General features: G+C 42.6%; 41 protein-coding genes and 2 long non-coding RNA genes across 90 annotated transcripts; 29 read left to right on the top strand and 14 right to left on the bottom strand.

Moving 5' to 3' along the window:
- Positions 1-16512: 16512 nt before the first annotated feature.
- capn15 (calpain 15) lies at positions 16513-56591 on the top strand. Of its 2 annotated transcripts, none has more exons than XM_076759887.1 (12): positions 16513-16767; positions 32595-34263; positions 40688-40896; positions 42797-42980; positions 44369-44592; positions 45254-45379; positions 46731-46883; positions 49007-49168; positions 49270-49505; positions 49645-49814; positions 51660-51838; positions 53168-56591. In XM_076759887.1, the coding sequence occupies exons 2-12, from the start codon at positions 32617-32619 to the stop codon at positions 53343-53345; spliced, it is 3468 nt and encodes a 1155-aa protein (XP_076616002.1). In that variant the 5' UTR covers positions 16513-16767; positions 32595-32616; the 3' UTR covers positions 53346-56591. The 2 variants fall into 2 exon arrangements, with proteins under 2 accessions (XP_076616002.1, XP_076616000.1); XM_076759885.1 differs by lacking the exon at positions 16513-16767 and adding an exon at positions 18735-21030.
- Positions 56592-59058: 2467 nt separating this feature from the next.
- LOC143339431 (putative protein MSS51 homolog, mitochondrial) lies at positions 59059-66240 on the top strand. Its single transcript, XM_076760648.1, has 6 exons — positions 59059-59216; positions 59474-59623; positions 61360-61484; positions 61790-62353; positions 65297-65390; positions 66033-66240. The coding sequence occupies exons 1-6, from the start codon at positions 59059-59061 to the stop codon at positions 66238-66240; spliced, it is 1299 nt and encodes a 432-aa protein (XP_076616763.1).
- A 2948-nt stretch (positions 66241-69188) lies between these two features.
- LOC143339300 (putative protein MSS51 homolog, mitochondrial) lies at positions 69189-71798 on the top strand. The gene is made up of 6 exons (XM_076760470.1): positions 69189-69205; positions 69873-70022; positions 70116-70240; positions 70378-70941; positions 71113-71206; positions 71594-71798. Exons 1-6 carry the CDS (start codon positions 69189-69191, stop codon positions 71796-71798), a joined length of 1155 nt encoding a protein of 384 aa, XP_076616585.1.
- Positions 71799-76822: 5024 nt separating this feature from the next.
- On the top strand, positions 76823-84184 carry cog7 (component of oligomeric golgi complex 7). Its single transcript, XM_076759373.1, has 17 exons — positions 76823-77320; positions 78138-78286; positions 78513-78629; positions 78916-79084; positions 79178-79260; positions 79373-79495; positions 79684-79882; positions 79970-80097; positions 80235-80389; positions 80502-80618; positions 80697-80762; positions 81409-81595; positions 81724-81864; positions 82025-82108; positions 82319-82433; positions 83014-83157; positions 83243-84184. Exons 1-17 carry the CDS (start codon positions 77155-77157, stop codon positions 83407-83409), a joined length of 2310 nt encoding a protein of 769 aa, XP_076615488.1. The 5' UTR covers positions 76823-77154; the 3' UTR covers positions 83410-84184.
- An 823-nt stretch (positions 84185-85007) lies between these two features.
- Positions 85008-99021, top strand: LOC143338748 (ubiquitin carboxyl-terminal hydrolase 31-like). Its single transcript, XM_076759372.1, has 16 exons — positions 85008-86441; positions 89211-89348; positions 89608-89696; positions 90307-90399; positions 90676-90811; positions 91174-91324; positions 91542-91722; positions 91813-91924; positions 92013-92107; positions 92772-92849; positions 93023-93152; positions 93390-93509; positions 93679-93904; positions 94421-94579; positions 94676-94828; positions 94946-99021. Exons 1-16 carry the CDS (start codon positions 85884-85886, stop codon positions 96487-96489), a joined length of 3963 nt encoding a protein of 1320 aa, XP_076615487.1. The 5' UTR covers positions 85008-85883; the 3' UTR covers positions 96490-99021.
- A 10421-nt stretch (positions 99022-109442) lies between these two features.
- LOC143338616 (heparan sulfate glucosamine 3-O-sulfotransferase 2-like) lies at positions 109443-115235 on the bottom strand. Its single transcript, XM_076759148.1, has 2 exons — positions 114388-115235; positions 109443-110814 (listed from the first exon to the last, which is right to left on the bottom strand). Exons 1-2 carry the CDS (start codon positions 114888-114890, stop codon positions 110196-110198), a joined length of 1122 nt encoding a protein of 373 aa, XP_076615263.1. The 5' UTR covers positions 114891-115235; the 3' UTR covers positions 109443-110195.
- A 3481-nt stretch (positions 115236-118716) lies between these two features.
- LOC143339298 (uncharacterized) lies at positions 118717-121129 on the top strand. The gene is made up of 4 exons (XR_013079318.1): positions 118717-118855; positions 119990-120181; positions 120273-120454; positions 120747-121129. It is a non-coding gene; the product is annotated as an uncharacterized LOC143339298 (long non-coding RNA).
- A 5346-nt stretch (positions 121130-126475) lies between these two features.
- Positions 126476-134951, top strand: lrrc4bb (leucine rich repeat containing 4Bb). Its single transcript, XM_076759358.1, has 3 exons — positions 126476-126914; positions 130786-131397; positions 131513-134951. Exons 2-3 carry the CDS (start codon positions 131155-131157, stop codon positions 133502-133504), a joined length of 2235 nt encoding a protein of 744 aa, XP_076615473.1. The 5' UTR covers positions 126476-126914; positions 130786-131154; the 3' UTR covers positions 133505-134951.
- A 12217-nt stretch (positions 134952-147168) lies between these two features.
- Positions 147169-155273, top strand: LOC143339001 (testicular acid phosphatase homolog). The gene is made up of 12 exons (XM_076759963.1): positions 147169-147549; positions 147857-147987; positions 149223-149318; positions 149853-149939; positions 151008-151163; positions 151428-151526; positions 152995-153090; positions 153556-153688; positions 153985-154067; positions 154172-154278; positions 154539-154720; positions 154945-155273. The coding sequence occupies exons 2-12, from the start codon at positions 147898-147900 to the stop codon at positions 155052-155054; spliced, it is 1239 nt and encodes a 412-aa protein (XP_076616078.1). The 5' UTR covers positions 147169-147549; positions 147857-147897; the 3' UTR covers positions 155055-155273.
- On the bottom strand, positions 155274-179131 carry LOC143339000 (myosin-binding protein C, fast-type-like). 8 transcript variants are annotated; one of them, XM_076759955.1, is made up of 31 exons: positions 178991-179112; positions 174082-174099; positions 172039-172062; positions 171881-171901; positions 171082-171105; positions 165844-165912; positions 165575-165723; positions 165361-165478; positions 165201-165249; positions 164925-164984; positions 164638-164804; positions 164299-164431; positions 163626-163750; positions 163409-163514; positions 162085-162254; positions 161503-161668; positions 161295-161401; positions 161168-161197; positions 160897-161039; positions 159873-160032; positions 159625-159729; positions 159341-159529; positions 159091-159225; positions 158736-158903; positions 158447-158535; positions 156977-157172; positions 156700-156839; positions 156352-156511; positions 156069-156205; positions 155638-155824; positions 155274-155421 (listed from the first exon to the last, which is right to left on the bottom strand). In XM_076759955.1, exons 1-31 carry the CDS (start codon positions 179010-179012, stop codon positions 155396-155398), a joined length of 3393 nt encoding a protein of 1130 aa, XP_076616070.1. In that variant the 5' UTR covers positions 179013-179112; the 3' UTR covers positions 155274-155395. The 8 variants fall into 8 exon arrangements, with proteins under 8 accessions (XP_076616070.1, XP_076616071.1, XP_076616072.1 ...); XM_076759956.1 differs by having other exon boundaries at positions 171082-171102; XM_076759957.1 differs by lacking the exon at positions 172039-172062 and having other exon boundaries at positions 178991-179121.
- An 842-nt stretch (positions 179132-179973) lies between these two features.
- LOC143338612 (uncharacterized) lies at positions 179974-188551 on the top strand. Its single transcript, XR_013079262.1, has 3 exons — positions 179974-180039; positions 183987-184090; positions 188412-188551. It is a non-coding gene; the product is annotated as an uncharacterized LOC143338612 (long non-coding RNA).
- Positions 185008-186151, bottom strand: LOC143339260 (tripartite motif-containing protein 16-like protein). Its single transcript, XM_076760429.1, has 4 exons — positions 186100-186151; positions 185742-185804; positions 185514-185656; positions 185008-185436 (listed from the first exon to the last, which is right to left on the bottom strand). Exons 1-4 carry the CDS (start codon positions 186149-186151, stop codon positions 185008-185010), a joined length of 687 nt encoding a protein of 228 aa, XP_076616544.1.
- Positions 188552-190786: 2235 nt separating the features above from the next.
- LOC143338644 (stonustoxin subunit beta-like) lies at positions 190787-192075 on the top strand. Its single transcript, XM_076759198.1, has 3 exons — positions 190787-190806; positions 190912-191054; positions 191295-192075. Exons 1-3 carry the CDS (start codon positions 190800-190802, stop codon positions 191712-191714), a joined length of 570 nt encoding a protein of 189 aa, XP_076615313.1. The 5' UTR covers positions 190787-190799; the 3' UTR covers positions 191715-192075.
- Positions 192076-192512: 437 nt separating this feature from the next.
- On the top strand, positions 192513-194192 carry LOC143339299 (tripartite motif-containing protein 16-like protein). The gene is made up of 4 exons (XM_076760469.1): positions 192513-192564; positions 193394-193456; positions 193552-193691; positions 193782-194192. Exons 1-4 carry the CDS (start codon positions 192513-192515, stop codon positions 194190-194192), a joined length of 666 nt encoding a protein of 221 aa, XP_076616584.1.
- Positions 194193-200100: 5908 nt separating this feature from the next.
- plekha4 (pleckstrin homology domain containing A4) lies at positions 200101-213617 on the top strand. 5 transcript variants are annotated; one of them, XM_076760845.1, is made up of 24 exons: positions 200128-200432; positions 203072-203141; positions 203243-203341; positions 203456-203528; positions 203626-203726; positions 203898-204016; positions 204111-204323; positions 204448-204739; positions 205100-205159; positions 205370-205522; positions 206309-206368; positions 206467-206547; positions 206826-206978; positions 207110-207208; positions 207329-207437; positions 207886-207959; positions 208456-208560; positions 208655-208745; positions 208997-209052; positions 209578-209712; positions 209803-210213; positions 211174-211295; positions 211417-211526; positions 211879-213617. In XM_076760845.1, the coding sequence occupies exons 1-24, from the start codon at positions 200392-200394 to the stop codon at positions 213090-213092; spliced, it is 4041 nt and encodes a 1346-aa protein (XP_076616960.1). In that variant the 5' UTR covers positions 200128-200391; the 3' UTR covers positions 213093-213617. The 5 variants fall into 5 exon arrangements, with proteins under 5 accessions (XP_076616962.1, XP_076616960.1, XP_076616964.1 ...); XM_076760849.1 differs by having other exon boundaries at positions 211422-211526; positions 211879-213610; XM_076760846.1 differs by lacking the exon at positions 200128-200432 and adding an exon at positions 202522-202648.
- Positions 213618-214698: 1081 nt separating this feature from the next.
- On the top strand, positions 214699-239181 carry LOC143339106 (liprin-alpha-3-like). Of its 2 annotated transcripts, XM_076760128.1 has the most exons (32): positions 214699-214993; positions 219704-220516; positions 222909-223010; positions 223462-223626; positions 224916-224990; positions 225096-225155; positions 225382-225510; positions 227135-227227; positions 227640-227692; positions 228478-228571; positions 228684-228818; positions 229028-229111; positions 229217-229348; positions 229443-229505; positions 229703-229782; positions 230051-230237; positions 230340-230527; positions 230695-230938; positions 231040-231179; positions 231270-231418; positions 231548-231644; positions 231936-232017; positions 232202-232402; positions 232526-232588; positions 233140-233166; positions 234433-234608; positions 234698-234795; positions 234881-235056; positions 235263-235331; positions 235821-235983; positions 237850-237918; positions 238039-239181. In XM_076760128.1, the coding sequence occupies exons 2-31, from the start codon at positions 220181-220183 to the stop codon at positions 237900-237902; spliced, it is 3714 nt and encodes a 1237-aa protein (XP_076616243.1). In that variant the 5' UTR covers positions 214699-214993; positions 219704-220180; the 3' UTR covers positions 237903-237918; positions 238039-239181. The 2 variants fall into 2 exon arrangements, with proteins under 2 accessions (XP_076616243.1, XP_076616244.1); XM_076760129.1 differs by lacking the exon at positions 225096-225155.
- A 3009-nt stretch (positions 239182-242190) lies between these two features.
- Positions 242191-243477, top strand: fgf21 (fibroblast growth factor 21). Its single transcript, XM_076760130.1, has 4 exons — positions 242191-242481; positions 242615-242692; positions 242850-242953; positions 243039-243477. The coding sequence occupies exons 1-4, from the start codon at positions 242334-242336 to the stop codon at positions 243327-243329; spliced, it is 621 nt and encodes a 206-aa protein (XP_076616245.1). The 5' UTR covers positions 242191-242333; the 3' UTR covers positions 243330-243477.
- Positions 243478-245265: 1788 nt separating this feature from the next.
- On the bottom strand, positions 245266-251615 carry LOC143338566 (potassium voltage-gated channel subfamily A member 7-like). 2 transcript variants are annotated; one of them, XM_076759025.1, is made up of 2 exons: positions 248310-251615; positions 245266-246292 (listed from the first exon to the last, which is right to left on the bottom strand). In XM_076759025.1, the coding sequence occupies exons 1-2, from the start codon at positions 248994-248996 to the stop codon at positions 245387-245389; spliced, it is 1593 nt and encodes a 530-aa protein (XP_076615140.1). In that variant the 5' UTR covers positions 248997-251615; the 3' UTR covers positions 245266-245386. The 2 variants fall into 2 exon arrangements, with proteins under 2 accessions (XP_076615140.1, XP_076615141.1); XM_076759026.1 differs by having other exon boundaries at positions 245266-246317; positions 248320-251615.
- Positions 251616-253164: 1549 nt separating this feature from the next.
- LOC143338564 (voltage-gated potassium channel KCNC1-like) lies at positions 253165-305203 on the bottom strand. 7 transcript variants are annotated; one of them, XM_076759018.1, is made up of 6 exons: positions 305140-305203; positions 292411-293098; positions 274694-275675; positions 273306-273500; positions 271359-271379; positions 253165-264201 (listed from the first exon to the last, which is right to left on the bottom strand). In XM_076759018.1, exons 1-6 carry the CDS (start codon positions 305148-305150, stop codon positions 264047-264049), a joined length of 2052 nt encoding a protein of 683 aa, XP_076615133.1. In that variant the 5' UTR covers positions 305151-305203; the 3' UTR covers positions 253165-264046. The 7 variants fall into 7 exon arrangements, with proteins under 7 accessions (XP_076615133.1, XP_076615137.1, XP_076615138.1 ...); XM_076759022.1 differs by lacking the exon at positions 305140-305203 and adding exons at positions 272203-272331; positions 300884-301724 and having other exon boundaries at positions 253165-271379; XM_076759023.1 differs by lacking the exons at positions 271359-271379; positions 305140-305203 and adding exons at positions 272203-272331; positions 300884-301724 and having other exon boundaries at positions 253165-258331.
- A 3588-nt stretch (positions 305204-308791) lies between these two features.
- On the bottom strand, positions 308792-311864 carry rexo4 (REX4 homolog, 3'-5' exonuclease). Its single transcript, XM_076759017.1, has 8 exons — positions 311335-311864; positions 310891-311225; positions 310666-310812; positions 310159-310352; positions 309967-310055; positions 309811-309885; positions 309654-309728; positions 308792-309541 (listed from the first exon to the last, which is right to left on the bottom strand). The coding sequence occupies exons 1-8, from the start codon at positions 311566-311568 to the stop codon at positions 309404-309406; spliced, it is 1287 nt and encodes a 428-aa protein (XP_076615132.1). The 5' UTR covers positions 311569-311864; the 3' UTR covers positions 308792-309403.
- A 229-nt stretch (positions 311865-312093) lies between these two features.
- On the top strand, positions 312094-313534 carry pigp (phosphatidylinositol glycan anchor biosynthesis, class P). The gene is made up of 5 exons (XM_076760341.1): positions 312094-312289; positions 312390-312474; positions 312666-312738; positions 312844-312962; positions 313153-313534. The coding sequence occupies exons 2-5, from the start codon at positions 312393-312395 to the stop codon at positions 313266-313268; spliced, it is 390 nt and encodes a 129-aa protein (XP_076616456.1). The 5' UTR covers positions 312094-312289; positions 312390-312392; the 3' UTR covers positions 313269-313534.
- Positions 313535-314280: 746 nt separating this feature from the next.
- Positions 314281-316215, top strand: LOC143339212 (putative nuclease HARBI1). The gene is made up of 2 exons (XM_076760317.1): positions 314281-315065; positions 315347-316215. Exons 1-2 carry the CDS (start codon positions 314381-314383, stop codon positions 315784-315786), a joined length of 1125 nt encoding a protein of 374 aa, XP_076616432.1. The 5' UTR covers positions 314281-314380; the 3' UTR covers positions 315787-316215.
- Positions 315998-327642, bottom strand: LOC143339211 (receptor-type tyrosine-protein phosphatase H-like). Of its 3 annotated transcripts, XM_076760314.1 has the most exons (24): positions 327277-327642; positions 326384-326510; positions 325281-325538; positions 324775-325044; positions 324310-324567; positions 323799-324068; positions 323333-323590; positions 322817-323086; positions 322353-322610; positions 321834-322091; positions 321328-321597; positions 320833-321093; positions 320483-320713; positions 319847-320104; positions 319497-319590; positions 319354-319404; positions 319022-319103; positions 318769-318859; positions 318587-318660; positions 318134-318268; positions 317788-317910; positions 317396-317556; positions 317076-317211; positions 315998-316470 (listed from the first exon to the last, which is right to left on the bottom strand). In XM_076760314.1, the coding sequence occupies exons 1-24, from the start codon at positions 327337-327339 to the stop codon at positions 316333-316335; spliced, it is 4395 nt and encodes a 1464-aa protein (XP_076616429.1). In that variant the 5' UTR covers positions 327340-327642; the 3' UTR covers positions 315998-316332. The 3 variants fall into 3 exon arrangements, with proteins under 3 accessions (XP_076616429.1, XP_076616431.1, XP_076616430.1); XM_076760316.1 differs by lacking the exon at positions 322817-323086; XM_076760315.1 differs by lacking the exon at positions 323799-324068.
- Positions 327643-328785: 1143 nt separating this feature from the next.
- Positions 328786-331141, top strand: LOC143338592 (ferritin, lower subunit). 4 transcript variants are annotated; one of them, XM_076759065.1, is made up of 5 exons: positions 328786-329087; positions 329775-329878; positions 330080-330226; positions 330315-330440; positions 330560-331141. In XM_076759065.1, exons 2-5 carry the CDS (start codon positions 329777-329779, stop codon positions 330707-330709), a joined length of 525 nt encoding a protein of 174 aa, XP_076615180.1. In that variant the 5' UTR covers positions 328786-329087; positions 329775-329776; the 3' UTR covers positions 330710-331141. The 4 variants fall into 4 exon arrangements, with proteins under 4 accessions (XP_076615180.1, XP_076615181.1, XP_076615182.1 ...); XM_076759066.1 differs by having other exon boundaries at positions 328849-329091; XM_076759067.1 differs by having other exon boundaries at positions 329025-329107.
- Positions 331142-332548: 1407 nt separating this feature from the next.
- Positions 332549-337589, top strand: LOC143339210 (synaptotagmin-1-like). Its single transcript, XM_076760313.1, has 9 exons — positions 332549-332664; positions 333626-333829; positions 335086-335261; positions 335347-335445; positions 335587-335754; positions 336118-336285; positions 336439-336556; positions 336658-336791; positions 336884-337589. Exons 2-9 carry the CDS (start codon positions 333631-333633, stop codon positions 337091-337093), a joined length of 1272 nt encoding a protein of 423 aa, XP_076616428.1. The 5' UTR covers positions 332549-332664; positions 333626-333630; the 3' UTR covers positions 337094-337589.
- Positions 337590-337822: 233 nt separating this feature from the next.
- Positions 337823-342040, top strand: dnaaf3l (dynein axonemal assembly factor 3 like). The gene is made up of 12 exons (XM_076759654.1): positions 337823-337928; positions 338252-338334; positions 339285-339391; positions 339481-339574; positions 339669-339823; positions 339970-340149; positions 340280-340402; positions 340497-340619; positions 340714-340858; positions 341187-341301; positions 341503-341577; positions 341779-342040. The coding sequence occupies exons 2-12, from the start codon at positions 338253-338255 to the stop codon at positions 341915-341917; spliced, it is 1338 nt and encodes a 445-aa protein (XP_076615769.1). The 5' UTR covers positions 337823-337928; position 338252; the 3' UTR covers positions 341918-342040.
- Positions 342041-342149: 109 nt separating this feature from the next.
- Positions 342150-347390, bottom strand: LOC143338849 (troponin T, slow skeletal muscle-like). 5 transcript variants are annotated; one of them, XM_076759656.1, is made up of 12 exons: positions 347154-347291; positions 345071-345120; positions 344852-344872; positions 344388-344406; positions 344241-344301; positions 344022-344138; positions 343487-343564; positions 343237-343350; positions 343040-343149; positions 342761-342851; positions 342630-342670; positions 342162-342324 (listed from the first exon to the last, which is right to left on the bottom strand). In XM_076759656.1, the coding sequence occupies exons 6-12, from the start codon at positions 344118-344120 to the stop codon at positions 342279-342281; spliced, it is 579 nt and encodes a 192-aa protein (XP_076615771.1). In that variant the 5' UTR covers positions 344121-344138; positions 344241-344301; positions 344388-344406; positions 344852-344872; positions 345071-345120; positions 347154-347291; the 3' UTR covers positions 342162-342278. The 5 variants fall into 5 exon arrangements, with proteins under 5 accessions (XP_076615775.1, XP_076615771.1, XP_076615774.1 ...); XM_076759659.1 differs by having other exon boundaries at positions 344388-344403; XM_076759655.1 differs by having other exon boundaries at positions 344388-344403; positions 344852-344986; positions 345091-345120; positions 347154-347285.
- Positions 347154-367596, bottom strand: LOC143338846 (carnitine O-palmitoyltransferase 1, liver isoform). Of its 4 annotated transcripts, XR_013079276.1 has the most exons (20): positions 367362-367596; positions 362844-362989; positions 361903-362042; positions 361161-361332; positions 360785-360886; positions 360226-360363; positions 359926-360003; positions 358837-358944; positions 357562-357646; positions 356248-356443; positions 355976-356164; positions 355758-355863; positions 355557-355673; positions 354920-355084; positions 354609-354737; positions 354240-354395; positions 354000-354113; positions 353567-353659; positions 352463-353248; positions 347154-347390 (listed from the first exon to the last, which is right to left on the bottom strand). XR_013079276.1 is itself a non-coding variant. In XM_076759651.1 (19 exons), exons 2-19 carry the CDS (start codon positions 362982-362984, stop codon positions 353123-353125), a joined length of 2355 nt encoding a protein of 784 aa, XP_076615766.1. In that variant the 5' UTR covers positions 362985-362989; positions 367362-367596; the 3' UTR covers positions 348944-353122. The 4 variants fall into 4 exon arrangements, 3 of the variants coding, with proteins under 3 accessions (XP_076615766.1, XP_076615768.1, XP_076615767.1); XM_076759651.1 differs by lacking the exon at positions 347154-347390 and having other exon boundaries at positions 348944-353248; XM_076759653.1 differs by lacking the exons at positions 347154-347390; positions 357562-357646 and adding an exon at positions 358264-358351 and having other exon boundaries at positions 350762-353248.
- Positions 367597-367900: 304 nt separating this feature from the next.
- brsk1a (BR serine/threonine kinase 1a) lies at positions 367901-381825 on the bottom strand. 9 transcript variants are annotated; one of them, XM_076759643.1, is made up of 19 exons: positions 380401-381825; positions 380210-380304; positions 379876-379961; positions 379251-379391; positions 378712-378828; positions 378392-378425; positions 377846-377914; positions 377561-377707; positions 376891-376922; positions 376593-376757; positions 375418-375515; positions 374473-374626; positions 374293-374353; positions 372450-373080; positions 372117-372165; positions 371894-372017; positions 371369-371579; positions 370809-370898; positions 367901-370581 (listed from the first exon to the last, which is right to left on the bottom strand). In XM_076759643.1, exons 1-19 carry the CDS (start codon positions 380483-380485, stop codon positions 370382-370384), a joined length of 2589 nt encoding a protein of 862 aa, XP_076615758.1. In that variant the 5' UTR covers positions 380486-381825; the 3' UTR covers positions 367901-370381. The 9 variants fall into 9 exon arrangements, with proteins under 9 accessions (XP_076615758.1, XP_076615756.1, XP_076615764.1 ...); XM_076759641.1 differs by having other exon boundaries at positions 367901-370595; positions 370811-370898; XM_076759649.1 differs by having other exon boundaries at positions 372450-372726.
- A 6962-nt stretch (positions 381826-388787) lies between these two features.
- On the top strand, positions 388788-405694 carry prr12a (proline rich 12a). Its single transcript, XM_076759296.1, has 15 exons — positions 388788-389012; positions 390834-390991; positions 391445-391606; positions 391888-396614; positions 396844-397071; positions 397237-397939; positions 400159-400640; positions 400972-401088; positions 401277-401410; positions 401731-402188; positions 402330-402449; positions 402915-403012; positions 403453-403584; positions 404033-404128; positions 404318-405694. Exons 1-15 carry the CDS (start codon positions 388930-388932, stop codon positions 404450-404452), a joined length of 7833 nt encoding a protein of 2610 aa, XP_076615411.1. The 5' UTR covers positions 388788-388929; the 3' UTR covers positions 404453-405694.
- Positions 405695-406499: 805 nt separating this feature from the next.
- irf3 (interferon regulatory factor 3) lies at positions 406500-412218 on the top strand. The gene is made up of 11 exons (XM_076759408.1): positions 406500-406693; positions 407785-407951; positions 408066-408237; positions 408931-409004; positions 409102-409162; positions 409261-409326; positions 409447-409692; positions 409902-409992; positions 410380-410666; positions 410770-410888; positions 411375-412218. The coding sequence occupies exons 2-11, from the start codon at positions 407787-407789 to the stop codon at positions 411486-411488; spliced, it is 1395 nt and encodes a 464-aa protein (XP_076615523.1). The 5' UTR covers positions 406500-406693; positions 407785-407786; the 3' UTR covers positions 411489-412218.
- A 137-nt stretch (positions 412219-412355) lies between these two features.
- Positions 412356-418397, bottom strand: LOC143338766 (chaperone Ric-8A). Its single transcript, XM_076759407.1, has 14 exons — positions 418282-418397; positions 417899-417993; positions 417768-417815; positions 416944-416961; positions 416767-416856; positions 416076-416686; positions 415649-415784; positions 415293-415481; positions 415060-415154; positions 414280-414430; positions 414076-414171; positions 413830-413974; positions 413149-413428; positions 412356-412976 (listed from the first exon to the last, which is right to left on the bottom strand). The coding sequence occupies exons 2-14, from the start codon at positions 417986-417988 to the stop codon at positions 412835-412837; spliced, it is 2091 nt and encodes a 696-aa protein (XP_076615522.1). The 5' UTR covers positions 417989-417993; positions 418282-418397; the 3' UTR covers positions 412356-412834.
- A 3940-nt stretch (positions 418398-422337) lies between these two features.
- LOC143338765 (uncharacterized) lies at positions 422338-423562 on the top strand. The gene is made up of 4 exons (XM_076759406.1): positions 422338-422468; positions 422630-422711; positions 422874-423026; positions 423251-423562. Exons 1-4 carry the CDS (start codon positions 422423-422425, stop codon positions 423408-423410), a joined length of 441 nt encoding a protein of 146 aa, XP_076615521.1. The 5' UTR covers positions 422338-422422; the 3' UTR covers positions 423411-423562.
- A 793-nt stretch (positions 423563-424355) lies between these two features.
- Positions 424356-436524, top strand: LOC143338764 (transient receptor potential cation channel subfamily M member 4-like). Of its 2 annotated transcripts, none has more exons than XM_076759404.1 (28): positions 424356-424607; positions 426052-426113; positions 426232-426409; positions 426732-426912; positions 427908-428077; positions 428205-428382; positions 428899-428963; positions 429053-429286; positions 430603-430705; positions 430804-430925; positions 431068-431358; positions 431458-431559; positions 431668-431796; positions 431917-432046; positions 432262-432407; positions 432795-432907; positions 432985-433101; positions 433185-433234; positions 433318-433556; positions 433671-433786; positions 433975-434107; positions 434212-434386; positions 434557-434722; positions 434814-434995; positions 435200-435332; positions 435426-435498; positions 435747-435840; positions 435939-436524. In XM_076759404.1, the coding sequence occupies exons 1-28, from the start codon at positions 424539-424541 to the stop codon at positions 435968-435970; spliced, it is 3783 nt and encodes a 1260-aa protein (XP_076615519.1). In that variant the 5' UTR covers positions 424356-424538; the 3' UTR covers positions 435971-436524. The 2 variants fall into 2 exon arrangements, with proteins under 2 accessions (XP_076615519.1, XP_076615520.1); XM_076759405.1 differs by lacking the exon at positions 424356-424607 and adding an exon at positions 425891-425965.
- A 1779-nt stretch (positions 436525-438303) lies between these two features.
- Positions 438304-441856, top strand: LOC143339366 (uncharacterized). Of its 2 annotated transcripts, XM_076760548.1 has the most exons (6): positions 438304-439262; positions 440416-440531; positions 440644-440715; positions 440814-440868; positions 440967-441003; positions 441203-441856. In XM_076760548.1, the coding sequence occupies exons 1-6, from the start codon at positions 438506-438508 to the stop codon at positions 441222-441224; spliced, it is 1059 nt and encodes a 352-aa protein (XP_076616663.1). In that variant the 5' UTR covers positions 438304-438505; the 3' UTR covers positions 441225-441856. The 2 variants fall into 2 exon arrangements, with proteins under 2 accessions (XP_076616663.1, XP_076616664.1); XM_076760549.1 differs by lacking the exon at positions 441203-441856 and having other exon boundaries at positions 440967-441007.
- A 2336-nt stretch (positions 441857-444192) lies between these two features.
- On the top strand, positions 444193-455230 carry LOC143338596 (uncharacterized). Of its 2 annotated transcripts, none has more exons than XM_076759089.1 (17): positions 444193-444320; positions 444768-444822; positions 447266-447298; positions 447395-447571; positions 447697-447848; positions 447957-448046; positions 448250-448316; positions 448845-449008; positions 450233-450338; positions 450424-450453; positions 450562-450738; positions 451252-451400; positions 451515-451604; positions 452951-452998; positions 453086-453155; positions 453242-453405; positions 454306-455230. In XM_076759089.1, the coding sequence occupies exons 1-17, from the start codon at positions 444282-444284 to the stop codon at positions 454462-454464; spliced, it is 1770 nt and encodes a 589-aa protein (XP_076615204.1). In that variant the 5' UTR covers positions 444193-444281; the 3' UTR covers positions 454465-455230. The 2 variants fall into 2 exon arrangements, with proteins under 2 accessions (XP_076615204.1, XP_076615203.1); XM_076759088.1 differs by having other exon boundaries at positions 453083-453155.
- Positions 455231-458883: 3653 nt separating this feature from the next.
- Positions 458884-461473, top strand: LOC143339100 (carbonic anhydrase 4-like). Of its 2 annotated transcripts, none has more exons than XM_076760122.1 (9): positions 458884-458958; positions 459290-459362; positions 459470-459496; positions 459583-459753; positions 459942-460090; positions 460177-460272; positions 460380-460458; positions 460557-460720; positions 460832-461473. In XM_076760122.1, the coding sequence occupies exons 2-9, from the start codon at positions 459290-459292 to the stop codon at positions 461000-461002; spliced, it is 930 nt and encodes a 309-aa protein (XP_076616237.1). In that variant the 5' UTR covers positions 458884-458958; the 3' UTR covers positions 461003-461473. The 2 variants fall into 2 exon arrangements, with proteins under 2 accessions (XP_076616237.1, XP_076616236.1); XM_076760121.1 differs by having other exon boundaries at positions 458934-459010.
- A 1602-nt stretch (positions 461474-463075) lies between these two features.
- mmp25b (matrix metallopeptidase 25b) lies at positions 463076-480691 on the bottom strand. Of its 2 annotated transcripts, XM_076759401.1 has the most exons (17): positions 480538-480691; positions 479377-479600; positions 478997-479191; positions 477226-477308; positions 476964-477120; positions 476538-476611; positions 475245-475377; positions 470468-470559; positions 468961-469093; positions 468669-468813; positions 467490-467794; positions 467106-467285; positions 466264-466348; positions 465915-465997; positions 465548-465700; positions 465097-465390; positions 463076-464364 (listed from the first exon to the last, which is right to left on the bottom strand). In XM_076759401.1, the coding sequence occupies exons 2-17, from the start codon at positions 479480-479482 to the stop codon at positions 464108-464110; spliced, it is 2475 nt and encodes an 824-aa protein (XP_076615516.1). In that variant the 5' UTR covers positions 479483-479600; positions 480538-480691; the 3' UTR covers positions 463076-464107. The 2 variants fall into 2 exon arrangements, with proteins under 2 accessions (XP_076615516.1, XP_076615515.1); XM_076759400.1 differs by lacking the exons at positions 463076-464364; positions 465097-465390; positions 465548-465700; ... (5 more) ...; positions 468961-469093; positions 470468-470559 and adding an exon at positions 474331-475146.
- A 4651-nt stretch (positions 480692-485342) lies between these two features.
- On the top strand, positions 485343-488570 carry LOC143338761 (serine protease 27). Its single transcript, XM_076759399.1, has 6 exons — positions 485343-485682; positions 485885-485997; positions 486130-486206; positions 486716-486987; positions 487491-487651; positions 487869-488570. The coding sequence occupies exons 1-6, from the start codon at positions 485637-485639 to the stop codon at positions 488121-488123; spliced, it is 924 nt and encodes a 307-aa protein (XP_076615514.1). The 5' UTR covers positions 485343-485636; the 3' UTR covers positions 488124-488570.
- Positions 488571-488658: 88 nt separating this feature from the next.
- On the bottom strand, positions 488659-495552 carry mapk7 (mitogen-activated protein kinase 7). Of its 2 annotated transcripts, none has more exons than XM_076759398.1 (7): positions 495448-495552; positions 494152-494432; positions 493848-494013; positions 491739-493267; positions 490524-491650; positions 490137-490267; positions 488659-489001 (listed from the first exon to the last, which is right to left on the bottom strand). In XM_076759398.1, the coding sequence occupies exons 2-7, from the start codon at positions 494426-494428 to the stop codon at positions 488854-488856; spliced, it is 3378 nt and encodes a 1125-aa protein (XP_076615513.1). In that variant the 5' UTR covers positions 494429-494432; positions 495448-495552; the 3' UTR covers positions 488659-488853. The 2 variants fall into 2 exon arrangements, with proteins under 2 accessions (XP_076615513.1, XP_076615512.1); XM_076759397.1 differs by lacking the exon at positions 495448-495552 and adding an exon at positions 495304-495429.
- Positions 495553-497127: 1575 nt separating this feature from the next.
- Positions 497128-498455, top strand: vkorc1 (vitamin K epoxide reductase complex, subunit 1). The gene is made up of 3 exons (XM_076759403.1): positions 497128-497434; positions 497737-497846; positions 498030-498455. The coding sequence occupies exons 1-3, from the start codon at positions 497265-497267 to the stop codon at positions 498239-498241; spliced, it is 492 nt and encodes a 163-aa protein (XP_076615518.1). The 5' UTR covers positions 497128-497264; the 3' UTR covers positions 498242-498455.
- A 3847-nt stretch (positions 498456-502302) lies between these two features.
- LOC143338650 (uncharacterized) lies at positions 502303-515227 on the top strand. The gene is made up of 30 exons (XM_076759206.1): positions 502303-502347; positions 503282-503302; positions 503485-503647; positions 503759-504027; positions 504125-504270; positions 504360-504675; positions 505365-505527; positions 505639-505907; positions 506005-506150; positions 506240-506555; positions 507245-507407; positions 507519-507787; positions 507885-508030; positions 508120-508435; positions 509049-509211; positions 509323-509591; positions 509689-509834; positions 509924-510239; positions 510929-511091; positions 511203-511471; positions 511569-511714; positions 511804-512119; positions 512733-512895; positions 513007-513275; positions 513373-513518; positions 513608-513899; positions 514006-514177; positions 514258-514511; positions 514657-514745; positions 514858-515227. The coding sequence occupies exons 3-30, from the start codon at positions 503622-503624 to the stop codon at positions 515113-515115; spliced, it is 5976 nt and encodes a 1991-aa protein (XP_076615321.1). The 5' UTR covers positions 502303-502347; positions 503282-503302; positions 503485-503621; the 3' UTR covers positions 515116-515227.
- An 11-nt stretch (positions 515228-515238) lies between these two features.
- Positions 515239-529398, bottom strand: LOC143338653 (integrin alpha-M-like). 2 transcript variants are annotated; one of them, XM_076759216.1, is made up of 30 exons: positions 529226-529398; positions 527105-527207; positions 526817-526914; positions 526136-526206; positions 525846-525960; positions 525493-525620; positions 524852-524994; positions 524162-524312; positions 523566-523716; positions 522673-522746; positions 522446-522566; positions 522069-522205; positions 521807-521953; positions 521505-521717; positions 520988-521121; positions 520598-520740; positions 520357-520511; positions 520042-520167; positions 519688-519761; positions 519102-519243; positions 518896-518994; positions 518724-518803; positions 518536-518622; positions 518360-518429; positions 518137-518235; positions 517909-517989; positions 517155-517265; positions 516865-516978; positions 516675-516785; positions 515239-516548 (listed from the first exon to the last, which is right to left on the bottom strand). In XM_076759216.1, exons 1-30 carry the CDS (start codon positions 529260-529262, stop codon positions 516450-516452), a joined length of 3414 nt encoding a protein of 1137 aa, XP_076615331.1. In that variant the 5' UTR covers positions 529263-529398; the 3' UTR covers positions 515239-516449. The 2 variants fall into 2 exon arrangements, with proteins under 2 accessions (XP_076615331.1, XP_076615332.1); XM_076759217.1 differs by having other exon boundaries at positions 521807-521947.
- Between the last annotated feature and the right edge of the window lie 1441 nt (positions 529399-530839).

The following is a 530839-nucleotide window of genomic DNA, read 5'->3' as shown; positions in this document are numbered from 1 at the left end:
AATTACTGTTTCTGTAAATGGGGTTTGGTGGTTCTGGTGAGAGCAAAAAAAGCAGGCGTTTCTGATTAAATAAAAAGGATCTTATTCTGTAACAGAGAGGTCTGTCCCTGTATGGATCCTTTCCATAATGTAATGATAATGTAATTAGACACTTGGAATAACAATCTGAGCCTGTCAGTGGCAGGAACAAACACTTTTAGAGGACTTACTTTGACAGTGCACAAACACCCAGAGGGATTACATTACAGTCAGCCAGCGGCAGCACGCTCACTCAATACTGGACTCATTTCAAACACTGTTGCCCCCATAAGTGACAAAAACATGGGAAAATAGGGTCCATAAACACTGATTTTAAGATTTTAGCTTTTTTGGAGGGCTGTGTAAATACACTCTTTTTCTTCACATGTCAAAGGTGTTTTAACGTGTTTAATCCCATTTTCTATTTCCACTTAAATGCACTACTTAGTAGATTAAAAACAATGCATGCTTTCGGCTGCTTTTTTTTTTTTGGAAGCTGAAAGAATGAGTTTCAAGGGAAACTGTGCTCCACTTGCACATCAGTTACGGAAAGTGTGCCAACTTTCTCAATCACAGTTTGGTTCGGTAGCCTGCTGAAAACAATGCATTACAGAAAACAGTTGAGACAGCATCTAAAATAACCGGCATCCCCTCCATCTCTCTCTTCCATTTAGAAATTTCAGCTTCACCAAAAGGCTCTGACTATTGTTTGGGATGATTCTCATCCAGTATCTCTTTGAGGAAATGCCCTCAGGGATGAGATACAGAAAGCTTTGTTTTAAATGTGGGAGCTTCAACAATAGAACATTTCCTGAGGCTATTCCAATCTTCAGCAGTAAACCTTTGGCACTTTACGGTACATGTGCTTATCTTGTTGTCTTCTCTGTATTTGTATACGGTCCTTTCAAACTATTTATATTGTGGTTTTATCAGTATGCTCTGTTGTATGTTGTCCCGTCCATCCACCGCACTGTGAGCTGTTCAAAGTAAGTTCCTAAAACTTTTGCTGTAATGGCAACAAGGTTTTATGTTAAATTGATTCCTGCCCTTTCAAGAGGACTAATGAACACTGTTCTACAACCCTGATTCCAAAAAAAAGTTGGTAGTGTGTGGGTTGACCACTTTGTGAAAAACTGCATGTGCAAATAGCCAAACAGTTTGAGAACAATGTTTGCACAACTGCAAGGGATTTAAGGATTTCACATCAATCCATAAAAGTTACTAAAAGATTCAGAGAATCTTTGCATGTAAGACCTTCAATCCCTCAGGTAGCACTGCATTAAGAACATGATTATATAAAGGACATTACGACATGAGCTCTGGAGCACTTCAGAAAGCCCTTGTCAGTAAACAGCTTGTTGCTGTTTGAACACTCAGTATCTTGTCTTTGTACTGTACTCTGTTGAATATAGGTTGAAAACGATTTGCAAATCATTGCTTTCTGTTTTTATTCTTCACAGCGTCACAACTTTTTCTGGAACCTGTGTTGTATAAATATATCCACAGACACAAAACACATGGGTAGGCATGCACACATACATACACACTACAGTGGAACAGCCATATTTCTCTACATTTATCATCTTCAAGGAGAAAAATGTGAGTGCTCAGCCTGGAGGACTTGGAGCCAGATGCTTATTTTTCTCTTTCTCTCTTCCTCTCTCTCCCTCCATTACCCCCTCTTTATCTACCTGTGTATCCATCTCTTCCTCCTTCAATCTATAACATCATCCTGCCACCCGCAGTCTACATAATGCCAGTCAGACATACTGCAATTTAGAGGGCATCTGGTCCTGAGGCCTGGGCTGAATAAAAGATGAGGTAATGTAAGTACTGACTGCTGACTTTGAACTTTTCTTCAACTCAGTTCACCTCCCAAACCCACTGACCTCGAAAAATTGCTGATGAATTGATATCAAAAACTGTTTCCTTGATGTTAAAACCATACTGATGCCCATTTAAAAGGCAATCACAAACATGAAAAGGTGAGAGGGACAGTGGGGTGAAGTTGTGAGTTTGGCCTCCAAGTTACTGCCTCGTGTTTGCATGACTCATCCATGTCAGTCCAGACTCACATAACACATCCAGTGAAGACTTTGCACGGATTTAATAAAAGATATTAAATGTTTTTTCCTCACTACACTGACATGATTCCAGTGAATAATTTCCAGTGTGAAACATGCTGTCTGCACTTAGAGGCTATTTTTACAGAGGAGTACAGAGGACTGATGGAGGGCTTCATCACATGGTGCAGCAACAATCACCTGAGGCTCAATATCAGCAAAACCAATGAGCTTGTGGTGAACTACAGTGCTTCAAATATGGATGCTGCTACAAAGATTCTACAGATTAGAAAATGTGGATGCTTCACACATATCTTCAATTCAGAAGCACAGAAGATCTATACAATCAGTTTCAAGGTGGACATCAGGATTAGTGTCACCAATACAGTACCTGACCAAATATACTCACAATCTCCTCTTCTGTTCCTGAGTTATGGTGTTGAATAATGGCCAGAAAGTGTCACAGTCACAGTGAAATTGACCTTTGACCTTTTGGATATAAAATGTCATCACTTCATCATTTCATCCTGAGACACTTGTGTGAAATTTTGTCATAATGAGCAAATGAATTAGTGCGTTATGGCCAAAAACCTGTTATGTCAGTTCACAGTGACCTTTGATCACCAAAATCTAATTAGTTAATCCTTGAGTCCAAATGAGTGTTCGCCAAATTTGAAGAAATCCCCTCAAGGTGTTCCTGAGATAAGTCCAATGGTTTGTTAATTACAGCTCTACGTAAACACTAGCATGTGCAGTATAAATATGCAGTTCACACATGTACATGATAAACCTGATGAGTGTTTGTTGAGTGTAAATATTCCCCAGGATTGATTTTCCCACTCCTCTTGAAAGTCCCTATTCTCAGTAGTGGTCTTCCTGTGTAATCCCCTGTGATTAAAGAGCTAATCAATGTCTTTGGGGAGGGGGGGGGGGGGGGGGGGGGGGGGGGGGGGCATCCGCTGTGTAGAAGTGTCCATAAGCAACACACTAAATCTCCAGCAGCTCTCACGGCTCTTTGAACATCCACAGGGTTACAATTCAGAGTCAGTGTTTTGACATTTTAACAACTATAAATTTCACACTTACAGTTACATTACTGCTAACCTTTCATACAAAGCGTGCTTGAGTGTCTTTTAAATTCTTTTTTCCAGGCAGCCACAGAATTTCATTCATTTCACTATGCAGTGAAATTCATGTCGATGACCAAGCATGTGGGCTTAAGCTGTTGTATGAGCAGCTTCAACACTAAGCAGGGCTGGATAGGTCGAAACGTCCTGTCCTTATTAATGCAGCGTACCCCGCATGTGATTTTTATGAATCACCATGGAAAATTTAAGACATTTCTGAGACAGAAACCACTAGAGGGCAACCACTCCTTCCCCAAAAACATACCGTCTCCTTGTCTCTGCGTCTCCCTTTCAATCAGCTCACACAACAGCTCAATATGTTCACTGCAGCCTTTGTTTTTCACAATCACCTCAGATGATCATTTCACCTCATTCCAGTCTTTTCTGCACATACATGCATACACCCTGTTTTGATGGAAGCCCACCGCTGTTTCTGTTTTTGCTCATGTCTTATATCCAGCTGACCGTCCTCCCTGATTCATAATGCAGCAGTTCAGTTTGATTTGAACCACACTGAGTGTGCCTTCATTGTCTGGAGAGTGATTAGGCTGCCGCTGCTGAATGTATCTGTGTGTGCGTGTGCATATATATGGAGGTGGTGTGTTCGGTGTGAGGTGAGCGCTCCTCCAGTAGTGGCTGCAACACCGAAATGCAACCAGAATCTCTTATTGGATGAATGAATTGTGTTTTGGAACAAAGCACCACACACACATACGCACCAAAAGATATAACAAGAAAGAGATTACAAAAAAAAGGATCAAGCATGTGTTTGTCTGCAGGCGCACGCATGTGTGAGTGTTTGTAGAGGGTTTTGACAGTGTGCCGAGATCATGTCTATCTGCAGACACAGACATGAGACCTTCCAGCCATGCTGTTCGCACAGCCTTGGAGAATCAGACACAGTCACACGCTAGCGCAAGCACACAAACACACAGCCATTCCCTGTGAGGCAGCAATAATCTGTCTTCTCAACCCAAATGCATGCAGGAGCTTTCTACTCAGCATGCATGCATAGTGATGAGTGCAACATAAACAGGCACCTCAAGGACTGATCCATGGCATATAGATCAAACAAATAAACAGGCCAGCGAGGGAAAAAACAAGCCAACTGGTCACTGACGTCACTGTCACTGGCCAAAACAAATCCTGAACCTGCTGCTTTGATGAGAAAGCTTCAAGTGCTAAGCAGCAGCTACTTTGTGAATGATGTATTGGTGTCACACTGAGCCTGTGTATTTCACAGGAGTCGAGGAGGTGTGTGCAAAAGCGCAAAGTGTTACACTTGTGGTTTGATTATAGTGTACAGAGTACATAGTGTGAAAACATTGTTAGAAATGTACATGCACTGTGTTATTGTTACTAAAATCATGATTGTGGGTAGAAAAAGATGCAGGGTGTAAGTCACAAAAGTGGCACTGAGAGCTGGAGTACCCATGAATCATCTTTTAAAAAAACCAATTTGCTCCTGTGTAAAAGCTAAAAGTATTAACATCAAACTGTTTGTGCACCCCGGCTTCTCTCAGTGTGACAGCTCGGCCCCAAATGACGTCTGTTTACCTGCTCACTGCGACAGATAGTATTTACTCAGCTCATCAGAGGGATGATTAAGAAATAAACATGTTAACTCTGCTCCTCGAGTCATACAGTTGTTATCTGTTTACTTGCACAAAATGAGTAAAACTCACACAAATACACAAGGCTGCATGTTTTGACTAATGATATCTGTCACAAGCATCTTATTCATATCTACCACAAACCAGCAGCCAAAGTGAGCTTTCCAATCCACTTCACAGTCTTTTTCTTTATTTACATCACAGTTATGCCCATGAAAACATTCAGTGCCCTATATGGAAGCATCTGCTCGAGGTTATAATTTGTACCATATATCACACTTGGGGTTTTTGAAGGGTCTGACTTCCAGGTGACAGGTCTCTAATGTCAACCCTGCCTCTGGTTCCCTTGATATGCTGATATGCTGTGTAAAGTCTCCTAATAGACTATGGCCATTACCTCTTCAAACAGCTTAGACCTCAATTTCCCTACACTGATTTCTTTATGTGCTGTGTGGATAAATCTAATGGTGGAGCCCCTGATCAAATTGCTGCCAACTTAACCTCGGTGAAAGTAATTCAATCCCTTGGAAAAGGGACTGGTAAATTTGCTCTGGCCAGCTGTTCAAGACAAATGATACTGATGTGAGCAGAGACAAAGAGGGAAATTAATGAGCTATTAAAAGCTTCCCAACACCGCTGCAGTTTTAGACGGCATATAAGACTCGACTGCTGCCGCAGTAGTCGCTGAAGAATGACCCTAACCATGATCACACAACAGCTCCATCAGTCACATGAAATTCATCACTGCTTAAGTCCCTGACAGCATGACGATGACAACTTTTATTACCCTCTCAGGAACATGAATCATCTCTGGGCTATCAGTTTACACACAAAAACAATACCGCTAGAGCTTAAAAACATACAATAAAACTGAACAATATGTCAAACTCCTCAATAGTTTTTTTCAAATTTCACTAAAACTGCGGAGCATTTCTACACAAAACGCTGTTGTATTTTGCTTCAAAATCTATTAAAAATCAGAACTCCCAAACTCAAACAATGCAACTGTGAACGTTTATCTTCATGTCTGAAGCTATGTTTGTCTAGGAATTGTTTAATGAGAGGGCACACGGTAAACTAAATGCTGTAACAATGTGCTGATTAATCAATCGTGTGAGTCATTTATCAGACAAAAAAGTCAAACATTCACTGGTTCCACCACCTCAAATGTGAGGATTTGCTTTCTTTTTCCGTGTTTTGTCATTGTTCATTGAATTGTCGGGTTCCCAGCTTGTGGTGAGATAAAACATTTCATTGTTTTCATTCTGGCATCATGTTGGGCTCTCAGAACTTGTAAGGGGCATTTTTCACTTTTTTTTTTTTAATTAAACTTAAAAGACTGAATTGTTTTTTTCCTTCATTCATGACTCCAGTAATGAGAGTTAGAAATCCCCTTGATTACATGTAATTCATTATCCCATTTTTGGTTGACAGGGACATTTTCTATGCTCAGGGTGTTTTTTTTGTGGTTTTGCACTCAAGTACAATGGGTTTGTTACAGAGAGATGCATTCATGGAAAACATGCAAGGAAAGAGAAACCCCCGAGGAATCTACATGCTATGTTTAGCTGTGATTTAATGTCAGTCTCTAAAGCAGTTGTTTGGTATCCCACTGGAATAACTGATTGAGTGCCATTTCCTTTAACTGTAACATGACAATTTGTGTGTGTGAATTTCTGATGACCAGTCCCCTTTACACAATTGCCAGTGTGATATTTGTAACACAAGTGAAATTGTGATGCAGAGGTAGAAATATATGAGGATTCTAGAGGCCCACTGCTACAAAGCTGTCACTACACCTGCGTTTCACTGTCAAGCACGACAGGTTGCGTCATGGGATATTAAGCAGCACAATCTAACACAGAGCCACACTTCTTTCAGGTACATCTGACTGATTTCACACATGCAAGTTCCATTTTTTGGAGTTTTGACTATTAGAAAAAATATCCGCATCAGCAAATGAGCCGCTCAGGTGTTCAAAACAGAGTGTGAAAGATGTTATGAGGCCTTAAAATGAAGCGGCATTATCGCCCACTCTCCCGAACATGATGATATCAACTTAAAGCAAGAGTGAAATATGACGCTGTTATGACAGTCAACATCCAATTCACACAAAGATACTAATACCGTTCAATGTGAGCTCAACCTTTCGTGTTAGAAACTAATGGTTGTGTCTCCCTCTAGTGGTTGAATACCCACTGCTGTGAACCCAATTCATCACAACTATCAGGACCATCCTCATCATTATGCTCGGGCCTTATCTTGTTGAGGCTGCATCAGCCGAACTGTAATTGGAATGTTCCAAGTGTCAAACAATTACTGGTTCTGCTTTCCACTCTTTATCTGAAAAAGACAAAACTCTATTACAATTACGCTGACCATTATAAATAATGGTGCGTGTACGTGTTATGTGTGTGTGTACTTGGACACAAAAGGAGAGAAGAAGGACAGACAAATGATGCCTGTGGGTGTACACGGACATACAACACACACACACACACACCACAGTGAACATCGACACCCTGTGGCTCCAACAGAGTTTGTCTAACAACAAAGAAGGTGTGCGCGTGTGTGCACATGTGTACAACTACGAGCAGAAGGGTATGTGTGCATGTGTGTATGGAGTTGCATTTATAGCCCCTTTCCCCGTTGCAATGACTCACCAGTGAGTCACAGGCCAGTGAGCGTGAAGTTGCGTAAGTCAGGAACCCTTTCTGCCACTCCGCTATTTGGCATGGTGCAGCGGCAGGTCAGTGGCATAACCTCATTATTAAGAAAAGGCTAGTCGCATTGGTAAAGGAGGCAGGGGGTGTCAAACAATGAGGAGGGTGGTTCAGCAATCGCTGATCCGTCACGGTCAATATGAGACATGAGGGGGGACTGATGTACTGTAAATGAATGGTTTCACTTGACAGGTTGAGGTGTAGCGAGTAGGAGGGAAAGCATGTAGGCACGCATCCCTTCCTCGGCACAGTCACAGCTATGAATTATACATGTTGCATCTACTCACGCCGGTGAGAGATAGGTATAATGAAGTGACAAGTGACGAGCCTGTGATTCACACACACATACTTGAGTGCACAGTCACACGCACACGCTGAAAAACAGCACTTACTGTATGTGCGCACACCCCGGAAACACAATGTCAGTCCTGCTCTGTTCCTGCTATCTGCAGAACATGCTGAGAAAAAGAGTAGAGGACATGCAATACAGCCGAGAAGATATAACTCTGGCTCTTATCACACTCTGGCCAGCACAGCAGCACCGACAAAGAGGGGAAGGGATGTATTTGCAAGGAAGCTACTGTGTGGGGAAAGAAAAGCAGGTTTTGAAGGAGAATAGCAGCACCTCATGAAAGCCAAGTATGATAGATAGACAGATAGATAGATATTTTACTTATCTCCATGTGTTTATATATATATACACATATAACATGTTTCCCATGCCAATAAAGCCCAGTTGAATTGATAAACACTGAAAATGGAATAGACAGGCAGATAGATGTCAGAGTATAGCAGCAGTCTAGCAGAGTCTGTCAGAAAAGTTCCGTCACGAAGGAGGACAGGAGGTATGTGGGGTCAGATAAATCAGCTCCCCATCCCCCAACAGAGTGAAGCTGCCTTCATACAGACAGTTTGGTTATCGCCTGTCTATGGCATCGTTCCCACAGCTTTTTTCGTCTTTCTGCTGACTCACTGCTTAAAAGGGAGACGTAAGTGTAGGAATGCTTGTGTTTGTGTTCTACAAAGTTTACATATAATTGTGTGCCCCCGAGGATTTGTGTGCGCAACTGCTACCAAAGTGTATTCCTGATTATATGTGGGTGTCTTTGTGTTCTCTGCCCTCCCGGCTTTACTGAGAGCGTAAGACTGTGTATGTATCCCTCACTTCCCAGAAACTCCATTCATCAAATCAAACTGCAACCTTTTACATGCTGGATGATGATAAGTCCTGCTTTGCTACAAACAGAAAATAACAGACTTTCAAAATGCCCAGACATGTTGGGCTGTAAACCTTCAAGCACCTCATCAACCTGTCCTACGAAGAGCGAGAGGCAGGTCGGAGACACACGGTACGTCTGTGTTGATGCCACCAGCTGCCAAAAGAGTTGTCCATAAAGAACAGGGCGACTGGGCTTGTTTTCAATTTCTGTCAAGATGTTGTGTGTCAAACAGACAGAGAGTCAAAATGATCTGCATGCTCCCTTTTGAATGTCCTCACCTCAGCTCTCGTAAAAACACTTAAATACAAGCCTTCAAGTCACTCCTAAAAGGTTCTGCCTTCCAAATGGCTTTTAGAAAACAAATGGTTTTGGGTGGAGATATATATACAGTTAAAACTACTGGGTAGAAAGACCTGCAGTGTTTCTGCAAGTCATATTTTACAGTATCTAAGAGACCCAGAGGGCTGAAGTAATCTCCAATCTGTTAGTATATATAGCTGAAATGTTTCTCCAGTGCACAACAACAGTTCCAGGAAGTCCCGAAATAGAGACAGGAAGTTCATTTAGTAAACACAATAAAACATGTTAACAAACCATGTAAAACCAACTGTCAGATAGCACAAATAAAGACATAATCTCTCTTACTCTATGAGTTGCTCCATTCCAGGACCCCGGGGCTCCGGTGGCTCCCCAGGTTGGGTTTTTAGTCCTCCTCTTACAGTATGACTCCTGGCTTTTACCTTGAAACACACACACACACACACACACACACACACACACACACACACACACACACAGTTAGACTAGCACCTCTTAGCATTCACCCAGAACTATGTGAAACACAGAGAAATGATGAATAAGCAGATGGCGTGTGCTATCTTTCGCTCATTCATCAAAATCATCACTCAGTTTAAAACCGGAGGTTTGTGGAAACATTCAGGACGTACAATCACTCAAACCATAGCCTTGTCTTTTTGTCTGTCACCCTCTCTCTATCTTTTTAAGGGCCTCGGTAGGCCCCTCAGATCTTGAGGTGTTGAGTTTCAAAGTTGTCTCCATAATGTGTGATTTATGATGGAAGCAGAGCTAGCCTTGGTTTCCCTGCTGTCTCAGACTCTGTATGTGTTCAAAAGTACTATCCAGGTCTCTCTACTGTGACATCTAAAGAATTTGAAGAAGCGCTGAAGCAAATAAACACAGTCAGGATCATCAAGTTCTCTCCATCTTCGCCCATTCATCTCGACAAAGGATCCTATTCATTCCTTTAGTTTATGTATACTTGAATGGCTGTGACACTGACTTTTTAAATGTGTTTCATGAGTAGATACATTCTGCTATCATCTTCTTCTTCACACACACACACACACACACACAAAACTAATCTCAATTCATTCACTGCATGAAAGCCACTCAAGAACACATTTAACAGATCAGAAAGACTTTCTTAATCATCGCCCACAAACCTTTCTGTACACCAATAATACTGACCTACTTCTCTGTCAAGGAAACACACCACGAATCTAATTAATAATATTCATGTTAATGTGAGGTAATTATGCAGAGCTGCAGCACCTGGATAAACTGTGTACGGGTGGTGACACCTCTCTCGCCCCCAAGCCTGCATGTTAATTAAGCAGAACATCTGGCGAGAACGGAAACGTACTGTCGAGTTGAACCGACGGGACGCTCCATTGAACCAAAGGAATGTTTTGGAAGGTGAAATTCAGTTAAATTTTGGGATGCGCATATCTCCTTGTGCCAAGATCTGCTACAGTCAAAACTGATAAGCAGCCAATCCCAGCTTTAACTGATTTGATAGAAAAAATCCTGGCAAAGCCGACACAGCGGACGTTGACAGCGTATGGTACGCTGTGCCGCAAGGTCAATACAAACTAACTTAACGTTGCATGCTATTACATTTTCCTTGATGTGCTGTGCTGTACAAGAACACTGACAGCTATCACAGAGCATTTAGATTTAGTAGATTTAGTATCAGAATTAGAAGACAAGCATGACTTCTAAAGAAACTATTAGCTTATTAATGGATTGAAGGAAATTAATTTAGATTTTTTTAATACAAGACATTAAATACTAAACATTTCTTTAAATCTTGTATAAATGATTAATGCATTAATCCATCATTTTTGCGAATCTGACTGAGTTAGAGGTCAGTGTGTCTGATGTGCTTAGCATTGAATTTACCAGCTAATCTACACTCAGACTGATATGCCCTGAAAAGGATCTTTATGCCCACAAAATATAGACCAAAATAAATGGAGACATTCATTGAGCAATTTTCTAAATGTCCTTGGATTGGCCTTAATCCTTGTCTGGGAAACTGGCTGATACTGTTTTTGAAACTGTATCCCAGAAAGGCAAAGTTTGGGCAACAGACTCACGACCAGACAAAAGGACCAGCTGCTCACAGCTAAAAAGGCCAACAATACATCAAACAGCAGGAACAAAAGACAACTGCCCAACAGAGGAAAGAGATATTAACTCTCTCATGTCTCGGCATTATGATATGATGCTCACTCAGCCTTAGCAGTGGCTACATTTTGGACATTATATGATTAGAAGCAAAGCTTTTCTTCTATGAACACCTGATTGTGAGTTTCTCTCAAGCCAAAAGATCTTTTAATTGGTATATTTAAGTTCTGTTTACTATATTTGTACTGCACCTTTCCCTCACCTAAGCCCTTCACATTCATGGTTTTGCTTCCACCTAGTCATGCATACTAATCTGCGCTGTAACTTGGAGCGGTGGCCAGCCGCTGCCTGCCTGTCCCATCAAACATGCATAAGAAACAGATGTATCTTTGATGTAGGCTTGTTCATGTTGCCCCATGTGCATGAGTGTGTGAATGAGTGTGTGCATATGTGTGTATGTTAATGTGTCTTTGTCAGTGTGCTGCCAGGCCCTGCGGGTGCAAGCCAGGCTGGGGAGATGTGGCTGCATGCCCCAACACACAAGAAGAGAGGGAAGGCTGACATAGACGTTTGGCAGGACAAATAATCAATGCAGCAATATGTTGCCATACATTATCTTTAAATGTATAATTCATACTTGGATTGGAAGCAACTGTGACTAATTTATAGCCTCTGTTATTGAACATAGTGTATGTATTATGGATCTCATTCAGGTAAGAGTTTCTGTATTAAGTCACTATTTTAAGTTTTCTTTTGCTCTGCCTGAAAAGATTATTATCAAAAACAAACTCATACTTACACTGAAGTGGAACCGTCCTGCTCTCTAGCATTTCAGCCCTGTGCTACATACTGTTTATATATTCCTATTGTTGTGTATATTTTTTAAAGGCAAATATTCCATCTGGACAGTTTATAACAATAGACAGGACGTAATTAATAAGTACAAATTTAATTTCCCACAGTGTCCAGGTGGGATCTTAAGTTACACTGATGCTGGACTTGTATATAGTATTGTGTACCGTGTAATTTTCTGTATTATGACACTATCATTATCATTGACAACACATGGCGATAATATTAAGTGTGTCATGCAATGGCTCCCACCTCGAAAAGCTACACCATGTATCACAAACAATGACCTTTTAAGGCTGAAACAATCAGTCAATTCATCGGATAGACAATTAAAAGAAAATGATCTGACAACTGTAGGCCATTTTTCAAAAACAATTGCTAAACGTTACCTCATCTCAGCTTCTCCATTGTGAGTATTCACTGTTTTTCCTCATTTTATGTGATACTAAATTGAACTTCTTTGGGTTTTGGACAAGCAATCTGTAAAGGTCACCTTGGGCTTTAGGAAAATGTGATGAGTAGGTCTATTTTTTTTTATTCATCGATTAATCACGCCCTATTTCAAGGTCAAAAAGGATTCATTGTTCACCTGGCAAGGTGTTACTGTATGCAGTGACTATTCTTTTAAGTTCCTCTGGTGATTCGACATATTAAGTCATTTGAAAAAGATTAGATTTTAAAATATGTAGATTATAATAATTAAATCTAGGATAACTTCCTGGCTTTGGTGTGTTTAAATCTCCTTTGGCCACTCGCTGTTTTATGTATAAGCAGTAGGAGCGGATGCTGATGTTCGGATATTTTACTAGCGTTGTACTTAATGACAAGTATGGCTCTGGTCCATGATACTGTCATCTTTTAGTATCTGGAGTTGTGAAAACTTCCCTTGCATAAGACTGCAAACAGGTATAATCATGAATCATCAGAGGGGAGAGCTTATCCTGCTTGACATTAGCCACACTCACGCCCGAGGCTGCCTGATTTGCCCTGTCTGGGTGTGTGTACTGTATGTGTGTGGTAACATCTGTAGTAGTGACATAAATAGAGCGCCCCCCCACTCCACTACCCTTGTGCCCCCTCATGTCCTCACATGGGTCCATGACCATGCAAAGTGACCCTGACCCCACCTTCCTACCATCTACTCACACAAGCCCGATGAAGCACACAATGACACACATTTCTTTTTCTGTCCCTCGTGCAAGCGTTGCCCCCCACTCGCCCACACACACATCTTTTTCCTTTTCCCCTAAGACAATTGTGTTATTCACTCTCTATTGTGGAAGCCAGTCATTTCCACGTGTGTGTCGGCCATAAAACAGCAAAGAGCCGACTAAAAGCATCCCTTTCCTGACTAGCAGGGTCACAACTTGTCTCATATAAACACAGGACACACCTTAGCCCAACAGTTTTCACATATCCTTCTGACCCGCTTACCTCCCAGTGTGCTCTTCTTTCCATTAACACAGGATACCAATGACTGAGTGTCAGTAAAGCTGCCTTTCTTTGAAATGTTGAAGCAGAAGCGTAAAAGAGAATACCATAACGCTCCTTGTGGTGCTGTTTAAGACTCTCGCTGAACTTTCAGTGGAGTTTTGTTAGGACGGAAAGTCTTAAAGCAAGCTGAACACTGAAACTGGTGTCTTTTGTCTCCCAACGTGCCTCGCGCTGGGTTTCCCTAGCATTGTCATGACAACAGTGTGTACGCACCGACACTAGCCACAGAAAACAATACAATGTACCAGGCGTTGAGTGAAGGGTGCTAGCTAGCAACTTTCAGCCGTTTCTCAAAAGTTAGCTGGTCCAAAAAACACGCTGAAGAAGAGTGACTGAAATTGTCTTCATTCGCTCTAGCGAAGGACAAGTGCACAAGTGTCTAATGGAGACAAAAAAGAAGTGTACAGAAATGCATTCATTCGCATACCTTCTTCACGAAGAAGTCTTGCCTTCCTTTGCTTCCCGCACCGAGTCGCGCTCAGCTACCACCAGCTACTTAACTTCTGTCGCTCTGCTTAAAAGATTAAGTTTGTTACGGCGGTACAAACATTTTCTATGTATGTGTCCTGTACACACTGTGGACACTACGCGACATGTGAGACCCAACGTCCAGCGGTTAACTTTCTCCGCCCAGACTCACTCCCAACTCTTCTGTCTGCCTCTACCGAAAGGATGCTTCGCTCCGCCTCACTCCAGCCTCAAGATAAATCACTATAATCCAAGAGGGTTATAGTTTGTGTCTCTTGAACGATAGCAGCCTGTGTTTTTCCACAATGATTTTCACTGAGACTCATACTTACTAATTTGTGAACTTCCATTCAAGTTATTAGGGCAATTCGCATGGAACCACTCACCCAGCACTAACCCTGGGTCTTATTCTCTCTAATGGTTTCAAACACAGTCCAAGGATATTCTGGCGATTGATTGCACACAGGAGAATTATCTTAATAAGACATTAATGGCTTTTTAGAATTAGCCCTGCTGTCTTAGTAAACCGACCCTGTTGTTATTGGCCTAATTCTTTGAACTTTCCCGGTTCAAACAGCCTGGGTGACACCGGCATTAACGGTAATCCAGACTAACTAAATTTTCACATGTTGTTCTTTATCCCAATGACATTTACATTTCACTCATGGTTTGAAAGGAATAGCAGACAATTTAATTTGCCAAACAAAACGATGTGGTAAAAATGCAATTCTCAATAAACTGTATCCTCTATTAACAGATATGAACTCAAAATATAGGCTAGTTAAAGTAGCCTAAGGAAAGCTAGCAACTAAGATGGTTTATGGGGGAATTTGAATTATGCCTGGTCCTGGTTTATGGTTTGCTGAAAAGTCCGGGCTTAATAGCCAAATTATTAGGTTGTCTGAACATACGAAATGCCCCAGTTGGAAAAAATAATGACTTTTGAGCAATGACACATAAAATATAAATCATACAGCAGTATTTAAATAGGCATACTGTAGCTATAACATTGTATTAGGTACAATAGGTTGTCATAAACTTCTTGATTGCCATTATGATGATGCCAAGGCAATAATGATTCATTCAAGAAGCCTTTATTATGACTTACATCCATAAATGTTTCGTGTAAAAAGTAATGCATGGCCTGCAACTATGGTCACAGGAGTATAGGCTATTACAATCAATTAACTTTCCCTTGATCTCCTTCTGCAAAAGCTTCAAAGCAGACAGACAGACAGACAGACAGACAGGTAGACAATGATTAAATCATCAGAGGATTGTAATGGCTACTGAGAGCAGTGGTAAGCCAGCAGAAGTAGGCTAATTAGTCGTAATACTTATAGTGGCAGTGGTAGTATCCCATGATTAGCAGTTTAGTGGCCATAGTGGTAACATACAATATGCCAGACATCATTTCCTTAGGACCAATACATTTTAGGCCACAGTTCAAGTGCTGCAAAGCAATCACACACCATTAAAAAAAAAGTACCCAAGTAGTACTTACAGCACTTAAACTTGGTGGTAATGTTCGCTGCAGCAGCAACAATCTTTGGAGCAATTTCACTGTGATTAGTAATATCATATGTGTCACATTTGCATTGTTTTCTCAAATGAACAGAATATTAATAAATTCATATTGTACATTATTACAATATGCACATAGCAATCGTAATATTATACTAGCAGCAACGAAGGAAGTAGCAATAATATGGCAAGTATTTTATAGGTAGTCAGAGGGACTTATGTGTGTGCCACAGTGTCACTTTTTGTGGGGTGTCAGTGCTATTTACGTAATTTCTCCTTGCATATGATCCCTGTGACCAAAGTGATAAGGCCCTTGCCTCCTACAGTGAAGGAATGAGGACTCTGCCTTCACCCGCTGATATCCCCAATGCTGGATGCTTTAGATAAAAATAAAAATATAATGATTTCAGAAACACACTAAGTCAAACCTTGATAATGGATGGATGGGTGTGTGGGTGTAGAGGACACGAACATTTTCGAGGATGTGGAACAATCTGTTTTATTTCACATACATTCAGCCCCTTAAATTGCTGTTACTAATGGTTCAAACTAAACAGTTCAAATTTTGAGCCACTAGATGGCACTAGAGTGCCGCTATCTAACACTGGCCTGTGGGTAGAATGGGAATCCACTTTGGATTTTAAACTTAAGATTTAAATGTACCCATAACAAGGATATTTGGACAAAATAGGCAAAAATGTGAAAGGGAAAGATGAAATCACACATTTTAATATACCTTTATTTTAGTTAAGTATAATATATATTTATTTTTGCTTATTTGTGTTGGTCAAAGGTGGCGACATTTGCACCCGGATATCCTAGTTGAAAATGTCCGTGTTGAACATGGGAAATGGAGTCTTCTACCGTCGCATTCTTGAATGGCTTTTACGTAGGTTTACGTGCGTTCGCGAGCAGCAGATAAACCCGGAAGCGCGCTTGGCGTACGTTCGCTCTGTATTTGCTCCTTGGAGATTCCCTTTCCTTCCTGGGCTGTTTGAGGTAAACCTACGCGGTCGCATCAGTCTCATTAATACCTGACGGAGAGAAAATAAACGGTACATGTACGTGTTCGCCACAGATGTCGGAAACATGCAGCGGAGCGCACGAAGCTAAAGCCTGGAAAGGTTACGAAGGCTAAAGTACAACCCGGGAAGAACTTATCGTCTCGATGGCTGTGAAAAGTTAACGCACAGGCGGCTGAAAAACAGGAATAATTCCCCCTCAACCGACTCGAGGTAAGAATAACCGGTTCGTGAGTGGACTTTGCGAAGTACACAGCTGTCGGCCAGCGTCGACAGCGTCGACCAAATGAGTGAAGAAGAGTGTCTTTGTTTACAAGGTCCCCGGCGTCCTCGGCTCGCGCTGTCTCAATGGGATTGTTGAGAGTTTTCATCTGGCTGCGCTGTATAGCTAACGTTAGTGTTGGTGACAGGGCTCACAGGCTTACAGTTTGTCCACAAATAGATTGATTATGTGACAGTGCCTCGTAATTAACCGTGGTTTCACACAACGACTGTGGAGTTCCGTTTTATTCCCGTCGCCTCACTGCACAGAACAGGATGATACATTAACAACATGGACATTTTTCCTCCACTTGTCTGTTTCGGGGAGTTGTGCAAATCAGAGGGCAAGGTCAGATAGATAAACATGCATGTAGAGATGCGGTGGATGATACGTGACCTGAGGCCTGAGCTGAGCTTATCCAGCTGAAGGTTTGGCTGTAGACACAGCATCAAAATAAAACCTAGACTGAAGTGTTTACATTATTCGGCTGTGGGTGAACTGCGCAGAGTGTGCTGTAATCATTTGCGTTCTGCCTCGAGCATGTCCAGTGGGGAGGAAAAAAAAAGGTTTGTAACTGTCAGGACATTTTGGCTGGTGTGGAGATGACAACTTACAATGTACCGTGAAATCAGCTCACATCCTCCCTTTCCCTTCTTTCCTCTCTGTGTCCCTGGAGAATGGAAATGAAATCCAATCTCTCTCTCTCTCCCTCTCTGGCACTGAGTGTGTCAGCTGCTGTATCTCTGTGTGCTGAGTTGGAGAGGGACAGGTGGCCCTTGGACAGGTGCACCTTTAACAAAGGGTTGCAGTCCTCTGACATCTGGTCTGGTTTATCGCGCTCTTTTTTTGTAATTCCCTTATTTCCACATGTATATCTTGCCTTGTAATTGTGAGTGTGCTGCATGCAAACACCCAAATGCGATTACACAACTTGCACTTGCTTTTTTCATTGAATGGTGTTTTATAACTAATACGAGTAAGCTGTTTGTGCCTGGCTCTCTGTATGACTCAGGCATTCTTGACTGCTCCAGCAATTAAGTGCTAGAGTTGAACTTGTGTCCACATCTGCAACTCTGTTATATATGTGTGACTGCATTGTTCCCTGGAATTTAAGTGGAAGTTTACCAGACAAACCAGTTTCAGTTTCAACATATTAACCCACAGTAGTAGCGGGAGTCACACCCTATGCAACCACCATGAACCTGGTTCAGCAGACATTCAGACAACTGACAGGCCACACAGGCAATCTGCTGGAGCTTCCTTGGTCGTTTGTGGCTAATGATGAACACACTGTTTTTAATGCAACAGAGAATGCATGAAAACATATGTGGTGTGTGTGTCTATACGTGGTATGGTCAGACCTGTGCTTTATGCTCTGGTCTGCTGGTGAACACTGAATTCAGGGAGAGAGAGGGAGACGGAGAATGAGAGATCAGAAAAGAGGTCAGCAAAGTGATCTGAAGTGGAAGAGAGAGGAGAGGGGAAGTTTGAAGGCTTATCTCGGTAATGTGCAGGGACAGTTGAGCAGTGATGAGCGTTGCAGTCACCATCGTCTTCCACTTAACCCTTCACTAGCTCCTCTGGCATTGAGCAAGCTGAGGTTAGCCCCATCCCTTAAGGAACCAATAGAAAAAACACATTTAAGCTATTAGACAGTTGTGTAAGTGTGTGTGACATGTGATGTGATGTTACTGCCAAGTGTTTTTCCCAGAATGAACATGCCTCACCCTGCCCAGGCTGGATCTGACATCCATTACTCTTGGATCCTATTCACATTAATGAGTGAAATCTCCATGGCCCCGACTCTGTTGAGGTTTATTTAAATCTCTTGAACGCAGCCCTTCGGTGTGTCTCCGCTCGCCTGGCCAGTGCGCCTGCGCTCTGCTGACACTCCAGTAATCCGCTGTTAGGAGGAGATTGCATCCTCGTCCACTGCGCTCGTGCTGTCAGTGAGGGAGAATTGAAGCCCCGTGGACAAATTTATGACGGCAGAATAAGAACATACAATGGCACCGTATAACACACCCACATGGAGCCACTGAATTGTGGGATGGAGCGGTTTTGCACCGTGAGCAGGCGGCAGCGGGACTGGAGCGAGGATGTCTCCGTACAGAAGACAACAAGGCTCAGCATCTACAGCACGAACGCTGGGGGTATGAGATGAACGCAGGCTGGAACGGACCAGCGGAAGATGGTGAAAATTTGCTCCTTCCTGGATGAGACCTCCTCGGCTATTTTAACATTTCTTAAACCCGCGTGACGCCTCCAGCACGATACTCTCACTGGCCTCTGTACCGCTATGTGGAGACGGACCACCTTTTTCTCCAAGTATTGCTGTGCAGTAGGCTGAACCGAAGGCACATATGCGCTGGCGTGATCAGTGATTGATTATCATGCAACGTTCGCTGAATCTGGAGACCTAAACTATACATGTAAGCCCACGTGATCTCTGTTTTTGTTGCCTCAGGGTTTTATAAGCTACCGCTACTCGTCAAAATGCATGCGAATGTGGATTCTCCTTCCTGACAGCTTTCCTGGAATGACATTTGTTTCCTTCGCGTGCTTCGCCTGCAGAGACTTGCTATGACAGGCCGGCAAGTCCGCACAAAGCTCAGCGCAAGTTGATGAACTAGACTGACTGGCCTCGGCGGTGGGATCAGACAGAAATTAAGCCGACTCTCTCAGACAGCGGAAACTGGGATCATCTCCCGTCCCTGCTTTGGCAGAGCACCGCAGCCTGAAACGGAACGCTCCTCTCGGGTGTTTGGTCGGATATTACACACAACTTGAAGCTGAGCTGTAAACATTTTCACCCTGTGGCAGCTGTTGAAGTTTAAAGGGCAGCTCCTTTAAAACTCCAGAGGAAAAACCTCCTTTCTTCAGGTTCAGTTGTGAAGTTTTTCTTCTCTTCATGAGGAAATCCAAATTTCTGCAAATACCAGAAGTGGCCGGATCTGTGAGAAGCCCCCGCTGCCCCACCCCAGGGGCTCCAAACATGACGTTTTATCCAGTGGGAGAAATGCAGCTGGGGTGTTTTACTGGGTAACTTCCACAGCAGCTGTTAGTCAGGCTGAACGACTGAAAGATGAGACTTGGAAATTAGCATACTTGTAGTTTTGCCAACACCCTTCCTTGGAAATGCAATGCATTGATTTCCTGCAGTGCCCGCATTGTAAATAACTCTGTGGATCTGTTTTGCGTGACTTCTATTCCTGCGAGTCCCATGCCGCTATTGATCAGTATCAGCTGTCGCTATGGACAGTGACGTTATTGTGGTGTCCTGGATGTTTTGTGTTTGTCTTCCACACTTCTTGAACCTCACATTTTGTTGTACTGTCTGACTGCTGAGATGCCGAAAGACAGCGAACGCATTTGCTTCTGTGCGCACCTTTTTTCTGATTTGATTTACTGAGCATGTGCAAAGTGAAGAGGAACCAGGCATGAGACTGCACAGACTGGGGAGATGTGTCACACGGAATGCAGGAGGAGTTGAGTGGCACTATGGAAGGCATGGTGCAGAGTGTTACGAGCTTAAAGTCTGCAAGAGAGAGAATTACGAGCCATCGCTGTGAGACATTTGTGTTTTCTACTGTCTGAGACCTGAATTGGAATCCGTGCTCCACGCATCAAATTACTATTGGAATTGAGAACTTGTTCCCCTGTGCGCTGTGGGATATCCACCCTGATCTGCATACTTGGCCACCTACCCGCAAGTTCCGCTCATTTGTTGAGTACCCTTATCTTCAGTTCCCTGTTCCTGTGGTTGTTTTTACTCGAACACCCTCAGAGTTCTTTTGTGGGACGAAATTCTTCCTATTTGAAGCAGAAAGTTGTTCAAATTCAAAGGCATGGTAAGGGTTGCTGTTGTGGTCCGAACAACACCTTTAGTGTCCTCCCAGTCAGCGCGTCTCAGTACGTCTCACTGAATACAACAGTGGATCCCTTGTCAACTTTTGTGCTCCCAGGAAAAACAGAACTAACAGATCCCCCCCCAAACAGAGTGCATTCAGAGACTAATATCCTGTGGCTGTGGTGATGGGGAGCTCAGCCTCGTCTCTCACTGCAGAGACAGAGTCAGACCATGGCTTCCGCAGCACCCCGTACCCATCGTCACCCCCTGTGGGCTGGCTCAGAAACAGCCACAGCAGCCCTGTGTGGGGCACCACCTTCATCACCCGTCAGCAGCAGCACCCGCTGCCTCATCGAGAGCGCAGGTAAGAGCCAGCACGGTCTGCCCGGGCGGGTGCCAACGCATTTCTCAGTCGAGTGCACTTGGGGCACAGAGCGGCGGAGGTTGGCCTGACTTGGCTGGTTGCTGGGGGAAGTCGCAGGAGACGTGGGGTCGTATTACACGGGAATGGTGTCATTTAAAGCTGCGAGTGCAAGCGTCCCCGGTGACATTATTTTGAGGCTCTTATGCTGATGTTGTATTTGGCTTCAGTTTTTGGGTGACATGCACCTCATTGTGTAAACTGGCACTATTTTTCAGTGTTGTTCATTTGAGAAACTTACTATTTCCTCTTTCACAGGCTTTTAGAAATGCTTACTGAGGATTCAATAACCTCACAGCAATGGATCAAATCCCCTGTTTCATCAAAGCTTATCTAATCAAAGCCTGCATTTTGATGTTTTTCTATGATTCACCCAAAATCTGGCTAAGCCGGATTTGTCAACCAAAATCCCACCTCACTGGTTTCTCGTAGCACAGCTGTACACTGTGTGCTACATTTCATGCAGTGCTGAGTGGATTGCCTGGGCAGATAGATTGACCTGACCTCTGTGAGCCCAATGAAAACCAGCCCAAGGGTAATTAGAAGATGAATTTTAGTGTCAGACTTTTTATCAGGCTTCAGGACAAGCTTTGATTCAGCTTTGTTAGTTTTGAAAATGATTAAGTAACAGTGGATACAGTAAGCGCATCGAGGTAAGTGTGGCTACAGTGTGGTATTGTTTCGCTCATCGATTGTCCACCCACAGAAAAACGTAACCGTAGTTTGATTGCCTGAAATTGTTGAAACACCTATTAAGAGTTTCTCAAAGAACAAACTTCTTATTGAGCCAGCAGCAGCTGTGTAATTGAGCGAGGGTTGCGTCTAGCAGAGCAAACTCTTTGCCGAATAGACAGGCTATTCATATTGACTGTTTTGTCTGTATTGGCTGCATGAAAAAGATATATTCAGTTTCTGTATCTACAAGAAAGACTGCTGCAATAATCCACTGTTCCACTCATTGCCTGCTGTCAACCTTGTGAAGGGCCTACCAGCAGCGTTTAAGAAGCTCAGTCTGAATGTGCAGCTCATCCAGCAGGTATGACTGACTTTCCGTCCAAAAGATGATCTTCTCAACCACCCTCGCAGGAACGTGTTTAGAAGCGTTTCCAGCCCTCCTTCAGCTTTTAGGGTCATGTCTCCCGGAACGAGAACAGGCAGTTGATATCGACCGCCTGTAGTGTATTGAAGTTGTTGCTGAGTCACTCAGGGCATCACGGTTCGGTTGTTAGTTATTGATTTTCAGAGGGCCCGATCACATTTCCCCACAATGGATGTCATTATTTATTCAGCATCAGTCTCTAGCTGGGCTTTCATCTTTCTTGATTCCTGCCCGCCGCTGTCAATGCTTTCCTTGCAGTTGCTCTACATTTAACAGTTAAGGCTGTCGTGGCTTCCGTTGCTTACTAAGAGTTTTAAAATATAGACGGAGCTGGTTTCAGCCCCTGCTTATACATGGATCCACCAACCATAGCTCCATGCATGAATGAAGCTCCAGTATAGTTAATACTGTCAGTGTAGGCTTGCATCATACAGTCAACTTGTTTTTTTTTTTCTTATTCAACAGATTCTTTCATTGCCCCTCTGTAGCAACAAGCGTCTGCTTCAATCACCAATCAGACTACATCCTCAGTCAGCTGAGCAGATAAACACATGCAGACATGAACAGATACACAATACACACCACTTCAGTGTACGGCTGGGAGGCAGAGAGGAACACACACACAAACACACACACATCCTGACAATAGATGTTTTTGAAACACTGTGCAGTAGCACTTGGAACATGCCCTCTTATCTACCCCCTCTCCCTCTCTCTCTCACTCACAGTCTTATGCACACATACACACTGCTGTGTGAGCCTAACAACGTTAGGCAAGCTTTGCTGAGCTGTGACAGAGCATGAAATATAGAAACAACAGAACACTATGAGCCCTGCTTAACTTCAGCTGTTCTCATGCAGTTTATTCTCTTAATATATTGTCGTATAAGACGTTCTCTTTCCCTTGTTTTTCTTCACCTGGAGGCTGCGTGAACCGTCTTGTCCTTGGGTAATTTCAATTTGTTTTCTTCCAGCAGCGTCCCATTGACTTTGGGAAGTGTTTGTGTGCTCTGAATCAGTACCTCAGCTGTGATGGTTCACTCGAGACAGCAACCCACTCAGCAGACAAAGATGTGCAGCAGAGGTGTAGCTGTGTGAACTGCATTTTTTCTTAACTTTGGAATCTCAATCTTTTCTCCCCCTCCATAGCAGCACAGTGTAGTTTTATCCCAGTGCTATTATTGTTTAAGTTAACAATGTGACTGCACTTCATTTTGTCTCAGCACCAGACTGCTAGTGTGTTGCATTGCACATGGCTTTTAGAGCCCTGAGCCCTTAATGTGAGTGCCTGCTCTCTCCTGAGTCGATCCCAGTGTCTCCACAGCCCCAGCATGATGGATGATGGTGTTTATTGCAGCTCCATTCCACTGGCTCTCCTCCCTTTAATTGGATTAAAACGGGTCCACTTGGATTCAACCAGCATGGTCAATGGCCGTGTTTATATCTGAATTATTTCAGTGCGTCCTTCCTTGTTATTGCCTGTCTGATGAAGACAGGGCTGCGCCGGGACAGTCCCCAAGCCACCAGAATAGATTTGGCACGCGGGCTTTGTCTCACAGTGTGGCTTTCTTTGGAAAACAGAGCATTGATGCGGCAAGAAAAAACTCGCCTATTGGCACCGCAACTGACATGATTCCAGATTCCCCCACTCTTGTTGCCATGGAAATCTGTAGCATATGTTCAGTAACCTAATTCACTGGGCCCTAGATAAGACCACACATGGTAACCTGGCAGTCTTACACACACACACAGAGAAACCAGTGCTGGCAAATTGCACCTCTGGAGGAATAGCATATAACCTGCTGATTACACATGTTGTCTTAGTGATGTCAGATAAAAGCCAGTGACCCAGAGAATCCTCACGGCAAGTGGTTCTTTACTGGCCTGCCTCGGTAACAGGAAGTGAAATTGTACTTCGTGCTGCCTGTCTGAGAAGTTCCCCTCTGGCTGAAGGCAGCGCTGTGTCAGCAGTGCCCCTGCCCTGCAGGTTCGGGTGCCCGCAGGAGCTCCAGTTAAGCACAGCAGCAGCAGCACCGTGCCCCTGCCATTTCTTCCCCTTTTCTCTTCCCGGTTCTGGAGCTTCCTGCCGGCTTCCTGCTTGCTCTTGTTTTGCTGTGTGCCACTGATGTCTGCTGAAACCCAGTCAGACAGTTTCCTCTGTTTAAAGATTCAAACGTCCAAAGCTGTCTCCACCGTTGACAGATTCACTCGTCAAAAATGAGCACTGGTCGTGAAATATTCACCGAGGTCACAGCTAGAGGTCAGAAGCTGCTGTTATTCTTCTCTTTTTGTTTTCCCTTTTCCTGACCAGTATTTGCATTCTGGGTATCTCCGTTCGCTTAGGCTTCGACCACACGTACACAGGTACTTTTGAAAAGGTGGTTTCCTTCAAAAAACATGCTGTCCACGCAAACACTGCTTTAAAAAAGAAATCTCCATCCACCCAAACGCAAAAGCACAACTGAAATGGTGTCGAGCATGCCAAACCAGCAACTAGAGGTCTAACCAGGTCTCGTCCGGTGATGTGCGGCGGGGTCTGTGTTGCAGGAGTGTTGGATTATGTAGCAGTGCATTCTGATGCTCCTCAATATAGTGGAAAAGTAACTGCACATTTATGTTTAAACATGTAAAAAGTTCTGCTGTCAAGGTTAGCACCAGCACTGTTTTAAAGGCTATGTCCGCCATTGCTCAAAATCTCCTCATGCAGGCAACAGCAGGGCCGAAGTTTTCCAAAAGGTCCCTTTGCAGTGGCCTTAAGCTGCGCCTGTGTGTGGACAAAAGGCTGAAACACCTGTGTATGTGTGGACTAGGCCTTAGTCAGGAGACGTGATTGTTGGTCCACATCTTACTTTGATAATTCTGGGTCATGAGGCCTTGATCATAAGGTGTGTGATCAGCTGTGTCAAGCTTACATAAAAACAACGGCAACAGTATTGAACCGTCGTGAAATCTACATCATAAAAAGCACAACCAGACTCATATTTTCAAGCATAGCCTTACCCTGACACATAACATTTACACAACGTCACCCTTGTTTCTGCAGCATCGCACCAATCTTGTAATGTTCCATTTTCATAAGAGGTGCGTATTTATTCGTTTTTTCAAAGTGCTGGTAGTGTATTGGAGGAATGTCCCCGCTGAAGGGCACTTCCTCAAAAGACCTTTTGTCTAATTTGCTCTATAAGGAGTCTTTGTGCCATTAACATTTTATAAACCTAATCTGTCTTTATATTCCGTTTCAGAAAGTCTCTCCTCTCATTAAAAAGTGTCCTGCTCACTTCATCAAGGCTTCCTCAGTTATCTTGTGTTGTCCCCCATGAGTAAGGCTTCACTGTCACCAATCCCTTGTATCACGTCACTGAGTCTCAGCGTGTCACGGTAGAAACTCTTGAACTGCGGCTAAAGTCTAAAGTCTCTAGATACTCGCCTCAGATAAGTAGCAGTCAGCGGCTCAGCTCCATAATGTTTGTCGGAACGAATGAATCCTGGAGACTCAGGGTTGAGTAATGAGTCATATTCATGCCACAACATATTGCCTGGCAGGTAGAAAGGAGCTCTTGTAGTTAATCCTAAAGTCTTTGACCCTGACTCATCAGCTCCTCCGAAAGACCGGGAGGAACGCTTGCTAGAGGAAAATTACTTTTAAGTGAAAAAGATTGCTCTGATCTTGCGAGCAAAAGAAAAAAAAAAAAAAAAATCCACAATGAAATGATAAACAAACCTTTTTGCTGGTAAAACTGCTGCAGACAGCCAGGCTGCATTCATTACGGAAGGGGTAAAATAAATTCCCAGTTGGGTTTCTCAAGTGCGGTAAAGAATGTGTGAAAGTGCTGATCTAATCCCTGTCACTGAAGTTTTCTGGGTGTGTTCAAATGCAGCAGAATGTTTAAACATCCGTTATGCTTTTTTACAGCTCGTCTGATCTAAGGGCACGCAGGCCTCCAATAAGTCCCATTTCTTTATAACAAGCTCTGCTCTGTTAACCAAGTCCGCCGCTCAGCTGGCGTCATCATCCTGTCAGCCAGAGGTGTTTGCGTGGATGGAGTGAAAAACATAAAAAAAGGCACAAGCGGTCTGAAACCCCTGGGTAATGCCCTTGCTGGTGGAAATGAAAATCACTCCATGCATCCTTGTCAGTTCTCGTGGTGCACCTATTAAAAACGGGATCATGATCAAGCGCACAAAGACGTTTTCTAACATAAACGTTTTATAAGCTGCAGCATCTCCAGTCCTCTCCCCGTGTTCACAGAAAACTGCGCCAGTAAATATTTATCACAGGAGTGACTCACTTCATTTGAGTGTGTCTGTGTCGGCGCTACATCTGGGGCCTGTCTCGCTCAGTGAGCTCCACGCCGTCAGGCTTGTTGGAGCTACCCATCCTCATGCAGCTTGTTAGTAATTGCTATTAACTGATGTTGCAAAGCTGGTTATCAATACGTTCACATAACCCAAGAGAACGGTTCTATTAAAGGAGGTGAGGATCGCAGCAAATAAGAAATCAAATGCATCACCAATAGATGAAGTAAAGCATGTTTAATATCAGATGAGGTGAAAGTGTTCATTTCTTTGGGGAAATAAGTTTTGTAGTTGTAAAAAGTAATGATAGTAATAGCTGAGCAGTAGATACAGAATAGCACACAACCGAAATGTTAAAGTGAAGTATAGGAGTAGGAAAAAAAATCTTCAGTGCAAATAATAAGTCAGCCATAATACCTTATGTAAACATCAATCTGCTAATAAACGTAGGTGCATTACAAAGCACTGTAATGGCTACACTGCGGCTAGCAGCGATTACTGGATGAAAATTACTGCTGCAGCTTTAGCATGAGGGCAAGACAGTATCTGATTATTTGCAGCATTGTTTACCCTAATGATTTAATTAAGCCGATTTTATTAGGCCCAATTAACCCCATGTGAGTGTTGTAAAATTGCTTTAACCTGCAGCCAAAATATTCAGTTGCTAATGAGGTAAAACTACTGATACCCCCCCACCCACCCACTGAGAAGTTCATTTTGTCTGTTGCTGTCAGGTACATGTAGCATGTGCATACACAACATAAGAAGCGCAGAAGTGCAGTTTGTTTATTAGTCATCAGTTTAATGTGCGACAGGAGCATAAAGTGAACAATATGTTGGGATCAAGGCGTTCTGTGTGGTTGCTGGTGTTTTACAGTCAAGCCTTTGAGAAACCCTGTGTTTTGCAAAATCTTTAAAGCACAGCTAGTCACAAGATGAGCTGTCATGGAAACCCCGTGTGACACTCGCTGTACACTGACTGACAGGCCATGTGTTATGCAATATCTGTGAAGTGCTGACTGACTCCTTTTGTGTTGGCTGTCAGGATTAATTCATTAGAGAGTCAGTCAGTGTTGGAATTGTTGATTAAGAATTAATAGTATGACATTTCTTTTTGTCCTAAGTATATTCAGTCTTCTTTATTAATCATGTTTTTTTTGCTTTTAGATCAGAAAGGAACCAAAGACATGTTTGTACCATACTGTACAGTACATCAGATTGATAAAATAACAAATACCATAATGATAATATCACAAAAATGGTTGAATGTGAATGCTGGAGCAGTTTCGACTTATTGTCATGTTGAATCATCATGGAAAAAGTTCATCATCATCAACAGCTGGCGACTGCTATCCTGCTAACAGCCAGTTTTTGTGTTGGATGTGTAAAGCAGAGACACTGCCTCCGGTGGCCAAGTACGGTACCACGCTTTCCCCTCAGGCCCTGGGCCCAGGGCCAACCTTGGAAAGGCAGTGCTAATGACTGTCGCACAAAGGCCAAATGTCTCACAGCGAGGCAGGGAGAAGCTGGCGAGACTCGGCTCACTTGATCTTGCGACGGAGTTCAGTATGTGGAATGAATCCAAGTAGCCAGCAATAGGTGGCTTGCACACGATCAGCAGTGCCTTTGTAGACTTACTCTAGCTTTAGCGCTTCTTTCCACTTTACTGGCCTGAAGACTTCCTTGCTGACACCTCAGTTGTGGAAGTTAATGTTTGATTTGCTCACTGAGAGTTGTAGAGCTCTCACTCCTTGTAATTGTCTGCTGAAGTGCTCTATGATTGTCTTACACCCAGTGAGAAATTGTCCAGGGATCACTGATGCTCTTCCTTGAGTGAATTTAGACTAGGAGCTGGGGTTGCAGCAGTGTAGCATATCACTGTATATTGTGGCATGAAAGTTGACAGTTATATATTTGTGCTTCTCTACTGTATTGAATGAACCATTTTAGGGTTATTAAAAAAAAATCTGTTCTGTCACTCGGCCATTAGAGTGTGGTCCACCCCTCTATTGACACAAATCCTGTGTTTAAGTTTGTATTCATGCCATACATCGTTGGAAAGCTTAGATAGTTGCAATTTGATTGACACCTCACCTCAGCATGAGGATCTTCCACCTCATATCCACAGGCCAACAATAGCCAACTAGAATCGGCTTTGAAGGGAAGTGCATTGTTCTTTCGTAGTATTAAATAGCCTCAATATAAAGATATATAGCCAAAATATGATTATAGATAGCCAAAATATTAATATAGATATGAAAAATAAGAATAAAATAAATATAGATATTTATTTGATAACGCCTAGACATACCGCTAGAAAAACATATGAAAAGCATTGAACTTGTGAGGCTTCATGCTGTGGCCCCGGTGTGCTTTCCAGCTAATAAGGCCCAGATATAGTCATCTGCAGGCATCTTATTTGCAGAAGAGGTAGAAAAAAATATAAAAACCATCTACTTCAGTGTGCTCTGACTTAGTACTCAATGCCAGTAGCACTTACAGTGATTCAGACTGCTGGGGATAAAACTTTGAGTTTTACATTTCAAAAGAAACCAAAACCATGCATGTACTCCACATGGTTCAAGAGCAGCTTTCAATTTATTTTGGGTATGCCTCGGCTAGTCGTTTTAGAGGAATGGGAAGGGGTTTAAGGGTCATTGTAACTGATAATAATAATTATGTAATAGCATATACTCTGATACCGTGATATTTTCTGAGACGTTTATCTTTCCATGAAAATCTTGTATAATTGGCAACCCTGTTAGGAACAGCTACTTGATGGGCAGCAGGCTGCATTGAGAACCTCATTGCAAAAGAAGATGGGTTTTCTAGAGGTGAGGTTCTCTGTTGCTCTCTCTCTCCACTGTGAGCTATTGGCGACTGTCCCGGGTCTGCGACACTGAGGAGCTGAGGAGCTGAAGTGGGCACTTTTAGAGAAGCTCCGCTGAACACAGGGCCAAGGACAAAAGGTGTGTGTGTGTGTGTGTGTCTATGAGTGTATATGAGTGTGTTTGTACTCACTCCTGTGAGTGGGTGGAGCCTGGACACAGAAAGCATCCTTTTAAGTAGGGTACAAGGATCACAGGCTAGAGTGGCTTGTTGTCTGCTGCAGGCATGCACTGTACATACAAAGGCGTGTGTGTGCGCGCGCACTGAATATGCATTCACAAGGCGCCCCTTTACATAATGGCTAGCATTGTGGATGTAGTTGTTGATCATGTGTTTCTGACATTTGATAATGCTTACAACAGATAATAATGAGATAACTATAATAGATATTGAAAATTCTTTGAGAGCTTGGTCACTTTGATGAAAAGTGCCACCGAAACATAATGAATTTGCAGTCCCTGCGCTCTGTCGTCAACCAAATCAATTGTGTTGACAAAGTCTCCATATGGCTGACACCATGACTTTGCTCTCTTGCTGGAGATGAAAGGGGCCTGACAGTTATGGAAATGGCCACAGGGAAGAACCTGTCACCAAACATGAGGTGTTGACACTTGTTGTTGTTGTCGTTGTCATCACTGCTGTTTGCAGCCCTCAGATAGACAGGACTTTGGAGGGCTAAGCACGGTGCAAACATGTGCCATCCATGCTAGCATGGGGTTACCACTTAATTTCAGCTGCAAAGGGGTTGTGGGATGCGTTCTCGTGAGAGGGCGCAGCACAGGTGGTTTGAAAATAGATGGAATATTTTCAAATCATACTAAGGAATCATTTTTAGGCAAACATTTGTTGATGTTTTGTTTTTTTTTTTTAATTCTTACCCAGTGACTGATTTACACTCCTCTTTAAATGTCAAGAAGACTTAATATTGCATAGCTACCAGGGGGACATGGCAGAACGTACTGTGGGATGAAAGACTACGCAAAACAAAGAGCTCAGTACTGATTTCCCAGTGTTTGTCTTCACAAAGATTGTGTTTTCCTAGCTTTGCTTATTGCTATCATTGGAAGGCTGAGTTTCCTCCTCACTCAGTGGGTCCTATTTATGTTGGTGTGCTGACTTCAGCCCGGGACAATAAATGCAGTGCTAATGGCTCCTGACACAAAGCACTGGGACTTCTGCTTCCATACTTTTGCTGCCCGGAGGCTGAGGACACACACAAACTGAGGCACAAATGTAGTTGGACAATAAAACAAGCAACTCTGCTATTTCTACAGATAAATTTAGCTACATGCATGCGTACATCAAGCGCACACACCCGGCAGCAAGGACCCTCACACACAAAGACACCCTACAAGACACATTAGTATCCCTCCCTGCTGTCATCCTCCTTCCTTACCTTAGGGAGAAGAGTTGACGACAGGAGAGGACAGTGTGCTGGGAGCAAGAGGTTGTCTGTAAGAGGTTCCCCTGGGTTCTGAGGATTCGCCTGGTTTGAAAGGGTTTAATGGAGTTGAACTAAGGGCAATTAGCCGGCCAGGACACATGGTGCTCCGGTGTGAAGAGCAGGACCCAGGCCAGCCAACTAGCAGTCATCCAAACAAGATTCCTCTGTACTTTATCAGTTGCATAAAAATGTCATATGGGCTGCGAGGTTGTTTTTTTTTCCATCCCCTACTGCGAGAACAACAAAGGATTATCTGAATATGTTTTTCATAGAAAAATAGGCTGTTTCCACAGGGAGTAAAGCCATTTTACAAAACAACCAATGCGTCCCCATAAAAGCGCTTAACAAAGCAGCCTTAGATTTCGGCCATAAATGTGACCAGAACCACAAGCACCGCGGTCATTTTGTGGACAGCGTCTTTGCCACTGGGATTAATACGTAGACTCGACACTGGAGAGCGTTGTGGTGTTCTAGCTTTTAGCACCTTGCCCTTCACTATCCTTCTATCCCCCATTACTTTTCTCTGTGTTGGTGTTCACACATGAGCAGCTTGAGTGACAGTGACATTTATGGGCTTGTCCAGACACCAACCACGTCCGTCCCTCGGGGCTGTCCCTGTCCAAACTTCCCTTGCTCTCTCGAGGTATCCAGCTGTGCTGCCCCCCGCCCCCAAAGGCCCTAATATACCCACTATCAATAAGTCAGATTGACTGAACCGCAGGCCCACAGAATGAATTGTACATACAAGTCAATCCACAACAACAAACTGCTTTCGGGTATCATGTGTAGGAGGTGGAAATCAACTGAGTAGCCTGACTAGATAGATGAATTGCTCCCCATGCTTCTGAATCAAAATTGATTTGTTCTCTTCTCCTCACATTTCCCTCTGCACTGTTTACACTGTTGAAGTCCTGTTAAAGATATTGATAGTAGCTGTTTGTAGCTTCAAATCCAGGAGTATGAATGATTTGTCTCTGAAATATGCCAAAGTCACGAGTGGTGCCAGGATTAATAGACTCACGCATTCTAAATTAATCTGGAAATTCATTTGGGCATGGAGTTGACACGACCTTAAATCGCCCCCCATCTGCCCCGCATTAGCATTCAGTGAGTAAAAAGGGAGAGAAGTGCTAATATGAAGTGGAAGGGATCCCATGTGTTTTTTTCCATTCTAATAATTAACAGACAGGAAGACTCCAGGAAGGCTTTCCTTAGTATTCTGAGGCAACAGCAGCCTCCTCTCCTGTGCTCCTCCTCTCATCTTCCTCTGCTCTCCTCCGGCTCCTCCTCTGTATGTGCTGTCTTCCTGGCTCTAATCATGTGGCCATTGTGTATGGATTTACTGCCCTCAGAGCCCCCAAGAGGGAGATTTGATTTTTCCCCTGCACTGGCTAATCTTTTCCTCTCACTCTCTATTTTTCTTTTCTAATTCTGTCTGCCTGTCCTCCTCTTGCAGTCTCAGATGTTTTCGCTGTCCTCTCCTCCTTTTAGATAATCACCCTTACAGTTGACTGGAAGCATATATTCATTCTCTGGCCTTTTCATAATTTCTCTTCTCTCACTCTTTCTGCCTCTGTCTTGCTCATGTCTTTTGCTTTCCTCCTACTTTGCTGTGCTGACACTTTACTCATTGCTCAGAATATTAGTGACTGAAACATCAATTCCCTGAACAGTGGCTTATTTGATATGCATGTATTATTGCTGATCATTTCAGTTCTATGGGTTACTGACTCATTTGGTTGGTGAATTTGTTTTGACTCATTGTTTACTGTTTTCCAGCCACTCTCACTCTCCTGGCTCCATGGCAGCAGCAGTGCGAGGCAGTGAGTGGTCATGTGGACGCTGCACCTTCTTAAATGCCGGTGCAGCACCTCGTTGTTCCATCTGTGAGGCACCGCGCCAGAAACCTGACCTTAACCAGATCCTGCGGCTGAGCAGCACAGAGGAGCATCGCTGGGCCTGTCCTCGCTGTACACTCAACAACCCCCAGGGATCTGGAGCCTGCTCCGTCTGTGGCTTTGGACCATCCCCTGCCACTCACACACCCCCTACAACTACCATAGCTGCCACTGCCAACGGCCTCCCCCCCGCTCCGTCTGAGCCCCCAACACCTACTGTCACCCCCACAGTTCTGCTTGAGCCCCATGGACAGCATCCGGCTAAGGAGGAAGTACTGCGGCGGTCTGAGAGCAATGGAGAGGTGGTCGGCCTTGAGGGGCATCACTCGGGCTGGGCTTGCCCTCGCTGCACACTTCATAATACACCTGTAGCGCTGTCATGCTCAGCCTGCGGTGGGCCTAGGAAACTGTCTCTGCCTAAAATCCCCCCTGAGGCTTTGGTGGTGCCTGAGGTGCGCACACCTGTCTTGGGGTTTCCTGTTCACCCAGCAGGGGCTGCCCCTCTACTCATAGACCTAACAGATGATTCTCCACCAGCCCCTCCCTGTGATCCCCAAGAACCTCCCCATGTCTCCTCACAGTCCCTTTCCTCCCCTTTTACTTCTTTCTCCTCCTCCCTCCAAAACAACCCCGTACCCCGCAGCAGGAGAGAGGTGCCCCCTCCAGGTCGCCCACCAAACCCAGGCACCAACACGCCCAGCCCCACATCTCCTTCAGCGACCAGCGTGCCACCCCAACCAGGCCCACAACGGCCGGCCAAGCCCAAACATGCCCAACCCCAAGAACCTTCATACCCCAGCAAGCGCCTCAGTATCTTGGAGGAAGAAGACCCTCAGCACCATCCACTGACCACACACGTCCCTGTTGCTTCCTCAACCACCCCCACCTGGAAGTGCCCTAGCTGCTCGTTGCCCAACCCAGGTGGCTCATCTAAGTGTGAAGCCTGCCGATCATCTCGAGTTGGTGCTGACCTCATTGACCTAGTAGGCTGTGAGACGGTACGATTTACCCCGGCCAGCCCCTCCAGTCCGGACTTTAGCACCTGGGCCTGCTCCAAGTGCACGCTGCGCAACCCTACAGGTGCACCCAAGTGCTCTGCCTGTGGTTCTTCCAAGCTGCATGGCTTTCAGGAGCAGCAGGTGCCACTACCCCGCTGCTGTACACACTGTGGTCTCCCGTTGGGTCCTGGCACTGCATCATGCTCCTGCACTCCTTCCTCCTCTTCATCCTCCTCGGGTCATAAAACACGGAAACAGGCCCGGGGCTTCCCTTCCTCTTCCTCTGCTGTTGCTTCTAGTTCTGCTTCCTCCTCCACCTCTTCTAGCCTTCAGGAGAAGGTAGGACAGTGGAGTTGTCCAGCATGTACGCTGCTTAATGACACCAAGGCCAAGAACTGTGCAGCATGCCACACACCCCAGCAGTACCTCACCCTTCGCAAGGTGGTAAAGCCTCTGAAGAGGAGGGAGAGCATGCATGTAGAGGCCCGTCGACGAAATGACGAGGGCGAGGCCAAAGAGCTTTGGGAGAACATAGTCAGCTTCTGCAGAGAGGTAAGCGCAAATTGAGTTGTAGCTAGGAAATTAAAGAAAACATTTTGAGGCAAAGTTACTTTGTGATTCATAAGTAAATTATAAGGGCTTGGGATTGTTAGTGGTGGAATCCATTATGCTTGTTGGATTTTTATCACTTCATAAGTGATTTTTCTCTTCTATTCTTCTATTGAATTTGGATCATCTTTAAAGTAGCAAGTTTTCATCCACAGGCAACTGACATTGTTTAGCATGAATAAGTTAATCATATGTGGCCGATTTTTTTTTTTCTTTTCCTTTCTACATTTACATTTTATTGAATTTTCTTTGGTGTCTCGGAGAAGTCAAAATCTGCTTATTTCAGTGTGTAATGCGTCACAGGGTGCACATTGCCTTTCAGTGCACAGTTCCCTCATTGTAATTCCTCTTTTTGTTATGGCTCTGGCATTGTTCCCACTCCCTCAATCTCTTTAATTTCCGAGAAATGCTAATAGGCTTTGTCATTGCCTCTGTTTGCACTTGCTTCGTTAGCAGAGTTTTAAACGACCAGCGGGTGAATGTTGGCCACCTAAACGAGCTGCAAATAGAGTGTCTTCATTTTTATATTCAGACTACAACCCGCCCTCAGTTGGGAAAAATTCTGTTTCAGAATTTCAACTCTGTGTCGGGACTGTAACTCTCATATTTGGAGGCTCTAATGAGCCCGGTTTTATTGTTTGTTCTGATTAGACTGCTGGGATGTTTTTTTTTTAATACAGACAGCCTAGTTTGAGTCAGACTCTCTATTTCCTGTCCTTAGTTGGCACCAAACACAACTTAGAGTTCTTATTTATGGAGATATCAGACTGCTTCATGAAGTACGTCTGACTGTATAACAGCAGACGTGTCTGTGAGAGATAAAAGCAATTTTAATTCTGAATGCATTTACCCTTTAATGTTACCCTCCCTGCAAATTATTAAAGGATCAGATCAGTGTCTCTTGTTAAACAGACAGCAAACACTCCTTTTTGTGTCAGTAAACACCATGAAACAAAACATTCTCATTAAGCTGCATAAATGTTAATCATTAAGTGTTTTTTTTTTCCTGAAGTGACAAAAACCTAATTATGCTTTTGCAATCACAGCCTTGTTCGTTGTCATAACAACCTAAAATAATGATGCATTTTACCTGCTCCAGTGCCTCTGCATTTAATGTGCAAAGATCAAGAAGACTTTGAGGTGAATTGAGTCATTCATGAGTCCCGATTGGTCTGATCCACGGTGTCACAGCTGTTCTAGCAACTCTAGCTGAGATGTGACAACCTTCTCTCTGTCATGTTCACTTACTCTGCAGCGCTGCTGAACCTTTGATAAGCCTGCATTAAGTTGTCATGGACATGCTACTCAGGGCTGTCAGAAAGGTTCATTTGAGAGCATTTAAGATTGTTAACGCCGATGCTAATGAGACAGACCTGATAGGACTAATTACACCTCAGATAAATGTGGGCATTGCAGAATCCAGAACTGATCAGATTCGGGTCATTTTTGGAGCAGGTTTATATTCTCTGTAGGCTTGTCACGATAACTACTTCTGTCAGGTGTATTGCCCCAGAAATAATTGTGAATAACAATGTTACTGGCATTTTAAGACCGTTTTATGCCACAGATATAATGATAATATAATAGGATAATAGTAAGTCCCTTATTTCAAAGAACAATGAACTTTTAATCTTTGAGAACATTCAGACTTTGGAATTGGAACGTGAAACAAATACCACAGTATGCATCATGGTTATGCTTTAGATGAGCTTTTTTAAAGTCTGCGTACCGCCTCGTTCACCTTAATGGGCTCTCCTCACTCATTCAGCATGAACCCAAAACGTACCCACACAGGAGCTGTGGAGTGCAGCTTTGAACCCAGGTCCATGTGGACTCGAGCCTCGAGTAACACTTTATCGTCTCTTCATCTGGTTCATTCTTTAACAACAAGAACTGACAGCGAAACATGTCTCAGGATAGCGTTTTTTTTGTTCATTTGGCTCAGGCGTTATGAATAAACACTTATACACTGTGCCCAAGTCTTATAATGGTAACGAGAGCCTTGCTAGTTGGTCTGACATTATGTCAGACACGTGATAAAGGTCAGGTCCTTGTACAATAAGTCAATAATGTAATTATGGTGACAGGGCAAATTCCCTGAATTCTCTGGATGTCTGATGCATGATCACTTACTACACCAGCCTGGCACCTATCATGCCGTGTTTACAATAGCATGAAGTGAGCTTTGGGATGCATTATTAATGGCTTCTTTCAAAGTCACAGGGCTCACTGCTGCGAGCGTGGGAGGGAAGTTGGCTCAGTGGGAAGGAAGGATATTGGAGGTCCCTCTTACCCACCTTCCCTTCCCCCTTTCCCCAATTTACGATCAACATTTAAGCTCGTCTTTCTTTTATCGTCTTTCCTTTTCTCCTCCAGATACTTTAGGCCTCCCTCTCTCTAGCTCTGCCCCAGTGCGCCCTTCAAAGTGCTTTCCTCTCTTCATCTCCTTTTTATCCCATCTCCCTCCATCACATCTGTCCCCACACGCTCATCCTGTTTTTCTCCTGCTAATATCTCAAAATATGCTTTCCCCTTGCCACCCACCGCACCCCCTTCACCCCCATCCCACCCTCTCCACACGACTGCACTCAATTCTCCAGTGTAGTCAATGTGTTGCTGGCTGCGTGTGTGTTTGTGTGTGTACGTGCTAAGGTGAACACAGGGCTGGCCTATTTTTAGTAGCAGAGCTGGAGAGAAGAGGAGCAGAAATGATCCGCCTCCCTATAGTGAATGTAATCACTAACAGCATCAACCGGCGCTGCGGCTCAGTTTTAGGAGTCAGAGGGATGGAGCGGCGTAGAATTGGTAAACAAGCTAGTCTTTCTAATCCGTCTGTGTCGAGGCATTAACACTTGGCATGCACCGAAACACCAGTGGTGAAAATATAATAATGATAAAAAGTGAAACGGCGTGTAATCGTGCCGTCTGACCACGCGAGTACAGTTTCAGACTGCGTTCTTTTATTTGTTTAGCTCAGATTTTGTGACTCATTGGATTATAGCAGAAAGTGCTGCTGATGAAATGTACTGTAAGTTAGTGGAGAGTTGGTCCAAAAGGATGATGTGAGAATATTCTCTTCTCACCTGAGTGGAGTTTGTGTCTCCTGCCTTCTTGCTGCTCTACTCTCCTTGATTGGTTTGGAGAGCGAGAGGGGTGTGTGTGTGTGTGTGTGTGTGTGTGTGTGTGTGTGTGTGTGTGTGTTTTTGATGCAAGTGCCCCAGAGCGTGTCCGCTTACTCACTGTGCCAAACGAGTAAATGCTACTAACAGCCATCAGCGCCGCTTGTGAACTGTAAAACCCAGCATGGTTAGAACTGGATCCTCTGTTCCCTCTCCATATCACCCTCTGGGGGAGCAACAAAAAAAAAAAAAAATGTTCCATGGCAACGGACTGACTTTGATATGTTTTGTTTTCGTTCTTTACACCGCTCTTTATAGTACCTCTTGCCTGGATTTTTGCCACACTCGGGATTTTTTTGTGTGGGGTTTTGGTTCGCGTGTGACTGCCTGCAGTGACAGGTTTTCACTGCCTGTGACTTACATGTACGTGGCTCTTCTGGGATGCCTTTGTTTTGGATTTAATAAGTGTGGCACCATGAAATCCAGCTCCACAGTTCCTTGTAACCACATTTTCAGAGATCAATAGGTAATATGTAGATATCTAGCGACAAGCTTACTATCCTATAAAAAGGCCTTGTATGCCTGCCAGTCCTGTGTAGTCTGGGAGATGGTGGGAAGGCAGCGGGTTTTCTGAGCGCAGCACTGAATTAGCTGATCGCAGTCTAGTTTGCATGCTGGCGTGTGCCCAGTGATAGAATCAGAGACAGCAGCCCCAGGTTCACTCGATGAGGACAGTCAGCTAGACTTACGCTGGCAGACGTCACAACTCTGCAACCTGAACAACAGGAAAATGTTTTTGTGCATGTGCATGTTATTCACACTCCTTGTACATGCACAAAAATGTGAAAGTTTCCACTTTTGTACTAATATTATATCTTATTCCAAATGGAAATGTTTGTTGCTTAAAGGTTTGTCCTAGTTTTCATACTCTGCTCAGAAAATGAATGTATTTAGGTTGAGCTCGCAAATTCTGATCGCCTTATTGTAAGACCAGAAACACCAAAAGGAGTCACATGCGCCTGAGTTTCATAGAACTGTTTGGTGTCAAAAGCTCTTGAAACAGCAAACAAATGTGTGCTCCAGATGTGAATAGGAGAATTCAAGCATGTGCAGCACAGTCTTTTCTTAATGGGCAGACTGCAGCAAATCATGTCTTTACAAGTGAGTCAGAACAATCTGCTCAAATGTGCTCATGATATGAGAGGTGAGTGCAACAGGATACTCTCAACAGAAGCACCTTCTGGAAGTGAAAGGCTGGATTGAAATATGTTGAAGCACATGGCAGATTTTCCAAGCACATACTGGGGTGTACCATACTCTAACATCATCAGGCCCTCTCGGTTTATTCATAAACTGACGTTCTCTTTAACCTGCTGATGAGGGAGTGTGAAAATGAGCTTCTACCTGCCACACAGTCAAGTATGTCTCAAGATAATGAATTCATTCTGAAAACACAGCCTATGAAGGACTTCATCTGCGCATAGCATTGCATGAATCGTACGTGTGATCTGAAATGCTATTCTCAGGCTAAGTTTGGTGCAATAAATGGAATAAACAGTGAAATTCATGGCTGGTTTAAATCATGGCCACCGCTGACGGACCAGATGAAGCCAATAAAATAATGTCCTTGGATGTCAAGGGCTTGGTGGAAAGCGATTTATCTGATGTGCCGTGTTGGTGTTTTTCCTACCACATCATAATTAATGTTGCTCCAGGACAGCATAGAGAGCAGGTCATGGTGGATGAATGGACCAAGCACAGGACATTGACCTATTGTCACTGTGGAACTTATGGGTTATATTGTATGGTGGTAAGCATCTTGACATACATCCATTAGAATGAACAGGCTTACAATTTACCCGCTTAGCTTCCAAAAAACGATGGTTGTGTCATATGTTAGATTACATTCCAGATTACATTGTGCTTGTGAAGACACTTGCTGTTACTTACATATGCATATATATTTTTTTTTAATGGGCATCTTCTGTATAAATACCTGCCTCATTAGAGAGTTATAGTAAGTGCCTTACAGCCAGGAGCCAGAGCTGAGCTCTACCAGGTGCAATTTGGACCTTGAAGGTAACCCTTGGTCACTGCTCAGAGTTGTGTGTCTGCCTAAACTTGTCTATGTACAGATGGTGAGTTACAATAGTTTGAAGTCCACAGTCTGTATGCATCCAGGGCCAAAGCTTTCCCCTCCACCTTTGTGATAAATCGACATCAGCCCCTAAGCCCACACAATAGAGGCCAGCACAAGGGTCATACGTAAGCCATTGAAGTACAAAATCTGTAAGCTACATGGAGACCTAAGAGGGTCGGGCCGGTGAGGCAGCGCTGAAGTGATTCTGTCTGGTAGCTAATGCTGCATCGAGGCTACAGAATTGGATTGTGGGGGATGGCAGCTAATCAATTCGCTTCACTGTTAGCCTCCAGTAGGGCGCCCACATTACATCCCTGCCTGTCTCACGACACAAGTGGCCAAGCCCACTTCTGACACCACAAATAGGAAACTGGAGAGGGTTGCTTGTGTGTCTGTTGGCCCTCTCGGGTGTGTACAGGAGAGTTTTAGATGGGCAGATAGCGTGACAGATTGGGTGTCTTGATCTGTTCATGTATCCTTGTTGTGCACGTCCTGCGTACAGTAGAACGGCGGCTACATTTCAGGGTGTTTAAGCCCAGTGCTTCATTTTAAATGCTCTGGTGCTCTGCGGGGAATCGGAAAGTGAAGCATTAGAAATGTTTGAATGTGATTTGCATATGTGTCGTGGATCTGGCTGGTACATTTCATCCCCTGCTGTGCACATGTGTGATGCCACACTCACTGTGGAAGTAATTCCTCCTGACACATGACTAAGTGCAGAAGGCAACAGTTTGTCCTTGTTCCTCGCAGAATCCGGGGCTCGTGTGGTGGCCTGTAGTGTCCTTAATCACCATCCACCTGGAAAATATGTGATATTAGAAATGCAGGGTAGAGATTATCAGTTAGTCCTCAAAGCTCCAAGTGTCCTTCAGGCTCGCATTAGCTGTTTGAAAAGCTTTATTTTTAAGTGGTCTCACCAACTCCTTTGGGCATGATTTAAAAATGGATTTTCAGTCTTTTTGATTAGATTTTTTTTCTCCTAACAATCAAAAGCACTGGTTTTGAATCTATTTTAAATGGAAGTCATTCAAACAATATTTGAGTAGGTTCTCTCGTCTTATCACTTTTCCTCCCCACCCTCCACTGTCTCCCTCTCGTCCCTGTTCAGAACGCTGTGAACTTTGTGGATGACAGCTTCCCCCCCGGACCTCGCTCCGTGGGCTTCCCCGAGGGGGACAGCGTCCAGCAGCGAATAAAAAAGTGGCTCCGTCCCCACGAGATCAACTGCAGCAACTTCAAAGACCGAGGCGTCAAGTGGTCTGTCTTCCGCACACCGCGGCCCTCTGACATCCTGCAAGGCCTGCTCGGGAACTGCTGGTGAGCTGTCGGAACCGAACCCAAGGACACGCAGGACACTCGTCAATCTAGATAGCTTGGAACAATGCAGAGGCAGGCCATTCATTTACAAAACGGCTGGAAAAACAAGCAAGAGGTCGTCCTGATTAATGCTTTGACCTAGGACAAACAAGAATAGCCAAAGATCCCCAAAGTAAAAGCACACTTTTCATTCTGTTCAGTCTCTGTGAAAGTTCAGAGTAATATAAAACAGACAACAGATAACATTTCATGTCTGTGTGGGTTTTGTCTGAGTCTGCTTTAGACGAACACTGCAGCCCGAAGCTAGCAGAGAGAGAGAGAGATGGAGACAGTGACAGAGAGGAGGTGCAACAGTAAGTAAAGAGCGAGAAACTGAAAAATTGGGAGGCAAAAAAAGGAAGAAATAAGGCAAGCATTAAATGAAAGAGGGAGCAGGGTGTAGTTGGACAGATGCACAGATACACCTGACAGGGAGATTATTCACAGGAATGTGAGTCTGGACTCATGCTTTATCTCTCTGCCCTTGTTCTGTGTGTCCTTTGGGGTGTGTATGTGTGTATGTGTTGCCATCCACCATCTTCCACCACACACACACACACACACACACACACACACACGCAAAACAAAGACCAGTCACTCGCAAAGTTGTCCCAATACAACTTTTCGCTTCATCACCAGCACACACAGCTTATCAAAAATAACCCTCCCCAGGGCTGAATCCTCTCACTCTCGACAGGATGTAACCTTAATTCATCTCTCGCTCTCTCACACACACACACACACACGCATACACGCTTGTCCTAATAAACCAGCAAACAACCCAGCTCCCTACAGCCAGCCAATGACAGCAGAAGAAAGCAGTGCCAGTCACCCTTGTCCTTGAGTATGGCTGCAGTGCAAGCTGACATTAGAGTCACATTATGACACGGCTAATTGGATTTTCATTTGATTTTTTTTTTGTAGCCGATTGGTTTTTTATCAGCGGCTGAATGGGCCGATCGGCCTCGCTCAGCTGCCACTTGAACAGATGGAATATAGCTTTGATAATACACATTTCCAACCTCACACTTAAAAGAGTTTCAGTCTTTAAACAGCTGCTGCACTAACACACATTGACGGCTGGACTGAAAGGGATAATGCTTTCATCTGTAGAGTAGTAATACCAGTGGAAAAAGTGGCTTGTCACTTTGGTAAATTTTAGTTGCGTTGTTAACGAAGGGGGTCAGTGTACTGTAAAATCAGTGAGTCAGCAGCACACAAAGTTCCAGAACTTCAATTCAGTTTGTAGCCATTTCATCAGCATTGTATGATCTCTTTCTACATTTCCAGATGAACTAATGTTCACTTTAAAATATATTCCTTTTAAGTTGGATCTGCGTGTCCCCAGCTGCGCTTCTCTTGCGCGAGCAATTAGCATTTTGTGATGTATTCGGATTTTTGATTAACTAACTTCTCTTGCAAACTAATTAGTGCAGGCATGCTAGTTTGTCTTTGCTGCAGGGTGAATTAACAGTAATGGGGAGGTAACCAGAAGGCATACATGACTCATCAAATGCCATTGATTTTCAATGAGGGCAAATTATGTGAACACCAGGTACCTCGCCAAAAAGGATGTTCTTATTTGCATGTTTACAGTCTCATGGCTGCTTGTCAGTCTGTTCAGTTTCTCTGATTGCGTCTATCAGCCAATATTCCTGATCCCTGCGTGCATTTTTGACTAACATGACAGCGGCGATCCACCTGTCCGTCACAATTAGCTGATCATTTATGTCTTTGCATCTCCATTCGTTTCACTGCTTAATTCAGATTGTCTTTGCGCCTTGTCTCCTTCACATCCTCTCACTCACCCATCTGTCCATCCTGATCATATTCTGATTCACTGAGTTTTATCCGTCCCCAGGTTCCTGAGTGCGCTGGCGGTGCTGGCGGAGCGTCCGGAGCTGGTGGAGAGGGTGATGATCACCAGGACCATCTGCCCGGAGGGGGCCTACCAGGTTCGGTTATGTAAAGACGGGACGTGGACGACGGTGCTGGTAGACGATATGCTGCCCTGCGACGACTACGGCTACCTCCTCTTCTCCCAGGTCAGGAAAGGAGGGAGGGAAGTAATGACTGAGAAAGTGGTTCAGTATGGAAAGCTGAGGTGGATTCATAGATATTCAGTGAACAGGATCCGCAGAAAAAATTTAATGGAAATTCACAGTATTCTGCTCATATAATGTTTGTTGTCTTCATAGAATTAAGAGAAGATAGAGAATGCAAGCAAAGGACAAAACAACATACTGATACATGCAGACCCTGCAGAATATTCACCCTCTGACATGGTGTGTGCTCATACCCCATTGTGACCCTTAAAGGGGATTTACAGCTGGAAAAACTTTGCATAAAGTTTTTTTGTGGCTGCAGAGGGACATGCACAAAGTCTGAAATTGCCTTAAGTGATGTCACTTGAGGAAGCACAGATAGCGGCAGAAGTTTGAAAATGAAAAAAAAAATCTGTTGGTGTGGAGTTAAAAAAAAATCTGTAGCCCACACGTCAACTTGAAGTTAGAGGCTCGAGGCTACATTTGCTGCTACAAGCATAACACACACAAAACTGCATCAATTCTGCTGGTGGTCTACTAGCATTGAGGATAATGTCAGGGTCAAATTTTGACAAAGACGAAGAGTGCATGGAATACGATGATACCTCTGGCTCAGCTCAAACAATTTGGATCCCTTTTTTTTACCTGTCCATCATGAGTTCGACAGGGTTAAAGAAGTGCAAGGCTGTGTTGGTGGAGTTCCCTTTTAAAAGCAGCAGCAAGGACATTTGACATACAGTATATTAGACATGTGCACTTTGTGATTTAGCAGGAAGCAGGTTGCTTCGTGCTTGCTCAGAGTAGTCATATTCGCCTCGTTGATGGAGTTTGAGCCTTACTTCAGTGTGATATTAACTTCTTAATAGGAGTTCAAGTTCATTCATTATCTAGATTTTTATCACAAGCATGCCGCAAAGGGACCCCGCAGAGGAGGAGTGTACCTCAAGGTCTAATTAATCAACAGGACAAATCAAGTATTGCATTATGCAACAAATAAACACAGGGAACAAATTCAGGCACTCAAGACGCTGCAGAGACATGCTGTAAAACCTGTCTCACCTTATCTGCACAATCTTGTTGAGACTCGCTGGCACCATCAACCTGAGAGTGTTAAAGAAGCAGAAGAAGAAACAGGTCAAAGTTATATCCGTTGCGAATGCCTTTACAAAATGATGAACAAACAGTAATGTGTACAGTGACGATAAGATAAGACAGAATAAATAGAACATTCCACCTTTTTATCAGGTTATCATGTTCAGAAACCTTTAAACATTTGAGTCACAGCCAACACCGTACAAATCAACATCCTGTCACAGATGTACCTCCGTCAGTGAGCTGTAGTCACGACATGACGAAATATTTCCTCCTTCTGTTTCCCATCATTCCAGGCCCAAAGGAAACAGCTATGGGTGGCGTTGATTGAGAAGGCCCTGGCCAAACTCCATGGCTCCTACTTCGCCCTGCAGGCAGGGCGCGCCATCGAGGGCCTGGCCACGCTGACGGGGGCTCCCTGTGACTCCCTAATGCTGCAGGTCAGCTCCACCAATCCTCGGGAGGAACCCATCGATACAGACCTCATCTGGGCCAAGATGCTCAGCTCCAAGGAGGCTGGGTAAGAGGGCGAGTGCAGGGGAACTACAAGAAACTTTACATAGAATAGATACTTGTACAGTACAGGGAACAGACATAATAATAAACAGTAAATATCTGAATATAAATCTGAATCAACATTCTGTAATCAAAACTACAAACATTAAGGTGTTACAAATCTGCCAAAGTGCTGCAGGCCAGTTTGCAGCATGCTGTATGACAGTACTGAAAGAGGTCTGGTAATCAGCACTTTGATATGTGAGCTCTCAAAGCAACATGACACAGCTAGCCGAACTCCAAAGGGGCCAAATCATCTGTGGCCAAACTGCAGGTCCATCTGTCATTAAACCTGTAGTATTATTCAATATATCAAAGGAGAACGGCCTGGAACATCATGACAACACTCTGCTTACAGACAAGCTGCATCAGCAAAGGAGCAGCAGTCATATTAGGACATGTGAGACGTTTAAACTACTGATATTTGCTTTTTGCCGTTTTCTGCCAAAACTTAGAGAAAAAGGATCTCTTTATTTCAAGGTTTTTCTGGTTAAATAAGGATTAAATCAGTAAAGAAACATTAGCTGTACCGACTTGTACTGACCTTTGCTTGTCTTTCTTCCAGAAAAACTGAAGGCCTTTATGTTTCCTGATGATGTTGTTGGTGTGCTGTCTCTGCCTGTTAGGTTTCTGATGGGTGCATCTTGTGGAGGAGGCAACATGAAGGTGGACGACGTCGTGTATGAGTCTCTGGGTCTGCGGCCTCGACATGCCTACTCTGTCCTGGATGTACGCGATGTCCAGGGTTACAGGTGTGAACCACAGTCATTACCTGCCTGTCTTTGCTCTTTGTTTCTTCCCATCCTGATCACTTCATGTTTCTCATTGTACATTCATCTATTTGCTTTAAAGCTCACCTTACATCTATTTTATCTTTGTAACAGTAACAGACTGTGTACATAACACCATGAGGTGAGAAGTTAACTAGGACTCCCACGGCGGATTCTGGCAAGAAACATCAAGTGACATAGCTTAAAATTCTATTATATGCACCGCTAACTGCGGACGGAACCCTAATGTTGTGAGAACTAACAATGCCGCTCAGATCAATTCACTTTTTAATGCTGGGGCAGTTTTGCATGGATTCAATAACTACGGCATCATATCGTGTTCGCAGCTGCATCGATGAAGGATTCAGAATTCACTCCAAGCTATGATTCGTGCTTCTGACAGGCTGCTTCTCTATAGCAACAGCGGCCAAGCCTAATGGGTATTGTAATATTTAGAGGCTCGCCATGCCAAAAGGATGGAGAAAACATGATTTCGTAGAAAAGTTTCAATTATTAAAACTGGCGGCCACATACACATATGAATCCTGTGTTTTTTTTCTCAAGTAACATTGAGGATACCCTTAAAAGACTGTTGTAGATTTCATAGTAGAAACCAATGACTCATCCGGCATGTCTCACTGGCACAGGCTTGAAAACTTTTGTTTACTCATCAGAAAAGCATCTTTGTAAAAGCAACTCTTTCCTTAGATTTAACGCCAGGTTTTATACACCATCGATATTAATGAAAATGCATCCCGCGTCCAGGTATTTCTTGCATGATTTATAGGCAAATGGGGTAGAGCCTCGATGCCCTGCACGTCAGTTCAGTTTGATCACTTTGATCATGATTGCATTGTGAGTCAACACAATGGAGGCTTCTTCCCTCCTACCTGTGAGAGGAAGCTGAGAGTAGCCGTAAATCCCAGATGTAATTTGTTCAAGAGCCTCACACAGCCACTTTAATTTACTGCCATAAAGCAATCGGAGTGGAAGATTGGGCCACGGCGCTTCATTTAAAATGGGTTGAAGTCTTCCTGCGAGGAGCTGGAGGAGATGAAAAGCAGCTTGGAAACAGTGATTCACCTGCCCTTTTCCTGGGGGGAGGGGGACTCTCCAATTTGGTTTTCCATCATACCCCTCAGTTTTTCACTGTAGGGAGGACACAGTAAAATGAAATGGGTTGTTAAAAAGTAGGCAGTCATCCATAAGAGGAGCAATATGAGTGTGCAGAGATGGGGATACTGCATTGACACTTTAACTGGATCCTGTTTTTGGCTCTCCCTTCCTGTTATCCATCTTCTTCCCCGCCTGTCGCTCTATGCCCATGCTTCAGGCTGTTGCGGCTGCGTAACCCGTGGGGTCGCTTCTCCTGGAACGGCAGCTGGTCGGACGAGTGGACGGACTGGCCGCAGCACCTGCGCCACGAGCTCATGGCTCATGGCAGCAGCGAGGGCGTCTTCTGGATGGAGTACACCGACTTCATAAAGTAAGAGCCAAGTTTACAGCGAAATCGTATTTCCTTTTTTTTTTAGTGGCAACTGTGTGTATCTGATCTACCTGAAACTATTGTTTGGTTTGTTCAACTTATTTTCACAAAGACAGATTTAACCACAATGTCATCACAAAACCTTTAGGTGATAACCCACAACTTCCTCTTTTGCAGATGTCGTGCCATAAAGTAACTCACTCTTTGAGACTGTCCGTTCCCAGTTGCCCTTTCTGCCAGGGCTGAGTGATCAATCAAATTTTATTTTCAATTATGATAATGGCTTCCAACAATTATGAAAGATAATAGATAGGTAGATAATAAAATGTAAGATAATCTAGATGAATCATTCTTGTGCTGCATTCAGTTTGGCAACAATTCTTTTTTAGAGCTGGGCAACGTTTCCATCTGCAACATCTTCCTCAGCATCTCAATTTTGAACAACATAATCAGGATTAGGATTTTTGCCATAATCAAGCAGCCCTACTCTCTCCCCCCTGCACTGTAATATTTAATCATCTTTGGTGAGAAGTCATTGCCATCACTTTTCAGCGTTGACTTCACAGTCAACACAATCACTGTGCCCATATGTTGGATGCACAGATTTTTGTCTGCTAATTAATGTGAGCCTAGCTGTGGCTGCTGACTCTACACTCACTCACTTCTCTTTTTTTAACACTTAGATTTATGACATTGCTGCCAGGCAACGATAAACATTTATGTGTGTGTGTTTTTTTCTATTTTTAGTGCTTTGTGTTTGTTGACAAATGCATCATACGCCAGTTCCCGCACCACAGTGTTATTATGGAATTGCCTTTTTATTGTGTTTGCTTTGGTTGGCATGCATTCTGCAGGCAGAGGCTTAGACTTGCCATGGCTCTTAGTGTGTTTTGTCATATTACATTAATCCTGTCATTCAATCACACACAGAATCAAGTCCTGTACCGACTGCCTGTAACAGTTTCATTGAAAACAAAACTGAAAGTAATGTGAAACATAATAGGGAGCGGTTGCCCCAATTACAGACTGAACCACAATGTTAGAAATGGCAAAATGAAACTGAACTGAATTATAGCCCTAAAATCTATCAAGAGTGAAAAATCGAATAAAGTTTCAAGAGAATTCACGTGGCTTTCAACAGAAATATTTCTCTCAGTGTTTGTATTTTGTGCCAATAACCTGATGTTGCACTCAGAGAAGTGAGGTCACGGACAAGACTGCGCTCGCCTCGAAAAGCTTTTTTCTCCTGATCAATGGACGACGTCACAAAGTCCACAAGGACAGGAGGTTCATCTGAAGATGAATTGCACGTTTGTGTGTGTGCGTTTGTGTTTGTGTGTGGGTCTGTTATTCATGCACCTCGTGTCGAACAAAATAAGAGTTGCAATATGTCCAGAAGGATCAATGTGGCCATCATCTGAATGACTCAAACCTGAAAAATGTATTCAGCCCAGACAAGAATCCCATTTGTCTTCTGACTGTTCATTGTTTTCTCTGACAGACAAATAATCTCAGCGTTGTGCTATAGGACAAAGCTACAGCCGGTCTCTGCTTAGACTTGTCTTCCTGGAAAAAAATGACAGAAGTGTCAGCTTGTTGAACAAATGTCACGACACTTACATTGGCTCATATGCATCAAGTGAACTAATAGGACTGATTACTAATAACATTTCAGAGCTTCTTTGTTGAAGTGCAGAGATATTTATCCCCAGTGATCAAAACCTACTGTAAAAACTTTTTTCCCTCCTCTCTTCATCGCGTTTGTCAAGAAGACAAAAGTAAGATGTAAGACAGCAAGGTTAGGAAGTGATGAAACAATGAAAAACAGACTGAAAGTGAGGAAGAGAATGTCTCTCGGGGCCTCTGTCTTTGAAGGAGGAGGTCTGATATGTTAGCAAGGTAAATGGTGTTTGTACGGCAGCACCCCTCAGAGGCTATGCTAATGTTAAAGAGCTGCTTGTGATGCATACAAATAGACTTTGCTCACGATGACGAGGGAGCGCAGCTGGTCAAATTGTTGTGCATCAGAAGAACGGGTCCTTCTGCACATCTGGAAACATACGGACCTGATGTCAAATGTATACTAAAGAAGGCTCTGTCCTCTCATCCATCTCATCCAACAGGTACTTTGACTCAGTGGACATCTGCAAGATCCACTCCGACTGGCAGGAGGTGAGACTACAAGGTTGCTTCCCCAGCAAGGCGAGCGGGCCGGTCACTGTCACAGCCCTCACCGTGCTGGAGAGGACGGCGCTGGAGTTCGCTCTCTTCCAAGAGGGAAGCAGGTAAACAGTCTTCAGCCCCTCCTCTCCTCTCCTTAAGTTATTTTTCTTTCGTCCCGACCTTTCGTTTGGCGCTGACCCATTCATCACCTCTGCCTCTGCAGGCGTTCAGATACAGCCGACAGCCACCTGCTGGACCTGTGCATCATGGTGTTTCGTGCCTCCTTCGGCAGCGGCAACAAGCTGATTCTGGGCCGCTTGCTGGCCCACAGCAAGCGGGCGGTGAAGAAGTTCGTCGGCTGCGACGTGATGCTGGAGCCGGGGGAGTACGCTGTCGTCTGCTGCGCCTTCAACCACTGGCAGATGAATGTCAGCGGGACGGGAGGTCCACCCACGCCCAGTAGGTGTACGGACATAATGCGCACGACAGCACTTTAGGCTCTCTGCTTATGAATATTTACTCAACATCAACACAGCCAGTCAGTTGGCTTTAAACCTACAGTAACTTATTCTGAAATGCATCACTGTGCCCCTCCCAGTCTCGAGCCCCACCAGCGGAGCGGCACGACGGCCCAGCCAGGACTTCCCTGGCTACATCCTCGCTATCTACAGCTCCAGACAGGTGATGGTGGAGCAGGTGGAGGCAACCGCCACCACGCTGGCCGATGCCATCATCCTCCTCACGGAAAACAAAGGCGAAAGGCACGAGGTGAGGGACGCACATGAGAAAACACGCGTATCTGTCATTGTTTCCTTTTTGGTCGGGTTGAATGTAGCCTAATAATTTAAAGCAACAGCTCACCACATGCTTGACAAAGAAAACTTTACATTTGAGCAAGACAATATGCAAGAAATGTTACCGAGCAGTGCTAATGAAAGATGCTGACTCAAGAAATTCAGCAAAGCGCCTGAAGGACCAAACCATAACCACTACCTGCCTAACCGTTATCCTAACATTAAGCCAAGTCAAAAACGACTTAAGTTATAGGGACCTGAGTTTTCTCCCCATAAGGAGGGCGAGTCCACACAATATGACTGTGTAAAAAGATTTATGTCCCCACAACCTGCGTAATACACATCCACACACACACACTTTGTTCATCTTTGAGTATAATATATTTGCTTGTGAAGCCGGAAAACGCTTGCACCTCTGTAAGCCACTTTGAGATAACACTTCAGATTTCCTCTGCACAGTCCCCAATCCCATTCTGCCTTAACACATGCAAGTACGCGCACATTATCTCTCCTGCACACACACACACACACACACACAGGCACACAGGCACTCACACCCATGGAAACAAATTATTCTGGCGTTCCTGGACTGCACTTTCCTGAAAGTGCTGTCACATCGGCTCGTATTTGAGAGGATGACAGAGCTTTTTAAACACTTGAGATCATCTTAAGTCATTCAGCTCCCCAGGAATTCACCGCTCAAGGTAGATGGGCCAAGCACTGCGGAGTGCATGGCAGCCGCTGCACGAGCGGTAGTGTCTTTAACAATATGGTTAAAAAAAAAAAAAACTTTTTTTTGAGTGGGCTGGTAATAAATAATTTGAGCAGTCCAGAGTTTTGTATTATGAACACATACATGTGTTGCTGACAGATATTTCTTAGGCAGAGTAGCTTTAGTGGATGCTGTTACTGGGCCACTGGCCATGAAATGACGGCAGCTAAAGCAGTTTAGCAACACTTGTATCTGTCATCTCACCTCCAGACAGAGTTGTTACTGCGAATAAAGAATTCAGTTTCAAAAGCATTTTAACACTGTGTCGAAAAATATAAATGTAAAAAATATTGAGAAATACATCAGTGCTGATGTGTCCAACCCCAATTCCAAAAAATTTGGCACGCTGTGAAAAATGTAAGTAAGAATAGAATGCAATCATTTGCAAACAACCTGTGTTCCTGTGTTTCGGAATCAGGGTTGTAATCAGACAGCAGAGTATCTTTCAGCCGTATGAAACGCCAAAGTCCATTTTTGGTGTCAGTCCATCAAAAGACCAAGACTTCTCTTTTCATACTAGCAGAAAATGACCGGCCTGTCTGCAGAGAGTATCCTCGATAGACCAGAATGTGGTGTTGTATTAGGGGAAAACCTTCCTAGCCTTTGTCACTGCACCAGAAGGAGTAACACTCTCTACACCTAGATCAGCTTCGGGCATATAAGTGCATATATGAGGTTTGTTTAAGAATAGACATTGGAGAGAGAGCAGCAAAACCATACACCGTCTTATCTCTAACAATATGTGATCCATATACAGATTAGCAGTGATTCTACCTGCAGTCACTGAGGACTGCATCCTTGCTCCCACACCACAGCCTGTTTCCAGTAACTCCTTTCCCGTTCTTCAGCCTGCACCTGTTTCTGCAGCTCTGCTGTGGGGGTCTGTGAGCTCAGGGGAAAATGTGTGTCAAACTTGGTCCGATTTTGTTCCGGAGTATCACACCAGCAGTCACAAGACCAGACAAAAATGCATATTATTGTTGCAACAACAGTGTTCAAACAAGCGTTCGAAGGTGTCTTTTCTGCTTTGTTCGTGTGTGCTCTCAGGGCCGCGAGGGCATGACATGCTACTACCTGACCCACGGCTGGGCGGGGCTCATCGTGGTGGTGGAGAACCGCCACCCCAAATACTACCTCCACGTCTCATGTGACTGCACTGACAGCTTCAATGTGGTGTCCACGCGCGGCAGCCTCAAGACCATCGACAGCGTACCGCCTTTGCACAGGTACGCACGTGTGCCTCACTCCCTCTCTCTTCCTCACATCCTCACAACTCTGAACGTTTTTTCATTCTATCAAGCTATATTTTACCTCGGAAGAAATAACCTGAATAGATAACAAGTGAAGAGACTAAATGCTCCGGGAACATTTTGTACAGGCCCAGCAAACATTTCTAGGATTACATCTGTACCCACTGATATATATGCAGTGGTTCTCTAGCATTCTATATTCCTTAATAATCTACATTAGGCTGGCCTCAGCACAATTGTAGCTGCCTTTATTTTGTGTAGGTCCCCATTTTCTCTCTTCACATCAAAGCCGAAGCTTTAAATACCTGAAAATTATTGTAGGTCCAGACACAGCTGTGAAATCCAGCACAGTGGAGCTGTTCACACACCACTGTGTTTCTCTCAATTTAGGTTCTTAGGACATCGACTCTGTGAATGTTTCAGTCGTACAGACACTTTACAGCACACATTAATGTAAAATTACAGCCTCATCCTCTTTAAGTTATCTCCCACATAATGGTGAGCTGTAAAATGTGACCATGCATGAGGACCAGGTCATTTTGTTTCATCTAACAAGAACATTATGTCAGTTCACTCAGGATCACACTCTTATTTTCTGATGTTCTCCCTCACTTGCTGTTCTGCGGTCAAAGCATTTAGCAGCTGGGTAATCATATTCAGGGCAAGATCTAATTCTCACTATTGTGCACTGCGATATCCTCAAGATGATGGAAGCAAACGTCGTCAAGTTTTTGTTTCTTTTTTCTAATTTCCTGTCAGATTTCCTCATCTTGTTCTCAGAATAAACCGAATCTGAAAAACAAGTTGCTCCACAGTGCTGATTAGTCAACTTGTGTTCCTCCAATCCTAACTTTGCTGACCAGCGAATAAACGCTTCCAAGATCAGCGGCATACCTGGGGACTGTCTGGAAAAATACATGTATTGTAAAAACAAAGAAATAAAACAGTTACACCAAAAAGATTAAAAAAAGACTAATTCACATTTATTTTGAATAATTGGATGGCAGAGTGGGGCAAAACTATTGCAGTGTCCAAATATTAATTACACTGGGAAGGACCATGCTTTTTATACAATGAAAAATAAGATTCGTCCCCCCTCCTCACTCCAGTAATTATCATACAATCCCTTCCTTCAAGACGCCATACACAGTGCACGAAAGAAAAATACCATATTTGTATTCAGACTGCTCAGCGAGTGTTTGATCTGCCTGAACTGAAGCTGGAGAAGCCGAAAACTGGAGTCGTCTCTCAGCTTCTCCATTTTTTATTTATTTTTTTTTCAATGTGCTTTGTCTCCCCCTGCAGGCAGGTGCTGGTGGTGCTTTCACAGCTGGAAGGAAACGCCGGCTTCTCCATCACCCACCGCCTGGCTCACCGCAAGGCAGCCCAGGCGTCCCTGGGAGACTGGACCCCCACCAAGGCCACCCACAGCCCCCAGCTCACTCCGGACATTGACGGCCTGCACCGGCCCAGGCCGCTATGACCACCGCCCACGATCTCACACTCACACAGACTATAGTCCAACAAACTGTCAGACCACTGGAAAACCAGGCGAGGGAGGGCGAGTGGTGTGTGCAGCCCTGAAACACAGAGATGCACATTCATGCGTCTTTTGTTGGATGAACACACACCTGAATGTAAAGCAGAAGCGGGCAGCGTTTACGTGCTGCCCTCTTAATGCTCCATATAAGTCTCCATCTGGCTCGCGCTCTTCCCCTTGCCAAGTGGATGTGCCATGTCAGGATGAAATGAGGGAAGTGGGTCACATGGAGTGACCGGGACTTACTCACAAAACAATTTTTTTTTTTACCCAGGCACCTGACAGGATCCAGTTCAGACTTTCTTTTTTTTTTTTTTTTTTTTGTACAAGCGCTGTATGTGGAACAGATGTCACCCATGAGTATTCGTGGAGACAACCCTGCTTTCAGAGAGCTTCGTAGGAGTCAGGGTGGAGTGCCGTAACTACTGAGCCATTTTCTGGCCCACAACCTATGAGCCAATCACCCGCAGCGATCGGACACTTAACCCTATGTCGTCCACGAGGACAGCAAACAAAGCAGGACACTTCGGGGGGAGTTGATCTCACTCATCCCTCAGTACGGTACTTAATGAGCCAAACCCAACTTCTAGTTCTACTCATAGTCATGTTTTGTTTTTTTTTTGAGAATATACTCATCGGTGTTGCTCGTTTTATACACGACCCTTGTTACCGTCTTGTCCATATTTGTGTTTTTGAGGTTGTAGGAAAAGCCATCATTCACACAGTACTGTTTGTCCCCGCTCTCCATCATCACCGCAGTGCTGTCTAGCGCTCTCTCTAGCTCAGGACCAAACCCATGATTTGTACAGGAAGCTGGAGTCAAGCGAAACCTCAAGCGGACGTGTGTGGCAGATGTGTGGCGCAGCTGGAACAGCCTCGTTCTGTATCTCTGTTGTTCGTCCCTCAACGCGCTTAACCAGCCAGGCTGCGCTGCGGAGAGTAATCGGGGAGTTTTACCTTGTGAAATACTGACACATAATAGAATTCCCACGCTCGTGCTTCAGTAGACTAACGTGCATTTTTCGCTTTTTCCCTACAGAGAAACAAACACTGTACCTCCCCCCCCCCCCTTTCTTTTATTTACTTTAATTCATTTTCACTCCGCCTCAGTTTGGGGTCTAAACGCTGGAGGCGAGTCATTACATGACCGGCTTTGTAGTTTTCCCCTCAGGCACGCTGGCTTTTGTCATCCAGTGCGGCAGTCAGTTTACATCTTTGCACATAAATTCACACTTTGGGAGCAACTCTGCTCTCTAGACGTTTATAGAGAGTGAATTAATGCTGCATCTTGCACTTTTGGATAGTGGCACCCCAAAATTTGTTTCTGATATGGTTTATCTTTGGTACTGAAGGTCAGTGAGTGTTTGTCTCTTTTTCACACATCAACAGATTGCCAGTGTTTTGATTTACGCTTTGGTGTGCTTGGGGAGTGCTCGAGGAGCTAGTGGCTGTTTGAACAGCGGGTTTGCCATAGGGGAGCTCTTAAGAGGAGCTGCCGAGTTTACTTTGGGAGGTCAGGGACCATTTTTGTTTGCTTGGGTGCAGTGTGAGCATCTGGGCCATTCTCCCGCAAGAATACACTGACAGCACATTAGCGACAGCACTGTGTCCTCGTGTAATAACAAATTAGCATTTTGTCAGAGTGCGTGCACACATAACAAGAGAGAGAAGGGGACCCCTGAGACACTTCGTGACACAGAAAATAGTTAAATTCCCGCAGTTATGGCTGCGTTGTTTCAAAGGCTGAGTTGCCTACAGCTGTTTTTTTTTACGTAGGTGCTCTTTCAGGGCGTCACCCGCTTCCAATCTCACCAGTGTCAAAGCCATTACTCCTGCTTCCCTGAGGATCTTTCAGTCCTCACCATGGCAACGTAGATGTTTCATGCGAGACAGGGGAGAGACTAATGCGGTACTATAGTAACAGAATAGAGTGGGAGACTTTTTTTTTGTCAAGTAAAGTTGATGTCTTACTCTTATGTGGTGAAATGGGGAAAAACTTGAAAGCTGTTGAGCAAAATCCTGAAAAAAACAAAGCTAATTTTTCACGTCAAGGCCAGAGTCTAATCATTGATGTTCCCACATGAGACGATTCAGTTCAGGACCTTGAGCTCAGACTTTGAGGTAAACAAGTCCTGAGAGGTGCATCATCTCGTGAGCGATGTCCTGTTCGTCGGCAGTGTCAGCATTGACGGTAAATGGCAGCACCGTGTGTCGATGCTTTGCAGTCTTACTCTGCACAAACCATGTCCGCCGGCGCCGGTGAGACTGCACTTCACGACACCGTCAGGACAGTTTGTAAGAAAGCCACTACAGCGGTGTCACGTTTCTCTGATGAAACGTGGAGCTGAGGTAACTGTACATATGTTTTCCAAAGAAACATAACGACCACTTTCAGAAGTCTGTCTGCCCTGCGTGAGTGTGTGCGTGCTCACAGCTAGCTGTGAACTTAGTGTCTAATTTATTTGTATAAGTGATTTGCAGGCCTGTTGTCTGATGAATATTGTTGAATACTGGACTGATGAATGACAGATAAAGGAATGTGATAATTTTATGGCTTTAGTTTGAGCCCAGAGGGATTAGCTTGACCAGAAATGAACCTGCACTGAAACACCTGCAATGACAAGGCACCTCAAAATTCAATGTCGTCTCTGGATCACTTTACATTTACATGAGGTTGATTTTTTTTTTTATATATATATATACTTTGTTTTGTTTATTTTTGTGTCATAATTGTCATTTTGGCTCGTGCTGGTGTCCTATGAACCTACTCCTCTTCTGTGAAGTCGTGGTGGTGACTCTTCTGTGTGTCATGAGCGCCCCCTGCTGTTGAAGAGGCTGCAGCCAGAGAACAGCTGGTCGTTCACAGACCAGCCAACTCAACGCCTTTTCTCTCCTTTGTCTGGTTTCCTCCTTGTAAATTGTACAGACTGCAATCTTAAGCCACACAAAATATTTAAAAAAAAAAATAAAAAATGAACTGACCCTTTTAAACTTGTAAAAAAAAAAATAAAGTATGATAGTAGAAATAAAAAAAATGAAACTTAATGCTGAAAAAAATGGAACTCTGAATGTGATATATATTTTATTGATCTTTTCTGGGGGGAATATGAGTATATGTGTACAAACATATGTATGTTTAATTTTCAATCTCAGGTTCCGATGGACCAAATAAATTTTTTTAAATTAAAAGCAGCATCTGTCGTCATTATGAGCGTCATGTTTTCCACGTGCAAACAGGCTTTGTTACCGCGCAGCCTGACACGCACACATAATTCCACACTGTCAGAGCAGAAATCAGTTTATGTATTTGTTTATTTATTTATTCTGTTCAGCCTGTTGTACTTTATGAATAACAAGAGGGAGTCAAACCTTTCAAGCTGAAAGTATTACATAACAGAGTGATGAATGGATAATGTATTTACATGTCAAAGATGTTTTTCACTTACACATGCTCTTGTTTACTGCTCTCTGATTGATTCCAGAAATCCACTTTCTGCCGCATTATCACTAATTGCTCTTTTCTCTTCATATCCGGGTCTATGAAGTGCCTCTCCTCACCTCTCAGCGCCCTCTCTCCAGCAGACGCGGCATGTTTTTTGCAGAATATATCTCTTGGTTATCTTGTGTTTGTGTGCATGTGTCCACTCCCTGTTTGAGTCTCCACCTCTTCTCCCCCCTACCTTCTCCCTTCACTCCACCCTTCTTTTTCTAAAAATGTACTTCTCTCCTTCCTTCTTTGGCCCCCATCTTCCTCTGAGGCGAACCTCCTCCCCAACCCATCCAACTCTCTCTCCCACTCATTAGTCCCCATCTAACCTCTGTGGCTCCCTGGTGGTAAATTTTACTGACCCTCGCAGAGACGCCGTGGAGCCTCCACAACGTGGTGACAGCATAAGGAGCTGTCAATCACTGTCTTCTTTCCTCTGCTGAGAACTCAAAAAAAGCCACTCTGCTTGTCTGGAACCAAAGGTATGACTGCTGAATTATCTGCTGTGTATCGGTGTTGTGAAATACCATCTTCTTCTTAGTTCCAGAGTGCGTGGCAGGGCAAGGTTAAAGTGTGATAATGCTATGGTCAGATAGTCAGTGCAAGGATTTTGCATGCTAAAAAACTTAACAGTGTCCCGGTCAGATGTGTGAGGAGAGACAAGGAGAAGACCTGCCCTCTCCTGGGAAATCTGTTCACTCCCAACCCCTCGCCTCCCTGGTGCTCTGTAGATACCAGGAACTAATTAGATATAGGCCTTTCAATTTTGTCTGAAGACGTGATAAGGCTAAATCACTCCCCAGCAACACTTTGCATGAAATTGAAAAGATACAGAGTTCCTCAAAGTAGAGGAAAAGTTGTTTTCATGTCAGACTGGAACTCACTGCGTTAGTACAAAACAGTGTCTGGGTGTGATAAAGGAAAGCATTGATTGTGCGCTCAAGTTGCGAATTGACTTTCATTGCCGCAAGCTGCACAGAGATGTCAAGGCCAGGTGAAGTACTGCTGTACTGCGGTGAGAGGTCGATATGTTGAATCACACTTAAATTACACATACCCAACAGAAATTAGATTAAATTTAGCATACTTTCAGACGTAAAATCTAAAGAAAGACTGAAGGAGGCATATGAGCTGCCGGTGTGCACCATCCCCAGATGATCACATTTCTCCTCCCTTCTTACTTTCCCCCCGTCAGGCCAACTGAATAAATCATGTGACTTGCAAGTATGGGGACGAGGCATGACGACATAACTCAAAGAGCGTGCCCAAGCGAGGCCTCGGCCCGTCTGAGATTTGGGTAATCCTCGTTGTCATGAGAGGTTTCTGTCATCAGGGCCAGAGTGTGTGTGTGTGTGTGTGTGTGTGTGACAGAGGGTGTATTTTAAAGCACAAAGGCAGTCCTGTCTGCTCCACACTGACGTATCTATGTTGAGAAAAGATACCTGTGTCTGCTTTGAATGGAACACAATTCAGAATGACTGCTCTGTCTGGGCTCATGTGTGACCCGTTTCTCTCTCGCTTGGTGAAAATCTCCCTTGGAAAAGTCCCAAGATGCTTGTAAATAACTTTGTATATTTTTTAAATGTTATCGTGGGTTCCGAAATAGCTTCTGAGGGTCCTGGCAGCAGTGATGCATTATCAGTGGCAGCATTTCATTCCCTGTCTGGAGTTTTGTAATCGCAGTGAAAATCTTTGTTGTGGCAGCGCAGTGTGTCACTTGGTTGTCGGGGTGCTTAGCACAAATACCTCCATGTGGCTGTATGTTCTTCCACCAGAGTCCACATTTCCAGCCCTGCTTCTTCTCATTTGTCAGTCTGAGCTGATGGCGGGGGGCGGGGGGGGGTCCACAGCACACACAGATAAACTGATGGATCTGATGTTTAGGAATGCGGGCTATGTTGACGGGGGTGCACTGTTTCAGGTGCCGGTGAGGCAATGAAACATGATCCAGGTGCAGTTAAACTGACAGATCCATGAGTTTAAAGGCTAATCAGTCTCTGAAACACTGCATAGCATTTTATAATACTCTATGACAGGAATTTACAACTTTGGAAAGTTATTACAACAGAAATTATTCAATCTTTCATTGTGACAAAACTATAAAAAACATGGCGTTGGTGTTTATTTAATGTTTCGTTCCTCTCCTGGTGGACTCTGAAGTTCCACAACATGGCGTCCCAGATCCCAGCGCTCCCACAGTCTTACGCTCCAGGGACTGACAGTGTCTTTTCTGACCAGTCTGGCTTTTACTCTTTGGACTCCAATGTTCCTGGCCTCTCTAAGGTGATTCTCAACAAGCTCAAATTGAACGACTATGGAGAATACAGGTACAAACCACAGATATTAACATGGAAAAATCAGTGTTCAAACCAATACGATCAGCCCAGCTGTCTTGTTTCTCTTTTCCATCCAGACTGTGATTAGTTTATATGGCATGTATGTTATAAATTATAGTATAATTGCACTGAATAACTTCATATGTCAATGCTTTCACAGCTTCCTCTGTATGTTAGTTCAGCGTCTCAGATTCTGCCAAATTCTTGAACATGTATCCTGTTTGCCAAATGTGTCTGATTCTAATAAGGGCTGCTGTTGAGGGAAAGGCTAAAGGCATCTTGTTCCGCAACTACAAAGAGCTGTTCCAGAAGATGGAGGAGACCTTCAAGTTCTGCACCAGCTGCAACAAACTCCCAGAGCACCTCACCGAGGGTCAGACCCTGAAGCGCTGTGTGAAGTGAGTGCAGAGCCACAACTGAAGGATCGTGCTCAGCAGCGACTGCAGAGATGTGTTGATGTGCGGTCCGTGACGTGTGATTTGGCAATGTTCTGGCATTAACTGCGATTAACATTAATTGTTACTGACAATATGATATTTTAGGCAACTGAAAGCTACACCATTGTCTGGTCAGCTCTGTTATCGCCCGCTCAGGACATTGTTTTGACACCATTGTCCAATAACTGTCATGTGTAAAGCATTACCAGTTGTATCAGTAGCTGAATGATAGGCCACCAAGGTGTGGACAGCTCTCCAGAGGTGGACAATGGCCAGTGGCAAATATAGCCAAGTCCCCTGACTGTGATTCATCTCTCTGCAATTTGGCAGCTTATTAAGAGCAGCTTAATGCAGTTCATAATGTCCCAGCTTCACAGAATGTGTTTCAAGGAGTGTATTGAGAATAAGGATATGCCGCATATTAACGAGTGCCTCATTGTTTTTGTGCCTCATTTTTCTTCTGGCTCTCTGCTTCCCTTGTCGCTCCTTTTCTATCTCTCTCCCTCTGATTCACACACACACACTCTCTCTCTCTCTCTCTCACACACACACACACACACACACACACACACACACACTGTCTTGCATGTGCGGTCCCTTGAAATTCTCAGCTGCCACTGTCTCTCTCAGAAAACTTACCATCAGCAGACATTGAGGCAGAAAAAAACAACAGAACTGCTGACAAGTGAACTTTGAGAATTACCACAAATAGTCCAACAGTACCTGCTTGTGACTTCCCATCACCTTTTTCTCGCTCTTTTTGATTCACACTGATCTATTTATTACTCTTACGGCTGAGGCATCTCTGCAATTGTGTTTTCTATATTACCTTTCAAGGGCACCTGTGTTTTCTCACCTTGTTTGGTCTCACGTTGTCCACTTGTCTGCGTCTTTTGAAAGATTAGGACACCCGAAGTGTGACAGAACACGTTTGCTGATAAATGATTTTATGGAAATGTGCGTGCCTCTAAGGCTGCAAATGATTGCAAAGTAAAGTAATATAGTCTCCCACGGCACCAACTGGCACTGGCTGTCAGACTTCTAATCCAACACATTACCTCACCACCTTAACAGGGTGACAACGCAAAAGCCCACATCCATGCAAAGAGGTTGCAATGTCAGTAATAAATTCTAGCTTCAGCATACCGTGGCTGTTTTTGTCAGCTGTTGTCTAAAAGGACAGAATTCATCTTCAGTGTCAAGAGTTTTCCACCGATTGAGAAGGTCAAATATAAAGATGGGTCCTATATGGATGTAAGACGCTATTTATGTCCTGGCAGGAGACATTCAAGCTGATTGTCTATTAATAAACAGGTATCCTGAAGCAACCATAAATGAACGTCTTATAGCCCACAGTGGATTTGGTAATTGATACTTTGGTTTGCATAAAACACCTGAAGAGCACAATCCATCACTGATGACTTATGCATAGCAGTGCTTTGAGCTAATGTTGATGGTAGCGTGCTAACATGCTCAACAGAGATGTGATGTATACACATGTAAAGTATATATAGTATGATACTTGCAGTGCTAGCATGCTGATTTTTAGTAGGTATTATGTTTACTGTGTTTCTGCAGCTTAACATGTTAGTTAACAATTAGTTTTCCAGTCATTTCGCGATATAACTTCCATGCCTTGCATAATTTCTCTCCATGTCATCTCTCTGCATTGTTTTCACGCCATCTTTCTCTCACAGGTGCTTGAATGTGTACTACTGCACTAAGGACTGTCAGAAAAAGGACTGGCCTCAGCATAAAAAGGTCTGCAAGATCCTGCGTCTCGTGGCCATTGACAGACTGGTGGAGTGGCTGATGTTCACGGGTGAGAAATGAAAAGGCGGTGCAGCCGAAATTAAAATGCCTAAATAGCTGTTTGAGTTCACAAAACAGAGAAATCACATTAATGAGATGGCATATTTTAACGCTGAGCTGCAGAAATTAAATGCCTGAGAGACAGAAACTGACAGAAAGTCGCAGTGTGGTGCAAATTCTGATTAAAGTTCTTCAGCCTTTGAATCTCTCTGATTTTCAAACACCATGTAAACTTGCCAGGCAGAATCAACACTAATCCGTGTCCTCGGTTTTGTGTCACATAAATCCATCATAAACATTCTACCACCTGTGCAGGGGACCTCCCGTTCCCCACCGTGAAGTGGTCCAAGTCCGCTGCTGAGGTGAAGAACTGGGAAGACTGGCTTCCTATGCAGGGGGACCTCACATCATGTCTGGATGCCATCTTGTCTGGTGCCAGCATGGCAAAGCTTTGGAAGAACGCCAGCAGGCCAAGGCCAGAAGACTCTGATCTGCAACAGTCCTTATGGCGGATTCAGAGCGAGTTCCTCTCTCGAGTTCTCACTGTCGGGATGGCCATACAACACTTTGGCCTCAACCCGTACGCTAAGCCTCTCACTATTCACTTAGCAGGTGCATCCCACAATGAGACTATGGGAGCCAGACTGACTGACTATGACGAGCTGAACAACATGTTCCCCGGACACCACGGTATCGAGGTAGTCATGGTTGGACCAGAGGTGGTGGACGGCCCCATCGTGAGGCCTCCTCTCAGGGCGTTTGGCCCAAAGAAGAGGGTCTACATCAGCGCCTACAAGGGTCTCTACCACCAGTTCTGGGAAGATGTGGTGGAGAAGGAGGAGGCAGCCAAGCCAGATTTGGTGGTTGGATTTCATCCTGGTATGTACACACAGCATCCTGCCAAACAACCTCTAAAATCTTGGGATAGGTCTGGCTGAAAGGAGATTCTCACCTTAAAATGCCTTTAAATCAACCAGTAAAGAACATAATGCAGCTATAAATAGAAACTGCTCAGCTTAAGTGGTCAGCTGTCTTGGAGATCCAGCAACTCGTCTCCCTTTATGTTCATTTGACAATTACCTCTTTCAGAGAACAGAGCGAGTAGGAGACGTGTAACTCGCTAGATCTGGCCCATTCATTAACACGCCAGGCTTTTATTGGGGATTTGGGTGATTAACGGGAGCAGCTGGGAAAGAGTTTGGCTTCTCATTGCTGGACTCAGCATAATGTCAGTAAGCTGCCCTTTTGAAAGACGAGTCTCAGTTCCTCCCAGTTTCACTCTGACGAACATTGCAAGCTGCAGTCGTGTGCAAAAACAATCTCACCATGCCTGTCCCCATTTTCAGTCCGAGGACATACACTGGTCTCATCGAATAAAACTTTTTTCTTGAATTATAGATCAAACTTTTGGAATACAATACAAAACTGAAACTTTTTCTCCACCTCATGACAAATAGCACATTAGACTGAAAGTCTGCCCCATTGTCCACTCTCATAGACTACCACCTCATTAAAGTGTCACTATAACCCCACACCTCCTAAGCTCTTGCACTGAATCAGATCTCTGACCCTTTAACCTGCAAAGCAGCAGTAAAGCCCCAACCCAACCGCATCCATAACCCTTGGCTCAGTCATCACTGCAGGCTTCACCGGAGCTAAATATACAGGAATCAGTCATCCTGCGAGTAAACTGCCTGAGTGCCTGGCTGCGTTTCATACTGCAAAGCTGGCAGAGCGCTGCATTATGACACAGTTTAAGTGATAGAGGAGCAGGCAGCGTGACGAAAAGAATAAAAAGGAAGGTGTGTATATATGCAAGAGTCACAAAGAGGAAGAGAATGAGAGAGGGGAACGCTGCTGGAAAGCGGTGAAAAACAGGCACTGGCCTTGGAGGATAAGGGAGGGAGGGTGATGTCAACTGTCAGTTCTCACACAGGATATAGCTGTGTTACCCATACAGAGATAGACAACTGGAACCAGGAGCTGCATAAACACAAACACAACATCCAGAAAGCTTTTTGTTATCCTTGATGAAATAAACCGGATTTTCATCATTCTAAAACACATTTTTTTTTTCAGGCCAGGACACAAAGGAAGTCGATTACCATTAACCGCAACTTTATCCACCATATGGCCCAAATTCACCCTGGAGCCAGGCAATTATTGCAGTCATTAACAGTCAGACTATAATGTCTCTGTGTCACCTTATCTCCTGAGGGTCTAAACGCCTAAACACTTACTCCCTGTTAAATGTTTTATCATGATGAGAAGTGTAACCTCGGGGATGCTGGTATCATGCCATGCATTATTCAGATTAAAATCCTCTCTCTCTCTCTGCAGTCCTCCTGGAAAGATGTGGCAGGCGGTGGATAACATGATACCATCTGTGTGCCAGCACCACAAGCCTCACAATGCTCTGCCTCTGTTGCATGCTCTGAGCCCCCCTGACACACTTACAACCAGTATACACACCAGTGTGCGCTAAACAGCCGAAGCTTTAATAAATTCATGGCTTACTTTCCGATTTCTCACATGCATACTTTTTCCGAGATGCTGATTAAAATTTAATCTGTGATTACATGTTTCCCTTGGACAAACTAATAATGTGAGACTTTCTCCATCAGCGCAGGGAAATTCTCTGTTTGCTGCTCTCCCAGTTTTGTCTCACTCAAGGACACTTAAGCCAGATGGATTTGCAGTATTTGCTGCCACAGTGGCTCCAACTTCAGTCATCTGATTGAAGGTCGAGCTATTTGCCACACTACCCATGCTGCTCAGAGGGGAAAAAAAAGACATACTAATGATATAAACCAGAGTCAGGGGAAAGCGACATCTGTCAGTTAATATGCTGCAGGATTACAAACCCAACCCCAGCACAGATATAGCTGGATTTCTGCACTGGAATGACGTGAATTTTCAGCTGCTGTGGTGCAGGTTAAGTTAGGATAAGCTTTCTCCAGTCCAGCTGAAGTTTTTAAGTGCGCTCAGCTTGTTTGGGTCAAGATTAGCATCATCATTTTGACTGAGTGCAAAGCAATGCCAGTGACACGTTCAGGAGGAAGGATATTCTAACAGGAGAAAGACACGAGCAGCTGGAGACTAATCAAACCTAATCTGTTCACTGGAGTCTCTGTCACTTCGTAAAGATTTGTATGGTGGGAAACAGACAGCTCAATATGGGCTCTCTAGTGTCAGTGTCATTCAGCTGATTTATGCTGCATTCAGGTGCTCCTCAGATGTTCCCCTTTCCCGAACTGGATAGTTGGTCTTCCGATTTTGCGGTTTTCATGAGCTTTTAAGTCAATGTGGAAACAACATGGATTCTACAAATAAGACTAATGACTGACTAATCAAGTTACTCTATGTGGACAGCAACTAATAGTTACAATCTAATATCATATTACAAATTACTTGAGGGCAAAAACGATAGCTTCTTGCTGGCGGGATGCTGCATGAACTCACATTTTGCCGTCAAAACGAGGACAGTTTTACTACTATTGAAGTAGGCTGAGCTCAGATGGAAAAAAGTGCTGTAGCATGCTAAACTTAAACATGGTAAACATTATGTCTCATGAGCAGGTTAGCACGCTGACATTAGCATGTGTACAGCCTTGTAGAGCTGCGAGAACGGTTTGGGTCCTTTTAAACTTTGATTTTTGCCTGCTTAGTCGGGAAAACATATTATAATGTTACAGAGAAATACTAAAAATTTGATGCCACATTTTCAGGGGATTTAACAGTGGAATTGATTCTGGTTATTTTGTAATTATATTAACACACTTTGTACAACCTTGAGAGCGTGTTTTCATGTCTTTAACACAGGATTTCACGCTAACCAGGGTCTGGTTGAAGGTTGGCTGCCCACCCTCCTGCTGCTCAGAGATTATAAGATCCCTACTCTCTTCTCCATGTACAGGTTAGTCACAGCCTTGTAACTTTGAATCATACACCTGTTTCACATTTTAGAGCTGGGATAACAACATTTCTTGCCCTCTCAACAAAAGTAAATATTTTAAGTTCTTTGCACCACTGGGACTCATTAACTCACAAATCTGCTAACCAAAACTCTGAAATAAAAATGTTATTCCCGGTGAATAGGAATCTGTCCAACCTCCTCCTTCTGTATTGTTGAATATTGTACCCTTTCCTCCTCTATGGCTGCTCCTCACCTGACCTCATCACCACAGTCCTCAGTCTGAACACAGTTATCTCTGCCCACAACCCAGACCACACCACTCCTTCCACACTCCTTCCCTCTGGTGGCAAATACCAGTTTCTTGTTTGTACACAGGCCAAGCTGAAGAAAAGATTTATTTCTTCTGCTGCAGGCGCTCTCAGCAAACTCCCCCTGTAGACTCTAACTTGATGATATAGCAAAGTTATTGATGTTGTTCTCTTTCTCTTCTGTTGATGCTGTTCCTCTATAATTTCGCCCAAACTGTTTTCTTGTGGGTGGATGTTAAAATAAGTCTTTGAGGTGTTTAATCTCTCCACTGTCTCTCCTGAGGATGATAAAAGTTGCTTGATTAATTGATTCCTCTGCTGTCTGCCTCCTCAGCGAGATGGAGCTCAAGTGCTCACTCCAGATCCTGTTGGAGTTGGAGATGTACATCAAGGACAGCGGGCCAAATCCATTTACCTCACAGAAACCAGAGCAGGTCCAGTCCTGCCCCAACAAAACCCCGGTCTACTGCAACTCTCACTATGTCTGTTTCCATGGACTGCTGCCACAAGAAGACTTAGAGGAGCTCAATCCTGACAATTAAGGATCCATAATGAGAAAAAGCCTGTTTTTGTTGTGCCTCCACTTTAAAGATTTCAAAATAGGATTCTGGGACTTCCTGAGGTCTTTGAGGTGCTTCCTGTAGCCTTGTAGAGCTGGACATCACTTTGCTGTGCTGCCGCTTGGCACGTATGGACGCTGAAGCTCACACTCTCAGCTGGCGCAGGGGGAGTTTTTCATAGAGAAGAATGCGCTATCACAGCTGCACGTGTCCTGAACACTGTGCTTTGAGTTGTGAAATTATCAATTAATGAAACAGACACAGAAATCCCTCAAAGCTCATTATTTAGAATGATGGCACCTGAGGGTGTCAGCGGGCGACAAAGGTTTTTACTGTTGGTGCCCCGAGGTGGCACGGCTGCTGGATATAAAGAGTCATGAATGTACATACATAATGAGACCAAACGGTTCCTAGTAAATTGTTCTGCAGCTAGACTTTCCAAATCTCACAATAACTGCATGTAATCAGATCATATGCATGCTAATGTAGCACGTGATCTAAATTACACTTGAATAAATTACATAGTGCCTGAGTTTAACTGGATGGTTTATTTTTTCTTTATAATTTTTGTTTCTCATTTCTAGCTGTTCCAGGACTTTAAATGGTGAATCTACTACAAAAGCAGTAATAAAACAGCAAAGAATTGTCAATAAGAAAGAACATCTGTGCACACATACATATAAATGCACACAAACATACACACAACCAACATACATATTGTGCAAAGAACACAGAAGCAAAACACCAAAAATGTGTAGGTGCACAGACATCCATGCACACCTACACATAAATATACACATGCAATTGCACATACTGCATAAACATGGTGTGATGCGAGATCTTAAGTTTGGCTTTAAAAGAACAGTGTTGGAGCAGGTCTGAGATCAGCAGGCTGACTGTTCCATTCATTAACCAGTGGATGTTCTGTTGGTGAACATCACCCTAACCTGCCTTCATTTGTGGCTCTGTTCCGCATGTGTTCATGCTTCAGACATGTGATCAGCATGGATTTGCCGAGGAAATTATGCCTTTTCCCTAACTCTTAACAAACCCTTCACAATATAAAGGCCAAAAAAAAAAAAAACATGCAGCTTTTGTTTGACGGCTGCTTTTAGTCATATTTATTGTCGATGACTCACCAGACAATACAATGTAATCTTAAAAAAACAGTGTGAGACGCAGGCTTTAGTAGAAGAGTACATTCAGCAGTGTGCAGATCTCTGCTGGGTGTGTCAGGGGGCATGTGGCTGGGGAGCAGGCAGTGCAGGGCAGGCTGTGTGTCCATCGTGTAGGCGAAAGTCCAGTGATGTAAAATATTAATTTCAAAGTGAAAACGCCGACAAAGAATCCACCAACACTAACGAGACCGTCACATGCTTAGTCCCAAGCAGAAACAAGATTCCAAACTGAGGCAGTTGTTGATCACTTGCTGCCTGTTCAGAGGAGTGAGGAGTCAGCACTCAATAAAACTGTTTTTTCATAGAGCGTGAATCACCATGACCAAGGGAGGTCCTTGAGCATGCAATCATAAATGTGCATAAAAAATATTAGCCTGATGGTTCCAGTACTATAGGAGATTTGCTGCAGACAGACACACACATGGACACACACACACACGCACACAAAAGATCAAACGCATGATCCCCTGCAGGCTTACACGTGGCGGAGATAAAAATTGCCATGAGGTAAGTCATTGCCTGTCTGACACAGTCTCAACAGTACTGAACAATATATGACTCACGTGTTGCACGCCTATTGTGAGGGATTGCATTATATTACAAGGCATGGACAAATCACAGGATTTTGCTTCTGTAGCAGCTTTAAAAATACGTCTTCATGTCTGCAAAACTGGGCCCACTGCAAACATTTCAGATAATGCTTTGTGTGCCCTCTTTCAGTCTATTTATGAAGCACGCAAGAACAATCAGGGAACATGCTAAAGTAACTTATTCATATTATTCACTCTTATCATTTTATGATCTCTCCATGTGCTGTAAATCAGTTTCAAATAAATAACAAAAAGTTGCATTAACCCAAATGAAGCATGTGGAGAAGGGGGGCCTATGTTTGACAAGCAAGCAAGAGTTAGAACTGTTTCCCTAAACAACGACAAAAGTGAGTCGCTCTGCTGCCTGCTGCTGGATTAATGTGTGAAAATAAATAACACTGATACCAATGTATGAAACATTTCATTAATTCTCTGTGTGCATGCATTTCTTGTCTTGCTTCATAAGGAGGGAAAATGTGGTGACTGGTGCAGCAGCCTTTACAGAGCGACACTGCCCCCTAGTAGATCAAAATGGTGAAAGCATACAGAAAGTATAGCTAAATTTGGGTTTCTTTTAGTGGATAATTGGACAGTTGGCATCTATTCAATGAATTGCCAATTATTTTGATAATAGATGACTCAGTTTGAGTATTTTTTAAGGAGAAAAATGTCTAAATTTTCTGATTCCAGCTTCTTAAATGTGAGTATTTTCTTATTCTTCACTCCTTTATGACAGAAAACTGAGTATCTTTTTTGAGCACATCATCTTGGGCTTTGATTTTTCACCATTTTCCTACATTTCATAGACTACCACTACCACTACCACTACTACTACTACCAAAAAATGATTTGAGAAAATGATGGACAGATTCAGCGACAATGAAATAATCATTAGCTGCAGCCCTATGTGAGCCACGCAGCAATATTAACCTCATCCAGCATGCTGGTGCCCTTTTTTTTTTTACTCCCCTGCCCTTCACACATCCTGAGTCTGCCACGGGTTGGAGCTCTTGTGAAGTCGGGAATGGTCTGGAGCTTTCTAGAGGGGAAAGAGCAGGTGTTATATCTGACACCAGTAGCCCCCAGCAGGCCGCTTACAGAGCAAATAACAGGAGCAGCCGAGGAGGAAGCAGTGAACAGCACGAGAGAGACCCATTTACAAATGACGGAAGCTGAGAGGTAAGTAGGTTTTGGCCCAATTATCAACACCTCTTTTGCCCCTTAGCTTTAACACTGGAGATCTAATCTTACATAAAAAATCAGAGACTGATTTCTCCTCAGTGATGACAGCTTCACACTTGAATGGTATTTTCAGACGTTAGCATGCCACCGCAGCCTGGTTCATACTTTTGTTCCCTGCTGCTCCATGCGCTTTCTGTCCTAGTTGCCACCATTAGGCTTCAGGCCACTTTTCCACAACTTTTTCATATGTAAACTCATTATAAATCCGCCCATGCTGTCCTTCCACTGGCCTCCTCATACTGTGACAAATATTCAGTCCAAGAATAGAAAAGGGGAGGCCTCAGTGGTGTGTTGGTGAGCAGCAGACAAGCTCTGTTTTAGTGCTGAGCATTCTACAATGTGTGTAGGTGTATTAGTTTGTGGTCCAAATTACTAATGAGTAAAACTCAATCACTCTACTGTATTATGTCTTTTCTAAGAAGGTTAAGCTCTTTGAGGAATTTGATCTTAAACCTCCTCCTTTACTTGCAATTGTTTTACATTTATTTTACATTTGGTAATTGCCTTTTCTTTGTTAGTAAATCACTTTGCTGCTGTTTTCCTTTTTCCCTTCTGTGATCTCTCGAGTAAAAATAATGATTTAATGGAGTATTTGTCTCTCCAGAGCTGGTTTGGAGGCCAAGACTAAACCCATGGCCTTCCGGTCTCAAAAAGAGATGTTTGAGAAGATGGAGGAGTCTTTTAAAATCTGTGCGTATTGCAAGAAGGGACGAGATCAACTTTCAAATCCACAGAGACTGAAGCGTTGTGCCAGGTAAAGAACCAGCAGGTCTCTGCAGCCATCATGTTCCTTCATCGACGTTAGCAATTTTACACTCAGAGATCTCTCGCTCCTGTCTTTGTACAGATGTCTAAATGTTTACTACTGCTGTAAAGATTGTCAGAAGGACGACTGGCCCAAACACAAGAAGTTCTGCTCACAGCTGCGTCTAGCTGCCATTGATAGAGTTGTGGAATGGCTTTTGTTCAAAGGTAATATGAAATATGGTCTATACAAACAGTAAAAGACAGCAATTAATCTTCTTCTTCTATCAAAGTAATGAAGGAATGTGCAGAAAGCCTAGTTACCAAACCTCATCTCCTGTCTCTGCCTGTGTTTCTGCCATCAGATGATCTTCCGTTCCCAACAGAAAAATGGTCAAAGCCGCAGTCAGAGGTCAAAGGCTGGGATGACTGGCTTGCGATGCAGGGAGATCTCACAGCTCGCCTCGATCCCATTATAAATGGAGCCAACATGAAAGACTTGTGGACCGACGCTGGCAGGCCTCAGCCTGACGATGAGGACCTGAAGAAGTCACTGTGGAGGGTTTGCAGTGAGTTCTTCTCCAGGCCGCTGACCATAGCCTGGGGGATGAGGCTGTTCGGCCTGAAGCCCTGTTCCAAACCGCTCACCATTCACCTGGTGGGAGCAGGCAACATGGAGACTCTGGGAGCCAGACTGACTGACTATGACGAGCTGAACAACATGTTCCCAGGACACCTGGGTATCGAGATAGTCATGGTGGGACCAGAGGTGGTGGACGGCCCCATCGTGAGGCCTCCTCTCAGGGCGTTTGGCCCCAAGCAGAGGGTCTACATCAGCGCCTACAAGGGTCTCTACCACCAGTTCTGGGAGGAGCTGGTGGAGAAGGAGGAAGCAGCCAAGCCAGATTTGGTGGTTGGATTTCATCCTGGTGAGAACATGTTTCCCATTGCACAGAAATGTAATGCCAAACTCACTTGTGGACTCAAAAATCTGAATTGTTGTGTAGCATGCGAATAAACAGCTAGCTAAACAAGCGAGTGCGGAGGAGGTTCTTGTTGACATTTTTGATTTGTTTTCCTTTCCATGTGTTTGTCTGAAGGATTTGATGCCAGCCAGGGCCTGGACCAGGGCTGGCTCCCGACACTTCTGCTCCTCAGGGATTATGAGATTCCTTCTCTTTTCACTGCTCTCAAGTGAGTGTTACAGAGAAACAGCCACGCACACACACACACACACACACACACACACACACACACACACACACACACACACACACACACACGCGGTTGAACAGTGGCAGAAAGTAACTGCATTTACTCAGGCACTTCAGAAATCCACACTGTAACATGAATATTTCCATTTTATGCTAATGTTTACTTCTACCTAGATTTCAGAGGGAAATATTCTACTTTTTACCCCACTACATTTATTTCACACTTTTTGCATCTCATAACTTTTCAGATTAATATTTTACATAAAGAAAATGCAAAAAGTTTCTAAAACATCAAGTAGATTGAGTCCTCTGAGTTGATCCATGTCACGTGTCCTGGCTGCTGATGCTCCCTGTCCTCCATCCACAGTGAGGCAGAGATGACCTACTCCCTGCAGATCCTGCAGGAGCTGGAGATGGACATGAAGGGAAGCGGAGCCAACCCCTTCGCCTCGCTGAAACCAGAAGTGGTGGGCTCGTGTCCCAACAAGCCCCCCGTCTACTGCAACTCCCACTACTTCTGTTTTCAGGGTCTGTTGGAGAGTGTGGAGTTTGAGGAGCCAGACGAGACCTAAAAGGAGCTGATGTGTTTTTTTTTATTTTGTGGACTATGAAGCATCACTTTTGAACATTTGTATTTTCTTACAATGAAATCCTGTAATTATGTGTTAGAAAACTGTGTAAATGCATATGCAGAATTGGAAAAAGGCAACAGCTATGAATGTTTGCTGTAACATTTGCATTCACTATCTCAGATTCATGCCATGTAACTGCCAGAGCTGTGAGATTTGAATATACTCTCCCTGACACAATGTTTTGTTCAAAGAGAGACAATAAAACTTTATAGAAATAGTCAAATGCCTCCAATTAACACTTTTAGATGATTAAATGCTGGGAAGACTGCATTGTCCTCTCCGGTTTAAGCATAGCTTTGCTTCTCTTCATTTTATAGGCAGAATTTCAAATCATATAAGAGTTATTTTAATATGAGGAGAAATACCCAAAGACAAGAAAGTGTTTTCATAATGAGGTTACATGTATATGTTAGTAACTTTTGACAATGAAGTATCAAAAATGAGACAGCAAAAACAATCTTTTTCATACCAGCAACGTGTTGATTTAATGTTGTTTATTTTAATAAGATAAAAAAGACTGATTTTCACATGATTTTGAGCAACAAACAGGACATATAAACACATACAGCTCCTTAGATGTTTTCCTCATTAAAAGTTGATGAGGAAATGAAACCATGCTACAATCAGTGTTTTCATCTTAATCTCCAAGTGCATGTCACGTCTGCATTTCTAGCGGTATTTTATGGATAAAATCAGGTCTATGAAGTAGAAAAAAAGATTGACACTGGCGCCTACTGTAACAGTATGCATATCTGCAAAGGAACACTTGTCACAGATGTAAGGACTGTAGTTATAGCGTCTGTAACCAAAGACCGACCAAAGAATGAGAGCAGTCAGGTACAACAACACTGCCATAATGTTGAACACTAGCTCCATTATGCTCAGCTTGAATGGGACCAGACACTTCAGCAGTTTGAGCAGATGGAGAACAATGATGACCACAGTGACCAGGAGGCAAACGGCAAACACAATGATGCTGCACGTCATCCCAATAGGCCTAAACGCCCATTCACCTGTTACAAAGTGGTCTGTAGCTGCGGTGAGGATAATACAGCCGATGAAGGCCTCTAATGAGCGGAGCCCCCCTCTCGGGCTGGATAGGTAGCCGCTTGGAAGCCTCCTCTTTTGCATCGCACCGTCAATCAGGAAGAGAATGGTGGCAACCAGCGAGGTGGTGAAACACAGAATGCTAGTGATGCAGGAGCGGCAGAGGAAAACAGACGAGAAGATGATCGTGGCTGAGGTGATCGTGGTGGTGCACAGGGCGGTCAGCCCGCAGGTCAGGTCGGCCCAGTCTGGGAGGAAGGCGACCAGGAGGACGTTCCACTTTTTGGCCTCCATCACGGTCAGGGCCAGAGGCACAATGATGCAGAAAACCCAGACGAACTCACACCACACACCCCATGGACTCACCATCCTGCCTCTGAACATGACGATGATGAAACTTAGAGTGCTGAAGATTATTTCCAGGAGGCGCAAAATGCCTTGGCACCCCTTGAATGGGCCGCACATGGTGCTTAAATTAGAGATCTTGAAGTCAAAAGACAGGAGGCAGTCTTATGTCTTATGGCAGCACTCTGCAGGATGAACCACTGCTACTTAATCAGGAAATGTGAACACCTGATTCCTTCTTCTACTCCTGATGTGTTCTTACGTGACACACAGGCACCATCATACACACCTCCTTTTATTCAAATTTCCTGATTCATGAGTTCAGACTGTCAGTGGGTTTCCATCAATGTCACAAGCGGAAGGAGACTCTGTCTAGTATACAGTATGTTGTGTCACTGCCCCTAAAACCTGCTGGATATTACAAAAACTCTGCATAATTACAGAGTGTTTCTCTCTCTTTGTTTACTCAATAATTTATTCAGCAGGAAAAACATATCCAGACTCCAACATCAGTGAAAAACATTTACCCTACATTTCTAAGGATTTTTCCTTGATATTCAATTGCAAACTGACAGTTGAATATGAAGTAATTCTTTGTGACTTCCTCCAACATAAAAAGACACATACGCGCTGTCTCTCTGTCTCTGTCACACGCATGTTTTTCTCTGTAATCTTAAGCTTTTTCATCTAAAACGTGAGGCTTCAAATCTGCCTTTATCAGAGCGTCACTTTATTCCCATTGCACATCAATCACTTCTGGTATTCTGGCCCTCATCTGTCTGCTGCTGACAGATCACAGGTGTGTTCATTCATGTGTAGTCTCATTCTCAAACAGGCATCATGCAACACATCTTATATATATTCACCAACAGTGGAAAAAAAAATACAACACGCACAGAGCTGAAATGTAATTTGGGGTTTAATTATACATCACACGTTAAATTTTACAATCGTTCAAAAACAAGCAATACTCAACAGATTAATGTTGATTTTCTCAGTTCTAGAAACATTGTACTTTGCTAATATGATTTTCTTTTTTGAGCCTGTTTGACAACATAAAGAAGCTGAGATCATGTGTTAATTCTGCTCTTGGTCAGTTTTTTCCACATTACATGTGAGACATAACAAAAGGCAGATTACCTTCTAGGTTGGGCATTTCGAGTGTGAAGAGACATGAATGTTTAAAACCCCAATCCATGATTGATGTACAGCCACAGTGCTGTTTTTGCTCCAGGAAAAGCTGCATACTCTCTACCACATGGGCCTAAATGTGGAAAATGTGATCATGTGACTTCGGGGCAGAAATAGTACTGTTCCACAACTTTAAATCAGCCTTTAAACACATCATTTAAACTACAGACCCTCAAATTTGCTTGACGCTTTTTTTTTTTTTTTTTTTTTTTTTAATTCCACGGGAAGAGATGCTGACCATTTACTTTATAGTTTTTGCTTTTCATCTTCATTGGTCAAATGGACCTGAAGCACAAGTTTAAAGGTGCAGATGAAGTTAGAAGGTTTTAAAAAGATGACTGCTATGTTTATGTGCGTTTAAAGCCACAGATACCAAGCAGGGTGAAAATGAGATCCAGTGTGAAAAGAATGAGATTCACATACGTCATAAAGGCAACAATAAACTCAATGGCCCAGATACAGTAACTGGGTGGACAGTCACTGGGACGAGGGTTGTTTCTGAACATGAAAATGGGCCACACAATAGCAGCAAATATATACAAAATAACAGAGATGACCAGAAAAATAAAAACGAACCTGTCCAGGTTAAAAGGCAAACATGTCTTGAGTTTTTTGAGGATGTTGGTGGCTATGATTAGAGGGAGGATGGGGAAAGGAATGATATATGCTATAACACACAAGATCAGAGCCAGCTTGTCTCTGTAACCAGTCAGTGATATGAAAATGATGCAGCTCACAAAGGCCTCCATGACCTTCCAGAATCCAGCCAGAGCAGCCAGATAGACCCCTTCCTTCTTGTCCAGGATTTTGTCCTTCACCACTTCAAGTGCGTAGACCAGGCCACACAAGAAAGCAAATATACTCACTATCCAGCCATACAGGCATTTCAGGCAGGCGTAGAAGTTGGCATAGGTAATGGCGACAGAGACGGTCATGAGCGTAGAGGACATGGCCATCCCCGTGGTGAAGTCATTCCAATGCATGCAAAACATGTCGAGTATGATATCGAGCTTAAACATCTCAATAATGGTGATGATGAGGGTCATTATGGGGCAGAAGGCCCAGGTGAACATGGCGTAGATCCAGTAGGTATGGCTGCTCCCTCCTCTGAAGCCGGCCAGGACGAAGGTGGCCAGAGACAGAATGATCTGAGCCATGTGGAGCGCGCCTCGGCCAGATAACAGAGAAGAAGGGGTGAACACCGCTTTGGACAAGTTGTTCTTCACTTCATCAATTATTCCCATCTTTAAATGAGCTGAAGAGCAATTGAAGCACCTTTGTTTTGTACGTCCTCCCCAATAGCTGCTGCAAACAGGCTGAGGTGTTTGATGAGTGGTTTCCCGTTGCTTTACTGTCTCCCAGCTCCACTTCCAGTCCTTTACTGCCTCTCTGGTTTGCATAATATACATGAAATAGAGTGTGTGTAGTGATAAACGTCTACTGCAGCAGATAACGAGAGAGCACGGCTGTGTAAAGCCAGTATTCTAACAGGAGCACTATTACAGAAAGGCAAACATAACTAATCCATGATCAAACGCGAATAGAAATTTATCATCTATGGGCTTAAAAACCAACACAGGATGCACCACACACAGTACAGGATGGACAGTGGTTTTCCGGATGGGCAGCAGACTTATACTCATATGTTGACTGCTTTTCCTGGGGAGTCCTGACACTCTCTGTAAGGACCATATGCCAGCTGTTTCCCCTCCTATGGTAGATCCTAAGAAACACTAGGCTAAGAAGTAGGTCTACATTTTTACAATAGGCCACTACATTTTTTTTAGTCTTTCTTGTTCCTCGGACTTTAAAGTGAGGAACAAACTATGTTGAGATATATTCAGAGTTATGCACCCATGCTGTTTTTATTTTTGCTTCAATGGTAAACAGTTGACATAAACAGATTACTGTCATAATACATAAAATCAGAGTGCAGTTTCATGCTTAGCTTTACTGGCTGTGAGACTCGTTTATATGGTCGCCTCAAGAGGGAGGCAGAGTGCATATACTCGTGCTGCGGACGTGTACATATATTTTAATGATATAAACATTTCCAACATTTGTACTCAAACGTCATCTTACTAAGCTAAAATATCTCACGGGCAGGACGTGTTTGAGGGATTGCAAAGCCCGAAAGACAAGTTAAGGACAAAAAAATCTAAATATAATATAGCTACAGGAAAAAAAAAAAAAAAAAAAAAGGTTTCTTCACGGATATACTTATTTGTGACACTGCTTCAAACTAACCGATTTACGTGTTCCCTTTTCTTTGCCAGAAGTGATATATCTTCTTTTTAAAAGACATAAATTGCTCCAATTTGTTGACGAAATGCTCTTCATTGTTGTTGACAAAATGTATTCAGCAGGTCAATTTGTTGCGCGCTTGTTTCTGGGGAAGGCAAATCGATAGCACAAACAGGAAGTTGTTGTCAAGTGTCAATAGCAGCACTGCTAGCATCAAACATTTAGAAATATGTCTCTACTTTTCATCCTTTAGAGCCGTAGACGTTTAAAAATAACTCTGGAGGAAGCCGTCGCCTTGTTGGAACTATATTTAGTTGTAATGATAATTTCATTTTCCTGGGCTATTTATTTTATATTCGTGTCGAAGCCATTGTTTGGGAAGAATTAGCTAGCGTTAGCAATGTGTCGATGACACAGACTGCACTGCAGCAGAAGAGTTTCTCGCACGCACGTAAGTGAAGGAGGCCAGATGGATTTCTCCAAGTTTCTGGACGATGACTTTGACGTGAAAGACTGGGTGAATGGCGCCTTCAAGGTTGTGCAGAAGGACGCGCCGGGGAAGGCGGACACACACGCAGCCACACTGGTCATGAAACTGCAGCTTTTCATCCAGGAAGTCAACAATTCCATTGAGGGTGAGTGGCTAAAGTAAACTAATGACAGCTGGAACACTCTGTGGCATGTCGGCTGAACAGTGCCCGTGTTTTCTCCTGCTGTCACCCAGCTGCCAGTTCATGAGGTACAGGTAGCTAAATCATCTGCCACAGTTGTGCAATTATTCCAACTGACTGCGTTGTATTCGCTGAAGTGAGAGGTGTCCATGATGTTCTGTCCACTCTATCTTTGTCAGTGAGGGTAGTCTGAAATAACACCTCTCAGTGTAATGCAATCCAATTCACTAGCAACACAAATAGCTTCCAAAATGGCCATAAAAAAACAAACAAACAAAAAATGGCTTTATTGAATGTTGTTGGTGTTATATTAGCTGATAAACTGGTAACTAAATGTATGCCATTGTTATAATTCATCAATTAATCGTTGCAGCTCCGCAGCATATAGACCTAGTTGCCAGTTTATTATGTGCACATCAAGCTAAAACTAATGCAGTCTGAACAGTCCTGCAACAAATCCTCCCGTCATGAAGGTCATGATGTCCAGTGTTTGTTAAACTGTTTTAGAGAGGTGATGTTCCAGCTGCTAAAGTGTACTGCATTATGCAGAGAGGGGTTTTAGCCTGACTTCTCTGATTTAAATGACATGGTATATAACTGATAATTGAGAAATCTCACCAATCTGTAGAAGGTGTAGAAGTGAGTTGGTTAGGTTTTGCATGTAACAACTGCTTGCAGTATCTTCTTAGATTGGCACCATCTATGATGTAATATTGTGATAGTTACACTTTTCCCATCACATGCTTCATTAACTGAAAGACTGCTGTATTTCTGTGTGTAGAGAGCAGTAACCAGGCCCTTCAAAATATGCCCAGAGTGCTGCGAGATGTGGAGGCTTTGAAACAGGAGGCGTCTTTCCTCAAGGAGCAAATGGTTCTGGTCAAAGAGGACATCAAGAAGTTTGAGCAAGACACTGTGCAGTCAATGCAGGTGTGCAAAAGTTCAATCACTGTATCATTCATAGCATACCTGAAGTATATTCACAGCTCACAAGTCACACATTGCATGTAAAACAAATCTATATGATTAACCCTGATATTATGATAATGTAATCATTTCTTTCATGATAAGCTCTGTAATAGTTAAAGCACAATAGTGGCATAAAGGATATTTGTTAGGTTTGAGTCTTTTGTATTGTGTGGTACCTGTTCCCCAGGTCCTGGTGGAGATAGATCAGGTGAAAAGCCGCATGCAGCTGGCAGCCGAAGCTCTGCAGGAGGCAGACAAGTGGAGCACGCTGAGTGCAGACATTGAGGAGACCTTCAAAACACAGGTATGAATGAAAGACACTGCCGCAGGATTTCACTCGCTGCTTAATTTCACTCTAATGGCAATGTAGGGAAACATATCTAAAGAGAGAAGAGATGTGTTTATTGCCTCTAAATAGAGATGAAAACGAGATATAGGACTTCTTTCCTCTACATTGTCCCATCACAGACTGTATTTAGGTCAGAAAAGGGCACTGGAATGTTGAATGCCTGAGAAGCGGCAGTGTAGTGTGAAATTAATGGTATTGTTTTGGTGACATAAATCACAAATATGTTGTCTTCCTTTTGCAGGACCTTGCAATAATTTCCTCCAAGCTGACCAGCATGCAGAACAGCCTGACCATGTTAGTGGACACACCGGACTACTCTGAAAAGTGTGTCCACCTGGAGGCTCTGAAAAACAGACTGGAGGCCCTGGCCAGCCCACAAATAGTAGCAACCTTTAATTCCATGTCTATAGGTACGAACCTATGGGAAGTGCTTTCGTTGCTCAAATGTATTCACTCTCAGTGTACGTTAAGCAGATGAATGTTTACATGTTTTTTCTCTGCAGACCAAGCCAAGCTGTTCGTTAAAGTCTTCACAGAGATAGATCGAATGCCACAGCTCCTTGCCTACTACTACAAGTGTCACAAGGTAGGTACCAGGCATTAATAATTAATTAAAAAAGAAGCCATCACAATCTGTTATCTGCATGGTGTAGGCATGCTCTAATGTGTATTTGTGGATGGATGTTTGGCACCTCCAGGGCCAGTTGGTGAGCATATGGCAGGATCTCTCTCAGAGCGAGCTCAGTCTGAATCAGCAGCTGTCTGAATTCTATGACACTTTGCTCTCCTCGTGGCACTCTCAGCTTCAGTGGAGCAGCCAGGTGAGACACACTGCAGCTCCATGACAGACCACTTCCAGCAGTGCTCACGCTCTGTTTGAAATTGCTGAATTGTGATCAGTTAGAAAAAATTTCATGCCAAATTTGGCCTTGTAAGTTTATTCTAAATGTACTTGTTTAGCCATAATGGAAATCTGTCAGTGCTGTTGCTTGTTTAATTATTTGCACAGGTGTTCAAGAACCCGTATGAGGTGGTGACAGTGTTGTTGATCCAAACTCTGGGGGCCATGGTCCCATCCATCCCTGTGTGCTTGAGCACGGCCGTGGAGCGGGCAGCCCAGGAGCAGCGTCTGGACACCCTGCTGGAACTCCATCACACCACTTCCACCTTTGGACACAGCCTGGAGGCCGCCATGCTGCCACACCTGGGTCTGTGCATGGATGAGACATGACAGCAGAAACTGTGCATGTGGGTGGAGTTAGGTCCTCACGTTCTGTGTTCCTTTGTCTGCCCAGGTGAGAATAATCTGCTGAAGGTGAACGAGCTGGTCTGTGCGCTGTATGACCCCTACAAACCTTATCAACTGCAGTATGGAGATCTGGAGGAAGCTCATCTCCTGATCCAGATCAGTGCTGTACCTTTGGTTAGACACCACACACACACACAATAGATTTATCGAACCCTTTACTGCTTATTGAAGCCATCACTGCTTTCTGATTCTCTTCCTATTTGCAGTTCCACCTCTTGTTTAACACGCTCCATATCCTCTCCTCTCTTTAGGAGCATGGGGAGGTAATTGATTGTGTGGAAGAGCTGAGCCACTCTGTTGGCAAGTTGTTTGGCCTGACCAACGCTGCTGTGGACCGCTGTGTCAAACTGACTGACGGACTGGCCGTGTGTGGTCTCCTCAAAGCCCTCAAAGCCCTCTTCACCAAGTAAAGATCCTTTATTGTCACAGTCATATATGCGTTAATCCCTTTGTTTATTTCAAGTGTGTTCACTGTTAATGGATTTGTTTTGACAGCTTTAACATTTTGCTTCTTGCAGGTATGTGTCGGACTTCTCCACAACACTGCAGTCAATCAGAAAGAAGTGCAAACTGGAGGATGCTCCGACTTCATCTGTTTTCCAGGAAGACTGGACAGCTTTCCAGAACTCTGTCAGGTTAATGAGTTTTTACACTTTACATAGCAAAGTGTCGTTAGTTCAGTGCTGATTGTTGTGTTTCTTTGTCTTTTGCAGGATTATTGCCACTTGTGGAGAATTACTGAGACAGTGTGGAGCCTTTGAGCAGCAGCTGTCAAACAAGTAAGAGAAATGTTTATACTTTATGTTTCACAGTGTTCTAGTTGTTTCCCTTTGCCCTAAACCATTCACCTCTTTGGGGCACGCTGTCAACAAGGCACAATGTTGGATTTTAAAGTTTCTCCCCAGGCATTGATTAAAGCCCTAAAAGCTGAACGTCAAACTATCAAACTAGACGTCTGTCTCTGCCTTCTAGCAAAACAGTGCTGTGGAAAAAGGCTACTGCAGGCTACAGTTTGGCTCTTGGATTTTCAGACCCTTTGGCAGTACATGAACGCTCACTATTTCTCCTTTTGCATCTTTGCAGCCGAAAACTGAACATGTCTCTGTCACTGTTTGAAAAAATAGTCAAACTTATCTTGAGGCTGATACCCCTCGTTTCACCGTAGCCCTACCCTGCAGGTTGACAGGATTGGTTCCTTACGTATACGAATGAATCCGGGGCTCTCTGAATCCGTGTTTGTCTTTGGTCCATCACTGTTCCAAGGGGGAAATACTCAGCCATGGCATTGCCTGCTTATTGCATGGTATGCCTTGTGGCATATAAAAACACCATATGGACATGTTAACAAGGTTAAAAACATGCCTTTCGTTGGAGTGGGTCTTGAAGGAATTGCGTGCATGCTCTGAGCATCAATCTTTCCCATAGGATCCTGGGCACGGCGGGTAAATACTTGTCAGAGTCGTATAGCCCACGCAGCCTGGCAGGCATCCAGGAGGCCAGCTCCACAGAGAGGAAGAGCGCCACCAAGAACCCCTGGCAGGAGTACAACTACCTTCAGAGGGGAGACATGGCTGAATACAACAGCCTGATGGAGGTCCTCTACTCCCTAAAGGTATGGAGCAGGGATAGATTCAGTTTAATGGGAGAACTGGCTCTTGTTATGCTGTGGCGCATCATCAGGTGGTTTATCAGCAACCTTCTGCAGCTGTTTTAATGCAACTCTTTGCTTTTACCTCGCAGGAGAAGGGCACAGGTAACTCCAGTCTGTTAGCAGAGCCCAGATCTGCTCTGACCAGACTCAACCAGCAGGCCAACCAGCTGGCCTTCGACTCCGTCTTCCTGCAGATCAAACACCAGCTCTGCCTCGTCTCCAAGATGGAGGTGATTAGGTGTCAAGTTTCTACATGATTTGATTTGAAGTACTGATTGACACCAGTGCATTGCTAAGAGCTTTTGGATCGTGTGCGTGCATGTGAATTGGGAGTGTTGGACACGCTGCTTCTATTTTAATCTCACCTCATACTGTTTGATTCGTGTTCAGAGACAAGAGGCAGCTGGTTTTGGAGAGAGCTACACAGAGGACCTGCCTACTTTCAGCCTGTCGCCGCAGGAATACATTACAAATGTTAGTCAGGTTTGCCTAAAATATAAGTCCTGACGTTCATTGTGTGCAGTGGAAATTATTTAAAACAAACCAACATGACTCGCCTTATTAGATGAAGTCAAACTTGTGCTCTTTTTGTACAAATTCACAGCTAACACGAGCACAGAACATATAATACTGCAGCTGCACACTCGAGATATATCAAACTAGATGTCTGTTTGTGCCCTCTAGATCGGACAGTACCTGATGTCTCTGCCTCTCCACTTGGAGCCATTTGTGACTCAGGAGGACCCGGCGCTAGAGATGGCCCTGCATGCTGGGAAGCTGCCTTTCCCTCCAGAGCAAGGTTTCTGGCCATCAACCCTGATTGTCCTCTCAATCTGAAGCTCAACATGACATTTTCTCTTCTCTGTTCTCTTGTTTCTTCATTGCTCGCTGCTGTTTCTGCTTCTTCTGCAACCAACAAGATGCAATTTGACACCCAGATAACACACACACACTGCCCTGTGTCCCTGTTAGCTTAGCAGACATGCAGTTTTATTTGGAAAATGATCACAGGGTCTGAAATCTGTGATCACATTTATCATTATTATTAAAAATCTCTATGCACTCCCAATTGCAAGATGCAGCATTGAGACGGAAAGGAAATATAGCTCATTTTGATTTAGAAATAAATCAGTTTTTGGTGTATGTAGGGCAAGTAATGACTAAGCAGAAGAATACACCCAGTGATACAGAGCACATTACTCTGTAAGACAACTCATCTATCGTGAAGGCAAAGAGCTGAGAGGTCCAATTTCTGTCAGCTAAATGTGCCACAGGACTGTTCTTTCTTTTTCTTCTTCTATTCTCCACACAATCGCTAACTCGCCTTCCCTTCACACCTTGGGTATGACGCACTTTTTTAAACGTCTCTTCTGTTTCAGGCGACGACCTTCCAGAGCTAGATAACACAGCCGACTACTGGCTCGGCTCCATCGCTCGGGCGACCATGCAGACCTACTGCGATGTCATCCTGCTCATTCCCCAGCTGGGCGCCCATTCCACGAAACAGCTGGCCACAGATATTGGTACAGTAAGAAATTCCTTATGGTGGCGAAGCAAAGCAAAGGGGAATTCTCCCAGTTAAGCTGTATGTCATCTCCTGCTCCACAGACTACCTGAGCAACGTGATGGACGCTCTGGGCCTGCAGCCCTCCCGCAGCCTGCAGCACATCGTCACCCTGCTGAGGGCCAAACCAGAAGACTACAGACAGACCGCCAAACTGCTGCCCCGTCGCCTGGCCTCCACCATCGCTGCCCTCCGATGCATCGACTACTAACAGCGAGGGAAGGGAAGATGGACCCTGTAGGTATAGTGGCTGCCAGAGCAGCACCCGGACTCGCAGGCATTTTTGACCCATTCCCAGGTTGTTGACAGGATGAAGAAGATTATATCAATAATAGTTGGTTTCCATGTTACAGCCAATTAAGTCTCAAATTTTGGGCTGCGGCATTTTAGGATTATAGTCCAAATGGGATTCATGGGGATGATAACAGATTGAAATCAGGGTGGTTCAGACTTTTTTATACTGATTTTTGTTGAGCGTGACTTTGAATGATGTCTCACCGGTGATGATGCCTTCAAGTCAAGCCAGAGGGTGAAAGCCTCTTGACTAGACATCCTTTTATTTCTGCAGTTTTAAGTTGCTGAAGCATCAAAGGAAGTAACAAAATGTACATCAGGGGATGCGTGAGAGTGTTTGATATCTATATGGCTGGTATGTATTTGTTGTTAATTATTTGTCATACTAATATAATTCATTCTATTAAGGTAATACTTCTGGTATGAGCTGTATTGTTTTCTGTTCAGTGAGCTTCAGGTGATGTAAAGGTGAAGGTGACGTAGTAGCGGCTGGGCACATGATATGGATAGTCTGCGTTTTCCCATATTTTTCCATGCAGTATTGTGAAAATCTCTGCATAAAACACAGACATCAACACTAAAGCAGAGCCTGTTGTGTTGCTTTTCTTTAACTATTTTTTATTCTTTAGACGAGTTTGTAATGTAATCAGTCTAGTTTAATAAACACATGGCCTTCTAAATCCTTCTCTCGTAACCCCGCACTGGTCCAACTGTCTGTGTGTCTCAGACGTGCTGCATTTTCACTTTTTTTTTCCATTCCTAACTGAAGTTGGACGTATTTGCACCCTCCAGTCATGAAAATTGGCATGTCTGTCACAGTCAGCTGTCGGGGGAATACATGCAGGAACAGACGACTTTACTGGAACATGCAGGTAAGACTGCTGACAGAAGAGTGGCACCACGAGTTTGGTCAAAGCTTGAAATCTTATATTTGAAGTAGCGCTGAAATTATTAGATTAATTAGGAAACTGTGGCGCTTTTCTTTGTCTCTGTGATAATAGATTGAGGAGATATCAATCTAAGATGTCATCTTGGGCTTTAGCTAATAGTCATAAGCATTTTTCACCCTTTTCTGATATAGACCCAGATAGAATCAATTAATAGAATAATCATATTAATTGATAGTGAAAATAATCTTACTGCAGCTCTAAATTGATAAAATGTATAAACAGATAGATAATGATAATGAATATAACATCTAGTCCAACCTTTATTTTAATTTCTGTCACAATAATTGACAAATAAGCTCACGGTGAGACCCCTAAAGGGTCTTGTAGGTATTAATGTTTGAACTATAGGTAACCTTTGTTCCTGCAGGGTTTTATAGACCCTTAAATTAGAATTACTATTTAGATTTTCAGTAATGATGCGATAATGCGCTGCCCAACTGGCGCTTGGCAGTGTCCATGCTGTCCAGAGATGTGGATGGAGCATCATCCAGCATCACATGCCGCTGTACCTGCTCTCCTCCAACATGGACCAGTGTTTGGCCCTGACGTCAGCCGTTACCGCCCTGCCTGCAGTGTCGGTGCCTACAGATGATGATGGAGACGGGAGAAGCGGCCTCGCCGTGATTCCCATCCGACGGAGGAATTAAGGCGCACAAAGAGTGAGACAAGTGTTAAAGAAAAAAAGGAACAACTTTTCGGACACGGACACCGAGACGTGCACCTTTTCACATCTGGCTCACGGAGAGATGCTGCGCGGCGGCCAAACGCGAGGGAGCGGCGGGCTGTGCCGCTCCGGTCGGGGTGTTCCTCAGTTTGGCGGAGCTCCCGCGAGCGCGCCCACTGTGGGGGCGATTTAGGGAAGACATCCACCGGGTAAATATCACCACCCCGTCAGTCCTCCGCATCACCGTGGATGCGATGTCCGGAGGTGAAGAAATACCTTTAACAGGGTGGAGCTGCGGCTGCTTTAATAAATGATGAGGAATTCCGCTCGTCACTCTCAGCCTAATTGTGAAAGGTGGATTTGATGTTTATGTCTGGCACGCGTCGTGTCCGCTGACACTCAACCACAGCGCCTTGTTTTCGAGTCTAAACGATGACACAGGTGATGTTATGTCACCGGACCGACCGCTAGAGATGATGGCCGCTGGCCGGTGCGGGACAACCCCGAGCGTTCGTGCAAAGCGCCCTGACAGAGGCTCTCCACGGAGGCTGTTTATGCAATCCGACGCAGTGTTGCAAGTGGGCTGATTTGATGCCGTCTCCATATGAGCCCCAGAACTGGCAGGCCTTTATGTTTCTGTGAAATATGCCCGGGCCTTGTGTAGAGCAACATAAAGTGGAGGAGCTGTCAGTGCATGGGAATGAGGCGACGCTCTGAAACAAGAGGGGCCCTCTGTGGAATTAAAGCGTAAAAAGCGGGGAAACCATCAGCCTGACCATGTCGAAAGTTGTCAGTAACAAAGAGAAGAAATCCTTCAGTAAGAAACTCTTCCGGAGGAGCTCGGTCCGCTCCGTGGGGAGCTTTATGAACAGAGTTCTCCGGACTCTGTCCACTCTCTCTCATTTCGGCACCGACGAGCAGGCCGCCGAGGACGAGAAGGACGACGCAACTTTGCTCCCGACCACCACCGGGGGGTCACTGCCGTCCGACGACAGCGACTGCGGGGGTTTCCCTTTCGGAGACAAGGTGCCGGGGGTCGCCGGGCTCAAAAACCACGGCAACACCTGCTTCATGAACGCTATCTTGCAGTGCCTGAGCAACACGGAGCTGTTTGCGGAGTACCTGGCTTTGGAGCAGTTCAAAGTGGGGGAGACGACCAGCAGCAACGACAAGGCCAAGGCCAACGGGGTGCTGGTGCAGAAGAAGGGGAGCCAGCAGCAGCAGCAGCAGCAGCAGCAGCAGCAGGAGGCGGGAGAGGTGACCGAGCAGCTGTCCGGTCTGGTTCGGGCTCTGTGGACCTTCGAGTACACGCCTCAGCACAGCAGAGACTTCAAGGTAGGCTTTGCATCCTGCAGGGGTCCTAAAGCTGGTGCACTACTATATGTAATACAACTACCAAATAAGACACACAGTATGCATGTGTAAAAACAGAGGGACTGGTTTTTGAGTGCATATTAGTTAGATCCATTTACCTGAGTAGAATAAAGTTTCCAGATGCCTTTTGTGCCTACTTTAATACTCAGAGGAACTTATAACAAACTGAAATGTCAGGTTAGGGTGTATTGATTTTTGTCATCAGGAGCCCCAGCTTAAACTATCTTAAATATCTTAAGTCTTACTCTCAAAAGAAGAGGGAAGTCAGGAGGGTTGTTGCAGATGGCCTTATTGATAACCAGCAGCCCCTCAGCCCCAGTTTGTGGCACCAATTGGGGCCATCAGCACCTCAGTGAACTGTGTTGGACAATCCTGCTTTTTCTCTCCTCTGTCAGTATCTATATCAGCATCTATAACACCAAATGCAGCAGTGAGTCTAAAAATAAGAATTTGAGTCTATTATTATGAAATTGCTTCATTTGTCAGACAAGGTCGGATGCAGAGACGATGCACTGGCGTTGAGTGTCTGGTTTGCTTGTCAGCCTTTTTATAGGAGAATAAATGAAACACAAAGTATTCCTGCACTGACATTTTGTTTTTTAAAGTCGGTTTTAGCTGGTTAGCTGAGTTCTATGTCTGAGCTGTAATAAAACTCTGAAAGGTTTTTTGAACTGCTTTATCGTCCGTCCCACACCTGTCTGCTTTTTCATCGTTTCGCCTCATAAACCTGCAGCACTGGAAAGTTTGCCTGTCACACTCACAAAGATTTCTTCTTTCACAGCAGGAATGCTTTACTTCGTGTGCCCTTTTTTCTGTCTGATCATCTACTTTCTTCTTTCAAAAGCTCAAAATACATAATAGAGAGGGACTAAATTGAACGGGGCCGTGCAACACATTGCTTATTCTTGGCAGTGTTACTATTTCTGTCCATTTTTTTTTCCCTACCTTGGTTGCCAGCCAGAGTACAAACTGTCTGATTGGATATAGATTATTCTCTTCAAAGTGAGAGGCCTTGAATGTGTTGAACTCGATATGGAAATGAAGTGCAAACTCACACTATCAGGCACTTTATGGAGGAAAATTGTCAAATTTGGTGCCTAATTTATGCTTTACTGAGTCCTGGTAGCGTATTAAAAAGCTAATGGTGACTCCTTTTTTATGATGATTTTCTGGTGCTGATAAAAAAAAAAAACATTTTTGGCTCGTACCATCCCAAACCGTTCCTTTTTAATACCATCATTCAGCATATGTTTTGATTTGAAAGTACTCAAAGCGTCTCTTTAAATTTGAACCTTAACTGCAGCTAATTGAACTTTAGCCAAAAATGCTATTTTTATGGTTAGTGTACATTACAGCTCAGCATGCACATGTGACAGTTTTGTGCCTCTAGCCTCTGACCACAATGTGAGTCTAAACTGAGAGCACTTAAAGATCATTAGCAAGACATCCGTAATAATACCACCAGGGAATTATCCACAGGGTCTCAGAGTCCATTTTACGCTCAGAAGCAAGTGGCTTGAGGATTATTTTGTCACACATCATCCAAACAGCTCAATCCACACAGAGACATTCACCATTTATGAAAAATTTGACTTATTGTGGCAATGTGATTGATGGCAAAACATATCCAGCCAATGGTGGCAGCCTGTAAACAATTTAATATAAATGAAATCAAATAGAAAAGTTAGCAATTTTGCCATCATCTAATATCGCAAAAGATCCAAAAACCATTTTATTTCTGCCAGGATGTTTCATTGTGCTAATCATATATTTACTTCAGGCAAACATCTGACATTTTATCTGTGAATTCAAGTACCCCTACCCCAGTCGTTGAGCCTAAACATATTAAAAAAAAAAAAACAAAAACCTTAATGGATACTGAGCTTCCATGATGTGAAAATAGCCTAAACAAAAATCAGTTCCCAGAAAAAATAGTCCCATAAAACAATATTACTATTTTAATTACTTCATCCAAGTAATGCAACTTATTACATTTATTTAGCATTTTGATTACATAACGATATTACATGTAACTAGCTATTCCCCAAACTGGCTGTTTTATAAGAGACACAGATATGTAAAGCAATGCATCATTAATATTCAGCCTGCATTTCACTTACTGTCTAACTCTTGTTTCCACCTTAAATTGGTCTCATCTTCAGAGGAGTCTACTAAGGCTTGGTTGACTTCTACTTTCATCCTCAGACCTTTACTTAGAGACGACCTCTGTGGCCACAGAAGGGAGGCTAGCTCTTTGTACAGAATGCTGACGCTGCCTCGGTAATGGCTTCAAAATGGGGAGGAATGGCCCATGGGACAGGCTGGGAAGGCACACAGTGCACAGTCCCCTCATATCTTTGACCTTGAGTGACATTTGATAGCCGGCAGAGGTGACTTTCCAGCTGCCAGCCCGGGTGCCTCTGTAGAGCACACACTGTTGACATCTCCAATAGCTAATTGTCAGTGAGGTTAAGCTGTCGATTTCCAGCCTGTGTCCTGGTTTTAAAAAGCTTCTCCACGCCTGAGTCTCACCATCGCCGGCACCTCTGTTGACCTTTAGGATTGTGCTGATCGTCATCCTGGTCAAACACACTGAATATTTTATGAAGAGGCAATCATGTAAAAAAAAGAAAAAATAGAAAGAAAGACACCAGCATTACAAAATCTGTTCTGTTTTAGGAGCAGTCTGCTTGCATTGTCACTTGTTTGTCCCGCTGTCATGTGCTGCAGAATGTGGTTTCAAAGAGCGCCCTGCAGTTCAAGGGTAACTCCCAGCACGACGCCCAGGAGTTCCTCCTCTGGTTGCTGGATAGAGTTCACGAAGACCTTAACAATATCGTCCATCCTTCCATCAGACCTCCGAGGAAGGTAAACAGCTGCTCAGAACACAGTTAGACATTAGATTTATAACATAATGGTACTCTAGATTCAGCTATAGACCAGCATAATGTGAATATCTGACCTTTTTTTACGTTATGACTGAATTTTGCTGCTTTTGTGTTTCCTAACTGATCAATATTGTAATAAACTGAATGTTGCAATACTATAAACTGCACTACTGATGACTCCTGATATTATGTTATTCTTGTTTGCCAATTAGTTGCTCAGTGTCGATCTTGTTTTCCAGCCTCCAGTAGAAGAAGAAACCGCCCCTGAAGGATCTCCACTACCAGCACCTGGCTCTTTTGTACAGGAGTTGTTTCAGGCACAATACAGGTAAAATATTCAGTTGCTGGTAATATAAACTGCTGATACTAAATCCTGACTTACTGCCAGCTCACTCATTCATGTGTTAGTGTTAGTTTGATATTTTTGGAAATACATTTTTTCGCCGGCTTACCCAGACTTGGATGAGAAGACTGATGCCACCCCCATGGCTGCACGGTAAATATGAAGCTGCAGCCAGTTAGCTTAGCACAAAGACTGGAAACAGGGGGAAACAGCTAGCGTGGCTCCAAAATTAACAAAGCCCATAAAGTCATTAGCATGTTTTATATTGTTTGTTTAAATTGTACAAAAACCAAGCTGTGTTTCACTGGAGTTGTGTCCTGTCATTATGTCCTGATTAAACAAATTGGATACAGAATGTTAATTCGGAAGCTTTAAAGATGGCTCTGGACGATGCCGGCCAGCTGTTTCCAGCCTTTATGCTAAGATAAGATATCCTGCTGCTCATATTTACTGTAGTCTACAGACATGAGAGTGGTATCAATCTTCTCGTTTAACTCTTGGCAAGTAAGTGCGTATCCCAAAGCCTTGAACTTTTCCTTTAAGATGTCACACTTGTCCAGCTGCATTTTATTATTCCCATCATGCCTCTCTGTAGGTCCTCCCTGACTTGCCCTCACTGCCAGAAACAGAGCAACACCTTTGATCCTTTCCTCTGCATCTCACTGCCAATCCCGGTACCTCACACACGGTAAGGTGACTCTGCATCTAGTTTATGAGTAAGACAATATCTGTCAGACTAAAAAAAAAAAAAAAAAAAAAAAAAAAGTCCCTGTTTCCAAAAATGCAATGAGACAAGATCCAGTCTGAACTGAGCATAAAAAAGAGTGTCAAACCCAGCCCAGACAAACACCATGAAAGATCTGACAGGAGCAAGCTAAAATTAGAAGATGCCGTCTATCTTTGAAACATCAGTCCAGCCGTTGTTATGAAACAGCCAATTAATTTCAGTTTTTCTGTGTTGCAGGCCCCTGTATGTGACAGTGGTCTACCAGGGAAAGTGCTCCCACTGCATGAGAGTCGGCGTGGCGGTGCCTCTCTCTGGCACAGTGTCCAGGCTGAGACAAGCTGTGGCCCAAGAGACCAAAATCCCTGCTCAACAGGTGCTGTCTTATTAGAAACTTCCCTCCTTACGGCTGTGAATGTATCAAAATGAAGAGGATTAAAGATAGTGTGTGCTACTTCCAGGAAACTGGAGAGTGAAGGAGTGTTTTCAGAGGGAGAATTTGATGGTTAAGTTTGTATTTGATTTACGTCGCAGTGGAAGACGAGGATCATCTCTGTTGATTTGAGCAGCGTTTTATCATCCGTGCTTTATAAACCTCTGCAGACTGCGTTTCAGAATAAAAAGCCTCTTTTGATATTTTTGTTGCTACCTGGTAGATTTTATGTTGCGCTCATTTTCACCAATTGAATTCATCTGAATACAAGCCGCACCCTGCTTTTCCTCTCCGTCTCTGCTCAGATCGTCCTCACTGAAATGTACTATGACGGCTTTCATCGTTCCTTCTGCGACGACGACGACGACCTTGAGATCATTCAGGAGAGCGACTCCATCTTTGCCTTCGAGACACCTGAGCTATTCAGACCTGAGCAGATCCGCTCCAAACGAGGCGGTACAGCATCCTGTTTATTCCCCAGAAATTAGTTTAGCCCTTTTTCTTATTATGCCAGTAGGAGTCGAGATTAGATTAGACATGGACTCATATACAAGTGCTTTATTCAGGGAGCCGCTACACACGCTGACCGGCCCTTTGGATTGATTTATGAAGCATGTTTCAAGTTTTCATTAACATTTCATTTACAACTTTACATTTTGTGTGTTTGTTACAGGGAGCCCACATGCAAATCTCAACCAGAACAACCTGAAGTATGGCACAGATAATAATAGGATATCCACACAAATACAAGAGCCGACGACTCCACCTCAGAGCCCCAACAAAAACAGTGGGCAGGCTGAGAAGATCGTGCTGTTGGTGTGTAACAGAGCCTGCGCTGGACAGCAAGGACGCAGGTACTGACGAACACTTGAAAAGTTTATTATCCCAAAGACTTCTTTAAAACTGATGCAGGTCAAACGGTTTTGTTTCTGTAATCCCTGCAGGTTTGGTAATCCCTTTATTTTGTATTTGGAGCGGACCGTGACATGGGATGTGCTTCAGAAAGAGATCTTGGAGAAGATGCGGCATCTTTTGCGCCCTGGAGTCTTTGTGCAGGTACACGGTCAGACCCTTTGATTTCAATCATCTTTTGACTGTGTTAACCTGTTGTGTTTTTTAACGTCTTATCCTTGGTGGTCTGTAGGTAGGGCCCTTCACTTTGCGTGTGGTAGGAGTGGTTGGAATCACATATCTCTTGCCCCAGGAGGAGCAGCCGCTCTGCCATCCCTCAGTGGAGAGGTAATGCTACTTCTCACCACCAGGGGGGAGTGTTACCACACTTGATTTGTCATTATATACTGTAAACCCTGCAGTGTGTCCAGTCCACTTCAAGTTGATTGAGGAGCTACAGTATGTAGGCTGACTCTTCAGGGATATTGATGTTAAACTATCTCCTGAGATGTATAATGGCTTGTCTGGTTTTATAGATTTTCTTGTGAGAAGGTGCTGACCTCTGTGGTTGTTGCATGGATTTTTTAAAATGAGGGGAATGAAGAAAAATGACATTTGCTTCTCTACTGCCATATGGAAAAAAAACTAAACAGAAAAAAAATCCTGGAGTATATAAGTTAAAGTTTGTTTGCTTGTTTGGTGTGCCAGAACTTATAAGTAGAATTTCCATTGATTGTATTGCAGTAGTCTTCATGACACCAACAAAAATCTAGAATCCAATGTGCAATTTAAAAAAACATGGTTATCATTACAGTCATCAAACATGATGCTACATTTCTGCTTTTTTGCATGTAAATCCTCTTACATTCATAGCAGTGACTTGCGGTGACTGAAACTTACTCCATTGTAGCCTCTAATCATTCTGTACTGCTATGATTCTGCATGTGAATATCAGCTAAATGAATAAAATGAAAAATATAACGTTGGCTTCTCCTAATCTAATTTTGAACAGGGCATTCAAGTCTTGCGGTCCTGGAGGGCCACCTCATGTCAAAATTGTCGTCGAATGGGACAAAGAGACGAAAGACTAGTGAGTGAGAGCTGGTACCAGCTGGAGCACCAGTCGCACACACTTTACAAAACTCATTGCAGATGTGTGATGTCTTCTTTCAGAGCTGTGCGTTTGAACATGAATACACACGGTAAAGGCCTTTTGAAGTTCTATGTGATCCCTCTGTGACTTGTGCCATGTTTTGCCTGCAGTCTGTTCAAAAGAACTGAGGATGAATACATCCCAGATGCTGAAAGTGTGCGGCAAGTAAAGGAGCAGCACCTGCAGCCGCAGACTTGTTCACTTGCCCAGTGCTTTCAACTGTACACCAAAGAGGAACAGGTAGGCTGCAGTAGCTCTGAGGTTATCACTGATACTGGATACATATGTGGATTCATTATGTCATTGTTTGCTGCATGCAAACATTCATTCACAGTGTTGAGTGAATTTTACAGTGGTAAGAAAAGTTTAGGCATCAATTCATATCTATATGATACAAAAAAACATGTGTAGGTAAACAGGTAAAAAGCAAATGCGATCATGAGTTTAGTTTCTAATTTTTTTTCACATTAATTACAGCTTGCTCCTGACGATGCATGGCGGTGTCCGCACTGTAAGCAGCTTCAGCAGGGCAGCATCAAGCTCAGTCTGTGGACCCTGCCGGACATCCTCATACTCCACCTGAAACGCTTCAGACAGGTGCCCATGTAGACAGTCTTGTAAATGGAGGTGCCAAAATGCTCAGATTTCTAAAAGTAAAAGAAATAAATGAGAATGAGAGATGAAGTATTTTCATATTCCTGTGGAGGAAATGCTCGTAGAGGAACTCGCTGTCAAATTAAACGCCCTGAATGTGTTCCAACTTCAGGATGGGGATCGACGGATGAAGATGCAGAACATGGTGAAGTTCCCGCTCACAGGCATGGACATGGCACCCCATATGGTGAAGAGGAGCCAGAGCAGCTGGAGTCTCCCCTCCCACTGGTCGCCATGGAGACGGCCTTATGGGATGGGCCGTGACCCGGAGGACTACCTTTATGACCTGTATGCAGTGTGTAACCATCATGGGACCATGCAGGGAGGACATTACACAGGTAACAGAGCAGCGTCAGCAACCAATAACCAATGGCGTATGATTCTTGTATTAAAGGGTCATTTTTAAACCTGGGCATGTTTTATGATCTAATGAATAATGGGTACAAAAAGTTTTGGAATTGGTCTTGTAGATTGTTTCAGCCAGCAGCCACGAAATGAGCTGCAGTGGCTGCAATGTAACCCTTGGGGGTAAATGCACTCATCAGACTACGTCGGCTTTTTTAATCACTGATATTTTCAGATTGTTATTCTAAGTGTCTCACAACATTATGGAAATGATCCTTAACAGAGATGGACCTTTTTGTTAAAGAGCAAGATCTTTTTTCTTTAACCAGACACAGCTGTTACGATATTGCTTGCTTCAAAGCCACCAGACTCCATTGACAAAAACAGTCATTTTAAACCAGCAGAGCTTAGGAGCTGCTTGTGTACCACTGTTTGTTTGTGTTATTGTGAGACAGTGATGTTTAAACACGCACGTTATTCATTATATTTTATTGCGTTGTGTCTTGTAGCTCACTGTAAGAACTCCATTGATGGACAGTGGTATTGCTTTGATGATAGCGACGTTCATCCTATGTCTGAAGATGAGGTCTGCAAGCAGACTGGTTACATCTTGTTTTATCAAAGACGTGCCACGATTCCCTCTTGGTCTGCCAACAGTTCTGTGGGAGGTAATTTTGATTGATATTCACTTGTACAATCTCTAATGTACGTGTTTAAATGTTCTGTGTGGAATATATTACACATGTTCACCTTCGGGACTTTAGGATCCACCAGCTCTTCTTTGTGTGAGCACTGGATTAGTCGGCTGATGGGTAGCCGTCCACCTAGCCAAGCCTCATCAGGTTCATCCAGACGCACCTCATTGGCTTCCCTCTCTGAGTCAGCTGAGTTTGCTGGTGAACGGAGCGAGGATGATGGTGAGAGACTTATCCAAATACACACAATTCCTGACTTGCTTTAAATGCCTCAAAATTGGCAAATATGAATATTTTCCTAAAGAATCTTTTATTGATGTGTATCTTTCTACCGTGCAGGCTTATCCGGCCGCCCAGCAGTGAGGGGTATGCAAAGACAAACATTCTCCTCAAGATCTTCCATTGCCAGCCCTCTGGCGCTCAGTGAAAATGGCACTAAACCATCCTGGTCCCACTCCGCTAAGCTCCAACTCCGTTCCAACTCTCCGTCACGCTTCTCCCTGGAATCCCACTCATCCTCCCCGACACTGGAGAGGATAGGAGAGGTGGTTGATAGCACGCTGTCTACGTCCTGTTTCAGTGGGTCCCCTAAGCCAGAAAAATTGTCAGGGGGCAAGTCAGCCCTTGCAGCTTCGGATAGTAATCCAGGCAGTAAGAGGCTGATTGAGCAGGTTCACTCCAAGGCTGTGGCACAGGCAGAACAAAGGAGCTCCATCCAGGCTGGGGATAACAACAACTTAGTCACTGCTGCTGAACAGGTCAGTCCTCGACACGGGGCAGCTGCAAAGGAGACGAAACAAAGAAATGGTGCTGCAGATAGCACTGGTGTTAAAAGGACCTCAGCAAAGACTGGGCTAGAGAGCGAAAGGAGTCCTAAGAAACGTCCTGCCACATCCTCAACGTCATCCAGCTCTCTGTCTCCTGCATCCCCAGCCATTGACAAGTTACCATCTCGCACACAGGCTAAGAGCGCAGCATCGCCATCAAATCCCAAGGACAAAAGCGATGGACCGCCTAAAACTAGTAAGGCTGGTTCCTCGAGAACAGCAACCCCCTCTAAGAAAGGGTCATCCCAAACCCCAGAGGTATTACATCCTGACTCTGGTCAGCAGAAAAAGAGTGGTTCTCCAGGATTACAAAGCTCACACCCTCAGAGGAGGACATCACCCAGAGGGGGAGGCGAGAAAAGCTCAGCCTCAGGAAGGACTAGAGCAGCAGACAGGAGCACAAGCCGTGAATCCTCACGGACCAATGCGGTCCCAGAGAGGAAGGTTAACTCTGGAGGTCCTCCCTCCAGGTCGAGTGCTGCTAGTAGAGCGGAGGGCAGGCCAGGCCGTGCTGTGGAGAACAAGGCTGCAGGCCGAAGCTCGAGCAGTAGCTCCTCAATGACTAGCCTCCGATCCTCGAGTGTGGGTGTTTCCTCTGCGAGCGCAGCCCCACCATCAAAAGGACCTCAAAGGAACAGTAAGACAGAGGATAAAGGTTTGTCCTTCTTCAAAACTGCTCTAAGGCCCAAAGAGACCCGAAAGTCAACAGATGGTGGGAAAGCAGGGGCAGGAGAAGCAAAAGCAGCTCCAGAAGATGGTGGTGGGGACGCAGCTAAAGAAGGAACTCCACAGGGAGCTGGCAAGAAAGCCCAGAATGTGGGCTCAGAGGCCCAGACTAATGTGACCACAGCCAAAGACAAGGAGTCCTCTAAGACGTCCGCTGCAGCTAAGCATTCACTGCTGCCCTCCACAAAGTCCAAGCTCTCTGGAGCAGAAACCACCACGCAGTCCTCTGCCAATGCAAAAGAGCCTTCAAAGAAAGAGCCTGTTAAAAAGACAATGCAGTCGAGGAAGATCCCCATCAACTCTACACAAACTAGCCAGAGGGCCAAGTGACGTTATTCTAATGGCCTGATAACAATCTCTCTAGTGCAGCTCTGAGGTGTTTTACCCATCAAACTAGACCAAGTGTCTGACAAACATCTTTAAAGCACCTGTAGCTTTTCAGTGGTCACTGAATACCAGCTGCCATACTGGACACTTACTGTCCACGTTGTTACATAGTTATGTAGGAATGGATTTTAACAAAGCACTTTGTATGGATTGCATTGATTTTGAGGAATATTATAATGTAAATAAGCATGGACTGCACATGTATTGAAATTATTGCCTTGTTCTGTCTGTAGCATAGTTGAGAGAAGTACATCTCAGTCGGAGGTGAAAATAAAAGTGACTTTGCACAAGAGGGAAAGCAGATATAAATGTCGAAAGGAACTTTTGAGATACATCAAACGTGGATTACTCAGTCACCAAAGGAAGTTTACTGGCAATTTTTAACGTGCTGATGCAGTGAAACACTGAATTATTTCCAAAAATCTTTATGTACAGCTCCCCTTCAGTATCGGGAGCCATATGTCAACAACAAACATCAGTGCCTCGAATAATCAAAGTATTTAATCAAAATTCTATAACTGCAGGTGTTGTTAAATTTTTAATTCAATTTTAATATTTACTAAGCACTGAAAATGTCATTTCAAGTAAATACAATTTAAGCCTATTTAACCTGAACTGCTGTTTACATATGCTCATTGATGTAGTAATCGTGCAACAGCCTTTAAGGAGTATTTTTGTGCAGGCAAAAATCAAGACTGTCACCGAGAGGCCGAGGAGCAGTGCAGGAATGAAGCATGTGTTGTTGGTGTTAAATGTCTGGAGACCTTGGTTTGTAATGGTTCTTAAATGTTTGTGTTCTATTTACCTGTAATAACCTGTTAGCCCTCAGACAGCCTCCCCCTCCCGTCACCACCTCTGCCCTCCAGCTGCTGATGCCAACACTTAACTGCGGTGCCCATGTTCCTCATGGGGCTCAGCCTCTTCAGACTGCCAGACATCTCCAAACATTCCTCTCAGATGAACACAGGGTTAATGTAAAAAGCCACTACGCACACAGACAACACAGTCAAAGACAGCTGGGATGCCTTCATGAAAAACCATACGTGTACATAGCGCATTATGGTGTGTTTGAGTCAGCCCATCTTCTGCCTTCACGCGTGACATCACAGCTTGTGCACACCTTTAGCTTGCATAAAGGAGTAGATCACTGAATGCACCGACATGGATTGGGAAAAGCTCATCACAGCTCATGAAGTATAAAGACAGTTGTTGCATGAAAAATTGCTTATGCATGCACTTAACTATGCAAGCAGACTCTTGCTAATGCCCACACTGAGTATGTAGACGTGCTACTCTTGGATGTGTATATATTTCTAACTGTATATTTTTCCAAATGCCAGCATCAGAGAGCATGTGAAGGCATCCTTTATTAAAGCTTTGTTTGCACATTTCTTCAAAGTAATATACATTTTGTATGAATGATAAGTATTGCTCATTCACCCCCTCAAAGTAAATCAACTCACTTGCAAATTAATGTTTTCTGTATTGTATTCATTTGTCTCACGTTTTGCTCACAATTTCCAACCTTTAACACCTTTTTAACAGGAGACTTTTTCTATGGCTTTGGCAACATAACATTGCTGCAGTTTACAAGTTGTGGTATAACTTTTATTTATCACCTGTAATAGCTTGAGATTCACAGTGTTTTACCAGATCTGTAAGAGCTGAGGAATTAAAATGACACTGGCCGTATTTTATACAAGAGGACAGGCTTGTTGTCTGTTCTAAATATACTCTATACAGTTTCAGGCCGGGACCATTCAAGACGAAATGCTGAGCTTATCCTTTATAACCATGCTGTCTTCTGCTTTTGTCTGAAAATCCAAGAAAGTATTGATGTGCAATTTGATATGATTTGTAATTCAGTTGCTGTATGATCAAACCTGTCTTAAAAAAACCTATAACAATACTGATATCTTGACAGATTTCACTGTGAAAGATTGTACTGGAAGGCATCATTAACTCATTTTGTAACAAGAGGCCCACCGAATACAAATTTAATAATTACAGTTGTAATGACAAGCATCAGTATTCTGCACTGATTGAATGTCAGGGCCACAGTCCGGGAGCAGCCGGACCACAAGATACTTCATATAGCTTTCTGACACATGGTGCAGAATAAAAGAAATCATTATCTTTAGTGCCTGGTGGCTACAGTGTGTTGATACTGTGCTGTTACATCCGACACATGCAGTATATGAACTGATAAACTGACATGCAGCGTGTGTGTCACATCACCATGAAACTTTGCCGTGTTGACGTAACAAAAGGGATGTATAAATACAACAAAGTGCTGCGTGGAGTGATTTATTTTCACAAATGCATGAGGATGATTATTATTTTTCCATTTATATTCTGTGATATAATGGAATTTTTTGACGTGTTCATCTTTCTGGGGGGGGGGGGTTGCAGTGTGTGTTGGCATTGATTTAGCAATGCAAGGCAAACAAAATAAAACCATGTCATTAAGTAACATTTTGTTGATGCGTGCCTTTTCTGGATGTTTTGGAACAGCTGCCTTTTAGCACATTTCTTTTTCCATTTCTCGTTGTCTCCACTTGGTGGAGCTCAGTGTTTGCCTAAAAATCTCAGTAGACACAAAACTAATGAGTTAGGGAAATAAAGCAACACTCACAACCTGAATTTGTCCCTGAGAAATGCCCTTCAGTTTGAACTTGTGGGATTATTAAGATATATAGTACCGTCAAATCCAATGCTGCCAGTGAGGGAGATGATATGTTATTAAACTACAGCGCCATCATTTATTTAGGGCTGATTCAATTGTGGTTTTATTAGTTTGGCCCAAGGCTGGGCATATTAAGAGTTAATGCTGCCTCTTTGTCTTTCTATTCTTGTAATTTTGTATAACAGTCATCAGTTTGGGGAATTACATTTTCACCCTCTCACCTCTTGTGCAGTCTGAGAAGTGATGAAATTTTAAAAATTGCCTGTGGTGTGATGGGGCTGCAACATGCTTCTCTTCGCATGCAGCAGGAAGACTCTGAGTTGTACACCTTTTCAGAAATGAGCATTTCATCTCATGCTCTGAAGAAAGATGTGACGTTGTTCAATTAACATGCACGTATGAATGTAATTAGAAAACTCACAGACTGCAACCTGGCGTAAGATCTTTCTGTAAAGGAGCCAGCCTCCTCTAGCGCTGCAATCGATAATCATTTGCCAATTGTATCAGTTCCAAGAGAACATCATTAGCAAGACCTCGGCGGAGATTTCAGCAACTTTTATCTGGATTTAACACACAAAACTATGACATTACCCTTCTGGACTCTGAACGTGACGCATCGAGCATGCTGAATTAGTTTACGTTTTTGCTTTTGCTCCATCAATGTGCTTGATGCATTGCAGACAGGCAATCTAATCTTATTGATCAACCCAATCTTGGTATCTCCTGTGGCCAAATTCAGTCCTTGGTGCAGCAGCTATAAGTCTCCATTTTGAGGCACTCTGTCCCTGGATAGAAGGGGATGATGAGCAGGATCGTCATGATTAGCTCTCACCTCTTCTTGGCTTGCTTGGGTTCGTGCATTTACTGCTAAACCCCACTATAATTTAACACTTATACAATATAATCCAATTCAATACCACTGCAGCATTGGGAACCTTTTAATTATGCCACAAACTGTTCATATACCCTGCAGTATTATTACATTAAAAATACACAACATACTGTGATGCTATATATGTAGTATATCTTGTATACTTTGATGCGATCTACAGCCAACGAGTACCATTTAGCTGAATTACTACTTTTATGATACAACTTCAACAAAGTGGTGGTAGTATATGCTACAGTGCTAATTAACTGCATCTCACTGAATGAACAGTTGTTCATGATATTGTGTCCACCCTCTGATATTTTTACACAGTGATGCTTTACTGTTGTTTCCTGCAGTGGTGGAGGAAGTAGAAGGAGCAAAAAAAGTCCAGCATTTAATATCTGGTAAAGTTAGGCTAATTTTAATGACTATATGTACTGCTTGGTTTATTAATTGAATTAGATTTTATATTCATAATCTGAATCTGCAAATTAACTTGCAACTAAAGTCATCAAATAAATGTAGTGGAATAAAAAGTATATTTATAATAAACTTTAGTATTTGCCTTTAAAAGGTAATGTAGTAGGATTAGTATAAAATTGGAATACTCAAGTAAAGTACAAGTATCTCAAAGATGTACATAAGTGCTGTACTTGAGTAAATGTACTCACATTCCACCACTGGTATCCTGTCAACAGGCCGTCATGCCATCTGTGAACACTGCAGACAGAAAACCCAAAGGAGTCTGGGACATTTAAAAGCCTGACAGAAAACACACAGAAAGGTGTGAGACTAGCAGATAAGTGGTAAACTTTAAAAAGCAGGAGGTAGCAGCTGAGCTGAATACCACTCAAGTCAGATATACTGGTATTTATAGACCAGAGGGCGTTCTAAAGTGCTTTTAACGGGGAAAAACAAAAAGCCTTTTAAGTAATTGAATACTTTTTAGCTTTTCTTAGAACAAGTGCACAAGACTCTACCAATATCTTGAGGTGATGTTACTCACCCCATTCCATTCAAGAATTTTCTTTAAATTCTAAACCTAAAATGACTATCTTAAATCATGACATGGTAACTTTTCTTGTTCATTTAAATCATGAAAACTTTGTAAGCATCAAAATGCACCTTTGCTCAATTCAGCACAATCAGGAGTTTTTTGCTGCTACAGCCTTACGTGGTCTGGTATGACCACTAGCTTGCTGTGTGATGCTAATGTTAGCACACTTTAGACATATCACTGTATAACATATTACCTTGTGTGCTTGTAGACTTTGTAACCCTTCCCGTCTTGTGCTACTGTTTTGCTACATTTTAGCATTTTAGCAACATATTCCATAGTTGCTTGTCCTACTTAATTCTTTCAGCACTGAAAAAAACCCAAACCAAAAACATTTATTTGGATTGGAAGCAGGGACATCCCAAGATAATATTTACACTTTTATTGATGACAGGATTGAAATTGCTGACAACCTAGAAGTACTCATTTAAAGCAGAGATGCACAGATCTGCTTTTTCAGTTCTGATCCAATTCAGACACCTGAATTTGGATAGCTGCCGATACTGATACCAGTAACAGAGCTCTTTTTTCTTGACTATTGTTATTGTTGTTGCTATTATGTGTAAGGTTACATGAGGTAATAAAACACCCAACAGTTCTTATTAAAAGACCAAAATATACACGAAAATGCGGTGAATTCAAATGTGGGCTTCACATAGAAACTGGTGTAGGAGTGCTAATTTCAACGGCACCTCCTTTAATGTTTTGAAATACTTGTGCACACTAATACCCTATCAACTAGGAATCATATTTATACACATGAGTTCAAAAGTAATAAGAGAATTTCAAAGGGTGCGATGGCAAACGGGATCCTTCATCAGGTTTTCAAAGTGAATATTTGAAATAAAAGAACTCTGTAGAGAAATAAATATCTACACTATAAAAAAAACCCCCAGTCTAACAAGCCTACTTAAAGTACAGCTGTAAGTATACTGAGGGGTCTGGATCAGTACGTGGATTGGTCAGTCCATATCTGATAAGTGAAGTATTGGCACCTGAATCAGGATCAGATTGGTCCCAGTTCAAATTTACAGGGAACTAAAGTTGATGTTTCAGACAGCAGCAGCTCACTGGAGCATCCTAAACTTAGTTGGTTTTTGTTTGTTTGTTTGTCTTCTACTTCTAGCTCAGTTGAATGCTGTCCAGCTGCTATTTCTGGTTACCTTAGAGTGTACAGTACGAGCCTCCCTGTCCACTTAAACGCCTCAGAATAGCATCCGACACCTTGCATTGGAGAAACAGGAAAACAGGAAAAACAAGCCACCTATTACAAACGGCTTCCTTCAGGATTTCTTTCATTATTTCTCATTTTCTGCATGTTGGTCACTCCCAGCGTTGGAAAGAAGTAGCCTGAACTCTGAACTCTTAATATTTCCAACTCATCACTATTCAATTCACCATCTACTGAGAATTTTAACACCACGCCAAGCAACAACCTACACACAACCTAATGTATTCTCAATGAAGAGCCTTTTTTTTCCCCTCCACCGAATGAAAAACAAATTCAATTATTCACTTGTTTCAGGAACGAGCATGTCAATTATTTCTCTTCTCTTGAGTCCGGTGATGCAGTACTTTAGTTCCCTTTTAATTGGAGATGAAAAATCTAGCAAGCCTGGAGTGCAGTCGGAGAGAGAGCTGCTTTTTAGGCAATGCAATATACATGATGTTTCATGTGGGACATCCACGGTTGAATTACATAACCCCCGAGCTGTGAGTGGTGCTTTGAAAACAACTTGAACGCCCAAGGAGACTGCACTGTTGTTTCCGGACGAGAGGCAAGACCCGTGAACTCTCGGGGTGAGTCCTCACAGTAGCTTTCACGAGGTGTTTGTGATCACAGAAGTCTTTTTTTATGCAATATCATACAGGATCTAATCTCCATCGTCCCTCACAGCTTTTATTGTAAAATGCTTTTAACTTTAGTGTCCTCAAACTGCCTTGATAAATGCATCCGCTGATGTTTTAAGCAACTAAGTGCTACTTCTGCTTAAGATGGCAGAGGATATGCTTTAAAAACCAACATTCATTTCTCCTCCGTGCTGCACAGAGCTGTGTAGCTGGAATCCCAAGGCCCTGCCAACACAGAGGACTCATCAGGATGCTCGAGAGCAAGGTGTGAAGTGTCAAAGTTGGACATACAGCCAGCGCATGTCTGCCTCGCTTCCTCTGACACTCATCCTACACCATTGGCTGTGCGAGGAGTGATTGACTGAGAGGTTGATTATGCTTCTTCCAGCCAGGTGGTTGGCAGGCAGAGAGACGCATATCACCAGATTGCTGCATCAGCCAAAGTGTGAGGCCACAGTTTCTGGCATCAGTGAGTCTGGACGAACATCACAGGAATAATAAAAAGATGCAGGCATGTCAATCATCACCCAAAATGTTTGTTTTTTTTTCTCCCCATTTTGTTGGCAGCAGTCTCTTCATCTAGTATCTTGTATCATTAGAGGCTTTTGCCTTTTGAGCGATGCTGAGACGGAAGACAGGCAAGGCTGCACGGGTAGAAAAAAACTTGAGGATTCTTGGGTTCTTGTGGGAGGGGGGGGGGGGAAGTCTTTGATGTTGTGGTGTTTCATGGAGGCAAATAACACACTTTGATATTTCATAAGCCATCTCTGCTCCAAAAAAATAAAAAATAAAAAGGGGAGAGAAAAAGAAGACGCGGGCACAAACATCTGCACGCGCACTCTGTCAAAGATTAGGTTTGAATTACCACCCAGCTGAGACATTCGCAGTTATTTTGGCCACAGATATTTGTCTTACACACAGCACGATTTCTGAAAGTTCTAATTTTCCAGAGGACTGGTGAGTGAATGTCTGTCCTCTTTGATTTTCTGAGGAAGATAAATCAGTGTTTGGATGAACATAAAAGGTAATGTATTCATAAAAGCTGTGATGAGTGCAGCTGTCTCCAGCATCTGACATCCAATCTGAGACAAGCCGCAGGGGGAGGTTGGACCATCCTCCACCGTGTGTGTGTGTGTGTGTGTGTGTGTGTGTGTGTGTGTGTGTGTGTGTGGTGTGTATGCACTGATGTTTATTGGCACAACAAAGAATTTATTGTCTGATACAGTACAATTTAATTCAAGTGAAGGAAAGCACTGCAGGATTGTGCTAGATATTATCTTACATGCCTTGATAACAGGTTAAACCATGATTGTCAAATAGGCATCTCAATAGTCTGGGGTTTATTATGATGAAAGATCAGCCTATCAAAACAAATGTCCTATTAATAACACCTATTAATATCAAATTTTACCTTTATATGTTACTTGTTTAATGCACTAATGTGCAGGAAAATTAAAGTCTTCAAGCCCCCAACAATATTAAATCTTCTTAAATCTTAACAAATTTTAGGAACCGTTTCAAACACAACTTCCCTTTCAAATTAAATTCATCCTCCTTCCCCTGTGCTTTCCCAAACGACAATTGGTCTTACCCTTATTTCTTATTTCTAAGCTGTATCAAGGATTTTGCACAACAAACCAACACTGATGTGTAATTTAGAATGGCTTCACACATTGAGGTAGGCTTACGCTGGATCCTTTTGCTTCTTGAATCCCCATAATCACAGCCCTCAGAGTGTCATCCAGGTTTACTTTGTCCCTCCTTTCAGACTGCTCCATATGTTGAAATAACCCCCCACACCCCTCGTAGTGGTAAAGATGCAGCACAGGAATGGCAGCCCTACTCTTCTATTCTGCTGATGATTGGGGATTGAAAATGTGTTATTTGGGCATTAAAAACAGGAAGCAGAGCAACTCTATGTGGCTTCAATGATTGCTGCTGTAGCTTTGCAAGGCTTCCTGCTTAGAGAGCGCTGCCACATGATGTAAACCCCCATCAAAATCCTAATGCACCGCATGTCGACTCAGGTGTGGTCTGGCGTCCAGGGGTGGCTGATACATCAGACGTGTTTTGGTTTTCCACGGATGTGAGGTTCATCTGGAGGCAGCCTTGGGATGAGGCTTGTTATTCTCCTCAGTGAGACATGAGGCACGCACTCTAATTAGAACACATCTCCTGTTGGGAGAGATGCTGAGGTCTGACTACTCCTCCAATCTAATCAGCTTTCTACCTCACTTTAGCTTCTGCACAGAAAACAGGCTCTCGCTCGTCTGACAAACGGATGCAACAACAAGGAGATGGCACTGAACAACTGTTTCTAATTTGGGGCACTCTGCAGAATTTCACAGATTGAAATCTTGAAAGGGCAGGTGCCCAACAAAATCTCCCATCTTTGCCACCCTCCTCTCACTCTCAGCTGGAGGCGAGTTAAAAAGGGGCAGGTGGGTGGCTGTTGATTTCTAACATAGATGCAAAGCTCTGAATGCAAATGAAAACAAAATGCTTTGCTGCTGTTAGATGTTAAATGACATTGTTTTGCCAAAATATGACATGGTCGCACGGCTGACATTTAGAATTCACTTCCTTACTTCCCTGCTCCCCTCCATAACCTTAATAGAGCATATCACATGCACATGCTTATTAAATGTCATCCCTGCAGACTGCAGCTCCAACACTGTTCTGCAAATAGTTGTAGAACATGTATCATTACGTAGTTGAGACTGTGCCACAGTTGTCAGCACTTCATTTTAATTTGGCTCCTAAGTCACTGGTGATTTCGACCACTGGGACATCCTGTCGGCTGCAGAACTTAAACTATTCTGAAGCATTAGGACTGAAAGAGGTACACTGCTGAATCTCAGCCTCTGCAGTGTCAGCTGCTGTCTCACTTGGACACCAGGGAACCTCATTCTATCTCATGTGAACACCCTGAGCACGGGACGAAGAAAGCCATGTGAATACTATTAAAATTCAGGGCAGCCTACTGTAAACAGAACATACATGTAAAATGAAATTTCCTCTGGGCATGCATTAGAACATCTTCTTTAGCACTGATAACGATTGTATGTAAAAATGTGCAATATTATCTTTCCAGGGAAGGATTCCTTTTGAATAATCCTTTGCCGTTGCGTCTATCTTACTTCTGAGCTCATTAAAAATCCAGAAGAGTGAATGTTTGAAGCTACATTAACCAGCAGGGATTCTACATTATGTGCATGAGGAAAATTCACTGTGACATTTAAACACTTTCAATCTGTCTTCAGTCACACTGTTTGGTTTTAGGCCTTTTCGGTTTGGATTTTCGCCCCATCAGTAAAAACCAAAAACAACCCCCCCAAAAAACCAGGGTTGCTGCTTTAGGCATTAATCAATATCAGATCACAATGTGCAAAAAATAATATTAAAAGCTCTCTAAGCCTCTTTCTAAAAGTATGGATGATAAAAAAAACAATAATATGTGTCTGCGCTTGTCCTTGATGTCTTATTATCAGTCTCAGCAACAACTGGTGTTCATGAACTTTTGAGCATTAAATAATTCCCAGGCTGCTTAACAGGGATGAAATGATGTGAACTGGAGGAAGAATCTTTTGATTAAAACTGTAATTCCAAACGTTGAGCGCATTAAACGTAACACTGCAGAGGGATATGTTTGAAACGGTTCATTTAGTCATAATGTTTCATAACAACAAGAATTTCTGGATGAGTTTGTACAAATACTCATTAAGCTTAACAAGCACCTCATTAGCTTGAGTGCAAATAGGTCACATCGTAGTGCTCCAAAATGCAAAGGATTTCATGATTTGCATGGGCAGGTTCCAGAGGGAATTCATATTTGAAAAGAAAGCCAAGTGTGTGTGTGTGTGTATTTGTGTGTGTGTGTGTGTGTGAGAGAGAGAGATGGAAAAAGAGAGAGAGTTTTGACCTGCAAGCAATCTCTGGAGAGCTGTTCACTCGCAGAGTCTAATCAGACTCTGGCTGATGCTTGTTCTAGGGGATTGCTCCTCTCCAGCCCTCAGGCCTAATTAGGACCCATGTGTACCATACAGAGAGTTGCCGCTCACAGTGACGACCGGATAGACGCTCACCTGTGTGTGCTCTCAGCGAGCCCCAGAAATGAGCTGCCGGCGAACATGATGACAAGAAGGGCATCAGAGGTGGTGCTGCAACACTGCCCGCACCCCCCACCTGGAGGTCGTTTGAGTTTAATGAATGTTAGGACAGGGAGAGAGAGAGACGTCGAGTGAGAGAGAAGGTGCGAGGAGAAAGAGGGGGAAAGAGGCAGACGTCTGGGCTGAGAGAGGGTCGCAGAGAGCAGAGCGTCTTTTATGATTTCTCTCCTAACAATGCACTTTGAGCGTTTGCAAAAGAGGCAAAGGATGAGGAAGAGGAGTAGCCTGAACATACAGCGGTGAAAAAATAGGAACAAGTTTTAGGCTCCTTGAGCTCAGCTTTCTGTATTTCTGTGTCAAACACCAAGAAATCTTCAAAGGATACTCTGTTACATGCAAATTTCAACAGGGCTTCAGATAAAGTAGTGCTCAAACAGATAAAAGTACGAGACTTCTGAGGTATGTAGATAACAGAGAGGACCAATATGTCCCACATTTCACTGGGAGAGAAATCATTATTAATGAGTATTATTGGTTAAGGAAACATATTCTCAGACTTCAGTGTTCAAACGTCTGTGACTTGTGATATTGAAAGATACGCATTAAAATGCTGAACAAGTCTCTGCTGCTGTGTTTTTCTGTACTTCAGTGAACCCTCGCAGTCTATATGCACTGCTCATGTGACTGCTTCGTCTTGTGTAGGATCTACAATGTATATATGCTCACAGTGGTGCGCAGTGATTTTAATTCGGAACTGTAAATAATATCTGTGACACTTCAGTTACGGCGTACATATATTGTACTGGGCTTGAATTATATTTGCATTGGTAGGTATGAGGTGAAGAGCACAGTGAGTAAGGAGGTAATGCATTTGTATTTAGAGGGCACCTCGAGCTAAATCACACTGCAAGTACTTTTAATAACCCAGTACATACTGAATAAGTATACAGCCCATATATTCTGCAACTCCACTGTAATTACACTGAAAAAGTGGTGAAACTGGATGGCTTTATTTTACAGCCGGTAAACTCTGTCACTACACTGTAATTCCAGTGAAAAATACCCCCAACTAAGACTCTATAAGAGTAGCTTTCTCACAAATATTCAATTCTTTGTCCTCATTATAGCATACTGTCACCGAAAAGTATCGTCCATTACGTCGGCTCACATTCCTCATTCAAGAAGAGCACAAAACATAGAGAAAGTGCCTTTGTTTGATTTATCAAGAGCTCACTGCAATGGGCTTTTTACTGTGCGTTGTCTAATAAACCTCAATCAGGTTTGTTTGTGAGTGGAAATGTGCATTCAGCTCCTTCCAAAGCTACATTTCTGCTCTTCAGTGTCATCATTTCAAAATATATATAACTAACGTGCGTATTTAAAAACCTTTTACACTGTAATTTCCAAAGTGATGCTTTTTGCAAATATGTCCTGATTCAAAATAAATGACAGTATAATCGAATTTCAATATTAACACTGTTACCCCATTTTGCCACTTTTCCTGCCTTGTGATCCAGTAATAATATTACAATCAGCTGTAATCATTAGATAACAAAAAATACACAGTTATTCCCAATTATTTCCCGCCGTCGTCTCCCCTTGTACCTACATGTGTGTTGGCTCCCTCTACTAATGAATAATTTTATTTAAAGCCTAAATTCAGTGTTACGAATACTATAATGTCGTATAATACATGATTTCAGTGTCTATCATTTTACCGCACACAGCATCAAATCACAGGATACACTCTGATGAAGCACAAAGTATCTTTTCCTTTGTTTTTACAGGATTGTGTCTGAATCGAGCCCAGACAGTCTGTCTTTAGTATTCATACCATGTCGCCAAATCTAAACTTTTCACTGCAGTCATGTGACGCACAGTCCCAGAATCTGTTTGATAACCTGCCACGACTAGGTGTTCCCTGCTTTGTCTTTGAAAAGTGATTGAAATTCCTTACACCTACACCCACTCATCCACCCACCACCACCGAGGCACACAACAAACCTTACAGAATGCAGTAAACCTCAAAGGGTGTGCTTTCACTAGACAGGACGAATGTAAAAACTGTATGTGGGTTTTTTTCTGTTGGAACCACAATTTTACTAATTAGATGTGAAAAGGGAGACATAACACTGAGCCAATCGCTTTCTAGGAGGTTCCAATTTCAATCATGTCACAAATTTTCAGCTTAAATGACCATCTTTTGATTTGGTTTTCTCAAAATCCAGCAAAGGCAGGGAGTAGGACGGGATTAAAAAAAGTGCATTTTTGTGAAATTTCTCACTGCGAAGGTTTCAGATGAGACAGAATTATTCATTTCATGAGCGTGTTTGTGCTTCTGTTTCATTTAATGAAGATCATGGACAAGCATCGTGGGTAAGGCAGTGATTAAATACTTTTTCTGGACAAAAATATAAGCATGGACTTTCAAATGAAGCACAATGTGACGTGCTGCATGTTACAGCAAACACAGACTTATCCGATTCATGCTGGGAAGAATGGGAGAGAAAATCTTTCACCCTGTATAGAAACTGATGAGACCAACAGTAAGTGATATTAGGTGGTTCATACTTGCGTTATGGCTTTACATTTCAGATTTACCACCACAGTGCTGCAGCTTAAATCTGCGCTCCCTGAAGACTTCACTGACATTTTCCAAGGTCTTGCTTTCAAGCCCTGCCTTGATTAGTGAAGCAGGTTTAAGAGGAACTAATCCCTTTCCATGGAATTTCATGTTTTTAATAAACCAGTCAGCAAATGGGGGATCTAGTCAGCAATAATACACAGTAACAGGCACAGAAATCCTGTGATCGTGGAGCTGAAATGATGGCTATATCGAGGAACAAACAGGATGCTGATGCTGGCTGGTAACAGATCATTACAAGTGCAAAAGCAATGCCATCCAAGATTTTTGCTCTGTTCATTAGTGTCACTTCAAAGAATAATACTGCTTTTGCCGTTTCACTTGAAAACTGTCTAGAGACTGTTGATAGTTAGCTATCCGCTGTAGACGTGGCATATTTCTGTGGAATACATAAATCTTTGTTGTACCATTTAAAAATATGTCTCAAACCTCTACTCCCACTTGAAATCATGACCCACCATTTCATAAAACTTGACATTGTAAGGTCTATAGAAGTCTCGCAGTTGCTCAATAGCGTCTCTGTCAATCTGCACATGAGTTCTGCCCTTGGACTTGCCAAGGCAGCGGGGCGAGCCGCTGCTCTCCGGCTTCTTGAGGCAAGGGAAGCCCTTGGTGCGGTTGAAATAAAAGTGTTTGTCTGTCACAATGCGCTTTAACCCAAGGAAATCTTGCACCCGGGCCAACTCCCCTGCTGGGTCTGTGATAAGACGCTCTCCGCTCACAAAGTGGATCTGAGCCAGGGGGAAGTAGCGGAGCCAGTTTTCGAGGTGCAGAACGTACAGACCGATCCGAATGGCGTTCCACGACGTGTCCACGATGCCCAGGCTCTGGTTTCTGAAGGCCAGCTCCTGGAAGCTGGGCAGGTCAGGGGTTTTGGATAAAGTCTGAGTGTAATCTGATATCGCACGAGTGACGGGGTCGCGCACCACCACAATGAGCTTGGTGTCTCTGGACATGGCCGAGATCCGGTGCGGAGTCTCTTTTGTCACAAAGTAGCTTGGTGTCTTCTCCATTGTGATTTGGCTTTCAAGCGTCCTTGGCATTAACCCTCTGAATGAAAGATGAAAACACAAGAGTTCCAGTAAGATAAAGGTTTCTCATTTACATTCACATGACTGTAAGTGCTTTTTTATTTCCTCGCTGTTGGATTGCTTAAATTACCAGAAGGGCTAACACATTCAGACACGGAGGACATTATGTCCTTGCATTCACTCTGTCATAAGGAAGAAGTGTGTGTTAGATGTCTATTTGGGGCAGGATTACACAAGTGAGTTTCAAAGGCACAAAAACACCATAAGTAAGAAGCTCCAGTCTGGCCATGAACCCAGTTTCTCCATGTAAATGATAACAGGAGCACTGATGCAAAGTCATAGTAGTCTGTTGTCACAGGAGACTCATCTCGGCAGCTCTCCTGTGCATCAGCCCAGCACGGTTCAAGAGTAATAAATCACCATGAATGCAAACAGAACACATATAGCAGAGTGACTCTCTTAGGTTACTTCTGGGTCCTCAAACTAGGCCACTGTAGTCTTTGAAGAAATGACTCGAACAGGTACGCCTTCACAGAGGAACAGTTTGAAGTTTAAAAGGAGCCTGTGGATAGGGCTACAAGTAACTGTTGTCTTCATAACTGATCTGAAATTTCCCCTCGCGGGACAAATAAAGGAATATTGATCTTGATCTTAATCCATCAATTAGTCGATTTGCTATTTGGTCAATATAATGTCAGAAAACTGTTCTTAAAGGTCGTAAGTTGGTGTCATGAAATGTCTTGTTTTGTCTGAAAAGCAATCCAAAACCTAAAAATATTCAGTTTACTGTAATGTTAAGACAAGGACAAAGAGCAAATGTTCCAATTTGAGAATCTCAAACAAGAGAATGTTTGAATTTTGTGCTGTAATAAATGACTCGATTGTGATCAGAATAGTTGCAAATCAATTTTCTGTTGACTGACTAATCGATGGACTGACAAAGCGTAAATGTAAATTACAGTCCCTCTCTCAAATGATTCTGATGCTTTACATTTTCATCAAAAAAACCTGATGAAGGAGTGTTTTCAACCCGTTTATCCCCAGGTTGTATCCCTACCACCACTAGGGGACATTTAATAAATATTACAACCCTTCACACAGTGGCTTTAACTTGTGAATTTGGATGATGTATTGAATGCTGCTCGGCTAGCACGATGCATCATGTTTAGACTGGCTGTTACACTCACTAAAGCAGGAAAAGGAACAGCGGAGCATCAATGGACACGGCCCTTTGAAGAGGGTACAGATGATTTTCCTGTGCTTACGTTCCTGTTTGCTGTACGCTAAACAACCTGTGAAGTAACTTGTATTCATTTGTTTTCCACCTGTGTCTGCACTGTAGCCTTTAGCACTGCAGTCTCGAAGCCTATTGGCCAGCGTCTGATGACGAGTAGATCGCTAGAGGGATCGGCCAGTGTTTCAGGCTTCTGGTGCAGCCAGCGGGGATAGCAGGGCCAAAACTTCCTTCTCCATAATTCTCCATAACCTCCACAATTTGACTTTGAAACTTGATAATAACTTGACATTTTGGCTGATCTCTGTAAACAGATATCTGTGTTTGAATAAGATAAATAAAAGCTAGCTAAAAGCTAAATTGCTGTGGGACAAGAACAGATGGGTTCTGAGATTGCATTTTGACGGTTTACCTGCCTGCAACCAAATCCTGCTCAGTCGGTCAATGCAACTTGGACTACAGACCAATCTTGTCCCTTTCTTACGCTGCATTCATTTGCAGAGTTTTGTTCATAGAGATTAGCACAGATCAGACTTGTGTCATTGTTGCACTTCTCCTCATTTGTCCTCATCAAGTCACCATCTGATGCTTCCATACTTGCCAAGTTAACTTCAGGGATCTTTATTGCTCCTTTTTCTTTATTCTTTTGTTTCATGTTAATATAATGAAACATGGACACAGCACACTCCAAAGAATGAGACTATGACTAATGAAAAGCATAGTTTGGCCTTTATTGGTGAGTGTTTACATGAAGGTTTCTGAGAACCGACTGTTTGTTTTGAAAGCAATCCTCAAAAGTCAGTAAGCTGGCATCTGACCTTTCCTCGACAGCTCTGACAGCTGACAGTCAAACCACCGTAATAGGCGAAGGTTCACGTCTGGATCACACCTCTAAGACACAACTCTGAGATAAAAGGGCTTCAGCCGCTAACCCTCCTGAAGACTGCCAATTAGTGGAGATACTTTCAGTCCATAATGATTTTATAATGCCACTGATACGCATCCCTCCTGCAGGCTAAATGACAGCCGATCATTAAGGCGAAATGTATTTATAAGTTGATCTGTGTGCAATTGGTTGTCTGTTTGTGTGCATATATGCACAATATTTCATGACTAAACCAGAACACATTTATGTCTAAAGCTGTAATTAAGGGGTTTAAATAATAAAGTAGATGCTTCGTATATGGAATATATATATATACTGTATATATGAACTCTCTCAGTTAGTTGCACTTAGTTAAAGGTCATTCATGTAACACTTTAACAATCAATCAATCATTTACCGTGACATTCATTTTGAGGTGTTAGTTAAATTGCCACATACAAACAAAGCAGTCGCTCCACGGCCTCCCAACTGCGGCAGGTCTGCACACTGCAGTTTACTCTGTTTGCCTGGAGAGCTTGGATTTTATGAAAAATCTGATGAATTGCTCTACAGTACATCAAAAAAACAGGGCCGCTGTTGTGATGATGTAAACAGAGCTCAGGCCTCCGAAGTTTCTTGCAATAAGAATGTGAAATGAGTCGAGAGACTGCAGAAAACACACCCGGCATGTTTACCCACCTCAAAACATAATGTACACAGAAAGGCACCGAGGGGAGGGAGGGGGACCAGCACAGCATCGCATTCTGACTGCAAGCAGCTGATTTAGTGTGAGAAGTGGTTTTAATTTTCATTAACATGACTGGCAGGAGACAGAGGCTACCATTTGTCTCAGTTTCTGCCTTTCTCTGAATTATTTATTTTATTTTTTATTGGTATTCTTTTGGAGATGCAATTCCATCACCACAGAATTTAAATAGGTGTTTTGTCAGGGACCACCACCAAGAAAAAAAAAACATACTAACATGTGAAGATGAATTCCCTTTAAATTACTGGCAAATTATACGTCTGTATGGGCCAAATAAGACTGTGCAAGCAAAATGCTGCATGGCACATTTTAGATGATTTTTTTTTTATTTTTTTATCATCATTCAGTTCAGTTAGGCTGGAGAGAGCAGGCCTACAGTAAGCAGATACAGACAGTTGAGGGTGATTTTAGCACAGCTGACCAGCCTTAAATGTCCACAGACTCCCAGAAGTCTTTGAGGGCTGCACGCAGCCAGTTGGCTACACTTTTACTAATTAAGGCTGCTCATTACTCATCCATCTTACAGAACTGCAAAACAGTCTCTGGTGTGATTCAGTTTCAACTGCTAACAATGTAGAAACATTTACAGTTCATCACATCAGCAATCTCAATCTCTGGTTTCTTGGGAAAGACCTGGTGTCATTTGCACGTTATCTGTTTTGAGATTAGATTACATGACCGCAGGAACAGACACACACGCACGTATGCAGGTGAGACATGCTCTTACCTGTACCACTCCAGTCCTCGGTCATAGTTCCTGTCGAAGAAGTGGGTCTCGGTGCCAGCCGCTCGCACGTCGGGATGAATTCTTATGAACTCCAGAACAGCTCTGGTCCCTCCTTTTTTCACACCGACTATAATAGCATTCGGTAACTTTTTATTCCCAAACTTTAAATTGCCCATGGGAGGACTGGGCGTGTCGTTCCTGACTATGTGGAGAGTCGAGGGTGGTCTTTGGTCGCTTTTCAGCCGAGATGCCTCAACGCTGCTCGGTCGCGCGTCCAGCGGGTAAACGCAAGGCAGGGATTTCTGAATGCGCTTTTTGGCTCCATCAGCCAGGACGCGCTGACAGCTGGGCGTCGGATCACCTGACTTTTGCATGATGGTATCGACAGGGAATAGCGCAGAGTAGCACAGGTAAGAAAAGAAAAGGGTCAGTAAGCATATGGATGTCCTGGTGAGCCGGTGTGAGAAGGGAAGAAGTCGAGCGAAGAGGAGCACGCATGCCATCTCTCCATGGATATGAACAGTGCATGATTTTCTTGATTTATTTCTTCTTACCTCTCCGTCCTTTCTGATTGTTTTAGTCCCTCAAGTGTACGAAGTGTCCACTGTCTCCAAAGCAAAAAAAAAAAACAAAGTTGTGCGCCCTGTCAGTTGGTGGCCAACACTTCCATCACTTCATCACTGCGGAGCACAGTCACGCAACCCATCTGCGCTCCATCTCATCAGCACCTTCACTGGAAAGGCGTCCTTCGCTGCGCACTGAGTTTGGAAACGACATCCTGCAAAACTCCTGGACGTCTCCATGGTCATCGCGCGCGAGTGAGAAGCGGAGGGAGTGCGCGCTCTGACAGCTCCAAACCGGATGAGCGACAGAAAAATATTTCAACACGGTGACGTCAGAGCATCTTTGCATTAGAAAAAAAGTACTCATCCCTCTCCTCTCCTCGTCTGACTTTACTCACTTTTCATCATGCGGGCTTTTTTTTTTTTTTTTTCTGCACAGTAAACCGCTGGGTTAAACGAATGCAGTGCAGCCCCGTATGTGAACACTTTCCCAGCAAAGGTGAGATTCAGTATAGAATCTGAATGAGTTTGCATGTGGCTGGTGCAGGTAAGGATGAGGCAACACCCATGGTCCAAATAGACATGACATAGTTGTGAAATTCCATCTGAAGATTGCTTCAGAGCCCCAAACTTTGACCCCAACTCACAGCAAACTACAGGTGGAGAGTTTTTTCTTCTTTAATAGTGCAAGAAAAATGATTAACAGGAGAACACAGTGATGGCAGGATGAGGCAAGAGATAGAAACAACAACAGCAACAGCCAAAAAGGGGAGCATAGAAACACATGAGTTTAAGTAATTGAGTATTTTGCCTTCTCTTTCCTGCTATGGTGACCTCATGTTAAACATCTGGATGTTGAAGTCAAAATTTGGTTTTATTTCACGGTTTGTTAACTTTGTGTCAGCTAGCTGTCAGCTGTATTACTCAGTGCTTGAAATTATCAGTCCTGAAAATACATTTATACATTATAAATTCAAGAACAAAATATGATTTATTTAGTTCTTAAAGTTGAACATCTATAATTTAATGCCAGCTGGGTGAACTCCTCATCTGCTGATGAGGATCATGTGACGTGATCAAAAGCTCCTCAATAGCTGTGTTAAGCGCAGAAATAAACTTTGAACCAGTAATGCTGATACTCCACTATCAGCTAAAATGTACTCATTGTTCATTTTCAGTAAAGCTGAAACAATTTGTCTGGTAATCAAGTTGAGAGAAATAAAAATAATCAGCAACTGTTGTGTTTATCGGTTAAAAAATATATATATTTTTAACAAAAATTACAAAAATTGACTGATTACATCATCTCAAATGCTAATATTTGCTGATTTGCTGAAACTTTTATCATCCAAATCAAGATTTTTTTAAGATCCTCAGAGTAACTGATAATGGAAATACTTGTAAGTTGCAGCCTTAATGCTTAGCATCAGCAGGTCAGTGTGTGACTTTCTGCACTAATACAGACCTTTAAACTGCAGCGATACGTCTGTCTGTAGCTGCTGCATAACAAATTACTATTGTCACTCGATTCCATCTCATGACTTGATATACGAACTGCTCTCGAGCCTCAGATAGAACAAGATCCGCTGGTGACAGTAACAAACAACTGAGACAAGTGCGGCCAAATGCGTCCATGTCAGTGACCCAAAAATAGATGAACTCCCTTTGATGAAGGTTTTATTTCAGGATCACCCATCTTCCCTGTATGTAATACTATCTGTTGTCTGTCTCAAGTTTGGAAACAAGAAGAAAAAACTTGACCACAGTTGTCAGCGCTCTTCCTTTATTGGTGATGTGGGTGAAGTTTCCCATTTTAGAAACCAGATTATGATCAGATTAATGCAATGTTAATCCAGGGATACAAAACATAAATACAGTGTCAGTGTCAGTGTGAAATAATGAGACTCTTGTCATTATAATTATAGATTTGGACACATGGACCCTCTCTCCTCAAGGCAGGGTCTCAAGATCAGGTGATAAAGCAGGACTCTCCTTATCACGTCAACTGATATTGATGTTCAGTTGATAAACACTTATCACTTAAATGACCTCAAACCAGGCGAAACCACTGTAAGGGTGCAACTGTTATTGGTCCAGGTGTTCCGGGGACCAGCTGCCCGATTAATAATCCAGCCCTTCAGCCTGCGTTCTCTTGCAGCCTCAGACCAGTAATCTTGTCACTAGTCTTGTTTGGCATCACTCCTTTCCAAGCAGAGGAAGTGTTGGCGTGAGCAGAGTGCGCAGGGCGGGTCATCCCTCTTAGTTCCCTGATGACTGATACAAATGCAGACAAGCCTGAGGAGGAAACAGAAGAGGATCAAAACTCCCAGGACTGCAGAGACGCACGGGGAGGAGTTGAGGTGTCACAGTGGTGCTCCCGCGGGTGTCTGCGCCCAATCTCAGCGGCCTCTGATTAAAGAATGATTTATAGGGGCTGGTCGGAGAGGCCCGCTCAGCAATCCGTCTAGTGAATGAGATTTTTCCTCAGGAAGAGGGCGGGTAAATCAAACCTCGGGTGCGAGAAGCCTGCAAAGCTTGGTGACAAGGCTCAGTGATTAAATGTTATAATCACCTCTGCTGAGTGTGTGGCTTGTTTCTGCAACTTGTTTTTTTTTTTTTTTTTATCAAGGATGCTGATGCTGAAAGTTTAGTTTGCCCTTAATTTACAGAACATATGACTTATTTTAGGTCACTACAGGGCGGAGTGTCATCCTTTATACGGTGATATAGAAGAACAACGTGGAACAATTTATGTCAGTGTCATACAGGAGAAAATATCATATAGGAAATGATAAAAATAAATAAGTGCAACAAGAGCAAAGCTTGTAGTCTGTACGTTGAGTATGAGAAGCAGTATCCAATTTTGAGAGACGGTTGGTTTTAGCAGAAATTGGGCTCCAGATATGACAGGACATGATCTGAGTTTTATGGAAAACAAATGTCAATTGTTGGTCCTCTTGTGGAGATCACTGAATAATAGGCCATAGTGTGCTTAGTGACCACTCCATCAGCAGCACTGCTCATTTGTCAGAGAAGCGATGGGGGGGGGGGGGTCTCATCAGACTGCAGGTACAGATGATCCCGACAGCTTAACATCACAGATGGATGAAGTGTCGCTCTGACACACACAGTTTACATTCTCTTCTAAAAGAGTGCACAAACTGAAGTGTTTCAAACATGCAATCCCAGTAATATATAATATGAATGTAGCTACAAAGAGGCTGCTCAGATTAATGATTTATTCCTGACCTCTAGCAGTCAAGTGCTGGGAATCCAGATGCTAACAGTATGAACAGATATGCTGACACTGGAAACTCTAACTCAGTACATTTAGCATCTATGGGCGAACTAGTGACATTGACATGAAGACTGACTTTGTGGATCCTCAGCGGTAAAAAGCTGCTATAGAACACGGCTGTGATGATTTAGTCAGTGTCAAAACCTCCAACATACTCCATGATCCAGAGTAGATTTCAGTCAGACACTTTATCTGTTATCCATATTCCCTTCTTTTATGTACAGGCTTATAAAATGAGGCAGAGACATGTGTTTGAATTAAGGAGATGCCTCAGTGATGTGGTCTACTATAAATCTTTCCCTTCTGAATAGCATATGGTTTTGAGAAGCTACTTTTAGTTTCAGCTGATTCTATACTTCATATATTAAATATTTAAGGCTGCTGTGTAGGCCTAATAAATGCAACCACGTCCCTTAAGTCATATGCATACCCAATAATGCTACAACACTGACACCTGCTGGTCAGATTATGGTAATGCACCCACGGAGGGTCGTGTCAAATTTGGATTTAAAGTGAAAGTGAAAGCTTTTTAGTGGTAAACATCGGATTTCCTGTAAATTTCAGAAGCACGGAGGAACAACAGTTCGACTATCAAGCAGCCCAAACTGTAAGTTAACTCGAAATATTAAATATTTTACTCTTGTGAGTCATTAATGATATGCTATATCAGGGGTGGAAGAAATGTTCAGCTCCTTTACTGAAGTAACAGGACTGCATTCCTGCAAAAACGTGTTTATAGCAAGAATTATCAGCAAAAATGTGCTTTAAGTATCAGGAAATGGCCCCTGTGGCTGAAATGTTATTATACGACATTATTAGATTGTGAATGTGTAAGCAGCGTTTTACTGTTGTAGCTGGTTGAGGCGGAGATAGTTTGATGCCACCATTTTAATCTTTAGCAATCCATTGAATCTTTAAAGTAACGATCAACTCCAGCTGTCAGTAGTGAAGCAAAAAGTACAATGTTTCCCTTTATAAATGTAGTGAAGTAGCTGCAGTAATTTTGATAAAACACTCTACTCATTTCTGTAAAAAGACCATTTATGCTCAGATCAGAATAAGTAAAGGCCTCAAATAAAGTTCCTCAAGATTGTACTTAAGTAAAACACTTTTTTTTTTTTTTTTGCATATCATTATTCCATTAATGCCCCTTTTAATCCACTATGGAAGTGGAAATGATTGGAAATGGTGACGATGAAGTGGACAGTAAAGTGTAGTGCGTGTGTGAACACTGGCTTTACCTCTACAGTGTTTGGGATCCACTGTTGTATGTGTGTACATAACAATAATAATTGTAAAAATCAATCATGTTTTCTTTGACATATTGAACGTATTGAAGTGTTAAGCCTTCCTTTGCCACAAGCTGTGCTTGCACATTAAATGAAGGTGAATACAAAATACAGAATTGACTATGCAGCCTTGTTATTACACCAAATGAGGAAATATATAATGTTTTATGTTATATGAGCAAACCAATGTGTTTTCCATTATTTCACCAAAAAGTCATTCACAGTGAAAGAAATGCACAGCATCCTGCATGCAGTATAATTGGGGCAATTACACAGCGGGTGGTGAGCGGGGGTGAGAGCCCATTCTGTACAGCTGAGGTCTTTTCTGCAGCAGACGCTGGTTCAAAGTATTCTGATGAAATTAGGAAAAGTCATCAAAAGCATCAAAATGGTAAAATTCTGTTTATGGTTGATGGGGGTTAAATTAAACTTGATTATTTTTTCTTTTTCAGTAAAAATGACAAATATTTACATACATGTGGCCGGAAACACTTTGGACTCACATGAGAAGTTTCTTCGTAAGCTTTGCAAAAGAGGTGCGAAGGTAGTCGAACCACCGAAGGAGGCTAAAGTGGCCATTGTCTTCTGTCCCATCGTCAGCCGTTTTCAGTGTGACGTCGATTCGGCGTTATCCAGCACCAGTGGTAAACAATGCAGAAGCCCAGAAGCGCATAAAAATGTTGTCTCTTAGATGCAAACAATGACCCGTGTCCCCTGTCTTTATCAAATAATCAGAATATCAGGATGTGATTCTGGTGGCGATGCATCACACCTTTGACGAGGACTACAGGTTACCCTCTCACAGAGAGCTGAACAACCCTACCGTCAGACTGGTTGTGGACTGCCTGTTTCATGAGACAAAGGGATTCTTTCGTTGCACTTGCAATAAGAAGGCGGTCGAAATGGTCTGTAAAGAGGTAATCAAGCAACAGGTTAAGCACTCTTTTTATATGGTGTAGTATTATATTGGTATATGGTACTGTGATGTCAAACAACATTTACATTGAATGTTGACAATGTAATTCTGCTGATGTTTTCATATCTATGGCAGGTGTACAAGACTAGATGAAAAAAAAAATGATGCATTTATTGATTTTACGGCAACACATTTTCATTTGAAATAATTCTGAACGTATTTCTCATCCCCACCTTTGTATGTACAATAAATTCATTACAGAGCTTAACTATTTTTTTTCCCCCTTTCTGCAGCTGAATCTTGGAAGTAAAGGATTTTCATTTAGAAAATGAAAGAGGCACTGAAGTGCAAGAATGTGGGAGAAAAACATAAAGTGGAATGGAAGAAAGCAACAAAATCAAGTGAATGAGGAAGTAAGGAAGACAAGCCAACTCCCATTTTCACCTGAGTCTGACAAAACTGCTCTTTACGCTGTTTAATCTATGGTGTTGATGCATGTCCATGTGTGATTCCTCACTCTCTCTCACACTCTTTTTTCACTTTCGTGATGGTCCAACAACCATGTGCTGCTCTGCTGTTACAGTTTGTGCTTGCATTTATGAGACACTCTTTCTGCTTCTTTAGATGTAATTTTTGTGTAGACTAGTGAATGCCAGAATAAAATAATCTCATGCATACATACGCAGTCTGGTCTTTGTTGATCTGGGCTCATTTCTTGGTTGGAGGTCTGCTTTACAGCATCACCTTCTCACTGAAGTTGTCAGCGAGACATTCTGTAGCCCCCTGCTTTTGCACAATGGCCCCTGAGACACCAGGACAAGAGAAGTGGAGCTGCAGAGTCCAAGCTCCTGCCGTTACATTGATCCTGTTATCGTTCATCTGCTGGCCACTGTGAAACATATGCTTGGAGCTGTGCATAGGTTATGACTACAAATGTCCTGCTCATGTTGTGATAGATGGAAAAAGCTGCTGTCGATGCACATTTCAAGAGAAAAGTGATGCTTTGAGCTAAATGCTAGTGTCAGCATGCTAGCACGTCCACAGTGACAATGTTGACATTGTATGTCACGGTGGCCTGCCTTTGGGTTTTGCAGCAGCGACTGCCTTAACTCCCCCCCCTGCTCTTCCATTTGATTGAGGGTGCTTTAATGATGAAGTTGTGTGCGTTTGCTGAAGTGTGCGAATTCTGCCGAAGCGTCAGCCTGGCACAACGCTGGACACTGATTCCCCTGGGATGTCTTGTAAATTGTATGCTGATCTGTATGATGGTCTGACTCTTGCTGACTTTGTTGATTCATGTGAGCCTGGAATAGTAATCTTCTCGTACAAGGTGAATGCTCTGTATTCTGTCATGTATTGACCCGGATTTTTGGCTTGTGCTGTTCTTTCTTGGCCATTTAACTCTGTGTCATATTTGCAATTTTATAATCATGATACTAGATTGTCCTGACATATATTGTGAGGTTATGCTGCCTTGTATATGCTGAGATCACTGTAGTATACGTTCAGCTTCATCATGCCTCTGGCTGTATGGAGTCACCAGTTATCCTTGTGTTCTCTGCTGTAGATTCACTGTTGTCCCTGTAGAGCAGCTCTTCCTGTGGAACATATTGTTGCTCTTAAAGCTGCTCTTTCATAATGAGGCCTTTTAGTTTTCTTTACGGTGTAGGGCTGAGGTTAAAGAGCCCTTTCTGTTTTTTGCAGTTGGTGAACACAAGATTGGCCACACTTTAAAGTGTCATCAATCATTAAGTGGTTTTAGTAGATCCTGCGTATTGCATCTGCAATACAAAACCATTGCCTTCAAATGCATTTGGAGCCGGCTTTGTTTTTGTAGTGAATCCTTTAGAGGCAAATGCTTTGGGCCAGTCTTCTTGTAGCACTCTTGATCAAAGGACACTCAACTTAACATGCTTCTGATGTTGTTTCAGGATAAGGTTTGCTAAAGCACTTTCAACATCACCAAGTCTCCCATTTCTTTAAAGAATAGACATTTGAGGAAATATGCTTATTGACGTTGTTGCCAGGAGTCAGATGAGAAGATCGATACCGTTCTCATATCTGTTTGCTAAATTGGAACCCCCAGCAGCTGGTTAGCGTAGCTTAGTACAAAGGCTTGAAACTGGGGGAAACAGCTTGCCTGGCTCTGTTCAAAGATAACAAAATCTGCCTCACAGCAAGTAAAGCTCACTAATTAACATGTTAGATCTTACGGTTTAAGTCATAAAAAAAATCTGAAGTGTAAAAACAACACATTGTGGCTGTTTGGTTATGTTTTAAACTTTTTGGTTGTGGAATCTCCACAGGTTGACTGGCTAATCACAGTGACAAAAGCCTAGCTGTTAACAGCCTTTGTGCTGAGATAAGATTCTGATTGTTACTTCTAATTTAATGTACAAAACACGAGAGTGGCATGGGTCTTCTGATCTAACTCCCCAAAATGTCAACCTATTTCTTGCAAAAATCCTCACATGAGCTACAGTTCCTGGTGCCCTGCAGGGCTGGCTGACTTTATGGAAAAGAAGCAGCTTCTGTCTTGAGAGAATTTAAAGTGACTTGAAGAATATTTTTCTTTCATAAAAGTGAAATCTCCAGTGCATTTATCTCATTCTCACTGGAAAGTTCAGTTCTTGATTCCTCGTCCCCTTTTATCACGTGAAAGAAAAGATGGCCTTTGTCTTATTGTTTATAGAATACAATACAACGAAATATGTGATGGTTAATTAAGCTACGTGTTGTATGTAACGGGCAATAACAGTGACTTAAACAGCTGACTGCACTACACATATTTGTCCACAAGATGGCAGTTGAAGCTGACATTTTCTCTGGTTTGAGGCACAGAGGCTGCTTGGTAGGCCGACAGCCGCAGACTCTCCAGATACTCCATTACTGACAAAGTTGATGTTGCAAATTCAGGATCTTGGCAGTGAAAATTAAAATGGATGGCGAATGAGGAGACGGCTTTCAAAAATAACCATTTGGAACTGAAAATTCTGTCAGTATCGGTCTTGATACGATAATTTCACAGCTTCATTTAAATTTCTATTTTCTAAAATGAAACCAAAAAGAAAGAAAAAAAAGTCTTTTAAAGTAGAAATCCATGCTAGTCTCATTAAATTCATATTATCATGTTGTTGTTGTTTTTTTCTTGACATTCTTGAACGCACCTCAACTGAAACACTAGAACGCATCCTGTTTGCATCGGTGCACACACTGCAGGCCCACATCTGCATATGAACGTGGAGACATGCCAACATGCAAACAAACAGACACACACACACACACATGCCCTCGCACTAATACACACAAACGCACTGTGTACAAACCAAAAGTGAGTTCTCACAGACAGGAAATGATGTCAGTTCTTGTCTCCAAGGAGATGGAGGCAGTTGCTAAGATACTGTGACACTAGGATTTTTCTCTCTGTTTTCTCCCCCCCCCCTGTCTCTCTAACACACACACACACACACACACACACACACACACACACACACACACAGGGATGTCACCATGAATAACTCGAAACTCTCCCTTGTATCTCTCTTATTACACAGATGGCAATGAGCACCAATCCAACTTTTTTCAGTTGCATTTCTAAAAATAACCACCAAAAATATCACTTTGTTCACAACCCCAATTGGACGCTTGGGGCCATTAAACAGATCACTAATGCTCCTCACCCAAATCTAACATCAACGCTTCTGCTACAAAAATTATCCACATTCCTAATCTTGGCTTTGAACTGCTTGCAATTACTCAACCACCCACTTCCAGAGTGGCGAGGCCTGTAGCTAGTATCCCGAAACGATGGAAGTGATGGATGTGTATCAGCACCCCTCCAAAGCTTCTTCACAGTGTGAGCTGCACCTCTCTCGTGCTATCAGCATGCCACATATGTCTTGGCACTAGCATGTTGCTGCCAAATCCTCATCGCCCTCCCCTTCTCCTCCCCTGTGGCTCCTAACACAGCATTAAGAGTTTATGGGGTTTTGGTTGTATTGGAAATGCCATGCACTCGTCTTCTGGATAGCAGGATTAGCTCTCAGCGCTGTATTTCTACTCCAAGAGCCTTCCTGTACTGATGACACAAGCAATACAGGGATGAGTGTTTGTTCATTTACTGTGCACAAATGCATGTCCCTCTCCCTCCCTCCACTCCATGGCTCCCACACACACACACACACACACACACACACACACACACGCGATCAAGGGTGCCTGCGCACACACAAGCGTACCATACATGCATAAGGGGGATATCAGATTCAATGTGCAATGACACAGTGAGGACATAGAGTGGGAAGAGGGGGAAGGAGGGAGAAGCACAGGATGGGTTTGGCATGGGCGGCGTGGAATCATTTTAAATGGCGCGGGGGTTGGAAGGCAAAAAGATGTACAGGGAGAGGAGAAGACGAGAGTGGCAGCAAAAGCCCTGAAAGGCAGCCAGGGTCGGGGGAGAGGCTGGATGTAGGCTAAGATTTCAGCATGAGTGATAGGGAATGAGGGAAGAGGGAGAAAAGAGGGAAAGGAGGAATATCCTCTGCACCACTGTGTGACTGGAAATTTAATAGAGGGAGCGAGATAGAGGGAGAAAGAGAGGGAAGGAGAGAGAGGTAGATGGGTGGGAGAGAGAGAGAGAGAGAGAGAGAGAGAGAGAGGCAGAGGAGGGGGAGGGGAGAGGAAGAGAGAGGCAAAAGGCACAGAGACCTCATTGCTGTGCAGCTTTCAGCAAAAGCTAGTGGTCGTGAACAATGCTCACTACGGCATTCACCGAGAGGGAGGGGAGGAGCGAGGGAGAGGGTGAGGGAGAGAGAGAGTATATATCTTGGGAGTCTTTCTGAAGCATAACTGGCCTTCTCCGTCCTTTGACCTTTAGTGTGAGCTGAGGCAGAGCAAAGATGCGCTGAGATTTGTTTTTCCCTATGAACTAGCCTTTGGTTGTGGATACAAAGCTCCAAAGCATGCTTCTTCTTCATCTGCACACATTTTCTACTGAAACAAATGCTACAGTCTCCTCCATGTGAGGGGGTGTTGTGGGGGGGTGGGGAGGTGATTATAGGAGCTAAAGAACTTGACCAATGTGGACACACGCATGACAAAGATCAATAATGGGAGGCCACTTAGAGAGAAAGAATGGTATCTCTTTACTAGCTAAAGCTTTCTTTATTGGCTAATAACTTGCTGACATCTTTCTCAATTTACTAATTGAACCATGCAGCATTCCACTAGTAGCCCACTAAACTCTGGACCCTGCTCACAAAATCCTTCATTTGCACATTTTCAAACACATCTGAAGGTTTGAGTTTTATATTCGAAGCTCAAAAATCTGCAGAGTGTTTACTCACCAAGTCTGGGCGCTGATAGCAAATAATAGAAGTGGTGGCGTCCTTGTGTAGGGCTTTAAATCAACCGTTGTGAACCACTTTTTTGGGGTGTGGGGAGAAAGAATACTCATGTGCAAAGACTGCAGAAAACAGGTCTCATTAGTTTGCTAGATTTAATCTGAGCTGGCCGTTACTTAAATGCATGTGCTAGCACTGCACATTCATTACGAATATGGACGTTAGTAGGCCTACAGAACTCTTTAAGACTCAGTGGAGCAGAAATGTTTCTTACTGCAGACGTTTATGGTTCAGCAGTGAACAGGTGTCTATTCCATGGTGGTAAACACTGAAAAGTGACCAGAAATGCTTGAAATTTCGCAGAGATGGAAGAAACACAGTGACTCAATTTATTCTGATTCAATGCTGCTGAGTCATATTAATAAATATGAATACATACTCATTACATGCATAGAGCTTATGTTGCATCGGGGATAAGAGACAAAACCTGCAGACTGCAAAATAAACCAAATGGAGTGTAAGGAATCTTGCAACGTTTAGCCATGGATGTGGAGATTAGACGTTTGACAATCTAAAGAGCGCAGGTTCATCCATAAGTAGTTAGTCCTTCATCTATTCTTCTGATGCTGTCTTAGTGGGATTCAGACTGAAACATACGGAATGTGCGTAAAGAGCCGCTTATGCTGGACGCAAAATGCTCTGCCCACCGGGCGCCGTCGCGTTTGCTGCCTGCGTTCCTCTCCAAGGATGATAAGGCGCATGGATGCACTCGTCCCAGACCTCGTCCCTAAATGCGATAATACTAACACCATTTTCTCCAACGACCCTTAATCTGATCTCTTGTGTTTTTTTTCCCCCCAGTGCGTGTGTGCTTGTGTGTGTGTGTATGTGTGTGTATGGATTGTGTTCATCTTTAACCTGCCATAGCCCCCCGCGTTGCGTTGGCGCTGCGGAATAGCCTACAAGAACAAGAGCCAGCTCACAGCCGTGGAAACAAGCGAATCAATTTAGGGACGAGAAAAGGAGAGACAGATAGCGGGGTTGGAAAACTGACGATCGGGAGAAGGGACGAGGGGAGAGAAAACATCGACCTTACGCCGCAGCTGCCGAAACATTAAGGTACGTGTATGTTGGATGTACAGGTAGAAGGGACTGAAATGGCCGGCGTAATTATTGCATTTGTTACCTAATCTGCATGGATGCTGAAATCACTGACCGGACGACAAAGACTGAATAATGAAACGTACAAAGGTTGCGCAGATGAACAGTAATTCAAGTAAATAATTAATATGAGCAAACGATACAGTCAGGGTCGATGTCAGCTGAAGAAAGTCGCGGTAGTCCTTGCAAATGTACTAAAATAACACGGTTCCTTATGTAAGCCCGTGTGTTTCACATGTCCTCGCATATTATTTCCCCCCCTCCCCAAAAAAATGCTGAGCCCGTGGATTATTTTTGGGTGCAGTCGTGTTGTCATTACCCTGAAGAGAGAATGGATGCAAGCCATTTTGTAATGCAGCATGTGCAGAATTAGGCCTATTCAGAATTTCAATTGCGTTCCCGAGAAGGTGCGCCGTAGTGAGCGCAGCTGCATAGATGAATAAGACCATTCTGTTGAATTGTAGGAGATATTAAGCTAGAGGCTATATGATGAGCAGAGATTGCAGATTAGAGGTTGCGACTGCAGGAGGAGTTCTCAGGTTATGGCTTTTTTTTTTTTTTTTGGTGCTTTTTTTTTTTTTTTTTTTTCCTGAGTTGATATGAGAGAAACAGGGGAAATATAAATGTCATCAGCTGAAAGTTGAGGAAATATTTGACATGAACCCGCAATATTCCCTCTCTAAAAACGCTGGTTGTATCTATACTGGTGAAATGCGTCCCATCCTACCCCGATTCCCACGTCCTGAATCAATCTAGTGTTGTCATAGTTACAGCAGATGATGTTGGCCCTGCTGCACCTGTGTCGCTTTGTGTTCATCTCGACCATCTGTAAATACATGAGGTCTAATTGGGCCTTGTGTAGGCATACAGGAATCATCCCACAGCCCAGAGCCTCGCTGTTTATTGAAAACAACACCACGATTTTTGCCTCTTCATAAACCTTAATGACTCTGTTGTGGAGAGCAGGGCATTGATACAATCAGGCGCTTACGATGATGTGATTGGTTTGTAGCAATTGGTCAGCAGCTTGCAGCTAATTTGTCTTTTCACGACTGAGCGCTTTCTCAGGCCTGATCGAATAATCAATATCTACATGGTTGCAATCTGCTCTTGACAGGGAAAAGAAACGGCTAAGATCAAGACAGAGAAATACCTGTGAGTGAAATTGTTTAGAAAAAACACAATACAGCCCATGTTTTAAACATGCCATGAACCCTGAACACATTCTGCACAAGGACGAGGATTTAAGGAACTGGCCCTCAGATGAGTCAAGGTGTTATATCGTAGAGAAAAATGACCGTCATGGGTGTACGCTGCTGTTCTTGTGGAGAACTTGAAGATGGGAGGTCAAGGCAACAGGAGTCCTGCTCGTAGACTCAAGGTCTCTCCCTTAATACAATTTTACCCTGTATGGTGTTTCATATAGATTGTTCTTACTGTCTCTGCCCAGCGGTTTTTGCCACCTAATGCAAAGATAAAATGTAGTGTTACTTTGAGGAGAAGATACACCAAATTGTTGATGGGAAATGCACCTTTCCTGTAATGATGAAATGAAGGAAACAGGAGCTTTAAAAACAGCTATTTTGCATTTTTTTTCTTTTTTTTGGGGGGGATTTTTGTTTACCACAACCACTCATCTCTCGCATTTACATTTGAGGAAAACAAACTTCTCTATTAGGTCGGCGTTTGCACATTGCACAAGACTGGTGGCAGAAGCAGGAGAAATTAAGGAAACACATTCACCTGCTAAAGAGAGCCAATCCATCCAAAAGAAAAAAGGACAAAGCTCTTGGCCAGTGTCTCTACTGAAGCTCCAGTGTATGAAACACTGCATGGACGAACAACTTCTGTTTTTGAGAGCAGTGGTATGATCAATTATTTGACCAGCTGAATATTAATTTAGTGTTTTGATGCTTCCATGAATCATTTTCTGTTGAGCCTGACCATTGTAACTATCAAACCACCATTCTGACATCCGGGACACACCTTGAGAAATCTTTTCTCCAGCTCAGACTAATTATTGAAATACATAATTTCCTGTCGGATGGGGATGAGAAAGAGACTCTTCAAGGAAGGACGGCAGTGTAAAGAACACCATAATGATGAGTGCTGCAGAAGGCCTGCATTCAGTAACATCGAGGTTCAGAGATGACTAATGTGTTGTTATTTCTCTGTGGCAGTTACAGTTGGGACGGTTGTGGATATGGATGTGTGAATATCTGTGTGTGTGATAGAGAGAGAGAGAGTCTGTGGGATGTGCACAGCATCTGAAAAAAGTCTATTTTTAGCATGCACTCCCTTATGAGCCTTCTTAATAGCTGCTTTAAGAGTTCTCAGAGCTATGTTTTTAATAAAGACTGATGTTGACCTAATCCTCAGACCTTGTAGATATTAAGATTCATGGCAAATTTGTTCCCCCTGTTGCAATATTTAAGGCCAAGGTTCAGCTGAGTGCTTTCTCAGGACTCCCTGCGCATATGCAAACTTATATTTTCATATACAAAAATAGATCTTCTGCATTCAGTGTTTGTTCCTCTAGATAAACACATCTACTGATTGAAAGACTCTTGATTTTGTATCTGGATGCTGCGAAGGGAGTAACATTAAGCTTTAAGTGAAATAGAAGTTGATTTAGACCATGAAAGTGCGGCTGATCGGTTTTGTTCAGCTGAACACAGTAATGTGGAATAGGGCACTGGACAGTAAAAACACAAGATGGTGAGTGAGCAGGTTGCCACAGCAACCGTGTTTCTAGGAGCGCATGCATCGTCGCTGCATAGGAGAGGAGATGCTAAGGACTGCCATGGAAGCTTTTCAGAAATGATCAATTTATTAGAGAGTAACCATGTTTGGAAAATGCAATCCTAGACTGATCTTATATGAAATATGAATGTTGCTAACACAGTGGCTGTATACATCAGTGACAAGCAACAAAGATCTTATTTGTTTTCGACAGACAACACAGGCTTGTGACTGCCGGAGTCATAGTGTCGAGCACGACGCGTTGGAGAACACAATGAGCACTTTCTATTTGGTCTAATCATTGTAAAGGAAACAACTCAACCTTTTCTAAATTTAGTGAGTCTGCTGATGCTTGCAGCCATTTTTGTTTCAAGAAGTGTGACACACAAACTGTATCTGTTTCAAAAGCCATAAAAACATTTTGCACCAATCTTCTTCTTGTTTTCATGTTTGGTTCATCAACTTTAGTGGCTGAAGATTAGATGTGTGTTGCTTATTGTACACAGCATGTGCATTGCAGTAAAATTTCAGGAGTCAATAATCATTCCTTCATATCTTAATTGCTAAATTACTGCTGCTGCCTCACGAGGGATTGCATGAATCTCTGCATTAACCTTAGGTCTAGATGAGTCTTGCTGGCCGTTGTAATTGCATTCACTAACCTTGCATTCTTTTAAACGTGATATTCTACTTCTGCCGGTGTGTTTCTGACTAGAAGCATACCAGTATCATAAAGTGGATGATGAGACTGTCATCCTAATGGGTCTGCTGCAGCACTTGTGACCCAGCTGGAGGTTTTCGAATTTTGTGGCCATTTCAGACCATGACCCAGATGTTAAGTTCAACCTATGAAGAAAATGGCAGCTGACTCACCAGTTAGACTACAGGCCACAATTTGAGAGCCACCTCTTTAGAAAAGAAGGACTGACCCAGCTTGTCATACGCTCTGGCGACAGGACATTGTAATATTTTGAGATTTAAATTCAGCGCTGGGAAGACATGCATACATGTGCTAGGCTAGAATCTTAAAGCTACTGCACTTACTTGACCTCCTTCCTCTCTCTTCTTTTCTGTCTTCCCCCTACAGTGCGAAGCGACAGCCACTACAGAGACGACGCTTTCAAGAGCAAATCCTCCCCCAAACTTGATATCTGTTCTAATAAATGTCATGGGAACCAAAAATACAGGGTTTCCTAACATGACATGTTGAAAGGAACAAGGTTTTTGATCGTCGAATCAGCATGAGCGAAGTAAAATAAAAACCTATTAATGATAAATCGAGCCTTTAACATAACATTACACTTTATCTTCTCATTTTTTAAAGTCACTGATTGAAGGAGAAGAAAATCTGAATAAGAGCATACAACATGAACATCAAGATAAGCACTTAAATTCCCTTGTTTGGAGGTGACTGATCAACATCATAGCAATAGGGGTGGGTCATGACTCAGTTGCCATGCGTGTTGTCATGGTGACCAGCCCCTGTACCCCTTCCCCCCTCCTCTGGTTGGTCCAGCTTTTGTTGTGGTTTCACAACCATGGACCTCAGCTGACAGAGGCAGCACCCCCCTGCCCCACCCTCTGTACCTGCTCCAATCAGGCGAGCCGTGTCATCTGTACAAGGAAGAGTTTAGATCAAGTCCCAGACAGTATTTCAGAGAACACAAGATACCTCAATCTACAAGAGAACACAATTCAGGTAAATATGGCCTCATCTGCAAACAGACCATACATTCTGACTGAATTAATTTATTTTGACAGCAGTAATTTTGAGGTTGCTACAACATGCCTCCATGTTTTTGTTTCCACACCAGGTGATCAAGTCTGACACATTTAAGCACCTGCGGCATTTGGAAATCCTCCAGCTCTCCAAGAACCACATCCGGCAAATTGAGGTGGGAGCTTTCAATGGCCTCCCCAACCTCAACACACTGGAGCTTTTTGACAACCGTCTCACAGTGGTGCCGTCACAAGCCTTTGAGTACCTCAGCAAGCTAAGGGAACTATGGCTACGAAACAACCCCATCGAGACACTGCCGGCATTTGCCTTTCACCGTGTTCCTTCTTTACGCCGTCTCGATCTAGGGGAACTCAGGAAGCTGGATTTCATCTCAGAGGCTGCTTTTGAAGGTCTGGTCAACTTGCGCTTCTTGAATCTTGGCATGTGTGGCTTGAAAGATATCCCTAACCTCACCCCACTGGTACGACTCGAGGAGTTGGAGCTGTCAGGGAATCAGCTGGGGATAGTCAGGCCAGGATCTTTCCAGGGCCTGGTGTCACTTCGCAAGCTGTGGCTAATGCACTCCAGAGTGTCAGTTATTGAACGCAATGCTTTTGATGACCTCAAAAACTTGGAGGAGCTCAACCTCTCCCACAATTCCCTGCATTCTCTGCCCCATGACCTCTTCACCCCTTTGCACCAGTTGGAGAGAGTACACCTCAACCACAACCCCTGGGTGTGCAACTGTGACGTTCTGTGGCTCAGCTGGTGGCTGAAAGAAACAGTTCCCAGCAACACCACATGTTGCGCTCGCTGCCATGCGCCCCCAGGTCTAAAGGGAAAGTACATTGGGGAACTAGACCAGAGCCACTTTACCTGCTATGCCCCAGTGATTGTTGAGCCACCCACTGACCTCAATGTCACTGAGGGCATGGCCGCTGAGCTGAAATGTCGCACTGGAACGTCGATGACCTCTGTGAATTGGTTCACTCCAAATGGCACTCTGATGACCCACGGATCATACCGAGTTAGGATCTCAGTGCTTCATGACGGAACACTGAACTTCACAAACGTGACCGTGCAAGATACTGGGCAGTACACTTGCATGGTAACCAACTCTGCTGGAAACACCACTGCAACCGCCGTGCTCAATGTGTCTGCTTCAGACCCCAGCAACAGCTACAGCTATTTCACCACTGTCACTGTGGAAACAGTAGAGACAGTAAGAGGAGAAGAGGAGAACTCAGCAAGACAGTATATTAACGAGACCTTCATAGATTTTCCTAATCCTACTGTTCAGAGAGGGGTGTTAGAGGGCCGACCTGGCATCACTATATCGCCTTCTCTCTCCTCTCTTTCTTCACTGTCTCCACGGGCCAACAGAGCTACTGAAAACGCAGTGACTGTGTCCATAATGGAGGTAACTAACATTCCAGGCCTGGATGATGTAATGAAAACGACTAAGATCATCATTGGTTGCTTCGTGGCCATTACTTTTATGGCAGCTGTAATGTTGGTGGTCTTCTATAAGCTCCGGAAGCAGCATCAGCTACACAAACACCACGGTCCTGCCAGAGCCATTGAAATTGTCAATGTAGAAGATGAGATCGGAGCAGGGGCCGGGAGTGGCATCTCTGGTGGATCAACAATGAATTCTGGCAGTGGTGGAGAAGGAACCCTAAGGATACATCATCCAGAAATAGTCAACCTTCCCAACATTGGCCGTACAGATACTCTCAACCATTACTACAAGACTCATCATTTCAACAACAACGTGATGGGTCTTAGTATTGGCGAAGGGATGGGACCAGGAGGGATGCTGACTAAGAACCAGCAAGGCCAGGATATCCCCATCTCCTGTACCTCGGTTCCAATCTCTACATCTAATTTGCTCTCCTCATCAGGCAATGGCACCAACGCCAACCCCAGTTCTATGTCCCCTCCGCTGCCAATGTCTCTGCCCATGCCTACTATGGGCTTACATGGATCGATTAAGGGTTTCATAAGCCAAAACCAGAATCCCCAAATGGAGCCTCTCCTCTTCAAGGGGAGCTCGAAGGAAAACGTCCAAGAGACTCAGATCTGAAAAACAAAAGCGAGAGTATAGAGAGAGAGTGAGCAAGAGTCGGAGACAGAGAGGGGATTGATGTTGGGTTTATACGCGGAATGATTAGACACTAGAGTGCATTGACATTACACCAGGAGAGAGGATAGACTGACACGGCAATACACAAACACATAGACTTATCCGTGACAGTGTACTGAGCCAAGGATTACCACAATGGGCCACTTGTGTTTGTAGTAACGATCATGGCCATGGAGATCAAGGAATGGACATTGCTACAATGTAAATCTGTGCCAAAGCAAATGTTTTTTGCAGTTTCTACAAGCTGTGTTCTCATAGGGAAAAACTAGCCTTTCAGAGTAATCAGTCCCCAAATTGTTGTTGGCCAGCAGAGATGAAAGACATGCATAGCACTCACCACACTGAAGATCGGACATGTTACAGAACAAAACCCAAGAGACATTTTTCTTCCACACAAAACACAAGCCACACTCTCTCTCGAGTGACTCAATAGACTTTCTCAAGGTGACAATTATGTAGGCATAAATAGATGGACAAAAAGGTACAGTGCAGTACAAACTACTGTGAAAAATCCACAAATTATATAAATATATTTTCATTTAAATATGTATCATTGCAGACTCCGATGCAGAGATATTTTGGGGTGGATGTATAAGCTGGTATAGTTTCTTTGTGAATAATCAGGGGCGGTGATAGTGGAGGTTGGTTATGATACATGTTTTAAGTTTGGCTACTTCTCAGAAACATAAGGGCTCAATTGCAACACTCATTGTGAATCTTTGAATTGGCTTTGTGACATAAAGTCCATTTAGGTTGTAGAACAGTAAATGCAGATCTCTGTTTGACAAACTTTTTTCTGTTGCTTCAGTAATAATCATTACAGACTTTTGTGTTCTGAGAGTGTATTATGTATTTTGTAAAAGCCAGCTACTTGGTATTTGAATTGACAATTCTGATACTTAAATGCCAGCATCAAATAATGGTGAAACGACTTTCCACAGACACGGAAAGGTAATCCAATGCAGAGAACTGTATGGGTAAAATAAAGTGTTGACAATGTGTTATTTGAATCAGATCAGTAGCCAGATATTTGCTTTTAGACAGGAATTTGATATGACCTCCTTGCTCATGGTTATCATAATCATGCCATAAAATGCTGTTATAAGGATGATTAGACATCCAACTGCAACAGCATTCAAGAAGGGATTAAACATCCATCTTAGGATGATTGGAATGAATGGAAATGTACAGTATATTAATAATAATAATGTCTGGTTGTATGACAATTGTAAGATCCACATTTTTACAGTGTAACTTTCATATGTTAAATGCCATTTACGCTTCTTGCGTTCCAACTATGTATTTCTTTATTTTTGTTAGTTTGATATAATGTGTACAGTTGTCTAGCCATGTATCATTACGTGTGAAATAAATCAATCATATATTGGGTTGTGGCTGGTCAATATGGCAACCACATAAGTAAAGAGTGAGACGTTATGCAGGCCTCTGTGCTAAACCTGGATTGAATGTATGGTTTGTGGTTTAGCCATTAGTCATCCTGTTAATGATAGGTGCCATCTGCTCTATTAACATGTTCAGACAGGCCTTTAGTCAGTCTCCTATAGATGTTCTACAGACACTACTGGGTTTGCAAAATTAGTGTTTTTAACAGAACAAGATGAACTTAGTTTTAAGGAAAGTGCTTTTGTCTGAAATTAGCCCTCACTGTGCTTCTCCCATGGTGATTTTTTCATGCTAGTTTGGAAATGGGTTGAAATGGGAAGAGGGATAGAGGAAATGAGATGTTTTGAAATTATAAATTACATTTCTTTTGGATAACAGACTGTATTTATCAAGCAGGAACCTAAAATGTTTGTTGCAATTGAGCACAAACTGGACATGCAACCAGTTATTCAGATAAATGTACCTGAGATAGTATTACCAACAAAGTCATATCAACAAGGTTTTCGACTGTAATGCAGCTCTGTATGTGATTTTGCTGTTTTTCTTTTGTTGCATATATATATATAGGAGCTGTTTTATGTGAGTGATGATGGTTTTTCTTATCAGCAACAAGCCCACACTTATTGGAAGAAAAGGAACACTGAGCGATAGTAATAATGGTGATGATAATGTGAGAGATGATATCAGACAAAACCCATCCAGATTGTACTGTCACAGAGGTTAATCCATGAAAGGAACATCTCCTACATCAATGCACACCACGTTCATCCTGTTTAATGCCAAACATCGAAGCCATCTTTTAAAATACGTCTGGTTTTGCCAACAATACCATATGCAAACGGATTGATCAAATAACTCAGGTTGTCTAAATTGCAGCCATTTATTTCTCAACTTGGTGTTAGTGTTTTTCCGTCGTGAATTTCATTCAAAACCATAGTAAATGTAAATGTGTAGCGACCCCACAGACAGATCTAGTGGGCAGGGTTCAACCGTAGCCCCGCAGAGACACAAATAGAATATAAATGAAGGCTAAAGAGACAACATATGGCCGCTCCCTTGATGTGCTACATTTGGTGGCTCTGCCGTCAGATTTCAAAGAGCATACTAGATACCTCCTTGTGTGCCGTGTGTGAGCGTACATTCCTGCATGTTAACCGTGGAACAAATCTTCTTACCTTAACACCGCTGTAGCAGTGTTTTATTGTGATGGTGACTCACCTAATCGGCACAGAAATGCTCCTTTCATACCTCTGGGCATCCACAACATTCACTGTTATCATCATTATTATTAACATTTGGAAGAAATGCAGAAGGGCTTTGTTGCATCTTAGTATAGTGGCTGCCATTGTACATAAAGAACTTGATGCAATTTGAAAGGAGGCTCATTCTACAGCAGTAATGTTAACAAATGTGTGACCCCTTTTAATGAAGATCACAAGCTTGAGACTGGAGTCTGAATGTGCATATTGGGCAACTGAACCTCACTGTACTGTATGGTGGTGAGGTGATGCAGTGTGGCTACAGATGGAGCACTGGCATATGTATATCCTCTGCATCATCTGTTCCTTACAATGGATGCTTCAGCCCAGATGACATTTCTTGGTTTGTTGGAAGCAAAACTCCTTAATCAAATGGATTATCATATCTGAGACACCAAATTGCAAGGCAAGAAAATGGACTGACCTTTTGGTTCTTTAAAGGTAAGCGGTTCTGTTTGATAAAACAATATTAAAAAAAAAAAAATGCTTTTTAAAAGGAGAGAGTGAGAGAGCAGTGTTAAGAAAAATTTAGATCTCTTTAATACAAAATAATGATTGAAAAAATGTCATTTTGTGTTTTTTCTTTTTGTTTGTTTGTTTCTTTTTTTATTTTGCAGTTGTTGGTTGTATCTCGGTATGTGATATTATCAATTTGGGTCTTTATGTATTGTCATTAAATGTCATTTTTTTCATGCGTTCATCCAGGTACACAGTGTGGCAGAAGAGTATTCAATTATAGCAAGATCAACATGTGCTGTACTTGCACTTCAATGACTGTCATACTATGACTGAGAGGTATATTATTTCACTGTTTGCTTACTTCTGTGACTTCAATTTTACGCCCGCTGTAAGGAGTTATTCTGCTATTAGACGCATATACCACTTTCATTCTTTGTTGTGATTTCATCCTGCAGAGCACCACAACTAACTAAATGAGAAATGAGTTAACAAGTTTAACATGATGATGTTTCAAATAAGTTATTGCGTGAAATTTTATAAAACAAAATGAAAAAAAGTCTGAACAATAATTGTGTTTACACTGTATTTTATGACTTGATTTTCCTTTTGTTCTCACACTTAAATCAGGAGACGAGAAAGACACTTTCAAAATAAGGTTATGGTTGGACACAATGGCCACTTGTACTCCAGCTACAGTACAAAAATACTGTAATTTGCTGGTAGCTCTTTATATATGGTGTTACAGCAAAATGTAGCCATTTTTGGATTTTAAAAAGTTCCAGCAGCTAAGAAACTGTCAAACAGTTGAACAATTTGCAGGTGCTGCCACACATTTCTTGAACTGTAAATATCTGTAATCATGAAAAAAGATTCACTGACTTAACTAAAGAATTTCTGAAATAGTATTACAAGGCTAGAGCTGGGCTAATTGTCTAGAAATACATTTTACTGATCTATTAGTCTTTGCAGATTGAAATCCTAAGAATAAATTAGCTGACTAACTGATTAAGAGGAGTAGCTGTAGAAGTAGAGACATATTAATCAAACAAATTCAACACAACCCTATTACAGCCTGTAATCACTATTGCATGGTGACCGCCTTAATAAATCAAACGGCCCATCAGGTTACATTAGTGTAATTATACATTAACCTGCGGTGACATTTTCTTTTATTATTATCATTATTATTATTAGCATATGTTGTGAATTCAAATAGTTAAAAGGGAAACAAACAAATCAGTTCCTTTAGTGAATAATCAGATATTCTCCATGCAAGATAAAAAAAAAAAAGGTAAAAGCAACTCAGTGGGTTTGGGTTACCTTGCTTACATCTCCAGATGCAGTGGACTCGCTAATTTTTACGCTGGCTAATAACGTGCAGGGCACTGGGGCTTCATCAGCACATCATTATCACGAATTCTTATCTTGAAAGGGTTGATAAAATGGAGCTTGATTCCTTTGATTCACTGTGTTGCATTCTGTTCTTCAGTTCATCCGCATGTTCCAGATTTGGTATTTTTAAGCTTATTTTGAACCCTGAGGTGAGGTGAAACTCTATGGCCTATCACAGATGTCCGCCGCGCAGTACAAGTCCAGCCCACATTACGAAACAACAACCACCAGGGACTCATGTAATAACAAATGCATCAGCCATGAACCATGATGGTGAATTTGAATTATATGTTGAGATAAAATGTTTGTGCAGAGAGATTGTGTTTGAAATGTCTTAGGTGGCACTATGCAAAGTCATTTTCATGAATGTAATTGTACTTGGCTTGTATTCTCTAGAGATCTCAGTCCCCATTCTTGGACGTAATGTTGGGCCCGTACGCTGAAATAGCAATAGAAAAGACAGCTACAGTATATTATGGTTACATTGCAGTATTTTCTGAAGACTGTAACCCAAAGCAAAAGAAAGATATCAAACCAAGTGTTCTGTAGCACCTTGAGGTGACTAATTTTCAAGCAGATTATTAATATCTGTGTTTGCAGCTTTTTGCTGTTCCTCAGCTTGTTTTAGTAGCGAGCAAACACATAACGAATGCCTAGAGAAGACTTGAATTTGCCTTTTTCTTGCTATGTTTGAAAAGGGTAACGCTCACATGAAGCGGGGGGTGTGAAGTGAGCAAAGAGTGTGTATGCAGCAGAAAAGAATACATTAATATGCACTAAAGATGAAAGAGAAATGCTCTAATGCAAATACATTTAGAGCATTCTGTGATCTTGGCATGAGTGTAATGTGACGGAGTGGGATCAAATTTGAATTTGAAAAGGTAGATACTCAAAATGCCAGTCTCAGCCTTCGCAGCATGAACAAACATATCCACATGCAGTGTATCTATCAAAAATAAATCCCCCCCTTGTGATTCAAAACTATGTAATGTATTAAAAAGAAAAGAGGAAATCCTGATTTCTGTTTGGAAAGTATAACACTCTGCCCGTACAGTACAAGGACGTCTCCATTTGCACGTATGTGGTGCAGTCGTTTTCTAGAAATCCACTGTGCCTGCACTATCCTCTCCTTTTCCCTACGCTGTCTTTTGCCTTCAAATTCAATAACCTCCCAGCTGTGTGTTTCTCCAGGGATTCCCCAGCTCCCCCTGGCCCACAGACAGACTGCAGAGTCTGTGGGGAACCTGACACAACATAAACTCCACTGTGAAGCAGAGGTGTCAGAGTCTGTGGGCTGCGTCTCCGCCAATCGAGGAACCATGAAAACGTGAAAGCCTTTTATTTATTCACACTTTAAAGGCTGCAGAGCGCAACACATGTGTTTAACACGAACGTAGTGTGTTCGATGCGGCTGTGTGGGCCGCAGTCATAGCAAAAAAAAAAAGAAGAAAAAACTAAGTATAGCTTCTGTGGCCTATTTAGGCATTGTTTATGTGAGAATGGGCTACACAGAACCGTTAGCAGGCTTAGCTCGGCCTGAGAATTCAAAGTATTATGGAAAGTATGAGGAAAGGATCACAGTGACCCAGTTGGACTTATTTTGTGTAAGATGGATAAAAGGAAACCAGAAGGCTTTTGATTAAAACTCTGCTCTTTGTTTAAAGATTCAGTTTTTGACTGTTATTACATGAAACTATGTTCGTGAATTATGAGCTTACTACTGCTGTTCTCAGAGGGCTTTCTCATACTGTACTGAAAATACTTTGCTTTTGTTTCAGTCTATATTTAGATTCCCTCGCTTCTCCCAGTATCATTAAGAGCCATGCAGCAGGTCCTTTGACTTGGGAATAATGTTACTTTCCTCACCCAGAGATCTCAATTAATAATCCAGAGAGAGAGAGGATACACAAACATGCGATAGCGAGGCTTCATTGGCAGACGTGGATCATGTGCACTTGTGCACTCAGGAGCTCTTGTAACACCAGACAGTTCTTCACCTCTTCTGAGAATAAAACACTCAACCTGACCAACAAGGCATGTCACCCAGAAAAAAAAAAAAAAACCTGTTTGTTTCTCTTTCTGCTAAATGCTGCTGAGGTGGGTGTGGAATAGAGTTGCTGCTGTATATGTGAGTATGGGCTTGGATTGATGATGAGTTATGTCAGGTTTTCACATGGCGTGTGACATTTCCTTTGTATTGCCCAAGAGCCAACACTTTGATTTATTCATGTATGTATTTATGTGCATATTAATGGCACAAGAAATTACATTTTTGCCCTGAAAGTTAATGCAAAATGTTAAAAACACTACATATTTTGCTGAAATTAGTCTGATTATTTCACCGACTCTAATTTGCTGTAATGGGCCTGAGACAAAAATATCTCTCTTGATGCTGAATCCAAATGGAAATCTGAAATACTGTCAAAAAAAAAAAAAAAACAGAGCACAATGGGCTACTTTAAAATGCTCTCTAATCATATTGTATGTTACCAGGAATAACAAAATCTTAATGATGCTATGTTACACTGTAGGCCTGTGCTTCAAGATGTGATTTAAGGTAATTACTTTCCTATGAACATTTTGTTTGCAGCATACATTATGAACAGACTTCCCATGTAATTACTGGAGGAAGGTATGTAGCAAATTGTTCCCCAGTGCATGCACTCCCACACAAACACACTTTTCAGGCACTGTGCTGATGTTGTTATTAGATACACTTACTTGAGTATTGATTTACCATAACTGCAGACAGGGGTCATGTTTTTACTTTACTCGGTTAATGTTGTGGCATGTTTTGCTTTTTATGGCACTCTGAATTATGTAGTGACTTTTACTTGCCCTGTTCATGCTTCAGTAGTAATCACATATTCATGCTCTGGCACTAATTGTTAAAGGAATAGTTCATCTTCTTGGGAAATAGAGTAATTCTTGCTGTGAGTTAGATGAGAACAGTGATACCACTCTCATGTGGGCACAGTACATATGAAGCTACAGCCAGCAGCTGGTTAACTTAGCACATGGACTTGAAACAAGGGGAAACAGTCAACCCAGCTCTGTCCAAAGGTAGCGAAATCCACCTATCAGCATCTCTAAAGCTCACTAAGAAACACGTTATATCTCTTGAAAATCTTTGTTGTGTCATTATGGAGTTTCTCCAATAACTTACTGGTCAGACTAAGAGACATAACCCCCTTTTTAAAACCATAACCTGTTGTTTTACATTCCAGTTTCTGTGTGGATTAAACAAATCAGATATAATGTGTTAATAAATGAGCCTTAGAGGTGTGTTTTGTTCATTTCAGACAGAGATCACCCATTTCCAGCTTTCTAAGCTAGGCTAATCGGTTACAGGCTGTTGCTTCATAATTACTGCACAAACATGAGAGTGGTGACGATCTTCTCATCTGACTCTCAGCAAGAAAGCGAATAAACGTATTTCCTTAGACGTTTAAGAAAATTGTTCAATGTGATATTGACCTACTGCTTAATTAAAGCAACATTATGCAACTATGTTATCTTAAAATAACATCTTCAAAATCATTATGATGGTACACTGACTTGTAATAGGGAGAATGGCTCCTCTCTCATTCCCTCCCTGCGCCCTGAATGCCTGATCTTGTGCTGCAACGCATTACAACACACACCAGCAGCTATGGGTACTAAGAAGAAGCTAGCTCGGTATTTTCGTTACGAGCTTCAAGGTGGAGGCGAAGAGGTGTTGTAATAAAAATCCAAACCTCGTACACCTTTAGCATTGCATGAAAACTTTACATTACATTACCTCTCTAACTGAGCAAGCAAATGTGCATTTGCAAACTTTTTAGTAGTGAATGGGAAAATGACAGCAGGGTGTACGTCTTTGTCAATGTTTGCCTCAGAGTTTCGTAGTTTTTGCATGTAGTCAACTAACCAAAGTTCCGACTCAGGTTAGCATGCAAATACATAAACTCCGCTCACACCGAAAAACTTTGGTCAGTTTTTGTCAGTCTCACACCGAGTAAGCCTTGAAAATTTGTAACCTTGCAAACCTCAGCTAAGCTCATAAGAAATGACACTGTCCAATGCTGCCTGTGTGCAATTCATCCTTTATCATGTTGCCAACAACATTTTATTCAATCGCACACATACTTAACTTCTGTCATTCTTTTTTTGTTAGAATTTTTGTTATGTTAGTGTTCATCTCTAATGAAATTATGTAGAGTCATATTTGTGTAAAATCCTGTAATATTACTCTACCCTGTCAGCTGACACGGTTCCTTGGCTTCTGGTGTAGTCTTGGCCAGTTCCAAATCCTTCAGCTTGTCAACAGATGCATGCGTCCAGCTGTCCAGCTGTATTTATGACAGTGTTGTAAAAGTGCATTGCACTCTGAAACTGTAGGGATATCAAGTCTCAAATAACACCAAATCTTGCATAATGCTGCTTTAGGCACAAGATGAGTGCTCAGGGCTGAATCCAGATGAAAATCCTTCCCAATAACAAAAAGCAGAAAGGTTGATTTCCTGTGATTTTTATCACCCTTGCTCATATTTTCTTTTACAGATGGGAAAGCATTTCTTCACAATATACTAATCGTATATGACAAAATGTCTCAAAAGTATTGAGAAAACTGCCCTGTCACTATGTCTGTAAACATTGTTTTGGCTTCCTCTACCCAGGAGGCGATCAGCACGTGGGGTATTTCACGGGACATTGACCAAGAGAAAGGAAAAGCGTGGAGATCCCTCGCACGGATAACATGCCAACATATTTGAAGGCAGAACCAACTCATCCTTCTATTTCTCACATCCCCTTCGTCCCATCTTGCTTATTCTCCTTTTGTCCTAAAGAAGGACATTTTTGTCCCATGGGGGATAACAATATTGACGTGGAGAGATGAGTTATTGATTGAGAGGACAGCTGACATGCAGCAGACTATGCACCAGGCACCAAACAGCATAAGGATTCATACATGTTCGTGACATGTACCTATGGAGGAATATTCATTTCAGTCAGGACTGATGTGTATCTATTGAGTTTTGTACAACATGTCAACCAGACAAATATGTGTACTGAGGAAGGAGGAGGATGTGGGTGCTTGTCTTCTCTGCAGGCCACAAGAGCTTTGCTGCTCACTACAAATCTTTACATGTTAGGAAATTGATGCAACACTGCTTTGTTCTAACGCCTTACGATATATATGCAGAGATAATGAGACTGCATTCTGTCCTGATTGAATGGGATGATGACATCGATATGAAATAGCTCCGGTCTTCCCATGGTCTCTGTGTGCATTCCACATTGATATATCTCCTTGATCAGTGGGTCATTTGACCTGCGTTGATTGGCATTGATTTGAAGCATTGGAAAATACGCTTATTTGTCAATGATTCAATCCATCTAAAGCACTCAGCTTTTCAGCCCCAAACCAGCCTGCTGTATAGAGATCAGGCAGTAGTCTGGTCTGTTTCTTTTTATTCCTAAATGATGCTCAAGAAATGGCTGGAAGTGGAAGCGAGCTCCGCAGGGTTGGCCACAGAGAAGAGGAAAGAAAAAAAGAGTCAAATGGCTGTGCGGAGACATGTCTCATGTATCATTTTGTGGTAGATATCAATGACCATAGCAACATACAGAGCAAACAGATTCCCAATGGCAATTATGCAAATGTGGATGTGACATGTGAGTCTGCACCCAGCGTGATGCGACGAGAGGGGAATTCACCAACACTTGGCTGCTGCTGCTCCTGCTACCATTAGCATTAGCATTGTTCACACATCCCCTCATCTTAGGCCGCTTCCACACCCCTCCCCCTCCCTCCCTACCCCCCCACCCCCACCACGTCTCCATCCTCCCCTCCTCCTCTTCCTCCTCCTCCTCCTCCTCCTCCCTGCGTCCTCTCTTTCCTGTTCTCGCTGCGGTGTTGCTATAGCAACGGAGAAATGTGGGAATACCTCCGTCCTTCAGAGCGCAGGAGAGAGAGAGGGCGAGAGAGAGAGAGAGAGAGAGATAGAAGGAGGCAGATAGGAAGAGGGAGAGGATGGGAGACAGACAGAGAGTGAAGGGGCAGACAAGAGGAGAGGAGAGGAGGGAAGGGAAGGAAGTGTGGAAAAGACTGTTAATTAAAAGACAGAGAGTGAGCGGCTGTGACTCACTGCCTGAATGGACACCATTGCCTGTCACTTAGCCCCTGACTCCAAGTCCTCCCCCTCCTCCACCCTCCACTCCCTAAAAGCGACCCTCCCATTGATATTCAGTCTCCGCGGTAAAGAAGACGCCACTGTTATCTGACTGGAGGCGTGGGTGCCAGCGTGGGTGGGGGTGGGCTCGACCGAGATGGCACGGTGTCGCACAGCCACGGCGTAGCTTCACGCTGGGCCCTACGCACGCCATTTGTTTGACGATCCGTGTGTTCTGGATGTCTCCATTTGTAGTGAGGCTGCAGTTTCCATGACAACGCTCGGACTAAAATAGCACCCCGCTTTCCTCCCTCTCTCTCCCCCCCCCCCCCCTTTCTCTCCCTCCCATCCTGCGTTCACAGCGCACTCATAACTGTTCATTCCTGATCTTGGGCCTCGTTCTATCAGGCTGAGATGTCCCATACTGCTCATCTCCATTCATCATATGGATTGAAACACATGAAAGCCCCCCCACCAGCACCACTTCCTCCTCCATCCCCCCACCATCACCATCACAGCTTTCACACACACACACACACACACACACACACACACACACACACACAAGCGTGCACACGTACACGCGCATCACTTCTCCTCCCACCTCTTATCTCCCATTTTCAGTCTCTCGGTCGCCCTGCAACAGATTCTGTCAACATGCATCAACCTCTGCGCTGCCATGACAACGGTCTTGAAAATCACCGCAATTATTTCAACAAAGACAAAAACACTACAGCCACTTGGGTGAGAGAGAGAGAGAGAGAGAGAGAGAGAGAGAGAGAGAGAGAGAGAGAGGGCTGGGGGGTGGGGTGGGGGTGTATATGTTTACTGTGTGTGTATTTGTGTTTGTGTAAGTGACAAACAGAGAGATGTGGGTCTGTACATGCTGTTTAGTGACCCCTCAATGAACTGGTGTGTATGAAATGTAGTGTTTTCTGCAGTACATGCGCACATGTTGGTGTGTGTGTTGTGTGTGTGTGTGTGTGTGTGTGTGTGTGTGTGTGTGTGTGTGTGTGTGTGTGTGTGTGTGTGTCTTTTGGCCTCATGTGTTGAAACTCCTTTCTTCTCCTTCACCCAGACCCTTGAGTATGCATATGTTGTTCTGTACATCAGTGCAGGTGGACTCACTGACCCATTTGTACAGGTGCATGGTTTTTCAAAGCCAACCTGTACCAGCTAAAGTACCACGTGTGTGTGTCTGTGTGTATGTATGTGTGTGTTACACAGTACGAGGTTTTCTATACACTGCTGTGAGAGAAAGAATAAAACAGATGCGCAGAGAGAGGTCTGCACAGTGGTGGAAAGTAATTAAACATCTACTCAAGTACTGAGGTCTACTTTAATGCATTATATTTCATACTGAACCCTATGCAGATTATTTTCAAAGGAAAATTTGGTATTTTTTAACCTGGACCCTACTTTCCAATGTTTTTGTATCTAAGTGCACAATGGGGACAACATTTTTTGAAGTTGGCCCAGCATTGAGTGAGAGTGCCGCAGCCGGCAGTCGCGAAACAAGCTGCAATCTTATCCTCTGGGACATTTGTGCACCGTCAAAGTACGTCCACTGAAAGTGCTTGTTTTCGCCACTGATGGGCTCAGATTGTTACTCCAAGTGTCTGACGACATAACGGAGAGGATCTCAACAGAGACTGACCTTTTTGTTAAAGAGGAAAATCCTTTTAATTTAACCAGAAACAGCCACCATATGGTTCTCCTCAGAGTGTCCATTGACAAGATAAACCTTCTTGATTCATCCACTGTTCCAGCAATTGAAATAAACCCTAAATTCAAGGAGTTAGATCTGAAATTATTCCAGCTCTGCACGCTGATTCTCTGATGCTGACCTCCGTCTCACTCCTCTCCTGATATTTAAGGTTGTGGTGGAGTTAAGGCTTTATTTCAATCGTACCAGAATTTGACACAAACCTCCTTGATCAAAGTCCTGTGCGTGACCCGTCCAACCACCCAAACCTCCTACATCATTTGACCCGTTAGGACTGAGAACAAGCTGTCGATAGAGATCTATTGGTCTACCCTGCATGTTGAAGAATGACGTTGAAGGGTAGCCAAAGCCTTCCTGATGCAGCGTCTTGGGAATGAAAACGAGTTGTCTGGGGACAATTTTCAGCAACAGATTTAGCGAGTGAATGAGTATTTACATCAGCAGGACATGAATGAGGGAATGACTCAAAATAAGCGACAATGTCCGTGTTTCTTTTAATAGAAGAACATGTCATCCCAGTGCAACGGCGTGGTTTAATTATGTGTTGTTGATGTTGATGATGGATGTTTACGGCACAGAAGAATGCACCAAATTATAATATATGATAAATATAGAGTAGTACCATACTTAGCTTTAAAATAATATTTGGATGAGTGTTTTTACCTTGTGGTATTGTTACTTTAACTTTAATAAAGTGAACGCTTCCACTGCTTCTTCCTCATGTAAGCTGCCAGCTTTCTCTAGTCTGAATTCTGTCAGTGTGTGTGTGCAAGTCTATGTGCGTTCTGTTATTTCAGACTAATGTCAATAAAGTCTTAACATAATGATTCGAGCATCTGTGTTACGCTGACAAGCCACCGCCTTGAATACGACATTGTGTATTGCTTTGTACAATAGATCCTATCTCACACTTATCAAATATGATGTCAACGCTCTATAGCTCTAAATCTTCACACTCACTAATCCCATTGTATCCCACAAAGCTGCTTTGATACTAACAGACACTTACACGTGTGTCGAGTCAGGGAAAACGCTGCAGGCCCTGTAATTTTGGGGCCAAACCCACGGCGGATGACATAGCAAGTTATAATGAATGTTTGTGGCCCTGGGCAAGTGTGTAAGTGTGTACGTGTGTGTTTATGCTTGTAGGAGTACAATTTGAGAAGCCAGGTGGGTGCATCTTAACTTAGCCCATTTCTTTGTCATGGTGTTATTCCAAAGCCAGTCTGTCCTTAAGAATATACTGCACCACTGTGGCTTTGAAGAGGAGTTATCCACACTGAGGGGCCAAACATGTATTCTTAAGTTCAAAAGCTGACTCAAATATGTCTGCAAGGAGGGGGGGGGTCTTGTCACTGCGCAGCGGGGGATTGGCAGAGACAGTGATTTGGACTCCAGTCGACGATGAAGTAGATTGGGACCAGAAATCCCTGGGGAGAGAGAGAGAGACACAAGGTCAGGTAGGAGGGCTATAAAAGCACTCCCTCCTTTACTGGAACATGCACTTAATGTCAATCTGGGTATGACTGGAGATTTGGGATGCACAGCAGTCCGCTTCAAAATGCAAAATGTGTGAACAAGCATGGTGAGGTAAGTGCACATGTTCATTTAGTGTACGTGATCCGCTAAATCTTTTTTGACAAGGCATCTTGTTGTGCATGTAGTCTACTGTTCATGGCATTGTATCCATATATTCTTTATGAGTGTTTAAACCAAGTTGACGGGGCGACGGCGTTACAGCACATTAAAAAAACATGCGCAAACATGCATGTTTTATGTTATATGACTGATCTAAAAGGCACATTTTGCACAACCTTTGCTCGATTAATGTGCAATTTTTGCTACTGATATCTTTTCTAATTGAAATTTCAAGACGTTTTTCCCCTCATGCAACCAGGGGAACTCTGTGAAGGAGGCTGAGATCGACAAGTCAACAAGATGTGGAGGATCCAGAAAAGTTTGGGCTGTTTACTCCTTCTCTGTTGCACCTGCCTGACTGAGTGCCGGGTGCTGAAGTTTGTCGTAGCCGTAAGTCTACAGAGTCTTTTTCCTTCCTGTGTGCATAATTAACAATGATGACTTTTCAACATAATATTACAAGTTCACGCTAATTCGACTTATCACACTGTAATAACATGCAAGATGTCCGGACAGAGTTACTTGTTGAATGCTAGAATTTTAACATCACCTGGAAGCCACTTTCGATCACACAGGAGTGACATTACTGTACGCTGCTGCTGATTACATTGCATTTTTCTGCTCAGCGAGCATTATTATGTTTACACATTTATGTCACAGAGGATTACTTTGAGCCTAAACTCCAACAGTGTCAACCATATCTCTCCCAGACACTACTGCTTTGTTCACGAAGCTCTTTGCATATCTTTCTTTTACACTATAGTTCAACAATAGAATGAATAAGACGATTTAAGGATTTAAGCGGAAATCACAAATAGTTCTCCTGTGATGTGGCAGCTTTTTATTTTAGTTTATTTATTTTATTTTTTATCTGTTTAAGACCCATAACTGCCTCATATATTACACTAGCGTGTTTCTCACTCATGAATGAGTTCTTATATATAATAATATGTCTGTTGTCCGTTACACTGACAGACTACAATTTAATCTATGCTGCGTTTTAACAGTAATCTTTTTTTTTTTTTTTTTTTTTGATAAAGTAATGGTTAGGTTTACTACTTGACATCTAGCAGTTCAATTTTATTGTTAAGTGCCTCATCAGTGTGCTATCTGCATTCATCTGATTCAATCTTTAAGTGGATGTGCATAATTATTTGTTAATAATTAATTTTTGAAATGTATTTTAATTCACCTGTTTTATTATTTTGCAGATGAGTGAATTTAAGTTTGTTATAGTTCAGTTCATGTTCAACTCTAGAAACGCCTTATGCATCAAGAAAGATGATGACTGCACTAAAAGCAAACCATTACTTTGTTGACTTGTCTTTGCGGTTCGCTTTTTCTTGAGGTTTCACAGGAGTGAATCACATGTGTCAATAATCCACTTTAATCAACGTGTGTGTCATGCCACAGCTCAAAGTGAGCAATGGATGCAGCTCCAGCATTTGTGTCTTGATGGTATCATCAGAGTGACTCTTCCGTGTCTCAAATCCTGACTGAATTGTCCGATCGCTATTTCTGACTTCTGTCTCAGGGTGGATTTTTCTCTAAAGTAAAGAGTGTAATGGCTGGCACAGTGGCAAGGCGTCTGAATCCATGTGACATAATCTGTTATGACTTCAAAGGTGTTCAGGCACGGTGATCGATCGCCGATTGAGTCATATCCCAGAGATCCTCATGGGGAGGAAGTGTGGGCGCAGGGCTTTGGACAGCTGACTGAGGTACTGGATGATACCCTGTGTATGTACATGTGATCATTATTATTTTGTCAAGCAGGATTTGGCAAACAAAACAATCACTTATAATGAGTTTTCAGGTGTAGATGGTGCTTATGTTTATAAAATCCATCCATTAATACATTAATTTGACAATGAATCCACTTACAGGTGGGTATTTACAGAGTGTCTAGGCTCCCTTTGTACCTCTATATAGGCCCGGGTGCAGTCGCTTAAAAATGTATTTCACATGAAATCAAAATAAAATCAGTTTCTAATAAACTGAAGTCTTGAGGTGGAATAAAAGCTTGTTGTAGATTTTTAATTAAATTCCTTCCTACTCTGATATTGCTCTGTTCTCAGGCAATTAGCCAGTTTACAGTGAGCAAACTTATTATTTGTGGCTCTGGGAGGCCCCTTAGAAGGGGACAGATTTGTTATTTTATGTAAATATGTTGAATTTGACCATAATTCTGCCAGATATTCAGCAAAAAGGTCAGATTCAACAAAGATGAACTGTGCTGGCAATTTTCCTTTCAGCTGGGCATGAAACAACAGTTCGAGCTGGGCAGGTTTCTCAGGAGACGTTATGGAAACTTCCTCAGTGAGGACTACAACAACAGAGAGGTGGGTGTATTTGTGCATGCATGTAAGTCTGTGCGTGTGAATATCTGTTTTTCCCCTGGTCTTGGTCTGCTGATGTCCCCCTGTGACAATGTCACGCGTGTCCTCGCGCCAACATGCAAAATCAAACTCATGTGTGGCCAGCCACCATCTGTAATGGCTTTAACAACATACACTAAGTTAATGAGCATGACTCATGTTGGTGATATCACTGCCATGGCCTTGTAATTTGCTGTAACATGTGGGGTAATCTTGCCCCTGGGCTCCATGTACAGTACAGTTGGCAGCATGCATGTAGCTTCAGTGTGCCCCTAGGCTGCATGCTGAGCATACTGTCATTAGGAAGATATGATTTCCTTTTCCTGCCTCTGTTATTTTTTACAGTCGCTGCCTTTTCTTCCTCCCTCTCCGTCCTTGCCTTCAGTCCTCTTCTCCCTCTCTTGAATAACACGCAATTACCTCAAAAATAACAACTCTTCTCAGTACCTGTCATTGGTGATTTGTCGCCCAAGTCTCAGTCAACTTGCACCGTACCTTTCCCCACGCTGCCATGTCTGTTTTAATTTGACAAAAGGAGGGAGGGGAGAAAGAAGCGTTCTCGGCATCACAGGAACATCCAACCTTATCAGTGTGACTTACTGTGTGCAAAAACCTGACATGGGGTGACAGAGAGATATAGACGAGCGAAGGCTGATGTCAGAAGAGATCACAGTAAGGAGGATCTTTCCCCCTCCTCCCTCTCTCATCCATTTGGATCTCCTCTGACTCCCCTCCTCTTCATGTTAAGGGAATACCTCAGTTGACTTGAGATAAATACGGCTCACTCATGTTACACTGCTGCTTTGCTGGGTGCATTTATTCTGCATCTTTATTAGATAAAAATAGAAACAGAACGATGTGCATTTCCACCTTGCAAATGCAAATTCTTTTGTGTTTCCAAGTGCATTTCCTCTTTCTATAAAAAGCAAACTAATCCTGAGTGTCTCATTTGGAAGAAGTAGACAGTGGTATTAGTGACAGACCAACTGAGCACTAACATATGCATGCATTTTAATACCATGTTCCCAACAGTTATACGTGAGGAGCACCGACTACGACCGCACTCTGATGAGTGCCCAGGCCTGTCTTGCTGGGATGTTCCCCCCAGCCAGACGCCCGGCTCCCATCATGCCCCAGTTACCGTGGCGGCCTATTCCCGTGCACACCATCCCCAGGGCCCAGGACAAGGTGGGCTGCCGAGCCACATAAATATTTCCTTTCACCCAGTAGCCATACACAGCTGAAAAGAAACGTGTACAAGTTAATTTGAGTCTCTCTCTGTAGCTCCATGTTGCTGTCGTGCTCACCTCAGCTGTGAACGGGGGGTACTGAAATTCCCTACTGTTTAAAAGTGTGAAATGAACATATAATTGTGCCCAAAAGACCTACAATACCTGCTGGAAATGCACATTATTTCCACTGATGCTGTGCTGTTGTTTTCAATTTCTCAAGCTGTTGAAGTCACCGGGCAAAGACTGTCCACGGTTCAGAGCGCTGATGACGGAGACCTTTGAGAGTCAGCCCTACCAGAGGTTCCTCAGGGCTCACCAGGTGAGACAAACCCCAGAAGAAGTCAGCCCTCTATGTAAACTGTACTGTAACTCATCTGCTCAGTGACCTGAAAGCTCTACTCAGTTAAGGATCACCTTTTCCATGAGTCACGTCTGTTAACCACTAAAAACTTGTTTGTAACTCTGTTGTTTTTGTGAACATCAGAGTAATCAAAATTGCTGTGAATAATACTCTTCCTCACCTCAGCTTCTTTTGTCCATGCCTCGGTTCGTAAATTAACAAACGCTGTGAAATGCACATTTCGTTGCTGGGTGAAATATATACTTCACAGTTGCTGGTGCCAACGTTATCAGCACCTCCAGTGGACGTGTTAGTTATGCTGTAGACATCATGTCCTCTCAGAGATTTTCTCAGGCACGGTGACTCCAGTGCCTAGAAAAAGCTGCACAGTGCAATTTCTCTCACATTCTCAGAGACGCTAATTAACGGTTGGATTGAATTAGATTAAGAATTACAATGAAAACGTTTTAATTAAACTGAGTCCCATGTGCTGCCTATTCAGGTGGCGTCGGAGAGGAGGACTGGCCCTCCTGCACTGAATTTTAACACCCTCTGCTGGATGCACAGTACCTCCAAGTTTTATACAAGAACCAAAATGGTGCCATTTTTCAGTGTGCTGTCTGACCAAACGTTGAATTTACAACAATCGCTGAATCGGCAAACAACACTGATATAATTAACCAGCTAATGTCTGCAATGTCGAGATCTGTACGCTGAAACCAATGAATGGTTAGTTTATCAGTGGATCCTAAATAAAAACTTCATACAATGTAAGTACTGCTTGTCTTTGAGCAAAAGTAATTGTACCTAAGTACAGCTTCACTGCATCACAGATTATGATACGCTCATAAGATATGATGCAACCTTTTGGCTTGTGATCCTTTAAAGAAATGTAGTGTCTAGTTTGGGCCCCTTGTAAGCAGATTCACCAAACTGAGATTTCCCCTGTGAACCTCTCACGGGGATTCATTTAAATGACTTAAAGTGGCAAAAACATCCAACATTTCACACAAAAGCAAAAATTAAGGTCCAAAATATGCATAAAAATCTTTGCTGCAGAACATTTTCTTCTTCTCTACCCCATTAATCATCTGATGACCACCCACATTTGTACTGTGACCCTGGGTGCAACCCCCCAAGATGCACTCAACTACTGAACTGTAGAAAAAGCAGTTAGAAGTAATTCCACTTTGGACTATCTTCAGCATGAAAATACTACAGTATTTGCACACTGATGTGTCAGTATTAGACAAATAATGGGATATTTAATAATATATGCAGCAGCCCCAGCTACATTCTTACTTGTATTTAGCCTATAAAACTACTGTTTTACTTCAGTAGGATTTTGAATGGAGAACTACTACTATATTTTTACACGAGTAAAGGATCTAAATATTTCTTCGAACTTCGATGTTTGAATGTGCTAACTCTTTTCTTCACATTGCAGTACTTTGTGGAGGCACTTTCAAACCACACTGGCTACCCCATCTCCAAACTGGTTGGCAAAAAAATATGGAGGGTCTATGACACTCTTACCTGTCAGGTATTCTTCATATGTCATAGCAAGCACATAGAGACACACATAAACACAAGCAGCTTGTACACCGCCTGTATTCTGCAGTTTCTACAAACTACTGACACAAACACCAGCTGCAGAGAAGTGAGGGAAATGAGAAGGGATCTGTTTTCTCCTACATATCTGCAGAAACATGGGGAGGGGGTTGGAGCGTGGGTAAATCATTTTTATACATACAGTAAGACATGAATAGGAGAACATATTGAAATGATAATTAAAGCATTGTGAGATGGGTGGATTCTAGGCCAGGTTGAATACGCTCATTCACACTTGCAAAATGAGCATCTGTTATCTTCAGACCAGCGCTAAATATAGCCGGGATAATGGAAACGATGAAATACAGCCATTTAAACCCCCTTTGTTGCGATTCGTGTGTTGTGTGATGTGATTATTAGCGTGATGCGGGGTAATGAATGCTATTTTCTTGTGTAGAGGATCCATAACTTGACTCTCCCACGCTGGGCCACCCAAGATGTTCTGGACACCCTGAAGAGAGTGGCATCATTTGAGGTCATGTACAGCATCCTCAGTCACAAGCGGAAAGAGAAGGCCAGGCTCTCGGGAGGTGAGGATTCACATTAGAGGCAATTCATTTAAAGCAGCATTCTGAGAAAAAAAATGGCACTGGAGTGAAAAAGCTCACTGTGTCTGCGGTTGTGACCGCTGGCCGAGGCTTTGTTTACGCCTCAGACAGTGTAAAGTGCTGCGTCGGGTTTCCCAAAAGCATATTAGCACATGTGAACTAATGGGAGAAAGATGATTGCAGCGCTAAGACAAGATGCTCAGTAAGGTCAAACGGATTTTGTTGGTGTCTGAGAAAATTTCATTTGCACTGTTGACACCAATGTGTTAATTTACCAGGGGTCCTACTGAATGCCATCCTGAGGAATTTCTCCAGGGCTGTAGAGCAAGGGAGCACTCTCAGATTCATTATGTACTCAGCTGTAAGTTCAATGTTTGGGCACACATATTTGTCATTTATTGTGCAGACTTCTGTTTCATGTCTCCTCACCTACTTCTACATTATTGCTGTGCTGTTGGTTTCTAGCATGACTCTACACTCATCACCCTCCAGGCGGCTCTGGACGTGTACAACGGCCTCCTTCCTCCTTATGCTGCCTGTCAACTCTTCGAGTTCTACCAGGAGTATGATGGGTAATGTCAGTGTAACTTTGTGCACTCTCCTCCTTGCATGTTTAATTGCACTATCTAGGTCAGATGGCCAAAACACACCCACATTTCAGCAAATGCATTCAACCACTGAAGTATATTTCTGTTTTCCTTTTCAATTCAGCGGAAATCTGGCAGCCATCCAGGTGTGCGATGGCCAAATTAGCACATGATACAAAGCCGTTTAAATAACACTTACCACAACTGTTTATCATCTCATTGTGTTGATCCTAATAAATCCCCAGTTCATATTCTGTGGAGCTGTACTACCGCAATGAGTCCTGGCACGACCCCTACCCCAACCCTGCGCCAGGATGCAATGGATTGAACCCGTGCCCTTTACCCATGTTCACTGAGCTGGTGCAGGACGTAGTGGCAGACAACTGGGAGGCTGAATGCGGCTTAAGGACAAAATGGTCCAGCACAGGTGAAGAGGACAATGTTTTAGGCTATATAGTCTCCTGCTTGCATTGACTCTATTATAATATTTTGGCATCGTTATGGTTTCACTGCAATATGTTTATTCACTTTGGGGAGCAATGAGGGGATTTTCAGCGCAGACGGTCTGATTTAAAAAATATCAAGGCTTTTGGAAATCTTCCAAATGTTCCACATTCACATGCACCTAAACAGGCTTGTTGTCTCCCACAGGTGTTGTCACAGCTCTTGCAGTGGCTGTGGGCCTCCTGGCGGTGGCGCTGTTGTTCAGCATAGGAGTGGCTATCCACAGAAGGAGAGCACACTACTCCAGGGAGGTGTAGTGCAGATGCCTTTCACACATGAGCCAAAAATACAGAAAGGTGTGGAAACAGCTCTAACAATAATAATGTGCTGTGTATTTTGAAATTTCAGATCCTGATAGGGTGAGTGTGGAGGGTCTGTGAGCTCTTGTGTGACTAAAAGAATATACAGCATGTACATGAAAAGTTATGGAAAATATTTTAACAGAGAAATAAAACACGTTCAAAATACACAATGACTATCGCAGGCATGACTAAATTTTATTTGATTCACTCTTGACAGTGTGTACTCTACCTACTGACATTCATTGTTCAATCACTGTTTGGTTCATATCATTTCACATTCTTCACTGGTCAGTCTCTCACTTCTTCTCTGGCTCTGTGGCAACTGTGGGACAACAGGACAGATGATGAGCGTTTGGTTTTGTTGTAATAAGCTCAAATGTAATGGCAAGTATTGTGTTTTCATATATTTAGGTAAGAATCTTTTTCGTGTCCATGTTCAACAATTCAGTTCTGCATCACATTATCAAAACCAACCACCTAATGATCTGCACATCTCGTCCTCCTCCCCCATCGGCCCTCTCCTCCCCTCTGTTCTTACCTCGGACGTTCAGCTGGCACTCCACTTCGTCCTTTCCCAGGTCATTGACAGCCATGCAGGAGTATTTGCCTCCATCAAAGGTGCTTGGCTTGCGAATGTTAAGGGTCAGCACTCCCTGATTGTTCTGCATCAAGTATTTGGGATCCTCACCAATGATCATCTTGTTCTTCATCCAGACAATCTTAGGCTGCGATGAGGAAAAGTCAAATCAATAGATAACAGAATAGATTTGATTTAGTGGATTTAGTTTTAGGAACGGTTTGTCCTAATTGGGTTCTTCTAGACATGACCTTTGATAAGACAGGCTACTATAGGTAGATCTGCATACAAGTCCCTGTTACAGTGAGCTTCAGATTTTCATTTGCTTATGACAACTGGCAGCCTCCTCCAGTGAATCATGCTCTACAGGCTACTTTAACATGCATGCTTACCCTAGGGAAGCCTTTGACGGCGCAGCTGATGGCGGTGCTGTAACCGGCCACCACAGATCTGTCAACCAGGGGCTGAGTAAACTTGGGCACACAGGACACGTCCCTCTCCTTGTAGGGGTTTTGTTTGTGCACCAGGCCTATGAAGAAACGTGGGAGGGCAGGCAAACTTAGTTGACCCCCAGAAATGTGACACTTCACACATGGCATCTCCTATCCTAACGTAAAACTAAATGTGTGCACGTCACACTGCACTGTACACACATGCATGCAGACTCCGTCACACCTGTCTTGACAATGACGGCCGTGTTCTTGCTTTGGCGCGGCTCCTCGCTCAGGCCGCAGAGGTTTTCACTGTAGATGCGGAACATGTACTCGTTGCCCATGATCAGATCCGAAGCTGTGCAGTTTGTCCGCCTGTTGTGCTCATAAATGGTGAACCATTCCTGGAGAGAGGAAACAGTAAATTTTTCTGCTTTAAAACCAAAGACCAGAAATGAAGAATAAGCCAAGTGTCTGCATCAAACTTTGGCTGGAGGTAATCTCAGCATTGTTGTTGAGCTGCAGGCCCGAACCGGACATTTTGCCAGGTAATGATCTCGGTTTGAAACGCTGCCTGTTCTTCCTCTCTCACCTTAGTCTTCATGTCTGCCTTCTGGATGGTGTATCCAGTAATCTCACAGTTGCCATCGTCTTTGGGGGGCTCCCACTCCAGCGCTGCATTGAAGCCCCAGACTTCTGACACCTTCACGTTCAAAGGAGGTCCAGGCCTTTCTGAATGGATTAAATGTCAGATGTTCAGCACCTTTCAGCTCTTAGACCGAGATACATTTCAGATAGTCCAATGTGTGCTTCCCTTACAATGCATTATTGCTTAAATTAATAGTTCGCAATTGCAGAGACAACCTTACCAACAATCCTGATTTCAATGGTGGCTCTGTCCTCCATGTTCTCGATCTGTAGCACCAGCTCATATTTTCCAGAGTGCTCTCTCTCTGCTGAGCGGATGAAGAGGATGCTGTCTATGTTTGAGTTACGGACATTGACCATCTTGGGGTCAATGGGTTGACCATCCTTGTACCAAGTTGCGACAGGGCGTGGCTTGCCCTGTAAGACATAAAATGATCCATTGTTCAGGATGAAAGGGATTTCCTCCATTTATTCCTTGGGAAGGTGTGGCATTTATTCCTCCAAAATGACTGATAGCACAAAATAAAATAAAAAAAAAACTCTTTTCTCCCATGAGATCTTTTGATTTGGTCTGCAAAGCAATTCATAAAGAAGAGCAAATCGGAAATATATATATATATAAAAAAAAAATCTTTAGACGACAGTTGTTGTTTTTCTGTTTTGTTGCTGCTGTGACAAAGTAAGATTGTTGTGTCTGCGTGGTTTGACCTTCATGGTAGACATTACCAAGTACCTTTCAGAGCTGAACCTCAAGCTCCAGCAAGCTTCTCAGCTCTCTGCTTTCGAATGTGAAATATAAATAAATCTATAATCTATGCCTGTATCATGCGCTGAAGTTTGGGACAGCCTACTGCTATGAGCATCTCTTTTCAAAACTAACTCTTTCAGTTCTGCTCAAGAGTGACGGACCCGAATGTGGAAAACCAGCTGTGAGTAGCATCTTCATCACTACCATCTGACATCCCCCCACCAAAAAGAAGCAGCTCCAGCCATCCCGTTGTGATATATGTGTTCAATAATTTAGTATGGCCCTCAAGGGATGTTATAAAAATTGAAATGGCCCTTGATATGAAAAAGGTTTCCCACTCCTGTGGTAGAACATAACTTCTAACTTCTAGCTGACAAAACACAGTACTTGACTGGCTAGATGCTGAGTAGAAACATAACCATTGTGTATGTTACAGGATACTGATGATAAACATGAAAAGGAGAATCTGCCCTTTTCTTCAAGCTGTCAGGGTGTTTGTCACTAAAGTAGGGTGGGTCATTGAAAGGTCGCCCCTACAAATGAATAATAATGCTTGAAAAGAAGTATTGAAAAGTAAAATCAAAGCAAAACCAGAAATATAATCTTTTCTTTTTTTTTTTTATCCACAAAGAACTTCATGAAACTTTTTCACATTTGCGGTACTACTCCCCAACACCTGTAAACAGACTTAGATGTGTAAATATAATAGTGTTACCCCTTAAAGGTGTCTATATTTGTTATAGCGGTTCAGAACAGCCCCAAATCCCCAAAAAACCCTCTCACAACTTTAATCATAATGGTGCACTCTAATATTCTTGCAAGAAATGGATATTTTGCTGCTGTCTGACCAGCAGCTTCCTTCTGATACTTATTATTTTCTATTGTATATTTTAAGACACATTAATACAGCCTTTCAAAACCTTAGTGGAAGTTTGTTCCTTACCTGGAAGGGGATGGTGAGGTTGATCTTTTCTCCTACTTTCCTGATGTACTTTGTTCTCAGATCACGAGGGAGGCGGATCTTAGGATATTCTAAAGCAGGAAAAGACATCTTATTAAAATACAATGTCGTACACTTCAACCGTATTTTACATCTGTAAATAACAGCACTAAAAATATCAACTCAAAATGCTAAAATGCTATAACTGAATATGACGTGCATGTAATCCATAAAGTATGTTTACATGTACTCCTGACTCACGTTTGTCCACAGCTACGTAAATCTGACTCACCCATGATCTCACGGATGGTGACGGGCTGTGACAGTGTAGCAGGAGGACTGCGTCCAGCGATGTTTACTGCCACCACCCTAAAGTTGATCTTCTCTCCCACAGGGAGGCCACGCACCACATATCCTTGCCTCTCACAAAGGTCTGTGTTTGCCACCACCCATTGAGTGTCTGAAATAAAACAGAATTACATGCTGTAAGTCACCACATACTTACCTTAGACATTAATTCTCTTATTGTGAGACCAGTGCCGCTTCGGCTGTTAAATACATGCCCTTAAGTTATAATTCGATTTCAAAATGTTGTTCAATTGTCTGTGAACATTCAAACTATTATAGAAAATGTCTGGTCTTATCACCTCCTTCCTTGCAGTATTCAATGACATAACCGTCAAGACCCCCAGCTCCAATCTTCTCTGGGGCGAGCCACTTCAGGCTGCATGTGCTGTCTGTCACATCATGCACTGTCAGACGTGTTGGCTCACTAGTTGGGGCTGAAGGTGACAGAGAGAGAGATTCAAAAGAAGCACTGGGCTGAGTGAAGCTGAGTGAGGCACAAATGGGGAGTAGCTGGTAGAAAGATGGTATGAAGATGGCGGCGATATGTACCAATAGGCATGAAGGGCTTGGAGTTGAGACTTGGCTGAGACATGCCGATGCTGTTGACAGCAAAGACCCTCATCTCGTACAGAACACCTTCAATCATCCTCTTAGCCTCATATGTGGTCGAATTGTATACATCAAAGTTGAGCTTTGTCCATCTGGAGGAGCCTTTCTTCTTCCTCTCCATGAGATAACCTGACAAAACAGAGAGAGCATAAACATGGGTATTTAAGACGCAACACACAGAAAGCCCATGAAATGAAAAGGTTAAAACAAAAGCCATCCTTTACCTTTGAGTGGTGCACCGCCATCAAATTTAGGAGGCTCCCAAATGATGGTGGCGCAGTCCTCTCCCACCGATGTGCACTTGACGTGCTCGGGGGGGTCAGGCACGTCTAAAACAAGATAGTTAGTTTTAAAACACATCAGAAAAGTTTAACATACAGCATAGAAAACTGGCAAAACACATCACCTCACATCTGTTACATCCATATTAACTACACACCTGCTGAGGACACTAAGATTGTCCTTCACTCACCCACAATCTTCACAAACAGCATGGCCTTGTCCTCTCCAGCAGGGTTGGTGACAGTGATGGTGTAGTTGCCCTCATCTTCTCTCTCTGCCCCCTCTATGACGAAGCAGCTCAGGTCTTTCCTTGACTCCACCCTTATACGCCCCTCAGTGTTTGTAATTGGCTAAAAAAAACACGAAATTGCAGCGCCCATGAAGGGTGAGTTTGCAGTAGTAATTCAGATTGCTACTGTAATAACTGAAGATGCAATACAGTGTTTTATCTTGAGGGAGAATGAATATATTACAGTAGTACGTTTTCCTTAGCCAAGGCTCTGCAAACATTCTCTGATGTGGAGAGGTGAAAATTACAAAGGGGCATCTCCACCATGAACAAGTCAGAAGAGTTAGCACTCTGGGTCACCAGAGAGGTTTTAAGAAAAATCACAGGGGCATTTTGGCCCATCAGATGGGCATTTATGGACCATTTGAGTTGACCAGAGGGAGACTTTGGCAGCCCTTGGGCTTAGCAGTGGTTACTGAGCAGCTAAAGTACCATACTGATGTGACACTGGAGCAAAATAAGAAGAATAGAGCTGTCCCACTAGGGCACAGACAGATCCTATTTCCAAAAAAAGGGTGCTTTCTGACCAAAAAAATGTCAGGGACAGCCTTTCCTTGCACCCCTGTGCCCTTAACTGCCCATGGGGTACAAATGTTCCCAACTGTTGGGTCAAATCTCAGCAGAGCAGCAGTTTTTTATGGTGAGGTAGCATTAAACTGAAGCCCAGTGAAAAGAGGGAGAGGATACAGTGAGCACAGAACACAAAAAAACAGGCTAGCTCAGTAGCCTGCTGACCTTCAAAGATCATGTTACCCTTTTTAACACGATTTCCTCATTTCATATTTTAAAGTTGGCTGTTGTGTTAGCTGAGTTACATGTTCTGGAAAATTTGTCTTTGAGAAATATCCACCATGTGAATGTTCATGAGAAGCTATGCAATCCAGAATTAACATATTTGGTGAGCATCCTATGATCTCGATCTCACTTGATCTCCTCTTGACCAAACAGCGACGGGTGCCGGCTCTCCTGTGATCTCCACATCCAGACGGAGCTTGTTGCCCGCCACCACAATGATGGTGTTTTGGGACACCATGTTTCCAGTGGTGTCCAGGTGGATCTTTGGAGGATCTGGTTCATGTGTAGTACACAAAGAGAGAGAGAGAGAGAGAGAGAGAGTGGAAGTGGGTTTGGGATACGACCAATAAACAAAAGAGTGTTTTATTATTTCTAAATAGAGGTAATTCAAAGCTACCTACCTTGTCTAGGCACATAGTCGATCTTAATTTCTGTTTTGAGAGAAAAAAAGAGTTGACATTATTATGCAGGCTGATGATGATTAATGCATCCACGACAGCGCCTTTGTGATCATTCTGTCTCTCTCACCCAAGAAGTTGAGTTTGGCAGAAAGTGACAGAGCATATCCATCAGGAACAAACGTGTAGTCTCCAGCATCCTCTGGCTTCACGTCATCAATGAGCAGCCGATGAAACCTGAAACAAACAACAGAGAGGATGTGATGAGAGGAAAGCCTCTGCCTTGTGAATTTACATCCCACAGTTCTATTTTTGAATCGGTTCACATATCGCTGTACCTTCCGATGTGGGTCATTTTGATGCGTTCGCTTGGCAGGACCTCCACTCCATCTTTGTACCACTTTCCCGTGACCTTGTCATCAGACACCTCACACTTAAACAAAGCCTGGTCTGTTGCCTTGACTGTCAGATCAGCAATGTCCTGCAACACCTCCAGTTGCTTTTCTGAATAAGGCATTGGAAAACATAGGCGAGCAGTTCAGGCAAGGAGAGTGAGAGTGTGTTAAGGTACGGGGGGGGGGCAAGGTTCATGATGGCAACATCTTGACACCCGCTGCCACGAGCTGTTAGCTTGTTTGTAAAGAGAGGCGTTAAGCCCTTAGGCCAGCACTTAAATTCAACTGCATCCTCTGCACTGAACAGCCTACATTTAAATGACAGAAAAACCAGACTAAATATAGTCAGCCTATATAAAATAATCTGTAAACAGATACAACATCTTTAATTAGTATTGTCTTTTTAACAAACTAAACAAAAATAACAAATCAAGAATTATTATCAAGTTCCACTGTTTTCTAAGCTCCACAATAACTCAAAAATTACATAAAATGGAATTAGAGTGTAATTTTTTTCAGTGGTACCTTCCACCTCCAGCTCTCCTTTGGTATGCCCCCCGTTTGTCCAAGCATGGTACATTCCAATGTCATCCAGCGTAGCCTCCTGGATGATGAGCGTGTGCTTCCTTCCGTCCTTCTTGAAGCGATACTTTGTGGAATCCTTTTCCTTGTGAAGCTCTATATCCTCGAAGAACCTGGAAAAGAATAAAATATGAGCACATCTCTTTGAAACACATCACCGCTGAATGTTTAATATAAATAATAACAGTGAATATGAATAATAACAGTGAGCCTGACAGTGAGTCTGATGAAAATTTACAGGACATGCTGTAATATCTCCACCATTCAGTAAAAAAAATATTGCTTTGAAAAATATGAATGGACTTTGCATTCATCAATGGATAAAAAAAAAAAGCCTGTGCTTGGTGCACTGTGTAAAGGACACTGTGTTTTTACCTTGAAATTTACATCAGCCCTGCAGTTTTCATCTCCCATTTGCAATGTATTGATTACTGCCAATACATGTTAACTGGTATGAATTCATTATTTCTCTCAGCCTTTATATGCACTTGCAAAGGGGAGTGAAAAGAGAGTGAAAGAAGGACAGATCGAAATTCACCAAGGTGAGGCTGGTGAGTGGATAAAGGCTGTTGGAATAACCTGCCATCTCGAAGCTGTCATCAAACTGTGACCTCCATAAATGTGTGAAGTGAAGTAATTTTATGAAACATTCTTATATGATAAAGATAACAGACATTCTCTGTTCAAAAATTAGTTGAATTGTGCAAATTTCTGATTTGCTTCTGCAGCCATTAAAACTGCAATAGGCAACTATTGAACATACACAATGCGAAACCTTCTGCTTCGAGTGCCAGGGCATTGAACATAATGAGCCTGGAAGCTCTTTGTGGAGCACGGAAGTGCTTGTTCTCATGTTTTGTACAATAAGTCACTGTAGGCAAGTTCCAGAATTATCTGCAGGATTTTCTGCCACTGAATTTTGCTTTCACTTTCACTTTCTCCAGCACTGGCACAGTGCTAAATCCTATGCAAGACTACTGTTTAATTTCACCATATGAAGGAATGGTGCATCTGCATCTGTAGGACAGCCAATAGGAACACCCTCTCCCTGAAATGACCTGTCATTGGCCAAAGTCTCCAGTCATACGCTAGATTTTTGAAAGCCTGAAATCAGAGCAAGGAGGACCACTTTGATAACAACATGTTGAAAGGTTATTGTGGAATTTTTGCCCAATAACACCTAAAAAAAATGCCTACAGGAGCTTTAAAAGTCATGGTCAAAAGTTGCTTGGTTGAGCCCATGTTGCTAAATTGCTGATATACTGACCACATGACATGGGCGCCCTCCTCCGACACCTCGATCTCAAACTCCACTCTCTCTCCAACAACCACGTGGTAGTCATCCATCAGCTTGGTGATCGTCACAGGGGGCTCTGGGCAGAGCGGAGAGGGTGGTGTAATGCCATAAGGTTTACAAATTCACATTAATTATGTCAGATTTTTATTGCTGGTAAACTGTCAAAAACCAAAAAAAGATGCTGCACCTTTGACAAACACCTCTGTGAAACACTTGTCCTCCCCGACCACACACTCGTACGCCGCATCATCAGACAGGTTCGTCTTATTGATGGTTAGCGTTCTGACGTTTCCATTTGCCTCCATGACATACCTAAACGCGTGAGAGACAGATTGGCTGAAGGATTCATTTATCAAGCGGTTCATTCATTTAGCACAAACATCTTAAAACATTTAATTTAGGTTTCATTTAAAGTTTAATTTGAGCTGATGTTGCCAATCTTTTTAAAAGACAGTTTGTGTATTTCAGTTTTCAGAGTCACGGGTTTTTCTCACATTCATACTTCAAAATGAGAGGGCTTTTTTCTGAGGGGGAAGGAATCTGCATTGGTTTACATGAGGCATAAGATGTCTTGGCAGTGGGGTGTGCTTAACCCTCTGAGAGGCTCTTTATGACTGGCTAAAAATAAAACATGTTGATGGCAGCATCGTTTCAGAGTATGACTTTGTGGCACAGATAATTTTAGCTTGATATTTATAAAGCGCTGCCTATCAAGTCCTTAGTCCATCTAAGCTTGATGATTAATTTGGTACAGCCAAACACTGTCTAATTAAGTGAAAGTTTTACACAGAACTACAATAGAAACGGTGCATGTGAACAAATGATAACTGGTGTATGTGTTTGTGCTTTAAAGCGTGTACTTGGCTGAGGGTTTGATCTCCTGGCCGTTCTTCAACCATTTGACTTGGACGTTGGGATCCACCACCTCACACTTCAGGACAATCTTCTTGCCCTTGTCCACCGAGTAGCAAGACTCAAGCTTGTTCAGGAAAGCTGGGGTTGCAGGCAGAAAGGGAGACATTAAGAACTAACAACTCATCAGCTTCCCTTGCTTATGTCCTGTGTCCAGTTTCCTCTTGCCTACTTCTCTCCTTCCTTCTGCACCTGCCCTGAGGTAAATTCTCGCCTCCTAATTCATTCCCTCCCATATGCTCCTCAACTTCTTCCCCTTCCTTCAGCTCACATATGATCTGACGTACCTTCGCTGGGCTTGATCTCGACCTTCATCTTTTTCAGACGCTTCAGCATGCCCCTCAGGTCAGTGATGCCATACTGAAAGGCGATTTTCTCATACTCGCTCGGATGGGCACTCTTAAGCAATTCCCACACATCTATGTCTGGTTCCTCCTTTTCAGGCTTCTTCTTCCTGACAGTCAAGGAAAATGGGAGAAGAATACGTATGGATTTGGATTTTATATGTGATTTAAAGAAAGCAATCATACTGTGTGGTTAATCATTTCATACACCAGATAACACAGCTTCTCACTTCTTAGTGGCTTTCAGCAGAGCGCTGAAATCCAGGTCTCCCTCATCTTCTCCAGCATCCCTGTGCATATGAAAACAGACATATAGCATGAAACATACATGTAACCACGACCTACCATGGCACAACATTATATATGCTGTACTGACATATACCACCTGCACTGACAGACACATTCACACGCACTCACACACACTGAAATAGTCTACATATGCATTTCCTCATGTGTATTTGCACACAGGCTGAGACAGGCTGAAATGCAAACCCCAGCCCACTTACGCTCTCTTGAAGGCAGACAAAATATCTGCCTGCTCCTCCTGCTGTGCAGCTGTAACAAGAGAAGTTGCAGAGAACGCACATGAGGGCTGGATCAGATAAAAACATCAGCATGCAGGGAATCTGTTGCAGCCTCAGCAGGCCAGAATCCGTTTTCACTCACACTCAACAGAGATCTCAAAGGTGGAGCTGTCACACTTGTCTTTCGCCGTCACCTCACACCTGTAGCCCCCAGCGTCTCCAGGGACCACTTTGATGATCTTCATTTCATAAGTGTAGATCTAGAGGAGAAAATATGAATAACTTCTTAGTTATTTCTGAAGGAAGAGGATCCGATCACAGAGTACATAAATTGGATGTCTGTATCAGACTCACACCTTAGTATTTCTGTCATAGGTCTCTTTGAACTGCATATGTTTCCCAGCCTTGCTGCCGAGGTCAAGCCACTTGCCCTTCAGCCATTTCATCGTGGGCTTTCTTGTCAGGGTGGTGGAGTCCACCCTGGCTATGAAAGTGACATCCGTTCCTGCCATCCACAAACAACAATTAACTCTTATGACATTACATAATCAGGCTACACATTATGGATCGCTACAGTTCACTCTTCATCTTGGCAACTATTCATCCACCCATTTGAGCTTCCAACCTGTCACAGCGACTACATTTTCTGGTGGCTTTTCCACAAAGAGCCCAGTGAGCTCAGTTGACCCAGGCTCTGAAAATGAGGAGAAAGAAATGAGTGCACTGAAAAAACATACAAGAGGCCTTAAATGACGTTGGCTACGTCCATAGTGCGCAACAATCCAAAGTGCAATGGAAACAGTGAAATGCTCGGAAAATTCTGACTCACGCTTGCACACACAGACTTTGTAAAGACAGTTTATATGAAACATAACAAACATTAAATAATAAACCAACCGCATTTTGCTAAAAGACAAAAGAGGAAGTATGACAAAAACAATTTCTGCAAACATATACAACATATAAAAAAACATATAAAAAAAAAACATAAAAACCTCTAGCTGTACTGTAAGTTATCATTCCCAAATGTTCAATCAAATAACAAGTTAGCATTTTGTTAAAGTTATATCAGAACTAGATCAGTTGTATTATTGCAGAGTTTGCTAATTTATTGTTTTTCATGCACAAATGTAATAGCTTGACTTTCAACATGTGTAAAGTCTTACAATACATATATACACACGTATATATACGTATATATACGTGTGTGTGTGTATATATATATATATATATACACATATATATACATATACATATATATACACGTATGCATATATATGTGTGTGTGTGTGTGTGTGTGTGTGTATATATATATATATATAGTCACAAGTTAGACCAGATCTTCTCCAGTCATAACAGATAAAAGTCTGAGTCACCTGCTTTTTTAAATGTTCTCATGAAATAAATGTTCCAAAATTGTAACTTTATATACATGAACTCTACTTCTTTGAGTTCTTTCCATGTTGTCCTGTGTGTACAGGGGCAAAATAACCACAGCAAAGTCATCAAAGTAATCTGACCAGCATAACTCACAACACATACACACATAGGACAAGAGTGCAGTGTGGATACTCCATGTATTTAGGCAAGCAAAAATTGCAGTGATACATAATCACTTCACCGAAGTATCGTTAACAAATTAGAAGTTCCAGAATGCGTTAATGGACTCCGTACTAAGTATAAACCTTGCAGCAAGTGCACCTGTTGACCTCCATACATCAGTGCTGTCTGACCATATCAAAGATCAAGGTGCAACAGTAAACAATGCATACTTGGCATTAACATCTACATGAAGTCACAGTTCAACTTTGATTCCAAAAAATCTGGGACACTATGTAAAACATAAATACAACAGACTGTGATAATTTGCTAATCCTGTTTGACATACTCACAAGCAAGGATGGAGCTCAGGAACACTTGATGAAGACGTTGTCGGTAAACACAGTTTGTTTGCAGATGATTGAATTCTGTTTTTATTTATGTTTTACACAGCTTCTCAACTTTTTTGGAATCAGGGTTGTAAAACAAAAAAAACATGCCTCAGTTTATACCTGGCCCTAATAAATCCAATCTTTCAACTAATCAACCATACACAGCCACAATCTCAGAAATGTGACATCTTCATATAAAATATAACAACATATAAGATGCATACATCTGCATGTCATGACATCATATTTGCATGCGGTAGATAATCACAGTCCTGCGCTATGCCTTCGGCTCGCCCTGACCCTCCTCTGCAGGGTTCGCCTCGGCTGAGAAAAACAAAATATCACCGCTCAACGTATGGAAGTATAACACTCTGCTGTTATACTGTACCATAAGTCAGTGTAAACTCATGAGGTAAAACAAGGCGGCAGCAATTACAGAATGATTATTCTGTAGAATTATGACATTAACACACCACACAGTGAAATGCAATCAAAACAGAATTTTACTCGTGGAGGTAAGATCATGACTGTTATCAATCAAAACAGACTGTAATCAAATGTGCTGATTAATGCACGTTTTATCTACAGACTTGGGATACATTGGAATTGCCTTGATTACTTCGTTTGGACTGATATTGCAAGGCTACTTGTCACAAAGGAGGCAATTACTTTACCCCCTGCAGAGCATGTGTACCCCTGGCGGCCCATGTAAACCACTGAATTGTGACTTTAAAAATACTTTGTTGATTATTTTCTCTTTAAAGTGTTAATCTGTTAAGAACATAATAATTTGTATCCATGTTTGTTGCATTTTTCTTCTAAAGATGCCTAAAGACTAATACAACTTTGGGCAAACTGTACAGCCCTGCTCTTATGTTCTTTTAACATTCAGAAAGCTTCCATAGCAGGGTTTTTTTTTTTTTTTTAAAGAAATTGGCAAGAAGTTCCCTCTAACATTCATTAGCAATACTGGTGCAAGTGCCCCAAAACAGTTGGCCAAGTGATGATAATCCCCCCACACACATTATACCCCCATGGGTATGGTTTTAAAGAGGCTTGGCATGATAAGCACTTCCCACACAGAAATTCCACTCAAATAGACACACTGACGGCAAACTCAGTGTGGTGCAATTCCCCCTCTGGATTCAGGACTGGGCATCAAACAAATGGCAGACATGAAAAATCAAACCAAAATCAATGGTTTGAATCAAAAAAAATGTCCTCCTACACAGCGCACAGACAGTATGAGAGTCTTTGTAGCTCCTGCACAGCAACCTAGATTCACACACTCTGTGTAGATGCTTGGAGACAACATTTAGATCTTCATCAGGTCAAAAATGTTTCTCATTTTGTACATTCACAGGTGTCACATACATAAGTTTCTGAGGCTGGCAGTGTTCACTGATTAACGCATTAAGCATGAAAAAGCATGTTTTACTTCATTTTTGTACTCATTCTCTGCTCCCAGCGTCTTCTGCCTCAAACCTCTGCCCTCTCCAGCAGTGTTAATACGAAAATCATGATTTCATTAAACTAGCATGGCTGATTGGTCTTTGTATAAACCTGTTCTAAACTAGCTCTGACCAAAAGAAAGTTCCTCAGGTTTCCCTCTGAAATTTACTCTACTCCTGTCTTTGGATTAAGCCTCCCCTGTTAGAAATTTTACCAAATCACTGAAATCACTTCGCCTTGCAATGTGATCATTTTCACAAACACAACTTGTATGTGGAGAGAACACGGTGGATGCTCGAGAGATATGGTGCTCCTAGTTTTCCCCTAGTCACGCTCTGCCACTCAGCTCGCCTTTTCTTTCAGCTGTAATGTGTCACAGTTCACACTGAGCTCTGTCTGGAACATCTGCCCCACATTCAGTGATGAGCATTCAATGAAAGGCAAGAAGGATGACGAGACATGCAGTCATAAATGCTAGGAAGAGACAAACAGACGGGAAGAAGCTGTGGTAGCATCGCAGGACCCGTTCCCCAAGGAATTTATGGAGATAACATCCAGGGCAGCAACTAAACTTAACATTTAATGACCTCACCCTGGGTGCTTCGCCCTTCTGTTCACTCAGCAGGCCATATTTCAGGGCAAAGTTTCAGCTCTGCAGCCAACCTCCCCAAGATAGCAACCTGGCTTTGAATCACACCTCTCCAAGACCCAAAGCCCATCATCTTGCCACAGTTGCGAAATAGCCTAAAAAGGAAGCAACCATGATGGCCATCCTCCAGGTCAACCAGACTATGTGGTAAAGTCACCATAGAGACCTAACAGAGCTGAAGGAAAGCCACAGACTTCACATCAACATGTGATATTATCCACTGCGCAGACGATTACGATTACCACTGTTGCCTCTGGTCTCCTCACCTGGGTGCCCAAGTGGGAAAAAGAAAAGATTGTTAATGTCAGTGTCCCCCCTCAGGCGTAGCAGGTACAGGAAATTTCATATACAGTTGAAGGACACCACAAGGAATCAGCAGTCTTCAGCTCCCTGAAGTCTCCCCACTTCTACAACCCTCCTCCGTCCAATCTACCCCTAATCAGTCCAGATAGAGCAGACGTGTCGCTCTGGGAGATGTGCCCATGAACGACCATGGCAGACAGGGACACATTTGTCACAGCTCTTGAATTTCACTTGTAAAACCTGAGTTGTGGTGCAACCCCAACATTTCTTAGACAGTTGACTTATGAATCACACTGCATGGCTGTGAACCACAACCATGGTTTAGTTAGCAGACCATCTACAGGCCTTTGGGCCTCAGAAAAAGGATGAGACATGACCCGGTAAACACCACTGCTGTTTGGAGACACTGCGTTTGATGTGCTGTCTGTGATATCTTGGATGACTTCACTGCTTGAGCTCTCCTTGCAGTTTCCGGGTACAACATAACGTTGAGTTGAGGAGTTACTATAAAAGTGTCATCACATCAGATGACACTTGATATTTTAGCAGCCGCAGCTGCCATTGTCCTACAATGACTGAAGCACATGAACCACAGCTGTGTTCCTACTCTCATTGTTTAAATTGCCAGAGGGACAAAGGCAAAAGAGAGCTGGTATCATAGGTCACAGATGGGATGGGCAGCTCTCCTCACATGGAGAAACAAATTCTGATTTGCTGAAAGAACATGACAAGCGTAATTTGTCAGTGAGGTGTCTGGCAGTATCAGCGGATACCAGCCGTGGAGAGCACAACAGGTGAATGAGACAAGGATAGCATCACGCACTAAACTGCAAATGAGACCACCTCAGTCAGCTTTGTATTAACAAAGCCAAGTATCTGGTGACATATAGGCATGAGGATTAACCTGAGGCAACCCTGTGTACAACATTTATGCAGCACGCTGAAGCAAGGTTGCGTAATTTCTAGGAGATTTCCAAATGAAGTTGCTGGAGGACTTGTAAGAACCTGTGAACTCTGAGGAGGATTTCTAGCTGGGATTTTCATGGGATCTGTAAGATATGAGTGCTGAAGCAAGCAGAGCCACCCGGCATACTTATATTACATCTTGGATCTTGCTAGCAGCTCTGTGACATGCCACAGCTGAGAAAGATTTTTACAATGCGATTGGTCTTGCAACCTGATGAACTGACACTGTGATGTTTCTTTAATAAGAGTGAGTCAACAACTTGGAGAGAATGTAAAGACTCTCTGGCGAGCAAAACAAGAACTGTGTTTTCACAAAGGTGTCAAAGGTCAACATTCTACTATGGAAACCGGCCAATTAAAAAAAAAAAATGTTAAAAGCTATTTGAGCCGTAACAATTGTTGTAATTTCAGTCCAAACTCAAGTAGTCAAAATAATTTCAAAAAGTAAAATAGACCCCGATCCACTTAACACATATGTGACATTTTGACTAGCACATAACACCAACACTCAAAAGTAAAATTATCCACAGACACATCAGTATAAACGTTGCTCTTTTCTTACCATCCCCATCAGCGTCTGAATCTGCTGCAGACAAGGAAGCAGACTTAACTGAAAAAAGCAGCTAGGAAGCAAATGCTTGTTGTTGCACAAGAGATGACGAACAATACAGTTGCAGCAGAGACCAGTGAACCGAAAAACAGAAGCACCATGCACCATCTCTTGCCATAAAGTTCCACCAAAATACAATTCGCCGTGCATTCACAGGGGGAAATGTTTTCCTTTGACATGTTTAGTGTAACTGCATGCAAAAATAAATAAATGTAAATAAACAGACCACATAAAAATACATACTTCTAGTAGAAACACACAGAATCTAGACCACAAAATACAGTACATGTTTGTATACTGTACTTGGAAATACAACAGTCAATTACAAAACTGACCATCACCACACTTAACATAGTACATATACTGCAGAGTATATGTACTGTATATATCAGTCCAATGATGAAAAACAACATAAAGCATTCAACATGATATGTATAATCCTGTTATCCATGTCACAGCAGCATTAGCAGTCATAGACTTAACAACCAGCACGTTTATTATTTTTTTCATCCGCATAAAAGACATTCATTTTGCATATCAATTCATGTATTTTTGTGGTGTAAAAAATAAATACAGAAACACTGTGCAGGTCACATGAGAATAACCTCAAAAAGAGCTTCGAAAAAAAAAAAAATCCATGAGAGTCATGCAGAGACTAATTTCCACACTGTGTGGCACATGTATCACTCATATGTGAATACATTAGATGGATTAAATAGACGGACATTCAGCGTACAGGATTCTGTCTTACCTCCGTCTGCTGGGAGTGCATCTAAGGAAAATGAACGAAAATGAACTTGAGTCGCAAAATCTGCTTTCATTATGCTCTACATTTAGTCAGAATTGAGGAAGCTGAGGAGAAGGTTAATAGAAAGTGTGTATGATTCCCTGACTCTGAGAGGTGCCTACCATCTTCTTCTGGCTGCGGTTTAGCTGTGCAAATAAAAATCCTGGTTAAGTCATTGGAAACAGAAAGATGATAACACCTGGACAACATGAAATTTGGAAACATCTACGGATAAACTCAACCAAAACTCGAGAACAGTTGCAGATATTTGCTCACACCTCGCATGCATGCAGTGAAAGGTGACTCAAAGGTCACTGTGACACACAGGATTCACAGATGTGGAAAATGCATCCAGTTGCAGTCAGTCGGTCATGTATTAAAATCCACTCAGGTGGCTTGTCTCGTCTGCTTCTCACATAGGGATCATTTCTATACAATGCAAAAGTCCAACATGCTAAACAACTCAAAATCAACTGAAGGAAACAAGAACAGTGACTCCCATCAGACTGGTCATTAACACAAGACAGTCAAACAGGAAAAAAAAACATGGATTCACATGATGCTCCATGACATCACTGATTTCTGACACTACACACAATACACTGAGGACATTATATCCGCAACCACACACACAAATGTAGCTTCAGCTAACACGTGATGCATGCTGTAGGCTAGCTGCGAAATGCAAACACGCTGAATCAAAGTGGCATAATAATTGCATTATCCCCCTTCAGCGGCTTCATGTTGTTTCATATGATGTGACTGACTTATAGCCCTATCTTCTTGACTCAGTAATTGCTCAACTTATTATCTATAGCACCACCACTTGTTCTGCATTATTCAGATAATTACCCTGACTGATTAGTTCAAATGCATTTTTCAACACTCAGTTCAACCCAAACCCACTCCATGAACACATATTAACACAGTGTGAATGCACTGAATCACTCAAAGTCACAAGAAAGAGAGAAACGAAAAGGAAAATCATTGTCCCTCACCCTCTTCAGTTGGCTCCTCTGGGGCTAAAATTAGTGGATTTTTGTAAGACACAGCAAATGAAAAGTAATACCATGGTAGCCCCACTGGGAAGCATTTATTTGACACGCTACAACAGCTGAGCAAATAGATTTTATCGGTGTGCAGAACATAAAATCCAGACCAGTGTCACATGTCCACTGCTCATGAAAACCACGGCATTTTTTTCTCTTTGTGCCGTCTGTCATTCAGTGTTGGGAGTAACTGTAATTCCACCACCTTTGGCAGTAACTAGAAATGTAACTAATTACTTTTTCAATTACTGAAATTTAAATGAGCTTGTTGCTTTTGTGAAGTGAAAATAGTGGATAGTTGCAGGGGACTGCAGACAAATGCAGTCTAAAGTGAAAGTGAAAAAACTCAAATATAATGATTTATTAACTGCTGGAGCAGAGTTTGTGGGTCGTCTTCTAGCAAATCCTACTGTCTAACCAAGCCAATACAAGTGTAGTGTAACTTACATGTAAGAACACTAGTCACTGCTGCCCCCCGCTGCTCGGGAGTATTAATAACTCCCATCGTTACACTGATAATGCATAGAATGAGAGGTAACGTTTAACAGTTGTCTTGTCCCACACTGTGCCACAGCAGCAATGAAACAGTAAAGTTACTGTATGTGTGCATTAACAGGAGAATTGAGGCGGATGTTTAAAAGTAACACAAAAGTTACTGTCCTTAGCCAGCACTAACTTTTATGTGCAGTGAGGGGAGAAATAAAAGGGATAAGCAGCACAAGCCCTCAGTCCTTTAGTCTAAGTCTAATATGTCTGTGTTGTTGCATAATTTGAAGGCAGTTGCGTAAACAGCTTCAGTAATCTGATGATGCACAGTTTAAGAGATTATGAGTGAAAACCCCCTGGAGGTAAAAATGCAGAACCTATAGGGTACACAGCATGTTGGCACACATGAAGAAAATAAAGATGGCATCCTGATGGAAAATAAGGTCCATAAATGAAGAAGTGGTGCATGCTGGTTATGCATCCAAGTCCGAGCCTGCCTTTATTTGACACAGGCGGCTGATATGATATGTGAGCAAAAGTGAAAATGTGAGAGCTATAATCATATGGCTGTGTGATAATGTAAGACACACAAAAGGTCAGTAGGAAAATGCTGTGGAGCGGCTGACTTACCCTGCCCCTCTGGCTTATCTGAGGAGCAGAAAGAGAAGGAGAAGACGATCAGAAACGTGCATCACATCCTGTATTTATTATACATATTAACAACATGCTGTCGAAGAATTCTGCCTCTATTCATCTTAAATTTGTGGTTTACTTTATATGAAGTGTTGAAGCATCGTGAATCAACTGAATGTTTGTCTGAAACTGATGGATCTGAAGGGTTATTTCAGGAATGAGAATATCAGACTTCATGGTGAAGCGTGCAATCTTGGACCATAAATCTAAGATACTACCAGCCAGGTAAGAGGATACGTTCCATGAAATGGTCACCCTTGAAATCTCTATAAAGCTGCCTAACCCCTGGGACAAATCTTTGAAACTGATACTGATCTCTCTACTGATTGGCAAGACACATTCCGCTGGTCCAATTGGAGCGCCAGAGGATGACAGTCAGTTAGCTCTGAGTGGGGACCGCTGTGGGTCTAATTGTTGCGGTCTAAATCTGGTAAAAATAAATTCTAAACTGAAATAGAGGCAGATAATATACCCTCAGTCCTCGAGTGACTGACTGAAGGTCACAGCAGCTGGTAAAGGCCAGGGACGGTGTCTTATGACCTTCCTGAAGTCATGCCACGTTCTCTTAAGTTGAAGACAGTTTCCTTGAATAGTCATAACACCTTCACTGTGCTTGCTTTACTGTTCACGTTGGGTTTGTCAGGAGGTTCTTGCTAAAGTAGGTGAAACAGTGTATGCAGTCTGGGCTAACCTACATCCTCATACAAACAGGCGGCCTCTTATTAGTATTGTATTTAATACCACATCTGCATTTGTGTGCAACTACCTTCATCCCATATGGTTTCTCATATAACAGTTGTGTGTCTGAGCTCTAAGTAACGGAACCCCGAAAGAGGCAAAGCGTGTTACTCTGCCAGTACGACAAGAGAACATTTGAAAAAGTGGTACACATACGAAGACTTGGGTGTAAATACTTCATACACCCTGCGAGAGCACCTACATTGAGTGTAAATCTGCATCAGCATCTGCTAAGTCAATCCACTTGGGGTGAGAATTCTGATCATCTTCAACAAGTTTGTGATAAAGCAGGGTAATGAACTTCCGAGCAGCTGTTCCTCCCACTTTAAATGTTCCCCTCAGAGACTCTCCGTGGTTTCATATATTGGCAAAGCTGTCAGAGTTGTGGTAGATAATTATTACAAGCTACGCTCGTTGGGTGTCATTTTTTCCTTCGACATTTCATCATTTTCCTTGTTTTCGTTACTAACACTGTCTGTAAACAAACCTTCTGTACTACATATTGTATATCCAGAGGTGCAATGGAATTAAGTACTTTTAGGCAATCATGAGTTGGAGTCCTTCACAAAATAGCTAAAAAAAATAGCTCAACGTCAACCAACTGCAACACTAAAATCCTACTTTTATGCTAATGCACAATGACAATGTCATGATATAATATATAATAGTATAACAGTCACAAAGGACATTCTTCTTACTTTTAATACTTTATTACATTATGATTGATCATACTTCTATATTATCACTTGTATTTTTACTGTGTGGTATTAGTACTTTCATTGTAGTAAATAATCTGAATACTCCCTCCATCACTGTGTATATCTTTGTTTTCAGTAACCTTTAGTTCATTTCTGGAGCCGTAACGAGTAATGAATATGCTTTGGTGTTTGTAGTGTCTCTGTCTCAATGGTTTACTGTGGTCAGTTCAGGTACTGCAGGCCGTCGCCCCGCTGTTTGTTTACCTCTCCGTGTTCACCACTGACGACTTGATTTACAGCGTGTGTAATGACCCAGACATAAAGAAAGATACCGGGTGGCCTGACTTTGTCAAGCGTCTGAGGATCTCTGGGCGTCTCAGATTTTTATGAAGTTATCTCAGTAACATAATTGAATGCAGGCTGGTTTGCCTATAAATGTCTAGAAATGTAATTTATCTACTTCTGCCAAGTTCCAGGTGTAGTTTCAGTCAATGCGGAGTTCAAGCCACACAGGTTTGAGCTACAAGTGGAAAATTTGTACTTTATGTATTTCTTAATAAAACCATCAGTATTTAAAAAGTAAATGAAATCTGTCAGGCTCTGATCATAGCTTTTCTTTCTAAACGCTGGATCTCAGGCACTGCCTTTACAAGAGAAAACATGTCCCAGGGGGAGATGAATCATTTTATCATTTCATGTCTTGGTGTTTGTATCCTAAAGAAGACAAACATGGTTGGAGAGACTTCACAGAGCAGTTCTGACTCAACTGGCCCTCATCGTGTTTCATCGGGTCACAATGATGAAAGGTATTCCGACCGTGAATCAACCACTGACGAGAGAACTGTCATGTGCTTGATTGACTGAGCTGGGCGCTGCATCACATTCAGGAGGGCGCCTGCTGATCATGAGGGAACTTTCTGGACCAAACTGAGGGATTACATAATCATTTATCTCAGCTGGGACGGCAAAGGCGTTACAGCAAAACCTGATAGGCTCGGGTGTGTGAAACTCAGTGGACTTATGAGGAAGTGGAAAGGTCAGGGGTTATTGCGGAGTATTTTTAGCTGTTAGCTGAGGGCGGGATCCAGCTGCTCAGTGAGGCAGCACAGAGTGTTTCATCTTGGGCATAAATACAGAAATAATTCATATTGTATTACACTGTGAGTTAAGGGTGAAAATGCTGTCCCTTCTGTTTAATCATGTTTTTCTTCAATTATCAGTGTGTCTTGCAAGAACAGTTATATGTAAAACAGTGGCAGGTTATCTGACCAGCGTGATTATGGCTTGCAGTTGAGTTTGGCTTGGAATGATGGGGTGGTGGGCGGGTGCAGACATGCGGTAAGCAAAGTGGAATTGTATCCATATTACAAGGATAAAATCTGTGGCTGTATATGGTGCAAAAAAGTAGCACCTGGTTATGTTTCTGGGATAAAAATAAAAAGGGACTAGTTTAGATCTGTTAAAAGATTAGCCAAGGGATAGATGTAGAGAGAGAGAGAGAGAGAAAAAGAATGAAATACTGCAAAGGAGAGTTAGATGCAATGTGCTAACAAGCCCAGCAAAGCTCATTACATTCACAATGACTGCACGGCTGGTGTAGATATTAGATGAAGGGGTGCGAAAGGCTCAACACTCTTCCCACAATTTTGGCCTGCAAAACTCAGCTCCTCTAACTGACTCATCCGCTATGACAGTCTCTTATCTTAGGTTTCTGTCAGTTCAGTGATTTAGTGGAGGACGGATGGTTCCGCAAAGGTTAAGGACGACCGAAAACTATTTATGAGAAAGCAGCATTCGCCCGAGGATGCCAAATGCCAGTTTTATAGGGGAAAATCACAGCAGCGAGCTAAAAAAGAACAACAAAAACTTTGAATTTCTAAAAATAATCAGGCTTTGCTTTTGTTTGCTATTAATATTGCATTTCTATGAAGATGAGTTTCAGGGTCAGGGTTGATGTAATTGCTTATTACTGATTACGGTATAATTAGCTTTTGCTAAAAAGAAAAAAAACAGGGTCAAAAGCTTAGATTTGGTAATTCAAGGGAAAATTAAGGATGAAATGTCTGATTTTTTAGCTTCTGTACATGAAGCAGGTCCATTACAGGCAGCCTGAAACATTACCTCCAGACAGCACAGTACACATATAGCTGCAGCAGTGTTTAACTATGACCCTGCTGTAGTTACTTTACCACAACTGTTAAGAAGTTTTCCTGTTCAGTCAACAAGATTGCACTCTCTGGACTGATCGTGACCCCGATGATGTCATAGCAGCTGGCCAAGCGCTTATTTCTGGCCTTTCAAATATCCTTTATGGGCCGATAACAGCACAGGGGCAAGCAGGCAAAATGTTTGTCGTTATGAGAGGCTGAATCTGTTGAGCAACTTAAATGTCATTAGGGGTGCTTATATTTTAAAGGGTGTCGTCTGTTTTGGTTCATTGTTACTTTGACTTTATATTATGCCGAGCAGTGGATTTTTTTTAATCTAATGTAACATTATGAAAGCTACTGTGAGTCACATGGAGTTACACTTGTGAATCTGAAGCCCCTGAAGCTCATTACTGTCCCCAAATCTGTTTAGCAACTGTAATTTAAATGCCATCACGGGTGAATCTTTAGCAGTAGTAAACAGCCTTTTCAGTACTCTAAATTAACACTTTGGGATATTTTTAGATGAATCTTAATATATTTGGTCTGTTATGGTTCATTATCATTCTAATGTCAACATTTTGACTTAATGTAATGTTGAGCAGTTTATTTCTAATCTAATTCAGCATTGTGGCATTTCGTTCTATCTGTTTGGGCTTTTGTCACGCTGTGTACAAATATTACTTCTGCTCCCAAAACGGGGAGGAATTGAGTGAAGCCGTGTGAAATTTTAACACTCTGCTTCACGCTTGTGAATTTCAGTTGCAGTGACTGATGAGGTCATCTGATGTTTTCCTCAGTTGGGCTGCAAAACACCTTTGCAGTAAACAGCCACTGGGACTGGACCTTAAACTTATCTCCTTAATCTCAACCAGATTCTGTCATCTGTATGCTGTGCCATAGCAGCAGGCACTATGCTCATCCCCATATGCACTTAATCTCCTCTTCAAAACCAAATATATGTTTTTCATCAGATCACCACCTTTACTCTTTTTTTTTTTTTTTAATCACACACTATACATAAATACATAATGTAATCAATTGATTTTAGACACCAAACTACAACATTTCTTGGAAAAAAAATCTGAAAATGACATATATTAGACAAGCCTTAGACGTATATATCTTTTGCAGGGAAATATGCCTCATTAAAGGCTCCAACCAAACCAGGTAACCCAAATTCAATCATCAACATTGCCACTGAAACTCAAGTCTCCACACTAATTACAATGAATTATGCTTTCACAAAAAGTATCTGCATACCTGCAGGGACTGGCTCAGGCATGGTTATTCCTGTCTTCTCTTTGCTGCTGGAAGACTGAGGGCTTGTGGTGCTTATTCCTTTTATTTCTCCCCTCTCTGTTATTCAAAGCTCTCCTGGCACTCAAGTCACCCACACCCTCCAGTGAGCGAGGAGCGCCGGAGAGAGTGACGACACCCTTAAGGAGTTCAAGAAGAGAGGCACTCAGAGCGGGAGCATGATAAGGTGTAGAGACAAGAGGGTGAGGTGGTGGTGAGAGGGATCTTACACATTTATGATGAGATTAATGGACTGACTAAACCTGTTGAGCTCTAATGTCCGCTGGAGAAATATAGAATACACTGAGATGGCCAACAACTGACCCGTTTTTTTGGCTCTTTATCCAGCGCTGTGTGATATCAAACTAATCTTTTGATCATCACCTCTTTTAACGCATATTAAGAGCAGGATCAACACGTATTTGCAAATAGTTTCATGGTTTCTTTCAGTACACTTAGGTGCCCGTACACAGTGTGGACATGAGTACTTAATACACCGTATCTCTTACTGATGCTTGACACACAGCACGCTTTGTGCAGAATGATGTAATCAGATATTTGGTAGATTTTGATAAGCATAACATATGCATTCATTGCACTGCATTCATCACATCGTTATGGAATCAGTTAAACTGATGTGATAAAGATGAGTACATTGCATGTTTTTTTAGACTCTGAATGGTGTTATTTTCTCATTCATGGTTTGTAAAATACTGCGTGCTGCCACATAATGTGAAACATGTTTCAAATTGTATGAATGTGCAGGATACTGGATGGTACTGGAAGAATTATTTGGATTTTGTTTTACTTAAAGGGCCAGTGTGTAGAGTTATTGCCACATAGTGATGACTTGTGTGTGGGAGAACCTCTGGCGGCTGGAAAAAAAAACACAAAAAACATGAATGTGTCTGGTTTGTCCCTTCTGGGCTACCGTAGGAACATGGCTGAGCAACATGGTGGACTCTATGGAAGAGGACCCACTCCCTCTATGGATATAAAGAGCTCATTTTAAGGTAAAGAATACACAACACTTCTAGTGATCTTCAACTGATTATACAGTATTGAAACCATAATTGTGAATATTTCATTCCATTTCTGCCAATAGGTCCCCCTAAATCCTACCTTCAAAGGAATAGTTTGACATTTTTTGAAATACAGATATATTTGCTTTCTGGCTGCAAGCGTTCGCTTATCTTTGCATAAACACTGTAAACAGGGTAAATTAAATGTATTTCCTGTGATTGTTATATTGTTTCAGTATATATTTTATTGTTGGATTACTGATGCATTAATTCAAAAGCCACATTTTATAGTTGGTCGAGCTGGAACTAATTTTAACCACATTACATAGAGTTTGGTAATTTAATCTGTAAGAACGTATCACTTTTTATAAACTGATCATGTGCTTTGTTTATGTTTATAAGCAACTGGCAACTATAGCTGTCAAAGAGGTGCACTGGAGTAAAATTACATTACTTAAGTCCCATCATGCTTATAGGATCCTATTTGTAGCACAAAGACGGGAAAGCTAGGCTTACTGTACATGGTCAGCTGGCCAGTGTTTATAATGTTAGCCTACGCAGCAGTGCCTGCCTCCCGGTCCCTTGCATCTCACGGTGAAGGTTCAAGTCTTGGACACGTCTTCATTACCTGTTGTCATCTCCTCCATCATTCAGAAATGTGCATACGTCAGCTGGAGCTACTGTGGAGACAAGTCCCCCGCTGTGGGGTCAAGGTGTGAATCTGTGAAATGGGCAGGCATGTCAGTCTACAGGGACCACCAGACAGGTGTATGTATAGCTGAAGTGGTTGAAAAGCCTCGGTGTGTATATGTAGCAAGCATAAAAACTAGAAGCAGGGGGGAACAACATTAAAAAACACATCTACCAACAGTTAGCTTTAGAGCTTTAGAGCTGTTGTTAGCTGTATTTGTGAACTTTGGATAGAGCAAGGCTGGCTGTTTCCCCCGTTCCCAGTCTTTATGCTAAGCTAAGCTAATTGCCTTGTGGCTTTGGCTTCAGCATTAGCAGCTTTCGCAGTGTTGATCTCCTCTAACTCTCAGACCAAATGTATATAAGTGTGCATGCCAAAATGTTGGAACATTTCCTTTGTAACCTGTTACCGCCTGCAATAAAATGTACAAATAAAGTCCCTTTAAATGTTACTACAGGGCTCAGGAGCTAGCATAGTGGAGTGCTGTTATAGTAACAGAGCAGTGAAGCGGTGAACAGTAAATGACAAGTAGGGTAGAGTAATTTAAAGTAGCCCTGATGCAGAAAATGGAATAACAAAGGAAGTTTAGAGTATGGTAGTAAGAGTGTGTGTGTGTGTGTGTGTGTGTGTGTGTGTGTGTGTGTGTGTGTGTGCGCGTGTGTGTGTGTGTGTGTGTGTGTGTGTGTGTGGATGAGTGTATGCGGGCAAAGAAAGAGAGACAGATGGAGAAGGGCAGTGTGTATATTAAGTTTCTCGGAGAGTACTTTAGAGCAGTTTAGCCTCTCAAAAAATATCTGAAATAGTGATGAGATAAAGATTCACTGGCAACATGAAAATAACTTTCCCCAGTCAGCATCGTGCGCATGTAATATGATTAGTCAGTGATTAGTTGTCCAGAATGTGACGATGGGGTTTAATGGTGTGTCTGCAAAGTTTAAATTGAATTTAACAGAAAATCTGTTTTGCACAGAAAGGATTCCAGCTGATGTTGTATTTTCAAAAGAAGTGCTGAAATGTCTGTTTCAGGAGAAACTGAGCAAACCAGGAGACTGTGGCAGAGGTGTGGTATGTATGTGCACTGCATTAGGAACCTGGGGATGCTCACTTACATTGCGTCTCATTAGTCTTGTTAAGCTTTCTTCATTTTCTTATCATAATTTCCACACAAGGTTTGATCTGGACACTGCTGGCTTCATCACACACATTTAAAGTGACAGATTTTGGTGCTCAGACTTCCCCTTTTTATGCTGTCTCTCTCTTGGGTTGTGTATATTCTTCCACTCCTATATAAAGCGTATTCATGGCTGCCAGCACGTATATTTAGGCATTAGACATTTTATTAACTTTGCAGATGGCGCTGGTGTTGCTGAGTATCTTCCAGGAGGAGTCTTGAGTGTGTCGTTTGTGACGTGTTGTGTCATCATGCAATATATTTTCGAAGTTTACAGCCTGCTTCCAAACCCACTTTACAATCTGATAAGGGAACTGAACTGGAGGGCAACTATAAATTTCTGGGGACTTTTACTGATAGAATGCAGTCACAGAGATCGTTTGCAGGGCAGTACAGCAGTTTTTGTTTTCCCTGCAGAAAATGAAATGCTTTAACGTCTTCTAAATGATGACCTGATTTGACCAGATTTTACAGCCGTAGCCGTGCGTACCACAGTTGCTGAGTAACCCCAGCATGGTGACTGCTCTAAGCTACACACAAACAACGGAAATCTGCGGGAGTCATGCGCTGAAAGACGAACATCGTTTTGACTTGCAGAGGAACTGATACTCTGGCTGCTCCTTCACACTGGACAAACTTCAGAGCAGAGGGACCACCGTTTTATTTATTCCTTCTGTGATGAGATGGCTTAATTTAAACATGAAATTCAGCAGCAGTGTTTGTCTGTATACTGCAACAGTTTGCTCACTTTCATTAAAGACTGGCCAATTATTGCACTGTCTAGTGGGCAATATAGGCATATCTGGCTGATTCGTGCGTATTGCTTTAATAAGAAATTTATTCTTTTATTATTTGTATAATTTGTGAACTTCTTAGCTTGGCTAAAGGAGCCTTCTCATGAGCAAATGAATACAACACTGAATAAGAGTGTATGATATATATGTGATTTATTGGCTGTTGTCTCAGATCATTTATTGTTAATATATGACACCATGGCTCCATCTTGTGGACACAAGAGGAACCTCCGTTTCATTTAAAAAGGAATTTGGCTTCACTCAGTAACTGCAGAGGTTCACGTGTCCATCAGTGCACTGCATAGTTAAAGGCACCAGTTCTGTTCTATATTTTATTGACTTTATATTCTAACTGCATTTAACTATACTGAAAGAGCACAAAGCACAAATACACTGAATATCGATCAGACTTGTTATATGAATGATGTGTCAGTTTTTGATCGACATTACAATTCAAACAGGATCTAGAAAAGCTTCACTTACACGTTACACAAGTTGACTTTAGAGCACTTTTCTATCAATTTTCAGGCTTCTACAAAGTATTGCACGGTCATGTCTCTTAACTAGTTTTAGTTTGTCAAGAGAATTCACACATCACTACTTCTTATTTTACAGCTCTGCCACACTCCAGAAAGTGAAAAGTGTTTTAGTATAATCGAAGTTTAGAATAACTCTGAGTCTCTTTCCCAGAGTTGTATCACAGTTTCGCTGTGGCGCAGTACGGGCTGGGTGGCATAACTTGTTATACCGATAAGCGTCGGTAGGGGGAGACACAGACAAAGCTAGATCCTCTCAACCAGAGGACAACAAAGAGGAGGCTCCAAATTGCAATTGCAGTCTTGTTGTCACCAACAATAAATAAAGACAATATGAATCATGGGATTGACAGAAATACATTCATGCAAATGTGTTAAAAAGTGTGTTTTTTTGCTGTATTTTTTATTTATTTATTTTTTTTGTTTTTTTGTGATACAGTGTTTGTGAAATAAGGCTGAAGCCATGAAGTCATGCTTGAACTGAACTTTACATCCCTCTGCTTTCTAAACTCCTGTGCAAACAAGCCAGTGAGCAGTGTTTTTACTTATTTCCCCTCCGATCCGTGCACACTTCAGCTTTGTTATTACTGATCTCTTCACTCTAAAATGATGGGAAAAATCAGTGAACTTAGCATTAAGTTTAGCCGTGCATCTTCTCTCTTATATTCCATCAGCTCTCCTCCATCCATGCACCCTCATTGGCCCTATTTGTGTTCTCACATGTGATCTTGTTTATTGCTTCCCAGGATCTGCTTTCATGTCACCAGCCTAATCCTCTGGCCCCTCTTGCTCAGTGTTAACAGGGGAAGGTGAAGAATGAAAGATCCAGAGCAGCTGAAGGTTTGGTACAGTATGTATGCTTCACATGGCATTGATGGGTTAATGTTCCCATGCTGTAATCTTGTATTTTTAAATAATGACTTTGTCGGAGGATAACACAAAGCAATGCAGATTTGCAAAAAAAAAAAAAAAAAAAAAAGGTCTTGTTGGTCCTCTCTTTAAAATATCTCTGTGAATCGATCAATATCAAGCTCATTTACTCTGTTTTCTTAAAAACAATAGCATCCCAGAAGGGCAGATCTAGTAGCAAATACACTTACATGTGGTGGGGTTGAGATATATTTGGTATGATGCAGTTTCCAACCCTCTCAGCATGCTGAAAGCCTTAAGGGTTTACAGATGTTGAGGTGCCCTGGATTGATTTATATTCATATTTAGCTGTATAAAAAAGTTACATAAGGCTAAAATTAATAGCAATGAGGCTCCATGTAAATAGAATCAGTTTTAATTTCATTATTACAAATTAAAGTTCTTTGACTCAAAATAATATGTACGCTATACTCCTCGTCTCATATACTTTATCATGAACTTTGCTTTAAATAAAGCAAGCTGACCTTTGTAACTCATAATGATGCTCAGTGAGTAAAACTTCAAAATTCATTTTATTTGAATGAAGTCACACAGATTCATAGTTTTGATTTACAGAGTGCAGAATATACCTATGGTACCAGAATAGACAGTACACAATGCTACTATATATATACACACACATATATGTGAAATCACTAAACAATATTTTCCATTCAGTTTTTACAAAATCAACACGTTAATGATACACAATCACTTAAACAAATAGCAGCTTTTTGATCAATATATATTTCTATATACAAAGATTTTGGTTTTGAATTGACCGATGCTTGTACCCAGCAATATCCCAGCTTTAGAAAGGTTATTGCAAATTCATTTTGACTGGAAATGTAAGAAACTTTACTCCTCTCGTTTAACTAAGAAACATGATGACTTTTGTCCAACCCAGAAACCTGCCAACATCCTCCCGTTAAAGGTGCTCTTAATCTGCTGCAGCAGCCTGATCTCCTTTCTGGCCTCGCTCCCCTCCCCCTCCTGAACTTCTTCAACCGCATAAAAGTTGATGACGCCAGCTGGATGGTCAAGATACACCCCAATGGTGGCGCACTGGGGAATGTCCCAGATTTCGTTGCTAATGCCATTGAACCACATCTGGTAGTGGGATCCACCCCAGCCGAGACCCCAGGACTGTTCATTCTCTCCCAGCCCACAGGGTCCGTCGCTCCCCCTCCTTGCTGCCCCTTCATAGGCGACTCCAACGACCACCCATCCTGAATACTTCACTTCCCAGTAAGCTCGGTAGCCCAGGATGCCCTCTTTGCAAAGAGCCTTAAATGGGAGGAGGATGAAATTAGTTGAGCACTGGAAAAAGGATTTTACATCTGGATTTGGTGTTTAAAACCCACCTGGGGGGCATGCTCATATCTCTCTGGTCTGTCCAGGACGGGACAGGTGACATCATCGGTCATGCGTGACACCTTGGATCCGCCCTCTGTGATCCACAGCATCTTATTGGCTGTCTTGTCATCCAGAGAAAGGTCGATCCAGTCTGTGGGGTGTGAAAGATTTGCACAGGAATTTCATATTATAAGAGTCTGGAAAAACAGCTTGTGAATTCAGATGATTGTTCTTACATTTTAGAAGATCCGCTCTGCATGTGGGCTCAGGGATGTTCGGCTCATAGGTCGGGATTTTATCTGAGTGATGAGAAAAGTCACATAGTGTGTGGCTGATCTTAAGATGATGAAGTAACAAGCCAAGGCAGTGGCAGTGCCTTGAAAATTGCACTTTTCACTTACCCGTTGGAGAAGCTACATCTTTAGATTTTTTTGTGCCTGTAAATATAAAATAAATCCATGTAAGAAACTGCAAGCATGAGTGAAGAAAGAACTCCTGATTATCTTTCCATGGCACAAACACTAACTTTTACCCCTGGCTGATGAAACTTGTGATTTCTACATTATCATCTGCTGAGGACTACAGTTCACTCACCCGGCCTGCTGTTTGCAGGAATGATCCTCTTATTGGGAGCGCTGGTTGGCATCTTTATCTCTCCTTGCCGTGTTGAGGTTTCCTGAATGTCGGCGTCTGTCAGCGGCGTACTGCTGCAGTGATGCAAACGACTTCTTTATATACCCCCACAGGAACGGGGGTATTAAAGGTTTTGGGGGGGCCCATGGGGCTACCTAGGAGAACTTTTGGTAAGGTATGTACAGATAATGAGCTCACTAATGGGCGTGCCACAGAGTCTGCCAAACTAGGATATTCTGGTCTGTGCCAACACCTGACCTGCTGACCCATATTAATCTGAGTAGTTTTGAATTTACCTTTACAATTATCCTGTCATCTCTGTGTAATCAAACACACATCTTGGAAATCGATAGCTGTTCAGGAATGCGGTCATCCTGCACAGTACAGACACTTTACGTAAGACTGGAAAAACAGAGCTTAACAGCAACTTGAGACCTTTTGGAAATGGCGGTGGAGAGTTTATCTCTGGTAATCCTGTGCTCTTTCAAAGAAGAGCACTTCAAGGTAAAGATATAATCGCTTTTATAATGTGCCTGATTTTCTCTGTTACGTCCTTTAATTAGGTTTTGAATCCTTAATATCCGCGTTTAGACACTGTTTGATTCAAATGCCTCTAACATGCCATGTGTTCCCTGAACGTGTTTGTAAAAGTCAATCATTTATATACAGGCCATTAATGTTTATTCAAGTGGTTTAATTTGAGCAGATAGTTTGCACTTAATTCAGGATATTTAGACCTATAGACTCTCTGGAAGGCTAAAAACTGAAGTCTTGACCTTGACCATCCACAGCTCAGGCTTTTGGCAGAGATCACTTGTCTGTCAGCGGTGGTTTGGGAGCCTGGTGCCTCTGGTTACTGTTCAGGAGGATTGGAGAACACATGCAAACCTGTTAGCCACAACTGCTCCTCTTTATTTTCAATAAATCCCACTGGGCATTCTGGGACAGTTCTGACACTATAGCTCCCGGCATGTAGTGTTTTGTATGTCAGTTGCACTGTAATCAGTGCCCCGGTTTGTCATATGCTTGGGCAGGCTGGAACTCAAGAAGGACGAGACAGCCTTGACTAGAGGTTTTGGCAGGTTGCCCAAACAGTAAACACCTCAGCCCACGGTGGAGAGCATGTCAGAAGAAAGAGTTTACGACCAGCGACATGCCTTTTCTTTTGACCCGTGCTATGTACTTTAAAGCATTTGATTGTAAATGGTTGATGTGATAATGCAGGCCATGAGAGTAGCTAAGCCTGGCATGACATGAACCGAGGAACCTCCAGACAAGTGGCTGGCTGTTGTCTAAGTATTTAGGTTAGTCATCTGTGTTTATATACATTTGGACTTTGGTTGGTGTATACCCGACATTACAATGTGTGATTATCAGATGTTAATATCATATATCAAGTGACTTAGTAATGGCTTTAATATCATGATGTCAGCAGCCTGTTTGTACAACGCTAATTTGCAAAACAAATTAATTGAATTTTGTGTGTATATACAAATACTGTATGTACAGCGTCCTAACCTCTTTTGGACTCGAATGTCATCACTTACGTAATAAAGTCATGATTTCAAATGGTTTGTTTCATGTTGTTTATTGTCAGATTCAGTGTATTTATGTGATTAAGTTAAACCTGTAATAAAACTTCATATGTACTTAAGAATTTAAGAATTAATCGTACGATATTTACAGAGCTGTAACAATGAAAGCTTGACAAAAATTGGACTTTAACAATGTGACAACAACAATACGTTTTATTGTTTTTCAAGTTAAATGTTCAATGTAAGAACAAGAGTACTGGGCAAATGCAGGCTTTAGAAATGTTGTTGTGAGAGACGTATTAATTGTTTGTCACATCCCACTAATAATTCCCCTAATGTAGAGCGAATGCTGACTTTTTAAACTTGTGAACATATTCCCGCTTTTTCAATAAGTAATTCTTCTGCACCTGTTTGACCTCACACTTCTTTGCAGCTGAATACTCTGAAATGTGTCTATCTTTGTGTGTGTGTGTGTGGGTGTGTGTGTGTGTGTGTGGGTGGATGGTTGTTCACGTACACCACTCACCACTTCCACCATCAATGCATCAATGCTGTCACCGTGACATTGTGGAGAGATCAGTGGTAGTGATGTGGAGAGACTTGGGTGGGGTTTACTTGGTAATAGGGGATGTCCTCCAGACACTGAAGCATCCATCGAACCTTTTTAAGGAAAAACAGACATGCACAGCTCCAATTACACCGCTCTTACGCCCCCTTTCCACTCCTTCCTATTGCCAGACTCCTTCACCTGTGTCCTGCATTAATGGTATATAAGAGTGGTAATAAGCTGGAGCCAGCAGAGACTCATCACACTCAGAGACACCAGTGACATCAGGCTGAGACAAGCCCACTGCCGGTATCGAGATGCCCACCACCACGAGAATCATTTCTGACACACGGAAGTCAGACAAAGGTGAACTTTATATCCTGCATGTCACCAATTTAAAATCGTTGCTTAAATACGTTTTTCCTGCTAAATCTCATACATTTTTGAATGCATCCATCTAAATAATTGAGAGTAGAGGGTCCATAAACCTCAAACCTGCTGCATAACATGGAAATTATTAGGAATGCTTTAAATGCACTGATTTAATAACCCCAGCCTGTGCGTGCAGCAGTGGCTTTTTTATTATGATCCTCTGAGGCAGATCCTGAGTGAACGGGTCACTGGAGTTTATGTCTGCGTGGAAAGCGTAATATTTCACCGGCTGATTTCATGCTTGTCATTTAAGAGGAGCGTATAATGGCTTTATTGCCTGGGAGCAGGGGTCTGCAAGTGTCAACATCATCTGCATTAAGAGAGATTTAACATGCTGCATGTATTTAACATGCTGTAATGCCAGTCTTGAAAATGGGTGACATTCAGCAGGATTGCAGCTGGGGTATTCAGTATAATCCAGTCTGAGCTCATTGATGTCCGCCTCTATAGGCTGTGACAACAAGGGAAACTGATGTAGACTCATATGGAGGCATAACTTGCAGAGGTGTCTCAAACAACTACTTTGCAGCTGCTGTTGTTTTGAATAGATTTCTGGTACAATTGTTAGCTTTTAAAAGACATGAACATGGTATTGATAAAAATAAATGCACTTCCTCACACTTAAATTTGATTTTTTATCACCACTGAAACAGATGCAGCGAGAAGCTAATCACTCATAATCAAAGGCATTCATCCAATCCCATCACGACTTGACTAACAAGGCTCACAAAGATTGCCGCAGTGGAGCTGAAGCTGCTTCTAAGCCTAAATCTTTTGTGTGGTGTCAGGTTGTAATGAGACCAGACAAAGCCGTTATTTTCATCACCTCATGCTATATCCAGACAGGTGGCTTCACATTCTCGCATGGTCTCCTTCAGCCTCCAGTCAACGCAGAGATAAATATGAGCTCATTTGGACGTGACACGCATACCGCGTGGCGTAAAAATAACCGTTAAGCTTGAAAAATGTTGATAATGATGACAAGAAGATATGAATGAGCCGGCAGAGTGCAGCTTCACCTTGAACTCTTGCATCACTGTACAAAGCGGGCAATGCTGTGCTCTGACTATAGTTTGATTTTCTTGAATTGCATTGTGCTTTTTTCTGGATTGCTAAAATACACGTCACGAATATTCTTCAGTTGACACTGATGAGTGAATGATTAATGGTTTATTTTGGAGGTGACGTTCCTTGTTGGTATAAATAAAACACATTACTTATGTTGACATCTTAATGCTGTGGGGATTAAGTGTCTCCTCTTCTTGATCTCTATCATTAACAAAAAAAAAAAAAAACTGGAGACTGAATTCTCACACATGACACCAAAATATCAGTTACCAAACTGGCATGAGGGATAAGCCTGTTATGTGGCTAATTTATCAATTAGTACTTCACGGAAAGTCATGACACAGTCTTGACACCTATAATCAAGTTTAATTTAAAATCTAAATGCCAACAGACTAATTATTATTTTGTTTGTATTACTATAAGCTCCTTTTATTAAAGCAAGTCCCCTGTATTATTAGTTTAGTGAGTGTTACAATCTATTATCATCACATAAGATTTGAGACCAGATTTGAAATGCTATTTGTTGCCTTTTAGACGACTTAACTCAACTCCCCTGGTTGTTATTTACCTCAATAAACAAACGTTGGATGGGTGCATCCCCAACTCATCTGACACGAGCATGCAGACCATGTCCCTAATTGCTCTGAACGCTGTGCTCTGGTGTGACCGACGCCCCCCCCTGCAGCGCGTGAGGTGTCTTGATCCTTCCACCTGGTTGGCATGAATCAACCTCTGGCTCCAGAAAGCATGCAGTGGCTGATGTGATGATCTGACACAGGCAGATGGTTTTGCAGTGGCTCACTTCATCATCTGTTGAGACACGCCTGACACATACTGTTGCCTGTATACAACTATAAAGTGTGTTGATCTTAACACAGGTTCCTCTTTTTGGTTTTTTTGTAGCAAAAAAAGCCAAAGCTGGAAACACAGCCACAGGTAAAACACTCACCTTATTCCAGGCTGTTAAATGAAGACAAAACCATCCATCTGCAGTCTGACTGATGTTGTTCTGTCACCCTTCAGAGAAGATCCCAGCCTACGAGCCAAATATCCCAGAACCAAAATGCAGAGCTGATCTCATGAAACGTGAGATTCTTATTCTTTTCATCTTTTTCACAATTTGATCCAAGCTTGATTTTTTTTATTAAAGTGTCCTTTGTTTTGCTAAGTGTCCTGTTTTTTTTTTTTCAGACTGGTTCAACCTTTCCCTGGATGACAAGACAGCCCATAAACTGCTGTGGATCACAGAGGGCGGTGCTAAGGTGGCCCGCATGACCGACAATGTCACTTGTCCCGTCTTGGATAGACCAGAGCGATATGAGTACGCTCCACAGGTAAAGTATAAAGATGGAGTTAAAGTTGTAAGTGCGGTGAACTTGTCATCACCATGCCATAGGCGGTGGAGTTTGATGTGACTGTAAAACACAGGCAATAGTGTTACGAACCCCTGTGTGTTTGGAAAACCAGAGAAAGTGAGGCTGCTCTGAATTCTCCATCGTGCCAGCGACAGTAAACCACAGGTTATGTAAAACTACCTCTAAATTACTCTATCGTTCTCATCCATGTTCCTCAAGGTTCTTTGCAAGGAAGGCATCCTCGGCTTCCGGGGATACTGGGAGGTGGAGTTTTCAGGATGGGTCGTGGTCGGGGCCGCGTACGAACGAGCAGGTAGGAGGAACAGCGACGGACCCTGCGGCCTGGGAGAGAACGAGGAGTCCTGGGGTTTCGGCTGGAGTGGTTCCAGCTATCATGCCTGGCACAAAAGCCAGCATATAGAGATAATGGATGTTCCTAAGTGCTCCACAATTGGCGTTTACCTTGACCAGCCTGCTGGTATCCTTAACTTCTACGCTGTGGAGGAGGATGGAGAGAGCGCAGGAGGAAAGGAGGTAAAACTTCTGCAGCAGTTTAAGAGCTCCGTTAAGGAGAAGATGATACCAGGTTTCTGGCTCGGCTCACAGTCGCACTGTTGGATCACAAAGAAGGAGGAATAAAGGACTGAGAGAAACATCTCATCCTTTTGTAATAAAGCTGCTATTATGGCAGGTTTAAACACAGAATCTGTAACATAAGCCTGCATAAATCCTGCACATTACATCATAATGAAAACATTAGTGCACACAAAATGTATTAGGTTAAAACATTACAATAAAGTGGAATCAGGCTGGGCTTCGGTTGGGATTCACCTTTGACCTTCCACTGTTTTGGACTTTCCTGAACCCCCTGGACCACTCAAGGATTTTACTGATATATTTATATGTATTTATGGTCTTCCATTGTTATTGTTTGCTAATAATGTATTAGGGTTTTCTGCTGTAGTTTGATATGAATGTATGTAGAAAGTATGAATAAATAATAAAATACTGAGTGAGACCCATTCTGTTCTTGTTTGTTCATCCAAATTTTTACATGATTGCATTAATATGCGAAATATAGTGCTGCACACGTACCAAGACCAGTTTCTGCGTCTTACTTTCAGTCATGTTTGCAACCGTATTCTTGCTTTTCTGAACACACTCCTAAAGTTTCAGGTCAGATGCCTGTGCTAGAACCCCTTATATCCATATGTCCAAGTCGGGTGCATACACCCCCTTGACCCCCTGCTGAGAACCCGTTCCACTGACCTCAACACCTCTTTCAGACACTCCTGAACCACCCCACCCCCCACCCCCTGCCTCATCTTCACTGAGGATATAAAAGTCAAGTGGAAGACAAGACTTCACTTTTTTACTTTGAATGAATCAAAGATTTTTGAAGCCTCTGGACGTGGATTATTAACACTTAGCCTCAAGATGCCAACTAGACCCAGTTCTACAATAATCCTCCCAGAAAACAACAAACAAGGTACAAGTACTTTTGTACAATGTAAAACCATTCTATTTACCTTATCTATTTATATTCTATCTGTTCATTTGTGTTATGTATAAGCATCTGTGTTTATCTGCTGATACAGTTACTGACAGATGTGTGCCTGAGAGTGTTTCATACAAACCTGAGACTTAAAGGGTGACTTAAATTTACAGTTTGAGGCTGAACTTCTTTCATCAAACATTGTTGTCTCCGCCAGCTCCTACTTGGATGGCGGTAGATGTCCTGTCGAACACTGTATCTGGGGTTTTGATAGCATGAGTGTGTTTACACGGACATCGAAAATCCCTCATTATGTGAAAAAAGCGAATGATGGGTGTCATGCCAAAATGAGTCAAAATGATGTCATTCAAGACCTTTAATAACAATATGAAGCACCTTTTAATGAAATGTGTTTCAATTGTTTCCATAATAGACTACAGTATGTTATTTTGGAATTAAAAAAAGTATCAAAGAAGTGAAATCTTAGTGATGATTATACCTTCACTGCAGTGATACTAACAAGCAGATAATGATGCCGCAGGTTTTTCTTAAAAGACACATTTGTCGAATCTCTCCATACATCTTTAGTACTGGAAGTGTATGTCATGAATGTTTAGATGTTTGCATCATGTGTTTGTGTGAAACAGGAAACAGCTCTTCACATGTTTGGAGTTTAACCTTTGACCTTGACCTTTTTAGGGAACAAAATTAAACCCAAAAAGAATGAGAAGACAAATGCAGGTAATGGACTCGAGGCATTCATTCACCTATTCACAATCTTTGTGTGGAGTTAGCATTTACGCCAGTTTCCTCTCCTTGACAGAAAAAGTTCCTGTTTATGTGCCGAACATCCCGGAGCCAACAAGCAGAGCTGAGCTTATGAAGTGTACAGGCAGATTTTCTTCCCTCAAATATTAAATGTTGAGTGATATTTTCCAGGGATTATTAAAAAAACTACCATTGCTTGATTTTCTCCTGTAGACTGGATGAATTTGTGCTTGGATGATAAGACTGCCAACAAGATGCTGTGGATTTCTGACAGCGGGTCTAAGGTGTGCCGTAGAACTAAGGAGGTTTGTCCCGTCCTGGATAGACCAGAGAGATATGAGTACTCTCCACAGGTAAGTCAGAAAACAACTCATTGTTTCATACGTTCAGAGGCTGTCTGGTAAAGAAACAAATGTTCTCTTCTTTTTTTCATCTCTTCAAAGGTGGTGTGCAAAGAGGCTATTTGGAACATGAGGGCTTACTGGGAGGTGGAGTATTCGGGGTGGGTGGTGATCGGTGCCGCCTATGAAGGAGCAGGACGGAGGGCTCATTCTGGGCCGAGTGGTCTTGGAGAAAATGACGAGTCTTGGGGTCTTTGTTGGTCCGGAAGTTGTTACCAGATCTGGTTCAACGCTATAGACAAAGACATAAAGGATGTCCCGTATTGCTCCACAATTGGAGTTTACATCGACCAGCCTGCGGGGATTATAAACTTTTATACTGTAACTGGTGAGGGGTCAGAGAGGGAGGTCAAGCTTCTGCATAAAGTTAAGACTTGTATCGACAAAAAGATTCTTCCAGGTTTCTGGATGGGAATCCAGTCCTCATGCGCGATACTGAAGAGGCCAGAATGAATCGTTAAAGCTAAAACTGATCAAATCTGTGACAAATATGAAACAATCAGGTTTTAACTCTTAACTGTGGCTTGTGCTTTATTCACATATTCCTTCAATTCTTATTTAATTAACCTAAAATTATGTTTAACAACAGTTAATTAAAACATACATCAGTTCTTTGCTGAAAGAAAAACATTTATTGTTATTAGACTTGTCATAATTTTTGAGAGATATTTTTTACAATTTTTGTGTATTTATTTGTCTGATACTCCTTTATTGTACACTGTATGTTTGATTCTATACCATCGAATTGGATATTTATGAACTGATTATGATATTCATCAATGCCGAGCGTCTTGTCACTTCATGAAATCTGAAATAAAGAACGTATTACTATAAATGAACGCTTGTGTGCAACGATCTTTCAATCAAAATATTCTTTTCTCTTGCCATGTTTATAATTTATAACTGCCAAGGCTACATTTTCTCATGTTTCAAGTTTAATATCAGCACTTGACCTGATTTAAGGCTTCTCATTTGTCTGTCTACTGGGTGAAGGACTTTGGGTGTCCCTAAGATTTGGTTGCACACACAGTGTAAAGAGCCCACAGCATCGATCCCCTCTGGATTTTTGCAGGGTAAAGAAGAAGGAGTGAGAATCGCCCCCCCTCTGGGTCAAAGGGGCTCACTTTGATATGTGAGAGGCTCCAGCTCGAAGATCACTTTCCTACTTTGACAGGTGGGCCTCAATTCCTGCCGCCTTCACACCCAAAGCATGAGCTTAACAGGAACTAAAAGTGGGACAAACACAGAACATTCACGCTCCTGGAGGCCCAATGCATCACGCAGCCTCATTCAACAAGTGCCATGAAGAATCCCAGTGAGCGACTACACGTCGTTCCAGTATTTCATACTTCATATTTCATTAACTGTAACTGCTGTCATGTCTCCTACATACTATAAAATGAATGCCATGCACGGCTGAGACGACTTGGGAAAAGATATATAAACATGTATAAACACATGCTAACCTTTAGGTGCATAGACCATTAGAACCTACATTTTCACACACCAGGTGGGTAAAAAATGATCCTTTCTGGTTCATGCTCATATACTGTAGGCCATGCTACTTCGCTACTATATCCTTGTTTCTGCATGCATGGAACGGCTCGGCTCGCCTCAGCTCCCTTATGGGATCAGGTACTTTTCTTGATTTCGTTTTCCACTGCAGTCATCACCCCGTCAATGTAGGCAGGAGTAGCTGATTGTCAAAGCAACGCTGTGTGACACTGCCGTGCCATCATCTTCAATGCATCACAAACAAACACTGGAATAATGGAGGGCATCAGTGGGGATGGTGTTCTAGATTCTCAGTATGTGGGTGTTTGTCATAGCAAGGGGAAATACTGAGAAAAGGTTGAAGACAGCAAGACAAAGCACTGTGGAAAGAAACAGGAGAGACAAGCAGATGGATGTGGTTGCCCTGTGCCACGCGAGTGACGATTCTCTGACCAATCAGTGCTGTGCAGTGTTTTAACTCCTGTAGTATCGGCTCTGGTGGCGGCTGTTTAGAATCTTAGATGCAGCAGTAATAATTTAAGCCATACTAGCCTACTAAAAGCCTAAAATGTCTATCCAATGCACACCTGAAGTAAAATGATGGCTGTTTTTGAACCATTTGGAGTATGTGCATGGTTCAAATTTTGCAATATTTGTCTGAAAAATATTGAAAAAGAAGAACCCAGACCAGGCGGGTCATTTCCAACACATGCATCAAAGGGTATTAAAAAACTATTTGTGCTCGTATGGTTAATTGTTGCTGTGCCACTGGGAAGATGGAGAACAAGTTTAGCATCCTGTTATTTTTCTGCCATTTTATTTGCTTCAAAATTCGAAGGTTAATTTTAGCCATCTACTGTAGGTATTGAGGCCAAATCCCCACTTGAATACTTGATGAATATTTTTGCACAGAAGATCAAGGTTGTCACACCTCATAAACAACTGTGGAATCCACGTCATTAACAACATAAAAACAAATATTTGTTCCACTAACTATAAAGCGAACAAAGATTTGGTTACATATATGCATATACAGTGTAACTGCTGACACACACACCTAAGTGTGATTTATGCAGTAGTTCCTGCGATGAGTATGAGTGAGAATTTACAGTCAGTCAGCTTGGCAGCTAAACGTATATGACAGGTATTAACAGCCATCGCGGACTCAAAGAAAACACCAATGCAGATCATGGTCCAAGAATAATGACACCCCCAGCGCCAGCGCCCCACATGTTTCAATCTGGATGTGATGTGTCTGGATGGGCTTATGCGAGGCATGTGAGTGAGTGGTAACTCTAAGCTTGTGTTATGAGCAAAGTGCTATAAGCTATATAAGTGACACATATAGCGTGACATATAGGCTGCAGGGGAGAGTGGCCCATATTTAAAGCTGCTGTCTGCTCTACTTTGCACACAATGTTTTGCAAAAGGTTTTGCAGCAAAAGTCTCTTCTGAGCTTCCTGATGAACCCACATTTGACTGTGAAAGAGTCAATTGTGTAACAAATTAATAGCATTAAAAGATCGAAATCAGTTTTCCCCTGTCGTCCTCCTGTCAGCGTCCTCACTTCTTCATGTGTCCCTTGTACAGCAGCTCAGTGAGTTGAGTTCAGTAGCGGTTTCTGAATTACATCCACTCAATGAACTCCTATTATTTAATTCCCATCTGGTCCAACACCACCCTGTCAATGATGTGCAGCACTCATTCATTCTGACACTTCTGGTCCTGGCAGATTTATTGTCATGTAGCCACTGGCCCGCATTCAAGTGGTTTACAGTTGAATGTGGTGTGGTGGGAGCATTGATTACATGTTCTCTCCTTCTCTGCCTGGGTATGTATGTAAAGAATACACACACATGTCTATACAGTATGCACAGACAAATACACACACACACACACACCACTCTCATTCATCTTCTCTATGTCAGCTGTCTGTCCTGCATATAATTACAGATACCGATCTAGGACATGCGGCGCTCCTATAGTGCCTATAGTATATGACGCCGGGATAGTGGGTCAGGGTCTGTTTGTGGTTTACTGTAGCAGCTATTTTTTTTTTTTTTTTTTTTACCAGCATAAACTAAATGAGAAGAAATCCTTTATTTGAAGTAAAAGTACTAAGACCACACTGGAAAAGGAAGGAAAAAATGTGACTATAGTCAGGAAAATGTACTTAAAGTAAAAACCAGCTTTTTGTATTTACAGTATTTTATGATTTTGGATGATGAATTGTGCCTTTAATCCATGAAAACAATATTTAAAACACTAATATGAATGGATTCTGGTAATGCTTCATTGGTTTATTGTTTCTGATTATTTTAGGTACAAATGTGGTGGAGTAATCTGTACTGCACATATTTTAACACCACTACCTTTCAATATGGTACTTGTTATTCTACTACATTTAAGCCATTATGCTTACACATCAATGCATCAGTAATGTTAATCCAGTCAAAAAAAAAAACAAAAAACATATATTACTGACTGTAGGAGCTCGATACTTCAGGTACATTTTCATACAATACTTTTATAACTGCACTCAAGCAGCATTCTGAACACAGGGCAGTAACTTTACTTGTGATGGACTATTTTTAGATTGTGATATTGCTATGTGTACTTAAATAAAGAACCTGAATACTTCTCCCACCTCTGCAAATTTGTCTTTTTGGGTTCTTTGTTTGCTTGTGAAAAACCATGTTTGGTCGACAGTGTTCTTCATTATTTAAGACAACAGCATCATCTTCTGTCAACAGTGATGCATTACAAGCCAAACATGCTGCCACTGAAGTCTGTGTACATTTTCATTTTACCATAACATAGTCGTCCTGGAACAGCATGAAGCTTTTCTGTGTATTTTAGCCACATTTGATATATATATTATCCAATGATCGGGATAATTTTTGTAAAACTGTCAGGTGAAGCTGGACATGATGTACAAACTTATCAAACAGCATCACCTGCTGGATTCTTGCTGTGTGTACACAAAAGGCAAAACATTTCAAACAGTGTTGACTATCTGAAATGGATTTTACTAGTTGTGTACATAATATATTTCCCTTCATATTTTGCATGTTAGGCAAAATAAAAACAATACATGGAAATTTCATCACAGGTCAAACAAATCAGAATAATCTCCAATTTACAATAATGATGCATTTCCCGAATGTTAAAATGAAATATTATAGATATAATAACTTTCTGTAATATCACATATCTGTAATATCACAATTTAATTTTTAATTTCATGACAGCATTTTTTCAAACAGCACCAGGAACTGTCCCTTGACCTTTCAGCCAATCAGAGGCCCCCTGCCTCTCTTAAAGGGGCTCAACAGCTGCTGCCAAGTTTTGCTTTATCTCACAAAATTGGGTGGAATTTTAACAATTTATGAAATTATTTCACAGTTTATTGACTCATTGTAAGATTTCACTTCATACATGTGATTACTTCAAATCTCTTATCTCCTTACTTAATATTCAACCCTTCACATGTTTCAGGTTAATGTGGACTCTATTGCGCTCTGGCACCGGCTAACTGTCTTTTGTCAAGAACCACATTTCCCACAAGCCTTGAAACCAGTGTTCCAGCTTCCTGAGTCCGAGCACCCCACAGGTTGTTCAGTGTGTAACAAGAGATGACAAGTAGCCGCGCAGCTGTCAGTCAACGTGGCTGATTGTGTAGTATGCTAAAAGGGAGGGGTCGTAAATATCTGGAGGCAGACTGATTCGTCCCCTGTGAGAACTGGACATCCTGGGCATCTGAGGTCATGACCTCCCTGTTCAAAACCACATGGCCCGGACATGTGAGGAACTAATTATAAGCCGGCATGATTACTATTTGAGTGTCGAGCGATGGTTTGAGTGTTTTGGCCTCCTCTAAGTTTTCCAGACACAGCTTTGGGTATTTATCACCACTTTATTCATAAATTTAAATATAGTGCCACCAACCAGCCAGGCCTTTAGGCTGCTTTCCTCTGAGAGTAATTTTAGACTCTGACTTTTCTCCTATCTCCTTGTTCTTATCATAGCTCTTAAAATGCCTTTGATATCTTTCTCTTGTACAGCAATAATGCCAGCTCTCCTGAGGCATCTGTCGTGGCCCGCCGCTGAGGATCGGTTTCCACTTTTCCTTTGAGTGCTTTTCTTTCCGTCTAGGTTTTTGATATTATTCATGACTAGAAATGCTCTCGCTCTTCTCACCTTAAAGCACTGTACACCTGCTCTCTTACGGCTGGATTAGCGAAGCACCATCTCTCTCGTGTACTGCATGCAAGTCGAGTATATTAGAGGTACTTCAGTTTCTGTCTGCAGAATATTTGAAGAAGAGCTAAACAAGACGCTGACTCAGTGCGGCAGAAAATCTAAATAGGAGTCCACCGTCTGGGAGAATGCTTTTGCCTAATTGTGGATGTCTAGACTGACTAATTATAAAAACCTGGCATTATGTCTGATATTTATATACACAGATATTTGCTCAGATTTGAGAGCGTGCTTTACTATAAACTGTAGGTTGTCAGAGACTTTTCAGTCTTTTTATTTGCTGTATTCCATGAGTTCTGTTTATCAGTGCACAAGTGCAACAAAACCCTTAAGCCTTTGCACACAGATGTCAGAGCAAACCCTTCATACTCGGAATGGTTTGGCCTTTATCAAGGGTGGTATTTCAAGATCGGCATCCAAATCTTTAATCATCATGAAGCTACATCTAAATAGTTGGGAAGTGAAATTCAAATAATGCAAAGGGCAGAGAAGAAGAGTGGGAGAACAGCTGTTTTTTTGTAAATTCCTAAGTCACAAACCCACACTCGGCAAAAAACAGAGAGGCTGTCAAGGGCAGGGTGAGAGGGAGGGACACTGAGGAAGAAGAAGAAGAAGAAGAAGAAGGGGGGGAGGAAGAAAGAAGGGGCTCACAGAGAGTGTACTGTTAGAGGACAGAAAAGCAGCCTGAGTGTGAACAGCCAGCGTAGGTAGATCACCGGACAAACACCGCTGCTGCAAGTCAGAACGGAGGCAAGGAGTGAGAAACAAAGAGGGAGATTCACACATATGAGGAGAGAAAAGGAGTATAGCAGGAGAGTGTCTGGGCAACAGGAGCTGGTGGTAGCCAGGAAGAGGGCAGCCAAGCCTGAGGAGATGCTGTGAGGGAACGTGCCAAGTGATGGAGCTCGAAGCAGCCAGCAGGCGGCCGCAATTAGTCAGGTACAGCAATATGGCATTAATTATATTTATGTCTCATGCAATTCTGAGTTACACAGAGATATTTGAGTGCGTTTCAGTATTCTTTATTGATGCTGTATTTCCATTACTTTCAGAAGTTTACAGTCATTTCATTGTTATAAACTGAGCAAAAAGACAACTGGTGCTCAAGGTTACAGTATTGTAAAGCACTGATATGACATGTTATCTGTGGCTGAACTATTTCAGGCCCACTGGGGGCCTTTTTCTCAGCTTTGCCAAGCTGTGGTATCCCAGCTGTATTTACCCAGCAACTTTTGTGCCTCCTATAGTCCACCTTTACTGTCTAAATCTGTGTGAAATATGCTGTACACAATCATCCTCATTCAGTCTTCTCAGGCAGTCAAATTATTAGCTGTGGCATTGCTCTTATGTCACCACTTTACTTATCAAGGTCAGATGTATAGCAATGATTTTGCTGACATTCAAAGACATGAGAATGTAGGAGACATGCAAATGTTTTTGTTGACGGAGAGGGAGGACATTTTGCGGGCCAATGTATTCAACATGCTGTGCGTCCAACTTCACATGATGCTCCAGAGTCCACAAAGCGCACTCTGTGTGGCACACAGACCCACCATTTGTCCTCCCCTCCATCCCTCTTTAGCATTTTAAGTCTTCTCCTCCCCAAGCAAGTGACCCCCGCTGATTAAGAAGGAGATTTTCCAAATTTTTCACAACACCCACGTAACCCCCAGCGGCTAAGAGGTTGTTAGTCTCTGCTCTCATCTCTTACAAAGACTTGATTGTTTTTTCTCATTTACTGGGCGCCTCACTGGTAGTGGGCTGTGGTTGATACTGACATAGATTGCGGCAGCTAAACCACGTCGAATCTCAGGGTCACCCACGGGTGCTTGTGGTGGCTCAGTGAGAGATGTTTCTCATGAGTTTTTATTTTTAAGCCCATCTGTGTTGCTGTTTCATGAAGGTCAACAATATATCAACTGTTTAGATGAGCTGTAGAATAAAGCTACAGTTTAAGTGTAACTTAGATGAGAATCAGCTTTAATCTAAATAAGAACTGTTTTCAGTCGTCAAGTGAGTTTGTAAATGAAGTGATTGCATCATTAAACATGATGTATGTACATATATGCATACATAACTGTAAATACACACGTCAATTAGCATAACACAACAATAGCATAACACACACACACACACATTGAAACACCCACATATATATCTATATGTATCTCTCTATATATGTGTGTGTGTGAGAGAGAGAGAGACAAATGAAATAAAAAATATAGTACATACATACAGCAAGCAGTTTGCCATGAAAGTTAAGATAAAGTTCATATGTTTAAGTAGCTCATAAATAAAGTGGTACTTAACATAGTTGTACAGCACTAGTACAGCGATATATACAAATAATAATATGTAGTGAATACAAAATGGAATTCAAGAATACATGAATACATGAGTACAGTGAGAAAGTACTTTATCATCAAGTAGTAATTCAAGGCAGAAAAATAAGGAATTTAAGAGGATAAACACAATAACACACATATGCTTAAATACTGACCTTGCATCTTAGTGTCTTAAAGTGTACGTACAAGTTTCCATAAATATATCAAACGCAGCATTAAGTGGGTTGTACAGTAGGGGCAGGTGCATGACACATGCTACCATGTGACCTACAAGACCAAATACGCTGATAAATCCTTGCAGTCATGTGCCCGAAGAGACAGCATGAAAACTCAAAGCAGTGACACAGTGAACCCTCCCTACACATTTGTGTCCAACAGGCCACTTCACTTCCCCTGCACCTCACTCCTTTATACTGGTTGTCTGTCCTCGGCCGTCCACGCCGCAGTTCTACAGTGTGGGACACATTCCAAATCCCTCTCAGGCTCTCATACCAGCCCGTCCCTGCTGCCAGATTGGTTTTCACACTGTACCGGGCCCCTCCCTGCTACCACGGCGACGCAGCTGTCACCTGTCAGTTTCATGGCGGGGATGCACGCCGGCCTGTTATGGCTCAGAATAGAATTGTGGGAGAGTTTCGCTGGAAGTGGGAGAGCACAACACCAAGTCTCCGATAGGATGAACAGTTGAGCAGGAAAAAATCTCAACTATACGGGAATGTGGCATATGTGTGCTCGGAGGTTTCGGGGTGCTGTTCATGGGAGTGACTGACTGCTTCTACAGAGAGAGAGGCTCTGGTTCAGATTGCGTTGGTAAGGCCTGGTGTCTTAGTCTCGCTCAGAGTTGCAACCACTTCATTCAAATGTTCAAATGAGTTTCATGTTAGGGAAGTTCAGAGATGTAGAATTTTTAATTTTCTGAATGCTATTTTGATATTTCACATACTTTTGTTTGTGTGAACCACTAAGTAATTATGACCTTGAATGAAGCAATACTTTATTATTTATAGACACACATGCATATGAAATACCCTGGTTAAAGTAAGGGGGGAGGCTGTTGTTTGGGTGCCGATACTGTAAAAACTGATGATCCTAATACGACATTTCGGATGTGACATTTGCATCCAGCTGTGACATTTCTAACTTAAGTTTATGACTGTGATCCTCGTCAGGCATCCATCTATCTGACAGTTTTCCACTGTAATCTATATGCAATGGTTTCTGTTTCAACTGCAGAATGGATGACCAGGACAGAGTCAGCCAAGCATCCAGCGTGGCCACGATTTCCTACTTTCCTGTCACAAAGGTTTGTTTTAAGTTTGCATTTTTCAATCCTGTCATTATGTGCACATGTGGATGGTTTATTGTTATTGCATACGAATGCATTATTCCCTCTTTGGCTAACAGGAAAGTGATGGAAAGGTGCAAACATTTGGGAAAAGGTGTCAGTCTGCCAAGAGAGACCCCAACTGTCCTGTGGTCATCAGAGGATGGCTCAACAAAAAAGTACATTTCCAAACATGGCCTACTTAACATTTTCTTTAACTTCATCCTTGCATGTAGAGGAGTGTGTGACTGAGTTAAGCAAAGACAAGCCCCTAATTAATCTTCCTCCTGCAGGACAGCTCTGGTTTGAAGCTATGGAAGAGGAGGTGGTTTGTCCTCTCAAACTACTGTCTGTTTTACTATAAAGGTACACAGCCTGTAGCCCAGCACTTTGTCCCTCATGTGCTCTGATGGTACAACAATGCATCTCTTCTTTTGTTCACTTCTTTTCTGTCCCCCACCAGACAGCAGAGAAGAATCTGTGCTGGGCAGCATCCCGCTCCCGAGCTACAAAATCCTGTTCTGCACCCCACGAGAATGCAAGAACAGGAAGTTCACCTTCAAGGTATTGTCATTCGGTTACTCATTCAATTCAAGCCATTGTGAAATTATCTGTATGAATGCATTAACATTTGATGTGTTGTTGTTATTGAGCTACAGTACATTTAGAAAACACTGATCCTGTGTGAGGGGAACGACAGCAGTGTAACACTGTGAATAATCTCTGTACAACTAGGTGGTGCACCAGGGAATGCGTTCTTATTTCTTCAGTGCTGACACTCAGGAGGACATGTTGGGTTGGGTCCGAGCTCTCAGTCAGTCTGCGATGATGGAGCCGGACAGTTCCCTGAACAGGTACAGCACCATTCACTACGAGGTGTTAAACACTGAATATCAAGCATTTTTCGTGAATGCGCTCGCTGAGCCTCTTCTGCTCTGATTCTTTCAGGCGTTGCTCAAGTTATCAGGATTTCACACAGATAGGTGGCAGCAGTGAATCAGTGGACTTCCCCAAACCCCCGTCTGATGGAGAGGGTCCCTCCCAAAAGCACAGGCACATCAGCAGGACTCTGAGCGAACCGAGTCAGCTCACCAGTGGGAGGATGGGGACGTCGCACTCCGAGCGCAGGGGGAGGAGGAGCGTGCGTCAGAGAAACAGCAGGTTGTCAAGTCACCTCTGTGTGTGAAAGGCGCATATTTAAATCCCAGCGGTTTACTTAAAGGGAAAACTCATCTGGGAAAAGGTCCCAGCTTTAAGCGTTCTGTGCTGTTTTCTCTTCAAACAGAACACCCAGCCCTCCTGATTTTAGTAGAAGAAGAGTTTGTGATCCAAACCAAGAGGAAGATTCTCTCCCCGATCAAAACACACAAGCAGAAATGATGGGGATGGGCTCTTTGACCTCAAGAGGTCAGCTGGGATCACGGCCACACACACCGGTGGGCAGGGTTGACATTCGACCCCACGATGACTCGGTCGTGGTGCCACAGACGCTGTACTACACACCTGCCTCACCGAAGCTGGAGTTCAAATCCACGCCGAACACTCCAGTGTCAGAGAGGTGGCAGAACCTAAGCAAGGTACCTGCACTTGTTTGGTTTATGTTGATCATAAAATGAACTCAATCAATCAATAATAACGTGTCCTGTGCAATTGAAAGCACATTTCAGTCAAAAAAAGTGTTTGCTTTCATTTTGTTTGCTTGTTTAATTGTAAACAGACATAAAAACTGAAGCCACATCGTCCAAAATTTGAATAACTGTGTGACAACATTAACATATTTTATTGCAAAGAAAAATTGTGATTATATATTATACAACAGGTTTATCCAGAATATTACTTTTCTGTCTACTTAAGATGGGAATCTGAGTGTTTGGAAGCGTAATATTTACCTGCTGGAGCTCCTCTTTAACACACCATGTCTTTTTCATTGTTTACAGCCAACACCTACATACGGTTCTGTCCATCATATCTCGAGCGGGAGAAGACCTTTAGGAAAGGTGATTATAGTATGAGTAATAACTTCCACGATATTGTGCAGCACATCACACTTACTGAGTAAAGTAATAGTGTCAACTGTTGAGTAAAAGCTATTCAAACAGATCACTGAATAAGATGAGTTTCAGTCATCGCGTACAGTAGCACAGTATGTTTTGTGTGACGTCGTGTGTTGTCTGTTCTCTTTATATACATGCTGTCTCCACCTTCAGAGCTACTCCACAGGGGCACATGCAGACTTACTGCCCCCTTTGCCCCCCTCATCGAGAGCTGCACACGCTCCCCACCCCCCACACCACCACCACCACCACCATCATCACCATCACCGCAGCAATGTATCTGTTTGTGTGCTACCGCCGGCTATGGTACAGGCCATCCTGCTGTGCTCTGTGTTCTTATGGTGTCCTGTGTGGTACTTTAAAACTGTGCTGTTTTGTTTCGATATATATGTTCTCATAGATGTTGTTTGTGTTGTGGCGTTGCCTCTAACCACGCAGACTGTTAACAAAGTGACTTATTTTATCAGTATGAACGGTGTTTCTGTGATATTGTCCCACACTGTTATGTGTATGTCACTGACTTGTTTTATGTCCATTTCACTGTACTGTATTGTCACTAATTTTTATTGTGTGACTAATAAATCATATATTGTGCTGATAATATTTTAATGTTTTTAATTGTGGTTATATCTGTGTGATTTGTCTCATGATGATGAGTTCTGCCATGATTATGCTGCAAGAAATTAGTGTAAGCAGATGTTTTGCCAGATTATAAATGTATCTTATGAAAAGGATTCATTTTCTCTCAAATTCATGACCAAACTCATGATACGTGGCCATGGCCTCTGTTTGTGTCTTGTGAAGCTTGTGCTGTGCTCTTTTGAGAAACAACAGCTCAGTCTTAATGTTCAAGAATCGGCACTGAAGCGTTCAGTCAGTAACCTACACCAAAAAAATACTAATATGTTTTAACTGTAGTGAGCACATTTCATAGATTGCATAAATAAATTACATAAAAAGATTATGATCTAATATATTTTCATTAAAATCACATACTGATCAAATCAGGCCAACAGGGGGAAACAATGTTTAGGAAAAACACACAGTTAATTGAACGTATTGTAACAAAATGATAACCTTGATGCATTTCAGGGCCCAAAGTCTGAGCCGAGGGAAACCCCACCGATCCGGCCTCTTGAAAGTGATGCAGATGTGAGTGTTCATATATGGTATTATATATAGTTTTCACCAGAGTAAATACATATCAGATGTTTCTCTCTGAGTACACAGTTTGATTTTTCCCTCTTCAGGCTGTGTTGACGAGGCTGTGTGGGTGTGACAAGCTGCTACAGTCTCTGTCTGTAGAACTGGCCCAGTTACAAATGGATAAGGTCAGTAATTACCCCATAAGACGTCAAATTTCAGGCCATTTAGACAAGTCATGACTAATAAATGTATAATATGAAGGCTAATGCGCTGGATATATAGGCTGATGGTCTGTTGTACAAACTAACCAAACAACTTAAGAACTCCAGCTCAAAACTTTTGAATACATTTTAATGGTTTTAACATATGAAACTTCTACTACTTTGGCAAATAGTGACAGCAAACAGCATATTATGACAGTTTTAAGAATAAAAATAAAGATTTTTTTTTTCCCCTGTGGCAGGACAGCGTCCATTGTGCATTAGAGGTGTCCAGACTGCAGCTGGAGGAGTGGAAAAGCCAGGGACCCATGGCCCAGGAAGAAGCACTGACCCAGAAGGCTTTGCTCCAGGAGGAGCTGGTCACCATCCGGGCCAGAATGTGTGATGTATCACTGGTGTGTAATAAGCCGGGGGGGCAGGGAACCAGAATGAGACGAACAGTGGCACTACATGAGAAGTGTATATATTGTGTATATATTTTATAATCACTGAGGATTTTCATAAGCTTTCTAATCTTTTTGCTCAGGAAATGGAAAGAGTGTGGAGCCAATATGAGAGAATGGAGAGCGAACTGTCAGTTATCCGGTCACACCTTCAGCACATCTGTCACTTTGGAGTGCCACAGGTATTTGCACACCAAAAACTGAACACTTTTTCACTAATATATCCAGCCTGGTTAACGATTTATACTGCATTAACATTAAGACTCATGCATGAAGATGATTCATGAGTCCTTTTTTCTCAGGAGCAGTCTCAGGCCCAGAGAGAGCTGTGGATGATGGAGGACATCCTAGCTGGGCTGAAGATCAACAGGGATCACTTCCGCTTCCTGTTGGGACTACAGAGGCACCACAGTAAGTAAAAATAAGGTTTTATTTCAAAGCACTGGTGGTGTCATTAAAAACGTACAGCACATTGAATTGTTTGATTGTTTGATGGATAGATGCAGTGAAGTGAATTAATTCAAGCTACACCAGGCATTATTATAGGTAAAAATCCAGTCATCCTGTCATCCTAATGCACAAGAGAAGAGCGAAAGAAAAAAGAAAAGAAAGAAAAAGAAGATCCTCTCTGCATATAGCAATGAATAAATCATGAGTGATCTAGAAAGTCTGAATCTTTTCATCACCCTCACCTGTGTTAATGAATTTAAGCCAGTCACATTACAGTCTTTCCAGTTTTGAAGTCTTGAAATTCCAAACAATGACTTCTTGTTTTGATTTGAGGCCGCCAGTGTGGTTCATCTTGATTATGCACATGGGACATGACAATAGACTGTGACCTTTTCTGTCTCCCCCTCAGCGTTCCTGCCGACGACTCCACATCCTGGATCCCCTGGTTCTCCCACAGAGAGACTCCAGAGTGGCCTGCCAATGGTACTTCTCCTGTCCATTGTCCCTTTGTCAGTGACCCCCTGGTGTTTGCGCTCTCTTTATGAACAAACATGGGATTGTTGTCCACTCAAGGCAAAGGTTAAATCCATCTGCTGGCATCTACTGATGAGATCTGATGAGGTGTTTTCTTCCAGGCCTACAGTGCTTGAAATTCTAATATATATAAGTGTATATATATATACATATATATATAAGCCGTAATTATACTGCTAATTTATTTGTGATGTGGCAGCTTTATATGCTGTTCACTCCTCTTTGGAGACCAGCAGGATTTACAAGCCAGGATCTGGTCTGTGCCATTTTTTGCCTTCAACCAGTTATTATCAGTGACACTAAAAATACTGATTGACTCTTGGGAAGACTAGAGTGATGCTACATTTCTAAGATAAACTGAGAGAGTATGAATATTTATCAATCTGGTATGGATGATCTTCTATCCCAGTTTTCACTACATCCCTTTTGAAAATGGTCCCTGCAGGATGTGGAGCGAGAGCCACCCGTTCGTCCACCGTTACCCCAGGAGCTACAGGAAAACCACCAGAGCGGGGACCAGGGCCACGGCTGGACAGAGTCGCCGTATGAGGTGTGAAATGTGTACATTATCAATGGCAAACATGATCAAGTTTGACTTTCTCTCTTTTTTTTAATAATTTTTCTTTGCTCTGCTTATGTTTCAGGGAATCTACAGCCATGCTGTTGATCCTGTGCAGAGAAGAGGAAACAGCCAGCCTGACCTCCTTAATGTGAAAGCACAGAAAGATGCATTCGGTTGGTTCAGATGCAGTATGCTCAATATAAATAGAGTCCATGGAAAGACTGATATTAATATACTGGGCTATAGATTATCATTTTCTAACACATCTAAGATTAAACAGTAGGTGACTGTTTCAGTCCCCAGTGGCTTTGTTTTGTCCTCCACCCTCATATTTCCTATTTCTCTTTCTCCTTAACTCTTTCTCCTCCCACCCATCCTCCCTCACTCTCTCTATCCATCTCCTCTTCTTTCATGTCATCTTTAGAATCTCAGCCTGCTTCAAAGTGGATGCCACCAGATACAATGAACCAATCAACCAAGGTTTGATTCTCCATAATTTCTTTTTTTCTGATTTACTATATCTGGATGTATGCAATGTGATCCAAAACGCTCCAAATATAGAAGCAGCCAAAGCTGATTTTTCCTCATTGCAATCACAGCCAAATTTCAATTCTTTGATTCTCTCATCTTCCTTGCAATTAGGGCATGTTGCAGTGCCTCTTCAAGGCAATAGGGGGAGGCAGAGGCTCATGTCTCAGTATAGCAGCTCAGTCTTCTCACTTCTGCCACCCAACCCCCCTTTCTCACATGCTCACACACACGCACACATATATATATATATAAACACACAGATGCAAGCAGTAATACATATACTCATGCACGAATACACCTCTGCACAAACAGATGCAAACACAGCCGTGACAATCACCTATTTGTTTATTTAACTGTGCTTTTTGATATGCAAATCACGGATTCTGGTTCTTGCTTTACCTTTTCTGCACGCATATTGCTGAGGTGCAGAGTTCATAGATGACTCATATTCTAAACAGCCTATATCTTTTCTAGAAAATGAAGATGAGCGAAGAAGAGCAGATTGAGCGGATGAAAAGGAATCAGGAGAGGTTGACTAATAGGAAGAAACCCCCTATATCCGCTCCAGGAGCCCTAACCCAGAGTCAAGACTCAGAGATGAGAGAGGAGGTCTGCCAAATCCTTCAGCATATAAGTGACTAAATCTCTAGATTATATTATCAATCTACATTTATGAACATTTACCTTATATTTCCTTAGGCCCCCTTCCCTCTAAGGGTGACACGAGTCGTTACAGCTGTACTGCCGTCTTCCCTCGTGGCCAGAAGGGTTTCTGTTGAGGATCCCCCGCCTGAGCTCGACAACCCACTGCCTGAGCAGATCCAGCCTGAGATGCAGCAAAGATTGGCTGCTCAGAGTAAAAAAATGTTGAACAAGCCACCCAGGCGTCTGTTCCTGGAGAGTCCTGATCAAAACCAGTCCTCTGCAGAGATGCACCAGGATCAGCCTGTTAAAAAGGCAGACAAAAAGCAGCAGCATCAGAGAGTACTGAGGTCCTCTAAGAAGGAGTCGTGGTCAGAGGAGAGGAGAGCTGAACCAACCGAGGCCTTGAGGGATCACGTTCGAGATCAAGCAGCTTTAGGAAATGGAAGCGCAAGCTTGAACATCAGGGTAAGAAAGGAATCAAAGACACACTATGAAAACACAGCATTTTCACAAAGATGATTCCATACCATAAATTTTCTCATCCATGATTTATATCATATCATCTCACTCTAACATTGGCTTTATTTCCTTGTTATTTGGGGTCTGCTGTATGTGTAAAAATCCAATTTTTTTTTCTTTAAATATATTTTTTTGCCTCATTCTGACCTTTTAAAAACCCAACATGTAGAAAAGTGGTAACGTTTCTCCAAGATACAAACTGAGATTGAACAGAAAATGAACAAATACATGTTCCTTTTATTTGTCAATTTGTAATTCACAGACATGGAAATGTACAGTATGTTGTCCAGCACTGTGACATTACTTATGTTTTGGGTCAGTTCAACCCCAGATAGGTCTATCCCCTTATGAGGCCTCTGACGAACAAGCCAATACAAAACTTCTGAAACATATCATTGGTTAAAATTGATGTTTATAAGAAATTCTTGTAAAATTAGGAAAGGTCGTGAAGTATCAAGCTAATAAAACAATGTCTGATTTTTTTAGCTGTTAAATCCTGAGGTCTCCACCGATGTTGGTAAACAACTAGGTGCCTATTAGCATGTGTATTAGTGCATGTTGACCTTTTTATCAGTATAAAAGTAGTATAAAGCACTTTTAACTTATTCTTGGGCTTAGGGGGTTGTGGTTGTTAAGATTATAATTGATATAGATAGATAGAAAATGGTCTTGTAGAAAAAGGTATTAATAAGTGCTTTATGATGAATAATAAAAGGCCAATATGTTACTTATAATGACAGTAACAAGCATTTCATGGTGAATATGTGTTCCTTAATATAAAGTCTTACCATAACTGGCTACATATCTGTAGTGGATTAAAAATGACTAGTTGCATTGATATAGTTATCCTGTAAGGTAAAGTCTTTGTGGCGTAGAGTGCATTCTAATGTGAAACTGTTCGAACAGGAAGAGGAACAGCCCTCTGCCCTCCTGGCCCCTGACGTGGACCCTGAGCCCTGTCTGACCCCTGAGCAGCGGGAGGCCAAACTGCGACGTGTGGAACGAATACGGGAGAGAGTCATAAGAAGGTGGGATTTATCTTTTTTACCTTTTTAATATTTAAAATTCTGTGTATATGTTGTGTGTATATGAAGGTTTCCACTAATTGATTGCTCTATCTATCTATCTATCTATCTATCTATCTATCAGCGCAGTCAGAGAGAGTGCTACTACACACAAACAACTGCCAATCAAGGGGGAGGGGCAGGAGGTTCACCGGGTGCCCCCTGACACGGCTAAAAAACACAGGAGAAGATCAGGTACACACGCAACTCAAGTAAATAAGTTCGGGATTGTTATCAAGGTCAAGCTGCAGTTGAATCTTTTCTAATTCCGATCCCACAAACTATTTTCTATGTCCATGTCCATGACTGTTTGAGTGGTGGTTGCTCTTTTGAAATGAATAGGTTACATTCAGTTACATTCTCATGAGTTTTTTGCAGCGAGGTGCTGAAAGTCCTTGAAGTTTTGACCTAGCTTGTTTTTTCAGAAAAGCTGTCTTTCAGTAGCCATTAGCTATAAAAAATCGGCGACAGCTATAGAAGTATCTGATGCTGACCCATTACTTACGCACTTACTTAGTGGCAAATTCTGCTCTGTTCCTGTCTTCAGACCATGAATCTTACCATGTCTACGGAAGCTGTGGGGATACCATCAGAGGTCCGGCAGAACTTCAGCTTTCCAGTGGAACATCTCAGGATGAAGATGAAAGAGATGGACATGTGAAAAAATCGAAAAGTCAAGACAAGTTTGGGAACAAAACACAACACATGGATCACAGTGGAAGAACCGGGGTTGCCAAGACTAAGATCAAACGTCCCGCTTCACCCTATCATATCTCATCCATGACTGTCTTCCAGAAAGACGGAGGCAAGGGATTTACAAGTTGCAAGGATGGAGAGGTGCAAAAGCTTGATGAATCCGCCGCTGATGACAATGAAAGTGATTTTCCATCCTCCGATCTGAGAGCCAAGTGGTTCCTTTCCACCAGCCAGTGGCAAGGGTTCATACCTTTGCAGATCCCCGGCATAGACTCGCTGTGCAGTGAGGAGATATCAGACACCGAGAACCATCCTGCATGCACTGATGACGTGACTGATTCCAATGAAATGTCATCCGCAGTCAGTGAAAGCTTAGAGAAAATGAAAGAGAACCATTCACTCTTTTATAAGATTGCATGCGACATTAGCATTTCAGATACAGATATAACAAAGAATGAGGGGAACTCCAATGCCCAAACGTCATCCAGGACAGAGGAAGAAGAGCTGCCGATCTCTGAATCTGTGCCGGATGAAGCAACCCATGATGAGAATCAAGACAGCAAAGATGCCAGCTTAAATTTGCCATCAGATGTAAATGAAAACAGTCTTTCAATTGATAAGAAACTCCAAGATTCAACACTGGAAACCCAAGACAAAGCAGCGTTAAATACCTCAGCCAGTCCAGCAAAGGAGGCTTGTGTTTATGAAGAGATCCCTCTAAAGGAATGTGAAGACGCCTCAAGGCAAGACCGTCTGTTAGAGAAAGTTAGAGAAACTACCCATGGAGCTCCTGTTCAGAACTCTGCTTCTGATCAGGCCATGGATGAAAACGCAAGAGAGGAACACAGTGGAGCGAAAAGGAGAGAGGACAAGAAGGTGGACCACGAAAGACCTGAAGAGACGAACAAATGCCTTCGTTCAAGTGACGAGAGCAAAGAGACAGTCCAAGAACGAGGCAACAACCACTCCATCACTCCACCCAGCTCCATGTTTGAGGGCGGAAGCGTGATCCGGAGTGCCTCTTTCGGGAAGGCACGAGTTACAGTACTGAGGACGAGTTTGTAGAGGCAAGAAGAGTGGCAGCTTAAGGAGCTTAAATGAACAAACTTGAGAAGGACAAGAACACAGCTAAGTGATTTATGGTGAAGGAAAATGCTGAAGGAGGATGACTTGAAGTGATTGAAGGATTTTGGACCTAACTTTGGATTCCAAACGGTAAAATGGGAACATAATAATGAGAGAAATAATCATACTGTTTGGTAAACTTGAACATTTCCATTATTCGTGATATGTGGTTTGACATGGATGCAGAGAAAACAGAAAGTCTTAAGAAGATTTCATGAAAGCAAAAACTGTGTGCAAATATAGTGCTGTTCCTGATGGTAGACACCAAATACCTTATGTATAGCTGCTGTCAAATATGTTTGAGGTTAACACTTTCATTCCTCTCACGATTTTCATCTAACATAATGCAGAAATTATACGTGATGGCTGCTTGTGGATGGCAACATAACCCTGTCACTGTAACAAAATGTGTTTTGTATCTCAAATACCCTGATTAATAAACATGCTGTGTCTGACAGAACCATCAACACTCCTGCTCCTGCTTTGCATGCACAACATATCGCATTTATGTTTTCCTCTCTTTTCATGCATCTGGTTTGGGTTTTTTTTTTTCCTCAATGAAGGTCCCCCGGGTGCTTGGGTGCTGCTCTCTGACAAGCCCTGATGCAGAATTACACGGAGCCACTGAAAATGCCTTTGTCACTTTAAATCCTTGCCGTGTCTCAGTCGATGACATCATTGTCTGAGAACACATTACATCACCCCTTCCCAGGCTCTCTCTCTTAAAGACAGCACCACCTTATGTTTACTGAGCTACACACACAAACGTGCACATACACACACAGAGAGAAACCTGCTTATCTGTTTACAAATGTGATATCAATATCAATATGCATATTAATAACAGTCTTAATGAGATTCAATTTGATGTGTCGGCTGGTGAGATCATACTATGTGCTTGTAGTTACAAACAGGACAGCATCCAGAGATCTGGCCAATTCCACAAATGCATTACAGAGCCACAAGTTGGCGATTAGACGTAAAAACACCCCTGCCATGACTGAACTGGCATGCTTTTCCCACCACAATACACACAGTAAAGACAGTTCTGAATCCATTGTGTCTGTCTTTGACAAAGGCTCCAGTAATCATATCACAAATATACTATATGGCTGCAGCAAAATTTGGGAAGACCCTCAAAATAGTTGAATGTCTGTGAGTTATGTAAACTATATCAGTGACACTATTGCAAATAACGTTTGAGTGATTATAGACTATTTTTTGACAGCTGGGTTAGAATAATAATAGAAACATTAGCTTTCCTTGTGGTTTGAGGTTGGGCCTGCAGAGCAGATTGCAGATAAAGTGCTGCTTTATGACTTTGTGTGCATGTTGTTTATCACATAATACTCTGTTTCTACCAAATGACTGGATTTTGCCTCAAGCTGCTGCTGCTGCTGCAAAAAAAATGCAATGCGGGCTAGTGTCAAGCAAAATGTCTGTCAGTTAGTTTGCGCTCCTTTCTATTATAAATACACGCCGTATAATTAATCAGGTGTGTTGATTGGCCTGCGAGTGCGCGTGAGTGCGTGCGTGGCGCGCGCGTAAATCACAGAGATGCGGAGAATGCTGAGAGAATGTTTCTTTAAGACCCATTACCTTCCAATCCGACAGAGGGGGAGTCTGTGGTAAGGTGGCGTATCGTCTCTCTCCGCGTCCCCCCGTTTACATGTGGAGAAGAGAGACGAGGGGAAGGGGGGGAATAAAAGATATCACATATAGTAAGCTTCACTCTGGTTTCGGATGAGGGGCACGGACGCCGAGGTACGATCCGCGGGAGATGGACTTAAGGGATATTTAACATCAAACATGGACACTACAGGCTCCCCGCGATGACTGTGGTAAGGATGCAACTTCACACCGCCCCATCGCAACCCAGTTTCCGTTCAGAGGGAAAATGATGTGCATCGGAAGACGCAGAGGAGGAATATGCATGCACGAATGTAACGATAAAGGCGTGCGTGTGCGTGCATGTGTGTGATAACAAGTACCTAAGATTGTGTTGTCAAGGATAGAGGGGGGTGTATATGTGTGTGTGTGTGTGTGTGTGTGTGTGTGTGTGTGTGTGTGTGTGTGTGTGTGGAAGAGGAGGGAGGGGGATTACTATTTCAATAGAGGCATATGGGCTTATATTAGATGGACTGTGCATCGTTGCCTGCGTGTCAGTGTCGGGCATTGACAGGTGTGTTGGCTGCACACAGCACGATTTATTTAGGGCGCGCTTGCTCGCTCCCGTTTGCATACAGTTAGGTGAGGTGATAGCCACTCGAAAAGGAGAGAGAACGCGAGAGAGTCCTCATAAGATCATAAGATGCCACCGTAGATTGGCCTACTATTTGTTGCTTGTAATTAATCATGGCTGTAACTAAGTCCTCCGCCGCTGGGAGCTTTGTAGTCAAACCTCCCAGCTCGTCACACTGCTGTCACTGGGCCTATGGAGTTGATTAGCCTATAATTCCATAACGTCTGGAGAAGGCAGGCCCATTACTGAAAATGTGCGATGTGCATTTTTTTTTCTTTTGGCCATCTTTCTGATGTGATGCCTCCCATAGTTTTACTCCAGCATCATCTCTAAACGTGGATTTATCTTCCTCCTCGGCCTTTTTGAAAGCACGAAAGGCCAATTTGGAGATCACTCCAACACACAAGCTTTTTACTATAAGAATGTAGATCGGCGCGTGCGTGCGTGCCCGTGCGCGCTCGCGTGTCTGCCATCGAACGGTCTTTCCTCCATACATTGAGAAATGGAGGTGGCCACAGACTTGTCGAGCTGTCATCTGGAGGAGAGCCTCGTCATTTTGCCAGTAGCCCGGTGTGGCTGTGGATGCCAGCGCAAATAAAAGCGAGTTAGTCCCGGTGCTTTCATTCCCTCTGCCCAGCTGCCGACTATCACTTATCGATTCCAATGATGCGTTTCTTGGCCAGGGGGTACTGTTTCATGGTATTAGGAGGGGTGGTGGGGGGGGGGGGGGCGTTCATTATTAGTCGCGACATGTATATGTTCCGCTTTTATGGAAATGCCATGAATGCATCCGACGTGCGCGCATTCTTTTTCGCCGGGTGGGTGATCTGACATGTAAAAACCGATGGCGGAGACCCTCTTTCTCTAGTTGTAATTGTCGGAGCCTGCAAACCCCTCTCCCCGCCCCAGTGTCTGGTGGAGGAGAGCTGTTTTTGCTGCTCTCTCTCTCACACACACACACACAAACACACGCACCCAGCACACACAAGGCTATGACATTTTCCTTTGCCCGTTTTTTGGAGATGTTTAGTAACATGATACACAGCCTAATTTGAGGGGCCTTGTCCTAATTGGTCACATAAGCAGATGCTGTAAAGCCAGGCTGTCCACTCCAGGGTAGGCGGCTACGAGCAGGATTCAGTGTGACTCTGTAAGATGATGATGATAATGTGGGCAAACATAATATGAAAACACCCGCATGTGCACACACACACACACACACACAGACTTGACCAATTTCAGGATGGTGGCACTGTGACATGAGCTCTAAACCAATGCATCTAGTGCAGCTATTTGACGATGTAGCTGTGCGTTATAGAAAAATTCTCATTGTTTTCAGGCTGCTCTCACTGCAGTTAAGAAAAGTCTTCATGATAACTAGTCTACAGGGTTGTTTTAATGCACCAGACATGTAGCGCTCTTCCTTGTTTTCCAGTTCTCTCTCTCTCTCTCGGTTCCACACACACTCATAAACACACAGGTCCTGAAGCCCAGTGACCTCACAGCTGACGCTTCAGTCAAAACTGCAGGCTGCACAGTTATGTTTCGCCTGCACTGAACCAGGACTCCAGCAATGAATCCTTTGTTTTTCCAGCACAGACTCATCATATGACACAGTTGGAGTACAGTGGATGATTCATGTGAGCTGTGCAGTGATTGTTACAATATATACAATAGTCTTCAGTAATTACATTACCCTGTTTTCTGCTGCCCCTGCTGAGCTAATGAAGAGCTGCTGGTGGTGACAATGAGTAATTCCAAGATTAACCCAAGCTGGGTGGTTTAAAGTTTTTCGTCCAGGCCACCCTGTCTTAGCATTTCAGGTGTATCCATGCCTTGTACCCACTGTAGTCAGTTTCAGGAGGACATTTTGGGTAGTTTGGATCACAAAGTAGCATCAGTATATGAGCAACATCAGAGGTACTTGGCATTGTTTGACACAGCATGAGTATTTTTTTTTTAAAGATGCAAATAAGTGACACATTCAGACCTGATTCATCCATTCAGGGCTGTAGAGACAGCCACAAATGTGTTTTTCCCATTAAAAAGCAATAGATTTTTATATATTTCCTTTGAAAAATAGATATTGCTGAATGCTCGCGGAAGTCATTTTGATTATAGGTGATCTAAACCCTCCCAAAGAGGATGGCTTCATGTTATTTTTTTCCAAATCGTTTTTAATCTCCCAGACTTTGGCATAAAGTTTATCACTGTATGTTTTGTCTCTTTGGTAAAAGGTTTGGCACCATCACCTCTTGAATCAGAGCAGTCCTCAGTGCAACACAGACCTTTAGTGTGATCTTAATCAGTCAAGTGTCTTCCGTATGAGCTTTTCACATCTGAAGGTGCTCTACCACTCTTGAGTGTTGTCACATCTGGGTAAAAGTATAGCTCTGACGTTTGATGATGCCTGGGCTTTACCTTATCAGGTTTCCTCCTTTGTTAACGGATACAGTATGGTGTCATGATGCTTTACTACTGTATGCAGCCATCAGTGTGGCAGAGATTTTGAAACAGTTCTTTACTATGATTACATTTTGAACCCTTAATCTGTATTTTAAGGAAATTCAGTCCATGCCAGTTCAGTGTTGCATCAGTGATTATCCATCAGTGGAGCAGGGCAGGAAGCAAGTTGTTTTTTAGTGGGACACACAGTGAGGTTGCCAAGTACTCTCGCCAGCTCACCAGCATGAGGAGCTAATTCAGTATCTGTATCAGGCCTCCAATAACCAGCTAGCAGTCCCCATCTCTGGTCCTGGACGTCCCCATAATAATAATGAGAAAACTGGCAAGACTTGTTTTCACTGGTGCTCAGGCCTGTGTGCTAAATATGTTTGATTCATGAAATGGATGATTTTGGTTGGACAAAGAAATTCTTTATTACACTGCCCGGTCTCACTGACGTAAAGAAGCCTGCATGGGGCACTAAATCACTCCAAACCACTTAAAAGTATAAAGGCCAGTGCAAGCCCCCTGAGTATTATAGACTAGACAGTGAAGAATATGGGAGGAAAGAAAAGAGGGACACGAGGCCCTATAATAATGCTGATTGCCTGAATCCATACCGTTTTGGCCCACAGTTTGCAGTGTAAGCCAGAGGCCTCACCCAGTTAAGAACGTCCTTTAAGATATGCAGATGACTTACAACAAAACTGATTAAAGGAAGCTTTGCGGAATGAGATCACATATTTGAATGACAGTCACATACTGAGTGTTTTAGAAAAACTGAGAATGAGAGCAAATTTAACTTGTTGTAAATCACTAAGATGAACATTTCAACACTTTCATCAGTTAAAGTCACACTCTCTCATCTAGTGGCACATAGTGATACCTTAAAACAACATTCAATACTTTGAGAAATGTGCATATTCACTTTCTTCCTGAGCACATCCTCACCAGAAAAGCAGCCTTTCAGGCAGGTTAAGCCAGTTATTAGGACCCATGTTTATGTTTAGTGCTAGGTAGTGACCTCTAGTGGCTGTAATATTTAAGACAGGAACAAAGGAGGCAGTCAGGTGTGCAGTATAAAGAGCAAGAAAGTCTACATTTGAAGGAAAGTGGAGTGGATGGATTGGTCAAACAAACTCAGGAGACCACTGTTTGTGTCCCATGTGAAGCCAAAAGTCAACATTGACCCGTTTTAATTTCCAAAAAACTTATGTTACAGCACAAACATAACAGTAACAGACTTATTTTAAGTTGTCACACAGTGTAAAATCTTGTAGTTTACTATTCAATTTTTTTGTACACATGAAACAAACAAGATAGCATGTTAATTTCTAAGCTATAGAGGTGCTGGTAGACATTTTTTTGTTTTACTTTTGGGTGAAGCCAAGCTAGCTGTTTTCCCCTGTTTTCAGTCTTTGTGCTAAGCTAAGCTAGCTGCTGCTGGCCTTATTAACACACAGAATTCCAAGCAGCATGTGGTATTATTTGGACTATCTCTTAGCCGAAGAGCCTCATGCTTGTCTCCTAAAGACATTTCTTAAGTTGCATGCTTGTCAAATACACTGTTCTTATCATTCACAGTTACCTGAGATTCTAAAGGTTCAGAGTGGATGTATAAGATCCTTTATTGATCATTTTATTGTTGTTGTCATCACATCATTATACACTAAGTCACTGTACATTTTAAATTGTCAAAAATACTGATTCCAAATAAAGAGTTCCTCTCACATGTCCGTAGACTTACATTAGTCTGTATTGTCCTAAACTAGCAGCTCACTCTTGCAGTGTCCTCTCTCATTTGTTACATGCACAGTGAAGTTTATTGAGGGGGATCTAATGCAAGGCCTGCTCTCTTTTTCAGCTCTTACCCCGGTGCTGTGAGGAGCTCTGCCTCTTGGACACAATTTAGGAGCATCGGTCCTCCTTTATCCCTCCTTTCCTTCCCTATAACCCCTTCCCTTCCTCACCCTCGGCCAACCCGAGCCACTTGCAGAATGGCTTCCCCATAGATACTTCTTCCTCTTGCATAACGCAGGAACACATAAGCATTCTGATCACTTACCATGCAGGTTGGGACTTTGTGAAGGAAGACAAGTGAGCAAAGACATACAGAAGTGAGTGCTGGGGGAAAAAAAAACATAAAGGCAATAAACAAGTGGAAGATATGCAGACCAAAGGAATGATATTTTTGGAAAACTGAAGATGTAAAGATTTATATTTTGCACATCAAACTTTTAGTAGAAGCTCATAAAAACCCAGAGGCACGAAGACATTTTGCACGCACAATCTGCTCTTTAGTTTTCTTTATTAACTTGACACACACACACGCCACGATCTCATGATGATGTGCGAGGTGATGCCCACCATTTCTGAGGATGGGCGAAGTGGGACTGGTGGGGGCCCTTCCTCACCTGCCGGGGCGGGAGTCGGAGGCACCGGAGGTGCAATGGGAGGAGGAGGCTTCAGTGGGAGGGAGCCCAGAGGTGGAGGAGACGAAGGAGGCAGCACAGGGAACCTGGAGTCGTTAATGGTCAACATGCTGACGGAGAGGGAGAGGCTGCTGGAGAACCTGAGGGAGACGCAGGAGAGCCTGGGCACGGCTCAGCTCCGCCTCCGCGAGCTCGGACACGAAAAGGAGTCGCTTCAGAGGCAGCTATCTATCGCTTTGCCACAGGTACAACTGTGTGTATATGTGTGCTTGCAACCTGTGCATGTGTGCATGGAGGAATCGGTGTAGTTAGGAGGTGAAAGTGTGTGTTTTGGCTGATAGAGCAAGTGCGTTAAGTTCCTCCTTGTTGAGGTAACATTGTTTATCCTCTGTGCTATCAGCGTCTAGTTATGTGTGAGTGTGTTTTTCTGAGTGTGTATCATTGTGAAGCGAGCTCATGAGACAGTAAGCCTTTGCAGTGACAGTTCATGCAGAGAGACGCAGCCAGAAAGTGGATGCTAAATACTTCCCCGTCTACATCTTCAGAGTTCCCTCACTAATGTTGTTCTTACTAATGCAGAGGGGTTATGTTCCTATCATCTTCTGGCTGTTTAGTCTAAGTTGCATCCGCAATTTTCCTCTTATTGTGTAATTGGGTTTTATTATGTTTGTTGACCATGTTGTTAGTGGATGATTAATGACGCTGGAAGCTAATATTTGTTTGTGGCTTCAGCTTAACTTAAATGAATAGTTGATTCTCTTTAGTTTAGTGGGTGAAACTGCTCATCAATGATAACTGGAATCTGAAGATTTTATCCTACATTTAGAACAGTTTTCTCTTTTAACACTGGGACAAACCCCCAGCTCTGAATGTGTGTTGCAGTATGTACAGTTTCCTGTCACACATTATCAACTTTCAGGCCTGTATGTGAGGTCCTTTTATGTAGTCATTGTCATCGTTACAAGGTTTTGCACGTTTTTAGATCTTAATTTGATGTTAAAATGCTACTCTCATTATTCCTCAGGCAGCACATAACATGTCCATGTGTTGTTTTCCTGTTATTGCTTATCTGAGTTGGTGGATACAATATCATAGAAACCGTGGAAGCTAGTACAATACAATTTAGTATATTGGCCTCCCATTTCTCCTTAAATATTCCAAGACAATGACAAAACGACAGCCAAACTAACACATTGTTATCACCTCTGGAGCTGAAACAACTGGTTGATTAATACATAAATGATCGACAGGAAATCAGTCAGCAGCTACTTTGATGACTGGTTATGGCTTGAGTCTTTTTTCAAGCAAAAATGCCACACATTCAAAAACATTCAACAGCAAAACAAGTGATTCAAAGATGTCAGATACTTATCTCTGACATTTTATGGACTGAACAGTTGATGATTTAGTCAAGGGTGATCAACGGATTAGTCAATAATGAAAAAAATCACGAGTTGCATCCTAAAATACCTCTCTGATGCTATTTCAATGAACAGCTGAACATTATAAAGTCCACAGTGTCAATATTTGTTAAAGGGCTTCATCGCATTCGAATGCGCAGGTGTTTATGATATTGTCTACGGAACCTGTAAAGTGTTAAAGATTTACAGCTAACACCAGGCAAAAGCATTTCCAAATATGTATTTCTTATTTATATAACTCTGTTATATCTGTTTTCTTGCACGTCATAGATGGGGACCGCACACTCATTTAAATTAAGGGAGGCCAGAGCCCACAAGCACAGAGTGAGAGGAAATAGAAAAGAAACTATAAGGCCACAAGGGAAGCCAACTGAGAAGCTGACCCCTATCCAAACAAGAAAGAATCCCATAAGGCCAAGAGCCAATGGACCTACTGTGTCACCATCTGCATAGATCTCTGCCTCTTTCTCTCTTCCCTCTTCCATGCAAACACAGACCAGTTTCATGTGTCTGCCTTCAACTGTTTTTCAGTCATAAAGCAGGTAATCCTGACTGTAAACATCGACACACCATTGTCACAAACAGGAAAAGCCTCAAAGATGAAGGGTTCGCTGATGTTTAATGGACACATAAAGAAATAACGAACCACAGATTCTACCAGTGTTCTTTGCTGGTTCTTTTTGTTTAAGAAAGAGTAAGACACGCTCTCCTGTTTGGACTCCGTTTTAGCGTTAGGCAGGAGTTGCAAATGTATCCCCAGCGGCGTTGTACATGACATATCGATGCTGTGTTTTGGGGGTCTCTCTTGTGCATTCCAGTGCAGAGCCATTGTGTAACAGTGTGATGTAATCCATCCATGAATGCGAGTTCACAGAGGAGGATGAGCAGGAGAGAGTGGTGGTGGAAACTGTGTCAGTGATTTACATGATTATTATGTAGGTTTACATCATTTACAGCTCCCTACATCCCTGGTCTCAGGTGTTTCACAAAGTGTGTTTCTGGAGGCCTTTATATGTTTTTAGTGTATGCTGAGAGCAGCTGATTCTATTCAGTTTTCAGAGTCGTTCAGTTTGGCCACGTCTGGCCTGAATTATTTGCTCCTTTAAACTCTCATCATAGCTCAAGCTGGCTGAGCAGAGACCACTTAAACTATTAAAACCTTACATTTAAACAGTTTGTTTTCTGTGCCCCTGATCGCAGCTTGTGTGTTCCACAGGAGTTTGCTGTGTTGACTAAAGAGCTGAACGTTTGCCGGGAGCAGCTTCTGGAGAGGGAGGAGGAGATTGCTGAGCTCAAGGCGGAGAGAAACAACACACGTGTAAGATGTTTAGCGGCCATTTTGCTTATTAGCACTCTAACAGCCTCCGTGTTATCTTCCTCACCCATTGTGGTTGTGTGGGTGTGACACTGTTTCAGTTGCTTCTGGGTTTTTTTTTTTTCCTCCTTCTCTTCCTCTTTCTCCTGCACATTCTCTTTTCTCTTCGTGACTCCTTTTTATGTCCATATCTGCTTCCCTTATCTCTCCCACTCACTCCTTGTTCCTTTATGCTACCCGGCGCTCTTCTCACCACATAATTTCATCTCATTGTCACTCTTAAAACTCCCCACTCCTCTGCATCTTCTCTGTCTCTCACCCTTGTCCTCCCTTCCTCTATGTCTCTCTTATTCTCTTTCTCTCCTCATCCTCTGGGTCTCCTTTTCTTACCTCTGTTCAACTCTTTGCATTCACCTCCCCATCTCCTTCCCTTTCAACCCATTCCCTCCTGTAGTTGTTACTGGAACACCTGGAGTGTCTGGTGTCTCGCCACGAGCGCAGTCTGAGGATGACGGTGGTGAAAAGACAAGCCCAGTCCCCGGCAGGGGTCTCCAGTGAGGTGGAAGTCCTCAAGGCCCTCAAGTCCCTGTTTGAGCACCACAAGGCCCTGGATGAGAAGGTGGGTAAAACTGTATTATACTATTGTATTGTAGATCAGGGCCTGTATTTATCAAACGGCTTCTAGTGAAATTTGAAGATAAAAGTAAAACTATTTCACGTCCTATTCACAAAAGCATCATGGTTTATAGTCTATAGTAGTGTCTTTCAGCTCATGTTTTGTTGTTCAGGCCCTTAACTTTACAATTTTGGTTGACTGGCACCACTCTCATTAGTGCTGTTTTCCAACTCTGCAAATGCAGAAAAAACGCTCGTCTAGCTGACCTGGCACCAAAGGGCAGATAGACAGACAGTTAGCAGCTAGCTGGTGAACATATGAAAGCATTTAGCTGAAGAGACAGATATTTCCCTCGGCAGGTGGTGGAGCTCAAAGCAGAGCTTAAAGGAGAGTGACTATTGGACTTACATTCATCAGATGACCAGAGATATGATGTTAAATTTAAGCTGCTGTTGCTCTGTATCTGCTGGATGCATGAATAACCTGTCTGCTAACAAATTAGCCATATTAGCCCAAAAAGCATGTAAGTACTGTATTTACAGCTTGTTTCCACAGCAGCAAGTGGCCAAAAAAAAGTCAGTTATTGCAGGTTTGAGAGTAAAGGCTTGACTTGACTTGAGCTGAAAACAGTCCTATTAGCATAGCATATTAGACTCCTAGATGGCTGCAGTATGGCCATAGATATTTCAGCACTTGTTTTGTCTTGACTGTACAATATATCACTGGTTAAGGTGAAGTATAAATCAGAAAAGGGTAGATTTAGCTCACAAGTTGCAGCTAATTGGCACATACAAACACATATTCAATAGATGTTAAACCACTTAAAATAACAACATTTGAATAAACATAACAATGGGGCAAATGATAGGTAAATCCTCATTTGCTATTCCTGCTCTGAGCATGCATATGATCAAAAAGCAACCTCCGACACTTTGCTGCAAGTAGGAGTAAGTTACTCTTCACTCACTTTTATTCAGAAGCCGTCTCGATGATCACACACACAATGCTGATTTGGGATCAGCTGAATGGCAATGCAAGGTGCAGAAATACCTTTTTCACCTTTTGGCAAGAAATCCTATAGTGGTGTGGCCCCTTCTGAACTGTTTAATTGGCTCTGTGGCCTTGTAACTTTTTCTTGCTCTTTCTAGCAAGATTATCAGGAAGGTCAAGAAGAGGTAGTTCATTTAGGAGCTTAAAAAGGGCAAATCCATTCTTGCAATACAAATGCAGCTCAAACTGTTATTTGTTAATACTGTAATGGTCAGTCCAAGTATATAACTTCTACCCCACAGGTTCGAGAGAGGCTGCGTGTGGCCCTCGAGAGGGTGTCCATGTTAGAGGATCAACTTGCAGCTTCTTCTCAAGAGGTAAAATCCAATGAGAATGACTTTATGTGCCTCATGGATGCCTGGCGTGAAGAAAGAACATTCATTTGCATTGTCTGTTTGCCCATTTTGTCTCCCCCTTTCCAGGTAATCTCTTTAAGAGACCAAATTAAAAGACGTCAACAAGGGGTGGACGGCGGGAAAGATGTAAGGGAGGGTTTTATGCATGTTGGTTCCAGTTGTTTTTGTGTATGTGTTAGCGTCCAGAAAGTCAGTAGAAAAGTAGATGTATGGGTACCATGGTGTGTCTGTGGTTTTAACTCGGAGTCGTACTTCATCCACATGTCATTTGTTTCAGCTACACCCTCAACTGAGTCTAACCAATTATTTTTCTTCATCGCTCTCATTTTTTTCTATATTGTCGTCATTCCAGCGACTACCAAACGGCCCCTCCACTGGCCTGGAAGACAGCGAGCTTGAAAGACAGCGGGAAGGAGAGATAGAGCGGCAGAGAGCTGAACTCTCCCAGCTGAGGGAGAGACTGGCCCTCATGTGCCGGCAGGTGAGCATGTGGTTCTGTTTATCTGTCATCTGAGGACCATGTAAGGTTTGCAACTTAAGAGCGAGGACATTTTTGAGGACATCTTCACTTCTTTGAGGCGATATTTCACTGTTAGCATATGGTGTCAGTGTTTAATGTGAAATCAATCATCAACAATGAGTCAATCATTTGCAAGTTAACCTCTGAGCTTGCTGGCCTGAGAGATATTATATGAAGCTCAGTAATCGTATGTGTACATACAGCCACATGCGGAACAAAATATCCCACATCCGTCAACCTCAGAGACTAACCATTGTCTTTTAATGACTACACGGTGTTCTCTATCTATCTTCCTTTCCTTGGGGGTTTCTTTCTCTGCCTCTATCTTCTGAGAATTTAAAGTTGAAGGCCAACTATCACAGCTTCGCTTCTGATAACGTTTCACACCCGTTGGGAACCGACAGTAGAGCATTTTCACACAAGAAGCAGGAAAGGCCAAGTTTCACAGTGTGCACCCAGATATTAGACAGTATAACATAAGACAGAGCACATAATCATAAAACAATACGAGTATTATTTTCTATTACACAAAACTGAAATGTTTTAGTTACAACTGTAATATATAGTTATAATATCCATCTAATGCTCTGTTGAAATGATGTTAGCTTAATGACATTTTTACTTCATAGCAACAACACTGAGGTACAGTTAGGTGAAGCTGAGATGATTTGATTTTAAAATAATCAGGTAACGATTAGGGTTAAAATAATAGTTTAGGTAAGTGCTGATTGTTTAAGGGGTAGTTCAACATTTTGGGAAATATATTTATTGCGTAAAACCAAAACATGTGCTTTTTACTTCAGGCCAGCAAGCTTTCTACCCCTGTTTCCAGTCTTCATGCTAAGCTAAGCTAACTAGCTGTAACTTCATATTTACTGTAATTACATGAGAGTGGTATTGATCTTCCAGTAGAAGTCTTGGCAAGATAGCAAATAAGCACATTTACCAAAATGTTCAACAATTCCTTTGAAGTAATGGCTTTGGTTAGCATTGGGGACTGGATGCATTCAGTGAGGGTCCTCACAAGACTAGAAATACAAGCATATGTGTGCATTTCTGCCTTCAGCAGAGCAAAGCTATTCCTCAAGTATTTCCAACAGTATATCCCAAGAAGGAGGGGAACTACGCAGAGTATGTCAGCTTGTCTCCCTCTTCCCTCTTGTGGCCAGTTAGACTATTACAGTTGCTTTGAAAAGCTTTGAAAATGTATTATATAGTGTAGAATAAGACATCTTTTGAATGTAATCTGGGACATACTGCATCCATGTGTCTAGCAGAGTCTTGTGTAAGTAGTCATGATCATGTTTTGCTCTAAAAACCTTCTCTGTCTGATCAGAGGATGAAAGAACTGAAGGGAAAACTGAAAACTAAAAAGAGACATATGCTGTGTTTAGTTTACTGTGGGTTTGATGCGTCAGACTCTCATCATGTTACACTTATGTCAGTGATGTTTTTTACATTGACCAGACAGACATTGGCAATGAATCACTGTCATGTCTATTTACACTCTGTGCTGTGGTGGTTAACACTGACTCACGTAGGTTCAATTTGTGTCATCTTGTGTCCCTTCGTGGTGTCACGTCAGGTTGGGGAAATAGAGGAACAGCTTGCGGCCGCCAGGAGGGAGGTGACGAAGTCAGAGGAGGCCAATCAGAAGCTCCAAAGGGAAGTGAAAGAGGTCTGTAGGGCCAATCTGTCTCTTCCTGGCCAAGACCCTGGGCTCCCTCGATTCCCGGGGCTCCATGTGTATATTTGAACACAATGGGCATATGTTGGACAAGTCGTAATATGTATTATTTTGCAGGGTAATGAGACAGAAATTAAGAGAATTTAAACAGAGGTGGACTTATTGGTATACACAAGTCTAAAACAAATGCAGAAGAAATTGTAAAAAGACTCCTACAGTATTAAAATGTTCTACTTACACAGGTCACCCACCCTATCAATTTTTCTCCCTCTGTTAGGTATCTCTTACTGGCCATTAGATATGATATACAGTAAATATGTGATAAGATCTGTTATCTCATGTCTGTCATCATTGTCTGGACTGCACATCATCTTGTTTCATGGTACATATTTGCCTCCTCTAGGCCCTTTGCCAAAGGGAGGACATGGAGGAAAGGATTACAACACTAGAACGCAGGTAACCTTTGCTGAGTTTGAGGAATTTATTCTTAGTTTTAGTAAGAACTCACACCTTTTTTTTCCCCATCAACTGAAATGAACATAGCAGAAGGACCATATGTTTCACCTGTTGGATGGCAATGTGTTGCAAAGGTGTCCTGACACCTCTTTATACTGTTTTACATAATGACATTTGCATTACATTCTTACTAAGAATGCCAAAAGCTGACTTTCATGCGTTCAGTTTGTTTTAACGCCTTTTATTGCATTATCTTTGATTGATGATCCTTTCTAGCATCTTTTCCGTAGCATTATCTGTAAAATCAGCTAAATTTTAATTTTACCTGAAAGTGTCTGCATGCTTCCTCACAAGCTGCATACAGCCCCAGCAGCCTCCAGCAGGAGGGTCAGGCAGCTTCTACATTGCCTGAGAGGCAAAATCTGGGGCAAAAGTCCCCAAATAACTCCCTACTGCTTGTAAGGCTTAAATGTAGTGAGCCTACTGTCAGAACTGACGGCAACTCAGATGAGCATTTTAATGCTTTGATCAACTCAGAGCTTCTCCCATCTGGATTCTGTTGGTTGGACAGTAAGAGGGCACGGTTTAGTGGTATTTCAGCGAGTGAATTAAAATGAAACTGTGTAAGTGAGGGAGACAAAAATAAGATTTTGAAAAGCGAGGGGGACGTGTCCTCCCACTCCCTGGTGGGAAATTACACCCTTGCATATAATCACATATATCATGTTATGTTGGCTGAGAAGTGCAGCTCTAATGATTTCATGGTGGCTCGGTGTTGAATGCAGGTACCTCAGCGCCCAGAGGGAGGCGACTTCTCTACATGATATCAAAGACAAGCTGGAAAATGAGCTGGCCAGCAAAGAATCACTGCACAGACAGGTAAGGAGTGTCTCAAATAATCCAGCATCAACATGCAATGTGTGATAAAGTTATATGGTGGTATTTACAATTAAGGTACAATTATACTGTACGTTTCCATCTGTGCATCCAGAGTGAAGAGAAGAACAGACAGCTACAGGAACGTCTGGATGAGGCCAAGCAGAAGCTCCAGCAGACCCTCCAGAGGGCAGAGACTCTGCCTGAGATCGAGGCCCAGCTTGCCCAAAGGGTTGCTGCTCTCAACAAGGTACTTTGAATCAGAGGCAATAACATACTGTACTCTGTTATAACCTGCCTGTTACATTTGGTGCTGATAGCTACTTTTCAAGTTTGTGTTTATTTTACAGTCACCTTAACCCTGAATACGTGCTGTTATAGATCTATTTTCAGTCCATTTATGCATCAGCAACAGGCTGGTAGGAGCATCAGGGAATATTCCTGCTTCTTCTAATTTAGGCAGAGGAACGCCATGGAAACTTTGAGGAGCGTCTACGGCAAATGGAGGCTCAACTCGAGGAGAAGAACCAAGAGCTACAAAGGGTAACATAATTCATCTTACTCGACTTGGCTTCCAAATTTAAGTTTTGCTGCTGTCCTCTTACACTCTGTCTCGAGCACCTTCATCATGGACTCGCTTCATTTCAGGCAAGGCAGAGGGAGAAGATGAATGACGAACACAACAAACGCCTCTCAGATACAGTGGACAAGCTTCTGTCTGAGTCCAACGAGAGACTGCAGCTCCACCTCAAAGAGAGGATGGCAGCACTAGAGGAAAAGGTAACGAGAGGATAAATTAGTGCTGCAGAATATTTAGTGAGGCAATGGAAAATAAGAATGTTTTTAAAAGCTGTTAATTCCTCTGCTCTGCTAGAATGCTCTGTCAGAGGAACTATCCAATATGAAGAAAATCCAAGATGATCTTCTAGCTAATAAGGTATTATTATAAGCTATGTTATTTTATTCTCATGTTCTGCGCGTCCATGATCAGACTTTCAATCCAATTTACCCAGAAATTTACCCAACAAGAGATGTCATGTGGTTAGAAAATGATGTGATTAACAAATAGAGGTCGTTTTCCCTTGGGAGAAAAAAAAAAAGGCCAAATACCTTCTTTCCTCTTGCCTGCTTTAGGAGCAGCTCCTCGCTGAGCTGGAGCGAATCCAACTGGAGCTGGATCAGCTGAGAGGCCGGCCTGGCTCTTCTTATTCCAGGTTAGATACAATGAGCCTTTAAGGGTGTTTATTTCTACAATATGTCCTGCATGAAAGCAAACAAAAACGAAGCCTCTCAAGGGATGCTGTATGTACACTGCCCCTTCTGAGCACACATTTTGTTTACACTCCTGTTTAGGCGTAATTTACTTCCACTAATATCTGTAATACTGTACCTGGTGGGTGTATTTTTCCAGAGAATCCTGTCTGCAGCATTGTGACTGTCAAGTGATGTCTCATAACAAATGAATTCTTGATCTCACCATAGGGCGGGCAGCGTGAGCTCACTTCCCTCCACCCTCTTTCGAAGATCTCTTCCAGGGAGCGCCTCGGAGCTGCGGTACCCCCAGGGTGGAGGCTCGCTCCCGTCCGGCTACAGCAGCTCCTCTAGCGGAGTGGTGGTCAGGCGGGCACACCGTGGCCGGTGGGGGCCTCCTAGGGACGATAGCAACAAGGTGTTATCTCACACTGAGATAATGATGATGATTATGTTGTAATGATTTGTAACTAGTATAATAATGTCCTGCATCTGTCCCTCTAATTTTCCCTCTTCCCAGTATGGAGAGTGGGACAGCAGCACTATGCTGGGATTTGAGGGTGGCGTGGACGGAGGCTGCTCTGATGATGAGGATGACAGGGAGACTCTGTTCGGATCAGAGCTGCTCTCCCCCAGCGGACAGACAGATGTACAGACATTGGCCATCATGCTGCAGGAGCAACTGGAGGCCATCAACAAGGAGATTAAGTGAGTTTTATGTCAATTATGCTCTTTTACGAGACTAATTTGAGATGCTAAGTCCATTTGGGCAACCAGTATTTCAGCCTGCATTCAAAATTATGTGGGTATTCTGTTTTAAAGTTACAATACGCTTTAAAAATCTTCTTCTCCTCTCTCCTCTCGTCTCCTCTCAGGCTGATTCAGGAGGAAAAGGAGAGCACAGAGCTGAGGGCAGAAGAAATCGAGAGCCGAGTCAGCAGTGTGGCCCTCGATGCCTCCCCTCTTCCACCCTCCTCGCTGGGAGGTCGGGACAGCGTCGGGAGGGGTTACATGACTCCCTCCATCACCTCCTCCACGTTGGCGTCTCCCTCGCCACCCAGTTCTGGACATTCCACCCCCCGCCTGCCGCATTCCCCTGCCAGGGAGACTGACAGACAGGTGCTGAGTCAAAGTTGTGATATAAGCCACAAATGAGCTTAAAATGAGGATAATTCAGAGAGGGTGCTTTGTAAATTCACCCAAATCTTTCCACCCTGCAGAACAGCAAAGATGGTGAAGAATGCAGAGCACTCGCCCTGATTGACTCCACCCCTCCTCCCGTTCCTCGAGCCCTACGATTGGACAGAATGACGCACACTCACCCGGGCGCAGGCCTTGATGACCACCGTGAATTTCGCAGGTACTCTCCAGAAGGTTTATTTGTCCAACAAACAAGCCCTCAGATGCACTTTGTGTTTTTTCACTGTTTTTCCTTTCTCTGTCCTTTTAGTCTCTCTGCTGATGGTGTCACCACTGCAAGCCAGGATTCCCTCCACAAAGCCAGCAAAAAGAAAAGCATTAAGTCATCCATCGGTCGTCTTTTTGGCAAAAAGGAAAAGGGGAGGATCGGTGCACCTGGGCGCGAATCTGCCTCATTGGGTCAGTGACAGATTGGAAACTACTGGTTCACAATGCCATTTTGCTGTCTGACATGTATTTGTTTACAGTGAGGGAATTATCACCTACCTTCATAAGGTAATTGTTATTTTGAACCTTTGACCTTTCCAGCCTCAACACCCTCCGATGACCTGGGTTCAGCTGACCCACTGGGCCTGACTAAACTCGGGACTGGAACAGTGGAAAAAGACCGCCGCAGCAAAAAGAAGTGAGATCAGTCATCTTTTCGCATGCTTCTCATGTTATTCAGAGAGGCCACAGTCTGTTACTAACTGGCACAGCCTTTAGTAGAGGATGACACTAACCAGGCCCGGGGTTTTAATTCCAATGCTGCCAGTCATTTAACGAATATATGCCCTTGTGGTGCTTGGCAGAAATGTGATGGTATTTAACATATCAAGTTCAATGGAATTTTCTATTTATAAAAGAAGACAGTGGTAAAGTGAGATATGAAGAAATGAATCTCTGTCAAACTTCTGTTTTCCACTCTCCTTGCCAGGCACGACCTGTTAGAGGAAGCCTGTCGTCAGGGTCTGCCTTTCGCCTCATGGGACGGCCCGACTGTTGTTACGTGGCTTGAGGTACGTCATGGATAGTTGGATATAATGTGTCACTAATGAGTTTATATAGATTTCCAGCATCTTTACTAGTATAAATCTGAGGGTAGTAGGGTCAGGTTAGAGCTACACAGCCGGTTTGCAATGCTCACCTGATAGTTTGCGAAGTATCATCATTACAAGGGTCATCTTCTTTCTGTTTATCCAGCTGTGGGTGGGGATGCCGGCATGGTATGTGGCAGCGTGTCGGGCCAACGTGAAGAGCGGTGCCATTATGGCTAACCTGTCGGACACAGAGATCCAGAGGGAGATCGGCATCAGCAACCCTCTACACAGGCTCAAACTCCGCCTGGCCATCCAGGAAATGGTCTCCCTCACTAGTCCTTCTGCTCCTGCAAGCACTCGCTCTGTAAGGCTCAGTTAAAAAGCACAATGAATGTCCAAGTATCATCTAACAGAGTTCACACCGCTAGGACAAATTCATGCCTGTCAAGGAAGGAGGCTGATACTGCTTTTTTTAATGTCATTCCAGTCGACCAGTAATATTTGGATGACACATGCTGAGATGGAGTCTCTCACTGCTGCCACCAAGCCAGTAAGATTATTATTATTATTGTTATTTGTAGTAGTAGTAGTAGTAGTAGTAGTAGTATTAGTATTAATTATGACATTGATTTTATGGCTGTTGCACTTTTTTCATTTACATAAATGACAGTTCTGAAACAAACATTATTACAGTACTTTCTGTATTACTTGTAATATGTTTAATTGTTTTATGTTTTGGCCTCTTATTCTTATCAATATGATCAAAGGTCTCACATTGATGAGCTTTTTTCTTTTTCTTTGTCTCTAATTAGGCATGTTTGGCTACACCTTTCCCTCGCTATTCCCTCAAAATCTGTTTTGATGTAACGTTTTTCCAACTAATTCTCACTCACTAACAAAACTTTTCCTCCCTTTGCCCTCCCCTGCCTCTTCTTCTCCATTCTGCCCTGGCACTGATGCACCATAACACACACACACACACACACACACACACACACACACACACACACACACACACACACCCACATTCCCCCCTGGTGATCTTTCCCACTCTTTGCAACTCTCCGTCCCTTTTCTCTCTCGTTTCCTCTCTGCCTGAAGGAGCAGAAGGAGTTCAGCTGGGACCAGGTGAGTTTCTGGTGTTGCACAGGTGATCGTCACATAGTACAGTGTAATGTGACATTCATTAAACACCACCCGGTGTTAGATTCATTATTCAATCGAGAGCATAACTCACAGCGTTGCATTCCGAACACTATTTTTGCCGAACACATTCTCAAATGTGACGCGCTAGCGAGTGTGGTTACATAATGGCTCGTTCCCATACACTAACACAAACTGACAATTTGATTGGTAGTTTGAACTCCATTGTTCGTCATGTAAACTGTTGTTTATGAAGAGCCAGAGGTTGCACGCTTTAGCTGAGCCTGTTTTGCATCAGCTGAATGGCAAAACTGTGGCAAATCTGCCCCTCATCATATGGCTGTAATGAAAACCAGAAAGAGTCTGGGACCAGCACTGAGACCAACTGAGCAAAAATCACCAACATTTGAGCTATAAGGATTTTCCTTCAACAGTGACATTATGTCTCCTGACTGGGCATTAAATGGAGAATAAACTTTAGAATAATTTCAATCTAACCATAACACTTTCTAATAAAGCCTTTGCCAGGGTTTATCAGCTATAATTAATGGCTTTATTAATGGTTAGTAAGTCATTTGTGTAGGCTTTATAGTGGCTTTTGGGATGCCAGGTTGTAGCTCACTGTCCTCCAGTGTCTTTTGAGCTTTAATGCCTCCAGAAGTCCTTCAAATGGACTGTACATAAGTGATCATTGCTAAGAAGCTAATGTTAATTAAAGTTGTTAGTACATCTTATAAACCCTTTGTTAGGTGGCACCAATCTATCATAACTCAAAATCCAGGTCTAACTCTTATATATAGAGATCATGGACATTCCTGAAAAGGTACCACGTCTTTGCCACTTTGACCCACAATTCCCATGTTTCCAGTTGCCTGTGATGCATCAGCTGACACAGCTGAGGGATGTTTTACATGATAGCTGGTGGGCCAGCAGTGTATACACAGCGCTGCAGTGTATATAGAGTTCAGAGGAAGGAGAGACAACTGCAGACAAGAGGGACTTTCTTGGGACATATAGGTTGCACTGTTTTATTTAGCTTAACACTTGCATACTAGATAAACCATTTTTGTTTTTTGAGCACCTCATCTATCTTGTTGCACAACAGCATTAAACAGGACTTTACACATATATTGTCTGCCAAGGACCTTGGCATCAAAATACATAAAAAAAAACATGTTTGAAATTCAGGTCATAGTCTTAGATGTTACCAGTTTCAGGATTGTTTTGTGCTTTCTCCTCACCGTCCTCCAGATTCTGGCCTATGGAGACATGAACCATGAGTGGGTAGGAAACGAATGGCTGCCCAGTCTGGGTCTGCCCCAGTACCGCTCCTATTTCATGGAGTCACTGGTGGATGCCCGCATGCTGGATCACCTCACCAAGAAAGAACTGAGGGGCCAGCTGAAGATGGTGGACAGCTTCCACAGGTCTGAAAGAAAGATTCATGGGTTACTTGTGGTGTTAATACCTGCCAGCATTGATGAAAATTACAGTCATATGTCTTTCTCACATCCAGGGTGAGTCTTCACTATGGTATCATGTGCTTGAAGCGCTTGAACTATGACAGGAAGGAGCTGGAGAGGAGGAGGGATGAGAGTCAACACCAGAACCAAGGTGAGGCCTGTGGTTCAGCCATGATGCCAGAGCATACATTTACACTTAGAGAGCTGGTGATAACTGCCTGGGTCCTTCTCTGCAGATGTAATGGTGTGGTCCAACGAGCGAGTGATGTGTTGGGTGCAGTCAATCGGCCTGAAAGAATTTGCTGACAACCTATTAGAAAGCGGGGTGCACGGGGCCCTCCTGGCGCTTGATGACACCTTTGACTACACTGACTTGGCCCTCCTTCTCCAGATACCCAATCAGAACACACAGGTACTCCACAGCACACCACCTTTATTATCAACTTGCAGACCCTGACTGTAAAAAGAAACACCTCTGTTGAGAACTTATCTCACAACTGCTGTCACGAATTCTCATTGCCACACCTCCTGCTTGCCTAATGCCAAGATAATCCTAATCTTTAACTCTTAAATTATCTTGATTATAATCTTAAAGATGTGTTTGTCTATCGTTTGCAGGCGAGGCAGCTCCTAGAGAAGGAGTACAATGCTCTCATCTCCATGGGAACAGAGAGGAGGCCAGATGAGGTATGACAAAGCAGAGTGTCAGGAGAAAATCAATCAAGATAATCGCTCCTGCCAGGAGGCGGGAGCGTGTGTTGATTGTAACCACCACGACTAAGACTATTTTACTTAACAAAAGGGCCTTTGATCCAAACTTTTTGCCCGTTATTAAATATGTGACAGGATCATTTCCTTTCAGTGGTAAAAAATCCAACTGAAATATCTCTGTTCCTTACAAAGAGCCTTCATGGCATCAGTGCTTGTACCACTGCTGGCAAATTGTTGGCATGCCAAACTGGTTCAGCTGTGTTTACACAACTGCTAATTGCTTAGTTACAGCATCTAGGACTAAAAACTGTGCAACTGTGGTATACTGTCACAACAAATCCTGCTTTGTCAAATACTACTTTGTTAAACACCACTAATGCGTAATGAATAAGACCCAGAAATAGATGGCTTCTTCTGTGAGCGCTGTTATTTTTAGTCACTGGTGTTATTTCATGGTGTCTACAGGACGGCACAAAAACATTTACACGGTCACCATCATGGAGGAAGATGTTCAGGGAGAAGGACCTCCGCGGCGTGACCTCCGACTCCTCGGAAACGTTACCTGCCAACTTCCGTGCCTCGGCCATCTCGACCCCCTCGGTCACCCTGAGAAAAGTCCAGAGTGAAGGTGAGGCAGCTCACAGTGGCTGAATGAGCGTGAGAGCAGCACTCGGTGGCCTTGATCAGGCAGACAGTGGTTTCTTCCTGTTTAAACTAGTCATGCTGTGCACTAACAAAGTTAAACATGCTGAAATTAAAAATGTGTGACAGCAGCAGAAAATTTGTGTGACGTTAGCCTGCCGTTATTCGTTTATTTACGCTTCGCCCAAGTGAAAACAGTGGTGATGAAAATTCGGCAAAAGGTCAAAGCATTTTTGATGAATGAGTTTAAGACCTGAAGCATGAAAATCTGTTGTAAATGAGGACAAAAGAGAAACAACTACTAACCATGCAGTATTTTAGAGCAGACAGTCACTCACTGGTGCCCACTGTGCAAATCAGTTGTAATTATAGCACTTATTAACCAACCATATGGGCTTATTAGCTACAAATTGGGTGCCATTTATACTGCCATTTTTCAGAGACTCTTAAATTCCTTTCCTCAACGCTGGTTTCTGTCAATACCTGCTGTAGTACATTTAAAAGAGATTTAAACAATGTGATTATAATATGTTATCCTTTGGCATAAACGTTTTGTGGTCGTGTTCTCATCATCTGGTAAGAGTTTGAGAGCAGAGGCTGTTATGCTGGCGAACTGCTTGCGTCACGCTCCGGCATCAGAGATTTCCACCAGAGCCGATTGTATTCGCAACCTGTGTTGTGGGAAAATTAAATCCAAAACAGAAACATGCAAACCGGGTTATTGTGAGGAGGATTTGTTGCCATGTTATGGCTTCCAGTTATGTTTGGATTCAAGTGTCCCAGAGAGGCTGGTCTTTCAGAAATGAGGAAATACGGGAAGTACAGTCAGCTGAGGCACCGGCAGCTTGTTTTAATGTCAGGGCTTTCCATGTCATCTGTACAACTGACTGATGGAATTTAGGTGGAACATCTGTTTAGCAGTGTGACATTACGGGTAATTTCAACATGTCAGTCGGATCTAAACAGCAAGACAAATCCAAGGAAACTGTGACACACAGTTCTGGGCTGACACCACCTGTGTCACTTTGCTTTACATGCTTATTCTTGCAGACAGGAGAATAATACCACTCTCTTGCCTATACAGTAAATATGAACTCACAAACAGCAGCTGGTTAGTTTAGCTTAGCACTGAGACTCAATGTAAGGGTAAACAGTTAGCCTGGCTCGGTCCAAAGGTGGCAAAAACTGCCTACCAGCACTTCTAAACACATTTAATAAAATTAGTACGGCTAAGTGTTTTCCCATGTTTCCAGTTTTTTTGCTAAGATAAGCTAAGATAACCAGCTGCTGCTGTTGACTTCCTATTGACCATAGAGGCAAGCGAGTGGTGTTAATCTCCTACTGTCTGCAAGAATAAGCATATAAACTATAAATCATTTAGCTCACTAGAGCTACGTAAGCTTTTCATCCTTACAGTCAATCTTTGTGCTAAGCTAAGCTAACAATCTGCTGACAGTAGCTTCATATTTACAGCACAGACGATCAATCATGTTGTAATCAGCAAGAAAGCAAATATTGTGCGTTCGCTTTCCCACAAACATGTTTCGTTGTTTATACAGACTTGCTGAAATTAATATCCTCAGGAAGCAAAATGTGGCCTTTCAGAATAAAATACCAACACTATTCCTCACAATAGGTAGAACTAAAGAAGCCTTTTGGCAAAATGTCTTGAATCAAAACTACAGTTCATGGATTTTGATTCAACTTCCAAATGTTTTAGTGGCTTTTAGAATCCAGTGTTTGTTCCATTACAATGAGAACCGAAAACCTACTAACCATAGTTTCTAGGTTTGCTTGAGTCAAATATCCACATTATATTTACATTTACTAATTATTCTATTCTGTCCGTCAGTAAACTCTGGTCCGAGAGGAGAGTCGGGGTCCGTGAGAACATATTCCTGCTAAAAGATAAGCACACCAGGTGAGAAAAGCACCCGATTGTATCTGTAGTTAAAAATAGCTTGTGTGAACACCAAATCAGACATCTCACCTCAGCAGGAGCTGTTACGCTTCTTTAAGTCTGCTTTATTCTATTTTGTAGAACCCCACCTCCATCCTTACCTGAGGAAAAAACACATTTTTGAAGAAAAAAAAAAAAGTGAGGATCAAAATCAAAAATGGACACTAGAAGATGACCAACAACGTTTGAGGCAGACGTCTCGAAGAATCAAAGACACTGAGTGAATGATTTCTGAAAAGATGATTAAAATAATGAGTGAATGTCTGTTTATCCATCTGTTTCTCTCTCTCTCTCTCTCTCTCTCTCTCTCTCTCTCTCTCTCTCTCTCTCCATCTTGATCCATAGTTGTGGCATGATGCTGTTTGATTCTGTAGAAAGTGGCCTGTAGAAAGTGACCATTGCCTATCGTGAATACATCCTCTGTTTTTGAGTGTGAGATGGCAATATTGACACAATGAATTTATAGTTTTCAAATTGGAAACTGCATCCCTGCTCGGATCAAGAGAACGACACCCCAACACACATCCTTGCAGGTGATCTTACTCTGATGTAGACTGATGATAGAACATACTAGGAACACCACAACACAGTAGGGTTTTGGGAGAGGGAGCTTCAAAGGGAGAGTGGAAGTGTACACAGGGGAGATGAAACGTATGTTCTTAAGCCATAAAAGACATGAGATGCACAAATGTGAATAGGACAGACAATGAGACAATTAGCAAAGTGCTTTATGACAAAATCCTGTTCAAACTGGGAAAAAAAAGAGTTAAGCATTTGTGTTAATATGCATGCCAAAATCAACCATTTTAGAGTGAACGTCATGATATCAATCATCTAATGATGTGAAAGCTTGGGTCAGGACTTTGTAAAATGTGTGTATTTTATTTTTATCATTTTTTTATGATAACTGCTATTGTATGTATGTATGTATGTATGTACAGTATGTATGTGTGTGTATTAAACTGTACGTTCATTTCATACTTAGTTTTAAGACTGACTGTAATTTCATTTTAGGTCGAAAAAGGAAATATGTTTTAAATTATGGACATTTAAGATATGCTACTTGTATGTGTACATTTTGAAAAAAAAAAAACAAACAACAAATTGTGTTATGATTTAACTTCATATTATTGGAGAGTAGTGATGATAATTGAATATAATATGATAACAATAATGATAATGATTGTAAAAGCTGTAATTAAAAAACATACCTGTAAAATGCTACTGAAGGAGTTCTTTGCAGTTTCCCCTCACACGGAGCGCTCACAGAAGATCACAGGTAGGTGGCTGCGATGGAGCGATCAGTCATCCATCAGAGTGTGAACCATTAAAATGTAGATACTCAGTTTATCCTTGAACTGTCTGCTTCAGCTTCAACACATTACAGTTAAACTCTGCTGTCAGGGACATAAATAAGACCGATAAAGTAACAAGAGAGGTGGAGCAAAGGGGTTCAGGGTGGGGGTATAATCATGTCTTTACCTTTTATTTAATTGTTTAATGGAGTGTATAGTTTAGGGTGGAGAGGACACGCATACTGAAAATACAACACCTCTATTAGACCACAGTTTAAGACTACATTTATTTCATAATATTGGGCTCCTTGTCAGTAGTTGCAGCTCTTTATTATCAATGCATGACAGCAAAGAAAATGAGTCAGCCGTATTCTTCTAGGCACAATGTATACCGCTTGTTTCCACTCAGTCGAGGGTGAATTGATCGCCACAGGACTGGAGAAGAGCCAAAACAGGAAGAGGAAACCCCAGAGCTTTTCAGACATGGCAAAGGTTATTAATAGCATGGTGGTTATATTCTAAACAGGTGATAGATGAATGAAAGAAAGGGGGAATGTTGTTTCAGACAAGCCGGCAAATTATGTTAAGAGGTTAAAATAAGCTCCACCTCAACCAACTGCCACACTGAAGTGCAGCTAACATGTTAGTGCATCAAGAAAAAAAAATGTTTGAACATTATAATAACACGGACAGGGGCGATTCTGCATAACGAGTGTTCTTAGTTTTAATACTACACATTTCTCCACAGGTGCTTGATGGCAACAGTAGTACTAGTAGTATCTCTATCTCCTAGTTGGGAACTTTTGTTTCTTTCTTTTTTTTTTCCAGAATACAAAAGTAAAAGACAGAAGAGTCAGAAGGCAGAAAGACAAATCCAGCCTCACCTACTATCTCAGTATGCTCCAGTGAGGACATCCAGGATGCAGCAAAAGCAGACCTGACCTCTGACCTTCTGGAGTTGGTTAGTAGTGTGGACATCATGTCAGAGACCAAAAACTTTGTCCCCCACTGCCTCATTTCAACTAGAGGAGCGTTGTGAAGTGAGCTCTGCTGTCTCCAGTGTCACAAACATGGACTCACCACCAGCACCCTCAGGACAGGATGGTCCTGAGTCCTGGTCTCAAACCAGATGAAATTATCAAGACAGCCAGCAGCAGCTTGAGATCCAACTCTTTGTCTCATAAAGAAATGTCTCCCACTGCTTCAGTGGCCCTGCTGAGGACATCAGACAGACCTGAGCTCTGTTAATCTGGACATGATGGATGTGGACGATGAGGATGTCACACAAGAAGAGGATGATTTCTGCCTCAAAACCATCCACCATCAGCCAGCAGAGCATCGCAGAGAGAGGTCTTAAGTCATGTCCCTGCAGGGACTCAATCCCAGGACCTTTAGGACAGGAGCCGGACCCACAATTGGACGATTCCCAAGACAACAGTGGAGCAGCAATTTCTCCGATTTCACACAGCTTCCTCTAGAGGGGAAACATATGCAGTAGCACTCCCCAAGACCTGCACACAGACTCTGATGTGTCAGTGGAGGTCCCCTTCAGCATCAAAATGAGTCTTTCTCTGGGAGGCATGCTCAGCGCGTACAGACAGGTGACACATTAAAGGAAAAACCTGGACAAACAAAAAATGTCAGACAACGGTCTCCAACATCATCCTCAAAATGCAAAACGGGGGAATATCTGTTTATATGTTGATCTCAGGAATACAAAAATAAAAGTAGTCTGTGCCCAGTTTCAAAAAGTGAGTGTCTCTGGCTCCATCTCTTGGCTGAGCTCCATCTTTGAAACTGGCTCCTATTTGTGTTCATCATGTGGAATTTATCTGTTTTACAAGCTAAATGACAAAATAAATAGATAAACAAACAAAGCACTTAGTAATAGATATTATCAACACAGTTTCTTTTTAATTCAACTGTAACAGATGATCCATACATAACAATGTTTTCACTGATGTGAGTCATGAATAACTTGTTCGATCTCAGCAATAGAGGAATTTAAGACAACTTAATGCAGATTTCAGTGAAATCTGAGAGAGAGATTGCATCAGTATGGATGAATGGACCCTTGAAGTGGAATGAAAACAAAAACTTTGAACATTTTTTGATTGCTGTCTCTTAACACGTGACTTTGCGGGCATGACGTGCAGCCTCTCTACTGACTGCACAGCTGCAGTCACATAAACACTTGTCTTCTGCTTGTAAATTAGTTTCTCTCATTCTCCCTCACGAACACACACACACACACACACACACATACACATTAAAATAAGATAAACACCGTGAGACCCAACTTTGTTTGTTATAATTACTTCAGCAGATGACGCAGAGCGATATGTTTGTGTTACGTCCTCTTGCAGTTGTGAAATGTGCATATTTTTGGAGTGGAAGCCTGAATGGAAAATCACCCTGAGTAACTGTAAGCTGCTCATTGTTCCACACGTGACAAAGCATGTAAAGGTATTTGTCAGTGACCGAGTCACAAATTTTACTGAAGTATAATGTTTCAAATAAAATTAAAATGGTCATTGGATTAGAGGGATATTAGCGTTTTTGGTTCAAATTAAAAGAATTCTTCATATGTTTATTGTTTCTAGCTGGTGCTTGTGTGTAATTAAGCCAGAAAATCAATCTTCATAAAGTGGACAGAGATTAGTAATCAGATGTATTTGAGTAATGTCAGAAAACTTGCCAAAGGAGTAACAGACCCTATTTTTCATGTGCTGGTTGGCTTGGATGAATCTTATCCCACCTGAACTCATGGGACTTTATGAGAGACACTTACAGTAAACTGGGCGGAAGAAGCCCATACATAGTGTTTGAACACAGGTCTTCCTCTCGGCATTAAATCACAGTTTAATTTGTCTGACTCATACATTACTCCCATGAAGAAGGACCTCCTTCTCCTAACTCCTTTATAAGGGCACAAAACTTGCTCCTGTTTAGAATTTTTATTGAAAAGAACTGGCTTGTACAGAGCCATATATCAACTATTTATTTCATTATATTATTGAGCTATTTATTTCTATTTATTCCTTATTTATCCTCTTTCGAGGCTAATCTTTATTTTTCCAAATGTTCTTGTTTCCACACACCTCGTTCTCTTACCTGTCTTGTTTTCTCTTAATCATCCCGCTGCCTTTCTCTCTGTCGTTTTATCTCACTGACTCCAACCCACTCCTATCCTTTAATAGTCAAGTCAGAGAGGTGCACCTCTACACAGGTATTTATAATATTTTCATCTTAATGCATTTATCAACAGATTGAATGCAAATATGGGAATATTTATGAGATGCTGCTGCTTTTAAATTGCTCATTATCCTTATTTCTTTCCTCTCTCTTTCTCTTTTTTGCAGATAATCACAGGAGAGGGATGTATCTGCAGATGAGCCTGGATGGGAGGGTGTCAGGAAGTGATGCTCAGACCCCTTACAGTGAGTATTTGGTAGACAGCATATGTGAGGCCCAATTTAAAATATTTTTCTTTCAATGTCATCCACACAATCTACTGGATCACTTCAGGTCCAGAAAATGCAAAAACCAGCATGAGACATGAAGAAGACACATGTTTTAATGTTTGTGTGTGTCCAGGTGTGCTGGAGCTGAAATCGGTCAAACCAGGCCACGTGGTCATCAAGGGACAGACATCGTCTCTGTTTCTCTGTGTGGACAGTGGAGGCCGTTTGAGGGGGCAGGTACGAGTGAGCAAAGAAAACTTTAATGTAAAATCTCTGTCCTCCCTGTCCTTCACTGACAGTTTACATGTGTTGTCCCTTTCAGAGGCACTACACAGAGGCTGACTGCACCTTCAGAGAGCTGCTGCTGGCAGACGGATACACCCGTTTCCTCTCCGCACACCACGGATCTCCTGTGTCTCTGGCATCAAAACATTCCCCAGACCGGCACACAGTCCCCTTCACTCGATTCCTACCACTCAGGAATACTTTGGCAGGAGAGAGTGTGTCTGAACAGCCACAAAACACTCAGAGATCTTTCAACCTGGACTCTGATGATCTTCTTGGAATGGGTCTAAATGCGATGGTCAGTCCTCAGTTCTCAGTGGACAAGTAAAGAAAATTAGTTGAACAGATATTTAACTATATGTGGACCTTCTACAAATGTTTTTTTTTTTATTATTGACCAGTTAAAGCCTGCAGACTTGATTTTGTTATGAGATGAGTTAGGTTATATTGGTTCTCAACATATTTTCTATGCAGTTAATGTAATTTATTTATTTATTGTGTATTGGTGTATTTCTAATGGTTATTTAAAGACTGAATTGTTTTTATGGTCAGCAGTTTGAGAGCGTATTTGTGTCAGAATAAAAAAGGGCCTGTCCTGTGTTGCACCATCTTTTGGAGTTTCTCTACACTGGATGTGTCTGGAAAGTCCAACAAGCTTATGTTTGTGCTACTCGGGTGTGTTTATCACTGCAGAGAGAATCAAAATAAACATGATTTAAATTTCACTTCTGCTTGTCAAAGTCTTTCGTGCAATCATACAGCAATTTAATGAAACAATTACAGGAAGGATCCATTTATAGAATGAAGCCGATGTACAGGTATGCTGCTCAGTGCCAGAGCTCTCATGGTGGAGGGAGGGAGGAAATGGGCTCATCTTTGTGAGAGCAGGAGCGCTCTCTAGTGGACAAATGAGTAATGATAGAAAGAAGGTTCCTTAAACCACTTTGTTTATGGGCTCTGGTGATCATTTGAGTCCTGTGTGTTTGGGTTGAATGAATCTAAAGTAAAGTTTCTCAGGTGTATACATACTGCACATTGTATATGTATTTAATGAATGAATTGTCTTCATTGTATATTCACCTGTATTGTTGTAATGTTGAAAATCCAACTGATATAAATATATATGTCTTTTTATTGTCTGTTTAACTAACTGCATCAACCAGTAATGTACCACCTGCAATTGTATATTTCACATACCTTCCATGGGTCATCACGGGGATGTCGTGGAAAGTCTCGGATGTTCCAGTGAAACCGGAACACCTGATTTCAGTTCCAGTGAAATCGAGAGCAACATTATTGGAAGCTACTGCTTATAACAGCTTAGTAGCTTTGGAAAAGGTCGGTCACGGCCACACAAAAGTGAAACACATAGTCAACCTGGCAACCTTCCGTGACTACATGTTGTGCTTAGAGATGCAGTAGCCTAAGCTGTGAAGGATTAAGTATCGCTGTGTTTCTCTAGTTTGCGATGTCTCATAACCTAAAATAACACTGCTAGGCTCTATATCACAGGCAAATAGGATTTTTTTTCAATGGCACCATTCAAGTTTAAATCGTTTCTCTAAATAATTACTGAATACCACAGGCAACCATCAGTAACACTGCTTCTTTTAAGAAAATTAATAAAATATAATCTTTATTAAAAACACTGAGTACATAAGTAAGATGCTAAATACAGACGTTTTGCCATAGCAATCAAAACTTTCCTCTTTAACACCAATGGGCAACACTGTGTCATTAAGCAATGCTACAGTGTTGTCTTACAGCATGATAAAGGTCATGTCGGTGGCTTCAGGTCACATAAGCCAAAACTACACAAATGTGAACTTTGTACATTACTTACAGAAGAATGTTGAGAATGTGGGGTTGGTTTACGAGGGAGGTCGGCTTTTGATGAGACATGACACCTATATTGCCAATAATCTATCTGCTTCCACTTCACACATTAAGCTACAAAGTGACAGAGCTAAGACGTCAGAGTTTCAAGGCACAGAACAGACATTCAGGAAGTCATTTTCATCTCTAACACAAGCTGATAGCATTACTAAATGACAGCTCATACTATATCTATATCATGACCCTGAGAATATAAAACTCTGTCTCTTTTAAGCTTTATTGTACAAAAGTTGCCTTTCAGCAACGTTTGGCTGGCAAGTGCGGCAATAAATACTTAGAAATGAACAAGTAAAGGCAATAAAAAGCATTTAGTAGCCATATTAGTCCTATATTTATGATTTTACTTCATGGTTTGCCATTTTCTCTTGGTCAGTTTCTTCCTTCAGGACTCATATTTTTCATTCTACTTCATTTACTTCATCATATTGTGTTTTTGTCAAATGGCAAAACAAAACAACACTCACCAAAACAAAACAGCACTCGCCCTCCCTACACTTGTGTAACCAGTGGTTCCCTCAGATACATATTTCCTCCTCTGAACTCTGTGCTCTGCCCTGTACACAGTCCACCCAGCAAGGTCCCATTCAAAGGATTGCAGATACCTTCAATGGCATAATAATCTCCCTCTGGATCTCTATCCTCTTCCTCTATTTCCTCCCCTTCTGGCTCCTCGTCGTGCCACAGACTGGTCTGGACATGGGTGTACTCGGTTCGATCCTCACATTCAGTCTCCCGATGGTAGAAGTAGCTAAAGTTGGACACTATGACGGGCACTGGCAGCGAGATGGTCAGCACACCAGCGATGGCGCACATGGAGCCCACCAGCTTTCCCCACACTGTTTCTGGGTACATGTCACCATAGCCCACTGTGGTCATGGTGACAACTGCCCACCAGAAGGCATGTGGTATACTGATGAAGGCTGTGTTGGTGTGGTCAGCCTCAGCAAAGTAGATGGCGCTGGAGAAGAGGATGACGCCAATAAACAGGAAGAAGATAAGCAGGCCCAGCTCGCGCATGCTGGCCCTCAGTGTCTGACCAAGGATCTGAAGGCCCTTAGAGTGACGAGACAACTTGAAGATCCTGAACACCCTCACCAACCTGATGACTCTAATGATGGCCAAGGATGTGGCTGGAGAGGCGTCATTGTCCTTGGCCAGCTCTGTTCCCAGAGTGACAAAATAGGGCAGGATGGCACTGAAATCGATTATGTTCATAACATCCTTGAAGAAGCGCATCTTGCTGGGCGAGCAAGTGAAGCGCATGAAGAGCTCGAAGGAGAACCAGCATATACATACGGTCTCAACCAGGAAGAAGGGGTCATGGAAAACACTGTGGGGAGGAGGCATGTTCTCAGATATGTTCTTTGCCTGGGAGTGATACTTGTAAAAATATTCCTGAAAGAAGGGAGACAGACAGGGAATATGTAATAGTTGTAAAGTATAACAAAAGTATTACCTTAACATAAATGAAAATACACAATTTGAACTGTAATTCTGCAAATTGATCTTCAAACAATCAGTCATGTAAACAGTTAAGGGAATAGTTCAACTACTTCTGCCACAATTTACATTAGAAGATGGATATTACATCACATTTGAGTCTGTACAGTAATTATTCAGTTAAGACCAGCAGTCAGTTAGCTTAGCTTAGCATAAAGCAGGGGCAAACAGTTAGCCTGTCGCTGTCCAAAAGTAACAAAATTCACCTCTCACAAACTCTTCATAAAAAGGCAAATTAACATTTTTATATTACAGTTTTTGTACAAATATTTAAAAAAAAATACATAATATGTTAATGTGTTTAGAACAGATTCAAGCTAGCTGTTTTCCCCTCTTACCAGTCTTTATGCTAAGCTAGCCTGCTCCAGCTACATTTTCACCATACAATCATGCAAGTGGCCACTATCTTCTCATCTAAGCCTAGGCAAGGAGAGAATAAACTTAGATCCCCAAATGTCAAACTGTTCCTCCCAGGCTACTACCATTTACATCATTTTACAAACTGCTACTGAGCTACTGTCTTCATGGTGTTCTAATAAACTACAGAGAACTTCAGTATGCTGTCGGCCATCTCACTGGTTCTCACTTTTGACAACATCGTAAAAGCGTTGGACATCTGCGGCTTGACATTTCAATCATAGCTGCACCTGTCTCTTTTTCAGTCCACCTGTCTTTCCGTCGTTCCTGTCAGTTAGCATTACATCCAAGCCTTGGATAGTGGCTGTTTGAAGCATCTTATACTCGAAGTCAAGTTGAAAGTGTGAAAACGGATGATACGGATATAAAGGGATCAGTTTAGTATGCTGTCATGGCTTGTGTGTACCATATCAAATTTCAGGGTAATTTAAATAAACTTAGTATTTCTTATGACTTTCCAGTAGCCAGTCAGTGACAGTGTTCATTACTATAGGTGGACATCTATGTGTTGATCTGCTCCAAGGGCTCTCCTAAGCCTAAATATAACCATGTGAGATCTCCGAAAAGGAAACATGAGAGCGTCTTGCTGCACCGTTCCTCATCCATCTGCACCTTCATAGCTATCCCATCTCCCTGGCCTCTGCTGCCATGTAACATTGCCAATGCAGTTCAGTGGGTCTGCCGCAGACTTGGACCAGAGTGAGTTACAGTAGTTTCCTGGCAGATCCCTTGTGCAAAGGCAGCTTGGCCTAGCACAGCAGTCTTGCAGGAATGTGTTAACATGACCCAACGTACGCTGCTCATCCTGTGAGACCTTTTAGTCTCCGGTACTAAGCCACCGGAAGGCTTTGGCTCACCTCTGCCTATGTGTTCGGTCACTTGTGTGACCTTTTTTCAACGCAACTAACTGTCTCGTCCATACCCTGTCTGTGCTTTCTCTCCTTTCATTTGTATCCAAAGCCAGACCCGTTACTCTGTACCCTTTAGCACTTCCTGAATCCGAGTGTATCAAATTTAACTGCCGACTAAAATAATCACACCATGAGCTTCCAGGAGTCTCTCTCTCCCTCTCTCTCTGGTCTCGCTCCAGACATTTTGCCAAATTGCTGTCCCCATGTCAGTATTTTTCCTTAGACTGTAGTAGTCACCAAGTGTGTGTTTACCTAAACACCTGCTTCTCGTCATATCACGTTTCCGTTTGACCCAGGCAGTCACACACATCCGATTCAAGACCTCACACCCATGCTGTTTGATTGGTGTGATGCTGAACATAAAACCATGATATAAAACCATAAAAAAGATTGAGTAGTAGGGTTACTTTTCCAAATGACTACTAGCCATATATTTGCTCATATCAAAGTTTTACCTTTGACTTACCTATACCCAACGCCAATTTGAAACCTTTTCTTAACTTTAGCTTCACTTTCCTCTATTGACATTCCCAATTCTTAGGACACTACTAGCATTATTGTGAAATATTATTATTATTTCCTACCTCTCGTGTCTCCTTCTCATTCCTGAAGTCAGGCAGCGTCTCCAGGCAGAAGATGAGGATGGACACCACAATGACCATCACACTGATGATGGCTATGATACGAGCACCCGATGAGGACTCAGGGTGCTCAAACAGCATCCACAGTCTTTTCTGGATTTCATTGGATGGCAGCGGGCTCGCTTCCTCTTTTGGAAAACCTTCGTCCTCCTTGAAGCGGTTCATGATCTCCTCCCCGAGCTCATAGAACAACAGTTCATCCATGAAGATGTCCAGGGGTATGTTGGCAGGCCTCCGAAGCCTTCCACCTGACTGATAAAAGTACAGAATGGCATCAAAGCAGGCCCGATTGCGGTCCAGGAAGAGCTCATTTCGAAGTGGGTCAAAGTACCGCGATCTCCGCCTGGGGTCACCAAGCAAGGAGTCTGGGAATTGGGCTAAGGTGCGAAGCTGAGTTTCATAGCGCATCCCTGAGACGTTGATGGCCAGTCTTTCACTCAGCGAACATCCATTCCTCCACAGAGACCCAGAACGCCGGCTGTCTTTCTTCTTCTCTTTCTCGTTCCCTTTGACCTCCTTCTCTCCTTTCTCCTCACTGTTGAGCTGGTTCTTCAGCTGTTTATCTTTCTCTCCATCGCTCTCTTTCCTCCTGCTACCCCTCTTGTCTTCATGTGGGTCAATGCTGTCCATGCCAGGCCAGGGAGAGCAACACACCACTCTCCTGGGAATTTGTATAACAACTGGACTTAAAAGCAAACCGTGTCTGAAACCAGAGCGATATTTCCATCAGAGGATTATCAGTTGAGAAGCATTACACGCGGTGTTAGAAGCAAATGGCTGACGGGGAGATACTGTACAAGTGTCTGTTTGTGTGGTGAATATTTTCATTACACATTCACCCACAAAGTCACTAAAATTTCTTTGAGATCTTGCTTAATAATTCAATTTAAAAGGTGAACTATGGATTAGAAAAATATACAAACAACAGGCAATGTTAGTCCCCAGTTAGTGAGATGAAAGTATTTACTCACTAAGTGCAGACAGAGGCTAATACCAGGACGAAAAATCACATTGTTCGTCTCATGTGGCTCATCAGGTTGTCCGTCTTTCTCTCTGTCATCATGTCTGTCTGACTACAAAGTCCCTGTTTGGCTTGTTTGCTCTACCTTCAGTCCACTGGCAGTCCAGCTAATCTCTCTGAGCAGCTCATACACAAACTGCGCTTCCAGTTGTTTGCTGAGGGAACATCCAGGATCTTGCCCTGTCCCTTCCTGCCTCACGTTGTCTGTCTTGAAATTTTTTGGGAATGCTGTCCCGTTGAAATTCAATCTCTAGACCTCTCCAACCCCTCCCTGTTCTTTCCCTCCATTTCAGCTATGGGGCAAGGCAACCTTCAACCTCCCTATCAAATGTCACCTCTGCCTGGCAGTGCATGGTGTTACCCTCTCTAACAAGCATGGTACCCTGACTGACAGAGGTCCTCACTCAATGCATTTGGGCTTTTTTTTTTTTTTTTTTTTTTTAAATTAAAAGTGTCTTATTTAAGAACAGGAAACAATGGAACTGTAGCAACAGTCACACAAGAAAACTTTAACATATAGCTTAGTCTTTTCAAGATAATCAGCAAATATTTGAACTTAGATTACAATGTTTGATTGTTAAATTTGACAAATGGCTATACTTTGTATGGGCCAGTTGCCATTGTTTTGCATTGTTGTGGGGATTTATACTGGCATGGTTTAGGATATGTTGGTTAATAATATTTTTCAGAAGTCCTTTTGAAGTGAATTTTTTAATTTCCCAAAACTACAATTACTGTTATCTAAATCAAAACCATGATAACATGACATTGCATGAACATAATTCAAATGTGTGTTTCCAGTCAACAGTCATTGCGTAATCATACTATATAATACTCTGGTGCACACTGTTATAGCTGACAGTATCATATTACTCTTTCTATACTTTGCTGCCACTAATCTCACCACTATGTCACTTTGCTTGAGATGATATATTACAGCTCGGGTACAATGCCAGTTGTAGGTACTGTATGTGAACTGCTATTGCCTGTAATGTGAGTTTAACTGCTCTTGTATAGATTCTCCTTTATTTATTCTTATATTTATTTTACATGCAATATCAGCCAGAAGTTTGGATTAACCTTCTCATTCAATGACTTTCTTTATTTTAATCAGTGTGTCCTTAACATTAGGTTTGAACGATGTTTGTTGATGTTACTTCAAGGGAGAGAGCAACAGAGGCTCATAGCTGTAAGCATTTATATTTGTAGTAGGCTTGCACTCTAACTCTGCTTTCGAGGAGCTGCACATGCGAATTTTAGTTTAAAACATTCAAGACTGAAATTATCAACAGTGTGAAGAAAAAATAGTTTGGACGTTATGTTAAAGACGTCTATGTATTGTGTCGCATATACAGTATATCTACTGAAGTTAGCATGGTAACCAGCTAGCCCTGGCACCTCTTGTAATACCACTTTGTACCTCAAGAGGTGATAGCAAGTCACTGTAGCATCCAGGCTGTCCTCAGTCCAACATGAGAGGATGAGGAAGGAGTGAAGTCAGTGATGTTGTTGTTATTTGCATGGAGTATAATTTCCGACAGGCGGTCAATTCTTATATATAGCACCTTTAATGATTGAAAGGAAGCAGAAAGTGCTGTGTTAGTGATCAACTTCATGTAATTTTTGTGTATGTAGTAAAACTGTAGCCCAACTGTAATGTTAGCCTTGGCGTAGCTGTTCTGCCAGCTGTGCAGTGAATTGAGCGGGATAATTTGTATTAATAGACGTTTATGTGGAAAATAGCAGGAAAAGTGGGCCTAGCATTTGTGTAGTAGTAGGCCATCTGTTTTCAAGTGGTGCAAAATAAAGCTTATTCATGCTTCAGCAGAAATGTATTATTGGATAAAGAGACTCACCTTTTTGCTCAACTCTTTTGTTGAGTATAATAATAATCATCATTTCACTAATGCAAGTACTGTTTAGCTTGGTCATGTTTTCCTCATTTTGAGGATGATGATTCTGTGAGATGACAGAAAATTGGACCCTTGTTTGCCTTCTTGCCTTTCATTGTTGTTGTTGTTTTTTTTTTTCAGTAATGTCTTGAATATGAGGTGGAATCATGGGGTTGCCTCACATAATAATGATAATACTAGCACAATAATAATCATAATAACATAAATAATGGAAATTTAGCTCTTTTTTTTATGGAAGGCTGGTCTTTCCAAATGTGGAGATCATTTAGAGTCTGTGGTTAAAACAATAAAATAGACAAACAAAACGAAAATTAAATCAATTATATTTACTGTTATTTGTTGCTGGTCTTCACCCACCTCAATCTACCAAACAGACACTACTGTGTATCACCACCAGAGGGAGGTGATGTTTGAGGAGCAAAAACTGAAAGGGGCCTCTGCCGACATTTCCTCACAGCTGCCTTCAGTCACAGAATAAATACTCTGCTTGCTGGGTTGCAACATTACGTTCCCCTTTGATCACATATCATGTTATCAAATGAGATAACTCAGACTACATGCTATGAATCTGTTGACCTTTTGTGGAAATGTGCCTATAAAGCAATAAGGTCAAGGATATATAGGACAGAATGTGGAGCCAATAAATCAACATGTATGTGGAAATCGACCACAAAATAATACCCCTCCAAAAAATGCTCTGATATTCTTAGCGCTGTGCATCATCATCCTGGAGGAGGCAATTCTTTGCTCCTGGTTCTGTAAAAATGGCTTTAAATTCTTCAGCTTTCATGCAGCTATGCAGAGCAATCATGACATCTTGTGACTCCCATGAGATGGCTGTACATACTGTACCGCCACAGATTCATCACCATGTGGAACAGTGTGAAACAGATACTGGGTATCCATAAGTAGAAAAAAGATGACTCATTAGAGCACTTTACTATTTCTTACCATGTGGTCCATACATCAGCTTATGGTCCTGTGCCTTCATCATGGATATAAGCATTTTCCAAAGGCAGTGCTGATTTTTGCTAACCGAGGGCTAATACATTAAGCTTCAACTAGCTACCACTTTCATTTCAGCTTTATTAGTCTAACTATACTATAATACACTTTTTTTCCTTACTATAATTTTCAGAGTTTATTAAAGATTGTCAGATTCCCTCTAATTCTTGCTGATGACTAACCTGTGTCGGGGCTTTTGTAATTCTGATTCAGTTTCTTCAAAATCACTGTGAAACATTGAATTGATCTCTTTTTATCCACTCTGAGCACAACTATTTTGCTCATTTTCCCACAATATTACATTCTATTGAGCAGGTCGAAGACCATAACTCTTCTGTATCAGTTAAGAAACATTATAGATCCGATTTGGTTTCACAGATACTTAAAGGTAAAGTTACAGTCATCTGATATGAACATGTAATGTCAGGAAGACAGTCCTTACATTACCTCATGACTCTCAAATATCATGCCGCAGTTACAGTTGACCTCAAAATAATCCATTAACATTATATGACAGGTTTTTTGACTTTAGAAGCTCCAACTGACCGATGCAACAGCCAATGGCTAAAAAATAAAGGTGACAGTTGGAGCTTCTTGGAAATGCTGGCATCAAAATATGTCATATTCTTTAACTTCCAGTCACAAATTTAGCATGTCATCCTTCAGTTTCATGCAAGACTCTGGATTTTCACTGTGTCCTCACTTCAAGACAGATTATGTCAATCACTGTATTGTGGTATCCTGTTCCTGACAGGCTGATGAACTGTGCTAACTGTGACAGTCAGTGCAGAAAGTTACAGTCAGTATGCATCGTTAGGGAGCTTCATTCGTTCGAAGCCTTGAACAAACTGACACACCGTTGATGTCACTTTTTCATTTATTTTAAGTTCATTTCAATGATTTTAAGCAATTTTAATGTCTCTGAAAAAGCATCTCATGACTGTTAATCAGTTGTTCATTCAAGCTGCTATGGAGATTGGTTCACATTAGGTCGCATTGACATTCATACATTTTAAGTCTCAATAGTAGAAATATGTTCAATTATGACACTTTATTGATATGTTTCTATTTTTTCTTCAAAATATAAAAAGATAGATCATGAACATTCCATTGAAATATACTTTATACAGTTCTTGATGAGTTGTTCTTTGTGTTCCAACATTTCAAAAATAAAATCCGGCATAAGTCACAACCAGATACTCCAGTGACCACCTCCTCCCCCCATTCACTCTCCTACTAAGACCGTAGTACAATGGACTAGTACCTAAGTCTGTTTTATACAATTTGATGGCATGTAAAATGAACATACATCTTTCATCTTTGGAATGCTTATGTGAATACATGGAGTTAGTCCGTAATATTAGATGTATGTATATCGATATGACTTTTGTGGTGTTAGTCACATTATTTCTAAATAAAATATTAACTATATTAGAAAAATCTATTCAGTATGATAACATTTCCTAAAACAACTCTGGTCTTAACACTTTGTAAAATAAAATATTTTTAGATTAGCGTGATTGCTAAGTCGCTCTATGGAAAGCCATAAAGCCACTACACATGTGGTTGCAATCATCTGAACTGATGACAGAACATCTGTGTCTCAGGGAGCATACAGTAAGTGTCGATCAGTGGCATTCGTGGTGCAGATTGCATACAATGTCCTCAACTAAAAAAAAAGAAATAAAGAAACAGGCACATAAAGAAATAAAATAGGATATCAGAGTGGATGTGTCCACACAACACCTTCCAAACACCTGGAGAGGACATGTCATAATATTGTCACAACACATAGTAGCCATTAGTTTAACAGTGGCACCTACTTACCATATAAAGCCTCTTTGTTGTTTTTGGTTATGTGAGTGTTACACAGGAAATCTTTAACATTTTCGAACAGATTGCAAACGTGAGAAAATAAAACAGACTTAGCACTCTCAACATTGTAACTCATTCTGTTCAACATGACTAAATCAAATGGCAGTATTATGCAATAGAAAAGGAAAGACATCTTTTTCAGCCTGGTTTTGGCAGAGCAGTCACAATGTGGAGAATGAAGACATGGCGAACTTAACAGTGACAAACAAGAAAAGGAGGGGAAAAAAAAAAGCACTTGGCCAAGAAAGCACAAACAGCTGGATGAAGCACAAAGTTTTTGCAAGTATGCACACCATTGCTAGAAGTTTGCCTCTGAAATATTCATAAACATCTTTGTGACCATCAAAGCCATAGTTGCTTAATGCCTTCCAAAATGGGAACTAAATCGGGAGTTTTAAAAAGATATGGGACCAAAACAAAATCCCATGGACCATTTTTGCAAACAGACAGAAGTTAGAACCTGTAAAACCTTGAATAGTCTATGTAGTCTACATCACACAACTGAGTCTCATTCTGGTGAACCTCCAACTGCAATGTACTGGGAACGGACAGAGGACCATTCAGCTGCTTGAGCCGAGCCCTGGACCAGCAGGGCCTGAAACTCACTTTGAACGCTAAACCAAGGTTGAGGTGCTTGGAGAGCACTCAACAATGAGTTGCTTTTTTTTTTTTTTTCTTTTTTAAGCAAGACATTTTTTTGATATTACATCAATCTCCCCTGGTGGACACTGGTATCTCTCACCCTCTGTTTTCTCACAACACTTAAAGTACTTCACTGACATCATTTTGGAAGCTCTGGGTCTCTTTGATTGGTGCTCACATGACTGTGTGTGCTGTAACGAGCTGCCAACTAGCCAGCTGGATGACGGTAACTCCATGGGTAATGACGGATGCAAAGACCTGACCATCTAAAAAACGAAGATGAGCTACCTCTACACACTCATGCTGACACTGCGAGTGTGAGTAGTTTTCAGTTGCCTCTCGGAGGAAGACGTTTCTGCTCTACGACACGGCACAGTGTTCATAGTTATCAAGACTGGATTCATGACAAACAATGATAGGAGGCTAAGGGGATATGTCAAGACTCTGTTCCCCCCATCGAGAGATTATCAAGTCATAATGCATGCGTTTTTTTACTCATCACTGTGAGGTGTTCACATTATCGTCGTCTATATACTAGAATTTATTATGTTAGAAAGAAAATAGCAAAACACCTACATCCACACACACCACCGACACACCTGAGTCCTTTAAACCACACACAAACTTTGGAATGGCAGTTGGTTCCATGCAAACCTGAAATCTCTCTTGATTGTTCGCCAATGTAGAATATTTCATAGTCTGTTATTGGTCTTTATTGGATAACCTGCACTTGTACTCCCATTTCTCTACCTAGGACTAGCGGAACAGAACTGCTCATCCCAGCAAAATCCTGTCATGGGACATCCAAGGCCTTCACGAATCTCTTTAACACTGAGGCGTTGAAGACACTCTCGAGGTTCTCCGTTTGCCCTGCTACAATCATGTGACAACTCTTATATTATTGCCAAAGGAAAAAAAAAGCAAACGATGGGTACTGATCAAGCAGTCAAAGTTGTGGGATGGAGAGCTGTTGTTGTAGAACTGCTGCTACGGTCGTTGTGCAAATGTTTCAAGGAGGAAAACGTAGACTTTTGACAACAAACATCCTTTGCGCAAATGCTATAGCTTGGCAAAGTCTTGAATGATCGCTGTTGGTTGAATGATTAGAAAATATACGGGTCAATGCATAAAGTAAATCCATGGCAGCGGTCGAAAACACTGGAATGAGGAATGTAGGGCAGTAGTAGCAGAGAGATTTCATCAAACAAAACATAGTTCAGGGTGTACTTTGCAAACATACATGTTTCAATATTCACATTTTTTTTTTACTTTTCAAAACAAAATATAGCTCTTCTCTTTCATTATAATCTTTTTTTAAAACATTAATTGCATATAACATTTTTTTAATTCATTTTATATATACTTTTTTTTGTATCTCTAGCACCCTTGTCTTCAACTAAGGGCTTGCAGAAAAGACAGTCATGCAAAGTAGTCATGCTGGTAAACAAAGTTACAAAAATGCATTATCTTTTTTTTTTTCATTTGTTTATCTCAGCGTCCATTCCTTTGTCGTCCCCATGTCTTTGTAGGCAAGAGTCTGTCATTGCTCATTGTCTCTCAGAGGAAAAAAACAAAACAAAAACATTTTCCCGGTGCTTGTGGGGAAAAAAGCTTTGCCAAAATATTCACTTCCCATCTTTTTTCCAGGACTTTGACTCCATTTCATGACGCCAAATCTTCTATTGACCCTTTCATCTGATTTTTTTTTTTTCTTTCTTCCATTCTGGACCTATTCTGCACCGAAACTTCCTCCGAAGCCATGGATAGTTGATTTCTTTATCAAAATATAGATTTGTTCTCTTTGTACACTTCCACACTTGCTCTTCTCTTGGTCCATTTCTTCTCATTATCCCCTTTGCCTAAGGCTCCCCTGATGGGCCATCCTTATCTTGACATCGACTTGCCTGTGAAGCAGTCGTTGGCAGCATGAGGAACAAGAGAGAGATGGGGCAGTATTCATCTGGGTATTCTTGTGCCTAATTGGCAGTGTTGGCCTTTGTGTTAAGGGGAAGGTTTATCCGATTGGTCCCTTTCAAAATGATAACACATCATCTCCAGCTAATGGATAGCTTTAAGTGACGTAAAAAGTGTTCTTGTGGCAGGAATGTTCTTTTCGTTGTAATGTAACAGGCAGGCTCCATACTGAAGAAAGACTTGTCTCTAGGACTTCTGTTTTGTCTCCTTTCATCAGTCTTTTTGCTCCTCGCACTGTGGCAGTCAGACATGGGAAAAATACTTGTGATATTTGAATGTGCATATAGGGATGGGATGCTAGAGGCAGTTACAGGGCTGAGTTCTTTTAGAGGAATGACTTCGTACCAAACAGAGGCAACGGCCAGTATGAGGGTGAGGACAAACCTCATCCTAAATGGAACAGTTCTCCTTATCTATTGTACATTACAGAAGGTCGTTCAGCAAGTGCATGCTACAGGACCTTTGGTTTCCCACATGGATTTCTGGGCAAGCCCATGGCAGTACATGAGAGATAAAGATAAGTCTTCTTCCACCATTTTCTTAATGTTTCAGGTGAAGCTAAGTGTACAGTAAATGCTATACATGGCCAGTTTGAGCTAATGCTACATGTGCTTCGTTTGGTCAGCTTCATAGTTAGTGCTGTCTCTGATTATCTTAGTACTTGTGATGAGGGCAGTGTTTCAGTCTGATAGAAGTGAATGGAAGACATAAGTTCAGTGGCAAGCATGCTATGCAAGTGCTAAAATTGAATGAGGGACTATAGTATGGGTGTTAAATACTGTGCATTTGTGATTGATTTCATACGCACTGTTTGTATTTAGTGCATCTTTTTTTTTTTTTTTTTTTGGAACATCAAGTGTCTTAATGGGTTAAGACCAATCCTTTGTCTCTCATGTACTCTCTCTATTTTTTTTTTCTTCACTTGACAGGAACCCAAGAGGAAAATGACATCTAAAAGATCCTTTGAATGCATAAATTCCTCTCTCTTTGAACTGTTGATGGATTGAGTCAAGTTATTTCCCAGCCAACAAATGCTACAATATGTTAGCAGAGATGCTACATTGTTCATTCAGTCCTTTGTGAAGACAAGTGTTTATTTTTCGGAAACTTGTGAAGTTGCTCAGTTGTTCAGCACTGTAGATGGTACTGAGTTGGTCATCATACAAGATGGCGAGTATAATGTTGTCAGAGATATGTCATCTGGAATGTGTAATCAGGAGTCCTTTTCTCTCCCAAAGTGTGTCAGTGCAATGCTCAGTCAGTTTGCCGAAAAAAAAAGGGGGAAAAGGTCGGTCAGACAGTTGTCAAAAATGTGGTCGGAGTTCCAAGAGGCTGCTTTGGTAACAACGTGAGGAGCAGACCATAAGATTTTTTAATTCACCATTAACCTCTGGTCTCTCTCTTGTCACCCCAGAGATCTCCTTTAAACTGTCCATCCGCGTCACACCTGTCGCTTACGTGGCTCCCGCCGCAAATTTGTGTTTACCGCTTACTGACTCCTCATTAGAGAGAAGGCGAATGCTAGAAACTTAACACTGTGAAGACAAGAACAGAAAGCCATTAATATTACGTTCACAGAGAATAAACATGCTTTGTAAGAAATTATGTTCAGTGAAACTTGTAACTTACAACATTTCGAGTAAACACTTGTATCTAGATTGGTTTGTAGAAGAAGTGCTCAACGAATACAAACCAATCTTGGTCATAAGTTGAATTTTCTTATCGTATTTGGAATTTGCCAATTACATGGATTTCCATAACACAGTTCAATAGTGTTGTTGACATAACATACAATAGGGAAGTAATCAGGGATTACCATTACCTGTGAACTGCTGGTTAACTGTGCATGTTAGAATGAAGTGCACACATTTAAACTAAAAATATCGAGAACACACACACACAGATTTGGCAGATATTGCTGAGCAACAAAATCAAGAGAATGTGACAATAAAACTGGTGGCTGACAGTATCAGAAAAACAAACAACAGAGTGAATGAGAGAAGCTGCCAGCCAACCGGCCAGCACCAGATATACCAACCATCTTTACAGGAGTGAATCATGTACAGTGCATCACAAAGCCAACAGGACTAGGTGATAAGGAGATGATGACCAGTTATTTACTAGTGTGTGTGTGTGTGTGTGTGTGTGTGTGTGTGTATCTCTGTGTGCAAACATTTCCATTTGAATGATATGTGCACTTCATGGAAAAACACACTGTTGACAGATGGACACATACAAACATACTAAATGTTATTTGTGGAGGTTTTTCACATTAAAAAAAAGGGATTCTTGCACTGTGAATCAAGCAGAATTCAGGAGGCTGAACCTCCAACTCCAAGCAATGCATCATGCAAACACAGGTGCAAATTCAAGAAGATGTTTGCCAGCAACGGTAGGCTGAACATTTTTCATTCTTTGCCTACGGTTATGGTAAACAATTCCTGTATCACACGTGCTGCATCATGCATTCTTTACTGGGAGATTAAACACTTCTGTTGTGGTCTCGCCAACAAACATCAACCCAATACAAACAGTATCCTTTATTGCAGCTCTTCCCGTCTGCTCTTCTTTCACCCTCCTCCTCTGTCAGTCTTGGAGTCTTTGTGCCAGATTTATACATTTCTGTATATACTTTTTTCTGTGTTACGCTTCAGTGCTCATAAAATCGGCCACATGCACACAAGTCTAAAGACATTACCCATTATTTGATACTAACACACCATTGTTTGTTTGGACACAAACCAGACTTTTCCTGTCTTTTCCTGCCTTTGTTCTGGCACCAGTAACATCCTGAAACAGTGCCAAAGCAGCCTCTGTGTTGCTATACACAGCCATTATTTTGGACACTGGTATTGTAAATCAGAACAGCTTACTGTTCAAGATACTCGTACGTCAAAGTGATGATAGTGTCGATTTGTTATATATATCATGCACCATAGTAACAGACATGAAGAAGTTTATCTTCTCACTGCACAATTCAGAGTGGATCAAACAGCATTTCCCCCTCTTGCTCTCACAAATTAAAAGACTGTACTTAGAGATCCACAGCATTTAGTCTTCCTATGCTGACCAAATCCAAAAAGAATAGTGTAACAGTCTCTGCAAGTCTCTTTTTTTCTCAAAGCCAAATCATACATGCCTTTCAGGATAAATTAGTAACAATCACTGAAATATTTACATTTCATGTACATTTATATTCAATTTATATTCGGTAGAATACAAATTGAACAGTGCATTTATCCCATGTAAGACCAGATAAACAAGACCAGGACACAACGCAGACCCGAGAACGCACTCAGAGTGGTGAGTCATTGGTCATTTCAGCTGAATTAATAATAAGAAGCTTTGAAAATAATCAGGTCACGGTACAATAAAACAATAAACCAACATACCTTGTTTCTGAAATACACAGTTGATGTGTGTATATATATCACCTTTCTGATGACATATTAAATCATTCATCTGTTAGATTTGTGCATTAGGAAACTTCCTGCCCCACACTCACAAAGTATACATAGATGTATTCATTTCATATGACTTTAATGTATTCACATGTGTAGATACAGATATGTACATATTCAATAATAACCACTGACCTATTAAGCATTGCTTCAAAGGTTTAGCTAGTTAAATCTAGCTAGTTTGCATGAACTCCTAAATTGACATCAGAGCCTACAGGGGCCTCATAGAGGCACTTACAACATCTGCCTGTTTTGTTTACTTAAACAATGTTTACATCAGAGTGTCCTAGGTGATTTGCATTGGCCACAAATATGAGATTCTTTAAAATCAACAGAACCACAGTTATGACATTCTTCAGATCCAAGTTGACACAATAGAAAAGCAAATATGAACAAATGCACTACTTATGCAATCATTCATGTTCAAATTAAAGCGGTGGTGTGTGAGATTACACGATTGTAGCGTTAAAGAAAAACATTCCACTGCAGAAATACAGTTTAGGACGGACGGACATTTTCCTTTACTGTAACAGAAAATGTACATTCCAAAAGAAGGAGGCATAACAGTAGAATTCAAAGTATCTGCAAACTGTAACATCCACATTGTGGAGTCATTTCAAGGTCATACAGTATGCATGTGCGCTTAGAGGGTTTAAAGAGGTTTTGTGCGCTGATGTGGACTAAGATTAGCTTTGAGGAATGAACTAATGCTAATCAACGTGTGTCATTTTATACTTCTTCATACAATTTTCTGCAAGTTATATCAAGTTAAAAACGTGCTAGCACGGAGTTTCCCTGCTTTCCCTAAGTTCAGGTTGACTTTATCCATTAAGGAGCTGCTGTCAGAAATGCTTGGATTCACTGGAGAAACAAGGCGCTGCATGCTGTTTCAAATATTTTCAGACGACACTAAATTATTGTAATTTTTTTTTTGACATCATAATGGTGAAATGTAACAATACTGAGTATAAGCACGACTATTAGCAACTTCAGTCTGAAAATATGTGCGATGGCCTTCAAAAACCCGTATCAGACGAAGCCAGGCGAGCATTACCTCGGTGCAGTGACTGTATGCTAGGATCTATCCTAAAAGAGACACTTCAACTTTGATAAACCTGCAGTCCGCAACTCATTCAGGCATTCAAGTGATGTCATCTTCAATCAAAGTACTGCATATCTAAGTTCTCAAAGTTTAGGGGTCTGGAAGCACGTTGATTTTTAGACAAAATGGCAATCAAGACCATTGGTTATGACAGTATCAGGACCTGCCACTTTTTTTAAACAAGTACGGAAATATTCTTCCTTTACACCTGCAAAAAATTGTTGGTTCTAAAGCACTTACAGTTTTTTTCTGGTGATTTCAGTCTTAGTACATGTCTGTTGTCAACAAATGTAAGGACAGTTAAATACAACATCGTATCTTCTTCACAAATGTTATTTTAGACAATCAGTGGCACAGAAAAGTCATTCCTCACAATGAAATACACATTACCAGTACAAGTGAAGAAAATAGAAAACTATTACAAAACTTAAACAATTAAAAATGGCAGCCACAACATCAAAAAGTCTGAAGGACCAGTAAGACCACATTGACTTGAAATAAAGACAAAATGGTTTATGTCATCAGGATACGTTCAAGAATCAAACATAACAAAGAGACTGTCTAAGAAGTCTGTGCATTTTTAAGATTAAAAATAGATCTGCATATTTACATATGTGTGTGCACAGCATGTTTTCCAGCATTAAAATAATATTGCATGTTTATTGCATATGTGAACGTGTTACTATTTTTAATTCCTTTTTTTTTTTTTTGCTCAACTTTTAATGTGAGGATGACAATCTGAGGAAGGACCTCAGTTACAACAATAAAAGCTATAAATTGCCTACAAGAGATTGCTTATCTATAATTATTGAGGGAAATGTTGTATCGTCACCACTGTCAACTGTTTTCAGAGATTAGCCAAAAGATTGCACTTATTATTTTTTATTTTTTTATACTGTTTTAGAAGAGGCATAAACATTTAAAACAAAAACAAAAAAAATGATAAACGATATAAAAAAAAAAACATCAAAAGTGAAGAAGAAGCAAAACATATTTAGAAAAGCTGAATGTCCTTTGGGTGGTGGTCTCACATGTCCAGTATATTCATTTGTTGTAATATGGTTTGTGTCTTATGTCTACATGCAAGTTTTAAAGGTTAGTAACTTAACAGTGACTGTTAGTAAAGTGCATTTATTAATTTTTACTATATAATGAATTATGAAGTCATCCATAGATGACTTTACAGGAACATTTTCTTGTACTTAGTTTATTCGTCTTTAAGTAACTTTCTAAATACATTTGATTTTGATTTATTTGAAAAAATGTACGAATACAGGTACATATTTCATTCAGGTAACTGTCCTCATAAGCATTCTTTTCAAAGGTCCACTCAGTCATTTACTATCATCAAATCTAAATGATTAAATTGTGCTCCTTTGCCAACGACTGTCTGGGGAAACACAACGCGGTTAGCATGTAGCTCGGTAGGTCACTCTACTCGTTAGGTCTTCTGCTGCAAAATTGTTAACCATTAAGTTTCAAGTGCTAAAAACGGGCTAAATCTGGTGCATCTGTCTTCATGAGATGGCAAGCGATCGTGTCAGAAAACTAAAGCAAGCATGGATGCTGTAAAAACGAAAACATCTTCAGCTTGCTGCTCATCAGGCGGCTGTAAGGACTTTGAATGCATTAAGTAACGAGCTCACTTCAGCCCATGTACCGCCATCGATCACATGACTTACACATTGTAATGGTCTCCAACTAACCTCGTCCTGCCCATTATGATTGTTCTAACTGCACATACGATGATAATGAGAAGTATATATGAATGTATTAGACGACATGCCTTTTAAAGAAAGTGACTGAATAGACCTTTAAATGTGCACTGGAAGGTAACAATTGCATATATGGGATCCTTAAACAAACTACAATTTTCAAAAGTCGTGTTAGGCTGCACAGTTGAGATAGCTCTTATGGTACAATGCTTTTCATTTATCTCATATCTTTTCCTTTAAGCTAGGTTTTTTTTGTCTTTTTGTTCTTCGACACCGCTTAGCTCTGCTGTGTAAACTACCAACATAAAGTGTCCGAAGAGGTCACAATGGGAAGATACAAAATGAAGTGTTCACACTGAGACTTATAGAAGCCAAATCTGTTTTGTTTTTTTGTTTTTTTTCGAGAGAGAATTACCAAAATGATGTCTACACTGTACATACATCAATATTCACAAAAGACAGAAAGTAGAAACCTATCCAACGTCAATATAATCTATGGATGTATTTTTGTCTTTGGCTAAATGAACTGAAGTATCTTGTTTCATGGTCATTTCTCTGGACAGTGTTGTGAGCTCTGTTTTGTTTGGTCCAGAACATTTAAAAATGGATGCCCATCTATACACTTAATTCTATAATGTAACTGTGCACATGTTTTTGTTATATTTTTTCACCTTTGACACTATTTTATTAACTAACCGATCGATTTTTTTTTTTTTTTTAACATTTCTTCTAATAATTGGAAAACTGTATCTTTAAAGCTAAAATTTGTTTTGACCCCATCAGCTAACCCGATGCATGCATCATAAACCATTAGTTTCACAAGACAAGAGGTCGTTCTTTCTACATTCAAGTTCATTTTATGTTATTGCTATTGTTTTTGCTCGGTGTACAATCCAAATGGAGGCTTCAGGGCCATCAGTCCAGAGCTAATCCACTGCATCTCTTATCATCCAATCATGAACGTCCTTTCTGCTACAAAATGGAGGGGATGGGGGAACGACAGCGGCGCAGTGGTCCTGGGGCCTCATAGGTTTCAAAGGGTGGGCTAGTGATAGGAGCGAGCCGCAGTGATGACCCAGCCATTCCCGATATGTTATTGAGGCTGCGAGATTTCTCGTAGCCCGTTGCTTTAAGAAGAATTTTAACCATCAATCGATTCGTTAGATCAGATTTTGCATTATTGTTTTGATATCGAATGCAAATAAAATAAAAGGGAAATCATAGTTGAAATGTTTGAGCATGTTATGACAAAATTGTCCATATTCAGGTGGTTTATTATGAAGTCAACATGAACATGAGGTTTAAGATGTTATCAGAAGAAATTGTAAAGGAAAAAGAACAAATGAAGGATAAGAGATTGAAAAAGTTACGAAATCATAAAGACATATAAAGGACAGACGAGGACAGACACAGACAAGACAGACAAGACAAGACAAAACAAGAAAATGCGAGTTATGATATGTCTTTTTTTTTTTTTTTTCAAAACAGAAAAGCAAAAGATTCTTAGATATTAAGAAATCCAACACCTACAACAGGCCCATTGAATAAACCACCCAACATTTTATCATGTGAAGCGTAATGTGCAATGTTCAGGTGTTTTAGACAACTATTTGGCCAAAACTACACACTTTTACAAAAATACACAGTAGAAAATACTCAGATATCACTGATACAGGAGTTGACCACGTGAAGTTTTCGGTGAAAAAGCTCAGAAATATACCTCTAATGAAGTTATGTGGAATAATGAATTGCTTTGCATTATGTTTCATAAACAGCCCACTTAGCATTTGCTTTTGTTCCTGTAAACTTCAAATGGCCAACACAGAAATATCCTCCCTGCAACACTCAAAACCACTTCCTATCCCCGGTAATCGCATCCTGTAATGGAGATCAGTCCACATTTTGTTTACAGTGGGAAATGACACACGCCAAGAAAGCATGTTTTATTGAAAAAGTCCACTGGTCAAGTGAAACTGAAGAATAATGCACGGTGCTTGCACCACTGACGGTATGTTACCAAAACCAATAACCAATTTATCCAAGACAACAGCGCATTAGCCTTTGTGTCCTTTCCCGCTGTATTTTTGGTGCGTAACACAGCATGCAGATGTTGAATTCACCTTGTCGGAAGCAACCACTGAGTAGGTAGTACTGTGCTGACGGAGTGTTGTTGCATCAGGTGAAGTGAGAAACACCATTGGTAGGTAGCAGTTAATCTGCCCCAACAATGGCTCATTGGCCCATAATGGGTGGAGTTTTACAGTTTCATGGGAATGCGTTACATTAGCTGAAATTACGGTATATTTTTGTCAAACTCCAACCATCATAAGGCCACAGTCAGACAACAAAGAACACCCATTGGTACAGCAGAACGCCCTTTGTGCCTTCCTGTTAAAATGGGAAAATACGGCAAAACTCCACCACTCTGTGTTACGCATCATTCGAGCTGACCATAAATAAAAGTCCTCTTTTATTCTGACTCGCTCAGGCACATTAGTCGGATGGCAACTCAGTAAAATATTGATGATGCATTTTCGCTGGGTTTCTGAGGCTACATCCCCCCACAAAGATTTATGGGAAGTTGTCTGGCCAATCCATTGTGCTGCTTCATTCTCAAGTTCAGTTCCAAAAGTATTTTGTTCATGCCAAATGTATCAAGACAAATTGTCAGGTTGCATCAAATGGAAGCCATATTTGTGATGTTTGCTGAGTTGAGGGGCAACAACAGGAGGAACTAAGGGTGAGGAAAACCTCTTTTACTGTAGAACTACAGCAATGCCAACAACTCAATGCTGACAAAAAAAAAACTCTTAAAGCAAGAGATGGATATTGTGAATTTTACCCTTAAGATATTATAAAATCTGACTATTTTTAAAACATGATGGGCCATTCAATATATCCTCATGAGGTATTTACCTCGCTGTATAGTAGTTTTCAGTGTCAGTGGTGGGTTCCGCCGTTTCAATGCTGGATTCACGAGAGATTCACAGGAAATGATGTATGCATGTAATCCATATTAATTTTATCTAATTTATATGAACCTCACTGTAAAGTATTTGCTCTCTAAGACTGTGTCAGAGCCACATTAAGATTCTGATTATGCAAACTGAACATGCAACTGCTGCTGCTTCTACTGAAAAGCATTAGCGCCGACTGCGATCCATTTAGCAAAAATGTGTCTACAAAGCAATACGGCCGTTATTATCCACAGGCTGCACACCTCCAACTTTTCATCAGGGTTACCACAGGTGTCACCCAGGACTAAAATCTTAAAGAAATGTAACTTATCTAAATTACTTGTTATTGAATGTGCAGCTGTTATAAAGCAAAATGCTAACATGTAATATAATTACTTTCAATAGTTTGAGTTCTAGACCTTTAATGAAACAGACAGTTTTAATGATTTGTTTCAGCTGTTGAAACCAAATAAATGTAAAATTACTAGTATTGTACATTGGTTCAGCTGCTACAGTAATGTCCCAACAGCTCATGCTAGAGTATTTTATTCAGCAGAGGTTATGCCATAACTTATTATTAAGTTAAATGTGCTGCTTTGCTCGGGTGCTATCTTTGATTAACAATGACAAATGTCCTATAGATATTCACAATGGCAGTTCAAAGGAATAATGTTGGGAAGCCCATAAATGAAGTTACTATAAAATGCTTTGATTCCACTAAGAATTTCTTTTGGCTCTATTCAATTTGGATCAATACTAATTATGTTCCATATACAGTATGATCTGAAGATCTTTACTATCTTTACTGATGGCTCTGTTGCTTTGAGCAAATGTCTTTCATTTGGCTCTTTTCAGTCTGAAATCAGAGGATTTAAAACACTTGTCAAGTGCAATGTGAGTAAAATATGATTAAGAGAACAAAAGAATTCCCATCTGTTGATTAGATGAAGGTGAAACTGATGAAGAAAAATGTAGAAAGGGCAGTAATGTGATTGTGATGGTTTTCAGATAAACGCAAAGCTGCGTTTCCAATCAAAGTACCTGAAACTTTAAGTCCCAGGAACGACTTTTTAAGGAACTAAAAGGCTCCTTCAGCCCACTGTTGTCTGCATTTCCATCGTAGTCTAAACACCCATGAATATTAGGTCAATTAGTCTGCTGACATTACGAAAAGTGACGGCTATTTTTACACATCATATTTACAGTAAGGCTTGGATTTAGTTGTTGATAGGTCATATGCTCTCTTCTGCAATGTGAAAAAACAAACTGTTTGCAGCCACAGATTTTAAAAATGGTGGCTGAAAAAAAAAAAAAAAAAATGCTGCGAGTACTTGACCTATCAGAAATGTCTGTTCTGACACTGGTCCCTGCAGTGGAAACACACTGAGCTCCTCCAGGGGCTCCAGGTCCCTGGGGAAAGTTCCTACGATGGAAATGCAGCTCAAGTGATCAATTTGGCTGCTTGCTTTGCAGCCAAAAGCTGATTGGTACATTAGTTTGCTACTGCTGATGTATACTGCTTGGTAACATCCAAAATAAGGATAGGTTTCAGAAATGACAATAGAAATGCCTATAAAGTTAATCATGTCTCAGCCACTGCAGTCTGTCACGGTCTGCTAGCTACCTCACTGTGCTAAGTAGCGTATTTACAACATCAACAGGGGTTTTGTGCTCTGGGATTGTCTATCAGGGGAAATGGTGAGTCTGGCTGTCACTGTAGTCAGTGATGACATAATTCCTTGACAAAGTCACACTTAATTTGCACTGTGGAGGGAGCGCGTACCTACCTACAGTCAGACTTTAGTTACACTTGCACTGCAGTGGCGGCCTGAGGATGGGATGGAGAATGAGTGTTAATCACATAAGGAGGAGGTTATGGAGAAGGGAGACACAGAGGAACAGAGAGGAAGAACTGCAAATATTCTTACCAGAGGGTTTACCAAGGAAATAATTATGTAAAGCAAAACAGATTGGACTGAATTAATGGACTTAACCACTCTTGTATGTATGTATGCATGTAAAAGGCGGAGACCTACTTGACCGCCTCTATTATTTCCTATAATTTTGCGTTTGGATACCCAAGATCTGCTGACTGTTCGGATGCTTTTCTTGGCATGGCCACATACTGTATCATCCTTACATGTGATCAATTGCCTGTTAAAGATGGTATGATCTCCTGTTACCCATAATTAGATGTATGGATCGCTTCATGACCATTACTGAAGCCACAATGTGTCCACACAGTACCTGAGATGTCTTTTGGGGAAACTAGATGACATGAAACTGTATCTCGCATCCTCATGTTAGCTCAATGTAGGTCACATAGACCTATATGCGTCAGTTGTTATAATTAAAGCCCAAAGGCATTTAATATTTTATATATATACTTCTCATATATAAACATAAATATTTATACATACATACTGTACAGATGATGTATTGTTTCTTTTATAAGGTAAAAATCTGGCTCAGACAAAAGGATATTTGCAGAGTTGTGATGAGGTAAAATAGTAGGAAACACAGTGATATTATCACACACACCAGACCATGCACAACAATGTAGAACAAGTTTTACACACTGTTTGTGACTACAAGAGAAGAATGACAGACAGGAGGACACTGACAAGTGTTACCACACACAACCCATTTTCACACGAATTACTTTAGAGAAGAAAGATTTTAGGGGTTACATGTTTTATTTGGTTGGAGCCTGTTGTACTGAGCCACTTCAGATAAATAATATTGGGTGAGATCAGATACGTTTTGGTGGCCAGGAAGTGAATATTATAAAAACCTTTGGTCTTGTAATTCAAGAGACAATCTATCCTAATCAATATGATAATTATGAAGAGGGTTATTATAAATTGTGGTCAGGGAATGAATCCACCCTGTGAAATCTAAAAAGAAAAACAGCTTAAAACAGCTTGTTTATAAATAGATGTATACGTATATGTATATGCATAATGTATTTGTTAAACCTAAAAATTGTATTAAATAGCAATGCAGAATTTCGGTTTAAGAGTGGTGAAAGTTTTTCTGCTTTTGGGCCAAAAATATATTAAAATTGTTCATATTGTGGGTTTGGTTATACCTCATAATAAATAATGAGCTTTTTTGTCAAAAAAAAGTCCTTGAGAATGTCCTGAACAAGCGAGATTTGTGCCATTTTTATGTTGATTAATTTCACTGTTTTGTGGCCAATTTCCTTACTTATTCCAATTAATAGATAGACAGATAGGTGATGGTCAAACACAAAGGAGAACACAGGAAGAACACAGGGGAAGCCGAAACTTCAAACCACAAAACACAGCTGTACAAAACTCAAAGACATTAAGAAAAAAACAAAGCATAACCACAGACAACAGCAAAACATGTGAATTCAAAATAAATCCAACTTAATCCTACAATCATACTACAACACATGAACACAAGTCCGTACAAAATCAGTACATAATACTCCACAAATGAAACACCATGTTAGAAACACAGCACATAAATAAGCACAAAAACCCAAGAAATAACAGAAAAAAAAGAAAACAATCGTACATACAGTGAAGAACTGAAAGGAGAGAGAGAGAGAGAGAGAGAGAGAGAGAGAGAGAGAGAGAGAGAGAGAGAGACGGTAACAAACGAGACCCTTGACAGTCCAGAGGAGTGATTGGGAGTGGACAATCAAAGGGGTGATTGGCCGTTTGACCTTGGTGAGACATGCATATTGCGGGAATCATAGGAAGTTGAATGGCCAACAATCAAAGAGAAGAAACCAACAAGCTAATAAAAGAAGTTGGCAAAGACATCTTATGCGTGTAACTACGAAATTAATCACAATTGAAGCACACAAGAATGAGTTTTAGACAGCATGAGAATCCCTCTTTAAAAACAAGAAGGAGCAGGTTCATTATCAGCACAGAACAGGGACAGTAACTGACATGAAGCCAGTAGTTTTTTTTGATCATTTTCTTCATATTTAGTACCGTTTGTCTTCTCCTAAATCACAGATGTTTCTGAGTGATTGTTAGGCTGCCATCTGTTCATTGTGTGAGAGGTGAAGTACACCCTGGATAGGTAATACGTCTTTAACAGAGCTATCAAAAGCTCAGAATCAGCTTCCAGAGATGGCAAGAAGCACAATTTCTCTGGTATTAACTGTAATCTCTTTCTCCGGTGCACGACTGAACATATTAATTAATCAGGAAACAAGGACCATTATAGATCCCCAACCTCAATGTATGAATTACAGTGTACAACTTTTCCTGTAAGACTCCCAAACCCTGAAGCGTCACCCGAGCGACTCCAGCACGTCTTTTCTTCAATGGACTCCTGATTTGCTTTAAAGAGGGATTTTTATAGCACCTAAATTGCAGTTTAAACATAAGAACCATTGAAACTAAAGCAATGTCAGGGACCTGTAAGTGAAGGGCTTGGACAGCTGAAGGTTTGCTTACCTTAGACAGCATGTAGCCACTTTTCAATCAAATCTGTCAGAGCGATTGTATGTCTACTTGCTCAGTAAGTGTTTCGGCCCCTGAGTGCAGATTATAATCCTTTTGATTTCTATCCAGGTCTCCACAGCACAAATACAAAAGGTCCTGAACTTTGGACTACACTAGGCACTGAAAGCACAGATACATGGTCTAGGGAGTAGTATTTCAGATCCATTACACGCTCACAACACAGTATTTTGTAAATAAGTACTGTGATAACTGGTCTTTTTTTTTTTTTTTTTTTTTTGGTTACAAACCTGAAGACACTGTACAATCACAGTTTAAAATGTTAACTTGTTTTCAGCGTGCCATGTTTCAAGAGGTACTATCCCTTGACCCAGATGGCTCCGCTGACCCCAGTGACCTTGGTGCTTGGAAAGATTATCATTGCACATCACTGCGCTCAGTGTCACAACTGAAGCTGTCAAGGCTGTCCAATTGATTTTACATGAAATACAGCATATGCAAATGTAAGTATGCACCTCTCTGGAAGCATGGAATTTATGCTCGCACAGAAGGAATAAGTGTAGTTCAGTTAATGGTTGAGGACCAAACCTGTGCATGACTACATGTGCATACATAAATATAGAAACATATGTGTATATATACATATACACAACTGTAAACAATTGTGGATTTTTCAAAGCATAACCTTTCTAAATTGCAGTGTGTGCTGTTGTTTGCCAAGGTGGAGGCCCGTGGGGTAGGGAGTAAGACGGATAACCACAGTTGAAGGGAAAAAGAAAATTAAGCCACACACGACAGCACAAACACAACACTCAGACGGCATTGAGAGGACAGAGACACAGTGTAATACACGTAAGAATGAAAAAGCCCACATACACACGCGTGATATGACACAACCTGAAGAGAGAGACAACAACAACACAGAGGCACATCAGACAACAACGTGACCCACTGTTCCCGTTCAATCTTCTGTAGTGTATGTTTTATTAGTTACTGACACAGGACACGACAACTGGGTTATTTTCACTTGAGCTGCTGGATGTATTTGCACACGTGCACGCCCACACAGACGCGCTCTTGCACTCATGAGTGTATGCAAGTTTTAAACTCTCACACAGACACATACACACAAGTATACACATATTTGTGCACACTAGTTGTTATGGGTGTATATCACAGTGCAATCCCATTTTCTTTCCAAATATATATATATATTTTTTACATCTTGTACATGAGTTCAGAAAATTGTAATGAAGCAAATTTGTATGCAGGTAAGATATTGGGCTGAGGTTAGGTTTCATTGTATAAAATACCTCACAAATTAGATGGTCAGCCCTAAAATGCTATTTGCCACCCAAACCTTAATATTCAGATTTAGGCACTACCTAACCTTAGCTCAACTGTTTGCATCAGTCTCTTTATGTAATACTTAAAATTGACAGCACACTTTCCACATGTTCAGGCACAGAGAGGACTCCTCACGGGCGACACTTCAAACTCCACTGAACATGTAGACACAACACTGTGGAAATGGTGGTGTATCTGTGATTTGAAGTCATGCATAAAGTGCGTCTGTGTGAAAGTGAGTGCCGGTGTAGTTGTATTGGTTTGTGCAACTGCAAAACATGCTATGTCATGGAGAGCCAGATCAAAATTTGTGTGTGCTTTCAGTCAAAAGCTGACTATGGGCTCCATTATTTTGAACTTTTGTCAGTGTTACCTCTGTTCTATGGTTTGATCCAGGAGGAGGTGGAGTTTGCATTGAGGTCCTGCTGTAACAGAGACCCCTCCATCTTATACCAATCCTCAGTCAGAGGGGAGTCTGGGCTGGGTGCCAGGGCTGCTGCCTCTAGTTTGTTGTCAACAGGGGGTTTTGAAAGTTTGGAGGGAGTGTAAGGGAGTGTTTTGGTGCAGGTTGGTGGCAGTGGTGGTAGTTGGATTGCAGTAGTAAATGAATCAAGGTGATAGGTTTTCATGAGCACGAAGATAATGCACATGGGGTAAAAAAAAAAAAAAAAAAAAATGGGAGGGGAGGTTACGGTGTAGCACAAAGGAAAAGAATTGGGAAATGAGGGCATTGGTTTTAAAGATGGGGCAGAGGACAAAGGGGGTTGGGAGGGAAAATGTAAGGCAGGTTAGAGAGGGAAAGTCATTACGGGGGGGGGGGGGCAGGGGGGCAGGGCAAAATAAAAAGGAGGATGCAAGGCAAGAGAGAGAGAAACAGAGAGGGAGAAACAGAAGTGACGAGAAGTAAATTAATGCATGGTCAACTGTCTGAGTCCAGAAGACAGAGAAAGACAGAGATCATTTATGAGCATGAATGAATGAATGTGACATCATGGGACACAGAACGAAATTCACAGACACCGTGGAAAGATGGAAGACGAAGAGAAAGAAAATGGAGAGAGAGGAAGAGGGACAAAAAATCTTGTCTGACAGAGGAAATAAAAATACGATACCAAGCGGTGATGGAAACAGAGAGAACATGAACGTGAAGAGGTGGAAACAAAGAGAGCAGAGCAGAAGAGCTAAGTGTATATGCACGTGTTGCATGACTGGATATGTGTGTATGCTTTGCTGCTAGCTGAGTAGTTGAGGTTTCCAAAGTCAGTTTCATGTTTGCTCTCTCATCCGACCCACCTTTCCTAAACGTTTGGACCGGATCTAATACATAGTTGCCTATGTGTACTAATCTGCATCGGCTGCACACTGAACATATTTCGTATATATGTTGTAAGTCTGTCATACCTGGCATCTTGCTGTGTGGATCTGTTTACATAAGATGTGCGTGTTTATGTATTCGTCTCCTGGTGTGAAACGTACCTTTCCGCACATTCCCATCTGTGGCACGGAATTCCCTGGTGTTGAGCAGGAAGCAGGCACGGTCCTGCTGGTAGCGTTCCCGGGTAGGCCCCCGCCCAATAGGGCTCCTCTCGTCTGGGCTCAGCACCTGGTCGATGGTGGGGCAGTCCTCGTTAGCCAGGGCGGCCGAGGCTGCATCCCCGTTCTGCTTGGAATCTAGAGGCAAAGCAAAGGAGGAAACCACATACAAGAGGAATTATGAGAAAACCAGAGAGATGAGCATCGTCTTTATCAAAAAAATGCTTTCAGAACTTATATGAAGCAGTAGATTTCTGTCAAGGATTAGCATTCTGAGGTCTGTAAATAGTATAAAAGCATAAAAACAAATAGGATCATTGCAAAATGATGATACCAAAAAGTAATTAAACACAGTACCACACTAAATACCACAAGTTAATGCTGAAATATGGTACCAAAAAGTAATCAGTATATGTATACACACAGCAGGCTTTTGGTAGAGCCTGAAGTCAGAGGAGTACCCTGGAAAACTGTCAAACATGACAACTGGAAACTGATGTCTCTTAATGATTGGGAATGACTTCTGTAGTGGCCACCCACACGCTCACTGAGGCATTATGTTAAAATATGCCACAGAGCGAGTGTGTTGATCTTGTGTTGGAGCATGTGGCGATGATACTGCAGAGCAGTCTTGGAGCCAGTTATCAAAATTTTGTCTAATACAACTTCCTGCTGAAAGATCGACTGACAACCTACAAGAAACCTTTTTAGGCTGGAAGAATGCCAAGCAGACGGGATATAGAGAGAGCACTGATGAAACCAATATTTTCTGGTTCACTGATGACTAAGGCAGTAAAGTAATGCATTAAAGGTGCATTATTGTTGCATGTGACTGACGCCCTGATGCTGCAGCATGTAAAGAGAAAACAAAGAGCCAAATTACCTCTCCTCCTGATTTTACTGCTAATGCCAGGGAGAAAATATGTGGAGTCAGCCCAAATTGAGATGCATTAAGCTGTTTTAATAGATGATTGAGTTCATTTTCCTTCCACGGTGTTTGTTTTTCACTGGCAGATGGGCGCCTTAAGGCAACTGTGGACCTACCAGTTGATCATACATTACACATGAGTTGTGATGGCCCAGTGATTTCTCTGGGGTGGGTCCAGAATCAACTATGCATCACTTCTTGATAGTACTCCCACTTGTTTCTCTTGACACTTTGGCACTCTAATCCTGCACCAGACCTCTGAAATCGTCACTGTATGTGCCTAAAACTGCCACCAGTGCTTTACCCGGTTTACTTTGATGGTAAACCAGTGAACAAAAAACATGTGAGCAAAACAGGACTTCTGTGTATTTGGTCTGAGAAGAGATAAAACCAAATCTCTCACCTCTGTTAATCTCTATAATTTCTTCTTGGGCAAGAGGACAGTCACCCCCTATGCCTCCAGACCCCATCACTCCACCCAGGACGTTTCCCAAGAGCCTTTGCGGTGATGCTGTAGCCATAGCCAGGGCGTCCGGCTTGCAGTAGTTGGGGGAACCTGGTTGAGGTGCTCGAGGGATATGTTTGTTCTTCTTTTTGGGCAGCTTTTGTTTGGCCATGGCCAGAGAGTAGTACATGCCGAAGTTGTTGACAATTACAGGTACAGGCATAGCAATGGTCAGCACACCAGCCAAGGCACAGAGCGCACCCACCAGCATCCCTGACCAAGTCTCTGGGTACATATCTCCATAGCCCAGCGTGGTCATGGTCACAACGGCCCACCAAAATCCAATGGGAATGTTCTTGAAGTTGGTGTGGGCGCTTGCTGTTGGGTCATCTGGGTCGGCGCCAATTCGTTCAGCATAGTAGATCATAGTGGCAAAAATGAGGACACCAAGGGCTAAGAAGATGATGAGCAGGAGGAATTCATTGGTGCTGGCACGAAGGGTGTGGCCAAGGACACGGAGACCCACGAAGTGGCGGGTCAGCTTGAAGATTCGGAGGATACGGACAAATCGGACAACACGGAGGAACCCCAGGACATCCTTGGCAGCTTTGGAGGAGAGACCACTCAGGCCCACCTCCAGATAGAAGGGCAGGATGGCGACAAAGTCGATGATGTTCAGGGTGCTTTTGAAGAATTCCAACTTGTCTGGGCAGAAGGTGACTCGCAGTAGGACCTCAATGGTGAACCAGATGACACAGACCCCCTCCACGTACGTCAGCCAGCTGTCAGTCACCACCTCGTACACGATCTCCTCATGGGTCAGGTTGCCCACCGTGACGGTCTCTGTCTTGTTGATGATGGTGTTGAAGGCCTCATGCGTCTCCATGCAGAAAGTGGAGATGGAGATGAGGATGAAGAATAGGGAGCCAAATGCCACATACTGCAAGAAAGGGAGGCAGAAAAAGAAAGCGAGGGAAGGAGAAGGAGTCAGTTGCAAATCAATAAAATTCAGTAAGGCAGAGAGAACACATACAAGTGCTAAATAAATACTAAGCTATGTACGGAAACTGGCCTATTGAACAGAAAACTTTTTCTTACTACATCTCATTTTGTAATGGTCATCTACTGTATATTAAAGTCTTCAAATGCAAAACGTTGGACCATCCTGAAACGGATGTTTCACATGACTGTTTTTTTTTTTTTGTCCAAAGACAATCAGACTCATTAGGCCTGATCAAATTATATGTGACAGCCATAAATGATTGCGATGAACAATGAAGCCATAAAAATAGATGTGCTGTCAGTATCATGTCATATCGTGTACCACCAGGAAATGATGATTGATTAAAAGTTGATCAAATTATTAGCAGTACTATGAATTTAATACTAAAAACGTCAACTTATTCTAATACCATCAGACTCTATATTTGGTTCTCAGCGAAAGTTTGCTTATAATATGCCATGATTCAATTTAAAACATATGAATTTAAAACATATAACACCTCACTCACTTTTGGGTTTGGATAGGTAAAGCACTTTAAGCCTGAGCCCTACCCAAGAAAATAGTGTGTCTTCAATTTTTGATCAGATATACATGACACAGAGAAAAATACATTAAAAAAGGGGAGACAATTAAGATTCATTAATGTAATCCAAAACAGAAAAAGAAAAACACATTGGAAAATAATAGAATGAAACTTATTTATGTTACTCGGCTAGACACGAGGAGAGGACATGAAAAGAAAAAAAAAGCTCTCAGGATAAGATCAATAACTGACTGATAACATCCAGTAAATAGTCCTGTAAATGAGAGAGAAATGCCACACTTCAGTCCCACAGCTCACTGTGTGCTGAGTTCAAGTGTCAAAAGATGAGTTTGGTGCAACTGTCAGAGTGAACAGCAGCTTTCCTGTAAACATACATTTGTTTACAGCTGAGGAGTATGATGTCAGGCCCTGCAACCACTCGTCTAAGTTATTTTGAAATCTTTTAATATTTAGAAAGCAACGATGTTGACAACTTTGATCCATTTTTTAAATGCAGATTCCACGACAGCAGCCCAGAGAAAAACCTCCCGCCCCTTCACTTCACTGACGGTCCAAATAAGCTGCAGGTGCTTCAAGTGGCATCACCCGTCACTTCATCATCACATCAATCACCCTGCTGGACTCTGTTCAAATTAGACTTAAATTAAAATTAGATTAAAGATTTTATGGGTTTTTCTTTGTTTTTGTTCAAGCTGCTCCCTGGATTTTTTTTTTTTGTCTTAAGGCAAAGTACTTGATTGATCCATAAGATTAAAGCTGTATAGGGATTAATTGGGGACTATCTGCCTCCTATTTTTACAAGCTAATTTCTCAAATACAGGTTCCCCTGTTTTTACGAGAGGACATAAGTAATTTTGTGTCAAAAATATTAAGCATCTTGTCCTTGAACTCGAGGTTTACATGAAATGCATTTGTAACGATAAGCCTTGAGCTACCTTTGCTCAGTTGTTATTGTTACTGCCATTGCTTCTATCCCCTTCCACATCCTGGGACTATTGTATTGTATTATTATTGCCCTTTCTATAAGAGGCAGCCTCTCTATACTACAATGTCTTACAGCTCTATGATTGCGTTTTCATGTCTAAAACTTTGTCCTGAGGGTAAAACAGAAAGCAAAGTATAAGATAAGTCATAACAGCGTTCCACCTCAGAGATCTCTGCTGTTTTCTCACTGAGTTTACTTCTGCTTTTTCATCTCTCAAAGGCAATTTTCTTAACATTGGCCATCTGTGTGATCTGTGTCTATATGTACCCAAGCTTCTTATCCTACTGTAACCCGTTCACTTGTCACTGAATCAATTACAGTAGCGTGATAGCACCAGTGTGTGCATGGCTACTGCACATCTTTCCCTATTGCAGTCCACTCCTACAACCCCTGCAGTGTATTTATAGATGCAGTATACTTTGTGCTTTATCAAATAAATAATAAAACACAGACACGGCCTGAAGAGCAAAAGAGAAAGGTAATTCATACTTGAGTGGAGCCCATATATATAAGAAGCCTGAGTGCCCTTGGTGCATTGTGTGTGACCGTGTATTTTCGACATCATGCACTTATGTAATATCAAGAGCAACATACGTATAAGAGGCAGCGTTATAACTAAGCAAATGAAGGGAACCAGTTTCGGCTATTCTTCTTGAAAGGTCTCGCTTCTGTCTCTCAGCTTTTCTTTGAATTGGAAATTGGATGAGAGCCTACACATATTTTCTCTGAGTGCCTTCACGACAGAAACAGACTTAAGGCTCTCAGCCACTGTATTTATTGAGGAGATTAACTGTCAAGCATTTAACCAAAGGAGTGACCTTCCAGCAAAGTCAGCAGCGTAGTAGAAGTCAATCTGGAGTTTTAAGTTGTTGTATTGGTTTCTGTTTGGTGTTAAATTAGCAATGATGGTTGTGTTAGTTGCTTTAAAGAAATTCCTTCACAGAAGCAGTCGGGAAAGACAATTTGGTATTTTTGAGGATGTACTCTTATAGTTTGACGATTTAGATGATCAGGTTTTCTATCTTCTGTCATTCACACAACCCTCAACTCGACCAACCCCCCCCCCCCCACACACACACACTCTCTTCAGCCTTTTTTCCTCTCCCTCTCCATCTCCCTACCTCTTTTCTCCTCTGCTATGTTTCTCGCTAGTCGGTGTCTGACCTACTTTCTCAGATTGCTGCAGTGCTCTCCCCCTCTGTATCGTGAAAACACACACACACACACACACACACACACACACTGAGGTTCTCAATCACCCTCCTACCTCTACCCCCATACCAGCCCCTCTGTCCCAGGCAAGCAGGATAGCACCAGCGGGACCTGCTCAGGATGCTCCCTCATTGGCTGAGCACCAGAAAACCTTCACATGGACAAATCAGGGCAACGAGGAGAGTTTTGCCCTGAAGTGATCTGCACTTCTTTTTTTTTTAATGTTACTGTTGCTACTATTCCTTACGATCACATTAATGATGTAAGTAATATCACCGCAGTTAGGCTGAGGAGATGAGCAGCACTGGTACTTGTAGAAAGTAATGAGGCTGAGAGGTGTGAGATCTGTCCTCACAGTGAGTTTTTTCATGCTGCAGTGCTTTCAGACCTGACGAATGCTGTCATTACACCTGCATAAACACACACAAACCTACACAACAGAAAATAGTGCAGAACTGCAGTAACATCATGTCTTCTATGTAGGCTACACAGGTGGAGACACAGGAGGGGGTGGACAGGTGGGAGGGAGACCAGACGATGTGGATCCATGCGTAGAGAAGCACAAAGAGAAAAGTTGAAGCAATCCCAAAGAAAGGCATTAAAAAAAAAAAAAAAGTGAGAGAAAGGTGAGGACCGAACGCCAAAATAGTGAGCACAAATCAAACGCTGGCAGAGGAAAGCATCCTGAGCTAAGCTCTGCGAAGACAAGCTGAGGTAGCTCATCGTTCTGATGATCTCGAAGTGATGTGACTGTGTCATGCGAAGGGGGCTTTTCAAAAGACAAGGAAGATGACAGAAAGCGCAAAGAAACAATGAGAGAAAGAGCGGATAGAAAGGAAAAAGAGTGAAACCTATCAGGAGTTTGAAGGCTAATAGTAAATGACAGGCCTTGGCCATGAAAGCGACTTCTGTCAAGCAGAGGGACAGAGGGAGTTCTGTAATTTTCCTACATGTTCGAAAATGTTAGAATCTTGTCCACAATACATCAAAATGACTAAAGATATACACCGATGTCAAAAACACCCATCTGATGACACTAAGCCCTGACGTGAGGTCCCAACACAGAAGACTTTGCAGGTGATATAATGGACTTTATAACAGACCATATAATAGATATGGTGAAAATAATGTTCATGTTTGGCCAAATGCAGCTTTATACTTCCTAAAAACCGAGTAAATCAGTTTAAGCTATGTCCCGTGTGCGTACCAAATTGTTGTTTTGTTTCCTGCTGCAAGAAAATATTCCGCGAGATCATCTTGCGACCAAGACAGCTCCAGGTAATAGAAAGTAAAGAGGAAAGTGACAGAAATGAAAGAGAAAACAAAAAATCAGCTGTTGATACACACAGCTGAAAATGAAAACAAAAATAACTAAAACACTACAGTGTTGATCAGATCTTATCCAGACCATTGGATCATTTTCTCCTCAGACGCTCCTGAATTAACATACTCCCACACCAAAACAATATTTTCTAAGCACTCTGTCTTTTCTTGTCTCTCTGGTACAGTATGAATAAAGCAAAGACACCAGAGGATTGTGATTCAACTGCAAAGCCTCTCCTGATTTGCAGGTTCGCCCTCTTTCTCTAAATTAAACTTTGGCGACGGCTGGGAAATCTTATACACGCAGGAAATAACACGTCTTTGTTTCAATCTCAAAACCTGAGACTGAAATACATAAATTGTTCCTGGACAACAGTGAGGAAGCACTCACCACTGAACCCGTTCGATAGAAATGAAAAACTATACGCAGGTCTGAGGAGAAATTAACACTGAGCTGCACTTAACATTAGCATGCTAAGTGCAGCTTTAAACTGTTCTACTGCGCTGTAATGAATTTAACCATGCTATAGTTAAAAGCCAGAATACAATACTGCTGCTGATGAAACAAAGGCTCATTCATGGCTTCAGTAATTGAATCATACAGTATTTCAAGATGGCAGCGCACAGTGGATTACACTGTAGATCTGAACATCAAATCAATATTGATCAATCCATCACAGCAGCCAGCCCTTTTTAAATATGCAGCAGCGTGTCAAGCAGAGATCTGTTGTGTGTGAGGAGTGATAGAGAAGCGCTCCCCCGGCTTGAACATTAATAAAAATGTACTTAAAGCTGTTCATCAAACCTGCATGTAGCGCACAGGTGTGCATGAGTCTGTGTGTACATTACATGTATGCACATGTGTTGGCGTAAGCGCCCGTTACAAGTGTATGTGTGTGTGTGTGCAGACATGACTCACAATGCGAGAGAGACAAACAGCCTATGGGCACAGGAGGTGTGTGTGCGCACACTTGCCGAACGCAGGTAGCGAGTGGTAGCTACACCAGCACTGCATTGAGGTGATAGAGAGGGATGAGCGGAGAGACGGAGACAAAGAAAGAGGTGGAGGAAGATGATAAAAGGAGGAGTAGCAATCTGTCACTTCACACTTATTTATCTCCTCGGGCACTCTCTCCCTCCATCCAACACGAAGGCATGTACGTGTGTGTGTGTGTTAACGCTGAATATACGATTCAGAGGCACGCTAATATTGGTGTGTAGCTTATTGCGTTGAATTCCCTACAGGAAAGCTACCATGTGTGACACCTGCAGCCCAATGACCTTCAAGGCCCAATAGAGTCCCCCTCGCTCTCTAGACTCTGAAATTAGATTTGGAAAGATCATCAACATAAATTTAAAAGAGCGGGAGTCAGAGATGGGGAGAGAAAAAGAGAGAGAAGCAAATGAGAAAGAGAGAGAGAGCAACTGCGAAAGGAAGTTGATGATAGAGAGCGTCGATTGTGTTTGGATGGATGAATGAAGACAGAGTGAAGGAATGGAGGGAAGAGGGATGAAAAGATGAGCGGAGGAGAGTAGACAATGACTTGAATCTCGCCAATCACGGGGAGAGAGAGAGAGAGGCATCGGAGAGGGGGAGTGCAATAAGGAGAGGAAGAGAGGAAGAAAGGAGGAGGTGTTGGGAGAGCATGAATGTAAGTGATATAACCAAGGAGAGATTGTCGGAGCTGATATTAGCCCTACAGGCATTTTTGCATGCACGGCGGTGCGCTGCGCTCTTCCTTAACGGGACCCTAGTGGCGCTGTGTTTACTGCGGCACCATCCAGAAGAGCTTTATCATTACAGTATTACCACAGCCCTGCCTGGCTCTCTGTCACCATGACAACCACTGCGTTAGCCTCTGCTTTCAGGCACCAAGGACAGGACTAAGCCAAATACTGCTCCTACAGCTGGCGTAAAGGGCTGAATGTAGAGGAGCGAGATTGTGATCATTCGGTCCGGCCAATTGCTCTATGAAAGATTAACGTTCGCGAGGTCGAGGGCGAGTGACCTTGACAGAGATATAAAGACAAATAAAGGTTTTCGCCTCCTGTTGATGGTGCCTTTGTTCCGTGAGCACTGACGGTGATGTTTGATCAGCATTAGTATGACGAACAGCGCCCCGGAAAGACAGAAGGATGGGGAGTCTTTCCCAGAGGGCAAAGCAAATGGGCGACCACTACTGCAGAGTCAGCAATGATAAGAAGACACTGAAGGATGATGTGAAATCTGCACGTGAATGAGGCATGAAAAATGAACGTTTAAACGACGCGACACACAGAACGTTCTCCCGAAGGGCAACCCGAGGAACGGCTCAGACCAGAATCGAGTGCTTAATCTATTATCTTAGGTGAGCGACTGCGGCTATCACTCAAAGACTTCCAAAGTAGCCACTTAGCGTGCAGTGTGAGTGTAACCTTGGGCGGGTTACAGGAAAAGCCATCACTTGTGCCATCATCATGACTGTTGTCATCACTGCTGTTAAGAAACACTGCAGAGTAATTGAAGGTTTTGCTACTTCAGTTTGAGATTACGCAAAAAAAAAAAAAAAAGTCTGTAAACCTAACAGTCAAACACTCTTGAACAAGACAAAGAGAACAACTAAAATGTCAAAAGAGAGAGAATTCCCTTTAGGGACGTGGCGTGTGAAATGGACAAGCAGTAAAACTGAGTGGAAAGGCAGAGAGAGGGAGAGAGAGCGGTACAGAAAAGATGTCTTTCTTTCTTTTTTTTTTTTACGGTGTTGCCTTTTTTCTACATGTTGAATTATGGATTACTTTAGTGGCTTTTAGACGTTTATGACCCTCAACCTCAAGGCTTCCTCATGTGAGTTTAAGTTAGGCTGGCATGGCCCATGAAATGTGTCCAAGACTGATGAGCACAGTTAGTATTCAGGTCATCATTCTGTATAACATCCACTGAATACAGCTAATGCATGGAAAACACTTCATTTAGGGCTGATATTAGCTGTTACTGTCATATTCTGAACAACGGCTCAGCCAAATGTTAAAAAATGATGACCACCAGCTGTTGTACGTTATTGATTTTAAAGCAGTTACAACCAATACTTTTCATCTGTCACTTGAATGTGAAAGGGGTTCACTTCTAAGTTCAGTTCCCCTGAGCCTGTTTTAGCATCCTTCAGCTCATCGTTACGCTTTTTACAGTCTACATCTTTAGTGTTTTGGTTCACTTTCACTGTTCTCATCAGCAACAGCTGTTTATTGTGATTGTGTTTGTAATTATCGGAGCATTTAGCGATATTTCCCTCAGGAGTTAGAGACCAAAAACAGAGCTAAAAGGAGCGTAAATATTGGTCTTCCATTCATCAGATGGACACAAACACACCTCCAAATGATTGCTTATGTTGCCCCTTGTGTGTAAAATGGCAGTTGTTTGCTAAGGAGCTTGTGATATCAGTTTCAAAGGGAATGATGTTGTGTTTATGGCTTGTTTCAGGTTGCAGGTTTAAAGGTAATCAAAATAAAGGAGACGAATCTTCAATTTTGAGCTGCTATCAACAAATTTTTGACATTTTACTTGATTGTACCTTTTCTTTGTACTGCAATAACATGATGGCTCTACCATTGCAGAACACTCTAGAAGTGGCCCCTCGGATTCTTTAAAAAAAAAAAAAGGGAATCCATGACAGCTGATAGTAACAGCCTGAAAATAATATCACAGGAAATATCAAATTCATGTGGCCCTTTAGTCCCTTCTTCCTGTCCCAGAGGACTGTCTTGCCTCACAGGAAACGTGACATTGGTGGAGGACGCCGGTGCCCGAGCCAGGACAGGCAGTTAAAGTAGAAGATTGTGAGCTCCTGCTAGGGGTCACCCAACATGGGACACTGCGGGATAATGAAGGGCAGGAGAGGTGAGGTGTGGAAAAGGGTGGGACTGGTGGAAGTGGGGTCGGGCAGAGAGGAGGGATGGTACGGGATGGTTGCATGTGTTGCATGACTGTGTCGCATGCATGCAAAACACAGCTGCACATGCCATGCGACACTCACACGTGTGCATCAGGCTCATCAAACATCTCAATGCAGGAGGAGGCGCGATGAAGGATGGAGAGAGGTGGGGCTGAACTGAGAAATATAATTAGCGTCTGCTCTGGGTAATCCTTGGATATACCTTAATTTCGGAGAGCTGGAAACACTGACTCTCTTAGGTCAGCGCTCTTGGAAGTGATCCTTGTAAAATATCAATCATAACAGAGACTTCTGTTTCCGACGTTCCCTGAGCGACTCAACTCTTTGACATGCTTCAGTTGAATCCTGTAAGCTCTCCTACACACACACACAATCACACACATTGTCCTCCAGTGGACACATCACAGTGTCGTATCAGCTCTGCAGCCTCCAGGTCCCCTCTATTTAATTCCCACTGCAGTCCTGTCAAACATTTCTGAAGACAAACACAGTGCGGAGGTGAATGAACTGGACATGCATCCAATCGCGCTCATCTGTTTTGTATTGGCTTCAGGTTACTGCAGCATTATGTGCATTTGTCCTTGCGATGCAGGTCCCCCCTCTTTCTCAGCCGATCCTCACTTTTACCTCCCTTCCTCACCCCTTTTCCCCAACCATGCTCTCCTGTCCTGCTCATATTGTTCAAAGCAAGCCTTGCCAAGACTGCCTTGGTGCATCCTCCTGCTCTAAACACCCTCCGTCCTTTCTCCCTCCGTCCTTATCCCTCTGTGCTTCAGTAATTGTCGTAATCTACCTCACAGCTCCATCATAAAAAAGAAAATGAAACATCCTGGGACCACATGTACCAAACCCTTTCTCTGTCAAGAGTTAAACAAAAAAAAACACTGAGTTGGGAAACAGCAGAATTTTGTGAGAATGTCCTGATCTCAACAAACCTCCACGGGACATTCTGATACATTTCCATCCAGATTCACTCCTGAATCTGACTGTTCCACATTGCCACACTCTTGATCACGTTTCCATTTAAAGCAGTCGCTCGCTCTGCCTCCACTCCGCTGCCACTTGGACAGGAGGGACAATCACAAGGAAACAGATGGTCACACAGGAATGACGCCCTCCAATGTCATTTTCCAAGGGAATGAGCAGGGATACAGTTTGACTGTTTAAGTGCCACAGGGTGACGACACGTGGCCAACCATGCATAGACGCTGACAAAGCTGTTAGACAACAACACAGTAACCATCAGCAGATTAGTTGTGTGTAATTTGTTCAGTAGGAGTACAAATCGGCAGCATATTTGATCACCAGTTAACCCATTCATTAAACAAATATACCAAAACTTCACTGGTTTCAGCTTTTCAAATGTGAATTTTTTTTTTTTTTCCCATGATGGTAAACTGAATCACTTTCTTTTTGGACTCTTTGTCTCTATTTTCTGACATTTTATAGACAAAACAGTAAATCAAGAAAATTGTCCTCAGTAGAGCTAAAGTAATTAGTAGCTTAATCGATTAGCTGATCGACAAGAAAAATAATCAGCAACTTTCCTGATGACTAGGGTTAGGGCGTTTTGTGTGTTTTGTTTATGTTATGGTGAACTGCATATTTTCAGGTTTGGAAGCGTTTGTTGGAAAAAATGGACAAAAATCAGCCTGAGTTTTAAGACACTGTAAATCCTACACACCGGTCCTTTAAGCCGTTTATTAGGTAAAAATAATTTTGTGGTACTAACCTCTCAAATGTTATTAATGTTATTTCTCATAAAAAAAAAAGCTTGTTTTTTTTTAAGTCACCTGTCAGCTAATTAACATTCAGTTAGTCTGCCTTTGTTGAATGCGTGTACTTGGGACATTCACGTGTGTGAAAGTCGTCTGCGGGGTTACATGTGGAGGCGTGTCAAATGAAGTGATTTATCAGTGTGCCGTAAGTGTGAACGCTGAGCAGAATGGTTTATGGACAGCTACACTTACAGGGTACCGGCTAGTGTGTAAAAGGTGAGTGTACTGAGAGTGATTTATGGTCAGCCAGGTGTTTGACGGGGTCAAATGTAAGATGCATGTTGTAATGGAAGTGGGTAAATGTGTTTCTATACCACATTAAGTCTTTAGTTACAGTGTGTGCTGGATATTTCTTATGAATAATTGAAAACCTTGATGCAGTGAAAGGACTTTTGATTCAGCACGCAATTACAATTACATGTGCTTACACGTGCGGCGGTCTGTGTGGTAGTACACAATACACTGCTCTCTCGTGTGATTTGACAAGATTTGCCCCATTTAGAGAATTCAGACTCCCACCATTGTAATCGGCTCTGGCACCATGCAAGCTCTCAACCAATGCCAGTGTCCTGAATCATTTCGTTCCCGCAGCATAAGAGCAAAGTGTCCAGGGTTTACCACAAGGTCCAACTAATTGACTGTCCATACGGTGGTGTGGAGCACTGATTCAGCACTTAACCAGCATGACTAAATGGACTGAGGCAGAGGAGGAGGAGGAAGGTGGCTGAGGAGGACATTAAGAGGAGAAGAAAGGTATTTGGAGTGATGGGGGGGCAATTTTTGCAGCATAATCACATATGTTAAATGATTCTGTCTGAAATGTAATGCGAGACTTAAAAGCAATAAGTTCATGTTTTGGAAAATATGCTTATTCGCTCTCTTGCCAAGAGTTAGATGAGAAGGTCGATACCACTCTACGGTAAATATGAAACTGGAGCCAGCAGCCAGTTAGCTTAGTTTAGCTGGAAGGGGTTAGCGTAGCTCTGCTTACAGGGATCAAAAGCTGTATACCAGCTCACTAATTAACACGTTATATCTCTTTTGTGTAAAAATGACGCTCTTTCACAGTCGGTTGTGTGCTACCGTTTCTTGCCTCTGAGCAGTTGCCAGGCAACCAGGAGAGTCCAGGAAGTTACTAGTCCCAGCGAAGAAATGGCGCAGTACAGTCCCTCCTTCAAATGGCATATTCTAATTAGGGCAAGGCTAGCTGTTTCCCCCTGTTCCCAGTGTTTGCGCTAAGCTAAGCTAACCAACTGCTGGCTGTGGCTTCATATTTACAGTGCAGACACAAAAGTGGCATCAATTCTGTCAGCAAGACTTCAACTAACGCTACCACTAAGAAAGAAACATCTATTCACAACCAATAAATACAGTGTCATATTAATACTGCAAAAAGGTCCAAATCAAACAGTGCTGTTTTTCTGTTTTCACCCCTTTAAAGAGCCTCTCACTTACTTAACACACGGATCGTGTCTCTGCCCTTGTTATGAGACATCAAGCATCTATCCAGTAAAGTATCACCAACAGACAGCGCTCGAGTTACAAGGCAGCACAGAGAGGGACTGTGACTTCCGAGGATGCGATCACAACACGAGAAGGCCTGCGGTACAAAACCTTGTCAGGGAAAATTGAAACAGCACAAGATACATTTACCATTTACAGGCACAGGAAAGGCAGGCGGACTAATTATCACACCCCTGACAGCAGCTACTGCTTGAGGACAACAGTTTACCTTAATAAACTTGGTGAGCACCTTATAATAACACCCTCCATCCTTTTTTTCTCTGTCAAGACCAGTTTGGTTTGGTTGCAGGCATTGTTTGTGTGCAGAATGGTCATACAAGCACATGGGCTCGTCCTCTCACCAGTAATGGAGGAATAGACTTGCCACCAGCGAATGAAATTAAGGCCTCCTTTCCCTCTCTTTGCTATTTTCAGATGCAGCCCACAGGGAGAGGAACAAGAATGGAAGTGGGAAATAGGCCTGACAGCAGGGTCAGGGGTTTGAACATAAACACCTTGGAACACCAAAGCCTACTGCTGAAAGTAAAAGTTTAATTCAACGCACTTAAGACCTCACAAAAGCGGATCATTAAAGGAGGGGGAAATCATCTCTATTTCACGTCACCGGGACACTGCTGAGGAAAGCTTCGAGGTTCAAAACAGGATGTTTGTCCACTCAGGAGAAGGATGTCTTTGTTGCAGCTGTAGGGTGAGATGCAGATAATAGTGGTTTGCTGTGATGTTAACCCTCCCTCGAGCATAATGGGTATACACAACAAATACCAGAGGGACAAGGTAATGTATAGAGTCCAGTGTTTGACCACAGCTCCCATTAAGCGCCGGTCACAGTTGGGAGGTACTGTGCGTGGAACTACATGGCTCTGGGGCAAACCAAACTAGTGCAAAAAAATCTCACAAGACTATTCAAAATTAGAAGTGACCCAGTATATAGTAAGAATGAACGTCTGATACTGGTTAAAATCAAAAGAGGACAACATGCTTTATTGAGAAGGAGATGTTAGACCTTACCGACACAGTAAAAACCTCACTTTTGTCTTTGCAGACTCACACAGAACTCATGTTCTCAGTCAAAAGGTCCTTTCCCCTAAAAATGGGATACAATGTCCCAGACACAAACCGTAATGTTACCCAAATCCTTGTCTAGGCGATCTTTCTTTTTCACCCAACACCATATCTATATATACACCAACGCCTATCAATACCTCTTTTTTTTTTACATTTCTGTCCACCACAGGGATTTTCTACCCGGAGACGACTTGTTCTGAGTCCGTCCGGCGCATTGGCAGGTCACATTTGTGTTTATGACAGCACTGTGCGCTCAAGCACTGAACACGGTGGAAAAGAATAGCAAACAATGGACCACAAGGCATGACCTTCAGGGAGAGGGGGGCTCTGGACACAGCCCCGCTCCCTCGAAAATGAATCAAATACAGGCACACAATGTCCGATTTGGAGGGGGCAAAGGGGCATCTTGTACATGCTGAGCTACAAATGGCGCGTTGTCAGGAGATTGCTGACAAAGACAACTGTGCCCTTCTGGTGCAAAACTGGAAGTCACCAAAACACAGCTGAACCTGTGGGACAGTGGGACCACAGTATAGGACAACATCCAGATCGTTAGCAGTAGATTATATACAGCTGAAATCTGGTAAGTACTTTTTTTAAGAGAAGAAAGCAGCTTTTACAAACTCTGCATCTCACACTTCTGTTTCTTATCACGCAGTATATCACATTCATTCAGCTTCACCTCCTTCATACAGACTTTCCGGGACCGATGAAGCTTTTTTCTTTATATATCTGTGTGTAATTTATACCTGATGCATTCAACAACAATGAAACTTTTAATATTCCTTTCAGTCTATGTGCTGTTTCATTTTTCCAAAATGATCCGTTATCTCAAGGGCTAATTTGTAACAATGACCATCAAACAATACTGTCTTCCTCTTAGTTTAACGCCAAATATTCAATCTGCTGAGTGACAAGTGATTACATCAAATTAGATTACCGCAGGTTCAATAACAAAACACTGACAAAACAATAACCACCGTTCAATAATACTGGTGGGTTCTTGGTTATGAAATTGGGATCACTGTAATTCAAGCAGTTTAAAATACTAAGAAAAAGCCTTAAACAAAGGGGAAACAATGTGCCAAGATCTGTCAAACACGACAGAACAGCTCCATGTCATCTTAGCTGCAATTATCTATGTTAGCCAGGCACAGATCAATAAAGAAATCAGATGCAAATCGTATTGTATAACACCTAATCACACAGAAACATATACATCCATAAATTTTGGTAAAGGGGTTAACAGTTTTGTTTACATCCAACAGTTCCTGCGAGCATTGTCAGATTTTAAGTGATCGAGAAAGACAGAATGGCTTTAAAAACAGACAAAAAGAGAAGATAATCAATCGATTATCAATCAATAGGCAGGCAGGAGGGCCAGGGTAGGAGGATTGTGTGGCGTGAGCCTGCACAGATAATCGAAGATGCAAAGACAAGGGTCCCCACCCCCATCGTGCAACATCTTTCACTCTGTGGCTGTCACCTCCTCCCTGTTTATTCCGAAAAGCCCTCTTCCTCCTCTTCGTCTCCCTCTTTCTCCCTCTCAGGCTCCCCTTGCAGTCCCTTTTCCCTCTGTTTCTCCCCACTATCTCACCCCTTCTCCATTTCCCTCGCTCTGTCTATCCCTCTCACTCCCACCAACCCCTCCACCTCTTTTTTCTTCCTCCACTGCTCCCCCCTCCTCTCTCCCGTGTCTACTGCAGCAGAAAATCCAGCACAGACACCAGCATGTGTGTGTTTGTACATGAGTGTGTGTGCCACTACGGTAGATCCACGAGCGAGCCTCACACGATCACGGGCAAAGAGGGAGGCGAGATTTTTTATTTATTTATTTATTTCAAAAGCCCTGCATGCGTGTCGAACGTTCTGATCAAAACATTGATTGCTGATGCGTTACATCACAGCCATGCAAACAAAACCCCCTTAAAACATTAGAGTAACGTCTCTCCTCCTGTCTCCCTTTATTTCCTCTCGTCTCCCTCGTCCTGCCTCTGTCTCTCTCTCATCTGTCTCGATGTATTTCCACATCAGCATCTCATTTTCTTCTATCCTAGCCTCTCTCTCTCTCTCTCTCTCTCTCTCTCTCTCTCTCTCTCTCTCTCTCTCTCTCTCTCTCTCTCCCTGTCTTTTCTCTCCACATGTAATTTGCATCTCTCAGGACCAAAAGACCAAAAGGCTCTGCCACGTCGGACGGGATACTTTTAGAAAGAGCGAGGGTGGAAAAAAAAAAAAACGAAAAGTGATCTGGGTCACAACGCTGTTTGACGTATAGCGCTGGCATATCAGACCTAAAGAGAAAAATGGGGCTGCGTTCACCCACAAATAGAACCGGAGTTGTGCAGCCACTGAAATGAATCCCACCATGTACCTGCTCTGTACTCTGCATAACCCCACCGTGGCATCACAAGCACCTCCATCTGCAGCCATTACATTTAATGAATGTTAATTTTTGTATGATTCATGAGATCTTGGCCACTGGAACCAGCGGACGTGGTGTAAAACTGTACATTACATAATAAACAGCATTCCAGCAGCAGCTAGGCAGCAGGTACAGTAACTTGAATCCAATGCTGCAATCCAATGCGTGATAATTCAGCAGCGAATCCACCTCTGTTTACATACACAATCCAAACAGAAGCTGTCTCCCTCTCATGCAACATCTGGGCATTCTGCAAAGACCTACTCCACCACTATGAGCTGTTTTGTTGCATGGAGGAGAGGTGGAGAGGGGTGGGATGGTGAAGAAATCAATTCGATCAGGATGAGAGTGACAGTTAGACAAGCACTTCCTGCCTGATCCCGAGTCCAGAGAGGCGGATCAGGTGGCCTAAACCAGACTATCTGTCCGTCATGCCCCGATAACTTTCCTCTTCCTTTGGAGGGAAGTGGATCCGGGTATGTAGATCTATACCCAGTGGCAGAAAAGGTGTGTATGTGTGTGTGTGTGTTTGGAGTGTGCAGCTATTGTCTATCTGATTGTAGATACAGTATATATTGCTGAGTGTGCAGTGATTTATGTCTGGGGTTTTCTTTCACAGACCTTCAGCTGTTTTCGGGGTGATGACATGAATTGGCCACTGCAGTTGTCTGCTGACTGTCTGGTTTTGCATGTGCACCTACAGGATGCATGCATTCACAGTATCTATGGGTCCCCCGGAGCAGAAAAGTAGTACTAATGAAAGCACGCACGGGGCACAAGACAAGGATGATCAAACTCTATCACTGGATTTGCAAAACAACACAAATCAAAGCAGCTGTGATCAAGCAGCTGGATTCGTCTGTAACTGGAGGGTCTGAGAAAAAAGAACCAAAACCCACTGTAACTGTTTTCATGTGCCACGGATCAAAAACATTGTCAGGGGTACTTGTTACTCTACACCTGTATGATCAAATGCCATCAAACGTTTGCTTTTAAGGGCGAAATCATTAACTATTTACATGAAAACAATAAAGGGTATTCCAGCATTGAAGCAAGTTATGCGTAACGGCAATAAAGCCCGTGCGTAAAAGCCATGTAGCATTCAACTGGGACAGGGGAGACTGGTTAAAAAAGGGGGGGGGGGAGAAAAAGGAAAGGAAAGAAAAAAAAACAGCAGACTGTAGCACTACCAAGGGCAAATGTGGGCAAAGACATGCACCTCAACACTGACGATTCAGTGTCGAATGAGCCTCCTCAGTGCGGTGCTACGATAAATAAGACTAACATGAAATACGGCGCATTGATGTGCATCGTAAACGGACAAATACGACCTAATGAAGGCGTTTGGATGCAGGAAGCGCAGCGGATGCTGCGTTTGGAAGCAGACGTGCATTAAACCTGTTCAAGTAGCAGAATACGGCGATAGGAATTATGATAGCAATAAAAAACGGTATTCAGTGTGAATCCAGCTAGCCTGAAACATGTCATACATCAAGTATAAGATACGGAGGTGATGTGTCTGACAAAAACCTTGGTTGTTATATCAACTAGTACCCATCTACCAATAGATATAGCTGCTATACATTTTCCATTTCCCCTATGCTATCAGCATTAATTATTCAATATCAGTAAGTCTATATCCTCCTACTTAATACAAGATATACTGTCAGGGATGACACATACACCGACAGTCAGTGGCCTGCAGGCAATTATGAAGGACTGGTTTATCAGCAATGATGATGTGGACAGAACATTTAAAAAAAAAAAAAAAAAAAATCAAAGTTTTGAAAACTTAGCATGGCTCAAGCAGAGCTCTGAGACATCATGAGGCAGAACATGCAACAGTACAGACACAAGTTGGCCCCTCCAGGAGAGACGTGGGTAACTCACCCGGGCATATTTGGAGGAATACGGGTCTTCAAACAGTGCCCATATTTTGGGCTGCCAGGTTTTCCACCAGCCAGCTTTCCTCGCGTCCTCCTGCATGCACAGTCTTTTCAAGTCACCATCCGCACCGCCCAGCGCCGGGTCGTCGTCCGGCGCGTCCGGTTCTGGAGTCTCGAAGCTGTCCAGCGCCTCCTCCGCATCCCGATGCTGCCGGTAATTCATCCAGCAACACGCCTCTACGTCCGTCTCATCGATGCCCCAGAAGGCCAGCTCCTCTTCGAACAGGGGGCCGCACACATCGTTGGGACAGTGCAACTTCCCGGTGCGGTAATAGTTGAGGATGAAGGAAAACACTGACGGGTGGCGGTCGAAGAAGAACTCGTCTAATTTGGGGTCGTAGTCGAAGTTGCTGAACGCGTCCGGCTCGGTGAGCCACGATAAGCGGGTACCGGGCAACGTTTTTAGGGTGCTCCGGTAGGTCTCATGCCGCACCCCCCCGCAGTTTATCACGATTTTCTCGCTTTCCGACGGACAAGTCATGTCTGCGCTGTAACATGCTTTGTTGGACGACTTGTTCCCACCCTTGCGCCCTTTGAAAGAGGATACACACACCGAACTGAGCATAGAGGACCGGGGGGGAGGGAGAGGATGAGAGAAACCGAAGGGAGGAGGAGGGAGGAGTCTGAGGAGTCTGCGGGGAGAGAAAAAGGGCAGAAATTTTAGCAGAAGGGAGACATAGATGTGGATTATCAACATTGCAATACAAACCAGGAACCACACACAAACACCAGCTGTATGTGCAATCATTCACTTGATAATCAGCTGATGGAGGGGCACAGAATGACCTTGTGCAGGTGCAGTGGGTTACAGGAGGGGGTGAGGGGGGAGTGGCATGAAAATGAAGGCTGGCAAAGTTGCTTTTAACACATCCTGGCGCACAACAATGCCTTCAACTCATAAAGCGCAACAAAACAGGTGGTTTGGAGCACACTCATGAGTCAGCACCCTCACAGGCTAATTTGTTGACACCCCAGTGATGAGAAGATGCCCTATAGTCTCAAGCCCTAGTGATGGGACGAGGGTCCCGGCTGTTACTGTTACACCCCTTATTCCCTCCGCTGAGCTGTTATTCCCAGCATCATTGTGTGCTCTGCTCGAGCTGACAATCTCTGAATTGATCTGGTTGATGCTCAGGTCAGTGTCCATTCAGAATCCTTTCCCTAATTAAGCCACTGTGAGACTTGGGCATGCAGAACCCCCCCCACACACACACACACACACATCACTCCCCACCTGCAACAGCCCTGCTCTTTTCCTTGCCTAGGCAGCCAACAGTGTGTGAAGGGGGGAGTGACAGAAAGATGGGAGAAAACTGGGGATCCATCTCCCTGCTTCTTTCCCCCTTCCCTGAGAATGCCTCTCTGACGTAGGGTGGCGCAGCACCGTGTGTGTATGTTTGTGTGTGTGTGTGTTAATTGCCTCCCGAGAGTGTGGTGTCCGTACTAATGTTAGATCTCCTCAATCAGCCTATGTGCGTGCTACACACACTGCTGCAGCCCCCTCCGACCGCACTGAGATTCATGCGATGCACAATTATGTCAATGCTCCCTCTGCCACTTCTCCAATGCACCGTGTGTGTGTGTGTGTGTGTGTGTGTGTGTGTGTGTGTGTGTGTGTGTGTGTGTGTAAGACATGTGGAGGGTGAGGGAGGGAGAGAGAGAGAGAGAGAGAGAGAGAGAGAGAGAGAGAGAGAGAGTGAAAGAGGGGGGAGGCTGGGAGAAGGAGGAGGAGGCCATTAATCAGATTTTTTTACGGAAGAATCGAAGAGGACAGAACAATGAGGAAAACAAAGGGGGAGAAAGAGAGAGAGAAGGGGATGTGGAAGGAAAAGGGGGACAGAAAGTGAATGCAGCACACTCATACAGTGAACAGCTCATGTAATATTGTCTCTTCCCTATTAATGGAAGAAGGGGGTTGAAGAGCGAGTGTATGGGGGGAGGTGGAAGAGCATCGAAAAGGAGAGTGCACTATAAAAGTGAATGAATTCTGCTGCAGTAAAAAGCCAGAGTTATTTGCTCTCCCTCTCTCTCCCTCTCTCTCCCTCTCTCTCCTTCTCCCAGCGAGGTCAGAGTATTCGCCCGCAAGCTGCCTCTCCGTCGTGGGGGGGGTCACGATGCTTCATAAAAGACACACGTTCACAGCAGAAAGAAAAAGCCCATACATGCACTGTATCTATGTTATTAACCTTTTCCTCTATTCAAAGAAATGCACCACTCTCCTCCTCCTCCTCTTCCTCCTCCTCCCCCCTCCGCTCCTCTCCTGTGAGCTCTCACCGGCCCTCCCCCTCTCCCTCCTACTACTCTCTCTCTGCCTCACTTTCTCTCCCTCATTCGCTCTCACATTCCGCATAAAGGGATCACATTTCATTGAAGGAGGAGAATCAGGGCTTCATTTCTTCCTCCTCTTCCTCCTCTCACAACATGGTCTTATTCCTATCCGGTGCCCCCCTCCCCACACTCACACACACACACCTCTCTCTCTCATTCTTTCTCTTCACTTGGGCTCTTTCTGTCCTCCCTCCTCACTGCATTTTACTCTAATGCATCTTTCTTCCATTTCTGCCTCCTTGTCCCATCACCATGTCCCATTCTTTCTCCTTCCCAAAGTAAGCGTCCCGCACTTTGGGTCAACTCTCTCCTCCTCTTTCCCCCTCAGACTATTTGCTTGCTGTGATTGTAGGACACTGCAGTCTTTCTTTCGTACTCACTTCTTATTAGTGTTTACTCTGTTGTTTTTCGTTTCACTGCACTTTTTAATCTGCAGAAACAACTTTTGGTTTGTGGAAAAGTTTGCTTTCTCTCTTTTGTCTTCAGAGCTTGCACTGACATTTACTTTCTTTGTTTTGCTGATTTCATTTAGACTTTGTTTTTGGTATGAAAATTATGCTTTTTTCCATTTTTGAAGAACCTGGAAAAAGACTTAACAACACTCAGGTAAGATCTGCTAAGACAAAGGCTATTGCATGAGTATGCGGTCAGATTTTGGAAATGTAAGGCACAAATCTTGTGCACAGTTAACAAAAATTAAAATGTATGTATCTTGTGTGCTTCTCTCTGCAGTGTTTACTGCAGGAGCATCAAATCTGCTTGCTTGACTCATGAGTTTGAGTTGCACTGCATCATTCTGCCAAAGTAGTTTAGTCTGCATCTATGCAACCGAAAACTCTAAAAAAAAATAAAGGGAAATCAGGACTAAGTTAATTGAGTAATAACTTGCAGTGACACGTAAAACCAAACAGTTTAGAAGTGAGGTCAGGCAGGGAGAGTGTAAAAAGATCTTTGTCTATAGTCAGCTTTGTCCTGGCGGGCTTTCCAGCAGGGACTGCTTGTGTTGTGGGATGGATTATATTTCAGCACCATGGACAGCGGTGCTTTCTCTCTCTGGGACAAACTCCCTCTAACAGGATGCTAAACTTTGCAGAAGCAGCTCTTATGATCTCACTGTGAAACTTTTATCCCTTAGATGATGATTTTTTTTGTTTGTTTGTTTTGGCTTCATTGTGTAACTCTGCGACTTCTACTTCATAGGCAGCTGTGTCTTATTGGTGAACTGCTGAATATTTTATACACGGACAGCCACAAGTCTGTAACTGTGGTTAAGTGCCTTTTTGTTCACTCAGAGTCATGTGTGGTGAGCTTATTGATTTTGAAATTTTACTTAAGTATTCTTTTATGCATTAAATCAAGTTTGGAGGTCAATTGGGATAGGGTGCCGTTAGGGTCTTCCCACGTCGCCTCAGAACTAATGACACAGTTAGGTTTTACAATTTTGAAGTTTGAGTGAAAGTAGGACTAATGAGTTCAGGACATGTGACTTCAAAGCTTCCTAGTTGCATTTCAGGAGAATGTCCGCAGTTTGTGGGTTTCAGCTTAAAATGGGGGAGGTAAGCACATCTCTTTAAGAGCCAGCCTCAGCAAAAAAAAAAAAAAAAAGCAAAAAAAAAAAGCACTAGAGCGCAGAGGGGGGGTGCAGCATGAGGAGGAGAGATGTGGAGGGGGGGGGACTGAAGCTACAGAAGGTGAGCGTCGGCCATAAAATGGAGGAAGATCCAGTGGAGATGAAAAAAAGAGCGCAGAGGTGAGAAGGAAGGCAGAAAGCACGAGGAAGAGGCTAAAAACTGAGCGGGAAGCGGGAGGAGGGGGGAGGCAGAGGAGCAGAGAGGAGAAACATTCTCCTCCACCACCTCTCTTTCGCTCTGCTGCAGCATTTCCTGCCTTGGCCACCATGTCCTGCGCCACCCTGCTACTACTGCCTCACCACTGCACACACACGCACAAGGGGAAGGAAAGCGAGAGGGAGGGGGCACGGAGGGAGACGCACACACGCACACTCTCACCTGGCTGCAACAAACAGGCTAAGAAACGAGAAGAAATGAGGTTCAATCATTAGGAAGCTTCAAGGAGAGGAGATCATTTCTGCAGTGAGCTGATAGGTAGAGAGAATGGGGCAGAGAGAGAGAAAGCGTGTGCACGAAGGCTTGTGCACGAAGGCTGCACTGACGCTAATATATATTAGCAGAAACACTGCAGCAAGAGGGGGAGGGAGCACAGGATTATGGGATGCATTGACTGTGAGGTACCAGCAGCAGTAACCGGGGGGAGGGGAGGAGAGCACACACCAGAGAGAGAGAGAGGAAGAGAAAGGGAGAGAAGCAAGGGAGGAATTTGGAGGAGTGCTGACTATGCGGAACAGACCCAGCAGTTGGCAGAAAAAGCAAAAACCTTTACCAATCACAGAGGGGTAGAGGGGGAGACATGGGGGGAGTGAGATGAGATGGAGAAGGAGAGAAAAGGATGCAAAGAGTAGGGGGGAGAGGCGGGTATGGTGGAGGAGATAGAGAGAGGAGACTGTGAGATCTTGGGGAAAATGGAAAAGGGAAACCCTGCGGGAGAAAAGGTAAAGGTGTGTTTGTGTGGTGGGGGTTGGGGGGCGGGGGGGTGCAGAATAGTAATATCAGGAATGAAAACAGTGGAGAGATTGAAGGAGAGGAGGAGAGGAAGGAAAAGAAGTGTAGGGAGGTAAAACAGACATACAGTTGAGCTGAGTGGCAAATGCACCACGGGGGAAGAAGGAGGGCTTTGCAGGCAAGTGTGTAATCTATGTTAGCACGTGTGTGTGTGTGTGTGTGTGTGTAAGAGAGAGAGAGAGAGAGAGAGATAGCATGAATTACGTATGTGTTTCTGGTGCGCAGCCATTTTTTTCCCACCCGCTACCTCATCAAAGGATGTAACCACAAGGCTTCACACTGTTCCACCCATATCACCTCCCTCCCTCCCTCCTTTCCTCATTCCTCTCCCCCTCTTCTCTTCCTTATCTCCCTCTCCTCTCCTCTCCTCTCGAACACACTCCCCAGTGTTGAGGAGACCCCAACAGGAGAAAGCGAGGGACTGCAGCGCAGTGAAAGCACTGCGGTCACCTCCCCTTTTAGTGCGGTGTCACACCACACAGTGTCCTCTCCCCCCTCGAATTGTCATTGCACCTCAAGGTGTAACCATGCCAGGAGACAAGGAGCCAGATAAGGTGTGTGCATGTGCAAGGACAGTAGTGGCGAGAGGAGGGTGGCGGATGAATAAGAATGAAAATGATATGGATATCATGAATGGACAAAGGAGGGGAAAAAAACAGGGTACATATGCAGAGAAAAGCAGAGAGCGAGGCAACACAATGACCCAGGAGCTCCGAGACAGCTAATGCACACAGAGGAGAAAAGAGACAAGGTATTTCTCATCATAATAAAGCTCACCAGCGGCCAATTCCCAAAACATGAATTAAATAGCCAATCAATTAAGGAAGCAGAGAGGAAATGGCCAGTCTACCAGAGGCAGCTCCTCTACTCAGCAACACCAGCGTGGAGATCTCCAGGGGCTGACCAATCCACACATACTGCAGCAACAACACCCCCTCGGGGGTCTTCAGCCTCGTGCATATTGGTCAATCAACCCCCCCCCCCCCCTCCCAACCCACCCCCAGAAGCTACTGCTGCTGCTCTCTTGCCACGATCCCCTCCAGCCCACTTTTTTATGAGCAGAAAAAAAAAGAATCATGTGCTCCTGGTTTTCTCCTTTTAGCTGGCTGAGGATGATTAATACATAAGGCCATTTTCAGGAATAGACTCACAGAAATGAAGCCTGTAATAGAGCTCTGAAAGCTCAGCCAGTGTCCATGACTAAAACCCCTCCTGCCCACAGGAGGATAAACGTTGAGATTTTTGGGATAGATATGCCCACTGGGTGAGACTTGATGTAGGGTGAAGGGAGCGATGGAAGAGTACTAAAGCTCCCTTCAAGCAGCAGTGATTGGTATAGGAGAGGTCAAAAAAGTCCTGAAACAGCACTGAGTGCAGGGAGAAAAAAAAAGGCCATGGGATAGTGTGTCGTGTCGGGAAGGAACTCTATTTTTGGTCCTGGATAAATGTGAGCTAATATCCCTCAGTATTCAGCTTCCAAATCTGATTCTTAAAGAATTTGCATCAGGACCAAATAGCTTTAACCTCCACACCTCCCGACTCTCTCTTAGGTCATTTAAACCTGTCTGCTCCTAATTAATGACGCTGTCCTTCCTGCACGATTAGGACCATTATGATGCAGCGGTGCAGCGGGGCCAGACAGACAGACAAACAGGAGCAGGGAAGAGGTATTACTTCACTGACTCCTGACCTGTGAACTAGCCAGCAATTAGACACAGAGGAGGGGTGGGGAAGCCTCCAATTAGACTCTCAGCAGCCAAGGAGGAGGGAGAGAAGTTGGGTTTCAGTGTGAAGAAACAAAATGAAGGGGATAGGCGATCAAACGGGATGAGAGGAGACTCAGAGGTGAGCTCGAGGAGAGCCTCAAGGTCAAGGATACCAAACACAGAAGGTCTGAAAAGGCCGGCTCAGCTCGAGTTGAAGGACGGGGGGGAAAGTTCTCTGAAGCTGGTGCGAAGACGCAAGATGAGAGAGAGCATCATGGCCAAGGAGAGAGGAAGGGTCAGAGGCAAGAACACACACACACACACACACACACACACACTCAGGACACGACAGATGCGTAATTCAATCACAACCTCAAAATAGATTTATCTCCCCCCTGCTGTTGCTTAAACTGCAGCGCCCTCCTTTTTCGTGCCCCATCACTACTCTACCAATCACATCCGCTGACAGCACGCCACCATCTCTGGTGTTTTTTCTTTTTTTGTTTTTTTTTTTTTAATTCTTTGCTAAAATCGAAGGGGTGTTTTCTGGGTTACCCTCAATCTAAAAATAGCGTGTAGATACAGCTGTATTTATAATGCAGGATTGAGGAGGGGGGGGGGGGGTGAGCAGGGAGACAGCAAATGGAGGAAGAGAGGCAGAGTAGGGGAAGAGCACGCTGGAGCCAGTTGGCAGAAAAAGCGAGGCGTGCGCTGGAAAGTGAGGGAAGAACAGGCGTTATGAAACTAGAGACTTTGTGTGTAATGCAGTGGAATGCAGATGGAGCAAGTTGACGGAGCATAGGTGATGTGGTGGCAGGAGCTGTAGGGGAAGAATACCCCGTCTAGACATTTAACTGCCCCCATAGACTTCCTGGATGAGATCTCAGTGACACTATGTCCTTCCTGTGGTCCTGCCGGCCCCCCACCGCCCCGCTGCTTTCCCTCCATCTCTTCCTCACACCTTCGTCTCCTCTCCCTCTCTCATGAGTGTGTTTGTGTGTCAGTCCTTTCACCCTCGTCCTATGGTTCCTTTATCAAACCTCCATTTCAGGCCTTGACACTTACCCAGTGCTGCCACACCATCGCCATCAACACACACATACAAACACACACACACACACACACATACATACACACACACACACTGAGGGCGCATGCAAGTAAAACAAATGCATGCATACAAATGCACAAAGCAATACACACATGGACAGAGTTGCTCATGCAGACAGACACAAAATGATGCCGAGAGGAATGCATACACACACTCACGCGCACACACACACACATTCCCCTCAGAGGCATGAAACTGCTCTGATCTAGCAGTGTAGATGGGGAAACACCCACCATTTGAGCAATGAGGAATGTCAGGGTTTATAAAAATGAACAATTTGTTAGGCGTCATATCAATGGATCAAAATAACTGACAGCGTTAAAAGTACAATTCTCTGTGTCACAGCAGCTAGACATCAGACTATAAATTCAGAGGTTTATGATTCCAAATTGAACAATTCTTTCAGTCTGATTTCGCCAAATATTGATCAGAACACAAACAGGCTACAGGAGAAAATTCGCAGTTATTGTGGATAAAACGATACTTGTTGAATGTAGGCTAGACGCTGTATTTTTTTTTTTTTCTTTCTTTCTTTCTTTTTGGAGCTGGCCAATAAATGCTGTTATTAGACGGATAGACGCAGAATAAAGCCACCAAAATACAGACATATACACAGACACGGTTAATACTCACTTGCTTTTGGTTCAGGTTCGTTTCGAGTTCAAGCTTAAAGATCAATCAAAATGTAGTTTTCTTTGTTAGATCGCTCTTTCTTATGATTTCAGAGAGTATCCAGTTTCTCGCAGGCATTCAGTTGATCTTTTTTTTCCCCCCGATTATAATAAATCAAAATAGCATCGCGCGCGTCTGTTGCTGAAAATCTCGTTTTGACACCGTTATTGCCGTAATGTTACTTATAGCTTATGGTCATGCTGATGATGGCAAGGGATGAGTCTTTCGGATGAAATGAAGCAGAAGTCCCTCTGAAAACTCGCTTTTTTTTCTTTTCTTTTCTTTTCTTTTTTTTTCCCCCTATTTCCCTCGATTTCAGAGCCCCTCTCCCACCTCTTTGTTATTGCCAAAAATAATTGCCAGCCTTTGTTACAGTGTCTCTACGCTTCCAGGCGCAGGGTGTAGCTACCATTCAGCTCTTCCTCCTCTGTCTCCCCTTTCCAAATGTTTCAATGGAGATGCAGCCTGTAGACACCTCTCTCTTTGCCTTTCCCTCTCTGTGCCTCTCTCTGTTCCTTTGGAGGAGCGTCACCTTCTGCACTATTTTTTTCCTCAGACGATACATGTGGGCGGATTAGAGAACAAGACAGAGGGGTGGGAGGACCCCGGTGAATACAGAGGCTAATTTCTCATATGGCCGCTGAACTTCATAAATACATATGCTGTAAAAAATACACGCAGCTGAGCTATGAGAGGAAAAGATCGTGTTGATTTATTGGCATCAGTTTAATCGGTTCCTTTTCTCTCTCTCTCTTTCTCCCCCCCCTCTTCCCCACTTAGCCTACATTGGCCACACATGCTCACTCTGCTGGACGGACGCACAAACACCATTTTGTCTACAGGTTCCCAGCCTTGACTCTGGCTTGGCTGACATCAGCAGTCATGTGGTAGCAGAGGAGCAGGTGGGTTATGATATGGCAGAGTCTGGAGTAAGATGTTTCATAATGATAATAAGAAGAGGAGGAAGAGGAGGAGGAGGAGGAGAGGCTGTTTAGATGAAGTTGTCTTTGCTCTCTATCTGTCTTACCTTTTTAAAAATGTCACTATTTCAATGAAATTCCTGACGCAAGACAAGCCACAGGAGAAATATCAACCAGATTATTTCAGCCTCTTTGGGAACCCTGTAAGGTTAAAAGGAACAGACTTGTTATTTGGATGCATTTTGCATTGAAGATGCAGTTTGTCCAGGGGCCCTAGTGGTGTGAGCTTCTTTCACTGTACTTCCACAATGATCAGCAATGTTGCTGATGCACTTATGGACAGGAAACTCATCAAACATCGCCTCATAAAAATTACAAGAGCCGTAAAAGGGCAAAAGGCTACTGCTCGGGTGCCTGTAGCATTTTTCTCAGACCACAAAATGTTCTCGGAAGAGCAGGGCGCAGACCGAACAGGGATGAGTAAGGGAGGCTCAGTGAGATGGGACTTTTTAACAGAGCATTTACAAAGAGGGGTATGTTACCGTAAATTAACCGGTTCAAACATTAAAAAGGGCAGTTTACAGATAAGTGTAGAAACAGATTGCATTTGTTACACAAAGCTGAGGCGATTATAGGCAATATTCAGATCTGCAGAGCCTCCAATGCACCTCACTTGCATGTGTTCAGGCTGGAGGAAAATCATGTGAATAAAATGAAACAACGTAAAGGTCAGGCTCCTCGGCGCTAAATACTCCACCTTCTCTCAAAAGACCTACTCTAACTCATAAAACACTAATCTCTTAAGTGAGCCATATGCTTCAGTAATTCTGACACATAAAATGTGGGCGTCGTGTCAGCGGGGAGACTTAATAGCATGAAGAATACAAACAAGGCGTGGATCCGCAGCTATTCTGGATTCCAGGAGTCCATGAGTGAGACGTTCAGCCTGTACCTGTTCACTGTAAGCCACTCTGAGCATGAACAACACGCACATGTAAAACTGTTACATACTTCAGGCACCTATTCACAGCCAATACCTCCACTATAAGTGTGAGATTTGGAGCTGCTGTCTGCACCCACAGGAAACAATGCATAACTCTTTTCCACACTATATCAGCCCTTGTTCATTTACGGCCCCCCCAAACCCCTGCAGCACCGTCTAGGATCAGTGAAACACAAGATTTATACAGGTGTTGCACTGAAGAATTAGATAATTCAAGCTGTTAAAGCGGCAGAGCCCCGCTGGCAAAGTCTATAGGAGTGTTAATACAGCATCTGTAGCATTTAGCATACAGTTTGTTAAAGGTTACAAAACAAGACTTGGAGCAATGCTAGCAGCTCTGTAAGACTGTAATTAGGCACTGCTGTGCTAAGGGCTAAATGCTAACATCAGCATACAAGCATGCTTAGAATACTGTGTTCCACAGGTAATATTTACCAGGGTCATGTTAGCATGCTATTATTTACAGCACTGAACACAAAGAGCTGAGGATGATGGGAATGGCGGTTTTGCAGATACTTGGTTATAAACCAAAGTATCGGACAATTTGAAATTTGGCTTAATAATGGTTCTAGAAGAGCAGTCTGGTGCGAGCAATATCATGTAATATCTTGTGCAACATGACATATTTTCTTCAATATTACATATTCTTTATCTTTTAGTACCATGCCTATGCATATACAGATTTTTTTATATCTACTGTGCAATATTGGAAAACACTGTACTCAATTATTTCACCATTATTTTATCTTATCTTATTTTAGGAGATCACCAAAGTTGTTGAATTTGCAAGCTAGGCGCCTTGATACTGGGAGCAAACTTCACGGCAATCCACCCAATAGTTGTTAAGACCTTTCACTCAACAATCTGCTGGTGGCGCTAGAGAAAAAGGCAGGAACTCATTAAAGTCATGGGGATCCTCAACAAAATTTCCGGCCAATTTATCCCATTGTAGTAGAAATATTTCCACCAACCTTCAGACTGACGCTGCCATCCGTAGAGCCATGCTGCTAGCGTGGCTAAAAATGGATTAGCTATAAATTCATTCAGTAAGAACTCCATGTTAAATCGCTCATCAATCACAGTCATTTTATGGCAAAGCTCTGTTAGTATCAGATAATAATTAAGATACAGCATTTGCACGTTCAGCTGACGATGTCCAATAACAACAAGCCTGTCAATCACCCCTCGTCTGCATCAAACTAAAACTGATTGCACCTTCAGAGTCACCAGACCAGAACAGATGAGCAGGACGTCATCCACAGAAAGTAGCTGACAGTGTTTCCTCATCAACCCGCATAAATACTGAATGTTCGACTTTGTTCATCCTAAGAGCGAGCATTAGGCAACACACACACATCCACAGTCCATCTCTTGGCGGCAGCATAGTGCAGCTCATGCATAAGGAAGCAGTGAGCAGCAGACCTGAGGAGACATTGTGTGGTCGCAAGAAGATTCTCACGCACTGACGAAGAAAAAAAGAGCACGTCTGTCTCATCAGTTCACCACCATTGCCGGTAAATGTTTGTATGATTATTATATGTGTAGATAAAAAACATTGTATGTATCATGCAAATGGAAAAAGGATTGCAAGGAGCAAGACACAGCCTATAGCAGATACTGTACAGATGGGGGCTGAACTGTGGGGTAAACACAAAGGGTTGCTGGCCTTGAGGATGCAAAGACTGACTGACAATGAGAAACTGGTGGTTCAATAATCTGTATTGATGTTGTCCATCACCAATCGAAAAACAGTGTCCAGTGACTTGGTGGACAGAAATGAAAAATGCCGCTTTAGAGATGAAACCCCGAGTGATCTTCAGGTCTGTAACATAGTTTATGCTCAACGGAAGGCGGTCGCACGGGGGATATGAAATTGGTTTTGGTATGAGAACGATATAAGACACACAAATCAAGCTTTGCAGAGCCGCTGGTTTCCACGCTGCTCGCGTAAAACCCACAGAGCACACAACAAATGTCAGCAGTGACAATGTGCAGTAGTATGGAACACTGAATTGTTAGCAACAGCAGAAATGCCTCCAATCCCATCATAAGATTTGTTAAACCAGTGGATGCAGTCTCATTGCAGCCATGTTATTTCCAGCAAGCCAGTCTCTAAAGAGGCTCTATGGTCTCTGCAAATCAGTATGTCATTACCTGACAAGAATTAAGACTACTGTATTATTGTGAGAATGTAACCAAAACATTGGTTATCTTTTCAGCTGTACTAAGAGCAGTTTTCTACAAACAGTATAAAAACAGTATAAGTTGATATCACATAAAATCATAACACAGACCTGAAAATCATTCCGAAAGGCACCGGATGGAATCGTGTTTTGGGCTCATTTAAGCAAAAATTAAATTAGCCATCAATGTCTAATTGAGTAGATGCGTCCTGTTCTGCTCGCCTGTGAGCCATCACAGCGTGGAGCCACACAGGAAGCACAGGGACGGATGGAGCTGCGGATGAACGATGACTGCAACACCCATGACCAGGTGGCTTCACAAATTCTGCACAATTTCTAAGAAATCGCATGTCTTAACAATAAAGTCATGTTTTCGGCAAAAGTTCTCTCCGGTTATGACTCATTTTTCTGGCAGTCTGAATTTTTAATGTTTGATTACTGCGTGCTGTTGTCCTGATTTCCTGGTAATAGTTGCTAGGCAGGTGTAAAATTTTGAGAGACAGAGCAAAACACATCTGGGACATGTCAAACAGGATGTCCCTGGCAGCGGCCTCAAGTGCTGTTCTTTCTTATGAGCAGTTTCTCATGTTGCATAAAGGTCAGATAACTTCTCTAAAGGCTGTTGCAAATGAAAGGAAGTGTATTGATTGAAAAGTTTGCTTGCATTAAACATTTAACTCGTTCCCGTTCATAACCTTTCCTTTCCTAGTATGCATTCAGTCATTTTTGAACCGCACTGTCTCTTAATTAGCCTCTATACAAAATGTTGAGCCACACTTCTATCTTTCATTCATAAACAGCCTATGAGTTGTTAGTGAAGGGGCGATTAATCCCTAATTAACGCTGAAATTCCATCGAGCTAAAGCTAATGCATTATAATTCATGAGTCCATCCTAAATACTTAATTCAACTTTTCTGCTGAATTGTATTGCTTTACACTGAACAGTCTACCCTCACTGAGAATGTTTACGTGCATATTAGTATTGAAGTTTTCACTCCTGGTTTCGGTCTTATTCAGGACATGATGGACCTGGAAAGGTTCACTTGTGTCTTTCATGAAAACAGTGAGCTGGTGAGGAGTTTTAGAAGTAATAGTAACAATACAGCTACAGACAGAACGCCTCTCTCGTTTTACTTATACTTTTTAATACATACAATTTGTAAGGCACGCAGGGAACCAAACTATCACAACCTAAGTCATCAAAGATCTAAAAAAACCATATATATTTTTATATAACATCGTAATGAAAAGCAAGAACAAAATGTTGGCAACGCCTTGTGTAAGAGCGGACAAATGATTTTGAGTTCTCAAGAGCTCTCCAGTGAGGAAATTGGATGTTGCGTGATTTGGACACCTGCCTCCGTCTGCTGGGAATAAGATATTGGGAAATGATGTCTGGAAATATTTAAAGAGGAATCGACTGACAGGATCCGTGTAAATAAAGGCTCCGTGCTCTCAGACGTTTTTAAATGTTTTGAATCAACTTTTGCATTATTTCTAATATTCAGTCCACCCTTATTAAGTATGTTTATGAGTACATTTGTAGTATCCTGGTTCTGAGTTTTATCCTGGTTTTGATCTTATTTGGGATAAGAAATCTGGTTATTCCCTGTATAAATGATTGGAAGAGTATCCAGGGTCATGATCGCCTGTATGCAGCTGTGTATCCCACACGCACACATACACGCTCACTGCTGATGATGAAAGGGTTGTGTAACTGTATTCCTGTCCATGTTATTATGTCCACCCCTTCAGTGTTTGATCCCTGTTAAATGTAACTAAATTCCCAGGAAATGCTCGCTATGCTTTTGTCAAATGTTGGACGGCAACAACGGACAGACTGTTGGTGGGCTCTGAGGACGCCCCTGGCACGAGTCTCATCCGGACGGAGATCACTGTTATTTCCGGTGAGGTTAATCTGAGCTGTTTCCAGTTCAGTGTAAAGTCAGTCACACAACTAAATTCAACAAATCTTACTGCATCACAAATAGTGATCATTGTTAACAACAAAACATTTCCCAGAACAATCAAACCCGGCCTGAACTGGATGGTGGGTGAGCCTCTTCTTCAGCCTCTGTCCTTAGATGGCTGCTATTAGCTTTCATTATTTATCAGTGTTACAGGGCCCCATTCTCTCTAACTTGTTTCCTCCTGGTTAATATCCAGACAAAGAGGCCTCAACACAAAGACGAGTGAAGCCCGACATCATCAAAATCATCCTTGGACTGTTAATTCAGGCGACTCTAATACTCAATCTGCTGCCTTTTAATTTGCCGATCATTTTCCAGTTTCCTGGCGGAGAAGTGATCACACTTTCAACAGAACTCCATAACACATGTTGAAAGATCAAGAACCCATCAGCTTTTCAGTGACAGCTTTTTCTCACAGAGCTCCTGTGTTCAGTTTACCTCACAGAAAGATTGCGTTACACTTGATATACGCTTAATATAGTCGTTCAATATTTAACCACAAGGGGGAGACATTGCATCAATTCACAGTAGGCTGAGCATATGAGAAATCCAGTGGGGAGTCGGATGTACGAGCTACATGATGCTACTTGTGACTTCGATCATAAAGGTGAGAGTACACTACAGAGTATTTCAGCTATATTATAGTATAGAAGTGAGTATTTATAGGATATAGTTTAGAGAACATTTTAGATCCAAGATGAAACTAAGAGAAAAGGTGCAATTCTAAATGTGTCTGCCACTTCAGCACCACAGACAGCACCCTTATCTGTGTGTGATCAACACACAGCGTTTAGGCCTCTGATGTTTCATACTGCCTACTGACAGTAGTCATGACACAAGTGCACCAAAATGCCATTTGTTATGCAGAAAACTACATTTTTAAAAAGTCCTCTATCAGTGGATGAGAGAGCGGCTGCATTTAAACTTACAGGTTTGCTGTGCTGCTTTTCATTTGCCAGAGGCCTTCACAGCATCTGACCCAGCTCCATATAGAGCCTAATTTAGAGCCTGGAGGCTGCACACCAAGGGCGTCCGTTTCATTTCATCGATGTGGGGCACACTGTGTATCAAACTCTGGCCAGCAAATCACTCGGACACATTGAGGGCACACAGGGAGCCTAAATTCTTACTTCATCACCACGATGGAAACCAAAAAAAAAAAACAAAATTCACACTACGTAAATATTCAGGCATGGATGAAATTGCTTCATATTGGATTTGATTCATGCTTAAAACTCAGTTGGTAGATTCTTTGTTGAAATGCTTTATGATAAAAGTATATGTAAACCTGAGTACATTTGCAGCCATTTAAGTTTAATAAAAATATATTTGCATTTTAAGCCAAAACAATGAGCAAAGAAAAGTCATCTCTCTCTCACTCTCAGCTCTACTTGTGCGTTCACTAAACAAATCAAGTTTTCATCCACCCGAGACCTCCATGATCTGATCGGGCTCCGTAATTTAAGAGCCTGAACTCCCCTGACCAAGGTTTCATTTCTGCAACGAGAGGGACACCTTCTCCATCAAACACGGCCAGCAAATCACACTGACACACCGCGGGCACGAGAGGAGCCTAAATCTGTCACTGCAACCCCGGAACTGAAGCACAAGATGCACATTTACACAACCTCGCTATGAGAAGCCCAATAAAAACCAGCCTCAAAGACGAGTCTTATGAAACTCAAGAGCAGGGTCATCAGAGAAGGCCTGGAGGTGAAAAAGAGTTTTTAAAGGGAAGACTGGACCTGGATGGGTTCACTTCTGTCTTTGAGAAAAGCACCAGAGCTGTGAGGAGTTTCAGAAACAATAACTGCTCATGTTTTATTCATACTTCTTAAAACACACACAGCTTCTAAGGCAACCGGGGAACCAACTCATTACAAAGCAACGAGAGACCAAACATCTGAAAAATAAAAATGGTTATATGACACTGGGACCATAATGCAAGAACAAAGCGCTGCCAGAGCCTTGTGCAATAATGATTCTGAGTTCTCAAGAGCACAGGAAATCGGATGTTGCATGATTTGAATACCTGCGTCCATCTGCTGGGAAAAACATATTGGGAAATGATGTCCTGGAATATTTGAGGAGGAAACGGCTGAAAGGATCAGTGTAAATAAAGTCCCCGAGCTCTGGCAGATGTTTTCATTTCTCTGTGAGTCGCAGCTTGAGATGCTCTCACAGGACACTTCTAGCTTTGTGTAAGTCTCGCCAAATCAGCAGAAGTAATCTTTCGAAACCTGACATTTTGGATCGGAGGAGCTCCGGCTGCCAAAATCACAGCTTGTTTTTTTCATTGCTATTCTTCATGGTTTGTTTTTGCTGTGATAAGAGTTCAACATCTGTTACTTTTAAAAGGTCTCCTGATGGTTTTTGTCCTCCAGAGAGAAACCCAAACCTCTGATCATCCACTCGTTTGGCACTTGGCCTCTCTCTCATTCTTCTTGTCTGAGGCTCTATTCTTCTGCTTGGCTTTAATCTCTGATTCCCACTGTTTTTTCACCAGCGTGTACAGCCTCATGGTGGCCTGAGCGTCTTGAACCTGGGAGCAACAGCGGAAGAGAGAGAGTGGGGGGGTGTCAGTCCAAAATGCAGTGGCCCTGTCACCTTTTAAAAGAAAAGGAGTGCGGGTAGTGTTTGATGTGTTGACTTACAGATGAATGTTCGCCCTGTTGGACGTCAACGTTGAGTATTTTTTTACAGAGGAGTCTCAGCGCGGGTCGACCACTCTAAAAAACAGAGAATAGGGTGAAGCACTCTGTGGGGTATTTCGGATGCACATGGTTAGGCAACTTTAAGTCGCAGACGTACCTTTACAGCCTCCTTAAAAGGTTTGTACTTCTGAGTGTCCCGGATTTTCTTTCTTGGATGATCCAAGAGTAAAATCTGAAACAGGAGTTTACGATTGGTTTAGAAGCTGTTTGGGACGTTGTTTCAGTTCCCTGGTAGATGTCACATCCAGCCTACCTTTAGGTCATTGTGTATGGCATGTCCAACCACGATTCTGCCCCGCAAGATATCAGCAACCTCCCTCTGCACAGTCGCTAAATCCTCTCCTGCGGTGAGGCACACACGGATGAGAAATGATGGTGTGATAGCACACAGAGAGCAGCTAACAGCTCGTTTCAGTGTCTCATTCCGACTGCTCTCACAACTCACCATTTCTGATGTCCTCTGGTCGGATGCCACTGAAGGCCGTCCTGTAGTCTGTCACCTTCTCTGTGGGTTTGACGTGTTTGTCATAGATGCATTTCCCAAACTGGTTCACGAGGGACACACGAGCCACGATGCTGTCCTCTCCTGCAGGACCGACTCCCACCATCTCGCAATCAATGGCCACAGCCCTGGTGAGGCTAACGGTCGGCGAAGGGCAAACAGGGTGATGAGAGGGGACAGTCATCACTACTATGCCAGTCTCACAAAGGAGTTAAAGCTGGGAGTGTTTGTTGAATATTTGTCTCTATCTGTCTATGATTATAGAGCCACAGCATGCTGTAGTGTTTTTTGACATTTTGACTTGACAGGGCATTTTGAAAACAGTCCCTGGCAAAGTTTTATGTCACTGCGAGTTGATTTTCATGCTGCTACAGAATAAAAGGGAACGAGCGGCTGTGTGGAAGCGAGAGGAAACACATTCACCAATCTTTAATGACTGTCTTCACTCACCCCTCGAAGGCATTCTCCTTCACCAGGGTTTTCTCTGTGTCCTTGCTCTTCTGGACGCCCTGCTTCTTCCTCATGATCTCTGCTGCCTCTGGTCCCACTGTCGCCTCGATGTCGTCAGGGTCTACGTCATCAAACCACAGGTCCTCTCTACAAAAGCACAGGACAAGATGAAGTCAGCGGCCACGGCCACCTAATTGTCAGTAGAAGTTAGTGCTGTGTACTTACTCTGTAGGTTTCGTCTCCTCAGCCACAGACTTCTTTTTCTTGGCCGCTTGTTTAGCGTTTGACTTTCCACTGTCCTTTTTCCTTTTTGGAGCAGCAGGCTGTTTCGTCTGTGAGACACCTGGAGCCTTCAGGTTCACCTGAGAGTCCCTGGGGACAACACTGTCAGGAACTGTTTTGTGCTTCACTTTTTTCCCAGCGTCTGTCTCCCTGTGACCAACACTTGGACGGGAAATATTTTTAGAAGAATTTTCTTTAGCTCCCTTTTTTTGAGGAGCACCATTTTGATGTTTCGGTGTCACCGGCTGCTTCTTCTCTGGCTCGTTGGCCTTTAGCATCTGTGGAAAGCAAATGTGTGAGCAATATTCAGAGATGTACAGAAAGTGAGACAATATAATAAACAAATTAGATATGTGTGAACATGGTCAAACTCTGCTCAAGACAAACCTCTTGCAATAACTTCCAGTTAGCGGAGAACTGTTGAGCATCTTTTGGGGGTAGCGTTTGCTGAGCTTTAGCCGTTTTTTGGTCCTTTTGGTCCTTGTGTTGAGGCTTTTTCTTTCTGTACTTCTGTTTCATCCACTGTTTCCTTTTCTTTTTCGCTGTGTTGTATTTCTCTGTCGATATGGGTCGTCGTGTTTTAGCAGAAGAGTCTGTCTTCTTTGCCTTCACCGCTGACATTGTGGCCACTTTCGGTGAAGTACTGTCTATTATTTGTTTGAAGTCTGTAAAGTCTGTTTCCGTTCTCAGCCACGCTGGTCCGTCAGAGCTCCTTCACTTGGTTGCCAGGTAGCGTTAAAAAGGTTCCGCTCGATACCGTTTCACCAAGAAATTCTTCCCCGGAGTAAGTTTATTGTGTAGCCGCAACAACGCAGAGGATTTCTTCGGATATTGTCCTTAACCGCTGAGAAAAATACTAACTGGTAACTTGCATTTCAGGCACTCTGAAGCCACGCTGAAATGTGTACTTCCGAGATGCGTAGCAGGCAAATGTGTCCGGCAAAACATGGAACCGTAGCATATTAGTAACGTCTACTTAGTTATCCACTGACATTACGGTTTACATTTAAAACTCATTTCCATTTTAATTTTTCTAAACTATTTATATGATCAAAATGATGTTTTGTCCTGATGTTATTTGTTTTACTTCTTATTCCAAATACGGAACTAACTTAGCGGCAAACAGTTGGCATCGGACCGAATATCATATGGGACAAAATGTAGGAAAGCTAATAGATCGCCGATTTTTGACAGCGAGAGAGAAATAGCTGCCTGGCCAATGTTGATGGTAACTTAAAAAAGAAAACTTTCATTTTGGATAAATTCGTCGCGTGGTATATTTCGAGGACATCTTGGTAAATACACAAAGCTCGGTTTATATGCGTTGACAGGAAAATATCTGGTATGTAACGTGAAGTGTAGCTAACTTTGGGTCTGAAGCTTTGCTCCCTGAATTCTGACACGTTTTCATCTTATTTTTGTCTTTTTTGTTGTGGTTTCAGATCATGGTCGAAAACTCCCCCTCTCCCATGCCTGAGAGAGCCATTTATGGCTTTGTTCTCTTCCTTGGCTCACAGTTTGGCTTCTGTAAGTAAAATGTTATTTCAGTCTGCCAATATTAAAACATTAAACATGTCTAATGAAATGGTCAGTCCATCAGTCCGTCAGTATTTTAAGGTCTTTCAGAGTTATGGCCCCAGTTTGTACCTCTCATATACTATCATTGCATCCAGGTCTCACAGCCAAGCATCTATTACTTTCCCTTCCTCTCTCCTCAGTTCTCTATTGCCTGTGGGCATTTACACCAGAGGAGTGGCTTCATTCCATAGGACTCACTTACTGGCCTCAAAAGTAAGTAGAAATTTATAATCAGATAGTAGTTATCAATAACATTTTCCCTCTGTTGACTGCTAAATGAAAGTGTGTGCCTCAGGAAATACACTTTGTCTTGTGTAGATATTGGGCCCTTGCTGTGCCGATCTATCTGCTGGTTGCACTGACGATCAGTCTTGTGTTGCTGTTCGGAGTGAACATGAACAACACGGCTCCACTCGACTCCGTGGACAACATCACAGGTCAGAACGTTGCCTTAGGCGAACTGTGACCTGCTGGTCAGGTGACGATACACCTGAGTGGCAACACTATAATTTGTACCACAAAGGCTACTGATATTAAAACTGCAAAATACTGAGATGTTAAGAGGATTTTCTCTTGGAGGTCGAAATTCCCTGACCCTAACAGCCTTGAATGTCTCCTTCCTTGCAGATGTGTATGCTCAAGGTCAGAGGCCAGAAGGCTGCCAGAAGGGGGGAGTACCCAGACTGAGAGATGTTTCCATTAGCGAGGTCAACAAAATGTTCTATTTGTCACCCAAGCATTAACAAGCAGAAACGGATTTTAGCTGGAGGCAGACCAGACGTGAAGCTGCTGGGGATTTATCATGGTGTCACTGTTTACCCTTTGTTTATGTATTTACTCAGGAACATTGTACAGTTGGGGCAAAGATGTATTGAATGAATTTACTTACTCTGATGCTTTACACATCTGTATGGACAAAATCATGCCCTGAGTGTGGTATTATGTTTTGTGCAATAACTACACTTTTGATAACATTATTATATGAAATAAATAAGGTGTGATGTCTTAATATACAAGATATTCTGTTGTATTTTTAATTTTTAAGGGGAAGAGTCTCACTTCACAATCAACTGTGAGAAATTTAAGAAGAGAATCACAGGTCCTGTAGTGGTTTAGTGCCTGCCCCGCGATAGCTCTGTCTCTCGTGCAGCGTTGCCCCTTTACACTGATGTGCCTCAGGTTACACCATCTGTAGTTCACAAACATCGCTATGCCCCCATCCTCCCCCTTACCACTCTGTAATGCTCTCCTGTCCACTCTCATAAGGTGAAATCTGTCCGAGGCAACATCTCTTTGACCTTTAGTCCACCTACAGGTAATAAACAGCTTTTGGTTTATAGATATACTATAATTTTAGTATAGGTTCCCACTTGCCACATTTTCATTTTTACGGCTTGGGGGAAATCAGAACTTCTTCCTAACTCATGTGGAAGTTCTCTGTACAAAGTAATAACTAACGAATCAGGAAGAGATGTGGACTAGAAGGTCAGAATGGTTATTGGTAAGCATCATCACAAGTATCTTTACAACACAGACATATTGAAATAAGTAAATCTGTCAACTGGGTGTATTTTAAACTGTAAATATATACATGTTGGTAAGTCTGCAGATATTTGGATGCACTTTCAACTGAAATTACTTAACTACTACACGATTTTCCACTGTTTATTGTATTTAAACGCAGCTGCATTGGGTTGTAGTTTCTACTCCTGTCCACTGGGTGGCGAACGAACGAACAGCTTTACGGACTACCTCAGCCTTCGAGAAGAAGATGGTGCTTCCGTCATGCTTGCTACGGTTCATGATGACTTTAATTCAGTGATACTTGATTCAAACGTGCCGCGGTGGGAAACAAATGGCCTTCGCTCTGCCGGTGTGGCTCGCGGTCCAGGAGGAGCTCCTCGGACACAGCCGGGTGGATTACGGGGCTCCGAGCTGTTTCGACGAGTTCGACGACGAAGCTTTGTTCCTGACTTTCCACCTCACCAAACCCTGCATCGCGTTTATTACAGACTCTGTGCGCATCCGCATGAAGAAAGTCGATTTGAAGAAACCTGCGCCGTCAGTGGACGTGATGGTCATGGTGGCCCTGAACTATTACGCACACGGACTCTCCTCCGCTACCGTGCAGCAGAGAGTCGGGCTGAAGCAGACCGACTGCCCCGCGGTCATCAGCACCGTGTCCGGGGTCATCGCAGGGATGTCCGATCAATTCATCTCATTCCCACAAATGGAGGAAACCAAAGCCAGAGTCGCCTCAACCATAGAGACTTTCTGTGGGATCCCTAACGTGCTGGGCGTCCTGGCTCCAGCTCACTTCAAGATCAGAGCTTCTCCCTATGAGAAGGACTCTTTCAGGTCTTTTGTCAACACTCTGGGTTACACATCTGTCGTAAGCCAGATGATATGCGACTCCGACGGCAACATACTGAGTGTAGAGAAGTGTTGTGTGGGCAGCACGCTTGAGCAGGAAATGTGGGAGTCCTCGTTCAAAGGAAGGGAGATGGAGGAGGAACTGCACGGGTCATATTGGGTTATTGGTAAGATCACACATACACATAAACAAACAGATAGAAAGGGGAGTGGATGGGATGGATTGCTCATGGGCATTAATGAGAATGGTGACCTTCATAATTCAACCATACCATCCTTTTAGTAGGTGTACAGATGAGCTGTACCCTGCAAGGATTGTAGCCTCCACCGTCCATACTAAGTTTATGAATCTGTATTATTTAAATAAATTACATTACAACCTTTAGGATTAACATTTGAATTGTGTCTCTGATGTTGTATTAATTGCATTGTCTTGCCTTTCTTAAAGGTGGAAAAGGTTACCAGTTGAGCAAACATGTCTTGACCCCTGTGTCAGAACCCGCAAATGTCAAGGAGAGCCGCTTCAATGAGGCCCACACAAAGATCCACAACGTCATGCGAACAACGCTCGGCTCCTTGAAGAGGCGCTTCAGGTGTTTGATGCAACTTGGTTTTGCACAGGAAGGCTCTTTGAACAAAAAGTCCAACATTATCAAGGCCTGCTGTGTCCTGCACAACATCGCTGAGAAGTTCTCCGTCCCTTCCCCACCCGCAGCTGGTAAAATTGAGCGTCTGCATCCAGGCAAGCAGCATTTAGTGGGAGTAGAGCTCAACCCCGAGGCCCTAAAAGCCAGACAAGAACTCATCGATGGTAACTTCTCTGTTGACTCCAGTAGCAAGGACCTACCAATAAATACAAATACAGGCATCACAGAAGAGGAAGTGTGAGCCGAGTGGGTGTGTTGTCTGCTCTGAGAAGCAAACAGGATCATAAACTTACTGACATGTTAAGACACAACACTGGAACCAAAGCCCGGCAGTTTGGAGCAGGTCGCTGCTCTGTGACCGTTTGATACCAACGTACAAATGTGACGCTGTTCTGGGTTTTTCATGTCGTCTGCAGGCTTTTTCAAAACATTCAGGTATTTTTGTTAATAAAAATATTTTATTTCTTGTACAAATAGAAAACCGTTCTTTTCTATCTTTTTCTCATGTTTTCTAAATGTTGAGACATTCTTCAGTCGTCTGGACGTGTCGTTTCCTCACACACTAACAATGATGCTAATAATAATAATAATAATAATAATATACATTTGCACATGAGAGGAACAAAAATTCAAGTTAAATAAAATCTGAAGTGTGCTATGCATACACAGTAAATACAAACTTGTGTGTTTTTCATATTTACAGTTTATAACAAAATGTAGAAGATGACTTCAGGATTGATTCTTAATTAACTGCACAAAAGACTGACTGCAGGAGGGACAATCGTGTTTAGGCGTTTTTGTGAAACTCTCGGAGTGCAGTGGCATTGGCATATATCATGTCAGCATTCTCATATATGTTCTCTTCAGTCTTCTCATTTGGCTTCAGACAGTCGATGATACACTGGTGCAAGAAAATATACTGGGACTGAAAAAGAAAGAAACCACAACTCCTGGTCATTTGAAAAGCCAAACTTTGAGTGTAGAGTGCTTATACGGCGTATTCTGGCTGGCACCTCCTTGTATGCGGTATTGTCACAGGCTTAAGCATTTAAAGACATTAAACTGCATACTGAGTTTCCTAGCAATAAGCCAAGCCTTTGTGTTTGGATTTATTCTAATTCAGTATGACAAAGACTGTAAATGCATATGAACACACACACCTCAGCACAGGGGAACCTACATTCATCAAGGTGTGGCCCTTACATATAAACAGCACAAACTACGATTGAAATCAAGTTTTACTTTCAAAATGACAGAAATCTTGCTACAAGGACTTGTAAATAATCATAACATTGGATCTGTTGTCAAGTGTCTCTATGATATATTGTCTATAAAACTTCAGACTTGTAAAAGTTTAAATGGGACAGGAGAAAAGCCAATTTCACATCTGCGTGTTTTAAAAGGGTGGAAATTAGCAACTACATGGAAGTCTAATTATAAGTATAGTACCAATGCTTGTGCTATATCGCCAACTTTGGGAACCTAACGAAGGAAGTGGTAGCTTAGCCTGAAGCAACTTCATGTTTTTACCTCTGTCTGCACCATGTGTGGTCGGCTCAGTCTCATCTTGTGCACAAAGGCATTGATGCCCACTTCTCTCTCTTTCACGAGCTGCTGAAGCAGCACATCCAGGGCGATGATGGTGCCTGTCCTCCCCACTCCAGCACTGAGTGGAGTGAAAGTTAAGCAGTTAGTGTAAAGATGTGCTGGTCATCATCAGGTAATTGTATCATAAGATATAACTGCAGTAAGCTATTCAGTTGACCTTTGTCTGCGCTTTTGTCTTACCTTCAAGTGGTTTTCATATACAAGTGCCCAACAAATAGCTACTCTCAAAACTTATTTCATACCTGCAATGAACCACAGTTGGTGCTCCAGCCCCATCTCTCTCTATGTGCTGTCTCACCAGTCCTCTGAACTGGATCAGGACTTCTGTGCTCTGTGGGACTCCATGGTCAGGCCAGGCAGTGAAGTGAAAATGTTTCACTGTGCGCTCCTCTGAGGTTTTGCTCTGTGAGAAAGATTCACATACAGGGATTCATACACTGCAAGTCTATGCCTTGAGCGAATAGAGTGGTTAGTAATTGATACTTTGTCGAGCATCATCCTCTAAAAGCAAATGTTTGAAGATTCAAACAAGCTTCTTTTCTGACATTTGAAGTAAAATCCATTTTTTTTTCTACACAATTAGAGACCCAACCTATTTAGCTAACACCATAAAAGATGTACAAATGTTTCATACGTGTTCCAGCCTAAATTCCCTCAGTGTCCAGTTGGGCTCCTGCTGCTCAGATCTCATGGTGACCAACAGCTCTCCGAGAAGGCGAGGCTCGCTGTCTGCAGGCCAGTATTGTTCGCACTTAGTCTAAGATACAGAAACATTCAAAAAATAGATTTGTGTCAGTTCTCTGTGGAAACCGAAAAACACACGAAAAACAGAACTAGAGAGCTGTGACATGTAGAATGTCACCATTTGACAGCACATTAGCTATAAGAGTAAATGATTCACAGAGGCTCACTCAATTTTAAGTTTGCACTTCCCTTTAAAACTGGCAAGGAAAGATGCTCAAATCTGCCTGGGAACTCACCCGTCCTCCCTCAATGCAGTTGGTGACCATGACAATGCCTCTCACTCTCTGTTCCCAGACCATCCTCCAGAAATCATTGACTGTGGAGGGCAGAGGACCCTGAGTGGCAATGTACTCTCTGTTGCTGTTGTGACCCTGAGAAGCAATTGTCCAAATTACTATGTAAGCTTTTATATGTCCTCCATCACTCAGTATGAAATAGAACAGCATTTTATGCTCATCAGATCATATAAAGTCAACATGAATTGCTACATGTCAAATGCCTGCTTGTGTACAAGATGTTTTAGCAATTGTGGTATCTTCAATCCAGATAGTGAAAGGTTCCAGCTTCTCACATCTGGATTCTTCTTGACAGTTTGAGTCAATATTTTTTATAACATCACCGTCTAGAGGTATACAACAATTACAGAGAGAGCTTTATTAAATGATTGTCAGTCATCAAGTAATACTTACTGGCATGTAACTGGCATTAATGTAGTCGGACTTCCCATTGGGAGTTGATGAGAGCTTCACCCGACACCAGTCATCTGGAATGAGAAAACAGAGCCACAACAGGAAAGAGTCAGAGGACAGTGGATAGTGATTCTCTGTTGTCCCGATAGCATGGCACAGTAGTCAGGGGACAGACGGCTTACATGGCAGAACGTTGGTGAAACGATTCCTCGCTTTGTTCTCAGGTAGAAGAGCTTCCTTTTGTGTCTGCTCCGTGCCAACAGGAATGAGGCTCTGCATGACAGTTGGCAGATGACACGCCATGTAATTGAGACAAAGGTAAATGGAAAACACACAGAACAATACCACAACTATACATACACAGGTTTACAGTCCTATACAGAAGTAGGAAGGATAGAAGAGGAAGAATGAAATCCAATTAGCTTCTTTATGCACCTCATATTCCAGGCTGAAACCCCTGTTCTCGTCCTCACTTAACTCGTAGAAGTGGTCCGCAAACTTCGCCGCAGAAATAGCTCTGAAAAAACACCAAAACAAAAGTAGAATTAGTGTTAAGTCGTATACCTAATTATATGGACGAGAATTGAAAAACATAAATATTACAGAATAAGGAGTGACATTAGTTGTAGATGGTTTTTCATGCAGAGTTAACAAATTAATAATCTAATTATCCAACTAAGTAAGACCTCATTTTCTCTTTCTTAGCACATAGCAGGGGACTGACAGTGGTGTTACCATTTTAAAGAGATGATGAAGTCTATACTTACTTGCACTTTTTATAAGATAGTTTGGAACCACCAATGAACGACTTTTTTCTGCTGTTGGTTAGAAGCAAAGAGGTTCACTGATCCAGTCTGATGAGTACATTTCAGTGAGATAATGCAACTCTAGTCACTGAGGCATCACCAACCTGATAATATTTGGTCTTTTAAGCAAAATGAAAACAGCCAGACACACCAGGGCACCAATAAGCAGCACAGCACATACTGACCCTGCAATGACTCCTATGGGAGAAAAGTCTGTATTAAATGATTTGTAACATAAAGTAGATCCGCAACACAACAGAGCAGTCCATAACAGCATCATAGTCACACTATCTTTATTTTCTCATGAGGGGGAATTTTGCAATGTAAGAAACAAGCAAGTCATATAACTGATGCCAAACAGCACAATAATGAGGGAAAAAGTCATAATGTATCGTTCAAATTTTACATTAGGAAACACACTGAAATGTTTTTTTCTATAGATTCACATACTCACCTCTTGGATCAGTAGAACACGAAAAAACAAATGGTTCAGACCTCCTTTCAGTCTTGGACAGTGAAGCTAAAGACACCTCATACGTTTTAGCAGGTTGTAATCCTTTTATTTCGATAGACTGTCCTTTATCGATTGTGGAGGTTTCTCCAGTCATGTTCACCTCCACTCTTCTCCACACACCATCCGATTCATCCAAGACAATTAAGACAGAATATCCAAATGCCACATATTCACAGTGACCTCTTATATTTGGAGGAACTGAGTAAAACAAGTAGAAAGATGCCTTTAGAGTACAATCACTAACAACAACGCAGATTGTAACCAGTTAATTGAAGGAATTATTAATAAATTCATTCATTTTGAAAATAAATAAAGTTCCAGCCCATATAATCACATAGAACCATTTCAAATAGCACTATTAACTTATGGTATGTGAATAAAAGGTATTTTCAAAACAAACAAAAAACCTGACTATTACTATGTACAGGGCACCTTCTACAAGAACAATCGTTAAACTGCATTGAAATCTTTATTCTTAAAATATAGATTGAGGAAGTTATTGTTAGTACTGCACAGTATTTCCATGGAAATGCAGACAAATATTCATTTTACGTGAAAAGACAAATGTGTACTTACTGATTGTCAGTTCATGGCGACACTGTTGAAACCATGTGGAACTTCTTTCATACAAAAGAGACACGTTATAGGTTGCACCAGGGTAAAGGCCAGTAAATGACACATTGGGACTTCCAGGACTGATGTGTTCTCGTGATTCATTAGTGGCTGTTGCAGACGTGAACAAGCCTTCAATCGTTCCTTGGATCGATGAGTTCGTAACATGCCAGGCTACAGTGTTACAGTTTATGGCTGAAATGAGAAAATAATTGTAGACAAAAGCCTTAATTTGTTAGTTTTTAACAATTAATCCAATAAAAAAAATATTATTTATATAGAAAAATATTTAATGACAGCAGTTCCATATATACCTGTTAATGTGAAGTTTTTGTAAGCAGTGCTGTTGAGTCCAGAGAACATTGTGATCACGCTGTATGGAAACTCTGTTCCAGGCTGGAGAGATGTGAATGAATGTGACACAACATTCCTTGATCTATGTGGATGAAGATGCAAATTTTCCCCATTCATTTGGAGAAAGTAACTCCAGTCTTTGTTCACATCCACACTCCACTCCAGGGTTATGCTGGTCACAGCGCGTTCAGTCACTCTGACCAAGGCCACCATTGAGGGAACTGATGAAAAGAAAAGAAAAACTTCAGCGTAAGGTCAAGTCCAGTTCACCTCTACTGGCTGCTGTGTGTTCTATTGAACTCATGTTCTTAGCATCTATTTTACACCTTTTTAGCACTGTCTTATACTTATTTGATTTTATTAATCTGTTGCAAACTCTTCTGCATTTTGAGTAATTACTGTATAAAGTAATGTGATGTAAAGAAATTCGAAACATAAACTCAATGATCTCTTACCAGTGGCAGCATCAAATGTGTATTTGGTGCTGTTGATGTCTGCAAACACAGTGATGAGTGTAAAATGATATTTCGTCCCAGCAGTGAGTGAAGAGACCTCATGTGTAACTGATGGCCCTTGATGAGGGTCGCTGATACTTTCCTCCTTCAAACTGCCTTTGTTATCATATTGTAGGATGTAGGTTGAGATGCTGTTAACCTTGTGCCACGTCAGAGTTATACTAGTCTCAGTTTGTGTTGACACTTCCACGTCCTTAACATTTTCAGGAGCTGAAAGACAAACAGTTGACACTTTCATTAGGGAAAACGAGTTGAGTGTGACACTTTCACCACAATAATGGGTGATTTGTAGTCTTTTTTTAGCAAATGATTCGTTTAATGAACAACAGTCAAAAATGTTCTGTGAGCAGCACCCATGTGTCAATAAGAACCTTTTCATTAGATATTGTTACAGAGCTCTGCACTGGGTCTAGCTGCAGGCCTATATCAGGTGAAACACATCTTACCAGTGGCTGCAGTGAGGTTTACTCCACTGCTGTTGACATTTTCAAACACAGTGAAGAGAATGAAATCGTATGTAGTCCCACTTGTGAGTCCTGAGATTGTGTGTGTCACTTGTTCATGTTCCGCTGATGCACTGACGTCAATCTTTTCTTCACCGTACAAAAGCATATAGTTGGGGAAGCCATCCACTTTTGCCCACTGCAGAGTTACACTGGTCTCATTTTGTTCAATTGGTCTGAACTCTTTTGCATTAAGAGGAGCTAGAAAGTAAAAAGAAATTAAAGACAAACAGTTGACAGTTTCATTAGAGAAAAGAAGGGAAGCTTTCATCACAAAACTGAGTTTTTGTCGTCATTTTAGCAAATGAATAGTTTAATTAAATTCAATTATTTTATTAGCAACAGTCAAAAATGTTATGTGAGCAGAATCCATGTGTCAATAAGAAACTTTTCATTAGATATTGTTACAGAGCTCTGCACTGGGTCTAGCTGCAGGTCTATATCAGGTGAAACACATCTTACCAGTGGCTGCAGTGAGGTTTACTCCACTGCTGTTGACATTTTCAAACACAGTGAAGAGAATGAAATCGTATTTAGTCCCACTTGTGAGTCCAGAGATTGTGTGTGTCACTTGTTCATGTTCCGCTGATGCACTGACGTCAATCTTTTCTTCACCATACAAAAGCATATAGTTGAGGAGGCCATCCACTTTTGCCCACTGCAGAGTTATACTGGTCTCATTTTGTCCAATTGGTCTGAACTCTTTTGCATTAAGAGGAGCTAGAAATTAAAACACACCAATCCTTGTAAATATACAGTATTTAATCATGTCTCTATATTAGCTATTGCAAGTTTTGCTTTACTCAACTGATACTGGAAAGTGTGTGAAAACACTAATTGTAAATACAGCACGTTCTCTTTAATATGCTTTTTACATATCACAAGCAAAATGCTTAATTCTAAACATAAACTCAATGATCTCTTACCAGTGGCAGCATCAAATGTGTATTTGGTGCTGTTGATGTCTGCAAACACAGTGATGAGTGTAAAATGATATTTCGTCCCAGCAGTGAGTGAAGAGACCTCATGTGTAACTGATGTCCCTTGATGAGGGTCGCTGATACTTTCCTCCTTCAAACTGCCTTTGTTATCATATTGTAGGATGTATGTTGAGATGTTGTTAACCTTGTGCCACATCAGAGTTATACTAGTCTCAGTTTGTGTTGACACTTCCACGTCCTTAACATTTTCAGGAGCTGAAAGACAAACAGTTGACACTTTCATTAGAGAAAAAGAGTTGACTGTGACACTTTCACCACAATAATGGGCTATTTGTAGTCTTTTTTTTTTTTTTTTTAGCAAATTATTATTTTAATTAGCAACAGTCAAAAATGTTCTGTGAGCAGCACCCATGTGTCAATAAGAACCTTTTCATTAGATATTGTTACAGAGCTCTGCACTGGGTCTGGTTGCAGGCCTATATCAGGTGAAACACATCTTACCAGTGGCTGCAGTGAGGTTTACTCCACTGCTGTTGACATTTTCAAACACAGTGAAGAGAATGAAATCGTATGTAGTCCCACTTGTGAGTCCTGAGATTGTGTGTGTCACTTGTTCATGTTCCGCTGATGCACTGACGTCAATCTTTTCTTCACCGTACAAAAGCATATAGTTGAGGAAGCCATCCACTTTTGCCCACTGCAGAGTTATACTGGTCTCATTTTGTCCAATTGGTCTGAACTCTTTTGCATTAAGAGGAGCTAGAAAGAAAGAACACACCAATCCTTGTAAATATACAGTATTTAATCATGTCTCTATATTAGCTATTGCAAGTTTTGCTTTACTCAACTGACACAAGGAAAGTGTGTGAAAACACTAATTATAAATACAGCACATTCTCTTTAATATGCTTTTCACATATCACAAGCAAAATGCTTAATTCTAAACATAAACTCAATGATCTCTTACCAGTGGCAGCATCAAATGTGTATCCAGTGCTGTTGACGTCTGCAAACACAGTGATGAGTGTAAAATGATATTTCGTCCCAGCAGTGAGTGAAGAGACCTCATGTGTAACTGATGGCCCTTGATGAGGGTCGCTGATACTTTCCTCCTTCAAACTGCCTTTGTTATCATATTGTAGGATGTAGGTTGAGATGTTGTTAACCTTGTGCCACATCAGAGTTATACTAGTCTCAGTTTGTGTTGACACTCCCACGTCCTTAACATTTTCAGGAGCTGAAAGACAAACAGTTGATACTTTCATTAGAGAAAGAGTTGACTGTGACACTTTCACCACAATAATGGGTGATTTGCAATCTTTTTTTTTTTTTTAGCAAATTATTATTTTAATTAGCAACAGTCAAAAATGTTCTGTGAGCAGCACCCATGTGTCAATAAGAACCTTTTCATTAGATATTGTTACAGAGCTCTGCACTGGGTCTAGCTGCAGGCCTATATCAGGTGAAACACATCTTACCAGTGGCTGCAGTGAGGTTTACTCCACTGCTGTTGACATTTTCAAACACAGTGAAGAGAATGAAATCGTATTTAGTCCCACTTCTGAGTCCTGAGATTGTGTGTGTCACTTGTTCATGTTCCGCTGATGCACTGACGTCAATCTTTTCTTCACCGTACAAAAGCATATAGTTGGGGAAGCCATCCACTTTTGCCCACTGCAGAGTTATACTGGTCTCATTTTGTCCAATTGGTCTGAACTCTTTTGCATTAAGAGGAGCTAGAAAGTAAAAACACACCAATCCTTGTAAATATACAGTATTTAATCATGTCTCTATATTAGCTATTGCAAGTTTTGCTTTACTCAACTGATACAGGAAAGTGTGTGAAAACACTAATTGTAAATACAGCACGTTCTCTTTAATATGCTTTTTACATATCACAAGCAAAATGCTAAATTCTAAACATAAACTCAGTGATCTCTTACCAGTGACAGCATCAAATGTGTATCCAGTGCTGTTGACGTCTGCAAACACAGTGATGAGTGTAAAATGATATTTCGTCCCAGCAGTGAGTGAAGAGACCTCATGTGTAACTGATGGCCCTTGATGAGGGTCGCTGATACTTTCCTCCTTCAAACTGCCTTTGTTATCATATTGTAGGATGTATGTTGAGATGTTGTTAACCTTGTGCCACAGCAGAGTTATACTAGTCTCAGTTTGTGTTGACACTTCCGCGTCCTTAACATTTTCAGGAGCTGAAAGACAAACAGTTGACACTTTGATTAGGGAAAACGAGTTGAGCGTGACACTTTCACCACAATAATGGGTGATTTGTAGTCTATTTTTAGCAAATGAATAGTTTAATGAACAACAGTCAAAAATGTTCTGTGAGCAGCACCCATGTGTCAATAAGAAACTTTTCATTAGATATTGTTACAGAGCTCTGTACTGGGTCTGGTTGCAGGCCTATATCAGGTGAAACACATCTTACCAGTGGCTGCAGTGAGTTTTACTCCACTGCTGTTGACATTGTCAAACACAGCGAAGAGAATGAAATCGTATGTAGTCCCACTTGTGAGTCCTGAGATTGTGTGTGTCACTTGTTCATGTTCCGCTGATGCACTGACGTCAATCTTTTCTTCACCGTACAAAAGCATATAGTTGAGGAAGCCATCCACTTTTGCCCACTGCAGAGTTATACTGGTCTCATTTTGTCCAATTGGTCTGAACTCTTTTGCATCAGGAGGAGCTAGAAAGTAAAAAGAAATTAAAGACAAACAGTTGACAGTTTCATTGGGGAAAAGGAGTGGAGCTTTCATCGCAATATTGGGTTATTTGTCGTCATTTTAGCAAATGAATAGTTTAATTCAATTCCATTATTTCATTAGCAACAGCCAAAAATGTTATGTGAGCAGCATCCATGTAAATGGACTGTATTTATATAGTGCTTTTCTAGTCTGACAACCACTCAAACCATATTTACAACAACTTTGCATTCACCCATTCACACACACATTGGTTAAACCTGCTCATTCTGAGCATTATCCATTCTCACACACTTACACACCGATGGCACAGCATCAGGCTTCAGTATTTTGTCCAAGGATACTTCGACATGTCGGCTGCTGAGACCTAGGACTGAACCACCGATAGGTGGCCAACTGCTCTAGCTCCTGAGCCGCAGCCGCCTCGTGTTAGTAAGAAACTTTTAATAAGATATTGTTACAGAGCTCTGTACTGGGTCTGGTTGCAGGTCTATATCAGGTGAAACACATCTTACCAGTGCACTTTTTTGCATTAGGAGGAGTTAGATTGTAAAGTGACATGGAGAAAACTAAAAGAAATTACAGGTTACCCCTCGTAAAATGTGCTGTTTTGTGTCGTTTTCTCAAACAAATAATAAGTTATATTAGTCCTTCAAAATCTCTAAAATCATCATGTCTTGGTTGGCTGCTGGCAGTTTTAGTTTGTTGACGAATAGGACCCATTGAGAAACTTGGAATGACATTTAAATGCTGAAAATTGTTGAGCCAATTTGCATATCCCAACAAAAATCCATAAATGAAAAAAATTACAATAGCGGCTCACACTTACTTGATTTTGTCACTGAAAGGGTTGTCAGTGGAGTGGTTAACAGTGGTGTTGTTGTTTTTGCTTCTGTTGAACTTGGCCCTGTTAGCGTTGTACCTGGTGCTGATGGTGTGCTGGAGTCAGTGATATCCTAAAAACCAAACAGGAATCGTTGTTCATCTGACTATAGAATCTACACAGTTGAGGTAATCTTTGAGTATCCCGCAGTAATGTAACTTATCCTATTATCTTGTATCTACATTACATTATCTAACTGTGCCACAAAGAGCAGCTTGACATGGAGATTAAAAAAATTCAGCAGAAATAATGAAAGTGTTTTGCTCTACCTGTCAGTCAACAATTTTTCTTAAAGGTACCAAAACTTTTTTGACATAAACATATGATATTGTTGTGCAGGAACTTTGAGGAAACATCAGTGATCTTAAAATGCAAATTATGGCCCATTAAAGCATTCTGTATGTCCCAATATTCCATATCTACTAATATATACAGATTATAGTACAAAACAGTATCCAGCTACACCACCTTGTCTAAAATATACAATAAACAAGATAACATATGTTAGAGGCTCCGCTCCCTTTATGTTTTACATTACGTTATTTCCTCATTCGTGCTCTCTCTGAGGAAGTGAGTGAAAAAGAATTATCGCTTCCAAGAAACAATGAATTCAGATTTCACCATCTGAAAAAGTCCATCATTCTTAAATTGTGCAAGTCTTTTAGTTTTCTGGACATACTGATATTTCAAACGGCACAATGCCACTGTCTAAACTTTATCATGCTCTAAACCTTCACTGTGGTTTTGACGCTATGGTTTCTTTTTGTAGAGGGTAACCTTCTTTTGAATAATGGTACGCTATCTGATCATTGTCAAAGCAAAAAAAAAAAAAAACTTACCCGAAGTAGAAAGACACACAGCAGCAAATGGGCAGAGGTGATTCTGAAAGATAAAGGCTTCATCGCTGTTGAGGTTTGTTAAGCTACACACATACTGTGAGCTTGTTAAATCCGTTTGTTGTCCCCCAGATAAACCTCAAGTTTCTATTTTCAGTACTGCCACTGATGTGTTGACAAAGACAACAACACTTAAGGCTGGCAGACAATTTCTTCGTGCCTGGGATGAAACAGTCTAATGTTAACTTTATTCCACCGGTGTTGACTTTTAATTCTCAACCATGTCCTCCTTCTGTAACCTCTGGTCCCCTGTCATATCGGCAAGTGAGTAAGTAAATAGCTGCTTCTCCTTTTTGGCCTTATACAACCACAGAGACCTTTGTCCCGCCTTTTACTTCCTTATTAACGGTCAAAGTGTGTCCGTTTTACATATTTATTGGTGTTATGTCAGTTATATTTGCTTTGTGCTGATTATAGCAGTTCAACGTTTGTGACTGCCTTTGCACCTTCACAGGTGTGTTTTCAACCATTTAAACTATTTATTTTATTTCATGATTTCTTAGTTTAAATCACTACCAAGTCTCTTCAGTTGGGCTGGTTTCACAGAACAGCAGATTTGCATTTGGTTTCTTTGCATTGTCTCAGGAGGCAGTAATATTTATAGCTTCTTTGTGGTTGAGTTCTATCGGGAACTGTGAACAGAAAACAGTATCAACACATTTTTAACAGAACAGTGTTTATGGTCTTATATCATGGTCCAGCACTTTGAAATTACCATTATATCACAGACAGCATCATCCAATATCTGTATTGGGGAAACATGAGGAGGAAGTTGTCTTTCATAATTATCATCCTTTTCCACAATCCTTGAATTGTACGTAATGTCACTCTTTAACAGAACAATTATAATGACCTTCTGTATTAGTTATTGAGCATAAATAGTGCTTGTTTTAAAAAACACATATTCCTTCAACATTCATGCAAACATAGTGTATCTTATGATATTTCGTCCCTGTCTGCATGATAATTTGCTTTTCATAACATTTTCAAACCTGCACTCTAAAGTTACTAAAATTCACATTCAACATTGTGCTCATGTTTTTTGAATCTTAACCCATACAAACCTTAAAATTAATCAAGTTTCCACTTATTTTGGTTAGGTACATATGGTGGTTTGGTGTAACTGAAACCTTTGAATACAAAGAAACTTAACTTTGCAGTAAAAATACAGAACATAATACAGATAACATAATACAAAATAGAGGAAAAAAAAGTCACATCACTCTCAATTTGAGATGTTGAAGAAGAAAAGGCCTAAAACTTAATGCAATACAAAGTCATACAATTCAATGGTTCTTTGACGTGCTCCTGATTCTCCTGTCAGGATGCTGTTGACTGTTTGACTGATGCTGAGAAGCTCACTCATAACTTTTATTACAAGTGTTTCAGTCACTGCTTGTTTGATCCACCCTCCCAGACTCTCAGCATACTGCAGCACGTACATAAGTAACTGTGGACTCTGTCTCCTGCTGTCCGCCCACTCCAGCCACCACATCACCCCCCTATTCTAGGATATCCACCAGCTTCCCATCGTTCGGATGCTTGCGCATTTTGTTCAGATTGGGTTGAACACTCTCATTGAAATACCCCATGCGTACCAAACAAACAAAAGGTGGCAGTAGAGAAGCACAGAGGATGTGAACACACAGCTGAGCTAAGGAGCTAACGTTAGCTGGGGGAGGATCGCTGTTACGTGCTGTGTAAACAAGAAGATAAGGCCAGCTAGAGTACTGGCAGCTGCCTCTACAGACCAAGTGAGTAATAAAAAGCAAAGGTAATACTGACCAGTAATAGGCTAACTAACGTTAAATCTTAGCCACGGCCTGGCTCAGCTAACATAAGCGTTATCTGATGTTAAGTTACACAATGTTTGGTTGATGCTAACGTTAGCTAAACATGCAACTTCGGCTAGCTGTCAGCGTTGACTCGTTAAGCTAGTGTTAGTAGCTAGGTCTTGTTTTAAGTGCTTTCAACAAACGAGCAGAAGTCTGAGCTTTTGAGGGAAACTTGTGTTGTAAGTGACTTGAACTAACGTTTTCCAGCGAACGTTAAGATAACTTCAGTTCACTGTTGCTGCTAACAAAACATGCTAACGTTACTGTAACCTTCACTTAAGTAGAAACGTTACAACCCACTTGAACTCCATTCACTTCAGAACACATGACGCCAGTCTGGCTGATGTTTTACTGAAGCTGTTAATCACCGGCTGCTTAAAAGCCGGCAAACGCAAGTGCAGAACTTTGGGAAGCTCAGTGCAGAGGACAAGTGAACAAAGGTGTTTGTTAGCAAAGAGAGCCGGCCGAGAAAGGAGAGGTAGCGTGATGTCTTTTTCCTCTGGACTGTTTTCTGCTCCAAAACGGGAGCCTCGCTTCTGTTTTAGTTAAGCTGTAGTTTTATCTAAACTGGCTTTGATTTCCACTAATAGTGTTTTTCTTTTTCAGAAATGCAGTCTGTGGTAAAACAAAACTTCCACGCGGAGACCGAAGGAGACATCAATAAACTCATCAACCTGAAGCTCAATGCGTCTTACACCTACCTTTCTCTGGTACGATTTCTGTAATAATAACGTTAATCCACACCAGTATGGTCCCTGAAAGACTAACAGTATTTGTTATGTAATCTGTTTAAATCCAGTTTTTGCATTGATGTAAAACGACAGATTTTTCCCCCCTTTGCGAGGAATCCTCTTTTTTCCCCCACGTCTGAATTGTAATCCCTAAATACAGTGCTTCTCTCATCTTTCTAGGGGATGTATTTTGACAGGGATGATGTTGCCTTGCCAAAATTCTCCAGTTTTTTCCTGGAGCGCTCAACGAAAGAGAGAGAACAGGCCGAGAAGCTGCTGGAATATCAGAACATGAGAGGAGGACGAATTTTGCTTCAGACTATCGCCGTAAGTCCACAATGTCCAGTTTTTCCAAGTCCCGATTGTTACAACTTGTCTTGGTGCATACGTTTATCCAAGTAATGTTCTGTTCTAGAAACCAAGTAGAGAGGATTGGAGAGGTGGTCTGGATGCAATGTCCTTTTCCCTGGACTACCAAAAGTCCATGAACACATGTATCCTTGAGGTGCACCGCAGAGCTGGCACCCACGCTGACCCTCATGTAAGTGCGGCACTGTTAGACAGATATAACTGCCACTTGGAGGATTTATTAAATATTAACTGCATCTTTTTCTAGGACTGTTTCACATCTTGCTCACTATTTTACGTCTTCTTTTCTAGCTGTGTGACTTCCTTGAGCAGCACTTTCTGATCGACAGCCACGACACCATCAAGAAGCTGGGCGATTACGCCGGCAGTCTGAGCCGCATCACTGCGTCTGAGACACACGGCCCTATGGGAGAATACCTCTTTGATAAACACACTCTGTAAAGGTCACAGCAGCTCAGTGATAGAAGCTCCACATTTCAAAAGATACGTGGAGTCAAGAGGGCAACAGTCCCTCGCACTGTGCATTCTTCTCCGTTACGAAATTATTTTCACAAACTTCACTCCTGTACCCCTGGCACAAGAGAAGTTCGAAGTAAAATAACAGAAAATACCTCAATTTTTTCTTAAGAGCCACAGTGGAAAAATAAGTCTCATGAATATGGTGCTGAAAACTACAGATTTCCTAAGCTGTTAAAACAAGTCACTTTTTCCATTTACACTCACATTTGTATCGTGTCATACATTCCAGTGTGTCAGAGGCTTTTACCTTCACAAATATAAAGTAAACACATTATTCTGAGTCAAAATAAAATTATTTAAAGAGTTTAAGATTCGGAATATTGAAATCCTTAATAAAGTCAGATTATGGTGACATTTTTGTCTTTTTCTGCCTTTTTTTTTTACAACCAGTTTAACTGAATGTCCAGTTGTTCAGACAGTTGTCTCATCTGCCGTGGAGTCTAAAAACACTTTCTGTGCTTTTCCTCATGTCATGTCTGCACCTATAGAACACTGTAAAGATACCAGTGGGACTTTGCTTACTCACTGTTGGTTTGAAGCTTAATGTTTAACATTAGGCAACCAGACAGCTTGTGGTTAAAAATGCCCATGCTGCTTCTTAGTAAATTACATGTTCCAGCAAAGATAAGATTCAGTTGCAGAAGTACTGTTTGTCAACTGAGTGCTTCACAGCCAAGCGAATGTTTGTGTTTCAGTTGCTGTCTAGCAATACAGTCCTGCAACACATTTCAGATATGAAACAAACATACAGTTGTGGGGGGAAAAGATCTTGATTTGTTGAGTGATTTTTGGATCAAAAAATTTCTTTGACCAAGAGAAAATGTTCTGACTGAATAAGAACATGTTACACTGTTTACAGTGGGAAGGCTATAATTAAAGTGATCTCTACTATTGTTGGGTGTACTCTAAAGTTAGTGTCCTCCGTGGGGAAAAAAGGTCCTGTTAATTATCTGACATCGCGGATTACAAAAGCCATGTGTTGACAAGACGCTGCCATACACACAACAGGGGAAATATAATACAACTAAGTATACCGGTCCTGCAGAAAATGCTATAAAACTTACAATACTCATTTTTGTTGCTGTGTTAGTGTTTTTTTTTTGTTTGTTTGTTTGTTCTGGGCTTTTTTTAATTTCTCTCTGCAGTGAGTAAGTTAGCTAGTAGAGGAGGCTGTTGAATGTTGGATTGGATCCACTGAGATCTCCAGATGCAGCAGTGCAAACACGTGGCAGCATGCCTGAGGATTACAGTTGACAGTGCTCTAAATACGGGTATATGTTTTGTACAGTAAAATGGTAAGCCAAGGGATGGGAGGATGGAATATCCACTCTCAGTGAAAGTTGTTGGTAGATTGACGACTGACTGCGAGGACAGCTATGCTGGAGGGATTAGTGGAGGGCCGGATGTACTACAATCTCAATCTAATGGATAAACACAACCACTACTGCCATGTCTCATCAGTCTAATGAACAGTCACTTTTCCAACTCAAGGAGAAGCCTTAAATTGTTTAACACAATTGAGATTGTGAGCAATGGAGGAGTTGTACAACGTAAGAAAAGGTAACTGTTGCTTTTTATGGATCTTCAGTCAGAGACCCGAAGCAACAGATGTGTTTTCAGCATTCTAATATCGGGAGGAGGGGAAGGGGGGATTAAATCACAACACTGCTCTAGTGATTTGCCAGCGTTTTAGCTTTGATGGAAAGGGTTGCAGGGAGTCTGCCAGTCAGAGTCAGTGGCGTACAGAAGGAACAATGGGCTTGCGATTGTGAGGGCTCCAACAGGCCAAAGGGGAAGCAACAAGAAATACACTTTGAACTGAAAGTTGCTCCTAAAGCTCTTTTGGTATAGAGGAAATTAAAGGAACATATCAACAGGTAAGATCAATATACATCAGATTTCAAACATTTCTGTTTTGATTAAGTGCGAGATGAATGCAAAAAAAATTAACCAGTCAGAAAAAAATAGACTTTTTTAAATTCAGTTTTTTTAATGATCAGATAAGTCCCATTTGGTTTGAAAGGTGCTTTTGATGTGAATGATTTGTCTGTAATTTCCTATGACTGAACCAAATCATCAACCCTTTTAAATGGCTGATAAGAGTTATCTATACATGAGAACAGACACCAATAATGTTTAAATTTCATTCAACATCCTCTATTAAAAAGCAGTTGCAACTAGACAAATGTGACAATTGCCAATGAGAAATGTCTGTGATTCCAACAAAAAATGTTACTTTTCATGTACATTACATTTTTTATATATATATATATATATATATATATATATAAAATTTTTTCATATTTTGAATAGTATGGGGATAAATATTTATGAAAACTACATATAAAAAGATCAGGGTTTCCTCTCAATCTTGGCCAATGTCCACTTGCCGTCTTTTGAAATACCTTAATAAAAAGCAATCATCATTCCAGTATACTCTCCAAGGGAGGAAAATTGAGGGAGGAGACCAACTCCGAATTTGTTTAAGCTTTGAGGATCTGGGATTTTGGATTAATATTGTAGTGCCAGAGTTTAATCCAGTTACATGCAGAGACATTGACGAGAGAAAAATGGGGATGGGACAAACGGAGTGAAAGCGTGGGTTATGGGGCAGGGGAGATGACAGAGAGAATGAGAGTAACAGAGGGATTAGGGTCAGCCATGTTGAGCATCTGGCTGAGAGATGTCCGACGCTCTTGAATTGTACTGCAACGCATGGACATAGGGATTACACAGCGTACATACGAAGTTGAGTTATGTGCTGCTGTAGGGGCCAGCAGAGAACATAACAAACCAGCAACACATAATTAACTGCACTGATTTTGATGGTCTTTACAGCTGACATGAGGTTGGGCAGCGCTGGGGTCCGGGCCCGGAGGGCTGCGGAGCCATCCGAACCAGAGCCAGAGGAAGCAACAGAGCCAGTTCATCATGAGCACTCCCATACGGAACACCATGAGCACTCCCATTCAGAACATCACCCCGGCCACGACTACAACCACATGAAGGAGAAGTTCATGAATGAACTTGGTCATCTGCCAAGTAAGTCACTTCTAGAATTTGCAGGAAAAATCATACTTTTATTTATTTGTTGGAATAAACTTTATCTTTGGTTATTACTTGAAAGAGGAAATACCAGATGATACATCAGAGAGCGAGGACGGACGATGGCAAACTAGCTAGTAGCCTCTCTATTGTTTACTGTGGTGCAATGCTTCATGACTCCATCAAACCTTTGTTACAGTTTTGATTGACAGACCCCTCGTGGCAGAAATTGTTGCAGCTGGTAAAAGTGGGGCTAACTTGAATGACTTTATATGCTGCTGGGTAGCTTAACCTGTAACAGTACATCATGTTTTATCAATTAATTCACATTTTGTTTTAGTAATCTAAATCTGCATAGTAACTAGTAAATTTACTGAATTACATTCCACTACAGACTAAGCCATGAAGAGAGTATAGTACAAGGAATGACTTTCATGGAATATGAGCTTCTTTTCTTGGTAATTATACCAACTATTTCAATGTTTCTGCCTATGAAAATTGAAGTGGAAAAACTGAGCGAGCATTTTTTTTTTTTCAGTTAACAGCTACTGGGATGCTTTGAGTGAAGCACTTAATGATGAACTACACTGCTGGGGACTGTTGTACAGGGCCACTCCCGGCTGGGAGTGTGTTATCATCAGATTGTGGTGAAGGGTGTTGCTGACAACCACATGCATGCTCAGCAAACCATCCCTAGATAAACAAGTTCTTAAAAAATGTTAACGTCAATGTAGATATGCTTAAAAGAACCCTCCAATCTTCTGTTGTACGAAGCACCGTATTTTATTTCAATAGTATCATATTGTATTTCAATGATATGATGCATTTCTCCCTTGGCTCCGTTTCCAAGCAGTCTATGTTGGACATTTGGAGCTGATTTAGACTATAGGAGTAGACTGACCAATGAAAGTGGAGTTTTCTTTTATGTAATCTCAAGATGTGAAAGATTTAAATCCTCTTGGAAATCCAGATGTATAAGACCAACAAGCTTTAGATGTCAAGATGTCTACTTAAAGATCAGATTCAAACATGTTTGTTTGTTTGTTTGTTTGTTTGTTTGTTTGTTTGTTTGTTTGTTTTGTTGGGGGGTTTGTCATTGTTGCTTGCTTGAGGGGCAGAGTTTTTCCATATATTCTTTATAATATTGTGAATGTAAGGGACATCAGGGGATCAGACCCCCACTCCTTTCTACCATAGTAGGCACAGTCTGCACACAGTGAATACTGATAAGTGAATTCACCTCTATTTTGCAGTTCCAATGTGGGCAGTGGGAGCCATTGTTGTGGTGGTCCTGGTCTTGGTGGCATGCTTCATCTTCTGTGTTTTCAAAAAATGCTTTGGGAAAAAGAAAAAGCCAAAGAAAGTGAGGGAGAGGAAGACAGGCCGTCGCAGAAAAGAAAAGGAAGGTGAAGGAGAGACTGGAGAGAAGGTATGTGATTTCCAGCAACCCCTTATTAAATAATCTTACCTTCTTATCCTCATGATGAAGATCCACTAATGTTTTTATCTCTCAGGAGGGGGAGGTGAAGAAGGAAGGGGAGGAAGAGGAGAAAGAACAGGAAAAGTTGGGTAAGCTGGAGTTCTCGTTGGACTACAACTTCACAGACTCCCAGGTAGGTCCTGTGTGAACACAAAATCATTATCATCAAACATAGGGACCAGCAAATACCTATCAGAAACAGATCTATACACTCTTTTCATCAGACTTTTGCCTTTCACTGCTTATCCTGACGATTGTCCTCTTTCCCCTCAAGCTTATAGTGGGTATCCTTCAGGCTCAAGACCTTGCTGCTATGGACATGGGGGGAACCTCAGATCCCTATGTCAAAGTCTTTTTGTTGCCAGACAAAAAGAAGAAGTATGAGACCAAAGTGCAGCGCAAGAATTTATGCCCTGTTTTCAACGAGACTTTCATTTTCAAGGTACCACATTCCCGACATTGTGCTGTTGTCAACTTGACGTTGTCTGTGTTTTGTTTGTTCTTTCTCTTGTCTTTATGTCTCTGTCGCAGCTTGTGTTGGTGTTCCAGGTTGTTGGTGACATGTCACTTTTTACCCTCATGAGGCAGAAGTGTGGCCTATGTCTCTACTTCCCCTCGTCTTTAGTCTTTCATTCCTTGAATGGCGTCTGTCAAGGTATCCCTCCCCAAACACTGCAGTATGTTTTTGAGTGTCTCCTGTCACTAAATGTTCTTTGTTAGTGTCTGGATTTGTCAGTTTTACTACAGGTACTGTAAACAAAATTGTCTACCCTCATCTATTCAACATACAAACATCTCTTTCTAGATCCCGTATGCAGAGTTGGGTGGAAAGACTTTGGTGCTGCAAGTATTTGACTTTGATCGTTTCTCCAAGCATGATATGATTGGTGAGATAAAGATTCCAATGAACAGTGTTGATTTGGGCCAGCCAATGCAACAATGGAGAGACTTGGAGAGTGGTGAGAAGGAGGAGGTATGATATATTGTGTTTTCATTCAACCTCGTGTCAGTTAATGTTGGAAAAAAAATATTTTGATAGAAATTGTGATAATCAACAGCTTAATAAAATATGTCTTCAATTTAAGTTGATGATACATGACAGTAATCCATAATATTCTCCTTTCAGCAAGAAAAGCTGGGCGATATTTGCATTTCTTTACGTTATGTACCTACTGCTGGAAAACTGACGGTGAACATCATGGAGGCAAAGAATCTAAAGAAAATGGACGTTGGTGGCTTATCAGGTAATTAAATTTCTTGCCACTTACTCTCATCGCTCATTAGAATGGGCTGCGTCAGCAAACTTAAAATACAACCATATAACCCTCTTTCCCTCTTCCATAAGATCCATATGTGAAGATTGTTCTGCAGCAAAATGGGAAACGGATTAAGAAGAAAAAGACGACAGTCAAGAAAAATACACTCAATCCTTACTTTAATGAGAGTTTCAGCTTTGATGTCCCCTTTGAACAGATACAGGTAGGCTGTGTCTTCATATCAATTTGAAATAGAACTGACACTCAGTGTTGATGTGGGGAATGATTTGATAACACACCCTTTTTCTCTCTCAGAAAGTGCAGGTGGTCATCACAGTGTTTGACTATGATAAACTTGGGAGCAATGATCCAATTGGAAAGACCTTCATGGGTTATGGAGCTACAGGAGTTGGCCTGCGCCACTGGTCAGACATGCTTGCCAATCCCAGACGTCCAGTAGCCCAGTGGCACACTCTCCTGCCAGAAGAAGAAGTTGACGCGGCAGTCAAAGCGAAACCTCGTTAGAGTTGCACCTTGTTCACGTATTACATACTGTTGATGGTGTTACTTCTTGTCATTCCTGATGTTTTGTCAATCTGGGTGTTCTATATTTGATTTTGTTTAATGTGTGTATGTGTGAACATGCGTGTGTATGTGAGCTGTACAGACATTTTTTAATATTTGGTTGTTGTTAAAACCAAGGCTTCCCCTGTTTTCCTTACACTGTAAACCAATATGACTCTGTACTTGTATACTTGTAAAACGTATCTGTAAATGTGCATCTTTTGTGTATGCTCATACATGGGCCTGGTAAAATCTGGCAAAATTTCAGAATGACTGTGTTCTGAAAGTTTAGTTGACTTTGAACACATGGTAGAGCTTCCACATCTCATAGTATGTACGCTGGGCATTTTTTGCTCATTTTGCAGTGCTGTGGTGCAGCAGAGTCCTGAAAATGGCTGCTGTAATGCTCTGGATCTTTTCAAATGCAAATAAAACCACAGTGGACAGTTTCGCATCAGTGCTTCTCTTTCTGTCTGACCTTTAATTTAATTAAAATCAATGGGTTATTTCAGTTTAACTGTCAAACCCGGCCGTGTTTTTTCCTAGAATGGCGAAGGTAGAGTCCACCCTACTATCTGTGATTGGATTACTCTGATATTACGTTAACAAATTATCATTCGCCTAACCAACGCACTAGCCAATCAGAGGAAGAGTAGGGCGGGTAACGCCTTCGCCATCCTAAGGAAAAACAGCTCCCGGTAGGTGATTTCTGCCTTCACCATGTAAGAACTGTCGCTTAGCAACAGAAGCCAAACTTTCTGTTCAGAGGCGTCTCTGTCATAAAATATTCTGTGAGGTGAGTTTTTCCTATCATTTTTGTTTTAACTGATAGAATCTGGTCGGAGCTTATGGCAGGTTTTATCATCATATTGAGGTTAGAGACGGCTTTGTGGCCTGGATCACATCTTAACTGATAACGCTAGCGTGAGATGTTGTTTGGACCAAGTACCGTTAGCTCGGGTTAGTTAAGGTTTGTGCTAAGCTAAGCTACCTCACATGAGCCCTGGACCAGGTGACACTGTCTGAAGACATGTAAAATGATCCCTGCTGATTGAATCATGATATAAACCACTTACAGTCAGGTGTACGGCTGTTTGACTTTCTCTCGGGCCCTTACAGGATGAGTGCTGGACGGCTGTCTGAGGGCGTGGGCTGCATTACTTGGTGGGGTTTCAGTCCTGCGCGCGACCTGCTCAGTATGGGTGAGAGCCTTAGGTGCACGAGGATACCTGGTCCTACACGTGCGTCAGGGCAGTGATGATTTCATAGTGTTGGAAAACAACTAAGTACTTTTTTTTTTTCCAACTTAAGTAAATTTTTCTCATGAACTTGTTTGTTTGTTTGTTTGTTTTTTCAGATTAAACACTAAACATTAAACAGGGTCCATTGTGAATGATGAGGACTCTCACTTTTGACACTTTTTGTTATTTTTGTTTTGTACTTTTACAAAAGTTTTTAAATGTGAGACTTTCACTTGTAAAGGTGTATTTATTTTTTTATTTTTTTATTTTGCTACTGTTATACTAGTGGAAAATGCATTACAATAACAGCTGAGGAAAACAACACGAGGCTTAACACATAACCACACAGATCACTCATGAACACTGAAACAATCTGTACACAGTATATTAGATATACAAATGAGTTTAATATATTTGTTTAACCAAACTATGTCCTCAAACTGTGCCTGCCCACAGCAGTGATCGTCCCTAATATATCCTATCAATATCTGCTGCAGGATTATTGCACCAGATAATAAAGTGCTTGTACTGCTGAGGTTGGACTTCCTTTTAAATGTTATATATAGCTCTGACGGTGCCTTCAGTGCCTTGCTTTGGGGCCTACAAACATTTTATTTTTCGTTCAAGAAGAGAGGCCAAACTCTTCCAGTGATAAATGATGATTTAACAGAGACAGCCGTTGAAGAGCAAAACATAATACAGTCAAAGTTGGCAAAATTATTAATTATGTATCACTTATAGTATAGTTCACCAGAAGACTAGACTAGAGATCTGACCATACATCCAGTGCCAACTTTTGATACTCTGCTGCAGACATTTAATTTGGCACCAACAGACTGTTGAGGTTTGGTACTCAGCCTTGGAAGCAGAGTGTGTTGGAACTATTGTGTGCTTTCTCTGTCTGTGCTTAGGGCCTGTGAGACTTGAAGGGGAGGTCAACGTTTTGCTGCTTGGCAGTGGAGATCCACGACATATTTTGAAGACCATTGCTGGTTTGCGGAATGGAGAAAGCCTTCATGTGAGCCTCAGTGTCCTAAACTATCGCGTCATACCTGAGAACAAACTGATATACTCACTGTGAGCTAACTTCTCTCTGCTCTACTGCAGGTGTGGGTGATAGAAAACAGCATGGAGGAGGTGGCTAGACAGCTGCTGCTCCTCTACCTGGCGCTGATGCCCCAGGAATGGATGGGAAATAATGGTGGGTGGGATTTTTGTGAAATTATTCACTGTCCAGTAAACATGTTACTGAAGCTAAACATTCAGGTGATTTTGGCCATGGTCTTTATTTCCAGAGAAGACAGAGGTTTTCCTGGAGTTGTTTGGGAACAGTGAGATCCGCAGTCAGACTGAAGAGACGCTGAGACGTTCAGCATCGCAGCTCTCTCTGTGTGTCACTGAAACACTGGAGACCGCCGCACACCCCTGTCTGAACACAACTCTGCTCAAGGTATAATCATTTGTTAAATAAACCTAATGTCTGTGTCTCTTTTGGATTGAGCTCTTCCTGAAATCAGACACTGAGGCCTGCTCAGTAGTAGACAAAACTTCAGTGGAAGTCCACTAATTTCATAATCTATATTTATATTTCTGCAGTTCAAGGAGCGAGATGAGCTGGCCAGGATATTCAAGTTGTGGTACCAGCCTCAGTCTTCATCATCTATTATGATGTCCAAAGCCTGGGATTATCGGGTGAGGCAGCACCTTGGAACACGCTACGACTCCAAGAGGGGCTGCTTCGACTGGGACCTTACAATGAAACTGCACGCGAAAGGGGTATTTGAGTATTTGGTGTACTTTTGTTTGTTTGTGCCTCCCACATTCACCCAAATTTTTCAGAAGGACAGATGATGCGTCTGTGTTGCACTGATGGATGGACACTCTCTTTGTACTGACTTTGTTGCAGTGCGGCGTCATTAGCAAACAACAGTACGTGCAATGGAGGGAGCGGGGTTTGGCGTTCGAAATGAGGGAAGGCGTTTACCAAACAACCAATGCAAGTTTGCTCTCTTCAAGAGTGTTCAGGCAGGTGAGTGTTTGTCTGTTTTTCTGCAAAACCTTTCTGCACTGTGCAGCAGTAACACCATATGAGAACTTATCTGTGTGTGTGTGTGTGTGGACAGAAAGGGGACAAAGTGGCTGTCAGGGGCTACTGGGGAGACGTTGTTTCCAGTCCTTACCTCGCCTTTGGCATTGAAACTGACGACAAGAGCCTCCTGAAGACACAGAATGGGCAACACATCAAGGTAAAACATACAGTAGCGACGTCCTTTTACAGCACAGTAGTAGTACGTTGTGCGTATGCTGAGGAACAACAGTGTCTTTTCTTCACGTCCACAGACAGCCCAGGATATCTCCTTGGCAAACGTACAGGCATTGTTCCAGTCCCTGTCCAGCAGACGGGGCTGCCCCACTACTTCTCAGTCAGACACAGAAGCAGAGGAGCCGTCTCCACAGACCGACCGAAAATCTTTCACCATCAGTGGTAAATGGGCATTAACACTAGCAGCCTCGTGGCTTCAGATGATTGTCAGTGTCAGCGCAGGTGAGAGTAGCAGTTCAGGCAATGACAAAAGCCATTTAACCTGCAGTGAAAAAGGTCCAGGCTGAGGCGAAAGATTAAATTTGATTATACTGTCTGAGTGTGTTTTAATGTGCATGTTTGAATACGTGAAGGATACCTAAGTGGGGCGCTGGTCTTTAAGCATTTCAGTGTGTGGCAGGTTACTTCCCCTCCCTCTGGAGCCTGTTTTCACCTGCAGTACACAGTAACTTGATGATTTTAGCACTTAATTTTCTAAAATCCTCATCAGACTTGATGCACCTGAATGGGGTCTCTGTGACCTTCCTGCCTATGGATTCACTGTACAAACTGCCAGAAAAACAGAAATACTCCCACTTCTTCAACATCATCTACTCCTCAGCCAGGTGAGGGATGTTTTTCTCGAACCACGACAAAGATCATTTCACTGAGTCAATACTTCATATTTCCTTAAACATAAAGATAGTAACTTAACCTAAAATAGAGTCTTTCCAGCGTCCAATCACCTCGACAGCAGACTCCTGGTATGACTGCTGACCATGTTTCACTTCTGTGCTTTTGTTTCCCTCTCCGTCAATGCTGGAAAGCTGCGTGCACCAGTTGGGCCCGATGATGAGACAGATTGCAGCACCAGACGCTGTGCTCATCGTGGAGTTGGCCAAGTGAGGGGTTTTTATAGTAACAGGGCTTGTTTCCATGGTGACAGTACAGTCACCAAGAGTACAGTGACTATGTAATTCACAAACGCAGAGTATTTGCTTTGTGTGTCTGATGTTTCAGATTTGCTACGTGTCCCATGGTTAATTTGACTGACGAGCAGTGAATAATAAGTGTAAGTGCATGTGTTCCTGTGGATGTTTCAGGTACATTTTGGACCTCAGCAAAGAGCAAGAAGCAGGCTTTGCAGAGAAAGTGGTCAGCATCGCTCTCGAGGCTGAATTTGAGCCGTGTCTTGAGGGGAGGAGTGATGACGCCCATGCTGTTTTCAAACCACAGAAGTAAACAGTGGTTTCCTCTGCTCCCTTTGTCAACAGCTTTACCTTCACAATATGCAACAGACCGACGGTCAAAGTGACACGTTAAGAGATCTTATGCAGACAGAATTTATTTTTCCTTCCTAGTGGCTGTGAATTTTCACGAATAATAATCAGATTTCATTTCCAAAGTGAATAACATTGATAGAAAATGTTGCTTTTATGCATACATTTTAATAATTACAAGTGCAATTGTAAGTGGATGTATTTCAATAAACGCCACACAAAAAAATCTTATATGTCTCTCAGCTTCAGTCATGAAATCTGCAAAATTGCTGCACCCTTGTCCTGAAACTGTCCTCTTGTTTCTTTGTGCCTCCTGTGTGAGTTCACTTCCAGCGTCCTCCGACCTTGCCCTTGCCGTGGCCCTTTTTGCTGCATTGACACAAGAAAAGCACAACAGAAATAACAGGCAAGTGTGGCTGATAGGGGACAGAAAGGGAAGTAGTTATTCTTCTGTTTCTACCCCGTCACTCTATGCCGATGTGTTACATGTGTGCATCCTGTTGTAAATGGCTCAGAGCTGCAAGCGTTTCCTGTGTACATACTGCTTAGGTGACTGTTGCCATGTGGTATGTTTGCATGGTCACTGCAAAGCAGCTCGCTGCAATGCTCTATTTTTTCTTTCTCGGGGTGTGGGAGTTGTGCAATGGTGGTTTGACACAAGCAGATTGACTCACAATTTCTGAGCATGTTGGATTCGGTTCAGGAGGACGTTGATCTGGAAAAAAAAAAAAAAAAACACATTCTGACATCACAAATTAACCATATTTAAAATACATTTTTGTATATTCCCAGGTGAATGGCTCACCTCATACTTCTGCCTCCTCATCTTCTCAGTCAGGTCAAATTTCTCTGACTCCAGCTGGTAGATGCAATCCCACATCTCCTTGGCTCTCTCTCTAAAACACGACAGCGTGAACAACTTGAGATGACGAAGTACACACTTTATAAAATCTTAATAAAGGATCACCCGCTACTTTGCAGCAGCTTTAAAAGCCTTACCCAGCTGCCATTCCTACACCAAATGAATGCTTATTTACCATGCACCCAAATCCAAGACATCAGCTTGAACGGACGCTGCACTGACCTCAGGCCGTCCTCTCTCAGGTTCTCAATGGCCAGTGGCTTGCGTCTCTCTGCCAGCGTCTTCTTCTTGATTTCTCTGGCAGTTTGCTTTTTGCCTCGCCTCTGCTCGACCTGCAGGAAACAAACACAACTCACTCTCCTGGAGGATCAGACACATGAACTTTCCACATACTTTGTTTGTGGGTGTATTCTTCTGACCTTGGCCAGGAAGCCTCCAAAGTGAGCCCCCATGTTGGAGAGCACTTTCTTTTTCTTGGCTTCGTCATCTGCCCTCTTCTTGGCCTCTTCATCCTCTTTCCTCTGTCTCTCCTCCTGTGGAAGTCATCTTCAGCTGGTTACTGCAGTTCACTTAAATTGCTCTTAAATAGTGTGTAGGGTCTGATCTGAGCAGATTATTGACGCGCATGGATTAATCAACATATGTTAGACATTGTTGAACATTAATTACCGCGATACGTGTCTGTCTGTCGCGCTCTTTCTCAGCCCTCACACGCTGCTGCTCAGCTCTTTCTGCCCGGCGGCTCTCCTGTAACAGGAAAAACCATGCCAGATGGACTTTTACACTTGGCTCTCTCACAACCCGATCACCAGAATAAATCTTGGCATGGTACATTTATGCAAAACATGGATATGTTAACGTTTTCTTACATTCGAACTTGACTTTTCCTTTCAAGTAAATTTTCAATTTTGTGTGGTAACAGCGCTGTGGGTTAGGTCTGGTTAGCTTTAGGCACAAAAACCACTTTTTTAGGGTGAGGAAAAGATCATGTTTTGGCTTAAAAAAACAGTTTTGTCGCCACGAACACAGCTCAGCGTCATCACTTTGATACCTGATGTAGAAATGTTGATATGACACATATGAGACATTGAATTTTAACTTTATTCTGGCATCTGGGCTGCACTTTAATCCCTATTATTCTGAATACTCAGTGTTTCACTCTTTCAGACCAATAAATAGGAAACCAGCATGGGAAAGACATTACAATCCTGTCCTTGAGTCCAATCAGCTCCTCTTCCTCTTTCTTCCTCTGCTCAAAGTGGACATCAATCAGAGTCTGCAGCTCCAGAAGGTCCTTCTCCATCCTTTTCCTGTGGATATCCTAACAGAAACCAGTGGATGCACAGATGGAGACTGTTTAATGCTGTTTTTGCTGCAGCAATCATGTAATTTTCCCATTAATGACAATCTTGAAGGAACATACATCAAAGTCTACCCTCTCTCCCTCTGGGATTTTAGGGGCAGCGAGCTGTGTGACCAGTGGCCTGTGAAATAACACGAGGGCACATCAACACACGTTTGTGTGGTAAAATCTGAGTTTTTGATGTCGAGTGTTCCCGTGTAGGCTTACTTGTATTTGGGCCGTTCTTCTTCAACATGACAACCAGAGCAGGAATGAAGAAGTGAATTAGTTCATTTTTTACAGTTCGATTTGAAAACGCACCAGAAAAAACATTAATACAAGTTTAACTGTGATAGGCAGAGTTTCAAAACCCCCAGTTCGTGTCCACTGTTCATAACCATGACCCGCGTGCTGCCCTACAAAAGATGAACGGCTCTTTATTCTGCTGCTGTGCCCGGCGGCATTTTAAGGTTCAAAGTTGCCGGTTCGTGTTGAATTTAAAATTCAAAGTTCTCGTGTTTTACCACTCCACTTACAAAAACATAGCTAAGAGCGACAAGTAAACACTGGATGGATCATAATATGCAAATAAATATTTGCATTCTGAAGGTTGCGCTGACCTGTTGCTGTTATAGCTTGTGTGTGAATGTGTTACTTGTTAGGGAAGGTCAATAAAATCTACACAGCCTCACCTCCCTCTCCCTGCTCCTCGTCTTCCTCTGGAGGAAGAAAGAGTGAGAGAGGGTGAAAAGAGAGGAGGGAAAAATCAAACTGCTGCTTCATTGAGTTAATAATAAAAAAAAATGTCCTTACCCTCCTGATGGCCTCTAAATTAAAAAAAAAAAAAAAAAAAAAAGTTAGAAATATACACAACAGGAGCTCATGTACTGTGGATGTAGAAAAGTTTTCACAGCGGTTTCACTGGACTCACCCATGATCTTCAAAATCACACATGGTGGCACTGGAGAGAAAACCGTGAATATAGAAATTAGAAATGTGCAGCAGCATTAACCCAGTGTGTGAAAGGGACGCTGAGGAACTTTGCTGCCACAGTGTTATTTGGTCTGGTTTGACTGGTAGCTTATGGTGGCTAACCTTAGCTTAACTTTTAATACTGTAGATATCGGTATCTACCTGTTACTGCATTTTTTCTGGATCAGCCTACTGGACTTTGTGGCTCCTCCCTATTGGTTACACAACATTTAAGATCAGTCAGGCCGACCTAATGATGACGCTTTTAAAGCAGCCGGACTGGAAAATGTTCATTGTTCAGCAAAAGATACAGAGTCTAAACAGAATTAGATGGTACTCCATATGGCTGAGCTTTAATAATCATAAAAGCTTCTGCCTCCTGATGTCAGAAAATAAGACAGTGAACAAATTTCATGACTTATGAGAAATGCATTATACGTTCAGTGCGGGTCGGTGCTTTTGTTCAAAGAGTGAGATTCAGAGGACGGCCATTTGTAGCTAATGATCTAGGAATAGAAGAGGCTGGGGGGACAGCAGGCCGGAGCAGTGTCCTGTTACCCAGGATAAGAGTTAAGTATCAGCTGGCCAATCCTTCTTGTTTAATTTGATTTACAGGAGAGAATGTGGGCTGGAGAGATTAAGCCGGTTGGCTGGCTGCTATTAACGCCCGCCAAGTCCTCTATTATCATCTGATCTGCTTGTAGTCTCACTGAACTGCAGGGACATCTAAATGCGTGTGGAGCCCCGTAAATATTTTAGCATTCCTAACCATTACTTCAGCAGTTTGTATGCGTATTTTAGTGTGGATTGTTACAGGAGATGAAGTATTAGAATTTGAGTCAAACCCGTCTGATCAGCTGCAGTTAACCTGGACCAGCAATGTACCAGATTTCAAAACACTATTTTTAATGCAAAAGAGCGGAAGCCCTCCCAGACTGCCTGTCTTTGAGTGTATTAACATAGTAGATCAAGCACTCAGCGCCCCGCCACCCAAGTCTCTGGGATCCTGGTTAGTTTTTAGCCAAGATCTCAGAGCATGAGCATGTGAGTCTGAATAAACATGGGCACATGGACAAAAGGCAGATGAGGGATTGGGATCGGAATTCATCACATCACTTCACTGTTGGATGTTTCTGGCCAAACTCACCGGCAGAGTCACAGGCGGACGGTGAGGCCAAGGGCACCGAGAATAACTTGTCATGAGGGAGCGTTCAGAGATATAATGCAACGTTATTAACGCCCCCTGATCCTGTGGTGGGTCCGGTGTTCAAACACATATTATGCTGTTATGACTTTTTCCTGCATCTTAATCAAGACGACAACTCAGTCATTTATCAATCTGAGTGGATTTTTAACGTTTTAAAGCATCTTTAATGAGGATTATCAGGTAATCTGTAAGTATTTTTCGTTAGTTATTGATTTTGAAAGCACAATAAGTGACATTTTGGCCACTGGCAGGCAGCAGCAACAACAGGCTGTGAACACAACAGTAACATATAAGCATCTTTAAAGTTAATATGGTCAACCTGTTGGTGAACAGCTCCCATTGCATGTCCAGCAGACATGGAGCAGCATTAGCTTTCATTTGGAGTTGTGTTTCTGGTCACCTGAGGAATATCAGTCCAATATTCACTCTGCTTTTAGCTCCGTTTTTGGTCTCTACCGACTCCTGTGGGAAATATCTGGCTCTTTAGGGGCTGAATGCTCGGTTATATTCACTAACATTGTGTTGATTGGTGTTAGACAGGAAGTATTTAGTGGATTTTTAGCAGTTTTTTTTTTTTTTTTTGGTGATAATTCTGTGTCCATCACTACAAGTGATCCTTTTCACACTACACATCATCATTTGATCTTTTTATGTCCTAAAAATACTGATTATACTTGAAGAATGTGGCAGATAAAAATGATGGAGGACTTTTTTTTTTGATTGATTGCAAATATCAGCTACTGCCTCCAGATGGTCACATGTTTCAAATGTTCAGGAAGGACAAGAATGATGCAGAGGAAAAGCCAAAGACATACCTGAACAGCAGAAGAGAAGGATGATCACTGATGATGAAAACAAGGAGAGTAACAACTGGAGGGGAGACAGAGCTTTATATAAGGGGTCCTCTGGGGTGGCGGAGAAGTGACTTGTACTATAATGTGTCTGTGTGTGTGGGGGGGGGACTCTATGTGGATTATTGGCAGCTTTTGGGAGCGTAAGCTGAAGTCTGTCAGGAAGGATAATGAGCGGAGGCTTTGTTGCTGACCTCACAGCTGAAACAGGAGACAAAAAGACAGGTGGCAGAAGATAAATAGAGACAGAGGAGACAGAATAACGAGGCAAAAACAAGACAGTTTCTGTCACGACGGCCCAGGATGGAAAGGCTCTGAACACCACCAGCGCCCCTGATCTTGGTTATAAAGCTGAAACTGGGAAGGCAGGAAGCTTTAGCGCTGTCAAGGTCGTTCCTCTTTTTCCACTGGCTGATAAATAATGACTGATTGTGTGATATTCCACAAGAAAACTGTCCCTGATCTTTATTTTTGAATGAACCACAAAAGCATTTCAAACATGAAGAAAGACATGCACAAAAATCTATGGACATAGTAGATGAAAAGAACAGACCATGAACATTTATGTCACCCTGCTGTAACTGCACTTGCAGACACTTCCAGATATTTTTGAGAAACACACATGAGCCCTTGTGAATGTCATATGCAAACAGCATTTCCATAAAGACAAATATGAAGTGCCCTTGAGAATGAGCGAAACACAACACGTATGAAGAGTGAGAGAACGAGCCTGCAGAGGTACGCCTCACTCCAAACGAGGACACATCCGTGCGTGAGGTAAGAAGACGAATTTTAAGAGAGATGTTAATATCAAATCAGAGAGCATGATTTGGAATTATTTACAAAACAGAGCAGGGGGAAGGATGATCTGAGTGTGTATATCTGCAGCAACGCTCCACAGTCCACAGTAACAAAGTGTCAGTGGGAAACAGGGATGGAAATGTTTACTGTGTTTACTGATATGCTGCTGTAGTTTAGCCTCCTGGCCACTAATTTGTCTTTCTAAGGAATGACGACATTCTGCTCTGGTTGACTCCTCTTTCCAGCCCTGAGGAACCGCTTGGCGTTCTCCTCCAGTGATATTTTTCACTTGGATGTGTCCTAACTGATAAAGGCTTTTAAACCCCGTCCTCAGCTGGGTGCTAGTGTGCCCGAGGTAATTCAAAATCCACGGTGAAATTGAGCCATGCTTCAGAAGGTTTTATACTCTTTTGTATATAATGTACATGTATGATGTCTAATTGTTCTTTTTTTCTACCTCTCCTTTTTATTCTCACTGTGTGTCAAAGACTACATTAGGGCTGCAACTAACAATTAGTTTAACTACTCATTAATCTGCAAAAAAAAAAAAAAATGTCTAGATTAATCGTTCAGTCCGTAAAATGTCAGGAAACAGTGAAAAGTCCCTGCTGACATCATCAAATGTCTTGTTTTGTCTGACCAACAGTCCAAAACTCACAGATATTTCACATCAAATGATGTAAACCAGAGATATTTTTTGGGGGCATTTTCTGCTTAAAACAATTACTTTAATGATTAATCAATTATCAAAACAGCTGCATATTCATTTTCTCTCGATCGACTAATCGATTCATTTCACTGCAGCTCCAGAACGCATTCACATGCTCCTCAGGATGCTCTTCAGTTTTATTACAGACACAATTGATGTTGCTCTGTAACAAGAAAGAAGATAATTTAATGGAGGCATTTACTGGTATAGCCAAGAGTTTTAACTGTATTTTTTTTTTTTTTTTCATTCATTCAATAAACACAGTACATTCAAATACCCACCCAGGACACATGCAAATGAAATGGCTGCCTGCAGAACAAAGGTCTCTCAATAGTCTCTAAGTAAGCAAAGCAGATATTTGAAATCCTGTGCTCATTTCACTGGACAGTATTCATTTAACCAAATTATCTTCCTCAAACATGTTTAGTATGTAAATTCAGTTTGTGGCCTCAGATTAGCTTGGACCTGCAGTGAGAGGAGTAGCCACTGGTGTTAAAGGGACAACATGTCAACACAATGAGATGTTTAATTTGTGCAACAACTTGTATGACATTTATCTGTTTGTTTCCCAGAAAAAAATAATGCTCCATCTGGTGATTTTGCTGCTAGCTTTCAGTAAGTGTGTTTTTGTACAATAATGAAATAATCATGTCAAATTAAAACACACACTGTTACGATAAGAATAATAATGATAATGCCTGTTTTACATGGGTTATTTTGTTTTGTTTTGTATTGTTTTTGGGTGTCCCTCTGCAGGTTGCATCACTTTGCAGCTACAAATTCATCGAGAGTATTACCTGATAAACAGGAATATGAAATGGGCCGAGGCCCAGAGTTACTGCAGAGAGAACTACATTGACCTCGCCACCATTGGCAGCCACAATGACATGAAGAGGCTGAAAAACGTGGTGGCAGCCAATGGCGTGGCCTGGATTGGTCTGAAAAAGACCAGGGTGGCATCCTGGCTGTGGTCTGTGGGAGAAACTCGAACCAGTGACGGATTAGTTGAGTACACTAACTGGGCCAGTTCACCTGGTTCCTCTCAGCACTGTGGAGTCATGAGGGCTGATGGGAAATGGCTCAGCGCATCCTGTGAAACACAACATCCCTTTGTCTGTCAGGAAGGTATGTCAGACAAAATATGATGCACATGACAGTTTCCTCCAATCAGGAACAAGTTTGAGTGATCTTCAGTCATCGTCTTGATGCTCAGCTGCAGGGCCTTCTTCTTATTCACTCTTCTCGATGAAGGTTTGATGATTAGCTTAGCATAAAGACCGCGAACAGAGCAAAACGCATAGCCTGGCTCCATCTCTAAAGGTTGGAGACATGTGTAATAGAGAGCCTGCTTTATTAATTGAGGGCTTGGAGATTGAAAGATGTTGCCGTTTATCAGGCAGGGAAGTTCTAATGAAAGACGATGTCAAATTGCATTATGGGAATTGTAGGAATAATGCCACTTTTCAAGCTTGGCCCATTCTAGGGACTAAGGACAGCAACTCTAAACCATTCTTTTTCCAACCTGTCTCTTTTAAATCTTCCAACACTGTGAAAGTGCTATTTAAATCAATGAGGCATCCCTTTAATGCACTTTTCAGCTTGAAAACTAGCCTAACAGTGTGTAGGAGTTTTTTTTCCATCCTCTCCAAACATTTTAATCTTTACAGTGCATTTTGCAAAATTCACAGATGAGACTTCCAGTGGGATGTATGTTGTTCTTGAAAAGGCGTCTTGGAGGCAAGCCCAAAAGTACTGTCGACTGAAAAGCCGAGACTTGGCCAGTGTGAGGAGCCAGAGTGAGAATCAAGCCTTACAGCGAATGCTTGCTGAAAATGGTCCATGGTTGTCCTCTGTGTGGATCGGTCTGTTCAGAGATGAGTGGAAATGGACAGACCAGAGTGGCAGTTCCCTCAGATACTGGTCCGGCTCTCAGCCAAATAACGATGGAATGTGTGCAGTGCAACACACTGTCACCCTTAAGTGGTCTGACAGAGGTTGCACTTACTCATATCCCTTCTACTGCTACACCGGTGAGCAGCCTGTACTCTTTTTTTTTTGTTTTCTATGCAGGGAATTAATTCCCTGTTTGCAAATTTACACATTTGAAATCTATGTTTTGGTTCTCAGTAGTCTTTGTTCCTGCTGTTACTACAGTTAGAAAAATGCCTTAACATGATTGATCGAACAACAGACACTGAACTTGATGTATTATTTTGTTCAACCACAGTGGGGACAGTCATGAAGCTCGTGAGGATGGAAATGAAGTCAAGTTCATTCTTTAAATTCAGCGATTCTGCTCTGAGCGAAGCCATTTTGAACCAAGTCAGTTTTTGTCTACTCTAAAATTTCACGCTGAGAGTAGTTTCATTTTACATTAATGTCAAGAGGTTTTACACTACCAGAGCCACTATCATAGTAACATAATAACTGATCTGATCTGAATGCAGTTTGTTTAAACTGTTTGCGTCTTGTTTCCATAGATCCAAACAAAGTTTGACGGGGTCAAGCTTCAGTGGAGAGTCCAGCCAGACGGGAAGATTTTCCATAAAAAAGAAAAGTCATTGAGGCCTGTTAGAAAGTGACATAAAGTGAAGCTGTCACTATGGAATCACCCGCAGTGCAAAACAAGACATCACCATTACTCCAGCACATCTGTATGGGCACCTTAAATGTGGACTCAGTTACATGCAGTCGATGTTACTCCTGCATTGATGAGGTTCATTTCTACGTTTACACATGCTGACTTCACTGTTTTATGTTCAATCTTATCTGTCATCATTAATAGGTACAGTAGGTGTGTTCAGTCCTTTAGCAGAAAAATGACATAAAATACACAAACTTTTCCCCCTCTGATAAATCGAAGCCTGTGACCATTACCTTAAACTGTTTACAGGTGTTGGGGGTGATGCTACTGTATATGTGGAAGTGAGCTGCATGAAATCTGAGGAGTTGTACTTTAATGTAAGTGTCAAATTTTGATAAAGAAGACAGAGGAATAAATAAGCGAAGGTATGTCTGGTTCTGCTGCATTTAATTTCTTTTTTTTAAGTGTCCATCATGAGTCCAGCAGTAGGGGCGCTGTTAAATATGGAATACTCTTTTGAGACAACAAAAACAAACCCGCTCGAGGCCTTTTTTCTTTAGGAATTACTTTATGTTCCCTCATAACATTGCATTAAAAAAGGCAGACAATAGCAATACAATGAGACAAGCTCAACTCATCTGAAGTAAAAACAATAAAAGGCAATTATCAATGGAGAATAACTGAAGAACGTGCTACCACGCCGGTAACAGTGAAGCAGATGCTCTTGATTCCAAAAATTCACTCCGCACGTAGTCCACATCTGACCTGCAGCACTGCTCGAGAGCGAAGACCTGCACTTTGCGCTCATAAATACAGCTTGCATTGTTATGGTGTTTGTTTGACACAGTAATGAAAAGAAAACATAAAAACAGACGTGTGGATGGCAGTGAAATAACTGGTGTTCATCACAGTACATTTTTAGCTTGGTTAGCTTGAAATGCCTACGAAGCACTGAAAGAAAAACTGGCCTACCGTATTTGTATGTACAGTCTGAATATGTCTGAAAACATAAAGGTTGGCACTGAATATAATACCAGTGGAACAGTAATGCTAACCTATGGGTTTAATAAAGCCTGGCGCTCTCAGCACAGCATTACAATCATGTGTTTTTATAGAAAGCAGATTTATACAGAATGAGTAAACACGGAGAAGTCACGGACTTCCAAGAGTTTAAAATACCTGGTGTCACTGTTACTGCGATGTGGCATGTAGATGGTAGGAAGTGGAATCACCTCAACAGTCCTCCGCGTCTTCTCTCCACGCTAATGCTCTGAGACTCAGGATGCATTACGCCTGTCCAATTGCATTTATCGAACAAATTCATCAACAGAAAATTAGTGGCACAAATAGTGTGGCATACTTAGTGGTGTCAAAATATACTGCCCTTGAATTTATATCCAATGACTTCCTACAATAGTTACTAACCTAACTTCGAGTGGTGCGATTCATACTTGTCAGACCACGTCACAGTAAGAACCTCTTCACTTAAGGATTCATGTTTGCATTTTTTTCCAACGGTGTGACTGTTTAAATTAATCTACACCAATAATCCATTCTGTACCCGAATCACATGTCTCGATTTATTATTCTATGGACCTTTTTCCTTCTTGCACACCTAGCGCACAACTAATATACATACACAAAATAGAGATGCAAATGAGTAAAAACATCACCTCCACAATGCCAGTTTCCCCATGGAGCTGTCTCTTCAATATCATCTAGCTGGCTATAAAATTCTCCCAATGCATGACGGAAGAAACCCTGTCTTTCCTCATGTTATGGTGTGACCTTTCTGTGTGCACACCTTCCCTTCAGCATCCTTTTCCCCTGAGTAACTGCCTACAGGTCTTTCTTAACCTCTGGCCGACTCTCTTCTGTCTTGTTAGGCTCTTTCTGGTTGGGGCTGAGCAGCTGTATCAGGTCGTGCAGGGCTTTTCTGATCCGAGTGCCAAACTTATGGGCATCCTGGAAAGGAAACGAGGAATAAAGAATGAGGATATATATGAGTCTGGGAGAAAGAAGTTAGAAATAAATTAAATAAATTTACTTCACACCCTCAGGTCAAAAAAAAAATGTGCTTAAAACATAAATATGTTGTTATTGTTAATGTTTTCAGGTTGTTTTAAGTCTGCCTCAAACACCCAGAGATACTACCTTTGTCCTTAGACACGACTAATAATTTCAGAAATCAGTCCTGGCACAGCAGTTCCTGCCCAAAATTGACGAATTTATTTTGTTCACTTTTCTTATGCAGCGTAAAATGACTTCTTTCATTAAACTCACAGTTTCTGGACATGAGTGCTTGCATGAGATGTGGAAGTTAATGACGTCCTCTCCCAGAATGCTATAGGCCACCCCATAACCGTCATCAGCCACCTGCAAGACATCCAGACAACATTTACACTTGTGGCTGCTTAATGAATATGAATATCAAAGAAGAACCTGTGAGAGTCTGAGCAAGAAATATTTCAAAACAAACACTAAAACTCTTTGCTTATATACTTTTGCACAGTCAAGACTGCAAAAAAAAATATGGAGTGGTGCAGTTATTTCTCCTAACTCAAACTGTGCACAGTACAGCATGGTAAAAAGTGTAATTCCATAAACAGAACCAGTAGAATTACATGCTACAACGACAAAATTAGCATTTATTTCTGTTTCAGTGTTTAGTCTTATGACTGTTTAGGTGACTGAAGCACTGAGGGGCAGCACTCACCGGTCCAAAGCCCCCTCCACAGGAGACGTACTCTGGGTGGTTGACCATGTCGAACAGCTCCATCTGCTGGATTGGAGTCTGACTGGTGGACAGCCGCCAAGGCTCAGACAACACCTGAAATACCCACACGAAGCATCAGGTTGCTGAAATCGCTGCTGTATGGACTCTACTGAGGAGTTAAATACTCAAACTGAAGCGGACAGTTTGATATAAATAAAGTGACAAAGGAGAGAAATAAACCTTTTTCAAGAAAGGGGACTCCACTCCGAGGTATTTGGACACCACGTAGAGGCAGAAGAGGTGTCTGTCGATGCCAGCTCCAGTCATAGCCATGCGGTATAGATTCTGGTGCTTTTCTGTCGCTGTGCGGAACAAACGCCTGCACACGTCTGCTGCCTGATGGAGAATGGCATGAGTGGCATGAATGCTTGACATAGCACACACTAAAAATAGCCACTGAGTGATTTATGTGAGGGAAATAGCGATTACACATAATCATTTTCAATGCGGATGTATTTTCATCACAGAATCTTCCACCATCCTCGTTTTAATTACTCTACAATACCCTCCACTAAAAACGTCCTGAAGAGACAGTTGCCATGACCTCACCTCTCCACCCTCCAGCGCTCGAATGAAGGCACTGCTCTCATTGGTACAGGAGCGAACGGTCTCGGTCCTGCCCTCCCTGAACAGACGGGTCATGGAGGATTCGTACGTCAAACAAAACGTCCTCCGGTCCTGGAATCAAAGACAAAACTCACATTATCACACATCATACTGACAGTAGTGAAGACAATGTCCAAATGTCCAAATGTAATGTCTTTCTGTTGAACTGTCACATGTACAGAGTACGGAGGCAAAACAACAGCCTTTCTGTTGGTCATGCAGGTGTATATGTTCTACCTCAGAGGGAGGCTCACCCTGTAGTAGGCCAACTGAAGAGCCATCTGAATGAAGGCATCCGGGCTGACTCGACACTTCTTCACTTTTCCTTTGCCAAAGTCTCGGAAGGCAAAAACGTGGAAGTCCACGTCGTCAGCCAGGGCCTGGGCCACTGCGAGAGACTGGGAGATCTGCTCCTCACACTGAGACAGACACATCCGAACACTTCTTCAGTCCATGTGGTCATTTTCACCATGAGCATTAAAATATTTACAAGTACAGTGCAGGGCAGTGTGTTTACAACTGAAACCTTAAATAAATAGTTTGACATTAGACTGACAAATGTGCTTATTTGATTTATTCTTTCTTGCTGAATGTTACTGATTGATATCGCTCTCATGTTTGTACACCAAATATGAAGCTACATTAGCTTAGCTGGAGTGTTGTTACTGTGAGCGGCGCTGTCGTTAAATACAGCTGGAGGTCAAGAAACGTGACAGATAACTCACTAATGGTTAAAACCATCAGCACAAAAATGACAATGACCAGCATAAACCACCCTGCTCTGAACACACACATTACAAACACTATAGACCTTCAAAAAGGTATATTAAAATAATGTGGATTATTAAAGGAGTGAAGGTGTTAAGGGAAACGTGCGAATGGTTAACTAACCTCTGGAGGGATTTCCCAGTTCAGCTTCTGTGGTCGTGGTAGTGATGAATCCACTTCTCCTTTGCAGTGACCCTCTTCATTGTAACCGAGCTGGAAACAGTCGGTGGCCAAGGTGTACTAGAAACACACGACGATTATAAGCGATGGCTTCTTCTCAGGACCAGAAGACAGCACTGTACAAGCTACTTTTCTGTTTCTCACCTCCCATAAGTGTGATAGCACCGGTGCATCAGCCCACGAGTGCTCTGCGTTTATGCCATTTTTTCCATTCTTGAAGTAAACGACGCAGAAAGACTTGTCAAACCACCTGTATGACAACCAAGACAATGACTGAAGACTGTACAGAAAAGTAACGACTCATCATCACTATTAAAACAATGATATCATTACAAGACAGTGACAGTTTTGTGTAAAATTACCTGTCGTAACATTTCCCATGCAACAAGGTTTTGGCGTAGCAATCTAAACTGGCTGCCGGGTCATCTCCCATCATGCCCTGCTCATCATCATCCAGGGTCACAAAGAAGGCGGCTTTCTCGATGCAGTCCAGGGAGCGTTTATTGACCCCACTGCTGAAATACTTCATCCTGGCTTGAGCCCATGGAATTCTGGGAAACATTTCAGGGGTCATGATGACATTATGTTCAGGATGCTGCATGGTCCATGTGATTTGGTGGCTTGTCAACATTACCTGTCTCCAGCTGTCAGTGCCCCCAGTTTGGCCTCTCCTTTGGAAGGAGGCGCAGGGTCATCGAGGATCCTCTGAATCTGGAATTCAATCTCCCTGGGGCACAGGAGTCTACCTGCCTGGTACACCCTAAGACGAAAGTAGCGACCCCTGTGGTATACCGCGATGTAGTCACTGTCCTGCCAGTGCTGCACCGTGTCTTTGCACATAAAAGAGAGAGGAAAACAGGGAAATGTAAATATGGAGTTAATTGAGTCAAAGGCATACGTGCGTGTTGTCGTGTTTGCCTGGTGCTCAGGATACAGAGACTTTGCTGCAGTGACTCGTTACTCACTGACCACAAACAGAAGACTACATTTGCACTGGGCAGCAGGTATATGTTTGAATAAAAAAAACTTGGAAAACAGGAGCCCTCCTTACATCATCCACTGGATGAAGGTAAAAAAAACTATTCCAACCACACAGTAAGATGCCTGAAATATTTTTCCAACATCCCTGAAACATTCCATTAAACAACTCAGCATCTGTTGTCAGAATGAAAAGGACGCATGTAGACAATGTCTACAAATCGTCTTTTAAAGACCACAAATGATTTAGGTCTGATTCATATGCAAACACTAGAGCACACAGAACAGTGAAACAACTTCAAGTTCACAATACAACTGCAATAGATATTGTAAGGTTGACCTAGCCTTCCTTGTGCTACCAGGATGACTGAGATGACTCTAAACAGATGTCTTAGAGCAGAATGAGCAGGACTTTCCTAAACCCAATGTAAAGACTCAAACCACCATCACCTGACCCATGAGATTTGCGTGGTGTTGTCTGTATCTGCAGAGACCTTGCCCTCTGATGGTATTTGCTGTGCTCGGGACATTTATGATTAATCAATCATCAATCTTTGGGCTGTGGTGTGAAGCCCCCAGCCAATATACACACATCCAAGAGGAGCCACTGAGCAGGGGACGAGGGGCTAAATTTAAAAGTTGTGTATATAAAATCCTACTCATTCTGCCTTTAACAAACAGAGGGATGACGCCTGAGTAAAGATCCGTGCTGTGATAGTGAAAGCAAGGATGCAATTTGTGATTCTTTTCTTTCCGGTCTTGCATGAAATGACGGACGGTGCCAATCAAGATGATGGCTCAATAACACGATGGACAAGGAAAATTTACAGTATGAGACAGGGATGAATCTTCATTTTGAACTATGCAGATTTAAAGTATATTAAGCACATTTCTACTGTTAGTATATGGGTTTGACATCTAGAGATCTAAACCTAGGATTGGGCCAGTCGTGTAAAAATATAAATACTACCTGTCAGTGTTCCAGGGATTCGACATGTGTCAAACATCCGCTCAAACTGATAGGAACAGCAAGGAACTGCAGACCTCAACAACCACTGAACAGGATAAAGAAAGGTGGGCCAAAAAAAAAAAAAAAACAGTAAGGGAGAGAAAGAGAGGAAACAAAGAGGATGATGGAAAATAAATACAGGAGAGTGTTGGGATGAAATAGAAAGAGAACCAGAAGAGAAGAGAGAGGAAAAAAAGGTGAGAGAACAAAGAATGTGTGGGCAGAAGAAAACAGACATTAGTTAGAGACAGACCCCTTTCAGAAAACCCAGACAGACCTGAGATGAGACCAGAAGGCAAGAGGAGACAGATGAGAGATGATAGGATTGGCTGTACAGCAGACGTATTATGACTCAGTGAATCACGACGCCTTGCTTCTGGAGACCATACACACTCACGCGCGCACACACACACAGACACACACACTGTCTTTCACACAGTTTTCTAGCCCACACTTAAACTCCAGAGGGTATGGACATCTCCGGTATGCCTCATCATCTCTAAAGCAGTGGTGTGTTAGCACTGCTCACAGTGGAGTCAGACACCGGTGCAGACTCTCTTGTTGAAGCTAATGCTAGTGGTCAGACAGTATCATGTATTCATATAAGAGCACTGTGTGAAACACCACGATGCCACAGTGTGTGTACATGTCTTGTCTCTTTACCGGTCTCCTCTCCAGGAGTGCGTGTGGTGTTGAACATCCTCTCACACTGAGCTGCACACAGAGGAATGACAGTGCCTGGTATACGACTCTGGGAAGGAGGAGAAGGCAAAGGCGAGGGCACAGGGAGAAGAACAGACGAGAGCAGCGGAGGAAATGGAGAATCGAGCAAAAGGAGGGAAACGAGGGAGGCAAATAAAGAGAAATCAAGCAAGCGTAGGAGAGGTTGAAAGGAGTACAAAAGGAAGGGGTGAGAGATGAGCATGGTGTAAGAACATGAGGGAAATGCCTTCACATAAACATGAACACTGAGTGGGGATGCTATGTACCATAAACAGTCAAGACACACAAACACTGATGGATGCAGTGACAACACAATCAAAGCACCTACTGACGCTCTCATATGTTTCTACTGTGATTATTTACCAGAATACACTGTTTTCTACACTGTGCCCCAACGTCTCAAAATCTGAGACGTTTGACGAGCAAGTCTCCTGTTGCCATAGCAAAGAGGCATGAATTACGAACGCCTACGTGTATCTGGAGCAGCTGGGGTTGAGTGGTGGTTAAACTCACAGGTTTAATCTCTTCTTTGTTGAGTTTGCGACGGTATAGGAAGAATGCATAGATGCTGTTGCCTGCTCTGGCTGCCTGGATGGGTGTGGGTGTTACATACAAGAAGTCCTGGGGAGAAACAGAGACGGTAGGTCAGGAGACATGTCAAGCACAAGTGCTTATCATCAAATCAAAATGCACTGCGAGTATGTCTAGGATTACAGAATCAAGATCCAAGGCCTTCTTGGAGAGTCTCTTATTTAGTTACTCCTGCTATGGTTCTCTGGATCAAAAAACAAAGGACTGTTTATGTAACATGCTTGAGAAAAGAGTCGCTGTTTAGGAAGCCATATCTAAAAAACATTCATATTCACATTACTGTATATGTGGATTATTAAAAAGCAAAAACGAGAGAACCTGTCTCTGTTGAATAGGCAGTAACACACAATTACAGAACCAGTCAAAAGTCTGGACAAACCTTCTCACTCAGTGGTTTTTCTTTATTATTTTTTACATTGTTTTATTAATACTGAAAGGACGCTCCAATAAACTTCAAGTTCTTAACCTTGTCAATGTATCCATGGGATGTTTTTTATATGCTACAAGTTGACAGTAATCAGCTTCATGAGCCAGTCACCTGGAATGGTTTCAATTAACAGGTGTATCTTGTAAAAAAATTAGGTGAGGACCTCATGAAGCTGGCTGAGAGAAGACCACCAGTGTACAAAGCTATCATCAGAGCAAAAGACGGCTAGTTCGAAGAATCTAAAATCTAAAACATATTTTGCTTTGTTTACACTTTCTTGTTGACTCCATAATTCCATATCCGTGATTTCACGGATTGGTTGCCTACAGCATTAATCTACAGTGTATCAAATAATACACATAAAGAAAAGGGAGTGAATGAAAAGGTTAGTCCAAACTTTTGACAGGTGCTGCATATTCATCCAGCGCCCACAAATGATTCACACAATGAATCCTTACATAACTCTGAAGGCACAAAACAGAGAAAATGAGCTGTATGGCCTGATAAAATCGACATGTCAAACACTAAACAGGGTCAATCAACCGGAAATTTGTTCCACCAAAAAGATACAAAGGTTTTTATACCATGCCATAATAGTTACTGTTGACCATTATTGGGCTGCGTCCACGTAGATAGACATATTCCTCCCACCAGTCGCTAACCTGAAGAATCGAAACACAAATATATGAGAAAACTAATATTGCAGCCAACTGGCAGTTACATCCCTTGCATACTCAGACAGGATAAATAATTCAAAGCACAGAGCCTCACAAAGATATACATTGTTAATGGGATTTTAAATTTCCTTTGGCCTGCTTCGCTTTGGACATTTAAGGCGTTAGAAGCAGCCTCACTGAACCAGAGCATTGTGGTCAACCACTTACGTAGTTAGCGGCCCAGAGAGCTTTGAGTTTGAGGTACCACTGCAGGCGATTACCGAGGCCGCTCTCAAACTCTGCTGCCAGCTTGGTCATGCGTTCATACTCCGTATCATTCATCAGCGGACGCACCGATTCCAAGTACTAAACAAAAGAGATGTGGGAAAAAGATTCAGCTGAATAGAAATGAGCATTGTTCAGCAGAAACAAACAGGATTACATGGTCTACTACATGGAGAAACACAGAAAAGATTCAGAAAGCAATTAATTAACATAAAATAACACCCACAGTTGGTAAAGCTTTCCACCAGCACAACCTCATCTGATTCTGCACATACGAAATCTACTCTGCATCTTGTCATCTGTCAAATATACTGCATCTCAATTTAAAAGGGTAGACATGTTGCATCTTCATACATTTCTCAACTTGCTTGCAGCCAGATTAAAAAAAAAAAAAAACCCTCAGACAATAACAAAGGAAATTTGAATGTGAGAACGTGATGCATCTGTTCCATGGTCAGTAATCGGCATGCTGTCATTTCCTCTACTTCATGTCACGTCTCACCCTCTTGACTGTGTCCTTGATGGCAGGCAAAGGCAGGTTTGGCAACGAACCCTGGTAGCTGTAGAGCAGAGGCTTTCTGCCAGAAAAGATCCGCACCAGCGCCTGGCATAGAAACACACGCACTCAGAAAACAAACACACTCTAAGTACCAAAGCGAGGACGCGCCTCGGACTAATTATTTTTGGTTTTCTTTTTTCTTCACGTAGCTTTGCAGAATATTATATATCAAAAATCAGATGTAAAAATACAGTAAGGTGATTTTAAAAACACTCCAATACAGCCCTACTACTGACTGACACCTCAGTCAAAGATCACAGTGGACAGTGAGAGGTAAGGTTAGCTTACAGTAAGTTCAAATGTGCAAAACAACACTGACCACCCAGACTTTGGTGGTGTTGGACATCTTGCCGTGCTGCTCGAACATCCAGCGGTGGTACGAGAGGAGCTGCTTGAGGCACAGGCGCATGGTGAAGATGAGCAAGAGCCACAGCATGGTGCTGAAGAGCACTGCTGACAGCAGCGCCTGGCACTGGGTACTCATCGACTGGCTGGGAATGGTGGGACAAGATGGACAGATGGATGGAGCGGAAAGAGGAAGAAGAGAGGAACAGTGAGCGAATAAAGATGAACAACGCCAGGAGCAAAGAAGCCACACACCAGGATGGATGGGGGGTGAAACAACAAATGTCTTTAAATTACAAGAGCTAGCTGTTTCACAATGGTAATATCAAGCTAGGACATCTCAGATGAATGTCTTCCATTTCCATCTTTTCCCAGTTAGTGCTGTGGATAATATCCCTTCACTTCAAAGTAAACGCAAAATCTGCTTTATTTGAAGAGAACAATAGGAAAGAGAAAGCAATGAGAGGGAAGTTGATCGTAAAGATGAGACAAAAAGAAACAAGAAAGGTATAAGAAAGGACTTTGAAAAAGGAAGAATGGGAAGGGGTAAGGCTCCTTTCAACCACACTATACATAAATACATACTGCATACTGATCTCTCTGTCACTCAGTGTACAATCAGGGAAAGGGAACATTTTGTGTCTGCAGGGGTGCCTGGTGAATCAGAAGATTCATCATTAACTTTAACCATTTCATGGAGTCAAAAGATGTGTTACCTGACTGGCAGGTGCTCCTGTATCTTGGCTATGAGTCCCATGGAGGGGTCGGAGCGAGTGTACATAGTAGCCAGGATTGCTATGACCACAAACAGCCAGGAGGAGGGACTAGCAGGATATACCCCTGTTAGCACACTGTTCTGTTAATGTGAGAGAAGAGAGATTGATTTAAATCCCATTCTTCCTGTTTACAAATCTACACTGACATGCACAGTGACAATTCAGCTGTGATCAAATTAAGGCAACACGTGTCTTTGCTGCGTTTAGCTCAGTGTCAGATATTAACCTGATTTAAGCAACAAATTACTGACAATTTAACTGTTCAAGCCTTCTGCAACAGGTGCAGGTCCAACTTGGTATGAAATGCTTCCACATCAAAAATCCCTTTAATTCTGATTCACATTCTTCTGAAAATGAATGAGCAGTGGAAGTGAGAATCAAATAAAGACATGAGTATGCCCGCACACAAATAATGTGTCATAATGTGTGGCATTCATTATGAATTGATCAAGTTCACACATTTGCACAGGAAAAAACTCATTGAGACCAAGCTCTCTCTCTTTAAAACAGCTGCATTCAGCCGGTGCCAGTGTTGCAGTAATTAAGGTGAAAGTACAAGTGACGTAGATGTGTTCCCAGTTCAACTTTGTTCTGTTTATTTTTGGAAAGCAGCAAAGATGCAAACCTGGAAACTGAGATGAATGACCAGAAAATGTTTGAAAACACTAAAATCATTCGATGGACAAACTAATAGAAGAGAATACTTGGAAGATTCATCAACGTTTAACTCGGAAGCAAGTGCTGACACGTAGAGAGGAGGAAAAGCAGTAACAACAAGGACGAAGAGGCACATTACTGTGATAATTACAGAGGGACACAGACACAGACAACTAATGACCACACAAAACAGACAACAGATGTAAAACACAGAGTGGAGATACCTTGAGTCTGATGATACGCTTCTTCCAGGAGTGCACACCAGAGAGGTAGATCTCAGTGAAGGCCTGGTGGGACAGCTGCAGATCGATGCCCTCCGGAGTGACGGTGAACTGGAAGGCCACCGCCTGGTGGGCTTCCGCCATGATTACTGTCAGTGATGAGAGAAGAGCAGATGAAAAAGAAAATGTTGATTTAAACAGTCAGCCAACAAACGAAAGGCAAAAAGCAATGTGTGTTTCCCGCCTTAAAAGTATCAAACCTCAAACACAAGATGACTAATGAACATGGTGAAACTACTGACCTCAAGTGAATCATGGACAAACACATGCACTCTTAAGTAAGAAACATTTGAAAGCAGCCCCACCACGATGCCTGGTGTATATTATTTGCTATATAAACATACATGGATTAGCCCACAGTCAAGCTGTCCTTCAGGTCTAACAAGACTGTAAACAACCTTTTGTCCTCCTTAACTACCTTTTGTAACAAAAACAAATGAAATCATCTGTCAGGCAATAAAGATCATTCTTTGCTTGACTGCTCAAGTAAAGGTATTAATTTGACACAAAGACCACTCGGTCCTGTGTGCTCTTGGAATTTGTGGTCAGAAACAAAATATAATACATCTGATGAGGCCTCAACTGTGACATTTACACCCAACTTATATGCATGGTATTAAAATGTGATCTGTATCTGGACATGTTATCCAGTTAATTGTGCAGCTGATCTGCTCCTAACAAGGCTTATAATTGTCTAATCAGAGAGCAGACTACATGCCGGAACCACAACACATGGGACAAACTGACATGTACAAAGAAAGGAGGAACTTAATGTATTACATTTGCTGAATTAACAAGAAGGGACAAACAATTAAGATTTATAGACAGCATTTTATCAAGTTCATAAAGTTTCCCCCAAGTCTAGGACTGATTTGCATCACCTCAAATTACCCACCCGGAGGTTTTGCCCTGGATGGCAGAGATCCAATCTCAATAAGGACAACGTGAACACCAGGTGTAAACACAAAGGCAGGATCATTGTGGCTATTATCCGCATCTCATAACCAAATACAGATCCCATTCTAATACCTGGTGTAAATGGGGTGTTATGTACCCACAATGCAGATTACGACAAAGGACACATGGGTAAGAGCATCTCAGCAGCTGCGTTTTGTATCATAAAATGACCTTCTTCATAACAGGACACTGAAGACTGCATGCAAAGTGTCAACAAGAAAAATAAACAAAAAGAACAATGAAACCAACAGCAAGCCCCCCTTATGCTTTGTGAACTGTGATCACAATTCATATATGCAACTGCACTGCAGCAGCTGACGGCAAACGGAGTCCTGAAGGTGGTAGTGAATGCTGTGAGGGGATACAGATGATTCATCAAACTGATGATGAATTGCAAAATGTGTGTGTGTATGCTGAGCAAAACACATCCATCTCATGCAATGAGCATTTTTTAGAGAAGCTCAAAAGAGACACATTATTTATGATTCCTTTCAAAAGCAAAGTCAGCTTGAAACGGATACAGTTTGATGCAAAAGCGCTGACTGGCTGCTGATGTTACTGGGTATTTTTGTTTAAGGCAATAACTGCTTCTCTTCACAAATGGAATTGATTTTCCTCCACAAATAGGCTACGGATAATGCCCTGGGGTTTAGTCACTGTGGCCACTGTGACAGTGGACTGCACCCCTGTGGAGGCCACGTCTGCTCTTGTGTGTGTTTAAAAAAGGCAAACACACGCACGCACACACAATTCCCTCATCGTCCCCACGTCCCATTAAGATTCTGCTCTTTAGGTCAGATCTGGCAGATACAGTCGAGCCTGTGCCAAGGACTAACAGCAGTGAATTTCAGCCCCTTTCTTTCAGTGCCAACACAGACACAACACACCTGCTCAGTTCAGGGCTGACTGCACCCACACCGAAGGAGCCGCTAAATTTTATTATCAATATCCCTTTGATGGGAATAAATGTTTAGAGAGCTTAATGTGCAGCTATTTACAAGTGTAGTAACTCTCAGCAGCTTTTCATAATTCATTCATTCATAATTCATTTAGAGCGTATGTCTTTCCTGCTGCTATTTAAAAAACAGAAAACACACACTGCCTGACAATGACACAGCTTAACAATTAGATTATTTTGACTGGGCCATTATAGTTTAATTTCAAGTACTGCATAACGGATGGATTATGGATGGTATTGTCTGTCCAAAGATATTACAGTTAAAAGAGTTTCAAGTTTAAACTGAACTGACACAATGCTGTTTTTTTTTTTTCCTTTTACTTGTTTGATAAAAAGACTAAACAAAAATTGAACAACTTTGCCTTTTGATCTCTGGAAAACTTCCAGACAGAGAGCAAACAAGATCAGCGGTAGTTCAGAGGAGGACGCGAGAAGAGAGGCACAGGACCAGTACTATATGTGTAATCTCTGCGAAAGGTTAACACCTGAGGCCTTTAGGTCACTGGAAAAGCAAAAGGTAAATACATGGAACATGAAAGACCATAAGGATACCTAATGCACCAGACTTGAGACATTTATTTCTGGCCTGACAACAAAATTGACAGCTGGTTATTGCTGCTGCCGACTAATTGATAGATGACTTCAGTTGTAGTGCACAGAAGCACAGATTTTAAACCCTGCAATAAAACACGGTGAGATAACGATAAACAACTTCAACCATGAATCTGCATCTTTTCAAACTTAAACATCTAGTTTAACATATAAAAATAACATTTCACATTTACATTCCTTGTTATATACTGTTTGATTAGGACAGTTTCGTGGCATTTTGCCCTCTAGGGCAAGACAGTTCCAGTAAAGAGTAACTGGGTCTGGCATATAGTCAAGAGTTACTGGAAATTCAGACACAGCAACAGATAACATATCTTGAAAAACCTTTTCCTGGCAGTGTGCCTGATAAGAAACACAGAAAGGATGCAAAATAAAGGTGTATGTTTCAGCTTTCAAGTGAAAATCTACATCACTAGGTTACGGTTATCATCCTCACATTGTAGAAGCAATCAAACAATGCAAGACGCAAAATATTTTAGAATTTCAACCCTGAAGTAGTGAATCTTAAATGTTATTTTCACGTTTAACTGAACAAAAGCACAAAAATATCCTACACAACCCACATAACTGACAACCAAAACAATAGAAAAAGGTTATATGCTTACACACTGTGGACATATTCTCCAACTGAAGAACTCAGCTAAAATTAGCTCACTTTTAAATATTTTTAATCATTTGCAGAGCTCGAAAAGACAGAGTTTAATCTGGTCACAACTTTAAATCCCCATCCCCACGGTTCAGTCAGAGACAGCCTTCAGCTCATACCAGACACTACTTTCAATCAACTCTAAGACATGTGATCATAGTATTATCATTGACTCTGCTCACTCATCACACACGGTTTTAGATTTGATTTCGAAGCTTTACTTATATATACAACATTAAGGGCCTCTTGTTATGGTAATGCTAATGTCTTACAAGCCTGACATCCCAGGTAAGGCAATCCTTGTTGTTCCCAAAACATGCCTCACTGGCCTTCACTGCCTTTTGCTATGGAGCTCCCTGGGTATGAAAATCACTACCATTGTTTAAATCACTTCATCAAGCTTTATGATGCTTTAAGATCTGCTTTCATCTGGTTTACTGGAAAACTCCTTCATGCCAGCACTGTCTAATCTGACAGAGGTCTCTCGTGTTGATTCTTACATTGAGTGGTTCAGACCTTTACATGCAGACATTTCAACGACACAGAAGTGTAAAGTTACTGTAAGCCTCTGTCCTCTTTACTGTCAGTGTTTTATGAGGCACGGATAGGCAGAGGAGACTTCTGACTGAATATAGCTAATGTGTAAACTATTGAGAATCATTAGTAAGGCCAAGCAGTGCATCACTGACTAAAGCATTTAACAGTTAAGTCATAACTCTTTGTGATGGGACAACTTCCAAAGCATAGCTCAAGAAACAAAGCAAATAACGGTGACATTTCAACCCTTTCTGCCAGGTCAGCACACATTACAGACAGGCACTGAAAAAAAAGGGATATTATAGCTTGCTAACACTTGCATCTTTGTAAAAACAAACAAAAAAACAATAACAATAACGCCAAAAAACGTCCTGTTTGGACGTGAACACAAAGTAAAATTTGATTCAACAATGTCAATCATCTTTACGTATTTAGTTACGAACTTCGTATTATTATTAGCGTATCTGAAAGCTTCACATTTACGATAGCATTAGCTATTCTGCTACAACTATGAAAAGCTGACTGAAGGACGTTAAAGCTAAGCTAGCTGACGTTTTAACTAAGGCACGTATGAAAATTACTGCTAGCTGCTGCTAGTGCTGGCTAGCCGAGCGCCCAGCCCATTATGTAACTGTTAGTTAGCTACATACCAACGGCTGCTGATAGGGCTTCTTAACGCTCATGAAAAGACGCGACTGTTGGTGTCTTCTTAGCAGTGCACTACATCATTGTCAGGAGCCGCTTAGCCTACCTGTTGTTGTTTACGAAATTTCAACAGTCCAGAGCAGCAGAAACGGACTGTTAACTGCTGACGTCGAACCTCCCGGTGTCTGTTGCTGTTGTGTCGGCCCTCCTCTCGACTGAACAACTGTACTACAGATGCTCGCCTGGATGGAGCTGATGGTGCCTTCAATGACTGTCGGAACTGTCGCATTCATGCAGCGACAGCGAGTTCTCTGATGCCTGCGCTGTTGCGTTCATGGGGCGAAAAGGTATAGAAGGCAATGTCAACATCCGGTGGGAAAAAATACGCATTTATTGGAATGCTATGTTATATGAATTAGTATTCTAACGTGTTGTGTCTTTTGAATAAATTCATTAACGAATCTTTGCCATAGCTTTACCTTTTTTTTCCACAGTGAAAGAAAGCTTCTTCTGATGTTTGCATGTAGTTGGTCAATCTATCTAAGGCTGTAACTTTTTCAGCATTACTGTAAGATAAAAATAAAAAAACAGCCACGCAAAATGAACTGACACAATTTTAACCCAGAAACTAAATAGACACACACATGAAATTAGGGTTTATTATTGTAACCATAACAATAAGGTGGATCTCTCTTTATTTTGACCATCACTTCAATCATAATTGTTCTTTTTATCACAGGCAATAGTTATAATAGTGCACTTTTTATATTTAAATTATGATACAGACATTTCTTTTTTTAAACACCTTATTCTACTGACCCTTATGAATGGAGAATAGTTTACAATCTTAGCCAGAGTTGGGTCAATGAAAGTGAAGGTGATGTGGTGATGAGAAAGATGAAACTGGTGATGGTGAGCAATCATAAAGTGTGTACGGACAGTGAGGCAAACAACTTTGTACAGTTTCTATCGTGATGATGGCTACACAACAGGTGAGGCAGACAGACAGGTCAAAGGGACAAGGCATAAAAGCAAGAAATGGAGTGAATTAGCAAGCATTCAATGTGCGTGAGAGAAATTATGTGCCTGGTGGGGTTTGGTATGTCAATGAATTTTATATTCCCGGGTCAGTCGAAAACCTCTGTTCGTGATCAGCTCAAAATGCATCTGCTGCAAAGTTTTCAGCTCACTCTCACTCAGCCATCGTCCACCGGTCTCACACACACACATTCCACTTACCAGAGACAAGCATGACAAAACAGATGCAAGATATAAGTAAAGAGCACTGGAGAAGTAAAGTGAGAGCAACTTGTCAGTACTGCCATCAAAGCCGTTCTTTTGCGTGAAAAGAGGCGCTCAAAAAAAAAAAAAAAGAGTGGCGATGAAAAATGAAACAGAACTGGTCTCTTGACTTAGCTCTTAATATATTTTTGTTGGCGTAAAATCTAGACACAAACAAGCACATGACCAAATAAATAAATAAATAAAAATAAATAAACAGATGGATAGTTACATTGGACAAATAAATAAAAAAATCTAAATAAACCGTAGCGTGTATCTCTCTGAAAACATTCTGCACTCTTGTTGCATATTGTGCTGTATGGAAGACTGGTGATGAACATCGACTAGTCTGATAGAGTGTTGGAGTAATACATGACTGTCCGAGTTGCTACGTCTGCTTGCAGAATGGTGCGACTCTCGGCGATGAGTGCGGGTGCAGTGATGGACTACTTGGCTTGTTGGTGAACACTGAAGTGAGGAGCATGGGGGTTAGGAGCCTCTTTGCTTGCTTCCCATTTTGAAGTCCTGTTCAACAAGGAATTGACATCGCAAGCCTCTGAAGTCCGGCATTATGAAAATGTCCATTGATGAATTTCCTTTGTGGCTTTTTTTTGTTTTTTTCCGTTTTGTTACATTTTGTTCTGAGTCGTTAGGTGAATACTATGGCAATAGGAGACAAGCTCGACAAGAAAGGTGGCTTCTGTTTGATCCGCGGGCCAGGAATGCTCTTCTCATTCAATCTGGGCACAAACAGCTGTGATGAGGTTCATGGAACTATTCACGCATAGTGTTTTTTTTTTCTTTTTTTCATATAGTAATGTTCATATTTCTGTTCAAATCAAAAATACTTTTCTTCAGAGCAACAAAGGTCCAATGCGAAAATCTTAGATGCACTGTTTCGTATTGTCTCTGAGTAAAAAGAAAATACAAAAGAATCAAAATGTTGAACTTTAAAAGAACACCTGCTAAAAAAGCAACCGGTCAGCTTCCCCTCTCCGACACTGTAGAGTGTTTTCAGTTACTGCCTTTACTGCTATCACTGCGCTACTGACATCCTCAAAATAAATATGTAAACATAAATAAAAACTAAATAAAAAAATATTTTTTTTCACATTCACTTACTTAGCTTACTTGGTTGGTTTTCTTTACCTCAGGAGAAGACACTGCTGGAATTCCAGGATGTAGTTTCTCCTGAGAAAATCAGGACCTTTTGTTCAGCTCATGGCCACTCACTGAGGTGGTCGCAGGGTGCTAACTCTTAGGGTTCATCTGCTGAGATACATCTATATTTCTTTCAGTATGGACTGGTAATTGCATGTTGCTTGATAATGATATGAGCGTACTGGTTAATTTTAAGAGTAATCTTGAGAACCATCACAACACTGTTGTTTCTTTTTGGTGTCAGATACTGTATTACAATGATATGGTAGACTAGCCTATCTGATCATATCAGCATCCTTTAGCAGGCTGGTTTGCTAACTGGCATGCATATTAGCACTTCAAAATTCCTAGTTTGATCTGTGAAGCTGTATCTATGATGGATACCAAACTGCTCATTCACATATTGTTTTTTTTTTTCATTAAAGGGTGATTCCTTAACACTTCTTTCTCATTTGAGGGCAGGAATCCTGGTGATCCAAACAATCAAAAGAATGTCGAGTTGGAAAAAAAAGAAAAAAGCATGACGGGGAAAAAGGCTCAATCCTTGCTATAGTCAAGCACCTTCAACTTAGTCAAGGAAGATTAGGAGTAGCTCATGGCTTGCAGGGATACTTGGAGATGAAGTTATACTGTCTTCTTTCCGGTGTGGTTCAGGCATCCTGCTGCGTGGTCTCGCTCTCTATCCTACGGTTGGGATTGGGTTCCGTTGGAGGACAGCAGTCGGGTTCTCTCTTTTGCCGAGCCTCTGCGCTGCAGAACTCCCCCGCTGCCTCCTATGCCTCCGCCATCTGCCCGGTCGCCCCACTCACACCTGTCGCCCCCACCCTCGGAGCGCCTCGAGTTTTGGCGGGTGGGGGTTCCGTGGGGCCGGCCGTTCTTCTCATCTGGGAAGGGATCAAAAGAGGAGAACAGGAAAGTGACTCTCAGTGTATACATGCTAGTGTCTGTGGGTCAGGGCTACAAATGAATGAAGTACAGGTGTGATTAAGAGTGTGGGCTTGAAAATGAGCTCTATCCTTTTTTCTTTCTGTTCACAAGTCAGTTGTTCAGTCCTAGATGAATAAAGTCATACTGCTCTGGTGTGTGCACAGGTGTGTAAAAGCAGTCTCACCAGATAGGGCCTGCACCATGGGTTGATCATGGGAGCTGAGAAGCTGAGCTTGAATCGTTTCCACCACTCGTCTGAACCTGCGACTCGGACCTGGAGATGCAACAGGGCTTGTATTGTTCAATCAAACCTTCTTTTTAATTTGGTAAAATAGGCCAAATGTCTCAGATGCAATAGTGCCCAATGTCAACGCAAAATACAGCCTCAAGTACTTTGTAAAGTAGTACTGAATTTAGGAAATGTCTGATCAAAGAATGAGTAAATAAGACTAAGTCTGACCAAGCTTATCAATTTTCTGTCAGAGAGATAAGAAGAAGTCATATCAGTCCGTTACATATAAGGCTACAGTCAGCAGCCAGTTAGCTTAGCTTAGCATAGAGACTGGAAACAGGATGAAACAGCAAGCCCAGCTCTGTCTAACACAATAATAGTATTGATCTTCTCATATAACACTCCACCAGAGAGCAATTACACGTCTTTCCCAAAATGCTGAACTTGTTTTTAAGTCTGTACAATCAAAATTCCATCCCCAGCTGAAGGGGTTTAATGTCCACTCCACTTGCCTGATATGAGGGTGAACGTCACGCTGTAGATTCCTGTCTCCCTCCTGCCTTCCCTCTCGGTCCTCTCCCTGTCCCGCTCCCTCTCGCCCTCGGAGAAGGCAATGTCCACCTGGAACTTGACGGGCTTCTGGAAGACGGAGGGGCCGCCGGAGGATTTGTACTCGGCCCGGAAGCTGGTCTGAGAGAGGACGCTGTGACTGAGCGACGGGATCTGTGTGGTGGGGAGACAGAGAAGAAGCAGAGAGACCGACAGACTTACGAGGCGGGAGAGGTTCGGGGGGCCAACGTGAGTATAGGGAGACAAAGGGTGAGGGTGAGGAGAAGAGAGAAAGAGTGAGCCATTGGTGAAAGCAAAGTGATCCATCAACGTGCCACGAGTGAGTGAGACTGAAATAAAGAGAAAACTGAGATAATGAAAGAAATGAAGTGCGTACAGTATGAGAGTGCGCGTGAAGTCCTCACAGCAGTGAGAGCCATGCTTTCTACAGACAGAGACACAAAACACAGACCACATCAGATACTTACGGACAGGAAGGCGTGGACAATGTCGGCTTTGACAGAACTCAGGGGTTTGTCTCTGATCACCACAAAGATCTGCTCTTCTTTCTCCAAGCCGATGAAATTCCCAAACCACGACTTCTTGGCCAGTCTGGCAGTTAGACAAAAAAAAAAATCATACAGTATGAGCAAATACAGAGCCATACAAAAACAACTGAAAGCAGAATTTCTCTGGAGGAGTCTGACTTACTCAGGGCTGGATTCTGGTGTTAGACTGGACATGTCTTCTGAGGTGGGAACTGAAAGAGACAAATCACTCTTAAAACTTTAATTTGTATCCGATATTAGATCTTTAGCTGGAACCCAGTGCACAAAAATAGTGGAGATATAATCCACTGCCACTATCGAGCTCTGCAATACTGTATGCTAAAAATTCATGTTTTACCAGTGTTAGAACACAGGAAGCCTTTTGAAAGTGATGACCTACTTTAGTCGAGTTGTTCCATGGCTGTGCAGATTCTGGTGCATCTGTAAAAACACGACATCTCCCAACACTCCCACATCATATTAAAACACAGCTCACCTTGCAGTTTGCGGCGATGGAAGCGGGGTGATCCCAGCAGGTTGTTCTTGAAAGAATTGAGGCGGGTCCTCCAGTGGGCAGAACTGCTGGCCGCCATACCGCTTCCCCCTCCTGGGCTGGAAGGCGGAGTCAGCGACAGCGAGCCCACCCCTCCCCCTCCCTCCGCCCGCGAGGAGGACGAGGACGAGGAAGAGGAGGGCGGGGTGGAGGAGGGGTGGTGAGGGTGGTGGACAGGGGTGCCCAAGGGTGTGGGCAACGGAGAGCCTTGGGGGGTGACCTGCGGCACAGAGTGGGCAGAGTTTGGGTAGAAGCTCTTAGTCACTGACTTTAGGACAGAGGACGAGGGGAAGAAGAAACGGGGGATGGGTGACAGGAGCGGAGAGGGGGAGGGTGAGCGGGAGGATGGGTTGTGCAGAGGCAGGGATTTGATGGGCTGCAGATGGGGTCGGTCGGCAGGTCCCTTGGTGGGCAGGGTCTGGGTCTTTGGGTTGGGGGGAGCTTTGGGCTTGTCATGAGCCCGTGCTGAGCGAGGAGTAGTGGTGCTTCCCTGTTTGGGCTCCTTTGTGAGGGGGGTAGCGGTGGCAGAGGTGACGTCTGATTGGCTGAAAGTGAAGACGGGGCTCTGATAGGACTGGGGAGTGGGTTTGTGGGGTGGGAGAGATGGATAACAAGAAAGAGAGGGGATGGAACATGAAGAAAGGATGGAAATGAATATCATGCTTCATGATAAGAAAGAGTGCATCTTGTGAGTTGTGAAAGTGTTAAAGTCAATACTACCAGTGCTGAATATAAAAGCATTTCTTTTGTATCTTTTGTGTGAGTGAGGGGTTTAGTGACAGCTGTGGCGGTGACCAGGTTAAGAATGTAGTGACAAAGGACAGTGGCAGTGAAGGTGTAGCTGTGCAGTAATTGCTTAATTTATGTACCATCTATGACTGTTTTAAAACAGTTTGGAACATGAGCAAACCTTGAAAGCAAACTATCCCATAAACCAAAACAAATAATCTAATTTAAAGGTTCTATGTTTGTTTCCTTAAAAACTGTGCATGCAGTCAATTCATGCATGGTGAGGAAGAGAAGTGACATGAAGATAGAAGAAAAGTGCCACACAAATCTGTTGGGTTAGAGATTTAATCAGAGGAACCGGTGCTGTGATGGTGTGCGAGAGTCAGTATTTTAGGGGGCTTTGGAGTATGGAAGTTGTGATAACCACAACTGTGAACCGCAATATGTTGATATGGGAATTTTGTGCAAGAAACTTATAACACTACATTATCGACACTACAAGCTCAATGTCACAAGTACCTTAAAATGCCAAACCACAATTGGTTAACAGACCTGTTGTCACCTCAGCGCCAGACTATGGGCCTACATAAATATAAGCACAGTGTAGGCTCTGAACCGCAATGGAAATGATTCTTCCTCTTCTTCTCTTGGTGAAACAATCATATTGATCGTGTGAGTTAAATGTTCACTACATGAGACCTTATTCATTAAAGGCGTTTCTATCTCCAGATTAACTATTTTTCAAGAAGGCCAAAACCACCTCAAGCTACCATATAAACTTTTTTGTAAGTTTTTTTTTTAATTGTGCTGTGCTGTTCAAATGCAATACTTCAAACTGTGCATAAAAACATGCTGATTGAAATGCAGCTATTAAATGCTTATTATAATCATTCCTCCTATTTATAGGGTACGGGGGAATTAAATGATAAAAGTAAATGTTGGAAATTCAGCATTTTGTAATACATGCTTGTATTGTGTTCAAAGATGGTGCGGGTAATCAAAGCAGCAAACGGTTATGTGTGTACAGTTTGTTAGAAGTTGGCCAGCAGGCCCTTACCCTGGGACTGCTGAGAGGGCTGGAGGAGAGACCGGTTGATGCTCCACTGACTGAGCGAGACCTGACGGAGATCAGAAGTCAAAAGATCATTAAAAAGAGAGTGTAGCCAACAATTAAACATTTATAGAGTGTGTGTACCGTATAAGGATAATACAACCCCAATCGTCGTATATACTGTACCTCTGGCTGTGTGCAGCTGTGTCCAGGGCCCTGCGAGGCGGGGTTGGAGACCCCTGTTCAGTAACACTCAGGACCTCCAGGCTTTTCCTCTCAGGGCGGCAGCGGCCATGGCGTGTAAGCATAGGAGAGTCAACACGCTTTCGAGGAGGGTCTGCTAAGGAACACCACCATAAAGTTACCACAGGAAGTTTAAAGCTTATGTTACAGCTGCAATTTTTAATAATATTACCTTGATACACTGTGCAACTGGAAATAAGACCACTCTCAAGAAGATGGTGTGTTTCTTTCCCATGGCAGTGGCATTGTATCTTTAAAACTGTTTTCTATTAAACCCAATTGTTTCCTTTTAGTAGGAAATGTTGATGCATCTTCACCATCCCGCTCCCTGTTGTCAGTCACTCTGTCACTATGCATTTATTTTCTCTTTTGCAGTTCCGAAAAGTCTGATTGTGATGAAAGTGATTTTTCTCTCACTCACACCATCTGTGACTGTATCAAACTTAGCTTCATTTGCACTGGCAGAATAGCTGCCCTCTCCCAGTTTTGTCCCGAAAAGAAATTTTGCTGATGTTCTGCAAAGGCTAGTTTGAACATCGTAAAAGACAATCATGACTTAAGATGTTTTTTGTTTTTTTTTGCATTATTTTCAAAAGACAAAACTAGAGAGGATTTTTGCCAACAAAGCTGAACCCAACATGAAGGCACACAAATGTCTGCTTGTCTGTCATACTGCTTCATGTTTTATGGCTGACTGATTCTTAGGCGTATTTCCATCAGTGCAAACAACTTCATCCAAAACTTAATGCCGTTTATAACACAATCTCAAATAATCCCCAATTCATTGGCAGAGGTAATGAGTACCTGAGCATGGCACCAGACTCACAGACTGCCCCTCTACTGCTTCTCAGACACTGAGTGGATCCCTCCTGCCCCCTAATGACTGACCTACGTCATTGCGCGGAGGCAAGTCCTCATCCTCATAGCTGGGGTAGCGCTCTTTCCTGTCCAGCAGTAGATAATAGATCATCTTCTCTTGGTTTTCTCTGAGACAAACAGAGGGAGAGAAAGAAACCCGTTGATGTAGAGAGGAACAATATGTGATAAAAAACCTCAAGACTGGCTTTCAACCACGCTCCTTCTTAGAGAGTCAAACTCTGACGATACTGCCCATCCATTTATGGATACACACACACTCACACATGCATTTCTTCATTTAACTGATGATGTGTTTATGCATTGCTCTCTACTAAAACATAAACATTCTCATACTATGTTCCAGACTACTGTATGTTCAGGAGCAGGATCCTCCAAAGACTGCAGTCTTTAAATGAGTATGTCAAAAAAAACAACCAAATAGAATTTTTTTTTTTTTAGCACAAACTGATGTATTATTTGAAGGCCTCAGTATCACTTTCCTGTGATAAACCTGATTTTTTTTTAAGCTGACAAGGAGCATCTGGCTGCACCATTACTTTGATATTCATGAGGCTTGATTATGTTTTTTGGGCAGGACATGAAAGCCAATGTCACAGGCCTTATCCTTTGGAGGATCTAGTCCCTGAATTTGGATACATCTCCAGTCTTTCCAGCATCTTGCATGCTTTAACCCTGTGGCAAGTCAGCCAAGCTGACTCAGAAGAGGAGTTTCATGTGGCATGATGGAGAGGAAACCAGATCCCCCTCTCCGCTTTCAAACAGCACTCAAAAATATCTGTCCACAATACACAGGGGTCAGTAGAAATCAGATGCTGAAACTCATTACGTACACGTCTGAGTAACCAGAATAACAGTAACTGCTGAATATAATCTAATACAACAATCCAGTAATAAGAAAAAAACACCTTTGTGTAGGTGTTATATGTTTTTAATATGTTTGTTATTTTTGCTTGTTTTCAGTTTTATGTTGTTTTCCAATGTACTGTATTGTTACTATGTCATGTCTGCATGACCCTCCATGTATATAAATGAAGCAGACAAAATATTATGAACACAAATAGCCTCATAACTGTCCATTTTAAGTGAGGAAGTACTGTGTTTACTGCATGGCTATCGCATCGTGAGTGCTTCTATTTTCCTGGTCACAGAAACATAGTGATGTTTGGGGTTATAAAAAGACTTACTCTTCACATTGCAAATCACGCGTGAGCTTGACTCGGTCTCGGAAACAACCCAGCGAGTGCATGCTGTCCAACACATCTGGGTCCAGCTCAGTCAGGGACAAGATTCGCCTCACACACACTCGCCTGGGAGGAGGCTGCTCAGGACACGGCTCATTACGACCGCCCCTGGGAGCCGCACACACACAACGAAACACAAGAGTGACACAGATATAATGTATATGATTAAATATGATGTAATGTCACTGTAAAGGAGTGGTTTATTCAGCATTTAAGTATGTAAAAATGAACGTATACTCACAGATACCAGGCGTGTTTCTGGATGGCCTCTAGCTGTAAGGGGTGACAGGGCAGATGGGGCCATTAGTTTCTACAGTCTGTTTAGAGCCAGATGGCCACAGAGCTGTGCTGTGTAAACAGTTCACACCAGATCCTTTTTTACACGCACAAAAGACAACTCATCCATTCTTAACATTATATATTAAAACCACAATTTGCATCTTTGCAATGTTTATTGTTTTTGAGAACATAACATAAAATCGTGCATCACTAAATGAAATGTTATCGAACCCGTTACAAATTTACTGCTGGCACAGATTGTGCTTTAATACATCAGTATACCATAAAATCCTGGCCTGAATGCACCAAAAGCAGACTGATGACGCAACCACCCAATGTAAATCCAACTGTGTCTCTAGTCCATGTCAGTGATGATAATTAAAATGCGAGAGCGCAGATGCGGCTACAAAGAGCAAAAGCAAAGCCAAGGAGGCAAATCTGAAAGTGAATAAAAGGAGGGAAGGAGAGGTCATCCCCATTCAATGTGAACAATTTAACACAGGTGTAGATCTGACTCAATTACCCCTGGAGTCAGGGATAATTCAGTCTGCATATGAGACTTATTAATTCATAGTGTTCGGGCGCCTTTCAAACTGCCTGTGCATGAGCCTGGTGTGAGCAGAGTCTCGTACCGTGAGCCTCTTTTCAGGGTTGACCTCAATCATGCCCTTGAGCAGGGACTGACAGTCCGGGGGGATGAAGTGGGGCATGTGGAACACCCCGCTCTTCACCTTCTCCAGGAGCTGGCGTAAATTGTCATGGTCAAAAGGCAGGGCACCCTGCAGGACGAAAAGGGAGGGAGAAGAAGAAGAAGAAAGGAAAGAATAACAGACATGAGGAAATATATTTGACAAAAGCGGGCAAGGGGGTATCTACAAAGGGGCAAACTGTATTGTAAAAATAGGAGAAAGACTTACCACCAGGAGAGCGAAAAGGATGACCCCACAGCTCCACACATCTGCTCTCCGCCCATCATATTTCTCTCCCTGCCAAAGACACAATCCCCATGAATTCCCCACTGACGACTTGAAAACACAATGGAGCCACATTAATTGATTAAATAATTTCAGCTCATTTAAGGCTTATCCAAGCCTACATAATGTCTTTCAAAAGAAATCTGTGTCAAATGAAACACTTTAATCCATTATAATACAGCACTTAGTCAATTTCAGTCCAACACGCAACAAAACCATAGCTTCATAGACAGAACTGGACAATCTTCTCGCATGAGTGCTGTCGAGAATCACTTAAAAGCAACCTTCTTCTTAAAAACAACCCAGGTGACAGACTCTATATTCCATTAAGAGTATTTCAATGATTTTTATGACTCAGTGATGTTTGTGTTCAGCTCATGGAGCTTTGTAACTATGCCACTAAATTAATAATTTATCAACATCTTTGTCTAATTTATATTACAGTTGCCAACATTTGAGCAACATGCTGCGCAAGAGCAGAACGCTTACCCGTATAACTTCAGGGCATGCATAATGTGGTGATCTGAAATGAAAGAGAAATGTATTGCAAGCAGCATTACTACGCTTCTATAAGAATGGCAGTGATATTAACAATAGCACAATCAGTGCACATGCTCTGTTTATACACATATATAACCGTGGATGTAACGTCTTTCACTTCGGTGGCAACTACTGTCCTCGTCATGAAGAATTTTACATTATGTAAGATGCACAGGTTTACATCGCATCATTTCTGAAATACAAAATATGACCTTTTTCCATGTGAGTACACATTATTTATGAACACACTCACTCAGGAAGGTACTCACCCACAGCTGGTCTCTAACAGACTGTCTCCCACCTGTAGGGAGGCCATGCCGAAGTCAGCAATACGGATGTTGTTCTTTTCATCCAGGAGCAGGTTCTCGGGCTTCAGGTCTCTATGACTGCACAAACACAACAGGTACCATTAGTCCTCCAGTGAAGATTATGGCATTTCCTGCCAGGGCTCGAAACGGTGGCATTAACATCATAATATATAGGAATATATATTTATGACTTGATACACAAAAAGTCGATTTGTCTAAAGGAAATTAAAGAATGATAAGTGCCTGCAAATATTAAGTCAGTATTAAAGCGGAATGACCTATTTAAGGTACATTTAGGCTGTTATGGAGTAAGACAGCGGGAACTTCTGACTTAATTTGCCATGACACATCAAATTGGCGTTGAATCTTTACTGTGTAAAGAGAGGGCTATGAATTAAAAACAGTGCAGGCCTCCAAAGAGCTTATTAAGTTAGCAAACCATCACCCGACACATGCCCCACATCTCCATTTAAGAACGCCTGCTCTATGCAAAAACCAACCAGATGGAGTGACTGTGGCAGAAATCCAAAGCAGAGATGATCTGCCTGAAGAACTTTCTGGCCTCTTTTGGAGTCAACCGGCCCTTCTTCACCAGGTAGTCAAACAACTCTCCTCCTGACACATGCTCCAACACCAGGTACCTGCCAGCATACAGGGATGACAGTGTGATTTAAAAACGGCCGTCTTTAAGAGACAGGAGGAGGAACAAAAGGAATAAACGAACAAAAACAATAAATCAAATCAAACCTCAGACACTCTCAAACTGTTAGATACCATCAATTTATGGTGTTGGATTCTAGGAGCACAATACTGAGATGAAATCTTGTAATTTATCTGTTTTTTTAATGTACTCCCTTTCAGCCAAGCTGCCTCTCTATTCCAAAAGCTGCTTTATAACAGCGTTAAGGAGTATTCTTCCTCAAGATAGATCAAAAACTTTGCAGAATTATTGTAGGAGATGAAGGAAAAGTGAGAATTAGAGCGAAGAGAGCAGATTAATATAGTTCTTAGAGTAATATTTATACCCATCCCACTCCAAAGTTCAGTATTCAGCAACAACAATAAAAGCAGGCAGGCTGTGCCGAACCCAGTTATGAGGCTCTTTTGAATGCCGGGGGAACTCACAGATATTTGTTATTCTCGTAAACATCATGCAGCTTCAACACATGCGGATGCTCAATCAGTTTCAGAATGGCAATCTCCCTCTCAACCTGGTTCGAGAGACGAGATGGACAGAAAGAGAAAGAGACAGGAAGAGATGAAGATACCAAAGCAGAGCACACAAGCCACTCGGTGTCATATCTGAAGCAACACAGCGAAGGTTAATTAACTAACTAATGCAGAAGTTAAATATAGAGGATATGAAGCAGTTTGTGTACAGCATAACACACCTGGCTAAGGACAGAATTAGCATCATTATCGTCATTGTGAGCAACAACCTCAGCAGCGTCACACTTACCTTCATCAGGACTGACTCAGACAGCTTCTCTCTGTTGACTATTTTGATCGCTACCTTCTGACCCGTAATACAGTGGACCCCAAGCTTGACCAGTCCTGAAAGACAAGAACGAAAGAGACGTAAAGAGGCAAAAAGAGAGCGGGAGAGACTTTAAATCTCACATTTCAAGAGTTTGATCATTTTACACTCACCTGTCTGTCCCTTCCCCAGTGTTTTTTCCAGTCGGTAGGGCCCAACATATTGAGCTGACTGACTGAGAGACAGTTCCTTACTCATACTGCTCTGACTGGAGGCTAATACACTACTACTACTACTACTATCACTACTACTACAACTACTACTACTGCACTGTGGTTATTGCAATTACTGTGATATTATACAGCTTATACAGAAGTTAGTGTGGGATACAAGATGGTGCTCAACTTAGAAGACAGACTACCTTTGAGTTACTGGGTGAACATGTAAAAAAAAAGGACAAGTCAAACTGCCACTGACTTACAACATCTGGATGATAAATGAACATTCTTCACCCAAACCTGCTTAATAAACATAGCTAAATATGTCTGTCCTGGAGCACGGTAAACATGAATAACGTTGATATTTAACAAAACAGCTAGCTAGTTGTAGGTTAAAGCAGAGGAACTGAGATGACAATAAGTTACAAGGCTGTTTTTATGCGTTAAATACTGACCTCTACCCTATAGATAAACATGACAAGGTAGGCAAACTAATTCGTTTCACTCCTGTACATTAGCTTATTTGTATAACTTGCGCCGTGTTACATGTATGACTTTAACTGTATATGACGGTTAACAAGAAAATTAGCGCAGAGTAACGTTACCGTTAAATAGCCTTAAAACAACCGAGTTTTTTCACGTCTGCTGCACAGATTTATGACATTTCCTAGTTGCGTAGACCAGCAAAACGTCAAATACGTCAAGTGGATGTGAGCACTGAAAATTAAACCAATTTAAATCTCTCTGTCAGGCCTGTTTCACAGGTGCAACAACATGCTATTTTAGCCTCGCCGCCGCTCTCCCACACAGCAGCGAGGCTAGCTTTAGCCTCAACGCCTGGACCGACGGCCGTCTCGCTCGCGCCGCCTGTCAAAAAAACCGACACCTCCTGAAGTTTCCGGGCATCGCCAAACGGTAAGATTTATCAGACGGCCGCCGCATTCTCACAATATTTCCTCGCAAAACAACCATCTTTAGCGTAGTCCTCCCCCTCCCTGTCTCTCCCCGTCTCCCCCTCTCTACATCCCTGCAAGTAGCGGATCACAGCATCTTCTCCTCTCTCCTTTGGCGTGTCCTCCTCCCTCACCGGCGGTTACACAGGTAAAAAAAACACACAGATGTCCGCAGATCAACCCGCACTATTATCGACTGCCTTATCCCGCTGCTCACTTCTAGTAGCAGTTCACGCAGTGTAAAGGCCCCCCGTTTTACACTCCCTTCGGTTTTCTTGCCGTAAATCGATATTTTCTCTCTCCTCTTCCTTCCTTCGTCTCACTCGCATCAGCATCCGGGTCCCACTCTCTCTCCATCCTCTCCCCTCTCGCCTCTCCTCCCCCGCCTCCTCCTCCTGATCATCTTCCTCAAAATACGCTTATCTCTGCATTCACCTCAGCACCACCGGCCACACTGTGGGCCCCCTGACACCTCCCTCACTGATGGTAAACATCGCCAGAGGCAGCGGATGGGACGCTGCTCGTGAGGGGACTCTGGGGTGCTCCGGCCCGGCTCTGGCCTCGCTCTGGCCCGGATATGGCCCCGCTCTGGCCCCGCTCTGGCCTTTCAGAATCGCTGGTGTCCCACAGGTGCTACTTTGGGTACATTTTGATTCGATATGAGGTGTAAAATCTGATGAGTGCCATAACTTAGAAGAAGTGTTGGGATATTTTTTTTGCTTATAAGTAAAAATAGAAATAGCTTAATACAAAAGTACAAATTTAAAGTATTTGTACTTAACGTGAGAATTTCCATTTCAACATAAGATAAGACTTTATTGATCCCACATGGGGGAAATTAAGTTGTTACAGCCAGCAAGTATTACAAAAAGCAAGAACAGTGGCACCAAAGGGTCAAGATAAAAAAAAAAAAAAAAGTGTACAGCATACAGAATAGAAAAACAACTATGTATATGTCAATTATGTACACATTATAAAAATAGTAAATGCCATAAAAATCCTTCTGCCCATAAAAGTACTATTGCCAAAATTCTTAAGAGAAAAACCACTGCTGTCATATGTTGTATTGCACTTAGTTAGTAGTTTTGTTTTTGAAACTTTGAGTTTAAGTTACTGATAGTCCTTCCATGCTTTTACTTAACAAACATTTTAAATGCAGGACCTGTGCTTGTCATGGAGTATTTTTACGGTTTGGTGTACCATCATTAAGAGAAGATAAAATATAATTTCATTGAGTTGCTGACGTGATCATTCATTATCACTTTATTCAAGGAGAAGTCAAGAAGTATTAACAGCAAAATGTGTGAAAAATAGAAATATTCATTAAGTGGCAGAATTGCCCCTGTTATACTATAATAATGGATTGTTATTATTACAGTGTAGAAAGGATTGTAATGTCGTGGCACACTGAGCATAAATAAGTCTCTAAAAATCTGTCATATTTTATTAGATAACCATATGTTTTATACAGAATCTTAATGTTTTGTTATTGTGTGTTCATTTAGTTTCAATGTTTGCTGATAGGCACTGACAACAGGAAAAGCAAAGGTGTAAATAATAAAATGAATGATGGCTGGATACCATTTAGCTGCTTCAGTTCCCTGGTTTTGTGCATGCTAGCCGACTCATGGGTTACTGAGACACTAGTACAGAGTCATTGTTAATGTTATTGCTAACGCGTGCCCATTTCCTACTATGACAAGTCAAAATGTGTACTGTGAAAAAGGCTTATTAGCTAAACAGAATACATTATTGTAATGGTAAATTTTCATCTAAATTTTATGTAATGCCATTACAACCTGGCACATGATGATACCGCATAAGAGCAATGTCCCAGAAAGTGTCAAGTCACAGCCCACGTTTGTATTGCTTTGTGTTGTCAATTATCAAATTATCGGGGGGGGGGACATATAAAACCTCAACAGCAGCTGAAAACCACACATTTTTCTTTCTTTTTCCTTTTTTCACCCTTAAAGCAGGGTGACCATCACACCTCCTCATCTGGAGAGGAAATTGAGAAGACAAGTGTTGGATGCTGATTTAAATGAATCAGGCAGAGATGACAGTTTCATTTCAAAAAAAAAAAAAAAAAAAAAACGGTAAGTAGGACATTTGAATGTATCATCTGTAAAGTGCCTTGAAAAATCTCTAAAATCTCAGTTTGAAATGTTGTGTGTGGGTGGATAATTCCCCAAAGCCCATCTTCATCTGCGCCTAGCTGGTCGATTTGCACGCAGCCAGAAGGATTTGTCTCCAACCATGGAGCAGAAATAGAACGGAAAAGATACTCATTTTCTGGTTCGTTCTGATGGGACACACACAGTCTTATGTGATCAAAACACTAATGCTAAACCAGCGCTGTGAATGACACTCCCTGCACGAGAAAACGAATCAAGTCTGCCTTAATGGAATATAAGAAAGTTTACATTTACGACACTGTAAATATCATGCTTGTGGCTTTCCCACAAGTAGATTTTGCAATAAAAGAATAGAGGTAACGAGGGAAACAAAGCTGGGAATGTGGGACTGAATGTTCTCAGTGTGCAGTTGTAAGATTTTGAGGTCAGAATGAAGTTTGTCTTGCCCACAATCAGGGAAAATACTGCATATACTGTATATGTGACAGCTAACTATGCTCCTTGGTGTGCATACTGTCTTTCCAGAGGCTGATCCTGAACCTCTCCTTCAGCTGACAGCACCAGGATCTACATTGTCCACTGTCTCTATTGAGAACAAGGAATTCCGGAAAAACTTCTCTTCCACATCCCTTCTCCAGTCTAACCTCTGTGCATTCCCACAGTCCTCACAGTCATTGCCAGAGCTCAGACTGGAAAAGTGACATTAGACCGCTCAGTGCAGGTACTAATGTGAGGATTAGGCAGAGATTAACAAGCCCTTCTTAATTCCATTAAGAGTAACTACTCTGTGCTTGGCCAGTGACGAGGTCCCAACAGCCAGCGCATCTGACAATTGAAGAACATCACAAAAATGGCTGATATAAGATCTGTTATTACCAAAGGAAAAACAACATACTGTGTGTTGTAAAGCTTTATATTTATTGTATTTTGTATTTTGTGCATAAATATTTTACAGTACAGAGATAACCAGCATCATAGTACTTTCAGTAATGGAGTTATAACATATGAAAAAAAAAAAAATCACATTGACAGAAGTATACAGTGTCAGAAGTTCAGTTTCATCACCCCCCCCTCTTCAGTTTTTCAGATGGTCTGGTCCAATGCAATAAGTAAAGAAGGGGATGCTGGGAAAGTGCAGGATTTTGATAAAGTGAAGCTGTGATCACAAAGAAAAAAATCAAAGTTGGAAATATATCATAGGAATCATATCACAGATTCAAACAGTGCAATACAATTCACACACTCTGTGGTGTCGATAGAAGAGAACCACGTCGGGCTTCATAAAGTCAGCAACATATATATTATGAATGGAGCAGTTTACTTCTATTTTTTAAATTGGCATTTCACACTATCCATTGGTCACTTCAATATCCAATTTCCTGATTATTTTTTGTTCGTTTGCTTGTTTGTTTCAGTTTTTTATTCTGGCCTGATTTTCCTGAGGCATACAATACTTGTTTATTTTGCATTTTTCCTCTTAATTTTAGTCTAATTCTGGGTGAAACTAATCTCCACAAGCTTCAGTGTCCAGCTCCTAATGAACTCACTGAAGGCATGTGAACTTACATTTAATTGAAATGTATTTCCTCATGTATCATGATCCCTCAGACAGGGTTTTGATACAGGCCTGGAAGGCATCCATGAGATCTTTACAGTCCTCCGCTCCCTTTTCTCTGACACTGAAACACAAAGCCGGATTTACAAAAACACACATAACACTGTGCACATGTAGCTGGGTTATTATGTTTGTCATATATCAGGGTTTCAGTTCGAAATGTGTCACATGATGTACACAGTAGAAGTTATGTCACCTGAAACTGTGTGGAGGACATAAGGAACGTCTCTAAACTGAGTCTACATGTGCATCAACGGGATTATCAGAGTATGGCCTGATAATAAAGTACTGCAACTCAAACCCCACAGCTGCTCTTATCTGCATTTGATGATGTATGAGAACAAGAGTGTCTAATCTTTGCAGCAGCTCCACTAACACTAATCACTGCTGCACGTGGACACGAACCAAATGTCTGCCGCTTCTTGCATGTAACACGAACCATCAACATGGAATGTCCCGGTCCTCTGCTGTAGGTCATACATGTGAAAGCCTATTTTAAACCTCAGGTCTATTTATGCTTCTCAAGACATGGATGGTACTGTAAGAACCATCTGTAAATGTCATGTCGTATGATGTAGAGGGGATGTACTGACAGTTGTGAACAAGTACTCAACATTAACTCCAATTAGACTTAATGATCACTCCACAGGCGCTCTTACAAGTTAATGTGATTACACTGGATGTCATGCATAGAACTTGATAAGTGATGACTGAGGATGGCCATAAGGATGTAATGTAAAGTGACCAATATTTCATTGGAACCCAAACACAGTTAATGAATCTTCCTTGAGGGCACAAAGTTACACAAAGACACTCTGCACAGGCACACCAAAGGCTGTCACACGGGCTGGAGAAAATGCAATGCTTCATTTTTAGAATTTTAAATGTGTGTTTAACTGTATAAACACCAAATTACATGTCACTCTTGTCAGGACTCACCATTTGGCAACATCCTCTTTGATAACCTGGCATGGTGCTGGCACAGCTTCGTTAAAGTCTGGCATTTTGACAGAAGAGAGCTGGAGTATGTGGAGGTGCGCTGCTGCACGAGCTGTAGTCAAGTGTGGTTAAAGATTAGTTACAGAGATGGAGGGAAAGACGGTCAGGGGAGGGAGGGAGAGGAGGAGGGAGGGAGGGAGGGAGGGAGGAGGCATGACACTGACCGAGTATGATAAGCTCGGAAAAGGAAATCTGATGGAAATTAATCGTATGCAAGAGATTACTCAAAAGTTTGAGATGAAATTCTTACTTTAATCTCTCCTCTTACTATTCAGTTATTTATCTTACCTGTCTCTGATTTTCTTTCCCATTCATGTACACCAGCCCACATAGGTATTCTTACATTCTTTCAAGCCCGTCCTTTGTTTTACAGTCTTTCTAATGAATATGCAGATGAGTGACCTTTTGACTCAAGCATTATACATTACAAAGGCCTCATAATGCATCTTAAATACTCACTACAGGGGAGGACCTTTTCCTGAAAAGAGTTTGGGGAGCCTGACTTTTTTTTTTTTTTTTACACTGTTGGCTTAAGAGGTTGAGCTCAGTGTTGTAGCAACTGATAAAATACTGATTTAGCATGCTGTTAAAAATGACGCAACTAATACTGTGAAAATAATCCTGAGTTTTGAGGCTTTTAAAGACAGAAATAAAAGCAGATGTGGGTAGCATTAGTGAGGTTAATCCATACAGGAACACACATTTGTTTCTTATTTGGAACATCAGACTCATCCTGTCCTCACTGTGTTTTTACATTCATCTGCATGGGAAACATTGGAGAAACATACTTTTTTGTGAATTTTGAGGTTTACTAAACATTATGTAACTCTTTGTCCCAGAGTCAAAGGTTTTTCAGCGCACATCTACAAAAGCTCATTTATATGCATGTAGATTTTTACTGAAGAACCACAGATGCCTTGTGTTTTTCTATACATGTGGATATTGAGGTTATGGATATTGTAGAAAAAAATATAGAAGATACTTTGTTTCCCATGTTTTGTATCTGTGACATAGTGCCCCCAAAAGTACTATAAAATGTTGGAGTCACTGCCAAGTATTTATAGTATTGTACAGTATTTGAATTCACCACTAGAGGGCAACAAACACTCATATACACACAATGATGAATTTATCGACAGATCGGTCCGGTGTGTGCATCAGTATCACCTGTAAACAAAAGGGATCACATTTACAATCGGCAGTATTAACTAGATGCCCTTACTACTTTTCTAACACCTTATCCTGCTTCATGAGTGGAATTCGCTATAGTGACATTTTAATGTGATGGTCAGGCCAATTACAATGTGTCAAAAAACACTGGTCTAACACCAACTATGAGCACGTGCAGAGACTAATGTGTGTCTGAATGTAATCGGCAATTCCTCCACCTTTATAATCACAATGAAATCCAGTGTGCCATCTGCTGGTGAACAAATCAAGTGCACATGGGATTTGGCAGTCAGGTTCCCCAAATACTAAAATTAGCAAAAGGGTGGGGGGAAAAAGGCAAAGTAATTTTGGCATATTTAAAGGGAGAAAATACCCACTATTGACATGCTGATTATATGCAGCCTGCAGCCTTTTTAGACAGTTAAGCATGCGATTGCAGGAAATGATCCTGTCACACAGGCTGCACAATTTGGGATGCGAATTTGCACAGTGGCTGCTACAGGCCCATAAAAAACTGGTTATTACTGGAAATACTTTTGCACTCGAATGCGTCTCAGCCAATCGCAGCGTTCAGTTCACATAGATGACTGGTTATGATGGCGAAAAATGCAGTCTAAATTAATAATCAGCCTATCAATACTATGAAAATGTGGAAAAACACGCGGGGCTGCTTGGGAGACTGTGGGCCGGTGAATGGAGGTCACCGCAGACACTGAGAGACTCGACGGTGAGACAGAGAGGGGGGAGAGGGAGGACGGACAGCGGCCAGCCGCCTTCAAAAATGGCGTCTCCGGAGGAAAATGAGTAAAAAATATTAAAACGCGGCCTGCTTTCTTTACACTTCCTCGTTCGGTGTGTATGTTTTTCGTACTCTGCCTTTATTTTCACCGGCGCTGACGAACTCGTCGCTTTACTTGAAAGGCTGAAGAGAGAAGAAATATGGGCAGCGAGCATTTGGGGAAATAAAAGCGAGCGTGTTTTATTTTGATGCGTCGTTACTGACAGCTAGCATCTGCTGCTAGCCCTCAGCTCTGCTCCGGAGGGGGGTGGGAACGATTTGCATGCAAAGAAAAAAAAGAGAGATTTTGAAATTGGGGATTTCTGTACTCGTCTGTGGGGAATGATTGGTACCAACGTGGCCCGTCGATTGCAATCTTTTTCTGGTGCTAGCATCGTAGCAAAGACTAGCCTAAAGAAAGGGGAGGAGATACGGTGAAAAAGGACGCATTCAAATCAAATGTTTATCAGCAATTCGCCCATCACCGGCCGAATCCGCGGCATCTTCATCATGACCGAGACTGATTTTGGACTGCATTTGCATTCGTGGAAATGATAAATGTGAAAGGCGTAGGAAAAGGAGAAAGGCTGGCTTTTTTTGGAGGTGGTTGGATTATAACCCCGTAGACCCCCCTCTTTTTTCATCCAGCTTTCTCCTCCTCCCCTCCATTTCTCTTTCAATATGCTGTTTTCCACTCCTGAGGACTTGCTTATGAAACCGGGGAAAATAGCCTGAAACCGAGAACGGGAAAGACTGGATTTTTTTTCCGTGATCTGCTCTGCGACGTGCTCGTTGCTTTCGTCCTCATCGCACACATTGTACAACACATAAATGGATAGAAATTACCCGGGAACAGGATTCGGCGATTTGGGCGCAGGAGCAGGATGGAGTTACGAGAGATCGGCAAAAGCAAGGTATGCATTGGATTCAGACAATGTGCATGCATCACTGGTACTTTGCAGGGCACGGTGTGGCCCATGTAAACAAATTGTCGCCATTGGGTTCATATATAGTGCCATGCCTTGCCATTATGTGGAGTGCATTGTCATCCAAACAGTTGCATAGTAATAATATTATAAACAGGAATGGAGCAGTGTGCGTGTCGTGGGGGTGGGCGGGGTGGAGAAAGGAAAGGTTGGGGATATGAATCGTGTGATTGACAGACGTAGGTTTTAGGTGGACCTAGCGGGTTGGAGGTGGGGGTATGTCTGGAGCATCCATAGGAATTATTGTTCCCTGTGTGCAGGCCTGGACACAGACCCTGATAGATAAATTCACTGGATTGATAGGAACTGCGAAGAGTGCAGACGCAGCAAACCCCCTCACAGCAGCCCCCCTGACAGACATCAACAAGATGAACTGATACATACTAACCGGGAAGACACGTTCAATGAAACACTCTATAAATGGCTACATGTTAAGGAAAATAGGAAATAAAGATGTTGAGGTGGGGATGGTGCCATGCTCCTACAACTGAGATTTCTAATGCATTTCGCCCAAGCGTGATCTAGATAATCGGTGTTGGGTTTTGGATGGTTTATGTTCATTTGCATAATTAAATTGTGGAATATGTAATTTTCACTGCATCAGACTTGCAGTTTACGGTTTCCCTAAAATCAAAAAGCCCTGGGTTAATTTACAAGATGATGAAAATCGCCTGCACTGTGCAGGATAGCTCTGCCTTTTAGCTTTAGTTAGCCTGAGAGCTAGCGCTCTGTTGCATGGAAGTCAGTTGAGGCCTGTGCACGCAACCACTGTTGCCTCTCACCGAGCTGCACATTATTTGAGATATTTTGACCCAGAGTTGGCTACCTGATCACACTCGACAACCACTATGCACATATGGGAAGTGATATTTGGCTAAACAAATCTGTCCAGTTGCTGGTGTTTGCATGCAGCTTAGCATGCATTTGCGTCGACTTGCACGATCCAGCTGTTAGCTACATTAACATAATCAATGGCCGCAGACAAATGAGTCGTTTGTCTTATGCATAAACGGAGGAAACTGTATTTTTATCACTTGGCTTAAGTCTGCACATTCGATGCTGATGGCTTATTTACACGTAAATGACTGGCCTTCCAGTTTGGGCCTAGTGTCTGCATTTCTACCTTAGCTGCTGTGCATTGCTGCTAGGCGGTGCTACCAACAGCAGAAATGCTAGCATGTTATCTGGCCGGCCAGCCAGCCAGCCACGCATTTCATCTGCCTGTGGTAACGCAAAGTTCTGCAACTGGCAAGTCCTCAGTGCTCAATAAGATGCTTACTGAGTCTGTGCATTTCTAAATTATATTGTGGTTGGGTCTCGTGGGTTTGTTATAATAATTGCAAATTAAATATCCCATAATTTTTGCATGCCACTTATAGTGCTGGTTTGACAGATTTGCATCCACTGTAATACACTTTGTTTATAGTGCCCAAGTTTTTAATTCAGCCATGGATCATTTCGATATTGATCGGAAAGATTTCAGCTGAACATATAAATCAGATTCCTCAGGGGTTTTGGGTCTCACTGTTGAGAAGTTACATGTGGACACCAAACAAATGAACAGCCTGATGTGTTGATTTTTAATTGAAAAGCAATTTACTTGCATGTCCTTCTTGGTGTATTGTGAAAATGACCCCAAGCCTAGACAGTCTTTTCTCAAGGGTCACATTTTGGGAACAGATTAATTTTATGTAAATGTACTCTGAAATTAATGACACTTCACAATCCCCCACTCCCCTTCCTCTGTAGTCTTGTATATGGGAGTTCCAGATCATCCCACCCTGAGTCTGAGCTCCTTCACCGACAAGCCTACGCCACCCCACACCCTCTGCAGGGCTATGCCACCAATCACCACCCAGGGAGCTCTGGCCAAGGCGGGGCTTGGGGAGCAGCTGGACGGAGTTTGGGTGAGATAAATGTCATACCTTCCATGTCACCACCATAAGGGGCCCTGGCAATGAATTATTGTGTCTCTCCTTGCAAGCCCTGATAGATTATTGTCATTGAAAAATGTGCACATTATAGCTCAATTGAGCTGAAGCCCGAGATGTGAAAGCCTGATTTCAGGAAAGGCCTGTAGTCAAAGCATTCATTCTCATACAGTTTGCTGATATCTCAAGGGCTTTTCAGCAACAGGGGTTGATTTACTTATAGTTGCACTTAAGACTACTGACGTACTGATTGGAATCGGTATGTGGGACTGAAGCCTCGCTAAATAAACTCTATTTTTAGAGATTAAACTAGATTCTAAAATCCTGTATATTGTTTATTCTGATTATGCACGAAGATTTCATCAACATCTCTGCGAGTGGCTGTTAGTATTTGCAGTCTTTTCATCGCTTTGTCTTTCCTCCCAAAAGGTCTGTCGGGGCTCTTTGACACTGGTCTGCACCATGCCAGCCCCTCTGCCCCCGACGCATCCGTCATGAATCTGATCTCAGCCCTGGAGTCCCGGGGTCCCCAGCCTCCACCCTCCGCTTCCTCCCTTCTCTCCCAGTTTCGCACACCATCCTGGCAGACAGGTGGGGCTGTGTTAGATCTTCCCTCATGTGTTGACATTCAAACAGGCCCCACAGTCAATATGACATTTAAAGAACCTCACAATGTTTGGCTGCATTATTATTCTGACGATGTTGCTATATAAGTGCTTTCATATAAAATGTACACATTTTATTGCACTTGTCCATTTTCTTACTCATGAATACTTTATAAATAGTGTTTTTGCTTTTATTATTTCATAATTTAAATGAGAACTTGATGAATTCTGAGTAATTTTGCAATATGTCTTCCTTTTTCCTAACAGCGATGCACACACCTGCTCCTCCTGAACTCTTCATCTCTGGAGCCCTTCCTGGCTCTGGCTCCTTCCCTTCCTCCTCAGCCCTCTCAGCCTATCAGCATCCAGCATCCTTCTCCAGCCGCTCTTTCCCTGCCGCCTCCCTTTCCCTCCAGGACACGCCGACGTTTAGTCCCACATCCAATGGCCTGCTCTCTCCACATGACCCCCTACTACACATCAAGGCCCCTTCCCAGTCTAGCCTGGGTTTTGATAGACTCCTGTCCTCGCAGGGCGCTGCTGCAGCTGCCTATAGGGGCAGCCAGGATCCCACGAGTGCCACATCAGCCCAGGCGTCCTCTGCCAGGCACCTGCAGTCACATCAGTTCAACCTGCTGTCATCACAGCTCCAAGACCAGTCGTCCCAGCTGTACAATGCATCAGTCTTTTCCTCAGCCCAACCCCAACCTCAGTCCCAGTCCCAGTCTAATTCGGCTCAGGAACGGGCTGTGCCCCGGCAGGACAGCGTAATCAAGCACTACCAGCGGCCAACGCCAGCTCAGTCACAGCTCTCATCTTCTGCTGCCCACTCCCTTCAGCACTACCTCAGCTGTGGAGGGGCGGGGTACCAGCAGATTGCCACACACCACAGGCATGCTGGTCTTTCTTGCAGTCCCTTGGGTGACCAGAGCCCCTCATCTGATCACAAGCCCACCTCTCGCACTGAACAGTATCGGCCAATCATCCAGCCTCCCTATTCCTCCTCCTCCTCCTCCTCATCTTCTTCCTCAGCTGGGAAAGGTACCAAAAGCAGTTCCAGCAGTGGCTATTCTTCTGCCAGTTCAGCGTCATCTTCAAGAACTCCTCACACACCCCCCTCTGCGTCCTCTACCTCCTCTTCCTCCTCATCTTCTTCTGCCACCTCTGGGGCTCATCCCTCCAACTCAATCCCCACCTCCAGCTCCAGTGCAGCCCCTTCCAGGCAACAGCCACCCCCTCAGCCAGCTCCTCCTCCCCCAGCCCCTCAGCAGCAGCAGCCGCCTGCCACCTCCACCTCAGCCCCCCAGTCTCTCCCCAAATCCTGCCTCTCAGGCTATGGTTCTCCTGTGCCCCCAGTGAAGACCCCCACTTCTGCTCTTACTGGCCAGACCCCACCCCAACAACAGACACAGTCATATTCCCCTAATCAGCCACCTACTTCCCACCTGGCTCAGTCCTATGGAGGCTTCAGTTCACCACAAGCCCAAGACCTGAGCTCAGGTACGGGTGGGAAAGGCTATGGGAGTTTAGGGGGGCGAAGCCAGTCATACTCCACTGATATATATGGAGCTGACTCTGCTTATGGATCACTTCCATCCTCTCTGGGAGGAGCTGGAAGCCCGTCACTAGGCTACGGAGCCCCAGGTCACTCCCCTGCCCTTTTAAGGTCAAGTGGTTCATCAGGTAGTGGAGCATCTGGGGGAGGAAGCAGTAGTGGCACAGGAAGTGGGAACTCTGGGTCAGGAGGAGGAGCGGGAAATAGTATGACCAGTGAGAGAGGTGGGGGCGGTAGTGGTGGAGGGTCTTATCATATTCCAGACTCTAGCCCCTCTCCATCAGGCAACTCAGGCATCATCCGTCCAGGGTTGCATTCCCCAGTGCCCTCCTGCCCCACACAATCTCCAGGGGGTGCAGGTTCTAATAAATATATTTCCTCAGTTCTCTCCCCCACCTTCCTAGCCTCCCCACAGGGTTACCCCGATACCAGAGGCCCGAGCTCCCAACCTCAGTCCTATCATTCCACCTCCACCAAAACAAAGGCCGACACTTCCATGCTAGGAGTGGGCACCCAGAGATCTCAAGAGGAAGTAGATGACGACGACGAGTTTTTGATCCAGCACCTGCTGCAAGCCCAGGCAAGTCCTGCTCCTCAGGCTGCTCATCACCACCCACAACAACAACCCCAACAGACGTCGCAAACACAGCCTCAGCCCCAGTCAGTGCCCCCAACCACTGACTCCGGCAAAGGCCTGAGCTATGACATGGGTAAGACCTCTGAGGAAAGATACCATCCCCAGAGTGTCATACGTACTCACAGTGCCACATCTGCTGCTGGAGTAGGTAATGCAGGGTCTGCAGGGTCCATCTCAGGGTTGGAGAACCAGCTGGAGATGTCACTAAAGAAACAACAGCAACAACATCAACAACACCATCATCAACAGCAACAGCAGCAAAGAAACGAGAGGTCTGTTGGAAGCAGCAGGAGCAGCGGAGGGAGAGGCAGTGCTGAACAAGTGCACTCCCACCTCCATCACCATGACAACCTAGGCTCGGTAGTCCACTATGGCCGGGGTGATCCATACACCCAACACTCCCTTGCTCCTCAACACTCCTCACATAGTCAGCACGTGTCCTCGCATACACAGATACCGTCCCACACCCAAATGGAGCTCCAAAAGAAGCCACAGGAGCGTGCTGAAATCCCTTATCCTCGGAAAACACCAGAAGTCCAGCAACAGCATTCCCAGTCTCAAGCTGCTGCCTCCCTCATGGACTCTCCCACTGATCAGTCTCGTCAGCCACCGCACCTGCTGCAGTCAGTCCTGTCTCACACCACCCGCAACAAACTGGAGCCTCATCAGCAGCACCACAAGATGGACTCTCATCGGCAACACCAACAGCATCACAAAATGGACTCCCACCAACCACATCAGCAGCACCCGAAAATGGACTCCCACCCTCAACATCAACAGCACCAGAAGATGGACTCCCATCAGCATCAGCGGCACCACAAAATTGATTCTCATACACAACATCAACAGCACCATAAAATGGACTCTCACCCCCAACAGCAGCACTCTATTAGTCAACAACAAGCTGTAATGGAAAGTGCTGGTGGGACACTTGGCTCAAGTAAACATCAGGCTCAGCCTCAGTCCCAAACCACCCAGCTCCAGCTTCAACTCCAGTCCCAGGCTATGGAGGTGGCCGCGGCTCACTACAACCATGGCCCCCCTCCACATCAGCACGAGCAGAGCCAGGTTAAACAAAGCTCAGTGGTGTCTTCCTTGGACATGCTGGAGCGCTCCCTTTCTCAGACTTCCAGCACAGACGTAGCTGTTGCAGAGGACAGACGCGGTGGAGCAGGCAGCGGCGGAAGGAGTGGAGGTAGCAGTGAGCGCCACAGACAGCAGGAGCAGCAACAGAGGCAACATCCATCCCACCACCACTCACAGCAACACTCTGCCTCTGAACTCCACTCTTTCCTCTCTGAGCCCGATATTGGCTTGTCCACGCCATCTCACATGCACCATCTTTCACAGCACCACTCGCAGCAGCAGCAACAACAGCAGCACCCCAGCTCTCAGCACCAACAAACCCACTCTCACCACCCTCACTCCCAACCTCACCCTCACCATATACCCCCACCATCTGCCTCAGCTCACTCCCAGCCTCAGCCTGACCCACAGCAGCCACTCTCATCCCAGCTCACCCCTCAGCAGGGCCAGCTGGACCAGCAGCGCTCAGAGCAGCACCAGTTTGACACAGTCAGCCCAGTGGAGAAAGCAGACCAGAATCAACAAAGTAACCGCTTTGTACCCCTGACGTCCATCTGCTTCCCAGACTCCCTGCTTCAGGATGAGGACCGCTCCTTTTTTCCAGGAATGGAAGATATGTTTTGTGCAGAGGACTACAAGTCGAGCTGTGTTGGAGGTGCAGGACCAGGGCAGGAGGAGATGAACGAAAGCCACACTGGGCAAGAGGGAATGGATTCCATGAAAGCTGGACAGAGTGCAGGTGGAGCAGGGGGGAGTAGTGGAGCCAGCTATGACATAATGGGTCACCACGGTGGAGATCAGGGTTATGAACCATACTGTCATGGCTTGGAAGAACCAAGCAACAACACCATGACTCTGGATTTAGACTCCCTTAAAACCCATGAGCTTCCTTCCACTGTCAACACTGAACAGCTAGGATTGATACAGTCCCAGGCCCCAGCTATGGGGATGGGCTCCAATGCTGCTGGTCCTAACAACTCTGGAGCTAAACTGTCCTCTGGGCCTGGAGGCGCTAGTGCAGGACCTGGTTCTGGAGGCCTCCAGTCTCCCATTTTCTGCTCATCTCGTCCCAAGAAGCTCCTCAAGTCCAGCTCTTTCCACCTGTTAAAGGAGCGCCGAGACCCCAACACACTGCCTAAGAAAAGTTATGCTCAAGAATATGAGTTTGAAGATGATGAGGATAAAGCCGACCAGCCAGCTGACATCCGGTTAAATAGCCGCAGGCTCCCAGACCTACTGCCAGACCTGGTGTCCAGCTGCAGAAAGGGAGGAGGAGGAAGTGGATCTCTCAGTCCTTTAATGGGTGACATTGACTTCTACCACTCCTCTGGCTATTCCTCTATGGGTTCACACTCTCTTCTGCCTCAGGATGGACCCAAGAAGAGGGGCCGAAAGCCCACTAGACCCAAGAGAGAGGGTCCACCAAGGCCAAGAGGCAGGCCTCGCATCCGCCCAATGCCTGAGCCTTACACTCCACGAGGGATGATGGGGGAGATGGGTGGAACAACAGTAGGAGGGGGATTCAGTGTGGAGGGAAGGGGTAGGGGCAGGGGCCGTGGAAGCCGAGGTAGAGGAGGAAGGAGAGAGGATATGTACATGGAAATGAGTGGGAAGGAGCAGGATCAGATGCACCACCATCACCTCCATCAGCAGCAGCCACAGCAGCTCCATCACCAGCCTCAACAGCAGCTGCACGAGCCTATTCCACCTCTGAAGGTCAGTGGCTTTCAATCTAATTTTTAAACAAGCTGTCATTTAAGTACTGATGTGTTACTTATAAATGTAAAAACAAACACTGGTTGTTGAAGTTAAATGTGGTGGTGTAGTCTTTGTAAAAGCAGAAAAAAACAAGTAGTTTACTGTCTTTAAATTAGTGAGGATCTGCTTGTGTATACATTCAGACAAAATCACTTTAAATCGTACTGTTTTGTTTCTTTCGTTTCAGATCAAGTTACCGATTGGTACCATGTCCTCCTCCGATGCCTTGCTGAGGACGGACTCTTTGTCTGGCACGGATCCTGCTTTGTCGGATGGCTCAGTGGGCTCCGCTCCCTCACTTGGTTTAAGTCCTGGACCGCCCTGCAGCACTGACAGCACCCGAAGTCAGGACAAGAACAAGCAGAAAAGCCAGATGATGAGTGAAGGAGTTGATGAGGAGGGGCTGGAGGACAGGGTAAGAGCTACAGGATTAAATCCTTGTCAAGCAAAGAATGCTGAAAAGAAACATTAAGATGAATTAAAAATGATTTGATTCAAGCTGATTTTCTTGATAGTAGTGGAGTTCAGTACTTCAGTGGTGGATTTTGATTGAGTGAAATTTCTTTTGTGTGACTTGTAGGGCGATGAGAAGGACTCTGAATCCAAGGCCGGCTTTGTGGCTTCGTTCTTGGACTTCCTCAAGACAGGGAAAAGACCTCCAGGCTTGGACATCTCTCCAGGAATGGAACCTGACAATGGTGAAAACTCGCCCTGCAAGTCGGGTGGTCTGCGCCCTCTGTCTCCCGCACCGCCTCCTCCACCACCGCCACCTCCATTTGGGGACAGTGAAGGAAATGGGGGTCTGGCTCTGGGGAACTGCTCCAGCCCCAAGCGCTTGGAAGATGAGCTGAAGAGGAACCTGGAGACCTTGCCGTCGTTCTCCTCTGATGAGGAAGACTCCGTCGGAAAGAACCAGGACCTCCAGAAGAGCATCTCCTCAGCCATTTCTGCTCTGTATGACACTCCTCAGCTAACCTCAAACATCCAGCCTCCCCTGTCTCCTCCACCTCCCCAGCCGCAGCCTCAGCCTGCTCAGTCCCCACTTACTCCCACACTGCAGCCCCCCACGCTTAGCCCACAGCCCACCATGCATACCCCTCATGCCCTGCCCCCATCCAGTGAACCTGATGTTCTCCAGCCAGAAGATGGAGACATGGATGAGAGCAAAGAGGAGGAGGAAGAGGAGAATGAGGAGGAGAGGAGCACAGGAGGGGATGAAGAGAGTGATATCATAGAGGAGAGAGAACCCCAGCTGGAAACCCTGGGTGCCCCTAATCTTGACGGTAAGGCTGGGAGTTAGCTTTTTATTCATCTCATGTCCCATTGGCACATTGATTTTTGTGCAGCTCGGCTTAAGAAAATTAATATTTTCCTGTCAGGCTGAGCTATTGCTTTATTTCTAGTCTAGTAAAATGTCCCATTATGCATTTGTTACTAAAATCCCCCCTCCAGTCGAAAATGTGTTTTTCTTCTTCCTCCAGTTGAATGTCTGAGCTTCACTGTGTAGATGATGTATGTGCAGAGTTTGACACTAGGAGGCTGTTTTTGCATTCATCCGCTGAAAGTGTACATTTTCTCTGTGCTCATTGAAAATCTGATTTTAAGAGGTGGCCATGATTTGTGACACCACAACTAGTTTGGAAGCCAGTCCTGGTCCAATGTTCTGCATATACAAGTGTGGTGTGGCAACCTGAAGCCAGTGTACAAACAACACAAACAAGGACTTAGTGCTGGGCGGTATGACCATAAATGTATATCATGGTATAGGTTTCATGGTATATGAGGGTATTTTTTTTCTTTCATTTGGAAGGCATTAGAAAATTAACATTATTATCTCCGCTAAATATATATATATATATATATATATATATATATAGAGAGAGAGAGAGAGAGAGAGAGAGAAAACCACCTTTAAATCATGGGATAGTAGCCAAATTTATCTAGGAATTAATAAATTGATATCTGATGAGTAGCTGTGCAAAAATACGTGCTAACAAAATGAACCTGAGCAGTTTTACAGATGTTTTAACACAGGCATGTCCAGTCGCTCATTTGGCGCATCTGGGCAGAGTACCCTTATCTCGTTCAAGCTTACGGAGAAACTCCTTTGTTGAAAACACCTTTTCAGCCTTTTTCTCTGATTGCTATTGTTCTTTTCTCTCATAAAAGGAAGAAATGCAAATAAAACAGTAAAATAACACCTCGGGCTGGTCAACAGAGTCTGTGAGCGCTCTGCTAATTCATGTGTAAATGAGACGGAGCGGTGAAAGTAACAGCGCACTTACACCGGCCCATGTCTCACCAACCAATTGGTCAATTTTGATGATCGACACCTCTGTCAACCAGTCAGAGTCAAGAGAATCGAGGGGCAGCCCCCAAATTCACCATAGTAACACCAATGACGATCCAGAAGGAAGTAATCCCAGAGATAGTATATCGCATGAAGATGTACTCCCCCCACTCTAGAAACCCCCTCCTCCTTATGTAAACAACCAGGACCTTCGTGATTGATCTCAAACTAACACAGAGTCATATGAACAGACATTAGCAGCGTTTTTTCGAGCTGGAATATAACTTTTGACCACAAAACAGCAAAGGTAAGACATGCTTTATCTCCTTGGCTGCTAGCTCGCCGAGCTTCCGTCGCACAGTGAGGAGGCAGACATCTTCGTAATCAGCGCAGCGGACTCTGCTTTCATATGATGTCAAGCTTGTGTGGTTTGCGTGAGGTGGTGAAATGAGCAGACGCTCTAAAGTGGACATAAGTTCCTTTTTACTTTTTTGTTACATGCGCATATAATTTCTTGCTGTATTAATTATGTTTAGTGAGACATGCTTGCCGCTAAGGTGGTGGAGCAAATTGCGGGTGTTGCCGCCTCCGGCGACAATTTTTGCCCGACAACATTTGCTTGAAATGTTTGTTTGGTCGACGTCGGATTTTTTGAAACCAAAAAGCCTCCAAACAACAGACACAGCTCCTCTTTTTGGCACAAGTTCTTCTGTATCGTCATGTTCTGTTAGTTCTGCAGCTTCGGTTTCGGAACTTTTCAATGTGTATCCCATCCATCTTCACCATAATGCAGCACTACAGTATACCCTTACCATGCCTGGCACAATGCGTGTTTAGAAGTGCAACATTGAAAAGCGTCCCATCTGAAACAGTGTCGCGCGGCGCAGCGTTCCGAACGTTGGGTAATGAAATACACCGGTATGGCGGTATATTAAAACTCATAACAAAAATATGCATCGGTATTTGGTGTGAATCGGTATACCGCCCGGCACTACAAGGACTTAACAGTGAATTGGAGACATCTTGTGAAGCAGCACTTGTAAAATGAAAGATATTTGCGTATTCATATCTTGTGGAATTGTTATGTACGACTTAAGATGTGTGGAGGTGATCTTTAAATATTTGATTAAATTCTTGTGGCTGTTTTGCCATTGTGGTAAATTAATATGGAAAATTTACTGTAACTTTAATCGTGCCCCTCTTTCCTTCCAGCGCCCCTCCCTGAGATTCCTCCAGCACCAGCAACTCCTGAACCCCCCTCTGTCCCACCATCTCCCGCCTCATCCTCCTCTCCTTCTCACTCCCCCCTCCCTCCCCTCTCGCTCCCCTCACCCCTACCTCCGCCAGAAGAACAACAGGAGAATTCCCAGCCCCCGAGCCCTGTCGCTCCCACATCCCCCTCTCCACCACCTCCACCACCCGCCACTCTCCCTCAGCCGGCCACTCCCCCTCCGACTTCCCCTCCTCCCCCACCTTCACCGCAGAAAGAGTCTCCCATGCCATCTCCAGAGTCCCCCGCCTCTCCTGAAGAGCCCCCACCTCCTAAGATCACCTCCCTGCATCTTGCCCAGAAGCAAGAAGATGCTGCCATTGCTGGAGAGAGTGAGGAGGATGAGAGCGAGAGTGGAGGGGAGGGCATCTTCAGAGAGAGGGACGAGTTTGTGGTGCGGGTGGAAGACATTCGAACTCTTAAGGTATTTGTTAGAGTGTGTCTCTGTGTGTGTGTGTGTGTGTGTTATTGGTAGGTGAATAATCACAAAGCACTTTGTTTGGCCAAAAATAGAAAAAAAGGTTATGAGGCAACAAACTGAATAAATTATTTTAACTAAATCATTGCATTGATATGTAGGTGTTGGTGCAGGCTAAAAATAGAGTGAGATTAAGATGATTACATCCAAGGAAAAATCATTGGGGACAGCCACTTTGTGCTCCTTTTTTAATGAGTAAAATGAGTTGAGACTTGAATCCTTCAGTAGCTGCCAAGTTCCAGAGACTTACCTGTGTGTCATGTGTGTGTGGGCACAGCTGGCCCTGCAGACGGGCCGTGAGCCTCCACCCATCTGGAGGGTGCAGAAGGCCTTGCTGCAGAAGTTCAGCCCGGAGATCAAAGATGGACAGAGACAGTTCTGCGCCACGAGCAATGTGAGTGATCTAACAACACCTGCAGACAGTCACATTGGTTTGGATTCTTTTCACTGCTGCATCGTAGCATTTGATAAAAATACTCTAGTATATGCTGTGATGGATGTATACAGACTATCTGTCAATGTAATGGCACTGAAAGTTGTGAGATTGTACAATTGACTCTTTGTAACCTGTTTCTGGCTCAGTATCTTGGCTACTTTGGAGATGCCAAGAGGCGATACCAGCGAATCTATGTCAAGTTTCTGGAGAACGTCAACAAGAAGGACTATGTCAGAGTCTGCTCTCGGAGACCTTGGCGCAGAGCCACACCTGCTCTCAGGTACCAGTGTTTACCATATCGAAAGTCTTATTCCTGTTGAACTGAGGCTTGTTTGATTTAGTCGGGATAGAGTTACCTTGCCCACGTGAGGGAATACTTGCCCCCCCCCCCCCCAGGGCCAGGCCTGGGAGAAGAGCTCCCGGTTGAGAGCCAGGAGTCCAAGTTTAGAGTCATAGGGCCGGGAATATGTAGCCACTATGATGTGGGTGAAGGTGTAGGGGCCTTTGTTGACGGAACCCCACCTATACATTTTTGGCAGTATTTATACATTAAACTCAAGTTGTTGCATGTCTAAAACTATTTTTTTTAATGTGTCACAGACGCCAGTCCCTCCCCAAAATGGCTTCCCCTCCTGCCAGCCAGGTGCCACCAAGAGTAGCTGAGAAGGAGGAGAGAGTGGCTCCACCAGTCCAGCGCGAACAGAGGGAGAAAACAAGAACGTCAACCGCATCAACAAAAGAACCACGGGAGAAGAAGGAGGCGTCAGCTGCTGTGCTCAAAGCTAAGGAGAAGGAGAAAGACAGAGAGCCGGAGAAGCGAGTGCAGCTGCAGCAGGAGAAAGCGGAGAAACGTGCGGCGGCAGCAGAACGAGGTAGAGCGAAGGAGGAGAAGAAAGCAGTGGAGAGGAAGGAGAAGGAAAAGGCTGAGCGCCCACCCAAGTCCAAGCCAGCCAAAGTGAAGGCAGAGCCACCGCCCAAGAAGAGGAAGAAGTGGCTGAAGGAAATACCTTCATCGTCTGACTCCGACTCATCGGACGAGGCAGCTAGCGAGAATGAAAGTGAGATGCCATTTTGATCCTTGTATTGAAATTTCCTTTCTTACTTGAGGCCATAATAAGAGAGCAGTTGGTCTTTATGTCACGTACCATGGTAGAAGATAAGCTGTGTGCAGTTTGAAACTCCGGTTTTCGTCCACTCAGTGCCAGTGAAAGGCGGCGTGAACAACCGTGCCATGAGGGAGATGTTCAGGAGCTACGTGGAGATGCTGGTCAGCACGGCCCTGGACCCCGACATGATCCAGGCCCTGGAGGACACAGACGGTGAGAAGCAGCACGCACTGCCTCCTCAGCATGTTGACAATTTAAGCTTCCTTTAAAAATCAACTGACATGTAGGAGACCGAAGTAGAAGCCCTGTATTGTGTGAGAAGATGTCTCTAACCTAACCAGACCTGCCTGCCTGGCAGCATGTTTCTGCAGCTTAAATGTCTGCATTGAGGCATTTTGTTGGTGTTGCGGTGTGCAGTTCAGGCGGGTTGAATAAACATCACCACCACTGACAAGACGCAGCGGAATTGTTAGAGAATTCTGTAGCGTATCGAGATGAATCTTTTAATGGTTTTGGAAATCCAAATAAACAAGGTGTGACAGGCTGAAGGGAAGCCCCGGGAATGCTGACAGATCAGCAGCCAGCAGAGCTGCTTTGAATCTGCCCTTGGTATTAAAATGATTGGCAGCTACATGAATGATGACTAATGAAACTTCCTCCACCTTGATTGGCCACCAGATGAGCTTTACCTCCCACCGATGAGGAAGATTGACAGCATCCTCAGCGAACAGAAGAGGAGGTTGTTGAGGAGAGTCAGCATGAGCTCTCAGCACCAGGTAATCTGTCCTCTCTCTCTCTCTCTCTGTCCTTCATGACTGAAACAACATTTCAGTTTTTATCTTGCATTGCTGTTTTTCCTTCATTTAGATTGAAACTGTTTTTTTTATTCTGTAAAATCTGATGCTAAATGGTGCTCCATCAGAACAACACTAGCCTCATTTATAAGCTCTGTCATTATAATAGATTCCACGCTGAAACAAACAGTGGATTAATTGGCTAGTCATGAAAAACAAAGTTGATTTACAATAATTAATTTATCATTTCAGTCATCTATCGTGCAAACATGTCAAGCGATTGCGGTTTCCAGTTTCTCAGGCTTGAGGATTAGCCGCTTAGCTTGACGTTGTAAACCATTTCACACCCTAAATGATCATTTGAAACAATAACGGACAGATTTATGACCTAGATCTTCCTTTTTCTGCCTCTTTCCTGTCAGGAGGTCCTGCATGCTTACCCTCAGATCATTGTGGACCCCCTGGACTCAGGAGTGGTGAGGGTGCGGCTAAGCGGGGATGCTTACAACCGCAAGACCCTCAACAGAGTCAAAAAGACCCTGCCTAAACCACAGGTAGGTGCGTGTGTGTGATTAGAACCTCAGTGGGCTCCTAATAGATAATTTAATGTATTTTAAAGGAGCTGCAATACCCTTACAGCATCGCTCCCCTTTCTCCTTTTATTCGACTTGTGTGACATTCATGCACTGTCAGGACCTCTGTGGACCATCGTGAGAGATTTTCAGCCTGTAATCAGGGGATTCTTCTTGGTTTCGGTGAGACGCTGAAACCACAGCAACAACAAAATTAAGCATTGCCTGTAAAAAGCCGGGAGCAGAGAGGACAAAACAGTACCAGCTTCCCCCCCAACACCTGCTGCAAGTTTCCAAACCTGCTCCACTTTCACTCTGTCTTATACAGAACTGAGAGAGTTATTCTCACCGTGGCTGTTTTTCCTCTCCATTGAAGTTGATAAGATCGACCGATTCCTAATCGGATTTCTTTTCTTTTTTGTCCCTTTAGGACCTTAAACTGTCAGCCGATTCATATCGGATCTACAGTCTCTACCACTCCCTGCATCACTATAAATACCACACCTTCTTACAGTGCAAGAAAGAGGTAAGCAAGCACGTTTCCAGATCTGGTATACGCTCGAGTCACGTTCGGGAAGTTTATTGACAAGATCTTTTCATTTTGGAGCTCCAGCTGTCACTGCAAGCATGCTTGAAAGTGTAGTGCTTTAGCATGTAGCTGCTCATAGCATTTATATGCATCACAATAGCCTGTGTTTCCGTGCTGCTTTCCCAGACCAACACCATTGAGCAGGCAGCTGAGGACCCGGGCCAAGAGGAAGTGGTGCAGCAGTGCATGGCCAACCAGAGCTGGCTGGACACCCTCTTCAGCTCCTTCATCGAGCTGCTCACGCTCAGCACCAAAGCCTGAGGCGACCGCGAAAAGAGAGCGGGAGGATTTTTAAAAAAAAAAATACAAAAAATGGAAAGAGAAGGATCCTACTGTACAGCCCCCAGACCCTCTTCAAATCTCTAAGATCTGAGGATGAATTTTTAAGGCCCTGACAAACACGAGGGGGTCTGTTCATGTGACCTTGGACACTGGCCTCTGTTCTTTTTCTTGTTGTTGATCAATGACTAAAGAAATGTCTTACTTTGTGAGAAGGAGGGGACCCCACCGGTTCAGGGGTCACCGGCGGGTCAAAGAGGGAATCGACCGTCGGTGAAAAAAGGGAGCAGCGTGAGGCGGAAGGACAAAGACGAGGAGCCGCAACGCCAAGTCGACGGAGGAGCCACTGACGTCTTGTTAACTGTGTGTCATAAAGACAATAGTTCAAAGAGATACTATTACCACTTAGTTTTTACATAAATTATTTTTTGAAGACTAACATCCGCTGTTGGCTTTTGAAAAGAGTGGAAGAGGGTGAGAATGCTTTTTAAACTGCGTGTAGAGTGTGCCGTGAGCAGCGTGAACATGGACTCGTCCACGGTTAGAAACATGAAATGTGATAATAAACGCTCTCTCTCTCGCTCTCATCCTGTGCCGTGTGAAGGGCAGCACCAGTCCGCTGTGTGATAATATATAAACACATTTTTATTATTTATATGATGAGGTTTTTAACTTAAACTCTCACGAGCGCTGGATTGCTGCCCTGACATTTTAAATACCTTTTTATTTCCCACAGGTTCAGTATACAACCGTAACCCACATATCCAAGCCGTCTTCCCCCTCTATACAAAAGAACAGACGTCGCAACAGAACAGAAACCTTGGGTGGAACGCAGTGGGTGTAAAATAACAACAACAAAAAAAAAGAAAAAAAAACAAAAGGAAGAAAAGAAAAAAAGAATGGGAAAATTTATTTGAAACTTAACATTGTTGTGCTTCAGTTCAATCATCAGTCATGCAGGTGCAAAGAAAAATAAGTAAACTATCCATTTCCCGTGTGGGAAGAAGGAGTATAAATAAGTAATATTTAAAGAGGAAATAGTCATTTCATTTTTATCATTTTGATGTTTGTGCATACTATGACTTATTTTGAAAACAATCTAATTTTCCATAAAAAAGGAAAAAAAAGCGTGTAAATATTGTACAGTTCTTGATGAAATTCTTTGTCCTTCTGTACATTAACTCTCCTGTATTTGAGAAACAAATAAAATCTGCAAAGAACAAACGGTGTTTCATTTCCCAGCAGTGAACACCGAGCAGCCGAAACATTAAAACCGCCTGACTGATATTGTCCAGATCCCCCTCGTGCCCCCGAGGCAGCTCTGCAACGGGGACCATTCATGTGGATGCGGATCAAGGTGGCAAGAGTCCCAGGACCCGAGGTGTTCCATCAGACCATGATCTTTGCCATTCACTTCACCTGTCAGTGGGTCCACGGCTGGTTACTGTATGTGTGTGCTCTTTTTCATCCATCTTTGTGAGGACATTTTGACTTTTTAGACATTTTGGATGGTCCTCAGTTATTCAAAAGGCTGTTTGGGGCTTAAGATGTGATTTTTGGGGTCAAAGTTAGAATAAAGTCCCCCTTCACACAAACATGCATTTCGTGTGTTGTTCCTCCTTTTATGTGCCGTTTGACAGCTGAAAGGTGTTTTCACACTGATTGTTCAGAATCTAATCTCATCATATAAAATGCTGTAACAGTAACACAGCCCTTTTTCTGCACGAATACTTTTTATGCTTTTGTACATTTTGATTGCACTCACACACTTTCACCCAAGTTCTTCAATGCAAGACTTGTAACTGTATTTATTTATTTTTATTTTTTACAGTGTGCTATTAGTACTTTAGTAAAGTATCTGAATACTTCCTCCACCACTCTAAACACTCCAGTGTCCAGAAATATAAACGTGTGTGCTTGTGCGCGCGCGCGCGTGTGTGCGTGCGTGACCCCACCTAGCGGGTCCGGCTGGTATCAAACTCGTGTGACGTCACTTTTGGAAAACGAAACTGACGTCTGGGAGTTTCCTGAGAAAACCTCGGGCGGCCCGAAAGCCCCTGCTCTCTGCGCCGTATTTAAGGAATGAGCAGCCCGGACGGAGCGACGGTCTGTCTGCCAGCCGCACGACCGACCCGGAGCCGCCGTACCGCGTCACGCCTCGGCCTCGTTGACCCTGGACCCCTCGCTCGTGTGGAAGCCGTCATCTTTGTTGACTCATTTCACGTGAGTTCAGTCATCAGCTGTGATCTGCTGTGAATTTATTAACAACAACAACAACAACAAGAACCAGCTGCTGTTTGTGCAGCTCCTCTGTCACATGTGATCTCACAGGTAGAGGGATATTTAACGATACTGCATCTGTACACGGGAAGAAAGTAACGATACTCTATATTATATACGCTTTACGTACTACGGCATCCAAGTATTTCCACTGTATGTGACTTTATATCCTTTTCAACTTTAAACGCAGCTATACATGAAATACTGAGTACTTTTACTTTTCATGCTTCAACACATTTTACTGTAACAATAACAGTGTTTTTAGGTGAAACTGTGCAGTTTTGTTTTTCTAACTCACTCTGGAGTATTTTGGTCCTGAGGGCTGAACATATCTGACCTCATCTTCTCCTGCTTCCTCTTTTTTGCATGTCAGAAATCGCTCACAGAAGCAGATTTTTGCAGCTGCACTGGAGCACAGCAGAGGTCAGGCTGGTGATGCTCAGTGTATGCCTTATTGTTATTGATTTAGTTTTAATCCTCCCATAATTTAGTGGCTGTGACGAAAGATTCCCTCATTTCAGTAAACTGTGCTTGCATCGGGGTCTTTTAGAAATAGATTCTACACTTTAATGAACAGTTAATTCAAACATGCAAGTTGCTTTTTACTGTGTTTACTCCCTTTTTCTTATGCTACTAATGCTAATATTTGTCGATGGCTCTTTTTCCTACACGAATCCGGTTGTTAGATGACTAAATAGCGCCATCTATACGCAAAAATAACATAGATGGACCTGGAAATTGTGATAATTAATACACATCTGTAAATACACATGAATAATTGTGGTGATTAAACATTCAGCCTGGCTCAGCTGCTTTTATTGATGAAAAATTGTTGCACCACAATTATGCAGTCTTTTCCTCTGATTCTGCTCCGCTGTTGCTCGCAGTGCAGAGCAGGCTGGATGGTGATTTGTCTGGATGATCTGGGAACCACGCTGCTGTTCAGTGGAAAGGCTCAGCCCTGACGTATTGTATATGACAGCAAACCAATGCAGCGGCTCTGTTGATGTGACATTGTTTTCTTGCTCTTGCAGAAATGTCTCATTCCAAACCACTGCTCATCCCGTGGCTGCGGGCCCACGTTGACAGCAGCAGGTATCCTGGTGTCCAGTGGACAAACCCGGAGCGAACGGAGTTCTCCATCCCGTGGAAACATGCTTTAAGACAGGACTCCTCTGACACCGACATTCTCATATTTAAAGTAATTGTCATGCACAGTTTAGAAGCGTCAGTGGAAGTGCAGGACAAAGTAGTCATGAATATGAATTTGACATAACTTGGTGTCTGTAGTGTAGTGACTGTTTCCTCCCTGCAGGCCTGGGCAGAGGTGAGTGGCAACGGCCGGGCTCAGGGAGACCCCTCGGTCTGGAAGAGGAACTTCCGCAGCGCCCTCCGAGCCAAAGGCTTCAAACTGGTCTCTGACAACAAGAACGACTCAGCTAACCCCCATAAAGTGTTTCACTGGCCAGATGAGTCAGGATCAGGAGGTGAGGACCCACCCGGGCGTCCATAGACAGTCACCATATGGTCCTTTATTTTAGTGGATACCAGGCAAGTTAAAAAAAGAGGGGGACTGTTTCCTCTGATGTACAAAAAAAATAAATAATTAATGACGTGTATTCATTGGCACCTGGCATTAAAAATGCACAAATAATACAAAACACAGTGTTCTCTGGCTGGCAGGATCCAAACGCACGCTTCATTTCTCTTGCAGTTTTATTCATGCAAAATTATTCAGCTTGTGTATCTTAACTTTAATCCCAGGAAGGGGGGGGGGGGAGGCATCATCACTCTGCTGTTGAGGATTGCAAATTAGATAAATACAAAAATCAGATAATGCAGTAAATTCGTCACAGATGCTGCTGATCTGTTCTCACGTGTGGGTTACGTGTGCGTGTGATATGATAAAGCACCTTTCTGTCAGTGTGGCCACACGCAGCACACACATCAGATCACCTCTTACCTTCACGTCACTTACCTGCCATTTTGCATATGTTTATGTCCGGATTTGTGCTCCTGTGGCTGAGATTTGCCAAGGCGGTATGCAGATGCAAAGCGTGCAAGTCAATGCCATTTGCAGAGGGGATTATAAGATTAAAGGGGTGTTTCTGAGGAGAATAAATGATTAAAAGATAGTAAGCAGCAAATTATAACTGAGCTCTTTGCTTTCACTCTCAAAGCGAACTCTTCTGCTGGATCTCAGGACCAAGATGACCCTGATATGTTTGAGCATATTGGCCCTCCTACACAAGAAGTAAGACTTGCAGGGACACGGGAAGTAGAATGTAAATGCTGTGTTTTTATATAACTGCATATGAACTCATTCAGATGTGTGTTTTGTGATCATTTAGAGCCAGGTGATCTCGTGCTTTGACGACTGTCTGTATCTTCCAGAAGAAGCCGTGTTTTCAGGTAAACGAGCCTCTCTCTATCCCAGAAGCTGAATTGGTCAAATCCTTAATTTGATAGTGAGCGATGTGGAATCACTGCTGATCAATATGTGCCTGCAGATTCCTCTGTCAACCAGGATATCCTCCAGGAGTGTCTCAAGGGACTGAACATCGGCCCTGAAACAGGTAGACCTGTCAGCTCTGCTCATCATTTCCTCCTCACTGCTGCAGTGTGAGCAGAAAACAAGAGTATCTGAGGTACTTTTCCTCGAAAATAGTTTTTCAGTTTCTCAAACTTTTCCACAGAGGGCACTGCAGCCTTTGAGCCTCCTCCCGAGCAACAGCAGCTCCAAAACCCAGTTGTGATTGGTGGATGTGCGTTGCCTGGGCAACAGCAGTATCCAGTAACGTTTGAGGGTGCAGTCGGTGAAGCTGGGTTGCCTGAGCAACCGGCACTTCCAATGGAGGGAACCGTGGGAGGGGTCTGTGGTGGGCAGTTGGCGGAGCAGTTCCTACATACCATGAACAAGACCAGGGATGGAGATAATTTCAGTAAGTTGATGGGTGCTGCTGTAAAAATGAAATGCCTCCCCTCACAAACTGTTATGGTGGAATACAATTAAACAAGGTGACCTGTCAATATGAATAATAATGATAAACAAGAGTCACTTCAATAAGGTATTTTAAGCAGGGATACAGTTGAGAGTGAAGCTGGTGAATGCTTTTTTTCTCACACACTTCTCCTCTTTGTGAATCGTCAGAGACTCAGTTCAGGATATCAGTGTACTACAGAGGGGTGAAGGTGTCGGAGCAGCTGGTTGAGAATGAAGCTGGAGTCCGTTTCGTCTACAGGTAACATCAAAATGGAGCTTTCATCAGAGGAAACGTGTCCGGCAAACTGCTCATTATCCCCAGTTTAGCTTCAGATTGAAAAAATAGTTGGTGTTTTGGGAAATTTGCTGTTCTTTCTCACAAAGAGTGAAAGACATGGGAAGATTGACACCACTCTCATGTATGTATGTGGCTGGAGCCAGGAGACGGTTAGCTTAGCTTAGCATAAAGACTGGAAACGGGGGGAAACAGCTAGCCTGGCTCTGTCCAAAAGTAACAAAATGTGCTCATTAACCCCTCTAAAGCCAAAATGCCAAACTATTCCTTAAGCATTCTCAGTGCTTTTTCCAGGCTTCCAACCTGCTGTTCAACTTAAAGCCCAATAAATTAATCCTGTCTTCACATTAGCCCTGAACTCGTCGGGACAGCGTTGGATCCAGAGTCAGGCCTGTCCCTGGTCTCTCTGCCGAGTCCTGGAGTCATGCTGGATCAAACCCAGGTCAATCTGACCCAACGCATTCTGAGCAAGCTGGTGGGTTTGGACTTGAGGGTGTCCGGTCACGTGGTCTACGGCCAGCGGCGGGGCGAAAGCAAAGCATTTTGGAGCTTCTCCAAATTTGACCGGAGCAGACAGCCCCAAGAGGTTTCTAAACTGCATCCTCAGCCGCTGTACCTGTTCAAGGACTTCTTGCGAGGTGGGTGGAAGGAATCATTACGCAGCTTTTTATTAGCGTACCTGTGAATACATGCGCTGTACCTTGTGGCGTGTATGTGCTGACTGATTGATCGTCCCTCCAGGAATATTGGACTTCATCGACGGGAGAGACTGCCCTCCCTGCTCCCTGTTCTTCTGCCTCGGTGAGAAGTGGCCAGATCCAGACAACAGGCCTTGGGAGAAGAAACTCGTCACAGTGGAGGTGAAGGAACCTTTAAATTATTAAAACTCACAGACAGTGTTGTGCTCTCAAAGACCTTAAAGCAGTATATCAGTTTGGCAGAGAAGGTTTTTTTTTTTTTTCCCCCCGCTGCACACACCTCTATCAAATTTCATGAGTGATCAAACCGCCAAAATTGCCCACTCAAGGGAGCTGCAGTCAGCAGCACTTTTCAAGAGGCAATTTTGTCTCAGTATTGATTAATAGCTCTGAGGGAACAAAGCCTGAATACCAGTGGTGACAGCTGATTCCTCTGGCGTACAAAGGTTTTTCTGCCCCCGAGCCTCCACGGAGGAGCGCACGCTGAGAAAAGCTTATACAAAACTTTAAAGGAAGCCAGCTTGACACGTCTCACTGCTCCAGCTTTCTCCAGTTGCATGGCTTCTGTCAAGCTCACGTTTGCCAGCTCACACGAGTCATTCTTGTCACTGCATCTGCCTTCTGCTCTTTTTTTTTTTTTTGTCTCAGGTGGTACTGACTTCAATGGAGTTACTGAAGAATATGGCTGTTGGAGGCGGCGCCTCCTCCCTGCAGTCTGTGGAGCTGCAGATGTCGCTGGAGGAGATGATGGAGATGTGCTGACACGCTTTGCTGTGCTGAAGAAAGTCACTGTTTACCCTTTTTTTTGTGATCTTTGACCTTGAGAAAAGCATCTCAGAAATAATAATGTTTACATGTTTTATATCTTTATTCTACACAAAATAGAACAGGTAATAACACTGTTAATGATTGTTCTAGATTGTTCTAGTGGTGGATTTGCTGGTACTGCATAAAAGAACAAAGCAAATGTATTTAAATTGCAACTTGGACCATATTTAAACAGAAATATCCGCTTTAAAATGAATTGAATTTTTTTTACCTAAAATAATGACATGATTTGATTGGATCTCTCTTACATCAGTGATATTACTGGTGCTACTGTTTCTTCTGCTGCTTTCAAGAAAAAAATAAAATTCCAATCCTTCTCCATTCTGCCCCTGCGAGTTAACGTGTTCATGCTGATGCAAGTGCACTTCTGTTTTTTACTAAACAAAACAGCAGATTTCCCTCAGTGTTCAACGTCATCAGGAAGCTGTCAGTCATGTCAGCCTGTTAATGATCTTATTTGTTCATTTCTTTGAAGGTAATGTGTCACAATAAAAGTGATAATGAATGAATGAATTCCTACATGTCGCAACATGTATAATCAAATAAAGAAGTTTCACTCTTAGCGTCATGTTACTGGAACAATATGCAAAACCTCCACTAAATAAAAATAACAGTAAAGCCTTGAACTCAACTGCCAGATTTAACAGTCCAGGTGTGATCAGAGCATCTGGAATCAGTCTAAATGTTTTGATCTTGTGTCACATGAGACCATTTCAGCACAATATGCTATATGCACACCTGAGCTCAATCTCAGACAGTTATGTACCACAACACTCCAGAGACGGTGCAGAAAAGAGTAAATATGCTGTGCAGATGTTTATTTCACTTATTCTCATGTATCAAATATTAGCTTATCCCAAGTTTACTCTGAAGCTTCTCTTTAGAAGAGAGACTAAATGGAACTATACATCGAAATACACACAATGTCAGTACAAACAATAAGATATCAAGATATTCAGTTTCTATCTTTTCTTGAATTTGTTCAGTTTCAGAATGGCTGACTGGTGTTCCAAATTGCAAAGTTTTTACTTTTAGTCTGTCCTGCAGCTGCCCTTACAACGTACGTGCTGTTGCATGCGTATGTGTACAGTTGAGACATACTACTTCATCATAACAGTGTGTCTTGAACTTTGACCTTCTTGCTCTTACATCTGCCAGAGTCCATAGTGTGAAAAGCTCTCGGCAGCTCAGTCGATGAGACGTATCTTCCGGCAGTCAGATTTCAGAAATAGGATATTTACAAAAGGAAATTAATCACCCTCATGAATGATTGACATGTTTCAGTTCTTCTCGCCTTCCTCTGCTTCTCCATCATTCTCTGACCCAGACTCCCTCTCCTCAGTCAGGGAATTTTCCCTCAGTCCTGACATCGGGACCAGCTTCCCCTCTGAATCCACTCCCATCGGCTGGATAATGTTCCCTCTGCGAAACAAATGGGGGTAAAAAAAACACCGACTATTAATCTGCATTGCCACTGTTCTTACTGCTCTGCTCTGAGCTTAAACTGGACGCTTAGTGAGGAGTTCTTTTTCTTTTCAAACTGTTTGCCCTGGTGATGTTATTGATAGCTGATGCTGTGTGTCATTTCACTGACCTGGACAGCTTGTTAAAGAGCATGATCAGCCTCTTGGCCTCCTCCTCCTTCTCCTCCTCGGTCATGCCCTCCATGGGGTCCGGCTGCTCTGCCTCCACCCGTCCCGTCACCGGGTTGATGCGATCTTTGACCTGACGGTACTCCTCGGTGTCCGAGTCAGAGTCGCTGGAGTACTGGCCGTCAGAGCTGAGGGTCCTGGACCCCTGGCCGCCCAGCAAACCTCTGGTGGCCAGCAGGCCCGCCGCGTTGCCGTAGCCGGTGTACTTGACAAAACGACTCACTGGAAGAAGAAGTGAGGGTGGTGAATGGTGGAGGCAAAGCTTTGTATACACAAAAACCATTTATTTTTCAGTGTTAATTCGAATCAGGTGAGTGAGCCATGTACAGGAAATAAGAGAGGAAAATCAGATGGGGTGTCAGTCAAAATTTCAACACTACATACTTAATAAGCAGGAGTCACTGATTACTAACGCGTGCTTTGCAGGCCAGCATCGCTGGAAACCAACAAACGAGTATTTTAAATTCTAGTGGAGAAACCGGATATGTCTGGCTCACTTTTCAAGAAATGAATACAAAATCACACACAAGACTATAATTAAGAATATTTTGCATCTTTATCGTCCACTTTTAAGCAAAGTACGTCCTCGTTAATCGATGGAGAGAGACAAAGTCTGCTCTTACCGTTTTCCTTGCAGAGGACAAAGATGAGGTCAGCTGCGCAGTGTTTGACGTCTGTGTCCAGATGAGTCATGAGACGGATCAGACGACTCTTCACCGTGGAGCCTTCCTCTGGCCTGTGTGACACGTCTCTCAGAGGAGGCAGGATCTAATGACGAGGGGTGAAGACATTTGAAAGTTGCAAATATGATCCAAATATTGTGAGAAGCAAACTGTGAGCTTTCTTCCCACTGTTTTTGGGGGTATTACATGTTTCCTGATGTAGTGGCGTGTTTCTCTGTGCGCCCTGCAGCTCTCTGTCAGCAGATTGAGGATTGGTGTCAGCTTCTCTTTGATCTTATCACCCTGAGAAGCACACAAACCAGGAACACCCCCTCAGGTTATTTCAGTATGAGCAAACACTCTAAATTTTAAGCATTCTGCCTCCTCACTGCAAATTACTGTCTTCCTCACCGACTCCAGGCGTCTCTCCATGAACAGCACCAGGGTGTGGACGCAGTCCATGTTGACCCCCTGGCACTGCTGCGAGCCCGGCTCCGGGGGCACCATCAGCAGCACATCCAGACACTGCAGAGGCAGCGCTGACAACAGGTTGACTGTGTGACTGTGGGATTGAAAAAATACAAACATATACTACCAATAAGGCCGTGATCGCATCAAACATTACATTCGTTTAGACAAGACTGAGTGAGACATGAATGTGTTATCAGCCTAACTTTTCTGAAAACATGATTAATGACAAAGGCTTTGCAGATAACAGGCGACTCACAGTTAAATAAAATGAAATTATACAAGAAAGAAATCCAGGCCTCAGGAAAAATAGATTTATTATTCTAATCACCTGAACTGAGTCAGATCTGCTGAAAAATTTAATCTGTTTGTGCCTCAAGTGAGTAAGCAATGGGAGGACATGTGCTATTAAAGCCAGAGCTACTTACTTAGAGATGAATAATTATCACTATAAATTTCAAAACAATGCATCTTTACAAAAGTGAGATTGAGAGAGGATTTTACAACCTGGGACTAAGGTTTTATTGAATAAACCCAAGCGGATTTCATAAAACTCCTCATGGAAATCCAGGGTACAGTTGAGAGTGGTCAATGAAATTTTGTACTTCATCAATAAAAATCAAAATTATAGTGAGAAACTATAAATAGCAAAGATTATGCTATTGATAATTTCTGATGACCGCTGTTTTATTTCCATCTATCCCCACTGTGGGTCATGCTCACCCCTGCAGCTCGTCAGTGTCGTCTGAAAGCAGACACTTCCTCATCAGGCAGAGACGCAGGAGCGCCACCAGGTGTCGGTAGAGAGCTGCATCATCCTGAGGAGGGAGGACACAGGACACACATGGCACAGCTCATTTCTCTCTGATGACATGAAGCACAGCTGAGAGATGTGCTCTGCTGCAGACGCTGACATTACACCTGAAGGCTGACAGGCTCACTCTGGACTCACTGACCTCACTCGGCTCCTGCCTGTGGGCGCTGTATGTGATGTTGAAGAGGATTTTGAGGATCTCTACGATACGCTGAGAGGCTTCCAGTGAGATGGGTGGCCTGTCTGGTCCCAGCACGCACTCATACTGGTCCTTCCACTCAACGTCCAGGCAGCTCTCCAGAGCTGCAGTGAGGAGGGACACACCTCCCTCCTGGAAGAGCGACAAAGTGTGAGTGAGAGCTGGAAGGAGGCCAGTTCAGACATGCAGAAGAAGTCAGTTTACGTCAATATTAGATCCCAGCGGATTGTTATATCAGAATGATCTGACATGTATTTCAGTATATACTTAATTCTTTGTCGTGAGTGAGGTTATGTTACCTGTTGAAGCTGAGTCCTGAGCTCCGGGCGCAGTGCAGTAATGAGGAACAAGAGGCGTAGTTCATAGAACTGAACGCTGGAGGGAGACGAGCAACTAATACTGGAGGAGAGACGCTCCACGAGACCACACATGAGCCTGAGGGAAACAATGAGAACGGGTCAGCTGTCCGGAAACATGTTCATTTAAACAAAGGCCAAGTGAAGTTTATGACAAGCCAGTGATGATCAGACATACACAAGTTTTTGTCAGTCTGCTCCATCAATTTCCAGTTCAGTTTGGAATTTACATGTCTGTGAACAGGCAGGAACTTGTTGGGTGTATGTGTATATAATTAGACATGTAAGCAAATAGTTTGCGAACGCAACACAACAGCTGCGTTTGACAGTATTGTGGATTGTTGTGTGTGTGTCCTGTGAGGAAGCCCACCTGAGAGTGCTGAACCTCTCCTGTGCCCAGGTGCTGTTGTACACCACATTACACAACACCTTCAAGGCCTCTTTCCTCTGTGCCTCCTCTCCTGTGTCTCCCTCCTCCTCCTCTTCCTCCACCTCCATCTTGCTCTCTCTGCGGTCCCTCCTCCCTCGCTCCAGCACCTTGTGATGGATGCTGCCTCTGTGCATTTCGTTGATGCTGGCCCTGTGGCTCCCAAACCAGCTGATGCTGTCCAGATCTCCGCTGTTGGTGATGCTGATGTCGCTTTTGGCGTCCTCATCAAAGGCAGAGCACTCTTCGTTCTGGTAAGCGGCTTCAACGTCGCCTTCGTCCTCGTCAGCGCGACACTGCGACAACAGTTTGGCCTCGGCGAGTGAAGCGATGATGTTGTCGTAGAACTCAGAGTCAGGGTCGCTGGCTTCGTCGTCTGCGTCACATGTGGTCAGCCCGGCCAGTTTGGCCACAGTCATGAGAGCAGTGTCTGTCACCAGAGGGCCCAGGACCTTTTTGTCTCTGGAGAGGATTCTCAGGGTGCGTAGAGATACTCTCAACAGACGACATTTAACTCCTGTTCTTATGAATCTCAGGAGGACAACAGCTAAATTCTGAGGACAGGAAAGGAAAAACAGACATTTAACATCAGTCTTCAAAGGAAGAACTTACGGCACCTCTGGGCAGCAGATACCTGTCTGAGGAGGAGGCCTCGATCCTCCTGGTCGTACTCGTCACAATCAGAGTCAGAATCCGTGAAGTCTCTCACTTTATTCTTCTTGAACTGGAAGGCAAATGAGAAATAATATCATATGTTTCCCACTTCCAATCTACACTTGAACATGATTTCTAAATTGGGGCAGCGCTGTACCTCTTCTAGCTTCTTTTGCTTCAGGAGGTGGATGGTCCAGTTTCAGTGAGCAAGGCAGCAGAGAAGGAAGAAAGAGAATCAGTACGGGTTCATCTCACCACTGTGAACCAGGAGCCACATCACACATCTATTGACTAACTAACTATTTACAGCATCCACCCAAAGTGATCCCTTTCATGACATTGTCCATTCAATAACCCGACTGAGTTAGTCTCCTGCTCAAAGTTCAAAGCCATTCACAAAGCTGCTGAGCTACAATATGAGAAGGGGACCCTGCTGCTATGGAAGACATCCTATTTCTGACTTAATGTCCTCACTCTGTCTACAATGATTGGTTGGTAGGGGAGCAGTCTGAGTCAGTGAATGTGAAATAAAATACTGGTCAGTACTTATAGGAGTATGGAAAGGAAGTTTAGATCAAAAATGCTTAAAAGAATACAAAAAAAGCTTAAAATTAAAAATGTAATTAACTTAGAAATCAAATTTAAAATGTAATAAACTTTTCATTAAAATATTAAATTAAATGCAAAAATGTAACTATTGATAGAAACATTTTATTTTACTAAAGTGAAGACAGACTGAGTGCTGAATAGATGAACATGCAGTATGCTGGTTATTCAATCACTCTGCCTGGGCTCAATCTGCCTGAGCATGCAAGGAGAGAGGATCAGGGATAACTGATACAGCAGAATTACTAATCACAGACAGACTGTGGAGCAGGGGTGGGGAGGGGTGGATGAGATGGGGACGAGTGGGATGAGGTGGGGTAAGAGAAGGTTGAGGTGAGCTTTAAGGAACACAGACGATAACGTAAACCAGCTTACTTTCCTCCGCTCCCTCTCCTCTGCATCAAAGAAGAAGCACTGGGCAAACTGCAGGAGAGAGACGACAGCGATGGTTTGAAAAGGCACCGTCCAGGCACAATAGTGCGTGAGCCTCTGTGCGGTGGCGTTACCTCTTTGTTGAACTCCTGCAGCTGTGTCTGAACACCTTTCTCATCCCCCTGCTTGATGCACTGGATAATCCCCTCCAGGTCCATGTCCATGCTTCCTGCGCACACATCATTCAGGCCATAACAAAATGAAAGTTACACAACAATAAGGATGAGGATGGTGGTGACCGAGTTTACGGCATTATTAAATACATTTTAAAGTGTCAAAATGAAGGGACAAAAGAATACATCATGTACCAGTAGGTGAACATACGACATTAAAGTGCAGAAATGATGACTTTCAGTAAAATACACGACAGCCACATCAGATTGATCACCACTAAATGATTCCAGGCTAACGAAAGCTAACTCTTTTTCATGATAATTGTCTGTTTGTCTAAACTTACCTTGTGCAGTTCACTCACAGAAATCAACCAGGTGAAACCTTAAGTCTGCCAACCCAAGAGCTGTCACAACTCCAACTTTCCAGCACACAGCTTCCCAAAGTGTTTCTCAGTCCACGTATGCACAGTATTCTACGCTCTGCCTCTGAATTTACTCAATCCACTTGCTTTCCAGTTACCCTCATGCACTCAGCATGTCTCTCTGTTGCTCTCTCTCTCTCTCTCTCTTTAATCCAAGAGAGATGCAGGAGCCATGGAGTGGATATGGTTATAATCCACTAATGGACTCTCAGCTTATATCTCTCAGTGTTAACCCTCTAACCTACAGGTTTTCCAGACTTGTGCCGCACACTCTCTCTCTCTCTCTCTGTCCAGCTTTAACACACTCGTTCACTCAAATCTCTTAATAGCTTGGGAATCAGTGGAATAACCGTAAAAGATTTAGTTTTTTTTTATCATGGCTCTGTTACATAACCACACTGGAACTATTGATGGAAATGCATCAGCGGAGTCACCTGAGATAACATCATGATTCTTTCAGATGATAGTTTATAGCTTAAAAATGTCTGTTTTTTTGATCAAAGTCCTTCCATCATGTAAATGAAAAGGTGCAGTGAATTGTGTATGCAGCATTAAAATGCTGTATGCCTCCTGCCCCACAAGATGGAGCTATTTTCATGGTTGAGTCCATCCAAATATGAAGTGTGAAGAGGTTATGTAGCTCTTGCACAATATGTGTGAATTATAGAATGTCCCCATTGAAAGTAAATTTAAACTTTTACCAATTTATCAATCAGATCAGCTGTAACAGAAAACAATCTGCAGTTAAGTATTATGTATTTTATATTGATCACATTCATTCTATACTAGCACATCAGCTGTTTTTGTTTTCAGCTTAGCTAACTTACTTTCAACTGTCATACACAGTGTGTAAGAGAGCGTAAAGTTTACACTTGTCTTGAGTGTCCTGCAAGACGTAATCTGTGGGAAGATGATATGTGGGTGAATGACAGGCCTTCCTGGCAGGATGCTCACTCTTGTGCCCAGTGGGTAGAGGAAACAGGGCCTGGAGACTGAAGTGGCCAGCTGGTGGCTGCACATTTACAACAACAGGATGCACACGATGTCAGCGATAGTGGGAGAAAAGTCAGACGAGTGCTGATAAAGTGCTCTCATGGAAGTTAACGTATATTCCTCCAAGATGATTTGTGGGGAATCAACAAGTCAGAGCTGCCAGAGACCAATGACTCTAAGTGACCCTTAAAACCAGGGGAAGAAAACAACCAACGGCATTGACGTACACAATCCAGGACTTCTGCTGTAGTCATCCTGACACAGACCGACGTCATGACTAGCTGTCAAAACGGCTGAAACACGATATGCTACATGTAGCCGAAATTCAACTGACCTGTTAGCTTTCAAGGGTCAGTGCACTTTAATTGGACAGACTTTGGATCTCCATGTTTCTGAGTGTATGTTTGCAGGATGCATTTATTGTCTGTAGTGTAATTAGCAATTATTAACAACATGGCAATACAAACTAATTATATCCATTTACTAAGTATTTGATATTTTCTTAAAACTGCTCTCCACCTACAGTTGTGCTTATGTTGCCTCACTGGGATGTTTGACTTTCACTGTGCATAGTGACGCATGTGCAGAGTTTGACACCAGCAGACAGTTTACATATTCATCCCATCTGAAATCTCAGTTTACAACTCGAACATGAGATTATTTTGTGACATTTTGACTTTAGAATCCAAACATGAGCCAGTATTAAGCTTACACAAGTGCCACGTGCATATTTATTAAGCATTCATTAAACAAAGGTAAAATAAAATAAATGCAGCATTTGTCAACAATTCTACCTTTGCCTATGAAGACATATTTTACATTATAACCTCTGCCAGGTAGGTCATGTTTTCGGTTTGGTTTGTTTGTCTTTCAGCAGGATTATGGAAAAACTGCTGGCCTGATTTTCATGAGACTTGATCAAAGGGTGCATGGGCCGAGGAAGCACCCATTATATCTCAGAGCAGATCCGAATCACAGGGAGGTTACACCAATCATTTCTCACTTTTGTTAACATTGCGAGATTTGGCCGTACATCTTAAAATCCAGCAGATGGTAGTAAGTTCAACAATGACAAAACATAGCCAACTGTATAAATACGATGACTCCTCTTCACGGTCACATTCACAGGCAGCAGCAATCCTCTGAGGCAGTCCAAACATGAAGCTGCTCAAACTCTCAAACACTTGTTATGGAGCACTCTGGTTTTATGGAAGAACCAGTACTGTAACAACGCCTGTTTCTCAAACAAAAGTGTGGCTATGGAAATGTACACATAACATGGGACTAATTATACTGTGCATAATCCAAAGGTGACAGACATAGACAGTGGCTGCACTTCCAGATTTGTTTATCATAGAAATGTGGACTATTGGACTTGGCAGAGGTCTCCGCTTTTCAGTTACAAAGTGCATTTTATCATTCTGAACTGACAATATGCCAGCCTCCAATACAGTAAAAAACACTTAAATCTGCTTACAACTACATTAATGTGTGTTACAAACCACTTCTTCAATGTTTAAGTGCTTATCAATGTTAAATGGGGGGTTGAAACAAAGGGTTGCCAACCTCAAAAATGAAAAATACTTACATAGTCATAGATTCTGGATTTTTCAATGACGTGAGAACCAGAAGATGTAATTTTATTTTATTATCAACAAAGAAAATCGGCCACAAGTTATTATTCAAAGCGACTGTAAAAAAAAATGCAACAAACAACAAAGTTGAAGGTGATGTGATCATTGTTCTGTTTGGTCTAAAACCCAAAGATATTCAGTTTACCATCACATATGACAAAGAAAAACAGGAAATTCTCATGCTTGAGAAGCTGGAAATAGGGTCCAAACCGTAATTGACAGTTCATTTGGGTTTACGGCATGCTCATGTTTTCGGCAGAAATAATTAAATTTGGTCACAGCTGTTCAGCAGCTGACGCACAGGAACTGGTTTACCAAGACTCTCTGCTTTCTTTGGGCACGTCGTCCTTGCCACCGTGCCAGTTGTAACCCTTTAAGAGAATTTTCTCTTAAAAAAAATCCTTCACGTAATCCATGCTTCATCATATGTGAAATCACGAGACTGCCTTATCATTTGATTGCCAATGCTCTTGTGTGCACGCGCGCCTGTGATGACTCAGTGCACGACTCTGGCCAGATGGCAGTCACAGGAAAGGTACACAATAGACTCCAGAGGGGAAGTTGTGATTCAGTGAGAAGGAGAGAGGCTGGGAGAAACAGTGCGGAGATTGGAGACCATTAAACGTGACACTGGCTCCCCGTGGATTTACTGTATTATTAAAAGATTAAGAATTATTGGATAATTTCCTAGAAAGAGGTTCAAATTTGGCTGTGTACCAAACCTGAAAACATTTCAGACTTCTGTGACCATTTGCACCAAAGCTATGAACCCTTCCTGGATGCTATAATTTAGTCGGTTTCTCTATAAAATCTGATTTCTTATCTTGGAGGAAAGGTGTAAGATTGAGAGCTTGTTTTCGAAACACTACGCTGGGAGGTTGCGGAGGGGGTGGATGTGAGTGAAGGACATTTCAGGAATAAACATGGTGACGGCAAAAGTGACTCAAGGGAAAAAGGCACAGGAAAAATGGGGCGATAAAGAAAAGCCTGGAGGAGAATTGGGGTTATTTTGGGCTCTGCAGGCTTCCTGCAGGTGATGAAGATGAAAGAATGATTCTGGAACAATTGCTCAGCAGCAAGTGGAGTGCGGGAGGAGAGGGATGGAGGAGGATGTGGACTTGGGTGGGGGTGGGGGGTCGGTGGAGCAAACAGTGAACATATGAATCAATGTAAACATCACACAAGGTACAAGGTCAACTCAAGTGTAAGTACAATGTTGACGCTCTTGTTTAAAGCTTGTTTATGCTTGCATCACATCTCCTGTAAATAGAGCATAAAACTGCCACCATAACTGACTGATTACAAGTGTGGGAGTTGGTCTGCCAATGTGACTACCTTACAGACACACCCCCTCACCCTGTCACCACACTATAAAGGACCAGAAGTGGAGAGGGGATGACAGACCTGGGCACCCGACAATCAGCAAGAGACCACGAATGGTTCACTCAAAAAGCCACAGCGGGATTTTGGATTTTCTTGGCAGTAAGTTTCATGCTGGACTCATGTTTATCCTATTTTGAACAGGTCTCTAATTCAGAATTGTAATTTTTATTGACTCTTCATCTGTGTCGCTTATTGATATTAATGATTTGTCTGGTCAAGACAGAATGTTCCCCTCTTCATCACTCATTTTTCTGTCACAGGCCAGTGCGGTATGGAGATAGCTGTTCTGCTGCTGCTGACTGTGCCTTTGACTGCCGCCACACCACTCAGACCAACTCACAGGTTAGTGAAAAACCCCAGTAAGTATGCAGCTAATGAAAGAAGAGACAGATAGATGACAGATCGCCCACTGCCTGCCAATCTGCAAACAAGATATCAAAACGTTTCAGCCTCAAATGTAGAAAATGCCTAATTAATAAATACCGTTTCCTGATGGACCCGCAGGTCAGACGTAGACGCTGTCTTCCAAGGGGACACTGTTGGGACTTCAGAGGTGAAAAGGTCAGAGGACACACAGGAGCAGCATGTACAAGCTCTGAAGATCATCCCATTTCACTCAGAAGACAAACACCTCAACCTGGATGCTCTGAAACACAGGTACAAAAGAGCACACAGCACAGTGTGTAAGAGAGCAAGAGACAGTAAGAGACTACAGAAGCGCTACCAGTACAAGGAATAGCTGAAAACACTCCTGTAGGTTACTGATGCGGGATTATTACAGGATACATACTGGACTGTTTGTGTCTGTTCTATTCATTATGGCTCATTATGTTTTAAAAGCCTGGACATTAATCCCCCTCTCTCCTCTTCATCACTGACAGCATGGCAGCGCAGCTCCGTCCGCGGCGTGCACCTCAGCGCGGCTGCCAGCTCGGGACGTGCCAGCTTCACAACCTGGCCAACACTTTGTACCACATCAGCAAGACGAATGGAAAAGAGGAGTCGAAAAAGGCCCACGACCCCCGGGGATACGGCAGATAGGGCCAAGAGGAATGAAAACTGTTACGGACTAACGAGGCGGAGAGCTCTCAACAATGTCTCCATCTGTTTATGTTTATGTGTATGTTCTGACTGACTGGTACTTATTATGGATTTATGCTCTGTAAGCACATAGAATGTGGATGTTTGAATGCTGCGTGAAATGCTTAATCGTATTACTTTTCAAAATAGAAATTCCTCTATATTTAAATGCATTGCACAATAAATATTTAATATAAACAAGTGTGTGGACTTACAGTTGATGCATACATGGGTTAAGCTGCTAGGGTCTTGAGGAAAAATGCAACATGGACCCCGACAGGTTGAATGCTGCTTACATGAGCACTTTCTATGGATCACTAGCTTCAGTTTTTAAGGGTAGAGGGGCCCTGAGACATTATTCTCAGACTAGAAATTGCCTTATAGGGACTTTGTGTTCAGTATTGCATATTCCTGTCCTTTTAACTTCCATTTCACCTGAGTGACCCCATATCCTGATTGAAATATGATGTTGAAAATTCCTGCATTCAGTCAAGTCTGACCTTTGTTGGTGTGGGGATGATTGAGGCATTTGCCCCACTTGCCCATTTGGAAATCCAGGCCTGACTGCGTGATATTTTTAGCTAACCATGTCGGCAACAAATTGCTCAGCGCACAGTCGTGTGTCTTCAGTTGTCTGTCTCCTACAGCAGTGTCAAAATAGGTGCCATCAGTGGCCGAGAGCACGTCCTCCACCTCATCTGATATCACTCACCCAGAGGAGGAGATCTTTGGAGAGGGATGAACTCAGGTTGTAAAAGGATTATAATCAGCATTGTTCCAGCTCACACCACAGGTATGAAATGTCTGTGGTTTTGACCAGCTCCTCCTACATTTTCAGAGCTTGGAGCACGGTATTTGAAGGTTGAGTGCCTCTTGTAAAAACCACACCCTCACCTGTGAGGAATGTCAGCCCTGTACCTTTCCTCTCCGGCTGTTGAGAGGCGTTAGGAAATGGCATTTCCATAGTTTCGGCCAAATTCAGTTTTAGCAATCCAGTGAATTAACCTCCTCGCTGGATAATGATCAGACAGAACTCCTGAGTATTTCCCTCCTATCTCTCACCGAGCCCAGCAGAAAGGGGAAAACAACATGAGAGACACGGGAGGAGAAAGAGGGGGAGGCGGCGGAGACAAAATCGGTAAATCTGAGAAGGACCAGGTGGGTTGGCTTTCCATTAATAATAATGTTCCTGTAATGATCCCATTGTTGTGTTTTGGCGAAAACTCCAGCTGTGAACGCTGTAATAAAAACAATAGTCTGCAAAGTGGAAGTTGTAATGAAAGTTGTGGCTGGCAGTTATTCCCCGAGGTTGAGTCTCAGTAACGAGCGATTTGCCTGCTTTGGACAGCACGTATCAAGTGGTCTTGTAGTAATATGATACTCACAGTTTAGAGTCTGTTCTAGGAAAACCAAAGGCTTTGAAGCCCTGCCGCTGTCTCTGTAAACGGGCTCGCATTTTGTCCCAAATGTAGCAAAGGCAGGTCGATTTCTGCGGGTGTTTGTTGACACCAACCTACTTGCCAAGCCGGACGTTATTTAAGCTAGCTTGTTTGCGGAGAAGACACATTCAACAGATCCACTTGTAACACCAGCTGCTAATAAGCCGGTCAACGCGATGAAAACGTGGGGAAAAAGCGTCGGTTTGACATTTTCTATCATAACAGTTTCGTTAACGTTTACGGAACTAACTCTAACTGTAAAAACAAAGACGAGCACACGCCCATTATTGTATGTAGCCTTAGCATCTGCTCAGGGTTTCTCTAAAGTTAGCATGCTACATCTGGCACTCCATAGCTTTGTACGGTTTGTGCCCACAGTTAGCTTAAACTGTAACAAACATAACTTCCGTTAATATCGCGATACCGACAACCAGATGATAAATAATGTAAGATGTAAAAAAAAAAAAACCATGGCTATGCCCTCACTGCAAATATTTTCACCCGACAACTACATATGTCTTTAATGTAATATTAATAATGGCTGCATTCCGTTAAGGCGTGCCAGTTCCTGTAGTCCGCTGTTGTGGTCCGGGCTCACTGACAGGGCGTGCTGGCGCAACTAAATGGAACGCGACCATGAAGTGATCCGTTACACTTGCTTTTCCTCACTCAATATGTCCTATGAGACAGATGTGTTGACTTTGTCACACAGACATTGTTGTGACGGTGGATTAGAAATTCATTTATTTAAATGAAAAGAAACTCTTAGTCTTATAAATTTGGTCTAGAAGCTGTAAACAGGGTCTAGTCGAGTTTCAAGTTGTAAGATTCCAGTGGGGCCTCTTAGTTTGACAAGTAGGTTTGCAGGTATCTGTATGTGCCTACCACACACACACACACACACACACACACACACACACGCACACTTAAACTACAGCCCCACGTCAGAAGTCACAGTCAGGTGTTCAGGCGCAGCATATCTCACCACCGGATCACCAGACACTTCTCTCAGCCAAATTCAACATGTCTCATCTGAGCGGTTCACCCTGCAGCCACATGATTTCCAGGCATAGAATGGTAGGATCTGAAAAAAGAAAAGCTCCTTAAAATTGAAACAGCGGGCATGCACATTTACTTAATCAACATGTTTATAATGTTTTCAGAGTTGGATCCCCAAAATCATCAAGAAGAGAGTGTGCACCGCCTTCGTAGAGGATTCCTTCAGGTACTGTGAGCTCTGCGGAGCACATTCCTCTGTGATAGCAATGACTCTGCCCTGACTGTGGTGCTGCAGCACAGGATGAGCACATCTTCACATGCAATTACTCTCTCACCTCTCGCAGTAATGGCGCACTGTGCCAGTGTGGGGGTGCGAGAGATACCCATGCCTCTGTGGCTCTCGGAGACTACTTCAGCACAGCGATCGTCAACCACTGGGACAGCGCCCAGCACTCCTCCGAGTACCCGACTGATGCCTTTGGAGAGTTGCAGTTTGCAGGAGCCAGCAAGAGACATAGCTATGTGGGTGGCCTCTCTGTTGGCTCTGAATGCCTCATTAGATTCTTTATTTCTGTAGAGTTTAGGATCAAATCTGTTGTTTTTTGGTTGTAAAGGTGAGACAAATAATGATTCAAGTGAGGAACTTTTGCTTTTCCTAACCTTTGACCTACTGCAGCCCCTGAGTAAACAACACTCAGTTGACTGTGAGGTCCCATATCTTTACTGAGAAGCCCTTTTTCTTTTTTATAACTAACTTACTTTCTAATTCATAGGTTGTCTTTGGAAATGTGCTTGTCCCTTTCAATCAATCAAATGTCCGTTTTGTCTCTCTTTGGGATCTCAGTTCCTGCGTCTGTCATGGGACACGCCCCCGTCTATGGTGTACACCCTGATGACAGCCCACTGGGGTCTTCCCGCACCCAACCTGGTGGTCTCTGTAGTGGGCGGAGAAGGCAGGACAAAGGTGAAGACTTGGGTACGGGAGGTCCTCAGGCAGGGACTGGTGAAAGCCTCACAAAGCACAGGTAAACATATCATGGTGGGTCACAGGTTACATGTCCTTTAACAGTATTGTGTAATGCATATGCACTGTTTGCAGTATCACTGTAAAATCCATTAAGATTAGATAATCCCACGCTGGGGAAATTAAATTGTTACAGACAGAAAAGAATCAAAGAAGACAGAAAAGAACAAAAAGTCAGTAAAAAGCTGTGACATAAAAATTAATTGTTTTAACTGGTGGGCATTTAATTTGAGCATGTCTGCAGGATAACTTTAACAAAACCTTAAATTAATGATTCATTTTTATTGGTTAATTCATCCTTACATTTTCTCCTGCTTATCCAGGTCCAGGTTACCTTAGTATAATTAATTATGTTTTTAGGAATTACTATTTTATACCTTCTGGAAGAACTGACTGACTAATAATGCCAGATAATGAATCAGTGTTTTCTTCGAAGACACAGCCACTCGTGATGACTTTAGCAGGAAAAACACAGCTGTTACAAATTATAGTACCATTGCACTGTATGTCTCCCTGGGGTCCGATCCTAATTTGGAACTACAATGGTCATTTCCTCCTGACTACTGTGCCAAATGCAGGTGGCACCCGGCGATACTGATCTCTCGTGACTGAGGTCACTTGAACTAGCTGTTCTCTCAGACTCTCCTGATTATAACAGAGATACTAAGACATGTGCAAAAACATTCAGGTGTGTACATGAACACATACGAGGTGCATATATAGACACAGGCCGCTAATGCTTGGCCTCAGTACAGACGTGGTTGTAGGAAAGTGGAGAACAGATGAGCGAAAAGCTGTTGTTGCACATGGAAACATATCATGACACCTTTTCTTGTACCTGCCTTTAAACCACATCATCAGTGGATGAGTTTCAATCTCTGTCTACCTAAGTTAGACCTGCAGTTTGCACTCTTGCAGCACATATGTTGTCATTACAGCAGATGAACCAAACTTCTAGTTTTCTTCTTACTTTCACTGTTTGTCTGTTCTACCCAGGAGCGTGGATCCTGACGGCAGGCTTGCGTGAAGGCGTCGGCAGGTGCGTGGGAGAGGCGGTGAGGGATCACGCCACTGCAGCCTCGTCGGTCTCCCTCAACAAGGTGGTGGCGCTGGGCATCGCCCCCTGGGGCCTGGTGCACAACCGGCAGCAGCTGGTCAACCCTCAGGTAGTACAGGCACTCGCATACTGTAGCTTGTTCATGTGTATTGTGCAACAATCAGGGAAAATGTATACATTCCTCAGCTTCTACGGTCTGGGCTCTTAATTCAAGTGGCACGCTCTTCCTCTTGCAGGGAAGCTTTCCTGCTAAGTACTACGTCCAGAACACGTCCCGGGACTCCTGCTGCCTGGACAACAACTACCAGGCCTTCCTGCTGGTGGACGACGGCAGTGTGGGACGCAGAGGTGGAGAGACGGGGTTCAGGGCCAAACTGGAGGACTACATCTCCCACCAGCGCACAGGCATCTGGGGTGAGAGATGGGACCAGAAGTATAACATTTTACATTGTGTGTAGAATCCAAATAGACGAACTGGAAGAAACTGGTTCCCCTGTATATTCCAAGAATTAATTTATTTGTGCACACAGGATGTAAGTAAATGGCACAACGCTCTTATAACCATGAACATGTTCTTTCACGTTCAACCCTCATTACAAGCTGTTTGGCCCTCTTGTGGTGATCTTGTATTAGTGCGTAAGATAAGGCAGTCCTCTGGCATCCACAGGATGAAAGCCATTGCATGCCACTGCACGAATCTGAGACACTGCTCTTCAACATGTGAAATCAAGCAGAGATTTGTCCAAAATGTAACCGGGCGCTCTGTCTGTGTCTGTGCCTTCTCTGAGCTCTTGCAGTACAAGAAAAATATGTAGTTTGATTGATGTAAGTGTGCAAATGTTGATCATCATGTCTGCATTAAAGTGAAGTCAGTATAAACAAATAATTTACCAATCCAGGTAAAAATTGTTTGTTTGTGTGTTTCTTTAGGCAGTGGCAGCATTGACATCCCTGTCCTCTGTATGCTGGTGTCAGGGGAGGCGAGCATGCTGGAGGTCCAGTCACTTTTTTTTAATATTAAAATTGACTTTTTGACTATGCCCTTCTACTCTGTAAACAGACGTCTCTCTCCCTTTTCCGTCAGAGGGTGGATCTTTCTCTGAAAAGCTCCATGCCCTGGCTGGTGCTGGCCGGCTCAGGAGGCCTGGCTGACTTCTTGAGCGACGTCTTGGAGAATCTGTCCTCGGCCCCGGTTGTCCAGTCTTCCGGTGAGGGAGATGGCGAGGCGGGTCCCAGCGTGGATCTGAAAGACCGAATGGCAGAACGGGTTAGAAAGCACTTCCCGTCGGAAGCGGAGTCAGACAAACTAGTTGAACGGGTAAGTGCTGCACCGCAGACAGAAGCTGTAGATTCATAAACTGCTGGATTGGCGTGGAATGTAACAATGATATGTCTGAGCTTGGAGTTTTTCGCATGTTCTCTGTCACTTTACTTTTAAGGCTATGAAGTCAAGTCCTATTCATAGTAGATATTTCATAGCATAATGGGCAGATTGCCAATAGATTTTCTGCATGTTTATGCTCCCAAGTACATGAAGTTTTTCTTGTTCCATAACCCCGAGGGCAAGTTTACATTTTATTGCCCTGCTGCTACTGAGGCTCACAGAACAGCAAAATTATCAGTGTCTTGCTCATGTCATTCAACTCAACATGAGCCTCTGCTGCTCCTTCAGGCTGAACTTCAGGCTGTTTGTCCAGCTACTTCCTGTTTCAGCTTGACCCAGATTCCTGAGACTGCTGGCTGTTGCTCTTGCTGCTCCTCAACAAAATCACTCATTCACTGTGGAACTCAGTTTCAGGTTTCATTTGGTGTAATGGGGTCATTCCTGTAACACAAAGCATTGAAAAAGGATTGTTTGTATCGCACAACTTTGATTCCCAAAAGGTTAGGGCGCTGTGTAAAACATAGATGAAGAGAAAGTGGTATGAAAGGGGCATCCTGGAAAGGCTCAGTCATTCACGAGCGAGGATGGAGAGAGGTTCACCACTTTGTGAACACATGACTGGATAAAGGATGTTACTACATGGGCTCAGGAACACTTTAACAAACTGCTGTTGGTAAACACAGTTTGTTTCCAAATGGTTGCATCCTGTTTTTAGTTGACTGAGCTTCGAAATCTCTCAAAGACATCTGTTGTCCAAATCTATTCAATGCAGTAGAAATGTGACTTTCTGGAAAATTCCCAGAATGCACTGCAAAAAAAAAACAGGGAGCATCTTTGGTCAGCTGCAGCTTTAAAGATTTTTTGTGTGAGTTTGATTTGTGTGAATGTGACATTATCAGCACCACGTGCTGCCTTGAAGCAGTGAGCCTGCTTATTGACTCTTTTATCCGTGTCAGTAATTAACGTAATCAGCACCCAAAATCCAATTCATTGTGTTGTTGAACAAGGTAGTGATTGGATATACGCTTAATCTTATTCTATTCTACTCGCCGGTCAATTGTTTCTCTTGGTGCTTAACTTCAAATGCCCTGATCAAATCTGTGAATGGCAGATATCTTGCTCACTCGTCGTGAGGAGGCAGTGCGCTTAACGACATCATGGATGTTGCAAAACCGTTTGCGACCACCAAGTTCTCTGCTCGTACTGGAATTCAAGATTCTTGTTCTTCTTGTCTTGTTCTGGGTCTCAAGGCTCTGAGCATCTACCAGAACAGAGACTTCATCACAATCTATCACGGAGAGCAGGAGGGCCCAAACGACTTTGACACAGTCCTGCTCAAAGCGTTGGTGGGAGGTACATACGACTTCATTCAATGTATGAAAATTGCTGACGTTTCCCATGATGGCACGTCTTTATTTTGATGTTTTCTGGTGTGATTCTGTGTTTTACAGCGAGCAAGCAACGTGCGTCAGTCGATGCCAGCCCTTACAATGAAGAGCTGAGGCTGGCGGTCACATGGAACAGGGTTGACATTGCCAAGAGTGAACTCTTCAATGGAGACATCCAGTGGAGGGTGAGCGGGGGGAGAAGACGTCACATCAGATGTCACATTCAGAGAAATACTACCACTCTGAAGTAGCTGCAGTGTGTGTAGTGTGTTGTACAATAAGTGTTGAAACCTGCCGAATAAACCATCATTTTTATCCAATGAATAGTATGAAGACCTGGAAGACTCCATGACAGATGCCCTGATCAACGACAAGCCTCAGTTTGTGCGTCTTTTCACTGAGAATGGCCTCAACATCCTGGACTACCTGACGTATGGCAGGCTGGAAAGCCTGTACCGCTCTGTGGCTGATGGGACTGTCCTTTACCAGCTACTTCAGCGCCATCTGGTGGAGCGGCTAGGAACCACAGCCCCTGTGGCTGCATCATCAAACGTGCAGGACAAAGTGGCAGCGGAGAACGTGCAGAGGGGCCCAGTGACAGAGATCAGCCTTTTTGAGGTGGGTTTTCCACTTTTATGAGAGAGACATCCATGCCTCTGCCTCTGAAAGTGTGTGCACGCGTTGTTTGATTGTTGCTCTGCCTCCTTTTCTTCTCAGGTTTCAGGGGTTCTGGAGCTGTTACTTGGTGATGTCTGCCAGCTGTTTTACTATGATGCTTTGGGTTTAGAGCAGATCTCATCCAAGAGGAGAGCTCTCAGGGTACTCTTAACGTTTCTGAATATGTAGACATATGTAAAAAGTTCAACTGTTTCTAGAAGCTAGAGGGAATCTAACACCCCCTCCACTGCTTCTTTTCATCCATTGCAGCGTGCCAGTAAGCTGCTGCGGGGAGACTGCTTGTATCGGGAGAAGCGCTGCCTCTTCCCGTGGGCTTCGCTCTTCATCTGGGCCGTCCTGCAGAACCGCAGCGAGATGGCCACTTTCTTCTGGGAGATGGTAAAACTTCTGACGTTTCCAGAAAGTATCTTTGAGTAAACTGACGACTCCTGTCTGAGGGAACTGTGCGTGACTCTGCAGCCGATATGAAGGAGTTTGTACGCCCTGTTGTCTCTCCAGGCAGGGGAGTCTGTGCTGAGTGCTCTGAGCGGCTGTAAGATGCTGAGGGAACTGTCCAAGCTGGAGGTGGAGACTGAGACCAAGCTGTCCATGAAAGAGCTGGCTCAGAGGTTTGAGAACCTGGCACATGGTGAGACCATAATACATCATCCATCATTAAATTTCACATCCTAATTGTTGTACTCTGTGTTATGTGACCACTCCTTCCAAGTTAATTATGTAACACACAAAAGTCTTTACTTTGCTAGTGGTGATGAGTGAGAATTTTTTTTTTCTGAAGAGAACTTTCGTTTTTGTTTTCTTAATGGTATCCATCCAACCAAACGTGTCTTTCCGCCTGCTCAGACGTCTTCAGCTCTTGCTATCGGAGCAATGAGAGCCGCTCTTTCACCCTGCTGATTAGGAAATCTCCAGTCTGGGGTGGCACCACCTGCCTCCAGATGGGCATGGGCGCCGACGCACGACTGTTCTTCAGCCATGATGGAGTACAGGTGTGTCACTGTTTTCACAGCTGTGTGGCTGACATTTTAAAAGACAGCAGTGGAACCAAGTCACTGGTTTTATTGTGGTGGTTTAACCAGTTGTATTTATCCTTAGGCTTTCTGGAGCTTGCTCACCCAGATTTTCTGGCTAAGGCTTTATTCCTTTGTTAGCTTAGAGAGTATATTTTCAATATACATGGTCTGCCAATACTTAACTTGTAATGTGGAGCTTAGATCACCTTTTCTTCTTTTCATTTACATTGCTACCATAATTGAAAATAACAGCGCTCGGACATAATAAAGCAATAACAGATCAGATACACACACAGCCCTTTTTCATACAAAGCAAATGAATTGCAGTTGGTGAAAATGGTCCAACTTTCTCTTCTCCTTCAGTCGTTGTTGTCCCAGATCTGGTGGGGTGACATGAAGAGGAACACGGAGGTGTGGAAGCTCCTGCTCACCTTCTTCTGCCCCGTCCTCTGCTACACCAACCTCATCTCCTTCAGGTAAAATCCACATTATTATCAATATTTCTTTGTCAGGTGATTCAGATTTCAGAACTACAACATACTTTACCTTACAGGAAAGAAGAGGAGCATCAGCAAGAGGAGGAGGGGAAGCCGAACGAGGACGGGCTGGGCAGGGACAACGACAGCCTTTATGGCGCCACCATCTTCTCTTTCTCGGACATCAAGCACATGTAAAACCCTTTACTCTTTATTGATTTAGCCTTTGTCTTTTCTAGTGTGTTGGTTCATTAAAAATGTGTCATTGTCGTACCAGTGAAGCTGACACACAAGGACTAAACACTCCCAGGACGGCAACCATCAAAGGTGAGTCCTCCTTAAACGCTACACCTCTGAAAAAGCGTTGGGAGGAAAAATGAATTGCAGAAAGAATTGTTTCTTCCTTACAGGCATACCTCGCTCTCGCAGACCGCCAAAGCGTCCGTTCATAGTGTCGAGATGGCGTCAGTTCTGGTTTGCACCCGTCACCTCCTTTCTGGGCAACGTCCTGATGTACTTCCTCTTCCTCCTGCTGTTTGCCTACGTGCTGCTGGTGGACTTCAAGCCCCCGCCGCCTTCTGGTCCGGCCATCACTGAGTATGTGCTGTACTTTTGGGTATTCACCATTGTGTGCGAGGAGATCCGGGAGGTGAGCACTGATAGACGTATTACTGTCTTGCAAAAGTAGATACAAAATTCAATACCGAATAGAATCATTCACTTTTCAGGTCTATTTAGCTGATTAATGTTTTTCTCCTTCAAGACGTTCTTTTTGGGGGCGATGACTTGGCGCCAGAGGTTGAGAGTGTACATCCAGGATGTGTGGAACAAGTGTGACCTCACTGCCATTGTGCTGTTCATCATTGGACTAATCTGCAGGTAGGGACTGTAATTACGCACAGGGTCCATCTGCAGTATGTATCACTATTAGATTACGCTAAAACCGTCCGCAAGAGTTTTGTTCAATGAGATTTTTGTATTGCAAAATTCCCTTTAAAGTGCAGTTATTCTCCAGGTTGTCCACTGGGTGGTGCTGTTACCCATGCATTTGCTTCACTGTGTTTTAGGATGTTCCGGTGGTCGTATGGATTTGGCCGGGAGGTCCTGTGTGTGGACTACATGGTTTTCACCCTCCGTCTCATTCACATCTTCGCCATTCACAAACAGCTGGGACCAAAAATCATCATCGTTGGCAAGATGGTGAGAAACATAACATAACTTACCACAAATTGGCATTTTATCAATGTAACTCAGCAGGATGTTTGGATTATAGTGACAGAAAACAACCATTTTCTCCTGCTCAGATGAAGGATGTCTTCTTCTTCCTCTTCTTCCTGGGGGTGTGGCTCATGGCGTACGGAGTAGCCAATCAGGCTTTGCTTTACTCCTATGACCCTCGCCTAGATCACATCTTTCGCCGGGTTTTCTACAGGCCGTACTTGCACATCTTTGGACAGATCCCTGTGGAAGAGATGGATGGTATGAGTGCATCATGCATATTGAGAAAAGAATAGTTACAGGTCTTTTGCAGCCTGTCCTGAACTTTTTTTTTTTTTTTTTGACATTCAGCTTTTTAAAACTCACCACAGCAATTTGAATGTGCTCTTAAACTTTTATGTCTTTCATCTATATTTTCCTGTCCATCCCAGTGGGGAAGCGATGGGACATGGAGTGCACAAACAACGTGACATTGATTCAGAGCGGTGAGGAGCCGTGCAGAGTTCTTTATAGTAACTGGCTGGTGGTGATTCTGCTGGTTGTCTATCTGCTGGTCACCAACATCCTGCTCATCAACCTGCTCATCGCCATGTTCAGGTAAAGAACAAGGAGATGAGTGTCCACCGGTCTGTCTCATCAGTAGTCTACGCAGAAAGCCTGATGATCTGCTCTCCTTGTGTCCAACCAGTCACACCTTCTCCGAAGTGCAGGCTAACAGCGACATCTACTGGAAGTTCCAGCGCTACAACCTGATCGTTCAGTACCACTCCCGTCCTTCCCTGGCTCCTCCTTTCATCATCCTCTCTCACATCAATCTCTTTATCAAGAGGAACATCCGCAAAGTGCCCTCTGTCAAGATCCACCACTTCGGTCAGTATTTGAGCACTTGAGTGAGTCTAATCAGTGTGATCAAGCTAATGACAATAAATGCTGAATGAGATGTTTAAAACCAAAACTGTTTGCAATTTCTAAACATCTACCATGTCTTCTACTTGGCCTGTGAATGTGATGTTTTCATTTGGTTGAGTTGAATGGTAATAATGATTAAAGAAAACCAATTGTCTTGTCTGTCAGTGTTGGAGTTGAGAGGGAAAGCAGCTAATAGGCTAATGACGTGGGAAACCATTCAGAAGGAGGAATTCCTGACCGCCCAGAGCAAAATTCAGAAAAGCAGCGACTCGGAGAGGCTCAAGCGGATGTCTGTCAAGTGAGCACAACCTTCCTACACCAACACTGTTGCAGCCAAATGGCTCATTTTGTTTGGCTCCATCATACTGAGGTGAATGTCAACCTTTTTCAGAGTGGATGGTGTGATTAAACATCTGACTGAAAGCCGAGACTTTGAACACAGGCTGAGGGCTGTGGAGAATGAGGTAAAATGAAAGCACTGAGAGCTAACACTCTTTATCATTCTGTAGCATTATCAGTTAATCAATCGATTCAGAGATGAGGGGAAACAGCTATTGTATTGTATTCTAGCATAGGTTAAGTTCATAGGATGGCAAAGATGTACAGTGAACAGGAAATGTCAATATATACTGCGTTGTACTCCCAAATTACTGATGCTTCCCTTAGGTGAGGTACTGTATGTCAATGCGGCTCTTCTGATCCTCCTTCTCAGATGGAGTATTGCTCGAATGCTCTTAGCTGGATTGTGGATACTCTGGCACAAGGCAGCACCTTCAAACCTCCTCGGCCTCCACCTACATTAAGAGGTACTTGCAAGTCAGAACATACATGTATGTTCACAGAAACAGGAAAACAGTCAGGATGTAAGTTTGTTTGACCTTATTCTGTCTCCTCTTCTACGCAGATGCTTTCCCCTCTTCGTCCAGTTCTTCCTGATTCATCCTCGCTGATGCCTTCAGTTGCTCAGGGTCTGTAAAAGACAATGATGAAGCACTGCTCCCATGCCACCCACCCACCCACCTGTCTGTCTGTCTTACTGTTTGCCAGCAATGTCAATCACTGGACACAGTTACCAGCTAGATTCAGTTGTTCTGAAAACAGTGAGAGATTGGCTGTGATCACTACTTGTTACAGTATTGAGTGAATGCAAAAGCTGATATTTTAAGTGTAAATCTAATTCAAATGCCAAAGTAAAGTGTACTGTATGAACTTATGATGGAGCATGATATGTTTTATTTGCCACTGCTATTATCTGTATTGCTGTAAGTCGACAGCAGGATTTCTATTAGAATGTTTTTTATATTGGTGTTTTTACTGTTATATCGAAACTTACAATGTTGTTTACAGGGGATATATTCAGTGTACGTTGTAATACTTCTGAATCAGCTACTTTCTGGCTAAATGGTTGCTTGTTACAGCCTTAAATGTTAAATCATGTAATTGTGTTGCTACGTTATTTTATTCTATTCAATAAATTGTATAGAAAGTTTCATGAATGAGTTCTTACTGTTACTGTTAAAAGCTAGTTTGACATGTTGGGAAGTACGCTTATTCACTTTCTTGCTGAGAGTCAGACTGATACCAGCAGACAGTTAGCTTAGCTTAGCATAAAGAATGGAAACAAGGGGCAACAGCTAGCTCGGTTTGAGATACAGTATAACATGTTAGTTAGTGTCAGTTACAAGTTAGTTAATTACAGGTGCTAGTAGGTGAATTGTGTTACTTTAGGTCAGAGCCAGCAGCAGCTGTTGGCAGCTGTTGGCTGCAGCCAACTGGCTGCTGGCTGCAGCCACATATTTACCTCATTTTTTGTCTGTTTTGTACATATTAAATAATTAGATGTAGCTTGATCAATTAGTAAGCATTACAAGTGCTGGTATAGTTACATTTAGTTATCAATGAGCAGAGCCAGGCTAGTTGTTTCCCCCTGATTCCAGTCTTTATGCTAAGCTAAGCTATCTGGCTGCTTGTGGTAGCCTCATATTTAACATACAGATATCAGAGTGATATCTAGCTTGTCATCTGACTCTCTGTAAGAAAACAAGTAACTCTATATCTCCAGATCTTTAGCTTTTGATTGAATGCTAATCAGGATTCTCTGTTGTCAGGCTGTTGTTCTTCAGGTATGCTGGTGAAGCACTGCAGCCAAGACAAAATGATAAATGGAGCTATCATGCCAAGAATAACAGCTCCTCGAGAATAAAAGCCACCAAAGGGTAGGGTGCAACAACTCTGGAGGATGCCATGTTTGCGAACGGGGCCAATGTCAGGAAGCTTGCTACAAAGAAACTAAGTAAAACTGGTAGTTGGACATACTGCAGAGAGAAGGGGATATGGATAGTGTGAAAAGTGCCCCATGGTGCTGAGTTTCAGTATGCCAGAGCTCTATTGAAGGTCACAGTGGAGGAGGGCTATTGAAGGAGCCTTTACTGTAAATAGCCAGCTGGGCCACCTGTCAATTGCTCCAGCGGCTCACACTGGGAGAAGCGATGTCATCACTTTGGGCCTTGCAGCCCCCTCACTGGATGACGACTGCAAATATGTGCCATGTAAGTGAGCACGTATGTGTCACTCCTCGGTGTCTGAATGGTTTTGATTGAAATGTTTTAACACAACTTGCAATGCTGCTGAATCTAAATCTCTCATGGGCCTTCAAAATCAAAACTAAGTAAATATGACCTTTGCTGTAGAGACAGTGTCTGAGCAGTGCTGGTTTAACCCTGTGGTAACTCAGCATCTGCTTTTCTTTGTGTGTCATTTCTTGTCTTGTCTATAATGTTATATGTTATAGACATGGGGCGATTTCACATAAGGAATAAGAATATGAGAACAAAAATAATAACAGTAAACGTAATAAATAACATGAATAGTCATACAAATAGTGCAAACATGTAAGTGTATATATGCACCCATATATATATATAAGTGAAACCTTTCCATCAACCTCAACTGCAGTTCTACAAACTCAGTAATTGAACTTCTCCCTCCTCCTCATTTCCATATGCTCTTTGACTTCTCTTTTCCCCACCCTCCCGCAGCCCGACCCCCCCCCCCCCCCCCCCCCCCGACTACCATTTGCACACACCCGCCTCCCGAACACACTGGGTTAAGGGCATCGGGAGCATTCTTCCTTGACATTTGCTTCTGTCACTCATGCAGCCACACAACTACACCACACACCCAGTGTCCACTGTGTCCTCTGAGTTCCCAGCACAAGGCTGGCACACTGCTCTGACAGTCCTGTGAACTTGGCCTTCTTCTCCCCGTCTGTCTGTAGCTTGGAGCAAAGACCTGAACAGTGTCCCTGAATCATCTGCAGCTCCATTACGTCTTCTGTGGATTTAATGGTTTTGAAGTGTTAAAAATCCGATTGTTTTTGTTTTTGGTGGAAGGACCAGGGTACAGACATTCATCCAGTGTGGAATTGTAGTTCAGAGGAGGTCTTCATCATCCTGTGTTAAGTCTTCCAAAATGGCACCTGTGAAAGGCTGGGTAGTGGGGCTCCTGCTGGTCCTCCTGTGCCCATCCCACGTCCCCCACGCTGGTCTAGTAAGTGCCCAGGAAGTGGCTGAGGAAGACCTCCATGCCAGAGTTGTTGAGGAGGTTGTGGCTGAAGAGGGTGAAACGGCTGGGGGTGATGATGGGGCTGGTGAGGAAGGTGAACAGGTAGCAGAGGAGGAAGGTGATGAAGATGAAGAAGAATCAGATGATGATTCAGAGACTGATGAACAGGAGGCAGGAGAGGAAGAAGGGGAGGCTGAGGAGGAAGAGGATGTTGAGGAGGAGGAGGAGGAGGAGGAAGAGGAGGAGGGGGAGGCTGTCGATGAGGATGAAGAGGGGGCCGTTGATGAGGAAGAAGAGCAGACGGCTGATGAGGAGGAAGAGGAGGACACTGCTGAGGAAGATGAGGATATGGAGGAGGAAGCAGCGGAGGAAGATGAAGAGGCTGCTGAGGAGGATGAGGAAGAGGAGGAAGAGGCAGAGGAGGAAGCTGAGGAAGAAGAGGAGGAGGAGAACGCTGATGAAGAGGAGGCAGCAGAGGAAGATGATGATGAAGAGGCAACAGAAGAGGAAGAGGAGGCAAGTGAAGAAGATGATGAAGCAACTGAAGGAGAGGAGTTAGCTGAGGATGAGGAGGCTGATGACGGTGAGGAGGAGGAAGAAGAGGAGAATATTGCTGAGGGTGACTCTGAGGAAGAGGATGCAGCTGAAGCAGAGGAAGATGACGGTATACTCACTTTTTAAACATGATTTTATATATTATCACAACAGATTTTGAATTTATTTATTGGTTTACTGTTGAAAGTACTGAAAACTGTGCAGTGATTTAGTTTAAACGGTTGTTTTTCCCGACCTCTTTGAGGATTTGCTAACTCCACAGGAGCCTTCTGACTTTGTTAGCCTAGCTGCAGCCACACGGTCACACATATCAGTCCTGAAATAGAGCGGCTTATCTATGTGGTAGCTGGCATCCGGCAGTGTCTAAACCATTCATGCCTTTATTTGTTGCACCAATGTGGCTATTTTGAGACTCACAAACAGGTAATGCACCGTTCAAGTGTGTCGGTTCATAAAAAAACATTCAGATTGAAGCAAAAACACAACTGGTGGTGCAAAAGGAGTAAAAACTAAACTCAAAATACCAAATTTATTGACAGTTAAGTCCCTCTCATTTCCCAGGCTTTAAACATCTGATTGCAGCCGGCAGGCCAAAGCCAGACAGTTTGTTGATCATGTGCTTTCTTTACAGTGAGAGCAGCTTATTTTTTAAAAGAGCGGTGACCAGGATAAGAGCTTATGCTCATATCAGTATGCTAACATGCTTACAATGAGCATGCAGATGTTTAGCAAGCATAATGTTTCTAATCTTCACTGCTAACATTTGCCAATTAGCACTAAACGCAAAGCACAGCTGAGGCTGATGAGGACGTCGTTTGCAGGTCCGTGGTCATAAGATGTAAGGGTAAGATGAAAAGTCAGGAGATGAAGCTGTTACAAGTCATCCTCTGGGGACCACGAATGTCTGTGTGGAATTTAACAGCAATCCATCCGGCAGGAAAAGTCAGGGATCACCAAAGTCAGTAGGACTCATAGGTCCTATTCTGGGGATCAGGAACGTCTGTACAAGCATCCCATAGTTGTTGAGATATTTCAGTCTGGAACAAAGTTACTGACAGACTGACATTAATATCCCTGGAGCTGCTTGCAGGCAAGTGGACAAAATATGTAACGTTGACACTGCTTCTAAATGACCTTTCGTCCCTTATTGGCTGACATATACACACAGATACTGCTATATTGGCAGTAAACTAATTTCAGCTAGACTGATAGTCCAGTCCAGCTCTAGTAGCTCTTAACTGTTGCCTGATGACTTTGCACAGACGAGCCTGAAGGTGGCGACGCAGCGGAAAACGAAGATGACAGTGATGAAGAATCCGCCGCTGGCATGCTGCAGTTCCGCCCTGGCTCTTTGTGTAGCGTTTGCTCCATCTGTGAGGTAAAATTATGAGCAAAGACTTTGATAAATAATCTGTGTTGATTTCAAATGCTTTGGTAACTTTTCGTTTTAAGCTGAACTTTTTGTTGTGTGTCCCCCCTCCCTCATTCAGCACTGCTCTAATAACTGTGACAAGTGTCCCTGTGAGGAGGGAGATGAGTCCGATCACTGTGAGCACTGTGAAGTAAGTATCTGTCCAAAATACTGTTAATAATACACATCAAAGGTGGCTTTTCTCTGGGACAAGAACCAGAAAGACACGTAACCCTTCTCGTCTTCCAGGGATGCTCATCCTGCTACCTTTGCCCCATCCTGTGTGACACAATTTGCACACCAGGTAAATACTGGCAACTACTCGCACCATGCATGTAAGATTGTTTGTTAACTGCGTCAGCTTTGGCTTTACTTAACTTTTGCATGCATACTTTTTTTTAGGTGGCCTTGTTGACGAGCTGACTGGGTCCCTCTTTCAGTAAGACTTCACGTTTTTCAAAACACATTGATATTTAGTGGTGTGCTGCCACTGTATCCTTATTTAGTGATACAGCAGCAGAGAAGCACACATTGGGAGATACTATGTGGGTAACTGTCTACGTTATTTAGACAGATAATGTAATTTAGACACGACGTCTCATGACAGATTTACTGATGCCCTGGCCTTTATTTTGCAGGACTGTTGCCTCTCTACTCTGAGCAACGTTTTAACGCCACCATGTGATTGCATGAGGTGCTGCGCTCAGGATTGGAGCTGCCCGGCTGTTCATACCTCTCCAGCAAACATGAGGACTACGTGAAGCTGACAGCGGACAGCTAAACTAAAAACATATTTAGGTTTTAACTTATCTTTAGATACAATTTTCAGCCTGGCTTGTATTGAGAGCTGAAAAAATATTATTTTCTATTCCTTTATTTTATGAACTGCCTACTGTACATTTTCAATGCAAAATGGATGATGTTACATTGCTAAGGCTTTTAAATATAATTTAAGAGTTTTTTTTGTAGAAGCATTATTGTAACTCAGTGTTAGTTAAGCACAAGGTCATATCTATCACAAATTTACATCCAATTAGCTGTTTCTTATTTCTATATCTCACTGTTTACTGACTTCTAAAGTATTGCTAGATTGATCTTTGGCTTATCTTCCTCATTAATGCTGCAGTTGATGTCAAATAAAGAAATACCGATAACTTTTGTAAATAGGACTATAAAACTACAACTTCTGAACAGCTTTAAGCCACAAATTAAAGGTAAAAAAATATTCTGAATGATTCATAAGAATAAACTAAAGGAAGTTTTTAGGTGTATTATTTTCAGCAAACAACAAAGAAAAGTGGCACATATGAGCTAAGACGCTAACTAGGTTGCTATTACAATCCTTTGGAGCGCTCCAGCAACATTAGACAAAAAAAAAAAAAAAAAATCATTGTAGAAGAGGCAGAGGCATCCTTTTAGTCTCTAATATGAATCAATTTTCAAAAACACTTAATCCAAAACTTCCCATAAGGCTACTTGATACCATCATCTTTCATCTCCAGTGCCACAGAAGACATTTACACAACTGTTTTCAGGCTGAGCAGTGCTCACCGTGACAAAAACTTCATTTAATGTGTACAATTAGTGGAGTGTACTCAAAAGTCAAGAGTGGAACAACTGCATTAAGCTACATACGGTGTTGTTTCTTAAATAAATCACTTCCGTCCACCTCGTCTTCTCTGTGGTTGAGGTCCTGCTCTGTCATAGAGACGGCCCCTATTTATGTGTGATTGAAGCGTGGCGAAAGAGGGGGAAAATATCTTGAGTGTATCACTGAATCAGCACAGACTGAGCCATGGCTTTATGCCTGACATGCATTGGCCCCTTATTATCAAAGTACTGATATGGCTGACTGAATTTTAGTGCAGCTGTATTGCTGCTTTTTCTCGGCTATGAGATGACATGCCGCTCAGAATCAACCTTGTGAACCTTTGGAGTATTTGAACTTATGACACCTCTACAAAGGCACTAAATAATTCTGTATCTTTTGTGAGTCACTGCATTGATTCACACGCCCTTGATTCTTGGTCAGCAATCATAATGCCACTGCCCGGTATCAAGTCACCTACCTTGACGTGCTTGTCCTTGTTTTGGAAAAGGTGTGCACAGTGTTTGTGTCAGTGACACATAGTGTTTGTTTGTTTCTACTTTCATTCTTTACGAACATAAACACAGGCCAGGTTTGGCGTAATGAGGTGTGGCGATGCTTCTGAAGAGGACATGGTGAAGGACAGGAAACCTGTTCTGTTGGCTCATATCAGAAAAGTATAAACACAGGATCAATTACAACAAACATTGCCGGGTGATGAGACATTTGGCTCTCTTACAAAGAAAACATGTCAGGTGTTTTTGCCAGGTGACTCCAGGTACAACCTAGATTTTCACTTTAATTAGTTTCGGGCCTATTTTTTAATTACTTTTTTTTTTGCCTTTGAACCGAGCCAGGCCAGCTGTTTCCCCCTGTTTCCAGTCTTTGCACTAAGCTAAGCTAAGCCAAGCTAAGCTAAGCTAAGATAATCAAATGGCTGGTTGTAGCCTCCCATTTAACAGGCAGATATTAAGCAGTATCAATCTTGTCGCCTAACTCTCTGCCAGAAAGCAACTAAGCTGATTTCATAAAATATTGAGCTATTCCTTCTAAACATATTTAAATTCAATATCCTGTATGTTCATTTCATGAAGAAGAATAACGAATTCCCACAGCCAGTTTGTCTGACCTGCGAGAAAAGATGCTAACCACGCAAAACCACACAACCATCCAACAAAAAGTGGCTATTAAAAGCCTCACCCAGGACTTTCACTGCCTTTGAAAGACCAGGTGAATTTTAATCACATGTGTAATGCCACAAATGGCACTGACCCAGTGCACAGGATAGTATCACATTACTGTGGTTTTGACATGAGCAAGCTTGAAGTCTGACGAGCCGATCGACAATCCTGTGTATAAACACCAAGTCCTTTTGGTCAGCCTGCCAACTTGCAGATTTACCTGTCATCTAAGAGCTTAGTCTAAGTGTGTCTTGTGTTTGAAAAGGGATTATGTGTTAGGCTCCAGGGGCATCTAATGTTCTTTATCAAGATAGTGCTTTTGTGTATTTGTGTCTATTGTTGCTGAATACCACAATAAAAGAGGTGTCAAATAACCATTTTTGTTTTTGTTTTTGTTTTTTTGTCATGAGTTTAAGTTCATCCTGTATTGAAGTTTGTAAGATTGTGTGCTGGAGCTGATAGTTTGGCAGTTTTGGGTCTGAATCTGAGGATTTTCCTAGCATAGTTGTTAAAATGACAAATAAGTAAGTACTTCACTGACTTCACAAGGAAGCAGCAAGTGCTACCAGTATATCAAAATCATGCTTTGAGTTTAAGGGTTTAGGATAATTCTGGTCAACTATTTCAGCTTTTATATTGAGTCAGCACTGTATCTGGAGACCTGGATGCTGTGTCATGGAGCAGGATTCATTTATAGGTGGCTAACTTTGCTGTGTAAACGCCCCTTACCACGTTACCAGACACAGCCTGTATTTTGACTGCAGTGTCAAAGAAGCCTGTGGTCATGTTACATGTCACCCCCATACTGATTTAGTGATGTATACACAGTGCCCCCCCCCATCGCATGTCACTCTGACTCTATATCACTGGCTTGAAACATACTGGGACACTTTGTCACCTTCTCCTCGCTTATTTGGAAATGTTTTTAATGTGACACCTCATTCTGATATGCATTTTTTCAAAGCCTCTGGGACTTCAGACAGTAAGGTAAGATGATTTGGCAAACTTTAACACATGAATCATCAAATAGCAAGTTTTTCTTCTTTGACACCTTGAATGCAGTACTTTGATCAAGGCGTCTGACATTGGGTTGAAACCAATCAGCATCACAAATCTCTTGGTGCCTGCCTTTTTGATGCTCTGGCATTGACCTCAGTTTATTCTGTGTCAGCCAACTTAAGTAGGAATTCAGTCAATGATGGACTCTGCATACCTGACGCCACTGCAGCCAAAGCACAGAACTCCTTGTGATATGCTTGACTTGTTAATCAGGAAAGCTTCATCATTAAGTAATCCAGCTAGACTTCACTGAGGCTGCCATAGAGCTTTTTTGTCTTCCTCAACATTTGGTTGCTGGACATAAGAAATATATTGTTCAATCCCTATAAAACTGTTAAGAAATGATTGATACAATGTTTCCCATTTCTCCTAAAGATGTATCTCTCCTCCCTTCTGCTGTGCCTGAGCTTGGGAGGTTTGGTAAAATGTGGTGAGTAAATTTTTAAATGGAAATGTTTGTACTGATGAGCTCTATCTGTTTCTGCTTCCTGTAGTATTTTCTGTGTTTGGATTACAGGGCAGCATACACTGCCTTTTCCACCCACATGTCATAAATTAAATGTAAGATACAATGCAATTTATTCATGACTGTTTTCTCAAATTTAAGCTATATAAAATGAATCCAGGGCGGCACGGTGGCACAGCAGGTAGTGCGCGTGCCTCACAGCAAGAAGGTTGCTGGTTCGAACCCTGGGTCGGGCAGGGCCTTTCTGTGTGAAGTTTGCATGTTCTTCCCGTGCATGCGTGGGTTCTCTCCGGGCACTCCGGCTTCCTCCCACAGACCAAAAACATGCTCGTTAGGTTAATTGGTCTCCAAATTGTCCATAGGTGTGAGTGTGTGAGTTGTCTGTCTGTGTGTCTGTATATGTAGCCCTGCGATCGGCTGGCGACCGGTTCAGGGTGTACCCCGCCTCTCGCCCATTGCTAGCTGGGATAGGCTCCAGCCCCCCGCAACCCCGAAATGGGATGCGCGGGTAAAGAAGATGAATGAATGAATGAAAATGAATCCAATATAGAGAGTATATACCATACCACCGTGAACCACAGCAGGTTTCAGCTTTTCTTAAACAACAGTGGAAGAAGCAGTGTTTGTTCATGTAAAAGTAGCCATATAGAAATGTTGAAATAGCCTATAAAAAGTAGATAAAACACTGTGTATCACATTGATTTAATATATTATGTGAGTGGAAATTTGCTGCTGTAGCTGGTCAAGGTGTAGCTAGTTTTAGCTACAGATAGATGCAGTTTGGTTGTTCCCAGCCACAGGGTCGGGCCCCGTCAAAGGGTCATAAGATAAAGAGTGATGGGTCTTGGCATAATTAAAATTTTGTTTTATTTATTTTTTGGCTTGTCTAAATCTGGTCTTTTTTGTGAAATGTAGTGTAATTGTATCTCTTTGGACCTTAAGCTGTTATAAAACTATATGAGGAGTTTGAAGGGGAAATGTGAAGAAGTGACAACCTAAAGAAACTTGACAAGGGGCCCCAACGAAACAGCTTTGTTTCCTGTGCGCTCCTTCTTTCTGACAAAGGGTGTGACTATTGCTTGATGTAGTGCCTTAAGTTGATGTACATTTGTTGTTTGTCAGATTTACTTTTGATTTCAATTCAGTAATTCATTCCTTGTTTATGCATGTACTGTTTATGCCCCCCTCCATCCTCACCTTCTTTACTGTTAGTTCAGTTTTAAGTGTGTAGTGTTAGGGAGATCTTGTTTTGAGCCGCGCCCAGGCCCAGAGGGGGGCCCTGGTCCTTTGCAGGTCTTATACCTCGTCCTGCCTCGGACCACTCACAGATTGATGGAAGGGAGTCTGTTCGCTGAGGAGTGACAGTCTTTGTTTTCTTTGTTTGATTTCAATTATCTGTCTATCTTGGTGTCTGTCTCTTCTATCTATCTCCATAAAATAACACTTCTTTGAATCAATAAGAATAAAAAGAAAAGAGCGAGAACAATATCTTAAGAGTACAATGTACAGTGGGTGTGTGTATCCATATTTATGTGTGTAAAATAATAACAGCCATAATAATAATAATAGTTAGTTTTTAGCAGAGTTTACAGGACCCAAAGTGCCAGGCTGAGACAGATGAGGGAGGAGACGGAAAGCAGTTCAAACAGTTTCATGAGCAATGAGCAATGAATGAGTTCTGAGGAGGGCAGAGTCTATTGTACTGAGCTGGAGTGTTGGCCGATCCAATTTCCTTGTAAAAGTAGACAGACTGGTCCAGGTTCTTAGTAAGAGCAGACTGACAGGGCATGGACGGAAAAGGTGTGGACTAAACACCTGAGCACGCCAGGGAAAAAGTGCAAAAGGCAGGCAAGACAAAAATACTGATGACAATACTTAATACAATCTTCAGGTGTGGTCATTACCACACAGCAAGGCAGACAATATGATGAGCACTGGTTGTAATCCGGGTGCTTATATACTGAGTAAGCAGGTGAGTCTTAATTGATGATTGCATGCAGGTGTGTTCAGGGTGCCGGTTCTAACCTGCCGGCCACGACCTGCAGCAACACAATCACAGACAAGACAGACAGGGGACAGACGAACAGGGGACACCAGACTGCAGATCTCCACAATAATAATGCAACTGGAAATATTGACAAGAAAAAACATCTTGAGATGCTATAATACCATTACCATCATCAGAAATAATAATGTGAAGGTCGAAAAAGGCTGCTGAAAATGGTTCAGTGACGATGGGAGAGTGGACATCCTTGCCCAGGACCCCTGTGCGAAATTACCTCCAGTAACAGTGTTCCTTGGCCGCCCAGCATTTCATCACATAATGCTAATAAAGCCATATTTGATGCTTTTGGTATAATATGGCTCCTGCAGTATTCACAGTGCATTGGCCATATTTCTGTTTCAGCATCTGGAAGTGAATGGTGCTACACTGGCTGTGGTGAGTACGAACAGAAGTCGGACTTATTGAATGATTTAGATCAAATCGTCATTCGTCTACATTAGTTTGCATTAAGAGCACCTCTAACTTTCATAGACGACACCCCGTCCCACTGGGGGGACATCTCCGGTTCTTCTTGTGGAGAAAAAAGGCAGTCTCCTGTTAATATAGTCACCGGCCATGTTGAGACTGACAACAACCTGCATAACTTTACCTTTGTCAACTTCAGCTCTCGGCACGTCATCAAGTCCCTGATAAACAATGGACATACAGGTAAACAAACTGACACTTTTTTGTCCTTGACTTTTGAATTGCACAACAGACAGCATACTGTATAGAATATTTGTGATTATGAGATTAACGACATAAGGGCTCTCCTCCATCTCTTCCATGCACAGTGAAATGCAAATTGGAGGAAAATCAAGTTGAAGTGAGTGGAGGTGGACTTAATGGCACATATTCTACAATTCAGTTTCACTTCCACTGGGGCGATACAGAACATCATCCCGGCTCAGAGCACAAGATTGATGGGCACAGATACCCAATGGAGGTACAGTATTGTTCACTGGCATTCACTATGAATTAAACACTATAAACATGCCTCTTCACTTTATAGACCGTGTGGCTTATTCTACCCAATTCATGTAATCTTTTGTAGATGCACATAGTCAGTCTGAAGAAAGGGCTTACTGTGCAGCAGGCCAAGGAGGATTCAACGGGAATTGCTGCTCTTGGGTTTCTCATAAATGTATGTCAGAAGAAAAGTATTATAATTGCTAACCTTTCCAGAAATATGTATTGAAAACATCAATAAAACATTTATGTTTCTGCAGAATTTCAGCTTGCTGACTGCAAACAAGATGTAGGGATGTATGTGTAAATGTAAGAGGGCTGATTTCCACATGACCAAACTAAGCTTGCAAGTGTACTTCTGATGTCTTTTCTGTGAAGGCAACAGAAGATGCGGAAATCTCGGAACCATGGCGCATGCTCACATCTTACCTAACAAACAGCACAGGTACAGGAAATGTCTCTTTCGCTAAGATTTCATCTGTGTTGTTACAATACATGAGGCTGCAGTGACTGAACTGGCGGAGATATGAGAGCAGGGTGTATTGTTACTGCTGTATGGACTGGAATTTACTGTATGCACTGCATGTGCATACCTTTACATTGATGGGTGACGTGAAGCTGAAGAAGCATGAGAAGTAGCATGTCACCATAACCAAATCTCACATATCAATGTCACAAAAAATGTTAACCTGACAGATCCATGTGGGGCATGCTCAGTGGCAGCATATTTGAATGAGGAAACAGTATGCTGTGACTTTGGTATGCTCAGCCATAAGTTACTGTTTATGTAATATCTGCCACTCAACTGCTCAGACCCTCTTTCTCAATTTTGGGTCACATCCTACCTGTTTGTAGAGACACGTTCATGTACTGTCACTCCTTTTATGATCATGTTCATGGCATCAAACTTTGGAATTAAATCCACATGACTCATTTAATTACGGCCACTTTTCTCTCTTACATCGTTTCACAGACACTGAGCGTCATATAAACCATACCATCTCCATCGACGACCTGATTGGAAATGTAGACCGCACAAAGTTCTACCGCTACATGGGCTCCCTGACCACCCCCAACTGCAGCGAAGCAGTCGTGTGGACAGTCTTTCAAGAGCCAATCAACGTCAACAAAAATCTGGTGAGTTGGACAGCCTGGAAGCCTTTCTTTCACAGGATAAGAGGAAAGACTAGTGGTAAGAGAGAAACACAATAATAGGTCAGATGACTATGTGAAAAGGGTTGTTGAACCTGATGGACCTACATACAATCAGACAGACAGCAGACAGATGTTTTCATTGAAAAAGCCCTAAAAGCCAAAAACACCACCTGCTCAGCACCAAACTGCAGACAGACACAGTTGACGACTAGCTGGTGAACATAATGGAGCACTGAGAAGCTAAAGAGCCAGAGTTGGTGACGACCAAATACAGAGCTACAAAAGAATGAATATCACACATTTTAATTCAGGTGGGTAGGTAATGCAAACAGTGCAAAGTTCAATAAAGCAATTTTACACTGAAAGAGGTGAAAAAAATCTGCACAATAGCCAGTCGCAGCTGAGATCCTGCTGTATAATCATTGTGACACAACTGTCAAAATTATCTGCTGAAACTCCTGCGCTGACCTACTTTACTGATGAGCAGCAGCAGAACAGCATTTAAGTGTCATTTCTCCACACCCACTGGTGACAGGTTGATGGTCCTGAGCATCGCCTGTGAAGACAAAATTCCGATCCCAGTTCAGCAAAGTTGAACTCCACAGGATGCGCAGATACAAATTCACACAAACATAACCAATCCACACATAAATCACATTAACTGAGCTATATCCTCTCCCTGCTATCACCACACATGTAACTAGGTTAACCTGTCTGAGCTGTGTGCCTGTAAAAATGGCAATGACCTATCTATGAAAAGTGGGATTGCAAACTGTTACACAAGCTGCCAGGTATGCATGAAAGCAAGCATCACGACAAACAAGTTCCAGTACATACTGGTTCATCCTGGCATCTGGTTTGATCATCACGTTTGATAATGAAGTTTGATTGTGCGTTGACTGCAATGACAAGAGAATTTGCTTGGCGAGCTGCGTGTCACCAGTTCGCAGAGAGGGACGACGAGTCAATCGTTTGTCACATGTCATCCTTCCATCTTATCTACCACACAGCCACCAGCATTCGCCTGATTATAGGTGCACATGCCTCTGCATGTGTCCGAATGGCCAGCAGGTGCATGACGCTTTTATCTTGACTGTCCCTGCTGCTAAGAAATGCTACGACTCATGAACAACTTTAAAACGTATGTTTGCCTGTAACTTGACTGTGGTGATCTGTCGGAGGAAACATGTTTTGTTCTGTTCTTAGACTCAGCAGTTTCCCATGAAGACAGGACTCACCAATATTTATCGGCCCACACAAGAACTTAACAAACGTAGAGTGTTTGCTTCCCCTGCAACTCCTTTACCTCCCAGTGAGTTGGAATATCACGCACATGAATGACCCATAATATTTATGGCTCTGAGTTGATACATTATGACGGTTCTGCTGTTCTTTAGGTCCTCCATGGTGCTATGATGATCACTGTGGTACGTATCATATACAAATAAGATGACTGCACAGTTTTTAAATAGTGTGGTTTGAATGGGATTTAGACTTGTCTTGCAAATGCTGTTTTTTTTTTTCTCTGCCCTCAGATCACAGTCCGTCTGACTGGTACCTTCTACCTTACTCCCACTGCGACGGCCAACGCCAGTCACCCATCAATATTGAGACGAAAACCGCCGTGGTGGACGAGCATCTCGGCGCCTTCACATTCACAAAGTTTGGCGACAAACACGCCATCAAGAGCATCACTAACACAGGACACACAGGTTTGAGGGTTTCACAGGCTGTTTTTTGTGGACACTGAGTCTTAAATCACGTAAAGATGGACTAACTTTATGAAACTTCGGTTAAACCTGGGCATGCACATAAACTACAGTCACATTTGATAATGAACAGGTAATGCTTCCAGCCGCACAAAGCAGAACTTATGTTGCTTTTCTTTGACATATATCATAGTAAATGTCTTTGTCTTTTGTGATTTGGGCTGTTGGTCAGTCAAAACAAACGATCTGAACAAGGAAGTTGTGAAGCACTATTTTCTCCAAATTTTTACAGACTAAAAAATTAACCGAGGAAACAATTGGCAGATGAATTGATCGTTGAGGTTAGAATTTTGTCTCCAAAATGAAAAGTGAAGAAGTGTTGTTGACACGGAAAAGGAAGCACGATTGGTTACATTACATCATTTTATACACCGATGCTGAGTTAGAATAGGAGAAACTCATATAAGTCTGTGAAAGCAATTTACACTTTTCCTTGTGGTCTCACTCAATTCCCAGTGAAGTGCATACTGAAGGAGGGTGTGGTAGAGGTCTCAGGAGGAGGTTTGGGATACGTCTACTCCACCCTTCAGTTCCACTTCCATTGGGGCTCCACGTCACATGAGGGCTCAGAGCACACAGTGGATTCACACAGATACCCAATGGAGGTAGTTATAAGTAGTGGAACTGCTGCATTGTTCCTGTGAAGATATTGCTTGCCAATACACTTTGCTTCTGCCAGTGTACTGTATATATGTGTCATTAATGGTGTCTTTGTCCAGATGCACATAGTGAACAAGAGGAAGGATTTAAGTCTGGATGAGGCAGTACAGACTCCTCATGGACTGGCAGTGCTGGGATTCTTTATTGAGGTAACATTTAGAGCATTTATGTAGTGAGCCAATAGCTGTCATTCAAATCCACACAATGGTATGTGCAAACTAAAGAAGCAACTTCTTAAGAAAGATATGACTGAGAAACTACAGAAGCTGAAATGTCCTCAGTGAGCTGAATATTTTGATGTTTGAAGTTTCTATATTGAAAAGTGTGGGAGGAGTTGAGTGCCAAAAAAATGTTGTGGAGTAATGAAAATAAAGAATTTTATGCATTGAAGAACACACCAATTATAGATAGGGTTTGATTTTCCACCTGTTGCAATGACTATATAGCAATTAGCTGAGGTCTACACTTCTAGTTTGAGAAACAAGGAGTCAGAAATGATAAGATCTCTGCAGTGTTCTAGTCATGATGAATGTCACTCATCAACACCTATGACAAGTGCATGCCAACACATACTGTACTGAAAACTAGAAGAAGAATGCAAAGGGGGAACAGGCATTAAAAAAGCACCAACCTAGTTCAGCCCAGTTTGCGTTATGCAAGAGGTTACAACAACATACCAGCATTTGATTGAACACGAGACAAAAATGTTGCAATGACTCACCGCTGTCATTCATCACTAAACCTTTTAAGTGTGTACCTGTCATTACAGCTATATCTTTCACATGTCTGATGTACAGTATAATTCATGCCTGATGTACAGTTCCTCGAACCCGTCACCACAGCTAAAAGGATAATGAGATCAATCACCAGTGACTCCTGCTTCCTCATCATTTTGCAGTTTGCTTAGGTTTAGTCAACAAAACTGCTTGGTTAGGTTGAACCACTGAAAATCCTGGATTTGAAAAGGTTGTGGTTTGAGTGAAAATGAGTATGTTGCTGTTACATACGTTACTTGAAATAAGTTTTTTTCACCCTGGTACATGAACAGCGGTCACCTGGGTGAAAGTCCTGTGTTTGTTTGACCCATCCGTCCACTTTCTTGCTCTTTATACTACATTACCTGACAGCCTTCTTTGCTCTAGTCACAATTACTACAGCCGCTAGAGTTCACCGTCTAACAACTGCCCTATACAGCTGTTTTCCTGGTGAGGACGGGCTGTACAGTTTGCTCATGCAATTCTTGTATGACAAAAACAACACTTCAGCATTTTGCGAAATGTTTTGTCATACAAACATAAACAAAGCTGTATGAAACCTCAATGAAAGGGGTTATAATCGCCTATTAGAAGTGGCAACGCATGATAGATTTCTTTGCAGTTGGTGTGCACACAGTGCATATTCGCAGAGGCAATCGTGCTTTCATTTCTCTCCAGTCTAAATTTGAGAAAGGCCATTTAAACAATGGCCTCACTTCTTTGCGTTGTCTCCTTTCCAGGCTATGGATACGACCAAAAGCAGCAGCGGCGCCTCAGGTCATTCCGAGGTAAAGGGTGTGGCTTTCTTCAACCAGCAGATTTCGCTGCTCTGCAATCACATGTCCCTTAATCATTCACCACGTTTATCTCAGCAGACAAATCCCACGTCTGATAAGGGCGCCTGGAACAAACTGATCAAGTACCTTTCAGATGTTCAAAACATCAGTGAGTGTCCACTTGTTTGACTCTGAACACTGAATGTGGGCACGCAAATGGGCCACTACACTTTGTGCATTTGTGCTTTCGTGTAGGCTCAGAGGTTGAAGTTACAGAAGAGATCTCCATTGACGACTTGCTTGGCGATGTGAGCCGAGCTGCGTACTATCGCTACAATGGCTCTTTGACCACTCCTTCATGTAATGAGGCAGTGGTTTGGACAGTCTTCAAAGAGTCTATCAAGGTGGACAAAAATGTGGTATGTACTACTCTCCATCTTGGTGTTGCTGGTGTGTTAAATAGGTAGTGTGCCTCAGTGACTTTGAATCATTAATGTTCCACAGAACATTAATTAGCCTAGCGTAATTAACACAGTTGGTTAATGAGCACCATTGACAGCTGGCAATTGTCACATATAATGAGATTTAAGCAACAGAAGTATCTGTGCTGGCAATCCATCACCCTGTGGAGAGGTCGTTGTGCGTCATTACAGGAAAACAGTTCTTCCACTGTATCACAGAACAATCAAACATAAGAATGATCTGACGGGTAGATTGTATCAAAACGCAGTGTCATCAGAGTTATCTGAGGCTCTCTTTTGTTTGGCATCTCTCACATGTGGGCACATGTGATTCTCTCATGGAAGAATCTGAACTGAAACAATGACAGATTAAATTGCTGCCTCTCAGCTGTAGTTTCGGGGTATTTCAGGGCATTTCCATCCACGTCAAGGAGGAAGTGTAAAGCTTTTCTTTGTTTTTTCATGTATCAACCATTTAGGCGTGCGTTTAAGAGGTCGAGACAATTAGTGAGTAATTATTTTATGATGTTAGCCAGGTTTCTAACAAATTACAGTAATAATGATGACAGGTAATTCTTAATTGCACAATGTCTTCCATTTGAACAAAATCAATTTTGTTGACTTTAATTCAACTAAATGTGCCATCAACAGTCAAATGCATCTTTTTTTCAAAGTCCTTCACTATGATGGGTGTTTTCTCCTCCTGGTTTATCCTGTTTAGAGCCACTGCATGAACGACATATTCAGACATGACTTCTCAGATAAAGACGTGGCCTTTTGACAGACGTACAAGTCAAAATATAATGGATTTAACTGCAATCTGTCCTAAATGATGACCATTTCCTTTAACATCACCAGATGACGATGTTCCCAACTCAGACAGGATATCACAATGTGTTTCGGCCTGCACAGTCTCTTCATAACAGGACAATCTACACCAGCTCGTCGGGATCCTGTGCTCCTGGTCTCACCATACTGTTTCTGCTGCTGACATGTCTCTGTGCCTTTTTCATATAATTTGCATTTGTGAGAAAGTTTCCTAATTAGACCCACTGTGAAGAATAAAGCATATTGCACTAATCATCTGTCTTGCACTGCAAAATAATTAAGTGTTAATAAGTAGTGTTTCACTGGTGAGTTTTATTCATGTACATTTTTAGTATTAGTATGCAATTATATAATCTCATAATCAACTATAGGCAGACCTACAGCCTATTGTTTCATTAGCAAGTATCTGTCTTCTTGAAGTGAAACTAATTTCATTTAAAGAAAATGAATGAATGAAAAGCAATGGCCAACGGGTCTTTAGCTTGGATTTGAAAGTAGTCAGCATTCGTTTGAGTCTTATGTCTTCTATCAGTTTGTTCCAGATTTGAAGAAGCTAAAGGCAAGTTCATGATGTTTGGTTTTGGGGACCAGCTGTAATCCATAAGCAGCTGACCTGACAGGTCTGCAGAGTTCATACTAGGCCAGAAGCCCAGATAAGCGTCTTGGATGTAAACTATGATGTGTGGACAAGTAATACAGTTTTGAAGTTGAGTCTGTGAGAAACTGGTTGCCAGTGACCTGAAGAATTGAAGTGACCTGAGTACAGGAGTTATGCTAAGCACTTGTTTCAGACATTTAGGAATGTGACTGACTTGTGTCAGTGTGCATTTCAGTGGAAAACCTCTTATCTTAATCTCTGTTGTTACGCAGAATGATGTCACTCCAAGCAAGAAGTTATGGCCAATGTCTCAAATGAAAAGTATGCAGCTGCCCTCATAATATGTTCTTGTGCTGTTGTATGTTAAAATAAAAACCTGTTACAGCAAGAACAAGGGTTTCTCAATTTTAGTCCTTTTGTGTTTGTGAGATTTAGAAATGGAGTATTTATTCAAATTACACACATTTTAAGGACATGAGTCAATGCAAGCTGATAAAGAACCACATCTGGTAAACATTACCACACTTTGTAAGAGTCAATATATATATATAGAATCAATTATCTGGGCCATTGCAATAACAAAAGGTCATAAAAGCACTCCAACCGGTAAGATGAATGAGCAAGCGGCAATTAAAAAAGACCATAGCTTCTCAGGAAGCTGTGCCATGGACAAACGTGTTGAAATCTACACAGAGCAGAATATAAACACAGAAATCAGCAAGTCCGAAAAAGGAGGTATCGGTCAGTGTCAGATTCGATCCTCAATGTCCAAATGCAGCTGTTTCCAAAAAGCTTGCTGTTTGCTACCATCCCAGCACTGACTCTTTTTGCAATGTTAGCAACTAGCTAGCTCAAAAACAATGACAAGCACCTACTGTTGGAAGCTGAAGGAGAAAAGAGTGAATATTGGACTTACACGGTCAGTTGTTAGCTATCATGTTACCCATTACGATTAAATAAGTGGTCAAAAAGTCGAAAATAGACAAATTCAGCTTCAATGAAATTTACACTGCATTAAAGACTGACACTATATTCTGGTAACTCACCTGTGTTTGAAGTTAATTGGGAGACAAAGCATGAACTGAAAAACCTGACAAGTCAGGTGGCTTACGAGAAAGCAGTTTGTGGCTTCGGTGTTTGGGGAAAGTGCTTTTTGCAACTTTGGTGAAGACGCTTTTAGCAACATAGTTTGCATATCGAGAGGAAACAGACGGTCAGAGCAATGTTTCCATAGGTCAAAGGTCAAACAACAAAGGTAAAACCTGCTTACTGCGTTTACCTGCATGAGGAAGGAATGCAAAGAAGTACAGATGCCAGCACCGATTTGAGTGAGGCTGGCGGGAAGAACAAGATGAACAAATATTGGTGGAAACATTATGACTGAGCTTAAGATACAGATCGCACCTCATTTTTGTCACTTTTACAAAATGATGCATTATTTAAACATGAATAAGACTGGGCTGAAACTCAGTATATGGTCTGTAGTGTCCATAATGTAAATTCACCTGCAATTTAACTTCAGGTGCACTGACGTAACATATTACATGACATGGTAAAGCTACACTTGAGTCTAAATATTTCAAATGCAGCTGCAAGAACAATAGTAAATGTCTGATTTGAAAGAGAGGTAATTATCTTTAATGCTCCTCGCTCTGCCATTCATTTCTGTCTTCTGTGTTTCTATGACTCACTGTTTCTTTGGAGTATTTTGACATGGCTGCTTTAATTGCGTGTTCTCTCTCATGCCTGTGGGCGCATGTAGAACTCTTTTCTCTCCTACTCTGCTGTGCTGAACAGTTTCACTACACAACCATCATCTCCGCTTCTCTTACTGGATTTGTTCATTGTCCCCACGTTTCATATTCGCGCAACGTTAGTTTTGCTCAGCGTTTTTCTCTCTGGTCTCCCAGATGTCACCCCTGTTGTTGGCTCCATACCCTCCAGTTTGAGAACCGTTGAGCCTCAATGTGAAGGTTGCCAGCAGTTCAATCAGTGCAAAACTTAAGTCCCGATTTCACGACACACTAATCCTGAGCAGGTTTTGAGTGTGTAGTCAGTATGCAAACTATGAGTGTGCTGTTGATGAAAACCACAAGGCATTGCCGCCCATGTCATCATTCGGATATAATGTCAGATTTTCCGAGCTCATGCATGTTGGTAACGTGGTGCGACAAAAGTCACTGATGACTTATTGTCACTCACAATAAGAGTGACAAGTCATCAGTGACATAACATAATTAGAAAGAAGAACAATAACGGGCGGCACGGTGGCACAGCAGGTAGTGTGCGTGCCTCACAGCAAGGAGGTCGCTGGTTCGATCCCCGGGTCGGGCAGGGCCTTTCTGTGTGATGTTTGCATGTTCTTCCCGTGCATGCTTGGGTTCTCTCCGAGTTCTCTCCAGGCACTCCGGCAATTGGCTGGCGACCGGTTCAGGGTGTACCCCGCCTCCCGCCCATTGCCCCCTGGGATAGGCTCCAACCCCCCCCGCAACCCCGAAAGGGATACACAGGTATAGAAGATGAATGAATGAATAATAATAACTTCATTTATACTGCACCTGTCATACTTATAAGTACTGGTCATGACACTTTTTTTTTCTTTTCAGATAAAAAAGGAACTCAGAACACCTTTAGATGTTTTATTAATTCATTACATTTAATGATTGCAGGCTCACAAAACCTGATTGCATTTTTACCCTTCAAGGAAGAACAGTGAATTGAATTTATGAAAGCAGAGACGTCTCTGTGAGCACTTTAAAAATACCTGTGGGTGGGGCTGACACCTCAGGGCCTTAGATGGTGGAGGAAATAAGGAATGACACTTTGACATGTCATTATGCAAAGCTCATACATGCTGAAGTAGCATGTCATCTGTATGCCATCTATGACTCTCCCTCTGATTCAGGTCTGTCTGCCTGTAACTCAGGAGTTAAAGCAGGAATTAAAGTACATTTTAAACCAGACTTTTCTTCAAAGAAAAATGAGAACATCAGATCTGCTGCTCCGCTCGGCTATATGGAGCTTTATACCGAGCATCAGCTCACTGCGTCGCTGTCAGGCCTGCAGCTTCACTGATGTCCTTCCTTCTCACTGCCCTCTGAAAGTGGTTGTTTTCAATGAAAAAGCTCTAAAAACTTGCAGTACACTACCTGCTCAATGCCAAATGGCGCAAAGACACAGTTAGCAGCTAGCTGGTGAACACAGTGGAGCGCTTAGTGGCTAAAAGGCCAAATATGTCCCTCAGGAGTTGGTGGGGACCCATACAGAACTACAAGAGAGTGAATACAGGCACATGTCTCTAAATGAACGATCATGTTGCTCTGACGGCAGGGTGTTGAAATAAGCAACAGTTTGCCAACACATTGGCCATATTGACTTAAAAGATGCTGTGTCATTGCTGTCTTGACAACTTTTTTCTTTTTTTCTGATGGACCAACACATAAATAAATAAATAAATAAATAAATAAATAAATAAATAAATGAATGAAAACAAATTATTACAGGTTTAATGAGATCCCTTTTTCATCCAGTTCATTGTGCCTTCAGATTAAAAAAAATAAAATAAATCATTTTGAAGGTGATTTTCTTGAGTTTCTGAACTGCTGTCTGAGTTCCTGCAAAAATCCAGACAGAGGAAACAGACGAGAAATCCAAAACTCACCTGCGTTTGGACTGGCTGTCTGCAGAACATTGTGCAATGTTTTTTCTTCCTGGTGCATAAAGCAACACTGGCCTGCATTGTTTTGATGCAGAAGAAATACAACTTCAACTTAAAGACCCTTACTGAGACGATGGAAGCATACCAACGAAAAAGCCCCGAGATTCAAGTTTCTTTTGAAATGGCTTTATCATACAACAGGCTTAATACATGTACTGAATTGTGCGCTGAATCCAAATGTGGGCTAATCATTTCTGTGCAAACTCCTCCTCTGCTAATCAACACCTGAATTTTTGGAAGGTAAGACTCAAGTCGGATGTTAGAGAGGCGTGTCCGCCCGGCTGCTGGATGGTTTCTGGGCCAATAAAAGAGGGAGGATGAGGCTCCTGCTGTTAGCTGACTCAGAAGAGGCACAGGTGCGTCAAAGGTAAAGCTGCTGCTCAGAAGTGGATTCAGCTGCGCCCGAAAGACCTGAAACGGTGTTTTGTCTTTGTTTGTTGGTGTTTTTAGCGCATTTGGGGGTCTCTGTTGTCTTTTGCTGCATGTTGCATTAGTTCGTAATTGTTTGTTGAAACGTGTGTTTGTTTGTGTCCAATTTGAAACCTGCTGAAAATCAATGAAATTATCAAGTTGAATTTAGTCTCTCATTCAGAGTTTGCATGGCTGTAGATCTCGTCGTCTTTCCGGGTATTTAACGCGGTTATTATTTTTTTTTTTTTTGTCTGTTTTTTTAAATTTATTTATTTACTTATTTTTAGATGAACTGGATCGTAGCTGCATTTGCTTTGTGCGTCCTCGCACCCAGCGTCCACTGTGCAACTAACACAGTCGGTAGGTGGCTATTTTTCATGTTGCATTTACATTACCTCTTTGGAGCTGTTTGTGTGGGCTGTTTGCATTGACTAAGCGGGTAACAAAGTCTTCTCTTCCTCCTCCAGTCTGGTGTTATCACCTGGAAAGCTGCAGTGAGTATTCTCCCTTTATCTTTAAATGGCCACAGTGTCACCTTAACCTCCTCTCTGCCCACTAAAAGTTTTGTTCCTATTTATAGGGGACTCTCAATGGCCCATCATTTCTTCTTCATTTTGCAATGGCACCAGGCAGTCACCCATTAACATCGTCTCATCAGCTGCGGAACCCAACGACAACCTGACAGCATTCACCTTTCACAACTACAGCAGCACCAGTGGCCTGCAAAAGATCGAAAACACTGGAAAGACAGGTGAGGCAGGAATGTGGACAGAAAGCTCCTGATACCAGATGCAGGAATGCTTTCAATATATAAAGAACTTGCCTGCAAGCTGTCCCCCCCCCCCCCCCCAGGCACACACAAACACAAAAATGATCAAGTATTCAAAGTAAATTCACTGGTTGCAGTTGATTTAATTGTCCATGTTCTTGTTTTTCCAGTCAAAGTCACCTTGGACAGCGGTCTCGGCGTTTCAGGAGGAGATCTGTCCGAGCGCTACGACAGCCTGCAGTTCCACTTGCACTGGGGTAACGGCTCCTCCATGCCCGGCTCTGAGCACACTGTGGATGGCAAGCGCTATCCCATGGAGGTACTACAGTCTTTTTTTATGTTGAGCCATAAATTAGAGTTTTTTGAATACGCTCATATTCAAATATCTTTTTTGTTATCTCCCAGTTGCACATTGTAAACAGCAAGGCATCCCACAACAGGAACACAACTCTTGCCCTTGCTGACTCTACAGGACTTGCCGCTCTTGGTTTCCTCATTGAGGTTAGAAACGGAAGCTTTTATAATGCCAGTATACTTAAGTTATCAGTCCTCCACTGATATGGAAAAAGCCATTGGGCCTAATTAAACAATGTGTGCACTATTTATAGGCAATGACTGGTAATGAGACACAACAACCTGCAAGCTGGCACAACTTGACCTCCTACCTGGCCAACATCTCAAATGGTGGTAAGGAGGATTTGTTCTTTTCATGTGTAAAATTTTCTTTTTTTTTGAGTAAAATGTGTCAGCTGCAGTCCCTTCAGAGGTCATATTTCTGCCCTCAGGCGACTCTGTTGCAATAACACCTGGAATTTCAATGGATGATCTCCTGGCTGGGGTGGATCGCACCCAGTATTACCGCTACCTTGGCTCCTTGACCACCCCCACTTGCAATGAAGCTGTGGTTTGGACTGTGTTCAAGGATACAATCAAAGTCAGCTCAGATTTGGTGAGTTTTTTTTTTTTTTTTTCTCTCTCTCTCTCTATTTAAGAGCACCTGCCAGGAGGGTCAGCTCAAATACTCTCGTCAATGCTAACTGGCTTAATGTCTTGTCTCCAGATCGACCTCTTCAGCACACTCCACATCTCCAACAGCTCATCACCTGTGATGGTCAATGTCTTCAGAGAAATCCAGCCAGAGCAACCAGTCACAACGCAGCGCTCCAGCTCTACCACAACCTGCTACTCTCTGGGGCTGATGGCCCTGAGTCTTGTCCTCGGAAGGAGTTAGAGCCAAACAGGGGGGGAAAACAGAGCTCGAGCTGCTGTGATGTCTCAGCAACTTCTATTGTTCTTGGTAAACCTGTTGGTAATGAGGACACTGTTTTCTCCATCCTTTATCCCCTCCCCATGTGACTTGTCTGACTTTAGCCTCATCCGAGTTGTTAATACTGAAGTATGCACCGATATGTTCATTAGGACCCTCAAATCAGGACACAGGAGATTGTTCCACATCAGAGTAAACTGAGCCTTAACACCACAAGAACGTTGTCGCTTTCCACTTAAGTTGTGCACATTAACACTATGATAATGAAGTGGTTCAAAAACCTATTAAATGTGATGACTGCCTGGTTTTAATGTGGTTGTCTATCGTATGGCTTCCAGGGTTATGATGAGCTGTAGACTTATCCATTAACTGATTTTAATCTGTATGTATTCTTGCATCACTTGCATACTGTATTTATTATACATGATCTGCACAAGAATTAACTTTGTTTTTCTGTCTTGTTTGAATAACTCAGGAACAAATCCTGTCTGTTTTTGAGCTGCCAAAGCTGCACACGGGTGCCTGAGTAAGGGATGCACTTGCACGTTTACTGGGCCGATGAAGTAATGGTAATTTGGAAATATAGCAATGCGACGAGTGTGACTGTATTTAGTTAATGTTAGTGTGTATCTGTCTTGGAGTATAAAACTCACCAGTAGCAGTTGCACAATGATTATTGTTAATTTGAATTTTATTTTTCTATTTCTTTTGTTTTGTAAAGGGATTGGGTTTTCTTTTTGTCCTCATCAGTGCAAATATATGTAGCTCCATTGCCAAGCTGAACACTCCAGTGAAATCTGTGCTGCCTCTTTCAGCTGGTGTCATGAAGGCTTGACGTGCCACTCAGTTGAACGAATGCCATTATTTATCCTCTCTCGCTCTGTGTGGCACTACTTGAAAATGTAACAAAACTGTGACCTCTTATTCTTGTTAAATGTTTCTAAAATGAATTAAAATAACTTGGTGTCAGTCTTGTCTCCTCAGTCGTCTTATTTTTACTGGGATAATATGGAACAAACACAAAATTCTAGCAACTTTGCACTTAAACAAACCCCCCCCCCCCCCGCATTGTGTAAAGGCATTAAATGTAATCCCTATTGTTGCACTTCAACTGAACTCGAGCCCGACACTTGAGACGTGGCTTTTGAGAGTTTACCGTTCTAGTTTACAAAACATTAGATGCCATGAAAGCCTGCTATACTCAAAGTGGGTGTATTTAGGATGATCCTTTTAATTCTAAGTCACATTTCTTCCTTATAACTGATTTCTGGAAGGATTCAGTGGTTCCTCATTGTGCTTTTAACCGTACCTGTGCCACTTGGCAGCTTACCTAAACATTTCCCACTTTAAGAGCTGAGCAAATACTCCTGTGTAAACTTCCTGGATCAACTTGAATGTGCTTTGAACTAAAGATTCAATGGTTAACTAGATGTGTTATTAATAAAATACTCCAAGTTATAAGGAAGTGTGCATCACTTTACTGTAAAAGCAGAGCTGCCAGTTATCAAGCCATCAGAATTTAGGTCACAACAAAAATGTGAAACAACAGTGAGGAACAAAGGACAGCAGTCCATCAGACTGGATGCGCTCTTTCTGCACTATATTACTGATGTACTGTAACACTCGTGACCCTTTGTCACTGAGATAAGAATGTCATAGCCCGACAGGACTGCTACCAATGAAGATATCAATCGATGTTCTATAGACTGACGCTTCTGGGGCTGCCACTGGAGAATGACAAGCATGTACTGTTGTGCTAAGATGCTATCATGCTATGTTACATGTTATATTGTATCATGTGAGACAGGCATGTGAAAAATGAGATTAGCCATAACACAGCCTCAGATCAAGAGATAACTTTTCTTTTTTTCTTGTATAGAAGTTGTAGTTCTGGACAAAGATGCAAGACAAAAAGGAAACTCATATTAAGAACTCTGACATTTTAATGATGATTCCAACAGTCACTTCAAAATTTCTTGTGTACAGACCTGCAGATACAGTACATCAGACCTTTAAGGTATCTACAACTGGCCTCACCTGAAAAAAACATGACATTTTGATCGAAATCCCAGAATAACTTTAAGCATTAAATGATTGACTGAATTACACCTTAAGAGCTCAGCTCCACCTCAGAAGCATCACAGTGACACACGTCAACAAATTTGAATAATCAAATAAAGAAATTAAATAATTTTTACACAATAGTAATAAACACCAGTATAAAATAATTCTCACTGTGGCTCTATCCTGTTTAGCTCTTCCTGCTCTCAGTCATTAACATCCCCTGTCATTTTAGATACCTGCCATTCCCCACCTGCATAGCAGCAGTGTGTTCCCACCAATTCTGGTCACCTGATCTCTTCACCCACCAGCACAACTGTTCCCCATGCCCCCTGCTTGTGAGTCCATATCTATGTGTGCAGAACATGTGCAAAAATACTTTCAAGCACAATCATTTCCCTAATTAACAAAAAGGTGATTTTTCTTCTCGATCATTCCAGTATCCATGGTTTGAAATTATTTACATGTACAACAGCAAACTCAAAAACCACAAAACAAAGCACAGGTCCTTCTTCATGATACACTGTCTGCAAGTTTAATCTTCCTCAGCACATATGTATGTATGCACACGCACAAATCTACTCTAAAAAATGAGCTCTGATTAAGACTTATGTTGTACTTATGTGTGTTTGTGTTGCCTGTTTACTATGCAAACATAGGGTGGTTGTGAAAGGCCTCATTATGAGGGAGTAGCCTGCGTGCTGGATTTCTGTGCTGGATTTCCATGCATTCTCCCATACAGGCTGTGTAACCCAATACTCTCTCAAGAGAAACAAGGGGCTGAAATCCTATACCCGGAAGGAGGGAGGATGCAAAATGTACTCTTTCCACAGGTCAGCAATATGCTCTGCATCTACGGTAGCATAGGTCTTATGGTATTTAACATTGGCTTTTTATGAGACTCGTGTGTAATTTGACATGTGCTAATGAGTTGTGCCCTGATATGATTGATGATATTAAGAGCCATTTTTACTCTCCTGAAGCAACACAAATTTCAACCTCAGGCATCTATTTTCTAAGAAACTCATCCATTACAAGTAAAACAGAGACCAGGAGGAGCCAGCTGCCTCTTAGGAGTGAAGATGATCCCTTTAAGTCACAGCTGCACTCCTTTGGGATTCGAGGATTGACCGGAGTGGTGGTTGCGGGCGGAGCTGGACATCTGAGCCAGTCCGCAGAGATGGATTTAGGGGTGACGACGTCTTGAGTCAGGCCTCCGCTCTTCAGCACCCAGTAAAGGTTGTCCTTGAAGAAGTAGGCATCTCCTAAAGAGCAGCAGCAGCTTGTTATTATTGTTATTGCTGTTTTGGTGCAATGTTTACATTGATGGATTTGTTGACTGATCACTGTGTGTAATGATTCCTTTACAGCCAATAATTCCTTGCCATGAAAAGGACACTGGACATGTACGCATGGGGATCCACAGAGAGAAAAAAGAGCAAACTAGAACAGAGATGTTGCACAGAAGCAGCGGTGGACCGTAACTTACTTGAATATTTCTGTTTTCCTTCAGCTTCACTACTTTTCAGGGGGGAAATATTGCACTATGTACGTCTATCTGACAGCTATACTTTTTACTTTAGGAAGCCACTTCTAAAAACACTTCTCTGTAGTGCTACTAGTGGACAAAAATTCCACAGATTCCCTTTAACTAAAGCACCTGGACACACCTTCCAGCAACATAAATCAAACTTGATGACCTTTATCAAATAGTCTTCGAGATTCGGTTCATGTAGTAGTTTCCTGGCACTGTCTGTCTTTTATGTTTAACTGCCTGGTATGCTGTTAATCAAGTCCGGTGATTTTGGTATTCAGTGCTTCTTGTTTTGGATTACATCAGATCTCTTCCATCGGTCTGTCGACACCTGCAGTTTCCAGCAGCTTCTACAAGCCTGTTAAAGAGTTTCATCACCTTAAAGTAAAGGTTTTGTTCAGCACTGGTCTCAGATACTGATCATAATATATCATCACATTTCCGCCACTGAACACTGTGTTACCTTCTCCCCAGCTGATGATGTCATCCACGTGGGAGGGTACGCCTGACCACAGGGTGCTGTCCCGTGGGTAGTCTGGCTCCGGCTGCCGGCTCGTCTGTTCACCCTTATGGCTCTCATCAAACCTCCAAAATTCCCCACTGCTGAACAGGTAGGTCTTGCCGTTGTGGGCCCAGATGAAGGCTGCCTCCACCCTGTCCACCGGCACCCCGCGCTTTGTCCTCATGCCCCATTCGGAGAGGGGCCGAGGGTAGCCGGTCATGGCCACCGTGTCCTTGAAGACCCAGTACTGAGATCCTGGACAGAGTTTCAAATATAACCCATCTCTACTGGTTACTGTAAGTTACAACTATACATTTTCATTTATAGCAATTTCTTCTGCTGTTGAGATTGTTAGTGTAATAATTGTTGAACAGGGACAATGCTCACATCACCACGGGATTATGTCTCTCACCAATAAAGAAGATGATTCTGCTGTCACTCCTCCTCTCGTACACTGCGTCGATCTTGTTCGTTCCTGGTGGAAGGCCAATCCAGAAGTTTCTGATCTGAGCCGGATTGAGCGACACCAAAGACCCGTCTCGCTTGGTTCTCCAGAAGTGTTCACCTTTCCAAGAAATGAGAGTGAACATGACTCCATGTGTAACCACACACAGTGCAGATGATGAGGGGGATCATCAAGTGTATGCATAAAACCAACATACCGGCCAATTCTGAATATCCTTTTGTCACATGAATAATGTAGACAATATACAGGATGTTGGGGGATTTTAATTAGATTTTAATTCCTATTCTGTGCATCCCTGATTGTCTGTTCCTACCTTTAAAAAAGAAGACCTCTCCCCTGATATTTGCCACTGCGTCAAAGCCTCCCTGACAGCGGTCGTGGAATGAAGGGTCAGAACTGGGACAGAAAAAGTCAAAAGTCAGACTCATATTATATTTTATAGGATGCAGTGTTATTAAAAAACATCACTAGAGGGTGCAACAAAGCCACAGTGAGGATCGATCAGAGAGCTTTCAGCGGCATCCACTTGATCTTGAATTACTCATCATCATCGTGAGTGAGTGCATGGATGGGATGTTCATCCTTTGTAAATGCAAATGATAAGTGCTTATTGTCTGGATGGGTGCACAGCAGTTGTGGTTCTTTGGTCTGGCTCTACTCACGGCTGTGTTGGTCTTGCAGGAGGTGGAGTGGGCAGGCGTGGGAGGTCAGGATCAACACCACCTGGTGGCCAGCCGCCCTTCACACCTACAATGGTGACAGCAGACAACATTGAGGAGGCGTTGAGGCCGATGACAGCATGGGAAAAATTGTGAAAGCAACCCACATTCTTCTCAGTGGCCAGGGGAGTTTGACACACAGGATGCAAACAGTTTCTTTTAAGGACACGGAAGGAAACAGCTGAAATATCCTGTGCATGAGTGCACCTTTACACACATTAGTACTACACTGATAAATTATTCTATCAGAGGGCAGTTTTGATTGTCTTTTTATGGCCTTTTATATCCTTTGTGGAATGCCTTATTGAGCTATAACATAATACACTTACAATGAACAATTAATGGGTAAGACTTTGTTCTTAAATTTTGTTCTTATAATACGAGCTATCATCACAAACAATAAGTAGTTCAGTTCAGGCCATAGCATGCCACAGACCACCAGAGGTAGCTTTTTATACCTCAATACATCAAGTAATATGAAATTTCTGGACAGGATCTTAGGCCAAAAAGGAATTCAGCTCAAATTATTGCTGCCTTGTTTCGTGTCACATTTTATCAGCTTGCACAACTATGTTTGTCTCCTGCCTGTTCTTTGTATGTTAACTTCCTTGTCTGTACTCTCATTAACCAGAATAAGACCTTAAAATAAAGCAGGTGGAGGACTGCAACACCTTGTACGATGGCGAAAATAAAGTCCTGACACTGAGCTTACCTCACTGTTTTCTCAAGTTTCATCTCTCTACAGAATGCAGTACAGAATGCAGTTATTCCAGCTGGTAACTGACCATAAAGCTGCTGGATGGCCAGCTTGTCGTCCAGGGCCAGCTGGAAGCTGGAAATGTCTCCCACAGCACCCTGGTAGTAAGGCCTCATGATGGACGGATCAGTGGACGAATGGGACAGGCCCAACGCATGGCCAAACTCGTGCACTGCAACTGTGAACAAGTCTGTGCTGCTGCTGTCACCTGAGGAAGTGTGAAGCAAAAGTGTTACTGGATCACACAAACAGTCATGAATTCAGAGGAATTAGACCACAGACTCTGCTTCCTCTTTTGATAACAAATAAGAGATACAGGTCATTTCCCATCACATTTCGTATGTCAGTACACAGTCTTGTCTGGTCTTCTATCCATCATATACCATCCATCATGAGTTAAATCAGTAAATACCTCCATAGCTCCAGATCTCATGATCGTCAAAGTGTGTGTCCCCCGCCACTTCATCCCTGCCAGGGAAGAAGGCGTGGGCCAGGGTGCCACCCTGCCCGTCAAAAGGGTACCCGTCCTCATGAAGCAAGCGGTTAAAAGACACTCTGATGTCCCCTCCAGCTGCCGCCCCCCTGCTGTCGCTCGGCAGCCGACGGAAATTCAAGGGGGCCACATCGCTCCAGGCTTTGAGGGCGTGAGTCAGGATGCTGTCCACCAAATTGTTAGGCAGGTTTCGTGAGAGGGAGGGCGATGGGTAGCTGTGGACACTGCAGACAAGAGTAGATGCATTATAACTAAATTTTATGTTATGTTTTAATTATCCCAACACCAAAACCAACAATGAATCCTATGAACAGCTGTTGACTGTGTGTCCATAACCTGATACAGCTTAATGCTCTGTGCCATAGACTTCCACTGCTGTCAAAAACCACTAAAAACACGTCAGTGAGCCACACTGTGGGACATGTTCCTCATTACTTTGAACATGGACACTATAGTTTATTTCGAAGCAGCATCCTGCTGCTGTAAAGTCTCACTGGAGTGCCAAATGTGTATTAATCCACCGCTGAATATAGTCCCCAAGAAAGGTGCGATTTTCTTTGTTTGAGAAATATTTGGGAAATTACTGACTTTCTTTAAAATTAAACTATAGTGTCACATTTTAACCACAAGAAAAATAAAGAATAACGCCAGCCTTATTCTTTTTTTTTTTTTTACTCTTGTGTCTTTTTATATTTCCCAACAATAATAATAAATAAAGCTTCTCCTCTCATGTGCATGTGTTCAAAGATATATCTTTCTAATTTCTCCAGAGATGGTCTCTGGTGTACTGCAAGGCGCTAATTTCATGATGAACAAAGACGTTAGATAGGTCAAACTTACAGTCGACATAAAGCTTGCTGACAACCACAGCACTGGAAGCAATAGATCCAAACAGTTTGTACGCGATTGTTAAATATTTGTCAGATTGTTGGATTCAAACACAGATTTCCAGTTTTTGAAACGTATGCAGAGACAAAAAGAAGCCTGAAATTACTTCCTCAAAGAGGGCACTTCCTCAAAACCTGAGATGATATATAAAGCTCTATGATTCATACAGGCAAGACAAAAAGCCACAGTAGAACATGACAGGAAACACACCTCCATGTGAGGTCTGTCTTATGCCACTTGAGGCCTGACAATGCATATCTTTTCCTCCTCCTCCTCCTCCTCAGCATGTCCTCACCCCCAACAATATCAGGGAGGGAGCATCGTGGTGTGGACATGAGTTTCAGGGTTTCACTGTCTGGAAGAGAAGTTGATCACACAGTGTGTAATGAAGTGCAGGTTACAGGAAGACATCTTGTGACCCACAGACATGTGAAATATAATATAGGCTGCATATGATATATTGTTTTGATCTTGATCTTGATCTGAGTTTAGTGGTTGTTACCAAGCACTCCCGTTTCCTGGACCCCGCCAAATCTCTGCATGACACGAATGGCTTTCTCAATCCCATCTTTGCTCTGTAGTTTGCTTGTGCGCGGATCAGGAGGCGGAAGGTAGCCGTACCTGCTCAGCCAATCCTGGAAAGAACACAGGGAAACCAGTGGAAATGTTGCTTAAAGGTTACCAGCAAATACCGAAACAGACCCAGCATGTTCCTCACAGTGCGGTGTGTCAGCATTTTTCTCATTAGCATTACATGATCCTGTCCTCGTTAAGTAAGATGCCTGATGGGGTAAAGGCAGAGTGCAACTGACAATTCACATATTCAGAATAACTGCATGGAGAACGGACTGACAGATCTAGTGTGGTGTCTTTCCTGCTAACTATGTCAAAAGAAAACAGAAAAGTGTTTCTTAAAAGTGATTTTGAAACCTGTCCTTCCTCACTGCATTGCCTCCACCCTTGTGCTGTATTGTCAGTCAGGAAATGGTGTTGGCTCACTCACTCAACAGTTGTTTTTATGTGGGTTTTACACTGCAGAAAACGTGGTTTCATTTTACTTCTAAGTCCTTATGTTTATTTCCAACGAAGCTGATCATTTTTGTTATTTTTGTTGCAGCAAATTTCCTAATTTTGACTGATATTATTTCGAGATGGGTCGGTCACCTGATTTATTTTTATTCTTTCCAAATTACTCAGACACCAACGGCATCATACAGTATGCAAACATGTTCGTAGTAACAGAAGTGAAACATCTTTTTCGCACACGATGCACTGACGTTCATACGCACAAAATAAGCAACACTGACGTAATGTTAAAGGAACTGTGTGGGAGAAGTGGACATTGTGTTGCGTTTCTTGATTTTAAATATTTGATAATCATTGAAAACTTATTTTAATGTCTTGAATATAGTGTCATAGTGCACTGCAAAAAAACATGATGACAGCTTAGGGTTGCCCTTCCCCCCCCAAACCTGCTCTTTTATAAAAATGATACGGATTTGATTTTTCTTTTGGTTTTTAGAAACCTCACGAGTCACCTGCACACTGCCTCATGTGCATCTTTGCCTGATGCAAAGACGGGCACTCAAACATTCACATTTGAATACAACAAACACACACACACACAGGTATGCGATGTGATGTTTCCCCAGAAGAAATCACTCTCACTGGGTGTATAAATGTGTTTTAAAATTGACATGACTGCAATTTAAAATACTTAATCTCACTTAAGTCAATAACAATGAAGATCAATATTCCTTTATTTGTCCCGCAAGGGGAAATTCCAGAAGTGATACACATCCCCGACTGGCCTCATCATTGGCCTTAGACTGAGCAAAAACAAGGCAAATGTAGTTTTTCTAATAGGAAATTAGACAATTACGATGCCAAGTAAAGACAGCACTCACACACTTTGTAATTGATGAATCACTGAAGGACAACGACAGGATGGCTGCACACACTTTTAAGAGAATTAGTTAAATGACGTTTTTCCTCTTGTCAACACTCACCACTGCTCTACTGTACTGGTCTGACTGCGATGATGCGCTTTCCGTTAAGGTCAAAACCATCAACAGCAGAAGACCCAGCTCCATTCCAGTCACTGCGAAAAATACGCTCCGTTATTATCAGAATACTCGTTCTTTGCACCAAACAGAGACATTCCTCGTTTTTAACTGCAGCAGCTTCCTCCACACCGTCCCAAAGCCAAGAGAAGGGAAACAAAGCTCACCGTTGTCTCTCCTCTGAAGCTTCAGTCTCTCTTGGGACTAGGCTGGGCTGATCGATGATCAGTGAACTCTCTCTGGCTCTGCCCTCCCTCACTGAAGGCAGAGCGAGTCGTTGATTGTGGTTTTTTTCTTTATGCACCATGTCTATGTATCATAGAGGCTACAGACTGCTGATCAAGAGCAAAACTCTGATATGACAATGATACGATTTGAGACAGTCATTGCAATGCTTTAATCTCTAAATTAAACACTTTGGATCCAGTTTCTCATACGCTTCCATTTGTAATGGGTTAATAAGGTGGTCTTATCAATAGTCTGATAAATGACTTACTGATGCTTTATAGATCTATTAACAAATTTCTTATCAGCCAGTCATTTACATCGACTAATATAAGCTTATTCCAGATATTTCAGAGTATTGTTCAGCTAATGTCAGAAATGTTTGAGTTTATTTTTCTAAGATCTTTTGGTCATAAGTCCTTAAAAAAGCACTAATGGGATCATTATCAACAAAGTTAATGTTTTAGTAGAAGCTTAGACTCTATACAAAATCATTTGGGTTTAGCATCAACGTCAGCTTGTTTTTGGACACAGCAGCAGGTTTCATGACATGCTGACTCCTCCATCTCCTCTACCACCCATTAACACTTGTTCACCTGTAGTTCAACTGGTTGTTGGGTTGCTGAGATAAAAAAAAGCACTGAACAAACACTCAGTGCAGTAGTGTGATCTTATTGACATGTTGAATCTAAATTGCTTCAAACAGGCCTCTAAATACATGTAAATGAGGTCTCGTGGAATTAGAAGTCAGTATGCTTCTACAAAGTCATGTTTATCACTACTGTTTTAAAGAGTCTTTGACTGGATAAGTACTTTGTCTGTTTGCACTGCATTTGGTATCTATGGCCCCCAACACGACATTGCATGTCTGCATTTCCACCCAAAGTACCCAGAACTTTTAATCCCAGAGACCACTTTCCAAGGAACAGGTTACTTCAGCGCGTTGTTGTCTGTGTTTCCACTGCAGTCTAAAGACCTACAGAGATTAATCACATCACTTGCAGTTCAGCAGAAGTTTAACTGATGCAGTCTTGCTGGGATTTCCGGTGTATAATGGTGAAACTGACTGCTGCTATTTCCTCAGAGCATTGCAAATATTAGAAAATGGTAATGTAAGCATAGCATTATGCACCCTTTTACATATATAGTGGTATATACCTATAGTATAGTTCCCACACTGTTAAAGGTGTTAACATTTATTAACATCTGAGTAGCCCTTCATGAATATCCTTACTCATATAGATATCTGATATATATATATATATATATATATATATATATATATTATTGAAATCACAAAGAATTGCTGTAAAGCACAATGTACATTTTTATAGTCTTAATGTACAGAAGATCTGGTCAGACAATATTAAAATGAAATTACATTAAAACTTGAAAACATTCATTGAACCTTCATTGTCTCCAATTCTATTTTTATCTGTGAATATACAACCATATCAGTTGAAATTGAAGCTTGAAAGGTAGTTTTCATTTCAAGAACTCTTTTACCAGTGTTATTCACATCTGAAACTCTGGGAAACTGATGACGCTGCAGTAAGCTGGAGTGCACCGGCATCTCACATCCCATCTTAGAGTCCCATTATGACTGTGGGTCATTCTCTCTGCAGACCATCACTGGTGTTATCTTTCCCTCTCTCTCCCTCCCCCCTCTTCCTCGTCTCCTGTCTTTAATTCCCGTCCATTCTCCAGGGAACCAAGTGAGTCATGCCATTAGCACAAAACGCTGCCCTGCTAATGGCTGGCCGGTCTTACTTCATGTCCACTTCATGTTGCTGCACCAGTGGACGGCGTGGAAGTCTTTAGTAGTGTTGATTATGACGGACGCCATGTCTATGCTGCTGTTCCTTTGAAGTTCATTATTTGTCATGTGCACAACAATCACACTGAAGCAGTCACTGGCAATGAAATCCTTGTTCTACTATGAACATATTGGATAATTTCACGACTCCACACCGACCCTCAGATATCCAGAAGGTGGACTTTAAGACCACACAGAGTTTCTGGAACAGACTGCTGATTGTTTGCAAGCTCATCAGGTTTGCAGTTTGTTTGTTTGGTCCCAAGCTGAAGTCAGAAAAAGTACCATTTAAAATAGAACATCTTAAACCTGCATTAACCGATTTTTCCACTTGGGGGCAGCAGAAACAAGCTGTAAGCACAACGTTGACATAATTTCACTCTTTAAGTTCATATGGTGAAACCAAACCAGTAAAGGAGCAAAATTAACATTTATGTGAAGTCGTGTTTCTGTCCACCTGATGGTTTTTATCTTGAACCACATGGAAGGTAAAGAAACTGTAATGTAACATCAGAAATGAACACTTTTGAATTTCTATTCATTACACACAGTTTTTATTGTCATTAAAGGGATCCAAGGCCTTCACAAAAGGGTTGACTCTTGGTAGCTATACAGTACTAACACAACACACAGCAACAACAGAAACAACACAGAGGACTTATGTGAACGAGTGAAAAGACAAATTTAAATAAGAGTTGAAAGACATTTCATATAAGTTTAAACTGAGATGCATCAACAAAACCAGTAGTCAGAGGAAAGTGAGCAGAGCTTAAAACCCTGCAAAGTACAGTAACGCCTTTGTACAATACTCGATTCATTTCTTGCAAGTAGCTGATTGTCTATAGCGGCTTATTTTGGTCATGCACAGTTGATAATGTCACTTCTATTGTATGGACGGTGTTGCAAAAAAAAAATCTTTTTCCCTTTTTACCTCCCGTACCTCCAGCTTTGATTGTCTCGCGAGCAAGTGTTTGCATTTGGCGGTTTTTAGCTTGTTTGCTGTGTAACGATGCTTGATTGTCGCTGGCTGATGGATGTGGTTCATCAGTGATGTACAAAAAAAAAAAAAAAAATCCCTGCCAATCCAAGTATGCATCACTGCTGATTGTGTTTTATATTTGATGGATTGGATAAAGAAAATGATGTACTCCCATATACTGTATATAGAAATTGCTTTACTGTAATTTGTGGAGAAAATCTGTGATGCCTGTACTGTAAATATGTAGCATTTTCATATTTAGCCTTGTATCAGACAATATATAATACCATTACTGATATGGTGCATCCCTAATAATTTACCTTAATAAATGAAATTTGTGCTTTGAGGATGATTTGAGTCCACGACGTGCTACATTCTTCCCTCCGATAATATCTGACAATATTCCACAGCTATCTTCATCATACACAGATGTCTGTACAAAAATATGCAGTATCAGTCTTAGTGTAATGCTGGCAGGGTAGGTAGGACTTTCTTTTTTTTATGATACGTTTTTAAGTTTTAGTAAAAGTGATTGCCGTAAGCAAGTCAAAAATCTTCACAGTAGCCTCACACAGCTTAGGGAACAAGCTCGCTATCACAATATCACTGAGCTGCTCAAGTTACAAGAAACATTGGTTACACTTCACAATACAGACATCTGCTGGCATTTACTTAGTACTGCGGAATCACTTCCTGAAGCATTTCTGTGTGGCAGAATTAGAATCATAACCCCGCCATCTTCTCAGCTTTGGATATCTGTAAACTTCAAGGCTGCAGCTCAGGATGCTGTTTTCTTTTTTTTCTCCCGTTCATTACTTTAAATAACCTTGTTTATTTTATGTTAATGGGCTCGGAGGGACGTCAGGTCTCAAAGCAGCTACCTGTATGGAGGTGTAAGCAAAATAATCCAAACTCAAAAGTCCACTTACTGGTCTTTCAGAGCTTGCAGCCACATCTCACAGTGTATCACAGCTCTGCATAATAAAGACTGTCCTTTCTTTTCCCCTCTTTCCTGTTGTGTTTAATTTTTTGGGTCATGATTTGGATCACTGAATATTTGACACAATAATGAAATATGGAAAACCTTTGACGTTGGGTCAAATGGCAAAAAGCGCTGTCACTTGTTGCATCTGTGCGATCCCAAACTCTGACTTTAGCCTGATCCTGACTCCATTTTTAATCCTAAACACACCTCAAACTATTTACAACACTGACCTCAGCCCTATGATTAACACACTACTCCCCCAAAAAAGGTGCAACCTGATAGTACTAAGCAAATACCAACATGACCAGAGTAATGCCAAGTGCAACCAAAGCTGCTCTTGGCTGAATTTGTAAACATTTAATGCATTTTGGGGTCTACAACTCATTGAGGCCCCTCTATAGCTCAGTCCTGTGCTTCCTTAAAACCTGTGTGTCCCCCATAATTGTTTTCTTCACACTTTTTTGTTACATGCCCCTTTTTTCCCCGTTGTCTTTTGTGTTGGCAGCGATTGGCTGTAGTTCACTGTAATCTGGCCCAGTACTGACCCAGGTTGTGACTCATGCCCTGCTGCTCAGATCCTGGAACCTGGACCGGCACTGAAACGCCAGGCGATATGAGCCCTGAGTGGACGAGAGGGAGAAGAAAACAAGGACAGTCAGTCATTTCTCGTGCAGCAGTCCGAGGTACAGACAGATATAAGGCAAGTCAGTACACTCACCGGTGTTTGAGTTGGCCGAGGGTGGAGTCTGCAGATGAGGGGAGGAGTACGCCGATGAGTCAAAGCTGCGTGGGGCAGAGGGGGATGGAGGTAACATGCAGGAGTAGGAGGAGGCCGACTGCGGAGGAATAGACTGAGAATGGACACAAGAGCCGAGGAGTGAGGAAGAGGAGAGATGTGAGTAGATTTATATTGAAACAACATCAAAACAGAGCATTTTATCTCATCTTTAAATGTGACTATAGCCCCTGCTGTGTACTACACCATGCAGTGTAAAGGCAGTGTGAAGCAGTGACTGCATGGTTTCAGTTTATCCACACGGCGGTGCTAGAGTAGTGCTGCATGGTAGGAGTGAAGCACAGCAGCAGCATTAAGAGAAGCAGGAGCGCAGTCTTATGACCAGAGATGGGCAGAGTTTCTGTTACTTTTGAATATTCTGTAATTTATATTTTACAGGGCTGACAAAAATTGAAATGTCATTTGCAATAAGTTGCTTTTAGTGTGAAGTAATTTTGTATTTTCAAAATACTTTCTCCATGATGTGACTTATGCTGGAAATTAACTGAAAATCTATTTACTGCACAGACATTAAACTATATTTTCAGCATAAGTCACAGTATGCAAGCTTTTCCGTTTGTCTCTTGTTTCTTGTTTGTTCCTGACATTTCAAAGAAGAAGAAGAGAGTCAAGCACATATCTCAACATTGATGTCAAACTAGAAAATGTGTGTTTTCATGCTGCTGTGGAGGCTGGGATGATAGAGTCCAGCATCCCAAGATTTTCTAAATTCATCTCAATTAAGTGAATTAGTGAGTGATGTCTGAGCCTAATTTACTGTGTGAAGGTCAGTTAAACGTGACCACAATCAAGATTTGAGAGATTATTTTTTGATGTTTAGCGACTTTTTTGCCTCTTCAAGAAATCCAATGTAAGACTTTAAATCACTGTATATTTCACACATTTCCAGATTTGCTTACTTCTTCCTCTTTTTTTAAATTTCTTATTATCATATCTTTTGTTGTTGCTGTTATTAGTAAATAATAATGAGTATTTTGGACTACAGCAATATGAAGAGTTTTGATGAGAAGAAGAATAGATTATGTTATTATTTTTAAGAGTAAAAGCAGCAGTAGTATTAATACCTACAATAGCGTTTATTTATTTACATATTTATTTCATGGTCCTGTGTTTTCTACCCTTGACGTAAAGTTCAGGTCCTGCTCTGAGACGATGACCTGCTTTGGTAAAGTTTAGAAGGTGCTGATGAATGATGAATGATGATGAATGTCCAACCTGGACTCCAGATGAGAAAACTGACAGGGAGCTGTAGCTGGGCAGGGACGACTCAGCCTGACTCAACATGGACCCTGGAGAGAGACACACAGAGCGAGATGGTAAGCACGCACACACACACAAACACACACACACACACACACACACACACACACACACACACGATGGGAACATCTCGCAGTGGAAATGTTGTAATATAGATGCGCGCTAATGGAGAAACTCTAATGGTTTGCCTGCCTCCAAATGTCAAGCAGCAGCTCTGAGGTTTGTAATTATAAACTAGTAAAATATTTCTGCTACCAAATCTATAAATCATAGAGAGCTTTAAGTACCACTGATGTGTTGTATGAATGAGTCAATCAGCCCATAAACTGTACCAATAGAGAGTCATTATGACTATGATTACACGGTCACAGTGGTATTTACCTGAACTGCTGCCATGCTGCTGATGATAGACAGACGTGTTGAAGGAAGTGGTCAGAGGGGCTTGGTTCTGCGAACAGGAAGTCACGCCCCCTGACCTCCTTTGATTGCGCAGCTTCTCCTCCCTCCTCCATTTGGCTCTTCGGTTTGAGAACCACACCTGTCAATCAGAGAGTCCTCTTTATGGTGCACGAGCATATTAGACAATGAGGCATGTTATCACAGGTGGAGCATCAGGGTCGAATAAATTATAAGCGCTTCCTACCTGTATCCTGGCCTCTGGTAAATCAATCTTGTTTGCCAATCTCTCCCTCGCAAAGACATCTGGGTAATGTGTCCTTTCAAACTCTGTGGAAGATATTAACTAATGTCAAACACGCAGTGTGAGTCATAATCGAGGCTGACAAGACGACTGGAGAGCAGCTCCTCTGATAACCCCGGCTGTGTGGCGTTAACGCATTTTTGCAACTGCATCTGTCTTTTGTTGTGAAAAGAACTCAAGCCAGATACAAAAGAGAGTGAGTCTTAATCAGCTGATTAATTATCTGATTATTTTCCTGCGTATCAGCTAATTGCTGCTCAAGATCAGCATCGCTAATTATGTTGCCATGGGATGTACAAATCCAGGAAGCTGAGATGTATCCTTACAACCGTACTTGAAATATTTATCTGTTGCACTTTGTATAAATTATTTATTATTATGGAACACGCAGAAAGTTCAAATGAAAGGATTCAAGTTGAGATGCCGTCTAAGCACTCAGGCTGACTAAAACCGAAGAGGAAGAACCACTATAGGTTTTCATTTTGTCATTATTTACCCTCTAAATTCTCAGTGTAAGCACGTTATTGAACTGATCAGTACTTCTGTCTGGCACACTGACAAACAGCCTGTAACACAGAGGCTTGAGGTGGGTTCACTCCTGACTCAGCTGCTGTTAAAACAGTGACTTTGTGTCACTGAGACTTTCTGTTTCCGAGTATCACTTCTCACTGTGGCAGTTAATTTATAGTTGACAAACTGCTGACATTTTTGTTGTTGACAAGTCGAAACGAGAACATGCCTCACCCTCTAAATGACAGTCTGACTCATCCTAATGAACTCTGAAGTTTCAGGTCTGATAATGGAGACGTCTTTATAGATTTAACCATCTGCGCTTCTGATGGTAGCTTAGCATGCCAGTAAAAGGTCGAGGGAGAAACCGAAACAAATAAATCAGTTGAAATTATGATAGAAATTGCTGCGAATATAATGTTAACAGATTACCAGCACTGTAAATAAGTGAAGACTAAAGTTCACGCTGGTGACACATGGTTAATAAATCCATATTGCACAAGATAACAACGCTGGCTCTTTGAATTAAGTCTGTCTCCCAAATTGTTATAATTGGCTTGGTTATAATTGGCGTCTGTGTCAACACATTTGTTATTGTGCTTTGGCCGTGCACTGAGGTCAGTGTACCTCATTAATGTCATTTGCAGAGAGTGACCACACTGATACTCTTCCACTCGGCTGCACAGTGGACATTGCGTCCTTATTTAGCTCAAGGGCCTGCTGCAGCCATATCCAGTCAAGGGTGGCTTTCTGATCCCTCTCATTGGATATCAGGGCTACGAGGGCCAGATCCCACTGCATAATACAACCACAGTAATGATGCATTATCAAAACTCTGCTTTACACGCTGCCACGGGCTTTTTGGAGCAGATCGGGAATATTTGAGTTGAGATTCTGGATAATTTGCATCTGGAAATGATCAGGGGTGGCAGTGTTTGCTCTCTCTTGCATGGACTGATACAAATCCAGGCACGATACCCAATAAACAGCCGGATTTTTGGGTGTAATTTCCCAGCTATTTAGCGAGAAGCTGTAAGAAAAAAAAAAAGAAAAAAAGGTGTAAAGGCTATAATCCAATAACAAAGGTGTTGGCAGGGGAAAAAAGCAGCAGGATAAGCTGCGTCATGACACACTCTGGTCTGGCTGGTGCCCATGGAGGGCAGTGATTGGCTGAAAAGCGCTGTGCGTGCTTGCATGGCCTGACCTTTCTCCAGAGCCTCGATCTGCTCCTGTGTGAAGCTGGTCCTGTTCCTCTGCAGCTTCCTCTTGAGCTGCAGCCTCAGCTGAGACTCCTCACCATCGTCCCTCTCCACGGGGACTCCTCCCCCTCGGCCTGTTCCCCCTCCCCCCGCCTCTCCCCCCATGCTGCCCTCGGTGTCCAGCAGACAGCCCTCAGACACTGGCAGAGAGGAAGGTGACAAAAGAGATGTGGGAGTGTCAGGGGAATTGCTACCACAGATGCACGGAGGGACACAGTTTCGAATGAGATTCATGCTTTGACAGGAAGTTGGTGCGACAGCCACAAGTGCCACATTTAACTGATGATCTGTGAGCATTGGCGTGTGTTGAGTATTTCCCCCTCACCTGTGCTGTGTTGTGTCTGAACGCCGGTGGGGTCATGGTACCAGTTGTTAGGCCCGCTCCAGTTTGAGCCGCTCTGCAGGTTCAGCATGGTTAACTTCTCATACATACTACGAGAGTCCAAACCACCATGAAGAGAAATAAAGAGTCCTGCACTGTGTGTGTCCGCCCCTGATTAGAGTCACCTTTGGCTCCTATCTCCCTCCTTTGATCCTCCAGCCCTTCCTCTTGGGGGGTGGGGGGGTGGGGAGGGGGGTTGGAGAGGAGAAGAAGAAGGAGGGGTTCATATCGCATGAGTTCACACATGGTCGGCATTGTGGTGAATTAGCCTCATGATGACAGACAGAAATGGAGTTAGTTACACGCCCGCTGTCGTAACGTGTGTGTGTTATACATTGGTATGCTAGTATACCATGGGGAGCTAAGGTACATTAGAACCCACTCTGAAAGCCATGACATTTATTATGCTACTTGCTTTTAGCTCTATCTGTGCTGATGAGCCTGAGCACGCATGCACACACACACACACACACACACACACACACACACACACACACACACACACACACACGCACACTCGCACACACGAATGCATGAAAAGACACTGCTTTTATATGTAGCCACAAACTGGCACCGCACACACACACACACACACACACACACAGAAGCTTCATGATCGAGATCTCCATGAAACGTTTTAACAAAACCCGTATTTCACTTTCAGGATCAGACATGAAGCGCCCAAGGATGTCCACAAATATCGTCATCTGTGTAAATGAATGTATGCCTCAGTTAGAGACGAATAAGAGCGTTTCTCTTCTCCTCTCCTCTTATCTCACATTCCCCTTTTGTGGGAAACGTCCTCTTTGCAGAGTCAGAAAGGAATGCAAAGGTATGTCAGTATTGAGCCAAATCTCACAAACTACTGCAGCAGCACAATGTCAAAGGTCAAACTTCATTCATTTGGACGAAGCAGCCCCCGGACAAGAATTTATTCATCCGATTTTTGGTTAAATTCCAGAAATGATTAACTTATCGTCGACCCCAAAGCCTCGAACAAAGTCCATATTACAGAAGTGATCTCAGCACACACACACACACACGCACACACACACATATGAAAGCGCTGCAGGGACTAGATTTTTTTTTTTTTTGCAAACTTACCAAGTGTCCAGGTGAAATGATGCGGGGGTCCTGTGTGTTACTTTCCTCCTCTGTGGACCTTGATTCCCCTGTTCCTCCCACGTCCCTTGTTCTCCAGCTTTGTTGACAATACTGTGTGTGTGTAAAGGAGAGAGTAGGAGAGAGATGGAGAGAGTTAGACAGGGTGAGAGAGAGTGAAAGAGGGAGAGGGGGGGCTCTGGAGAGAAATGCGTCTGCGGGCACTCTTGTCCTCCAAGCGATGGAGAGAGAGAGAGAGAGAGGGAGAGAGAGAGGGAGTGAGAGAGAGAGGGAGAGAGAGAGAGGGAGCCACCGAGGGGTGACAAAGTGAGTCAACATCAGTGTCAAGTTTGAACTTAATGCCAGCGAGAGGAGGAGGGGAGGCCGAGAGAGTAGAGCATAAAGCACAGATAATGGAGAGATAGTAGATGATAAATAGATGATGGAAATCAAAAAATTGCACATAAATACTGAGCGCAACTGGCAGTCAGGTGTGTTCGGGGTTTTTTTTACACCAACACATGTGCAACCAGACAACTGACATTTGTAGATTAAACTCAATGTTCATGCCATTTTTTATTGATACTTACAAGAGACGCTTTAAAACTTTGATAAAGCTGTGACATATTCACGTGCGTCTGCTATTGTTTTGTATTGTTTTGTATTGCTGTTGTGAATATTGCATTCAGCTACTGGATATTTTTAGACATTCGTTCAGGAATTATCATGATTATTAGGATTGTTTAAGCCACTGAACTTTGGGTTAGATTTCCACGTCACAGTAAAACAAATTCATGAAATAAGAGATATTTCTCTGGAATTAGACTTAGATAAGCAGGAATATCATGACTATATTATTGATTTATTTGAGACATGATGAAGATGAACAATCAGAGGATGATGTTAATGTATCATTAATGATTAAAACATATTAAAACTTCTCTATAACCAGATATTTGTATGGTAATTAGGTAATTTGCTGGTAATATTTATCTTATCAATAACTGTCATTAAATTTTTTATTTATTTGATGTACTAATGTTATAAAGATGTGAATGACTAAAGGAATAATATTAAACCCTACTGAGCCCCCAGATATTTGTTTCATAAGGACAAATAATGATCCATAATTTCATTTGAGTTTTAACTCATTTAACAGCATAAACAACTGCAACAACAAAAATACTAAATAAGGCAAATTCTTGTTATGGACAGTGTCAGTGAAAGTTGCTGTTTTATAAGTGCGTGTGTTTGTCTTTAGGCGTGAAATGCAACTTTTTATTTTTCATTATCTTAATTTCAATTAATTTTGCAATTAATTGATTAATTGTTTGGTCCATAAAACACCAGAAAATACTGTAAAATCATAATATTCTTTTTTTTTTGTGATCAATCCAAAACCCAGAGCTCACAATTGCATTTACAATAATGTAAGGAAATGAAGCACATTCTTAGATTTGAGAAGCTGAAAACCAGCAAATGTTTGGTATTTGTGTTGATCAAAGGGATGTAGCAGTCAAAATAGTTGCAGATTAATGTTCTATCAACTAATCAATGGACTGATTGTTTCTTTTTCTTCATCAGCTATGCGATATCATGCTCATATGGACTGAGTGTTTAACCCTGCAGTGCTGTAAAGATGCTGTTGATGGGCTTAACAAAGTTTTTTTTTTCTTTACACGGGGGCTAAAAAATGCAGAGATTGAGTAGCAGCTTTTCTCACTACATTGTTCCCTGACTACAGAGGTATTGTTCTCCTGCTATAACACACTGGCCTTAAAGCTATGGGACAATAGACAAAGGCATCGTCTGGCCCCATAGCAGGTTAGAGGAGCACCACACAGAAACCCATGGCGATGGACACACAAGGTCTGATGTGAGGCCTAGGTAATGACGCAGGTATGACGGTATGTATGGGAGAGTCAAAGAGCGAGAGCAGAGTAGAACTGGGGTTTAAATATATCTCTTTGCAGCGGAAGGGAGAGAAGAAGAGAGAGATGGAAGATGGAGGCAGAGGAGAGAGATAGAGAGAGTGAAGAGGAAGTATGTGACTTTGGGGTGGGTGTAGGGGCTTGGGGATGGGGAGGGTGCCAGCTTGTTTTATTTCCGGTTGACAAGACTTTGCGCTCCCTTTCTCTCTGTCGCTCCCTCTCTCTTTCATACTATGCTATTCTTTCTCCGCTGCCCCCATTGCTCTGTCTCTCTCTCCCCCCCTCCCCTCCCTCTTTCTCTGTTACTTTCCTCCGAGACGTGCCTCGGAGAAAGGAAAGGACTTGACAAGTTCAAAGGTAAAAAGGAATAAGAACGGCAGAGGAAGAAGCGAATAAAAGTACCAATATCACACCGGGGAAGTACTCATTAAAGTCCTGCAATCAATATTTCACTCAAATAGAAGTACAAAGTATTATCAGAAAATGTACTTTAAGTATCAAAATTAGTGCTAATTATGCAGAATAATGATATCATATTATTGTATTGTTATAAGGGATGCATACAACATATAAGCAGCATTTTAACATGCATAGCTTTGACTGTATTTAATGTTGGGTACTGTCATCTGTTCCAATGCTTCATATTTTACAAGATCATCATATATTTTGCGTCAAACCAGAATCTGCACAGTAATGAGTGACTATATCTGTCACATAAACATCCTGGAGTGAAAAAATGCAATATTTCCCTCTGAAATTTGGTGCAGCAGAGGATTAATAAAGTCATTCAAAATGGACATACTCTTGCACAAGTACCTCCGAATTCTACTTTTGCAGAGCACTTGAGCAAGAGTGAGCGCTTTGAACGTGAGGGGAAAGAAAGAAAGCGACGGGAAGTTGAGTAACAAAACTGCTCGATTAGTGTAAAACTAAACCTAAAGCCTTGGCATTAATCCCCGATCACACCCTCCACATTCCACCCCACTGCTGTCTAGCTGGTTACCCTTTTGTTTTTCTTTATTCACAAATCATGGTTGCGTCTTATTGTGTTCCAGTTGTTGGAATGTGGCTTAACCTATGTGATCCCTGTGTGCTCAGTGCAATAATGTGTGTGTGTGTGTGTGTGTGCGTGAGAGAGAGAGAGAGAGATGGCCGCGTGCTTCGCTGCAAAGATTCATGTAGCTCCAGGACATGCATTTTTTTAGTGCATCTTGTTAGTTCATTCCTGTCACCTCTCTCTCCCTCTCTCTCTCTCTCCCTCTCTCGCTCGCCATCCCTTGCTTTTTCAGCGCTGAAGGGGGGATGGGGAAGGGGTGGTGGACAGGGCTGGGAGAGGAGGGAAGGGTGGGAGGGTTGGGAGGGGGGGCGGCGGCGGTGGAGGCAGTCACCATGGTTACAATGCCACGACAAATATTCATCAAGTCGTTAAAATAAAAACAAACGGGAGTGCATTATAATTGCTCTTACTGACTGGATCCTATAATGCGTTCATATATTATGAGTGAGGGGAGCAGAGTGGAAGGGGCTTGCGCACAAAAAGACGCCGTTAGTGATTAAAAAAGTGATTATCCACCGGCCTGCTGGCAAACACATGTGTGACAAACACATTTCAACTCTTTGTGTATAACTTTATCCTTCCATTACCTGTTTATGGAATTCCCTGTGAGTACTTTTCGTGAGTCCCTCCTCTCTTTTCTCTTTGTCCCTCCATCTCTCGCTCTTCCTCTACTGTTGTGTAGCCCCAGGCGATACTGTGATGTGTCCTCCCTCTGTCCCTCCCTCCCTCTCCCTCTCTCTCTGTCCCTGTCACCTTCAATTGCTCTGTGAAACTAGACACACTGCCTGGGGCAGGGAGGCAGGGAGGGAGGGAGGGATGGAGGGAGGGAGGGAAGAGAGGAAAAGAGAGAGAGAAGGAAAAAGAGAGACAGCTTTATAGACAGACAGAAGGAATAAACATTTGGTGTCATGTAAAAGAAAAAAAAAAAAGCCATGCACAGCCCAGATGTGTGTGGCATTAGTCTTAAAACCAACTGAATGATTCACAATAATATTCACACAAACAACATAAAACATTATTTATTTAATGTTGGAAACATATAATCAATCACATACACGCATGCACCCAGGTTAGGACAGTGTTTGACCTTTGACCTGGGTGTCTGACCTCATCCTACATGTCTTTTAGTCAGTGTATCCATTCAGGGTGCTGCTTACCTTGTGTGTGCTATAACCCAGCTGCTTTTCCTCTAATACCTGTTCAACTGGTTTCCACCTGGAGCTACATGGAAACATGGAACGCTCCCACAAACAATGAGTAAACGCTCAGTGCAACCGCAAAGCAGTTCAAGCAGGTTCTGAAGAATTTCAGACCTTGAAGTAATGTAAGGCCTGTTTTTAGTAGGTGTAATCAGTAAAGAAAAAACTGAACTGACTCACGTTTGAGGAGGCTAATTGTCTTTGACCCTCATTTTAATACCTAAAGCATAGAGCTGATCTTTGAAGGAAAAAATAAGACCTGCCATTGTACTATATTGTACTCAGCCATTCACTACAGCGGCAGATATTTTCTAGATAAAAACGAATGATATTTGCTATTTGTTCAAGCCTTTGATATGATAAAACATAAATATAAATAAGATATATAACTCATATAAAATTTACAGAACACAAAAACAAAACAAAACAAAAAAAAAACATCCCATATAGCGGAAAACTTGTTTTACCTGTGACCAAATCAGGAGGATGATCAGATTGGTCCGCGGTTACGGTCCTTCCTTTTCATTAGCTCAGGTGGAATAAGAGGGCGGGACGGGGGTTTTGATTGGGTGAGTCAGAGCACACAGTTAGCCAGGTGTTTGTGATCCAAAGCTTCTCTTGAATTGCACCTGAAACCGCATTAGGTTGAAGGTGGAGTCGTGAACGGGTTTTATCGGCGTTGAAACGGTTGGAGACATGTTTTTATCAAAGGAGACGTAACTTTTTTTAATCACCTGTACGGCCCGAGTCTCAACAAAGAAGAAGAAGAGGAAGATTAAGATTACGGAGCGGGAAGGCAGCAGCAGAAGTAACGGCGCTGAAAGGACATTTATCGTGATTTAGGCCTCAGAAATAATCGTTGGCTCTGCTTCAGTAGAAGTTACGAGCGTTGTTTGTGTCGCGAAACGTCCGATAATGTCGCTCAAAATGCAGTTTCCTGCCATTTTTTGGTGCGTATCAGGTGAGTATCAACCGTCATATCCACCCCCCCGCCCCCATCTCATACCTGCGCTCGCCATGTCTGTTGTTTCTTTGTCCACCAGGAAAACACAGTAAAATGTGCTCTTAGCTAATCCAATAAAACATTTTATTTGACATACTGTAAAAAAGTTCAGCCTCATCCCTAAGAGTGAACCAGGAGTGTCATTCCTGTTTATGTTTAGGTATTTTGGCTTCATACGCCCAACAATGTGGCCGACCACCGCTAGTGGAGAACAGGATAGTGGGCGGGATGGACTCCAAAGAAGGGGCTTGGCCGTGGCAGGTGGATATCCAGGTAGGTCAGACATGTCTGTGGGTGGCTAAGCAGTGGCTGCAGTCTGGGTCTTGTTTGTCAAACTGACCTGCTGAGAGAGGGGTTTGCCTGTGATGCGGAGGTGACTCACTCTTTTCTCCCCTGGGCTTGCAGACATCCTCCGCTCATATCTGTGGAGGCTCCATCATCTCAGAGAACTGGGTCCTATCGGCCGCTCACTGTTTCCCCAAGTAAGATAAACTCTCCTCAGGCCAAAAAATCAGCACGTGAACTCACAGCTGAGGACGCGTCCATAGGTGCTCTGCTTCTTTTTGAGCCATCTGAGTCATTTTAGTGGAATTCTTAGCAATTTTGTTAAAGCCCTTGAGGAAAGTCTGTTTTATATCCTTCTTCACCTGCTCTGGAAAATTACCTTCATCATATTCAACATGCAGTTGAAGAGCCTTAACTGTTTTTTGCCCACATGTACCAATTTCTTGCACACCAGAAAGTCAGATGGAAGTCTGACTGCCAAAAATCCTGCAGACCATTTGCCATTAATTTGATTATTTGAGTTTTACTGCGCCAAAATGTTGTTAATATGAGCGCAACTGGGAATTTTACTTTTTCCTTGAGCGCCAAGTCCATTTCAAGGAGCACCCACTTTGCATAAAATACCCTTTCTTAATCTAAAATATGACAAGGTTTTGCATTTCCAGTGTAGCAGGTTTCATTTGCTGTCCCCTGTGTCTTCCTTCAGTCCGTCCGATGTGAGCTCTTACATCATCTACGCTGGCCGGTACCAGCTGAATGGCATCAACTTGCACGAGTCAGCGCATCGTGTGAGCAGGGTGGTGATTCCAAACGGTTATGTGGAACCTCACAGCGGGAAGGATTTGGCGTTGGTGCAGCTGTCCAGCGCAGTAACCTGGTCAGATTATGTCCGTCCTGTCTGCTTGCCCGCCTCTGGCACCCTGTTCCCAGGTGGCATGCTGTGCTCTGTCACCGGCTGGGGGAACATCCGGGATGAAGGTAAGGCTTCTTCACATCATGTTAGCATGTGCAGGTAACTTTTATTCAGCGGTTAAATGTCTTACAAGTCTCCAAATCCCTGGACTCTGGCAAGCAAATACATGAATTATTCTTCTCATGCATGTAAAAGAAAAGATTATCAAGATTGAAAGGAATGAAAAAAATGTCTGTCGTGAGCTTTACTGCTTTTTCAACATAAGAACCTCGAAGCTGCTATCGAGACTACTAGTCTCTGCTAGTTTCGCCAACATAAATGCTTGTTGGCATTCAGTAAGTTCAGTTAGTTGGAAACAATCCTGCTCAGCCACCACTGGAATTTCATTGTACACATAGTAGCATGTTAATAATATTAGTGTAGCCTAAGGTTTATCTGACTTGCAAAAATGCAGACCTGCAGCATTCAAATGTTGATTTGAAGTTCAAATGTCAATGTTGATGAAGCTTTGATCTGCTTCAGTGTAATAAATAGCTTTACATATACGCTGTCCTCGTATTCCCCTCAGTCCCTCTGCCAGGAGTTGGGACCCTGCAGGAAGTGCAGGTGCCAATCATCTCCCAGAGTTCATGCCAGGAGATGTACCGGACGGACCCGGCCAACCAGGTGGACATCCTGTATGACATGATCTGCGCTGGATACCAGGAGGGCGGCAAGGACTCCTGCCAGGTACTGTGGGATCAGCTGTTTGCACCGTTTCATTTACATTCACAATTGCACGCTTGCATACACGAACAACACAAGAACCTGCATTGAAAAAACGACTCGGCTTGCTGCTGTTCTGCCGTCATCCACTGTGTAGCTTGCAAGACCTTCGTTTTGAGCACTTTGATACCTCCCAGTGGTGAAAGCTGAATACATCTGTGTGTTTGTGTCACCTGTTCAGGGTGATTCAGGAGGGCCCCTCGTCTGCCAGATGGTAAATGGGACGTGGGTGCAGGCCGGGGTGGTGAGTTTCGGACAGGGCTGCGCTCACGCAAACCAGCCAGGTGTGTATGCCAGACTGACCAGCTACTCAAGCTTCATCAGCAACACAGTACCAGGGATCCGGCTGTATGGCCGAGCTCATCAGAGCTGGTGTGGGAGGACTGCCGTGTTGAGCAGCTGTCTGTCCGCTCTACTGGCCCTGCTTCACAGATAAGACACTTTGAAAACTGGATCTCTGGAGGGTAGAATGCCAACCAGGGGAAATGAAGGAGGTGATCAATTATAACTGAAGCCCCAAGTTTTGTTGAATAGAAAAACTATGCCTGATATGTACATGAAGCCATATTGAACATGAAATGTAATATAATCTTTTAGAATATAACCTGATTCAAAGTAGTTTGGATAGGTTTTGTATTTTAAATCAGAATTATGAGCTAAATAAATCATGTGTTCTGTATCTGAAATAAATAGTTAATTTGATTCTGAAAATCAGGTCAGTGCTCAGTTTAACTTCTGATAGGTGGGTTTGGAAATGTGTCGAATCAATACGGATCGAAGCTTCAGCTGTCTTGAAATACCACAACAATGTACACACCACCTCAGAAAAGCAAACTATGCCATCCTTTGTTATTTAAAATGTTCTTTTGCTTTAAGCTAATTTGAAGCCGCCCCTCCTTATTGCAAAGCAACTCAATCTCATAAACTGAACACGCTTTCACTGTCGTTCATTGAATATCCAAAGGCAGAGACAGGTGATGAGTTTTCTTTATTATAAAGAAGGCCAGCATGTCATAACGGTAAAAAAGACTGCTTGGTAATGCCTATTAAAAAAAGCTAGCTTTTAAATTATTTCGATAAGTCTTCATCCAAAGTTCTCGTGCTAAAAAAATTTTTAACGTTTATACAAATCCAAGTGTTGTCTTTGAAAGTCCCGGAGGGGAAAGTCAGGCATCGGGGGGGATGGTATCAGAGAGGATCATGGGGGAGCCGAGCTGCAACTCCTGCTGCAGTGATTCCAGATCAGCTGGAGTCATGCGGTGAACCTCGCTCCAATCAGATAAGAGGGAGGCCGAGAGGGGGGCCGAGTCGTAACTGATGGAGGAGAAGGGAAATAGAGAAAGCATTAAGAGCAGCTTTTTTTCATCATATGTTAACTTTTTTCTCAAACCGAACCGAGTGCCAACACTGAAAGTCCTGAAAACTACACATGCAAGTCTGCAGCCTACTTAGTGTTTAAAGAACCCCCCCCCCCACTCAGATGCGCTTTGCTTCTTGTTACGTCACTTGGACGTTTGACCTTCACTGTGCTGAGTGATGTATGAACAGAGACCGTTTTATCTGAGCTCACCTGAAGTCTGAGGTAAACCTGACTCTTGAAGACATTAATGATTTTGCTCCAGGTGTTAATTTGAGTCTAATGAACTGTGAAGACATGCTAACATGATTGTAGAGAATGATTTAACACTTTGTATACTTTTTCCAAGGAGAGTACTAGTTCCTACTTTGGACACCTCAAAAATATTTCTTATATCACACTGTTGACATTGATACTGTTAAAACAAATGAAACATTTAATAAAGCAAATGACAGAAAGTTCATGTGCAACAATTTTGACGATTCAATGTTTCAGTCTTTTTTTTTTCCAGCAAAAATGCCAAAATGTCATTGGTTCCAGCTTCTTCACTGTAACTATTAGATGTTTTTATGTGTCACATATGAACAAAAGCTTTTGGGAAATGCTGATTGAGATTTTTTACATTTTAGAAGAAAAATGATCAATCAAGAAAATAATTTGCAGATTCATTGATAATGAAAATAATTTGTTGGAGCCCTAAAAGTAAACATTCATGGAATTTGAGCCAAAAGAAAGTTAAAAAAAAAAAAAGCATAATGTCTACTGTATATATGGGCATGACATTTGAGCCCTTGGGAAAAAAAAAAAACGTGAACCTGTGAGTTAACTTGTGCTGCATCCATCATGATGAATCCTGCATGGAAACATCACACGAGGCAGTAATGTAAGGCTGTACTAGGTCTAATAAAATTCTGAGCCACGTTTGCCAAACAATAACTACCAGATGATATGCACAGCTACAGAAAATAGTCTGATATGAAATGGTAAAACTTTAAGCAGACGGTATGTTTTTTTTTGGGTTTTTTTTCCCCCCCAGTATCAGACTTGTGAAAGCAGTATCTGAAACCAAGCTGACCCTGGATCAGACCTTACCTGTCCCGGTCACAGTGTTGCAGGTCTGTGAGAGACTGGTTGAGAAGGTCATCCAGGTCAAAGCCCACTCCGTACCCAGCACCACTGCCTTTAGGGGTGACCGAGAACACAGGGGGTAAAACGTCCTCTACCTGACGGGAGAGGGGGGGGAAACATTGGGTCAACTGAACTTTGCATCCTAAAGAACGATTAGAGGCAAGCAGAAGATTATGACATTTAAGCCTGGCATGTATGGAAAAGCAAATGTTTTTGTATGGCTTCTGTAATGAAAGCAGCCTCAGTGCTCTGGCAGTACATGTAGCTTCTCTTGGTAAAATGCTACCTGCAAACAGCAACACAATATTTTACAAGGACGGCACAAAGCAGCAGAAGAAACACGAGGCACACCTGGGACTTGGAGAGCTGCAGTGTTACTGTGTGGATGTCAGGGGCAATGGAGGGTCCTTGCTGTCCAGTGTCTGTGAACCCTAAGCTGGGATGAGGCTGCGAGGGGACCCCTAAAGCCCCACAGATCGAGTTTGTGGTCTGTGGCCCGGATTTCTCTCCTACAGAGGGACACAGCTTCTCCATCGGACTGGCATTTGCAGTTGAGGGGTTAGGGTGGGAGTTGAGGTTATTTTGGCCTCCGATTTCCACATTCCCGTTTGTCTCTCTGGTGGTTAATGCCGGAGCTTTGGTCAAAAAAGTCTCCAGAGGAAGCAGCTGCGACTGAGGTTGGGGGTCAGGCTGGGTTTGAGGCTGGAGCTGAGGCTGGAGAAAGCTGGACGGTGTTGGCTGCGGCTTCCTGTTTGGTTGCGGTTGTTGTGGTGGCCTCGTCTCTAATTGCTGCCCGCTCCAGTTCCCCAAACAGTTGAAACCACTTTGTCCGTTGCTCTCGCTGTGAGGTTTGAGCGTGTTGTTTTTAACAAAGCCACTAGTGACAGTCATTATGTCTATCCCTCCACTTACAGCAACAACTATGTCTGCTGGAGGCTTCCTCTGGCTCATGGAGAAAAGTAATGATGGTTGCTGGGTGCTGGGAGGCTGAAACATGCCCTGCTGGCTAGCTTTAACATGAGAGATTAACTGTTCATGAGACTGGATCTTCCTTGCCTCCTTGTCCGTTTTATTGTTCAGTGCTCCTTGAGTGTTATCACCAATAGCTACGCCCCGGTGCGGGTTGACATTGCAGTTCACATTACAGTCCTTATTATTTGCTCCGTCGTTATTAGGAGTCTGAGATCTCTCATTGTGCCTGTCCATCATCTTTGTCCAACGCTGCAGAAGGCTTTTGTCGTTGTCACTCAGCAGAACCCCACCCAGCGAGTCCCCCAGCTTTCCCTCTCTTCTCTCCTTTTCCTTCATTTTCCTCTCCCTCTCTCTTGCCCGTTCCTGCCTCTTCCTTCGTTTCTCCTCTCTTTCTCGTTGACGCTCCTGTGCTGTGACAGGCCGACGCGACTCTGCAACAGAAGACAGGGAGGACGGCAGACCTCCTCCTGCGCCGGCGTCAATGCCCAGAGCGGAGGTACCTCCATCTGCAAAGAAAAGATTAAACAAAGATAAAGGTGGTCTAAAGCACAACATGTCAGTGATATAAGTAGATGTGGAAAACTATGAACTCACCACCCCTGGCTTTATTTCTGAGAGCTGATTTCAATAAAGCTGCTTTGAGTGCGGCTTTAGTATCCTCAGAAATGGCTCCTTCTTTTCTGGTTCCCTCGCCGGCACCTGGAGGAGGCCTGGCATTCTTGGACAGTGACTGTGAAAGGGACTGAGACAATGACTGGGCCTGTGCCACAGAGAGAGAAAGGGAAGGCACAGTGGTGGGCAGGGGCGTCATGGTCTGTGCTGGCGTTGCAGGAATGGAGGTGGGAGTCTGGGTCATGGACTGGCTCTGGGTGGGCTGAGTCAGAGGAGCCTGACTGCTGGTTAGCTGCTCCTGTACCTCACTATCTCTCATTGTTTCTGATGGAGTGTCCTGACTCGAGACCGGTGTCGTTAAATCTATAGTCTCTGGCTGACCGCTGTCTGAGTTGGCACTGGGCATGTCCACATCAACTGGGCCGCTTTCACTTTTAGAGAGGAGAGGCAAGTTGTGGGTCACATGAGGCGGAACAACTTCTAGAAGGGACGCGGGCTTATTGAAGGTTTGAATCTGATTTGTAAATGTGTGGTTCACTTCTGCTGGTGTGTGGTCTTGTTGCTGCTGCGACTTCACTTGTGCTGCTTGCGGGTGTTGTGTCATTGGAACCAGTGTTGATTTGCTCAGGTTTACAGTGGAGGGCTGAGCTTTACACTGGCTACTGCTTTGTGCCGCAGCTCTGCCGTTCGCCCTCGGCAATGGCCTGAACTGCAGTCTTTGACGACAGGTCTGTTTTTTTTGATGAAAGTCCTGGATCTCCATCAGAATCGCCTCTTTGATTTGTTCCTTGTTCATTGGAAGCTTGTCAAATTCAAAGTCAAACGCTGGCACGCAAATTGGCTCATCGTCTGGGTCGTGGTACTTGGCCAAGTAAGGATGCTCAAGTGCTTGCGTCACACTGATTCTCTCACGAGGGTCAAAGCGCAACATGACTGCCAGCAGGTCCAAGGCCTCTGGTTCTGCTTGTGGGTAGAGTTTGGCCAGAGGCACAGCAGACCGTGATGGAAGACTCTGAACATAGGAGCGTACTCTGTCAGCCCTAATAGCACCAATCAAGCCCTCAGGGGGCGTGCCTAACACGGACAAAATGAGCTGGAGCTGGTGGACGTAGTGCTTCCCAGGAAAAAGTTGCTTCCGCCCCAACATTTCCGCAAAGATGCAGCCCACAGACCACAAGTCGATGGCCAAGCTATAGTGATTCAGGGACAGCAAGAGTTCAGGAGCACGGTACCATCGAGTCGCCACATATTCAGTCATGAAGGAATGAGACTCTTCAGGGTGTGAACTTAGACCCCTCGCCATGCCGAAGTCACCGATTTTTAACTCACAATTCTCATTCACCAGCAGATTGGAGGGTTTGAGGTCACGGTGGATGACATTGGCAGAGTGCACGTACTTAAGGCCACGGAGGAGCTGGTACAGAAAGTAACGCGTGTGCTCTGAGGTGAGGGTCTGGGCAGAGTGTATGATCTGGTGCAAGTCACTCTCCATGAGGTCCAGCACCACGTACCTGCACACATGAGGAGTCGGAAAAGTGAGATGAGCTCAAGGCAGTCTGTTTGTTCATCTCTCAATCAGAACAGAAGTCATCTCAATTTACTGACTAACAGAAGTGAACTGTGGCCAAACAGCAAGACTTCAAACAGCACATTATACTGCAAGAGTTCCAAAATTCACCCTAATAACCAAATTTCTCTCTCATCTAAACATGAATCTTCTGAACAATCTCCAGTCCTTTGTGAGGGCAGTTTGTGTTGAGGCCTGTGAGAGATCAAGTGAATTTTCAAACTGTACAGCTTGTAGGATATGTTTGATAGCTTGTGATTTTCTCCAGCATCTGTAAGTTATTATGTCCAGTCAGATTAAAATGAGCCATAAAGTCTTAATAAGTGTAACAATCTACAACTGACAGATGTCTCTCAGTTACACAAACGTGTTCAGTACAACTACTACTGATATGATGTTAAATATAAAGTAATACTTTCTGGATTTTTGTTTTAAGCTCTGCTAGAATTGGCCACATATTTCCAATTTCCACAATGCATGTGCTGTTTGCCACCAAAGTTACATACAAGATAAAAAGTACATACACAGATTTGAAGGCAGAGTGAGGAAGGTTGGGCTGCAGGATGTCTTTGATGGCAATAATGTTGTCATGTTTGAAGTGCTTGAGAATCTTCAGCTCTCGCAATGTGCGTTTGGCATTTGTCACCACTTCAAAAGCATTAGAGATCTTCTTTATCGCTACCTGCTGGCCTGTGAAATGAAAATAAGCCCCAATGAAAAATCACAGGACAGGACATACAACTGAGTTTGAATGACGATGTTAACAAATGAATGTTTAATATTAAGCACTGAATGAGTCGTGTGATTTCTGCATTAAATCAGACCTACCATTGTCCCTTCTCCTGGCAGATGAAACAACGCCATAGGCCCCTGTGCCGATGGTTTCTATAACATCATACTCCTCTCCGACGTCGAACTTCACGTCCAGAGAGTGTGCTTTAAGCAAAGCCAGGTTCTTCGCTGTGGTGCTGGTATCTGCGGTGCCTCCCGCAGCCTCGACGCCACGCTGGTTCTGGTTTTCTCTGCTTTTGTCAGTGGCCATTCTTTCAGGTGACATGGCCACAGGTTGACCATTTTTACCTTCTCCACCCTCCTCAGTTGACATTTTTCTGAAAAGAATCAAAAATGGCAAAGTTAGAAAAACTCACTGGCATTATCTTACAGGTTCTTAACTGCAGTGACATTTTCAATCACGCCTCTTTCATTTGGACAAGAAAAATATACAGTTTGATATCGTAATAGTATTATTCTGCTGATAATTAATAAACCTAAACATCAAATTGTTGCCCAGTCCATAATATACTAAAAAGTAGAGCTGAAACAGGAAATTAACTAGTTTGATAACTGAATATTTGTTCGAGTCACTTTTCAATCAAAAAAAGCCAAACTGTTGCTTGTCCCAGCTGAGTATTTACTGATTTTCTTACATGCTTACAAAACTACACGTTAGTATCATCTGATAACGGTGGGAAAACAGAGGCCAGAGCTGAGGACCACTGATGTGAATCAAACAGGTAATATTTCTGTTACTGGAAGCTTACTTATTGGTAGCCAAGCTTAACTCCACAAAAAAACCTGTCCTCTTACTTGCAGAGCCCCGGGCCCCCAGGAGCCACCTCAAGACTCTTGACAGAGGGTCAGTGACATTTATAAACAGTTGCACAGGATCAAGACCATAATTAAGTCACAACATTAGCTAAACAGACGTACTTTATGTTAAAATGCTCATAAACTGTGAAGGTTAAAAGAAATGAGGCGGGACCATCGCGCTGCCCAGCAACTTCACACACGCTAGGCCTGTCAGTCAAACGGCCAAACCTGTAGCTCTCTATCCAAAGACGTCTCTCGATCACAGCTGGAGTCTGCTTACACACAGAAAGAGTGGGGAAATCCAGGAGGAGCGGTCTGTAAGAGCCCGCTGGCTTTCGTGCTGCAGAGTAATTAAAATACACTAATTACACGATGAAGACGCAGCCTTACCCACTTTTGGCGCAGGGGCGTAGGCTAGTTACCTGAAGCTCAGGCTTTCTAGGAAAGGAAACCATTAAACCATGTCTTTCTCGGTTTATATAACGAAACCGGGACAACAGAGTTGTGTTTCTACCTAACGGACTCGACTATCACCTTGTCAGCCATCCACAACATCCGTAATTATGTCGTTAAGCCCGTAGTAGCACTGCTATCTCTTGTTTTTGTCTGCCTCTTCCTCGTGAGTTCCGTGTTGAGTTTGAGTGCCATCTGCCGGACCAATGATGCGAGATGACGTCCGAAAGACCATCCAATAGGAGCGGAGATCGTGTGGGAGGCGGGACATTACGGCAAACAGTAGGGTCTCTGTTTTTGGGTGGTGGTGACGCTGTTTTCCAGAATTAAATTATTTTAGGAGGGGCCACGTTGAGACAAATATTACCTGCACTTAAACCTCTTCATGGATGATGGACTTAACTAAAAAATAACACTTGTGTAGGTCAAAAAGTACTATTATTGCTACTACTACTACTGCTGCTAATGATAATATACCAATAACTAATTACAACAACACTGGAGCATAGATAGATAGATAGATGGATAGATGGATAGATGGATAGATAGTAGACTAAGTGTGTGAAAGCACATGCAAATGAATTATGTACAGTGTCTGAAAGTATATTTACTCAAGTATTGTACATAGCACAATTTTGAGATACTTGTCCCTTACTTGATGATACCTTTTGCTTCCAAGCCCCACAAACTGTCATGTCTATCATACAAGGCATTATTATAGGTTTATTTGCATCTACCAACATCAGGGCTGGATGGCAGTTTGATTAAACACAACTTTATTTCAGAATGTGTATTTCTGAAGTAAAATTTACTGTACTGTACAATTTTTGAGGTACCCTGATTAAGCATTTCTATTTTTTGCTACTTTACATCTTGTTCACTACATTTTGGAGGCAGACATTACCTTTTTATTCAACTGCATTTGTTTGACAGCTTTAGTTACTAGTTACTTTGCAGATTTAGATGATTAATACAAAACAGAAATGAACTAATAGATTATATTCTATTATAGATTCAGCTATCCAAAATATAAGTATATTTCAATGTCAATATTTTTCTGTTTTTACTTAAGTAAATAGAGGGTTTTTTACACTTTCTTTTATTACAATTATTAGCAATATTACTATTATTCTATACTACTCTACTATTCAGTGATTTTATTACCATGTTGCTGTTATGCATTCTCTTTATTCAGTTCTCATCCTTATTATTATGTCATTTTGACTATTATTATGAAGTGGGTTTTATTCTCCATCTTATTTTACATAAATGCCATGTCCCTGTTTTTATGTTTGTTCCATGTTTTTCTGTGTGAGCCACTTGGTGGATATGGTTTCTTTGTGAGCTGCATTTCCGGCATCTGGCATCAAAGGCGCTATACAAATAAAGTTTATTATTATGACTTTATTTCTTATTATTTTATGTTATCGGTAAAAAGCCTGGTGAAAGGTGTCAACACTGGTTCCACCACTGAGTTAATCTGAGCACCTCTTCCGCCTCTGACGACACATTAGGTATAATGTGTTCAGACTGCAGATTGTATAATAATTATTTATAAAACAGACACATGATCCTGGGTGAAGCTGCAGTGGCATGACATGAACAGAGCAGCTAACATTTCCCCCAAAAGAGAAACAGGCTGAAGTCCACAGTTATTGCACAGTAAACACTCCCCTGCTGGTCCAACATCTGGACCCTGCTGTCCAATCAGAGGCAGCGACCGAAACCCACCAGACCAATCAAAAGACAGAATCTGACTTTTAACACGTCGCCCTGACTGGCTGGACCTCTGCTGAACGTTTAGAGTAAACTGAATCAGATTCAGGCTGTTTTCTTCATCTTTTTACCCACGGGAGACGTTTAAATTCATCTCAAAGTGTCAGCGGAAGGGAACAAACATGGCGCTGCCGAAATGGGAGAGAACAGCGCGCATTTTTCTGTGCGTTTTCGGTTTGTTTTTGTCTGTTTACGCGCTTCACGTCGAGCTGTCCCGAGAGAGTGACCCAGATTACAGGGCGATGTGCGACCTGGGGAAGTCAGTGAGCTGCTCCAAAGTCTTCACCTCCAGGTATGTTTGTTGTTTCTTCCTCCTTTTGTTTTAGCGGCTTTTACCTGCTTTACCTTGTGTTTTAGAGACTCTTCCATCATTTCGAGTTCAGACTTGTTAATCAGATTTCATGCAGGTCAGACCCCCCCACTGCCACGTGTTAAAACCCCTCTGCAACACTTCACATCAGCTGCTTTTTGACATCATGACAACATGAAGTTGATACTCCACTTTTGACATTTCCTGTCAAATTTTCATTTTTCTAAGCGTTGGAAGCCATTATGATGTGTTGTTCTGACTGTTTCCATTTTTTTTTGTCACAGATGGGGACGTGGTTTTGGCTTGGTCCAGTTCTTTGTCGCCAAAGATAGTCCTCTGAACCAGCCCAACAGCGTGCTTGGCATCATATTTTACTCTCTGCAGATGGGCCTGGGTGAGTCAGTCATAGCCTTCTGCAAATTACAGAGCAGGCTGAGTGTTTTTAGGAAAAAATGATACTGTTTGCAACCCAGAATGGCCCTGCATTCCAGCTAAATTCAATATACATGTACTTTCCAAATATTGCTCATGCAAAGTCTTTTGTTGATGGATTGAACTCCTCTGTCTTTCATTGCAGGATTGACTCTGTCCAAAAAGGCAGCCATGTTCCTGGTCTTCTCCTCCTGGGTGTCTGTGGCCGGCTCACTCTATCTCGCATCTATTCTGGCCTTTGTTCTGGAGGATTTCTGCATGGTCTGCGTGTCAACATACATCGTCAACTTTGCGTTGCTCTTCACCAACCTGAAACGGAGGAGAGCAATTGAGGGAGTGAAAGAAAAGGCTGGATAGAAAGAGTCACCTGAGAAATTTAACACCTTCATGTTTTTTTTTTTCTTTTTTTTTGTCAGCTGAACTGAAGCCACACTGGATCTGAAAAGCAAATTCTCTCCCACAGTATTTCTGTATTGTATAAACCTGTTCAGACTTTTCAGAGAAACAGGACTGGAGATGCATCTCAGAAGATGATGCACAGAAACTGGATAAAGCAGCAATCATTGTTGTATATCAGTGTGCATTTGTGATGCTGATTACACACTTTTGAACACTACCTCTTGTCTCATTTGATTTAAGCTTGTGAGGTCGGCAAAACCCCTAAAAGCGGACATACGCTAGTCTACAGAAAATTACTGGGTCTTATACTGAAACAGAGTAGAGCAGTGACTCAATCTAACCAGTAGATGGAGCCAAATGCCCAGAGGTGTCTTGTATTGCACGTGTTTTAAGAGCTGGATATCCAAGGAAGGTTGAATCAAGGGTGACTGGACTTGGTTGAAGAAACTTGAAAGTGTTTTGCTTCTCATCCACAGGGCTCCCTCTGTTCGAACTGACTGGTGATGATATACAAGTCCGTGCCTCACTGAATTAGATAGCTTTCCCTACACTGCTTGTCTCGTGTTTGAGTACGAGGTCTTCTGGGTGAAACAGTTTGTGTAAACATATGCATATGATAGTGTTGTTGGAAGAAGACGACTGAATAATTCTTATTGTTATCATTAGGTAAACGTAGTTAATTCCCCTACACAAGAAAGTGTAAAATGAAACCTCAGAAATTAGCTAAAAGGCTTCAAATTTAAAAATGGCCATAATTACCACTCATGTCACTTATGGGTGACAGTAGATGATGATAAAAGCAGACCCCCAAATCCTTAGTGTCTCATTCTGCATATTTACATAAATGAGAATACAATACATCCTCATACATAAACGACTGAACAGATTGGTTGTTAATGACTAACGATCCTGTGAGTTTTCCTTTTAAGTTTGTATCTTAAAATTGTAAACTTCTAAAGTTCCTAAATAAATGAACTGGGTGTCAGGACCCAGAGGTTTGGAACCAGTGGATTAGACTTCAGCCAAGAGAAACAACATCCAGAAAAACGCTCACTTCTCTACAAAAGCATATTTGTGACTTGGAAAAATGTGACTTTTTACTTGCAAAATTTCTTTTCACCATTTGCCATCACATTGCAGATGTTAAATCACCTTTAACTAACGGAAAGCTATTCATATGTAAGCAGACAACTTCATCATCAAGATGAAGATGATATAAGTAAAAGTTTGTTTTTGAAGAAAGAAGTTGGCACAGCTCTTACAAAGATGCAGCACGCCGCGAGACAGACGAGTCAATTGGCTCACCGCAAAGGTGTGTTGCTTTGCTATTGCATACATGTAACCAGCCAATGAGAACAACTAATATCTTACTTGACAGTGTTAGCAAGAAGTTACGAGTGAGCATCTCTGAGATGGGTGAATGCAGTATGGTATGAGAAATAACATACAGGCCTAATGCAAAACAATCGACTGATAGTCTTCTGACTGAACTTGCGCTGACCTTTGTTTTGCAGAATCCCCTTGAAGACCGCCGATGGCTGAGATGCCGTAACAACCTGAAAGGTTTCAGCAGCTTTTGTCTGTGTTTCTCATCACTGACTGACGTGCAAGCGTGGACAGGTGGCACTTTGAAAGCAGATAAGCAAAGACTTTGTCACAATAGAGCCAAACTGACATTCTTGTCTAATTTTAGCTTCTTTTCTTTTTGTTATCGATGATCTCACCCCCCAAAATTATTACCTAATCTTTCCCCTTCATACTTCCTCATAAGGTAGTTTTCCACGGAATGCAGTTAATTTTTAATAACCAGTGACTCAGCCAGCTGTCATGTTTCATTTGTCAGGTTCCTTCTCGGGGCTGCTTCTCCTCTTTGCAAATGATGAGCAGAGACAATGGTTGACTTACGAAATAAATTTGGGACTTTAATGTGCTTTGCAGATGTTGGTCTGGCAGAATGAAGGTAGCATCTTCCAGGACTTGAAATAAATTAGACAGACAATATCCTGAACCTCCTTCATTTGATGTGTGGACGCACACATCTCCTTCAAGTTTAATTTGCAAGAATGTTCCAGAGTGATCCAAGTATTTGTGAGTTACATACAGTAAATGTATCACCACTGTTCTAAATGCTGTAATAAATATATTGGTTGACGTGGTTGACTTTGTCAGTGTATCAGTTCTCTCTTTGTACACTTTGTACAAGAAAAAGAACGAGATCAAATCATACCTTGAGCAACTTAAGCGGTTTAAACAATATATCAAGTATCTATAATTAGATGGTTCTTCCCAGTCGTTCCAGGAAGTGGGATTAAATCTTTTTACTAATTGTCCAACAATAGCTGGCTGCCAGTTCAGTGTACTCGAGAACATTTGTGAGAACAAACCATCTTAGTCATCATTATTACTTAATCACGAAAGGTGCAACTCATCTTGTGCTTTTGCTCTTGTGCTCAGCTTTTGACTCTTAGAATTCCTTTTTGCGTCTCTGTTTTAAATAAAGCAGCAGCGGGTTATATTAAAAGAAAGTGTCTTGTGTAGTCACTGGAAGCTCAGCTGGCAGAGCTTTAAACTGTTTTGTACTAAATGAGAAAGATGGTCGTTGTAATGTCCAAATGTGACACTTAATGGGCATAAAGTCAATAAAGTTTCACCGAGAATAAGGGTTGAAAAATGTGAACCATGCACACGAAATGCTTTGTTGCATAACTGCATTTGAAAAGGTCTTTCTTCTTACTGTCAGAATGCATATTTGCTCTTGGAGAATGCACACGTAATAGCGGATGAGGTGTAAAGGTTGCAGCATAACATGAAAATAGTGAGTGCTCTTGTTACACAAAACATGTCATCAACATGTCAGTGTGAGCCATCCATCATGATGTGTTTTTTTTTTTTTTTTTTTATAGCTGCACTGAAAGACATGTCCACTAGCTATCAGCAGTGAGTTGTAGAGCAAAGGTGCTGGAGGAAATAATAATAAAGCATCTGTGAATGACACACTTATCCACCTAGAACCCCTGTCTGAAAATTGCTTGTTTTATTTACAATGAATGATTCAAATGGTTTCTGTTGTGAGTTAAGAATAAACTTCTTTGAATTACTCAGCAACCATGAAAAGAGTGAAAAGAAAAGTAAATCATGCATTACTGATTCAGTCAGCTGACATCACACTGCTGATAAATGCTATTTATTCTGATTATTTAGCTATTATTATTATTATTATTATTTATTTTTATTATCTATTTAATCTAATCTGCACAACATTAGTAATGTATGCATTTTTAAACACTAATTGTCCGCCAGTAGCCGGAATATTCTATCCTGTCAGCTTGATAATAGCTAGTGATGGAATAAGCACATGTTTCGTCTCTGAAATACTATTTGGTTGATACGTAGTGAGCCAAGGTGCTGAAATACCCAATTGTTCTACAAACAATGACAGCAGACACACTGTGTGAAAATGTTCCACTGCTGGCTGTTTCTCAATCCTGGGATGTGTTAGGTATTTGCACTTTCTCAGAGTGAGTTTGTCCACCCACGTCTTTGATGGGGACACAAAAGAAGTGAAGGCCAGCATCAATATTTATCCACCAATGGAGCTCCACTGAGTTCTGTTGACTGTGAAAGGGCCAGTTCTCTGGCATTAAAACCACGAGTCATCATATTTTTATTACATTAAAAAAAATAATAATAATAAATAATAAGAAGATGGGAAATTGAAATTCTAATAGTTCTTCTACACTTTGTTTTAATCTAGTTGTCTGTTTGTTTACCTCACCACTGCCCTCACAAGTCCTTCAATTCTTTCTGTTAAAGGACTTAGACTGGGGACAGTGGCCTCTATGCTGTGTATGTAAGGAATGGCTGGGTTGCTGTTGTTGTTTCAGCAGACATGAAGCAAAAGGAACAAGGAAACTGTTCATCTTATTGAATGTTATGCACTTCACGGGGGAGGCACACCTCATGGCAGGTATATATAAGGACTGTCAAACGAGGACTTTGCAGTCACACAATGGCTTTGAGGAAGTGGTTCTGCACGTTTCTGCTGACGAGCCTCTTACCTTCAGGTAAATAGTTAAACCACTTACTCCTACTTTCAGAGACAGCAAGTATGGTTTTGTAGTTTTAAACTGTGTATCTTGATTTACTCATAATAATACAAAAACATGTGAAACTAAAAAAAATGTTCAGTAACTAGATTAATATGATGATAAAGAATATAGTGGAGATAGAATTTAACCACTATTCTGTGCATAGATGAGCACGTCAACATCAAAAAGCCAGTTTTGTTTTTTCAGTACCATAGTGAAAAGCTATTGACATTAATACAGTAATTGTTCTGTCAAACTAGCAATGTACTTGATCTTTTAATGCTGAATGTCAGTGAATTGAAATTGATTTTTCAAGGCTCTTACATCCAGTGTTGGTCTTAACATAACTTTTTCTCATGTTCCATATCATAATTCTTATCCGTCTCATAATAACTTTAAATCAAAGACAGTTGTCATTCAGTTTCTGGCACTGTATGAAACGTTATCTGCTGTTGGTGCAAAGATTTGTTAACATCAGCAACTCAAGATGAATGATAAACTTTTCCTTTTGGCTTATAAGAAACATGTGACCCTTAATTAGTGATTTTATTAAACCAATGAGTATTTGTTGTTTGTTTATTTGTTGTTGTTTACAAACTTTCTCTTTTGGCAACAGCCAAACGTTTTTTCATAATTAGGCACTCCCAAAGTTATTCTTATTATTAAGTTATAAGTGATCTATAAACCATTAGTACATGTCTTATTGACCACTAATTAAACTATGAACATCTAGCTAATATAGCTGTTATGATGGAGACATATGGTGCAAAGAAATTATGAACGGACACAGATTACATAGTAAAACAAGTCTCTATTTATGTTTTTCTGAAACAGAGGAACCTAATCTGTTGCAATTCTTAGCACACAACACAGACTGATGACTAACAAGCTTGTGTTCTTTCTTTCACAGAATCACATGCTCAACTTGATGGTGAGTTGACATTGGCTACTACATTTCAACTTGCATGGACATAACATTAAAGTTTTCCAACGTGAACAGAAAAGGGATTTATTGACTTGAAAAAAAAAAAAAAACAATTTCATGAAGTGATGAATTAATGGGCCCAGAATTGTGAAATAATTAAAGTCTAGCTCTAATGATCTCTTTTCTAGTGTGTGGTATCACTCCCCTGAACACCAGGATCGTTGGAGGTGAAGACGCTCCACCTGGAAGTTGGCCCTGGCAGGTTAGTCTGCAGAGATTTGGCGGCCATGTTTGTGGTGGTTCCCTCATCAGCAGAGAGTGGGTGATGTCTGCTGCTCACTGCTTCTCCAGGTGAGTAACTGTGATATAACAGAGGATGAGGTTTCCTGTGTCACAGTCTACGGTTAGACTTTGAGTCCACATTCAGTTTAAAGCCAACACATTTTGTCATGTTTCCTTCAGCACAAGTACGTCCCGATGGCGGATTTCTCTTGGTCGTCAGAACCTGCAGGGCGACAACCCAAACGAAGTTTCCAGAACTGTTTCCACAATCATTTTGCATCCAAATTATGACAGCGACACCAACGACAACGACATTGCTCTGCTCAGACTGTCCTCACCAGTCACATTCACAGACTACATCAGACCCGTGTGTCTGGCAGCCGGCGACAGTGTGTTCAACAATGGTACTGATAGCTGGGTCACTGGCTGGGGGACAGTGGCAGAGGGAGGTGAGTCTGCTTGTTGTTTTATCGGAGTTCAGTCTTCATATGATGTATAAATAGGGAGCGGATGTGTGAATATGTTGTGTTCTCATTGCTCCCTCAGTGTCATTGCCCTTCCCTGGAACTCTCCAAGAAGTGGAGGTTCCAGTTGTGGGAAACAGACAGTGTAACTGTCTCAATGGAGTCGGTACAGTCACAGGCAACATGATCTGTGCTGGTGTTCTTGCAGGAGGCAAAGACTCGTGTCAGGTAGGCTGCCTCAGTTCATTTATCTCTTGTTGCTACATGACTTTAGAATTTTTGTGAAATCCTCAGACGTCTCCTCTCCATCTCCTCAGGGTGACTCAGGAGGTCCAATGGTGAGCAAACAGGGCAACGTCTGGATCCAGTCTGGAATTGTTAGTTTTGGTTTTGGCTGTGCTCGGCCCAATCTGCCGGGAGTCTACTCCAGAGTGTCCGGTTACCAGTCCTGGATCAACTCCCACATCAGCTCTGATAAGCCAGGCTTTGTACAGTTCACCTCCAGTGGGCTGGATGCTGACAGCAGCTACACCTGTCCCGGTCTGCCACCTCCTGTCACTGCTATGACTACTATTGGTCCTGTAGAACCAGACGAAACTACAGCTCCAGCATCCACTACCTCAAGTGCTGAATGTAAGTATCCAGAGAAAACAGCATGTAATTTCTTTTTTCTTTACTGTATACAGCCAATGAACATCGAACCAGCTGTTCCAAACAGATCGAGTCCAGAGACGTTCACATCCATTCACCTGTGTCAGCCCCCATTGATCATTCCATTCAACCAATTATTGAAGACGCTTTATGCGCAATGTTTCAATTCACACCTTTGGCGTCCCCCAGTGGTAGTATGAAGAATGACACAGTGGCAGACAGCAATGCCACTGAGGGACTTTAAGTAGGTTTTAATGAAGTCTCTAGAATTTTTCTGAACATATCATAATGTCCCAAGACCCTACCCGTGTCATTGAGACATAGTACATTTTGGACCTAGTCTGACTTGGGTCCTTGGTCGCATCTCAGTTCCTCAGATGGACGATGAGGAGCCGCAGCAGTTTCCACTGCTGTCATCCACAAGTAGTTTTCACTGCTGCGACCATGAGTTAGCAGAGTGAGGAAAATTCAAATTTCATTCAAAAATAACCTGAACTACTTAGCTAGATGTTTAGATTAAATTTGAGACTTTGGAATATTCTATGTCATATTGTATGTTTAATTTCAGCGCTTCTCCGGGTGTTATGTAGTTTTAATAGATTCAGCTATTTTTGTGTGTGGGTCAGAAGGGTTAATTTCAGATGCACTTATTGCAACACCTTTGTTTGCAGTGTGTGGTATCACTCCCCTGAACGCCAGGATCGTTGGAGGCGAAGACGCTCCACCTGGAAGTTGGCCCTGGCAGGTTAGTCTGCAGAGATTTGGCGGCCATGTTTGTGGTGGTTCCCTCATCAACAGAGAATGGGTGATGTCTGCTGCTCACTGCTTCTCCAGGTGAGTAACTGTGATATAACAGAGGATGAGGTTTCCTGTGTCACAGTCTACGGTTAGACTTTGAGTCCACATTCAGTTTAAAGCCAACACATTTTGTCATGTTTCCTTCAGCACAAGTACGTCCCGATGGCGGATTTCTCTTGGTCGTCAGAACCTGCAGGGCGACAACCCGAACGAAGTTTCCAGAACTGTTTCCACAATCATTTTGCATCCAAATTATGACAGCGACACCAACGACAACGACATTGCTCTGCTCAGACTGTCCTCACCAGTCACATTCACAGACTACATCAGACCCGTGTGTCTGGCAGCCGGCGACAGTGTGTTCAACAACGGTACTGATAGCTGGGTCACTGGCTGGGGGACAGTGGAGGAGGGAGGTGAGTCTGCTTGTTGTTTTATCGGAGTTCAGTCTTCATGTGATGTATAAAAAGGTGGCGGATGTGTGAATCGTCTGTGTTCTTGTTGCTCCCTCAGTGTCATTGCCCTTCCCTGGAACTCTCCAAGAAGTGGAGGTTCCAGTTGTGGGAAACAGACAGTGTAACTGTCTCAATGGAGTCGGTACAGTCACAGGCAACATGATCTGTGCTGGTGTTCTTGCAGGAGGCAAAGATTCGTGTCAGGTAGGCTGCCTCAGTTCATTTATCTCTTGTTGCTACATGACTTTAGGATTTTTGTGAAATCCTCAGACGTCTCCTCTCCATCTCCTCAGGGTGACTCAGGAGGTCCAATGGTGAGCAAACAGGGCAACGTCTGGATCCAGTCTGGAATTGTTAGTTTTGGTTTTGGCTGTGCTCGGCCCAATCTGCCGGGAGTCTACTCCAGAGTGTCCGGTTACCAGTCCTGGATTAACTCCCACATCAGCTCTGATAAACCAGGCTTTGTACAGTTCACCTCCAGTGGGCTGGATGCTGACAGCAGCTACACCTGTCCTGGTCTGCCACCTCCTGTCACTGCTATGACTACTATTGGTCCTGTAGAACCAGACGAAACTACAGCTCCAGCATCCACTACCTCAAGTGCTGAATGTAAGTATCCAGAGAACACAGCATGTAATTTATATTTTCTTTACTGTATACAGCCAATGAACATCGAACCAGCTGTTCCAAACAGATCGAGTCCAGAGACGTTCACATCCATTCACCTGTGTCAGCCCCCATTGATCATTCCATTCAACCAATTATTAAAGACGCTTTATGCACAATGTTTCAATTCACACCTTTGGCGTCCCCCAGTGGTAGTATGAAGAATGACACAGTGGCAGACAGCTATGCCACTGAGGGACTTTAACTAGGTTTTAATGAAGTCTCTAGAATTTTTCTGAACATATCATAATGGCCCAAGACCCTACCCGTGTCATTGAGACATAGCACATTTTGGACCTAGTCTGACTTGGGTCCTTGGTCGCATCTCAGTTCCTCAGAAGGAGGATGAGGAGCCGCAGCAGTTTCCACTGCTGTCATCCACAAGTAGTTTTCACTGCTGCCACATGGAGTTAGCAGAGTGAGGAAAATTCAAATCTCATTCAAAAACAGCTTTAACTAATCATCTAGATATTTAGATTAAATTTGAGACTTTGGAATATTCTATGTCATATTGTATGTTTAATTTCAGCGCTTCTCCGGGTGTTGTGTGGTTTTGATAGATTCAGCTATTTTTGTGTGTTGGTCAGAAGGGTTAATTTCAGATGCACTTATTGCAACACATTTGTTTGCAGTGTGTGGCATCACTCCCCTGAACACCAGGATCGTTGGAGGTGAAGACGCTCCACCTGGAAGTTGGCCCTGGCAGGTTAGTCTGCAGAGATTTGGCAGCCATGTTTGTGGTGGTTCCCTCATCAACAGAGAGTGGGTGATGTCTGCTGCTCACTGCTTCTCCAGGTGAGTAACTGTGATATAACAGAGGATGAGGTTTCCTGTGTCTCAGTCTACGGTTGGACTTTGACTCCACATTCAGTTTAAAGCCAACACATTTTGTCATGTTTCCTTCAGCACAAGTACGTCCCGATGGCGGATTTCTCTTGGTCGTCAGAACCTGCAGGGCAACAACCCAAACGAAGTTTCCAGAACTGTTTCCACAATCATTTTGCATCCAAATTATGACAGCGACACAAATGACAACGACATTGCTCTGCTCAGACTGTCCTCACCAGTCATATTCACAGACTACATCAGACCCGTGTGTCTGGCAGCCGGCGACAGTGTGTTCAACAACGGTACTGATAGCTGGGTCACTGGCTGGGGGACAGTGGGGGAGGGAGGTGAGTCTGCTTGTTGTTTTATCGGAGTTCAGTCTTCATGTGATGTATAAAAAGGTGGCGGATGTGTGAATCGTCTGTGTTCTTGTTGCTCCCTCAGTGTCATTGCCCTTCCCTGAAACTCTCCAAGAAGTGGAGGTTCCAGTTGTGGGAAACAGACAGTGTAACTGTCTCAATGGAGTCGGTACAGTCACAGGCAACATGATCTGTGCAGGTGTTCTTGCAGGAGGCAAAGATTCGTGTCAGGTAGGCTGCCTCAGTTCATTTATCTCTTGTTGCTACATGACTTTAGGATTTTTGTGAAATCCTCAGACGTCTCCTCTCCATCTCCTCAGGGTGACTCAGGAGGTCCAATGGTGAGCAAACAGGGCAACGTCTGGATCCAGTCTGGAATTGTTAGTTTTGGTTTTGGCTGTGCTCGGCCCAATCTGCCTGGAGTCTACTCCCGAGTGTCCGGTTACCAGTCCTGGATCAACTCCCACATCAGCTCTGATAAGCCAGGCTTTGTACAGTTCACCTCCAGTGGGCTGGATGCTGACAGCAGCTACACCTGTCCCGGTCTGCCACCTCCTGTCACTGCTATGACTACTATTGGTCCTGTAGAACCAGACGAAACTACAGCTCCAGCATCCACTACCTCAAGTGCTGAATGTAAGTATCCAGAGAAAACAGCATGTAATTTCTTTTTTCTTTACTGTATACAGCCAATGAACATCGAACCAGCTGTTCCAAACAGATCGAGTCCTGAGACGTTCACATCCATTCACCTGTGTCAGCGTCCATTGATCATTCGATTCAACCAATTATTAAAGACGCTTTATGCACAATGTTTCAATTCACACCTTTGGTGTCCCCCAGTGGTAGTATGAAGAATGACACAGTGGCAGACAGCAGTGCCACTGAGGGGCAATAAGACTTAATACATTTTGGACCTAGTCTGACCAGAGTCTTGGAACAGGTCTCAGTTCCTCAGAAGGAGGATGAGGAGCAGCAGTTTCCACTGCTGTCATCCACAAGTAGTTTTCACTGCTGCGACCATGAGTTAGCAGAGTGAGGAAAATTCAAATTTCATTCAAAAATAACCTGAACTACTTAGCTAGATGTTTAGATTAAATTTGAGACTTTGGAATATTCTATGTCATATTGTATGTTTAATTTCAGTGCTTCTCCGGGTGTTATGTAGTTTTAATAGATTCAGCTATTTTTGTGTGTGGGTCAGAAGGGTTAATTTCAGATGCACTTATTGCAACACATTTGTTTGCAGTGTGTGGTATCACTCCCCTGAACGCCAGGATCGTTGGAGGCGAAGACGCTCCACCTGGAAGTTGGCCCTGGCAGGTTAGTCTGCAGAGATTTGGCGGCCATGTTTGTGGTGGTTCCCTCATCAACAGAGAGTGGGTGATGTCTGCTGCTCACTGCTTCTCCAGGTGAGTAACTGTGATATAACAGAGGATGAGGTTTCCCGTGTCACAGTCTACGGTTAAACTTTGAGTCCACATTCAGTTTAAAGCCAACACATTTTTTCATGTTTCCTTCAGCACAAGTACGTCCCGATGGCGGATTTCTCTTGGTCGTCAGAACCTGCAGGGCGACAACCCGAATGAAGTTTCCAGAACTGTTTCCACAATCATTTTGCATCCAAATTATGACAGCGACACCAACGACAACGACATTGCTCTGCTCAGACTGTCCTCACCAGTCACATTCACAGACTACATCAGACCCGTGTGTCTGGCAGCCGGCGACAGTGTGTTCAACAACGGTACTGATAGCTGGGTCACTGGCTGGGGGGCAGTGGAGGAGGGAGGTGAGTCTGCTTGTTGTTTTATCGGAGTTCAGTCTTCATATGATGTATAAATAGGGAGTGGATGTGTGAATTTGTTGTGTTCTTGTTGCTCCCTCAGTGTCATTGCCCTTCCCTGAAACTCTCCAAGAAGTGGAGGTTCCAGTTGTGGGAAACAGACAGTGTAACTGTCTCAATGGAGTCGGTACAGTCACAGGCAACATGATCTGTGCTGGTGTTCTTGCAGGAGGCAAAGACTCGTGTCAGGTAGGCTGCCTCAGTTCATTTGTCTCTTGTTGCTACATGACTTTAGGAATTTTGTGAAATCCTCAGACGTCTCCTCTCCATCTCCTCAGGGTGACTCAGGAGGTCCAATGGTGAGCAAACAGGGCAACGTCTGGATCCAGTCTGGAATTGTTAGTTTTGGTTTTGGCTGTGCTCGGCCCAATCTGCCTGGAGTCTACTCCAGAGTGTCCGGTTACCAGTCCTGGATCAACTCCCACATCAGCTCTGATAAGCCAGGCTTTGTACAGTTCACCTCCAGTGGGCTGGATGCTGACAGCAGCTACACCTGTCCCGGTCTGCCACCTCCTGTCACTGCTATGACTACTATTGGTCCTGTAGAACCAGACGAAACTACAGCTCCAGCATCCACTACCTCAAGTGCTGAATGTAAGTATCCAGAGAAAACAGCATGTAATTTCTTTTTTCTTTACTGTATACAGCCAATGAACATCGAACCAGCTGTTCCAAACAGATCAAGTCCAGAGACGTTCACATCCATTCACCTGTGTCAGCCCCTATTGATCATTCCATTCAACCAATTATTAAAGACGCTTTATGCACAATGTTTCAATTCACACCTTTGGCGTCCCCCAGTGGTAGTATGAAGAATGACACAGTGGCAGACAGCAATGCCACTGAGGGACTTTAAGTAGGTTTTAATGAAGTCTCTAGAATTTTTCTGAACATATCATAATGTGCCAAGACCCTACCCGTGCCATTGAGACATAGTACATTTTGGACCTAGTCTGACTTGGGTCCTTGGTCGCATCTCAGTTCCTCAGATGGACGATGAGGAGCAGCAGCAGTTTCCACTGCTGTCATCCACAAGTAGTTTTCACTGCTGCCACGTGGAGTTAGCAGAGTGAGGAAAATTCAAATCTCATTCAAAAACAGCTTTAACTAATCATCTAGATATTTAGATTAAATTTGAGACTTTGGAATATTCTATGTCATATTGTATGTTTAATTTCAGCGCTTCTCCGGGTGTTATGTGGTTTTGATAGATTCAGTTATTTTTGTGTGTGGGTCAGAAGGGTTAATTTCAGATGCACTTACTGCAACACATTTGTTTGCAGTGTGTGGCATCACTCCCCTGAACACCAGGATCGTTGGAGGTGAAGACGCTCCACCTGGAAGTTGGCCCTGGCAGGTTAGTCTGCAGAGATTTGGCGGCCATGTTTGTGGTGGTTCCCTCATCAACAGAGAGTGGGTGATGTCTGCTGCTCACTGCTTCTCCAGGTGAGTAACTGTGATATAACAGAGGATGAGGTTTCCTGTGTCTCAGTCTACGGTTGGACTTTGACTCCACATTCAGTTTAAAGCCAACACATTTTGTCATGTTTCCTTCAGCACAAGTACGTCCCGATGGCGGATTTCTCTTGGTCGTCAGAACCTGCAGGGCGACAACCCAAACGAAGTTTCCAGAACTGTTTCCACAATCATTTTGCATCCAAATTATGACAGCGACACCAACGACAACGATATTGCTCTGCTCAGACTGTCCTCACCAGTCATATTCACAGACTACATCAGACCCGTGTGTCTGGCAGCCGGCGACAGTGTGTTCAACAACGGTACTGATAGCTGGGTCACTGGCTGGGGGGCAGTGGAGGAGGGAGGTGAGTCTGCTTGTTGTTTTATCGGAGTTCAGTCTTCATGTGATGTATAAAAAGGTGGCGGATGTGTGAATTTGTTGTGTTCTCGTTGCTCCCTCAGTGTCATTGCCCTTCCCTGGAACTCTCCAAGAAGTGGAGGTTCCAGTTGTGGGAAACAGACAGTGTAACTGTCTCAATGGAGTCGGTACAGTCACAGGCAACATGATCTGTGCAGGTGTTCTTGCAGGAGGCAAAGACTCGTGTCAGGTAGGCTGCCTCAGTTCATTTGTCTTGTGTTGCTACATGACTTTAGGATTTTTGTGAAATCCTCAGACGTCTCCTCCCCATCTCTTCAGGGTGACTCAGGAGGTCCAATGGTGAGCAAACAGGGCAACGTCTGGATCCAGTCTGGAATTGTTAGTTTTGGTTTTGGCTGTGCTCGGCCCAATCTGCCGGGAGTCTACTCCAGAGTGTCCAGTTACCAGTCCTGGATTAACTCCCACATCAGCTCTGATAAGCCAGGCTTTGTACAGTTCACCTCCAGTGGGCTGGATGCTGACAGCAGCTACACCTGTCCCGGTCTGCCACCTCCTGTCACTGCTATGACTACTATTGGTCCTGTAGAACCAGACGAAACTACAGCTCCAGCATCCACTACCTCAAGTGCTGAATGTAAGTATCCAGAGAACACAGCATGTAATTTCTTTTTTCTTTACTGTATACAGCCAATGAACATCGAACCAGCTGTTCCAAACAGATCGAGTCCTGAGACGTTCACATCCATTCACCTGTGTCAGCCCCCATTGATCATTCGATTCAAGCAATTATTAAAGACGCATTGTGCACAATGTTTCAATTCACACCTTTGGTGTCCCCCAGTGGTAGTATGAAGAATGACACAGTGGCAGACAGCAGTGCCACTGAGGGGCAATGAAATTTAATACATTTTGGACCTAGTCTGACCAGAGTCCTGGACCAGGTCTCAGTTCCTCAGAAGGAGGATGAGGAGCAGCAGTTTCCACTGCTGTCATCCACAAGTAGTTTTCACTGCTGCGACCATGAGTTAGCAGAGTGAGGAAAATTCAAATTTCATTCAAAAATAACCTGAACTACTTAGCTAGATATTTAGATTAAATTTGAGACTTTGGAATATTCTATGTCATATTGTATGTTTAATTTCAGCGCTTCTCCGGGTGTTATGTAGTTTTAATAGATTCAGCTATTTTTGTGTGTGGGTCAGAAGGGTTAATTTCAGATGCATTTATTGCAACACCTTTGCTTGCAGTGTGTGGTATCACTCCCCTGAACACCAGGATCGTTGGAGGCGAAGACGCTCCACCTGGAAGTTGGCCCTGGCAGGTTAGTCTGCAGAGATTTGGCGGCCATGTTTGTGGTGGTTCCCTCATCAACAGAGAATGGGTGATGTCTGCTGCTCACTGCTTCTCCAGGTGAGTAACTGTGATATAACAGAGGATGAGGTTTCCTGTGTCACAGTCTACGATTAGACTTTGAGTCCACATTCAGTTTAAAGCCAACACATTTTTTCATGTTTCCTTCAGTACAAGTACGTCCCGATGGCGGATTTCTCTTGGTCGTCAGAACCTGCAGGGCGACAACCCAAACGAAGTTTCCAGAACTGTTTCCACAATCATTTTGCATCCAAATTATGACAGCGACACCAACGACAACGACATTGCTCTGCTCAGACTGTCCTCACCAGTCACATTCACAGACTACATCAGACCCGTGTGTCTGGCAGCCGGCGACAGTGTGTTCAACAACGGTACTGATAGCTGGGTCACTGGCTGGGGGGCAGTGGAGGAGGGAGGTGAGTCTGCTTGTTGTTTTATCGGAGTTCAGTCTTCATGTGATGTATAAAAAGGCGGCGGATGTGTGAATCGTCTGTGTTCTCGTTGCTCCCTTAGTGTCATTGCCCTTCCCTGGAACTCTCCAAGAAGTTGAGGTTCCAGTTGTGGGAAACAGACAGTGTAACTGTCTCAATGGAGTCGGTACAGTCACAGGCAACATGATCTGTGCAGGTGTTCTTGCAGGAGGCAAAGATTCGTGTCAGGTAGGCTGCCTCAGTTCATTTGTCTCTTGTTGCTACATGACTTTAGGATTTTTGTGAAATCCTCAGACATCTCCTCCCCATCTCCTCAGGGTGATTCAGGAGGTCCAATGGTGAGCAAACAGGGCAACGTCTGGATCCAGTCTGGAATTGTTAGTTTTGGTTTTGGCTGTGCTCGGCCCAATCTGCCGGGAGTCTACTCCCGAGTGTCCAGTTACCAGTCCTGGATTAACTCCCACATCAGCTCTGATAAGCCAGGCTTTGTACAGTTCACCTCCAGTGGGCTGGATGCTGACAGCAGCTACACCTGTCCTGGTCTGCCAGCTTCCTCAACAACTTCACCAACAATAAGACCTGTTACCCCGACTCTAACCAGTCCTTCAAGTGAGTATCCTGAAAAGTGGTTTTAAGTCCACTTTTTCCACTCTTCAAATTTAGAATTCACGTTATTTTGCTGTCCATTGATATTTTATCAAATGCTCTCAATTAGGACCAGTGTGTGGCAAAGCTCCAATGAACAGTCGTGCTGTTGGTGACAGCGGTGTTGTACCTGGAGGAATGTGGCCCTGGATGGTCAGTCTCCACAAAAATGGTGTCTTCACTTGTGGAGGAACCCTCATCACTAAGAAATTTGTCCTCACATCTGCCCGATGCTTCTCAAGGTAAGTGGAAAAGCATTTTCCATCCATTAAAGACATTTAGGAATAGATAATGACATTGCTTCTTTTTATCTTCTTGATAGCCCCAATCCAGATGTCCGTGAGTGGAGTGTGTTTGTGGGCCACAGACGTGTGAACGGTATTGAAAAGTTCGAGATGTCTGTCGGCATTGCGAAAATTATAGTGAGCCAACTGACTAGTTTCAATATTGCGCTGGTGAAGCTGGTTAAGCCCATCAGCTACAAAGATTATATCCAGCCTGTGTGTATGGACGTTAGCAATTCCAGATCCTTCCCCACTGGAACTCGATGCTGGGTGGCAGGCTGGGAGAGCACAGGTAAGGGTTTATCAAGCTTTTCTATTTTTTGCTGATACGCTAAGTGTAATTTTAGTAGATCTTGGATAGACTGATGATTCACAAAGAATATTTGTATTCACATGAGCAAATGTGATTTTTCCATGCACTGATAACACTGGCTCAGGTCTACGAGACCTTGAAACTGAAGTGGCAAGTTGTGGGAATATTTCTGATTCGGAGAACATTTGTACTTCCGCCATAGACCTTCTACAGGTAAAATATAGTTTTCCTATCCATAAGTGTTCCTGTATGGCTTTTCATCGGCTCACATATTTTCAGACAGGGAGTGACAGTTTTGATTAATCCTCTGTTTTTATATCTGCAGGGTGATCAGGGCAGCCCTCTGCTGTGCAAGTCAGGCACATCTTGGTTCCAGGTGGCCGTTGTATCAATGAGTAGAAGTAAATCGGCCCGTGCTGACATTCAGGTCTTTGCCAAGACATCAAGATTCGGGGCCTTCTTAAAAGAAACAGTTGGTGACTTGCCGTCTCCTGCAGAAACTGCAACGGGAAATGCACCACGTTTCGCAATTTCCTTATTCCTCTTTTTTGCTGTCCCCATTAATTCTTTGTTCCTGTTGTGAGGATGTTTGGTCTATTGTCACCAGTGTGACTGAAGTAGTTCATCACTGCACCTAAAGTCAAGTTGAATGACAGGTTTGAACACTCTTCTCAGATTATATTCTGTAAACGCACTTAAGATGCTCAGGTCAAACTGCTAAAAACTGAATTTTACTGTCGTACAATGAAGTTTTTATAGAAATGAATTGTGCGGAAAAATATGTTTCACTGAATCCAGTTAAATGAAGGACAATGTTATGTTATTTATTCTTTATTCCAATATACCTCTGTTGTCTTTTGACTTAAAAATGTGATGACTCATGTAAAAAGTTATCTCCTTAAACTGTTAAGACAAATGAAATGTAATTTTAATCACATGTATATAATAAATACTGATGAAGCATAAAATAAACGTCTGTTTACGTAAAATCAAAATACTTAGATCAATATTGCACATTCTATAATTTATTCCTAAACAGAGCAATTCATGTTGTCAAGAAAAATTGTTTCAGTTTTTTTTAGCAAGTGTGCATACAACATAGCATTTCAGCAGTTTGACAGGACAACATATGATGAAAAACAGAATCCAGATGATCACACTGCTGATTTCTTTTCACCACACTACAAATTGTACAAATTAACATACGTAGTTTGCAGAAATATACATGCAGAAATGTTTCATTTTGGCCCAGCGATTGGACTAAGCAGTTCAAAAATGGGATTCGAAAAATGTACAGTCATTCTATAAAGCCTCTCTGAAACTCCTGCCACATTACGTCACATGTCTGGATCACTTAGGCCATGTCAGAAATTGGGTGAAATGTATGCTTGATATAGAACCTGAAATCTCAATTTACTGCTCACTATGAAGTCCTGAGTACCTAAAATATAGGACAGCTGTTTTCAACCATATTTTACTTATGACCCGAACCGTTTGAGATGTGAACAGTTCAATCGATGAGTAATTTTCCCTCCTTGGATGGATTCATTTGAATATATTTTTTAGGGCACTGAAGAGATACAACTATGTAATATTCACTTATTATTACTCCATAACCAGGAAATCATCTTATGACTCCTTGTCATGGCCTTCACCCCCAGGTTGGGAACCTCTTTTATTGAAAATAGGAAATGAGTGAGCAAGGGAGTGATTTCATACACAGCCAAACTTTTTAGTTCAATGAATCGAAAGGGGTGGCATGGATATTTCTTCTTTACAAATCATGTACATTCCTGAAAATGGCAAGATGTTAGTTATTTTCCATTTCAGATTAGAGATACTTCAACTTTGAGTAAAGGTTTTGTTGCTGTCAGCTGCAATCAGCAGGTTAACCAGCTGGTGAGACATTAAATGATTTTATTCTGGTGTGGGTCCGCCTCCATCAACCTCTGGATCTCCTGCTTCTCCTGACGTATCAGCAATCATCTCCTTGTATTTACTCTTGAAAAATCCAGCCTGAGAGTACAAAACAAAGAATGTCATGTAAAAACGATGAAACAATAGCTGTAAATATATTAAAATGCATGCATGTGCCCATAAAGATGTATAATAAACTGAAACAGTGTATGTACATTGTCTCACCTTATATAGGCCAGCAGTGACTAAAGCCAGGAGAGCCAGCCCTCCTAGGGATCCTCCAACAATCTCTTTGGTGAAGTCTGGTTCAGGATACACTTCTACCACTGACTCAATCTGAGAGATGAAATGAGAGAAAGTGGGTCAAATTCATGCTCTTTCAAAGCATAAGTAAGTGAAAATAATATGTCATCACCTTGCGAACAGGAGGGTTGTTATTAGACCCTGTTGAATAGAAGATATACTGTCCTCTGTCATAGTCCAGACTGGCCGTGCTGGTCAAAAGAAATTTGGCAGATTGAAGTCCAATCTGAAAAGATGGGGACTGGGATGAGCCTGTTCATATAATCTTTAGTGATGTTACTGTTTTTACCTAATGCTTTACTGCTATGTAGTCAGGACCAGTTGTAATTATTTCTACCAAATGCACTTAAAATGTAAACTCGTAAATCAGTCTGTTGAATATCATACCTATACATGAATTACCTGTTCAATCCATCGAGAACTCAGGTTGGCAGAGATTTTGTATGTTTTACTCTCCAGTCTTCCCATGAACCTAGTGCACTTGAACACTGAGCACCTGGCTACAGAGCAGTCCTGTTGGTGATTTTAAGAAGGCAGAAAGAAAAAAAGCTGTAACTAGGCCTGCAAACTCCTGTGGAATGAAAAAATAGTTACAAGGATGTAACTCCAGTTCTATGAGTACACACTTAGACCTCTAATGGGCTTGGTTTACCCCATCAGGGCCTTGGCACCCTGAGACAGATCTTTACACTCACTGCCCAATCAGGAGGGAGGAACCACACACGATAAACCACAAGTGCACCCGCTGTTCATCTCCACTTTAAACTCAGCAAAGGGAATTGAACAAGGGCCAGTTGTAGCTAAAAAATACTCTTCGGATCTACCCAAGTCACAAGGGGAGCCAAATTTTCATTGAAAATGTATTTTACAAAGCGAGTTTGTAGCTATGTGCACTGCAGTGTAATGTAATTTCTTTTAATTTTCATCTAACAAAAATCGTGGGCCTGCAATCAACTGGCAACCGGTTCAGAGTGTACCCCGCCTCTCGCCCGTTGACAGCTGGGATAGGCTCCAGCCCCCCCGCAACCCCAAAAGGGATAGGCGGTACAAAAGATGAATGAATGAATGAATTAATGAAAAATCGTGGAGATTTTTAAAAATATATACTGTCACCAGGCTCAATTGTAACTAAAATAAATGGGAGACTTGTACATACCACTAACTTATTCTTCTGTATCTGAGCAACAAAATCTGTGACAGTAGGTTCTTCATCTTTGTCTCTTTGGCAGTCTGGAAGCTGAAACAGAGTCAATTCATGTCAGTTAAAAAGAGAACAAAAAGTGCTCCTCATCTGACCACATCCATCCATGAGGTTGTAGTTGCATAAAAACAGCTAAACTTGAGACATTTTTGGGTTCAGTAACTACAAGTTCCCACATGTTACCTGCAAACTGCTTGAATCCGCCCAGATGTCTTTATCACCAAGCTTTACTGGCACCTTGATCACCACAGTGAAATTCAGTGCCCTGTTATCATTTCTAACCTAATAGAAAGGAGGAAAAGAAAAGGGTGGCCAGTATTGTATAGACTAACTGAGCATTAAAGTGAAATCTGAATCAAGTTAATTAACTATCACTGGTCTTATTATAAAAAATCTTTTTTTTTACCACAATTGATTGTTGGACTGGTTTCTGCAAATTATTCTTTCCGAAAGTGAAATTGTTGTAGCTGAGGGGACTGAACAGACATATTGAACATTCGATCAATATTTAGTAATTAAATGTCAACTTCAAATTCTTACTTTTTTTCACCGTTTATTTGCTTCACATAGAACAACACCAACCTTTCAATTGAAGCAAAAATGCTGTACTTCACATCAATCTCTTTCTTTTTGTAGAGTTCGCTTGAGCTGGAGTGCTCCTGATTCCCACTAGACGAGAGGTGAAATTATTAGTACAAATGGTAATAGGACTACTGCAAATTTACACACTTGCATAGTGTTGTGCTTAAGGGCAGGCAGCTGAACAATACCTGGTAGCATTTGCGGTGATAAAAATTCTCCTGTCAAGTTGACTATTAGTTTCGATCCCGTAGGAGATGATGAAGAACACCTAAAATAAGATGAACGTGAGAAATGAACTTTTGTCTTTGCAGGGCTGTCTCTGCAGCACTGAGAAGAGATCCTCCTGTGCAAACAACAAACCTTAGTGTTGCTCTTGAAAATAGGCTTGTCAATAGTGCACTCTGTCCTTCCTCGCCATAAGGCACCTTCACTGTCCAAAGAGTTGCACTCAATTCTTCCCTTCATTAAAAAAAAGTACAAAACACACATCAATCAGAATAGCCGTATGACCTGAGAGAGCACTTAACTGGAGATGAACTGAAGCAGACTTGATCCTGACATTTTACCTGCAGAATCGTAAACTTCCTATAGGAGAGTCCACGTGGGTATGTGACAATGACGCGGCTGTTGTAGGAGTTTTCCTCTCTGTTCTCCACTGACACAGTGACATCCAACAATTCATCAATACCCACTTTAACCTCTGAGGATCTAACAGATTATGAGGAAAGAGAAAAATGAAGGCAGAGGAAAACATGACTGAGAGTCTACAAGCTATGCTAGCAGCTTTGCACAGGCACAGCAAAGCTTTAAGCCAAACGCTAACATCAGCCTGCTCGCCAGGTTTACCGTCTTAGTTAGGCTGCTAACATGCTAAATGCTAATTAGCACAAAACACAAAGTACAGCAGAGGCTGATTGGCATTATTATTAGTTATTAGTTATTTAGGTATTTGGTAGTAAAGTACAGGAAAAATGATGATTGATTGATGGAAAGTCAGATGAAGAATTAGGTTACGATGCATCAAATATATGTGTGGACCAAAAGCGCTGCAATCAATCCAATAACTGTACAGGCATTTCAAGTAAAAGCACAAATTAAAAGCTCAAAGTTTTAATGTGTGCACCTAAGTTAGGTTGCACCTTTGTAACTCACCTGGTAAAGTTAAAATCCACTTTCAGGTTATCTACACATTTGTCGTCAGTGCCACAGTTGATTTCAAAGCCTAACTGTGGAAGAGAGTGTGAAGTAAACCATGTCTGTTCAGAAAGAGTGACAGCAAACAGCCAACAAAGACACGGCAGTAAAAAGTATGACTGCCTACTCTTACAAATAAATAGAATTATAATCCAACATTGTTAAGAAGGCATGGTGATTTCTGTGCATTTCATAGCCCTTCAGAGCTCCAGTAGCTAACATTAAAAGGTCAAACGTGGAAACTATTCACACAAAAAAATGACCACATGTAAGAAGTTCAGACTAATGAGGGTGTCTTTAAAGATTACTTACAGGATGAATGGATGTTGTCTGAGCCTGCAGGGCGAGACTTGGCCTGAGATTTGTGCCCGACGGATAGCCGTCAAAGGTGAATCTGAGTTCATTGGAAAGTTCATTGAGAGCATCATCTGGACAAGCCTGCACAAAGAGGGCACTGATGTGAGTTTTGGATACTTAAACTCAACATGGGCGTCAAATATGGCCTGTTTCAATATAGGACAGGCTGTGGTTTTGCATGTTGAAATTAAGTGTTAAACTAGGTTCTTTTGATGTTATTAAAAAGCCCAGAATACCAGATTTTAACATGGTGTATATCCAATAACTTACCTCAACAAAAAATTTCACTGTGCGGCACTGCTCCTTTGTCAAGTCAAGATCAGTTGATCTGGTCTCCACTCGTTGTTTCTCGCTGAAGTAAGCGCGGTTGTTTGGGGCCTTGCGGGTAGCATCCAGCGTTAAAGTATAGTTAATCCTTGCTCGAGCTGGAATAGATTAGAGTTTCCTTAGGAGGTTATTAGTGTGCACACATACAAGCATTTAAATGAATAGACAGGAGAGAATCAGGAACCTGTGTTTACTGCAGAGTGTCTGGTCATGATAAAGCAGATTTCAGATGAGATCTCCAATGGTTTCGTGCAGTCCGAGATTTGAGTGGGGATGTGATTTGGACTGAATGACATCTTAGCTTCCACCATTACTATAGGCTTTGATCTGGAAATGGACAGAGTGGGAAAATACATGTAAATAACCTCTGGCTTTATTATCAATAGCACAGAAAAGTAGACTGACTGGTATGTCTCAGCTGCCTGATACAATGCATTATTGAACTGCTGTGACCTAAAAAAAAAAAAAAAAAATACACAGAATGGCTATTTTTGGTCTGCACACATTGCAAAGCTAAAGTTTCTTTATAGGTGTAAACATCATGGCTAGAAACCAAAGAGTCATATTTACTCACCTGAGCAAGACAACTTTTCCCTTTGAGCCCACTGCTAAGTCAGGCAGACCGTCCCTACTAAGGTCAAAAGATGACTGACTGATTGACATACCGAAGAACATCAGGTCTGAGTTGACCTCAGAGCCAGTAATTCTCTATATAGATAGAAATATTTTAATTAATTGATGACTCAATTGTACAGATGTTTTATTAAGCAGAGTGACCAACAGGATGCAATACAGACTGGATCTGTTAAATCTTTTTTTGTTTCCAATTCCACAATTACGCTAAAATTAGCATGTATATGCTGTTTGTTTAAACGTGGGTAAACCGGCTAAAAGCGTAGGCGGTTGACTCTTTCCCATCATCAGAGATTGCTTTAGTGTTTTTTTCTGGTGTGTCACCCTTGACATCACAAAACCACCAGAAAACAGAAATCATGATCCGCCATGTTTCCTACGCAGTCATTTGACCCAGGAATGAATGCTGATTGAAAAGCCAGATGTTAGTGAAAAAGGTTTTATTTGATCCTGCTCACCTGTGAGTGAGCAAGACTGATTCTACCTCTTCCCTCGCCGTGGAATATGTAGATGCTGCCACGACCGTCATTTTCCAGAGGTGCCCCGACAGCCAAATCACTGAGACCATCAGTGTTCAGATCAGGCAGCACAGCAAGGGAGGACCCAAACCTTCCTTTGTCAGATGCAACCCCTCTCAGTACTGATGGAGAATCAAAGTGGCACCCGACGTTCTGGTGAATATATTTGAGAGTCAATGTTTGCATAGTCAGTAAAAAAAACAAAAAGCTTCACATAATGCCACTGGATAAAACTGTCATACCAAACCAGACAGGCTGCAAACGTAAACTCTTCCCTCTCTATCAGTGTCCATGTACATAGGGGCAGATATGAGGATCAGGTCAGTGTAGGTGTCACGATCCACATCCATGGCACAAAACTCTGCCCCAAAATATTCACCAATCTGAACCTGTCAGCAACAAATTATCGATGAAAAGAATTTCATAAAAGAAGAAAACAGCAGTTTTTTTATTTACGAAAATGTTTTCTGATATGCTTCACGTGGTCTTTCAGGAACCACACACCTGCCATGGAGAGGGATCAATCTTTTTGCTTTTGCCGTTTGTGTCAACTGCCATCGCAATTCCTCTGTGTTGATATCTTGGCGCACCAACAATTGTCAACGGGCCTTGCCTGGTTTTAGCAACTGCCATGGAGTAACCTAGAATTCAAGAGTCAAATCCATACGTTTAAGTGTCCAAAGGTTTGGCACAACTGCGGACAAATTGCATATATTTTACTGATTCATTCCTCATTGGCCTTTTTTTTTTCAGTCCCTTCTCTAAACTCTCATGTTTGATCCATGTGTTTCCAAATGATTGGAGGAAGGACCACAGTAGAGCAGAGCATATACATAGCGACATCAGTATGTGTATGTTTGTTATCACTGTCGTATTCATACCAAGATAACTGTCAGGCTCCATTTGTGCAGGCTCATAAGAGCCAATCTTCTGGCCTTGCCTGGTGTATTGCAGGTAGCCTCCCTTCCACTGGTTGGCGCCAACAGTAGCCATCTGAATTCCCTGCAATTTAGACAGATTTATTAAAGGACAACGTGTTTGCCACAAAACATCAGCCAAACATTCCAAGTCTGTATTCTATATGAGTCTACAACTGATTTTTAATTACCCCATCCACATATGCTGCACTGAATCCCTCTTGAGCCATTTCCATTTGCAGTGACTCTCCACCTGTTTGAGATCCTGCAAACAGCAATATTAAAGGTTTCTTAATGCAGTGTGACACTATGGCCTGCATGTGAGTTGGAGTTTTCAGTTTAATTCAATTTTCAATTGCTTGAAACAGAGTGAATGGTGGGTAATATTTCTTGCAATAAAAACGATTTAGGAAACTATCTGTGGACTTTGATTGTTTGAAACAAGATTTCGCATCATCCTCTAGACACGCATAACATAACGTTAAGCAATCATCTCACTTCCCTCCACTGTTTAGGCCTAATATAACAGCTGCGCCGACCGAGCTGCAGGTTCTGTGGCCAGAGCCAGTTACTTTGGCAACACGTCACAACGAGAGATATTAAATAGTCCACTCAGCCGCTTCTTGTGAAAAACTTACGATTTTAATGGTAAAAAACAACATTAACGTATTAATAATTGATTTGATATTTATTTTTTTCATAAGTGACCATGGTATAAGCGGGATAATGCCCTTCGAGGTGTCATTATCAGAAATGAATGGACTTTGCGGAAGCAACCGTCCTCCGCATTGTCCATTCATTTCTGATAATGGACACCTCGTCGGGCATTATCCCTTACATCAAGTTCATGTTTAGAACGAAACAGCAGTCGATTGAAAATTATGGCTCCAAGAATTGGCGATGGTTATTTCTTTTTTTTTAAGGTGGTGTAAGTATTTTCTTATATTGTCCTTTTCACAAACATAAAATTGTAATTTCTCTAATAAGCGACATTGAACAAATAATAGTTTTTTTTCTTCTTCTGTAATTTCAACTAAAAATGCAAAAAATATTACAAGCTGATATGGTGAGCTCACATCTGTACCTTCGACAGAGAAGATTTTTTCCTGCAAATTCTTTCTTATTATTTCAAGTGCATTAAAATTCTCCACTTGAAAGACGTGGTTTCCCGGGGGAAAAGATGCAATGGTGTCCAGTTCCTGTTTTGCTCCACCTTTAGTAAATGCGTCCCCCACCTAGGGATGTTGAGAGAAAGCATTGGAGGTGTTGCAACGGAAATGACATGTTTAAATGTGAAATACTGAGCCGATTTATATTACCGAATCTTAAATGGATGGAAATATTTTAATATGCAAGAGTTTAGATAGCTAATGCAAACATTTTACATTTTTTAAAATACATATATGCATCCCTGTTCAAACATTTGGAAGCACTTGTTATATTGATGTCTTTCTTTTTTCCTTCAGTAATGAATCTTGAATAGATTTAAACTGTTATTTGTCCGTCCATAGTATGATCAGCTAACAGTGCCAGTCCAATAGTGCTAACCTCAGACTATCTTTCCATTTCTATTTTGACGTTTACCAAATCAAGCTTTTGTAGCAGGCGATTCCAAACTTTTTAACGGTGTTGTCTGTCATGTATAGATATCATGTAGATTTACATGTGCATACAACTTACCCCAATAGCAAACCGAACAATGTTTTTACTTTCAGCTAAAGCCGCTGCCACTGGCAATCTATCCCGGTCATGAGATTGTCCATCTGTAATGACTATCAAAACCTTCTTCACATTTGGCCTGGAACCTCTATATACTGAGAAGACGTCATTGCTGTCAAAAGAAAGATCTGTTTTCAATACATGTTCTTGTGATACGCTCTGTAGTGTTAAAAAGCTTGTCAGGTTAGGAAAATAAACTGATGTGTTGGTTTACCCAAATTCCAAGAAGACATATTGGCTTTATTTATACAGAATTTGAGATATTCACTTGAGACTTATGAGTAATGTGAACATTGTTTTTGGAAACTTATGTTTCTATTATATTTTTTTAATGCTGGGAGCACTGCACATGAAGTTTCATTCACCTCCACTGTGCTGGGTTGGTGGCAGAAGTATCACAGACAAAAATGTCAAAACATAAACAAATAAAACCACAAATGTCTGCATGGATAAACACCACTAGCCATGGCATTCAATTGCTGTCTTATTCCTTCTCCAGAGTACACAGGCAAAAGAGACCCTGATGTGTCCAAACTCCAACTCTTCCATGAACTTTCATGGTGAAATCTGTGAAAACCATATTGCTCACTTCCTGTCTGTGCGTAATCAGCATTAGGTAGTGTCGTGCATTTGCATCATGACGGCACTTACACAACATGTATGATGGCAGCCGCTGTGTAAGTCGATTGACTTAATTGTCTTATTCCATCAATTTGATTCCTCCAATTGTTAACATCAAATGTATCAAAGTAATAATGGATGATGGAACTTTGGGAGAACTGGGCAACGGAAAACTGCAAAAAAGAATGAAAAAAAAGGTAATTTGTGTAGATATAAAAGAAAATTTGTATTCAACAGTTAAATTATCCAATTAATATAAAGCACATCCACTGTAGAGACAATTAAGGGTGGGTACAAAAACTAGATGGAGGGTGGAGGGGTATTTTATAGATGTTTAATCAACTATTTTTAAATTTAGCAATCACTAATATAACTTTTGTGATGGACCCACTGGGGGTTACTGTAAAAATACTTTCTCTGTTAAAAGAATACAAAGGTTTTTTGGTTCTTGAATCCTTTATGCTTTGCCTTTTATGTGAATAGAAGTAGCAGTATATGGTTATATTTTGAGATATTTGCGGAAGGGTGCATGTTTTCAAAAGGTCCAAAGGAGAGGAGGCCTTTTAACAAAAAACAAAAAAACACAGAAATACATTTCATACAGTGCCTAATACTGCAGTTTCCAGCTCTCCGAGTCATTCTATGGTTCAAATAGAATAAAGCAATTGTACCTTTGTGTCTGTTTCCAAGAATGAGCCGATGAGATTTTTCACAAAATTCTTCATTGTTCGAAAATCTTCTGCAGACACGCTGCCTGAGCCATCCAGCACAAATGCAATGTCTGCTTGGATTCGACACCCTGTCAGAAAGAAGACATGAATTAATGTCTGTATAATCGTTGCAGCTTCCCCTCAAGTAAAGTTACCTGAAAAATGTATTTACATCTCACTCTACTTGTTAACATCATACATGGGTATATATGGGCCTTTGACTACAGACATTGATTTCCGCCCACATGCGATATTATCAGACCTCTTCTACCGCTTCCTTTAGTACTGATATGTTTTTGACTCAACATGCTCACCTTCAAGAGAAGAAGGCACAGAAGATCCAAAACGATTAGAACTGTCTATCTCAACACATACACCATTATACAAGGTGATACTTTGGCAGTCCTTTGGGATGGTTGGACCACATGCCTGAAAGGAGACATGGTCAGTGGTAAACAAAAAAAAATGTTGATTATTTCCTTTTCCAAAACAATACATTTTTAGGCTGCAAGAAGATTGTTTCACTGATAGAAAGAGAAAGAAATGTTTAAGAGGATTTTCTCTGATGTCAGCATTGACATCATCATGCAGTTTACCAGCTCACCATGGTGTTTCGTGTGGTGGGATCACTTGTCAGTGTCAATCCAAGGGACATGTTGACTGCAAATTCTGGCACTGCATTGACAACATTCATCAGTCATGTTAAAACAGTCATTCAGGATTCTTTACGGGTGCAGTCTCAGTGACTGCTGCAAACCACAGCTACCACTAGGACAGCACCTCCTAAAGGTGATCTGATAAATAGCAGCAGCATGAGTAGCCAGTTCATACTCACTGTGCCCAAACTATAGAGCAGCATCCCACAGCCTTTTCTGGCCTGTGACCACTCCCAAAACACTCACGACCGAGGCAATTATCACATGAATATACATACTTGTTTAACTGTTGATTTTCTGCATTAAATGCGAAACATTTCCATTCTAACAAGTGATTTTGTCTGTTACGTCAACGTACGTCTTGAAGTCTGAATCTTACACCAAATGTATTTTTATCTCAGTATTTTTCCTACATATGTCTGGGAAATATGTCCGTGATGATGAACATGAAGTCCTGACCCCATCTGCTACAAAACCCCTCAGAATCTGCTCAACAAGCTACCCTTCACACTTGTACTTTTCTATAAAGATAACATGTAATAAGAATCCTTATGCTAACAGTCACTTTTCTTATTTAATGTTAGTTTTAACAGTTCATTTAAAACGTTTGCAAATGAGAAGCTGCTTACGTGGAACTGATAGCTGACGGCAGGTTTCAGTGGTGCACTGGTATATTTGCCCCCTGCCTTTTGGTGAATACTGTGCAAGAGGAGCACTGACCAGCAAGCTGAGGAAACAAGACATGTGAGAGAGAACAAAACCAATCTCACAAATTGTCTATATGAAAATGCTACATACTCAATTCATCATTACTGTGAGATGACCATAAGACGGAAATGCTGGTTAGAAACAAATGGCTGTAGACATTTAGCTATTGTGAACCCATGCTCCACAACAGCATCCATGCTTTGACTTACTCTGATCGTCTCTGCACCACCTGGTATCCAAAACCTGCAGCGCTGTTTGTCAGGAGCTTCCATGCCACGGGGTCGATATTGAAACAAAGTGCAGCTTTTAACACTGCGGGATGAAGAAGAAAGAATGACGTTTTTTCTCATTTAAAGCCAATATCGAATGTCGAATGTTAAAGTGATTGTAGCGACTTTAAAATGATTCTTATAGTGTGTCTTACTTAGCTGAAAATCTTTGATGTGTTACAGGATGAAGTGCTGTGAACTGCCAGTGTCTTTTTTGATAGTACCACAAGGGAGCGCCAAAGTTAGCAATTTGTATTCTAAACATAGTGGCCCCACTCATTTGATTCATTTTAAAGACATATTCAAGATGATTACTTCTTACTACTTATACTTCCTCCATTCTTTTAAAGCAGAAACACAACTCTTCTTAAATTGAAAGTGTTGCTTTCGCATGGGATTTCCTGAATTTGAGTGACTGTTACGCAAATAAAGCCCTCCCTTTGGGGTACAACATGAAGTTTTCTAAAAATGGTCATTACAGTATATAAAGATAGCATGATAAGATAACAGTGTTTAGCTTCCTCTCTCTGCTGAAAGTTACATTAACACTAGTCAGACAGCTCTGTCAGGCAGTAATACATTTTGATTTCCTGTACAAGTGTTACAGAAAGACATCAGTCATAGTTTTGCTGTTTCTCCAGAAAAATAAATCCATGACAAATAATGATGATTAACCACCGTGAGACTCATGCCATCAGGATCTGCTTTTTCTTGTCAGCAGCATATAAACCAATGCTCTGTTACAGATGACGTCACTTCATCTTTTCCTGTTCTAAGTTACTGCCCATCATTTCTAAACCACCAGCTCTCACAAGTTGTGTGGGTTTAGCAAAACCCTCATGTTACCTCAGGGGCAGAGTGATGTATGTTGCTGCTTGTTTAAGGTTAATTCTGTGGTGACCTGTGCCCCTGCAGCTCTGCACAGGCTAAGCCGATGTTCTGTTCATAATGAATGGATAAATTGATCATAATTTAGGATTTTACATTACAATTACACAGGTGGTTATGGGCCATGGAAGTAGAAGTGCAATAATGTTGCCTTCATGCATCGAGTTTTTTTTTTTTTTTGACACTCCTCCTCTTCACCAAATTTGGTGCCTGACACATTTGAATGATCCTGACAAACTGTTATTTGTTTCTTGCTATGTCATAATTAAGTAATACCCACTTGTAGGCGTGTGATCTATTTGTTACACGTTGCCATAATTCTTGCAAATATCTACTCTGTTCACCATTTCACAGCATTTCAACAATAGGTGCTGCTACACCAACATCATAACTTTAAATGTCTCTGACGAAGTGGTCACAAGTCTGGCCCGAGCCATTTGTATACCTTAAATTCAGTATTTAAAAACTGCAGTTTCCAAGAGGCAGAGCTTCAACCACCATGGTGTGCACAGGTGTATTGCTTACTGCCAATGATTAGAATGGGATTGGTTATTTGTACCTGCCTGGACATTGTTGAACCATGTGTGCTCTGATGAAGCTCTGATAGACCGAAAGCTCAAAATAAAGTAAAATGCTGCACAGATCTAAATGTGCAGAAATTACTTCTTTCAGTTTAGACTCACTAATGCTTTGCACCTCAGCAAATCTTTAGGAGGCTGGAGCGGCGGTCATCCTGCATTATATACAATACTTGCAACTGCATGAATTGTACAAAACTTTGATGTTACCACACGGGATTTAGGTGTTCTTCAAAGATCATTCAAAAAATGTTTTGTACTATTAAAGTAAAGAAGGTATTGGTGAAGCTTGTTTTAGCGTCACACTCTGTTTCCTCTGTAGTTCCATTCACAGAGGAAGTGAAATACAAATGTGGAATTCATCATCTCAGCTGTTTTTCTATATAGTGTTATCACAGTTATTAATGTTATTAATTCAAAATAACACAGATGATAATTGCTGATAATAAGTTACTATGCTTCCTGCATTGGGACATATATTAATGCTGATGAAACTGTCATGATTAATGCTGATGTAACTGTCATGAAATGAAATGACGGGATATTTTTACTGAGACAGTGGAAGACAAAATCATGAGATATAAACTTATCTTACCTGACAAGGATATTGTAGTAATAATTATCCAGTCCATTGTGCTACTCCCATGGACAATACTAAGTGTGATGTGTTCTCTGAGCTCATACAAATTTGGAAATTATTGTGCTTTCTGGCGACCTACTGACCGTTTGTATTACCGAAGCCGTCAATCTGTCAAAAGCACAATGCAGTAATCCACTCGGCAACTCAAAGGAAAGGCAGCCCGTTAGAGGAACTCTTATGTAGGCGGGGTTACAATATTGACACACTTTCTGTTTAATATGGGCACAGTGTGTTGTCACGTGATTGCAAAATTCTGATAAGAAATTCCTTCATACGTTTGTTTCACAACAAAGAGATTAAACTATCTAGAATGATGTAGGGGATACTGATGCTAATTTGGATGCAAGGATGATAAATAATGCTTGAAAAAATTCAATTAAATCAAACCTCATCCCTAACCACTGCTCTCATCAGTAGGAGTTAAAGAAGGGGGATGTGAGACGCTCATAGTGGTTTTATTTAGACCATTCATCACTTCTGTTATATGTATTAAGAGAAATGGCAGTATAATTTAAGATCATAGAAGTTCCTTTTTCCTAACAGAGCTGCTGCTGTCTCTCGTCTCCTTTCCGACACCAGCTGGGGAGAGAGGAAGTTGCAGTTTAAATCATGAACTCACCACTAGTGAGAGGGCCTGTTCAAACAAAACTGTGTTCTCCTCACGAAATGACATCCTAAAAATAAAAAGGTCTGTTTCTCCTTTTTGCCCGACTTCCTCTGCATTGTCTCATGTGTGAGCCCGTGTGTCAGTTTTATAAGACACGCAATGTGACTTGGTGGGATATGGGCTGACTTTATGTCTATTGTTGCCCGTTTATATATGATTTCGAAATAGAAAAAAATATTGTAGTTGTTCTGTGGAGGTGCCTACTGTGAATGTTAAACATCAGTTAAAAGTTAAAAGCTCACTCTCTCTGGCTGTGTGAGATTTTTATTACCCTGCCTGCCTGATAGATGATGAACAAAGTGACCTTACTCATTTTCTGTCCTTCTCACATCTCTACACGTTGACTCATTTAGCCCACAGCCTCTGTTCAGGAAGTGAACATCTCTTCTCTGCTACTGCAACGATTGATGCTACTGTCAGCACAACCCAAAGCTCACTCTGACCATCTCTGTGGTGAGAAATGCACATCCTTTCAAATGTGTGACTTGACTTTTGCCCACCTATATGAGTGAGTGTTTCAACTTACAACGACGTGCAAGCACAACCTTTGCCAAGCTCCCCAGTTCACCCTTTTCTGCCGAGCAAAGACGATCGAGAAAAGTCATGAAAAGGTCAAGGATCAGCGCACTGTGTTGCTGTGTCTGGATTAGATTTCTAAGGGCAGGTTAGCAATGTTGTCACATGCTGTCCAAGCCTCTGTGTGAGTGTGTGTGTGTGTGTGTGTGTGTGTGTGTGTGTGTGTGTGTGTGTGCGATCGTGCTATTACTGCATATACCCAAAGTTATCATCCTCCACATACCCTTTTAAATGACCTCTGGGTGCTGAGATGCTCTTCTGAGGCAGCAAATTTTAATCTTATTGCACATGAATGGTGTATGAAGTCTACACTTTTATTCACTACC

Source organism: Chaetodon auriga, chromosome 20, assembly GCF_051107435.1.
Source record: "Chaetodon auriga isolate fChaAug3 chromosome 20, fChaAug3.hap1, whole genome shotgun sequence".
NCBI lineage: Eukaryota > Metazoa > Chordata > Actinopteri > Chaetodontiformes > Chaetodontidae > Chaetodon > Chaetodon auriga.
Note: the sequence above shows the minus strand (reverse complement) of the source record. Positions and strands in the feature narration are given on the sequence as shown.

Bases quoted from the DNA above. Each gene is read 5' to 3' on its own strand.
- cog7 (XM_076759373.1), top strand. From the start codon at position 77,155: ATGGATTTCTCCAAGTTTCTGGACGATGACTTTGACGTGAAAGACTGG. The intron at 79,496-79,683 runs GTGAGACACACT...TTATTTGCACAG, and splicing joins AGCTTCAGTGGAGCAGCCAG to GTGTTCAAGAACCCGTATGA. The intron at 80,098-80,234 runs GTTAGACACCAC...TCCTCTCTTTAG, and splicing joins AGATCAGTGCTGTACCTTTG to GAGCATGGGGAGGTAATTGA.
- LOC143338644 (XM_076759198.1), top strand. The intron at 191,055-191,294 runs GTAAAGTATAAA...ATGTTCCTCAAG, and splicing joins GATATGAGTACGCTCCACAG to GTTCTTTGCAAGGAAGGCAT.
- LOC143338592 (XM_076759065.1), top strand. From the start codon at position 329,777: ATGCAGTCTGTGGTAAAACAAAACTTCCACGCGGAGACCGAAGGAGAC. The intron at 329,879-330,079 runs GTACGATTTCTG...TCATCTTTCTAG, and splicing joins CTTACACCTACCTTTCTCTG to GGGATGTATTTTGACAGGGA. The intron at 330,441-330,559 runs GTAAGTGCGGCA...CTTCTTTTCTAG, and splicing joins GCACCCACGCTGACCCTCAT to CTGTGTGACTTCCTTGAGCA.
- LOC143339000 (XM_076759954.1), bottom strand. From the start codon at position 166,207: ATGTTTTTTTTTTATATGTTTTTTTATATGTTGTATATGTTTGCAGAA. The intron at 161,198-161,294 runs GTGAGAGAGACA...CTCTCAAAACAG, and splicing joins TGCCAAACTCAACTTCTTGG to AAATTAAGATCGACTATGTG. The intron at 159,530-159,624 runs GTAAAGGATGGC...CTGTTTTGTCAG, and splicing joins TGGCGGTGCACCACTCAAAG to GTTATCTCATGGAGAGGAAG.
- LOC143339260 (XM_076760429.1), bottom strand. From the start codon at position 186,151: ATGCCAACCAGCGCTCCCAATAAGAGGATCATTCCTGCAAACAGCAGG. The intron at 185,805-186,099 runs GTGAGTGAACTG...CTCATCACTCAG, and splicing joins TCCTGCAAACAGCAGGCCGG to ATAAAATCCCGACCTATGAG. The intron at 185,657-185,741 runs GTAAGAACAATC...CACACCCCACAG, and splicing joins CAGAGCGGATCTTCTAAAAT to ACTGGATCGACCTTTCTCTG.
- irf3 (XM_076759408.1), top strand. From the start codon at position 407,787: ATGTCTCATTCCAAACCACTGCTCATCCCGTGGCTGCGGGCCCACGTT. The intron at 407,952-408,065 runs GTAATTGTCATG...TCCTCCCTGCAG, and splicing joins CCGACATTCTCATATTTAAA to GCCTGGGCAGAGGTGAGTGG. The intron at 409,327-409,446 runs GTAGACCTGTCA...ACTTTTCCACAG, and splicing joins GAACATCGGCCCTGAAACAG to AGGGCACTGCAGCCTTTGAG.
- LOC143338653 (XM_076759216.1), bottom strand. From the start codon at position 529,262: ATGGACTGGATAATTATTACTACAATATCCTTGTCAG. The intron at 519,762-520,041 runs GTAAGTAATCTT...TCTCTTCCACAG, and splicing joins AGACAACATCCATTCATCCT to TTAGGCTTTGAAATCAACTG. The intron at 516,786-516,864 runs GTGATGACATAT...TTCATCTCTCAG, and splicing joins ACAACCCTCCTGTTCGCAAG to ATTGAGTCAGTGGTAGAAGT.
- mapk7 (XM_076759397.1), bottom strand. From the start codon at position 495,368: ATGGTTTCCTTTCCTAGAAAGCCTGAGCTTCAGGTAACTAGCCTACGC. The intron at 493,268-493,847 runs GTATGTACTTTT...TCATGTGTGCAG, and splicing joins CACTCTGCCTTCAAATCTGT to GTACGTGGTGCTGGACCTCA. The intron at 491,651-491,738 runs GTGAGTTCATAG...TTTTCTTTGCAG, and splicing joins CAGAAATAAAGCCAGGGGTG to ATGGAGGTACCTCCGCTCTG.
- LOC143338766 (XM_076759407.1), bottom strand. From the start codon at position 417,988: ATGGACATGGACCTGGAGGGGATTATCCAGTGCATCAAGCAGGGGGAT. The intron at 416,687-416,766 runs GTATCTGCTGCC...TCCTGTCCTCAG, and splicing joins GAGGCCTCCTCCTCAGACAG to AATTTAGCTGTTGTCCTCCT. The intron at 415,155-415,292 runs GTCAGTGAGTCC...CTCCCTCCTCAG, and splicing joins ACAGGCAGGAGCCGAGTGAG to GATGATGCAGCTCTCTACCG.
- fgf21 (XM_076760130.1), top strand. From the start codon at position 242,334: ATGTTCTTGTTTCCACACACCTCGTTCTCTTACCTGTCTTGTTTTCTC. The intron at 242,482-242,614 runs GTATTTATAATA...TCTTTTTTGCAG, and splicing joins AGAGGTGCACCTCTACACAG to ATAATCACAGGAGAGGGATG. The intron at 242,954-243,038 runs GTACGAGTGAGC...TGTCCCTTTCAG, and splicing joins GAGGCCGTTTGAGGGGGCAG to AGGCACTACACAGAGGCTGA.
- LOC143338765 (XM_076759406.1), top strand. From the start codon at position 422,423: ATGGTTCACTCAAAAAGCCACAGCGGGATTTTGGATTTTCTTGGCA. The intron at 422,469-422,629 runs GTAAGTTTCATG...TTTCTGTCACAG, and splicing joins GATTTTGGATTTTCTTGGCA to GCCAGTGCGGTATGGAGATA. The intron at 423,027-423,250 runs GTACAAAAGAGC...CATCACTGACAG, and splicing joins CTGGATGCTCTGAAACACAG to CATGGCAGCGCAGCTCCGTC.
- LOC143339100 (XM_076760122.1), top strand. From the start codon at position 459,290: ATGAACTGGATCGTAGCTGCATTTGCTTTGTGCGTCCTCGCACCCAGC. The intron at 460,091-460,176 runs GTACTACAGTCT...GTTATCTCCCAG, and splicing joins GCAAGCGCTATCCCATGGAG to TTGCACATTGTAAACAGCAA. The intron at 460,273-460,379 runs GTTAGAAACGGA...CACTATTTATAG, and splicing joins CTCTTGGTTTCCTCATTGAG to GCAATGACTGGTAATGAGAC.
- LOC143338849 (XM_076759655.1), bottom strand. The intron at 343,150-343,236 runs GTCAGAAGAATA...TGTTTCCTGCAG, and splicing joins TTGGAGGCTTCCTGGCCAAG to GTCGAGCAGAGGCGAGGCAA. The intron at 342,325-342,629 runs GTGAGTCAATCT...GTGTCAATGCAG, and splicing joins ATCCAACATGCTCAGAAATT to CAAAAAGGGCCACGGCAAGG.
- LOC143339106 (XM_076760128.1), top strand. From the start codon at position 220,181: ATGATGATGTGCGAGGTGATGCCCACCATTTCTGAGGATGGGCGAAGT. The intron at 232,018-232,201 runs GTACGTCATGGA...CTGTTTATCCAG, and splicing joins CTGTTGTTACGTGGCTTGAG to CTGTGGGTGGGGATGCCGGC. The intron at 232,403-232,525 runs GTAAGGCTCAGT...ATGTCATTCCAG, and splicing joins CTCCTGCAAGCACTCGCTCT to TCGACCAGTAATATTTGGAT.
- LOC143339431 (XM_076760648.1), top strand. From the start codon at position 59,059: ATGGCGTCCCAGATCCCAGCGCTCCCACAGTCTTACGCTCCAGGGACT. The intron at 59,217-59,473 runs GTACAAACCACA...GATTCTAATAAG, and splicing joins AACGACTATGGAGAATACAG to GGCTGCTGTTGAGGGAAAGG. The intron at 62,354-65,296 runs GTATGTACACAC...TCTTTAACACAG, and splicing joins GGTGGTTGGATTTCATCCTG to GATTTCACGCTAACCAGGGT.
- dnaaf3l (XM_076759654.1), top strand. From the start codon at position 338,253: ATGAGTGCTGGACGGCTGTCTGAGGGCGTGGGCTGCATTACTTGGTGG. The intron at 340,150-340,279 runs GTATTTGAGTAT...ACTTTGTTGCAG, and splicing joins TGAAACTGCACGCGAAAGGG to TGCGGCGTCATTAGCAAACA. The intron at 341,578-341,778 runs GTGAGGGGTTTT...TGGATGTTTCAG, and splicing joins CTCATCGTGGAGTTGGCCAA to GTACATTTTGGACCTCAGCA.
- brsk1a (XM_076759641.1), bottom strand. From the start codon at position 380,485: ATGAGTAAGGAACTGTCTCTCAGTCAGTCAGCTCAATATGTTGGGCCC. The intron at 379,962-380,209 runs GTAAGTGTGACG...CTCTCGAACCAG, and splicing joins CTGAGTCAGTCCTGATGAAG to GTTGAGAGGGAGATTGCCAT. The intron at 378,426-378,711 runs GTGAGTACCTTC...CTTTCATTTCAG, and splicing joins CTGTTAGAGACCAGCTGTGG to ATCACCACATTATGCATGCC.
- LOC143339211 (XM_076760314.1), bottom strand. From the start codon at position 327,339: ATGAAGCCTTTATCTTTCAGAATCACCTCTGCCCATTTGCTGCTGTGT. The intron at 324,069-324,309 runs GTAAGATGTGTT...TTTGTCTTTCAG, and splicing joins AAACCTCACTGCAGCCACTG to CTCCTGAAAATGTTAAGGAC. The intron at 317,557-317,787 runs GTATGAAACATT...TCTTTCTCACAG, and splicing joins GGGAATTTAGGCTGGAACAC to AGCAAAACCTCAGAGGAGCG.
- LOC143339299 (XM_076760469.1), top strand. From the start codon at position 192,513: ATGCCAACTAGACCCAGTTCTACAATAATCCTCCCAGAAAACAACAAA. The intron at 192,565-193,393 runs GTACAAGTACTT...TCTCCTTGACAG, and splicing joins CCCAGAAAACAACAAACAAG to AAAAAGTTCCTGTTTATGTG. The intron at 193,692-193,781 runs GTAAGTCAGAAA...ATCTCTTCAAAG, and splicing joins GATATGAGTACTCTCCACAG to GTGGTGTGCAAAGAGGCTAT.
- mmp25b (XM_076759401.1), bottom strand. From the start codon at position 479,482: ATGTATGAGAAGTTAACCATGCTGAACCTGCAGAGCGGCTCAAACTGG. The intron at 470,560-475,244 runs GTGAGTGTACTG...TATTTTTCGCAG, and splicing joins CTCGGCCAACTCAAACACCG to TGACTGGAATGGAGCTGGGT. The intron at 468,814-468,960 runs GTAACAACCACT...CTTCTCTTCCAG, and splicing joins CCAGGAAACGGGAGTGCTTG to ACAGTGAAACCCTGAAACTC.
- pigp (XM_076760341.1), top strand. From the start codon at position 312,393: ATGGTCGAAAACTCCCCCTCTCCCATGCCTGAGAGAGCCATTTATGGC. The intron at 312,739-312,843 runs GTAAGTAGAAAT...TGTCTTGTGTAG, and splicing joins CTCACTTACTGGCCTCAAAA to ATATTGGGCCCTTGCTGTGC. The intron at 312,963-313,152 runs GTCAGAACGTTG...CCTTCCTTGCAG, and splicing joins CTCCGTGGACAACATCACAG to ATGTGTATGCTCAAGGTCAG.
- plekha4 (XM_076760845.1), top strand. From the start codon at position 200,392: ATGGAGCTCGAAGCAGCCAGCAGGCGGCCGCAATTAGTCAG. The intron at 206,369-206,466 runs GTGAGTGTTCAT...TTCCCTCTTCAG, and splicing joins CTCTTGAAAGTGATGCAGAT to GCTGTGTTGACGAGGCTGTG. The intron at 207,960-208,455 runs GTACTTCTCCTG...TGGTCCCTGCAG, and splicing joins TCCAGAGTGGCCTGCCAATG to GATGTGGAGCGAGAGCCACC.
- vkorc1 (XM_076759403.1), top strand. From the start codon at position 497,265: ATGGCGCTGCCGAAATGGGAGAGAACAGCGCGCATTTTTCTGTGCGTT. The intron at 497,435-497,736 runs GTATGTTTGTTG...TTTTTGTCACAG, and splicing joins TCCAAAGTCTTCACCTCCAG to ATGGGGACGTGGTTTTGGCT. The intron at 497,847-498,029 runs GTGAGTCAGTCA...CTTTCATTGCAG, and splicing joins CTCTCTGCAGATGGGCCTGG to GATTGACTCTGTCCAAAAAG.
- LOC143338764 (XM_076759404.1), top strand. From the start codon at position 424,539: ATGAGAGACACGGGAGGAGAAAGAGGGGGAGGCGGCGGAGACAAAATC. The intron at 432,408-432,794 runs GTGTGTCACTGT...CTTCTCCTTCAG, and splicing joins TCAGCCATGATGGAGTACAG to TCGTTGTTGTCCCAGATCTG. The intron at 434,996-435,199 runs GTCAGTATTTGA...CTTGTCTGTCAG, and splicing joins TGTCAAGATCCACCACTTCG to TGTTGGAGTTGAGAGGGAAA.
- LOC143338761 (XM_076759399.1), top strand. From the start codon at position 485,637: ATGTCGCTCAAAATGCAGTTTCCTGCCATTTTTTGGTGCGTATCAG. The intron at 485,683-485,884 runs GTGAGTATCAAC...GTTTATGTTTAG, and splicing joins CATTTTTTGGTGCGTATCAG to GTATTTTGGCTTCATACGCC. The intron at 486,988-487,490 runs GTAAGGCTTCTT...TATTCCCCTCAG, and splicing joins GGGGAACATCCGGGATGAAG to TCCCTCTGCCAGGAGTTGGG.
- LOC143338616 (XM_076759148.1), bottom strand. From the start codon at position 114,890: ATGGCATGCGTGCTCCTCTTCGCTCGACTTCTTCCCTTCTCACACCGG. The intron at 110,815-114,387 runs GTAAGAGCATGT...TCTTTCATTCAG, and splicing joins CGAGGACTGGAGTGGTACAG to AGGGTTAATGCCAAGGACGC.
- LOC143339001 (XM_076759963.1), top strand. From the start codon at position 147,898: ATGTGGAGGATCCAGAAAAGTTTGGGCTGTTTACTCCTTCTCTGTTGC. The intron at 149,940-151,007 runs GTGGGTGTATTT...TGTTCCCAACAG, and splicing joins AGGACTACAACAACAGAGAG to TTATACGTGAGGAGCACCGA. The intron at 154,068-154,171 runs GTAAGTTCAATG...GTTGGTTTCTAG, and splicing joins GATTCATTATGTACTCAGCT to CATGACTCTACACTCATCAC.
- LOC143339366 (XM_076760548.1), top strand. From the start codon at position 438,506: ATGGCACCTGTGAAAGGCTGGGTAGTGGGGCTCCTGCTGGTCCTCCTG. The intron at 440,716-440,813 runs GTAAGTATCTGT...CTCGTCTTCCAG, and splicing joins ATCACTGTGAGCACTGTGAA to GGATGCTCATCCTGCTACCT. The intron at 440,869-440,966 runs GTAAATACTGGC...ACTTTTTTTTAG, and splicing joins TGACACAATTTGCACACCAG to GTGGCCTTGTTGACGAGCTG.
- LOC143338596 (XM_076759088.1), top strand. From the start codon at position 444,282: ATGCATTTTTTCAAAGCCTCTGGGACTTCAGACAGTAAG. The intron at 448,047-448,249 runs GTATGTCAGAAG...TTTTCTGTGAAG, and splicing joins CTCTTGGGTTTCTCATAAAT to GCAACAGAAGATGCGGAAAT. The intron at 450,739-451,251 runs GTTTGAGGGTTT...CTCAATTCCCAG, and splicing joins CACTAACACAGGACACACAG to TGAAGTGCATACTGAAGGAG.
- prr12a (XM_076759296.1), top strand. From the start codon at position 388,930: ATGGATAGAAATTACCCGGGAACAGGATTCGGCGATTTGGGCGCAGGA. The intron at 396,615-396,843 runs GTCAGTGGCTTT...CTTTCGTTTCAG, and splicing joins AGCCTATTCCACCTCTGAAG to ATCAAGTTACCGATTGGTAC. The intron at 397,940-400,158 runs GTAAGGCTGGGA...CTTTCCTTCCAG, and splicing joins GGGTGCCCCTAATCTTGACG to CGCCCCTCCCTGAGATTCCT.
- LOC143339210 (XM_076760313.1), top strand. From the start codon at position 333,631: ATGAGGTTGGGCAGCGCTGGGGTCCGGGCCCGGAGGGCTGCGGAGCCA. The intron at 335,262-335,346 runs GTATGTGATTTC...TTTATCTCTCAG, and splicing joins AAGGAGAGACTGGAGAGAAG to GAGGGGGAGGTGAAGAAGGA. The intron at 335,446-335,586 runs GTAGGTCCTGTG...TTTCCCCTCAAG, and splicing joins ACAACTTCACAGACTCCCAG to CTTATAGTGGGTATCCTTCA.
- LOC143339300 (XM_076760470.1), top strand. The intron at 70,241-70,377 runs GTAATATGAAAT...TTCTGCCATCAG, and splicing joins GGAATGGCTTTTGTTCAAAG to ATGATCTTCCGTTCCCAACA. The intron at 70,942-71,112 runs GTGAGAACATGT...GTTTGTCTGAAG, and splicing joins GGTGGTTGGATTTCATCCTG to GATTTGATGCCAGCCAGGGC.
- LOC143338748 (XM_076759372.1), top strand. From the start codon at position 85,884: ATGTCGAAAGTTGTCAGTAACAAAGAGAAGAAATCCTTCAGTAAGAAA. The intron at 86,442-89,210 runs GTAGGCTTTGCA...CATGTGCTGCAG, and splicing joins AGCACAGCAGAGACTTCAAG to AATGTGGTTTCAAAGAGCGC. The intron at 91,325-91,541 runs GTACAGCATCCT...TGTTTGTTACAG, and splicing joins GATCCGCTCCAAACGAGGCG to GGAGCCCACATGCAAATCTC.
- rexo4 (XM_076759017.1), bottom strand. From the start codon at position 311,568: ATGTCAGCGGTGAAGGCAAAGAAGACAGACTCTTCTGCTAAAACACGA. The intron at 310,056-310,158 runs GTGAGTTGTGAG...GCCTCACCGCAG, and splicing joins ACCAGAGGACATCAGAAATG to GAGAGGATTTAGCGACTGTG. The intron at 309,886-309,966 runs GTAGGCTGGATG...CTCCTGTTTCAG, and splicing joins CCATACACAATGACCTAAAG to ATTTTACTCTTGGATCATCC.
- LOC143338564 (XM_076759018.1), bottom strand. The intron at 275,676-292,410 runs GTGAGTTACCCA...CCTTTCTTGCAG, and splicing joins ATTCCTCCAAATATGCCCGG to TATGTGGCATTTGGCTCCCT. The intron at 273,501-274,693 runs GTGAGAGATTTG...CTTTGCCTCTAG, and splicing joins AATTATAGAGATTAACAGAG to ATTCCAAGCAGAACGGGGAT.
- LOC143338650 (XM_076759206.1), top strand. From the start codon at position 503,622: ATGTCTGCTGCTCACTGCTTCTCCAG. The intron at 511,715-511,803 runs GTAGGCTGCCTC...CCATCTCTTCAG, and splicing joins GAGGCAAAGACTCGTGTCAG to GGTGACTCAGGAGGTCCAAT. The intron at 512,896-513,006 runs GTGAGTAACTGT...TGTTTCCTTCAG, and splicing joins GCTGCTCACTGCTTCTCCAG to TACAAGTACGTCCCGATGGC.
- lrrc4bb (XM_076759358.1), top strand. From the start codon at position 131,155: ATGCGTGTTGTCATGGTGACCAGCCCCTGTACCCCTTCCCCCCTCCTC. The intron at 131,398-131,512 runs GTAAATATGGCC...TTTCCACACCAG, and splicing joins TACAAGAGAACACAATTCAG to GTGATCAAGTCTGACACATT.
- LOC143339212 (XM_076760317.1), top strand. From the start codon at position 314,381: ATGGCCTTCGCTCTGCCGGTGTGGCTCGCGGTCCAGGAGGAGCTCCTC. The intron at 315,066-315,346 runs GTAAGATCACAC...CCTTTCTTAAAG, and splicing joins CGGGTCATATTGGGTTATTG to GTGGAAAAGGTTACCAGTTG.
- LOC143338846 (XM_076759653.1), bottom strand. From the start codon at position 362,984: ATGGCGGAAGCCCACCAGGCGGTGGCCTTCCAGTTCACCGTCACTCCG. The intron at 355,674-355,757 runs GTGAGAAACAGA...GTGTGTTTCTAG, and splicing joins TGCTATCACACTTATGGGAG to TACACCTTGGCCACCGACTG. The intron at 354,396-354,608 runs GTGAGGTCATGG...ATTCTCCATCAG, and splicing joins GAGCGCTGGAGGGTGGAGAG to GCAGCAGACGTGTGCAGGCG.
- capn15 (XM_076759885.1), top strand. From the start codon at position 20,852: ATGGGGAGCTCAGCCTCGTCTCTCACTGCAGAGACAGAGTCAGACCAT. The intron at 44,593-45,253 runs GTAAGAGGGCGA...TCTGCCTGTTAG, and splicing joins CTCAGCTCCAAGGAGGCTGG to GTTTCTGATGGGTGCATCTT. The intron at 49,506-49,644 runs GTAGGTGTACGG...TGCCCCTCCCAG, and splicing joins GGGAGGTCCACCCACGCCCA to TCTCGAGCCCCACCAGCGGA.
- LOC143338566 (XM_076759026.1), bottom strand. From the start codon at position 248,996: ATGGACAGCATTGACCCACATGAAGACAAGAGGGGTAGCAGGAGGAAA. The intron at 246,318-248,319 runs GACACGAGAGGT...ACTATTACATAT, and splicing joins GACTTCAGGAATGAGAAGGA to TCCCTGTCTGTCTCCCTTCT.